Below are 576,716 nucleotides of genomic sequence, written 5' to 3'. Positions count from 1 at the left end.
ACAGAAAAGTATTATATTTAACATTTGCAGTTGTGGAGTCCATAATTTATGTAAAATGAAAAAATGTTTGATTCTTCTGGCAATGATAAAGAAGAACTGACTGTGAGAGTAAGGGCTATGCAATCACTACTAAGAAGAGCAGGAGCCATCTTCAGATGAAACAAACATGTGGTAACAAAGAGAAAGAGAAGCTTTCCAGTGAAGAACTGTCTAGTGATGAAGATAAGACAACTCATCAGCATTTTAATATGAATGATAAATCCAAAGAGATCTTATAATAAATTTAGTTTAATCTTTTATCCAAGTGTAAGCAAACAAAGTTTGCACCTGAAAATATCTTCTGGACTAAGGTAAGGTAGTGCAATACCAGGCAACTCCGAGCAAAGGTGGACCAAGCTCTCATCACTCCTTGTCTCAGTATCTCCCATAATGCAAAGCACATCTCCTTGCGGACATGTATACTGCTCTGCATTAAGGGAAGGATCACTACCCAGACCAGTTTCAACCTTTATTGAGGTCTCGTCAGTGGAAGGCAGACCCAAACGTGGAGATAATAAGGCAGAAGCAATAGGAGAGGTCATATTTACCTATAGGAGTTGCCAACAGGTGTACCACCTTATTATTGAATTACTCTGGATATAGAGAAAGATGTTGGAAGTTTATTTTGCACTTTGTTAGACTATAATAAATTTAGTTTAATCCTTTATGCAAGTGTAAGCAAACAAAATTTGTGCCTGAAAATATCTTCAAGACTAAGGCAAAGTAGTGCAACAACAGACAACTCCGAGCAAAGGTGGACCAAGCTCTCATCACTACCTTACCTTAGTCCTGAAGATATTTTCAGGCGCAAACTTCGTTTGCTTACACTTGGATAAAGGATTAAACTAAATTTATTATAGTTTAACCAAGTGAAAAATAAACTTCCAACATCTTTCTCTAAATCCAGAGTAATTCAATAATAAGGTGGTATACCTGTTGGCAACTCCTATAGGTAAATATGACCTCTCCTACTGCTTCTGCCACTCAGTGATAGGGTGAGCCTGTCACTGAGTGGAACAAAGCTGAGTTGGGCAATCTTTCTGGATCGTCTAATTTTTAGAGAGGTCTTTACTTAAATACACCTTAATAAAGGTTGAAATCAGTCTGGGTAGTTGCCCTTCCTTAATGCAGAGCAGTATACATTCTGCAAGGAGATGTGTTTTGCATTATGGGAGATACTGAGACAAGGAGTGATGGGAGCTTGGTCCACCTTTGCTTGGAGTTGCCTGGTGTTGCACTACCTTACCTCAGTCCTGAAAATATTTTCAGGTGCAAACTTTGTTTGCTTACACTTGGATAAAGGATTAAACTAAATTTATTATAGTCGAACCAAGTGCAAAATAAACTTCCACCAAAGAGATCTTATAACAGTTACCCATACATCATTAATGATGAAGTGCCTATAAAACTGAGAAAAACATACTATACTACAAGTAGTCAAGATACTACTAAAGAAGAGGGGGAAGATGAAGCAAATTAACAAAATGGTTCAGATAACCAAATACAAAATTTGTGCAAAGATACTGGATACAAACTTATGAAAAGAATTGGATTTAAAGCAGGTGATGGATTAGGAAAATATGGTCAGGGTATTAAAGAAATTATTAAAGCATCAGAACATCATTAATTCTGAGGTCTTGGTTTGTATGTTGAAGGATTGGAACCTAGCAGTATTGACCAGGATTCTCCTCTCCCTGCAGAAGATGTTAAATGGATGCCTGTATGTAAGCTGGAGCCACTAGTAATTAAAGAACTAAGGCAATAGGTTAAAGAGGGTGAGAAAAAGCTCATGCTTAGTGATAAAAACCTGTCTTTGCATTTGGAATGACTATGCAGAAATTGGAATCAATAATTAGAAGGAATAGTCATTAAGATTAAAGAAAAAAATACTAATGTTAACATAGTGTGTTTCTAAAATAAAACAAATAAATTTAACTATGAAGTCCAATTTTTTTTCATGCTTTTTAATGTTTTAAGATATTCTGTAATTCACGTGAGAGAATTTAAATGAATACCTTTTTTTTTTTGTTTGTTTGTTTATCTGTCTAATTGATGAAACCTCAATAAAGGTCAAAACTGATCTGGTGGCCCTTCCCATAATGCATAACATTATACATCTCCTTAAGGATATGTGCATTGCATTATGGTATACTAAGGCACCTGATGTGGAGTCATAGCCTCTATATACAAATAACCCGATCGTGAAGTGACTTCATGCACAAACTTTGTTTGATTATACTTGGATAAAGGATGAAACCGAGAATATAATTTCATTGCATCTTTAATTTATTGTCTAATTCTAACCAAAATAATGGAGGGAAGTAGATGGCATTGTGCATATATGATGATGATGACGGTAGTAGCAGTTCTGTGTAGTTGGTGGATTAAATGTGACACTTCCAGGGACTCACTATGGGAGGGCACTCTACAACTCTCAGTCTTCACATAATAAAAATAAATTGATATATTGAGTAAATAACAAGTATTATCATGCCAAAAAAATTATAAAATAAAAAAAAAAGCCACTCTGATTTCCCAATTGTTTGTGGAAACAAGTCTATAGTTCCTAACCAAAAGTAATACTACTGTATTAAACTTATAAGATTAAAATAACTAATAGATGCCTGCAATTAGGCACTCATAAGCCAGAGAGGTGTCAGTCACTTCCAAATTTTGAGCTGTCCATCCCAACCAGTAAAAACAAAATAAAATAAAATAAAAATGAAAGCACAAGACAGCAAAAAAAAAAAAAAAGTGGTACATAATTTGAATTTTTTTTTTTTTTTCTAAAAATGCTTTTCTAGTTTGTTTTGGTTCGGAGCCACTTATTTTCAAAAAAAAAAAAAAAAAAAAAAAAAAAACATTCACATATATATGTATACAAATGTGTTACCAGGGAGATGTGCATTCTAGGTTATTGCAAACTAAAATATCAAGAAAATAAACAGAATATTCTATTCTATTTATTATATTGAATTATATTCTTGTTTAATCCTTTATCCAAGTGTAAAGGAAATAAAGTTTGAGAATGAAGTTTCTACCCACACTGCTACACACTGTTCATCTGGGTAGTAGAATTTTCCCATAATGCATAGCATTATATACACTGAAAAGGATGTGTGCTTTGCATTATAGGATACTACAGCAATTAATGTTAAGATATTAACCTCTATACACAAGTAACCCATGTAGAAACTTCATGTGAAAAGTTTGTTTACACTTGGATTAAAGCAAGAATGTAATTTCTTAGTATTTTTAATTTAATGTTCTATTTGATTCTTGCTTAACATCTTGTTGATCTTAAGCAGGGCCGAGCTGTGTGGTTGTGCAGATTGTGTGCCGCACAAGGATGCTTGAAGATAGGAGTGCCATTTCACAACAGGGAAATAATAAAAAAATATACATGTATATATATAAATTTTCTTATTCTTGAATTATATCGTACTATATAAATATCACAATTACAAATTATAGTTAATGCAATAAAAATGAAATTTTAAATCAGTCAAATTATTATGAATTCTAAATAATCTAACATCATTTTTAACTTAATACATCACCAGTTTTTTATAATTTGTTTGAAATGAAATGTTATCAATATTACCACAGATTTTATTTCACAGAGTAAGCACTGACTCAGTGAAAATTGTATAAATATTCTCGATTATTTATTATATTTTTAGTGGAAATTGTTAGTTTAAGACAGACCATGAATTCATACCGCTGACAGGGTGCAGCATAGAGGCAGCATGCCTAACGGCACTGCTTAATAAGGGCGCTCGTTCAGCCGTATTACGGCAACATGATATTTTACAAAAATACAGCGTTTAGTTTAGCAAATAAAAAAAAAGGTGCCATTTCCAATTGACAGTTAAATATGTGTTTATTATATTTTATTAATAAAAAAATTACAGTCATACATACTAAAACTAAACATTTTAGAACCCATTTATTAGATACTTAAGGAAACAACCCATTAAGTATCATCTGATGTGAATTTCATAAACTTTTATAGATACTTAAGGAAACAACCCATAAAGTATCATCTGATGTGAATTTCATAAACTTTTACAGTCTATATATATATATATATACAGGGTGTTCGGGATAAATTTGACATATTTATAATTAATTATATTTTTCCGTAAGTTACATGTATTAACACACACTTCTCTTCATTTTAAAGTTTGGACCCTTCTTCATTCACATACAAGATGTCAGAAAGGATGGATAGCTGGAACCCACCTGAATCATGGAAGAGAATAACTTGTATCATGATGATTCGTGCCCGTCATCAAAATAAGGATATTACGACTGCTGCCCAATGCTCCTTGAATACAGTAAAAACAATCAGGCGTGAACTAGAGACTTGCAATGGTGACTACGAGGATGTAGCAAGAAGAAAGATCCCTAGCAGACGATCTGATTGCGTTCGTACAGCAGAATTCCTCGCAAATCTGCAGGAACAGGTGTTGAAGAACCCTGGCATTGGAATTCGGGCTTTGTTCGTGGAGTTGCTAACTGTAGTCAAGCCCTGGATAACAAGGGTAGCCAATGGTAGGCCGTATGTATGGCAGCAGGATTCGGCCCCTTGCCACACCTCTGGGAAAAGTCAAAAATGGTTGTCTGAAAATTTCTACGACTTCACCAGTCCAAATGTTTGGCCTCCAAACTCCCCAGACCTTAACCCCATGGATTATTTTGTATGGGGCGCAGTTGAAAAAGACACCAATCGCACTTCCAGTAATACAAAAGCCCAGTTAATGGATAAAATTAAAACAGTTTTTGCGGCCCTTCCCAGGGAGACTGTAGCATCAGCTTGTTCGAGGTTCCGAAGCAGAATTGAAGCTGTGATCGATGCTAATGGTGGTTATTTTGAGTAAATCTTGTTGATAGTATTGTAATTAACTCTGCCTATAATGTTTTTTTGTCAATTCATTAAATTTAATAGATACAAAGAAGATTTTCTTTTTCCTTACGAAACTGTCAAATTTATCCCGAACACCCTGTATATATATATTAAATTATATTATGCATGAATTCTCCTACTGAAATTGCAAATCACTATCACCCCCGACTTTCACATTTTACTCCCTGCAGTAAACAATAACCCCTCCACAACAGCAACTATACTGAAAAAACACGAAAAGCAATTAGTTTTATCATGTCACTGAATAAGGTTCACAGACATTTGCAGGCTGTGTAATATATTTCTTAACAAATAGTGCAATTAGAGACAACGGGGAATATATAAACACTAACTAATAATTGCATCTCTCCTCCAACAGAAACTGCTGTATAGACTGGAGCAAACCACATGTTGCAGGTGCAACATATGGTTTTGCTTGACACAACCCCTTCATGAACGTGTTAAAACTAAGAAATATATAGTGAATGCATTTGATATTATGGAAATCGGTTTAAGAGAATTAGCATTTCAATTCAATTGTCAGCTTGTTTTGTTTGGGTCGTGCAATCTTTTGTTAATATCGCACCAATCATATGCACTTCTTAATAGTTACTTTTTCTCTACTGGCCTACAATCAAGCACATCTTTCACTTCTCATTAGTAATTTGTCAAGGATTGTTCATTAGGTATCTCAAGTCTTAAATTACTGGTAATTTTTGCTTGATATAATGGGAAAGAAAATGACTATTTGGGTAGATAATTTTGATTGCACACAAGGAAACCGCTCTCGAGGACAGAAGAAGTGATGGAGAATAGAAGCTTCTTGGTAAGTTGTATCCATTTTCAGTTTTTTTTCCTGAAAACTTTAGTTTCCGAAAATCTCCGCATATATCTCGCACCACGTTTTTTAGCTTTAATTTTGGGAAAAAAAGTGCGAGTTATAGTCGAGTAAATACGGTAAATTTTTTAGCTTTCAATTTCTTAAGTATGGATCATTGGTTAAAGACTGGATTTATAAAACACACAAAAAAGAGCAATATAGCAGATAGAGAAATAGGCAATTTCACTTGTCTCATTGATGATAAATTATTTATATTAAGTAAAAATGTATAGTATCTTTATAAATTTTCATGGAAACTTATTTTATGGGAGCACTGAAAAAAGTTTTACACAAGGGTGCCTCCTACCCACGGCACAGCACTGATCATAAGGGTTGTTATATTGTATGCCATATAAACTTTTCTTTTTATGAGCTAATGAAATTTTTTATTCCTTGATTGACCATATTTCATTGTCATTTGAAGTGTAATTGCAACTTCCTATCCATTTATTTCATCAAATGCACAAGGATCTATTAGCATAACTTTATCTGTCAACACAGAGGTTGTAAGCTTATAGTTGTGAAAATATTTCTGTAGAGAGAGAGAGAAGGGGAAGTTATGAATTACATGAACATCCTTACACAATTGCAAAAAAGGGTTATAATAAATTTAGTTTAATCCTTTATACAAGTGTGTGCAAACAAAGTTTGCGCCTGAAAGTATCTTCAGGACTGGGGTAAAGTGGTACAACACCAGGCGACTGCTTGCAAAGGTGGAGCAAGCTACCAACACTCCTATCTCAGTATCTCCCATAATGCAAAACACATCTCCTTGCAGATATATATAATATTATGCATTAAGGGAAGGGTCACTATCCAGACTAGTTTCGACCTTTATTGAGGTCTCTTCAGTGGGAGCCAGGCCCAAGTGGAGATACCAAGGCAGAAGCATTAGCAAGGTCATCTCCTTCTACTGGAGCTGCCAAACGGTGTGCCACCTTTAAAGGTGGCATTCATATATCTCCACTTGGGCCTGGCTCCCACTGAAGAGACCTCAATAAAGGTCGAAACTAATCTGGGTAGTGGCCCTTCCCTTAATGCATAACATTATACATATCTGCAAGGAGATGTGTTTTGCATTATGGGAGATACTGAGATAGGAGTGTTGGTAGCTTGCTCCACCTTTGCAAGGAGTCGTCCGGTGTTGTACCACTTTACCCCAGTCCTGAAGATACTTTTAGGCGCAAACTTTGTTTGCACACACTTGGATAAAGGATTAAACTAAATTTATTATAGTCTGACCAAGTGAAAAATAAACTTTCAGCAAAAAAGGGTTACTTTCTCAGGCCATTCTTATTACTTCTGGTACTTCTTACCCTTGACATTTAAGCTGCTGATATCAATAGTAGATCTGTAGTGTCAATGAAAATTGCACTAATTTTTGTATAGAAGACATTGTGATGCAGTCATCACTATCATGCAAATCCTATTAACCACTTAACTGGCCTTGACATGTTTACATGTCAATAATTACATGGATGCAAAATGCCCATTGAAACTGAAATAAAATGGATACAAAGTATAAATTAATTGATATATTTCATATGGACATTTGCTTGGTTAACAGGGATACCTGCAGCAGATGCCATGACTTAATTAGAATTTTTGTTTTTTGTTGTATAAACATAAGGCAGAGTAGTTGTAGTGGAGGAAGTCAGAAATTCTGAGGGAAGGCCATAGAAGGTATAATACCTCTTTACCTATCATTGCCAGCCTGGTTGGCTGAGTGGTCAGCATATCCGTTCTCCAGCCAAAAGGCTGAGGGTTCGAATCCTGCCGTGGGCATGGATGTTTATGATTTCTGTGAAAATAACAGTTGCAGTGGTGGGTGGTAGATAACAATGGTAATTGCAGATTGTTGTAGTTGGTGGATTGAATGTTGGAGACAGAGTTGTAGAGTAAGTGCCCTCCCTCGATGAGTCTTTGGTCTTGGAGACATCACGTAATAATAATAACATGATGTCTCCAAGGAGTCCAAAGACTCATCGAGGGAGGCTGTTTATTGGCAAATTCATAATTGCAATGCTTTAATTTTTTTTAACATGATTTATTTTTAATTTTCATTGTTATACTTATATTGCAGTAAGTTTATTATTATTATGATTATTACTTGACACCTCCAAGGAGTCCAAAGACTCATCAAAGGAGGACACCTACTCTACAACTCTGTCTCCACCACTGAATCTACCAACCAGTAAATTGCATCATCTACGCCAATGCCATCTACTGCCCACCACCACTAGTATTTTCACAGACAATCACAAATATTCATTCCCACAGCAGGATTTGAAATTGTCGCTGTTGTGGAATATTTTCCATTCCATTTATGGAAAATATTCCACAACAGCCTTTATGCCTTGAAACTTACTATAAATGGTAGTATAGTGGTCAGCATTCCACCTGTCACATGAGACACCAGTGTTTGATTCCCCATCAGGGAAGTTATTTTTTTGAACGCCTGGTTGACCGAGTGGTTAGCTCCATCTAAAAGTTTGTGGTTTCAAATCCCTGTGGAAATGAATATTTGTGATTGTCTGTGAAAACACTAGTGGTAGTGGGGTAGATGGCATTAGTGTAGATCAGGGGTGGGGAAACTTTTTAGTATCAAGGGCGAAAATAACTTCGCGGGCGAATGGCAAATTTTAACTCTTATATATAGTGTAAGTAGTGTGCAACATATATCTCAATAAGTAAATATTTTTCATATTTTCATATTTCTTATTTTTACTCAAATAATGTTGTTCAAGATTATATTCTTTGTAAACTGCAACATGTTCATTACAAATAAGGCAAATGCACTTATCATTAATTTCAATAAAGAAGTATAGTTCTGTCCATTTTTCACAAACAGAGCACATTCACCATTTCTTTTATGCTTTTCACTACAACTTGTCGTTTAAAAAAAAAATTGAATAAAGTTATCAACTGGTTAATTACAAGACACATGCAGTACTGCATGAGAAAAACAAAGTCAAAAGTCAATATGTTTTGACACACGGGAAAATGTCATGGCAGTAATTGGGAAGCAACCAATCAGAGAAAATCTGAACTTTGCCCGCGAGAAATGCTCCTGATTTCTTTTTATTTTAATGGCTGGTCTCGATTTGATGGTTGCCAGACGTATGATGATCATATTTTATGTAATATAGTTATTTTTGATTTTGTATATTTAATTATTTAAATTTAAACAAATTTAATTATAATAAATTTAAATTATTATAAAATTTTATTTACATGTACATACGAGTACATCAGCAAGGGATGAATTGAAATAGACTCGCTGGCGAAATTTCGTCTGCGGACGAGGGTTCCCCACCCCTGGTGTAGATGATGGAATGTGTGACGGAGACAGAGAGTTGTAGAGTAGGTATCCTCCCTTAATGAGTCTTTGGACTCCTTGGAGGTGTCAAGCAATAATCATAATAATAATAAACTTACTGCATTGTTATACTTATATTGCAGTAAGTTTATTATTATAAACTTACTGCAAATATAATTAAAAACAAGTCGTTAAAAAAAAGTAAAGCATTGCAATTATGAATTTGCCCATAAACAGCCTATATTATTATTATTATTATTAAGAGAGACCTCCAGTGAGTCAGAGACTCATCGAGGGAGGCCACATACTACACACACCAGCTATCATACTTATTCTTGAATTCATTCACACTGCTTGCACTCACAACATCCAATGGCAATCCATTCCAATCAGGCACCACCCTCTGAGAGAAAAATCTAGCCCTCACACCCTTCTTGGCGACCTTCATTCTCAGCTTCGAAGGATGCCCTCTCGTCCTTTTTTGCCCGCCGTCCATAAATTGAAAAATTCCATCAATTGAATTTTCAAGAAGTTTGTAAATCTCAATCATATCACCACTCATTCTCCCATTTGCTAGTGTCTGCAGTCTACAAATTCTCAATCTGTCTTCATAATCAGTATTCTACAATCCTGATACCATTTTTAACACTCTCCTCTGTACTCGCTCCAGTATATCAGAATCACAACTAAACCAGGAGACCAGACCTGCATACAATAGTCCAAGTGAGGTCTTATCAAAGTCTTGTAAAGAGGCAAGGACCTCAAGGGCTCACTTTAGTGAGTACGGGCATGGCAAACCCGAGGTACCTGATGCTGGACCATGCCTTACTTCATGTAATATACATCTGTTATATTATCTGTAGACTGGTCCCTCCCCCTTTTTTCTTTCCTTCTTTCTTTTCTTCTTGCTCCTTCCCCCCAATGCTATTAGAGTATTCGAGGGCTAGGGGTGAATCTTTCCTATTTTGCTATTTCATCTTATGTGGAAAGGGCCTCTGCAACCCTACCACTTTCTTTTGCAGTGACTTCACTCCAAAATGCTAATATGGTTGCGCCTAATAACGCATCTCATGCTGCATCGGCTGTCGTGCAGAATAATCAGAGCCGCGTTCAGGACTTAGGCAGAGGGTCCTGTTCGAGAATTATATTACAGTCTCCATCAAAGGTCAGTGATACTGTGAATGAGCAACACAGAATGTATAAGATTAATATTAGAAAGGAATTTTACATAGGCACATGGAATGTTTGGGGTCTACAGATGGGTACTCTTGAGATTGTCTGTAAAGAGATAGATAGGTATAAAATTGACATCCTGGAAATTACAGAGACCAGATGGAATGGAGAAGGTCACTTCAAAAGACAGGACGGTAAGATAGTTATTTACTCAGGTGGTGACTCAAAACATCATGGGGTAGCTGTGATATTGAAGACAGCTCAGGCAAGAAGCCTTCTTGGTTATAATCCCATTAATGACAGGATACTCTCTATTAGACTTAAGGCTTAGCCTACCAACGTATCGATTGTGGTAGTTTATGCACTCCACACACAGAGGCCTGAAAAAGAGAGTGAGGAATTCTACAAAAACTTACAAATTGTTTTGGACTGCTTACCAAGGAGACACATACTGTACATCTTAGGGAACTTAAATGCAAAACTGGGAAAGAGTATGAGAGTCAGGACGGAGTGTGGCATGTTTGGTCTGGGTGTACGTAACACCCATGGTGAAAGACTGTTGGAATGCTAACAGATTAGTTATTACCAATACCTGCTTCCAGAAACATTCACGACGGACCTATACTTGGACATCTAACATTGATAGGTCAAGGCACCAGATTGATTACATTCTGCCTCTCCAGCGGTGGAAGACAAGCATCTCTGATGTGCATCCTTGTCCTGGAGCAGATTGTGGTACAGACCATAGCTAGTAAGAGCCAAAGTAAGACTAAGACTCCGAAAACTTCCAGGTCAGGCACATCCCACTAGATTCAATGTTAGAGTAATTCCTAGTGGATTCACAGAAGAAACATCAACTCGGTTGGATGATTTTTTGGAGATCAATGAGGAGAACTCACCAGAAATACTTTGGGAAGGAGTCAAGGTGATAATACAGGATACAGAGAAGAAGTATCTCAGCCCAATAAGAAGACCAAGAGACCCATGGATATCAGATTCAACATGAGAACTAATCAAAAAAAGGCGATTGGAAAAACAAAGAGGCACAGGGACTGAAGAATACAAGAGATTACACAGAGAAGTCAGAAGAGCCATCAAGCAGGACAAGTTCTACACTAACAAATGTGAAGAAATAGAGCTCCAGATGAGAAGGCACAATTATAAAAGGATGTTTCATTTAGTTCGTGCCTTAAAGCACAAGTTTAAGCTTAAATTGAATGTCATCAAAGACAGGAATGGATCATTACTAACCGAAGAGTTGAAAATCAAAAACAGATGGAAAGAATACTGTGAGAAACTGTATATCAGAGTAAATAAAGAAAATGTGGAGCCCTCCCACCAGGAAAATTCTGATTTTGATTTGGAACCTCCTCCACTTAGGCATGAAGTTGAAAGAGCAGTTAAGCAGCTCAACAGCAATAAGGCCCCAGGTGCAGATGAAATCCCAGCAGAGTTAATTAAGGCCACAGGGGACGGAGGGATAAGAGTGTTTCATAGATTGATTACAAGGATATGGGAGACAGGATCATGGCCTAGAAACTGGAAGAAGTCAGTTTTCATACCACTACATAAGAAAGGTGATATGAGGCATGCTAAAAATTATAGAACTATTAGTTTGATATCTCATGCAAGCAAAATTTTATTGAAGATCATGCTAAATAGAATTGAGGCAGAGATGCTCGAGGAACAAGCTGGTTTTAGGAAAGGTAAAGGCACCAGAGATCAGATCCTTTGCCTTAGACAGATCATAGAAAAATATAAGGAATTCAGACTCCCTCTGGTAATGTGTTTCTTAGACTACTCTAAAGCTTTTGACTGTGCTGAGCATGTGAAACTGTGGAAAGTAATGAAAAGAATGGGTTTTCCTCAACACATTATCAGGTTGATAGCCAACTTGTATAAGGAGCAACAAGCCACACTAAGAACAGGCCACTAACTCAAGTGGATTGACTGACTGGCTTCAAGTTGGAAAAGGAGTTAGGCAAGGATGTTTACTTTCTCCTCACTTGTTTAGTATATATGCGGAGGACATCATGCGTGAAGCATTGGATGAGCTCAGGACAGGAATTAGGATAGGAGGTAGATTTATCAGTAATCTGAGGTATGCTGATGATACAGTACTTCTTTGTAATGACATGGAAGAACTAGGACTAATTCTTGACAAAGTTAACAAGATCAGTAATAACAGAGGACTTCAGCTCAATCCTAGCAATACAAAGATTATGGTTCTCAAAGGAAATACAAACAGAGAAGCTCTTGAAAAACAAGTATACCTTTATGGAGAAAGAATTGAGGAAATCAGCAAGTTTGAGTACCTGGGAATCCATTATTAATGTGAAGAATTGCTGTTCAGAAGACATCAGAAAAAGGTTAGGAATGGTTAAAACAACAGTCAGAGACCTGTCTAAAATCTGGAAGGATGGATCTATCTCCATGGAAACAAAGTTGAGGATTTTGGATGTAGTTGTTTTTCCAACAGCGACTTATGGATGTGAGACTTGGAACCTAAAGAAGTCAGATAAGAAACAGATATCTGCTTTTGAGATGTGGTGTTACGGCTGTTAAGGATATCATATACTGAAAGACATACAAATGAAATGAATGTTAGAAAAGACCAGCAGAACTTTAAGGCTTCTTAAGGATATTGACAGAAGAAAGTTAAAATATTTTGGACACATAGAAAAGATGAAAGGGGGACTTCTTAGAACAGTAATAGAAGGTAAAATTCCTGGAAAAAGAGGCAGTGATAGACCATCAATGAGATGGATGGATGGCGTGTGTGGAGTGACTGATCTTCAGAGAGGTGAGGCCGCCAGAAAAGCAAACAACAGGACTACATGGCGAGGCCTGGTGTGGCACATCACCGAGCATCGGAGTGACCATACGGCATCTGTAGATGCCCAGTGAAGATAGTAGTAGTATCTTTACATGTGAATGTTTGTTTCAGCATTGCAATTATCTTTTGAGTTGTATTTGCAATATCTTTGCCACATGGCCCTAAACTTCAACTTCCTGTCTATTAACACTCCAAGTTCCCTAGCCTCATCAGTTTCTTCTAGCCTAATCCCACCAATATAATATGACACTGGGCATCTAATCATGCCGAAATGAATGACTTTACATTTACTGACATTGAACTGACACCCATTTTCCCATGCCCACAATTCCAGCCTATTCAAATCATTCTGCAAAGACTGCATATCAGCAGCATTTCTGATCACCCTACCTATCTTTGCTATGTCGCTTTTCAAATCCTTCCCAATATCATTAATGTACAGATTGAATAACAGTGGATCAGTGTTTGGTCCAGATCTGAGTCTGCAAGGTTTGTTACCTTAAACCTTGCAGACTCAGTCCCCCATATACCACTTTTTGATATCTGTCAGTCAGCCATTCTCTTATTCATACTAACATTGTATAACCCAAACCCATTTACTTCAATTTATGCAGTAGTCTGCCATGCTGTATTCTGTCAAAAGCCTTAGCAAAATCCAAAAGTATCATGGTGTATCCATTCCCCTCATCTAGTTCAATGGTAACATTGTTATAGAATGTGAACAAGTTGCTAAAACATGACCTTCCCTTAGTAAACCCATGTTGTTCATTGCAACGTAGATATTCACTGTCAACCCATTTCTGAATGCAAGCCCTAACCAATTTTTCAAAAATCTTCACCACCACTCTTGAGATACTATTTGGTTGATAGCTGGATACATCGGTCTTTGGACCACCCTTGTGCAATGGAATTACCATACATTCCTTCCATTCCTGCAGAAATCTTCCCTGTTCTGAGACTCATATTAAACATCCTGGTCAAGGGAATGGCCAGTTCAGCTGAGCACTCTTTTAGCACACGTGCTGATATTCCATCAGTCCCTATTGCTGAATTCTGATTCAGTTTGTGCAACAGCTCTAATACCTTGGCCTCACACACACACCTGCGTTTCTTCATTTAGTGAAGAGGTAACAGTGAGCTCAAAGTTGAGTTCACCAGGTTGATAACTCTTAACGAAATGGGCACTCATTAACTGAACACCCTCTTCTGCATCTGTAACGCTCACAGCATTTGGAGTTAGAAGAGTTATTCTTTCATATTCATTACACAAATATACACAAAATAAATGAATTATGAACAACATCAGGGACCCTTCATCTCTGGTAGCGAAGGCAAATCTGAAATTTGTAATTCCTTCATGAAAGTACTTGGTTAATAGAAGTTTTGGATAACAGAGTCCAATGTATCTAAATGAATATCTGTAAGGAAAGCAAGTAATGTATAACTTACAAAAGGCAAGATTTAATTTATGATCAAAGGAAACTGTATACCAAATTTGGTCCTGGTTCTTACTATTCAGTTAAAATTCATAAGAGTTTTTTTGTTAAGGGTCCCAGGAGCAGGATGGTTCAATCAAATGCCTATGTCACTTCAAATAATGATTATTATTATTAACATCTGACCTCCATGGAACCGGAGACTCATCATGGGAGGAACACACTATTGCACACAATGCGCATCTAACCATGCTTTAAACTAATTCAATGTGTCTACAACCACAACACACTCAGGCAAAGCATTCCACTCACCAACCACTCTCTATGCAAAGAACCTACTCCTCACTCCTCTGCTCACCCACCTTATACCGTTTCCAGTAATGGACTCTTGTTCTACCCTCCCTCTCCCATTCTATGAAAAATCTTTCACATCGATCCGATAACATCCCCTGACTAGCTTATATGTCTCAATCATACCCCCCCCCCCACCTCTTTCTACTATTCACAAGGCTCTGCAAATTATATTCTCTCAATCTGTCCTCATACACTACATTCTCAAGACCATTGACCAGCTTTGTTAATCTTCTCTGAACCCTTTCTAACATTTCCTCAACACCATGAAAACCAGGTGACCAAATCTGTCCACAATAATCCATATAAGGCCTGATCAAAGCCTTATATGATGGCATCATGACCTGTCTACTTCTACATGCCAGGGTCCTCTGCATCATTGCCATCATCCAATTTAACGTCTTCACAACTTGTGAAAAGTGAATTCCAGATCATTGTGCATCATCACGCCTAGATCTCTCTCTCATCTCCTGTACTTTCTTTAAAGTTTCCCCACCAAGTATATACTTTACATCCCATTGTTGCTTATTAAATATCAAAACCTTACACTTTGCAACATTCAACTGATAGTTCCACTTACCAGCCCATTCATGCAATCTATTCAAGCCCTCTTGTAAGGCAATAACATCTGCTTGACTCTGCACTGTCCTCCCTAGTTTTGTATCAACTACAAACAGCTGCATATCACTAGTTAAACCCATCCCAGTATTATTAACATAAAAACTGAACAACAATCACCTCAAAACTGACCCCTGAGGGACACCACTAGTGTTCTTTTTCTTTTGGGACACTCCACCCTAATATACAACTTTATGATACCTATCCGACAGCCAGTAACAGATTCAACTTAGAAGTCCATTATCCAATCCCATCTGTTTCAATTATTTTAGAGCTTGTCGTGTGGCAGCCTATTAAAAGCCTTTGCAAAATCTAAGTACACAACTGTATATGCATCTCCCTGTCTCCAAGGTATTTGTCACCTTGTTATAGTACATAAGTTAGTGAAACATGATCTCCCCTTAACAAACTCATACTGATAACCACAGAAAAAGCTGCTGTTATCAACCCATTTCTGTAACCTCCTTCTCACCAATCTCTTCAGTACCTTCATCACAACTCCAGATATACAGACCATCCTATTATTTGAAGGTACAGTCTTATCATCACCTTTATGCTGTGGCACAATTTTACCCTCCTTCCATTCTTTTGGAACCTGTGCTGTTGCAAGACTTTTATTAAACAGGCATGCCAATGCTACTGCAAGAAGAATGATTGTTATGGGAGATTTTAACTACAGCAGCATAAATTGGGGAGAGGAAGATGCATGTAGCAATAAAGGAATGGAATTTCTAGAATTCTTGAGGGACAAATGTCTTAGGCAACATGAAACAGAGGGAACAAGAGGTTCAAGAGTTTTAGATTTGGTTATAGCATTAGAAGAGTTGATAATAACTGGGATGTCATCTCTCCCACTAGTTGGAGAGAGTGAAGATATGGTTTTTGACTTGGAAATTGAATAGACATGCAGGAGTATAAAAGGACAGGAACATATGTGAAATTATAAAGAAGGTGATTATAATAGTCTTAGACGTCAACTTGCAGAAGTTTCATGGAGAGAGGAATTGAAAGGCCTGGATATCATTAGCGCTTGGGAAATTGTGAAGGAATATTTGTTAGCAGCAATGGTAAGCTGTATTCCACGAGTGAAGAAGAGGACACACTTTGGAGTAAAGTGGATGACATACAATATTAAACAGGAACTGCATGCAAAAAATAGACTATGGAAGAGATATAAGGAGACAGGTGAAGAGAAGATGCATGAAGAATATAAGACACAGGCCAAAAGAGTGACTAGTATGGTTAAGGAAGGTGAAACTGGAATATGAGAAAAGATTGGCCCTTAGATCCAAGGAAAATCCTAGGGAATTTTTTAGCTATGTGGCCAGTAGGAGGAGAAACGACTGTGGAAGAATGACATTGTGGGATAAAAATGGGAATAGAGTGACTGATGCAGAGAACATAGTAGAATTGTTTAATGAACACTTTATTGGAGTATTTCATCCTGGAGGAGTCAATTTGAGTACTAGACGGATAGGGCAGATTCGAGGTTTAGAGGTACAGGAGGAGAGTGTGTTCCATATACTGAGTACTCTGGATGTTAGAAAGCTGTGGGACTGGATGGTATTTCACCATGAGTTTTGAGAGAATGTGATAAGGAACTGACAGGGCCTTTAACCTGGCTTTTCAATGAAAGTCTGGCTGCGGGAAAGGTGCCCATGGAATGGAAGGAAGGTAAGATAGTGCCATTGCATAAGGGTGGTAGCAGACTGGAAGTGTCTAATTATAGGCCAGTTTGTGTGTCATCAGTAGTTAGTAAGATCTTGGAGAAAGTAGTGAGGGACCATATACAGCATTGGGCAGATGAGGGTAATATTATCTGTGAGAGTCAACATGGATTTGTGAAGGGGGTGCTCTTATTTTAGCAATATGCTAGTCTTTTATGATAAAGTTACAAGAGCATTAGATTAGGGAAAGGCATATACTGCCATTTTCTTAGCAAAGGCATTTGACTGGGTGCCACATGATAAGCTGATAATTAAGTTGCAGCACATGGATCTGGATGTCAGATTGGTCAACTGGATTCAGGATTGGCTGTCCGATAGGTATCAGAGGGTTAAAGAGGCAGAAGGTTACAAGTGGGGTTCTACAGGACTCAGTACTGGGACCTATATTGTTTAACCTTTATATCAATGACATTGTCAATGGATTGCAAGGGGATATTCAGTTGTTTGCAGATGATGCGAAGCTGGGAAGGGTTATTAGTAATAGTGCAGATGTGGTAGCCCTGCAAGAGGATTTGAATAAGCAAGATAGATGGGCAAATGAATGGGGATGTCAATTTAATGCAGCAAAATGTAAGGTCTTGAGGTTTGGGACACATCGATGGGACGCTGCATACTCTATGGGAGGAGTTAAACTGGAGGAGATAGGGGAGACAAGAGATTTGGGGTTAATGATTGATACAAACCTGAAATTTAGGGGATATATTGCAAAGGTAGTGAAGGTAACACAGAGGATTGTTGCAATAATAAGAAGGACACTGACCTGCAGAGAAAAATGGTTATTAGTCTGTTGTATAAGACTCTGATCAGACAACACTCAGACTACTGATCTCAGATCTGGTCTCCAGGATTTGAAGGGGATAAATTAACTGTGGAAAGGGTACAAAGGCAGATAACAAAGATGGTATCAGGATTGTACACTGTTAGTTATGAGAATCGGCTGAGGGAGTGTGGACTGCAGAGTTTGATGGATAAAAGAAGGGGAGGTGATATGATTGAGACTTTTAAACTGTTGAGAGGTGGTTACAGGGTTGACACTGGGGAGTTCTTTCGCTTGGTTGAACAGCGGGAAGGAGTCATGACAAGGGGCCATCCCTGGAAGTTACAAAAGGAAACTGTGAAAAAGAGGGTGAGGAGTGGTTTCTTTGCATGGAGGGTGGTTGAACCATGGAATGCATTGCCTGATGGAGTGGTGAGAGTGAGAATGGTCAATGCATTTAAGGAGTGGTATGATAGACTTTGTGTTTCCTAGGAGGGACCTCTCTCTCGATGAGTCTTGATAGACTTGTGTTTCTTAGAAGGGACCTCCCACGATGAGTCTTTTGACTCCATGGAAGCTTGAATAATAATAATACTAATACCAATTCCCTGGAACATTCCCTTAAGATGCATGATGATATGTCATCAAATCTTATTGGCTTATTGATATCAAGTTTATTTATTTCCTCAAATACCTCCTGCTCACTCACAATTTAACCATCATCTCCTCTATCCTCTACAGTTAATTTCCTCATGATTCCACCCTGGGCAGGATGAAACACCCTTATAAATTAATGAAATAAAGAGCCAAAAGGCTTCACTTCGGTGATGTAAAAATTATTTAAACTAAAGGGATATTTAATCCCACATTATTTCAAAGCCGAATAAGAAACTCTAAGATAGAAATCAAAGAGTTTCATGCCGAATATAGCAAGCTATAAAAGTTTGGCGAGTCCAAGCGTAAGCAAATACCTGGGTAGTACAATATCGGGCAACTCGTAGTAAAGGTGGATAAAGCGAGGATCACTATTCTTAGTATTAACCCTAATGTAAAACTCATCCAGGTATTTGCTTACGCTTGGACTTGCCGAACTTTTATAGGTTGCTATATTCGGCATGAAACTCTTTGATTTCTATCTTAGAGTTTCTTATTCGGCTTTGAAATAATGTGGGATTAAATATCCCTTTAATTTAAATAATTTTTACATCGCCGAAGTGAAGCCTTTTGGCTCTTTATTTCATTAATTTATTTGTGCACATCTTTAACAACTCGCACAGTAAAGTACTAAAGTTATTATAACTACAATCTTAGTATTTACTGGTCTATCTACTCATTGATGAGACCTCAATAAAGGTTGAAACCAGTTTGGGTAGTGTATAATGTAAAATTAATGTAAAATTAAAATAACATAAAATAAAATTTTAATTAAATAAAATTAAAATAAAATAATGTAAAATTAAAACTAAGAATATCTACCTTTACTACAAGTTGCCGGGTATTGTACTACCCAGGTAATTTGCTTACGCTTGGACTCGCTGAACTTTTATGGCTTGCTATATTCGGCATAAAACTCTTTGATTTCTATCTTAGAGTTTCTTATTTGGCTTTAAAATAATGTGGGATTAAATATCCCCTTAATTTAAATAACCCTTATAAATTGATCACGGAATACCTCAACAATGTCTTCTGCAGCAGTTACCATTCTACCACTTTCATCCATTAACTTCATCTTACCATAATCATTCTTCCTTCTACTTGCCACATATCTAAAAATCTCTCTCTAGGCTTTGTTTTTGCCTGATTTGCCAATTTCTGCTCATACTCTACTTTTGTTTTCCTTACTAACTGAGTCACTCTCTAGGATTGTTCTTTATACTCTTCATGTGACTGATTATTACCATTTTTCATCTTGTGCTTCCTATAAAGTACTTTTTTTTTTCAGATTTCATGTAAACCCTACATTCATTGATTTTACACCTACCTTATTCAGCCTTTTGATCATCAGAATACATTCCCACACTGATGCTGTTATGTAATCCTTTGTCAATTCCCATGCAGCATTTATTTCCTTAACACTCAATTCATCGTTTCATGTTACTGCTTCAAGCTCTCCTAAGCTTGTCATAATCACCAGCCTTATAATTCCACATATATCCTTTCCTCACAAAAGTCTGTATATGACTAGACACAACACAGGTGATTACTTCATTATCAATTTCATCATGGAGGAAAGTGTGAAACCCCTCTCACAATTACATCCTCTTATGAAATGATCAGATCTAGAACTCTTGATCCTCATTTGCCCTCATTTACATGCTGCCTGAGACAGTTATCTCTTAAGAACTTGAGAAATTAATTTTCCTTATTCCCAAATACTATCGAATCTATACAACCATAATTAAAATCACCCATAATAATTAGCCTTCCTTTGTTCACTAATCCAAGTGTTTATACATTTCTTCATCACCACCCTCCACATTACCTGGCCTATAGCAACATCCAACTAAATATGTCTTCCTCTCAACCTCAACATTACACCACACTGCCTCATAACCACTGCCACTATTTCCCCCCCCCCCTTTCATGTCTACCTTATGTGGACTTAATGATCCTGCTATCATCAGCATCCCCCCCCTTCTTTCTTGCTTTTTCTATCCTCGTGAAAAATACTATATTACTCCATTTCTATTCCCGTTACAATATCATCTCATGAGTCTCGTGATTAGGAGGAGGGGGGCGATATGATTGAGACATATAAGCTAGTCAGGTGTTATTATCGAGTCAACATGGAAGAGATTTTTCATAAAATGGGAGAAGGGAGTTGAACAAGAGGCCACTGCTAGAACCTGTATAAGGAGGGGGTGTGAACAGAGGAGTGAGGAGTAGGTTCTTTGCATAGAGAGTGATTGATGAGTGGAAAGCATTGCCTGAGTATGTTGTGGGTGTAGACATGTTGAATCAGTTTAAGGCACAGTTGGATAAGCATTGTGTGCAATAGTGGGTACCTCCCACAATGAGTCAGAGACTCATCGTGGGATTTTTGGTGGGAAAATGATTTTTGGGCAAATAAACTCAATCACTGAAACCATTTCATTCCCCTTATTTCAGCAAAACAATAACAACCTTTTATACTATACTGTTATCTTTCACTCTTCTCAATAGCCTCCTGATATTCGTTCTGACATCCATCTTATGTCCACTTAGATCATTCATCTCCACAATCACAATTACCTCTCTTGCTCATTTCTTCCTCCTTTCCAATTCTTAAATATCCTACTCATTCTCCCACATGGATAGCAGACCTTATGGACTATCTCAATAACTAGTCCTCTAATTATAGTCTCCATATACTACTATTCTGAATCATTTGTCACCTCTTTTACTCTTTTTTTCTTTCATTCCGTTCTCTTGCACCCTTTCATTAGTTTTCACTAGACATCTAACATCACTCACATATTCCTTATTTCATTTTTCATTTTCAATGACTGCTTCATTAAATCTTGCATTCCAACAATTTCACTCTCTATCACTCCCGCAATCTCGCTACCTCTCATTCTACTGCACCTTACTTCCGTTTCCTCAGTAACACTTTCTTTCACTTCCTTATCAGTAACTTTTGCTTCTACATCTTTGCATTCTTTCACTCCCTCAGTTTCTCTAGCTTTCATTTCATTTCCATTTTTTGTAACATTTTCTGTAACTTCACTTCTACATTCTTGCATTCTTTCACCCCCTCAGTTTCTCTAGCTTTCATTTCATTTCCGTTTCTTTCATGTACACCACTTCTATCTTTTCCGTCAGTTTCGCATTCTTTGCAGCATCGTGGTCAAACAACATATCCTACTTCCGACAAATCCATGCTTTCTCTCCTCTCTCTCTCTCTCCACAAACACATCTCGTATACTCCGCCATGTATACATATTGCACTCACAACATTGAATCGATTTTGAAAAGTCTATGTCAGCAATGCTGCTTGGCTTTCATATAGTAGTACCAGTTGAAGTCCGCATGGTTGACCTCATGACTGGCATTATGTTATACTTAAAAAAGGCAATTTAGACTAAGAAATTTGGCAGAATTCATGCCAAAAATCATGCAGACACACTTCATTATCAAAAATAAATAAAAAATCCTAAAATTCATGAAACATTGCCAATTATTATTTAAAATTGCACTTATCTTTCTGGAGGTCTTTCTGACACTGCACAACTTATGGTTCTCTAGCGGCAACAAAAGAGAAAAAGGCAAGGAAAGGAAACTGTATACTAAATCTGGTGATCTTACTTCTTACTGTTTAAGTAAAAGCTGCAACTGATGGCAATAGTTGCAGATCATCCCAAAGGAATGATCCTGTGTGACATATCAAAACCTCTCTTCATATCCTTTCAGACAGCAGATTTCAATTTTTTAGCAAACCATCTACAATGTTGGACAATATCCAACTTTCGCCACCTCTTTCATTATTTATATTGTATGGTTCCTACAAGCTCTGCTTAGTAGTGTTTAGTTTGCAGTTGCTGATTTTATGTTTATTTTTTCTATATTTACCTAGAAGAAGCCACAAGATTTTTAGTGACAAAACTAGTAGTTTAATTAATTTATTATTATTATTATTATTATTATTATTATTACATCCTCCATGGGGTTGACATACTCATCATCAGAGGTTCATTCAATTGATAACAACATATTTATCATATAGAATCTGAAAATCCTTAATACTCCTTGCATTAACAACACATTCTGGTAATGCATTCCATTCACTGACAATTCTCCATGTAAAAAATCTGCTCCTCACACCCTTCGTCACCACACTTTTACATAACTTCCAGGAATGCCCTCTGATTCTTCCCCTCTCACCTTCTACTCTTTTTATAATCCCCTCAAAATTAATCTGATAAACTTCTCTCACTAACTTAGTCTCTATCAAATCACCTCTCTTTCTCTTATCCACCAAACTCCGCAATCCACATTTCTTCAACCTCTCGCCATAGCCAGCATTCCAAACTCCTGATATTGTCTTAGTCACTTGTCTCTGGACCCTCTCCAATGTCTCCACATCACACTAAAAACCAGGTGACCAGATTTGAGGACAAGAGTCCAAGTGGTCTAACCAGTGCTTTATACAGTGGTACAACTACTTCCTTATCCCTACATGTTAGAGTACTTCTTATCATAGTAGCTCTATGATGTGCAGCCTTTTCAATACTTAGCAATATGCCCTCTAAACTTCAGTCTACTGTCAACCATCACTCCCAAATCTCTAATCTCATCCACTTTCTTGCAGTATGGCACCATCAATATAGTACACAGCTTTATATTTCTGCACTCCAAAATGCAACACCTTGCACTTATAGATATTAAAACTACAACTCCACTCTTTTGTCCAAGTAAAAAGTCTATTCAAATCTTCCTGAAGGGAATTCAGGAAGTGCTACTTATAATTCTTCCCAACTTTGCATCATCAGCAAACAACTGAAGATCCCCAGTCAGTCCACATGATATATCGTTTACAAACAAGTTAAACAGTAGAGGCCCAATAACAGAGCCCTGGGACATGCCACTGGTTACCCTTTTTTTGAGACCCTGCTCCATCATACATGACCTGCTGGTATCGTTCAGAGCTAATCTCTGATCCATCTAACCAATATATTATCTATTCCCATCCTCTGCAGCTTGTACACCAACTTATCATGTGGTATTCTATCAAATGCTTTTACAAAGTCTAAGAATATCACTGTACATGATTCACCCTTATCATAAAATGCAAGTAGGTTACTAAAACAGGACTTACCCTTTACAAATCCATGCTGACCATCATCAATCCAATTCTGTATTCTATTTCTTACCAATCTCTCCAACACCTTGACCACAACCTCAGTTATACAGACGGGCCAATAGTTGGAGACTTCTGTCTTAGAATCAATGCTTGTGGAGTGGTACTATTTCGCCTTCTTTCCACTCCTTAGGAACCCTACCCACAGCAAGACTTTCACTAAATAACCAGGTCAAGGGCATAACCAACTGTGGTGCACATTCCTTAAGAATACGTGGTGATATGTCATTCATTTCCACAGCCTTATACACATCTAACCCAACCAACATCTGATATACCTCCATTTCTTTCACTTCCAATTCTCATAATGCTTGCCTTTCTTTTATATATTGCACCAGATCATTTATACCAGTATGATACACACTGATGAAGTGCTCAATCAATAATTCCACTACATCCTTTGCAGCTGTTAATCTGCTGCCATGACTATCCACCAATGTTAATCTGCCATAATTATTCTTTCTCTTGCTTGCCATGCAGCAGAAAAATTCCTTTGAGTTAACCTTTGTGGCCAGCCAATCTCCTCTCATACTGCACCTTTTCTTTCTTTACCATGCTCATCACCTTTATAGCCTGCACTTTATACTCTTTATGGATTTGATCACCACCAACTGTCTTATACCTCCTCCAGAGCATTTTCTTTTCCAGCAAAGCTTACTTGATTTCACTGTTCATCCATTTCACTCCTACTCTATTTACTTGCTTAATCCTTGGTATGCAGTCATACATTGCTTTTGTCAGATACTACCGTGTGAGTTTTCCTGCATTGTCAACAACTTTTTCTCTCAGCTCATCTACCCAACGTACCGATGCTGACTACAGAGCTTCCTTTAATCACTTGCTTTATACTTCCACATGTATCCAATTTTGGCAGTGACCTTTTCTTGTTTCACCACTTCCCAAACACATACCTCACGATCACCCTCACCAACCGGTGGCAGTGTCAACACTTCATTTACAACTACATCTTATGAAGTTACATTATGTATATAATGTACCTGAGCCAGCAATAAGGACAAAAAATGGGAATGGGATATTTAGAATAACGCATCAAGATAGGGGTGGGACAAAGGGAACACTGCAATTCATGTATACTAATGCCAGGAGTATTAGGAACAAGAAGGAAGAATTTTTGGCCTTGATTGGCTCTTCCTGGCCACAGGTTATTGGCATTAGTGAAACATGGCTGACGGAAGATGATATAGTTAGTGGGATAGAATGTGTAGGTTATAGTATGTTTAGGAGGGACAGAGAGAATAAAATTGGGGGAGGGGTGTTATTGATGATAGCCGATGAACTGCAGCCAAGGAGAATTGAAGTATTGCAGGATAGTGAAAGGAGCTCATTTGAGGCTATTTGGTGTGAGATTGACACTGGCAAAATAAAATATACAGTTGGATGCTGCTATAGACCAGGTGATGGAATAGATGGTGGAGATGGTATGCATAAACAAATTGATGAAATGAGTGGAAGGAGGGTAATTATTATGGGGGATTTCAACTATGGGATTTCAACATTGATTGGAAGGAGGAGAGGACACACGTGAGGAAGGAAATGGATTTTATTCAATTATTAAGGGATAACTATCTGAAACAGCATGTAATTGAAAATACTAGGGGTGTGAGAGTGCTTGACCTGGTAATAGTATCTGAGAATTTGACTGAAATGAATATGACCATGTTGCCACCTATTGGTGAGAGTGATCATAAGGTCTTGACCTGGGAGGTGGCTAAAGGTGTAAAATTTGTGATTAAGACAGGGTATATGTGGAATTACCGTGCTGGCAAGTATGACAAGCTTAGGAGATTGCTTGGATCAGTGCCATGGCATGTACAACTGCAAGGGCTGGATGTCGATAGAGCATGGGAAGTGATCAAAGAGCATTTACAGGAGGTTATAGCTGATTGTATACCTAAGGTCCGAATAGTGAAACAAGGAGGGGTTAAATGGATGAATAACACCATTAAGCTTGAGCTGCAAAAAAAGAAACAACTATGGAGGGAATTTAAAGAAAGGGGTGACCTGCAGGCACACGAACGGTATAAAGTACAGGCCAGAAGGGTAACGAGTGTGGTAAAAACAGCAAAAGCCGATTATGAAAGGAAACTAGCTATGCAAGCAAAAGAGAATCCCAAACAGTTCTTTCAATATGCTGCAAGCAAGAAAAAACCGTACATGGCAAAATGATTTTAAGGAATGACGATGGTAAAGAGTTCACTGAACCAGTCGATATAGTGGAGTTACTGAGTGCGCACTTTGCAAAAGTATATCATCCAGGTGGTGACGTTGAAAAAATGAAGGAACCATTAGTTTATATGGGAATTGTGATGAATGAAGTGGAGGTGAATAGTCTATTACAGAACCTTAATGTGAATACATCTGTGGGATTGGATGGTATACCGGCACAGGTCTTGCATGAAGCAGCTAATGAATTATCAGTGCCCTTGACCATGTTGTTTAATCTGAGTCTCGGGTCTGGCTTAGTCCCGAAGGCGTGGAAAGAGGGGAAAATAGTTCCACTGCATAAAGGAGGATCCAAGACTATGGTTGTAAATTACCGACCGATCAGCATATCAGGAGTCGTTGTCAAGGTCTTGGAGAAAGTAGTCAAGGGAAAAATACAGGAATGGATTGATGAAAATGAGATACTGTACACAGGACAGCATGGCTTTGTGAAGGGTAGATCATGCCTCAGTAACTTGCTCAAGTTTTATAACAAGGTGACGGATGAACTGGATAAGGGAAATGGGTTTACAGTGATACTGCTGGACCTGGCAAAGGCGTTTGACAGGATACCACATGGAATTCTAATCCGTAAACTACAACATATGGGAATGGATATAGGGTTGGTGAGATGGATAGCTGGGTGGTTGATGGAGAGATATCAAAGAGTAGTTTATTCAGGAGTAGAGTCCAAAAAACGGCCTGTGACTAGTGGTGTGCCACAGGGTTCTGTTCTTGGACCACTGCTGTTTAATCTGTTCATTAACGATATAGGGAAGGGTCTAAGTGGGACAGTTCATTTGTTCGCTGATGATGCAAAGTTGGGTAGGGCGATAGTGAATGCAGAAGATGTCAAAGTCTTGCAAGATGACTTAGATAGATTGGAGTTCTGGACTAAGGAGAATGGATGTCAATTTAATGTGACAAAATGTAAGGTTATGCATTTCGGAGTGAAAAGATTAGCAGCAGTATACCACATTGGTGGAACTGTACTCCAAGAGATTGATGAGGCCAGGGACTTGGGAGTGTTGGTGGATAGGGAGATGAAGTTTAGGGGGCACATTGCGAAAGTAGCTAAATCAGCTCATCAACTCACTTGGTTGTTGAACAATACCTCGACGAGCAGAGAAAAACAAGTTATTGTACCTCTGTACCGAGCCCTGATAAGACCTCATCTCGACTACTGTGCCCAGATTTGGTCACCTCGGTTCCTTCTTGATGGGGAGGAGGTTGAGAGGATCCAGAGGCGAGTGACTAAGATGATAACAGGTCTATGGAATGAACCATATGAGAACAGGTTGAAGATTTGTGGGTTGCAGAAACTAGTTGATAGGCGGAAAAGGGGAGATATGATTGAGACATTCAAATTGCTAAAAGGATTCTATAGGATTAATTCAGATGATATCTTTGAGATCAGGACTGGTGGTGGGAGAACTAGGGGACACTCATGGAAGCTGGGCAAGAGCGTGGTTAGCAGGGGTGTTAGAGCTGGGTTCTTTACTTTTAGAGTGGTAAATGAGTGGAATAAGCTGCCAGAGTCTGTTGTGGGTGCTATGACAGTGAGCGAGTTCAAGGCAAGGTATGATAGATACTGTGAGAATGTTGAACAGCTGTGTGAACATGATGTTTAGGGCCTCCCTCGATGAGTCTAAGGACTCCTGCAGTAGCCCGTAGTAATAATAATAATAATAATAAAAAGTTATCGCCAAATCCAAAACATTAAAGCATCTAGTTGCTTCAATCACATGCTGCTTAAGATACGTATCTCTTAGAAATTCCACAAACTTGCTCTCCTTGTTCTCATACACTATCTCCTCCTTCCAGTCTATATTACTGTAATTAAAGTCTCCCATCAGGATCACCTTCTTTTTACATGCCTAACCAATTTGCCTAAATATTTCACAATCAGTATTCTCTGCATTTCCTGGCCTATAAAAGCATCCTATGAGATATACTAACCTGTTTATTTCAACTTGTTGATAACAACCGTTGCATATTATAAGGATGCATATTATAATGGTGTTCTGGTATTTGTATAGTTTAATTACTCTATATCATACAGTAGCATGCTCATTCAATCATGGTTGACATTAAGTTTAATGCTTCTTATAATTATTTATATATAGTACAATAAAATCTAACAAGCATGTCAAAATTATAATACATTTTATTAAACTCTGACCCATTTTTCACTTATGTATACTCGAAATGCAATTTTGTTCTGCCCAATTTTGACACAACAAATGTCTAATTGAAACCTAAAACAAAAATAATACCACAAATTTCAGTGACCTTTGAAATTTAATTTCAAACATCTATGTCATCCATTGACATAGATGTTTGAAATTAAATTCCATGCAACTAGTGCAGAATTATTATCAGTTCAAACTGTTTTGCTCTGCAATTTTGTTCTGCCCAATTTTGACACAACAAATGTCTAATTGAAACCTAAAACAAAAATAATACCACAAATTTCAGTGACAGTGACCTTTGAAATTAAATTCCATGCAACTAGTGCAGAATTATTATCAGTTCAAACTGTTTTGCTAAATTTTACCAATAAAACAAAGACCTTCATTACTTATTTTTTCACGGTATTAACAACACCACAAACACTTTTATCAACAAGGATGTTTTATTAACGCTAATATTTCGCTAATTTTCAAATCAGCATCATCAGAGCACAACACACATGTAAACGCGACAGTGAGTGAAACAATATAATTGCAGAAAGACAAAAGATCTAAAGTCCTATTTTTGGCGCCCTCTAACAAAAAAAAAAAAAAAAAAAAAAAAAAAAAAAAAAAAAAGCAGCAGTTATCCAGGAGTTTTTCTTAGGATAACCGTCTCCCAAATTTTTGCCAAATTAATGCAACCATATTTGTTAAGGTTGGGAGAATTCTTCAAAGCCATTGCTGACTCAAAAAATAGTCTTTCAGGTCTATAACGACTCCTAAATAGCACATTCGTTTTTCTCCATCTAATCCTGTGTGAAGGAGTGTCCAAAGCGTGGTCTGCCAGTCCCGACTTGCCATAGTAATAGTAGCGAATGTATCTTTCATGTTCTTCCAGGCGGATGTTCACTGATCTTCCTGTTTGCCCATAATATTAATCTGTTAGATTCAGTGATTTTAATCTGTTAGATTAAAACAAAGACCTGATCAAAACCAAAACTGTATCACAAAGACCTCTTCTAATATATGTCCAAAATCATAAACTTCATAGAAGAGCCAGGGATTATTGCAATATATAATTTCAACATATTTTATTTCTTTGTATCTCCACATTGAAACAAAAGTAAGAGTGGAAGAGGAAAAATTTTTATAATACAAATATATCAAATATGATATTCTAGATTTTACTCATATAAGAGTCTCACAAGTGTCTCAGAATAGTGATGGACAGAAAAAACTACTCTTACAGGTGATTAAGCATTTTGTGAAATGCAACTAAAAACAAAACTACCAGTATGATGGTTTGTCTAACATGAATAATTAAAGAAATGTATCTTTTTCTATACAAAAATCGAAAAATTACAATACTGTAACTAATATTGGAAATATTAATAATGCACACTTTCTCCTGATCTGACCAAGCTTGTGTGCATGTGTGTATTCTACAATCCAATCTTCATTTTACACTGATCAATATATTTTAATGCCACAGACATGCTACACAAAATTTTAGCAAGAACAAAACAACAATTCTGAAAACATCAGTACAAAGTAGGATGTGCTAAAGGAGATTTTGTGCAAGGGGAAAAAAAACATAAGTAAAGCAAACTTCATGAAACAGTTTTAAAAAACAACTTAAAATTTGTTAGGCTGTACTAGTAGATAGATAATAGATATGGATTTAAAAACATATATATTATTATTATTATTATTATTATTCAGGCCTCCAAGGAGTCAAAAGACTCATCGAGGGAGGTCCTTCCTAAGACATAAAGTCTGTCAAGACTCATCGAGGGGAGGTCCCACCCTGAGAAACACAAAGTTTATCATGCCACTCTTTAAAGTCACTGACCGTTCTCGCTCCCACCACTCCATCAGGCAATGCATTCCACGGCTCAACCACCCTCCACACAAAGAAACCACTCCTTACCCTCTTGCTCACAGTTTCCTTTCGTAACTTCCAGGGATGGCCTCTTGTCATCACTCCTTCCCGCTGATCAACCAAGCGAAAGAACTCCCCAGTGTCAACCCTGTAACCACCTCTCAACAGTTTAAAAGTCTCAATCATATCACCTCTCCTTCTTCTATCCACCAAACTCTGCAGTCCACATTCTCTCAGCCGATCCTCATAACTATCCTTGTACAGTCCTGAAACCATCTTTGTCATCCGTCTTTGTATCCTTTCCACAGTTAATTTATCCCCTTCAAATCCTGGGGACCAAATCTGAGAACAATAGTCCAAATGTGGTCTGATCAGAGACTTATACAATGGAATGATAACCCTCTTATCTCTGCAGGTCAGTGTCCTTCTCATAATAGCAGCAATCCTCTGTGTTACCTTCACCACCTTTGCAATATGTCCCCTAAACTTCAGGTTTCTATCAATCATCAACCCCAGATCTCTTGTCTCCCCTACTTCCTCCAGTATAACTCCTCCCATAGAGTATGCAGCATCCCATCGATGTTTCCCAAACCTCAAGACCTTACATTTTGCTGCATTAAACTGACATCCCCATTCATTTGCCCATCTATCTAGCTTATTTAAATCCTCTTGCAGGGCTACCACATCTGCGCTATTACTAATAATCCTTCCCAGCTTCGCATCATCCGCAAACAACTGAATATCCCCCTGCTATTTGCATCCATATTTTTAGATACAAATTATAAAACTTCTTCAGAGCACACAGAACTTCACTTCAGAACACACCCAATTTACAGACCAAAAATACTAGTGGTGGTGGTGGTGGACAGTAGATACCATTGACATAGATTATAATAGTAGAGGTTCAGTGTAGTTGGTGGATGGAATGGTGGAGATGGAGAGTTGTAGAGTAATTGTCCTCCCTCGATGAGTCCTTGGACACCTTGGAGGTGTCGCAAAATAATAATAAAATAATAATAATAATAAATTTCTAAAACATGCTAAGAAAAATGAAACTAAAAATGACTTACTGGTAGAGGTTCAATATTACTGCTGATTAGACTATAACGACCAAACATTAAACTTTCTCGAATTACAATGTCTATTCCATTTAATGCACATAACCCAAGTTTATCTAGCCACCTATCATTGAAGAGAAAAAACACATTTCAAGTGCTATAAATTATGATGATTATATATTTTTGTAGGCATAATAGCTATATTAAAATACCCACATCTAATAGTTGGAATATATATGAGGATGGTCTGAAAAGTTCTTGGCCTAACAATAAAAAAGCGAATTTATAATTTCAAAATTATTTTTTTATTTTTCAACATAATCTCTCTTAAGACTAATACATTCATTCTAGCGATGCTCCAGCACCATTATCCCCTCCCTGTAGTGGTTCTCAGTAAGATCTGCAAAATACCCCTCTACAGCTGCAATCATTTCTTGATTCAGAGAAAAACGCTGACCAGCAAGGAAGAGTTTTAGTTTTTGGAAGAGATAGAAGTCAGAGGGAGCCAAATCTTTTTTTTTTTCTGAAAACTGGGTCTTTTCTCACGAATTTTTTCGTCTAGTCTGGTTAAAGGATCGGAATAATATTCCCCGATTATTGTTTTACCCTTTTCAAGATAATTAATAAACAAAATGTCAATTCCATGACCATTCTTGCTGATGGAACCGACTTTGTCTTCTTTGGCACTGAATAACCGGCTTCTGTCCACTGTTTCGAATGCTGTTTGGATCCTGGTGTATAATGGTGAATCCACGTCTCATCCATAGTAATAAATTGATGCACAAAATCATTTTTGTTCTTGTTAAAATGCTCCAAGCGCTGTTCAGAGATTTTCATGTGAGTGCAGTTTTGATCTGCTGTGAGCAAGCATGGCACCCATCTTGCACAAAGCTTTTTCATATGCAATTCTTCATGCAAAATATATTCTACACATTCTTTTGAAATGCCTATAATCTCAGCAATTTCACGCACTTTGACTCGCCGGTCATCCAAACCATGTTGCACTTGATCAATGATTTCTGGTGTTGTTACACTTTTCTGGACGTCCTTCACATGGATCATCTTAAAGGCTGGTACGCCCGCGTTTAAACTCAGCAGCCTATTTCTTAATTGTCGAAAACGAAGGAGAAGAGTGCCCATAAACTTTTATGAACTTTGAATGAATTTCTTTTGGCGTTAAATCTTCTTTTACAAAGAATTTTATAACCACACGATACTCAATTTTATCCATTTCAAGGAATACAGACAACACTTTTGCTTCAGACAGCTCTATAAAACAAATTACTTGATAGAATGACTTGCAATTTCACATGGATGCTTATGACAGATGTACCAACTTAGAAAAAAAAATCTTGCCGATAGTGTTGCCATCTATGGTCAAGGCCGAGAACTTTTCAGACCACCCTTGTATATTACAAGAACAATTAAGGGTCAAGGACCGATAACTTGTCAGAGAACTTCACATAACCTATAATGAATTTTAAAAAGAACAAGATCTTTTTACCTTATGTTTACTTCACCTGGATACTGAACAAAATAGGATGGACTGGCAATATAGGCCTTAGGTTATATTAGGATATAAGGCTAAACAGTGTTTTGAATTGCTTAAATAACATAATAATAGTAATAATAATAGTAATAGTAATAAAATAATAGTAATAACTGTCTTAGGACTCTAGTATGTTTACTATGTGAGTATGAGGGCAGATAAAGAGAATGTCTTCTACTCGATAGAGAAGAGGAGAAGAGGTGATATGATTGAGACATAAGTTACCAAGAAGAGCCTATCAGATAGATATATCAAAATTATTGCATAGGATAATTGGTGATGGGAGAACAAGAGATCATTCCTTGTTTCCACAGGATTCCACATGGAATTCTAATCAGTAAATTGCAGCATATGGGAATGGACATAGGGTTGGTGAGATGGATAGGAGGGTGGTTGACGGAGAGATATCAGAGAGTGGTTTACTCAGGAGTAGAGTCCACAAGACGGCCTGTGACTAGTGGTGTGCCACAAGGATCTGTTCTTGGACCACTGCTGTTTAATTTGTTCATAAATGATATAGGAAAGGATCTGAGAGGAACAGTTCATTTGTTTGCGGATGATGCGAAGTTGGGTAGGGCAATAGTGAATGCAGATGACGTCAAAATTTTGCAGGATGATTTGGATAGATTGGAGGTCTGGGCTAAGGAGAATGGATGTCAGTTTAATGTGGCAAAATGTAAGGTTATGCATTTTGGGGTGAAAAGATTGGCGGCAGTTTACTGCATTGGTGGAACCCTGCTCCAGGAAATTGATGAGGCACGAGATTTAGGAGTGTTGGTAGATAAGAAATTGAAATTTAGGGGACACATTGCAAAAGTGACCAAAACAGCTCATCAAATCACTTGGTTGCTGAAGAATACGTTGACAAGCAGAGACAAGCAGGTTATTGTTCCTCTCTATCGAGCCTTGATAAGACCCCATCTAGACTACTGTGCTCAGATTTGGTCACCTAGGTTTCTTCTTGATAGGGAGGAGGTGGAGAGGATCCAGAGGCGAGTGACCAAGATGATAGCAGGTCTGTGGAATGAACCGTATGAGAACAGGTTGAGGATTTGTGGGTTGCAAAAATTGGTTGATAGGCGGAGGAGGGGAGATATGATTGAGACATTCAAATTACTGAAGGGTTTCTATAAAATTAATTCAGAAGATATTTTTGAGAACAGGGCTGGTTGTGTGGGAGGACTAGGGGACATCCATGGAAACTGGGCAAAAGTGTGGTTAGTAAAGGTGTTAGAGCTGGGTTCTTTACTTTTAGAGTAGTGAATGAGTGGAATGCGATCCCTGAGTGTGTGGTGGATGCTGTGACAGTGAATGAGTTTAAGGCGAGGTATGATAGATACTGTATGAATGTCAAATAGTTGTGATGAATATGATTTGGGGCCTCCCTCGATGAGTCTAATGACTCCCTGGAGTTGCCCGTAATAATAGTAATAATAAAACATTGATATTACTTCCAAGCCTCTATGGAATTCAAAGACTCATCGCATGAGAATGAATACTCACAAACCACCATAACTATCATACCTTGCCTTGAAGACATTCTGCATTAGAGCACTCACTACCTACTCCAGCAACATATCCCACTCATTCACCAACTTCCATGCAAAAAAATCTTCTTTTCACTTCCTTATTCACAAGACTGTTGTAGAGTTTCCAGGAATGATCTCTTGTTCTCCCATCACCAATTATCCTATGCAATAATTTTGATATATCTATCTGATAGGCTCTTCTTGGCAACTTATGTCTCAATCATATCACCTCTTCTCTATCGAGTAGAAGACATTCTCTTTATCTGCCCTCATACTCACATAGTAAACATACTAGAGTCCTAAGACAGTTTTAGTTATTTGCCTCTATACTCTCTGCAATGTTTCCTTATCACAAATATAGCCAGGTAATGAGATCTGTGCACAGAAATTGAAATATGGACTGATTAGTGCACTATACCATGAAACTATCATCTCCTTATCCATATATATATATATATATATATATATAATATATATATATATATATATATATATATATATATATATGGATCTAAAAACATATATGAAATCATAAAGTTTTGCATCTATATTTTTAGATACAAATTATAAATTTTTAAAACATTCTAAAAAACATGAAAATAAAAATGACTTACTGTTAGTGGTTTGCAAGGGGAATAGAAATGGAAGGATACAGTATTTGTTGCGAGGATAGAAAGAAGGGAGGGAAAGTGCTGCTGATGATAGTAGGAGAATTAAGTCCAGATAAAAAATGTAGAAGAGAAAGTGTGCAAAGCAAGAATGTAGAAGCGAAAATCAAGAATGTAGAACCAAAAGTTAACGAAAGTAAGAATGTAGAAGTGAAAGTTAGTGATAAGTTGTTGGATGAAGATGATATCATAATGGGAATAGAAATGAAAGAATATGGGATTTTTTACGAGGATAGAAAAGGCAAGAAGGAAGGGGGAGTGCTCCTGATGACAGAGGGGGAATTAAATCCACATAAGAATGTAGAAGTGAAAGTTAGCAAAAGTAAGAAGATAGAAGTGAAAGTTAGTGAAAAAGGTTGCAAAAGAAAGTATGAATGAGGAAACGAAAGTACACTGCAGTAGAATGAGAGGTTGTGAGGCTATGGGAGTGTGTGATTTTGCATTCTGACAGAGAGTGTATTTGTCAGAATGCAAAATTTGATGAAATAGTTGTTGAAAATGAAAAATGAAATGAAGAGTATGCACAATGACATGAGACATTCAGTGGAAACTAATGAAATGTGCAAAAGAATAGAAAGAAAGAAAAAAATGGTAAAAAGGGTGATGGGTGACTCCATGATAGCAGTGTATGGAGATTCCATAGTTAGAGGATTATATAATGAGAGAATTCATAAGGTCTGTTATCCAGGAGGGAGAATGAACAGGATAATTCAGGCATTGGACATGCGAAGGAAACAAGCAAGAGAACTAGTGGTGATCATAGGGACAAATGATTTAGTAGACATAAAGAGTATGTCGTCGTAGTCTGAACAAGACCTCATGGAGTCAAAGGCTTTGACTCCATGAGGTCTTGGGATAATAATAATAATAATATGTCCTGTTCCTGCTGTGTAGATGAAGTTGATCTTTCCATCTTAGTCTTGGACATCTGACATCCACAGTCTCTTCTTCCTGTAGGTTTATATTCTAGTGCTAGTTTAGGAATCTTATTGTTATTCATTCTTTCTACATGGTGTAGCCAATTTTTCTGGTATTTTTTGATTTCTTGTATAATGCTTTTTATATGTAATCATTCTCTTATTTCTGTGTTTTTCTTTTTATCTCATCTAGTTGGTCCCAGGAGAGGTCTTAGAAGCTAAAGAGTATGTAAGGGCGAATATCAGAAAGTTATTGAGAAGTGTGAAAGAAAATGGTACAGTGGAGAAGGTTGTCAGTATGTTGCCGAGGTATGACAAAGATGAGTTGAGACGGAGAGTTGGAATCATGAATGGTATGCTAGCAGAGAAGTGTGTGAGGAGAATGGAGTACAGTTGTGCATGTATGACATGTATTTGAAAGATGAATGGAATTATACAGACATGCTGGGTTACATTTAAATGGCTTTGGAGTGAGTGTACTGGAGAAAGTGTTGCTAGATGTAAGTACAGTTTGTACTGCATGCAAGAGATCAAACGTAAGAGATGAAGTGAAAGATCAGGAGAGTGGTATTGAAAAGGCAGAAGTGCTTGGCAGTGGAAACAATGGTAGTGTGAGAGAAGAAGAGGGAACAGGAAAATGGGGGGAGCTCGGGTGGACAAAGAGACATGATGTATGGAGAATGAATGTTGAAAGCAGCAGTGAAGATGTGTATGAAGATGTAGTATATTGTGATGTAGGTGGGGAAGTAGAGTGAACGGATATATGTGGTAAGTGATGATAAAGGTGATTGGGCAAGTGTAGGTGTGGTGGGGAAATCACAACCAACAATGGCTTGGATAGAATTGGTTACAGACCTAAAAACGAACTACTGTGATTGTTTACAAAAGCCAGAAGTATCAGAAATAAGACGGATGAAATGGTTTCAGTGATTGAGTTTAATGGTCCCAAAATCATTGGAATAAATGAAACATGGTTGAATGAAGATGATATCATAACAGGAACAGAAATGGAAGGATACAGTATTTTTTGCAAGGATAGAAGGAGCAAGAAGGGAGGGGGAGAGTGGTGCTGATGATAGCAGGGGAATTAAATCCGCATAAGGTAGACATGAAAGAGAGAAATAGTGGCAATGGTTATCAGGCAGTGTGGTGTAATGTGGAAGTCAAGAGGATGACATATTTAGTTGGAAGAAGTTGCTATAGACCAGAGAATATGGAGGGTGGTGATGAAGAAATGTATAAATAACTTGGATTAGTGAACAAAGGAAGGATAATTATTATGGGTGATTTTAATGATGGCAGTATTGATTGGAATGAAGAAATAGCATTTAGGAATATGGAAAATGAATTTCTTGAGTTCTTGAGAGATAACTATCTCAGGCAGCATGTAAAAGAGGGCACGTGATGATCGAGAGTTTTAGTTCTGATCATATCGTCAGAGAATGTAATTGTGAGAGGGTTTTCACACTTTCCTTCAGCTGGTAAGAGTAATCATGAAGTGATCACCTGGGTTGTGGCTAGCCATATGCAAACTGTGAAGAAAAGATATATGTAGTTATAAGGCTGGTGATTATGACATGCTTAGAAGACAGCTTAGAGCTATAGCATGGAATGAGAAGTTGAGTGATAAGGAAATAAATGCTGCTTGGGAACTGACAAAGAAATACATAACAGCATCAATTCAGCCTTCAGCAAAAAGGCTGAATTGATGCTGTTATATATAAAGAAAGTACTTTCCAAGCACTACAAGATGAATAATGGTAATAATCAGTTACACGAAGAGTATAAAACATAAGCCAGTCGAGTCACTCAGAAAGGAAAACAAAAGTGCAGTATGAGCAGAAATTGACAAATAAGGCAAAGAAAAAGTCTCGAGTTCTTAGATATGTGGCAAGTAGAAGGAAGAATGATAGAATGGTAACTACTGCAGAAGACATTGTTGAGATATTCAGCGATCAATTTATAAGGATGTTTCATCCAGATCAGGGTGAAGTCATCAGGAACTTAAGTATAGAGAAAATAGAAGTGGATGGCTTAATTGTGAGGGAGCAGGAGGTATTTGAGGAAATAAATAACCTTGATGTCAATAAGGTGATAGAATTTGATGACATATCACCACACGCCTTAAGGGAATGCTAAAAGGAATTGGTAGTAGCATTGGCATGCTTGTTTAGTAACAGTCTTATGACAATACAGGTTCCAAGGGAGTGGAAAGAAGGTAAAATTGTTCCACTGCATAAAGGTGGTGATAAGGCTGTGGCTTCAAATTATAGGCCAATCTGTATATCTGGAGTGGTGGTGAAGGTACTAGAGAGAGAGATTGGAGAGAAATAGGATACATAATTGGGTTGAAAACAGCAGTATTCTTTGTGATTATCAGCATGGGTTTGTTAAGGGGAGATAATGTTTTACTAACTTACTTATATAGTATAACAAGGTGACAAATACCTTGGATTGGGGCAATGCATATACATATAAATTAAAGATGCCAAGAAATTATATTCTTGGTTACATCCTTTATCCAAGTGAAAGGTAAACAAAGTTTCCCAATGAAGTAACTTCAAATCACTTGGATTAGTATTCCAGAATGCAAAGCATATATCCTTACAGACATGTTTAATGCTTTGCATTATGGGAAGGAGCGCTACCCAGACCAGTTTCGAACTTTATTCAGGTCTCATCAGTGGGAGAGCCAGATCCAGAAGTGCAACCAAGGTTAAAGTAATGCAGATTTCATATTTACATATATGAGCAGCCAAAAGGTTTAAAACTTTATTACTAAAAAACTCTGGATTAGAGATAGATGTTGAAAGTTTTCCCACTTGGTTATACTATAAATTAAAGATCCCAAGAAATAATATTCTTCATTTAATCCTTTCTCCAAGTGTAAGCAAACAGATTTGCACGTGAAGTAACTTCACAACTGGGCAACTTGTATATAGGAGCTAATGACTTCACATAATGCATAGCATTATACTCGTCTGTAAGGATATGTGTTTTGAATTATGGGATATTAAGGCAGGTTATGTGAAGCCATTAGCCTCTACATACAAGTTGCCAAGTCATTAAGTTACTTCATGTGCAAATTTGTTTGCTTACACTTGGATAAAGGATTAAATAAAGAATATAATTTCTTGGGATCTTTAATTTATAGTATAACCAAGTGGAAAAACTTTCCATATCTATCTCTAATCCAGAGTTTTTTAGTAATAAGGTGTGACACCTTTCGACTACTTATATATGGAAATATGACTTCTGCATTACTTCACATTACTATCATTTCTGGGTTGGCTTTCACTGATGAGATTGCAATAAAAATCAAAATGGTCTGGGTAGTGACCCTTCCCATAATGCATAGCATTATACATGTCTATAATGATTGGTGCTTTGCATTATGGGATACTAAGACAAGTGATATGAAGTCATTAGCCTCTATACACAAGTTGCCGGTTATGAAGTTACATCCAATGGATAAAGGATTAAACCAAGAATACAATTTCTTGGTATCTTTAATTTATAGTATAACCAAGTGGGTTATATGAGGGTCCAAACCGGTCTGGGTAGTGACCCTTCTCATAATGTATAGCATTATACTTCTCTTAAGGATTGTGCTTTACATTATGGGATGCTAAGGCAAGTGATGTGAAGTCATTAGCCTCTATATACAAGTTGCCCAATCACGAAGTTCCTTCATTCGCAAACTTTGTTTGCTTGGTTTAATCCTTGGATAAAGGATTAAACCAAGTATATGAGGGTTGTTTGAAAAGTTTAGCAAAAAAAAAAAGTTAAAGATATATTTTTGGAAAAAATCACTTTTATTTCTCAACATAGTCTCCATCGAGGTCTACACATTTCGTCCAGCAAATGTGCCATTTTTTCATCCCATCTAAAAAGTTGGATTTGTCAATTTGTGCAAAATAGTCATTGACAGCCATGATGACATCCTCGTTCGAAGAAAATTTTTTCCCACGAAGCCATTTTAAGTTTGGGAGCAAGAAGTCGCAAGGGGCCAAGTCAGTAGAATTCCGTGGATGTAGAACCAATTCAAACCTCAATCCGTGCAATTCTTTTCCGATGTGTGGAACGGTGCACTGCCTTGATGAAAGTGCACTTTTTTGTGCACCATCTTGGTCGTTTTTCCTTCAGTTTTTCTTTTAAATGGTCTAACAATGATGCTTAATAAACCCCTGTTATTGTCTTACCCTTTTCCAAATAGTCTATCATAATAATTCCCTAGGAATCCCCAAAAATAGTGGCCATCACCTTCCCAACTGACAAAAAAATCTTCGCTTTTTTTGGTGCTCTTTAACCAGTATTTGTCCACTGTTTTGACTGATGCTTGGACTCAGGTGTGTAGTAGCGGATCTAAGTTTTGTCTGCAGTCACGAATCAACACAAAAAATCCTGTGAATTGTGATTAAACATTACCAAACACTGTGTTGAAATGTCTTTTCGCATGTGTTTTGGATTGACAGTCAACAATCGTGGCACCCATCATGCACACAGCTTTTTCATGTGCAATTTTCCGTGCAGGATATTATACACCCATTCAGTTGAGATGCCTACAATCTCAGTAATCTCACGCAATTTCACTTGGCGGTCTTAAATAACGATACTATGGATTTTGTCAATCATTTCCTTTGTAGTAACCTCAGTCGGGTGTCCGGAGTGCGCTTCTTCTACGATGGACTTACGACCAAGTTTAAACTCATTTATCTAAAAATAAATAGTCTTAAATCCTGGTGCAGAGTTCCCATGAACTGCAAGAATGTATGATTGATATTCTTGTATTCTTTTTTCTATAGAGCATCCGGTTTGTCCAAAGTACGACAGATTGCAGTTACAAGAAACTTGATATACACCAGGCAAAGACATAGTTGACCGTTTATCTTTAGAAGAGGGGAAATAGGTGGATATTTTGTTAATAGGGATATAAGTGGCTGTTAAATGATATTTTTTCAGAATTCTTGAAATTGGTTCTGAAATCCTGGAAATATATGGAATTGGAACTCGACGTATTGATTCTTTGTTGTTCTGGATTGGATTGTAGGAATCGAACAGATGTTGTGTAGTTTTTTCGGATAAACCATTTAATTTCATGTGATGTTTGATAGTTGAAAGTTCTTTCTGTAAATCATGGGGAGTTGAGCAATTAGTTCTAGCTCGCCAAATTAAACATTTTATGATTCCTGTTTTTTGATCAGGATGATAGACGACATCTTTTCAGTGTGGCCTCACAACAGAGATTCGTTACCCTCCTTTTTAGCCAAAATCAATTCTTACATCCTCGTATTAAGTTTACCATGGAGATTGAAAAAGCAACAAATTATACTTTTTAGACATCCTCCTCATCCGCTCACCTTCAGGTATTCTGACAACAACAGTTTACAGAAAACTCACTTTTAATGGATCCTATCACACCACTAAGAATAGTCTGTTAGTTTCAGACTGAAATATTTGGCAAACATTAAAATATTCTTGTGTTAATGCGTTTATAATTCTTAATTTAATGTCACAAGTGTCTCTCAAGAATGTCATGCACTGCTGCTTCCTACAACATTTGCCATCCTTTCTTCCTCTAATGATGTGGCTACCTCCTCCAGTGTCTGCCGTTCAATGGGCTTCCGTCCTCTGATAGGTTTGACATCTAAGGAACGTGTCTATTCAAATTTCTGGATCATATTGTGTAAACAATTTGCAGTCATAGGACCCATTTTTAATTCCTTTTAAAGGTCCTGAACTTTCGCAATGCTGTCAAGGCACAGATGTTATTTTGGACACAACCTCACGAGAAGTGCACGATCCTTTGGTAATGGTGACGTCATGCATTAGCACATTGTCTGCTCACAGGAAATGAACTGATGAATTCTGCAGCTACTTGCTTTTATAGAAGTTTCTTTCGAAGCATACGTCATTGGGGACATTTGACATTTTCAAAAATGGTACAGTTGTAGCGTTTCACTGCATACCAGGAGTATCATACATAATTTACATGTATTGCAGCACTATGTATAGATAGGACTTGAGTGTTATATCCACATGTTTCATTTAGTGTAATGTTGCCTTTGTGTTTGGGTTACAACTGTTAGTTTGTACTCCCTGAAAATAGTTTGACTGAGATTAAATAGAGGAAGAATTAAAATAGTTTTTTAATCCTTCCCAGTGCTATACATACTCCATTAAACCTCCAACACAATGTCCTCCCAGCACACACATTTTTGTAATATGTGGTGATATCTAGTCCTGCAGCCTTATGAACATTATTATGAACTGTCAGTCTTCTGTTCTCCATCCTACTGTTATTCAACACTACTTCTAATCATCTCCCCCCCCCCATCTACATGAAATGCATTAACAAAATACTCATTAAACATTTTCATAAATCTTCAGCAGATGTGACCCATGTTCCATCTTTAGCAGCTAGTCATCCTTCCATATTCATCCTTCCACTAGTGACATAACTGTAGAATTCTCTAGGATTTTGCTTCATGCTGTTGTGGGGGGGTGGGGGTCCCTATTTTTATATCTCCTCCATGACATCCTCTTTCTCAGAAGCTCCTGCATAATTACATGATTCATCCATTTCACCCCTACTTTATTTATCCTCCTAACCTTAGGAATACAGTCTGACACCATAAGTGTTATTTTGGAACAAGACCAATTCCTTGCTAAGTTACCACCCCTTCGAGTGATCAACCACTGCCACTGCACATTACCAATCTATTTCCTTAACTTATCATAGTCCCCCATTCTCTATAACTACACACAACTCTTTTGTTTCCATTCAGCTTTCAAGTACCTGCCTGGCCACTCCCCATATCAAATTCATTCTCTGATCATTCTCTCCAATTGGTCACATCGTAGTGACAGCTTCTGTTATCACAGTACGAGATGATATTATTATTCTTGCTCCCAATTTTATAATTTTTAATGCTTTTTAATGTTCAGGATCAAAAATGAAATTTATAATGCTCATGATTTTGTGCATCACCATAAGCAGTTCAGTTACTGGCTGTTGTATGCAAGGTTCAAATCACTGTTGAAATAATTTTCCTATGCATTGTTTCTAATTTTGTTAGATTGCTGCTTGATGTGTTTGCATAGACTGTTATACCATGCCTGAGTAGTGATTCACAAAAACCGTGATATATGAGTTTTTTTTATGTTACATGGAATCACTTCCTTTACTTGGAAGAGTTGGGATACACTTACTTGGGCTATGCTTAATGTATCACTAACTTAAAAAAAAAGGAAACTTCAGCACAAGATTTTATGGCAAAAAGCTTCAGTCAGGATATGAACCAAGAGGAACTAGCAGATTCATTCCACCATACCTTCACACACAATATCATGCATCTCAAAAAAGATAATCTACCAATGATCAACAAAAAATTACCAACACAAAGTCAACAGCAAACTATGTATTTTCCACCATAACAAAACAAAACTGAAGGAAGTGCTCTTACAGCTAAAACCAAAGACCATTCCAGGAATAGACAAAAGAAAACTCACTGACCTTTTAACACACTTTCAACAAATAAATCCAATACTTCTGAGTCTCATGAACATAATATTTGACACTTGTATTATGCAACAATAACTAAAAACTGCAATAATTACACCAATTTACAAACATGGCAAAAGAAATAATATACAGATCTACAGACCAATATCTAACCTACCAGTCATCTCCAAAATTCTTGAAAATATCACACACACAAACACTAGACTACAGAACTATTTTTACAGAAGTACAACATTATCTCACAAACCAATACAGCTTTCAGAAAACAAAAAGCACCTTCACCTTATTAGGAGACATCACTGATGTCATAAACAAAGCCCTCGATAAAACGAGTATGCTGCCCTTATACTTCTTGACTTAATCAAAGCTTTTGACACTTGAACATGATATACTGCTGACCAAACTACACTTAGTCAGAATAAGAGGAATGCTGCATACCTGGCATTCCTCTATCTCTCAAACAGAACACAAGTAACAAATATAGGCACACATTACAGCCAGGGTATACAAATAAAACATGGTGTCCCATAAGGCACCATATTATCACCTACTCTGTTCAACATATACATTAACAACATCCACAACTGGGCCACATGAAAGTCAAATATATCAATACACAGATGACACCACTACTAGCAGCCCACAAAGACATCAACACTGATCTCTCCAAAGCACAACAAGATCTAAACGAAATCACAACTTAAAAAAAAAATCTGAGAATCATGAACACTGCACCACTATTGCTACACTAACAAGAAAAATAGCTGCCAATGTCCTGAAATCATACCCATAACACATGCAAAATACCTTGGCCTTTACATAAATTGCTATCTTAAATGGAAAAAACACATAGAATACCTACATACTAAACTCTGCATCATTGCAGTAAAACTCTTCCAAGTAAAAGGCATGATTCCATCAATGTAAAAAAAAACTCATATATAATGTTATTTGCAAATCACTACTCAGGGTATAACAGTTGATGCAAACACATCAGCTATCTAACAAAAAAAACATTACATAGGAAAATTGTTTCAACAGTGATTTGGAGCTCTAATATCTGAAAAATCTGATACTACCTAATGTTACTAAGGAATTACTTCAACAACTGCTATTGTAACAACAGAGACACATATCACATAACACGACCCACAACTTTTTCATTAGACCCTTCAACAACTCACACGATTCTTCTGTGAGATTACATCTCATACCCACGCTACTCGACAACCTACCACAAAATTTAAAACACACAGACAATTATAGAATATCAAAACACGAACTGTAGAAGATATACCAACACAATTAATATAACATAAAGACCTATATATACTTCCCAAATGACCAGCATCCAATGCCTGCATTCCATCCATAAAAAGTACCAAACAACAAAGATAGTGTATGCTAATCCACTCTCTTCATAAAATCTAACCCTAACTTTGAAGTAGGTGGGATTAGCCTATCTCAATCAACTAATCCTCATAATCACCATTATCATAGTTGTTATTAATACTGCTATTATTCATTTAACACTGAACTCTTTGAACAGACTGCAAATGTGTTAACCATATAACTACAAATAGCCTGAATGATAATAATAATCTCTCTGTGAAATGTGTATTTATTTTAAAAAAATAAAACGAATACATTCAGAATCGTACACTTAATCCCTGTAGAGACAGATAACGTTACCTTATACTAGATATATATAAAACAATGCATGCAATGTATGAAAAAAAATTATTATTATTATTATTATATAACAATCTGTACTACTGAAAATATAATATATGAATAGTCTAAATGTAAATAGCCTGTATGATAATGATAACACTTTGCCAAATTAAAAAAAAAAAAGGAAAAAAAATATAATACACCTCTGTCCAAAAAGAAACCGAACTTTTGATAGAAAATAAAACACAGGCCAATTATAATTATTCAAATTATTTATTTCAATTAATATACACTCCCTAAGCTTTGATACAGCATTTGGCACAGTCAATAAATTCATTAAATGAGTTTTTTATATTGGTCTTTGGGATACTGTTGAGGGTCGTGGTTACTACCGTTTGAATGTTTTCAATGGTGTTGTATCGCCATATTTCCTTTCATCAGCAAATGAAGTCGGGGGAAGAGAAAGAAGTCACAGGGTGCTAAATGAGGTAAATACGATGCATGATCCAACACACAAACTTGGTTTTTGCTCAAAAACTGTCTCACAATGTTCGAACGATGAGATGGTGCATTATCGTGCAAAAGTGACCAGCTGCCTACATCACTATATTCATGCCATATGTGACAAATTCTCGCTATCAATCGCTTCAAAACTTTGAGATAAAACTCACCTTGACCATTTGGCCAGGCAGAATGAATTCTTTGTAGATAATGCCCTTGGAATCGTAGAAACAAATCAGCATTGTCTTTACTTTTGACTTCTCCAAGCGACTTTTTTTTGGATTCCCCTCTTCTGGCGATCTCCACTCAGCACTCTGGCACTTTGTTTCGGGCTCATATTCAAAACTCCATGTTTCAAGGAAGTTTGAGTCCTTACGAGCAGTTTTAGTGAGGTCCTTGCAGTGTTCAATTCGATACGTTTTTTGGTCATCGGTCAACTTCTGGGGAACAAATTGCGAATTCAATTTATGAAGGCCCAAACTCTCGGTCAAAATGTTGTGCACAGTTGATTTTGGAATCCCTAATGCATCTTCAATCAATCTCAGACGATTTCGTGTTTTCTTTGATGAAATCACGCACATTTTGGATGTTAACTTTGCTCAGTCCAGTTTTTGGATGGCCAGGCTTTTTGTCATTCTCAAGCATCTCATGACCACTTTGAAACTGCTTAAACCATCCGTAAACTTGAGTATGAGATAAGCATTCATCACTGTATGCGTCTTGAAGCATTTGATGCATTTCGGTAAAACTTTTACCAAGTTTAACACAAAAGTCAATTGCAGTTCTCTGTTTGAAACTCATTTTCTGACCGTTCGTCAAAACACACTGTCACTCTTGGCACTATAACTTGGCTTCTAATGAAACAAATATCATAAATAGTTGACACAACACTAATGAAGGTTGCTGCTTTCGACAACAAAAAGGTACAACAGGTGGCGCCACTAGTTTCTTCTATTTTCGAAAAGTTCCGTTTCGAAAATAGAAGATATTCGGGGAGTATTATTCTGATCTTTTAACCATACTAGACAAAAAAAATTCGTCAGAAAAGATCCAATTTGCAAAAGAAAAAAATCATCTTTCATCAGGACAATGCACCTGCCCTGAAAGGTGTTTTGGCAATGGGAAAACTAAGGGCTCTGCACTATGAATTGTTGGAACATCTACTCTATTCCCCAGATTTGGCTTCTTCTGACTTCTATCTCTTCCAAAAACTAAAACTCTTCCTCGCTGAGAAGTACTAATAAGTGGTTTGGAATTTAAAAAAAAAAAAAAAAAAACGGCATGTCTTTCCACAATGCATGTAAAATTCATAACGTAATAACATTCAGAAGGGTAATAACAAATATCCAAAAATATACAACCAGACAGGGCCCATCCGTGATTTGAACCCTGGACCTCTTGCACCCACAGGAGTGCTTAAGGGTCAAAGCTGTATAACTGAGAGAAGACCTCCACATAGCCTTTAAAGGAATGTGGAGAACCCACCAGGGCTTCTGACCTAATGTCCAATCCTCACCTTCTCATGGTGCACCTTGTTGGGTATCTACCTGGATAATGAACGAACGAGGATAGGATGGCAATTTGGGATTTAGTTGACCAAATTGTATTCTTATTGGCTTAAACCAATATAGAAATATGATGGTACAACATGACAAAATTTCATGCCGGCTGGGGCGTCGCCCGGTTAAACAAGGCCCCCGTTGTTTTTCACAGGGAACCAGGGTGAACAGCGAAATGTCAGCTACTGGAACAAATCTGAAAGCACACCCCAACTCAACATCACCAGAGTTAAAGATCAGTACTATCAGCATAAGAAGCCTGAATGGCAAAGAAATGGAGCTAGCTGAGGAATTAGATAAGTACCAGATCAACATAATAGGGGTGACTGAAACAAAAAAGACAAAAACTGGTGAGATCTTTCTGAACAATAAATACAAAATGTCATATTCAGGAAATGATAATCAAGGAAAAGGAGTAGTCATAGTATTCAACACAAAATATGAGGCTAATCTTTTTGAATGGCAGGCAGTCTCCAGGAGAGTGATGTGGGCAAATATCAGAATGGGGAATTGGACAATGAGACTTATTTGTGCCTATGGTCCCACAGAAGGTTCTACTAAGGTAGAAGTGGAGGAATTTTTTGATGCTTTAGAAAAAGAAACTGACACAATGAAAGAAAAGTTGGTCCTTGTTGGAGATCTAAATAGCAGAGTAGGAAATGATTGTCAGACATACAAAATTATATTGGGAAAATTTGGAGATAAGAGCAAAGCCAATAATAATAGCAAATAACTGCTGGATTTCTGCTCAGGACATGGAATGTTATTACTAACACCATGTTCCAACATAAAAATGTGCACAAATTCACATGGAGAGAAGAGGAAAGGAATAAGAAAAGTTTCATTGACTATGTTATTGTTGATAGTGATGTTTTCTCCCTGGTGCAGGACACCAGAGTGTACAGAGGATTTGACATTGGAAGCAATCACTATTTAGTCTTGAGCAGGATAAAATTGAATTTCATATTGAAAGGAATAACATGTAAGAAAGTTTTAAAGCGAATAAAAGTTGAACAGCTCTCAGATGTGAACTGTAGACTAAAATACACAAATATTATTCATGAAAAAATGAAAGAGTTTGAGAGCAGGAACCAAACCTTGGAGATTCAGTGGCAAGCCTTGAAGAAAACCCTGATTGAACAATCCAGAGAGGCATGTGGTGAGGTTGTCTGCAAGGATAGAAAAATCAGAACTCCATGGTGGACACAGAAAATTAAAGAGGCAGTGAAGGAAAAGAAGAAAGCACATCAAAAGTTCCTGGCAAATAAGTCAGCTTGTGCTCTTCGAGAATACAGAAACAAATGTAAGAAAGTTAAACACTGTGTAAAAACTAGCTAAAGAAAAGTCATGGGAGGACTTTCGCAAGAACATAGAAAATAAATATCAAGAAGGTGGTAGGATATTCCGAAGGTTGTTGAAGAAGCTTAGAAATGGAGGAAAGAGTGCTGTAAAAGGAGTTAGAGGTGATAAAGGCAACATGAAAACAGGAGAAAAAGATATCCTTGAAGTATGGAGTAATTACTTCGAAAAATTGCTAAATGAAACAAGCAGTGATAGCACAGTGGTAAAAAAACACTCAACAAGCATACAGTCAGGAATACATATCCATACTTGAAGTAGAAAAAGCCATCAAAGGCTTGAAATGTCGAAAGGCAGCAGGAGTAGATGATATTCGACCAGAAATGCTGAAATATGGTGGTATAAAAGTCTTACAGTGGCTGCAATGCATAGTTCAGAAAGCCTGGACAGAGGGACAAATTCCCAATGATTGGAGTAGAGCTCTAATAGTACCCATATATAAAAAGGGAAATAAAACTGAATGTGAGAATTACAGAGGTATTTTCCTACTGAATGTTCTTGGCAAGATCTATGCAAGCATACTTGAGAAACGGTTGAGAAGAATTGTGGAAGAAAAGCTTGGTGAAGAACAAGCTGGATTCAGGCCAAATAGAGACTGTCAGGTTCAGATCTTCACTTTACGACAAATAGTCGAGAAAGCATGGGTATAACAGAGATACGTATTTAAGTTTTGTCGATATGGAAAAGGCATCTGACAAGTTGCAAAGAGAGAAGCTGTTCAATACACTACAGTTATATGGTGTCAATGGGGTATTATATCAAGCAATACTTAGTCTTTATTTGAGTTGTAAGGCAGCAGTTAGAATTGAAGGAAGTACAGGAAGATGGTTTAATGTTAAATCTGGTTTGAGACAAGTATGTACATTATCCCCTCTATTATTCATTATCTATATGGATCACATTATGAAGGAAAGTGGTATTAAACATGATATCAGAATTGGAGATGTTAATGTTAGCTCTTTGCTTTATGCGGACGATGTTATACTTCTAAATAAATCCGCTACAAGTTTGCAAGAGTCCCTGACTAAATTGAATAACTTTTGTAATAGATATGGTATGAAGGTCAGCATTAAAAAGACAAAGACAATGAAAATAGGTAGAATTGTTGAAATTGTCAATTGTGTTGTGAATGGGAAACCTATAGAACAAGAAACATTTCAGCTACTTAGGCACGATTTTTACTGAAGATGGTAAATTAAATATGGAAATAGACAACAGAATCAGCAAAGCTGGTATGCTAGGAAGTCAATTGAATAAATTCATATGGAATAAGAGAGAAATTAGTCGGAACACTAAATTAGCTGTATACAAGACAGTGTTCAAACCAGTTTTAACTTATGGATCTGAGAGCTGGGTCAGAGGTAAAACACTTGACCAAAGACTAGAGACCGCAGATATGAGAGTCCTGAGAAAGATTAGAGGCATAAACAGATGGCATCAATAGCAATATCATATTAAAAACGAGAATATTAGGAAAGAACTTGACATTGTCAGGATCCAGGAATGCATTAGCAGAGCTAATCTCAGTGATATGGTCACTTAAACAGAATGGGGGAGGAAGGATTAGCAAAACAAGTGTTCTCTGCCAGGTTGGCAGGAAAACAACCCAGAGGAAGACCAAGATATAGGTGGATTGATACGGTACAATGTGCCTTAGACGATAGAAATATAAGATCTGATAATGATAATATTGGAGTCTTGACAAGTAACAGACTGATTTGGAGGAAAATTGTAGATAGGAAGTTAGTAATGATGTAAATTTTTCATGTAGTACTATCATATCCTGTACACCCCCTTGAGGGTACATGTCAGGAATTTGATGATGATGATGATTCTTCACATCAAGAGGTGATTGCAGCTGTAGAGGGGTATTTTGCAGATCTTACTGAGAATCACTACAGGGAGGGAATAATGGTGCTGGAGCATCGCTGGAATAAATGTATTAGTCTTAAGGGAGATTATGTTGAAAAATAAAAATAATTTTGAAATTATAAACTAATTTTTTCATTGTTAGGCCGAGAACGTTTCAGACCACCCTTATATATTATACTTGGCAAGAAATTATATTCTTGTTTTAATCCTATACTAAAGCACAAGAATGAAGTAACTTCATGACTAGTGCATATAGATACTGTTGACTTCAAATCAATTACCTTGGTATCGTATAAAGCAAAAATATCATGGGAAGGGTCACTAACCAGACCAGAGAAGATACTAAGGTTAAATCAATGCAGAAATCATTAATCATTATTAATAAGGCGATTCACTTTTTTTCTACTTGTATATGAAAAATATACAAGTAGAAAAAAGGTGTATCACCTTATTAATAATGCATAATATTCTGCTTGGTTACAATGCATATTATGTATCATAACCAAGAGGAAACACTTTCCAGAACTATCTCTCATCCAGAGTATTTAATAATAATATGACACAACATTTTTACCATTATATACATTTTTAGCACATTTTAACATTCAATATCAAAACAAACACTTCAAAATAGAAAAAAGAAACAAGAACTGTCTTTCCTTATGAGATGTACTAATTACACAACTACCAGATGATTTTCCTACTTCTTCTTCTTCTGCAGCTTCTCCCACTTAAGTGGGGGTCACTGTTCATAATGAGCCTCCTCCGCACCTTCCTGTCTTGGGCTGTCACCACATCCAAGTTCTTCATCCTCGAGTCCTCTTCTACCAGCTCTCTCCATCTCTTCTTTGGCCGCCCACGCTTCCACCTTCCTTGCACATCCATCTGCATGACCCTTCTTCCCACATATTCGTCCTCTCTCCTCATCACATGACCAAACCATCTCAACCTTGCCTCCTGTATTTTCGCTCCTAAGTTCGAATTTTCACTGTTACCCTGACATAGTCATTTCTCAGACGATCCTTTCTGGTCTCACCGCATATCCACCTAAGAATTCTCATCTCTGCTACTTCCATCCTGCTGATGTTATTTTTTCTCAGGGCCACAGTTTCTATAGCATATGTCATAGCTGGCCTCACTACTGTCCTACAGATTTTGCCTTTCAGATTGATCGGCACCCTCTTATCGCATAACACTCCAGCCATCTCACTCCAGTTCCTCCAACCCACTTGTATCCTGCATCCCACTTCCTTCTCAGCTCCTCCATCTTCTTCTTCCACTGTTGAACCTAAGTATCTAAAGTCTCTCACCTTCCTGATGACATTTCCTTCCAGCTCCAGATCTGTCTCCTGTCCGCCACCCACTGTGCAACACATATACTCTGTCTTACTTTTGCTAGTCTCATACCTCTCTCTTCCAGTACTTTTCTCCATCTTTCCAGTTTAGTTCCCGCTTCTTCTCTTGAATCTGCACACAGCAAGATGTCATCTGCATACAACAGTGTCCAAGGCGCATCTTCTCTCACCACCTCTGTTACCACCTCCATCACAATATTAAACAGAAACGGACTTAATGCTGATCCTTGATGCAAGCCAACTGTTACTTGAAAACTTTCTGTCTGTCCCAGACAGGTCCAAACACTTGTCTTCACATTTCTGTACATTTCCTGAAACAACCTGACATATTTCTCCGGCACCTTCTTCTCCCTCAGACACCTCCAGACTTCTTGCCTTGGCGCTCTATCGTATGCTTTCTCCAGATCAAGAAATGCCAGATGTAGCTCCCTTTGTTTCTCTTGATACTTTTCCTCCATCTGCCGTAACCCAAAGATAGCATCTGTTGTTGATCTACCAGGCATGAAGCCAAATTGTTCCTTTGCAATCTCCACCTCCTTCCTCAATCTACCATCAAGAACCCTTTCTAGGATTTTCATTGTGTGGGACATCAAATTTATTCCTCTGTAATTTTTACAGTCTTGTGCATACCCTTTACCCTTGTAGATGGGGACAAGAGTACTCTCCCTCCATTCCTCGGGTATATTTTCCTGTTGGCAAACTTTCATGAACAGGTCCCACAGCAGATCAATTCCCTCTTTCCCCAGGGCCTTCCATGCCTCCACTGGAATTCTGTCGGGTCCACCGATTTTCCATTCCTCATCCTCTTCATGGCCTCTGTCACTTCCACTCTACTGATGTTCTGCACCATCCCCTCAGAAGGCTGCCCATCTCCTCTGTGAGTCCTTGCATTTTCCTCATTCAAAAGTCCCTCAAAGTATATTTTCCATCTGTTTCTTATGTCTACATCCCTCCATAATACTCTTCCTTCAGCGTCATTGATCTGCCTCACATGTAAGATGTCCTTTGCTGCTTTATTTCTACATTTCGCTAGTTGGTAAATTTTTCTCTGTCCTTCCTTTGTTTCTAATTGATCATACAGATCTTAATATGCCATGGCCTTTGCCTGTGCCACAACTCTCTTGGCTTCTTGCTTTCTCTCTTTGTACACCTCTCTGTCCTCTTCCACTCTTGACTCATCCCACTTCTGCTTTGCCTTCCTCTTAGCTGTCACTGCCACTTGTACATTATTATTCCACCACCAACCCTCCTTCTGCTCTCTAATCTTTCCAGATGTCTCACCAAGCACCTTGATTGCACAGCTCAGGATTACTTTTGAATTATGTTTCCACAAATCTTGTACACTTTCCAGTCCATCTGAAATCCTCTCTAACACCCTCTCCCTAAAACGATTCCTCACACTCTCCTCTTTTAAGCGAAACTACGTAATTGTCTTCATCCCATAGCATCCAGAGGTTCTTATCTTCGATCTTATTTTAAAGTCTGCACACAGCAGTCAGTATTGCTGTGCTACTTGATCTGTTGGAATTACTTTACAATTTGTCACAACCTTAAGATGTTTCCTTCTAGTCAAAATGTAGTCAATTTGTGAACTGATGTTACCACTCCTAAATGTTATCAAATGTTCTTCCCTCTTGTAGAAAAACGCATTCACAATTGCCAGATCAAACGCCACCGCAAAGTCCACAACCCTCTCTCCTTCCTGGTTCATAATTCCCACTCCGTGGCCACCATGCACCCTTTCACAGTCTCTATTCTGTCTTCACCTCATTATTATCATTTCACTTGCCTAATGATTTTCCTACTCTTCTGTAATATTAATTGATGGGATATCAGCTCGTATTTTGCAGAATGTACAAGGGAATTGCCAATGCCTCTTCTTTTTTTTAAGTAGTCGCTCCAATTTGGAGGTTAGCAATCATGGTATGCCAAAGTGTCCATTCCTCTACCATCCTTATGATCTCGTAATAGCTCTTGTTACCCATTTCTTTACTTTGATTTTTCAAAAACACTTTTCAATTCATTAATTGCATTAATTAATGCAATTAACGAATTAAAAGGGGAGGGCGCTAGTGAGCCAAGCACTGTGGACATGTCTAAGAAGAGCTCCTGATGGAGATAAGTTATTCTAGGAATAATTAAGTATATATGCGTAATTGTTTGAGTAAAAGCGACTGTAAACGTTGTGCACTACCGGTATTATTAGGGGGGATTTTTCTTGCCTAAACTTAATTACGAAATCGTTATTATTAGACCTAGTAACCCGCAGGGAAAAAAAAAAAAATGGCGGCGGCATTTCATTCCATCTTTAATTTAGATTTCAGTCATTTCGTTAAGTGTGAGGTCAGTTATATGTATTCTTTCGATTACATAAATGATTTGTGGACGTTTAGAGCGGATGGAAGAAGGGTGTGTGCGAAGTGTGACCTGAACGAGGAACTGATGAATGCAAATATGAAATTGATGACAGAAAGTGTTAGTAGCGAGAATGTCGTGGGGAAAATGAGTGCACGTTTGAAAGAAAAGGATGGTGAGAAAGAGAGGCGAAAAAATGTTAAAAAATCAGTAAAAAAGAAAAAGGGTGATTTGAAAACTGTAATGGATGTTAAAAGGGATGAAAGTGAGGCGAGAGTGGCAGAAGGAAATGAAATTGAGAGAACAAATAAAACTAGAAATAGAAGACGCAGAAATCAAAAGTGAAGAAATTGAATGAACGAATGATAGCAAAAAAAGAATGAATGATTGCGAAAGTTGGACGCATGTTGCACTGAAAGTACGGAAACAAAGAAAGATGAATGAGAGTGAAAGTGACAAGAATGATAGCGAAACTTGGACGTATGTTGGACCGAAAGTACAGAAACAAAGAAGGATGAATGATAGTGAAAGTGAGAAGAGGGGGTCGAGAGTTAGAAAGACTGAATGATAGAGAGAATGTGTTGCAAGATTCGGAAGTTGGATTGGATTGGATGAGGCAAGAAATGAAATGGATGAGGAATGAAATTAAGAAAATTCAGGTCAAAACTATTAAAATAAATCATGATGGCATGAAAGAGTTAACGAAAGATGAGCGAGTCGCGTTGAATGACGACTCCATTATTAAAGGTGTGCTGCAGGATAGAATGCAAAAGGTATGTTTTCCAGGTGGTAAAATGAGTAGAGTGATTGAGGCACTGGGTATAAGGTGGGAGTGAGCAAAAGAGTTAATAGTATTAATTGGTACAAATGATTTGAGAAAGGACAAAGAGCGTGTCAGAATGGATATCAGGAGGCTGCTTGGAAGAATAAAAGAGAATAGTGTGACAAGAAGGGCAGTCAGTGTGTCCTAGGTATGACTATGGTGAAATGAGGCGGAGAGCAAGGATTGTGAATGATATACTGGCTGAAATGTGTAAGGAGATGGGAGTACAGTTTGTTAATGTGTGGAATGAGTTTGAGGGGCGAAGTGAGCTGTACGGGAGCGATGAACTGCATTTGAGTGGTTATGGTGTGAGTCGCTTGGAGAGACTGCTGCTGGAAGGTAGAGAAGTGAATAGAGAAAATGAATCAGATCGAGAGGGGAGTGATGTGGAAGAGCAGGAGAGTAAGACAGGAGAGATTGAAGAGGTGGATATGAATGGGGAAGTGAGTGGTATGAGTACAGAAAATGAGAGAATGGGTGTGCAAGAGGAGCAGGGAAACGGGGAGGCTCAGGGTGGACAGGGGTACACAGCGTGAGAAAGGTGGACACTCCAAGAGGAGGTGAGAGCATGTGTAGGCAGGAAAGGAATGGAATGACCAGGGATCAAGAGGAAACAGATGGAATTGCAAAGGGTTCTAAAATGAAGAAGCAGAAAGGGAAATGGCCCCAGTCCAGCATGGAGAGATCACATCGAGTGAGTGGTAACAGTGGAACTAGCAGTAGATCCAGAAATGAGCTGTTGTGTTTGTATACAAATGCTAGAAGTATAAGAAACAAGGCAGATGAAATGGTTGCACTAATTGCGTCTGTTCATCCAAAGATTGTTGGAATAAATGAGACATGGTTGGAAGAGGATGACATCCTGACAGAAATAGAGATGGAAGGGTATGATGTGTTTCGTGTGGATAGAAGGGGTAAAAAGGGAGGGGGGGGGAGTGCTATTGATGATAGAGAAAGAATTATGTCCATACAAAGTAGAGATGCAAGAGGGAAATAGTGCCAGTGGTTTTGAGGCAGTATGGTGTGAGATACAAGTGAATGGAATGAAATACTTGGTTGGATGTTGTTATAGACCAGGAAATGTGGATGGTAGTGACTATGAAATGTATAATCAAATTAGCCAAGCAAATAAGAAATGGGTGATCATTATGGGCGATTTTAATTATGGAAATATAGACTGGAGTGAATGAAATAGCAACTGGAAGTAAAGAAAATGAGTTTCTTGAGTTTTTGAGGGATAACTACCTCAGACAGTATGTAACAAAGGGCACACAAGGATTAACAGTCTTGGATCTGGTCATCTCATCAGAGGATGTAATTATAAATGAGGTGTCAAATCATCCACCAATTGGTGAGAGTGACCATGAGGTGATTAACTGGGTGGTTGCCAGCAGTGCAAGGACCCCTGTGAGAAAAGGGTATATGTGGAACTACAAAGCGGGTGATTATGAAGAGCTTACATTTAGACATTGCATCTATCTAGTAGATGCAATGTCTAAATGTATTCCAAGGGTGAGAAAAGTAAATAAAGTAGGTGTGAGATGGATGAATAAAGAGATTAAGCATGCGATACAGAGAAAAAAGGCATTGTGGAGGCAGCATAAGAGAAGTGGAAATAACCAATTTCATGAGGTCTACAAAGACCAGACAAGGAGGGTGACTTGGTTGGTGAGAGTAGCTAAATATAGGTATGAACAGCAGTTACTAATGAAGCCAAAAAGAATCCTAGGGAATTCTTTCAATATGTAGCCAGCAAAAGAAAGAATGATTATGGAAGGATGACATTGGTTGGAGAAAATGGTATAAAGACAGCTGTTGCAGAATGTGTGGTGGAGATACTTAATGAGCAGTTCATAAAGATCTTTCAGTCTTGTAAATGTGACTTCATGGAGATATTGAGAGCAATTGATGATGGAGAGGAGAGACTGACTGTAAGTGAGCAAGAGGTGTTTGGGGAGTTGAGTAAACTAGATGTAAATAAGGCTGTAGGACTTGATAATGTATCACCGCATATTCTGAAGGAATGTGCCAGGGAGTTGACACCTGCCTTGACATATTTTTTTAATACGAGTCTTGCACTTGGTCAAGTTCCTAAGGAGTGGAAGAAAGGCAAAGATTGTGCCACTTCATAAAGGAGGTGATCGAACTCAAGCATCAAACTATAGGCCTATCTGTGTGTCAGGTGTTGTGGTTAAGTTGTTGGAGAAGCTTGTGAGAACTACGATCCAGAGTTGGGTTGACAACAATGGTATTATCTTTGATGGACAGCATGGATTTGCTAAAGGGAGGTCATGTTTTAGTAATCTACTTACTTATTACAATAAAGTGACTGCTTCCTTGGACAGAGGAGAAAGATACACAGTAATATACTTGGATTTCGCAAAAGCTTTTGATAGAGTACCTCATGATAAGTTGACAGTCAAACTAGAGCAGATGGGGTTGGATATTAGATTAGTGCATTGGATTGGAGACTGGCTATCTGATAGGTATCAACAAATTGTGTATGGGGGTGTGCGATATCCAGGAAAAGGAAAGTCACTAGTGGAGTGCCTCAGGGGTCTGTTTTAGGGCCATTACTGTTGAACTTGTATATTAATGATATTGGCAAAGATTTGGATGGAGATATTCAGTTGTTTGCAGATGATGCAAAGTTGGGACGAACTATAAACAGCAGTGAAGATGTTGTGGCCTTAAATGAAGACTTGAATAAATTGAGTGATTGGGCACGGAAATGGAGATGTGAGTTCAATGTTGCAAAATATAAGGTTTTAAAATTTGGAAAACAAAGATGGAATGCAGAATTTATGCTTGTTGAGAATATATTGTTGGAGGTAGAGGAAATAAGAGATCTGGGGGTGATAGTGGATAAGGATCTAAAATTTAGGGGACACATCGCCAAAATTGTGAAGACAACACAAAGGCTTCTGGGAATGATGCGGAGGACACTGATATGTAGAAGTAGGGAGATTCTTGTTCCGTTGTATAAGGCTTTGATTAGGTCACACATGGACTATTGTGCCCAGATTTGGTCACCGGGTTTTCAGAAGGATGAAGAGATGTTGGAAAGGGTCCAAAGGCGACTGACTAAGGTAGTTTCTCACCTCTGGAATGTCGAGTATGAGGAAAGAGTGAGAAGATGTAATTTGCAGAGTCTGGTGGACAGGAGGAAGAGGGGAGATATGATAGAGACCTACAAGTTGGTAAGGGGTTGTTATAGGATCAATGCTGGATAAGTTCTACAGAGAATAGTGGGAGATCAGGGGAGAACCAGAGATCATCCCTGGAAACTGTATAAAGAGGGTGTGAGTAGGGGAGTGAGAGGCAGGTTTTTTTCGTGCAGAGTTGTGAATGATTGGAATGCCTTGCCTGAGAGTGTGGTGTCTGCAAGGAGCTTGAGTGTGTTTAAGACATGGTATGATGAGATGTATGTGTGATAAAAGGACCTCCCAGATGAGTCTTTGACTCCATGAGATCTTGGGATAATAATAATAATTGTCCTTTTTCCTGGAATGAATCCTTTTTGTTCAATTATATAGCATTTAATTCTAGAATACATTCTAATTTTTATTTTTATCAATAGTATTTTTGAAGCATGGAATATAATAATAAATGTTCTACAATCATTATATTCTGCTGCATTATTCTTTTTTGGTATCAGAATGCAAATAGATTCTATGAAGTCTTCTGATAGTATGCCTTAGTATGATATATATATATATTCTGCATTATTCTATTAAGAAATATGTTCTTTTTTTTCCCTATCTTTTTATCAACTAATAACTTTTATTAGGCTCTTTAATTTAAATCTCAGTTCTGTTGAGTTCCAAGGGATTGGAAAGAGGGCAAAATAATTCCTTTGCATAATAGAAGTTTTAAGACTGCAGTAGTAAATTATAGACCAATCAGAATCTTCAGAAGTGGTGGTAAAAGTACTGAAAAAACTGGTGAAAAAGAGAATTCAAGAATGGGTGATTAAAAATATGATACTCTATGAGGGGCAACATGGCCAGCAAAGGTTGATCGATTGGTAGAGCCTCTGCTACTAATGGCTCGCAAAAAGTTAAGCAAGTCTGAGCGTGGTTAGTAGTTGGAAGTGGATCAATCATTCGATGCTGTTGGCACATTCTCCTTCGATGAGTCTTTGGACTCCATGGAGGTGTCACATAATAATAATAATAATAATGAGGGGCAACATGGTTTTGTAAAGGGTTGGTTATGCCTTAGTAATTTACTAACTTTTTATAATGGAGTGACAGCTGAGTTGGATAAAGGAAGTGGCTACACGATGATTCTGCTGGATTTTGCAAAAGAATTCTACATGAAACTCTGTTATGCAAATTAGAACAAATGAGAATGGATATGTGAATAAGAGAGGATGCTGGACAGATATCAAAAAGTGATATACAGAGGAGCAGAATCCAATGGCAAAAGCTGGTGACTAGTGGTGTGCCACAAGGTTCAGTGCTAGGACCACTACTACTGTTTTGTACACAAATGATATAGGAAATAACCTGACAGGAAATAATCAGTTTTTTGCTGATGATGCAAAATTAGTTAGAGTAATAGGGAATCAAGGTGATGTGGAGCAGGATGATTGAAATGGGCTCTCATTATGGGTAAAACATAATGGATGTCAGTTTAATACAGAGAGCTGGCAAGTTATGCATTTTGAGATAAATCAATTACAAGCTGTGTACCACATTGATGGAACTGCATTCCAGAAAATAGATGAATCTAGATATTTAGAGGTGGTGGCAGACATAAAGCTAAAATGTAGAGGGCATATCACTAAAGTTGCTAAGGCAGCTCATAAGATTACTTGGCTATTGAAAAACACATTAACAAGTAGAGATAAGGAAGTTGTTATTTCTCTTTATAAGGCCTTGATACATCCTCATCTGGATTACTGTGCTGAGGTCTGGTTTCCTCGGTCTCTTGGGGATGAGGAAGTAGTGGAGAAGATTCAGAGACAAGTGACCAAGATGGTGAGTGGTCTGTGGAATGTTCCCTATGAGGATTGAAGGTGTGTGGATTGCACAAGTTGCTTGATAGGTGAAAAAGAGGAGGATATGATAGACAAATTAATGTTACTTAAAACGTTTTATAGGATTGATGCAGGGGAAATATTTGAGTACTTGGCCAGGGAGAAGGCAGAACAAGGGGTCATCCTTGGAAGTAAAGTAAAAGTGTGGTTTAGTATGGTGTGAGAACTAGATTTTTCACTTGGAGAGTGGTGAATGAATGAAATGGGTTGTCAGAATCAGATGTGAGCACTTTGTCTATTAATGGGTTCAAAGAGTGATATGATAGACTGTGTGGATAGTTTGGATCTCCTGTAATGAGTCTTTGGATTCCATAGAGATGTGCATTCAATAATTTTTCTTTTTTTCATATTAACTTTATTATTCATACCTACTTATTTACATTATACACATGTGTACATTTCAGCATACAAGTACTTTCACATAAGTTATAAGCAGCTAAAGTGTAATCTTATGAACAATGAAACTTTATAATTTTACAACTTTTCAATTGTGTGCTAGCCATGTGTAAAATTTGGTACAATAATTTTGTATCACTTTTATTACCTATCAGAGAAATGACATATATTTTATAATATTTAGGCAACAGTGGTATAATTTCTTACGTTAAACTTTTCATTATCATCTTTATAATTTGCACAATGTGGAATTCATATAATAATAATAACAATCACAGTAATTGTTTGCAAATACAGTTCCACAAGGTAGATAATATGATTACATTATGCATTTTACATTTTATTATATATATATATATATATATATATATATATATATATATATATTTTTTTTTTTTTTTTTTTAAATTTGACAAAGTGTTATTGTTATCATACAGGCTATTTGCATTCAGACTATTCACATATTATATTTTTGGTTTAATACAGAATGTTATATAATAATTATTATAATTACTACTATTATATGGTATTGTGACCTGGAAGTTAACTGTAGTGATTGGATAATGAGGATTAGTTGGATTAGACTGTGCTAATTATTATTATTATTATTATTATTACATGACACCTCCAAGGAGTCTAAAGACTCATTGAGGGAGGGCACCTACTCTACAACTCACCAACTACAGCAAACGACAACTACCATCATCATCTACACCAGCGCCATCTGCTTCCCATCACCACTAGTATTTTCACAGACAATCACAAACATCCATGCCCATGGCAGGATTTGAACCCACAGCCTTTTGGCTGAAGAGCGGATATGCTAACCACTCAGCCAACCAGGCCAGCTATAATAATAATAATAATATTTTTTATTTTTAGTGTACTATCATCATCAAAACTGAACAGGATTATTGGTCAATAAGAGAAGGTCATTTACATACAAGAAGAGAAGCATTCATGATAAAACAGAAGTGCAGAAGATTCTCCTTCATAATGCACAGTATGACCAGAAAGAAAGCTGAATATCCAAGTACAGAGGGTGGAAAATAGACAAAGGATGGAAATTTATCGAGAAGGCCTCAATGCAACACACGATCAAATGATCTAGAAATATAAAAACAACAGCACATTTTTCAAAACCTTTCCAAAAGCACATATCCAGTAGCGAGTGATGTAGGGCTAAGAGATCTAGAGTGACAGAATGGCCTTGATTATTTTTGAAAGTGAGAGGTTAATAATTTGAAGGCATACTTTTATCTCCCCTTTTTTGGAATATATTAGATATAAACTTCCATGTAATGGAATAAGTGTCAGATGAATATAGAAAAGCATAGAGTTCTGAAGCACAACTTTTGAGAACTTTTGAATCTGGAAAAATACCATGAGGACCATAATAATTTTTGGTATCTAGGTTATTTAACATTCTTTAAATGGTTACTGCCAAATGATGACAAAAGGAATATGGTACTGTTCTTGGTATGGAAGGTGATTTGCCTTGGTCATCTAGACATGAATTATATGTCAATAATAATAACAAGAAGTTTGGTCTATCTTTAGATGCTAGATGTCATTAGAATAGGTGAGGTAAAAGCAGAAGCTGCATCCAAAAGTCTTTGCAAGGGATCAGAAGAAATGAGTACCATTTGGACAGGAGGTGAGCTTTCTATTGTTGGCTATTTTGAAGTTAGATATGAATTTGCCAGTGGCTGTTTTGCCTTTGTTGCATGCCCCAATGTAGGCAAAGTATGAAGCTAGTTTCTTGTTGTAAGTCATATGAAGTATGTTCAATTTTTTTCTTGAACTGTATTGATGCACTGGTTTTTAAACCGTGGCTTGGAAAGTGGGAGAAATTTTGTATGGAGTGGAGAATTAAGATAATGCTGGTGAGAATACTTTCTGTAACTTGCTCCAGATGAGTATTTGGATAAAAAAAAAAGAAGCAGTAGTTTGGTCACAGAAAAAAAAAGTAGAAGTTTTGGATATTTTACAAATTGTCATCCTTGAAGTGTGGTTGTACAACAGACATTCTGGAAGAGAGAGAGAGAGAAAAAAAAAACTTGTCCAAAATGATGGTATGAGTTACCATGATAGGAAAGGTGACCTCTACAGTATACATGGAAAATGAACTGGATAAGAAAAGATTCATCTTGTGTATATATAAATTAACCAGAAAACACGTAATTAATAGACAAAAATACTATTAGTGGTCAGCAGATGTTATATTGTGTAAAATGAACAATGTGCACATGGAGAATTAAGTAAAGGAGATGGTAGGATGTGTAGTGCCCTCCTGCAATGAGTCCTTGGAGGTATCAAGTAATAATAATAACAACATATCATTATTATTTAATTTTATTTGCTTGTTTATTTTATTTGGCAAAGAAATACCAGTAATTTAAATTTACTGCACAGTAATGTAAATATAAAATAATCTGGTTAATTTTTGGGAGACAAGTGGCAGTAACTCGAAAAAATAACTAGTTTCAAGGTTCTTGGTGACACTCCAAAATGAGAAATATGTTGGATTATATACACTTACCATGAAAAAATTTATGCACATTCTAATTTTACAATCATCACCTGCTACTCTCATTTTATTACATTTCATTATTAACTTTTCTCTCTTTAGTTTATCTCTGATGCTAATATCACGTCTGAAGCTTTTATTTTAATAAATCAAAGTTTTAATAAGTTTCTACAAATCTATTTCTATCTACAAATCTATAAAGAGAAACTATACACAGTACTTAAGCATTATCCAATGAAGATTGAAATTAATTTAATGAATGATAATGAATATAATAAATTTAGTTTAATCCTTTATCCAAGTGTGAGCAAACAAAGTTTGCGCCTGAAAGTATCTTCAGGACTGGGGTAAGGTGGTACACCCCAGTCCTGAAGATACTTTCAGGTGCAAACTTTGTTTGCTCACACTTGGATAAAGGATTAAACTAAATTTATTATACTCTAACCAAGTGAAAAATAAATTTTAACGAATGATAATGAAATCAAAACTTACAAAAAGCCAGCAACATAAGAATCTGATAAATCCGGAGCACCACCACCATATGCCGTACTTGTTTCTCCTAACCATATCTTAAGTCCAGGTTTAGTTTTATTCACTACTGACAATATACCTTTGATATCAGTTTTTAAAGAATCAAAGACTTTAAAATTCAAAAAATCCTCCAAAACAGCAGTTCGTCCATTTAAGTAATATCTATAAAGATAAAGCAGAAATTTTTACATATTTTCATTTTACATTATGTTCAAGTTCTTTATAATGGATCAAAGTTCTCTGAATATCTCATTCTTTGGGTGGAGAATCTATTTTCTCATGGTGACTTATTCTGGGGAAAAAGCAGCTCAGATAAAGAAAGATTATGTTTATTAGATATTCTTTATTAAACATCACACAAGTAAAACACATATTGATAAAATAAGACTTCCAAAGTTTAAGTTACTTCATTTCTAAGAAAGATGAAATCCTTGGGGAATTGTTGCTTCAGCAATACTTGTGCCATAAATTTCTACATTGTATTCAAAGTAGAAATTTATGAACTTTAAATTTAGAAATTACAGGCCACTGATGGTGACCTGTAATTTTCAGGATGAAATATATTATTATTATTAGACCTCCAGAGAGTCGAGGACTCATTGAAGGAGACCATACATCACCCACAACCAGATGTCATACTATCTCTTAAATTCATCCACACTGGACGAAATATCGCTACTTCAACAGGCAAACTGTTCCACTCACCCACAGTTTTATGAGAGAAAAATCGAGGTCTTACCTCTTTTTTAATTGCACATGCTCTTTTAACTTTCACAGAGGCCTACTTTCCTCTCTCAACCCTCTATATAATGAAAACTTTTATCTACTGATATCTTATAATGTTCACTCAAAAATTTGTAGACCTATCATGCCATCATATCACTACTCTTCTGTCTACCAGTGTCTGCAGTCCACATACTCTCAATCTATCCTTGAGATAGATCTACATTCCATAATCCCAATATCATCTTTGTAACTCTTCTTGGCAACCTTTCCATTTCATTATCCCTTTGGAACCCAGAAGAACAAATTTGCATACAGCATTCCAGTTGCAGTTGTATAAGGTCTTATAAAGAGACAAAATGACTTCCATGTCCTTACATATCAAAGTTCATTTCAACATTGCAATTATTCTCAGTGTTATATTTGGAATTTTTTTATGTGACCTTTGAGCTTCAACTTTGTCTACTACCATAACTCCAAGATCTCCAGATGTGAGTTGTGTGTGTGTGTGTGTTATGTTCCATCAAGTCGTTTCCGACTCCTGGTGACTCCACAAACATACACTCTCAATTCCGATCTGTCCCTGACCATGTCTTTCAGAACCTCCAAGCACACTCCAGTTGCTTCTTTAACTCCATCCACCCATCTAATTCTTTGTCTTCCTCTTCTCCAGACTTCCATCAACTTTAGCAAGCATCATCATCTTCTCTAGACTGTCATTTGCTCGCATAACATGTCCGAAGTATGACAATTTTTTCTTGATGATCATAGCTTCAAGGGAGCAATCTGGCTTTATTCTGTCCAAGCATAATCCCACAGCGCTTACTATACTAAATTGACAGCCATTATTGTTTGGCCACACTTTCAGCCTATTCAACTCACCCTGTAAATGCTGTATATCAGCATAATCTCTGATTGCTCTGCCTATCTTTGCATCATCAGCAAAAACTGAAGATCTCCTCTGAGCTTCTTTCCAATATCATTAATGTATAGATTAAAGAACAACTGTCTAAGGACTGATTCCTGGGGCACACCAATGGTCACCTTAAGTCTGGCAGATTCACACCCACAGTATACCACTTTCTGTCTGTCAACCATCCACTTATCCAAGCCACTGGTTTATATTCTGATCTTATATTCTCCAGTTTATGTTACAACTTTCCATGTGGTATCCTATCAAATGCATTAGCAAATTCACCAGTAGCATAGTGTATCCATTCCCTTTATCCAACTCAGCTGTAACATTTATTATAAAATATGTGCAAATTGCTCAGACATGATCTCCCTTTAGTAAACTCATGCTGCTTCTTGTAAAGTATATCTTGTTTGTCCACCCATTTCTGTATGCAAGTTCTCACCAACTTCTCTAAAATCATTACAGTTACTCCAGAGATACTGACAGGTCAATATGTATATACATCAGTCTTTGCACCACCCTTATGCAATGGGATTATCAAACATTCTTTTCATTTCTGTGGGATATTTCCTGAGTCAAGCCTCAAATTATATAAACATGCCAAAGACCTAGCTAGTTCAGCTAAACATTCTTTTAGCACAAGTGCTGATATCCCATTTGTCTCAATTGGAGAATTCTTAGCAGGTTATGCAATAGCTCTAGAACCTCCTTCTCATGCATGAAGAGACAGAGATCTCTTCATCCAGCATAGCTGTAGCACTGTACACTATGTTACATACGCTAGGTTGATCAATCTTGGTAAAGTGTTCATTCATTATTTGAATGACCTCATCTGCATCTGATACAGGTACCATCTGCATTCAGTAAAGTTATTTTTCTACATTCATTATTTCTTTTACTTGCAGCATAACGATAAAATTCTTTTGGACTGCTTTTAGCATGTGCAGCCAATTCATTTTCATTCTCCAACTTAGCTTTCTGAACAATAATCGTAATTTTTCAGGCCTGAGCTTTGCATATTTCATAACACCTCTCACTCTTAAATTAAAGATACCAAGAAATTATACACTTGGTTTAATCCTTTATCCAAGTGTAAGCAAACAGAGTTTGCACCTGAAATATAATCAGGACTAGGTCAACTCATATATAAAAGCTAATGACTTCACATCACTTGCCTTAGTATCCCATAATGCAAAGCACATATCCTTCCAGGTATGTATAATGCTATGCATTATGGGAAGGGTCACTACCCAGACCAGTTTCAACCTTTATTGATGTCTCATCAGTGGGAGTAAGACCAAGAGGTGATACTAAGATTGAAGTAATGCAGAAGTCGTATTTTCATATACGAGTTGCCAAAAGGTGTCACACCTTATTATTAAAATACTCTGGATAAAAGATAGGAATGATACTTCAACCTCTGGGTCTGGCTCCCACTGATGAGACCTTAATAAAGGTTGAAACCGGTCTGGGTAGTGACCCTTCCCATAATCCATAGCATTATACATACCCGTAAGGATATGTGCTTTGCATTATGAGATACTAAGACAAGTGATGTGAAGTCATTAGTTTCTATATATGAGTTGCCCTAGTGCTGATTATATTTCAGGTGCAAACATTGTTTGCTTACACTTGAATAAAGGATTAAACAAAGTATATAATTTCTTGATATCTTTAATTTATAGTATAACCAAGTGGAAAAACTTCCAACAACTTCTCACTCTTATTCTCATGATAGTCCTTCCATATCATCTTCTTCTTATGGAGCTCTTGTTTAATGAGATTTCCCATCCATTTCACACCCTTTCTATTTGTTCTGAACTCTAGGGACACATTCAGATACCACATCATTGAAGCATGTTTTCAAAGCTTCCCATGCACTGCTGAAGAATATCAGCAGTGCATGAGAAATATGTAGCTATTACATGTATGAAATATATGGCTATTAAATAAATTCTTCACTCTTTTATTTGTGTACTGGCTGAACTCCTTTTTACATCACATTTAATATTTACTATTATTATTACTATTACTATTATTACGGGCAACTCCAGGGAGTCATTAGACTCATCGAGGGAGGCCCCAAATCATATTCATCACAACTATTTGACATTCATACAGTATCTATCATACCTCGCCTTAAACTCATTCACTGTCACAGCATCCACCACAGACTCAGGGATCGCATTCCACTCATTCACTACTCTAAAAGTAAAGAACCCAGTTCTAACACCTTTACTAACTACACTTTTGCCCAGTTTCCATGGATGTCCCCTAGTCCTCCCACAACCAGCCCTGTTCTCAAAAATATCTTCTGAATTAATTTTATAGAAACCCTTCAGTAATTTGAATGTCTCAATCATATCTCCCCTCCTCCGCCTATCAACCTATTTTTGCAACCCACAAATCCTCAACCTGTTCTCATACGGTTCATTCCACAGACCTGCTATCATCTTGGTCACTCGCCTCTGGATCCTCTCCACCTCCTCCCTATCAAGAAGAAACCTAGGTGACCAAATCTGAGCACAGTAGTCTAGATGGGGTCTTATCAAGGCTCGATAGAGAGGAACAATAACCTGCTTGTCTCTGCTTGTCAACGTATTCTTCAGCAACCAAGTGATTTGATGAGCTGTTTTGGTCACTTTTGCAATGTGTCCCCTAAATTTCAATTTCTTATCTACCAACACTCCTAAATCTCGTGCCTCATCAATTTCCTGGAGCAGGGTTCCACCAATGCAGTAAACTGCCGCCAATCTTTTCACCCCAAAATGCATAACCTTACATTTTGCCACATTAAACTGACATCCATTCTCCTTAGCCCAGACCTCCAATCTATCCAAATCATCCTGCAAAATTTTGACGTCATCTGCATTCACTATTGCCCTACCCAACTTCGCATCATCCGCAAACAAATGAACTGTTCCTCTCAGATCCTTTCCTATATCATTTATGAACAAATTAAACAGCAGTGGTCCAAGAACAGATCCTTGTGGCACACCACTAGTCACAGGCCGTCTTGTGGACTCTACTCCTGAGTAAACCACTCTCTGATATCTCTCCATCAACCACCCTCCTATCCATCTCACCAACCCTATGTCCATCCCCATATGCCCCAATTTACTGATTAGAATTCCATGTGGTATCCTGTCAAAGGCCTTGGCAAGGTCCAGTAGAATCACCGTAAACCCATTACCCTTATTCAGTTCAGCCGTCACTGTGTTATAATACGTGAGCAAGTTACTGAGGCATGACCTACCCTTCACAAAACCATGCTGTCCCCGATACAGTATCCCATTTTCTTCTATCCAATCTTGTATTTTCCTCTTGACTATTTTCTCTAAGACCTTGATAATGATTCCTGTTATGCTGATTGGCCGGTAATTTTCAACAGCAGCCTTGGAACCACCTTTGTGCAGTGGAACTATTTTCACCTCTTTCCACCCCCTTGGGACTGACCCAGTCCTGAGGCTCAAATTAAACAAAATGGTCAAGGGCACTGACAATTCTTTGGCCGCTTCATGTACGACACGAGCTGGTATACCATCCAACCCACAGATGTATTGACATTGAGGTTCTGTAATAGATTAGTTACCTCTACTTCATTCATCACAATTCCAGTATAAGCTGTTGGTTCTTCCATTCCTGCAAAGTCACCACCTGGATGATATACTATTGCAAAGTGCTCGCTCAGTAATTCCACAATATCGACTGATTCAGTTACCTCCCTACCCTCAGCATTTTTTAAGATCATTCTACCATGAGCATTTTTCCTTTTACTTGCAACATATTGAAAAAACTGTTTGGGATTCTCTTTAGCCTGCGTGGCCAATTTCCTTTCGTAATCTGCTTTTGCTTTTCTTACCACCCTTGTTACCATCCTGGCCTGAGCTTTATACTGTTCCTGCGCCTGATGGTCACCCTTCTCCTTAAAATTCCTCCACAATTGTTTCTTTTTTTGCAGCTCAAGCTTAATAGTGTTATTCATCCATTTAACCTCTAATTGATTTATTATTCGGACTCTTGGTATACAGTCAACCATTGCCTCCTGCAAACAGTTCTTAACCACCTCCCATGCACTATCAACATCCAGCCCTTGCAGTTTTGCATGCCATGGCATTGAGCCAAGCACACACCTAAGCTTGTCATACTTACCAGCCCGGTAATTCCACATGTACCCTGTCTTAATTGTAAATTCGACTCCTTTAGCCACCTCCCAAGTCATGACTTTATGATCACTCTCACCAATTGGTGGCAACATGGTCATGTTCCTTACAGCCACATTCTCGGTTGCAATTACTAGGTCCAGCACTCTCTGCCCCCTGGTATTTTCCAATACATGTTGCTGTAGATAGTTGTCCCTTAATAACCGCATAAAATCCAATTCCTTCCTCCCATGTGCCCTCTCCTCTTTCCAGTCAATGTTACCATAATTGAAATCACCCATAATAATTACCCTCCTTCCACTCATTTCTTCCATTTGCTTATGCATACTATCCCCACCATCCACTCCATAACCCGGTCTATAGCAGCACCCAATTGTATATTTTGTTCTGCTGGATTGTATCTCACACCAAACAGCCTCAAATGCGCTTTTTTCCCCATCATGCAGTTCAACTTCTATACTCCTTGGCTGAAGATCATCAGCTATCATCAATAACACTCCTCCCCCCTTTTTATTCACCCTGTCACTCCTGAACACGCTATACCCGTCGCATTCAATCCCACTAGCTTTATCATCTTCTGTCAGCCATGTTTCACTAATACCGACAACCTCTGGCCTGGAAGTGCCAACCATGGCCAAAAACTCTTCCTTCTTGTTCCTAATACTCCTGGCATTAGTGTACATGAATCGCAGAAGCCCATTTGTCCCATCCTTACTTTGATGCCTTATACTAACTATCCCATTCTGATTTGTTGTCCGTCGTACTCGCGCGGGCATAATATACTCATTCATACACTTAACTGCCCCCCTAAAGTCAGCATATCTACTCCCCCCCCTCTTAATAAATCTAGTTTCCCTGAGTCTGTACATCCACTTCCACATCATTCATCAACACTCTTTCAAGTCTCCGTACACCAACTCCATTCAAATGCAATCCATCCATCTTATATAAGTCCTTTCGCCCATCGAACTCATTCCACACATCCACAAATTCCACACCACTCTCCATGCATAATCCACGCATAAAGTCATTGGCAATTATGGCCCTCCTTCTAAACACTTCACTGTCATACCGCGGTAAGATACTCACCATCCTAACTCTCTCACTCTTCTCTTTTGCTACCTCAAACAACTCCCTCACATCCTCTATCATTTCCATTTTGTCCTGTTTCAAATCATTCGTTCCTGCCACGATTATCATCTCTTTCACCCTCTGTTTTTGCAGTCAAATAGATTCGCTATTCGACTGCAATATAACAGGTAAATAAAAAAATTTCCATCTTTATAATTCTTTACCAGGTATAAACTGAGAGTCCAATGTATTAAAACATAAGTTTAATATTAATGATGAGTAAATATATTTAAGAATTCAAATGGCAATGTTAATATTAAATTTGAGTCAGAGATTAACCATGCTACCAGCCAAGATGTCTATAGACATCAAGGTTATCATGGATGCGAAGTGCATGTTAAAATTGTAATACCATTAATATTGTACTTTGAAATACAGGAATACTTTGTACAGTGCTGTTTTGAACAGCACGGGTTTTAGTCTTACGCAGTTTTTATTATTACACTGACATTGTCAACACTGACCGGTGACTCCTGGGCACTGCAAATGACAGTCGAGAGCCAGTAATTATTTGAATGGCTCTCACGTAGGCACGTTCTTTCCCCGCGGCATTTTATTATTTATGTTAATATTAGTATTTAATATTTTTTTATTATTAAAGTATAAGTGAAAAGAGATAAAACAAAGAAGACACTGTTGGAGTAATAAAAAAAAATGCAAGCGGTTGTTGACATTAGAGAAGAAACTTGAAATTATAAAATGTCAAGAGAATGGTGCTTCATTTGCTAAAATAGCACGTGAGAATTTAATGAATGAGTCGTCTGTACGAACAATTATTCAGAGCAAAGAAAAGATTAAACAACATGGAATAAGCACCGCTTCTTATATCAAAAGTGATCACTAGAACTCGATCTTCTACAATGGAAAATATGGAACGCCTTCTAATGATCTGGATTGAAGATTTTAATCAGAAAAAGATTCCTTTGCGTCAAATGATAATCCAGGCAAAACAACAAGTCTATATGACAAAATGAAAGAAAATGAAAGCGAAAATGAAGGCGGTACAACCAGTGAAACTTTTATAGCAAGTTGCGGGTGGTTCTACAATCTCAAAAAGCGTATGGGACTCCATAATGTAAGAATCCAAGGTGAAAGCACAAGTGCTGACACTGAAACAGCAGAATTATTTCCCAATGAATTGAAGGAGCTTATTGAGAAGGAAGGCTACACAGATGATCAAATTTTTAACACTGACGAGACTGGCTTGTTCTGGAAAAAAATGCCATCGTGCACATTTCTAGCAGAGAAGGAAAAAACACAAGCTGGGTATAAAGTGTCAAAATACCGATTGACACTTTTACTAGGAGGTAATGTATCAGGTGATTTAAACTTGAAGCCACTGTTAGTGTACAGAGCAGAAAACTAAAGAGCTCTTAAGAGCTTTACAAAGAACAATTTGCCTGTTCATTGGCATTCAAATAAAAAAGCGTGGGTGATTCGTTCAATTTTCGGAGACTGGTTTAAAACTTGTTTTTGCCCTGAAGTTAAAAACTATTGTAAAAAGAATGATATTCTTTTCAAAATTTTTCTTTTATTAGACAATGCGCTAAGTCATCCAACTCTATTGACTGACTTAGATGAAAATGTCAAGATTCATATTTTCCCTCCAACCACAACATCAATTCTGCAGCCGATGGATCAAGACGTTATCACCACTTTCAAGGCTTGCTATTTAAGACGAACATTTGCTCAAGCTATTAAAGCTGCAGCAGAAGAAGATTCTTGGACTTGGAGTGAATTTTGGAAGAAATTTAACATAAAAGATGCCATTCAAAATATTTATGAATCTTGGCAAGCGGTGACTCAAAGCAACATGAGAGCCGTATGGCATAATATCTTGCTGCACTGTTCAAAGGATTTTGTTGCTTTTACAACACAGAAAGAGGAAATCCCAACAGAAATTGTGCAGATGGGCAAAGATCTTGGTTTTACAAGTTTAGATTGTAACAATGTGAACGAATGTATTGATTCTCATTCAAATGATCTGGATGATGAAACACTTTTGGAGTTGGAACAACAACAAGCCTATGAAGCAGAAGAAGACGAAGATGACCCCACTGATGTTATGGTTGAAGAATTTTCCTTTGCTGACCTTTCAACTTTTGTGAGAAAAATTGACGAAGCTTCCAACTTTCTCATAAATGCCGACCCAAATTTGGAAAGAAGCATCAAAGTGAGACAAAGTCTCAATAATGCCATCAAATGCTACAGCGATCTAGTACTTGAAGAAACAAAGAAGACAAGGATGGTTCAACGAACACTAAAAGACTACTTTAGTAAAAAGTAAATTACTGTATGCTGTAAATTATTGAAGCAATATATATTTTGTTTTCTACAACTTTTATATCAGTTTAAAAGGATTTTATTTGTTATTTAGTTAACAAAAATAACAATTTTTTTCATTTTTAAACATTTTTATTATCCTAAATTTTTGTAATAAACAAACTAAATTGAAAACCTTTACAAATAGACCTCGAACAACGCGGTTTTGCATAGCGCAGATGCTTCTTGGAACCAAGAATACCTTGCTATACAAGGTATTCTTGTATATGATGGATACGAAGCATATGAGGATGCGTATTTGATCCATAATGGCCGGTAAGGTGGTTAAAGAAATTTCGGATTAGCAAGGATTACAGAGGAACTGTGCTGGAGAATCAGTAATTGATTGTACAAGCTAGTGCTGACAATGTTAGTTTAGTGGGTGTGACTTGTGATTGCATGATTCTGGTGTGTGTGTGTGTGTTTGGGGAGGGCTGTGTTGTGTGTAATGTTAGTGTGATACTAGGCACTGTAGAGCTAGGTTGCATTGCATGTGTTGGAGCTTACTGTTTCTTTTCACTTTAAGTTTTTTTAGAAGTGTCTGAAAATTTTGTTAAGGAAGATAGCTTCACCAAACTGTAAGAAGCAAAAGTATGAAGATGTAAACAAAAATTTTAACCAAGAGTGGGAGGAAGATTTTGCATTCACCATTAAAGGAGGTAAACCTTTGTGTTTTATCTGCAATGTGTCACTTAGTGATTACAAAGCGAGTAACTTCAAAGGACACTATAAAATAAATCACAAAAACCTTTCATCTGATTATCTACCTAAATCCAAATTATGGAAGGAACACACTTATATTTTATATTATGATTTTAGGTTTCTCATGTCCTTTTAAAAAATTTCATTTTTATCTTATCTTATAAATATCCTCATATTTCATCTACCTTGTGACAACAGTTTTGTTATTACAATGTAAACTGTTATAGGCTGATGAGACTGTTTTGGTGAGCTTAACATCATGGAGTCTTTTTGTAGAGGTCAAAAGACAACTTAAAGTTATGTTGTTGTAGGATTTTTGCTATTTTGTCTGTAGAATTTCTGATGTAAGGTAAGGAAACAGAAATTTTGTGGTTGACTGTCTTGGAGCATGCAATGGTTTATTCAAGATGCTATTAATAGGTCTAATGTTGTGATCAGTTTTTTCAAGTATGCCTTTAATATAAGTTATTTCTTTCTTTTTTTTTTATCCTCATCACTTGATATCATAATGGATTTCTCTCTCTCTTTTAGGATTTTGATTATGACTCATATTTGTGCCAGGTGGTGGTTGTGAGAAATGGCATGTAGTTACCGACTAGTGTTGAACTTTTTTTCTGTATGCTTCAAAAGTAAGACTGCTATAATCTTCAACTGAGATAAAAACATCCAGGAAGGAGATGGATCTATCTTTTTTTTTTTACTTCTGATGTAAATTGAATTTATTTAAAGTGTTAAGGAAGTTAGCAAAGTTATGAAGAGTTTCTTCTGAGCCTGGTATGATGAAAACACAGCCCCCATATCTCACCCATAATCTTGGTTTGAACAAACAGGTATCTCTCAATAGCTGTTTGTTCAAACCTTTCCATGTATAAGTTAGCTAGGCATGGAGAAATTTTCCTGTCCATGGCTAAGCCTTCAGACTTTTATTTTTTTTTGATAGTTAAAGGGATCTGATTGACAATGGCATACAGGCCTTCTTATCAAACTACTATCTTAAAGTTTCCTGCTGTCTTTTGTTACTGGAAACCTTTTCTGATAGTTCATTTGTATGTTGTGGCAGATGGTTTCCTTCATTAAATATTTCTTAATGCTGATATTTCACTGAGGCAGTACTTTACTCCTTCTCTTCATTTGAGAAACCCTTGTTGTGATCAAATGATTCAAGATCTTCTAAAACCACTGCCTTAAACACTTCCTTACAATTCTCAACTGGGTGAAGATTGCCAGCCTGGCTGGCCGAGTGGTTAGAGTATCCGCTCTCCAGCCAAAAGGCTGCAGGTTCAAATCCCACCGTGGGCATGGATGTTTGTGATTGTCTTTGGAAATACTAGTGGTGGTGGTCGGTGGTAGATGGCGTTAGTGTAGTTGTGGTCAGTTGGTGGATTGAGTGGTGAAGACAGAGTTGTAGAGCAGGTACCTTCCCTTGATAAGTGTTTGGACTCCCAGGAGGTGTATTATAATAATAATAATAATAACATAGCAAACTTGAGTGCTATAAAAATACAAGACTGTGTTTTGACAGTAATGTTTTTGATAAAAAGACATTTTGGATGAAAGACCTTGCTTTTCTCTACTGCGAATAATATGATAGAAGCACACACCATAGTGATAGCCACTATAACAAACTAAGGAAAATTCCCAATAGAATGCTATTTCAAGTTTACTACTACAAACAGTAGTAACTGAAAATTATTATTGTTATTAACACCAGACTTCCATGGAGTCAAAAGATTCATTGCAGGAGACAAACACTGTTACACACAAAGCCAATCAAACTGTGCCTTAAAGCATTCAACATGTCTGAATTCATCACAATGTCAGGCAACACATTCCACTCATCAACTACTCTCTCCATTCAGAGAACCTACTCCTTATGCTCCTGGTCACACCCTCATACAGATTCCTGGTATGTTCTCCTGTTCTACTTCCCTTTCCCATTCTATGAAAAACCTTTTCTGCATCAACTCGATAACAACCCTTTACCAACTTAAATGTCTCAATCATATCACCTCTCTTCCTCCTATTCATGAGACTGCAAACTGCATTCCCTCAATCTGTCCTCATATCCCACATCCCAAAGACCAGTTTGGTTTTGGGATGTGGTCACTCACCACTCTTTCCCGGATCCTTTCCAATATACCTGCATCACCATGAAAACCAGGTGACCAAATCTGTGCACAATAATCCATATGAGGCCTGATCAAAGCCTTATACAATGGAACCAATACCTCTTTATTTCTACAAATTAAGACATCTCATCATAATCTGATGAGATGTCTTCACAACTTGTACAACGTGACCTCTTAATTTCAGATCCTTTTCCACCACCACCACTTCAAGGTCTTATCAACCCAATTTCCTCCAAAATTTCCCCACCAAGTACATATTGCATCCTATTGTTGCCTACCAAATTTCAGAAACTTACACTTTGGAAAATTGAATTGGCAGTTTCATACTGCTGTCCATTCATACAATTTATTGAAGTCCTCCTGTAAGAAGCCCATCTGATGAGATTCTTCATCACTCTTCCCAGTTTTGCATCATTTGCAAACAGTTGTATATCACCAGTTAAACCTACTCCAATATCATTAATATACAAATTAAATAATAATGGTCCAAAATCAGATCCCTGTGGCATATCACTAGTGATTTTCCTCTTTTGAGATAGTACACCCTCTCCCTTCTATACACAACCTCATTATAAATTATTAATACAGGAAACAATTACGTCTAATATTTTTAAATGTAATTAATAAAAACCAAGTGAAAGTTTTTTCACTTGGTTTTTCATGGCTTCTTTCATGGAAATATGACTTCTGTATTACTTCAACCTTGGTATCACTTCTGGGTCTGGCTCCCACTGATGAGACCTCAATAATGCTCAACTAGTAGACATATGGAGAATTTGAATCCTAATCTCCAGACTTACACATATATGAATCAAGGTATTGGTACCTGTCTTGATTGAATTATATCTCTTCTTCCCTTATAAATAGGATAATGCAGATAAAACATCTTGCCATCAACATGTGAGATCATAATCCAGTTCTACTTAAATTCTGTTGCAAAGATCAGTAATGGAACATAGAGACTTCCACCAAATTTTCTGTTAATCTTTTCAACCAAATTCCTGACCTTCTGTCCAAATTGGAATAATGTTACCTGGAACTGGAATATGTGGTTAAAATTCAAACAAGCAGTAAAATAGAATATGATCGAATGGGGAAAAGAACAGGCTTTGTTCAAAAAAAAAAAAAAAAAAAAAGTTGAAAGACCTGTATAAAAAGAGAAGCTGGTTTGTAGCAAACCAATGCAATGGTATAGAATGGAGCAACATTATTAGAAACATTAACACAGAAATAGAAGTGGAAAGGCAGAAACAAGGAGAAGAAAGAAATTTTAAAATAAGAATACAGTAGCACTTAGCAGATACACTTAGCCATGATAGCCCTTCAGCTGCATTCTTCAATAGCCAATTCACTAAATTCTGCAAAGGACTATCACTCAAATCTCCACTGATGGTGAAGACAAGTCAACCACTCAAGACATCCTTGACTGCTTTCAAAAACACAACAAAAATCTGTTTGAAGACAACAATACTGTGGGAAATTATAACTCTTGGAACATTAATGGCTTTCCTGTTAATATCCAAGATGGGCTTGACAGACAAATTACAGCATCTGAAGTTACCACAGCAGATAAAGAATGATAGACAAGAAAATCCCCAGGACTTGATAGTCCAGGGATAGAACTTTACTGCAAGGACTGGGATTTTATTCTTCCCATTCTAGTTATACTGTTTAATTTTTTTCTCTTGTCAGGACATATACCAAGTGAATTTGTAGCAAAGTCTTATACTGCCCTCATTCCAAAACCTAATAGAGATCACATCTTAATCAGCAGCTGGAGACCTATTTCTCTATCTAATACTGACTACAAGATATTTTTCTGCATTATCAATAATAGGCTCAAAGTGGGATTAAGATACATAATTAAAAGCACACAGGTGTATGGAGTTCCAGGTAGAGCAGTAGAATTTATTTTGTTTCTGCTAAGTGATATACTCTGCTTAGGTAATACAAAAAAGGAGTCAATGGCAGTGCCATCAGTAGACCTTACTCAAGCATTTGATAATGTCTGGCAACCGTTTCTGTTTAACATTCACCAGAAAACTGGTTGGGTAAAAAGCTGCTATCCATTATCAAAGGGGCCTATGCGAATTCAACCCACCTGCTAGTTAATGGGTTCCTGTTATACCAGTTCAAAATTGAAAAAGGATTCTGAAGCAAGACTGCCCTATTAGTTCATTGCTCTTTGCATTGGTTCCTGAACCTTTCTTACAGGAAGTTCACAATATATGTGCTATGCAAGGAATAATGGTTCCTTCCAACAATGAAGGAAAATAAGGTATTAGAATATGCCAATGATGTAGTAGGCACTTTGCAAACTCAAGCATCAAACTATAGGCCTATCTGTGTGTCAAGTGTTGTGGTTAAGTTGTTGGAGAAGCTTGTGAGAACTACGATCCAGAGTTGGGTTGACAACAATGGTATTATCTTTGATGGACAGCATGGATTTGCTAAAGGGAGGTCATGTTTTAGTAATTTACTTACTTATTACAATAAAGTGACTGCTTCCTTGGACAGAGGAGAAGGATAAACAGTAATATACTTGGATTTCACAAAGACTTTTGATAGAGTACCTTATGATAAGTTGACAGTCAAACTAGAGCTGATGGGGTTGGATATTAGATTAGTGCATTGGATTGGAGACTGGCTATCTGATAGGTATCAACAAGTTGTGTATGGGGGTGTGCGATATCCAGGAAAAGGAAAGTCACTAGTGGAGTGCCTCAGGGATCTGTTTTAGGGCCATTACTGTTTAACTTGTATATTAATGATATTGGCAAAGATTTGGATGGAGATATTCAGTTGTTTGCAGATGATGCAAAGTTGGGACGAACTATAAACAGCAGTGAAGATTGTGGCCTTAGATGAAGACTTGAATAAATTGAGTGATTGGGCATGGAAATGGGGATGTGAGTTCAATGTTGCAAAATGCAAGGTTTTAAAATTTGGAAAACAAAGATGGGATGCAGAATTTATGCTTGTTGAGAATATATTGTTGGAGGTAGAGGAAATAAGAGATCTGGGGGTGATAGTGGATAAGGATCTAAAATTTAGGGGACACATCGCCAAAATTGGGAAGACAACACAAAGGCTTCTGGGAATGATGTGGAGGACACTGACATGTAGAAGTAGGGAGATTCTTGTTCCGTTGTATAAGGCTTTGATTAGGCCACACATGAACTATTGTGACCAGATTTGGTCACCGGGTTTTCAGAAGGATGAAGAGATGTTGGAAAGGGTCCAAAGGCGACTGACTAAGGTAGTTTCTGACCTCTGGAATGTCGAGTATGAGGAAAGAGTGAGAAGATGTAATTTGCAGAGTTTGGTGGACAGGAGGAAGTGGGGAGATATGATAGAGACCGACCTACAAGTTGGTAAGGGGTTGTTATAGGATCGATGGTGGAGAAGTTCTACAGAGAATAGTGGGAGATCAGGGGAGAACCAGAGGTCATCCCTGGAAACTGTATAAAGAGGGTGTGAGTAGGGGAGTGAGAGACAGGTTTTTTTCGTGCAGAGTTGTTAATGATTGGAATGCCTTGCCTGAGAGTGTGGTGTCTGCAAGGAGTTTGAGACATGGTATGATGAGATGTGTGTGTGATAAAAGGACCTCCCAGATGAGTCTTTGACTCCATGAGGTCTTGGGGTAATAATTAAAAATAATAATAATAATAATAATAATAATAATAATAATATATACCTTGTTTGGTATTTTGGAAAAATTCAGCAAGATAAGTGGATTAACTACTAATGCAGGGAAGACAAAATTAAAAGTTTTTGGTAAGTGGGATCTTGGAAGAATTCTTTTTAGACTAACACCTAAGACAGAACCCCCTCATTATAGTTGGAATTCCCTTCTCCACTTACCCAATATTACCAGTTCAAGAACTTATATACAATAACATTGAAACTTTAGAAGACTGGAAAATAGGGCCACTTTCCTTTTCTTCTAAAGCCATAGTACTCAAAACCATAATCTTCCCTGCTCCATTGTACATAATAAATATCACAGATATCACAGAAGCTGAAGAAAAGCAATTATATAGGAAGCCTGTGCAATTTTTTTGGTCCAGCTGATACCAAGAAGTTAAAAAGTTATCTCTTCAACTATCAAAGAGACATGGAGGATTTGGGTTTCCAGTCTTAAAATTCGGCTATTTAAGCAATACAGTTTCAAAAATCCATAAACTATTGCAGACCATCTCCTGTACTACCTGGGTATTTATCTTCCCCTATTTGGAGTAAATGATTATAAAAGTCCAAAAGCTGAGACTGTTCTGAATACTACAACATTTTGTGTTTAACTCTAAGACTGCTACAACACTCTGGAAATAACATTCTTTCCATTAAAAAAAGTAAAATTTGGCATAAAGAAATCTTTAATCTCTTTTGCCACAAACTTCCACAGTTGGGTACTGACAACAACATTTTGTTTCATAACTTATTGAAGTTCCAAGGATACCCTAAAAGGAGGGATCTTGCTTGGAGAATCGCATGTGGTCACCTTCCAGTCAACCATCAAATGGAGGCACATTAACATCGGAGATCCAATCTGTGATGTCTGTTACCAATTAGAAACAGTAGGACATGCATTCTACAGCTGCCCTCTTGCCCTGCATATTTGGAACCGATTATGCAATGTGTTGGGCATTCCATTACTTACAATAGAGCAGAATTTGATTTTTATAATTAATGAATTAAAATACCATTTATGGAAGGTTAGAAAGAAACATGGATTTGAAAACCAGCAATATGACATCCAAATGTTTCATAATATTGTATTGTGGAAATTTTATTGTTCAGCAGACGATTTTCATATTTAGAAAGAAGCATTCTAGGTTATGAAATTTTTGGCTAGTTGGTGTAGATCACCCACATTATGCAATATTCACCAGGAAGAGATAAAATTCTGTCTATTTTTGCTACAAGAGGTTTTTTAAATGGTTCCATTCTCTTAAATCAATGTGGTCTTATACTCAATTTCAGGGATGACTGGAGAACAAGCCCAGGCAGGGAAGCCAACTCAACGCAGTTAACTCAGATAACCACCTGGGTATCAGTCATCTTTGCGCTTTAGTTTCAATTGGTCTTTTGTCGTTCATCTATATGAGATTGGTGAAAAAGGAAAACTGATAGCCTTTGGCTATATGATGATATAAAAGAAGCTGGGGCCTTTTCTCTCTCTCTCTCTCTCTCATACTATCTATCTATCTGTCTTTTCTTTCTCCTAATAATCAGGCTCTCTTGCACCCCTATACTAACTACTCCAGGTCTATGATGAGCATCCCTTTACTTTTTCTCCTCATGAAAGGTCAAAACTGGTCTGGGTAGTGACCCTTCCCATAATGCACAACATTATACATGTCTGTAAGGATATATGCTTTGCATTATGGGATACTAAAGTAAGTTGATGTTAAGTCATTAGTTTCTATATATGAGTTGCCCAGTGCAGAAATTACTTCACGTGCAAACTTGTTTGCCTACACTTGAATAAAGGATTAAACCAAGAAAATAATTTCTTGGCATCTTTAATTTATAGTATAACTAAGTGAAAAAACTTTCAACATCCAAATATACACATTGACCTATAATTTGTAGCTAAAGCCTTATCATCACATTTATGCAGTGGAACAATTTTACCTTCTTTCCACTCTCTTGAGACCTGGGCTACTGTAAGACTTATTAAACAGTCATGCTAGTGCTACTTTTTTCTCTCTGGAACATTCCCTTGACGTGTGGTGATATGTCACAAATCCTAATGCATTACTGACATCAAGATTATTTATTTCCTCATATGGCTTTAGAGTGAATGCACTGGAGAGTTTTGCTGGATGGAAGTACAGTGCGTGATGCATGTGCATGCAAGAGATCAGAAGAAAGAGATGAAAGGAAAAATCAGGATAGCAGTACTGAAGAGACAGAAGTGCTTGGCAGTGGAAACAGTAGTAGTATAAGATGTGAAGAGAGAATGGGAATGCAAGAGGAACAGGGAAACAGGGGGAGCCCAGGTGGAAAGGGGAGACATGGCATAGGGAGAGTGGATGTTGAAAGTGGCAGTGAATGTGTACATGCAGATGGAGTATACTACAATGATGTGGGTGGGGAAGTTGACACTGAGCATATATATATATATATACAGGGTGTTCGGGATAAATTTGACATATTTATAATTAATTATATTTTCCCGTAAGTTACATGTATTAACACACACTTCTCTTCATTTAAAAGTTTGGACCCTTCTTCATTCACATACAAGATGTCAGAAAGGATGGATAGCTGGAACCCACCTGAATCATGGAAGAGAATAACTTGTATCATGATGATTCGTGCCCGCCATCAAAATAAGGATATTACGACTGCTGCCCAATTCTCCCTGAATACAGTAAAAACAATCAGGCATGAACTAGAGACTTGCAATGGTGACTACGAGGATGTAGCAAGAAGAAAGATCCCTAGCAGACGATCTGATTGCGTTCGTACAGCAGAATTCCTCGCAAATCTGCAGGAACAGGTGTTGAAGAACCCTGGCATTGGAATTCGGGCTTTGTTCGTGGAGTTGCTAACTGTAGTCAAGCCCTGGATAACAAGGGTAGCCAATGGTAGGCCGTATGTATGGCAGCAGGATTCGGCCCCTTGCCACACCTCTGGGAAAAGTCAAAAATGGTTGTCTGAAAATTTCTACGACTTCACCAGTCCAAATGTTTGGCCTCCAAACTCCCCAGACCTTAACCCCATGGATTATTTTGTATGGGGCGCAGTTGAAAAAGACACCAATCGCACTTCCAGTAATACAAAAGCCCAGTTAATGGATAAAATTAAAACAGTTTTTGCGGCCCTTCCCAGGGAGACTGTAGCATCAGCTTGTTCGAGGTTCCGAAGCAGAATTGAAGCTGTGATCGATGCTAATGGTGGTTATTTTGAGTAAATCTTGTTGATAGTATTGTAATTAACTCTGCCTGTAATGTTTTTTTGTCAATTCATTAAATTTAATAGATACAAAGAAGATTTTCTTTTTCCTTACGAAACTGTCAAATTTATCCCGAACACCCTGTATGTGGAAAGTGGTGATAAAGGTGATTGGACAGGTGTGGTGTGGGGAAATCACAACTAATAAGCAGCTTTGATAAGACTGGTTATAGACCTAAAAATGAATTAATGTGTTAGTTTAAAGATGCCATAGGTATCAGAAATAAAGGAGATGAAATGGTATCACTGACTGAGTTTTTTTGCCCCAAGCTCAATGGAATAAGTGAGACATGGTTGAATGTAGATGATATTCTAACAGGAATGGAAATGAAAGATACAGTATGCATTTTTGAAAATTATGGAGACAACTACCGTGTTTGAATATAAACATACAGCGTATCTAAGCCAGACTGTCGGTCTTAGCATGGCGGAATCAAAGTCTGTTTCTGAGTCTGTTGTGGGTGCTATGACGGTGAACGAGTTCAAGACAAGGTATGATAGATACTATGAGAATGTAATCGCATAGTTGTGTGGACAAGATGTTTAGAGCCTCCCTCGGTGAGTCTAAGGACTCCTGGAGTCACCCGAAATAATAATAATAATAATAATAAACTTTAGTTTAATATAACTAAAATCTACATTCGCGTTTCGACCTTTATGTCAAGGTCATCTTCTGGAGCATAAAACTATACACAGGAAACAAGCTACACTACAATCAAACTGGTTTGTTAAAGATACTGACCAACCACTACAACAATTGTTGGCCAGACCTCTGGTGAAAAAAAAAAAAATTATACATCAACGCTAGAGTCCTATTATTAGTGTTATCTGTTGGTTGTAGAAATGCATTGGGTGCAACAAGTATCTATCTATATACATATATTAACATCATGATTATACTTGTACATTCCAGCCAGTTGGTAGGAATGGTTTCTAATACTAACTGAAGATTGGCTAGAGTCCTGACTTATGCTGGATCTTCTTATACATTAGGTAGGCTGAATGTGTGCCATCCAGATCCTTGAAATTTTTATGCAATCTTTGTTGTTGATAATTGGGTGGTTTATCAGGATTTCGCAGGCTTCCTTAAATTTCCTTTCATACCAGGTTTTTGTGTGGTGTAAAGAGCGGGTGTTTTTCCAGTTGATTTGGTGTAAGGTGTTCAGCACGTGGTCTGAGAGGGGCCTGCTTCACCATAATGGTTATATTTAATGTGTCTAATGCGTTCTTTCTTGCGTATAGGGATTGTCCATCCTGTTTCACCAATGTACGGTAAGTTACAGGTGCAGCGGATGCAATAGACTCCCAGATGTGCTAATGGGAGGAGAGGATCCTTAGAGGAGCTGAATATGGTTTTAAGTTTAGTGGGTGGTTTAAAGGTGGCATTGAGGTTATAATGTTGTAGGATTCTGTTGATTTTTTCTGATAACCCTTTAATGTATGGGATGGCTATGGTTTTACTGTAATCTAGATTCGTTTTTGTTGTTGTTTTATGGAGTATTTTATTAATAGTATTTTTGTTATAGCCATTATTTATGAATGTGTCGCTGATGATTTTTAGTTCTTGTTTCAGGGCGTGCTGGTTAGAGCAAATTGTTGTAGCTCTGTTTTTAAGGGTGTTAATGACTCCATATTTTTGTGATGGGTGGTGGTATGAATTAGCATATATGTATTGGCCAGTGTAAGTCGGGTTTCAGTAGACCGTGAAGGATAGACTGCCTGAAGGAAGACGTGTGATTAGTGTGTCAAGGAACGGGATCAAATTGTGATTTTCGATTTCGATGGTAAATTGTATGCGTTCGTATTGTTTGTTCAGGTGGCTAAGGAATGCGTTTAGCATTTGTCGCCTGTACGGCCATATCACGAACACGTCATCAGCGTATCTAAGCCAGACTGTCGTTCTTAGCATGCCGGAATCAAGAGCCCTTTGCTCAAAGGTTTCCACGTAGAAGTTGCCGATTGGGGGGAGGGGATAGTGGTGAGCCCATGGCCATACCTCCTTTCTGTAGGTAAAATTTGTTTTGCCACACTGGGGGGGGAGTTGAGTTTTTTAACCGTGTCTGGTGGCCAAGAAGTGACGGACTTGAGTAGTTTCTCTGTTATATCCTTTATCCTTTTTGTTGGGTTATAATTTACCAGCTTATATGTGTTGTTATCAGGCTACTAGTTGATTCATTTGTAGTACGTATGTTGACCTATCAAGGACGACAGTGGTACTGCCTTTATCTGATTTCGTTATTATTATGTTTTGTTTGGCTTTTAATGACTTAATTGCTGCTAGTTCTGTTTTTGTGAGGTTGTTCTGTATGGTTTTCTTAGTGTTCAGGACATTACTAGTTTCTAGTCGTATTTTATCTGCTATATTGTTAGGTAGGGACCTGATGCCTCTTTCTATGCGGTAGATAAAATCCAATTTGTTTACCTTTCAGGGTGTGGCTTGATAGGTTGATCACATAGTTCTTGCTTGCCGGTGGTTGGTTGCTCCTTGTCTCCCTTGTTTGTTGTTCATCGTTGGTGTTTATCGGGGAGGAGGTCTTCTGATTGGATGGATTCCTGTGATTGGCCACGATATTTTGCCGTTGTTTCAAACTGTGGAATTTGGTCTTCAGTTTTTCTTTATTCTTTTCCAGGTATATTTGGCCGAATTGTCAGTAATTCTTTCAAGTATTTGTAGAATGTCTGGATTAATATAGTTCGATAGCTCGGATTGCAATTTTGAAACCAGATTTTGTGTTGTAGCTAGGTTTTGGCGGGCTGTTTGAATCTGTTCTCTGAGCATTGCTTTTTCTGTGCGGTCATAAATACGGAGTGCCTTAGCGGATGTAAATTCCTTTTTTAGCCTGATGCAGATAGGAATAAGGTTATTGTCTCTGCATCTCTTTAAAAAGCTCAGCCGATTGATCAAGAGGGAAATACGAATCTTTAACTTACCATAGCATTTTTTTTTCCTTTTTTTTTTTCACCAGAGGTCAGGCCAACAATTGTTGTAGCGGTTGGTCAGTGTCATTAACAAACCAGTTTGATTGTAGTGTAGCTTGTTTCCTGTCTATAGTTGTATGCTCCAGAAGATGACCTTGACATAAAGGTCGAAACGTCGAATGTAGATTTTAGTTATATTAAATTAAAGTTTTTATTCAAACACGGTAGTTGTCTCCATAATTTTCAAAAATGCATTCGGATCACCGTGTAAGCTTAAAAGAAAGGAAAGATACAGTATTTTTTGCAAGGATTAGAAATGACAAGGGAGGGGGGGGGAGTGCTGCTGATGATAGCAGGGAATTATGTCTATGTAAGGTTGACATGAAAGAGGGAAAGAAATAGTGGATTTGGTTATGAGGCATTGTGGTGTAACATGAAGGTTGACAGGAAGATGTATTTTGTTGGATTTTGCTATAGACCTGGAAATGTGGAGGGGTGGTGATGAAGAAAAGTAACAACAACTTGGATTAGTGAACAAAGGAAAGGTAATTATTATGGGTGATTTTAATTATGGCAATATAAATTGAATGAAGAGATAGCATTTGAGAATAAGGAAAATGAATTTCATGGGTTCTTGAGAAATAACTATCTCAGGCAAAATGTGAAGGACAGCAAGCATGAATCGAGAGTTCTAGATCAGATCATTTCATCAGAGGGTGTAATTGTAAGAGGGGTTTCACACTTTCCTCCAGTTGGTGAGAGTGATCATGACGTGATCACCTGAGTTGTGGCTAGCCATACGCAGACTTTTGTGAGGAAAGGATACATTTGGAATTATAAGGCTGGTGATTATGACAAGCTTATAAATGGATGAATGTGGAGCTTAAGCATGAAATCTGAAAAATTAAGGTACTTTGGAGGAAGTACAAATTAATAATGGTAATAATCAGTTACATGAAGAGTATAAAGAACAAGCCAGGAGAGTGACTCAGTTAGCAAGGAAAACAAAAGTGCAATATGAGCAGAAATTTTGAAATTGGGTGAAAAAAAACCTAGATAGTATTTTAGATATGTGGAATAGAAGGAAGAATGATCATGGTAAGATGATATTAATGGATGAAAGTGGTAGCAGCATGGTAACTGCTGCAGAAGATATTGTTGAGGTATTCAGTGATTTATAAATGTGTTTCATCCTGATCAGGGTGGAATCATGAGGAACTTAAGTGTAGAGGACATAGGAGAGGATGGCTTAATTGTGAGTAAGCAGGAGGTATTTGAGGAAATGAACAAACTTGATGTCAAAAAGGCGATAGGATTTGATGACATATCACCACGCATCTTAAGAGAATGTTCTAAGAAATTGGCAGAAGTATTGGCATCCCTGTTTAATAAGAATCTTGCAACAGCATAAGTTCCAAGGGAGTATAAGGAGGGTAAAATTGTTCCACTGTATAAAGGTGGTGATAAGGCTGTAGTCGAATTATAGCCCAATCTATATATCTGGAGTTGTGGTGAAGGTACTGGAGAGATTGATGAGAAGTAGGATATAGAAATGGGTTGATAACATCAGTATTCTCTGTGATTATTAGTATGGGTGTGTTAAAGGGAGATTGGTTGGTTTATACTTTATTTGGCACAAAAACTACAATGGTTATACTGTGCCATACTAAAGGTTACAACATTTACAGAAAATTGTAAACAACATGTCTGTACAAGAATCTAGTTCCACAAAGCAGCGTCTATAGATAAACCGAACTGCTTCAGAGGGCGCAGCAACATACAAGGTCAGAGGTTATTACAGTAGTGCAAAAATAGTTAACAATATAAATTGATACACAAAATATGAAACACTAAGCCAAGGAATGCAGTATCTACATATATGTAAAATTATAATACATGCTTTTATAGCAGTACAAAAATAGCCAAAAAGGGATTATTGTATAATATGCATGGATGAAAATTAAATTTAGCAATGTAGTATATACTGAATTTAGCAATACATATAAACAGAATTACTAGAAGGTACACAAATAGACAAGGTGTCCTACAACACTACATGATTAGTCAAAAAATACACAAAATTTATGTTAAGCAATGCAGTTACATATAAACAAAATTACTGCAGAGGTTTCAGCAGTACATAAATAGATAACAGTACAGGTTAACATATGTATATACAAAACAAGGCAAGGAAAGCATTGTCTACATCTAGTAAGATTACAACAAACATTATTATACTAATACTTAAAGAGTCAGAAAGGAATTATTATACAGCATATATGCATAAAATTTAAGTTTAGCATTATAGTATTTACATATTAACAAAATTACAGCAGGCTGATACAAATATACAAGATCAAGGCCTACGGCAATACATAATTGGTCAGATTTAACCTATTGAATAATATGTATGTATAAAAGTTAAGTTAAGCAAAACAGTATTTACATATAAACAAATTTATAATCAAATGTGTTTGTACAAATTAATTCTTTCTAAAAAATTAAAAACATCATGCAATTTGCTTGAGTCTGCTAGCATTTCCCTGAGTATATATGGCTTGGTTAGATAGGTGAAAATTTCATTCCTCTCTCGTGTAAATTTTTGACAATCTACCAGAATATGATGAATTGTGAGATGTGTGTTGCATTTTTCACATATGGGAGGGTCATCATCTCACAGTAAATGAGAATGTGTAAGGTGACTGTGACCTATTCAGAGCCTAGCTAGAACAACCTCCTCCCTTCTCTTTGTAAGTTGACTAGAATGCAAGTGTTTAATTTCAGGTTTAATGTTATATAGTTTGTTTGTTAATGCTTCTTGCCATGTTGACTCCCACTGAGCAATTAGCTTTGATCTTATTAGCTGTCTGTAGTCTGTATATGGAACTGTCAAACAGTATGTGGAGAAGGTATGAGCTGATTTAGCAGCTGCATCTGCAGCCTCGTTTCCTTTAATTCCGCTGTGGCAGGGAATCCAGAAAAACTGAACATCAAAATTAAGGATTTTCATTTTATGAAACAGGTGTAGCACCTCATAAAGTACTGGATGTGGATTATACATAGGAGAGGAGATAGCCTGTAAAGAGCTCAATGAGTCTGTATAAATTATGCACTTTTGGTAGCAGTTTTCTTTTATATGCACAAGTGCAAGCTGAATGGCATGTAACTCTGCTGTACAATTACTGCAGTCTTGTGGGATCTGATTTGAAATAAAAATATCAGGAAACACAGCAGCACAGCCAACAGGGGTATTAGTTCTTGAACCATCAGTATAGATGGATAAGAAATCAGCATGTGCTGCTCTGTGTGCATTAAAAAATTGCAGGTAAATGGATGATGGGGTATAAGATTTCTGTAGCTGACAAAGTGAGAGGTTGCAGGATGGTGTGCAAACCTGCCATGGAGGAATGCTGTTATTTTTAGTGTAGCTAATGTTGTCAACATTTATACTAACAGCTTGCACAGTTTCTTTAACATGCATACCAGAAGGATGTATAGCAGTTTGATGCATGTGATATTGAGCTTCCCAATGCAGAGAGAAGATACTGTTCCACGTAGGGTGATCTGGGAGAGATTTTATTTTTAGGGTGTAATTAAGAGATAACTGTTTCCGTCGAAGTGATAGAGCTAGTTCATTTGCTTCGACACTGAGACTTTGAGTGGGTGATGTGTGAAAGGCACCAGTAGCTATCCGTATACCCTGATGATGGATGGAATCCAACCATTGTAGGTTATTGCAGAATGCGAAGGAGGTTCAAAGTTCTTTTGCACTTTTCCCTTAGTTGACGAATGTGTGCTAGAAATGTAAGTTTTCTGTCAAAGATGAGTCCTAAGAACTGGGTTTCTGTAGCTACTGGAATAACAGTATGTCCCATTCTTAGTTCAGGATCTGGATTTTCAACAGATGTGTACACAGACACTTTTTTCTGTCGAAAACCTAAATCCATTATTAAGAGCCCACAGAGAGACATGATCAATTGCTTGCTGAAGATGTCTTTCAATTACCCTCATGTTAGGTGAGTGACAGTAAATTGTGAAGTCATCAACATATAGAGCATTGTTCACAATGGGAGGAAGCTGTTCAATGATTGAGTTAATTTTAATAGCAAAAAGGGTCACACTTAAGACAGAGCCTTGGGGAACACCCTGTTCTTGATGATATGGTCGAGATAGCATATTTCCCAGTCTGACTTAGAAAGTTCTTCTGGACAGAAAGTTTTTAATAAATATAGGGAGGTGTCCTTTGAGATCTAGGTTATAGAGGTCATGCCATATCTCCAGGCTGTGTCATAAGCTTTTTCCATGCAAAAAAAACTGAGACAAGATGTTCTTGCTTCATAAATGCATCTCTTATACAAGTTTCTAAATGAACCAAATGGTCTAAAGTTGATCGATGTCTACGGAAACCATATTGTGTACCGGAGAGAAGATCGTTGCTTTCTAAATACCAGAGAAATCTGGTATTAACCATTTTCTCTAGTATCTTACAAAGACAGCTGGTCAGAGCAATCAGTCAGTAATTATTTGCTTGTGTTGGATCTTTTCCTGGTTTTGGGATAGCAATGACAATTGACTTGTGCCAAGAATTTGGAAACTCTTCCTCTGCAAGTATTCTATTGTATAATAAGAGAAGATAATCCATAGAGAATGATGGTAGATGGTTTATCATTTCATAATGGATGTCATCAGGCCCTACTGCACTAGGGTGAGATTGTAGGAGAGCTCTTTTTAGTTCTTCCTTAACAAATGGCTGATTATATGGTTGAAGAATGTTGGTAGTAAAATTAAGCCTTTGTTTCTCTTGCTGCTCTTTCAGTATTAAAAATTCAGGAGAATATGAAGCTGTTGCTCAGATTCTAGCAAAAGTTTCTCCCAAAGTATCTGCAATAGCTTTGGGATCAGCAATAACACTTCCATTATGGTAGACAAACAATGTGTTCTATATCTGCCTTTCATTTCCCGGATTTTATACCACACAATTTTTGGACTGGTCCTTTGATTAATTGACGAATTGATGTAGTAAATTGGATCCATTTGACTCTGACATCTTACATAACGTGCTTTGGCTCGAGCACGCTTGAAAGCTATTAAGTTTGATACGGTGGGGTATCTATGAAATATGCCCCAAGCTCTGCGTTGATCTTTTTTGGCTGTCTGACATTCTGGGTTCCACCAAGGCTTTGGATAGATTGGAAACCAAGAAGTTGTTTTTGGAATGAAGGCTGTTGCTACCTGGACAATACATTCTGTTATATATTTTACCGCTTCAGTGATAGGTGTCTGACTAATGGCATCAGCATTAAATTTTGCAAGATGAGAGAAAGTGTTCCGGTCAGCCTGGTCAATTTACCATATAGGTATCCGTGTGGGTGAACATGGTCCTGAGAAGATATTGTGCAGAGAACAGGAAAGTGATCACTTCCATATATGTTCTCTTCAACGTGAATAGTGGAAGAATGGAACGAGAGCAGATTGTAAGATCAATTGTAGAATATGAACAGGTAGGCATATGGAAGAAAATATTAACTTTATTATTTAAAAGGGAGAGGTTATTATTATCAAGAATTCTTTCAATGATTCGACCTCGTCTATTAGTGTTGGCACTACCCTATAGAGTATTGTGACCATTAAAGTCACCCATCAAAAGTATGGGTTCAGGCAGTTGCGAGATAAGGTTATCAAGATCAATTTCATTTAACTCGGCATTTGGTGGTAAATAAATTGAACATACTGTAATAAGAAATCCAACAGAGAAGCGAATCGCTACTACTTCCAGAGAAGTATTAAGTTGGACCTGATGGAAAGGAATATGACTGCCCACTAGGATAGCTGCTCCTCCATGAGCAGGACCACCTCCAGTTCTATCTTTACTTACAACAGTGAAATTCCTAAAGGTACGGTCCTCATTGGGTTTTAAGTACGTTTCCTGTAGACAGAAACAGAAAGGTTTGTGTTTCTGCAACAACATCTTGATATCGTCAATATTCTGGCAAATCCCACAACAGTTCCATTGTAAAAATTTTCCTATTGTCTTGATTTTATTGACATCTGATTTTCGGGAGGTTGAGGGCTTACCTTTGTCAGATTTATATTTATCCACTGTTTTAGGGAAGTATGGACGACCAGTGTCCATCCCTTCCTCTGGTAGAGTGTTCAAAACATCAAATGTGTTAGGTATGTTTAGTTTACTTTCGGTGGGTACTGAGGTATCTATTTTTTCTGTGCGAGTGTCTGGTGGTTTATCTTTGAGTGATGTCTCCACCATAATTTTTTGTGACAGGTGAGTTTTCATCGAATGGGACCATTTTTGAAGTTGTCTCTGGAGTAAGGCCACAGGTCCTGTGATTAATGGCTCAACAGAGAAGCACTTGCGATTGTAAAGTTCAGGTATGGTGAAATTATTAGATGGTGGAATAGACATACATGTTTGAATTGCTGCTGGCACTTTTTTAATTGTTACTTTTTCAGCATAAGAGGATTGTAGAACAGGTGTAATGGTGGCCAGCTTTCTTTTTGCATCATGATATGTTATGTTTTGTTCTGTTTTAATTTTTTGTATCTCTTTTTCATCTTTCCATTTCTGACATGTACAAGAGTAAGCTGGATGATCTCCCTGACAGTTGACACATTTAGCTTTTTTTCACAGCAAGATTTATTATCATGTTCTTTACTACCACATCAGGCACAGGTAGTAGAACCACGACAGGCAGTTTGGGCATGTCCATATCTTTGACATTTAAAGCATCTCAGCGGGTTAGGGATGTACTGTAAAAATAATCATAATTAAAATTATGAATATTTTTACATATTGTTTATGTTAGTATGTTCATTAGTTTTGTTTTCATAACACGTATTGTCGGCACTTGCAATGTGCCCGTTATGGAAATTGTTTTGTTAAAAGTGATATGTAACGCAGTTAAAAATTTAATGTACTTACTGGATTTGAGTAGTTGTGTTACTTTAAACAAATTTATTATGGTTTGAAATATTAAGTTTTGTGTTTTATGAGGACATATAAAATGTGTCTAAACACATTAGACACATTAAATATAACCATTATGGTGAAGCAGGCCTCTCAGACCACGCACTTAACACCTTACACCAAATCAACTGGAAAAGCACCTGCTCCTTACACCGCACAAAAACCTGGTATGAAAGAAAATTTAAGGAATCCTGCGAAATCCTGATAAACCACCCAAATATCAATAACAAAGATGGTATGAAAATTCCAAGGATCTGGATGGCACACATTCAGCCAACCTAATATGAAAGATTCAACATAAGTCAGGACTCTAGCCAATCGGCTAGTATTAGAAACCATTCCACTCCAACTGGCTGGAATAATGTTAATATATGTATATAGTAGACAACACAAATAACAGGACTCTAGCGTTGATGTATAATTTTTTATTTTTTATTTGTATTTTTTTTTCCCCACCAGAGGTCAGGCCAACAATTGTGGTAGTGGTTGGTCAGTGTCTTTAACGAACCAGTTTGATTGCAGTATAGCTTGTTTCTTGTGTATATTTGTACGCTCCAGAAGATGACCTTGACATAAAGGTCGAAACGTCGAATTGTAGATTTTAGTTATATTAAACTAAAGTTTTTATTCAAACACGGTAGTTGTCTCCATAATTTTCAAAAGTGGAACTATTAAGTTTTAATGTGGAATAAGTATGTGGATAAATAAAAGGGAAATATTGCTATAAATTGTTTTAAAAGGAACATTGGAGGAAACACTGATTGAAAGATTTATAGTAGATTCTGAAAAGGGAATCGTAGTACTGTAAGTTTTTTAATTGGAAGAGTAAGACTGTCAATAAGCATTTAGTGAATAAAAGGAGAATTTGCTATTTACGTTCTAAAGGAATTTTCGAGAAAATTCTGATTAGGAAGTTTCATCTGTATTAAGGACGCCAGATCTGACTATTATTTCTACTGAAGAAAAGAGAAAGAATTAAGTCAGGAAGAATTAATGTGTGTTACATAAGTGATGAGAAAGGATCCTGTAAAAATGAAGAATAGAGTCATATATCTATTGAAAAGGGCCTTGACAGAGAAAGAAACTGGCTATGAACATTTTGTGATTGTGCAAACAAAGTGTTTAGTCTAGTCTTAAGTGTAAGTTTATTTTTAAAAGGCCTTGGATCCAATAATTTGTAGTTAGTTATGTAATATTTGTTTGAAGTGTATATATATTGTTTTTGTTTTATTAAATGTGTTTATTTTGTATTTTGGTCTTGAGTCAGTGACTATTTGGATTCTGAAAGAAAGAGTTAAGATCATTGCACCAATTGGAGTGAACCCTTGTGCACACAATAACATATAGGTACACTCGGAATAAAAAAAAATAATTGTTAGAAACAGAGATCATCTCTATGGTAGGAATAATATTAAGATATAATATCTATGAATATCCTTATCTATATAAAAATCCACCAATTATTAACACAGGTAGTAGAACCACGACAGGCAGTTTGGATATCCATATCTTTGACATTTAAAGCATCTCAGCGGGTTAGGGATGTACATTCTAACAGGACAGCTGAGAAACCCTGCTTTTACAGATGTCGGAGGCCTAGGTGTATCAAAAATAAGGATGATGTTCTTGGTTGAGACCAGGCGACCATCCCTACATAACAGGATGCATCTCACACCCATCACTCCTTGATCTTTAAGTTCTGAACATATCTCCTCATCAGGAACATCAAGGATATCCCATTCTGATATCACTCCTCTACTGGAATTGAGTGTTCTGTGAGGTGTTACTGCAATTTGTATCCTGCCCATTGTCGTTGCTCTCAACAGTTTCTCGGAATGTTGTTTACACATTGTTTCCACGAGGATATCACCAGAACGCAATTTCTTGACAGTTTTGGGAGGTCCTGCCAGTCCTAAACCTTTTTGGATAAAGAAGAGTGACATTTTTCCAATTAGTTTTTCACCTGTTGCATGAATGATTAAAAAGGTTGGTATATTTATGTTAGTATCTGATATCTTTTGTTTCTTGCTTCTGTTTCCATATGCTGTATGCTATAGTATTAGTACTTGGTTGGGACTTTGTTAGGGTCCCTAAAACATTTGAGGATGAAGGATTCATATTTATGGAGTTTTTAGTTTGGCGCCAGAGCTCCCACCATGGAGTCACACATGGACGCCCACTACCCGGCAAGCAAAGACTGCCCTCAGGAGTGGAATGCCAGGGCTACCCTGGACGCTATACTGGCACTGCAGCAGGTCTAGGATCCTGACCCCGGACCATGGGGTGAGAGACTTACTGAACACCATTGACTCTTGCAGGCAAGCCCACTAGCTGATTGATCCTGGCTGAGCCATCCAGGAGAATCCATCTTGTTGAAGCAGAGGCCAAAGTAGTGCAAGACTACTATGATCCCCCCCCCCTTTACGGATGACCACAGGGCACACCACACAGCAAACACAGCGGCAGGGCATTGGATCACAGTGATGATGGTCTGGAAAAAGGATAGTGAAAAAGACTCAGGAGAAGTATAGAAAAGAATATGGGAAGAAAAGCAAAGAAAAAGAGGAAGAATGAAAAGGACCAGTACCATCACTGGGAGGTCCCCTCCACCACGAACAGGTGTCCCACATGGAGGGGGGTTAAAGGGAGATCATGTTTAACTAACTTACTTATGTACTATAACAAGGTGACAAATAGCTTGGACAGGGGAGATGCATATACAGTGGTGTTCTTGGATTTTGAAAATGCTTTTGATAGATTGCCACAAGACAAGCTGGTAAATAAATTGAAACAGATGGGATTGGATAACAGACCTCAGTTGGATGAGTGACTGGGTGTCAGATAGGTATCAGAAAGTTGTATATGGGGGTGCAGTATCCCAAAAGAGAAAGATCACTAGTGGTGTTCCGTAGGGTCAGTTTTTGGGACCATTGTTGTTCAATTTCTATGTCAATGATACCGGGATTGGTTTAACTAGTGATATGCAGCTGTTTGCAGATGATGAAAAACTGGGGAGAACAATGCAGAGTCAAGTGGATGTTAAGGCCTTACAAGAGGACAGGTAAGTTGAACTGTCAGTTAAATGTTGCAAAGTGTAAGGTTTTGAGATTTGGTAAGCAACGATGGGATTTGACGTTTACACTTAGTGAAAAACCTTTAAAGGAGGTAGAGGAGATGAGCGATCTGGGAGTGGTGGTGGACCAGGACCTGAAATTCAGAGGCCACACAGCACAAGTTGTGAAGATGTCACATCGGATAATGGCAATGATTTTGAAGACCTGATATGCAGAAACTAAGTGGTTATGATGCCATTGTGTAAGGCTTTGATCAAGCCTCATATGGATTATTGAGCAGAGATTGGTCACCAGGTTTTCATGGCACTGAGGAAATGTTAGAAAGGGTCCAGACAATATTCACAAAGATGGTCGGTGGTCTTTGAAATGTGGAATACGAGGACAGATTGAGAGAATGTAAATTCCAAAGCCTCATGAATAGGAGGAGGGGGGGGGGAATATGATTAAGACATATAAACTAGTCAGGGGTTGTTATCAGGTTGACATAGAGGAGATTTTTCATAGAATGGGAAACAGGGGGTAGAACAAGAGGCCACCACTGGAAATTGTATAAGGAAGGTGTGAGCAGAGGAGTGAAGAGAAGGTTTTTCGCAATGAGAGTGGTTGGCTATTAGAATGCAATGCCTGAGTTTGTTGTGAATATAGACATTTTGAATCAGTTTAAAGCATGGCTGGATGAGCATTGTGGGCAATAGTATGTACCTTACATGATGAGTCTCTGACTCCATGGAGGTCAGATGTTAATAATAATAATAATAATATACTTCCTACTTGCACACAATTAAATCATTGTTTCTAATTTCCTCTACACTTGAGCGTCTCATGATTTCAACCTGACGAGGGTGAAAGGCAATTTATAAGGATGCCCACTGAATACCACTGCTATGTCTCCTGCAGCAGTTACTCTTCCATCATCTTCATCCATTAACATCATTTTATCATAATTATTCTTCTTTCTAATTGCCACATATCTGAAAAACTCTTTACGGTTTTTCTTGGAGTGATTTGATAATTTCTGCTCATAATGAAGTTTTGCTGTTTTTTACCAATTGAGCCACTTTCCTGGCCTGCTCTTTATACTCCTTGTGCATTTGATTGCTACTATTATTCATCTTATACTTCCTCTACAGTATCCTTATATTGAAATTTTGTCCATAATTCTTTCATTTATCCATTTGACACCTATTCTATTCAGTCATTTGACTGCAAAATGTGTACATTTGCACATCAATGTTGTTAAATATCTTTGCGTCAGTTCCCATGCAGCATTTATCTCCTTAATCAATGTATATGCATCTCCCTTGTCCATGCTATAGATTCAAGTCATCTCCAAAACTTTTCATAATCACCATCCTTGTAATTCCACATATATCCATTCCTCACAGAAGTCTTCATATGGCTAGCCACATCCCAGATAATCCCTTCATGATCACTTTCACTGAGTGCAGAGAAGTGTGAAATTTCACTCACAATCTCATCCTCTGATAAAGTGATCTTTTGAGCCTTGTGTATCCTCCTTTTCTTTCTGTATAACATAGCTGTCTCTCAAGAACTCATTAAATTTTCCTTATTCCCAAATGCTACTTCTTCATTTCAATCAACCATTATAATGAAAATTATCCATAATAATTGCCCTTCCCTTGTTCACTAACCCAAGTTGCTTATACATTTCTTTACCATCACCCACCACATTGCTTGGCGTATAGTAGCATCTCATTAAATATCTCTTAGTCTCAACTTCCACCACACACCATACTGATTCAAAACTACTGCCACTATTTTCGTCTCCACTTCTTGCAGACACAATTCATCTGCTATCATAAACAGCAAACCCCCCCCCTTATTATACTTTCTATCCTCACGAAAAATATCACACTTTTCCATTTCTATTCTCATCAGGATATCATAGTTATCCAACCATGTTTCTCTTATTCCAACAATTTTTTTCAATCAGCAAAACCATTTCATTATTTCACCCATTTCACCCATTAGCACATCCTGGAGTCTATTGCATCCGCTGCACCTGTAACTTACCGTACATTGGTGAAACAGGACGGACAATCCCTATACGCAAGAAAGAACACATTAGACACATTAAATATAACCATTATGGTGAAGCAGGCTTCTCAGACCACGCACTTAACACCTTACACCAAATCAACTGGAAAAGCACCTGCTCCTTACACCGCACAAAAACCTGGTACGAAAGAAAATGTAAGAAATCCTGCGAAATCCTGATAAACAATCAATAACAAAGATGGCATGAAAATTCCAAGGATCTGGATGGCACACATTCAGCCTTCCTAATATGAAAGATTCAACATAAGTCAAGACTCTAGCCAATCCACTAGTATTAGAAACTACCCCACTCCAACTGGCTGGAATGATGTTAATATATGTATATAGTAGACAACACAAATAACAGGACTCTAGCGTTGATGTATAATTTTTTATTTTTTATTTTTTTATTTTTTATTTTTCCACCAGAGGTCAGGCCAACAATTGTGGTAACGGTTGGTCAGTGTCTTTAACGAACCAGTTTGATTGTAGTATAGCTTGTTTCCTGTGTATATTTGTACGCTCCAGAAGATGACCTTGACATAAAGGTCGAAATGTCGAATTGTAGATTTTAGTTATATTAAACTAAAGTTTTTATTCAAACACGGTAGTTGTCTCCATAATTTTCAAAAATGCATTCGGATCACCGTGCAAGCCTAAAAGAAAGGATTCAGATCATCCATGGAAATGATACCCACAAGCGCTGCAATTGCTATGGTAAGCTAAAGATTCGTATTTCTTTCTTGATCAATCGGCTGGCCTTTTTAAAAAGATGCAGAGACAATAACCTTATTCCGATCTGCATCAGGCTAAAAAAGAAATTTATATCCACTAAGGCACTCCGTATCTATGACTGCACAGAAAAAGCAATGCTAAGAGAACAGATTCACACAGCCCGCCAAAACCTAGCTACAACACAAAATCTGGTTTCTAAATTACAATCAGAACTATCGAACTATGTTAATCCAGACATTCTACAAACACTTGAAAGACAATTACTGACAATTCGGCCAAACATACCCTGGAAAAGAATAAAGAAAAACTCAAGAAAAAATTCCACAGTTTGAAACAACGGCAAAATATGGCGGCCAATTACAGGAATCCAATCAGAGGACTTCCTTCCCGATAAACAACAATGAACAACAAACAAGGAAGACAAGGAGCAACCAACCATCAACAAGCAAAAACCACGTGATTAACCTATCAAGCCACACCTTGAGCAACGGCGAACTAACGCTACTGAATAAAGGACTGAACTATGCAATAGCACCTAAAAAGGTAAACAAATTGGATTTTATCTACCACACTGAAAGAGGCATCAGATCCCTACCCAACAATATAGCAGATAAAATACGACCAGAAACCAGTAATGTCCTAAATACCAAGAAAACCATACAGAACAACCTGACTAAAACAGAACTAGCAGCAATTAAGTCATTAAAAGCCAAACAAAACATAATAATAACGAAAGCGGATAAAGGCAGTGCCACTGTTGTCCTTGACAGGTCAACATATATATTTCAAATGAACCAACTAGTAGCCGATAACAACACATATAAAATGGTAAATTATAACCCAACAAAAAGGATAAAGGATAAAGAAAAACTACTAAAGTCCGTCACTTCTTGGCCACCAGACACAGTCAAAAAACTCAAACCCCAATGCACCCCCCCCCCCAGATTATATGGGGTTCCGAAAATACACAAACAAAATGTGCCCCTCTGACCAATCGTGAAAGGAATAGACAGTCCCAATTGCCACCTAGCCAAGAAATTAGCAGCAACACTCAAGGAGTTGGTAGGTCATTCCCCCTCCTACATAAAAAACACACAACACTTTATAAACAAAATCAAAAACATAACACTCGACAAAGACGACCTATTAGTCAGTTTTGACGTGTCTGCCCTTTTCACTAATGTCCCCATCAATGACACAATTCTCCTACTACAGAACAAATTTCCACCCGACATTATGGCCTTCTTTGCCCACGTACTAAAGTCCAGTTTCTTCGTGTGGCAAAACAAATTCTACCTACAAAAAGAAGGTACAGCCATGGGCTCACCACTATCCCCCCCCCAATCGCTAACTTCTACATGGAAACCTTTGAGCAAAGGGCTCTTGATTCCGCCATGCTACGACTGACAGTCTGGCTCAGATACGTTGACGACGTGTTCATGATCTGGCCGCACGGGCGACAAACGCTAAACACATTCCTCAGCCACCTACACAAACAACACGAACGCATACAATTTACCATCGAAATCGAAAACCAAAATTCGCTCCCGTTCCTAGACACACTAGTTACATGTCTTCCTTCAGGCAGTCTATCCTTCACCGTCTACCGAAAACCAACACACACTGGCCAATACATACATCCGAATTCGTACCACCACCCATCACAAAAATATGGAGTCATTAACACCCTTAAAAACAGAGCCACAACTATTTGCTCTAATGAGCAGGCCCTGAAACAAGAACTAAAAATCATTAGTGACACATTCATAAATAATGGCTATAACAAAAATACTGTCAATAAAATACTCTATAAAACTACAACAAAAACGAATCTAGATTACAGTAAAACCATAGCCATCCCATACATTAAAGGGCTATCGGAAAAAATCAACAGAATCCTACAACATTATAACCTCAATGCCACCTTTAAACCACCCACTAAACTTAAAACCATATTCAGCTCCTCTAAGGAGCCTCTCCTCCCATTAGCACATCCTGGAGTCTATTGCATCCACTGCACCTGTAACTTACCGTACATTGGTGAAACAGGACGGACAATCCCTATACTCAAGAAAAAACACATTAGACACATTAAATATAACCATTATGGTGAAGCAGGCCTCTCAGACCACGCACTTAACACCTTACACCTAATCAACTGGAAAAGCACCTGCTCCTCCTTACACTGCACAAAAACCTGGTATGAAAGAAAATTTAAGGAATCCTGCGAAATCCTGATAAACCACCCAAATATCAATAACAAAGATGGCATGAAAATTCCAAGGATCTGGATGGCACACATTCAGCCTTCCTAATATGAAAGATTCAACATAAGTCAGGACTCTAGCCAATCCGCTAGTATTAGAAACCACCCCACTCCAACTGGCTGGAATGATGTTAATATATGTATATGGTAGACAACACAAATAATAGGACTCTAGTGTTGATGTATAAATTTTTTATTTTTATTTTTTATTTTTTTCCCACCAGAGGTCAGGCCAACAATTGTGGTAACGGTTGGTCAGTGTCTTTAACGAACCAGTTTGATTGTAGTATAGCTTGTTTCCTGTGTATATTTGTACGCTCCAGAAGATGACCTTGACATAAAGGCCGAAACGTCGAATTGTAGATTTTAGTTATATTAAACTAAAGTTTTTATTCAAACACGGTAGTTGTCTCCATAATTTTCAAAAATGCATTCGGATCACTGTGCAAGCCTAAAAGAAAGGACAAAAATGAAAACCATTTCATCTTCCTTATTTCTGAATGTTCCTGGTATTTGTGAATAAACATAGCAATTAATTTTTAGGTCTGTAACTAGTCCTGCTCATGTGACTTAATGGCAGTGATTTCCTCATACCCAAATCGGAGGCCTGAAGTAGCTTGAAAAAGTTCCATGTTGGATTTCTAGACTATGTAAAAAACAAATAAAAAATAGAAAAAAAAATTAGCCCACCCACCCACAATAGTTTTTATTTATTTATTTTTAATTTTTTTATGTGGTTACCATATGATGAAAGGCTATTACTAAACCTATAGTATATTTGTACGATGGGTGGGCTAAGGATTTTTTTTCCCATCAATTTTATATATTTAAAAAATTTTTTTTTTTTTATTTATTTTTACATAGTCTGGAAATCCTGCTCTAGAGACCAAACATGGAAATTTTTCAGCCACTTCAGGCCTCCAATAAGTGGGAGCAGTGGTCTCACACTGGGCAATGAAATTCATCTTCCACCTAAAGACAATCACAAACGTCCATGTCCACAGCAGGATTTGAACCCATGTTCTGTTAGTTGGAGAGTGGGTATGTTAACCACTTGGTCAACTAGGTCGACAAATTGTAGATTTACAAAAATCTTTTGTGGGTTTCTTTTGCAGCCACATAAAAAAAAAAAAAAAAAAAATCACCTGTATCACCGCTTAACCTACTATCTCCTCAGACTCAACTTGACCCCATACATCCCCGGCCATCTCATTCCCATACTGACCATCCTCACACACACACACAACACACACACACACACACACACACACACACACACACACACACACACACACACACACACACACACACATTCACTGCTATTTCCAATATCCACTCTTCTTATACTGTGTCTCCCTGCCCACTGTCACTCCCCCCATTTCCCCTGTCCATTTTGTATTCTTGGTCTCTCATCATTATCTTCCACACTACTACAATTCTTGTATACAACCACCATCAGTCTCACCAGTTCCTCTGCCCTGATCTTTTGCTTCATCTCTTACTTCCTTTGCTCTCTTGCTCACATCACTTATTGCTTCCTTGCAGCCACAGTCTCTGACTCACACCGATTCATTTTAAATGCAATCCGTCAGTTTTGTACATTTCCATCCTTCCCTCAAATCTATCCCACACATTTACTAACTCCACTCCCTTCTCCTCACATTCTATCAACCTACCATTCATGATCGCTGTTCTCCATCTCAACTCATCATCATCATACTTTGGCAACACACTGACTATATTTCCAACTACACTGTTATCTATCACTCTCCTCAACAACCTGATATTCATCCTCATTATTTCCAATGATTTCTTTTGTTCTCTTTCCCATGATTTTCTTTATGTTTCTGGCAATTTCGTTAGTGCTATTTCCCATGATTTCTTTTATTTCTTGCAATTTCTTTTGTTCTATTTTTGGCGATTTCCTCTGTTTTGTTTGCCATGATTTCTATGTTTTATATCTCAGGATTTCTTTTGTTCATGTTTCATAAGGACTACATTTTTCCCTTGGCGAGTGGTGAATGAACGGAATGGGTTGCCAGTGTCAGCTGTGTGTACTTTGTCTGTTAATGGGTTCAAGGAGAAGTGAGATAGATTGTGCAGATAGTTTGGATTTTCCATGATGAGTCTTCAGACTCCATGGAGGTGTCCATGTAGTGATAATAATAGTGACATTCACTATAGTGAACTTTGCATTATAACAAACTAAGTCTGTACTCTTGGGGTTCGTTATAGCAATCGTCTATTATCACTGTGATCATCAAGATCAGTTTTCTCTTCTTGGTTTGACTTTTATCTATCCTCGTACAAGCACATCGCACCCATAGCTTCTACCACTTAAAATAAAAATGTATTTTCCTTCACTTAAAATATTACTTCTCTCCTACACAACTCCTAATACTTTATAAATCCTAAACTGTCAGACCTTAGAATATTACTGTCACATTTGGAGTCGTGAACCCATACTTTGCTCAGAATTATCAACAGAATCCAGAAAAGGATAATGTTCTTAATGGCCCTCTCTCACAGACTCCTCCAATTGCTTTCTCATAGATTGTTTATGCACTGTCTTTTTCATAGGTATTTTTCATTGATGCAGCTCCACTGAACTGGTTATCATTAGTGCTCTGCTTTCCTCCAATCATGTGGAACATGGGAAGCTGGTAGTCAATATCTATAATATACAGTTTGACTTCAAACTTACTGAACCTACTTCTCATCGTCTTCTTTCATGCCATCTACCACTGTTTTCCTTGGAAGAGCTATTCCCATACCATTTTTTAAAATGAATTCAACTCCCAGCTCTTCAAAAAACATTAACGGATTCCTTCTTTCTCCCTATCACTTGCCCATAAGTGGCATTGTGTTACAGATTTTATTATCTTTAGTGTGTGTGTGCATGCACAGCTGATATAAAAAAAAAAAAGTAATACTCAGTGAATTTACACAGTAAATGACTGGTTTCAGTGTGGCCATCTTCAGAAACATGGATGATTAGTAATGCATCTTATATATAGAGAGTATCGATTAGCTGTAATATTTTGATTGGCAGAACATTTTTTGTGCATATTTTACATTACATAGCTACCAAACCTCAGACATGATTTAGGGACGATGGACGTCAACTATCATCTCTGAGATCTGGCTGCTCCTTAATGTAAATATACACAAAAAACTTTCTGCCAATCAAAATATCACAGCTGAAAGATACAGCCTATTCACCGAGTAAATACCTTCTCCTCTTTTTATTTGTCATTTTAGCAGCATTTTAAACTGCATACATTTATATTTTATTATGTTTTTAGATTTCTTAGGTCTTTTAAAATATACCATTTTTACTTCATTTCACATTCTAATTTTACTTTTAGAGAGTTTCATATTTTTTGCTATTTTAATTTTCAACTTCTAATCTTCTCTACATTTTATTTATCGCTGTTGTAATATATTTAGCATTTTCTTTATTCCATTGTTTTAGTATAATTTCAACTTTGACTTTTATTTCTATTTTAATTTCATATTTTACCCACCACTTCTCAATCCCATAGGAAACCATTATAAATTTATCTCAAAAGATTTGCTGTTTCCAGAAGAGTTCACAACATAAAGGTTAGGCTGATGATATCATTACACCATTGTTTTCATTGATGTCCCCCCCCCCCAATATTTTTAATTTAAAGCTACTGTAACCAAAACCAGTTCATTATTGTATGAAGCTCCATAATGATAAAAGCTTTTCTTATTATTTTATACTGAAACCAAAAGGAGCTACATGAACCACAGGTTCAGAAACACTACAAAGTCATTTAATATCCAAGTTTTTTTAAGATTATAATTAATCACTACATTTCAATCACTCACTTCCTCTTCTCTTTCTCTCTCATAAAAGGAACGATTTTTTTTTTAATATAATCAATAGAATATTATTCAGAGTTGCAACAAAGACCATTTAAAAATTATTATCATTATTTATTATTTAGTTTTATTCACCAATGACAGTATATCTCTGTGATTCAATTTTTAAAATTTATTACACATGACTATGACTGGTTCTAAGTGTTGTTGATTAAAGGGAAAAACATATGTCTACAGATAATAATTAACTACCTAAATTTATTTAGCAAAGAGACTGGCCTGAGATCCAAAGAAAATCCTAAGAAATTTTTTAGCCATGTGTTCAGAAGGAAGAAAACTGATTGTGGAAGAATGACACTGCTGGATAAAAATGGGAATAGAGTGACTGATGCAAAGAACATAGTGAAGATGTTCACTGAACACTTTAGTGGAGTATTTCATCCTGGAGAATTAAGTTTTAATACTAGAGGGATAGGTTTGAGGTTTAGAAGTGCAAGTGGAGTGTATGTTTCAAATACTGAGTACTCTGGACGTCAAAGTAGTGAGACTCGATGGAATTTTGCTATGCGTTTTGAGAGAATGCACTAAAGAACAGATAACTCCATTGACCTGGCTTTTCAATGAAAGTCTGGCCAATGGAAAGATATCCAAAGAGTGGAAGGAGGGTAAGATAGTGCTATTGAATAAGTGTCAAATTATAGACCAGTTTGTGTTTCATCAGTAGTTGTTAAGATCTAGGAGAAATTAGTGAGGGACCATATACAGCTTTGAGAGATGATGGTAATGTTATCTGTGAGAGTCAACATGGATTTGTTAGAGGATGCTTTTGCTTTAGTAATATGACTGCCTTTTATAATAAAGTGATAAGAGCAGTTGTTGAAGGGAAAGGCATATTCTGCCATTTTTTTTTTTTTGGAAAGCATTTGACAGGGTACCACATGATAAGTTGATATTTAAGTTGCAGCAGATGGGTTTAAATGTCAGGTTAGTGAACTGGATTCAGGATTGGCTATCTGACAGGTATCAGAGTTGTGTATGGGGGGGGGACAACATCAAGGAGGCAGAATGTTACATGTGGGGGTCCCACAGGGCTCAGTTCTGGGATCTCTATTGTTTAATCTTTATATCAATGACATTGTCAGTGTATTGCAGGGGGATATTCAGTTCTTTACAGATGATGTGATGTTGGGATATTAGCACTAGTGAAGATGTAGTAGCCCTACAAAAGGATTTGAATAAACTGGACAGATGGATAAATGAATGGGGGTATCAGTTTAATGATGCAGCAAAATGTAAAGTCTTGAAGTTTGGGATACATTAATGGGAGGCTGCATACTCTTTTGGAGGAACTGTACTGGAGGAGGTAGTGGAGGCAAGACATTTAGAGGAGATGAGTGATAGAATCCTGAAATTCAGGGAACATATTGAAAAGGGGGTGAAGGTAACCTAGAGGATTGCTGCAATACTGAGAAGGACATTGACCTGCGGAAATAAAAGAGTTGTCATTCCATTGTATAAAGCAATGTTTCCCAAAGTGGGTGATACCACCCCCTTGGGGTCACTGGAATGATTCGGGTTGGTGTTAATAGCCTCATGAACAAAAGGGGAATGTTGCATTGAAGTAATGGAGCATAAGAGAAATTAGGTGCTGAAAAAAATTTATCATCAAAAATTTTGATGATATAACTGTTGTATAAAGTAAGTAAATGGTTGCTTTTATAATGGTTGCTTTATTTTTCAAGGAAACGTACAAAATGCAAGTTACAGCTGATCAGTGTTGAAGTCCGATGACAGGTCTTAACAAGCAAAGTGTTGGCGGGTGTGCACTTTCAAGTGATTGAGATTTTACAAGTCCAGTACACATTAGGAGGAACATGTGCATATTGTAACTTGTTCACTGTATAATACTATAAATATGTGAGATGAGATGTATGAAATCAGTTTTAGGTTATTTCTGAATTGTGTGATATGCAATTAGCAATTTGATGTAGTGCATATTCGATACCTAGTCAGTACCTTACTTACACAGATTACACGCAAAGCAAATTATTGTTGTTCCAATAAAACAGCAGGTTTCACGTGAGTATATTTATATCTTTTCTTGTAAAGATAATTTGGTTTAGGTACATGAGAAATTGCATTCTAGCAATTTTGTAAATTTAACTTTTTTTTACAGATGATATCATGGCTGAACCCAAATAGAAATGAGAGACAATATAATATTGAATATTTGAAATGCGGCTTTATTCAGTCGTGTACAAACAAAACATTACCAATGTACCTGATTTGCCAGAAAGTTTTTTCAAATGAATCTATGAAGCCTTCAAGATAAAAGTTCATCCTGAATAAATTTTTTTTAGAAAAGGAGGCAGTAATATAATATATATAAGATCATAGCTTTATACCAGTGATTTGTGAATCACTGGTATAAAGCTATGATCGGACCACACTTGGACTACTGTTCTCAGATTTGGTCCCCAGGATTTAAAGACGATAAATTAACTGTAGAAAGAGTGCAAAGGCAGATAATAAAGATGGTATCAGGGTACAATGTTAGTTATGAGGACAGGCTGAGGGAATGTGAACTGCAGAGTTTGGTGTATAGAAGAAGGAGAAGTGATATGATTGAGACTTTTAAACTGTTGAGAGGCAGTTCCAGGGTTGACAGTCGGGAGTTCTTTCACTTGGTGGAACACAGGGAAGGAGCAAGGGAAAGGGGACATGAGCACGAGGGCGAGGAGTGGTTTCTTTGCATGGAGGGTGGTTGAACCAGGGAATGCATTATCTGATAGAGTGGTGAGAGGACAAACATTTGGTGAGTTCAAGAAGGAAGTGGTATGATAGGCTGTGTGTTTTCTAGGAAGGCCCTCCCACGATGAGTCTTTTGACTCCATGGAGGCCTGAATAATAATAATAATAATAATTCCTTAACATGTTTCAGAATGCAGAAGCAACATATTGTTAGATCTTGAATGAGGAATTTTCATTAATAAAATTATTTCATTCAAGATTTAACAAGAATAAAATAACAACTAAGAGATACTTGTACTATAGTAAGGAAACAAATTGTAAAAAGGGAGCAAATGAATAACTTTAATGTGAAGTACAAAGGAAAAATGAATTTTGTTTGTCTAAATAGAAATTCCATTTTGTAAGTTGTAGGGATCAATGTATCCTATGTGAAATGTATATCCAGTGTAAAAAAAAGTCCAAGGGTCACGTGCTAGCCACCCAGTTTGGCGTAATGCCTGAGGCGAAGGCTTATGCGGAAGGCGAATTGAACTCGCGTTCTCTGAAAAGAGCGCTCCTCAAGGAGAAGAGTTATGACAAAACAGCTTAAGGGCACAAGGGAAAGTGCCATGTGAAGATTTCTGCAGCAGAAAAGAGGGCACAATGGAGATAGAATAAGTAAGGATTCGCACGAGCTTCAAGCTCTCTCGTGTTTTGTTCCTGTTCTCACTTGGACCTGAGGTTGCTGACCAATAGAAGAAAGTGCTACGATGTCAGACAGTGAGCTCTCCCCCGTGAATGCTTGATGGGTACTGGACGGGCAGTATGCGATATGTCGGCGTCCACTATTTCGGGCCGTTGATAGAAGTCCTATCGGAATGAGGCAGTGGAAAGTTATTTCCCAAAGGCGGGAACGCTGACCATAGTGACCCAAAAAAGGATTGAGATGAACACTAGCATCGCTAAGTGCAGAGAAGGGTCTTATCGGATGAACAACATGACCTCCACGTGGATGCAAACTGATTGAAGTGCAGAGTCTTATCCAACAAAAGAAGACGGACCAGGCAGAGATGGTAATCAGACACAGTGATGGTAACGTACAGAACTTTCTTGCTTATTTTCCAATAGTATTAGAAGGAAAGGCGAATCAGTTTCTAATGGAAACGAAATTATGGACAAATACTTAGGGAACTTTGAATGACTAATATGCTTAGCAATTGGTCGGTGTTTTCATTAGACTGGTTGTCTGAAAACTTATGCTCATGTGTGTGACCAAATTAATGTGAGGAGTTAAAATTGTAGATAGAATCTGATTTGAAATTTCGTATTGTGAATGTAATGTGTATCATTGATTAACTTAGAGGCTAGAGTTCTTGATTATTTATTAGAATGTTCACTTGTATTCACCAGTTTGATTTAGTGTTTAATTGATTAAATTCTTGTGTGTATTTGAATCTATTTGTAAGTACTCTAAGATCCTAATAAACATGTTTTGTTACGTAAACCTGAGTGTTGCCTGAGCATGAGACCAACTTACCACTCATAAAATCTGAACCTATGCGAGGGGAGTAAGAAAGGGGAATTTAGAATGTTAGAGTCACGACTGCAAGCTAAGAATTCTACAGACACTGCAGAACTTTAGTAAGATAAGATAGGCATTAAGATTCTGGGAAGATCTCTCTGAACAAGATTCTTCTGTCCTAGGATTCTGACTGGTGCAGCTTTAAAAAACAAATTTGTCAGTGAAAAGGAGAAGGTCTAGAGAATTCACTCTTAGTTGGTGGCTAATTTTCACTTTCATAGGGAAATTACAAAAGGGTGATTCGGAGTTGAAGGTTGGAAAATTCTGGAAGGGATAGATCACAGTATAGGGAAGGAAATTATATTAAGGAAAGCATTAAAGTTTTTTAGAGAAAACAATCATAACAATGGTGCAGCCAGTAGGATGTGGTTTGTTCCATTAATTTAAGTTTATTGGATAAATCACAGTGAGTTGGTCTTGGTTTCATGCCCAGCAATCGGGAATTTATTAGGAAAACTTTTGAGAAATTACCTTTGTATACCCTTGTGAACTAAAGTGCAAGTATGTCTCTCCCGTCGAGCTCCGAATTAAATGACTCGGAATTTTTCAGGACAATAAATCCACAGCAGATTTTTCCTCAATTTTCTGGAGAGGACAGTGATGATGTAAGAACGTATTTTGAGTACATTGAAGAACTTAGAAAGATTGGACGATGGAGTGAGTTCCAACTGCTTGTTCTGCTATGCAGTAAGCTAGTAGGAAGAGCAAAAAGTTTCTTTTACTCCTCGCCCATTCTGAAGGAAAAAACCCTGAACTACCAAAGGTTTAAGCAAATCCTCATTTCCCAATTTTCAAAGGCGAAGAATGTAGGACCAAACCTATGGAAACTTCAAAGAATGGTACAAAAGGACAAGGAGAGTGTATCCGATTTTCACAACTGGCTACTAACTCTCGCGAGTACCCTATGATCATTTCTTTGAGCCACTATGATCATTTCTCTCACCCTACCCTTTTGTGCTATAATAGCCTCACTAATTTTCAGTTGATTTCCTACTATATCAGCTTTGCTAATTCGGTTATCTATTTTCATATTTAATTTGTCATCTTCAATAAAAATTGTGATTAAATAGCTGAAATGTTTTACTTGTTGTATAAGTTCTCCATTCTGGATGTAACCAGTGGTGAGATATGGAAAATTTAACAAAGGGCTCACATCATCATCGAGAAAAAAAAAAAAAAAAGTCGTATTTTGCACAAAAACTTTTATTAATACAGCTTGTGTACAATCAAAAAGTATGAGAGTACAATCAACCTCTAAAGGCTATCATTTTTAAACAAATATTTCATAATCTAAACATGAAATATTTGCACACAATCAACTGTGTTAATTTATCTTACTTAAGAATAACATTTTTTAACTATCAAAATATAATAAGAATGAAATCTTTTATAATCTTTTATAAAACATTTGATTGGCTACTGGTTTTACCATACAATTGGCTACCAGAAGGGAGAAAGGTAAAGATAGCACATGCGCTTATTTTATTTTCAAACTTGGGCGCATTCATTATAGAGGAGTTAAAACAATAATTCCAAATAATCTATACACTGCAGAATAGACTAATTTTTGTTCGGTTACTATATGAGTTTGTCACTTAATATGTTTCAAAAAAAAAATTATATTTTTTTGAAAAATAAAAAAAGTAAACAAGAAGAACAAGGGGCTCGGAAATTTGAGAAAAATTTAACAAAGGGCTCGCGCGAGCCTCTTATAGCTCACCACTGGATGTAACTGATGTTTTCAATGTTTCTGCTTATCTTCATTGTCTCATTTTTAGTGCTAAATTTTCATACCAAATTTATTATAGTAGTTATACAGTTTAGTCAAGAAATCCAATCCTGCAGACTTCTACTGGATTTATTTATGAGTATAACAATATCTGCATAAATTAAGGACTGAGATTGACACCTCCAATTTTGATATCAGATTTAACATCGCTTCCTCCATAAGGTGACATTCTGGAAAGCATATAGATGATGAATAACAATGGAGATAATGTGCACCCTTGTCTTAGATCTGATTTAATATCAAACCATCTTCCTGTACTTGTTTCAATTTTAACTGCTGACTTACAACTCAAATATATGCTATGAATTTTCCAATATAATGTCTCATTTACACCATATAATTGTAGTATTTTGAGATGCTTTCCTATTGGCATCTTGTCATATGCTTTTTCCAGAGCTATAAAATTATTTGTCTTAGAGTGAAAATTTGATCCCGACAACCTCTTTGGCTTGAGCGAAGCTTTTTTTTTTCCAAGCTTTTCTTCCACAATACTTCTTAACTTTTTCTCAAGTATACTTGCATAAACCTTACCAGGAAATTCAGTAGGGAAATTCCTATGTAATTCTTATATTGTTTTGTTTTGCTTTTTTTGTAGATGGGTACTATGAGAGCTCTACTCCTATCATCTGCAACTGACACCACACTCTATGACGAGGCTTCTGAATTATGCAGTGTAGCTATTGTAACTTTTATACCTCCATATTTGAGAATTTCTTGTCAAGTATCATCTACTCTAGTTGCCTTTTGACATTTCAGGTTTTTTATGGCTTTTTCCACATCAAGTATTGATATCTATTCCTGTTGAGCATTTTCTAGCACCAATGCTGTCAATACCGATTACATTTAGCAATTTTTTAAAATAATAACTCTAGACAAATAGAATATATATTCAGTTTCATGTCACCTTTTGTTAAAGAGAAAGATTTGCACTTACTTACTATTGATTTTATTTGCTGCACTTTATAATATTGCCAAAAAGCTCAATTTTTGAATAATAAATAATAATGAAATTAATGGAAAAACTTACTGGTGAAATGTGACAGCATCTAGAGAATGGCCAGAAAAAGTCAAAAAACTGAAATAAAAATATAGACTGTTTAGAATTGTTGTGTTTATATTATGCATAACATAAAAAATTAATTCTTTCAATTTGCCAAACAGTGTGTGCATGTACATGTGTGCACATTTGGAGAGAGAGAGAGAGAGAGAAAGAGAAAAATAAATTAATAAAAAAATATAAATAAATAAGTGGGAAAAAAAAGATTTTAAATGTATACATATATCTTAAGGTTTTTATAACACTTGATTTATTAAGATTATCATTATTATTACACACACAATCTCCAGTGTCCACAGACACTAGAGACTGTGCAAGTGAATGCTAACCATTATTCAGAAAATATCTTTGAAATCGCTCCTTAAACTCACTTACTGGCAAAGCAATCACCAACTTTTGCAATCTAATCCACTCATCACTGCTAATCCAAATAAAAAATTTAGTCTTCATCACCCTCTCTAACTTACCAAATTTCCATATCCTATTATATATTGAAAATTTCTTCAGCATTTAATCAACTTTAGTAACTTCTGTTTATAAAATCCCTCATTTTCACCTATCAACTACTTTGTAATCAATAAATTCTCATAGGGAACATTCCACAGACAAGTAACCATTTTAGTCACTCACTTTTCTGAATTCCTTCCAACATTTCCCCAAGAAATAGAGGTGAAAAAAAATCTGTGGACATAACATGGTTAGGAAAAAACAGCAGCAGATCCAACAGTTTACTCAGATTCAGAACCAGTAGCACACTCAGGATTTAAGTGTTGGGGGGGGAGCAAGATGAGTAGATGATTTGAGAATACACACTACGCATCGTATACGACCTGTGACTGAGCGTCTGCAATGATCGCTAATTCATAAGGAGTATAGAAATAGAAGATATGACACAACATTAATTAAAAAAATGAATTTTCCTTAGGAAAAGATTTTTGGAAAATTTTTTCTAGCATTTTTCCCCTTTTTTCTTTGGGGGGCATGGCCCCTTGGCCCCCTCTCTGGGTGCACCACTGTTAAGAACCATCTTACTCTACATGTGTAAGCTAAAATGTTAATGCTACACTCATGATATAATGTACCTTCATTAACAGGCAGAATGGGAGATGCATGGTGAAGTATTAACTTGCCAAGATGGAAAAACATGATATTGTGTGCAGGCAATATTGTCTACTGTAATCTACTGTAATGATGAGAGCTTGTATACCTCTTTGGTATACAAGCTGGTATGGTATGGCTTTGGTATGGCAGTCACTAACATGTCCTGTATCAAACTAACAAAAGGGTGCTTTCCCCTTGCAGAAGAATATATGAAGAATATACTTGTTGCTCATAATCTAGCTTTAAGTGATAAGAACATGGTATAGACAAAGTATAAAACATTGATCTGCACCCATATCGTAGAAGGTTGAGTACAAAGGAATGTTCAGTGCTCTTTTGCACTTTTCCGTTACTTGATGAATGTGTGCAAACAATGTAAGCCTGTTGTCCAAAATTAGTCTGATAAAGCCAACTGACTTTTGCAACAACTGGGATGTAAATTTGTCCCATCCTAATTCTAGGTCAGAATAAAGACTGTTTTTGGTAGAAGTTCATTTACCCCCTCCCCCGATGAAAATCTGAACCCATCAGTGAGTGTCTAGGAACTAAGATGATCGACAGCTTATTGCATTGACCTTCAATCACCCACATTCTAGAATTACAGATTAAAATGTATAGTCATCAACATAAATAGCACCATCTATAGTCAGAAGTTATTCTGTTATTAACACTGACAAAAAAAAAAACTGCCCTTAAGACAGACCTCTATGAAAACCCTGGAGGTCTAGAGAAAACATTTTTAATTTAAAGAAAAAATGGAGTGTCCTCTGAGGGCAGGGTTATAAAGTTCACTTCATACACCATACCTCCAGGCTGTGTCATAAGCACTTTCCATGACTAACTATATATAAATAGAATTTATAATCAAATGTGTCTGTGGAAATTAATTTTTCGTAAAAATTTAAAAACATCGTGCAATTTATCCAAGTTTGATAACAACTGTCAGAGTGTATATGGCTTGGCCAGATGGTGCCAACACTCCATCAGAATATGACAAGTGCTAAGATGCGTATTGCATTTTTCACACATAGGCGGATCATCAGCCCTCAGTAAATAAAAATGTGTAAGATGAGTGTGACCTATGCAGAACCTAGCAAGAACAGCTTCCTCTCTTCTGTTGCTACACTGACTAGACTGCCAGGCTTAATACCATGCAAATTGTTTGTCAGTGTTTCCAGCATGATGACTGCCACTGGTAATGAGCTTTGATCTTATAAAATATCTGCAGTCTGTACCATCAAACAGTACATGGAAAAAGTGTGAGATGATCTAGCAGCCTGCATCTGCAGTCTCATTTCACTTAATTCTAATGTAGTTGGGAATCTAGCATAACAGAACATCAAAATGAAGGGTCTTTATTTTGTACAACAGTTGTGACACCTCACAAAGCACTAAATATGGATTATACATAGGAGAGAAGATAGCCTATAAAGAACTCAGTCTGTATAAATTACACACTTTTGGTAGCAGTACTCTTTTATATGCACAAGTATCAGCTAAATGGCATGCAACTCTATATAATTACTGTATTTGAGTGGTATCTGGCTGGAGATAGTAAATTCAGGATAAAGAGCAGCACAGCCAACAAATATTATCATTATCATTATTATTATTATTATCTAAGACCTCCAGGGAGTCAAGGACTCATCGAGGGAGGCTATAAATTACCCAACCAGCTATCATACCTACCCTTGAATTCATTCACACTAGATGCACTCACTACCCATAAGGGCAAATTATTCCACTCACTCACTGCTCTCTGGGAGAAAAACCTAGCTCTTACCCCTTTCTTGACTGCAAATAAATTTAACTTCCATGGATGCCCCCATGTTCTCTCCCCACCTTCCATATAACAAAAAATTTCATCAGTTGAAATCAGTGGCGGCCGGTGAAAATTTTAAGTGGGGGTGCAGCATATACAAAAAAAAAAAAAAAAAAAAAAACACTTTTTTTTCCTAATCAGTAATGAATTTATTAATAAATAAATTTACATATTAAAAATTGCTTTATTAAAAATATTTCATCCTCACCACAAACAAACACCAATAATAAAAGTTTCATATCAATAGCAATGACATGCACAAACGAATATCGGCATTAGATTGCAGTGCATTTGTTTTGTGTAACGATAATTGAAAAAATATAATTCTTTTCATATTTTCAACAGTGACACTCGTCATAATTCAGCCTTGTATCCATAATAAATAAATAATTATATGTTATTTTAACAAAATAAAATAAGATTTACAAAAAAATAGTTCACCATGCACACACGCCAATAATAAACGTTTCATATCTCACAGAAATAAGGCACGTAAGCATACTAAAAATACACTGCTGTTTGAGCAGTTACAGTTGGGAATGATGTAACGTGCAATGACAAGAGCAAACGAATATCGGCATTAGATCGCAGTGCATTTGTTTTGTGTAACGATAATTGAAAAAATATAATTCTTTTCATATTTTCAACAGTGACACTTGTCATAATTCAGCCTTGTAGCTATAATAAATAAATAATTATATGTAATTTTAATAAAATAAAATAAGATTTACAAAAAAATAGTTCACCATGCACACACGCCAATAATAAACGTTTCATATCTCACAGAAATAAGGCACGTAAGCATACTAAAAATACCCTGCCGTTTGAGCAGTTACAGTTGGGAATGACGTAACGTGCAATGACAAGAGCAAACGAATATCGGCATTAGATCGCAGTGCATTTGTTTCGTGTAATGATAATTGAAAAAATATTATTATTTTCATATTTTCAACAGTGACACTCGTCATATTTCAGCCTTGTATCTATAATAAATAAATAATTATATGTTATTTTAACAAAATAAAATAAGATTTACAAAAAAATAGTTCACCATGCACACACGCCAATAATAAACGTTTCATATCTCACAGAAATAAGGCACGTAAGCATACTAAAAATACACTGCCGTTTGAGCAGTTACAGTTGGGAATGATGTAACGTGCAATGACAAGAGTAAACGAATATCGGCATTAGATCGCAGTGCATTTGTTTTGTGTAACGATAATTGAAAAAATATAATTCTTTTCATATTTTCAACAGTGACACTTGTCATAATTCAGCCTTGTAGCTATAATAAATAAATTATTATATGTAATTTTAATAAAATAAAATAAGATTTACAAAAAAATAGTTCACCATGCACACACGCCAATAATAAACGTTTCATATCTCACAGAAATAAGGCACGTAAGCATACTAAAAATACACTGCCGTTTGAGCAGTTACAGTTGGGAATGACGTAACGTGCAATGACAAGAGCAAACGAATATCGGCATTAGATCGCAGTGCATTTGTTTCGTGTAATGATAATTGAAAAAATATTATTATTTTCATATTTTCAACAGTGACACTCGTCATATTTCAGCCTTGTATCTATAATAAATAAATAATTATATGTTATTTTAACAAAATAAAATAAGATTTACAAAAAATAGTTCACCACTCACAATAAACGTTTCATATCTCACAGAAATAAGCCGCATAAGCATACTAAAAATACAATGCCGTTTGAGCAGTTACAGTTGGGAATGACATAACGTGCAATGACAAGAGCAAACGAATATCGGCATTAGATCGCAGTGGATTTGTTTCGTAATCTAAAGAGTTAATCGTGCAATTCCAATTATTAACTATTCAATCAATGTCAAAACACAAGCTGTAACCTTTAACATGTTGTACTGCATTTATATAATATTGTAAGCATTGTTATTATTCATAAACACAAACAAAATTTAATTTTTTCATTTTTTCCTTAGGGGTGCTGCAGTGGCGCAGTGCTTATGTATGGGCCGCCAATGGTTGAAATGCTATAACACCCATTCAAAAGTTTATAGACCTCTATCATATCACCCCTCTTTCTCCTGTTAACCATAGTCTGTAATCCACATACTCGCAATCTGTCCTCATAATCTATATCCCATAATCCGGATATAATCTTTGTAACTCTTCTTTGCACCCTTTCCACAGCTTCTTTATCCCCTTGGAACCCGGGAGACCAAATCTGCACACAGTAATCCAAGTATGGTCTTATCAAAGCTTTATAAAGAGGCAAAATTACTTCCTTATCCTTACATGTCAAGGTTCGCTTCGACATACCAATTATCCTCCGAGATATTATTTGATAAATAATATCTCAGATACTATTATTTGCAACTTTTGCTATGTGACCTTTGAACTTTAAATTCTTATCCATCAATACACCAAGATCCCTTGCCTCTTCAGTTTCTTGTAGCATAACTCTGCTAATATAATATGCCGCTGGAACTCTAATTACATCAAAGTGCATAACTTTACACTTACTAACATTAAACTGATAGCCATTTTCGTTTGCCCAGATTGCCAGTCTATTCAAATCATTTTGTAATTGCTGAATATCAGTAGCATCCCTGATTGCCCTGCCTATCTTCGCATCATCAGCAAACAATTGCAAATCTGATGAGAGACCCTGCTTGATGTCATTAATGTTTAGATTGAACAATAATGGCCCAAAGACCGAACCCTGAGGTACACCACTGGTTACCTTAAATCTGGCAGATTCACACCCACTGTATACCACTTTTTGATATCTGTCTCTCAACCATCCCCTGATCTAAATCAATAGATTATGTTTCAATCCCACATTCTCCAGTTTACACAACAGCCTATCGTGTGGTATCCTATCAAATGCCTTAGAAACATCCAACATTATCATAGTCTATCCAACTCGGCCGTAACATTGCTATAAAATATGAACAAATTGCTAAAACATGACCTTCCTTTAGTAAACCCATGCTGCTCCCTGCAGAATATAGAATATAGAATGCTTGTATGTTGTTTATTATTTTAACGGTATAATAGAACACAGAAACTAAGTAAATAATTAATTTATTGACTTGATGCTGATATTTCGCTGGTATTATAACCAGCATCTTCAGAGCACAAAAATACTGTTTGTCACAATACGCGAGACTAAAACAACATGGTGTACTTAACCAAAATTGTAGCAGCAACACAAAGACTAGAGTCCTGGTTTTGGCGCCCTCTATCTGAAGAAAAAAAAAAAAAAAAAAAAAAAAAAAAACGCTAGCATATATTAATAGAGTCCTAGAAAAGTGCTAGTTTTTTCTTAATATGACTGTCTCCCAGATCTTCGGCAAGTTAATACAGCCATATTTGTTGAGATTTGGAGTGTGTTTTAGGGCTTCTGTCGCCTCTAAGAACAATCTCTCTGATTTATATGGGTTTCTGTGTAGTACTTTTGTGTTTTTCCAGTTGATCCTGTGTGCAGGGGTATCCAGAGCATGGTCTGCTAGGCCTGACTTCCCATAATGATATTTCCGGACGTATCGTTTATGTTCGCTGATGCGGATATTCACAGTTCTTCCTGTTTGACCGTAGTAGGCTTGATTGCATGAGCAGGGTACTTGGTAGACTCCTGGATGTGATAAAGGAGGAATGCTGTCCTTGGGTGAGCGGATGAGGGTGGCTAATTTGCTACATGGTCTGAATGTGGAGCGTAGTTTATGTTTATTGAGGATTCTTGAGATCTTTTCGGATGTGCCTTTAATGTAGGGGATGGTGACTGTTTTGTTGTAGTTCTCTGTGGTAGATGATGGGAGGGGTTTCTTAGGAGTGTTTAGTATTTTGTTTATTTTTTGTGGATTGTAGCCGTTGGCCAAGAAGGTGTGGCGTAAGTGAGTCAGTTCAGCAGTCAGAGCCTTGTCATTTGAACAGATTGCTCTCGCTCTATGGGTTAGCGTTTTTAATATGCCATATTGTTGAGAAGGATGATGGTGTGATTGTTTGTGTAAGTATCTGCCTGTATGTGTGGGTTTTCTGAAAACTGAAAATGATAAGGAACCATCTGGGAGACGTGTGATGAGTGTATCCAGGAAGGGCAGACAGTTGTTGGCTTCCAGTTCCATAGTAAAGTGGATTTTTGGATGTTGGCTATTTAAATGTGCTAAGAATGTTTTCAATGTCTCAGGGCCATGTGGCCAAATAGCAAGCACATCATCAACATAGCGTAGCCAAAGTGTTGGTTTGAGAGTGGCTGTATTGATTGCTTGTTTTTCCAGGTGTTCTATGTAAAAGTTGGCTAGGGGGGGAGAAAGGGGGAGCCCATGGCTGTCCCATCAATTTGTTTGTATATTTTCCCTTTCCATGTGAAATATCCTGCATGTATTGTGAATTTGAATAGTTCAAATATATCAGGGGGGAAGTGTGACTTCAGTAGATTGAGGGTTTCTATTAGTGGTACATTTGTGAATAGTGAAGTGATGTCACAGCTTACTATTAAGTCTGAGCTTTTTAGGGTGAGGTGTTGTAAGATGCTTTTTAGGTGTGCTGAATTTTTGATAAAGGAGGGAGAATTGTTAGTGAGAGTGGCTAGTAGCTTCGCTAAATGTCTAGCCAGTTTGTATGTGGGACTATTTATACTGTCCACAATTGGGCGTAGGGGTGTGCCTGGTTTGTGAATTTTTGGTGATCCATAGATCCTCGGTGTTTTAACATGGAAAGGTTTGAGTTTGTTAACTGTGTCTTTGGGCCAGGAAGTGACTTTTTTTAATAATTTTCGTGCCTTATTCTTTTGGGAGACAGTCATATTAAGAAAAAACTAGCACTTTTCTAGGACTCTAGTAATATATGATAGCGTTTTTTTTTTTTTTTTTTTTTTTTTTTTTCAGATAGAGGACGCCAAAACCAGGACTCTAGTCTTTGTGTTGCTGCTACAATTTTGGTTAAGTACACCATGTTGTTTTAGTCTCGCGTATTGTGACAAACAGTGTTTTTGTGCTCTGAAGATGCTGGTTATAATACCAGCGAAATATCAGCATCAAGTCAATAAATTAATTATTTACTTAGTTTCTGTGTTCTATTATACCGTTAAAATAATAAACAACATGTTCAACGAACACATAAGTCTGTCCACAAGAATGCTTGTCTACCCATTTCTGTATGCAAGCTCTTACCAACTTCTCTAAAATCTTCACTACCACACCAGAGATACTAATAGATCGGTAGTTAGATACATCAGTTTTTGCACCACCCTCGTGCAATGGAACTATCATACATTCTTTCCATTCCTGTGGTATCATTCCTGAGCTGAGACTCAAGTTATACAAATGTGTGAAAGGCCTAGCCAATTCAGCTGAACATTCCTTTAGCAAACGGGCTGATATTCCATCTGTCCCTGTTGACAAATTCTTATCCAGGTTATGCAAGAGCTCTTCAACCTAATTTTCATGAACCTCTAACTCTTCATCCAACGTAGCAGTAGCACAATGCTACATACACCTGGTTGATATATCTTGGCAAAGTGAGCACTCATTAACTGAACAATCTCCTTAGCTTCCGACACTCGTGTACCATCTGCATTCAATAAAGTTATTCTTCCACATTCGTTCTTTCTTTTGCTTGCGACATAACGATAATATTCTTTTGGATTGCCTTTAGCGTGCATGGCCAATTTCTTTTCATACTCCATTTTAGCTTTTCTCATAATACTCGTTACTTTTCTAGCCTGAGCTTTATATATTTCATAACTCCTCTGACTCTTATTCTCACGATATTCTTTCCACATCAACTTCTTCTTGTGGATATTCTTTCCACATCAACCTTAATAAGGCTGCACATCCATTTCACTCCCAACCTATTTATTCTTCGCACGCTAGGGATACATTCAGATACCGTCTCATTCAAGCATTTTTTCAAAGATTCCCATGCATTGCTGACATTTTTTCCATTCAGTAACTGATGCCATGGGACCAAAGATAGTATTCTTCTAAATTGATCATAATTTCCAGCTTTGTAATTCAGCATGTAGCTTGATTTAATCGGAGCTTCAATACAAGTAGATACTTCCCAAGAAAGAACAGCATGATCACTGTCACCAATTGGTGGTAAAATAGCCATATTATTGACAGAGATCCCTTCTGATGCTATGAGAAAATCCAACACTCTTTGACCTTGAGTTCCTTCTTTCACATGCTGCTTGAGAAATTTATCTCACAACAATTCAATAAATTCCTGTTCTTTCTGATCATGAGATTTCTCTTCTACCCAATCAATGTTTGGAAAATTAAAGTCACCCATAATGATCATTCGCTTGGTACCCATAAGGCTAAATTGGCAATGCATTTCTTCGTCCCCTACAACTGAGCTGCCATGTCTGCTGCAACACCCCACCATATATTCTGTTAACCTCCACTTCACACCAAATAGACTCAAACTCATCGCTACATGGAACATTGTTACCATTATTGTTTTCTTGTATTTCTACCCTAACTGGACTTAAGTCATCTGATATCATTAGTAGCACTCCTCCTCCTCTCCTATCTCTTCTGTCATTCCTAAAAATTGTATATCCATTACACTCAATCCCACTTACCACATCTGATTCTGATAGCCAGGTTTCACTAATGCTAATATCTCTGATCTTGAACCATCAATATAGATAGGTTCAAGAAATCAGAGTGGGCTGTTCTGTGTGCATTAAAAAACTGAAGGTAGACAGATTATGGTGTATGAGACTTTTGTAGTTGACAAAGTCAGAGGTTGCAGGATGGAATGCAAACCTGTTATGGAGGAATGCTATTTATGTTGTCAACATTCATGCTAACAGCTTCCATCTTCCAGCTTCCTCTTTAACATGCATACAAAAAGGATGTATGGCATTCTGATGTGTGTGTGATATCGAGCCTCCTAATACAGAGAAAAGAGACTTGTCCAAATAGGATGCGCTGGAAGAGACTTTATTTTTAGGGAACAGTTAAGAGACAACCATTTCCATCTAAGTGACAGAATAGTTTATTTGCTTCAACATAAAGGCTTTGAATGGGCGACATGTGAAAGGTACCAGCAGCTATTCATATACCCTGATGATGGATGGGATCTAACCATTGCAGGTTACTTTGCCTTGCTGAACCATAGACTTGAGACCCATAATCCAGCTTTGAATGTATAAATGCATGAAAGACAAAGCAATAAACATCGATCAGTATATCCCATTCAGTAGAGGATAGAGTGCAAAGAAGATTCAATGTTTTCTTGCATCTTTCCCTTAGTTGGCAAGTGTTTACAAGGAATGCAAGTTTTTTGTCAAAGATGAGTCCGAAGAACTTGGCTTCTACTGGAATAACAGCTTGTTCCATTCTTAATACAGGATCTAGGTTGAGTGTGTTTGCTGCAGAAGTGTACATAGTTTTTTCTGCTGAAAATCTGAACCCATTACCAAGAGACCATGAAGAGACATGACTGATTGCTTATTGAAGATGTGTTTCAATTACCTCATGTTATAAGAGTGACTTATTTGTAAATTGTGAAGTTATCATCATACAGAGCAGCGACTAAAGTGCGAGAAGGCTGTTTCATGATTGAGTTAACTTTGATAGCAAAAAGTGTCACACTTAAGACAGAGCCTCAAGGAATCCCCTGTTCTTGATGATATAGCAAAGATAGCATACTTCCCACTCTGACTTGGAAAACTCGGCTAGACGGAAAGTTTAATACAATAAGTGCATATAATAAATACAAGATGTCCTCTGAGACCTAGGTTATAGTGGTCTTTTAATATGCCATATCTCCAGGCTGTGTCATAAGCTTTTTTCATGTCAAAGAATACTGAAACCAGATGTTCTAGTTTCAGGAATGTGCCTCTTATACAAGTTTCTGAATGGACCAAATGGCTCAAAGTTGAATGATGTCTACAAAAGTCATGTGTATTGGAGAGAAGATTGTTGCTTTCTAAATACCAGAGAAGTTTGGCATCAACCATTTTCTCTAATATCTTACAAGAGCAGCTAGTCAAAGCAATAGGTTGATAATTGTTTGCTTGTAACAATCCTTTCAAAGGTTTTGGGATCAGCAATGACGACTTATGCCAAGAATCTGGAAACTCTTCCTGTATAAGTATTCTCTTATATATTAAGAGAAGGAGATCCATAGAAGATGAAGAAAGATGTCTTATTTCATAATGGATGTCGTCAGGACAAACTGCACTAGGTTCCATGTAGCGACAGCACATGGAACCTAGTGCAGTTTGGTTCTTTTTAGTTCCTCCTTAACAAATGGCTGATTGTAAGGCTGAAACCCATCAGTAGAAAAATTTAGCTGATGTTTCTCTTATTGCTCAATATTAAAAATTCAGGAGGAAAGCTGCTGATGATTTCTGACAAAATTTTCTATGTGTCTGCAATAGTCTAGGAGAGAAACAACACATCCATTATGGTCTAAGGTAGAAAAACAGTGGGTTCTGTGTTTACCTTTCATTTTCTGGATTTTATACCATGCAATTTTTGCATTAGTTGTTTGAGCATGACGACTGCCACTGGTAATGAACTTTGATCTTATAAAATATCTGCAGTCTGTATAAGGAACTATCAAACAGTACATGGAAAAAGTGTGAGCTGTTCTAGAAGCTGCATCTGCAGTCTCATTTCACTTAATTCTAATGTAGCTGGGAATTCAGCACAGCAGAACATCAAAATTAAGGGTCTTTATTTTGTAACGTCTCACAAAACACTAAATATGGATTATACATAGGAGAGGAGATACCCTGTAAAGAACTCAGTTTTATAAATTATACACTTTTGGTAGTGGTTCAAAAAACAGAAAAATTATTGCTTCAGTGTATGTTCTCTTCAACATCCTATATGAGCAGTGGAAAAATGGCAGGGGAGCAGATTGTAAGCTGTAGTGCAGAATATGAGTGGATAGGCATATGGAAGAAAGTATTGAGTCCATTATTCCAAAGGGAGAGGTCACTGTCAAGGACTCACTCAATGATATGACCTTGTCCATGTGTTAGAACTACCCCACAAAGTGTTGTACCCATTAAAGTCACCCATAAGAAGTATGGACTCAGGCAGTTGCAATATAAGATTATCAAATTCCATCTTATTTATCTCAAAACATGGGGTTAAATTGAATATACTATAATAAGAAATCCCACAGTTAAGCAAATTGCCACTGCTCCCAGAGCAGTATTAAGCTGGACATGATAGAAAGGAATATTACTACCAACTAGGATAGATACTCCACCATGAGAATGACCATCTCCAGTTCTTTCCTTGCATATAACACCAAATTCCTTAAAGTAGAGTCCTCACTAAGTTTTAAATATGTGTCCTGCACATAGAAACAGAAAGGTGTGTGTGTTTCTGCAGCAAAATCTTAATATCATCAATATCCTAGTGAAACCCATGACAGTTCCATTCTAAAAATTTTCCTATTGTTTTAGCTTCATAGACTTGTCCAATTTCCAGGAGGTTGAGGGCTTACCTTTATCAGATTTATATCTATCATTTGATTTCAGGAGGTATGGATGGCCAGTGTCCATCTCTTCCTCTGGAAAAAAATGCAATGCATCATCTGATGTGTCAGGATCAGTTGATAAGTTTAATTTACTTTCAGTGGACATCAAAGTATCCATTTTTTCAGTGGGGTGTCTGGTGGTTTATTTTTAAGTGATATCCTTGCCATAATTTTTTTTGAAAAGTGGATTCTGATCAAATGGAACCATTTTTGGAGTGAGACTATATGAGACTATATGTCATGCAACTGATGTGCTCAACAGAGAAGCTCACAATCATAAAGTTCAGGTATGGTGACATTATCAGATGGTGGGATATGCAAGTTTGAGTTGCTGTTGACATTTTCTTAAGCTTTCTCAGCATAAGAGGATCTTGGGACAGGTGTAGTGGTGGCTAATGTCCTTTTTGCATCCTGATATGATATATTTTGTTCTGTTTTAATTTTTTGTAGTAATTCTTCATCTTTTCAGTTCTCACAAGCATGAGAGTAAGCTGGATGATCCTCCTAACATATGACGCATTTAGCTTTCTTTGGAGTAAGATTTGTTATCAAGCTCTTTACTACATCGGGCACAGATGGCAGCGCTACATCAGGCAGTTTGGACATATCCATATTTCTGACATTTAAAGCATCTTAGTGGATTAAGGATGTACAGTCTAATCTAACAAGACAGTTAAGATACCCTGCTTTTAGAGATGGTGCAGGCTTAGCTGTAACGCAAGTAAGGATGATTTACCAAATGACAATCCCTACAGATCAGGATGTGCCTCATACTTGTCCTTCCCAATCTTTAAGTCTGGAACATATGTTCATCAGGAACATCAAAGAGATCCCAATCTAAAATCACTTCTCTAGAAAAGTTGAGTGTTTTATGAGGATTTACTGTAACTGGTATTACACCTATTGATGTTGCTCTGAGTCATTTTTCAGAATGTTGTTGACATGATGTTTCTACAAGATATCACCAAAATGTAGTTTCTTAAATGTTTTTTTAGGAGAGCCTGCCAGTCCTTCTAAACCCTTTTGAATAAAAAAGGATGGCATTTTCCTTACTGGCTTTTCACCTGTTGCATGGATGATCATAAAAACTGGTACATTTATATTGGTATCATGTCTTTTGTTTCTTACATCAATAACCAAATCGTGTATTTTTGATATCAGTACTTCATTGGGACCTTGTTAGGGCCTCTGAAACATCTGAGGATGAAGGATTCATGCTCAAGAATTTTTTTTTGTTCACTGCCAGAGCTTCTCACCCACCATGGAAACACATATGGATGCCCACTGACCAGTAAGCAGTGACTGTGCTCAGGAATGGAATGCCTGGCTACCCCAGGTGCCATACCAGCACCACAGCAAGCCTTGGATCCTGACTCCAGATCCTAGAGTGAGAGACTTCAACACCACTGATCCTTGCAGACAAGCACACTAGCTGACTGACTCTGGTCAGGCCATCCAAGACTGCTCATCTTGACAAAGCAGAGGCCAAAGTAGTGCAAGTCTACCAGGTACCCCTCCCCCCCCCCCATTTCTGGATGTCCACAGGTTGCACTGCAAGGCAAACAGTAGGAAATTGGATTCCCAGTGACTGTGGTCTAAAAGAAGGGATAGTAAAAAAAGAGTAGAATGAATACAGGAAGAAAAGCAAAGAAAAAGAGAAAAAATGAAAAGGACAGTACCAACAAGAAAAAAACAAGCTGCTGATTCTCTTGTCTTTGTATTTTTTCTTTTATGTAGCCCACAAAAGTTTGTAAACCTGTAGTAATTTAGTACTCTGGGGAAGCTAAGGGATTTTTTTTTGTTTAAATTTTTTTCAAACCACTTCAGGTCACCAGTAAATGGGAGAGTGGTTCCACTTGCACATGACATGCACAAGCATCTATTTAATTCTGTTCAATGTGAACCAATAACCTGCTGGTTGGAGGGTAGATACACAATCTACTTGGCTGACAAGGTCAGGAAACTCAAAACAATTCAGAAAGATGTAGAGCATTGTTGATGTTCTAATAAAGCTCTCATATATGTTGGCAGTCACTTTGGAATTAGTAACTACATTATGTTCCAGGTTCAATGAATGTTAAATATTACCATACATTCTATCTTTTATTCTGGATTTCATCCTGTATCACTTTTGCAGTGGTTGAATGAATAATAGATTATGTAAACTAGACCCAAGATTCTGTTGAATGCTGATGTCTAATGTGGTGTACCTGGGCCTGGGCATGTTTTAAAATGATTAGGTATTTGAGATGGTGGGGTATCTATAAAATATGTCCCATGATCTATTTTTTTTTTTTTTTTTTTTTTTTGTTCTTGTTGTTGTTGCCTGGTATTTGAGATTCCACTATGCTTTTGGATAGAATGGAATGGAAATTATTATTATTAATTAAGCCTTTCATGAGGCAACTCTCAATTACTTTAAAAAATATTAACAGCATTAGCTCTCAATTACTGTAGAAAGGTATTTTAAGCCAAGTTTATGCACATGTGCAGGTGCATGAATCTGCACATGCAAACTTTGTTTGCTCAGACTTGGATAAAAGAATTAAGCAACAATCTTAATTCTTAGCTTTTTTAATCTAATGTAACACAACGTTAGATCTTAATGATGGCAACTCAGGAGAAGTAGTGAAGAATATTGAAAGAAAAGAAAAGGCGGAAGAATGAAAAAGGTCCACACCATCACTGAGAGGTCCCCTCCATTAGAAGCAGGTGCCGCCCACTGAGGATTACAAATTTGCAATCTTTCAGTAATATATATTATTATTATTATTATTATTATTACCTCAAGACCTCATGGAGTCAAAGACTCATCTGGGAGGTCCTCTTATCACACACACACAGCTCATCAAACCGTGCCTTGAACACATTCAAACTCCTTGCAGACACCACACTCTCAGGCAAGGCATTCCAATCATTCACAACTCTGCACGAAAAAAACCTTCCCTCACCAACCAAGTCACCCTCCTTGCCTGGTCTTTGTAGATCTCGTGGAATTGGTTATTTCCACTTCTCTTATGCTGCTTCCATAATGCCCTCTTTCTCTGTATTGCATGCTTAATCTCTTTATTCATCCATCTCATACCTACCTTATTTAACCTTCTCACCCTTGGAATAACTTAGACATTGCATCTACTAGATAGTTTTTGAAAATCCCCCAAGCTGCACTGATCTCTTTTCCAGCTAACTCCTCATTCCATGCTATACCCACAAGCTGTCTTCTGAGCTCTTCATAATCACCCCCCCCCCCTCTTGTAGTTCCACATATACCCTTTTCTCACAGAGGTCCTCACACTGCTGGCAACCACCCAGGTAATCACCTCATAGTCACTCTCACCAATTGGTTGATGATTTGACACCCTCATTTATAATTACATCCTCTGATGAGATGACCAAATCCAAGACCCTCAATCCTTGTGTGCCCTGTGTTACATACTGTCTGAGGTAGTTATCCCTCAAAAACTCAAGAAACTCATTTTCTTTATTTCCAGTTGCTATCTCAACATTCTAGTTTATATTGCCATAATTAAAATCATTTTCTTTATTTCCAGTTGCTATCTCAACATTCTAGTTTATATTGCCATAATTAAAATCACCCATATATATACTTAAAGAAATTTAATGACATTATGAGATCATTCCCATATGAACCTGCAATACTGTGATACCCAACAATACTGTGGCATTCAGAACATCTTGAAATTTCTGCAATATGTTTGCAAGTTAATTTATAGCTGTCGTTTTTCTTGTAATGTATATTTTTCTATTACTCTTTTCGTGTTATGCACCGATAAAGACTTATATGAAGATGAAACTAGTTGTGAGTTCAAATAATGTGTGTTTTGCATCTTCCTCCCAATAGTAACCCTACCAGGAGGGTAATTTATTCCTACATGCTCCGCTGCATACAATGCTTATAAGTACTGATTAACATTTATATTTATATTTTTGTATCAATATTCATATTTACATTTATATTTCAGTAATTTATGTTAGATTACAAGCGCTGGAAGTTGATCTTATTGGCAAATTTAATTAATTCTGAGTAATACTTTTCGATAAGTCTGTGTTTTGATAATGGCCACTTGTCTCCAGAAGTGATGACATGTTGTATTAGGGGCATCTGGATGGAGTCCAGTAGCTGGCAGTTGAAGAGTATGTGGTCAACAGTCTGTTGAGGGTGTGAACTACAAATGCATGATGGCAATTCCAGCATATGGAATCTGTGTAAGTAGTGTCTTAGTTTTCCATGTCCCATTAGTAGCATGGTTAAACCTGGAGAAATGGCGTGTCTTTTCAGCCGAAGTCTGCCTCTGATGCATGGTAAGAATTTTTTGTTGTTGATCAGTTTTTTGATGTCTTCCATTCTTCTTCCCACAAGTCTATGGTTTTCTTTTCTGCAAGTGTTTTTATAGCAGATTTTCAGTACCTTTGGTAACTTGTTTCTAGCCATTCATTTCTAGCTGCTTCTTTAACCAGGTGATCCACTCTCTCTCATTTCCTGCTACCCCAGTATGCATGTTCACCCAGCAGAACTTGATTTCCCATCCCCCTAGAGTGAGATTCTGAACCAGATTTCTTGTCTGTTCTATTAATGCTATATGGTTGTTTAGGTTTTTTTATGTTGTCTATAGTGCTTTTACTATCACTATAAATTGTTGCTGTCTTTTGATGAAAGATATTAAGTTCTAATTCCCGGAGATATGTAACTGACTGAACTATAGCAAGTTGTTCTGCTTGGTTGTTGGAACAGAGAGAATGCAGCCTAGAGCAGCATTCTTGTATAATGGACTGTCTGTTGTATGCAATGGAAGAACAACCAACATTCCCTTCAGTTTTGCTTCTGTCAGTGTATATTTGAAAATCGTCGCTTTCGGAGCTTTCCTTCTTCTTAATATATGTTCTCTTTACGGTAAGGCCACCTACTGTAGTGAAGCGGGCGTTCGTAGTAATTTGGATCGATGTTGTAACTTTCATTATATCTTCTGGAAGTGACATCATATACAAGAGATAATTCTTGTATTTTCAGGCAGATCGGTGTTAGAGCTACAATAACGCAAGCTGCCTCGAAAGATACTGTCCTGTATCCTTTTATTATACGTATGCCTATAAGGCATTGAACTAACTCTGTTTAGTTTTGTGGGTTTATCTTTGATTTTAGTGTATGTTTCCAGGCAGGTGCAGCATAAGATATCAGTGGTAGTATAGCACCAGTATATGTTGTTTTCAGCGCTCATTGGCCTAATCCCCACTTAATCCTTTCCGACTTAGCTAGGAGGTTTACTACTTGTAAGCTTTTTTCGGCAACATATGACCTGTGCTTATTGAAGGTAAATTTTTCATCTATTATCACTCCTAGGTGTTTTAACTCACTGGCTACCTCGAGAACTTCTCCGTTTAGGAAGACCATTACGGGTTGTTTTGATTTTTTGCGTGAGATGTGGAGCACTTTAGACTTGGTGCTATTGAAAGTAAATTTTTTCTCACATGCCCACTCTGCAATTTTAAAGAGTTCTTCGTTGGCCGTTACTTCTAACTGTAAGCCGTTGCGTCCCCAAATCGTTATCATTGCTTCATCGGCGAAGGCTATGACTTTTGTTTCAGTAGTGAAAGGAAGTCTTAAAAGCAAGTCATACTGGAAGTTCCAGAAACCTGGCCCACAGCAGGAACCTTGCAGGCAGCCTCGTTTGACTTCTTTTGCTACAGTTGTGGTTTTTAATGTCATGGTTGCTCTTCTATCTGTAAAATAATTTTTTGTAAGGTAGAGTAAGTTTTTAGGGCATTTTAAATCTATTAATTGATTATGGCTGGCCACCATGCAGCATCAAAGGCTCCTTGTACATTGAGTGAGATCAGTAGTACGTCTTTTTTTTGCTGTAGACTGTCTTCTGCAAACTCTTTAACCTCCATTATTGCATCTACTGTGCTGGACTGAGGTCTGAATGCGTACTGATTGCTGCTTAATAAGTTTCTTGAGTAGACATAGTACATTATTTGATTTATTAGAAGTTTTTCTAGTACCTTACCAGCAACATTTATAAGACTGATTGGTCTGTATTTGTTAATTTCGTCAGATGTTTCTTTTCCTGGTTTGATTATAGGTATAATTTTTGAGTGTTTCCATATTGAAGGAAATCATCCTCTTTTTAGGCATTTGTTGTAAACTGTTGTTATGAATTCGGGGAGTTCGAGAAAACACTGTTAGGAGTATATCGCTGCTTATTCCATCTTCTCCAGGAGTTTTTCTTGGATCCATTGATCTTGATACTGACTCGATTTCATTAGTTGCAAATGAGTCGTTGTCAGGAAAGTCTATATCTGTTTCCATTCTTTGTCTGTAAGTTTTGCAGATTTCTTCATCTGTTGATTCATCGTCATCGGGAATAAATGTCTCTATCATAATAACTGCAGTTTCTGCTAAGTTTTTAGTGTAGTGCCGTCTGTTTTCTTGATAGTTGATAGTATAGGTGTTGTCTTGTTCTTGCTCGCTGCTAATTTATATATGCAATTCCAAGGATTCGATACAGTTGAAACTGTACAAAATTTTTTCCATGATTCTGTTTTTGCATTTGTAATTTTGGACTGATAGCTGTATTTGGCATTATAGTAGTTCTGTCTTCTGCTCTCTCTTAAATCTTGGTTATTGTATGTTCTTTGGTATAATCATCTGAGTGCGTTGACACGTTTTCTTAGGACTGTTAGTTCGTCGTTCCACCAAGGAACTGATTTTCTTCCATCGATGTTTAGCTTCTTGGTTGTTATGAGTGTTTGGTCGCTGGATTTTATCAGACCTGATGAAAGTGCAGAAGCAAGGAAGTCTATATTGGTTTGTGATGATGCCCAGATGGCTGGGTTTTTGTCTAAGCTGCGCCTGTTGTTTGCATTAAAGCGATGTTCTGAGATTAAGCGTGAAAATTCTCTTTTTAACGCTTTTATAAATTTCTCTAGGTTGGTTTTATTGGTGAAGTATTTGATGTTAATGCGATGGTTTGTGTTGTCTATTCCATTTAAATTTTTGTTACTGATAATGAAACTTATTATGCGATGGTCAGAACAGCTTTCCTCTTCTTCGTATTTCCATTCAGAAACCTGGGGTAAAATAGCTTTGTTTGCCATTGTTAGATCAATGAAGCTGCTTCAAAGTGCATTATTGGTATTTTTGAATGATGGAGTGTTAGTCGTCGTTTAGTTTGTGTAAGGAATTTTCCAAATTTTTCCCTCTGTTGTTTGTGTTTTCGTTAAACCATAATACCGAATGGGAGTTGCTATCTATTCCAAGTATTAGGCCATGGTTAGTGGTAAAATTACTCATTTTTTCTAAGTCGTGTTTTATGTCTGTGTGATAGTCGAGATACATACTCGCTGCAAAAAGTTTCAATTCCTCTGTACATAATTTCAATAAGTAACGAGGCCTCGTTGCTGTGCTGAGTAATTAATATTGCCTCGACTTCAGGGTTTACCATGAGTATTGCAGCTCTCTTTCTTTCTGATCCATTGGAAAATATTTTATAATTATTTGGAAAGCCGCATATTTTGTTGTTGGTGTTGTAGGGTTCCTGTATTAATGCTAGTCCTATATTATTTCTATTTATGAGTTCTGTTAAGTTATTTACAGCCTTTATGGAGCATTGAAGATTTATTTGAAGGCATGCCAGGGATATACTGCTGTTTCTGCTAGCTCTATTATTGCTTTCCATAATCTATATTTTGAATTTTGAGCTGTCTATAGTAGTTATATGTCGGGCAGTCTTTGCTTAGTGCCATGTGTTTGCAGTCATTTTTGGTTTTGGCATGCTTGTTGTGATTTTGGCAGTTTATGCAGTTCATCTCTGACTTATTTCGTGGGCACTCACTGAACTTATGTTCTTTAGATTAGAATCGACAGGTGGTTTTCCCCCCCTGCAGTCTCATGTGTGATGGTGGAATTTATTGCAGTTAAAGAACCTCAGAACGCTTATAGTCTACACAATGGCAAATTCTCCACAACATTTTGACACCGTTTTTTTAGCAATTTGGTCCTCACCATTGGATCGACTTCAATAATTAAGTTTCTCTTGTTCATTTTTTTATTTGGCATGATGAAATTTTGTGTCAGCTTTGTATTGGATTGAGTCAATTGCATTGTTCGTATCAATTTCACTGGGAATGTCATATATAATTAGTCTTGGAAGATATTTCCTACTGGGATTTGCTACTAAAGTGTCTTTGCATTCCTTCGTGATTTCATTATGTAGCAAATCTATGTTGGTCTTTTCTTTGGATTCAATTAAGATTCCTCCGTTATTAATACTTTTCATTTTTGTGATTCCAATTTTGATTTTCCTTGGGTCAATTTTTTCTTTGATGATATTTTTAGTTTCCTTGCTGTTTAATTGAGCTATCGGTTTCACTATTTGTTTATAGCATTGGTTGTTTTCAGATTTGTCTTTTTTTATTTTAACATTATTTTTAATGACATGTGAGTATAGCTGAGTAGGCTGAGCTAAGTTAGCTTGTTTAATTTCATTTTTCATTTTATTGAAAACCTTCGTTAGTTCACTCACTGCGGTTAGTATGACCTGTTTAAAATCATTCCCTAAATGCCGTTTAGTTTGGCTACGTTATGCAGCAAATCTAGGGCTTTTTCGAACTCTAATTCGTCTTGTGCCATCTTAATTACTTAAAGTTGTGGTGTTATAGCTTTCCTATTGCACTGCTACATTTTCTAAGGTACAAAGTTTAAGATAATGTACTTACAGTTTCCTGCTTGTTTCTAGAAGTGACGCTTCCATTGAGTTAGGCTTCAGAGGGTTGTTTTTCGTGACCTTAGTACCTCCCAGTGGCAGTTGGGAGAGGGGAAGGTGTTTGCCCTTGCTGTAGCAGCTAATCCTATTATGACCAGCATTTGTCTTTGAGGTTTCTGAACAAAGTAGTCTGACCAGCAGTATTCAGTCCGTAAAGATAGAATAAAATTTCACTCATATGCACTTAGAAATATGAAACTATAGAGTAAATTATTCACTGTTAGACAGATCCCTGTACAAGCTATCAGTCGATACTAGATACATCCAGTTTTTCTGTTTGATACCGCACAAAATTAAGGTAAAGCTCTGAGTCTACTGAGTGGAGTGGAGTGAAGTGGAGTGGAGTGAGTGAGTGAGTAAGTGATATTTTTTTTTTATTGTAAACATAACAATCTTATGTACAGGATTAACCGGTTTTTGGTTCTCTGCAGTCAGGCAGAGAGGTTACATGCTCATACTCTTGTTGAGGTATGTTACGTTGAAATATCAGTTATAAGGTTAATTGCATTTTTTTTTTTTTTTAAATAAGAGCCATTAACAGCTATTTTGACATGATACTGTATAAGAACATAAGATCTGGCATGCGTGTGGAAGAACATAACAGTTACTATAGGACAATATTATCTATTTACATGAGAGTGACAGCTGATTAATATTCACACTTATGCACAAAAATCTTTCTTTCCCCTTTCTTTGGGTGGGGGGGGGAGGGAAGATGTCACTTCTATGCCAGAAAGTGGACTATGATGCAGTCGCCTTGCTCAGTCAAAAGTTGATTCCGTGGATTCCAGTCTTGGTGGAAAATATCTAAAGTGTTGTTTTGCCTGTGGTGGTGATGCTCGTGTAGGATCCAACTTCTCACCTTTTGTTTGAAGGCTGCAAGGAGTTGGTCAACTGCCTCTCTCTGTGAAGTTGCTGTGCTGTCTGGTCTTGTATGTCTGAGGTAGAAGCTGTATATTACCGCTTTAGCAGTGATGAAGAGGTAATTGCAGAATGAATGATTATTTGACTCTGCATGGACGAGATTGAAATATTCCTCTTCTATATGAAGACTACCACAGGTGAGAGCTGCCGTTTCCTGAGACAAACTGATTAATTGGGTGTTGACTGGCATTCCAAGTAGATATGCTGGACTGTTTCTGATTGGTAGCAAAATTTAACTCAGATGTCTCAGATAACTGAGACATCTGAGTTAAATTTTTGTAATATAGTTGGAGTGGGTAATACATTGTGCCACATTCTCCACTGAATATTTGCGTCGGGTTTGATGGCTCTTGTGCAATACGGTAGGTCCCATAGAAATGCTGTTTGGTGGAATGATGCAAGATTATCCAATAAAGTGCTTGGGTTCGACTGTTGTATTAGAGTGCTGTAGATTTTGTTAGTGTTGCTGGGTGTAAGTTTCTCCAATGAATTATTAGTTTTTATCAGAAAGATAGGCTCCGGATCTTCTGAGTTTGGAGGGCTAAGCCCCCTCTTCCGTTATGCTATCAGGCATAGCGGCTTGAAAGGCAGCCTTTACAGTGTGTATCCGCTCAGCCCGATTCCCGTATTCCAGGTTTTCGAGCGATTCTGGAAAGTGCCAGGTGAGGCTCGGAGAAAGAATGTCACCAAGATCCTCATGCCTCGCCAGCTCCATGGAGGAAAGAAAATCTCTTTCTGAGTGATCAGGTTTCTCACCATTGTGTTGTAGAAGATGGGTTCCATGAGGATTTCAGGAAGGGATGCTGTTCACTATGTGCTGGAGGTTTAGCTTCTTCCATCTTCAAAGGGCATCTTTGTAGAAGTTTGTTAAATGCACTGGCACGTGCGCTGTTGTCATTCGTAAGGTTGTAGAGAGAGAGAGAGAGACCTCTAGTGGCAGAGGTGAAAATATATTTAGTGGTGCATTTGTGTGCTATTTCATGTTGAAGGGCATTAAGGAGAAATCAAATGTGGAACATTGTTATCCTGTTGTCAATGGAGGTCAAGTTTTGTCCTCACTCTTTGAGAGAAATACATAGCTTGGAGTAGGAAAGCCAGTTTGTTTTGTTCCATATGAATCGATAGATGGTTGACTTTATTTATTTGATGAATTTCACTGGTGGCATGAGAATCTTTAGTGTATGCCAAAGGACACTGGTGGCTATTTGGTTGACAATTATTGTTCTTCCTCTTGTGGAGGCAGGGGCTCATATTGCTGCCCACTTTCCTAGTACTTGCTTGAACCATTTATTTAGTGTTTCCCAGTTCTTATCCACATAAGAGAGCACGTTTCCTAGGTAAATCCCCAGGTATTTGTTTCCCTCTGTGGACCAGTGACCAGACAGTGGGGAATCGGTTCAGTTTTTCCATTTGCCACAGTACAGTCCTGTGGTTTTATGTGCGTTTAGTTTGGCTCCTGAGGCTGCTTGGTATTGTAGGTATGCTGTTTGTATGTTATAGAAATCCTCTTCTTTGCAGGCTATAATTGTAACATCATCAGCATATGCTGTTAGGGTTATGGTTTGGTAGAGAAGTTTAGGATGGGATGCCCTAAGCAGCATGCTTAGTTTACACAAAAAAGGCTCAATGTCAATTGTGTAAAGAGGATCAGAAAGTGGACAGCCTTGTTCAATACCTCTGTTGTATGGTACAGTTATGGTAAGTCTGTTGTTTATTTTCATACAAAAGTATACTTTGGCATACAACATCTTAATAAAATGAATGATGCCTGAGCCAAACCGAAGGCTTTCAAGCAGCTGAATAGGTATTCAATGCGGTAGAAAGCTTTTTCTTGGTCTAGTGTTACAATACCCATTGTTTCATTGTTGCTGTTGGGTATGTTTATGAGATCCCTTATGAAGTGTAAGTTTTCATGAAATGATCGTCCAGGGATGGAATAACTCTGATGCCTATTTATTATTTCGTTCAGAGCAGGTTTAAGTTTGTTGGCAATGGCTTTTGATATAATTTTACAGTCAGTGTTTATGATACAGATGGGTCTTCAGTTTCCTAATTTCGTCGCGTCTCCTTTCTTTGGAATGAGTTTGATAACAGATGTTGTCAAACTCATTCCAATTGGTATTCGCGTCGACATATACTCTGTAGAGGATAAGTCTAAGTTGTTTCCAGAAGGACTGGTAAAATTCAGTGGTGAGCCCGTCTATGCCAGGAAATTTATCTTTAGATAAGGAGGTGCAGGCAGTTGTCAAATCGTGTAGCATGATGGGGAGTTCTGTGTTATGCCTAGTTGCTGGTGAGTCTTTTCACATCGGAGAGAATTATATTCGTGGCATTCATAGATGTTGAGTTTGTTTGGTATAAATTTTTGTAGTACTGCAAGGTATATAAGAGGATTTCGTCATGATTTTCTATGATGTTTCCACTATCTGTTTTTATAGCAGATATTAGCACCTCTGCTACTAATGGCTCAGTTAAGTAAGTTTGAGAGCGGTTAGTAGTTGGAAGGGGATCAATCGTTCGATGCTGTTAGCACACTCTCCCTCGATGAGTCTTTGGACTCCCTGGAGGTGTCAAATAATAATAATAATAATAGTGGTGCACTCTTGTTGACATTTTTCCAGTGAGAAGAAATATTTTGTGGGTGCATTTATGAATGTTTGCGTCGTGCTCTTATTAGTGCTCCTCTTGCAGAGTGCTCTAGGTGTGAGTGTATGGCAACTTCTAAGGACTGGTATTCGTCAGATTCCGGATGATGTAATTGCTGTTGTTGTTGCAGATTTTTAAGGACTGAATGCTTATTCAAATTCCTCTGGTGACTATATTTTTGGGTAAATACCCTAACTTTGGATTTAAAGAGTGACCACCATTCGAAAACTGATTGGGAAGTAGGTATATCCCTAATGAGAGCTTCGATGTAGATTTTGGAGGTTCTGAGATATTTTGTATCCTGTAGTAGGCTGTTGTTAAATATCCAGTATGCTCCTCCTTTGTGTCCAGTGTGTCCAGGAATGCAAATGCTCAGAAGGATGGAATCATGGTCTGATGCATGAGATGGATGGTATGTGACTCTTCTGACGTCGGGTATTGTGTGCATAGATATGTAGTATCTATCGAGCCGTGACTGGTATAGGACACTGGTAGGATAGATAATGGCCAGGAAATTAGCTTGCTGCAATACTGAAAACTGCACTGATGAATATGGATAAGGGAGTTAGTTTTTTTATAAGACCTTCTTACCACTACTTCCACACTACTGTGGACAGATTTAGTCTATTGGATTTTAGAGAGATGGAGAAATGGTGAAGAAGTACACACATGCGCAATAAAGATAACATTGGGACTATGATTCGTTGACTATAAGGACAGGTAATGGAGGTTAGTACTTAAGTAGAAATGAGGGGATTGATATGGGACAAAAAAATAAAGGAGGCACTGTTCAATGCAGCACGAGAGATTGGAAGTTGAATAAGAGTGTTGGACAAGAATCATGTTTATAGAGTACATCTACAATAATTCCTACAATTTTACTAAAATATACAAATAATAATAATTATCAAAAGCTCTGCTAGTGACCCTACTCATTAAGAAACATCAAAGATGATCGATGTGTACTTGAAACAGCAGGTCCAACCAAATAGCTTAAGCGTGTAGAAGTGAAATTACGAAGCAGATAATAGAGATCAATGTAGTCCTTGCCAAGTTGCTTACCACTAAGCTGCTTGTAGGAATTTAATTCTAAAATGGAAGAAAGAAACAAAACAGAACTTTTATGATTTAGATAAAAAAATATACATATATAAATACAATTAAATAAAAAATAATAAACTTGGGGGTAAATTGTGATAACACTTAAATAAATCCAAATGACATTGTAATTTTCCCCTTATGATGTTAATAGCTTCAAAGTTCATTCCTATGATTTAAATACTGTAAGGGTTGTTACAGTAAAGACATCATTACACATAGATGTTGAAAGTTTTTTTTTTCACTTGGTTATACTATAAATCAAAGATGCCAAAAATTATATTCTTGGTCAGCCTGTATCCAAGTGTAAGCAAACAAAGTTTGCATGTGCAAACAAACTTTGTTTGCTTACACTTGGAAATCATATTCACGAGAATATAATTTCTTGGCATCTAATTTACCTCATTACATATTTAACTTCTTTAACACCATAGTATTTTTTTATTTTATTTTGTAAATCTTCACGCTGAAATGCAGTGCTACATACTATGGTCTACCAAAGCAAAGGCCGATGCCTTTGCCCCAACAGACCAGAAAGGCCAAAGCCAAAATACATCGAGATCTATCCCACGCCGGTTACAAGGTATTCTAGAAGTCATTTGTTGGTGACAATACCAATCCAGCAGTGTGCCCTGCAAAGCTTTAAGCAATAAGATCTTAATGTCTGCCAAAGTAATGCCTATAGAAGTCAAGTCTTTGCAAGATTTATTGCACCATACACCATGAAGGGAGATGGAAGCCCTACTGAAATGAGGAACTTCCCCAAACTCCTCTTCAATCTGTTGAGCAAGATTTATATTCTGCTCATAATATGAGACATTGTTCTTATGACTGACAACAAGTGGGTGCCCAGTACCCATTATCTGTACATCAATAACCCAAAGTCTTTCATCCTTCTTTGCAATTAAATCAGGCTTTCTAATACCAACTATAGTTCTATGGTGCAGTTCAACCGCAGTCCCCCAACTTTGTTTTTCAAATGGTTATTTAATATCTCTTTCTTTTAAGGTTACACAGTGATCAGCATTCATATTCACGAATTTAAAGACACAAAACACAAAGGTTATTTAATGTGGTCTCCATATTAAATAACCTTTTCAACACATGTTGAAACGCGTTGAAAAGGTTATTTAATATGGAGACCACAACATCATGCTACTTCACCCGAATACCATGAGTTTGAAAACAACGTTATGCAATATGAGAAAGGGTTTCACCGTAGCAGCAACCTGCCCTACAACTACTGTCGGGTTGTGCAGGCCCTCATGGGCAGTATCCTAGCCCAGATTACATCAATAAATTTGTAACCAGGTAGGAGTAGCACTCATAATGGATTATGTTAAACTTAACATAATCCATGATGGCATTTAACATTTAAATTATGTTAAATTAACAAAATTCCATCCAGTCTTACTGCTTTATTGACATCCAGAGTACTCGGTATTTAAAACATACTCTCCTCTTGCACTTCCGAACCTTGAACCTGCCCTATCCCTCTAGTGTTAAAATCTACTTTCCAGGACAAAATACCCCAATGAAGTGATCATTGGGGTATTCAACTTTTGGGAATTATTGGTTATTCAACTCCACTATGTCCTTTGCATCAGTCACTCTAATCCCATTTTTATCCAACAAAGTCATTCTTCTTCTTCCACAATGATTTCTCCTCCTACTGGCCGCATAGCTAAAAAATTCCTTAGGATTTTCTTTGGATCTGAGTGCCAATCTATTCTTATATTCCAATTTTGCCTTCCTTACCATAATAGTCACTCTTCTGACCTGAGTCTTACATTCTTCATTCATCTGCTCTCCACCCCTCTCCTTATATATCTTCTATAACCTCTTTTTTACCTGCAGTTCCTGTTTGATATTGTTTGCCATCCACTGTACACCAAATTGTGTTTTCTTCTTCACTCGTCCTTCCAATTCCTCCCTCATTGAAACTGTCCCAAGTTGATATCTAAGACTATTATAATCACCTGCCTTATAATTCCACACACATTCCCTTCTCTTTGATACTCCTGCATGTCTATTCATCTTCCAAGTCAAAACCACGTGGTCACTCTCTCTCTCCAACTGGAGGAAGAGATGCCATCTCAGTTATAATCAGCTCTTCTGATGCTATGACCAAATCCAAAACTGTTGAACCTTGTGTTTCTTCTACTACATGTTGCCTAAGACATTTGTCCCTCAAGAATTCTCAAAATTCCATTCCCTTATTACTACATGCAGTTTCCTCCTCCCAATTTATACTGCCATAGTTAAAATCTCCCATAACAATCATTCTTCTTGCACCTGCCAAGCTCAACTGTCTAAACACATCCTGCTCCTCACCCTCTATGCTTCCTGGCTTGTAGCAACACTCAGTAAATATCCTATCCTAGCCACCTCTACCTCAAACCATTACTGTCACTACCCTCCAAAGCCTCCACTCTGAGAGGACAAAAGTAATCACTTATCATAACCAATTCACCACCAATTCATCTCCTTTATTTCAGAAAATTCCTGGCATTGGTATAAAGAATAAAATGTCACTGTTTCTATACCAATCATTATCCTCTCCAGACTCCACTGGATTCAGCGTTACCCAATGCATCCCCCCCCCTTTTCCCAAGCACCTATTCCCACAGAGCCCCCCCCCCCAGGAGGCTGCCATCCACCCTGCTAATTCTAGTTTCCCTAGTTATCCAAGTGTTATCCTCGTTATCCAAATGTCCTCAAAGCATCCACATATTCCAAGCCTCTCTTCTGACACGTTCTTGCTATTATACTATTCATTATTAATGTCCTTCTCCTCAAATTTGCATTATCATACCTAGGCAACATGCATACATTATCTTCCTTCTCTCAGTCTTCCTCCATGCAACCTCAAGAAAGAACCTCAAATCTCTTGCCACCTAATCACACTGCCTCTCAAGTCATTCATGCCCACCATCACAATCATTTCATTCACCCTTTCACCTTGCTTAATTGGCATTTATTTATTTTTGTGGAAAAAATTACCACAAATGTTAATTTTTTTTTTTTAAATATTTTCTTACTTACTAGAAGGAGTAGCCATAGTATTCAACACAAAATACGAGGCTAATCTTCTTGAATGGCAGTCAGTCTCAAGTAGAGTAATGTGGGCAAATATGAGAATGGGGAACTGGACAATGAGACTTATTTGTGCCTATGGTCCCACAGAAGGTTCTACTAAGGTAGAAGTGGAGGAATTTTTTGAGGCTTTAGAAAAAGCAACTGACACAATGAAAAAGGAAAAGTTGGTCCTTGTGGGGGATCTAAATAGTAGAGTAGGAAATGATTGTGAGACATACAAAAATATTTTGGGAAAATTTGGAGAAAAGAGCAAAGCTAATAATAATGGCAAATATCTGTTGGATTTCTGCTCAGGACATGGACTGGTTATTACTAACACCATGTTCCAACATAAAAATGTGCACAAATTCACATGGAGAGAAGAGGCTAGGAATAAGAAAAGTCTCATTGACTATGTTATTGTTGACAGTGATGTTTTCTCCCTGGTGCAGGACACCAGAGTGTACAGAGGATTTGAAATTGGAAGTGATCACTATTTAGTCTTGAGCAGGATAAAATTGAATTTCATATTGAAAAGAATAACATGTAAGAAAGTTTTAAAGCGAATAAAAGTTGAGCAGCTCTCAGGTGTAAACTGTAGACTAAAATACAGAAATATTATTGAAAAGAAAATGAAAGAGTGTGAGAACAGGAATCAAACCTTGGAGATTCAGTGGCAAACTCTGAAGGAAACATTGATTGATTCTGCCAGAGAGGCATGTGGTGAGGTTGTGTGCAAAGATAAAAAAATCAGAACTCCCTGGTGGACACAGGAAGTTAAAGAGGCAGTGAAGGAAAAGAAGAAAGCATATCAAAAGTTCCTGGCAAATAAGTCAGCTTTTACTCTTACAGAATACAGAGACAAATGTAAGAAAGCTAAACAGTGTGTAAAACTAGCTAAACAAAAGTCATGGGAGGACTTTGGCAAGAATATAGAAAATAAATATCAAGAAGGTGGCAAAATATTCTGGAGGTTGTTGAAGAAGCTTAGGAATGGAGGAAAGAGTGCTGTAAAAGGAATTAGAGATGATAAAGGTGAAATGAAAACAGGAGAAAAAGATATCCTTGAAGTATGGAGTAATTACTTTGAAAAACTGCTAAATGAAACAAGCAGTGATGACAGCACAGTGATAAAAAACACTGACCAGGCATGCAGTCAGGAATACATATCCATACTTGAAGTAGAAAAAGCCATCAAAGGCTTGAAATGTGGAAAGGCAGCAGGAGTAGATGATATTCGACCAGAAATGCTGAAGTATGGTGGTATAAAAATCTTACAGTGGCTGCACTGCATAGTTCAGAAAGCCTGGACAGAGGGACGAATTCCCGATGATTGGAGTAGAGCTCTCATAGTACCCATATATAAAAAGGGAAATAAAACTGAATGTGAGAATTACAGAGGTATTTCCCTACTGAGTGTTCCTAGCAAGATCTATGCAAGTATACTTGAGAAACGGTTGAGAAGAATTGTGGAAGAAAAGCTTGGTGAAGAACAAGCTGGATTCAGGCCAAATAGAGGCTGTCAGGATCAGATCTTCACTTTACGACAAATAGCCGAGAAAGCATGGGAATATAACAAAGATCTGTATTTAAGTTTTGTCGATTTGGAAAAGGCATATGACAAGGTGCCAAGAGAGAAGCTATTCAATACGCTGCAGTTATATGGTGTCAATGGGGCATTATATCAAGCAATACTTAGTCTTTATTTGAGTTGTGAGTCAGCAGTTAGAATTGAAGGAAGTACAGGAAGATGGTTTAATGTTAAATCTGGTGTGAGACAAGGATGTACATTATCCCCTCTGTTATTCATTATCTATATGGATCACATTATGAAGGAATGTGGTATTAAACCTGATATCAAAATTGGAGATGTTAATGTCAGCTCTTTGGTTTATGCGGATGATGTTATACTTCTAAATAAATCTGCTACAAGTCTGCAAGATTCTCTGACTAAATTGAATAGCTGTTGTAATAGATATGGTATGAAGGTCAGCAATAAAAAGACAAAGACAATGAAAATAGGCAGAATCATTGAAAATGTCAACTGTGTTGTGAATGGAGAACCTGTGGAACAAGTAAAACATTTCAGCTACTTAGGCACAATTTTTACTGAAGATGGTAAACTAAATATAGAAATAGACAACAGAATCAGCAAAGCTGGTATCGTGGGAAGTCAATTGAATAAATTCATATGGAATAAGAAAGAAATTAGTCGGAACACTAAATTAGCTGTATACAAGACTGTGTTCAAACCAATTTTAACTTATGGATCTGAGAGCTGGGTCAGAAGTAAAACACTTGACCAAAGACTAGAGACCGCAGATATGAGAGTCCTGAGAAAGATTAGAGGCGTGAACAGATGGCATCAATGGCAATATCATATTAAAAATGAGGATATTAGGAAAGAACTTGACATTGTCAGCATCCAGGAATGCGTTAGCAGAGCTAATCTCAGATGGTATGGTCACTTAAATAGAATGGGAGAGGAAAGATTAGCAAAACAAGTGTTCTCTGCCAGGTTGGCAGGAAAACGACCCAGAGGAAGACCAAGATATAGGTGGATTGATACGGTACAAAGTGCCTTAGACGATAGAAATATAAGATCTGATAATGTTGGAGTCTTGACAAGTAACAGACTGATTTGGAGGAAAATTGTAGATAGGAAGTTAGTAATGATGTAATTTTTTCATGTAGTACTGTCATATCCTGTACACCCCTTGAGGGTACATGGCAGGAATTTGATGATGATGATGATGATGATGATATTTTCTTACTTAGATGTTATAGGCTCTATAGGATATTTTTTTTTACAAAACTGTGATAAGAGGTTAAGGAGAACACCAAATTTAAGAATATTTATTTATTTATGTATATTTTCTTTATTTTTCTATGCACTTAAAGAAATAATCCAGATATGATATTATTATTTTTTATTTATTTATTTATATATTTTTATTTTTTAATGAACTAATTCAGAAGATGAGGTGCTTTTCAGTCGTACGATACCAGTTGATTTTGGAACTGACTCCGCTTTTCCTACATATTAACTGTAGAAAGGGTACAAAAGCAAATAACAAAGATGGTGTCAGGACTGTACAATGTTAGTTATGAGGATCGGCTGAGGGAGTGTGGACTGCAGAGTTTGGTGGATAGAAGAAGAAGAGATGATATGATTGAAACTTTTGAACTGCTGAGAGATGGTTACAGGGTTGACACCGGGGAGTTCTTTCACTTGGTTGAACATTGGAAAGGAGTCATGACAAGGGGCCATCCCTGGAAGTTACGAAAGGAAACTGTGAGAAAGAGGGTGAGGAGTGGTTTCTTTGCATGGAGGGTGGTTGAACCATGGATGCATTGCCTGATAGAGTGGTGAGAGCGAGAATGGTCAATGCGTTTAAGGAGTGGTATGATGGACTTTGTGTTTCCTAGGAGGGACTTCCCTCAATGAGTCTTGATAGACTTGTGTTTCTTAGAAAAGACCTCCCACGATGAGTCTTTTGACTCCATGAAGGCTTGAATAATAGTAATAGTAATAATAATAGTAATATTAAAGCAGATATTTTGAAGGCTATGATTGTTTTATAGGTTAGTTTAAGACTATATGTGCCTCTGAGTAATCATATTAAAAAAAAAAATGAAATAAATCAAAATTTCATAAATCCTTTCATAAGGTAAATGTGCTTAAGGCAAAATTTTAAAATTCCCATCTGCAACTGAAATAAGAGTATTCAATGTTATTTCCCAATACTAGTATTTGATGAAACAAAGAACTTCTAAAATTGATATTTTAATCACATTTCCTGACTGAAAAAAAAAATGTAAGGTGCATGTTCCCAAAGTGAAATACATTGTTAATTAAGTCTCCTGTAAACAGTTCGAAAATCAACTTTAATCAGAAATATCTGTAGTTGGAATTGGCTAAATAGCTGGAATAGTTGGTTTTGTTGGCCAAGTGGTTAATATATGCTCTCTCCAACCACATAGTTAATTAATTCTCACAAGATAATTAATTAACCATATATTTCACTTTGGGATCATGCATGTATAATTTTTTTTTTCAGTCAAGAAGACAAATATTATCAAATATCAATTTTAAAATTTCTTAATTTCACAATATTTGGAATAAGGTGGAAGCATGTTTCATAAAATACATATTGAGAAATAAGGTGAAAACTAGTATTTCATCTTCAAATGGGAATTCTGCCTCAGGATTATTTAAGAAAGGATAAAGTGTAATTTCATCATCTTTTTTTAAGCATAATTACTACTCATAGGTGCATGCACAGTCTCAAAGTATTCCTGTAAAGTAATAACAGGCTTAAAATCCGTTTACAATGTAGAAAAAGCAGAGCCACTTCCTAAATACATGGGTATCCCATATTCAAGCCAAATCATCTTAATAATATCATATCTGGATGAGTGTCTTAAGTCCACAGAAAAATAGCAAATGGTTACAAAAATAAACAAACATTATTAAATTTGTTGTCCTTATTCCCTAACTACAAACTGCAGTTTTGTAAAAAATTAATATCCTAGTGTGTATAGTATATAAGGAAGAAATCAATTATTTTAAAAAAAGATTAACATTTTAAGAAATAAACAGAAACTCACCAATCAGTAAAATCTAATTAAATAAATCATACAGAAAGAAAGTATATTTTCTAAAATATTTCTTATTTTGAATTTTTTTATACATGTGTATCATTACAACATTATTTCAATTTATTATTACCATTATATTATTATTATCCTAAGACTCCATGGAGTCATAGACTCATCTAGGAGGTCCTTTTGTCATACACAGCTCATTTCTGTAAAATCACTTCAACACTGATCCTATAACAATCCCTTACTAAATTGTAGGTCTCTGTCATATCACTCCTCTTCCTCCTATCCACTAGACCAGCATTTCTCAACCTTTCTAAGCCCAAGGACCAGTAAATGCCTAAAACAATTCTACAGACCACTAACTTATGTAATATTTTTAAAAACCTATGTGGGGATTACCAACATTTGGGAAAAACTGTGCCATTTATAACATAATAAATCTAAAAGCATGTTTTGAATACATCTTCTTCTTCAACCTTTTGGTTCTATCCACTGCTGGACAAAGGTCTCCCCCCCCCCATGGTTTTCCAGACCACTCAGTTTTCTGCCTCTCCCATTCATCTCAATCCTGCAATTTGTTCCAGCTCATCCCTCCACCTTCTTCTCGGTCTTCCTCTTTGTCTTATTCCATCCATTGGTCTCCATTCTGTTGTTTTTCTAGTCCATCTCCCGTCACTGCATCTGGCAATATGGCCAGCCCATCTCCACTTAGCCTGTTTAATGTATTTTACAATATCTATGATACCTGTTTGAGATCTTATCCAGGTATTTGTCTTCCTATCTCTTAATGTTATTTTTAGCATACTTCTCTCCATGCGATGTTGTGTTGTTCTCAGCTTTTTGTTTACAGCTTCTGTTGAAGTTCATGTTTCTCCTTCGTATGTTAGAACAGGAAGTATACACTGGTCGAAAGCTTTCCTTTTAAGACTTATAGGGATGTCACTTCTGAATATGTCTCTCATTTTTCTATAAGCCATCCACCCAAGGTGAATTCTTCGTTCAATCTCTTTTCTTTGGCAATCCTCAAAGGATAACAATTGGCCCAAATATACATATGAAGTAACTTATTGTATTTCATGGTTTTCAACTTTGACAGTTCTATGGTTTATGAATTTATTCATCATTATTTTTGTTTTTTTCTCTATTTATTTTTAATCTAATTACTCTAGAAGCTTCATTTAGCTGATTTAGCCTTTCTTCCAGATCTCCAAGATTATCTGCTATTATGATAACACCATCTGATCTGCAAATTTCAGATGATGCAGCCTTTCTCCACTTATGTTTATTGCTTTTGTTTCCCAATCAAGGATTCTAAAGACTTCCTCTAGTGCAGTTGTAAATAATTTGGGAGATATGGTTTGAATACATATGGAAACACAATTAATTAAATCGGAAGTAAACGATTAAAAGTTTATCATCATTGAACAAAGTTTTAATTTTTATTAAACAAATAAATAATATGCTATAATCATGTTAATACTTACTTTTAATGAGAGGGTTGAGTTTCTTGTCAACTTCAGTCAAAGATCAGCACACACACACACACACTAAGATGATTTCTGTATTTTGTTATTTTTTATTTGAAGGAGCGATGAAAATCCTTTCTCACAAAGATAGGTTGTAGAAAACTGCATGACGATATTCAATGCGTCTTCGGATAATTCAGGAAATTCACTTCTCACTGAAGGCGAGATCCAGAATCGAGCCAAATCATGATCACGGAATTGCATTTTAAGACCACTTGAAAGCTCAATTAACTGTTATTTTTTCAATAACGAATGGTCGTTCTCATGACTGTAAGCCTGATATGGATCGCGAACCCACAGAAATTTCTTATAAAAGATATTTGGAAAATATGTTTCAAAATTCTGTTTCAGAGTTTTGAGGTGGTCCCAAACCCTTTCCAGAAACTCAGAATCAACAAAAATATAATTTTCCACTAAAGAGGATTCCAATGTCGGAAAAGGTGCAAATTGTCTGTCTTTACATAACTAATCCATAATACCAGTTTTTTCTCAAATGCCTTTATTTCGTCATAAGCATCAAGAACAGTTGAAGAATTTCCTTGAAGGAAGAGATTTAGTTCATTTAATTTCGTAAAAAATGTCTGAAAGATAGGATAGTGTTGATAACCATGCTTCATCAACAAGGAGTAATGCAAAATCAGAATTACGTTCATTTACAAACAATAAAACTTCGTGCCTTAATTGAAATTACCTTGTTAGTATTTTGCCCCTGAAAAGCAAGCGAATTTCAGAATGAAGCAAAAGTTGCATACTGTATATTCACTGCCCACTTCATCGCAGAGTACTGAAAATAACCTGTTATTTAACGGTCAAGCCTTAATAAAATGAACTAGCTTTACAGCGTTGTATAGCACAGTTTTAAATTCTGGTGGCATTCCTTTGGAGGCTAATGCTTCTCTATATATGAAACAATGTACCCAATTCATATCCGGAACTTCCTTGACCTTAGAAACAACCCCACTAGGCCTGCCTATAAGGGCACGAATTCCACCCGAACAGAAGCCCATACATTTTCCCACTGGATCCCTTTGTGTATTATGTAATTATTGAGAGCGTGAAATATTTCTTCTCCAGTTATTCAGGATGACAAAGTTCTACAAAACAGAATATCGTCATGAATGTTGTTATCATGTGCATATTTTACGTAGCATAATAACTAAGCATCATTTGTAACATCAGTAGTCTCACTCCATTTGTAATGCACAATAAGGGCTCTTCTTAACTCTTTTGATTAACTGAGAACACCTGCCATATCATTAATTCTGCAACTGACAGTGTCATTTGAAAGAGGAATCAAATCAACATCTTTTAGTAACTTGTTGCCAAACAGAGTTTTTACCACTCTTTTATAGCTGGAAGTAGTAAATTTTCAACAATAGAATGAGGTTTCTCTTTTTCACTATGTGCAAACTTAAGAGATGGGATGCTTCCAGTGCCTTGCTATTAATTGAACCACCCATGGCCAAAACTATATCTTACCCATTACTTAATGTCTCTAAGCATTGCTGAAAAAATTCAATTGGCTTATTTTTTAACATCACGTTTATTTTCTAAATGTCATCGGAGTTTCATGGGTTTCATGCGCTCGTTCGACAACACTTCATAACATCAAACACATTGAAGTTTCTGTTCACTTTCATCTCCACACCAAGTAAACCTGAATTCCAAATATGAACTGTTATATTTCCTACTGTATTTTTGCTTTGAACTGTTTCTTTCATCTACTTTAATAATATCAAATTTATTCGCCGTTACAACACGTGTATCACAGCAGAATGTTCATGGAATGAACATTCTGTTGCTATTTGTTGCTTTTTTTTAAGTATCCATTTTATTTCAATAATTTTTACTTATTCAATTTTAATTTGTTCTGTTTGGATAATTAAAATGCGTATATTTACTAAAATAAAGAGCCAAAAGGTTTCAGTTTGGCGATGCAAAAATTATAAAATCAAGTGGATATTAGCATTATTTCAAAGCAAAATGTAGAAACTATGAAAGTTTCATAAACATAAGTTGACCAGAGAGCTTACAGGAATACACCCGCCAGCATTTACGAGTCAACCTGGTGCGGCCCACTTTAGAAAACATGCATGCTGCCCAGGCATCCATGTATTCGCTTTCTAATTTGGTCCATTTTTTTAAGGTTTCACTGGCCTAAAAGCTGTTTCGAACTGGTTGATTCTCATCAGAGACCAGGCAACTATTCAAGTAAAGCCCTCTCTAAAAATTAGGCAATTCCCCAGACCACTCCCAACAAGTGACCAAAAAGATCGTCCAACTAGGCGTTGGTTCCACTCAGTGACAGGCCCCACTACTGAGCAGAACTGCTCATATTCCAGGGAAAAGCATCCACCGAGAAAGTCCAATATGGGCCATGCAAGAAAACACTCTCCCCGGAGACTCTTAAGTTGCTCTCTAAAGGCAGCTTGTTAATGTGTGGGGCTACCTCTCCAAAAACTCGTATAATCCCTCAGATCGCCCAACACTGAGTGACCTGAAGGATCTTTTAATTCAACGGTAGCTCTACTCAATAACTGGCTCACCCTTCCAACTGATCAGAACCACTCATATACCAGGGAAAAGCATTCACCAGCACAGCCCCGATAGAAACCATGAAGGAAAACACCCTCCTTCAAATTGCTCTCTCAAGGCAAAGCCCTCCCCCCCCCCTACCAGGAGCTAGATGTTAGGGAACCTGAAACATCGGAGAGGTGTATTTTTCGTAAGCGAATGCTCGGTTGGTGCGTAAAAGTATTTACTAAAATAAATACTTATTTTACTTATATTAGAAATCCAGGTGACCAAATCTATGTACAGTAGTCCATGCATGGCCTAATTAGAGTCTTATGCAATGCAACAAGAATCTCCTTACTTCTACAAGTCAGTGTCCTCCAATCATTCCCAGAATTCATTCTGTTGTCCTCACAATTTTGGCAATGTGTACCCTAAATTTTAGATCCTTATCCACTATCACCACAAGATCCCTTATTTCCTCCATCTCAACAATATATTAGGGTGTTTGAAAAGTTTGGTAAATTTCCAATAGATGGCAACATAATTCATTCATTCATACCAGTGTCGGCATGTATTATCTTTTTCATGGCAAAATTTTAGCCAGGTGCGGCATGTAGTTCTCAATTAGCAAACATTTAAAATTACCGTGTTCACAATTTTCATAAAAATGGAGAAAAATGAGTTTCGTGCAGTGATAAAACACTTTTATTTGAAGAAGCGGATGGTTGCACAGATCAAAGCCGAGTTCATGGGGGACTCTGCACCAGCATTAAAGACCATTTATTTTTGGATAAATGAATTTAAATGTGGTCGTAAGTCCATCAAAGATGAAGTGCGTTCCGGGAGCCTGACTGAGGTCACTATGAAGGAAATTATTGACAAAATGCATGGTATTGTTATGGAAGACCACCAAGTGAAAGTGCATATGAGCTGGGATTGTAGGCATCTCAACTGAATGGATGTATAATATTCTGCACAAAAAAATTGCACATGAAAAAACTGTGTGTGTGTGTGTGTGTGTGGTGATGGGTGCCGAGATCGTTGACTGTCGATCAAAAACGCATGCGAAAAGCCATTTCGATGCAGCGTTAGGCGATATTTAATCGCAATTTGCAGGATTTTTTGCATCAATTTGTGACTGTAGACGAAACTTGGATCCACCACTACACACCCGTGTAAAACTGTGAATGAAATTATTTTGTATGTTTTTGTTCTTCATTCACGTTTAACATAATCAACCATATACTAAGCAAGACTTGTTTATTATTATTACTTGTTATATTATTTCTTAGTCCCTTGCTTAAGATTTATTATTCATGTAATTTTCGTTGAAGTTCTAATAATAATTAGAAAATTAATCAAAGATATAATAATAGTATTAGACTCTGTATTTAAATATTATTAAGCTATTTTAATTATTACTATGTTAATATTATAAGAATTTGTATTTGATAATTTAACTGCGCATTAATTGAAATTTAAATATTCTCTATTTATTCCTGTTTGTAGAAGTTTAACGTTATACAATAGCTCAATTTTATTATGTTTTGTTTTGTTGTCATGGAGACGTATGTAAGTAAGCGAGCATGAGTATGGAACAGTGCATGATGAGAATGTTAAAAGCTTATTGAAAAGAGTTTTAGTTAAAGAGATCACGTGAACAATTTAGGCAGGAAGAACGGATATAAAAAGGAAGAACGCTGAAAATATTTATGAGAGAGGGAAAAGAGAGAGAGATTGGCATTCAGTTGGAATCGGAGTATTCTGCATTCAGGGAATCAGAGTGCGATATTAGAGAGTCGGCAAGTCACTCAAGCAGCTAATTTAAGTCTACTAGTCGAGAAGCAGTTAGCTAATAAGTTGTAGAATAACAATTATAGCTATGGAAAACAGCTGAGAGACTATTATATAGACTAGCGATACTTGAGTTGAGATTTAATTTCAGTGCCGACCTTTCAAGGACATACAGAACCTTGAAGCAAAGCATGAAGTTACTAGAGAATAGTACAGGCTGTAAAGTTGAAGTTTACCGTTAGCTGTGTTTAGAATTATAGTGCCTAAAGAATTAATTGAATGTCAGAGGAATGAACAACTGTGCATATAAAACCTAAAGTTAAGGAATTATTGTGTTACCTTAATTCATGAATGATCAGTAGTGCTTCATGCAAGAACGTCTGATTATGTGTATTGTGACCGTGAATTAATTCAGTTCATGCATAGAAAATTTATTTTAATGAGTGCCGTTTATTGTTAAACGTGTTTACAGTTATAAAAAGTGTTTTTGTATAAGTTGATGAAGATAGAAGATTATCGGTAAGATTATTCCAACCATTAATATTCCTATACAGAGAAGTGTGTGAGTTTCATCCTAGAATTTCCCTATACTAACAGTAACTATTGCGGAGAATTAGCTAAAGTGTAAAATTAAAGATGTTTGTTTGTGAAGAGGTGTTACTGCAATTTTTATTGTATTTTGGAACTTAAGGAACTGTGAGAAGACTGTATTATAGAGATAACAGATTTACCTTTGTCTGAGTCTGTATGATTGAACTTATCAGAGAAGCTATAATGTTTGTGATATCTTAATTACTAATTTGAAGTTAAGTGTAAAATTTGTGATTTTAAAATCAAATGTTTGTTTTTTTTTGTTAATCAAAAGTTGTATTTTGCCTGAATCTCTTTTACTGCACCATTCATAAAATATTCGAACCAAAGCGGGTAAATTAAGTAAGTTAAATATACTCGGCCAGTATATATAATAACAACATATAAGGGAAAGGTGGTTAAGAGTTGGTTTATCTTCAATTCTTGAACTAATTCAGACATAAAGAGGCGCAGTCTTTAAATATAAATTTTCTTTATATTTGAATTAGAAATCAACTTGCAACGTAGCAACTATATCGATAGATAGATATGACATAGTTTATAATTTAAATTTAGAACATCTTATAAACAGTTTTATTGTGCAATATCCCCGTAGAGCAAACATTTAATTAATATTATTATGTAATTGTTTTGCATTAATGTTTCTCTTGTAATAAAAACGAAATAGCAATTGGAGATTTTCTTATATTTTTGTCTTATAATCTATCAGGGGTGATTATTAAATTGTTTGCTGCAGGGTGTGATCTAATCTGGTGATGGCCCTGGCCATCACCTTTCCTGCTGACAAAACAGTCTTCGCTTTTTTTGGTGCTCTTTCAACAGGCATTTCCCACTGTTTTGACTACTACTTAGACTCAGGTGTTGGATCCTACTTCTTCTCAATCTATACCTTGGATCCGATATATTGTTATTACGATGGTCTTAACTAGTTGATAGGTAGTTGTAACTAGTTGTAGCAAGTGCAGAAAACTTCTTTCCGCACTTGCTACACTAACAGGAATTGACCATATTGCTAACTGCAATATGATCAAACGTGTGCCCTTATTAAGCTGCACCGTGAGGCAGGCTACCTGTATGCTACAGCCTGTCGAAGGTACTGATGATGGCCACTTTTTGGGATTCCCAAGGAATTATCATGATAAACTATTTGGAAAAGGGTAAGACAATAATAGGAGTCTATTATGAGTCATTGTTGGACAGTTTAAAAGAAAAACTAAAGAAAAAATGGCCAAGATCGGAGCATAAAAAAGTGCTCTTTCATCAAGGCAATGTACCATCCCATACATCAGCCATTGCAATGGAAAAATTGCATGAATTGAGGTCTGAATTGGTTCCACATCCACCATATTCTCTGGACTTGGCCTCATATGACTTCTTCTTGTTCCCAAACATAAAATTTGGCTCAGTGGGAAAAAAATTTTCTTAGAAAGAGGATGTCATCAAGGCCGTCAATGATTATTTTGCACAATTTGACAAATCTTACTTTTTAGATGGGATGAAAAAATTGGAAACTGAAACTTGGTGGATCAAATGTATAGATCTTGATGGAGACTATGTTGAGAAATAAAGGTGATTTTTTTCCAAAAAAATATGTTTAACTTATTTTTTTACCAAACTTTTCAAACAGCCCTCATATATCCCCATCAAGCATAAAATTCTACATCCCATCTTTGTTTCCCAAATTTTAAAATCTTACATTTTGCAACAATGAGCTGGCATCTCCATTCACTCAATCTTCTCTAGTCTTCATATAAGGCCACATCTGCTCTACTCTTCATAATTTGTCCCAACTCTTCTGCAACATCTGCAAACAACTGAATATCCCCATCCAAATCTTTGCCAATATCATTAACATACTGGTTAAACAGCAATGGCCCTAAAACAACCCCCCCCCCCACCCGAGGCACACCACTAGTGATTTTCCTTTACTGGGACATCGAAACTTATTGATACCTATCAGATAGGCAGTCTCCAATCCAGTGCACTAATCTAATATCCAATCCCATCTGCTCTGGTTTGATTATCAAAAGCCTTTGCAAAATCTAAGTACATTACTGTGTATCACTCTGTCCAATAAAGCCATCACGTAATTGTAATAAGTAGATAACTAAAGATGTTGAAAGTTTATTTTTCACTTGGTTAGAATATAATAAATTTAGTTTAATCCTTTATCCAAGTGTGAGCAAACAAAGTTTGCACCTGAAAGTATCTTCAGGACTGAGGTAAGGTGGTACACACCAGGGCAACTCGTTGCAAAGGTGGAGCAAGCTACCAATATTCCTGTCTCAGTATCTCCTATAATGCAAAAACACATCTCCTTGCGGATATGTCTAATGTTATGCATTAAGGGAAGGGCCACTACCCAGACTAGTTTCGACCTTTATTGAGGTCTCTTCAGTGGGAGCCTATTTGGCAACTTCTATAGGTAGAGATGACCTGCGAATGCTTCTGCCTGGTATCTCAGCTTGGGCCTGGCTCCCACTGAAGAGACCTCAATAAAGGTCGAAACTAGTCTGGGTAGTGGCCCTTCCCTTAATGCATAACATTAGACATATCCGCAAGGAGATGTGTTTTGCATTATAGGAGATACTGAGACAGGAATATTGGTAGCTTGCTCCACCTTTGCAACGAGTTGCCCTGGTGTGTACCACCTTACCTCAGTCCTGAAGATACTTTCAGGCGCAAACTTTGTTTGCTCACACTTGGATAAAGGATTAAACTAAATTTATTATTATAGATAACTAAAAAATGACCTCCTTTTAGCAAATCCATGCTGTCCATTAAAGATAACCCTTGTTGTCAACCCAATTTTGGATCCTAGTTCTCATCAGCTTCTCCAATACCTTAACCACAACATCTGACAAACACAGAGGACTATAATTTGATTCCTGAGTTCTATCACCTCCCTCTTATGAAGTAGCACAATCTTGCCTTCATTCCACTCCTTTGGAAGTCAACCCAGTGCGAGTTATATTAAAACAATATGTCAAGGCAGATGCCAACTCCCTGGCACATTCCTTCAGAATATGTGGTGATATATTATCAAGTTCCACAGCCTTATTAACATCAAGTTTCCTCAATTCCCTATATATATACCTCTTGCTCACTTACAGTCAGTCTCTCCTCCCCATCATCAACTGCTCTCAAACTCTCCACATGATGTCACATTCACAAGAATGAAAGACCGTTATGAACTGCTCATTAAGCATCTCCACGATATATTCCACAGCAGTTGTTCTTATACCATTTTGTTCAATCAATGTCATCTTTCCATAATCATTCTTTTTTTTGCAGGCTACATATCGAAAGAACTTCCTAGGATTATTTTTATGGCTTCATTAGCTAACTTTAACTGCTGCTCATACTTCACTTATGCTACCCTTACCCACCAAGCCATCCTCATTGCCTGTTCTTTGTAATCCTCATTGAGTTGATTATTACCACTTCTCTTATGCTGCCTCCATGTATTTTCTTAATCTCTTCATTCATCCATTTCATGCCTACCTTATTTATCCTTCTGACCCTTGGAATACATTTTGACATTGCTTCTACTAGACAGTTCTTGAATATCCTCCAAGCTGCATTGATCTCCTTTCCATTCACATTCATGAGACAGCTTGCATGCTACACATGCAAACTGTCTCATGAGCTCCTCATAATCACCAGCCCTGTAGTTCCACATATACCCTTTTCTTACAGAGGTCCTCACACTGCTGGCAACCACCCAGGTAATCACCTCATGGCCACTCTCACCAATTGGTGGGTGATTTGACACTTCATTTATAATTACATCTTCTGATGAGATGATCAAATCCAAGACCCTCGATCCTCATGTGCCCTCTGTTACATACTGCCTGAGATAGTTGCCCCTCAAAAACTTGAGAAACTAATTTTCTTTACTTTCCGTTACAATCTCATCATCCCAGTCTATATTGCCATAATTAAAATCACTCATAATGATCACCCTTTTCTTATTTGATTGGCTAATTTGATTATACATTTCACAGTCACTACATCCACATTACCAGGTCTATAACGACATCTAAGTATTTCATTCTATCCACCTCTATCTCACATCATACTGCCTCAAAACCACTGCCACTATTTCCTTCTTGCATCTCTACTTTGTATTGACATAACTATTTCTCTATCATCAATAGCACCCTCCCCTTTCTTTTTACCCGTTCTATCTTCAAGAAGCACAACATACCCTTCCATCTCTATTACTGTTAGGATATCATCCTCATCCAACAATGTATCACTTATTCCAACAATTCATGAATGAACAAACTCAATTAATCCAACCATTTTATTTGCATTGGTTCTTACACTTCTAGCATTTGTAATACAAACATAGCAACTCGTTCCTGGATCTATAGCTAGTTTCACTGATACCACTTATTTGATGCAACTGCTCCATGTTTTACTCGAGCCATTTCTTTTTCTCCTTAGAATCTTCTTCAAATCCAATGGTTTTCCCTTGCACTGATCTGTTCCCAAGTCATCCCCTTCCCTTTTTTGTCTACATATGCATTCACATTCTCTTGGAACATCAATCTTTCTCGTGCTGTGTTCCCCTGTCCACCCTGAGCCTCCCCGTTTCCCTATCTTGCACACTGTTCTCTCATTTTCTCTATACTCATGGCACTCACTTCTTCATTCATAACCACCTCTTCAATCTTACCTGTCTTACTCCCCCATTCTTTTGCATTGCTTACCACTTCATCAGATTCATTTTCTGCACTCAGTGCAGTCTCTCCAAGTGATTCACACCAAAACCATTCAAATGCAGTCCATCATTCTTATACAGTTAACCTTGTCCTTCAAACTCATTCCACACAAACAAACTGCAATCCTTTCTCCACACACATTTCCAATAACATCATCATCATCATCATCATCAAATTCCTGATATGCACCCTCAAGTGGTGTGTACAGTATATGATAGTACAACATGAAAAATTTACATTATTACTAACTTCCTATCTACTATTTTCCTCCAAATCAGTCTGTAACTTGTCAAGACTCCAACATTATCAGATCTCATATTTCTATCGTCTAAGGCACTTTGTACCAAATCAAGCCACCTATATCTTGGTCTTCCTCTGGGTCGTTTACCTGCCAACCTGGCAGAGAACACTTGTTTCTTTGCTAATCTTTCCTCACCCATTCTGTTTAAGTGACTATACCACCTGAGATTGGGTCTGCTAATGCATTCCTGGATGCTGACAATGTCAAGTTCTTTCCAATAACATATCATTCATAATCCTTACTCTATGCCTCATCTCACCACTGTCATACCTGGGCAACACACTTACTGCCTTTCCTATCACGTCATTATCTTTTATCCATCTCAACAACCTCCTGAAATCCAATCTGACGTATTCTTTGTTTCCAGTAAAGTCATTTGTCCCTATTACAACTATCAACTCTTTTGTTCGCTTACTTCTCATATCCAATGCCTCAATCACTCTCTTCATTCTATCTCCAGAAAAACAAATCTCATGCATCCTCTCTTCCAGCACATCTTTAATAATTGAATCACCATACAATGTCACTCGCGAGTCTTTTGTTACCTTTTTTATAACACTATTATTCATTTTCATCATTTTCTCTCTTCCATACACATCTCAAATTCTCTTAACTTCATTCTGCATTCATTTCATCTTCTGCCTCACCATAATCAACTCAACTTTCAAATCTTGCATCATATTTTCGTTCTCATTCACTCTCTCGATATTGTTGCCAGCTATACATGCTTGTCTGTAGTCAGTATGCAGAGTTCACTGAAAGTAATTTATCTAAAGACAATTTACCAAATGGCAATTTATCGAAAAAACAATTCATCGAAAATCAGTTCATCGAACAACAGTTAATCGAAAAAGCAATCAATTGAAAGACAATTCCCTGAAAAAGCAATTCACCGATCAGCAGTTAATCAAAAACACAATTTATCGAAATGCAATTGATCGAAAAACAACAATTCATCGAAAAATCAAAATTTATCGAAAATACAATTCACCGAAAAATGAATTATAAAGCGTGTGGAGTTAGCGGAAATTTTTTATTTTGTTTAATTTTGAGAGGTATATACCCTTCAGGTCACATATACAGTAATCTCCTGTTTATCTGACTTCGTTCGGAAAGTGATTTTTTGCATGTCAATATGAAAGACCGTTAACTAGCTGTACTGGTTGCAGTGAATGATCACCACTGAGGCAGATATAGTAGAGATGTTAAATGAACATTTCATAAAGGTGTTTAATTTTCGTGAAAATAACATCCTGCAAAACTTGAATTTGTTGGGGAGGGAGGAAGAACACTGATAGTGAGTGGGTTGGAGGTATGCATGAGCAACAAGTCCTACATCCTCGATATCAATCAGGATGTAGGACTTGATGGTATACCGCCGTGTGTCTTGAGGGAATATTTCAAGGAATTAACAACAGCTTTAATTTAACTCTTTTAACATGAGTCTTAGATTAGAACAAAATTTATTCCGTACAGATAAATCGCTATCTGTACAGAAAAGCAGTATGTACACTTACGTAAAATGTTATAAAACGAAAGAAAAATAATTATTATGTTTCAATGACCACGTCCATATGTTGTCTTTATCTTGAGTAATGTGAGGTATTGTTACTGAACACTTTTAAACAGTAGTTTGCAATAAAAATAACTTTTCGATGAATTATGAAAGAATTCATTGAAAAATTTCTGGTGAATTGTTTTTTCGATAAATTGCATTTTCTTAGAATCGTAGTTTGATGATTTGTCATGGAGTAGCCATAGTATTCAACACTAAATATGAGACTAATCTTCTTGAATGGTGGTCTCAATTAGAGTGATGTGAGAAAATATCAGAATGGGGAACTGGACAATGATACTTATTTGTGCCTATGGTCCCACAGAAGGTTCTACTAAGGGTAAATCTGTTGTCAGAGGTTTTAGAGAAAGCAACTGACACATGAAAAAGGAAAAGTTGGCCCTTCTTGGGGATCTAAATAGCAGAGTAGGAAATGATTGTCAGACATACAAAAATATGCTGGAAAATTTTGGAGATAAGAGCAAAGCCAATAATAATGGCAAATACCTGTTGGATTTCTGCTCAGGACATGGAATGGTTATTACTAACACCATGTTCCAACATAAAAATGTGCACAAATTCACATGGAGAGAAGAGGAAAGGAATAAGAAAAGTTTCATTGACTATGTTATTGTTGATAGTGATGTTTTCTCCCTGGTGCAGGACACCAGAGTGTACAGAGGATTTGAAATTGGAAGTGATCGCTATTTAGTCTAAAGCAGGATAAAAATGAATTTCATTTTGAAAAGAATAACATGTAAGAAAGTTTTAAAGCGAATAAAAGTTGAGCAGCTCTTAGATGGGAACTGTAGACTAAAATACACAAAGATTATTGAAGAAAAAATGAAAGAGTTTGAGAACAGGAATCAAACCTTGGAGAGTCAGTGGCAAGCCTTGTAGAAAAGCCTGATTGATTCAACCAGAGAGGCATGTGGTTATCTGCAAGGATAGAAAAATCAGAACTCCATGGTGGACACAGGAAGTTAAAGAGGCAGTAAAGGAAAAGAAGAAAGCATATCAAAAGTTCCTGGCAAATAAGTCAGCTTGTGCACTTAGAGAATACAGAGACAAATGTAAGAAAGCAAAACACTATGTAAAACTAGCTAAACAAAAGTCATGGGAGGACTTTTGCAAGAATATAGAAAATAAATATCAAGAAGGTGGCAAAAAATTCTGGAAGTTGTTGAAGAAGCTTAGAAATGGAGGAAACTGTAAACAGAATTAGAGATGATAAAGGTGACATGAAAACAAGAGAAAAAGATATCCTTGAAGTATGGAGTAATTACTTCGAAAAATTGCTAAATGAAATAAGCAGTGACAGCACAGTGGTAAAAAACACTCAACAGACATACAGTCAGAAATACATATCCATACTTGAAGTAGCAAAAGCCATCAAAAGCCTGAAATGTCGAAAGGCAGCAGGAGTAGATGATATTCGACCAGAAATGCTCAAGTATAGAAGTATAAAAGTCATACAGTGGCTGCACTACATAGTTCAGAAGGACTGGACAGAGGGACGAATTCCAGATGATTGGAGTAGAGCTATCATAGTACCCATATATAAAAAGGGAAATAAAACTGACTGTGAGAATTACAGGCATTTCATTACTGAGTGTTCCTGGTAAGATATATGCAAGTATACTTGAGAAACGGTTGAGAAGGATTGTGGAAGAAAAGCTTGGTGAAAAACAAGCTGGATTCAGGCCAAATAGAGGCTGTCAGGATCAGATTTTAACTTTACGACAGATAGTTGAGAAATCAAGAGAATATAACAAAGATCTGTATTTAAGTTTTGTAGATCTGAAAAGGCATATGACAAGGTGCCAAGGGAAAAGCTATTCCAAACGTTACAGTTATATCGTGTTAATGGGGCATTATATCAAGCAATACTTCGTCTTTATTTGAGTTGTAAGTCAGCAGTTGAAGGAAATACAGGAAGATGGTTATATGTTAAATCTTGTGTCAGGCAAGGATGGACATTATCTCCTCTCTTATTCTGATATCAAAATTGGAGGTGTTAATCTCAGCTCTCTGCTTTATGTGGATGATATTGTACTTCTAAATAAATCTGCTACAAGTCTGCAAGATTCCCTGACTAAACTGAATAACTGTTGTAATAGATGTGGTAGGAAGGTCAGCATTAAAAAGACAACAACAATGCAAATAGGCAGAAACATTGAAAATATCAACTACATTGTGAATGGAGACCTTATGGAACAAGTAAAACATTTCAGCTATTTAGGCACGATTTTTAGTGAAGATGGTCAGTTAAATAAGAAAATAGACAACAGAATCAACAAAGCTGGTATGTTAGGCAGTCAACTGAATAAATTCATATGGAATAAGAGAGAAATCAGTCGAAACACTAAATTAACTGTATACAAGATAGTGCTCAAACCAGTTTTAACATATGGATCTGAGAGCTGGGTCAGAAGTAAAACACTTGACCAAAGACTAGTCGCAAGCCATCTTTTAGACTCCACTCCTGAATAAACCACTCTCTGGTATCTCTCCTTCAACCACATTCCTATCCATCTCACCAACCGTATATCTATCCCCATCTGCTCCAGTTTACTGATTAGGGTTCTATGTGGTATCCTATCAAAAGACTTTGCAAGATCCAGTAGTATTACTGTAAACCCATTACCCCTATCCAGTTCAGCCGTCACTGTGTTATAGAACGTGAGCAAGTTACTGAGGCATGATCTACCCTTCACAAAAACCATGTTGTCCCCCATACAATATCCCATTTTCATCTACCCAATGCTGTTGTAAATTATTGGTCGGTAATTTACAACAGCAGTCTTGGAACCACCTTTATGCAGTAGAACTATTTTCCCCTCGGGACTAACCCAGACCCGAGACTCAAATTAAACAAAATGGTCAAGGGTAGTGACAATTCTTTAGCTGCTTCTCGTACGACATGAGCTGGTATACCATCCAATCCCACAGATGTATTGACATTGAGGCTATGTAATAGACTACTCACCTCCACTTCATTCACCACAATTCCCGTATAATCTATTGGTACATTCGTTTCTACAATGTCACCACCTGGATGATATATTCTTGCAAAGTGCACACTCAGTAACTCAACTATATAAACTGATTCAGTTACCTCCCTACCATCAGCATTGTTTAAAATCATTCTGCCATGTACATTTTTCCTTTTACTTGCTACATATCTAAAAAACTGTTTAGGATTCTCTTTAGCCTGCATGGCCAATGTTCTTTTGTAATCCTTTTTTGCTTTTCTTACCACACTCGTTACCCTTCTGGCCTGCGCTTTATACCGTTCGTGTGCCTGTTGGTTACCTTTTTCCTTAAATTCCCTCCATACTTGTTTCTTTTTTTGCAGCTTAAGCTTAATGGTGTTATTCATCCATTTAACCCCGAGTTGATTTATTATTCGGACTCTAGGTATGCAGTCAGCCATTGCTTCATGCAAACACTTCTTAACTACCTCCCATGCACTATCGACTTCTTCCTTGCAGTTGTACATGCCATGGCACTGAACCAATCAAACTACTAAGCTTGTCATACTTTCCAGCCCGATAATTCCACATGTACCGTCTTAATTGAAAATTCTACACCTTTAGCCACCTCCAAAGTCAAGACCCTATGATCACTCTCACCGATTGGTAGCAATGTGGTCATATTTGTTACAGCCAAATCCTCAGATGTAATTACTAGGTCAAGCACACTCTGACCCCTAGTATTTTCCATTACATGCAGTCGCAGATAGTTATCCCTTAATAACCACATAAAATCCAATTCCTTCCTCCCGTGTGTCCTTTCCTCACTCCAATCAATGCGACCACAGTTGAAATCTCCCATAATAATCACCCTCCTTCCACTCATTTCTTCTATTTGCTTGTGCATACTGTCACCACCATCTTTTCCATCACCTGGTCTATAGCAGTACCCAATTGTATATTTAGTTCTGCTAGCCACAATCTCACACCAAATGGCCTCAAAAGTGTTCTTTTCTCTATCCTGCAATTCAACTTCTATTCTCCTTGGCTGTAGCTAATCAGCTATCATCAACAATACTCCTCCCCCCTTTTATTCTCCCTGTCATTCCTGAACACACTATACCCATCACATTCAATCCCACTAATTTATATCATCTACAGTCAGCCATGATTCACTATTACCAATAACCTGTGGTCTGGAAGTGCCAACCATGGCCAAAAACTCTTCCTTCTTGTTCCTAATACTCCTAGCATTAGTGTACACGAATTTAAGACCCCCATTAGCCCCAACCCTACCTCATCATCATCATCAAATTCCTGCCATGTACCCTCAAGGGGTGTACAGGATATGACAGTACTACATGAAAAAATTACATCATTACTAACTTCCTATCTACAATTTTCCTCCAAATCAGTCTGTTACTTGTCAAGACTCCAACATTTTCAGATCTTATATTTCTATCGTCTAAGGCACTTTGTACCGTATCAATCCAACTATATCTTGGTCTTCCTCTGGGTCGTTTTCCTGCCAACCTGGCAGAGAACACTTGTTTTGCTAATCTTTCCTCTGCCATTCTATTTAAGTGACCATACCACCTGAGATTAGCTCTGCTAACGCATTCCTGGATGCTGACAATGTCAAGTTCTTTCCTAATATCCTCATTTTTAATATGATATTGCCATTGATGCCATCTGTTCACGCCTCTAATCTTTCTCAGGACTCTCATATCTGCGGTCTCTAGTCTTTGGTCAAGTGTTTTACTTCTGACCTAGCTCTCAGATCCATAAGTTAAAACTGGTTTGAACACTGTCTTCTATACAGCTAATTTAGTGTTCCGACTAATTTCTCTCTTATTCCATATGAATTTATTCAACTGACTTCCCACCATACCAACTTTGCTGATTCTGTTGTCTATTTCTATATTTAATTTACCATCTTCAGTAAAAATCGTGCCTAAGTAGCTGATATGTTTTACTTGTTCCACAGGTTCTCCATTCACAACACAGTTGACATTTTCAATGATTCTGCCTATTTTCATTGTCTTTGTCTTTTTATTGCTGACCTTCATACCATATCTATTACAAGAGCAATTGAATATAGTCAGAGAATCTTGCAGTCTTGTAGCGGATTTATTTAGAAGTATAACATCATCCACATAAAGCAAAGAGCTGACATTAACATCTCCAATTTTGATATCATGTTTAATACCACTTTCCTTCATAATGTGATCCATATAGATAATGAATAACAGAGGGGATAATGTACATCCTTGTCTCACACCAGATTTAACATTACACCATCTTCCTGTACTTCCTTCAATTCTAACTGCTGCCTTACAACTCAAATAAAGACTAAGTATTGCTTGATATAATGCCCCATTGACACCATATAACTGCAGCGTATTGAATAGCTTCTCTCTTGGCACCTTGTCATATGCCTTTTCCAAATCGACAAAACTTAAATACAGATCTTTGTTATATTCCCATGCTTTCTCGACTATTTGTCGTAAAGTGAAGATCTGATCCTGACAGCCTCTATTTGGCCTGAATCCACTATGAGAGTTCTACTCCAATCATCAGGAATTCGTCCCTCTGTCCAGGCTTTCTGAACTATGCAGTGCAGCCACTGTAAGACTTTTATACCACCATACTTCAGCATTTCTGGTTGAATATCATCTACTCCTGCTGCCTTTCCACATTTCAAGCCTTTGATGGCTTTTTCTACTTCAAGTATGGATATGTATTCCTGACTGCATGCCTGGTCAGTGTTTTTTTATCACTGTGCTGTCATCACTGCTTGTTTCATTTAGCAGTTTTTCAAAGTAATTACTCTATACTTCAAGGATATCTTTTTCTACCATTTTCATGTCACCTTTATCATCTCCAACTCCTTTTACAGCACTCTTTCCTCCATAACTAAGCTTCTTCAACAACCTCCAGAATATTTTGCCACCTTCTTGATATTTATTTTCTATATTCTTGCAAAAGTCCTCCCATGACTTTTGTTTAGCTAATTTTACACACTGTTTAGATTTCTTACATTTGTCTCTGTATTCTGTAAGAGTAAAAGCTGACTTATTTGCAAGGAACTTTTGATATGCTTTCTTCTTTTCCTTCACTGCCTCTTTAACTTCCTGTGTCCACCAGGGAGTTCTGATTTTTTTATCCTTGCACACAACCTCACCACATGCCTCTCTGGCAGAATCAATCAATGTTTTCTTCAGAGTTTGCCACTGAATCTCCAAGGTTTGATTCCTGTTCTCAAACTCTTTCATTTTCTTTTCAATAATCTTTCTGTATTTTAGTCTACAGTTCACATCTGAGAGCTGCTCAACTTTTATTCACTTTAAAACTTTCTTACATGTTATTCTTTTCAATATGAAATTCAATTTTATCCTGCTCAAGACTAAATAGCGATCACTTCCAATTTCAAATCCTCTGTACACTCTGGTGTCCTGCACCAGGGAGAAAACATCACTATCAACAATAACACAGTCAATGAGACTTTTCTTATTCCTAGCCTCTTCTCTCCATGTGAATTTGTGCACATTTTTATGTTGGAACATGGTGTTAGTAATAACCAGTCCATGTCCTGAGCAGAAATCCAACAGTTATTTGCTATTATTATTAGCTTTGCTCTTTTCTCCAAATTTTCCCAAAATATTTTTGTATGTCTCACAATCATTTCCTACTCTGCTATTTAGATCCCCAACAAGTACCAACTTTTCATTTTTCATTGTGTCAGTTGCTTTTTCTAAAGCGTCAAAAAATTCCTCCACTTCTACCTTAGTAGAACCTTCTGTGGGACCATAGGCACAAATAAGTCTCATTGTCCAGTTTCCCATTCTCATATTTGCCCACATTACTCTACTTGAGACTGACTGCCATTCAAGAAGATTAGCCTCGTATTTTGTGGTGAATACTATGGCTACTCCTTCTTTTCCTTGATTGTCATTGCCTGAATATAACATTTTGTATTTATTGCTCAAAAAGATCTCACCAGTTTTGGTCTTTTTTGTTTCAGTCACCCCTAACCCTACCTTGATGCCTTATATTAACTATCCCACTCTGATTTGTTGTCCTTATTTGCTCGGGCATATTATATTCATTCTTACATTCAACTGCCTCCCTAAGGACTGTATATCTACTCCCCCCCCCCCTTAATAAATCTAGTTTCCCTGAATTTGCACATCCACCAATTTCCGCAACCCTTTCTCAAGTCTTCTTACACCGTAACCATTCAAATGCAAGCCATCCATCTTATAAAGATCCTTTCGCTCATCAAACTCACTCCACACGTCCACAAATTCCACACCACTCGTCATACATAACCCACGCATAAAGTCAATCATAATTATGGCCCTCCTTTTAAACATTTCACTGTCATACCGTGGCAAAAGACTATTCATTCTAACTCTCTCACTCTTTTCTTTTGCTACCTCAAACAATTCATTCAGGTCTTCTATCATTTCCATTTTGTCTCCTTTCAAATCATTCGTACCTGCCACAACAATCATTTCTTTCAACATTTCCTTTTGCTCTCTAATAGACTCCGTTACATCCTTTATGGTCGCACCAGGTTGGTATGATTTTGTCAAATCCTCTACTATCACACCTCGTACTAACGAGTCTCTATACAGCACTCTATCCTTCATTTTGTTCATGTTCACACTCATACGTCTATTTTTCCTGTCATACTTTTTATTATTGGCTGGTTCATTCAGTTGACTTTTGCTCATACGCTCTAGCTGCTGTTTTGTCCTTTGTATCGCGCCATTCAACAACGCGATCTCACTCATTGCGTCTATCTCATCTTTTTTATTCTCAGTAAAACCATTAATACTATCATTCACACTCTCACAATTCTCTGGTACAACCTCACCGTTTCTTGTCATATCCCTATTTTCTTCATTCTGAAGTTTGACAAAAATATCACACTCACGATCCGAAATACTCTTGAATTTCTCATTCTCCCTACATTTTCTAGACACATTCACTCCTTTATTATCATCTAACCACACTCCGACTGCACTCCGCAAAGCGTACATTTCACAGCTAGTACACTGAATCATCTCTTTTATACTACCGTTCTTTGATAAAGATGGCGAACCATCATTACTGGCCGCCATTTTCCTTCGTACTGGAGCCATACATTCTTGCAACGTATTTTATCAAATTATAAATTATAACACAGCAAAAACAGACAAAAAGATGCACTAAGAGACGCAAGGCAAACAAAACTACGCAATATTAAATAAATTTATCAACGATAACTGAAAATAATACTTATTTTATCCGGAGCTTTCACGAACACTACACACTACTAATCCCTCTAGCGGCGACTGCCCCAATAAAATATGTTATAAAGACACACAAAATACTCTAAAAACACGAAAATCGTTCTAATATACTATAAAACCAATTTTCTAAGGAAAAACACACAAAAAACACCAAAAATCACCGATTTTACACGAGCACTAAATTATTACACCGACCACTCACCATATAACCTCGAACCCAACACTATCGTACTATCATATTCTGTACATTCCTTGAGAGTATATATCAGGAATTTGATGATGTTGATGATGATTTGTCATTAGATGAATTGCCTTTTTGACAAATTGCCATTCGTTAAATTGTCGTTCAATGAATTGCATTCGGTAAACTGTCTTTTGATTAATTGTTTTTCGGTGAATTTTCATGGAACCATCTGCAGTCAATACCGCTTGCCACCTTACCTTTAACTGCACTTTGTTTTTTAACTTCCGCTATATTCATATCACATTCGTCTTTCTTACTATCTATTATTAAGTTTCTCAGATCACTCTTTCTCTTTTTCAAAACATTTTTTACTGCTCTTTTACACCGTCGTTCTTTTCTGTCAGACAAGCACTAATCCTCCTTGCGGTATTCTCGTCACTAACACTTTCAGTTATCAACATATTAGCACTCATTAAGTCCTCATTTAGCTCACTTCGCACACATTCTCCACCTTAAATTTCACTGAAATCATAATTAAATTCCTGCATGAGCAAAGCCATCACCATCTTTCCTTCGCCAGTTACTATACTAAGCTGTAATATTAACAAATCTGTAAACAAACTTAAACAAAAAAGCCCATGCACTAATGACACTGCAAGCACACAACTTTTACAGCAACTCTTACTAATAAACACACACTTATTTACAATTAATTATTCCAAAAATCTTATCTGAAATGGGAGCCTTCTTTTCACACTGCTACTTTTGTCATGACACTGTCTTGCGACTCTTGTGAAGAATTTTCCTGCGATGAGTTGTCAGAGAAGAATTTTCCCACTAAGACTTGTGTGGACACCTCCCAAAACCCTTTCTGGACCAAATGCTTTCCAGACAAAACAGGGTCAGAAAAAAGTCAAAATCAGATTTTCACTTTAAGACAAACAGAAGAATTTGAAAGTTTATTTTTCACTTTGTTAGAGCTATAATAAATTTAGTTTAATCCTTTATCCTAACCCCAGTACTACCTTACCCCAGTAAGGTAGTACAACACCATATTTGGTCCTGAAGATATTTTCAGGCACAAACTCTGTTTACTCACACTTGGATAAAGGATTAAACTAAATGTATTATAGTCTAACCAAGTGAAAAATAAACTTTCAACATCTTTCTCTAAATCCAGAGTAATTTAATAAAAAAGGTGGCACACCTTTTGGCAACTCCTATAGGTAAAGATGACTTCTGCCTCGTATCTCCACCACTGGGCTTGGCTACCACTGAAGAGACCTCAATAAAGGTCGAAACTAGTCTAGGTAGTGGCCAATCCCTTAATGCATAACATTATACATATCCACAAGGAGATGTGTTTTGCATTATGGGAGATACTGGGATAGGAGTGATGTTGGCTTGGTCCACCTTTGCTACGAGTTGCCCGGTGTTGTACTACCTTAACCCAGTAAGGTAGTGCAACACCATATTCAGTCCTGAAGATATTTTCAGGTGCAAACTCTGTTTGCTCACACTTGGATAAAGGATTAAACTAAATTTATTACAAACAGGAGAAATCATTGCAATATAAAGATCAATATTTAAATGTCGTAGATCTGGAAAAGGCATATAACAAGATATCACAAGAAAAGCTATTCAAAATACTGCAATCATGTGTTGTAAAAGGGATATTATATTGAGCAATACATAGTCCACCTCGGAGTTGGATAGAACTAAAGGAGATACAGGAAGACAATTTAACGTTACACACAGTGTGAGTCAAGGGTGCACATTACCACACTGTTATTCATTCATCATTTATATGGATTACATTATAAAGGAAAATGGTAGTAAACCTGATATCAAAATTGGAGATGCTAACCTCAGCTTTTTACTTTATGCAGATGATGTTATACCTCTAAATTAATACAGAACAAATCCACAGGATTCCTTGACTAAACTGAATAACTGTTGTATTAAATTTGGTATGAAAATCGGTAATAAAAAGACAAAGACTATGAACATAGCCAGAAACATTGAAAACATCAACTTCATCCTGAATGAGGAATCTATAACACAAGTAAAACATTTCAGCTATTAAGGCACAATGTTTAGTGAAGATGGAAAATTAAATATGGAAATAGACAAAAGAAATAGCAAACCTTGTATGGTAGAAAGTCAACTAAAAATTTAAATGGAATAAGAGAAATCAGTCAAAACACTAAATTAGCTGCATATAAGACAGTGTTCAAACCAATTTTAAATTCGTGGATCTGAGAGATCTAAATTACTCATAAACACACACTTATTTACAATTAATTTTTCCAAAAACCTTATCTGAAATAGGAGCCTTCTTTACACACTGCTACTTCTCTCGTTACACTGTCTTGCGACTCTCATGAAGAATTTTCCTGAGCTGAGTTATCAGAGAAGAATTTTAGAAATAAAAACACTTAGTCAAAGACTGGAAAAAATATGAGAGTTCTGAGAAAGATTAGGTAAGTGAAAATGAGGACATCATTAAAAATGAGGACATAAGGAAATAACTTGATGTTTTGGGCATTCAGGAATGTATTAGCAGAGGCAATCTCAGGTGGTATGCTCACTTAAACAGAATGGGAGAGGAAAGGTTAGCAAAACAAGTGTTCTTTGCCAGGATGATAGGAAAAAGACCCATAAAAAGACCAAGATCTAGGTGGTTTGATACAGTAGAAAGTCACTTAGAAGACAGAAATATAAGATCTCATAATATTGGCGTCTTGACAGAGAACCAATTAATTAGGAGGAAAATTGTTGATAGGAAGTTAATAATGATGTAACTTTTTCATGTAGTGCTGTCATAATATGGAGTTGTACAGAATATTAGCAGATACGCTAACCACACCAGCCTGGTTAGCATATCCGCTCTCCAGCCAAAACACTGCGGGTTCGAATCCCGCCGTGGGCATAGATTTGTGATTGTCTGTGAAAGTACTAGTGGTGGTAGCCGGCAGTAGATGGCTTTGGTTTTAGATGATGAAGGTTGATGGAGTAGTGAGATACAGAGTGGTAGAGTAGATGCCTCCCTCGATGAGTCTTTGGACTCCCTGGAGGTGTGATGTAATAATAATAATAATAATATTCTGTACAACTCCTGATAGTACATGTCAGGAATTTGATGATGATGATGATGATGGAATTATGCTAAAAGAAACTGATTAAGCTAGGGATCTTGGAATTTTGGTGGATAAGAAGTTGAAATTCAAAGCAGCCATATAGCAAAAACTGCAAACAGTACTCAGTGTATAACTGAAATTCTGAAATTAACATTGACTTTTAAGGGATGAGGAAGTCATTTTGTCTCCTTACAACAACTTGATACAACCTCATCTGGACTGTTATGTGCTCTGGTATCATGGCTTCTATGGTAATGCAGATATAGTGGAGATGGTGCAGAGGAGGGTGTTAAAGACAGTGGAATGTATATTATGAGAACAGATTGAGAATATGCGGACAGGACAAACAGAAGAATGTGGGGTGATGTAATAGAGACCTACAAATTTCTGTTAAGAGTCTATAGTATACCACTAGAAGGATTTTTAATTTTATGGAGGTGCAGAGAGGTGAGAGGGCATCTATGGAAGTTCTCTCATAGAACAATGCATGATTGGAATGGATTGCCTTTTGAAGTGGTGGTACAGGTAGGGTGAATGAATTCAAGAAAAGGCGACAAAACAAAGACTCGGGGGGAGGGGGCACTTTTTCTGATATGCCATGTTTGTAGTATTTTTAGTTGACAGAGTCATTCAGTATTAGGACTTAAATAGTGAATAAAAACAACATTACCCTGACAGAACAAAAAAATTATGTCAAAAAGGCATTAGTGCCTAGAAATTGTCTTTATTTGAGGGAATTCAGCAAACTGATAATATTTATGAGAATGATGTCATTCCACACTTTTGCAGAATACACAGCTTATGAAGGTCAAGGATTATGTTATTAATAGAAGTTCAAATGCTCATTATTGCCCCAACTGTTATCTCAGTAAATATAATCAAAGCTAGCAAAGCACCTCCATAGTGCAATTGGAAGAACGATGGTATGCTGTGCCCTTCGATTGGAAGAGGCTTAAGTTCGGTTCGATTCTCATCGTGATGAGAGGAATCATTATATGTGTTTATTTCAATTGAAGTTGAGTCAACCAATCTCATACAGAGATAGCAGGGTTTTCCCCCTCCTGGAAACTCAGGTTTTTCATCCCACATACAGACAAATTGGCCTCGAGAACACACAGATTGATGGGAAAAAGGTCAGGGGTGCCCCTGACTTTTTCCCATCAATCCCTCCTTTTTCCCCAAAAATAATTTCTATCTTCAGATCCTTTCTCCCCCCCCCCTTCCCAAACGCTCTCTACATACCCTTAATAATAATAATATACATATAAAAAAAAAAAAACAGGTTTTTTTCAATATAATTCCCCCACATTACTTTTACCCCCACTTTCCCAAAATTCCCCTTCCTTTAACAGCAGATGAATGCATATTGCCGGGATAAGGAGACAGAAAACAACCTTCAAAAAAAGGTATTCTGATTTTGACTCCTATATTATATTTCATATATTAGTTTTATAACACTTCAGCAATGCCCTAAGATCTGAGTAAAAAGCCAATGACATTGTAAAAAAAAAAAAGGGGGGGGCACACCTAAATGAAAGCAAGTCCTGAAATATTATTCAAAATAATCTAATGTGTATTATCAATTGTTATTATTACTGGGAACCTCTGTATCTCAGTCAGTATAGACAAAGCCCTTTGGCTAGAAGAACCTGAGTTTGAATTCCATCTAGGATGTGAAGAACCTTTATCATGACTTTTCATCTGAAGGTGGCAGGGTTTTTCCTCCTAGAAACCCATGTTTCTAGGAGGAAAATCAGACCTCATATGGATTATTGTGCACAGATTTGGTTGTCTGGTTTTCATGGTATGAGGATATGATGGAAAGGGTCCAGAGAAGATTCACAAAGGTGGTGTTACATCCTGAATGAAGCACTTTATTAAAGAAACACTTCATTCAGGATTTAACAAGTCAGAAAAATCAGCTGAGGGAAAAAACTTGTACTGGAGCAGAAGAAATAAAGTACTAACTGTAAATGGAAATAGAATTACCTTCTTTTAATAGAATTGTAAGACCATGTAAAGAACTTTGTGTATAAATTAGTATTATATGAATGCATCAATGAATGGGTAAATTAGATGTAAACAATAGTCCAAAGGTCATGGGCGGGCCTGAGGCATTGGCAATCTTGGAAAGCAATGCACGTTTGTTTCCTGGAAGATGGTGCTATGATCTTGCGATGTGCCAAAGTTGCCACGGATGAAGAAAGTAGCGGGCGGGAAAAGATCGCGGAAAGTAGTAAGGGGGGGGGGGGAAGGAAGGGAGAATAAAAAGGGTTTGCACCCCTTTCTCAAGACTTTTTTCGCCTGTTTTGCTGGATGATGATTTGACTTCTCTCGTGGACCGGTGGTTTCTGATGATGTTCCTTGGTGATAGTTCGATATTGGAGGGTGCGCCTTTCCCTTCAATGTCGGAATTTCTGCCGGTACGAAAGCGTGAGATGTCAGCATATGCTGTCTTAAGAGTATAATTTCAGCTCCTTCGCTGAAAGTACCGACGGAATAATATCGCGGACGTATACCAGAACAGGCAGCAGAAATGATGATGGTCCGAAACAGATCGAAAATAGATGAGGGAAACTGATGACCATAGTGACCCACCACATGGATGCAGGCTTATGGAAGATTCTAAAGGTAATCCAAACAAAGAAGGACAGTTCAGACAGACCGGGAGACCCTGCCTCAAGAAATGGTAAAGTACAGATTTTGTTGTATAATTACCCAGTCGGTAAAAGGGAAAAATCATTGCAGTGTATTAATCGAGTATGGACAGTATTTAAGGACTAAGTGATTATTTAGCAGTGGCTAATGTCCATAAGACAAATTGTTAGGAATGATTATAGATGATTGTGTCTAGTTTAATATGCAAGATTAACACAATAGGTAGAATATTGATTAGAAGAGTATAATATGTATATTATGTGTGTTAAATCTCTAACTCAAGAGAAGGATTTATTGTTCGTACGTTAGAGTATTAATCAGTTTGATTAAGTTTGATTTAGCATGTCATTGAACTAATTGAAAGTGTATATTATGTCTTTAGATTCCAATAAATATGTTTTTTCTTTTATACCTGAGTTTTGCCTGTGATATGAACCAAAACTACCACTCATTAATCTGAACCATAGTGGGGGGGGGGGTTGAAAGAAAGGTATAACATGTTTTTATAGAGGTTAAGACTGCAAGCAAGGATTTACTTAGCCACAGTAAAGCGTTTAAGAGTTTAAGCACTAAATTTATTCACCTTTGTGCACCAAAAGTCTGGAAAAGTCTCCCTGAATAAGAGTCCCCTTTATTCTAAGATATTGGCTGGCGCAGCTTTAAAAAATAAATTTGTCCATATAAGAAGAGGAGATGGCCTCAGAAAGAAATTAGAGGATTCATTTCATTTAGCAAGGAATAACCTTTAACAGTCAGGGTAGGCACGTGAGTAAAATTAAGAATTGGCCAGAGATATAGAATTTGCTTTCCTTATAGAATGAACACGTAAGAAGTGATACAGATGTTAGAGTCAAGGAAATTTTGTAAGTCTTGTAGTTAAAGTAGAGAGGTTAAATACATAAGGTAAATAAAATATATTAAGGAAGAGCTAATATAACAGTGGTCAGTCATTCTTTGGAATGTGGAGTATGAGGATAGATTGAAAGAATGTAAGTTGCAAAGCCTCATGAATAGGAGGAAGGGGGGGGGGAATATGATTGAGACATATAAGCTAGTCAGGGTTGTTAATGCACTGACATGGAGATTTTTTCATAGAATGGGAGAGGGGAGTAGGACAAGAGGTCATCGCTGGAAACTGTATAAGGAGGGTGTGAGCAGAGGAGTAAGTTCTTTGCATGGAGAGTGGTGGTGAGTGGAATGCATCGCCTGAGTGTGTTGTCGGTGCATTGAATCAGTTTAAGGCACAGTTGGATGAGCACTGTGCAAAATAGTGTGTACCTCCCACAATGAGTCTCTGACTCCATGGAGGTCAAATGTTAATAATAATAAGCCTTGATAAGACCCCATCTCGACTACTGTGCCCAGATCTGGTCACCCCTAGGTTTCTTCTTGGTGGGGAGGAGGTTGAGAGGATCCAGAGTCGAGTGACCAAGATGATAGCAGGTCTATGGAATGAACCTTATGAAAACAGGTTGAAGATTTGTGGGTTGCAGAAATTGGTTGATAGGTGGAAAAGGGGATATATGATTGAGACATTCAAATTGCAGAAGGGTTTCCTATAGGATTAATTCAGAGGATATTTTTGAGAACAGGACTGGTGGTGGGAGGACTAGGGGACATCCATGGAAGCTGGGCAAGAGTGTGGTTAGTAAGGGTGTTAGAGCTGAGTTTTTTACTTTTAGAGTGGTGAATGAGTGGAATAAGCTGCCAGAGTCTGTTGTGGGTGCTATGACAGTGAATGAGTTCAAGGCAAAGTATGATAGTGTGTGAATGTTGAATAGTTGTGATAGATATGATGTTTAGGGCCTCCCTTGATGAGTCTAAGGACTCCTTGGAGTCGCCCGTAATAATAATAATAAGTCACCTGCAATTTACAGACAAATATACATGGACATCCCAGATTATTAGCATTATTATTTTGTTAATGAGAAAATTTTCTATATGAAACAACTTTCAGTTGTTTGAAGGGGGGGGGGGGAATATATTTCACATTTTTCTGTTGTTTCATCATCTGGAGGTTGGCTTATTTGATTATTAACTATGTAGATGTTACCTGTTTGCATGAAGTATACCTTTCTTTCACTACTTTGACAAAGAAAATTTTTATTCTTCTTATGGAACAGTTAGTGATGAGCACAATTTGTTGTTTAGAAAAGGGGTGATATAATTGAGACATACAAATTACTGAAGGGTTTTTATATTTAATAATCTTGTAAAAATTATTATTAATTTTTATAAGATTAATTCAGAGGATATTTTTCAGAACAGGTGTGATGGTGGGAGAACTAGAGACCATCCATGGAAACTGAGTAAGAGTGTAGTTAACAAGGATGTTAGAACTAGGTTTTTTGCTTGGAGAGTAGCTCCTCAAGCCTTAATAAAACTCCATATTGACTAATGTGTGCAGATCTGGGTGCCAGGGTTTCCTTGTGATGAGAAGAAGGTGGAGAGAATCCAGAGGCGAGTGACCAAGATGGTACCATGTCTTTGGAATGAACCTTACGAGAACAGCTTGAAGATTTGTGGATTATAGAAACTGGTTGATAGGCTGAAAAGGGGTGATATGATTGAGACATACAAATTACTGATGGATTTTTCAAAATTAAGTTAGAGGAAATTTTTCAGAACAGGTATGGTGGTGGGAGAACTAAGCTGCCATCCATGGAAACTGAGTATGGGTGTAGTTAGCTAGGGTGTTAGAAGTAGTTTTTTTGCTTGGAAAGTAGCGAATGAGTGGAATAGGTTGCCAGAGTCTGTTGTGGGCACCATAACTGTGAATGAGTTCAAAGCAAAGTATGATAGATGCTGCACAAATGTTGGATAGTTCTTGACATGATGTTTAGGGCCTCCCTCGATGCATCTAAGGACTCCTTGGAGTTGCCCCTAATAATAATAATAATAGCATTTCAAAGACTGAAATATGTTAAACATAAAACATACTTTATGACCTCAAATTCTGTTTTAAGATTATAGTCTCTCTTGTTATGGTTGAATCTATGAACTTTATTCATCATTTTTAGGAACATTTATTCAATTATATATTTAAAATGATGACAGTCTGATTGAGTATACAGAAATTGTACCATTTTTGTAACCCTGTTATTTATTTATAAATAAATAATTTATATTTTTCTTGGTTTAATTAATCAATATCTCATCAATTTACTGTTAAATGTTTATTATTGTATCATCATTATGATTTCCTGACATCCATAGAATCATAAGACTCACTATGGAAGGTCAATGATAAACAATGCAGAGTCTATCCTACCACTCCTTAAATTCATCAACTGTTTGCATTTTTACCATCCTCTCAGGTAATGCAGTTCCCCTCCCCCAACCACTCCCCATGCAAAAAACTTACTTTTTACTGTCTAACTCACTACTTCCTTTTGCAACTTCCAGGGTTGGACCCATGTCCTTGCTCCTTCCCCTCATTCTACTGTATGAAAAATATTCTCAGTGTCAATCCGATAATGACCTTTCAACAGCTTAAATGTTTCATTACATTCTTCCTTTCTTCTTATATCCACTAAACTCTATAGTTTGCATACCTTCAGTCTATCCTAATAACCTACAGTGTATAGACCTGATATCATTTTTGTTATCTGTCGCTGCACCCTCTCTCTTGGGTATTTCATCCCCTTCAAATCCTGGTCCAGATCTCTGAGAACAGATATGGTTTTGATTATGAAGGAACTGTTCTTTTTCTTATTACATTGATGAATGAATGTTACAGGGAATTAAGGGAAAGGGAAATTAAGGAGGGGGGGGGGGATTTTGCAGTGCATTTTAAAGATCTCAAATGAAACACAACTGTTACTAATAATTTTCTCCATAACATTTCACTAAGAGCTAGTTAAGGATGGTCTCGGTTCTCTTCCAGTGTCAGCTAAAGGTGAATATGCTATCAAGCATGTCCAATCCAACAGAGCAACTGGTCCTGATGGCATTCCTACTGAGATTTTCAAAGAAGGAAGTGCCAAACCCAGCATGAACTTCACAGTCTCTTTGGTTAGAAGCAGAGAATACATATCTGCTAACTACGAGGTTTTAAGTCAATGGCTAGAAGCCCTTAACATAGATGAAACATTAAATGTTCTCCAATCATCCACTAATGCACAAGACCACAAAAACAATCACTATTCCATATATCAAGGCTGTATGTAAAAAAGATATCTATAGTGTTTAATAAATATAAGTTCTGCAGAACATTCAAAATCATATATCAAACTAGCATCCTCCTCTGTTCACCGAGGACAAATTCTATCATTTATCACATAAAGGAATATACAAAGTGACTTTACTGTGTGAACTGGTTTATCAGAATTATAAAGTGTGACAATTCAATTCTCAATACAATAAAAACTGTAGACTAGTCAAATTAATCCCCTTGGGCAGCAATACAGATGATGCTGTCACTGTTTAGAACATTTCCAGAACTCATCTTCTATGTCAGAAAATCTGTGTCCTTTCAAGGAATTGAAAGGTTCTGAGAAAAGCCAAAAGTTGCAAGGGACAAAGCCAGGTGAATATGAAGATAGTCCAGTTTTGTGATTAATTTTTGAAAGAAACTCAAGAACAAGTATAGCATCCTGTGTCAGTGCACTGTTGTGATGGATGATCCAACTCTTCAGCCTAAGTTCATGTATCTTCTTATAAACAATTTCATATAATCTAGCCAGCACTTCTAAACAATGTTAGTTCAATGTTTGTCCTTGAATTTGAAGTTCACTATGTCCTTACAATTGAAAAAACAAACAAGCATGGTCTTGATCTGAAAATGTAACACTTGTACCTTTTTCAGTCTTGTGAAGATGATGTTTTCCATTGTATGCTTTGGCATTTTGTTTCAGACTCATACTGAAAGCACGAAGTTTCATCACCAGTAATAACTCTATCAAAAACAGCCAAATATAAAGAATGATCAGAACAAGCATGAAGCAGCAGGTGGTTTTGACCATTACTGAAAATTCAAGGAACTATTTTTGAGGAAATTTTTCTCATTCCCAAATCATCCATCAAAATCTTCCTTATTGTTTCTTTGTCTAAATTTAATTCTTCTTCTCCTTCCATTAACTTTACACCTAATAATACGTCAGACCAATCAAACTGCAGCATTCATTCCCCATTTTTGTTATGAGTTTGCAGTCAACCAGTTCTATTATTGTTTCTCACATCTTCCTATCCCTCTTTAAATCTCTTATGCAACTCACGTACATTACACCTTTTCGAGACATCACCATAACTACTCTTAACATGTCTAGAGTTCACTTGAACTTTTTTTGACTAACTTTGCACAAAACTTGATATTAATACAGTTCTAATTCCATTCACTCATTTTCTGCCCAAAACAACAAATGTGCATGTGCAAACTCTATCACAGTTTGTCAACTCGTTCGCTATTTTGATATAATTCAAGGCAACATCAGAGACGTGTTCAAACGAACACATTCACATGGTTCTGCCTGACTTAACACAAGTGATAATACAAGGCCATTCCAGGAATTGAATTGTTACACCTCATACATTCACTACTATTGTTATAGTAAGCTGGGACTGACATACCATGCTTTAGGTACCCCTTCACATAGAATAATTATATAAAAAAAAAAAAAAAAAAAAGTGCTACACAGACATAAGTTCAAAGAGACTGTTTTTGAAGTTAGCAGCAACTGGGAGACAGTTATTTTAGGACCAATTTCCAAACTTATTTTTTCCAACAATACAGAATTCCAAATTAAGCTGGAATTCTGTACTGTCTCTTCAAATTAATCCCCTTGGGAAGCAATACAGATGATGCTGTCACTGTTCAAAACATCTCTGGAACTCATCTATGTCAGAAAATCTGTGTCCTTTCAAGGCACAGATGACAAAATTAGATGACAAAACTACTTTAGCTCTTAAGATGATGAGTATCAAACTAGTGAAATATTAGCAAAGAAATATCTTATTCCTTTGTTGTTGCAAATTAAGGTTGAAAAACAGACATGAAATGCCAGCATTCAAGCAGTGCTGACAGCCATTCTCTAATTAGTTAATATTAATAACACCGTAATATTATTAAGATTACTTAAACAGAGCTAAGAGTCATTTGTTCAGACCTCACTACTTTCATCACTGAAATCAACCACATCTATGACACTTTCTAAGTCAATGACCTCTCTGACAACAAAATTGCACTCTTCCTCCAAACAAAGAATCCACTTCCATCTCTAATATTGGGGGGGGGGGGGGGGGGGGGGCATAGAAAAATAAGTTACACAGTCTTTCTTAAAAAGTGTAACATTTAAACTGCCTTTGCATCTTACAAAAATTAGTTATTATTATTAAATTTACCAAAAAACTCTTTCTGTTCACTCAGATTATCTTAGTATCTATACAATTCCTCACTCCTGCAAAAATTGTACTACTTAAGTCAAACTAGAAAAAAAATGCCAATATCTGCCTGAATGACTGTAAAAAATAATCTAATACTGACAACACAGCAGAGGCTGCAGACCACGCAAGTGATTCAGAGTACTGCATTCAGTGAGATTCAAAAAAAACTTCATTGTTATATAGATGCAAATTTAAATTCAAGAGACTGTTTTGGAATGTGCCTGCAACCTAAATAGATTGTTGTCATTTAAGACTTTGGGATCATACCCTTCCGTTTGTTGTTTACCTTCTCTCTGTGTCTGCATGCACAATATTTTTACCTTTATGCCTATTAAGGCATAAAGGGAAAATAAGGCATAAAGTCAAAATACTGGCTTAATCCATAAAGATTTTCTTCTTTCTATTAAATAACATCAAGAGTAATGATTAGCATCTAAGTATCAACACCAGGTTACTGTACACCCTCAATCCAAAAAGAAACTGAACTTTTGATAGAAAATATAACACAGGCCAATTATAATTATTCAAATAATTTATTTCAATCAATATACTCTCCCTCAGCTTTAATACAGTGTTTGGCACAGTCAATTAATTTGTTAAATGAGTTTTTTATATTGGTTTTTGGGATACTGTTGAGGGTCGTGGTTACTGCCACTTGAACGTTTTCAATAGTGTCGTATCGCTTTCCTTTCATCGGCAAATGAAGTTGGGGGAAGAGAAAGAAGTCACAGGGTGCTAAATCAGGTGAATATGGTGAGTGATCAAACACACTTGGTGTTTGCTCAAAAACTGTCTCACAATGTTCGAACAATGAGATTGTGCATTATCTTGCAAAAGTGACCAGCTGCCTGCATCATGATATTCATGCCGTACGCAACAAATTCTCGCTATCAATCACTTCAAAAATTTGAGATAAAACTCGCTATTGACCGTTTGGCCAGGTGGAACAAATTCTTTGTGGATAATCCCTTGGAATCATAGAAACAAATCGGAGAAACAAATCAGAGTAAAAACAAAACAAATTGTAGAAACAAACAAGGTTCAATGTAGTGAATTGAACAATGGATTTTGTAGACTCCTGATTTTTTAAGAGGATGATGAGGTGGTTTTGGTGGATGTAGGAATCTTGAGATTTTTTCCATAGGAAGGAAGGCTACTTTTATGTTGTGTTTGTTCATTAATTTGACTAACTTATCTGTAACATTTTTGATATAAGGAAGCGAGATTGCGTTTTTGTAATCCTGTTTTATTGTGATGTTAATTGGAGGCATTTTAAGGATTCTCTTGATGGTTTTTGTTTCATACCCATTCTGTTGGAGGATTTGTGTTAAGTATTTTAGTTCTTCATTACATCTTTCTTGTGTGCTGGAGATATTGTATGCTCTGTCTCGAATAGTTTTAATTAAGCTCATTTTTTGTGAAGGATGGTGGTGTGAGGTTGCATTTAGAAATCTTCCAGTGTTTGTCAGCTTCCTATATACTGAGAAGGAGAGTTAACTTTCTTCATTAACTTCTAATAAAATATCCAGAAAAGGAAGTTTTTTATTTTTTTCTTGTTCTAAAGTGAATGTTATGGTGTTGTGCAAATTGCTGATATAATCTTTGAAATTGATAAGTTCATCTGTTGTTCCACTGAATATGATGAAAATATCGTCCACATAGTGTAGCCATATTTTTGGTTTTTTATGATAATTCTTAAGAGCATTGTTTTCAAATTTTTCCATAAATAGGTTTGCTAATACCAGTGATAATGATGAATCCAAATCAATAATTTGCACAACACCATAAAGTTCACTTTAGAACAAGAAGCAAATAGAAAACTTCCTTTTCTGGATATTCTATTAGAAGTTAATGAAGAAAGTAAATGCTCCTTCTCATATATAGAAAGCCGACAAACACTGGAAGATTTCTAAATGCAACCTCACACTATCATTCTTCACAAAAAATAAGCTTAATTAAAACTCTTCGAGACAGAGCATACAATATCTCCAGCACACAAGAAAGATGTAATGAAGAATTAAAATACTTAACACAAATCCTCCAACAGAATGGGTATGAAACAAAAAGCATCAAGAGAATCCTTAAAATGCCTCCAACTAACAACACAATAAAACAGGATTACTTATAAATAACGCAATCTCGCTTCCTTATATCAAAAATGTTACAGATAAGCTAGCCAAATTAATGAACAAACACAACATAAAAGTAGCCTTCCTTCCTATGGAAAAAATCTCAAGATTCCTACATCCACCAAAACCACCTCATCATCCTCTTAAAAAATCAGGAGTCTACAAAATCCATTGCTCTTGTGAGATTTGCTACGTAGGACAGACAGGAAGATCTGGAGAAATACGCATGGCTGAACACCAAAAAGACGTACGATACAAAAGAGAACAAAAAACGGGTCTTGCTTTCCATACCAGTTCTACTAGACATGATGTACTCTGGCTAAAAAACGATGTCATACATAGAAAACAGCTATATAAGAAAATTTAAAGAAGCTGCTAATATGCTGAAAAACTCAACCCAATGCAATAAAAATCAAGGTTTAATTCTCCATCAAGTGTGGTCAGCTCTAATAAAAAATCTACCTCAATCTGAGCTCAGACTGTATGAACGAGAACAAGAACACGTGACATCGTCCATTATTGTTCAACGTCAATAACGTTTTATATCTGCATTCTGTTATTTGAGTTTATGAATAGCCAGACGGTTATGATTTGTATTTATTAATTCTCTTGTTTAAACTTTAAGTTATACTATTTACTCCCTGAAGATGTAAATCCTACGATTTACGAAACTTGTCGGGAACTATTATTTCAGTATTTTGTATAACTGAATAATAAAAAATGTGGTGTAATCACCGAAATATATCTTTTGAACTCTCATAATATTTTTAGGTACTTACCATTTCCAAGTTCCCAATCAACCGAAAAGTTATAGCGGTCATTGTAAGTAAACAGTTCTTGAGCATTTGTATCATCCCATGTGCCATCAGGTTTACGGAGAAGAGCATTGAGATCAAACAGCAATTTCCATTTAACGGTTGATACAAACTTATTTATTTTCATCCAGTCATTACCTGAAATTTTAGAAAAGGTAACACATGATACCAATGATATTTTTGGATTTATTTGTAAGATAAAAATATTTCAAAAATGCATATTTCCAGAAGTACTGCCCAGTGATGTACACATTTACACAATTACACACTCAATTACAAAGTTACTAAAAAGTGAATCCTGTAGGTAAGTATTGTAATATTGATATAGAGTTGAGAAAAACAAATTCAATAAAGTTAAAATTTAAATTACTATAAACAAAGCTGCTTTACTAAAGTAGTGTATTTTAATAAACTGAGGATTAATAATTAATCCCTGAAGGTTTACACTATTAATCTGTTATATTCTTTCTAGTTTAGCCCTCTCCTTTTTATAATATGACAATTCTGAAATGCTGATATTACTCAGTTAGTTGTAAGGCATTGTGTCCTTTGAGAAGTGTTCCAATGCTCTCAATATACTAGTTTCAATTATTGAAAACTATTAGCAGCTAAATGAATTCCATTTTTTTAATTTGTTCTTAGCTGGCATTGTGAATTAATACCATTAAAAATGTGTGATGAATAACAGCCAATAACCTAAACTTTTCTATGTGACTGATTTTCATTATTCATCTTCTTTTCATAGTACTGTAACACAAAAACGATAAATCATAAAAAATCATAAAAAGTTATTTATAAACTAGCCTATATTTCTCACTATTTTTAAGGAAATTATAACAGACTAATTATTAATTATAATAAATTTAAACATTAAAAAGCGTTTAATTTTCTTGACCAAAAAGCTCTGGAAAGACTTTTAATGGGATTATATTGATCAAGTACATATAATAAACAACTATGTTATACCAACTAGTTTCACCAACTAAGGCTGTTGGCATCTTCAGGGTACAAAACTGATGTAAGGCACTAAAAAATAAAAAACTGTTACAAACTATAATCAACCGATTCCAATTATATTAAACAAAGAACAGAGCAAGTACAATACATGCATAGAGCGTGCATGCTTTCACTTGTTGTTATTTAGGAACGTTCTATAGTTGGCACTATAATTCAGTTCTGGTGACTTGAAGGATCTGATAAGTCTTCCAGATCACGGGCAAGATTAGTCCTTGGTTCCTGTTAAGGTTTTGTATACAGCGGGCAACTGTTGTGGCCTCCTTAAAAATTCGGGAGCGGAAGTCCGCCTCCATGTAAGGAATTGTGCTTCTATCCCACTCTATGGTATGGTTGTTCTTGAGAAATGAAAAGCTAACCCCGATTTTTCTTCTCTGTTATTATTGACGTCACCTATGTGTTCTTTTTGCCTAATTTCAAGGCTCCTTGAAGTTTGCAATACAGGACGTTATTTACATTTCACTTCCTGCCACCACATTTCTCAGAAACTTAGTATTGTACACATGTTGAAGAACTGTGCCTCCCTCCTTACAACAGATCAACAAGACCTCCAGGAAGAACTATCCCTGATATCCACCAACCTTACCATGAATGGATTTCCTCGAAGACTCGTCCACAAGATACTTTTCTCTGAGCCCCGACAAAGACAACAAGATGATATACGTTATATTTCTACCATCGTCGTTCCATACTTAGGGACAGTTTCCAATAAGATTACTAGACTCCTCAGACCACATAAAATAAGAGTGGCCTTTAAACCCACAGAAATGATTAGACAACTCTTAAGATCTTCAAAAGATAGCAATCCTTTCTCCAAATATGCTGGAGTTTATAACATATCCTGATCGTGCAGTTTGAATTACATCGGCCAAACTTCAAGGAGCCTTGAAATTAAGCAAAAAGAGCACATAGGTGACATCAATAATAACAGAGAAGAAAAATCGAGGTTAGCTTTTCAATTCTCAAGAACAAACCATACCATAGAGTGGGATAGAAGCACAATTCCTTACATGGAGGTGGACTTCCACTCCCGAATTTTTAAGGAGGCCACAACAGTTGCCGCTGTATACAAAACCTTAACAGGAACCAAGGACTAATCTTGCCCGTGATCTGGAAGACCCTTATCAGATCCTTCAAATCACCAGAACTGAATTATAGTGCCAACTATAGAACGTTTCTAAATAACAACAAGTGATATCATGCACGCTCTATGCATGTATTGTACGCGCTCTGTTCTTTGTTTAATATAATTGGAATCAGTTGATTATAGTTTGTAACAGTTTTTTACTTTTTAGTGCCTTACATCAGTTTTGTACCCTGAAGATACCAACAGCCTTAGTTGGTGAAACTAGTTGGTATAACATAGTTGTTTATTATATGCACTTGATCAATATAATCCCATTAAAAGTCTTTCTATAATAAATTTAATTAATATTTCTGATATTTTGGCAAAGTCAAATTGTCATAATCAGGGAACACAGTATAGTGTTCTGGTGTCCAAAAGCTAAGGACGAACTACATTTTTACCTGTATATGAAAACATTTCCATGACTACAACCAAATGTGAATATAAATTTATTGCCAACATGATAATAAATTATATTACACAAAAAATGTATTAAAATTTCATACAAATTAAATTGCAAGATGTTTTTGAAAAAACTTACAATTTTCTAAGGATGTAGTTAAGGAATTAATGTACAGTGCTCATAGAAAACTATGTGAAGAGGCAGGGCCGGCAGAAGCGAGCATGCAGAGCATGCGGGCACAGCTACGAAGTGGGCACCGCCACCGGGGCATCATTCATAAGTTCATTTTTAAGAAACAAAATTTTTATCATGAAAACAAAAAATTCTTAGAATGATCAATATTAAAATAAATAAGGCCAGATACAACGAATAAAAATTTAAAAAAATTGTATATTGCTGCCTCTTTGATCAGCCGGCTGTTTACAATTTTGCAGCGAGACCAGGCTAAATGCTGGCCTACAGAATGTTGTGTCTACTGCAGTCTATCTAAAGTGAAATGGTGAACGGCTTTTGTGTGCAGAAACGAATTTTCGTACAAAACATTTGTTGCTAGTTAACCAGTCTTATGGTACACATCTCAGTAGGCTACTGACAGTAGCACAGTGCACACTATTATTTCATCTCTATGTCGTGTAGTGTAATAATTTCTTGCGGGTATAAAATAGAAATGGAATCAAAAATTTAAAAAAAGTTATCCCATGCACAAATTCATAAGCGTCATGCTGCGAAAGAAGCAGATGTTAAGAAACAAACTGGGGCTCTTAATAAATTTGTTAAAATATTAAAATATTCTGATGCAGATTGTAACCAACTCGATACATCGGAAATCAGAGTTGAAGAACCGTGCACATCATCCAGTTTGCATATAAGTACTATTGCAGCTATTCAACAAGATAACAAGACGCATGATTTAAGTGAAAAACAGTTAGAAGATTTAGTTGTAGTTGACCACAAAACTAACACATTGTTAGTCTCTGTAAATTTAGAAGATCCAGGTGAATGGGGAAATATTGATGAAAAATTACGAGTTGTTTTAATTAATATGGGGCCTGTTCAAAAGAAAAATATAATATATCCCAGAGATACATATGGTCATAAATTTGGCGACACGTATTATAATAGAAAAATGGAAAATTGGGAGCTCGTACAAAGTACTTGGCTCATTTATTCCGAAACTTTAAATTCGGTTTTTTGCTTTTGTTGCAAACCTTTCGCACCTACTGAATCAAGTAGTCTTGTATAACAATTAGAGAAATGTATTAACAATTATAATGATTGGAGAATGTAAGTACAACCTTGCATAGACATGAGACTAGTTTCACTTACATGAAAAATTTCTTAAAATGGAAGGAACTTGATAAAAATTTAAAAAACAAAACTACTATTGATTGCTAGACTCAATGGAAAAGAAACACTGGACGAGTGTTGTTTTAGAATGCTTGATTGAAATTATAAAATTCCTTGGCAGCCAAAATTTAGCTTTTCGCGGATCATCTGATAATATGAAAGGAATAACGGCAATTTTTTAAAATTAGTCGAACTGTTTGCGAAGTTTGATCCCGTTATGGAAAATCATGTTGAAAGGACCCTACAATGAAACAATAGAGTACACTTTTGAGTAAACAACAGTCAAAATGAAATATTGGAAAATTTAAGTAATGCAATCAGGGATACAATTTTATTATCAATTTGAAAATCTAAATATTATTCCATAATTTTTGACTGCACAACTGATGTCAGTAAAACAGAACAAATGACCATTATTATTCACTTTGTTTCCTGTGACAACGGAATTGTCAAGATCAGGGAAAACGTTGTAGGTTTTGCAGATATATCAAATTCCACAGGACATGGTTTATGCGCAGCAATAATGGAACAACTAGAAAAATGGAACATTCCCATTGAAGACATGCGAGGTCAAGGGTATGACAATGGGGCAAATATGAAAAGGAAAAAATATGGGCTCCAAAATTTGTTTTTAAACAAAACTCCTCAAGGTTTTTACGTGTCATGTGCTGCTCATACTCTAAATTTAATCATTAACGATGCAGCCAAAGTGAATGCAGATACAATTAGTTTCTTTGCAATTATTCAAGAAATATACAATTTCTTTTCATTCTCTTACAAAGGTTGGGCAATCCTTTTAAAGGATTGCCCAGCGTTTGTAACAGAATGAAATGTCCTTCATGCTGAGTTCATAAAAAAATTGACATTGAAACAGCAATCAGAAACGCGATGGGAAAGTAAAATTAATGCAATCCGCCATGTACAATATCAGTCAGGAGAAATTTACGATGCACTTTTTGAAATTTTAAATAATGAAAATTTTAATAAAGAAACTCAGCATGAAGCACAAACGTTATGTGCTAAAATACAGGACTACAAATTTATTTGCTCTCTTATAACTTGGTATGATTTACTTAACAGAATAAACCCTGTGAGTAAAATGCTTCAAGAAAAATATGAACATTACACTTGCTTTAGAATCTATTGAAAACTTAAAAATATTCTTACAAGAGTATCGATCAGATACAAATTTTAAAGAAGTTCTATAAACGGCAAAAGAACTGAGTGAAGAGCTGGACAGAGAACATGAATTTAAAATTGGTACGGAAGTCCGACGATGAAAGAAAACACGACAATTTGACTACGAGCATCATGACCAAATGCCACAATCGCCAGAAGACAAATTTAGAGCGAATGTATTTTATACACTTCTAGATGTTGCAATGTGTTCGTTAATAGAACGTTTTGAACAACTAAAATATTATGATAATTTCAATTTTTTGTATAGATTACTACACATTATTATTATTATTGTTCAGGGAAACTCCAAGGAGTCGACAGATTCATCGAGGGAGGCCCTAACATCATGTCAAGAACAACTATTCGACATTCGCACAGTATCTATCATACCTTGCCTTCAACTTATTCACGGTCGTAGCATCCACAACAGACTCTGGAAACTTATTCCACTCATTCACCACTCTCCAAGTAAAAAACCTAGCTCTAACACACTTGTCAACCATGCTCTTGCCCAGCTTCCATGCATGGACCCTAGTCCTCCCACCACCAGTCATATTTTCAAAAATATCTTCTGGATCAATCTTATAGAAACCCTTCAGTAATTTGAATGTCTCAATCATATCATCCCTCCTTCGCCTATCGTCCAATCTCTGCAACCTACAAATCTTCAACCTATTCTCATAAGGTTCATTCCACAGACCTTCTATCATCTTGGTCACTCGTCTCTGGTTCCTCTCCAATTCCTCCCCATCACGAAGAAACCCTGGTGCCCATAACTGGGCACAGTAGTCCAGATGGGGTCTTATCAAGGCTCCATACAGAGGAACAACAACTTGTTTGTCTCTGCATGTTAAAGTATTTTTCAGAAGTCAAGTGATTTGATGAGCTGATTTAGTCACTTTTGCAATGTGCCCCCTAAACTTCAATTCCCTATCCACCAACACTCCCAAATCCCTGGCCTCATCAATCTCCTGGAGTACGGTTCCACCAATGCGACATACTGCTGCTATTCTTTTCACCCCAAAGTGCATAACCTTACGCTTTGCCACATTAAATTCACATCCATTTTTCCTAGCCCAGTCCTCCAAACTATCCAAATCATCCTGTAACATTTTGACATCCTGTGCACTCACAATTGCTCCACCCAACTTTGCATCATCAGCAAACAAGTGAACACTTCCTATCAAATCCTTTCCTTTATCATTGATGAACAAATTGAAAAGCAGTGGTCAAAGAACAGAGCCCTGCGGCACACCACTAGTCACAAGCCATTTTTTAGACTCCACTCCTGCATAAGCCACTCTCTGGTATCTCTCCTTCAACCATCATCCTATCCATCTCACCAACCGTATATCTATCCCCATCTGCTCCAGTTTACTGATTAGGGTTCCATGTGGTATCCTGTCAAAGGCCTTGGCAAGGTCCAGTAGTATCACTATAAACCCATTACCCCTATCCAGTTCAGCCGTCACTGTATTATAGAACGTGAGCAAGTTACTGAGGCATGATCTACCCTTCACAAAACCATGTTGTCCCCCATACAATATCCCATTTTCATCTATCCAATCCTGTATTATTTTCTTGACTAATTTCTCTAAGACCTTGACAATGATTCCTGATATGCTAATCGGTCGGTAATTTACAACAGCAGTCTTAGAACCACCTTTATGCAGTGGAACTATTTTTCCCCTCTTTCCACCCCCTCGGGACTAACCCAGACCCGAGACTCAAATTAAACAAAATGGTCAAGGGTACTGACAATTCTTTAGCTGCTTCTCGTACAACACGAGCTGGTATACCATCCAATCCCACACATGTATTGACATTGAGGTTATGCAATAGACTACTCACCTCCACTTCATTCACCACAATTCCCGTATAATGTACTGGTTTATTCGTTTCTGCAATGTCACCACCTAGATGATATATACTTGCAAAGTGCTCACTCAGTAACTCAACTATATCAACTGATTCAGTTACCTCCCTACCATCGGTATTCTTTAAAATCATTCTGCCATGTACATTTTTTCTTTTACTTGCTACATATCTAAAAAACTGTTTAGGATTCTCTTTAGCCTGCATTGTTCTTTCATAATCCTTTTTTGCTTTTCTTACCACACTCGTTACCCTTCTGGCCTGCGCTTTATACCATTTGTGTGCCTGCCGGTCACCTTTCTCCTTAAATTCCCTCCATAGTTGTTTCTTTTTTTGCAGCTCAAGCTTAATGGTGTTATTCATCCATTTAACCCCTAGTTGATTTATTATTCGGACTCTAGGTATACAGTTAGCCATTGCTTCATGCAAACACTTCTTAACTACCTACCTCCCATGCACTAATGACTTCTAGTCCTTGCAGTTGTACATGCCATGGCACTGAACCAATCAAACTCCTAAGCTCGTCACACTTTCCAGCCCGATAATTCCACATGTACCCTGTCTTAATTGAAAATTCTACACCTTTAGCCACCTCCCAAGTCAAGACCCTATGATCACTCTCACCAATTGGTGGCAATGTGGTCATATTTGTTACAGCCAAATCCTCAGATGCAATTACTAGGTCCGGCACTCTCTGACCCCTAGTATTTTCCATTACATGCTGTCGCAGATAGTTATCACTTAATTACCGCATAAAATCCAACTCCTTCCTCCCGAGTGTCCTCTCCTCACTCCAAACAATGTGACCATAGTTGAAATCTCCCATAATAATTACCCTCCTCCCACTCATTTCCTCTATTTGCTTGTGCATACTGTCACCACCATCTTTTCCATCACCTGGTCTATAGCAGCACCCAATTGTATATTTAGTTCTGCTAGCCACAATCTCACACCAAATGGCCTCACATTTCTTAACAGCTTTGATCCTTCTGCTCCTTAATGGGTGCTTAAGGAATGGGTGCTTGCATGAGTTACTAAAGGAAACTCATGTTTTAGCAATTTGCTCATATTTTATAATAATGTTACAGCTGAGTTAGATAAAGGGAATGGGTACACTATGATTCCTTTCTTTTAGGCTTACACGGTGATCCAAATGCATTTTTGAAAATTATGGAGACAACTACCGTGTTTAAATAAAAACTTTAGTTTAATATAACTAAAATCTACATTCGACGTTTCGACCTTTATGTCAAGGTCATCTTCTGGAGCATACAACTATACACAGGAAACAAGCTACACTAAAATCAAACTGGTTTGTTAAAGACACTGACCAACTGCTACAACAATTGTTGGCCTGACCTCTTATGGAAAAAAAAAAAAAAAAATTATACATCAATGCCAGAGTCCTATTATTATCTGTTGGTTGTAGAAATACATTGGGCACTACAACAAGTATTGCCTAATGTATTTCTACAACCAACAGATAATAATAGAACTCTAGCATTGATGTATAATTTTTTTTTTCCCCACCAGAGGTCAGGCCAACAATTGTTGTAGCGGTTGGTCAGTGTCTTTAACAAACCAGTTTGATTGTAGTGTAGCTTGTTTCCTGTGTATAGTTGTATGCTCCAGAAGATGACCTTGACATAAAGGTCGAAACGTCGAATGTAGATTTTAGTTATATTAAACTACAGTTTTTATTCAAACAGGGTACACTATGATAATGTTAGATTTTTCTAAGGCATTTGATAGGATACCACACGAAAGGCTGTTACGTAAAGTGGAGAATATGGATTGGAATATAAACTTTTGACTTGGATTAGTGGATGGGTGACAGACAGATATCATAAAATAGTATAGAGTGGATGTGAATCTGCCAGATTTAAGGTCACCAGTAGTATTCTTCATTGTTCAGTGCTTGGGCTAGTTTTGTTCAATCTATGTATTAATGACATTAGGGAGGGTCTAACAGAAGATGTACAATTGTTTGCTGATGATGCAAAGATAGGCAGGGCAATAAGGAATGCTACTGATATTCAGCACTTACAAAATTATTTGAATACGCTGGATATTTGGGCAAATGAAAATGGCTATCAGTTTAACGCTAGTAAGTGTAAAGTTATGCACTTTGGGGTGATGAGATTTCCAGTGGCATATTAAATTAGTGGGGTTATCATGGTGTAATGATGAATAGGAATTTGAAGTTCACAAAGCAAAAGTTGCAAATATAACTCAGAGGATAATTGCAATGCTGAAGCAAACCTTGAGATGTAAGGATAAGGAAGTCATTTTGCCTCTTTATAAGGCTTTGATAAGACCACACCTGGATTTTTGTGCACAGATTTGATCTCCCGGGTTCCAAGGGGATAAAGAAGCTGTGGAAAGGGTGCAATGGAGAGTTACAAAGATTATATCTGGATTATGAGGTCAGACTTCAAGTATGTGGATTACAGACTGTTAATAGGAGAAAGAGGGATGATATGATAGAGGTCTATAAACTTTTGAATGGGTGTTATAGGATATTGTCTGATGAAATTTTCATTATATGGAAGGTGGGGAAGAGAACACAGAGGACACCAATGGAAGTTAAGTTTGTTCACAGTCAAGAAAGGGGCAAGAGCTAGGTTTCTCTCTCATAGAGCATTGAGTGAGTGAGTGGATAGTTTGCCTCTAGAGATAGTGAGTGCCTATAGTGTGAATGAATTTAAGAGAAGGTATGACAGCTGGTTTGGGAGATTTATAGCCTCCCTCGATGAGTCCTTGACTCCCTGGAGGTCTCATATATAATAATAATAATAATAAAGAAATCAGGCAATTGGACAGTGCAAAAATCAAACTTAATTAACAGAATGGACTGTCTGAGGATGTACGTTCCCATGAATGCAACATGTATATGTAACAAAAGGTGAAGAGTGTGTTAGTGGGGAGACTGAACAGGAGATGAGAGAGAGTGGATACTTTGAAAGTGTGATAATCTGTTGGACTGTGAGTTATCGGTAAATGAGAAAATGCCTCATGATGGAATCAAAAGGTACATAATTGTGAGAGTAAATGACCACACAATTGCAGGAGCAAATGATTGTATAAATCATGGAACAGAAGTGAGTGGAACTACAAAAGAGAAAGAAAGTATAGCTGAAGAAATTAAGGTGAATGACAGTGGAAGTGAAGGAACACTGGAATGAGGAAATGAAAAAAAAAAAAAAAAATGATAGACTGACGTATAGTGTAATTACCAGGATGCAATACTTGAAAAATGATCTCATTAGAATGAAATGTGAAATGAAAAATATGTGTTGTGAAATGAGAAGTTTGAGAGATAAGAATAGTTGAATAGCAATGCATGGAGATTCCATTATTAGAGGTGTGGTAAATGAGAGATTCCATAATGTGTATTTTCTGAAAGGAAGAATTAGCAGGATAATTGATATGTTAGATAAGAGAAACGGACGAGCAAGTAAGCTAGGGTAGTTGCTGGAACAAATGACTTGCTTGGACATAAAAGGCATGTAAGAACGATATCAATACATTGTTGAGATGAGCGAAAGATAACAGTATGGTTGGAATGGTGGTTGGTGTATTGCCTAAATATGACAGTGGTGAGTAGAGATGAAAAGCAGGGATGATCATGAATGATATGTTGGCAGAACTATGTGAGGAGAAGGGAGTGGAGTTTGTGAATGTGTGGGATACATTTGAATGGATTTTGTTTGAGTCAGTTGGAGAGACTATTGTTGCAAGGAGGAATGACTGATGTGAACAAGAGAGCAGAAGAAGAAAGAGGTGAAGCAAGAGATCAGGAGAGCAGAACTGGTGAGACTGAAGTTATTGTCCATGAATAGCTATCAGTACTGTGAATGGTAATGATAGAATGAGAATGCAAGATGGACAGGAAAACTGGGAGGACACAGAGTAGATAGGCAGACATAGTATAAATAGAGTGGATGTTGGAAGTAACAGTAATGAATGTGATTATAGCAATGGTCAGAAACGAGAATGGCGTAGGATGTACAGGATGTAGTTGAGTAAGAAGCGAGAGATTGGTTAAGAGATACATGATAATAAAGGCAATTGGAAATGTTACATGTGGAGAAATCACACACCCTACAAGTGGAATGAACATGACCAGTTATATACCTAAATGTGAATTGCTGTATTTTTTAAAAATATCAGGAGCATCAGAAATAAGGGAGGAGATATGATGTTGCTGATTGAGTTTATTTGCCAAAAAAATGTTAGAATAAGCAAAACATGGTTGGATAAGGATGATACTGTGACAGGAACAGAAATGGAAGGCTATGATGTTTTCTGTTAGGATAGAAAAGATAAGGAGGGGGGGGAGCTGTTGATGATGATACAAGGCGAATTATGTCCATACAAAGCAGAGATGAGATGTGTAAATGTGGTAATAGTTTTGAGGCAATATGGCGAGAGATGAAGGTTGACAGAAGAGATATTTAGTCAGATGCTGCTATTGGCCAGGGAATCTGGAGAATGGTGATAAAGAAATATATGAGCAACTTGGGTTAATGAACAATGGAAGGGTGATTATTATTTTGATTTTAATTATGGCAGTATAGATTGGAATGAATTAAGAGATAGCAGTGAGGAATAAATTAAATGAATTTCTTCCATTCTCGAGAGACCACTATCTCAGGAAGTATGTATGGGAGGGCACATGAGGATCGAAAGTTCTAAAACTGATCATTTCATCAGAGAAGGTGATTGTAAGTGGGGTTTTGCACTTTCCTCCAGTAGGTGAGAGTGATCATGAAGTGATCACATGGGTTGAGGCTAGCCATATGAAGACTTCCATGAGGAAAGCATATATGTGGAAGCACAAGACTGGTGATTATGACAAACTTAGGAGACAGTTTGGAACTATAGCTATGGAATGAGGAGTTGAGTAGTAAGGAAATAAATGCTGCTTGGGAACAGACAAGGAAATATATTCAACAGTATCAATGTGTGAATATATTCTGAAGGTCAAAAGGCTGAATAAGGTAGGTGCAAAATAGATGAGCGAATGGATTAAGCATTAAATCTAGAAGACAAAGACACTTTGAAGGAAGTACAAGAATGAATAATGGTAACAATCAGTTTCATGAAGAGTATAAAGAGTTAGTGGTCTCTCAAGAATGGAAGAAATTCATTTACCATATTAGTGACTGAGTTAGTAAGCACAACAAAAGTGCAGTATGAACAAAAATTCGCAAATCAGGCAAAGAAACCCTAGAGAGTTTTTCTGATATGTGGCAAGTAGAAGGAAAAATGATTATAGTAAGATGATGTTAGTGGATGAAAATGGTAGAATGGTAACTGCTGTAGAAAACATCGTTGAGTTATTCAGTGGATAATTTCAAAGGGCGTTTCATCCTCATCAGGATGGAATCATGAACAACTTAAGTATAGCAGACAGAAGAGAGGATGATTTAATTGTGAGTGAGCAGAAGGTATATGAGGAAATAAATAAACACAATGTCAATAAGGTGATAAGATTTGATGACATATCACCATGTGTCATAAGGGAATTATGACACATGGTGATATGTCATCAAATTAAACAAATTTAACTTATTAAATCTTATTTAATCTTATTTTAGATCATTCAGAAAAGACTGGAACTTCATGAAGAGAGAAATGCCAGATGAACTGGCAGGATTTCGAAATGGTAGAGGAACAAGAGATCAGATCGCCAATGTGAGATGGATAATAGAAAGAGCACAGGAATATCAAAAGAATGTCTACCTTTGTTTTCTTGACTAGAGTAAGGCTTTTGACTCTGTAGATCATGTGAAACTGTGGAATGTGTTAAGAACAATGGGAGTACCAGAGCATTTCATTATCCTTCTGAAGAATGAACATTATGAACAAGAAGCTACTGTCCGAACAGATCTTGGAGAAACTGAGTATTTCACAATAGGTAAAGGGGTACGACAAGGATGTATTTTATCTCCGTACCTGTTTAACTTGTACAGCGAATACATTTTAAGAATGGCAGGGCTAGAGGAGTCTTCAGTTGGAATTAAAATTGGTGGAAGAAATATTAATAATTTGAGGTATGCAGATGATACCACCTTGCTAGCAGAATGCAAAGAAGATTTGGAGGAATTTATTATGAAAGTTAAAGAATAAAGTGCTAAATATGGCCTTAAACTTAACTTCAAGAAGAGACAAAAGTTATGGCAACATGTGAACTTAATGATTTTGAAGTAGATGGGGAGAAAATGGAAGTAGTTAACAATTTTGTGCTCCTAGGATCTCGAATTGATAAAGATGGTTACTGTACTGAAGAAGTTAGAAGAAGATTATTACTTGGAAAGAAAGCAATGACAAATTTAATCAAGATCCTTATAAAGATAAAGATATTAGCCTTGCAAACAAAAATCAGAATCGTGAAAGCAATGGTATTCCCTGTGTATGGATGTGAAAGTTGGACCTGAGAAAGAGTGAAAGAAGAAAGATAGATGCATTTGAATTATGGGTTTGGTAAGCAGCAATGCATTCCGCTTGCTGCTTACTAAGAATACCATGGACTGCAAAACAAACCAATAAATCAGTGATAGACAGAATAAAGCTAGATTACTCCCTCGAAGCTATGATCATCCAGCAAAAATTGTCATACTTTGGACATATGACATGCTTATATCTCGTGCACTGTCAACATCTTTTCTACACAATTAATCAACCCAATGTATTTATGTTAGTTAACTATGGAGTTTCTCATAATCACCCACATTATAGTTCCGCATATAGATCTTTTTAAGAGATAATAATTTTTTCCTCTTTGACTACCTTCCAAACCAATACTTCATGCTCACTTTTACAAACAGATGGCAGCACTGATACTTCATTCACAACCACATCCTGTGAGGATATCACCAAATCTAACACCGATGAACCTCATGTTGCTTCCATCATATGCATCCCACAGAAAATCAATAAATTCACACTCCCTTTTACTATACACTATCTCTTCTTTCCAATCTATATTCTATAATTAAAATTTTCCATTATTATTATTATTATTATTAACGTTTGACCTCCATGGAGTCAGAGACTCATCATGGAAGGTACACAATATCGCACATAATGCTCATCCAATCATGCCTTAAAGTGATTCAATGTGTCTACATTCGCAACACACTAAGGCAATGCATTCCACTTGCCAGCCACTCTCATTGCAAAGAACCTTCTTTTCACTCCTCTGCTCACACCCTCCTTATACAATTTCCAGCAATGGCTTACCCACCTCTCTCATTCTATGAAAAATCTCTTCCATGTCAACCTGATAACAACCCATGACCAGCTTATATGTCTCAATCATATCTCCCCCTATTCCTCCTATTCATTTGGGGACAGATTGAGAGAATGTCTCAATCATACCCCCCCCCTCTTTCTCCTATTCACGATTATTGTGCACAGATTTTCACCTAGTTTCATGGTGCTGAGGAAATATTAGAAAGGGTCCAGAGAGGATTAACAAAGGTAGTCAGTGGTCTTTGAAATGAAAAATACAAGGAGAGACTGAGAGCATATCAATTACAAAGCCTTACATTCTCTCAATCTGTCTCTGAACTCCACATTCCAAAAACCACTGACCACCTTTGTGAATCTCCTCTGCACCCTTTCCATATGAGGCCTTTCTACAATAATCCATGAGGCCAAATCAAGGCCTCGTATGGATTATTCTGGCATCATAACCTTTCTATTTCTGCATGACAAGGTCATCTGCATCATTGCCATTATCCAATATGACATCTTTACAAAAGTGACTTGTGCAATATGGCCCCTGAATTTCAGGTCCATGTGCACTACCCTCCTAGATCTCTCATCTCCACTACTTCCATTAAACTTGTGCAAATTTTGCATTATCTGCAAACAGTTGCATATCACTAGTTAAACTTATCCCAATATCATGAATATACAAAATGAACAACAACAGTCTGAAACCTGATCCCTGCAGCACACAACTAGTGACTTTACTCTTTCAGGATACTGCACTCCAATATACAACCTTCTGATACCTATCTGACAGACAGTTACTCATCTAACTCAGAAGTCTGTTATCGAATCCCACCTGTTTCAATGTATTTAACAGCTTGTCATGTGGCAGTCTATCAAAAGCTTTTGCAAAATTCAAGTATGCCACTGTACATGCAATGCATCTCCCCTGTGCTAGGTATCTGTCAACTTGTCATAGTACATAAGTAAGTTAATAACAAAAGATCTCCCTTTAATAAATAAACCCATGCTGACAACCAAAAAGTACAATTGCTGTTATTAACCCATTTCTGTATCCAAGTTGTCACCAATCTCTCTCTCTCTCTAGTACCTTCACCACAACTCCAGATACACAGATCGGCCTATAATTTGACACCGCCTTTATGCAGTGGAACAATTTTACATGCCAATGCTACTGCCCATTCCCTGGAACATTCCTTTAAGATGCATGGTGGTATGTCATCAAATCCTATCACCTTATTGACAAGGTCATTTATGTCCTCAAACACTCACAATTAAGCCATTCACTCCTATGTCCTCTACACTTAAGTTGTTCGTGATTCCACCCTGATGAGGATGAAACACCCTTATAAATTGATCAATAAAAACCTCAACAATGTCTTCTGAAGCAGTTATCATTATAGCATTTTCATCCATTAACATTGCCCTACCAGAAGGCTCAACCCATCCTAAGGAAAGGCATAAAAAATAAATAAATGCCATAATCATTCTTCCTTCTACTTGCCACATATATAAAAAACTCTCTAGGGTTTTATTATTATTATTCTTTAACACCTCCAGGGAGTCTAAGTACTCATCGAGGGAGGGCACCTGCTCTACAACTCCGTCTCCATCATTCTATCGCCAATGCCATCTACTGCCAACCACCACTGGTGTTTCCACAGACAATCACAAACATCCATGCCCATGGCAGGATTCAAACCCACAGCCTTTTGGCTGGAGAGCGGCTACGCTATCCACTAGGACATCCAGGACGGCCTTTTCTCTGCCTGATTTGCCAATTTCTGCCTCATACTCTGCTTTTTTTATCCTTACTTAATAACTGAGTCACTCCAGCTTTTTCTTTATACTCTTCATGTAACTGATTATTACCATTATTCTTCTTGTACTTCCTCCAAAGTACCTTCTTCTTCCAGATTTCATGCTTAGGCCCCCCCTCAATATCCATTTTACTTTATTCAGTCTTCTGGCCTTCAATATATATTCATACATTGATGCTGTTATGTTTTTCTTTGTCAGTTCCTAAGCAGTATCTATTTAATTACCACTTAACTCCTCCTTCTATGCTATAGCTCCTGGCTGTTACCAAACCTTCTAATAAACACCACCCTTGTACTTCCACATATATTCTTTCCTCACAGAAGTTTGAATATGGCTAGCCACAATCCAGGTGATCACTTCATGATCGCTCTCACCTACTGGAGGAAAGTGCAAAACCCCACTCATAATTATATCCTCTGATGAAATGATCAGATCTAAAATTCTCAATCTCTGCATGCCCTTCTTTACATCTTGTCCGAGATAGATAACTCTCAAGAAGTCAAAAAATTCACCTTCCTTATTCCCAAATGCTATCTCTTCATTCCAATCTCTACTTCCATAATTAAAGTCACCCATAATAATTACTCTTCCTTTGTTAGCTAATACAAGTTGTTTATACATTTCTTCATCACCATCCTCCACATTCTCTAGCTTATAGCAACATCCAACTAAATATATCTTCTTGTCAACCTCCACTTTTACACCACACTACCTCATAATCATTGCTGCTATTTCCCTCTTTCATGTCTAACTTATGTGGACACTTAATTCAACTGCTATCATCAGCAGCACTTCTCCTCCTTTCTTGTCCTTTCTATCCTCAACATAAAATAATGTATTCCTTCCATTTCTATTCCTATTAGGATCATCTTCATTCAACCATGTTTCACTTATTCCAATGATTTTGGGGAGAATAAATTCGATCAGTGAAACCATTTCATAACATTTTTGATATTTCTGGCATTTATATGCAAACACAGCAGTTCATTTTTAAGTTTACAACCAGTCTTATCCAAGCAACTTGTTGGTTGTGATTTCCTCACCACAGCTGCCCTTGCCCAATCACCTTTATCACCACTTACCACATATATCCATTCAGTCTCAACTTCCCCTCCCCACATACATTGCAATATACTCCATCTCCATACACACGTTCGCTGCTGCTATTTTCAAAATCCACTCTCTCTCTCTCTCTCTCTTTTGCCATGTCTCCCTGTCCACCTGGGCTCTCCTCACCTCGTTTACCTGTTCCTCTTGCATTTCCCATTCTCTCTTCTTCTCTCACACTACTATCATTTCAACTGTCAAGCACTTCTGCTTCTTCAATACCACTCTCCTGAGCTTTCACTTCAACCTTTACTTCTGATCTCTTATTTGCATCACATACTGTACTTCCATCTAGCAACACTTTCTCCAGTGCACTCACTCCAAAGCCATTCAAATGTAATCCATGATGGCTATATAATTTCACTCTTCCCTCAAACATATGCCATACATCCACAAACTGTATTCTTCTCACAGCTTCACTAGCATACCTTTCATGATTCTGGCTCTCTGTCTCATGTTGGATGTTGCATTCCGATAATTTCACTCTCAGTAGCACACAGACAACCTTTCCCACTACACTGTTATCTTTACTCTCCTTAGCAATCTTTTGGTATCCATCTGGACATTCTCTTTGTTACCAACCAATAACTTCCTGATATTCGCCCTTATATGCTTCTTATGTCCACTCAAATCATTTGTCCCCACAACCACCACTAATTCTCGTGTTCGTTTCTTTCTCATCTCCGATGCCTGAATTATCTTACTCATTCTCTCTCCTGGATAGCAGACCTTATGGACTCTCTCATTAACTAATCCTCTAAATATGAAATCTCCATACACTGCTATTCTGGTATCACTCATCACCTCTTTTACCCTTTTTTCTTTCATTATATTCTTTTGCACACTTTCAGTAGTTTCCACTAAATGCCTAATATCACTCTTCATGTTCCTCATTTCATTTTTTCATTTTCAATAACTGTTTCATCGAACCTTGCATTCCAACAATTTCATTCTCTGTTGCTTCCACAGTCTCGCTACTTCCATTTCCTCATTCATACTTCCTTTCGCTCCCTTATCACTAACTTTCCCTTCTACATTCTTCAGTTTCCCTCAGTTCAGTTTCACTAGTTTTTGTTTCATTTCTGTTTCTTTCATTTACACCATCTTTTATTTTTTCAGTCTATTTCACATTAATGAACTCGTGGTCTAATAATATATCACACTTCCTACAAATCCACATTTTCTCTCGTCTCCTGTTCATTCTCTCTCTATAAACACATCTCTTACATTCTGCCATATACATATTAAACTCATGATATTGAATTATTTTTGAAACGTCTATGTCGTTAATGCCACTTGACTTTCGGGGTGCTCGCCTAGTCGCACCAGTTGACATCCACATAGTTGACCTCACGAGTACCACCACTGAGCTCTGTTTAAATAAGGTAATTTTAATTAATAAATCATGCCCAAAATCACGCAGATACACTGTTACCAAAAATAAACAACACCAAAATTCAAACAATATTGCCATTTGTGTGGGAAGTTTTCAGCAATGAGACCACATTATGATATAAATAAAAAGTTTAATAAAAATAAGCAATTAAAACCCAACAAGTTTCGTAAGTCGTAAGATTTACATCATCAGGGATACTAGTACATAAAAGATTTAGATAACAAAAGCCTATTAACAATTAATTACACATATTAGATGTTTTTGATAACTTCACAACATATAATTGATACATATAATATAATTGTTACATACTGTTACAGATAACTGATAAAACCAAAATACAAATGGTAAATTCATTACTGTATGCGTAACGAATACATGTTGGAACATTGCTAGTTGTTGCTATCACTATGGTATCAAAAGTTTTATATCCAAGATCTGTGGCAGTTAAATTTTTGATGAAAGCACCATAATTGATGTAAAATTAAGCCTTGATTTTTATTGCATTGTGTAGAGATTCTAAGCATTTACATGCTTTTTTAAATTATCTTTGTAAACAATCATGATCAATATATGACAGTTTTGTTTGTTGCCAAAGTACTTGATGGCCAGTTCAAGATTGTCTGGAATGTCAGGCCTGATTTATGCTCTCTTCTTTTTTTGACGTCTTTTACGTCTTCAGACATGCAGATCTCTATCCCTCCCAGTCTTCCTGTGTGGCCTACATAACAAATGCCACAAGAGCAATGAATCTCATAGACGCATGGTTTTTTCATAGAGTGATGTGGAGGTTTTGATGGAGATAGGAATCTTGATATTTTTTGTAAAGTTAAAAAAGCCACTTTTACATTTTACTTGTGGAGCAGCACAGCCACTTTCTCTGTGACATTCTTGATGTAAGGTATCATGATTGCATTCTTAAAATTTTATTTGAGTAAGAGAGTTACAGGAGTTGTATTAAGAATTTTTCTGATTGTCTTGGGTTCAAATTAGCACTTATCTTTACCAGAGCTCGTTTCCAAAACTACACCCCCTATTGCACCCAATACACTTGTGAAAATTATGACTCATAGGATTGCTGCAGTCACTACAGCAAAAGGAGGTCTTACATTTTATTAAGCTGGGTGCCATAACTGTTTGTTCCTCACATTATGGTGTCCATGTATATACACACACACATATATACCGTATTTTTCGATAGACAACACACACCTAATGTATAACGCGCACCCCGACATTTTCATCACTCCTTTTGATGTATAGATAACGCGCATGCGCCAACTAGCGGTAGAGTTAGGAAGTACAGACAGAGGATGGAGGAATTCTTTAAAAGCATGTGCGTTGCTAGTAGCAGTGGTTGATTTTTTTAATTCAAAATTTTACAATTTTCACATTATTGGGGAGCACTGTGACATTACTACAACTTTTTGTGTGACCATTGGGCCTGAAAGATAACTTGTGTGGGCTGCATCGTTCTCTTGCAACTAGCTGCATCAACAATTGAAAGGAAGGTGTACATTTTTTGTATTTTATGAAGTTACATTATTCTATACATCCTGTTTTAAAATATTTCATAAAGTAAATCATTATTTGTTTATATTTTGTTAATAGATCTGAATTACTCATGGAAGACAGAAGTACTCTCGCAGAAAACCCTACATAGTGCAGTTCAAGCTTGAACTGGTAGAAGTAGCAAAGAAAAAGGGAATCATGAAGCTGGTTGATTGTTCAGTGTTGGAAAAAGTAGTGTTCATGAATGGGGAAAGGCTGAAACAGTCCTGAAATGTTTACATATGAGGAAAAGTGCTATGAGGTTTAGAAGGTGCTTGTGGCCAACCATAGGAAAGAAAACTGTTTGATTGGGTTGTTAGTGAAAGAGCTAAAGGTATGAGAATATCTACTGTCCATGTGTTGCAGGAATTGAAAAGAATTGCACAAAACGATAATATAAAGGATTTCAAGGCCTACCCATCTTGGGTTTTTGGGTTTATGAAGAGAAACAATTTAAGTGTGCACTCCTCCACTAGTATTATAGAAAGTTGGGCTGCTGTAAGTGAAAACTGTGTTAGAAATGGTTTCATTAAAGCACAAGGGAATGCAGTGGTGTCTGGTGAGAATGATTATGCACATGACGATGTATCTTCCGAAATGGAAGCTGAAAAAATACCAAACAAAATTTTTAATGCAATTGATTCTTTCACTATTGAGTCTGATGAAGAATTTTTTGAATTTAAATAGCGTAATGTTCAATAAATAAAGTAATACTTCAGTTTTGTTATTACATTTGATGTATTCAAATGTATACCGCGCATGTTCGTTTTTAAGGAATTTAGACTTTTTTGTATAGATAATGCGCGTTTTCTATCAAAAAATACCGTGTGTGTGTATATATATATATATATATATATATATATATATATGAAAGTTTTTCCACTTGGTTATATTATAAATTAAAGATGCCAAGAAATATATTTTTGATTTCATACTTTATCCAAGTGTACGCAAATAAAGTTTGCACTTGAAGTAACTTTATGTCTGGGCAACTCATATATAGAGGTTAATGACTTCACATCAACTGCCTTAGTATCCCATAATGTAAGGCACATATCCTTACAGATATGTATAATGCTATGCATTATAGGAAAGGTCACTACCCAGACTGAGTAGTAATCCTTCCCGTTCTGGGTAGTGACCCTTTCAATCTTTGCTGAGGTCTCATCAGTAGGAGCCAGACCCAGAAGTGATACCAAGGTTGAAGAAATGCAGAAGCATATTTCCATATACAAGTAGCCAAAAGGTATCATACCTTATTACTAAAATATTCTGGATTACAGATAGATGTTGAAAGTTTTCTACTTGGCTTAGTGACACCTTTTGGCTACTTGTATATGGAAATATGACTTCTGCATTACTTCAACCATGGTATCACTTCTGTGTGTGGCTCCTAGTGATGAGACCTCAATAAAGGTCAAAACTGGTCTGGGCAGTGCCAATAAAGCATAGCATTATGCAAGTCTGTAAGGATATGTGCATTGCATTATGGGATACTAACAGTATGCGGCCCGTACATAAGCACTGCAACACTGCAGCACCCCCCAAGGAAAAAATGAAAACTTTAAATTTTGTTTGTGTTTATAAATAACAATGCTTACAATATTATATAAATGCAATACAACATGTTAAAGGATACAGCTTATGTTTTGACAGTGATTGAATAGTTAATAATTTGAATTGTTTGATTAACGCTTTAGATTATGAAACAGATGCACTGCGATCTAACGTAGATATTCGTTTGCGCTTGTCATTGCACGTTACGTCATTCCCACACTGCCCAAACAGCAGTGTGTTTTTATCCATACGCATGTTATTACTGTGAGATATGAAATGTTTATTATTGGTGCGTCTGCATGGCGAACTATATTTTGTCAATCTTATTTTATTTTGTTAAAATAACATATAATTATTTATTTATTATAGATACAAGGCTGAATTATGACAAGTGTCACTGTTGAAAATATGAAAAGAATTATATTTTTCAATTATCATTACACGAAACAAATGCACTGCGATCTAATGCCGATATTCGTTGGCGCTTGTCATTGCACGTTACGTCATTCCGACACTGCCCAAACAGCAGTGTATTTTTAGTGTCCATACGCATGTTATTTCTGTAAGATATGAAACATTTATTATTGGTGCATGTGCATGGCAAACTATTTTTTGTCAATTTTATTTTATTTTGTTAAAATAACATATATGGTGGTATCTTGCTAATCCAAACCTCTTTAGTACGAACCCTCCAGTAATCCAAACTACGGTTTGAAAGAAAAAAAAAGTTTTATTTATTACGTATTATTATATTGTGTACTATTATTTTTATTTAATAATTATTATTTAACTATTATTATTTACTTTATTATTATTACAGTACAGTATTTTTATTCATACTGTCGATTGTATGGTTATAGTGTAGGTCTATTTTGATTTATTGTGTATTCACGTTCGCCTGGGAAGCCGTCAAACCTGAAGCAATTCGAGCGTCATGGAAAAAACTATGGCCTTCTAGAATTTACCAAGATAACTACGGTAATACACAAAAAAGAGGAAATTCAAAACGTGCATAATTTAATTAAAAATATAAATCCAGAGGTTGATATTTCGTAAACAGATGTTATAGAATGGATTACAGGTAGAACCGGAAGTGAATTCGAAATCAAATCAGATGCTGAAATTATAAATATGACGTTACAGAATGAATTAGAAGACGATGATGACAAAAAGAACTCGAAGAAAAAAAAAAAGTAAAACATAGAGAGGCAGTTGACAGTTTTAATATCAGTGTAGAACAGGCTAATACGCCATTCCACAAAATTTTATTGCTAATGCAGCTCCAAGAAGAAACATTCGAAAAAACTTTAGCTTCCAAGAAGCTAAAGAAAATCAGTGACATTTTTACAAATAAAAAAAAAAAACATTTTTGTGTTATTTTGTGAAACTTTTTTTTTTGCGTGTTGTGTACAAGAAAATGATATTTTTTACACAAATTAAGTTATGTACTGAACTATACAATTTTATTAAATCAGGATCCTTAACAATACAGGTACATACAAAATAAACTTGTGTATTGTATTATTTTTTAAGTTTTACATTACAGTACAGTAGCTTTTTTTCTATCAGATATCTCATTTATTTACAGAATTAAATTGATGCACCGTTAAAATCTGATTATTTTTGTCTTAAATGCTAGTTATTGTCTCTTGGATGAAAATTCGCAAATCCGAACTTTTCTCTAATCCGATGAAGCATGGTTTTTATTGGTTCGGATCAGCAAGATACCACTATAATTATTTATTTATTATAGATACAAGGCTGAATTATGATGAATGTCACTGTTGAAAATATGAAAAGAATTATATTTTTTCAATTATCGTTACACGAAACAAATACACCGCGATCTAACGCCTATATTCATTTGCGCTTGTCATTGCTATTGATATGAAATTTTTATTATTGGTGTTTGTTTGTGGGGAGGACGAAATATTTTTAATAAAGCAATTTTTAATATGTAAATTTATTTATTAATAAATTCGTTACTGATTAGGAAAAAATATTTTTTTTTTTTTTTTTGTATAAGCAGCATCCACACAAAATTTTCGCCGGCCCCCAATGGATACTAAGGCAATTGATGTGAAGCCATAACTTCTATATACGAGTTGCCCAGTCATAAATTTACTTCATGTGCAAACTTTGTTTCCTTACACTTGACAAATAAAGGATGAAACCAAGAATATAATTTCTTGGCATCTTTAATTTATATACAGGAATACCTTGTATAGCACGGTTAATTGGTTCCAAGAAGCATCCACGCTATGCAAAACTACGTTGTTCGAGGTCTGTTTATAAAGGTTTTCAATTTAATTTGTTTATTACAAAAATTTAGGATAATAAAAATGTTTAAAAATGAAAAAAATTGTTAGTTTTATTAACTAAATAACAAATAAAATCCTTTTAAACTGATATAAAACTTGTAGAAAACAAAACAAATATTACTTAAAGTTTAGCATACAGTAATTTACTTTTTTTACTAAAGTAGTCTTTTAGTGTTCGTTGAACCATCCTTGTCTTCTTTTGTCTCTTCAAGTACTAGATCTCTGTAGCATTTGATGGCTTCATTGATACTTTGTCTCACTTTGATGCTTCTTTCCAAATTCGGGTCGGCATTTATGAGAAAGTCGGAAGCTTCATTGATTTTTCTCACAAAAGTTGAAAGGTCAGCAAAGGAAAATTCGTCAATCATGACATCAGTGTGGTCATCTTCATCTTCTTCTGCTTCATAGGCTCATTGTTGTTCCAACTCCAAAAGGGTTTCATCATCCAGATCATTTGAATGAGAACTAAACATTAATTCACATTGTTACAATCTAAACTTGTAAAACAATACAATTTCTGTTGAGATTTCCTCTTTCCGTGTTGCAAAGGCAACAAAGTCCTTTGAACAATGTGGCAAGATATTATGCCAGATATTTAGCTTGAGCAAAAGTTCGTCTTAAATAGTAAGCCTTGAAAGTGGAGATAACACCTTGATCCATCAGCTGCAGAATTGATGTTGTGTTTGGAGGGAAAAAATGAATCTTCACATTTTCATCTAAATCAGTCAATAGAGTCAAGCCAGTCTCATCAGCATTAAAAATTTGATCATCTGTGTTGCCTTCCTTCTCAATAAGCTCCTTCAATTCATTGGGAAATAATTCTGCAGTTTTAGTGTCAGCACCTGCGCTTTCACATTGGATTCTTACGTTATGGAGTCCCATATGCTTTTTGAAATTGTAGAACCACCTGCAACTTGCTATAAAAATTTCACTGGTTGTACCGCCTTCATATTCGCTTTCATTTCCTTTCATTTTGTCATATAGACTTATTGCCTTTGCCTGGATTATCATTTGACTCAAAGGAATCTATTACTGATTACAATCTTCAATCCAGATCATTAGAAGGCGTTCCATATTTTCCATTGTAGAAGATCGAGTTCTAGTGATCACTTTTGACATATAAGAAGCGGTGCTTAATCCATGTTGTTTAATCTTTTCTTTGCTCTGAATAACTGTTCGTACAGACGACTCATTCATTGAATTCTCACGTGCTATTTTAGCAAACTAGGCGACGTTCTCGTGACATTTTATAATTTCAAGTTTCTTCTCTAATGTCAACAACCACTTGCGTTTTTTTTTGTTACTCCAACAGTGTCTTCTTTGTTTTGTCTCTTTTCACTCATACTTGAATAATAAAAAAATATTAAATACTAATATTAATGTAAATAATAAAATGCTCCAGCTATGTTGGGTCATGTAAGTGGTTTTTCAGCTTTGGCAAGAGAGAATAATCCAAAAATTGAAGTTAACCACTCCATCGCCAGGCACTGCTTGTGAAACATTTGGAACCTGCACTGGAAGCCGTCATGCATGTTGTTATCAAGGTTGTCAATGTTGTCAAAGGACATGCACTGAACACGCAACTATTTTGTGAATTATGTAAAGATGGTGAGGCTGAATATACAGACCTACTTTATCAACAGCAGTGCGGTGGCTCTCACATGGAAATGTTCTGAACTGAGTGTGGGCTCTGAAAACTGAACTTGAAATTTTTATGGTTGATCAAAAGCATGTTCTTGCAGATAAGTTTACAAAACTCCACGTGGATTGCACATCTCACATATTAAGCTGATATTTTTGAGTATGTGAATGCACTGAAAAAAGAATTGCAAGGAAAAAAAAACATCAATATAATTTCAGCATTTGAATCAAAGCTTTTATATTGGAGACAGAAAGCAGAACAAAACAAGATAGCTGCTTTTCAAAGTTAGCTTTGTTTTTGGAAGATTGTGAAAATATTACTTTTGACGACATCAAGGATACAGTTATAAGGCATCTAACCAAACTCAAAGAGCGGTTCTCTGATTACTTTCCAGATCTTGATTCACATACTGTTGTCAGTTGGTTGTAGATCCCTTTAAAATGTGAAATTGCTGATGTACCAGAAGAGACCCCCTCAAGGGTTGGCAGAGGCACTTCTTGAACTTCGATCCAATAATGAAGCACGTATTGAATTTGAAAACAAAGCAGATCTGTCATATTTTTGGATGTCAATAGCTGCAAAGGCTTTCAAAATTGCACATAAGGAGGCAATCAAAAAGTTGCTGCCTTTTGCAACAACCTATCTTTGCGAACAAGGATTTTCCACTCTAATGAACATGAAAACAAAGCAGAGAAATCGATTGGACCATGGAGACAGTATCCAAATTGCTCTGACATCAAAATGCCCCAATTTTGATGTTACTGTATCAAAAATCAAACAGCATAATTTCTCCAAAACCTGAAGTGAAAAAGTTTTCAAAGAAATCCTTTTGTTTCATAATGAGGATATTAATTTAATTTATTTTATACTTGTATTCTCCGTATAAATAGATTCAATAAACCTTTTGAATTTAAATAATCTATGATTTTCTCCCTTTCAAATCAAAGGGGGTAACGTCTGCGTAAATAAATACATTTTGGGGTAATAGGTAAAAAAGTTCCCCGACACCTGCATTAGATAGAAATAGAAAAATACCTTATAGCTTGGTCAGCAATAAGTCACCTGGTCATGATTACATTCTGCTTACAGTTATAAAAACTTGTGTTCCAGAATTAACACCTATTGTGTATAGCCTTTTTAATCTTTTCCACATGACTGGCATCTGTTTCTTCATGAAACTAGCTCTATATTCAACTCATTGTAAAAAACAAAGATGATAAAGAGTCAGCCAAAAGATTATCATTTAATTTCTTTTATTTCTCTCAAAACTTACTGAATCATGTAGAAGGTCATCAATACATATTTTATACTCCTTGATCTTGAACTCCATTGACTTCTATACAAACAGCTTTATATTACAGGAATACCTTGTATAGCGGAGTTTTGAACAACGCAAGTTTTGGTCTAACACAGTTTTTATTATTATAAACTTATCATTATTACACTAACATTGTCAATACTGATCGGCGACTCCCGGGTGCCGCAAGTGACAGTCGAGAGCCCGTTTATACAGTAGTTATTCGATTGGTTCTCACGTAGATACGTTCTTTCCCCACAGCATTTTATTATTTATGTTAATTAAATTAGTATTTAATATTTTTTTATTATTTAAGTATGAGTGAAAAGAGACAAAACAAAGAAGACACTGTTGGAGTAACAAAAAAAACGCAAGTGGTTGTTGACATTAGAGAAGAAACTTGAAATTATAAAATGTCACGAGAATGGCGCTTAGTTTGATAAAATAGCACTTGAGAATTCAATGAATGAGTCTGTTAATATTTATGTATTTTTATCCTATAGGCTGCGCCATTGTTAATATTTAATGAATTATCCTATAGACTTGGTTGCGCCATTGTTATTTATAATGTGTATTATAAATAATATTTCATTTACTAACAATTATTTTTATTTTTTGACTCCGAGTGTCCCTATATGTTATTATATTTGCACAAAGAGTTCACTCCAATTGGTGCAATGACTTTAACTCACTCTTTCAGAATCCAACTAATCATTGACTCAATACCAAGTACAAAATAAACACATTTAATAAAACTTAAAACAACATATATACACTTCTAGTAAAAATACATAACTACAATTACAGATTATATGGATCCAAGGCCTTATTTAAAAAATATAAACTTACTCTTAAGACAAAACATCTTTTTTTTTACAATCACAAAAAAAATGTTCATAGTCTTATTCTCTTCCTGTTAAGGCTCTTTCCAGAAGTTACAAGGTTCTGTACTTCATTTTTTTAGGATCCCTTTAAAATTCTTTTTTACTGCCTCACACAAAAAAATCAAGTTCCTTCCTACTTGAATATATCTTGGCCAGTTTATAAAAACTTAGTTTCAAGATTTCCTTTTTATTCTTTACTTATTCCTTCTTGAAACATATTATTTCCACTATTCCTTTTTCGGAATACAATATGAAAATTCCTTTTGACTGCCGCACACAAAAAAATCAAGTTCCTCCCAACTTGAATATTCCTCGGTCAGTTTATAAAAACTTAGTTTCAAGATTTCCTTTTTCTTCTGTACTTATTCCTTCTTGAAACATATTATTTCCACTATTCCTTTTTCGGAATACAATATGAAATTTCCTTTTAACTGCCGCACACAAAAAAAATCAAGTTCCTCCCAACTTGAATATTCCTCGGCCAGTGTTCTAAAAACTTTCCGAACGCTCTCTTGTTTACCACTGTAACTTGGATACGCAACGCTTTTCTTGTCAGCTGTCAATCAAACATCAAGTTCACTCCGGGAGCATGCGCACTTCAACAACGTCAGAAACTACGCATTGTAAAAATATGGCTGACTCGCTGTATCCACCAGCGCTGAAGAAAGTCTTTCATAAACACAAAATTCAACATTTAAAAATACAACAAACTTTCTTATAAATAATACAAATAATCAATTAGTAAGTACTTCAATATTTTTACTTCTTTACATATTACTTCTAACATAATATTTTCATAACGAGCACATCACAAGTGCAGACACTGCGTGTATGAAAACAAAAACTAACAAGCAATACTAATACGTAAAAATATTCAGAATTTTTAATATGATTATTTTTACATCAGTTTCATTTTTCTGTGAAAAAAAAATTTTTTTTTTTTAAAAATTTTTTATATTTAACCTACGTCTAAACAAAATTTTAATATTTATTTGTAGATTGTTATATTTTAAGTTCTAATCTAATTATCTAATCATTATGTATATCTTCTGAATCACTAGTTTCAGAATCATCTGACACTAGAGATAATTCTGAACTTTCTTCTTCCAAATTAGTATACTTAAAAATTTCATTTTTATACCTTTCAAACACTTCATTTAAACTACTTGAATGATGTCCTAAATCTATAGAATCATCACTATCAGAATCAGTTTCTACAGGTTTTTGTGATTCTGTAAGTTTCTGGGATTCCTTATCCTTACTAACTAAATTTGAGGTATCTTTAACTTCCCTTTTCTTATTTAATCCTATATTTATCAACCTATGAAATTCCGCTATACTTTCATCAATATTAGAATCAATTTGATTATCATTATTCCTACATTGTACATCATCTGAAATGTGTGTCTTGGGAATTCTAAAATTTCTTGTATTTTGGTTCACTTTACCAAAATTTAATTTTTTCTTTCGCTGCATATTTGAATTATGAATATTAGATCTATTCCCTTTCCTATCATTTAACTTTGAATAAGATTCACAATTAGTATTAGGAAAACTACATTCATCCTTCAATATTTTATTCATATTATCACCTAAAGTAACTAAATTTTTATTTCCCAAAAAGTACCTTTTTAATCTATCAGAATGTACATTTAAAATTTTACTAGGATTATTGACATCTTGAATTCTAAAATTCACAGGAGAAAAACTGTCTAAAATTCTAAATGGACCTAAGACTTTCTTTCCTAACTTCCCAACTCTTTTAATACTAGATTTATCATCTAACAATACTAAATCACCTGGTACAAAAGATTTATATTTTCTAAAGCGATTTATATATTGTCTAGTTTTCTGAGCACTTAATTTACTTATCTCACCTACTAGTCTATGAGTAGTGGAAAACTTATCTATTACTAATTCTAAATATTCATTTATATCACTGTATCCTGTATTTGGAATAACTGAAACAAGTTCATTAGGAAAAACTGGGTCAAAACCATATAATGCAAAAGATGGTTTTTCCTTGATAGCAGAATGAAAAGCAGACCTACATGCAAATAATGTTTGAGAGATATGTGTATTCCAATCATTCATTTTGGTGTTTGCCAACTTTGAAAGTATTTGCTTTATGTTTCTATTTAGTCTTTCACACATACCATTACATTGCGGATGATAAGGTGTTGTAAAAATCTTCTTAACATTAAGCAATTTACATAACTGTAATAATAGTTCAGATGTGAAATTTGCTCCTTGATCTGAAAGTAAGGTCTGAGGAGTTCCATATCTACAAACTATCATATTCAAAAACTTTCTTGCAATAGTTTTTGCAGATTGGTCTTTCATTGATACTGCTTCAGGAAATCTAGTTAGCATGTCTATGATTACTAGAATATACCTATTTCCTTTTTTAGTAATTGGTAGAGGACCTACTACATCAATAGCAACAGCTTGAAATGGTCTAGTTGGAATTGGAAATGGTTGTAAAGGAGCTTTTCCTCTAAAAGGGGATCTTATTTGGCACTTATGGCATGACTTGACATACGTGAGTATATCACTCTTCATACCTTTCCAGATGTAACGATCCTTTATTCTTTCCAAAGTTCTAGAAAACCCTTGGTGTCCTGCTAAGTCAGAATCATGGAAAGTATACATAATCCAAGGAATCATTTCAGTTGGTGCCAATATTTTCACCTTCAACTTTCCATCTTCCATTTGTCTAGATAAGAGTAACCCATCTTTATCTAAATACAAGTTTTCCAGATTCAAAAATGTATCTAGTTGAGTTTCCTCTTTCAATACTGCTTCATAAATAGTTTTTAGTATGGGATCATCCTTCTGAGCTTGGATAATCTTATCCTTTTCCCAAATTTGTAAACTAGGATCTTTATTCTTTAGAGTTTCAATATTAAATACTTGATCATTATCATTAGTATCTAGAAAAACTTCAGGAGACTGCTCTAATTTTCCACTGTCACCTGATTTCCTATCCAAACAGCATTCTATTCCACACAATGATACTGTATTATCAACAAAATTACACACAAACCCATGACGTTTCAGAAAATCAATTCCAAATATTATTTGTACATTTGGATTTGAAGATTCTGGAAGAACAATTAATGAATGAGAAACTTTCAATGGAAAACAAGGAATTGAAATAAAGACATTGATTTGCTTATAAGCTGAAATTTCAGATTCAAATATTCCTTTTAACTTAATTGGATTGCTTAAAACTGAAATATCATTTGGAATTAGAGATTTAATTTTGTTAAATAAGCTATAAGAAACGAGTGAAATGTGTGCACCTGTGTCAAGTAAGATATCACAAGGTACATCTTCAATAAATCCTTGTAATACTGTTAAAGGATTACTTTCATTAGCATAAGGAGCTAATGCTACATCAAACTTTCTTTTATGGTTATAGCTCTCTTTGGCTTTACCCATGTTTAGTGAATAGTTTGACATTTCTGTCCTTGCCAGTATAATATTGGAATAATAACTAATTCCAGATTTACTTTTATTCTCTGATTTCTTATTTTGAAAACAAGATCTATCTCTAACATAACAATCTTTAGCAAAATGACCCTGTTTATTGCATCTAAAACATTTTGGATGAAGCCAAAATGTACACTAACAGTGGCTTGAAGCCACTGTTAGTGTACAGAGTGGAAAACTCAAGAGCTCTTAAGGGCTTTACAAAGAACAATTTACCTGTTCATTGGCATTCGAATAAAAAAGGAGTGGGTGACTCATTCAATTTTCGGAGACTGATTTAAAACTTGTTTTTGCCTTGAAGTTAAAAGCTATTGTAAAAAGAATGATATTCCTTTCAAAATTTTTCTTTCATTAGACAATGCACAAGCCATCCAACTCTATTGACTGACTTAGATGAAAATGTCAAGATTCATTTTTTCCCTCCAAACACAACATCAATTCTGAAGCCGATGAATCAAGACATTATCTCCTTTCAAGGCTTACTATTTAAGACGAACGTTTGCTCAAGTTATTAAAGCTGCAGCAGCAGAAGATTCTTGGATTTGGAGTGAATTTTGGAAGAAATTTAACATAAAAGATGCCATTCAAAATATTTACGAATCTTGGCAAGCAGTGACTCGAAGCAACATGAGAGCCATTATGGCATAATATCTTGCTGCATTGTTCAAAGGACTTTGTTGCCTTTACAACACAGAAAGAGGAAATCTCAACAGAAATTGTGCAGATGGGCAAAGATCTTGGTTTTACAAGTTTAGATTGTAACAATGTGAATGAATGTATTGATTCTCATTCAAACGATCTGGATGATGAAACCCTTTTGGAGTTGGAACAACAAAAAAGCCTATGAAGCAGAAGAAGACGAAGATGACCCCACTGATGTTATGGTTGAAGAATTTTCCTTTGCTGACCTTTCAACTTTTGTGAGAAAAATCGACAAAGCTTCCGACTTTCTCATAAATGCCGACCCGAATTTGGAAAGAAGCATCAAAGTGAGACAAAGTCTCAATAATGCCATCAAATGCTATCTAGTATTTGATGGCATTATCTACAGAGATCTAGTACTTGAAGAGACAAAGAAGACAAGGATGGTTCAACAAACACTAAAAGACTACTTTAGTAAAAAGTAAATTACTGTATGCTAAAATTGAAGCAATATTTGTTTTGTTTTCTACAAGTTTTATATCAGTTTAAAAGGATTTTATTTGTTTCCTTACTTTTCTTTGATTTTATTTGTTATTTAGTTAAGAAAACTAACAATTTTTTTTTATTTTTAAACATTTTTATTATCCTAAATTTTTGTAATAAACAAATTAAATTGAAAACCTTTATAAACAGACCTCGAACAACGTGGTTTTGCATAGCGCGGACGCTTCTTGGAACTAATTAACCATGCTATACAAGGTATTCCTGTATATAAATTAAAGATGCCAAGAAATTATATTCTTGGTTTCATCCTTTATTTGTCAAGTGTAAGGAAACAAAGTTTGCACATGAAGTAAATTTATGACTGGGCAACTCGTATATAGAAGTTATGGCTTCACATCAATTGCCTTAGTATCCATTGGGGGCCGGCGAAAATTTTAAGTGTGGATGCTGCTTATACAAAAAAAAAATAAAATAAAAATAAAAATATTTTTTCCTAATCAGTAACGAATTTATTAATAAATAAATTTACATATTAAAAATTGCTTTATTAAAAATATTTCGTCTCCTCCCCACAAACAAACACCAATAATAAAAATTTCATATCAATAGCAATGACAAGCGCAAACGAATATAGGCGTTAGATCACGGTGCATTTGTTTCGTGTAACGATAATTGAAAAAATATAATTCTTTTCATATTTTCAACAGTGACACTCATCATAATTCAGCCTTGTATCTATAATAAATAAATAATTGTATGTTATTTTAACAAAATAAAATAAGATTGACAAAAAATAGTTTGCCATGCAGACGCAACAATAATAAACGTTTCATATTTTACAGAAATAACGTGCATATGGACACTAAAAATACACTGCTGTTTGGGCAGTGTCAGAATGACATAATGTGCAATGACAAGCGCCAACGAATATCGGCATTAGATCGCAGTGCATTTGTTTTGTGTAACGATAATTGAAAATATATAATTCTTTTCATATTTTCAACAGTGAAACTCATCATAATTCACCTTTACCACTTGCATTTAAGCGATTTCTGGCTTTCAAATCACGATTTCAAACCACCTCGTTAACATTCATACTCAGAGTATGTGAAAACCTGCGCACATCAACAGTTTCTTATTGTACTGCATGTGCTGGTAAGTGGGATGCGCTGAGGCAAAGGTAGAGAGGTAGGAGTGGGGTTCCCAAAAGTCGACGTACCATTCGCAAGTTTCTCCCAGTTGGTCAGGCAGTAGTTTCCATCGAAAATTTAGAAACTTCTCTCGCACCCCTGGAAATGCTTTCTCGCACCCCCAGGGGTGTACACACCCCACGTTAAGAAGCACTGCTTTAGATGAAAGATGAGTTAGCCAGCCTCATACAGGAGTAGGAGGTTCTTTCACCCAGAAACTCAGGTTTTTTCTCTCCCAGAACTGGCAAACCAGCCCCATGAACACACACATCTACAGACATACGACACACTGGGAGGAATAGGGCTAACCACCTTATCCTCGAGTTATCGTTGCGAAGTCCAAGAATAGTTGGAAGGTCATGGGTACTTAAGGAGCACTATTAAGAGCACTGTTGATGATGTATATATATATATATATATATATGTTAAAGATACCAAGCAATTTTATAAACTTCGTTTTAATTTTTTTAGCCAAGTAAGCAAACAGACAAGTCAAGTTTGCACCTGAACATAGTTCAAGTCTGAGGCAACTTGCGGTAAAGGTGGAGCATTAGGGGAAAGTGATCAGAGCTTACTCCACCTTTACGAATTAACTCAGACCTGAAATAGTTCAGGTCTGAGGCAGTCGCAAACTTGACTTACTTGTCTGGTTGCTTACTTGTGAAAAAGGATTAAAAACCAAGTTTATAAATTTGTTTGGTATCTTTAGCATATAGTATACCCAAGGTAAAAAACTTTTTACATCTTTCTCTCATCCTGAAATTTTTATTTAATAAAGCCAAAGCAACTTGTTTAGGTAAAATTTATAAGCTCCGCATTACTTCAACCTTGGAATCTCTGGGTCTGGCTCCCACTGACGAGACCTCAATAAAGGTCGAAACCAGTCTGGATGGTGGCCCTTTTCCTTTAATGCATAGCATCATACATCTCCACAAGGAGATGTGCTTTGCATTAGGGGTGATACTAAAGGAAAGTGATCAGAGCTTACTCTACCTTTACCATGAGTTGCCTCAGACCTGAACATAGTTCAAGAGCAAACGACTTACTTGTCTGTTTACTTACTTGGGAAAAAGGATTAAAACCAAGTTTATAAATTTGCTTGGTATCTTTAACATATAGTATACCCAAGGTAAAAAACTTTCTGCACACACACACACACATATATATGTGTGTGTGTGTATCTATGGAGTTCCCAAAATACATAAAGAAAACATCCCTCTTCACCCAATTGTGGAAGGAATTGACTCACCTACATATAAACTTTCCAAATATCTAGCAAAGTACCTCAAGTGTTTCTCCAATAAATCTTCATCTTTCATCAAAAACACCACAGATTTTGTTTCTCATATAAAAGATATTCCCATTAATGAAAATGACATTCTAGCAAGTTTTGACATTATATCTTTATTTACTAACGTTCCTACAGACGAGGTACTTACATTACTAAAGGACAAATTATCCAAAAAAATGTTTGCTTTATTAAAACATTGAATTCATTCTGGTTACTTCAGATATCAAGACTCTGTTTACCAACAAAAACAAGGCCTGGCAAGGCAATGGGCAATCCTTTGTCCCCAGTTCTAGCTAACATCTTCCTTGAAGATTTTGAAACGAAAGCATTATCTTCCTTCTCATTTAAACCAAAAGTTTGGAAATGATATGTTGATGATATTTTCATTATTTGGAATCACGGGCACACATCTCTCATAGATTTTCTTCATCATCTAAACATCCAACATCCTAATATAAAATTTACTGCTGATCTAGAAAATAATAACTCCTTACCTTTCCTGGATGTCATGCTTACACGATGCTCTGAAAGATTAAAAATCTCTATATACAGAAAACCTACAATAGATATCTGCATAATCTTTTTCGTCATTTTCCGCCACAAAAACTTGGAACTATATCTACCTTAGGACACAGAGCACGCTCTCTCTTGAATGAACCAGATGAACTACAAAAATAAATAAATCACCTCACTTTTATCTTTAAACAAAATGGATACTCTGAAAAAACAATTAAGAAATTTCTTCTGGATCCTCCTAGGCAGTGCACAACAGAATGTATTAATGTTAAAGGTAGCATTTCCATTCCATACATTAGCACAGTCTCTAAAAAATTAGCTAAAGTCCTTAAAAAATACAATATCAGGATGTTCTTCACCACACTTCCTAAAATCCGTTCTCTAATCAGCCATCCAAAACCTACTCATCACAACCTAAAATATCCAGACGTATATAAATTATGGTGCAATTGCAATATCCCTTATTGGACAAACTAACAAATCTATCGAACAACGTATAGAAGAGCATAAGAGAGACATCTCTTACAAAAGATCTCATGCAACTGTGTTATCCAGTCATGTTCTTTTTTCAAATAATCCTAATGATGATCAACAAAGCCACTCCGTTTGCTGGGATAGATCAGAAAATATTTTTCGCTGTGATGATGAGTTTGAGAGAAAAATTGTAGAATCAAGGGAAATCCTGCTGAACCCTGTCCACTTAAACAACAATTTGAGTTGTTTAAGTGGACAGGGTTCACTTAAACCCTGTATCCCAGAAAGTATCCCAGATAGCCATGCTGCAGTTATTCAATATTGGCGTTCACGTGAGCCTGCACGCACACACACTTGCAATAAACGATGGCACGCCTGTTAGAACAACTTGAAAAAATACAACTTTTTTATGTATCAATTATGTGTGGAAATTTTTACCTGTAATTTCCAGTTTTTTTAGATACTTCAATGTTTATTACTATTCTTTTCCTTTATGAATACCTGAGGAAGGCTGTTATAAGCCAAAACAAGTTGTATTATTCTCATTAAAATCTCTATAAGTTATCTCGGTTTTTTAAGAAATTAAATCTGTTTTAAAATGTATCACAACAACTGAGTAAAAGCCTATGATCACGTATATATATATATATATATATATATATAATATTTATTTTAAAAATATTTATTTTATATATATTTATATATATATATATATATATCAGTTGCGTCGCATGCCCATCATATCGCCAGCCTGGCTTGCAGAGTGGTTATCGTATCTGCTCTCCAGCCAAAAGGCTGCGGGCTGGAATCCTGCTGTGGGCATGGATGTTTGTGATTGTCTGTGAAAATACTAGTGGTGGGTGGTGGTAGATGCCGCTGGTGTAGTTGCAGTCAGCTGATGGAGACAGGGTTGTAGAGCAGGTGCCCTCCCTTGATGAGTCTTTGGACTCCCTGGAGGTGTCAAATAATAATAATAATAATAATTTAGGTTGGGTGTGCTGTCATGCCTTAGCAACCCATGCTACAAAATCCACATCTGTTTGACAATATGATTGTATTTTTATTGATGTGTGAAAATTTTAAGAGTGTATAGCACATCACTGCTTATCTTAATTGGTCTAATGCAATTAATTGTAGGACAATTTTAAATACTTTAATGTATTATTATTATTAGTACAGACAACTCCAAGGAGTCCTTAGACTCATCGGGGGAGGCCCTAAGCATAATGTCAAGAACTATTCAGCATTCACATAGTGTCTATTATACTTTGCTTTGAACTCATTTACAGTCATGGCACCCACAATAGACTCTGGCAGCTTATTCCACTCATTCACCACTCTCCAAGTAAAAAACCTAGTTCTAACAACCTTGCTAACTAAATTCTTGCTCTGTTTCCATGGATGGCCTCTAGTTCTCCCACCACCAGACCTGTTCTGAAAAATTTCCTCTGAATTAATCTTATAAAACCCTCAATAATTTGAATGTCTTAATCATATCATCTCTTTTCTGCCTATCAACCAATTTCTGTAACCCACAGATCTTCAACCTGTTCTCATAAGGTTCAATCCATAAACCAGCTACCATCTTGGTCACTCGCCTCTGGATGTTCTCTAACTCCTCCCCATCAAGAAGAAACCCTGGCACCCAGATCTGGGCACAGTAGTCTAGATGGGGTCTTATTAAGGCTCAATAAAGAGGAACAATAACCTGCTTGTCTCTGCTTGTCAAAGTATTCTTCAGTAACCAAGTGATCTGATGAGCTTTTAGCCACTTTTGCTATGTGTCCCCTAAACTTCAACTCCCTATCCACTAACACTCCCAAATCTCTCAATTTTCTGGAGTACAGTTCCACCAATGTGGTATACTGCTGCTAATCTTTTCACCCCAAAATGCATAACCTTACACTTTGTCACATTAAACTGACATCCATTCTCCTTAGCCCAGTCTGCCAATCTATCCAAATCATCCCGCAAAATTCTGACATCATGTATATTCACTATTGCTCTACCCAACTTTGCATCATCAGCAAATAAATTAACAGTTCTTCTCAGATCCTTTCCTATATCATTAATGAACAAATTCATTTTATCAATATCATGAATTTATAAATTAATTGTAACTAAATCTGCCAGAGTGGGGGACAATATGTTTTTTTAAAGATACAGTATATTAGAAAACAATAATGAAGGAGAATGCTATATTTGGTTGGTATATCTGAATTACTGAAAGTTGTAAAATTTGGAAGAGGAGGACAAAGCTTACTTCCTTCGATATTGTAAATATGGGCAAAAAAAAAAAGTTATAAATTTATTGAAAATTAGATATTAAAACTTGTCTATATTATATATACAAAGTTGTCTACAACTTCAGTTCACGCTTCACGTACGCAAAACAGATGAAACTCAGAGAAAACAACTGGAACCCATGTCATGTCATGTCATAAAAAATGACAATGTTCAATTAGATTGGATGACACAATAACCAATCACAGCCTCTAGGTGCTACTGTCTCTGAGCTCACCCAGCCTCAGCTTCTGAGCAGTTTAAAACTACTAGAATGATTTAAAACTACTAGAAGGAATTGACCTGATGTGCCCTCTGTACATCTTTTTAAAGGGTTCAAAGGTGTATGTATTTTGAACACAGACCAGGGCTGTTAACACGAATGTGATGCAATGTTAGGCATCGAAAAGTGAAACATTATTATATTGTGTTTACTTTTAGGAATCATGTGAAGTCTGGAAATAACTGGGGTCTTTAACAAGAATAAATGCAAAAATATAATATCAGTGATATTGCCATTTGATGGATGAGCACTGCACACCTAGCATACCAGGAATATTTGCCTCTGATATATATATATATATATATATATATATATATATATATATATATATATTAACTGAAGATTTACTAAATTTATAAGCCAGTGATGTGTTACAGATTTACATATCCTATGACTACATATATGTAAATCTGTAAATTCTTTAGTATAATATACAATAAAGGCTGTTCACTCATGGGACTTTTTAATATATACTAATTTCAGGAAAGTCAACTCAGCTCTTACAACTTGACCACGAATTGGAAAGAGGAAAGAAACTTACCATAAACATTTATATGATCTGAATTCATTTAATTAAAAGCTGATAATTTTCAGCCCCATAATCTTCAAATTAATCAGAATTGTATACTGTATACACAAATGCATGCTGTAATACAAATTCTTAAGGGTGCAATAGCGAAGGCATTTAACAGGATGCCACATGATAAGCTGATATTTAAGTTGCAGCACATGGGTTTGGATGTCAGGTTGGTCAACTGGATTCAGGATTGGCTGTCTGATAGGTATCAGAGAGTTGTGCATGGTGGAGCAGTTTCAAGGAGGCAGAGGGTTACATGTGCCTCCTTGAAACTGCTCCAGGGAGGCAGATGGTTACATGTGGAGCCCCACAGGGCTCAGTACTAGGACCTATATTGTTTAACCTTTATATCAAATTCAGTTGTTTGTGGATGATGTGAAGCTGGGAAGGGTTATTAGTAATAGTGCAGATGCAGTAGCACTGCAAGAGGATTTGAATAAGCTAGACAGATGGGCAAATGAATGGGGGATGTCAGTTTAATGCAGCAAAATGTAAGGTCTTGAGGTCTGGGACACATCGATGGGATGCTGCATACTCTATGGGAGGAGTTATACTGGAGGAAGTTGGGGAGACAGCAGATCTGGGGTTGATGATTGATACAAACCTGAAATTTAGGGAACATATTGCAAAGGTAGTGAAGGTAACACAGAGGATTGCTGCAATAATAAGAAGGACACTGACCTGCAGAGAAAAAAATGGTTATCAGTCTGTTGTATAAGACTCCGATCAGACAACACTCAGACTACTGATCTCAGATCTGGTCCCCAGGATTTGAAGGAGATAAATTAACTGTGGAAAGGGTACAAAGGCAGATAACAAAGATGGTATCAGGATTGTACAATGTTAGTTATGAGGATCGGCTGAGGGAGTGCGGACTGCAGAGTTTGGTGGATAGGAGAAGGAGAGGTGATATGATTGAGACTTTTAAACTGTTGAGAGGTTACAGGGTTGACATTGGGGAATTCTTTCACTTGGTTGAACAGTGGGAAGGAGTCATGACAAGGGGCCATCCCTGGAAGTTATGAAAGGAAACTGTGAGCAAGAGGGTGAGGAGTGGTTTCTTTGCATGAAGGGTGGTTGAACCATGGAATGCACTGCCTGATAGAGTGGTGAGAGCAAGAACGGTCAATGAGTTTAAGGAGTGGTGATGATAGACTTTGTGTTTCCTAGGAGGGACCTCCCACAATGAGTCTTGATAGACTTTGTGTTTCTTAGGAAGGACCTCTCGCGATGAGTCTTTTGACTCCATGGAGGCCAGAATAATAATAATAATAATAATAATAATAATAATAAAATGAACAACTGAAGTAGCCAGTTAATGACTGCACCCAAGCAAGAATTCAATCTAGGATATTAACTAGAAAATGTAAAAGAAGAGTAATGTATTCAAGTTTTACTGCTAATCATTTTCATGTCAAAATGAGATAACAATTGATGCAAGAACTATTAATTTTCAAGGTTCAATGTTAAATCATAATTGGGGTGACTGGGAGTTGCTGGTACTGAATCTGGGCTTACAAACATATACTTACAATTCTTAAACTATCATTTTCTCTGAGATTAGGACGAGTAATTACAGCTTAAATTTTTTGTTCACATGGTGGTATAATGTAATAATCAGACACCACTGCATCAATCCTATATAAAATTGCACAGTTTATTGTTGTATTAAGCAGAAAAACTAAAAGCACAAAAAATTAATTAATTAAATAATTAAATAACCAACAAGTTATTTAATTTGTTGGTTATTTGTAACTTGTAGATGTCAAGGTTAAGATACAGATTTACATAAAGAAATGAAAACTGTTGTATAATGATATAATAAAAACCATTTATATTGCAAATTTGGATATGAACAATGTTAATGTCAATATAAACTATAAAAAATGCATGTTTCAAGTTGCAAGAAAGAAAGAAAGTCTATGGCAAACCTAACATATGATAATTATCAACTATCTCTTATTGCTTTGAGATGACTGTTTTAATAATTGAGGCTTGAAGTATTACAAGATCAGTTCAGCACCCTCTATACAGCATGAAAATTTAATTCTTTGCTCATATTCTTTTCTTCTTCTTCTTCTTATGGCTACACAGCCCAAATCAAGCTTTGTCTTTCTGAATTTGTTACCTTGTTTGCCCAAAACTTTACTCTCCAGTTTGGACATTGTAATATAATGTCGCTATCTTGACTAATGGTGTCTATCCACCTTTCTAGGTTTTCCTTTTGATCTTTTAACAAGAATTTTACTATTTATTGTCTTCTTAAGAAAACTGTCATTTTCCAAATGAAAAACATCTGCCCACTGCAATTTGAACTAGATTACACTGGAAACTATGGGTTCTTTATAAAGTTGATATAACTCATGGTCATATCTGATTCTCCAGAGACCATTATCATTCATTGGGCCAAATATTTTTCTAAGAATTTTCCTTTCAAAAGCTGAAACCAAATTCTCCACTCTTGCCATAAATATCCAGTTTTCACATCCTTAGGTAACAACTGGACAAATTATGACTGATATATTTTTATATTTAATCTTCAAATGAACATATCTTGAAATGAGCACACAAAAGAGAGAGAGAGAGAGAGAGAGAATAGAAAGTCTGATTCTCTCTCTCTTTATGATTCTGCACTTCCACCACCTTATTTGGGTGGCTAGTGATCATTACTCATAAATTGTTTCACTTGTTTAATTTACAGGTTTCTAATTTTCATACTTGTATCAATTAAATGATTCTGCCTACTTCATCATTATTTTGGTTTTCTGTTGATTTATTTTAAGTTCTATCTCTTGTGCTGAATTTACTACTTCAAAATGTTTTTTATACTTTCTGTTTAGTTACTGACATGATCTTAATGTCGTCTGCGTATGGTACAATCTGCACTGAAATTTATTAGTGTGTCTTTAGTATCTATTGGTAATAACGTATTCCAAAGCTCAGTTAAAAAGTACTGGACCTAGACCATCACCTTGTTTAATCCATGTTTTATTCAAAAAGGAGCTATTAAATCATTTTGTATTTTAACCTGTCCTTCCGAATTTTCCATTGTTAACTTTGTAAGTCTTACTAGCGTATCTGGTATTCCAAAGTGTATCATAATCTCATATAGCTTTCCCTCTGTTAATGCTTGTTGGAAATCAATAAAAATCTGATGAGTATTTACATCAAATTCCGAAAACTTCTCTTTCAAATGTTTTCTCAAAGTGGAATAAAAAATGTCTTCCACTCCATGGTATTGTCTGTTGTAGAAACTCTATCAGTGAATACAGCTGCAATGCTCCAATACCATATATGGAAGAAAATTTCTCATTATGATATTTTAAAGAATCTAGTGAAATCATTCCCAGACATGAAAGTGTTAATAGGAATGATTGATGCATGAAGTACAAAGGTCATCACTGATTGAATCACCAAAGACAATAAAAAATAAATAAATAAACTGATGCCACACATGTCATATCTGCAAATTCTATAGTATATAATGTTCACTGGTTTTACTATACCATCGTACCAAGATCCTATGTTACTTTGCATATTGCATAAACCAAAATGCTAAAATACGTTACTGTATCACTGTGATACTATAAAACTGTATTGTATCAGTGTACCAAGACATCGCCTTGCTTTAAATTAAACTTGCCAAGAAATTATTTTCTTGTTTAATTCTTTATCTTAGTAACAAAAATAAATGTTATTGAAGTACATGCACATGAAGAATCTTCACAACTATGACACTTGTATATTATTATTATTATTATTAAGCAAGACCTCCAGGGAGTCATCAAGGGAGGCCACATACCACGTGCATCAGATATCATACTTATTCTTCAATTTATTCATACTGTTTGCACTCAAAACATCCAATGGCAATCCATTCCAATCATACACCACCCTATGAGAGAAAAATCTAGCCCTCACCTCCTTTTTAGTAGATTCATTCTCAGCTTCCAAAGATGCCCTCTTCTCCTTTCCCCACCCTCCATAAATTGAAAAATTCCATTAACTGAAATTCTGTACAACAGTTTCAGAAGCTTGTAAGTCTCAATCATATCATCCTTCTTTCTCCTGTTTGCTAGTGTCTGCAGTCTACAAATTCTCAATCTGCTTTCATAATCAGTATTCCAAAATCCTGATATCATTTTTAACACTCTCCTTTATACTCTCTCAACTATATCAGAATCACAACAGGAACCAAGAGACCTGACCTTTGCACAGTAGTCCAAGTGAAGTCTTATCAAGGTCTTGTAAAGAGACAAAATGACATTGTTATCTTTACATGTGAACGTTAGTTTCAGCATTGCAATTAGATATCTTTTGAGATTTTTTTTTTAGGGAGTGGAAGTTAGGCAAAGTTGTTCCTTTTCAAAAAGATGGCTCTAAAACTGCAGTAGTTAATTACAGACCAATCACCATCTCAGGAGTAGTGGTAAAAGTATTGGAAAAGTTGGTTAAAGACAAAATTCAAGAATGGGTGAATCAGGATATGATACTCTATAGAGGCCAACATGGTTTTGTTAAAGGTAGATCCTGCCTTAGCAATCTATTAACTTTTTATAATAAAATGACATCTGAGTGGGACAAAGGAACTGGCTACACAGTGGTACTTCTGGATTTTGCTAAGGCATTTGACAGGATACCCTATGGAACACTGTTACGCATATTGGAGCAAATGGGAATGGATACTAAATTGGTGATATGGATAGGAGAATGGCTCAGGGAGAGATACCAGAAGGTGGAGTATGGAGGAGCCGAGTCCAGGATGAGGCAGGTGACCAGTGGTGTGCCTCAGGGCTCTGTGCTTGGGCCATTGTTGTTTAATTTGTATATAAATGATATAGGAAATGGCTTAAAGGGAGATATTCAGTTGTTTGTTGATGATGCAAAGATGGGTAGCACAATAAAAAATCAAGCTGATGTTGAAAGTTTGCAGGATGATTTAAATAAGCTGGTAGAATGGGCAAAAGGTAATGGATGTCAGTTCAATGTGGAAAAGTGTAAAGCTATGCATTTTGGGATTAAAAGATTACTAGCTGTGTACTACATTGATGGAACAGTACTCCAAGAGATTGATGAGGCTAGGGACTTAGGGGTGTTGGTAGACAGGGAGATGAAGTTCAGGGGACACATTGCTAAGGTGTCCAACATTGCACATAGGATTACTTGGTTGTTGAGGAACACACTGACATCCAGAGTTAAGAGGTTATTATTCCCCTTTATAAAGCATTGATACTTCCACATTTGGATTACTGTGCTCAGGTCTGGTCACCTGGATTCCTTGAAGATGAGGAGGCTGTGGAGAGGGTTCAGAGAAGAGTGACTAAGTTGGTGAGTGATGTAAAAAATGCTCACTACATTCATAGATTGAGAGCTTGTGGATTGCAGAGGTTAGTTGATAGGTGGAGAAGATGGGGATATGATAGAAACATTTAAATTACTGAAAGGTTTTTATAGGATTGATGCAGGAGAAATGTTTCAGCTGTGTGATAGTGATGGAAGAACAAGAGTTCATCCCAGGAAATTAAAGAAGAGTGTGGTTAACAAGGGTATGAGAACAAGGTTTTTTGCCTGGAGGGTGGTGAATGAATGGAATTCATTGCCTGACTTAGTTGTGAGTTCTTCGTCTGTAAATGAATTCAAGAAGAGATATGACAGATGTTGTTTTGTTAGTTTGGGTCTCCCGCAAAAAGTCTACTGACTCCATGGAGATACCCATAATAATAATAATAATAATTTGCAATATTTGCTACATGGTCCCTGAACTTCAACTTCCTATCTACTTACATTCCAAAATCCCTAGCTTCATTAGTTTCTTCTAGCTTAATCCCACCAATATCATGCACCAATTAGATATCTAATCACTCTAATAACTCTAATAAATGAATGACTTTACATTTACTGATGTTGAACTGACATCTATTCTCCCATGCCCACAATTCCAGCCTATTCACATCATTCTGTAAGTACTGCATATCAGCAGCATTCCTGATTACCCTACATATCATTGCATCATCAGTAAATAGCTGTATGTCGCCTGCCAAATCCTTCCCAATATCATTAATGTACAGATTGAATAACAGTGGACCAACCACTGATCCTTGTGTAAACCAGTGGTCACCTTAAAGCTTGCAGACTCACATCCCCCATATAGCACTTTTTCATATTTGTCAGTCAGCCATCCTCTTATCCACGCTAAAATTCTATAATCCAAACCCATATTCTCCAATTCATGCAACAATCTACCATGCTGTATTCTGTCAAAAGCCTTAGCAAAATCCAAAAGTGTCATGTTGTATCCATTCCGCCTTGTTTAGTTCAACAGTAACATTGTTACAGAATGTGAGCAAGCTGCTAAAACATGACCTTCCCTTAGTAAACCCATGTTGCTCATTGCAAAGTAGAGATTCATTGTCAACCCATTTCTGAATGCGAGCCCTAACCAATTTTTCCAAAATCTTCACCACCATTCTTGAGATACTAATTGGTCGATAGTTGGATATATCAGTCTTTGTACCACCCTTGTGCATTGGAATTACCATACATTCTTTCCATTCCTGTGGAATTTTCCCTATTCTGAGACTCGTATTAAACAGCCTGGTCAAAAGAATAGCCAGTTCAGCTAAACACTCTTTTAGCACACATGCTGATATCCCATCAGTTCCTATTGCTGAATTCTTATTCAGTTTGTGAAACAGCTCTAATAATTGTCCTGATACACCTGAGTTTCTTCATCTAGTGAAGAAGTAGCAGTGAGATCAATGTTGTGTACACCAGGTTGATAACTTTTAACAAAATGGGCACTCATTAGTTGAACAGCCTCTTCTGCATCTGTAACCCTCATGCCATCTGCATTTAGAAGAGTTATTCTTTCATATTCATTCTTTCTTTTACATGCAGCATATCGACAGAGTTCTTGTAGTTGTCTTTAGCACAACCCACAAGAATTCTATCGATGCTCAGTTCTATTCACGCTCTGTTTCTTCTCGTACTCAGATTTTGCTTTCCGTACAACAGTTGTGACTATTCTAGCCTGTTGATTATAATTTTCATAACGGACATCATCCTTATGCACACATTATTCCTTCCACATCATCCTTTTCTTACGAATCTCTTGCTTAATAAGATTACACATCCATTTGACTCCTACCCTATTTATTCTTCGAACTCTCAGAACACATTCTGATATCGCATCATTTAAGTATTATTTAAATGCTTCCCATGCACTGTCGATATTCTTCCCATCTAGCAAACAATCCCATTTCACTGAACTCAGTATACTCCTCAGTTTGTCATAATTTCCTGCTTTGTAGTTCAGCATGTAACCTTTTCTGAATGGAACATTCATAAACTTAGTCACTTCCCAAGTGAGTACCTCATGATCACTCTCACCAACCAGAGGCAGAATAGTTATATCTTTAACTGAAATACCTTCTGACACTATAATCAAATCTAACACTCTATGACCTCGAGTTCCTTCTGTCACATGCTGCTTGAGGAAGTTGTCCTGCAACAGCTCAATAAATGAATTTTCATTCTTCTCATGAGATTCTACTGCTACCTAATCAATATTTGGATAATTAAAGTCTCCAATTTCGATTACTCTTTTTGGGCTCATTTTGTCTATTGGTGATGCATTTCTTCATCACTAGCAACCGATTCACCAGGTCTGTAACAACACCCAACCATGTAATTGATCTTGTTAGATTCCACCTCACAGCAGATGGCTTCAAACTCACTGCCACATGAAATAATGTTAGTAGTAGTACTACAATCATAAGTCTCAACTCTAACTGGATTCAAGTCATCTGATATCATTAGCAGCATGCCCCCCCCCCCCCTCCTCTCCTATCTATCCTTCCTAAAAGCAGTGTATCCTTTACACTTGATGTCTGATTCTGATAGCCAGGTCTCAATAATGCCTACAATCTGAGGCCCTAACATATTGACTAAGGCAACAAACTCTACCCCTTTGTTTCTGATAGTCCTAGCATTCGTGTACAGACATAATATTCTACCTGCATGTTCTTTTGTAAATGCTTGTCTGCAGTCTGCATGACACAGGTGGATAACTTACAGATCTCTATTCTTCTCTAGTGCCTTATTCATGTAGACATCTTTGCACATGTTTGATGGGTCTGAACCAGACAAACACAAAGCCAAAATCATTCTGTCCTCATCAACATTTCCATGACAAAGCCTATTCCCATCGTTAACACAGTTATATAACATTGTTGCGCTTACACTCACATTCTCACCATTTCTCCCTTTATAATTTAGTTTCCCTAACTCTCTCTGTGTTAGGTCTCATACCAGTTATTAGTTTTTTCTAGAATCCTGGAAATAAACACATTCAGGTGTAGGTCATCCCTCTTATACAAATCCAATATTCCCTCAAACCAACTCCACACATCCAAAACCTCGCATCCATTCCTTCAACACTACCTGCACATTGAATCATTTGCCACCATAGCCCTTCTTCTTAATAAACTCAGAAACAGCACATTATCATCATTATCAAATCCTGATCCTACGAGAGTACTAAATAAGTACATTAACTATCACTTTACTCCTATTACAATTTATTGTTATAACCAAATCAATATTCTAGACTATTAGTAAAGAGAGAGAGAGAGAAGAAAAATTTGAATTTAAACCTGTTAAAGTAATGTTATTAAAGACTGGTTTCTGTGCAAAATTCCACAAAATCTTTTCCTCATCTGCAGAGATATTTTCCAATACAGAAGAAGCATGTTCATGTCCAATGAAAATTGAATAGTCTGCACTAGTTCCACCCAACCTCATATAAGCAGGAGAAAGGTTATATGACAACGTTTGTAACAATGGTGAACTGAAAAGAAAAGTTGAAAACTTTATTTACAAATTAGATATTGATTTATTCATCTAGTGATATTAAATAGAAAAAAAAAAATTTGAAGCACTTTTTTTATAAACCTTGAAATGCTGGAAAAAATTGCACACTAGTACAATATTGAGAAAAATGTCTAAATTAATCTGGAAACCCTGGTCTATCAACCAAACATAGTGCTTTTCCAGGCACTTGAGATCATCAATAACGGGTGTTGAAGTTTATTTTGCACTTGGTTAGACTATAATAAATTTAATTTAATCCTTTATCCAGGTGTAAGCAAACAAAGTTTGCACCTGAAAATATCTTCAGGACTGAAGTAAGGTGGTATATCCCTTGGCAACTCGTAACAAAGGTGGACCAAGCTCTCATCAATCCTTGTCTCAGTATCTCCCATAATGCAAAGCACATCTCCTTGCGGACATGTGCTTTGCATTATGGGAAGGGCCACTACCCAGACCGGTTTTGACCTTTATTGAGGTCTCGTCAGTGGGAGGCAGACCCAGAGTGGTGCTAAGGCAGAAGCAATGGAGAGGTCATTTACCATACGAGTTGCCAACCGGTGTACCACCTTATTATTAAATTACTCTGGATTTAAAGAAAGATGTTGGAAGTTTATTTTGCACTTAGTTAGACTATAATAAATTTAGTTTAATCCTTTATCCAAGTGTAAGCAAACAAAGTTTGTGCCTGAAGATATCTTTAGGACTGAGGTAAGGTGGTATATCCCTTGGCAACTTGTAGCAAAGGTGGACCAAGCTCTCATCACTCCTTATCTCAGTATCTCCCATAATGCAAAGCACATCTCCTTGAGAACATGTATACTGCTATGCATTAAGGGAAGGGTCACTACCCAGACCGGTTTTGACCTTTATTGAGGTCTCGTCAGTGGGAGGCAGACCAAGAGTGGTGCTAAGGCAGAAGCAATAGAGAATTCATAGCACCGCTCTGGGTCTGCCTCCCACTGACGAGACCTCAATAAAGGTCAAAACCGGTCTGGGTAGTGGCCCTTCCCTTAATGCATAGATGTCCGCAAGTATACATGTCCGCAAGGAGATGTGCTTTGCATTATGGGAGATACTGAGACAAGGAGTGATTAGAGCTTGGTCCACCTTTGTTACGAGTTGCCAAGAGATGTACCACCTTACCTCAGTCCTGAAGATATTTGCAGGGCAGGTGCAAACTTTGTTTGCTTATACTTGGATAAAGGATTAAACTAAATTTATTATAATAACGGGTGTGAGATCACTACTCTTCTGAAAAGAAGCATGATGATCTCACACCACATGATAAAATCATCTACTATATAAAGGCTTTCATGCACATTGATGCCACATTACAATACCAATCCACAGCCTGTTAGATAATGTTTCTTCTCATAAACAGCTTCTCATAATGTTACAAAAGTTCATAAATGATACATATGAAGAAACAAACAAGAGAATCATTGTAGGGAAAAATGTTCTAAGTGGAAATAAGAAGGATGTGAGGATGAATATCAAGAGACCATTGGGAAGAATGAAAGATAACAGTGTAGTAGGAAAGGTTGTCAGTGTGTTGCCAAGGTATGATGATGATTAGTTGTAACAGAGAGCCAAAATCATGGATGATATGCTAGAAATGCTGTGTGAGGAGAAGGGAGTGGAATTTGTGGGTATGGCATGTGTTTGAAGGAAGAATGAAATTACACAGGTGTGATGAGTTGCATTTAAATGGCTTTGGAGTGAGCGTACAGGAGAAAGTGTTGCTGGATGAAAGTACAGTGTGTGTGTGTGTGTGTGTGCGCAAGTACAGTGTGCGATGCTTGCAAGCTGAAGGGAAAAATCAGGAGAGTGGTACTGAAGAAACAGAAGTGCTTAGCAGTGGAAACAGTAGTAGTGTGAGAGATGAAGAGAGAACGGGAATGCAAGAGGAACAGAGAAACGGGGGGGGGGGGAGCTCGGGTGAATAGGAAAACATGGCATAGGGAAAGTGGATGTTGAAAGTGGCAGTGAATGTTATGTATGAGGATGGTGTATATTGTGATGTGGGTGGGGAAGTTGTGGTAAGTGGTGATAAAGGTGATTGGGCAGGTGTGGTGGAGAAATCACAACCAACATATGGCTTGGATAGGACTGGCTATAGATCTAAAAATGAACTGCTGCATTTCTTTACAAATGCCAGAAGTATCAGAAATAAGGAGGATGAAATGGTTTCAGTGATTGAATTTATTCGCCCGAAAATCATTGGAATAAATGAAACATGGTTAAATGAAGATGATATCAAAATGGGAATAGAAATGGATGGATAGAGTATTTTTCGCAAGGAGAGACAGGGCAAGATGGGAAGGGGAGTGCTACTGATGATAGCAGAGGAATTAAGTCTACATAAGGTAGACATGAAAGGAGGAAATAGTGGCAATGGTTATGAGGCAGTAAGGTGTAACATGAAGGTTGAAAGGAAGGCATATTTAGTTGAATGTTGCTATAGGACTGGGAATGTGGAGAGTGGTGGTGAAGAAATGTATAAACAACTTGCATTAGTGAACAAAGGAAGGGTAATTATTATGGGTGGTTTTAACTATGGCAGTATAGATTAGAATGAAGAGATAGCATTTGGGAATAAGGAAAATAAATTTCTAGAGTTCTTGAGAGCAGTGGCAGACTGGCCAGGGTGTCAGCTAGTCCGATGACAAGTGAGCCCCTGATGAAGTGCGCCCCCTTAAACATTAGACAATATGTTAAAAATGTTAATGCTTTTAGAAGCTTGAAAATATAATAGAAGTTCCAATATTATTACTGTATGCAACTAAAATTTATGTTATATTACTATTTTAATAAAAAAATTTTAATAAAATCATTTTTTGAGGATACTTTATATTTAAGAATATAATAAATAACTCTGAAAAAATAATTCTGATTCGGGTTATGTGAGGCTCACACATACATTATATAGGCTTGGATCTTTAATATTGCGACAACACAATGAAGCTTATGTGGGAATCCCAGCCTGGGGTTCATGACATGCAGCCGAGGTCAACTTTGTATCGAGCTATTGATACACGGAAAAGACGGCAAATATTTTTCACTGCAACGGCCTCAGTTTGGGTGTGCTTTGTTAGCTCTTCACCTCGTGCTTGATGTGTTTTTTAAAAGGTATCTATTTAATTAATATTTTTTATATACTGTGGTCCTATGCCCTTTAATTTAAATATAATGTATTTTCTTTCATTGTATAAAATTAGTATAAAAATACTAGATAGTAAATATATTTAAGCTGCAGTCTCAAATAATAATATATATGCTTAATGCAAGTTCAATAAATAATGACACATTTTATTTACTCTACAGTTAAAATTACTGTGATTGTTAAAATTGTTGTTAATAACAGATGCATCTATAAAGCATATTTCCATTCATATTTCCAGACATAATTGTAATTGTAGATGTTCTTTTTTCCCAACGTGTTTTGGCAATGGGAAAATTAAGGGATCTGCACTATGAATTGTTGGAACATCCACCCTGTTCCCCAGATTTGGCTCCCTTGACTTCTGTCTCTTCCCAAAACCAAAACTCATCCGCGCTGGTCAGAATTTTTCTTTGAATCAAGAGGTGACTGCGGCTATAGAGGGGTATTTCACAGATCTTACTGAGAACCACTACAGGGATGGGATAATGTCGCTGGAGCATCACTGGAATAAATGTATTAGTCTTAAGGGAGATTATGTTGAAAAATAAAAATAATATTGAAATTATAAATTTGTTTTCTTTCATTGTTAGGCCGAGAACTTTTCAGACCGCCCTCGCATTTAGTGCTTTTATAATATATTTTAATTGAGATATTACAATATTAAACACATTTGTAAAATGGCAACAGAAAACACACAAAAAACGAATGCTAACAAGAACAGTGAAGTTAGGAACAAGAAGGCTTGACTGGCTAAAGATTATACTGAAGTGGATATTGAAAATAATTTAAACTCTGAAATTTCAGGGTTAAAGCAGATTATTGGTCCACTGTTATTCAATCTATACATTAATGACACTGGGAAGCATTTGACATGTGATGTACACTTATTTGCTCATGATGCAAAGATAGGCAGGGTATTCGGGAATTCAGCTGGTATGCAGTATTTGCAGAATGATTTGAACAGACTGAAATTGTGGGCATGTGAAAATGGATGTCAATTCATTGTCAGTAAATGCAAAGTCATGCACTTTTCGTAATATGTTATCCAATGTCATATTATTTTGGTGAGATTATATCAGAAGAAACTGAGCAGGCTAGGGATCTTGGAGTGTTAATGGATAGCAAGTTCATGTTCAGGGGCTCATATAGCAAAGATTGCAAGTACCACTCAAAAGATAATTGCAATACTGAAACAAACTTGGACATTTTAAGATAAGGAAGCTATTTTGGCTCTTTACAAGGGCTTGATGAGACAGACAAAATGGGAATTACAGAAATTTGAGCAGCATTTAAAGGAACATACTGAAATAACAAAGTCAAGCAGCAAAATAAGAAACAACAAAGCATGAAATCAGGTAAGTTAGTGCATAACAAATATCAGGTAGGTAAAGTTGATTGTAAAAAAAAAGGATATTATTTTGTATGGCAAAACAACAAAGTAGGAAATCAGGTTAGGTAGTGCATAACAAAAAACAGGTAGGTAAAGTTGATTGTAAAGAGATGAATATTATTTGGTATAGCGACTCTACCATGAAGCATGCCACTGATGAGAGGTTTCTGGGAAAACTTGGAAGTTTTTCCATAACAAAAATTAAAAATATAGCACATAAAATGAAAATAGAAAGCTAAAATAAAAGAGACTGTAATTCTAGTAGGTGCAAACAACTTACCTAGAGATAAGTTCAGTATTATAATTATTATACAGGCACCTTCATGGAGTCCAAAGACTCATCGCGGGAGACCCAATCTATCATACCTCTCCTTAAACCCATTAACAGACAAAGCACCCGCAAATGGCTCTGGCAACCCATTCCACTCATTCACAACTCTCCAAACAAAAAATGTAGCCCTAACATCCCTACTGACCACCTTTATTCAATTTCCAGGGATGATCCCCTTGTTCTGGTCCCTCTAGCCAAGTGCTGAAACATTTCCCCCTGCTTCTATCCTATAAAACCTTTTAAGTGGCTTAAATGTTTCTATCATATCCCCTCTTTTTCTCCTATCAACCAACTTCTGCAATCCGTGCACCTTCAATCTATCCTGATAGGAAATATCCTCTCCACCGCTTCCTCATCCTGAAGAAACCCAGGAAACCAGACATGAGCACAGTAATCCAGATGTGGGTGTATCAAGGCCTTATAAACGGGAATAACAACTTTCTTATCTCTACTTTTTAATGTATTCTTCAATAGCCAAGTATTCTTATGGGCCACCTTACCAACCTTTGAAATATTGGGTTGTTGCAAATGAAATGGCCGTTGAATGACTGTCAGGTTTCTACTGGTTGCCGAAGAAAGCAAGCACTGAGGTATATGCAAATTTTTTATGTCATGTGACAGCATCTCACATGGGTGATGCAATTGTAGTATTTGTTTCATTCAACAAGCATTAAACATTGAATACTACCGACATCAAGTCAATCATGGAACCCAGTCAATTAAGGTTGCTATATCTTTACAAGTTCAAATTTGGAAATTCTGCAGTGGCTGCAGTAAAAGACATCAATAAAACATTCAGCTGAGGAACAACTAATGAGAAATCCACCCGCCGTTGGTTTGCAAAATTTCGCTCAGGAGATTTGAGGCTACAAAATGAACCCTGTGGCCATCGTCCTTCCTCCATTGATTCGAATGAATTAAAGGATTTAATCAAATCAGATCCACAACAAACTGTATGAGAGATCGCCCAGACACTAAATGTACACTTCTCAACTGTTTCATGGCACTAGGCAATAATAGGAAAAGTAAGGAAGCTCGACAAGTGGGTGCCTCACGAACTCACTGATGAAAACAAAGCACGGCGTTTGGAAGTGTGCTCTTCTCTCTTAAGAAGTAAAGAAGAAAGGTTCCTGCAATGAATTGTGACTGTGGATGAGATGTGGATATTCAACGAATGTGTATGACAATCGTACACATTCGTTGCAGTGGTTGGAAGTGAAAGACGCTCCAGGAAGGACTCCAAAGGGACCTCTGCATCCAATGAAGATGTTGTTTACTGTATGGTGGTCTTCTGTTGGTGTTATTCACTACTCATTCCTTCCACGAGGTGAAACAATAAATGTAGCTCGATATTGTACAGATATGCAGCAAATGCATGACAAATTGTGCCTTAAGCAACCAAAACTTGTGAATAGACATGGAGTCCTATTGCTTCAGGATAACATCCGACCACATATGGCAGTGTCAACCATACAGCAAATCAACAATTTGGGATACGAAATTGTGCCTCATCCTCCATACTCTCCTGACATTTCCCCAACAGATTACTATTTTTTCCAGCACTTGAGCCATTTTTTGTCCAAGAAATGCTTTGTCAACGATGCATCAATTTATTGGGCAGTGGAGGACTTCATCACTTCCAGAGACACTGATTTTTACAAATGTGGTATAAATAACCTTGCCACATGTTGGCAACAATGCATGGATGCTGCTGGAGATTACTTTGATTAAACAGGTATTCTTCTTCTTTTTATTCTCTTATTTTTCAATCATCCTTAAAATCGGCCATTTCATTTGCAACAACCCAATATGTCCTCTAAACTTTAATTCTCTGTCTACCACCACCCTAAATCACTAGCTTTATCTATTTCCTGGAGTACACTGCCATCAATGTGATATACAGCTTATGGTCTATTTATCTCAGAATGCATAAGTTTATATTTCTTGACATTAAACTGGCACCTATTAACTTTTGCCCATACTGACAACCTATTTAAATCATCCAGCAAGCTCTCCACAACACCTTGATTAACTATTACTCTACCTTATTTAGCATAATCAGCAAACAACTGAATATTTCCTCTCAGGTTATTTCCTATATCATTTATGTAGAAATTAAACAGCAGTGGTCCCAGGACTGAACCTTGTGGCACACCACTAGTCACCTGTTTTCACCTCGATTCCGCCTCTCCATATACCACTTTTTGATATCCGTCCAGCAGCCATCATCTTATGCACTTAACCAGTGTCATATCCATTCCCATTTGTTCCAGTTTGTATAACAGATTTTCATGTGGTATTCTGTCAAATGACCTTGCAAAATCCAGCACAATCATCGTGTAGCCATTTCCTTTATCCAACTCAGCTGTTACTCTATTATAAAAAGTTAGTAAATTACTAAGGCATGACTGATTCCTTCACAAAGCCATGGTGACCCCTCATACAGTATCATATTTTTATCTATCCATTCTTGAATTCTCTTTTATACCAATTTTTCTAGTATTTTTACCACCACCCCTGAGATACTCATTGGTCTATAATTTGCTACTGCAGTCTTATAAGAAACTCTCTTATTCCCTCTTTCCACTCCCTTGGAACTCTAGTGCCTAATCAAAGGCAGTGCCAGTCCCCTTGTACATTCTCTCAAAACTCTGGCTGATATCCCATCTCTCACAGCTGCATTTATTATTATTATTATTATTATTATTATTACATGAACCTACAGGGAGTCCAAAGACGCATCGAGGGAGGGCACCTACTCTACAACATTGTCTCCACCACTCAATTCACCAACTACAACAAACCGCAACTACACCAATGCCATCTACTGCCAACCACCACTAGTATTTTCACAGACAATCACAAACATCCATGCCCATGGCGGCATTCAAACCCACAGCCTTTTGGCTGGAGAGCAGATACGCTAACCACCTGGCCAACCAAGCCGGCTTTACATTGAGATTCTGCAATATCCTAAGAACTTCCAATTCATCGACCTCTGTTCTCATATTAGTGTCTGTCACATAGGTTAAAGCAGTAACTTCACTAGGATATACCCCTGCAAAAGTGCTCACTCAGTAATTCAACTATTTTATCTGCTTCTGTCTTCTTGTGACCATCATCGCTCATTAAGTTAATCTTCCATAGTCATTTGTCCTATGACTTGCCACATGATGAAAGAACTCCTTGGGATTTTGTTTGGTCTGCTTGGCTAGATTCTTCTCATAATCTGATTTTGCCTTTCTTAACATGCTGGTCACCTTTCTTGCCTGAGCCTTGTACTGTTCATGAGTTTGCTAGTCATATTTATCTTTACATACCCTCCACAGTATGACAGAGGATATGAAAGAATTGTTAGAAGAAATGAGAGTGAATAGTGAAAAAAGTGAAAATCATAAGTATATTATCTAGATATGAGAGAAATTAAGAAGAAGAGCTATTATGACAAATGATTTGATGTATAGGCTACATAGAAGGAAAGGATGGGAGCTTTTGGATATGTGGATTGAGTAGGAGAGAAGAATGGATCTGTAAAAGAGCTAAGCCCTGCACTTGAATGCTGTTGGTATCAAAAGTCTCGAGAAATTATTAACTGGTATAAGAGACCTAACAGAGAGAGTCAGGGACAATATTATTATTATTATGAAAGACCGCCAGGGAATCAGAAACGCATTGAAGGAGGCCACATACTGCACTCAACAGGTATCATATTTGTTCTTAAATTCACCACTCTAGTAGAGTGTTGTTACATACCTAGTGGATCAGTTGCTAGTGATGAAGATAATCATTACCAAATAAAGATCATGTAATCATACCAGGGATAGTAATTATCTGAACACTGATTGGGTAACAGTGAAATCTCATGAGAAGAATGAAAGGGAATTTATTCAGCTGATGAAGATAGCTTCCTCAAGCAGCATGTGACAGAAGGAACTTGAGATCAAAGAGTATTAGATCTGATTATAGTGTTAGAGGGGATTTTAGTTAAAGATGTAACTATTCTTCCTCCACTTAGTGACAGTGATCATGAGGAACTCACTTGGGAAGTGCCTAAGTTTATGAATGTTTCATTAAAAAAAAAGTTAAATACTGAACTACAGAGCAGGAAATTTTGACCAACTGAGAAGTATGCTGGATTCTGCACCATGGTATCAGTTGCTAGATGGAAAGGATATCAACTGTGCATGAAAGTGAAATGGATATGTAATCTTATTAAGCAAGAGATTCATAAGCAATAAATGATGTCACGGGAATACCGTGTACATAAGCATGATGCCAACTATGAAAATTATGAGCAGCAGGCCAGAAGAGTTGCAACTGTTGTATGGAAAACTAAGTCTGAGCATGAAAGGAAACTGGTTCTACAAATTAAAAAGAACCACATCTGTAGGTGACAGATGCAGAAGAGCTTGTTCAACTAATGAGTGCCCATTTTGCTAAAAGCTATCAACCTGGTACATTCAACATTGAACTTAATGCTACCTCTTCACTGGATGAAGAAACTCAGGAGAATGAGAAGGAGGTAACAGAGATGTTGCACAAATTGAATAAGAATTCAGCAATAAAGAATGATGGGATATCAGCACAGATGCTAAAAGAGTGTTCAGCTGAACTGGTGATTCCTTTGACCAGGCTATATTATTATTATTATTATTATTAACACCAACCCTGCATGGTGTCAAAAGACTCATTGCAGGAGGCACACACTGTTATACAAAAAACCATCAAACCCTGCTTTAAACTCATTCAATATATCTGCATTAACCACAATGCCAAGCAATGCATTCTGCTCATCAACCTTATAAAACTTCCAGGGATGTCCCTGAAAGCTATATAAGGATGTCTATTCAATGAAAAATTTAATGCATATTAACCCTGGTACATAATTTGAGTCTCAAGAACAGAGAAGATTCAATAAATGTGGAAAGAATGTATGGTGGAGCAAAGATTGATATATCCAACTATCAACCCATAAGAATGTCTGGAGTGGTGGTAAAAATTTTGGAAAAGTTGGTTAGGGCTTGCATACAGAAATTGGTTGACAGAGAATCTATACTTTGCAATGAACAGCATGGGTTTACTAAGGAAAGATCATATTTGAGCAACTTGCTCACATTCTATAATCATTTTACTATTGAGTTAGACAAAGGGAATTGAAACACAATAATACTTTTGGATGCTGTTAAGGCTTTTGACAAAATACAGCACAGCACAGAAGACTGTTGCATAAATTGGAGAAATTGAGATTAGTTTATAAACTATTGGCATGGATAACAGGATGGCTAACAGATATCAAAAAGTGGGTATATGAGGATGATGTGATTCTGCAATATTGATTTAAGATAACCAGTGGTGTACCACAAGGATCAATTAGTTCTTGGTCCATTGTAATGTTAGTAATGTACATATTCAATGTATACAGTGTTTATTGAGGTTTGGTTAATTTGTCAGTGTGGCCACTAATTCTAAGAATATTTTTTGTTTACATTTTCTATAATGGTCATCTTTTTCCATTTGATTTGAGAGATGTACCTGACAGATCATGTGAGATTAGAACAGATGCTGATGATGAACCTCAGTTCTAACTAGGTTTCTCTCTCTCTCTCTCTCTCACAGCTCAAATTAACCATATTTATCATCATATCTTCTTATCAAATGGCTACAATTACATGTACCTAGTCTAGCCATATATATTCTTACAACTTGAACAGAGTATAAAATCTATCATTAAATCATTTACAGCTTTAGCACATACACACGCCATGTATAATGTGCATACAGCAGCACTCAATGTTCAAAATGTCCCCTTTCGCCTTCATGCATGCCCGAATTCTGTGAGGCCACATATCAATTGCAGCAAGCACAACATCCAAGAGAAATGCTACCATTGATTGCTACAAATCCACCATCAAGCAGGCGATACTGGGGTGGCATTTCTTGCAGGCTACTCTCGCAAGCTCCGACCACAATTTGAAGTCCAACACATTCAGATCAGGACTTCCAGACTGCCAATCAGATGACAATATGTGGTTGGGCACATTTGCCTCCAACCACTGTCATGTGGTCCTCACCTCATGTGCAAGGGCTGAGTCCTGCTGGAAGGTCCATTGCTACCATGAAACAAGGTGTTGTTAAGGGACCGTACCACAGGTTCTAGCATGGTGTCTTGATACACTTTGGAGGAAGTTTTGACCTCTTTCTCACAGAAATGCAACTTGGATAACCTCAATATGCCCACCTCCCTGCCACCACACCATAATTGATGTAGGATGATGATCTCTGAATCCTGGGTGTGATCATCCAGGGCATATATCTAATTATTTTGGTGATTAAACCACTCTTCAGTGGTGAAAATCCCATCCATCAAGAGGATATCTCTGTGTCTGTTTCCAGCATACTGCTGGAGAAGTGTTGATTTTTTTATCACACTATTCGAATAAGTTGTGGTGTTAAGAAGTGTCTAGTAGAATGATGATAGGATTTCATCCCCAAGTCATCTGTTAGTACACGTGACATTGTTTTCTGTGAAACATTCATCTCTCATGGCATCACTTTCTGCATTCTAACAGGATTACAGCAGAAGGATGCCTTCACAGCCCTCACAAGCTGTTAATGTTGCTACATCCTAATGTAGCAACATTAGGATGTAGCAACATTCAAAATAGTCAACCTGTTCTTTGGCAGTCAGATATGTTTTCTGTAATGTAACAGTTAATAGTCCGATACACAAAGATGCTACTGATCCCAAGTGTTTTTCACATGCTGAAGATAACAGATGGCTGCATTCCAACCTTGTGAAGTGCTATTACAGCTACACAGTTCTCATAATCTCCTCACTGTATGTGAACTTGTACAGCTAGACAACTTACTCTCTACTAATAAACATGGGAATGATGGCTGCACATAGCAGCACTAATGGAACCGGGCTTGCACAATTGTGTAGGCAGTGCAGGGATGTGAAGAAGTTGTAACAGTGTTTATGGTAAGACTGTAATTAGCAAAATGCTTGTTCCTACCACCATCCTACAGCTCTCTCAGCAGACAGGTAACATTAATGCTATTACTATTCATATGCATGACACCTAAAAAAAATAGCTCAAACTGAAACAAAATAAAATCTCTGAACTGCTTTCAATATGGCTACCCTTACTAGCTTCTCTATAGATCAATTCTCACCCATCTCAATTTCTATGGGTACTATATAAAACTCTTTGCATTTCAATTTGTTTTATTAGAGATAAACTTAAGGATATGCCAACATTCATCAGGTAGAACATAAAAAATATATCTGCTGCTACAATTATGGTCAGACCATGCCACAAAGCACAAAATCAAATCATGAAAGAACTGTTTTGGAATCAGCCGTGGATCTTTAAAACCAGCTTAAGCATAATAAATATGGTTATGTGAAACTCCACAAAATATGGGGATACTAATCCTTAAGACTTTCTGCCCTACAACCAAGATTGCCTACTTACACAAACACACAGAGGGTACCCCTCCTACAACTCTAGGCTTTTGGTCTAATCATATCCACTTCATTTTTGTATTGTATCCACGGTAATGATCCCTCTGTGAAAGAGAAACATATTCAGTCATTAAACCAATATTTAATTCATTCATTCCTTGTACTGTTTTCATTCCATTAAACTGAAAAAAAAAAAAAAAAAGCTTATAAAATTGCTTGGTATCTTTAACATTTATAAAACACTATTATTGCCATTTTTGTGAGTGAACAAGTGTATATCAAGAATGTATGATGTTGTCCACACTTCTTACTTCAGTAAGAATTTTAATTGATTTTATTTATAAATTTCTTGCAAAATTAATTCAGCACATGGGACAATGTCAGTAGAATATAAAATCAGCAGTTAAAGGGTTAAGGGTAGCACTCCTGTTTTTTGCAAGCAAATAATTGGAGATATTGGTTACCCACTGCAGCTGTAGAGCCTATGGTCTTTCTTCATGATATATCTAGGATGCTGTTTGTAACTGTTGGAATTGGTTCCAGTCTGTGAACCTCAGAACAACTCACATGCAACCAGGTGGAGGTAGCCAGATGCCTTCCCAAACCATCACACTACCTCCACAATAAGTGTCCCTTTCACGGATATTAGAGGGATGATAACATCCCTAAATTCATCATTTAACTGATGAATTCAGATGGCAAGCCATCATAAGATTAGAGGTAAGCCATAGTTCATGTGATGGCTCACCATCTGAATTCATGTTATGGCTCATTATGGCTCATTTATGTAATGTTATGTAATGCTGACAGTGCCTCTCATTTGTATATGATAAGTACACTTTTTTTTATATAATGTTCCTGACTTTCATATATATATTTTTTCCCAAGTTATCACAGTTTTTCTCTTTGTTCCTTAATTTATGGAAATACATAATAATAATATATATATATATATATATATATATATCCTGCAATAATATAATATATATACATATAATAATATTATATTATGTACATAAGATGTGGGTGTATACTGGGGTAGCAGCAAGAACATGAACAAGATGAGGTTACAGATAACTAATCAGTTTAATGAGACTTTGTAGCTTAATCGGTATTGTCGCGACGTTCTATTTTCATATTATGTTCTAAATCCGCCATCTTGGTTCAAGTCACTCTTATCAATATAACACTTAATCGCAAATTGATCACCGATCCAAAAATAGGGAAATTTATATTTATACTGCGCCACCCTATCTTAGATTAGTCTATATAAATAGTAAGATCAATCTTTAATTAGCTAGCAGTCTTCTCATTTACTCTGGCCGAATTAACTATTATTCTATTTGGGGCACCCGCTAGATTCGAATTTTTTATGAACGGTGCAATAATAAGGAATTCAGGCAAACACAATATTTAGATTAACAAAATAAAACATTTAATATATGATATATAACAAGTACAATAATTCTACTTTTAAATGAAACAATACAATAAACTCAATACAACTCGCTAAGTCTCTCATTCCAGTTCGATGTTCTAAATTCTCAAAAACAATTTGCAACTTCAAAAACACATATTTTCTTAACTCAGATTAAAATAACAAACTTCACAATCAGTCAGTCTCTACAAATCTGTCAGTTCAATGCTTAAGTTCACAGCAGGCACTAATCTAGGTAGACAATATTCCAAGCAAGCTTATTCCGGACTTTGAGCATCGGAGATCTATTACAGTTAATGCTAGAATAGACAAACATATACAACTACTCTTACCAGATAAAATCTTCAATACATCAAGTTATTGCGAGTACACTTATGAATTAACTTATTTACATTAGCGGAACACACATAATAAAATTCTTCTACGCTTTAACTGAACTTTTGTTAACTGCGCTTCACTATTCTAAAAAAACAGCAATTTTGTTTATCTGATTACTGCATTAACTTTTCTTCACAACGACAGCTGATTTCACTTCTAACAAACTTTATGATTCACTACGCTTTCGCCTTCTAACACTATTCTCATGAATATCTGCCCTAAAGAATTTATAATCTTCTTTTACTTCCTTGCTTGTATGCTACCTTCCTACTGGTTCCGCAAAGCTCACTCTCCCCTCTCTCTTACTAATAAAACTTCCATTATCTCCTTTTTACTCTTTTCACCCCCCCCCGTTCGAATGCCACGTTCTCTTCGACCCCGTGGTTGTTTACTCATGCGTCTCCATGACAACAAACTAAACGCAAACATTTCGCTAATGTAATACAACGCTCCACTACTACATGAACGATTACATAACGTTAAATAATTTCACAAATAAGAATAAACAGAATATTTGAACTACTTAGTCAACATTTTCATTACATATGAAATTAATTATAACACTTCACGTTACATCATATATATTTAGTTACCATAAATTTTACACATATTATTTAATATATTAACAGTAGGTTAAGAATAGAATAAATAATTAAATAGTAATTCTTAATTAAAGAACAATAAATAATCTTTATACAAATTATGATTAATACATAATATGCAATGTTAAATGTGAATAAAAAAAATAAATTACACAACATAGTTTCATTCACAATTTAACAGTATAGACAAAGCCCTTTGATCGGAAAGATCTGGATTCAATTCCTGTCAGTGACATGAGGAACCTTTATCTGATCTCTTTTGACTAAAGGTGAGCTAACCGGTCTCGTATGGAGGTGGAGGGTTTTTTCTCCCTCAAAACAGGCAAACCGGCTCCATGAACACAAGTGGATTACAGTCATGAATACATCATAGCCATATGCTGGTCCTTAGACAGTTCACCATTGCTTCCCCCTCCCAGGATGTTGGGGAAAGCAATGGTGAACTACCCTGTAAAAATCTCACCAGGAATACTTTGTGGGCAATGCCTACAAAGTCACCTAAGGTCAGAAATGACCGAAAGGGAAAAATCACCACCACCAATCTGTTGAATATATATAATTCATGATATTATTGATAATTACTGGTTGTAGTATCCTTGTATATGACTGTGTGTTTTTGTATTTTTGATATTCAGTATTACACTGTGTGAAATATATAAACTGTGTCATTCATGGTGACAATGAGAACCAAAACAATGGTGGGCAAGACGTTGTTCAGAGGATTTGACATAGGGGATTTTGTGAGATGCAGTGTGTGTGTGTGTGCACGTGCACTATGCATTTGTTGCAATAAAAAAATGGACTGTGGTATTACAGTGAGAGTGGACAAAGGGAAGGGGGATGTTGTAAGTGTTTTATAAGTCATAAGCTGGAAATGTGAGACTTGTGGGAAGTAGGAAAATGAGGTAATGGAAGTTAGTTAAAGATGACAGCTGTGAAACTGAGAGTGCTCTACAGCAGCGCTTCCCAAACTGTGGGCCGCGGACCCCTTGGGGGCCGTAGGTTTTGTTGAGGGGGGCCGTGAAATAATGAAAACAAATTTAAAATGTTTTAAGACTAAGTTGGTTTTTTTTTTATTTCAAAAGAAACGTATTTAACTTTTATTATTTATTATTTCTTTTTTGTTATTTTTTATATTTTAATGGAAAAATTCACACATTGGTATTGGTTCACAAACTTTGCTTCCTGCGTATTTCGGCGCTTAGTGAATATTAGTAAATATTGCTTATTCATATGTTTCATTTCAAAGCAGTGGTTAATTGTATTTACTTCGAATGCTCTCTGGGGAAGCTTCAAATCTCCCTGTCCCTTTCATCACGCGTTCGTAATCAGGGACTGTTGATATTGACTTTATATACATATCAAATCTCGTTTTATATTATCACTGTCATTCGAGCTAGTTTTCTGTTACCAATAACAGTTTCGCATATACTTCACACATGAAAAAAAGCTTAAACAAGTTCATGTGGGGAGATAGTAACTCGCTTGCAGTGGTAAACAACACCCCTCCCTAATAGACACTATACTGCAGAGGTAATAAAAAGTACTTTTATTATGCCAGTGAATAAGGTATGAGAAGTCTGTGTAATATATTTCTCAACAAATAGTGCAATTAGAGACAACTGGGATAAAAACACACTAATTAATGAATCACATGTCCCCTCATACAGAAACTATGCTGTATAGACTGAAACAAAACCATATGTTGCATGGGCAAACACAGTATCTAACAAAAAACTATTGTTATTAATTAGATGTGTGTGAGTTCGATTTCCCAAGGCAGCAATAAAATTCAACCGAACGTGTTAAAATTCGTAAAAGTGTTAAAACTAAGTAATATATATATATATATATATATATATATATAATGAATGGTATGGCAGTTTCACATATGGAATTCGGTTGAAGAGAGTTAGCATTTCAACTCAATTGTCAGCTATGCTTTTATCTTTCGGTTGTGCGATCTTTTGTTAATACCGCACCAATCATATGCACGCTTTAATAACCCTGCCTTTGCTGTCTGTTTCACATTAGGCTTAATTACTGTAAACGGAGAAAAGTCACAAAAGAGAAAAATGTTCCTGGTCCTGGGATTCCCTTATTCAGGTAATAATCACCAATTTCATGTTGTCAGTCTGTGGTGTGCCAGTATCAGTAAGTGGTGATATTATTTGATCTATTCTACGTTAAAAAATTTAACCCTGAGATGGAGAAGTGGCTGATAAAAAATAAAAACTATTCCCGCAAGCAATCAGAAGAAGCAGAAACAGACTCAAAAAAAAAAAAAAAAGACAGTATTTCATATTTTACCGAACAGCCCGCATCGTCTTCAGAACCAAACGGTAAGAGGCAAAAAATGTAATATATGCATTTGATTTTTGTGTATGTTTTGTATTGAATATAAATACAATAAATATTATAATAATATATCTCTCTATTACGATTTTTTTTCGAGGGGAGCCGTGAAATATTTTAATTTTTGCAAAGGGGGCCCTGACATCCAGAAGTTTGGGAAGCACTGCTCTAGAGAATGGAGTTACAGGAGTAAATGATAGTGAAAGAAATGTGAAATAGAGTATAAATGAGGTAGTTGAAAGTAGAAGTACGGTGCATATGCAAAAGTTAGGCCAACAGATTGTAAGATAGTGAGTGTGATAGGCAGCAAAGAAAAATGCACAACCAGCTGGATAGAGTGAGTATGCAAAGAGCAGCAAGAAAATAATCCAGAATGTGAAAGCAGAGTTGGTGAAGATGAGGCAAGAGATGAAGCAATTGCAGAATGAAATGAGAAGAATAAGAGATATATAGAAGAGAGAGGAAGGTTGGAATAAAAGATGGCAAAGTGAAAGAAGTGTCAATGATTCGAAAGTGGTCATGTATGAGGATTCAATTATTAGAGGTGTGGTTAATGAGAAGATGCATAAGGTTTGCTTTCCTGGGAATGGTTTGAGCAGAATGATTGAAGCAACGGATATGAAGAGTAAGTGAGCAAAAGAGTTAGTAGTGTTAGTAGGCATGAATGATTTGGTTGGTAACAAGGAAAATGTAAGGATGGATACCAGAAGGCTGCTAAGGAGAGTAAAGATAACAGTGTAGTAGGAAGGGTAGTCAGTGTGTGTTGCCCAGTTATGATCGTGATGTGTTGAGATGGAGAGTGAAGATTATGAATGGGATGCTAGCTGAGTTGTGTGAGGAGAAAGGAGTTCATTTTGTGAATGTGTGGGATGAATGTGAGGAATGGATGGAACTGTATAAAAGAGGTGGGCTACAATTAAAGGATTTAGTGTGAATCAGCTGGAGAAACTATTGCTGCAAGAGAGAGTAATGAAGAAAGTGAATAGACCTGAGGAAGAAGGAGGTGGCATAAGTCATGGGAAGAGCAAGAAACTAGAGTAGGAGAGCTCGTGAATGGAAAGGTGAGTAGCATGGATGAAGAGAATGAGAGAGTAATGAAGAAAGTGAATAGACCTGAGGAAGAAGGAGGTGGCATAAGTCATGGGAAGAGCAAGAAACTAGAGTAGGAGAGCTCGTGAATGGAAAGGTGAGTAGCATGGATGAAGAGAATGAGAGAAAAGGAAGAAACACAAGACAGCCAGGGGGGGGAATAGGGAGATGTCAGGGTAAACAGGGAGACACTATGTGAAAAGTGTAGATGATGGTTACAGGAGTGAATGTATGAGTGTGCAAAAAGGGTTAAGAGAGTTAGGAATGTGGAGGTAACATATAGGTCTGGGAGAGGTATAATATCAGTGATGATGGAGAAAAATGGCTGGGGAGAAGGGGAGTATGGAGGAGTGAAGGTTAGTGGGATTTGTTATAGAATCAGAAATGAGCTCAAGCATGTTTACAAGTGTCAGAAGTACTCAAAATAAGGGGAATGAAACTGTAGCATTGATAGAGTTCAATTGCTCAAAAATTGTCAGAATAAGTGAGATGCAGTTGGATGAGGATGACATTCTGACAGAGACAGAGATGGAGGAATATGTAGTTTTTCATGAAGGCAGACAGGGCAGAAAGGGAGGAGGGGTGGTGTTATCAACAATATGCTAACCGAATGGTTAGCATATTGTTGATAACAATATGCTAACCTTTTGACTGGAGAGCAGATATGCTAACCAAATGGTTAGCATATCTGCTCTCCAGTCAAAAGGCTGCAGGTTTGAATCCAAGCATGGGCATGGATGTTTCACCAACTCCATCTTAGTTATAGATGGAGTTGGTGATGGAGACAGAGAGTTGTAGAGTGGGTGCCCTCCCTCGATGAGTTCATGGACTGCCTGGAGGTGTCATGTAATAATAATAATAATAATAATAATAGCAGAAACGTTGTGCCCATTCTAAGTGGGGATGCAAGGTGCAAACAATGACAGTGGTTTTGAAGCTAAAGCAGAGGCAGGCAGGATGAAATGTTTAATAGTGTGTTGCTATAAACTTGGTAACATGAAGGAATTATATAGGCAAACTGGTCCAGCTAATAAGAAAAGGATGATCATTATAGGAGATTTCAGTTGGGGTAATACAGACTGGAATGAAAGAGAATGAATTTCTTCAGTTTTAGGCAGGTTGTAACAGAGGATACATAAGGATCAAGGGTCTTGGATTTGATTATTGCATCAGAGGATGTTATTGTGAATGAGGTTTCAAATCTTCCTCTAGCTGATGAAGTGATCATTTGGGTGGTGGCTAACTATAATAAGACTTCCGTAAGAAAGGGATATATGTAGACCTATTATAAGGCAGGTGATCATGACAAACTCAGGAAGCAGCTTGCAGCTATATCATGAGGGATTGAATGGGAAGGAAATCAATGCTGATTGGTCCCTGCTCAGGAAATATCTATCAGATGCAATGTCTGAGTGTATTCTAAAGGTCAAGAGATTAAATAAGGCAAGTGTAAAATGGATGACTGAAGAGATGAAGCGTACAATCTGCAAGAAAAAGGCACTGTGTAGGCAGCACAAGATGAGTGGCAATAATCAGTTACAAGAAGAGAGAGCAAGGATGATGACTCACTTGGTAAGTGCAACGAAAGTGCAGTATAAGCAGCAGTTAGTAAATGAGGCCAAAATAAATCCTATAAACTGATTTTGGTCAGTGATAATGGTAGAATGAAGAGAATGAGATAAAAGTTGTTTTCCACTGTGGTTGATATACCAGAGATGTTAAATAAGCAATTCAATATGGTATTACATCATTGTTAAGCATAATATAGAACTTGAGCGGGGGGGGGTCACTTCTGATGAGTGAGCAAGAGGTATGTGAGGAATTGAGTAAACTCGATGTTAATAAGGCCATAGGACTTGACAGTATATCACCATGTGTCTTGAGAGAATGTTCCAGGAAGTTAAGAAGAGATTTAACTTACAAAATTGTTAGAGGACAAAATTGTACTGCATCATTATAGGCCGATTTGAATTATAGACCAATCTGCTTATCTGGAGTTGTGGTGAAAATGTTAGAGAGGCTAGTGAGGACTAGGATTCAGAACTAGGTTGAGAGCTTATTATAACATGGTGACAAATGCATTGGAAAAGGGGGATGCATACACATTAGCATTTAGATTTTGCAAAAGCCTTTGATAAATTTTCACATGACAAGCTGGTAATTAAATTGGAATAGAAGGAATTAGGTTAGCAGATTAATATACTGAATTGAAGGTTGGCTCTCTGACAGGTATCAGCAAGTTGTGTGTGTGTGTGTGGAAGATCAATATCCCCAAAGAGGAAAGGCATTAGTGGTATGCCCCAGAGGTCTATTTTTTGCTGGGGCCATTGTTGTTTGTTTAATTTATATGTAAATGCTCTCCCCAACTTTGCATTATCTGCAAAACTGGGGAGAGCTATGAGGAGCAGAATGGATGTTGTGGACTTGAAAGAGGATTAGAATAAACTGCAGGGTGAGTGAGTGGGATTTCCAGTTCAATGTTCCACACTGTAACGTTTTCAAATTTGGGGAAACAAAGATGGAATGCAGAGAATAAGAGATGAAAGACCTTGGAGGTGATGGTCGACAGGTCAGCACAGTGGATTATTGGCAATGATGTAGAGCAGTGCTTCCCAAACTTCTGGATGTCAGGGCCCCCTTTGGAAAAATTAAAATATTTCATGACCCCCCCTTGAAAAAAAATCATAATATAGACATATATTATTATAATATTTATTGTATTTATATTCAATACAAAACATACAGCGAATATCGCAAAAATCAAATGCAAATATTACATTTTTAGCATCTTACATACACATTTGACATGCCACATTACCTCATATTTTTATATAGATAGATATCTTGTTATTGTACTTTTGCAGTACAACCACATGAAACGTAAAACAATTAGTAATAAAGAAAGAATTAAAAACAAAAAAGAAGTTTAATAACAATTTAATATGATGGATGTGTTTCAATACTGCTACACCAATATCAGGTGAAATATTCGAAATTGCAATTCTTAGATTTCTGCTTTGAAATGAAACTTATATGAATAAGCATATATTTACTAATATTCATTAAGCGCTGAAATATGCAGGAAGCAAAATTTGTGAACCCACACCAATGTGTGATTTTTTTCCCATTAAAATATAAAAATAACAAAAAAAGAAATAATAAAAATTAAATACGTTTCTTTTAAGGTAAAAAAACTACTTAGTCTTAAAACATTTTCAATTTGTTTTCATTATTTCACGCCTCCCCCTCAACAAAACCTACACCCCCCCCCCAAGGGGACCACGGCCCACAGTTTGGGAAGTTCTGATGTAGAGAACACTGACATGGTGAAGTAAGAATGTTATGATTCTACTATACAAGACTTTGATCAGACCACATATGGATTACTATGCATAAATTTGGTTGCATAAAGGATGATGAGATGTTGCAGAGGATTTAGAGATGATTGACTACATCGGTTTTATGTCTCTGGAATAAAGTATAAGAACGGATTGAGAGAATGCAAACTGCAGAGCCTGGTGGATAAAAAGGTGGAGAAGGGATATGATCAAGATATATGAGTTGGTAAAGGGTAATTACCAACTCATATATTCAATGTGAAAAATGTCATGTGAATGACATTTTTCACAGAATATTTGGAGACAGGATGAGAACAAGAGGCCATCCCCTGAAGCTGTATAAAGAGAGTGTGAGCAAGGGAGGTGAGGAGTAGTGTTTTTGGGGTGGAGAGCAGTGAGTGAGCGGAATACATTGTCTGAAAATGTGGTTAGTGCAGAGAAGTGAAGATACTGAAGTCACATTATGATGTGTGAGTATGAGATCAGAGGATCACTATAGAAGAAAAAAAAATTGTTTTTCCTAATTTTGCCATTACACAGTTTTATTAAAACTAAAAATTAAAATGACAATAAATTTCAAAAAATTCTGAACACCAAATATGATATTTAGGATTCCACCCGGTAGAAGAGAAAACTATTATTTTGAATTTATTTTTGCCACTGAAAAGAGTAAAATTACAATGCACACGCGCACGTGCACACACACACACACACACAAACACACACACAAATGTGCAACAACCAGTGTTAATAACATTCATTAACAACTTAACCTAAAAATGAAAATTGCTGTCTTGAAGTCTATGCATATGACCAAATACATGTGTCAGTAGGATATGATAATTTTTTATTTATAATAAAAAGATGTGTAAAGTGAATTTGATGGTCAAAAGGACTTATATAAGGCAGATGGAAAAAGAGACTTTAAAATTGCAGAATCAGAGAAACTAGAGTATTTAGGAAGGTGTGTTGCAAGCATCCTAAAAGTGAGTGAGAGGGAGAATGATCATGTAATGCTAAAATTGAGTGGGATCAATGGTACCATACAATTTGTATGGTACTTCCTGCTTCACTCTGCAAGGGGGATGCCAGTGTCAACTTCCCATCACCCCCTATCTCTAATGTTTCGTCCAGTGAGTGTGCATGGCTCAAGGGTAAAAATATAAGCAGAATGTGCAACAATTAATAATAATTTATGTTCCTGAATATATAGGTGAAATAAAGATGATAACCATCCACCCTCCCATCCATGCCACCAAAAAATGGATGAAGAAGAAGCCAGGTGAAAGAAGTATACAAAGACATAAACAGAATATAATAACTATGTATTGACATTCTCTAGGAGGCATGCTATACCAATGCAAATTGTGTATATAACTCCAAGAAAAATAATTATTCCCAAATTATCAATTGATAATTTCCAAAATTACTCCTATTCTTAAAACATGAAATCCTAAACTGACAGCTAGCTATACTTCATGATTTTGGGAGTTTCCTTTAAAAAACCTGCAAATGATATTGCTAAAATACAGCACTTGCATCTGAGGATCTGTGAACATTTTTTGTAAACAAATAAAATAAAGTTATGCTCAATGAACTTACGTTACAGGAAATCTCTTCCATTTGTTCTTGCTGCGAAGTATATTTGTATCTATTCCAATACTAAGAAAACGTTCATCAACTTCACGCAAATATCTCTTTGTTTTTATATCAATGATTATATCTACCATATCTTCTTTGTCACCTTTCCCACTTATCACACAAAACAGAAATATTTCTAGGCAAATGAGAACAAACCAGATGTAGAAAGACAAAAGCATCTTTATCTGGAAAAAAAAAAATAGATAATTAAAAATTTAATGTATAAAAAAAAACAAACCTAAATTAAACATTTAACCTTTTTTTTTTTTTTTTTTTTTTTCAAAGCACTTTTAATGGAGGGGTGGAAAGAAAATATGACATAATACCAGGAAAAAAAGCAATAGAAACATATGGGGCATTATCTCTCACATACAAAAAGCAGCCATCCCTGGAAACTTTGTAAAGATATGGCAAAGAAGGAAGTAGGCAGAAGGTTGTTTTTTTTTTTCCCCTTTACATAAAAAGGATGGTGGATAGGAATAATTTGTTGCTGCATGAATGCTAGAAGTACAAAAGAGTGCAAGGTTTAATGTGAGAGATATATTATCCAGTGAGAGCTCTATAATGAGTCTGTTGACTCCATGGGGATTGCTATAGTAATAATTTACATAGCTGAAGAATCTACTTCACAGAGGGACAGAAGATAAGACTGAGGCTACAAATTTTAAGCCAATCTGGAATTTTTGTTAAGGTGTCTGAAGACTGAAATTCAGAATTTGGTTGATAATGGAAGTATTCTCTATGCAGATCAGCATAGGTTTGTTAGGGTGAAGTCATGTTTTAGCAATCTGCTTATGTACTACAAAAAGTGATGAATACACTGGATAGGAGAGATGCATAATACAGTGGTATACTTGAATTCTTCAAAAGGCCTTTCACAGATTGCTATATAACAAGCTGGTAACTAAATTTAAATGTATGGGGTTGAATACAAAACAAGTGAGATGGATAAATGATTGGCTGTTAAATAGGTGTCAGTGGGTTTTGTATGAGGGAATAATATCCCAAGAGAAAAGTCACAATGATACCACAGGGTCTATTTTGGAGCCATTATTGTCTAACTTGTATGTTAATGATATTGGGAGGGATTTAACTGGAGATATATACAGCTGTTTGCTGATGATGCAAAGTTGGGAAGAACTAAGAGGAGCAGAACAGATATTGTGACCAATATACTATGTGAGTGGGCGAGTGAATAATGCTACCAGCTTAATGTTGTAAAATGTAAGGTCTTGAAATTTGAAAGGCAAGGATGGAAGCAGAGTATACAATTAACACAGAAATTATGAAGGTGGAAAAGAGATGACAGATCTGCTAATGATGGTGAACAGAGATTTGAAGTTAAGGTGTCACAATGCTAATGTTGTAAGAATCACATTGCATTATGACAATGATGAGGAGAACCTCAACATGCAGAGCAGAAAGGTTATGGTTTCATTATATGCGGTCATGATCAGGTCGCACGTGGACTACTGTGCATAGATTTGGTTGCCTGATTTCAAAGGGATGAGGATAAATTCAAATAGGTGAAGATAAGGTTCACTAAGTCAGTATCAGGTCTATGGAACATGTGATAAGATGCCAGATTGAGTGAATGCAATTTGCAGAGCTTTGTGAACCAAAGAAGAAGAGGGGATATGATTGAGATGAGAGATTTGTTACCAAATTAATGTGGAGGAGATTTTTTTGTAGAGTAGAGTAGAGTAGAGGGTTACAAGGGCAGAACAAGAAGCCATTCCTGAAAGGCATATAAATAACGTGTGAACGTGGAAGTAAGGAGAAGATTAGATGCATGGAGAGTTATTGGTGAATGGAATGCATTACCTAAAAGTATGGTAATGCATTCCATGAAATTGTGAGGTTTAAGGCACAGTTTGATGATCTTTTTCATGAGAGTGTGAACTCCTGCGATGAGTCTTTAACAATAATAATTAACATAATTTCTTAAGTCATAATTCTCTTAGAAGATCAAACATGAAGAGTGTGTTGAGGGTGTGTTGAGGGAGTGATTACCGAGTTTGGTGGATAGGAAGAAGATATGATAGAGACCTTCAAGTTAGTTAAGGGATTCTACCAGATCAATACAGACGGAATTATAAAAAGGGTGGATGTTAAGATGGAGAGAAAGCGAGGCCATCCCTAGAAGTTATATAAAGATGTGGTGAAGAACAGATTTTTTGCATGGGGAGTTGTTGGCAAGTGACATACACTGCCAGAGTGCATTGTGAATGCAGGAATTGTAAATAATTTCAAAGTTCCTTATGATAGACATGTTGCTGGTTGAGAGGGCCTCCCACGATGAGTCTGTTGACTCCATGGTTACCAAAATAATAATAATAATGATAAGCTTATCTAACACTGGTCCTTATCTCTACAGAAGATGGTACTCAGCTACATGTCGTCAGTAAGTCAGAGTTAGGCAAAGTCTAGTTTACTGTAAATTCTATTTACCAGCTCACTTTTACTGGTAAATAAAAGAGGTCTATAATATTAATACCTGCATTTTTATTTTAACCTGTAAGTCCTAGCCAGAAATCATTATTTAAAAGTATACAAATAAAATAGATATGCTTATAGTGATCTACAAAGCTTTTTTTTTTTTTTTCTGTTGTTTCTCACAAGACTTCTGCTTTGCATTCTTCCCCATGATAATATCAAAATCTCTAGAAAAGACAATCTTTCTATGCATTAACTTACAATCCTTCTTGATGTATCGCATAAAATGTCACTTTGGGCCCAATAAATTTTCTCTTTTCCTTCAGGTATTACTTGATGTGAACAATTACTTAACAACGAACAAACTGCAAATCATTCCAATATAAAATATTGCTCTCACATGCAATATCTCAGGTTTGGGACCTAAGAGCTCCCTAAAAAAATCCTGCTTAGATACCATTTATTACATACATAATAAATGTCCAGTCAGTTTCTCAATGATTGCATGCCAACTGTATTAATGCACTGTAGTTTTTTTTTTTAATAAGTAAATAAATAAAGAACATCTAGGTAACTCCTTATCACACAGTTAATTTTTATTTGTAACCTAATGCAGTTATTTTCATAGCTGTAGAAAGCATTCTACAGTGAATCTTCTTCAACCACACACAGTGCTATAGTTTATATTATTATTATTTGACACCTCCAGGGAGTCCAAAGACTAATCGAGGGAGAGTATACCAACAGCATCAAACGATTGATTCCCTTCCAACTACTAACCGCGCTCAAACTTACTTAACTGAGCCATTAGTAGCAGAGGGTCTACCAATCGACAAACCTTTACTAAAGGATTATTATTATTATTATTACCCAAGACCCCAAGGATAAGTATTGAAAAAAATCTATATACTATTTGAAATTTGTTTATATGTTTGAATCACTTAATAGGAAAATTGTTAACATGACACATATATCAATATTTTCAACGTGAAATTCTTTCAAGTATTTCCTTTCCTTTCCTTGTAATGCTATAAAAATGCGCGAAAAACGCACCACTGACTGGCTCCGGATAATAATTCATTATACAATTTGATATATCTTTCTATTTGAATATCTTTCTTATTACAAAGCAAAGATATTTTATGGCTTTTGAATTTTTAATTTAATGCATTTATTGCATACTAATTAAAAAAACGATCCTCGATTTTCATACTTCAAGAACTTTAATATAACGACATCCCACGAATGTTTATCCAAACGTGTATTTCAGAGCGTTCAACTGATGGCGCAACAGCCGTTGTTAAGAGATGCTGTTTCTGAACTCCAGAAATAACGTCTTTAAGCTGTTTCAACTTTCAACGTTCGTGCCAAGTGAAAAAAAAAAAAAAAAAAAAAAATCAGCTAACGCCTTTTTATTCCCTGTATACGGGGAGTAGGCGAGGCCATTTAGCCCTATCTAACTTTTGGAGACTGAGTGGGCAGTTCAATCTCCACTGGTACCAATCAGAGATAGATGGCTCAAGGCTATCACTAATTAAGCGGTACTCAGTGAAGAGAGCCGCCATCTCATGGTCCCTAACCCTAACACAATATATTTAATGTCTGAAATAATGTGGGTTCTACGGTCGATTTTCTTGAGTTTACAGGACGAAAAACCCGAGTTTCCGAGGGAAAAACCTGCTTGCCCATGCCAGAGATCGACTAACTCGGGAACCGGTCGAAAAAAGGCTTAGAAAAATTTCCTCTAGTCGCCGACTAGACTCGAAACCAAGTCTTCCTTCGTGCGGCCAAGTGCGGTGGTTGGCAAACGCCACATCCACTAAGCTACACAGGCTCCTTTTTTTTTTTTTTTTTTAAAAAATCAGCTAACGCCTTTTTTATTCCCCGTGTACGGGGAGTAGGCGAGGCCATTTAGCCCTATCTAACTTTTGGAGACTGAGTGGACAGTTCAATCTCCGTGAAAAAAAAAAAAAAAAAAAATTATAAATATAAATATATAGTATAATTAACAACCAATTTTGTCGAATTTTCTGCTTTCTCTTAGTTTTTAAACGGGAGAGAAAAAGACAAGTTCGCTACCGGTATTGAAGCTCTTGCAAGCATAGGAGCTCAGAGACAATAGACAATTGACATTAACGTCTTTAGGGGTGAAGCAAGATGCTTTTCATATTCCCCAATATCTGTTACGGCTATAGAGAGGATAGAATTTTATTAGCAGTTTGCTCGCCCTAAATGGACATGGAGATTATGCATCGCTACAGGAAGTTAAAATGGCTTTTGGTATTTTATGTTTGAATATATCTGTTGCCTCGTATGCTACAGCTTGCTGAACTAGATCATTGGGGTGTATGGACGTCTTTAGGAAGAACTTTGCTGTAATATTTGTAGTGGAAGTATGGCTCCACGCTGGAGAAGCGTAAGTGACAATAGGACGAATTATCAGCTGGTATAAAAGCAATTTGATTCTGATGCTTAGCTTGCTGTTCCTGTTAATTGGGGGGGGGGGGTAGATCTACATGTGCAAAGGCTTTAGATGCCTTTGCACATGTAGCCTTGATGTGTTGGTCAAAAGTTAATTTTTTGTCGAGGACGACACCAAGGTATTTTGTTTCTGTCTGCCAGGGAATTTTGGTATTGAATAGTAAGACGTCTCCTGATGGAGATATCGACCTTTTTGTGAAGAGAATGGCTGAGCTTTTGGGGGGATTTACTTGTCGTCTCCATTTGGACAACCATCTCTCCAAACATTAGAAGGTTTTCTTGAAGCTTGATGCGAATGATACAGCTTTCTCCAATGCTGTATCATTCGCATATAGGGCCATGATGGATGACATTGGCTTGTGCGGGATATATGACATGTATATAGAGAACAGCAATGGAGCCAGTAGGCAGAAGACGGCGCTAGGGTCTTTGGCGCCCGCATGCAATTTCTATCTAAGCGCCCCTGTAACGATCCGAGCGTGTGTGGTTCTGCAGGACGAAGGGGGCGTCTTCCCGGCAGTGGCACCCGCATGCTCTGGTTGCCCGCTTCCGCCTGCTCTGCCAGTAGGGATCCCTGCAGTACTCCAGTCAAGATATGTCACTGAGAAGAGATAGTACCATTGATCTTAATTTGCATGGTTCTGTTCTGTAGATATGATCTACAAAACAGAACCATGCACTAAATGTACCATTTTCAGTGAGATACCAGCTGAGATAAGTTTATGTAGCAATCCGAAGTGCCATATTTTGTCAAATGCTTTGGATAGATCAAGAAAAACAGCTCCCGTGTATTGACGCCAATTGTAGCTGATGGTAATATATTCCATAATTCTGTAGATTTGCTGGGTAGTACTATGGTGTTGCCGAAAACCGAACTGCTCTTTAGGAAGGATGTTTAGTTCATTTACTGAGGCTTGAAGTCGTGAGAGGATAACCTTCTCTGCAATCTTACCCAAGTTTGAGATGTGGCTGAAAGGACGATACTGTGAGGCAGTTGCAGGTCCTTGCCTGGCTTATGAATCGGGATTACATCAGCCTGTTTCCAGGTGGAAGGAAAAAAAAAAAAATTATCTAACGCCATTTTATTCCCATATACGGGGAGTAGGCGAGGCCATTTAGCCCTATCTAACTTTTGGAGACTGAGTGGGCAGTTCAATCTCCACTGGTACCAATCAGAGATAGATGGCCCAAGGCAATCACTAATTAAGCGGTACACAGTGAAGAGAGACGGCTCAAATGTGCCGCCATCTCGTGGTCCCTAACCCTAACACAATATATTTAATGTCTGAAATAATGTGGGTTCTACGGTCGATTTTCTTGAGTTTACGGGACGAAAAACCCGAGTTTCCGGGAGGAAAAACCCGCTTGCCCGTGCCAGAGATCGACTAACTCGGGAACCGGTCAAAAAAAGGCTTAGAAAAATTTCCTCTAGTCGCTGACTAGACTCGAAACCAAATCTTCCTTCGTGCGGCCAAGCGCCGATGTGTGCAAACGCCACATCTACTGAGCTACACAGGCTCTTTGAAGGAAAATAGTGAAATCTTAAGATTGCATTTATTATTATGGTCAGGTGCACTACAGCTTTCGGGCAGCAGCTTGATCACCCTATTTGTGAGGCCGTCTGGCCCAGGAGCTTTTTTGTTTTTTAAATTTTTAATACTATCATATATTTTAGCAGGTGATGTGGGTGCAATATAGTCAGCACTAGCATCAGGAAGATTTAATGAGTGTCTGTCTTGTCTGTAAATTTTATAATATAAACTTTGATCAAAGTCTAAGTTTTCGTATGAAGGTTTGCACTGCTCTTCTAAATTTTTGCAATGGCTTCTACCTTGTCTACGTCTGATTGAACAACGCCCTGGTCAGAAAATATAGGGATCTGCCTTTGTTTCGAATTTCTCGGTAGTCCCCAGATAGAGTGATCAGTAGGTGAGATAGAGGCTAACTTTTCTTCCCATACTTGGTCTCTGTGAGCTTTGAGTGCATCTCTCACTGCACCATTTAGTTTATTAAGAACTGTTTTGTCTTGTGGCGAGCCAGTGTTGAGGAATCGTTTTCTAGCCCTGTTTTTTTCTCTGATCAAGTTCATAATGTCTTCGAGCAAACGACCAGGCTTGGGGAGAGATTTGTAGGAGGTGGCTACCGTTATAGCGGAGTTAATTTGTTGAGTGAAGCTTATAACTGCAGATTCTGCATCTTCTTTTGTACATATGTGAGGAACAGGACCAATGTAATCCCTGAGTACTTTTGACAATCTTTCCCACGATATACATGAGTAAGAAGGAAGAGACAGGTATTCTTATTTTCCCAGTTATAGTAGAATTGGGTTGTGATCAGCTGACAACTCGTTCAATAATATTAATCTGTATTGAAGTCAAATATCTTGCAGTATAGCTATATCCAGGATGTCAGCAGTGCCAAATGTATTATGATGAGGTGGTTTCTGTGGGGCCTCCCATAACAGTATAGTTTGATCTTATGTAGTTGGAAAGGATGCAGCCATTCTTGTTGGTGGTTCATCAGAGTGCCGTAGAGTTTTTAAGGGTTGGTTTTAAGCTGAGGAGATTTTCAGTCTGTCAGCCGAGTTAGTGAATACTTTCACGCCTGTGATCTCAAGATTAGTGGTTGGAGGGTTGTTTACAGAATGGTGTTTGATATATAAGTTTTAAGGAAGGTGGCAGTGCCGCCGCCTCTGTAGTTTAACCTGTCATTTCTATATAGGAGATAACCCCTTATTTTAGGGTTCTCTGAGGATCTTAGATGCGTCTCGTTAATTACTATAACATCTGATTGATATCTATAGGTGAAATATTTTAGCTCCAGAATTTTGTTTCTGAGACCATTTGCATTCCATGCAACGATCTGAAGAGAGGCTGGAATAAGTTTGTTTCTATTCATGTATAAGTGCTGTAAGGATGGCCTGTGTTTCGCGTAGGAATCTTTTAGTAGTGGTTGCTGAAGGGTTTGACAGGCTGAAGTCTTGTAGCATGTTTGCTAGAGAGGTCTATATAACAGCTGTCAGGTTTGTAGGTGCTATTGGCTGATTCTGTTCTGGTGTTGGCTTCTTTGTATGGGCCACATCAGCATAACTTCTTGTTTGCCTTTGGCTCCCTCTATCTTTGAAGGCCTCCGATTGTGGCCTCCGGCTGTGGTGCAGGGGCCTCTGGTGTTCTTGTACTAGAGGAGGAGGATTATTTAGCTGTCTCCATCCGTCTGTTCTTTGAGTGCTGAATACATCGCTTATAATTGGCAGGATGAGGACCACCGTAGTTGGCACATTTAGCCGAGGTGGTTTTTCGGCTTTGTGCAGATATTGGTTGGGTGGCTATCCCTACATTTCAGACATTTAAACTCAGCTTTACATAGTTTCTGGGCATGATCAAACTTTTAGCACCTGTGGCATTGCCCAGAAGATGCCATTTTCCGGAGGGGTTCTGGTGTGATGATGTGCCCGCAGATGTTTTTAAGTTGTAGATATTTTTGTAAATGTTATGGATCTCTACAAGGACTAACGGCATGAGTCTTGTCGGATCTGTACATTCTGCTGACCTTAACAGGAGGTAGATCCTGCAAGTTAAGATCAGCAGCTATTTCTTCTTTGGGAGAATCAGTGGTGTCCGAAACTTGGACCGTCTTGTTCCATTTCGTTGTCTTTGAGTGGCTCTACTGTTGTTCTGCGCTTCTTGCCTGCGCGGACCTCTTCAAAATCTGAGGGAGTAAAGATCACCGATTCTAACTGATCCTCTATTTTCTCGGCGTCAACGTCTATGACACTTGCGGGAGAAACGTATCATAAAGTTTCATCTTTTCCAGCCAATTATTATTAAGTAGCTCTCCTAGTCTAATGAATTCACGATATACTTACTCAAATATCATCTCGTTGAAATGTTTTTCTGTCTATCAATGTGAAATGCCTGAAGCTTAAAAAAAAAAAAAAACGCTTACCGTGCAGTTGTAGCGCCTGGTTGGCACTTCTGAAAAATTCGGAATTTTTTTGGGAGAGCACTGATACAAAATGGCCAGATCTTCAGAACTCATCTGTAGCAAGTATCACTTACCATTTTTAACTTAAACTTTTTAAAATTTTGGGCCATTTTGCTGTATCATCAATAGTAAATAGTTTACCTTCCTCTGGTGTCTCAGTTTTAGGATCTTCAATACTCATTGTTTGACCAATCGCGTCATGTTCTCTGCTTCCTCTGAGTATTTCAGAACTCTCAATATTAATTAATGTTGAAGCCGAAGAACTGTTTGTAGTTATTTCAGAACTCCCGTTATCCACTGGTATATCTGATCAAATATATGAGTTCAACTTCATAAATTTAAACAGTGAATTTCTTTGACGTTCCTCAGCAGCTTTTTTTTCTTGTTTTTGCTTCATTTTTCATGCCCACTTGGGTATTTTTTTCCATAATAATCTCTCTCACGACTAGTTATACTCTAGAATTAAATACGATAGATTTAATTATAAAATAAGTTAATAAATTAAAATGAAATTACTTACCTGATAAATAAAATCTATCTAAAATAGATATTAGAAAACAAATAAATCTAATATAGATTGAAAACTGCTATTGAAGAAAAATTCTGATGTCGGATAACCTAAAACCAGTTTACAAAATATTTTTTAAAGATGTTTTTCAAGTAATGTCACATAAAAAATTTCCTTGACAGTACGTGTATATACTTACTTGTTCATAAAATCATAAACTAAAATAAAAAAACTCCTTAAAATTATTAAAAACACCTGTTTTAAAATGCACTTTTCCCTATTTAACACTATGTTGTACGATATTGTTATATATAGAGTAGTTTCAAATACTATCGCTTTGGTTGTAAAATTATATACATGTATTTTTCTATATAATAATATTTTATATAATAATTACAATATTAATTTATATAATAATTAAAAAAAATAATTGAGTTTCTTTTTTCAATTTTTTGCACTTTGCGGGGGTCCCTGTGCCACCGCACAGTTCGCACACCCATGAATGTTAGACCATGCTAGAGCAGACTTCTGAGGTTTGTTGTAATCAATATAATACTGGCGTTTACAAAATTCCTTGTGAATGCGATGTTTCTTATTTTGGACAAACTGGCCGTTCTGTGGAAAAAGGAATTAAAGAACATCAATATTATATTGATTACAACAAACCTCATAAGTCTGGTCTAGCACAACACAGTATTACCACTACCCATAATATCCAGTGGGATAAAGCTATTCTACTTCATAGATGCAGGTTCAAATATGAACGCCTCTTTAAAGAAAGTTGTGAAGCTTTTTTACACCGACCGAATTTAAATCGAAATGATTGCCTCTCTCTCTCGAAGATCTGGGAGACTTTTATTTTATGTAATCATTAAAAAACTAATTATCTTAAATATTAATTATTAATTTCATTTCCTAGCTTGTGACAACATTGTACTTTAATAGGTGATCCACCGAATATTCGTTACTTGTATTCTATTCCTATCTGTTTGTAACACTGAAGATGTACTATTATTTTTAGTACGAAATATCTACCTTATTTATTAATTAAAGTTAATACTGTGGACTTACGTGTTGTTTTTAATAACAGGACATATACTTGTATAAGACAAAAATAATATTTTACAAGCAGCATAGGATAATAATAGTAATAATATAATTAGTAATCAACATTATGTTTCTCTAATGGTTCCTTTTCTTCTCATCAGGCATTAGCTTATTGTTCTGACTTCATTTTACCTTGCAAATGGTCTTCGTGTTTTCCCTTCAGTCAATCTTTCTATCCATTACAAATGCTTTATTCCTTTTGCTGCATATTCCTTATTATTTAAGCTATAAATATCTAATTTTGTCCATCCTTCAATTGTTTTTAAAATTCCCATTTCTGCTGCTTATATTTTACTTTCATTTTTCTTTCTAAGTGCTTTTTAACATTCCATATTTTTGAACCATATGACAGAGTGGGAATGCTCAATACTTCATAAAATTAAAGTTTTATTTTTATTTATTTTAAAAATTCAATGGTGGTTTGCTCTTGTAGTTTATCTAATATTTGTGACTACTGGTAAAAGACACTATTCTTATACTGAATGGAACAAAGGAAAATGTGCAAAAGAAAAGGATGAAAGAAAAAAAGGGGTAAAAGAGGTTACAAGTGATTTGAGAATAGCAGTGTATGGAGATTCCATTGTTAGAGGATGATTGGTTAATGAGAGAGTCCATAAGTTCTGCTATCCAGGTAGAAAAATAAGATAATTCTTTGGATATGAAGAAATGAGCAAGAGAATTAGTGGTGGTTGTGGGGACAAATGATTTGAGCAGATATAAGGAGCATGTAGTGAATATCAGGAGGTTGTTGAGAAGAGTGAGAGATAACAGTCTAGTGGGAAAGATCATCAGTGTGTTGCTGGGGTATGACAACGATGAGTTGAAATGAAGAGTCAGAATCATGAATGGTATGCTAGCTGAACTGTGCGAGGAGAAGAGAGTACAGTCTGTGGATGTAAGTCATGTATTTGAGGGAAGAATGGAATTATTCATATGTTTTGAGTTGCATTTGAATGGCTTTGGAGTGAGTGAACTGGAGAAACTGTTGCTAGATGGCAGTACTGTGTGTGTGGTACAGGCAAGAAATCAGAAGTAAGAGTTGAAATGAAAGATCAGGAGAGTGGAAATGAAGAGGCAGAAGTGCTTGGCAATGGAAACAGTAGTAGGTGTGAGAGATGAAAACAGAACAGGAATGCAAGAGGAACAGGGAAATGGGAGGGAGTGTAGGTGGACCAGGAGATATGGCATAGGAAGACTGGATTTTAGTAGTAGTGAATGTATGTACGGAGATGATCATCATAGAAATGGAATAGATCAGGATATGAGTGAAGAAGTTGAGACTGAGCAGATGATTGGCAAAGGTCAGGTGTGGTGGGGAAATCACAACCTACAAGTGGCTTGGTGGGACTGGTTACAGATCTGAAAGTGAACTGCTGTGTTTATTTACAAATGCCATGAGTATCAGAAATCAGGTAGATGAAATGGTTTCACTGAGTGAGGTTATTCATCCCCAAATCACTGGAAATAAGTGAAACATCGATGAATGAAGATAATATCCTAATTTGAATAGAAATGGAAGGGTACAGTGTTTTTTGCAAGGATAGAAGGGACAAGGGGGGGGGAAGTGCTGCTGGTGATAGAAGGGAAATTATGTCCCCATATGGTAGACATGAAAGAGGGAAATAGTGGCAACAGTTATGAAGCAGTATGGTGTAATGTGCAGGTTGACAGGAAGACATATTTAATTGGATGTTGCTATAGGCCTGGGAATGTGGAGGATGAAGAAATGTATAAACAACTTGGATTAGTGAACAAAGGATGGCACAAACAAGACCAGTTATACACCTAAAAGTGAATTGCTGTGTTTATTTACAAATGCCAGTAGCATCAGAAATTAGGTAGATGAAAACGTTTCGTTGATTGAGTTTACTCATCCCAAAAATTGTTGGAATAAGCGAAACATGATTAGATAACAATGGTATTGTGACAAGAATAGAAATGGAAAGGTATGATGTTTTCTGTTAGGAAAAACAGGAAGGGAGGGGGGGTTCTATTGATGATAGAAGGCAAATTATGTCCATGCAAAATGGAAATGAGAGATTTAAATAATAGCAATCATTTTGATGCAATATGGTGTGAGGTGGAGGTTGGCAGGAAGAGATATTTAGTCTGATGTTGCTATAGGCCAGGGAATGTGGAGGATGGTGATGAAGTAATGTATAAACAACTTGGTTAGTGAATAAAGTAATAGTAATAAAGGCAACTAGCAATGGGTAGATGTGAGGAAATCTGTAGCTTCAAATTATAGGCTAATCTGTCTAGAGAGATTGGTGAGAACTAGGATACAGAAATGGGTTGATAACAGCAGTATTCTCTTCTGGTTATCAGCATGGGTTTGTAAAAGGGAAATCATGCTTCACTAATTTACTTATGCACTATAACAAGGTGACAAATGTCTTGGACGTAAAGGATGCATATACAGTGGTATATTTAGATTTTGCAAAAGGTTTTGACAGCTTGCCACAAGACAAGCTGTTAAATAAATTTAAACAGATAGGATTGGATTACAGACTTCTGAGTTGGATTGGTAACTGGCTGTCAAATAGGTATCAGAAAGTTGTATACAGGGCAAAGCATCCCAAAAGAGGAAGGTCACCGGTAGTGTGCCACAGGGGTCAGATTTGGGACTGTTGTTGTTTAATTTGTATATTAATGATACTGGGAGGGGTTTAACTGGTGATATGCAGCTGTTTGTAGATGATGCAATATTGGGAAGAGCAATGCAGAGTCAAAAAGATGTTATCGTCTCACAGGTCTTGAATAGATTGCATGAATGGGCAGGTAACTGGAACTATCAGTTCAATGTTGCAAAGTGTAAGGTTCTGAAATTTGGTAATCAACGATGGGAAGCAAAGTATACACTTGGTAGGGAAACTTTATAGGAAGTAGAGGAGATGAGCGATCTGGGAGTGATGGTACATTGGGGCTTCATTGCAAAATTTGTGAAGATTTCTCATTGGGTAATTGCAGTGATGTGGAAGACCCTGATGTGCAGAAATAAAGAGGTTATGATGCTATTATATAAGGCCTAGATCAGGCCTCATATTGATTATTGTGCACAGATTTGGTCACTGGGTTTCATGGTGATGGGGATATGTTAGAAAGGGCACAGAGAAGATTCACAAATGTTGTCAGTGGTCTTTGGAATGTGGAATATGAGGACAGAATGAGTGAATGTAAATCGCAAAGCCTAATGAACAGGAGGAGGGAATATGATTGCGATATACAGGGTGTTCGGGATAAATTTGACATATTTATAATTAATTATATTTTTCCGTAAGTTACATGTATTAACACACACTTCTCTTCATTTAAAAGTTTTGACCCTTCTTCATTCACATACAAGATGTCAGAAAGGATGGATAGCTGGAACCCACCTGAATCATGGAAGAGAATAACTTGTATCATGATGATTCGTGCCCGCCATCAAAATAAGGATATTACGACTGCTGCCCAATGCTCCCTGAATACAGTAAAAACAATCAGGCATGAACTAGAGACTTGCAATGGTGACTACGAGGATGTAGCAAGAAGAAAGATCCCTAGCAGACGATCTGATTGCGTTCGTACAGCAGAATTCCTCGCAAATCTGCAGGAACAGGTGTTGAAGAACCCTGGCATTGGAATTCGGGCTTTGTTCGTGGAGTTGCTAACTGTAGTCAAGCCCTGGATAACAAGGGTAGCCAATGGTAGGCCGTATGTATGGCAGCAGGATTCGGCCCCTTGCCACACCTCTGGGAAAAGTCAAAAATGGTTGTCTGAAAATTTCTACGACTTCACCAGTCCAAATGTTTGGCCTCCAAACTCCCCAGACCTTAACCCCATGGATTATTTTGTATGGGGCGCAGTTGAAAAAGACACCAATCGCACTTCCAGTAATACAAAAGCCCAGTTAATGGATAAAATTAAAACAGTTTTTGCGGCCCTTCCCAGGGAGACTGTAGCATCAGCTTGTTCGAGGTTCCGAAGCAGAATTGAAGCTGTGATCGATGCTAATGGTGGTTATTTTGAGTAAATCTTGTTGATAGTATTGTAATTAACTCTGCCTGTAATGTTTTTTTGTCAATTCATTAAATTTAATAGATACAAAGAAGATTTTCTTTTTCCTTACGAAACTGTCAAATTTATCCCGAACACCCTGTATATAAGTTCGTCAGGATTTGTTATCAGGTTGATGTGGAATAGATTTTTCATAGAATGGAAGAGGGAAGCAGGTTCTTTACACTGAGTGTGATTGGCGAGTGGAATGCATTGCCCAAGTGTGTTATGAATGTAGACACGTTGAATCAGTTTTAAGGCACAGTTGGAAGCTCTGGGTGTGATAGTATGTCCCTCCCACAATGAATTTCTGATTCAATGGCGGTCAGATGTTAATAATAATAAGCCAGAAATATACCACAGATTGGGAGACTGTTTTGGATACTTCTAGTCATCAACCATCTCATATCCTCAAAGCCAAGTTCTGATAGATTTTAGGCAACATTCTCCAGCAAACACTGTATTAATCTACTAATGTTTATAACTTAATACCACTCACGGTATATTCCTAAGTTACTAGCAAGTCTCAAACCATCTTATACTCTCTCTCTCTCTAAAGAAACTGGCATGTTCATGAATGTCAGAAAAAGCAATATATGAAGATATGTTAGAAAGGGCCTAGAGAAGATTCACAAATGTGGTCACTTGTCTTTGGAGTTGTTTCACCATATCTACTTTTCCTTATCAAGGTTTGTTTTAAGTCTTATACCTGTCAGGCACTTTTAAGAGCTATATATTCATGTGTTTCATAGCATTATCTGCAAAAAATCCAAGAAAAAAACTGTTCTTACATTAAATTACTTAAAGAATTCCATTTTTAAAAATATATTATAAAACGAAGTGAATAAAGTGGATGAAGTTGCCAGCCTGGCTGGCCGAGTGGTTAGTGTATCCGCTCTCTAGCCAAAAGGCTGTGGGTTCAAATACTGCCGTGGGCATGGATGTTTGTGATTGTCTTTGGAAATACAAGTGGTGGTGGGTGGCAGTAGATGGCGATCAGTTAGTGGATTGAGTGGTGGAGATGGAGTTATAGGGCGGGTGCCCTCCCTTAATGAGTCTTTGGACTCCCTGGAGGTGTCTAATATTAATAATAATAAGCCAAAAAAAAAAAAAAAGTTGAGAAATTGCTAATAAGAAAATATTTTTAGACAGAAATATGAAGTGAAAATATCAACTAGTTTTATTGAAGACCCACAAGTATAAAACTGAAGCTTTGTCAGTATGAAACTGAATATATTTTTTTTAATTAATTTATTTTTTCTGCACCATATTTTGCAGTACTAATTCAATAGTTAAAAAGAGAATCAAGTATCAACAGATAAGTTGAAATAATTCATTTTAAATCCCTTTAGTGTATTCATACCTCTCATTTTAAGACATTTCCCCTTATTTATTTTTATTTTGTGAGAGTTCTTTAAGATTTATAATCAGAATTTTGATTATTTAAAAAAAAATGTGCATAAATGTTAATAATAAAACTGACAAATATATAAAATCAAGTTACTACATAAATTCAATACATTTACTACTGTTTCTGTTCATATGAAAGTTTAGTAATAAAGGATTAATGAAGATTTATGATATTGCAATAAGCCAGTATTTATGTTTATGATAAATATGGTATAATAATAGTAAACAAATGATAACAGAATAATAAGACACTGAATATAAAATTAATCTGTCATCCCAATGATTGATCCTAATTTGTCATCCTAAAGGAACCTGACAAACTTTAAATAATGACTGGCAACAGTAGCAAAAAACTTTATTAACTGACAGGCAAATTAAATATATACATACATAGAAAAGTTTTAAAAGTTTAATGATCAAATGCATGTATGCATTTTGGTGCATGCATGCATGCACACACACACACACAGAATTCTGCATTTTTGGAGGGGGGAAAATGAATTGAAAAATTAATGAAAAGTAAATGGTTAATTTCTTCATCAAAGATGAAGAAATTATTATTACCACTGTTCTAAAGATAAATGAACTGACTGAACTGTTACGTTCGCTTTAAAGAATAAAATTTTATGAAGCTTTGTAACAATAACAAGCTCTAAATTTCACAGATTTAACATGCTGTTCATTTTTTTTTTTTTTTTTAGAAAGAATTTAAAAATCATAATATCTAGGAGTTCTGATTCTTCTTGTTCGAGTAGCAGCAATTGTTGGAAAAGGAACCCTTGCTCTTATGGGTACTGAAATTCCAGTTGGTGTAGAGTTAGGGACAACAGGGGTTATGGATGACGAGGAAGATACATTATTAATTAAGTCTGTTGTACTGCTGATAAGGCTGGAGGAAGAAAAATTGCATTCACCCATATCAGATTGATCACTTGTTGCATGGGATGAAGCAGGTAAACAAGAAGATAGCTGTGATTGAACACTCTGAAGAATGTCTGTTAATTTTTCTTCAACTGTTAATTCACTATTTTGATCATCCACATGGGTTTCTTTTTCTTCAAAGGACTGCATATCAATGTTTGATATCTTGCTGCTCTTTTGGCTTACTGCAGGAGGTTCAGTAGAGACTAGTTCAGTTTCAGCATTTTTATTTGCATCTAAGTTTACTTCAGCAGTTTCTAAAGGTGAGGAAACTGTTAATTTATCACTGTTTTTGTTTGTATTAATTTCAGTAGATTCACTAAGGAATTCATTTTTAAATATGCTATTACATGTCTGTAGATATTCTTCATTTCTGTCTTCAATGCAATGAATATGAGAAATCTTTTCACTAGATCCTTGTAAATTTGAAAGACCTGGATTCACATCGCATATATCTGATCCACTTTTGGACATATGCAGCATATCTATAAGTAATGCAGATTGATCTTCCTCTGATTCTTCAAGCATTTCTTTGATTGGCTCTTTAGTTCCTGCCACATCTGAAAGAAGTGACAAGTTACAAGAAACCTGATCAGTTCCAAGATTAGAAGATTCACCTGATGTAATTTCTTTAGAAGATGAAGGTTTTACAGAAGAAACAACTTTAGAAATGATAGGTATCTGCAGCTTTCTGGCAGCCATAGATGCACTTTTCAGAATCATTCCTTGAACCTGAATGTTTTTTGTTGAAGATGATTTTGGTGAACTTGATATTAGGAATGTAGCAGGCTCTAAACCAGGGGATGATAACAAGACAGGAGATTTGACTGGACTGGATGCACTAGATTTTGTTAAAAAGCTCTTGCTAGTAAAAGTTGCTTGAGCAAGATTCTGAAGTTTTGCAAGATCTAGGTTGCCACTAGTTAAAATTTTTGCTTGTGTAATTACTGGTGTTCCACCACCAGCACTCTTAGTCAAACATGCCGTAGTCAATGGAAAATCATGGTACTGAAGCTTTTGAATTGCTTCTACTTGTTCTTTATCAGGTTCCACAAGAGTTTCACTAAACTGAGATGAAGATGTATTTGACTTAGTTGGAGAAACAAGAGATTCTTTGGTTTCATTTGTTGGCATATTCATCAGTGTGGAAGCATGTGACTTAACTGAAGAAAGTGTGGGAGACACTACAACTGAATTGATCATATCACTTAAAGAAGTACCAGGAAATGTGATGAAAGTAGTTGCTTTGGAGGATACTCTTTTAGATACAGAAGTTGTGGGGGCAAGTGATGCATTTGATATGGATTGAAAAGTAGAAAATAACTCGGAGCTAGATGTTACCAAAGAATTAACAGATGGAGTAGTTAGAGCAGCTGAAGTGGTTTTTGTTGTATCAAGTTTTGTTGATACACTAGTACCTTTTTTAGTTTTATAATCAGTGATAGGAGCCTTCTGAATATCAGAAGTTGGGGTCTGTTTATGTAACAATTGTCCAGCAGCAACTAAAGCTTTTGACTGACGAAACTGTCCTAGACTAGAGAAGGAACCAATATTCAGTGATAGGCTCTTTGAACTTTTACAATGAGAACTATTAAATATGTTACTCTTTCCCGAAACTACACTTTCTGACTCTTTAACACATGGTGAAGGAAGATGTTCTGAGGCAAATGAAGGTAAACTTTTCATAGTAGCTTCTTTCTCCATCTTTGTGAGAGCAGCTTTGGTCATTTTCCGTCTACGCTGCACATCACCAGGAGGTCGCCCTGGTCTACGGCCTGTATTCTTCTTTGGCGCTGCAAAAGAAAAACACACAACTATTGTTTTTAAGCTGCAATTATTACATATCATAAATTTTTATACAAATCATATACAGGTAATGCTCGTATAAAGTGGTACTTATACAACGCGGTTTCAATATAAGATGGTCTAGAAATTGTAGTAATCCTTTATCTTTTCATATATTTTTCAACGCATGACTTAAAAATCAAATTTTATCTTAGTTAAATTTGCATCTGCCCTATCGTGCATATAGTTATAAGTAGTGAATTTATATTAGGGGAAATAGTCTTTAGCACACGTACGTCAATTGTTTGCCGTATAAAATATTTATTGTTGAAAAAATTGTCTTCGTTTTCTGCTAGGAAAGCGCATTAAAAATTCTAAGTGTGTTAATCTCAAGCTGAGCACTTTATTATTTGGTGAGTTGCATACAATATGTAATGCTTTTTTTTTTTTATGTAAAAAATTTAATTTTATAGTAATGGCCACTTAGAGTGCTTTTGCGATATGGTTGAAAACGAAATTAGTGAATTAACTGATGAGGAAATAGATTTAAATGAGGAGGAGCTGGTACAATTAATAGATGACGTCGAATCAAATAGCGGGGAAAGTTCTGCAAAAAAGTTTGCGATTGCGATGAATCTGTTAAAGAATTCAGTTTAAAGAAATTAGCAGAAGGACTGAACTTGGGAAGAAAGTTATTTATGGATAATGATATTTCAATGGAGCGCTCCAGAAAATAAACGAGACAATTGGATATTCGTTTAGCTCCATATGATGAATTTAATAAAAAAAATTGCAGCACAGTGGTAAGCAAGGTCTTATTATTGACTTCTTGATAACTAAACCAGCCGAAGTATGCAATGAGAATTATACAAATGATGTCCAAGAGATTTCAAGTGATGACGACTAAAACATACACTTTATTTTATTTTGCCTAAAATATTTATGTATGTGCAACGAAGTTTACGTACAATTTATAATTTTATACTATGTATTTGTTTCATAGTTTATATGTTTTCTTAACTTATATGTCATTGTTTATATAATCTTTAAAAAAAATGATTTCAGATTCTATGTGATCTGAGTCTCGCAAAAGGTGATTTATATAACGCAGCATTTCTATGGAAACTGACATCCATGTTATACTAGGGTTACCTGTACTTAAAAATAAAATGTTTTTTTTTGTTTTGTTTCATGAAAAAATATTGTTTATTATCGATAAAATTATACAGTTTAGTATAATTCAAAATTACTTAAAAATAATATCCGTTATCATAACCCCAATAATGTACTAAAATAAAAACTATAACAAATGTTATGTCTTTTTAATTGTAATGTCCAAATATTTAAAGAGACGGAGTAAACACGGTAAGCACTATGAACACTCTACTTGCGCAAACTGCACATGAACAACAGTGGAACTGCACGACGGACAGTGCCACATTACGCTAAGAGCTCGTATCTCACTATGACGTGCATATGCTTGCTCGCATAGCAATATGACACTGTGTTAAACACATTGCTGCTAGCGTCCTTCACCCTCCTAAGTGCTACAAGATGGATTTTTATTATTTTTTTATACAAAATAAGAGAAATGTATAGGATTATTGATGATAAAATTAAATATTACAATCAAATATAAATAAATTAATAAATATATTTATATATCGAGAAAAATTGGGGGTACTGCAGTTCCGCAGTGCCTATGCACGAGCTTCCCCTGAAAGGATAACTTAATACAATCCATTATAACAGTATGGTTTCGGGATGCAGAAATAAGAATAATGTGTTCTATGTTGGTAGAGTCCATGCCTAAGTGAATTGAACTTATTAGTAACAGAGGAGCACATAAATTATTAGCTAAAGTTAGTTTAATTTTTGTTCCTATTTTCTTGTTTATTATCGATAAAATTATACTGTTTAGTATAATTCAAAATTACTTAAAAATAATATCCGTTATCATAACCCCAATAATGTTCTAAAATAAAAACTATAACAAATGTTATGTCTTTTTATTTGTAATGTCCAAATATTTAAAGAGACGGAGTAAACACGGTAAGCACTATGCGCAAACTGCACATGAACATTTTTCTATAACATTTTTCTTTAAAATGTGAGTGCTCAAATTAATTTGTTTATTACTGTATTTGAAACAAATAAATTTAAGCTTAACATAGTAAAAAACATTATTAAATAATACTATATAACTGCTATTATGTCAAAATCAGCAATAACAAAAAACATCTAGATAATTTTTGTCAATCTCACAACTGTATACATATACTGAATTTTGATTCTTTCTCCCTCTCTTCAAATTTAGTGAATTCTAAAACCCACTGCCTACTTATCTTTAATTCACATTGGTAATAATTTGGCAAAACGATGGACTACCATATCAGCATTTCTCTGCTACAGGACAGCAGGAATAGAAAACCAATGTATACATTGCTGCTTGTTCTATGTTATCATATTAATGTTCACTGCAGTTCCTATCAACGATTTCACAGGTCAATGAAATATACAAGCAGTGGGCCCATTCCTGCAAAGTATAAGCACTACTTTTTCTCCATCTTTAAGTGACCATTTTTCTATTTTGTGTCAACAGCTCAAATGAAAAGAAAGTAGTATGTTATGTGATTGTATGGTTGTATACTGAAATATTGTGTGTTTTTGTGCTGTTCTTATTCAACAGCACAATTTAATCTGTTTTTTTAACTTTGACTTAAAGCATTAAACGAATGAATGCAATTGATTGGTCGGCTGTTTGTTTTGACCGTTTCCTAAAGCATTATACATGTTATTACAGCAAGAATCAGATCATATGAAATAGATACAGTTGCAATAAGAAAAAAAAACACCCTCTAATAGGAAATTTAACAGATTCATGGAAAAATATATAGTTAGTTATTATTCAATTAATAATTAGCATTGGCCATAGCACAATGTTTCCTCCCAGAATCCCAGGAATAAAATTGCTTTTTATTTAAAAACAGACTAAGAATATGGACATTCCATTCACCTAAAGAAAGTGTTGGATCGTACATCCTGGCTCTGAATCCGCCATCTTGTTAGAACGTAGTTCTTATTTAAATTATCTGTTTTTTATTATCTTAATTAATTGTTGGTTGATTACTAATCCAAATATAGAGAAATTTATATTATCTTGCGCCACCCTATATTCAGATTAGTCTATATAATATAGTGGAATCAATCATCAACTAACTTTTGCAATCTCACTTTTCTACAGGCCGAGGTTAATATTATCATTTAAGGCTTCCTCAACATCTGATAAACTTTATGAGTGGTGCAATGAAAGAGAATCAGGCAAACACCAAATTGGAATCAATATAACAAAACATTTAATGCAGGGTTACATAACATGTACATTAAGTATAACTTTGAAAACAAGATAATGCAAATCAACTTAGTTCAAATACTCATAACAAACATAAAACATTAGGCATCAGACATCCAGCTGTCAATTTTACATTCTTCCGAATAATTAAAAATAGTTCACACAGTTCAATGTTACAGAATCTTACAGTAAATATTCTTACAGTAAAGTAGAATTCTCTAATTCTCTCTTAGTCAACAAACACTTAATTCAATTATGAGACAGTTATCACTTCAAGGGGGAAACACTTTAAAGCTCCATACTTCGGCTAATTTTAGTAGAACGCCACAGTTAATGTTAAGATATATCAAGCGGAGCTAACTCTTATTTCTTCACGCTGAAATATAAAAAAATGGACTGCTCTTACCGGGTTACATCCTTTGCACATTGGATTCACTATAGGCACACTTAAAACTGAAGTTAACTATCACTTTGAAGTAACACTATTCAAAAGGAATCTTCACTATATAACTGAAATATTAAACATAGAGCTGCACAAGTCTTGACGCACTCGTTTCAGGTAATCTACTTATTCCTTATTTTCTTCTACGCATTAATTTCAGCTTTGCACTATTCTTCCTCAAAACAATTGGAATTCGACGTTTTAGAATTCCGTAGAAATATTCCTAATTGCCTATCAATTTCCCAGTCCCTTCTTAATTTATTTATGACGTTTACAAATTCCCTTTACTGCCACCCATTACTTCACTCCGTGCTGTCCTGAATGCTTCTCTCCTGTTTACTTTCGTTTTCCAATAAAATACCTTCATTCTTCCTGCCAAAATCCGGTTCTAGCCAGTCCAGCTCATATCAACTCCTTCTCCCTTCGAATACTGTAGCTCACGCTCCACGCACATGCAATCTAAAATTAACTCCGTTTCCTTGACAACAGCCTATCAAATGCATTCAGAAGAATTACATAAAATTATATCTTGCATACAGAAACAAAATAAAAGGATATTTTACAATTCAAATAATATACGTTTAAATATGATGAACACAAATTCTTATAATATATTTGCACAGCTTCTTATAATATTAAAACAGGAATAAATAGAATAATCTGAATGACATTTTAACACAGAGTTCTTTCATTACTAATACATATCTCAAAATTATATAATTAAACAGCAATAAATAAACTCAAAGTAATTATATGAATACTAATTTACAAGCAAGAGATTAACATCAAATAATATTTACAAGTCTTGCTTATGACATGGTGGATTATGTTAAATGTGAATGAAGTATTAAAACATACAAAATATCTTCATTCACAATTTAACAAAAGCCAAATGAGAAAAAAATGAAATGCTGAAGTGTGCACACACATACAGGTTTCTTGAAGTTTTTTCCCTCCCTTACTGCAACAGTAATTGCAGTATTTATGCATCACACACACACATACTTGAGTTTATCACTGATAACTGCCAATTTATCACAAATTTATTACTGATTACATTGTTGCTATTAATTTTCCTAATAGTTTCATCTCCCAAATCTGGCACTGAATCATCTAATTACTATACTTGCAAGAGTTAAAATGAATATTTCTTTTGGAGAATTTTTTTTTAAATTTTTTTTTATAGACAATATGTAGGAGGATAATCTACATAGGGTAGAGAAATTCAAGACAGCAATCACACCTTTTGTGGAGAGAGAGAGAGAGAGAGAGATGCCCCCCCTCTCTCTCTCTCTCTTGGTTTTCAGACATTGGTAGATGTCTGAAAAGTACTGGATTCAATGAAGTCATACATTAAAAAAAAAAAAAATTCTTTCATTAGTGTCTTGATATTAAAGTGATAAAGTGAAATATTTCAATAAATATGTATCTGCAATTCAAACCAGATTATCTTTTGTGATAAATTTGTACATTAATAACAATTAACATAACATGGGGATGAATGCTAAATATTTACCTTGGATTTCTATTTAAATTAATACTAACAGACTGGAAGCTTACATAGCTCAGTCCATTCAGATGATGCCCTTTAGTTGGAAAGGCCAGGATTCAAATTTTGTCTAGGACATGCCGAACCTTTATCAGCTTATTATTATTATAGAACTGGAGTAGCAAACTTTTCATTGAGAGTTGCAGGACTATATTGGCAGACAAGCTAGCCAACACAATGTGATTTTTTCTAGTAAAGATGCTAAGATTAAAATAAGAACTGTAACAACTGACCATTTTTATGAGACATCTAAAACTATCCTGAAGACTACTTTAGCACTGCCTTAAGAGAATTTAATAGAAATGGGTCTAAATCAAACATTTATTATTTTTCCCTAATCGAAAGGTGAAATCATAATTTTACATGTTATTTGTTTTGAAGTCATTTTCCACAAATAAAATTGAGAGAAAGTGAATTAATTTATTAATTAGAGAAACTCTGATGCTGTGTTATCTGTCAGATATCACTTTATATTAATATCATGTGGCTAGTCATAGAAAATTAAAATCACACTAATGGCTAGATTAAATCAAATATGAAATAAATATTTTGATATTTCAAGTGCTTTTTAGCATATTAAATTGCTATTAAAATATTTAATTATTAAGATATCTTAATTTACATATCTTCGAAAAAAAATTGTTATTACTGATATTTTCATACAGATTCTAGATATAGGCTTTGAAATAAGAACTAATCACCATTTAGTTTTGAGGAGGATAAAAAAATGAGTACTGTACTGAAAAGAAAAATATGTACAAAAGTTTTTTTTTTAAAAAATCAAAGTCAAGAACCTTTAAAAAATGAAGTCTAAATTTAAATATATAAATATTGGGGAAAAAATTAGACTTGAAAAGCAAGAAGTAAAAAAGCATTAACTGCAAAATCTGAAGAAAACACTGAATGATTCAGCAAGAAAGGCATATGAAAAAGTTGTAGTTATCTGCAAGGATTTAAAAAAAAAAAAAATCAGAACCTCATGGTTGACTCAAGAAATCTAAGAGGTATACTTGAAAAAGAAGAAATCATTCCAAAATTCTCAGCAAGTAAGTCAACATAGGTCCTTCAAGAAAATGAGAAATATGTAAAGCTACATATAAAAGTAGCTAAACACAGGTCACTTTGGAAAGGATATAGAAGGTAAATATCATTAAAGTGACAAAATATGCTGGGTGACTACTAAGAATGCTTAGAAATTGAGGAAAGAGTACTGTAAAAGAAAACAAAAATGATAAAGTGATATAAAAAGCAATGATTTGGATATTCTGGATGTCTCGAGCAACTTCTAGCCCAAGTAATAGAATGTAGGTTCAAATCCTACTTGCAGCAATGTTTGTAACAGTCATTAGGTGTTAAATGAGTTTCATCACCTGATGTAAGATCATTGCCTTGCTTGAAATTATAAATATCTTGTACACTCAGTGCACGCACGTACTCACTGTCGTTTCTCCTATAATGTGGTAGATATGTTCTTAAAAATCACTGTGTTATAGAATTTTGCACAATAAAAATAACAGGGCTTGTGAGAATAATAGCGTTAGGGTCAGAGCACTCAAAATACCTGTACAGGCTCATAAACCATACTGCACAAAAAAGCTACTACAGCTTTAAACATATTTAATTCCTAATAAATAAAGAAATACAGTACTACAGTAAATATTGTATTTCTTTATGCCTTTGCAGCACTCGTTGTTCCTGCTAAACAAGTTTCTTTTATTTTTGCAATGTTGTCTCTAATAGTATGTAATGTGGATTACTTTAAATCTGTTTCTCTCTCGATATCATGTTCTCTCAATTCTATAACAGTTTATTTCTTTCAAAACAGTTTATTTCATGCTTATTCTCTTTGAGTCTTATAACCAGGATGATCACACATATTTGGAATGTGGTATTAAACACTTTTATCAATTAAAGTACACAAATGCAGGAGAACAGTGGTACACATTCATAGAGCAACACATGTGGATATACTGGGGTAAGAAAGGTGTGTGTGTGTGTGCACGCGCGCGCGTGCTATTGGTAGCTCAAAGCATAGTCACCTCGTGCAAAATCGTGTATGAGCTAACTCAATTTGTGTTTTGGTAATTTTATTCTGCTACTAATCTATCACTAATGAATAAATTTGTGCACTGCAACTATGTTAGAAGAGAAACAACAGTATACTTGTATTATTAGAAACTAATGACTACAGCCCAGACAATATAATTGAATTTTAAAATCCCTGCAAAATCAGTAAATTAGACCTAACACTTTTATTACCAACAGTTTCATTAACATCACATAAATGCAAAAACATACTCATTAAAATTTGTTTGTCTGTAATGTTTAAGCTAAAGTATAGTATAGCATATTACTTTTAATAAAGTAATCTTTATTAATAAAGATTCAGCAGTTACAATGAGACAATTTCTGATTTCCAGAAGAGAATAAGGTTTTCTAAAAGTACAAAGTACCAAAGTTGCACTTTGCTATACTAATAGGTGTTGTAACTTCTGCAGGTGTCTCTAAAATACCATATGCTTTTCACACAGAACAGAGTACATAATGTTAGAGAATATTTAGATAGCTCACACATACAATGTCAACACAGAAGTCAGCGATATCAGATCCTCAGCCTTGTTGCTACAAGCCCATTCCATATTTTTACTAGCTTAAAGAATATACTCAGAATTTATTTATATATGAGAGAAGTTGTAAAACTTGGAACCTAATGGTGACAAATGGAAATGTTAGGGAAAGTGAAATGAGATCTTGCTTGGAAGAAATGAGACAGAACTGTGTTGTGTTATCACTAAAATTTACTAGGCTGTCCTTACTCTAGTGTAGTGTTGCATCGTATATCTCTGATATTGATATATCGAGGCAATATAATTAACTTCATCCTTTCCTACTTCAGTCGCTATATCAAATTCTATTGCATGTACCTCTTTGTTAAGTCGGTTGCGTCATTGTTATGTGATCTTCATTAATTTTAGTCTTATCATTATGTCTCGCTTCTTTTATACATTTTCTTACGTAATTTAACCTTTTAAGGGCCACCAGAGATTACCTGTTCCCTGAATTCTATGAGTTATCCTGGTCACTCAGGCAAAATTTATTTTTTATCTGCGCCAGCCTGGGTCTTAAAGTTAGAGATAAACTTAACCTTTAGGATAAACATAGATTATCAGGTGCCACTAATAATGTTAACTGAATTCTTAGAAGTCTTGGGTTCTCTGGCTTATTTTATTTTGCAGTCGTGCCCTACTATTTTCAATTGGGGTATCCCTGCACACACACACACACACACGATCACAGGTTCAAAGTTTTATGAAGGGTCAGTCATCATGATCAGAAACACATGTAAGTAAGGAACCAAAATATTTATTAAACTCATTATATAATGCCATACAAGTTAAAGTAGTTATCAATTCTAATTTAATCTTCTACCTTTCTCTCACCCTTAAAACAATTATGCATTGACTTCAAAATGTTAGCAAATTCAATGACTCAATATATAATACATTCTTAATTACAGCTCAATTGGACATTAAGGCATTTTAGCACATTTATAATCTCTCTCGGATTAATTATGACAGAATCTCTATCTAACTGAAAGTTCTTAAAGTTCATTTCAAAAGCATAGTTATTTACATAAATCTTAGTTCTTCACTCTTTCTTCCATTACAAATTTTAAGATGCATTCTCTTAACACTGTTAGTCAATTTTCAAAAGGGGCTAGAACAAGTGAGAGTACTTATCTATTCTTTATCGGTTTTCTTCCGTCCTTCCTTCTTTGTTTTGATTCTGGTTGTCTCGATCTTATCACACGTGGGTTACACGTGCTCACCTGAGTTGGGCGCTATCTCTCTGCTATGGTTTTACATCAAATGCCTTCTCATTGACGGCCTATGGTTGATCTTGCCGAAATCTGCTGCAGTGTCATGCCGGAACTTTTCGTAAGTCAGCCCTTAAAAAATGAGAGCTGAACTGCGATGAACTCTTGGAGCACACAAAGAGAAATGCAGGAACAAGAAAAAACGGGGTGATTTATTTCCATGTCATGGGTTTTATACGCTCCCCTAGAGCGCCACCTTTCCGAGTTTGAATTTCTCTTATCGTCTCACCCATTGGTCTCAGGCTGGGTGACTTCACCGATCGACATACGGGACTTCTTGTTTCCGGGAATGTATGCGTCATGATGTCTTCTTAGATGTGATGCTCGCGGGTGCTTATGCTGCTCTTATAGTATTAGGGCGATCTTTGCCCTATGTTGCTGAATAATACGCATTCTTTCATTTATAATATTTCACTAATGATTTCTCTCATATCTGCCCCCTTTGCTGACTTACATTCATGCTAGACATATAGATACATTAATTTAAATTCACATAATTCACAGTTTATCATACAAGATGTTGTTACAAAAAAAAAAACATAGTTACACTGCGCTAAAATATAAGTATGCATATATGTTTTTTGTTAATTGTTATTAACATTTTTGGATTCTGGAATGGTGACGTCATGTAAAATTTGAAGTCGCCTATTTCAGATCTAACAGTAGACTGTCAAGAAGATGAAAACATTTTTATGAAAGATTCTGAAGCAAGGACCATTTGAACACTACAAAGTTTGTCAAACTGAGAAGAGAAATAGAATAACTATGGATAAGATTAGTGGCTGGTGAAAGAAGGTCATTTATGTGCAAGAGGAAGAGGTTGTATACCATGACAGGAGATTGATAACCAGAGGAAACTGGTAACTAATGCAAAGGCAGAAGACAGACTACAAGATTACTCACTCAATAGGTCTTTATATCAAATCCAATAAAATGCTCTGAAGATACCAAAAGCAAACACAAGTTTCTCCAAACCTTTCCATGGCGTGTGCCCAGAGATGGGTAAGTGTGGCTGAGAAATCTCCTGTGGAGTGAAATAATATACTGGTGATCACTAATTAACTGAATTAGATTTTCAGGTAGTTAAGAAGTGATGATCCCACTGGTCTTGAAAGAAATGAGGTGAGAATAATGGGATAATACCTACAATGGCTGACTTTCATTAACCTCCTTTGGGGAAGGATGGGCTGAATATAGACCTGCTTCCATGCTGTTAGATAAATGTCAGATGAGTATGACAGCCTGTTCATATAATAAAGGACAGGTGTTAATTCTGAAGCACAAATGCAGGACACTATGAACAATAAGGTTGTTTGTATTCAATCTATTAAGGATTTTTTCTAATGTCTTTCTAGTGAAAAATCAGAGACAGCATACAGTGGGCTCTTCTTGGTATAGTGGAGGTTATTGGTTTTGGTAATTTATACAAAGGCTGAAGAAGATTATGCTCTAGTACTTAAGTGAGAAGACCATAGCAGCTATAAAATGCAAATCTCTTCCAGGTCAGACTGGATATTTCACAATACCATGTTAATAAAATACGATGGAAACCTCTGCAGACCAATCTGAAAGCTAGAAGCACAAAGCCTAAAACAAAAAGAACTTGTACTTATTTCTGACACAAGTGTGATCCATTTACACAGACCCTCCAGAGCTCAGATGTTACTGATAATATCATATCCTTTGTTCAAAAAAAAAAACAGTTCTATTCCCATTTAAGTTGCAAAGGTTCTTTGCATCTTAAATGGAAACAGATGCTTTTCAATTTGAAGATGAGTTAACTGATCATAAATGGCAGTTGGAAGGTTTTTTCCTTAAAGAAACTTTTTCTTTAAAGAAGTTTTTCAGTCCACAAAAACATAAATTAGCCAAAATTTACATGCTCTGATAGACATAGAAAACAAAATAGACAGGTTTAACTCTCTGATTATCACGACACTAATGAAATTTATGTGCTTAAGTTTCTTAGCTAAAATGCCAACCACACACAGTTAAATATTATTATGCTTCTTGGCGTAATTTTCTGAGCATAATCTTAACCAACAAACTTGTAAGGTGATACATTTCCCATCTCTGCTATGTTAATTCTCAAGGGATAACATATTATGACAATCTAACACAAGATTTCATTACTAGCAGTCTCTGATGAAAACCTTACTACAGAATTGGTCTGTTATTTGACATGTCTATGATCAGATCACAGATGTGACAAATAACAGACTTTTTGGTCCTCCTTTGAGTCTTTTCTGTACATTTTCTTCAAACATGTTTTACTCGTCTTTCACATCCCATTCTGTTTAAGTGATCTGCCAACTTAAATTAGCTCTGATTACACATTCTTGAATATTAATAATGCCAAAGTTATTTTCTAATACCTTCATTTTTAATATGGTTCTGCTACTGATGTTATCTATTCACTCTCCTAATTTTCCTCAAATTGCTCATATTTGTGGCTTTTTTTTTTTTAACTGATTTATTTCTAATACAACTCTCAAATCCATTGGTTAAAATTGACTTGAACTGTGTCTTTCATATTTCATTTTCCATATTCACTAAATAATGCCTAAATAGCTAAAATTGTAATGTGTTTTATCAGTTCATGAAACGATTGCAGTTTTTTTTTTTTCACTGCTTCTCCTATTCATAATTTTGTCTTTTTATTGCTGATTTGCATATACAATCTGTCACAAAATGGTGTAATATGGTTGTAGCCTCTTTAATAACTGCAGCAAATTTACTGAAGAGGATAATGCGATCTGTAAATTATCATTTTCCTTAATGATGTGATCCATATAGGAGTATAAATAAGTCATATAGCATACAACTCTACCTAAGAGTTGTATGCTATATCTATCTTTTGTGAACATCCTTCAACTCTATCTGTTAGCCAACTTGTAAGGACCACAGGAATAGTTTCCTACAGTAGATAATTTGTATAGCGAATTTCCTTTAACATAGCATAACATCTAGTGAGCTTCAATTAGAACTTTAAAGTGAGTGGGTGTAGTTGTTATAATGGTATTTACTATAGCAAGTATCAACTGTAAAAGGCTTCACTTACACCATTTTATTATACACCATAAAAATTTCATTCTTTTGAACAGGTGTCCTTTGGTATGTTATTATACAGCTTTTGTGGCACACAGAGTAAGGAAATTCCTCTAATTCTCACATTCAGTTTTAATTATCTTTTTATAAACAAGTATGGAGCTACAATAAACTGAGTTGGTGTTAACAAACTGGAAGAAAAATGCTAGTTCCTGCAAATTCTAAAAACTAATCATAGAGGTATGTCTTGTTGAACTTGAGTGCTAAGTTACTCCATTTTACTAGGTGATAATGGCAGACGGTGTTGTGTTGCACAACACAAAACTGATCATATTTCAATCCTTAGGATCAATATCACTATAAAGTTGAATGGCCTTTAAATGAATGTAAGGAATCTACCAGGGTTTCTGACCTAATGTCCAATCCTCGCCTTCTCCTGGTGCACCCTATTAGGTATCTAACTGGATACTGAACAAACAAGGATGGACTGGCAATCTGGGATTTAGCCAAACAAATTGTATTCTTATTGACTTAAACCACAATGATGGTACAATATGACGGATTTTCATGCCGGCTGGGGGCGACGCCCAGTTAAACATGGCTCCCGTCGTTTTCACCAGCGAACCAAGGCAAACAGCAAAAAGTCAGGTACTGGTACCTGACTTTTTTTGAGTTGGGATGTGTTTCAGGTACCTGAAACACATCCCAACTCAACATCACCAGAGTTCAAGATCAATATTATCAACATAAGAAGCCCTAATGGCAAAGAAATGGATAAGTACCAGATCGACATAATAGGAGTGAATGAAACAAAAAAAGACAAAAACTGGTGAGATCTTTCTAAGCAATAAATACAAAATGTTTTATTCAGGCAATAACAATCAAGGAAAAAGAGGAACTACAGTATTCAACACTAAATATGAGGATAATCTTGAATAGTAAGCAATATCAAGTAGACTGATGTGGACAAATATCAGAATAGAGAACTGGACAATGAGACGTATTTGTGCCTACTGTCCCACAGAAGGTTCTACTAAAGTAGAAGTACAGGAATTTATAAGACTGACACTATGTCACCTGTATACACTCTCTTACTCCACTGGTATATATCCCAAAACCTGGAAACTGGCCTATATTCAACCATTCCTAAAAATGGTGACAAATCACTACCATCTAACTACCGCCCTTTCTCACTCACTTCAGTCCTATCTAAAGTAATGGAGAAAATCATCAACTCTCAACTCCTAATCTACCTTGAAGGTACCCGGCTATTAAGTGACCACCAGTAAACGACCATCAAAGCCGTTCAACAGGAGATCTACTCTCACCCATCACTGGATATCTGCAAAGCCTTTGACTGAGTCTGGCACAAAGGCTTACTAAGCAAACTCTCATCATTTGGACTGCCTCAGGACTTCTGCAGATGGATTGCTAGCTTCCTGTCTGGACGCACACTACGTGTGATGGTAGATGGCTCTCTATCCTCTCACCATCCAACAAATGCTCGGGTCCCACAAGGTTCAGTTCTCTCACCGACCCTCTTCTTTCTATATATCAACGACCTACTTCAGTTGACCTCTGCAAATACACAAAAACCCAATACACAGTTTTGCAAATGGCAGCACATTACATTCCTCCCTTTCATTTGACAAACCCTACTCTACACAACTCACCTCAACCCACAGATCATCAACCACTGCTGCCCTTAATTCTGACCTCCAAGCCATCCACCAATGGGGCTCAGATAACCTCATCAACTTCAATGCTAGTAAAACCCAGTTCTGTGTTATTTCTCACAAAAAAGAACCATTTTCCCCCAGCATTGTTTTCGATAGCACTCAAATTCTCAGACAAGATGAAATTTCTCTTCTCGGAATTACCTTGACATCAAATCTCTCCTGGCATAAACACATCACAACCATTGCATCCTCAGCTTCCAAAAACTAGGCTTCCTCTTTCGCTCAAGACGCTACTTCACCTCTAAACAGCTGTTAACACTATACAAGTCACAAATCCGCCCAGCTCTCGAATACTGCTTTCCCATCTGAAGTGGGGCTCCAAAAAGCTCCCTCAAAATGCTTGACTCAATACAGAGGAGAGCAATTAGACTAATAAATGACCCATCCTTCACCAACTCACTCCCCCCACTTTCACATAGACGCCTGGTCTCTGCAATCTGTATATTCTATAAATATTTTCATGGGAAATGTTCATCTGAAACAGCATCAATAATTTCCCAACCCTGTACTAAGCCCATTGGAACATGTACAGCTGCCGCCCAACATCCTTTCACAATACACCTCGAAACCCACAGAACAAGTTTCTTTTCCTCCTCATTCATCCCTGCTACTGCAGTATTGTGGAAAAGTCTCCCCCCCCCCAGTCGTATTTCCCAAGAAATACAACATACAGGCGTTCAAATCTAATGTAAACAAGTTTGCAAACCACCACCCATATACGGTACTAACGTACTATATTGACCAGCCAACCTCCTGTACATGGGTCCAACATAAAAATAAAAAATAAAAAAAAGTTGGTCCCTGCTGGACATTTGGCAGAGTAGGAAATGATTGTCAGACATAAAGAAATATTTTGGTAAAATTTGAAGAAAAGAGCAAAGTTAATCATAATGGCAAATACCTGTTCAATTTCTGCTCAGGACATAGACTGGTTATTACTGACACAATGTTCCAACATAAAAATGTGCACAAATTCACATGGAGAGAAGATGCAAGGAATATGAAAAGTCCACTGTTACTGTTGATAGTGTGTTTTCTTACTGGTGCAGGATACTAGAGCGTACAGAGGATTTGAAATTGGAAGTGATCACTATTTAGCCTTGAGCAGGATAAAATTGAATTTCATACTGAAAAGAAGAACACCTAAGAAAATTTTAAAGCAAATAAAAGTTGAGCAACTCTCAGATGTTAACTGTAGAATAAAATACATAAACATTATTCAAGAAAAAATGAAAGAGTTTGAGAACAGGAATCAAATCTTGGAGATTCAGTGGGAAGCCCTGAAGAAAACATTGATTGATTCAGCTAGAGAGGCATGTGGTGAAGTTGACTGCAAGGACAGAAAAATCAAAACTCCGTGGTGGACACAAGAAATTAAAGAGGCAGTGAAGGAAAAGAAGAAAGCATATCAAAAGTTTCTGGCAAATAAGTCAACTTGTGCTCTTAGACAATACAGAGACAAATGTAAGAAGGCTAAACAAAAATCATGGGAAGACTCTGGTAAGAACATAGAAAATAAATATCAGGAAGGTGGGAAGATATTCTAATGAAAACTTGATATGAAAACAGTAGAAAAAGATATCCTTGATGTATAGCGTGATTATTTCGAAAAATTCTAAATGAAACAATCATTGACAGCACAGTGATAAAAAAACACTCAACAGGCACGTGATCAAGAATACACATCCATACATGACGTAGAAAAAGCCATCAAAAGCCAAAAATGTAGAAAGGCAGCAGGAGTAGATATTTGACCAGAAATGCTCAAGTATGGAGGTATAAGTGGCTGCACTGCATAGTTCAGCAGGCCTGGACAGAGGGACAAATTCCAGATGATTGGAGTAAAGCTCTCATAGTACCCATATATAAAAAGGGAAATAAAACTGAATGTGAGAATTGCAGAGGTATTTTCCTACTGAGTGTTCCTGGTGGAACACTCAGTAGGGAAATACCTGTTAAAAGTGGACACCATTTTGAGCCCGGAGATTCTTCGCACCCCTGTCCCATTTAAGGGACGCCGGGAACTTGGGGCCAATTGTAAGGGTTTACTCGCCATGGTGGTTGTTCTCTAAGGTAGAGCAGTAGTTTCTCTGTTTGCTTTCTGCTCTGCAGTATTACAGATGTACACAATATAATCATATTGCCATCTGCAAATCTCTGATCACAAGCTTTTCCGTCATCATTTGGCTTCAACCTTGTGTCAGTACTGACAATGTTGCTTCCCAATGTCAGGGGTAGTGACCCCAGCAGGTGCTTATTTAATGGCGGCACTACTCACCATGTCACCGAGTTGTCATTGGGCTTTGTGAGGTTTTAAGTGAAACAGAGTTGCCACTTCTGCTCCCCCCACATCCTGATAGCTCAGTCGCTGTTGGTCCACGGCTGCTTATATCGCAGCTAGCCTCCATATCTGAAGGCTGTTCCCCGATCCGCCACCTGGTACTTTTAAGAGTGTACTTTTATAAGATTTATGCATTGGAGTGTACTTGCATAAGATTTATGCAAGTACACACGAGAAACAGTTGAGAAAGATTGTGGAAGGGAAGCATGGTGAATAACAAGCTGGATTCATGCCAAATAGAGGCTGTCGGGATCAGATTTTCACTTCACGATAAATATTTGAGAAATCATGTGGATATAACAAAGATCTGTATTTAAGCTTTGTAAATCTGCAAAAGGCATATGACAAGGTGCCAAGATAAAAGCTATTCGAAACGATACAATTATATGGTGTCAGGGGGCATTATATCAATAATTAGTCTTTATCTGAGTTGTAAGTAAGCATTTAGAATTGACGGAAGATGGTTTGATGTTAAATCTAGTGTCAGGCAAGGATGTACATTATCCCCTCTGTTATTCATTATCTGCATGGATCACCTGAAGGAAAGTGGTATTAAAAACCTGATATCAAAATTGGAGTTTATGTTAATCTCAGCTCTTTACTTTATGCAAATGATGTTATACTTTTAAATAAATCCAGTACAAGTCTGCAAGATTCCCTGACTAAATTGAATAACTGTTGTAATAGATTTGGTATGAAGGTCAGCAATAACAAGACATAGACAATGAAAGCAGGCAAGAGCATTGAAAATATCAACTGCATTGAATGGAGAACCCATAGCACCAGCAAATCATTTCAGCTATTTAGGCACAAATTTTAGTGAAGATGGTAAATTAAATACGGAAATAGACAACAGAATCAAAAAAGTTGTTGCAGTAGGAATCGAAACAAACTAACTTATGTGGAATATGACAGAAATTAATCAAAACACTAAATTAGCCAGATCTACAAAACTTAATACAAGACAGTATTCAACTAATTCTTCACTTATGGATCTGAGAAATGGGTTAGAAATAAAGCACTTGACCAAAGACCAGAGACCACAGATATGAGAGTCCTAAGAAAGATTAGGGGCTTGAGCAGATGGCATCAGTACCAATATAATATTAAAACGAGAATATGAGAGGAAAGAACTTGACATTGTTAGCATCTAAGAATGTGTTAGCAGAGTTAATCTCAGGTGGTATGGTCACTTAATCAGAAAATGGGAGAGGAAAGATCAGCAAAAACAAATGTTCTCTTCCAGGTTTGCAGGGAAAAGACCCATAGGAAGACCAAGATCTAGATAGAATGATAGTGTAAAAAGTGCTTTAAAAGACAAAAGTATAAGATCTGATAATATCAGGATCTTGACAGATAACAGATTCATTTGGAGTAAAATTATGGATAGGAAGTTAGTAATGTTGAACTTTTTCATCTAGTACTATCATAATTATCATAAGTAAATTCCTGATATGTACCCTAAAGGTATGTAAGGAATTTGATGATGATCATGAGTTGAATGGCCTTCAGCAATCTGATATCATTACAATGATTATAAAGCAATTAATTTTGCTCTGATCCTAGAAACAATAGCATAACATCATGTAGATTGATAAGTGTGTTGCTGAATATTATAGATTTCAACATTCTTTGAATGATGAAATGGCCTTCAGCAATCACCCTGATTGAGGCAATGGACAGTTTCAGAGAAATTACATATATACAAAAGTTCCCCCACTTCTTCACTATCCACTTTGAAAACAACCGCAGCCTATAATTTTTCAAATTTAAACATTTAAATAATTAAACACAATATTAGCAGTGTGTACTGATCAAGGAACATTCATGGAGCAGAACATTCTAAATTGCTTAGTATATATGTGATAAATATTACCTTTATACACAATTTACAATCTGCATTTCAATCTTTAATTTAGGAATCTACTATTCATATTGGCTGAGTTGAAAAGTCAGTGTGAATCTGCTGTAGTCAGATGGACAGCTATTCTTTTGTCTTAGATTTTTTGAGCCTAACCTTCAGGGATTTCTATTATGGAAACAAAGGGAAAGGATAAGTAAATGTATCCAAGGAAAGGAGAACTCTCAGTCAGAATTTAATATATTGCGTGTGCCCAACCAAATCATTCATTCCAAACACATCCACTAACTCCCTCGCATGTTTATTTCTCATATCTAGTGCCTCAATCACCCTATTCATTCTTCCTCCTGGAAAACATACCTTGTGCATTCTCTCATCCACAACACCTTTTATGACCTTCTGAAATGATTCACTCCTAAACCATTCAGATACAATCCATTATTCTTGTACAATTCCATTTGTCCCTCAAACACCATACAGTGCTATTCTTGTGTCATTTGCTAGTTCTTTGTGTGTGTGTGTGTGTGAAATAGATACATATTGTAGTTGTGTGATATCTGAGAGTCGAGTTGATCAAAGCAATTTGTATTTCAAATAATAAAATTAAAGACATGCACAACAGATGTAGGTTCCTGTTGGTCATAATGATTTTTGTTGTTGTTTTTAGAAGATTTTAATTAAATAGTTTTTAGGCACACATTTACACAATGAAAGATAGTGGAGAGAAAGAAGTAGTAAATGACACAAGAATAGAACTATATGGAGATTCCATCATAAAAGGTGTTTTAGATGAGAGGATGCACAAGGTATGTTTTCCAGAACAGAAAATGAACAGGGTGATTGAGGCACTAGATATGAGAAGTAAGCATGTGAGAGAGTTAGTGGTTGTGATTGGGACTAGTTATTTGGTTGAGAGCATTAGTGGTTGTGGTTGGGAATAATTATCTTTCTGTATCCAACTAATTAATTAGTTGGATACAGAAAGAATACAAGATAATATCAGCAGATTAATGAGGAGAGTGAAAGACAACGGTGTGGTAGGAAGGGTAGTTTATTTGTTACTCAGATATGCCAATGATGGGTTGCAGTGAAGAGCAAAGATCTTGAATGGAATGTTAATAGAAATGTGTGAAGAGAAAGGAGTGCAGTTTGTGAATGTGTGGGACGTGTTTGAGGAACAAATGGAATTGTACAAGCGTGATGGACTGTATCTGAATAGTTTAGGAGTGAATCATTTCAGAAGGTCGATGTAATGACTGATGCAAATAAGGTATCAGTGGAAGTCAAAGATGATGTGAATGAGCAGAAGAGTGGACTCGGCAAAGCTGATGTGGGAAAAGAAATGCAAGTTGGAAAGGGAAACTGGCTGGACTAGAGAGGTCAGAGGGACACAGTGCACAGTGCAAGTAGAGTTGATTCTGAAAGTGGTATTGAATGCAGATATGTGTATGGTCAGCATAGGAATGGAATAGCCAGGAATACATGGGCAGGAGAGGTTGAGTTCGGGAGGCTATGTGGGACAGTATATGGAGGAGTGGTATCCCAAAAAAGGAAGGTCACTAATGGAGTGCCACAGGGATCTGTTTTGGAATCATTATTGTTTAATATGTAAGTTAATGACATTGGGTCTAGCTTAACTGGAGATATGCAGCTGTTCACTGATGATGCAAAGTTGGAAAGGGTTGTGAGAAGCAGAGCAAATGTTGTGGCATTGCAGAAGGATTAGAATTGAATATGTTAGCAAGAAAATTATTGGAGCTGTCAGTTTAATGTTGCAAACTGCAAGGTCTTGAAATTGGTAAGCTAGGATGGGATGTAGAGTATACAATTAATGGAGAAATTTTGAAGGAGGTGTAGGAGATGAGAGATCTGGGAGTGATGGTGGACAGAGACTTGGAGTTTAGAGGTCACATTGCAAAAATTGTAAGAACATCCCAACAGATTATGGCTCCCCTGTATAAGGCTTTGATCAGACTACATACGGACTACTGTGCACAGTAGTCCTTATGTGATTTGGAGTGTCCGAACAATTCATCACAGAAAAATTCATCACGTGAACTATTAATCACTGAAAATGTTATTGGCTAGAAAATTGAAATGATATCGCATTGATACCGATATATGAAAAGTAAATGCAGTGCAAGATAAATTTCACAAAATATAATTTTATTATGTATCTATGTATTAGTCTGTGTGCGGTTAGTCGAGTGGCTGGTTGCTTCACAACCATATGTTTGGGAAAGGAGTGTCCTGGGTTTGATTCCTGTCGCTGACATGAGGAGCTTAGGATCTTTCTCAGACATAGCCAAGTTAGCCAGTCTTGGGTGAGGACCGCAGGGTTTTTCTCCCCAGTTTATATGAGATTTTTCCTCCCACAAACAGGCAAACCAGAATTGAGAACATAACGCTTCTACAGACATAGGATACACTGCGAGGCATAAGCCAACCACCTTAACCTTGTACAACAGTTGCGGTTATAAGGAATAGAAACCCTCGACACCATAAAGGTAAAAGAGGGATAGATCTATGTATTATTTATTTATATTTTCATATTTATTCTTCTTATACAGTGAAAGTAATATTTTATTGATTGGTGAGTTTCGTAATTTCTGTTTTGTCTTATAAATATTCTTTCTTACTTTGATACTACAGATTCTGCTGATGGAATATTAATATGTTCCATCATTAGCCTTCTAAAATGATAACTGCAACCGTTATACGAGGATAAGGGGGTTAGTCCTATGCCTCCCAGTGTATCCTATGTCTGTAAAAGCGTTATCTTCTCAGGGCTGGTTCGCTGTTTGCTTGTGGGAGGAAAAACTCCACATAAACTGGGCAGAAAAGCCCTGCAGTCCTCGCCCAAGATCGGCTAACTTGGCTATGTCTGAGAAAGATCCTACACTCCTCACATCAGCGACGGGAATCGAACCCAGGGATACAGACACTCCTTTCCCAGGCATATGGTTGTGAAGCAACCAGCCAGTCAGCTAACTGTGCAGACTAATACATAGATACATAATAAAATTATAATTTATGAAATTTATCTTGCACTGAGAGGAGACCTCAACATAGCCTTTAAAGGAATGTGGAGAACCGACCAGGGCTTCTGGCCTAATGTCCAATCCTCACCTTCTCGTGGTGCACCCCGTTAGGTATCTACCTGGATAATGAATGAACGAGGATGGGATAGCAATTTGGTATTTAGTCGACCAAATTGTATTATTCTTCTTCTTATTGTGCTATCTTCTATCGAAGGTCAGCGACCATCTTGGCGAACAAACTGCGCTCTTGTGCTAATCTGAGCAGTTGTGCACTGCTCTTTCCTGTCCACGTCTTGATGTTGTCAAACCATGATATTCTTTTTCTTCCTCTAGTTCCTTTGCCATCAATTCTTCCTACCAAAATAGTTTGTAGAAGTTGGTATTTGCTGTTTCTCATGTGTCCAAGATATGATGTTTTTTGTTTCTTGATTATTTGTACAAGATGTTTAGCTTTGCCAATGGATTTTAAGACATCTTCATTGGTAATTTTTTCTGTCCATGATATCTTTAGCATTCTTCTGTATAGCCACATCTCAAAGGCTTCGATTTTCTTGATGGTTGTCGCCTTCAATGTCCATGTTTCAACTCCATAGAGCAGAATAGACCACACGTAACATTTCAGCATTTGGCATCTGACTTCCATGTTTAGGACTTTATTGCAGAATAGTGTTCTCATTTTCATGAAGGACTGCCGTGCAACTTCAATCCTTGTCTTTATATCTATTTCTGGATCCCACCGTTCCTTAAGCCAGCAACCAAGATATTTATATCTTGACACTTGATCAATATTTTTCCCATTGAGTGTCAGTTTCATTGATGAGGCTGGATGTTTGCTGATCATCATATATTTTGTCTTGTTGATGTTTATATTTATTCCCATTCTTTGGCTTTCTATGTGTACTCTGTCAACGAGTTTTTGGAGATCCATAATGTTATCTGCAATTAGCACGGTGTCATCTGCATGTCGTAGGTTGTTAACAATCTTTCCATTTATTGTGATTCCCTCTGGACATTCTTCCAATGCTTTTTTAAAGATTACCTCTGCATATATGTTGAACAGGAGTGGTGAGAGCACACATCCTTGTCTCACTCCTCTTTTGATGTTAATATCACTGGTGGTAATGTTGTCTAATTGAACGGTAGCTGACTGATTCCAATACAGATTTGTTATTAGTCTTATGTCTTGTTCGTCTAGCCTTATTTGTTGAAGGATTTCTATTAAGTTGGTGTGTCTGACTTTGTCGAATGTTATCTGTTTTTCTATGCATTTTCTATCAGATTTCTGTTTTTCTATGCATTTTTGTATCAATATTTCGGTACAGAAAAGGGCCTCTCTAGTACCAAAACCATTCCGAAAGCCGAATTGTGTTCCACTTAGAGTTTCTTCACTTTTTCTATAAATGCGATTCTGAATTACTTTCAAAAATATTTTTAATGTTTGGCTCATTAGACTAATAAGTCTGAAGTCACCACAGGAATTTGCTTTGGGTTTCTTTGGGATAGTGATAAATGTAGATTTGAGCCAATCTGATGGAAATTCATCACTTTCATATATTTTATTAAATAGTTTTTCAAGAAGTTTGATGTTATCTGGTTTGATTAATTTTAAAAATTCTGTTTGCACACCATCTGGTCCACTGGCTTTTCCTGTTTTACTTGTTTGTATAGCATTCTCTATTTCGCATTTCATGATTGCTGGTCCTTGAATGTTATCTTTTATATTTATAGGCTTCTGTCTAGTATCATTGAAATGTTCTGTTACATATTTTATCCAAATCTGTGCTTTATTCTCTTCTTCTAGAACTGTTTTTCCATTTTCATCTCTTAGAGACACTATTTGCTTTTTCCTCGGTTTTCCGGAAATTTCGTTGATTTTCTTATACAGATTGAAATTATCATGTTGTTTCTGAAGCAGTTCAATTTCAGTACATAAATTTTTCATCCAATTTTCCTTGGCTTCTTTTATTTTTTTCTTGATGATGTTATGTATTTCTGTATACCTGGCTAGGTCTTTGTTTATATACATTCTTCTTGTATCAATAAGAGAAAGAATCTCATCTGTCATCCATTCCTGTTGTTTTATATTATTCACATAACCTACTTCTTCAATACTTGTTGTTACAATGGCATTCTTTAAGCTATTCCAAAGAGATTTCACACTTTTATTTTCTTCTATGTTAATCTGTGTCTTGGCACTTTTATTTATGTTCAGGTCTTTCAGTTTTTCTACATCAATTTTCTTTTTCTTCTTTTGTGATTTTTTAGCTGATTTTAATCTATTATTGCCTTAAACCAATATACAAAATGATGGTAAAACATGACAAAATTTCATGCCGGCTGGGGCGTCACCCAGTTAAACAACGCCCCGGTTGTTTTTGCCAGGGAACCAGGGCGAACGGCGAAAAGTCAGCTATTAGAACAAACTCTAAAACACATCCCAACTCAACATCACCAGAGTTAAAGATCGGCACTATCAACATAAGAAGTCTGAATGGCAAAGAAATGGAGCTAGCTGAAGAATTAGATAAGAACCAGATCAACATAATAGGGGTGACTGAAACAAAAAAGACCAAAACTGGTGAGATCTTTCTGAGCAATAAATACAAAATGTTATATTCAGGCAATGACAATCAAGGAAAAGAAGGAGTAGCCATAGTATTCAACACAAAATACGAGGCTAGTCTTCTTGAAAGGCAGGCTGTCTCAAGTAGAATGATGTGGGCAAATATCAGAATGGGGAACTGGACAATGAGACTTATTTGTGCCTATGGTCCCACAGAAGGTTCTACTAAGGTAGAAATGGAGAAATTTTTTGATGCTTTAGAAAAAGCAACTGACACAATGAAAAAGGAAAACTTGGTCCTGGTTGGGGATCTAAATAGCAGAGTAGGAAGTGATCGTCAGACATACAAAAATATTTTTGGAAAATTTGGAGAAAAGAGCAAATCTAATAATAATGGCAAATACCTGTTTGATTTCTGCTCAGGACATGGACTGGTTATTACTAACACCATGTTGCAACATAAAATGTGCACAAATTCACATGAAGAGAAGAAGCAAGGAATAAGAAAAGTCTCACTGACTATGTTAGTGAGATTAACTAATTAACTTTGTTAATAGTGATTTTTTCTCCCTGATGCAGGACACCAGAGAGTACAGAGGATTTGAAATTGGAAGTGATCACTATTTAGTCTTGAGCAAGATAAAACTGAATTTCGCATTGAAAAGAATAACATGTAAGAAAGTTTTAAAGTGAATAAAAGTTAAGCAGCTCTCAGATGTGAACTATAGACTAAAATACACAAAGCGTATTGAAGAAAAAATGACAGAGTTTGGGAACAGGAACCAAACCTTGGAGATTCAGTGGCAAGCCTTGAAGAAAACCCTGATTGATTCAGGCAGAGAAGCATGTGGTGAGGTTGTCTGCAAGAATAGTAAAACAGAACTCCATGGTGGACACAGGAAGTTAAAGAGGCAGTGAAGGAAAAGAAGAAAGCATATCAAAAGTTCCTGGCAAATAAGTCAGCTTGTGCTCTTCGAGAATACAGAAACAAATGTAAGAAAGCGAAACACTGTGTAAAACTAGCTAAACAAAAGTCGTAGGAGGACTTTGGCAAGAATATAGAAAATAAATATCAAGAAGGTGGCAAGATATTCTGGAGGTTGTTGAAGAAGCTTAGAAATGGAGGAAAGAGTGCCGTAAAAGGAGTTAGAGATGATAAAGGTGACATGAAAACGGGTGGAAAAGATATCCTCGAAGTATGGAGTAATTACTTAGACAAATTGCTAAATAATGGCTTTTTCTACATATCCATACTTGAAGCAGAAAAAGCCATCAAAGCGTAGAAATGTGGAAAGGCAGCAGGAGTAGATGATATTCGACCACAAATGCTGAAGTATGGTGGTATAAAAGTCTTACAGTGGCTGCACTGCATAGTTCAAAAGGCCTGGAGAGAGGGACGAATTCCCGATGATTGGAGTAGAGCTCTCATAGTACCCATATATATAAAAAGGGAAATAAATTGAATGTGAGAATTACAGATTCAGGAAATACCTACAGAACACTTAGTAGGTATTTCGTTACTGAGTGTTCCTGGTAAGATTTATGCAAGTATTGAGAAACGATTGAGAAGAATTGTGGAAGAAAAGCTTGGTGAAGAACAAGCTGGATTCAGGCCAAATAGAGGCTGTCAGGATCAGATCTTCACTTTACAAGAAATATTTGAGAAATCATGTGGATATAACAAAGATCTGTATTTATGTTTTGTAGATCTGCAAAAAGCATGTGACAAGGTGCCAAGATAAAAGATATTTGAAACGATACAGTTATATGGTGTCAGTGGGGCATTATATCGAGCAATACTTAGTCTTTATTTGTGTTGTAAGTCAGCAGTTAGAATTGAAGGAAGTACAGGAAGATTGTTTAATGTTAAATATGGTGTGAGACAAGGATGAACATTATCCCCTCTGATATTCATTATCTATATGGATCATGTTATGAAGGAAAGTGGTATTAAACATGATATCAGAATTGGAGATTTTCATGGCATCTCTATGCTTTATGTGGACGATGTTATACTTCTAAATAAATCCACTACAAGTTTGCAAGATTCCCTGCCTAAATTGAATAACTTTTGTAATAGATATGGTATGAAGGTCAGTAATAAAAAGACAAAGACAATGAACATAGGTAGAATCGTTGAAAATGTCAACTGCGTTGTGAACGGAGAATCTGCGGAACAAGTAAAACATTTCAGCTACTTAGGCACGATTTTTAGTAAAGATGGTAAATTAAATATGGAAATAGACAACGGAATCAAAAAAGCTGGTATAGGAAGTCAACTGAATAAATTCATATGGAATAAGAGAGAAATTAGTCAGAATACTAAATTAGCTGTATATACAAGACAGCGTTCAAACCAGTTTTAACTTATGGATCTCAGAGCTGGATCAGAAGTAAAACACTTGACCAAAGACTAGAGACCACAGATATGAGAGTCCTGAGAAAGATTATAGGCGTGAACAGATGGCATCAATGGCAATATCATATTAAAAACGAGGATATTAGGAAAGAACTTGACATTGTCTGCATCCAAGAAAGCGTTAGCAGAGCTAATCTCGGGTGGTATGGTCACTTAAACAGAATGGGCGAGGAAAGATTAGCAAAATAAGTGTTCTCTGCCAGGATGGCAGCAAAACGACCCAGAGGAAGACCAAGATATAGGTGGATTGATACTGTACAAAGCGGCTTAGACGATAGAAATATAAGATCTGATAATGTTGGAGTCTTGACAGGTAACAGACTGATTTGGAGGAAAATTGTAGATAAGAAATTAATAATCATGTAATTTTTTTCATGTAGTACTATCATATCCTGTACACCCCTTGAGGGTACATGTCAGGAATTTGATGCTGATGATAATGGTATCAATGCAATTAATTTCAGTTTTCTAGTGAATAACATTTTCAGCGATCAATAGTTAGCGTGATAAATTTTCCTTGCAATGATTTTTCCTCACAATAAATTGTCCCCGCGATGAATTGTCCGTGAACCGTGATTTTCAAAGGATGAGGATGTATTGGAGAACGTCCGGAGGTTTAGTGTCAGGTCTATGGGATGTCAGATACGAGGAGAGACTGAGAGAATGCTACTTACAGAGCCTTGTGAATAGAAGAAGAGGGGAATATGACTGAGATATATTAGTTGGTGAGGGGTTGTTACCAGATTAATATGGAGAAGATATTTCATAGAGTAGAGTAGAGGGAGGCAAAAGTAGAACTTGAGGCTATCCATAGAAGTTGTACAAAGGCGGTGTGAGCAAGGGAGTGAAAAGCAATTTTTTTGCCTGGAAAGTGACTGGTGAGTGGAATGCATTGAAAGTGTCATGAGTGCAGAAACTGTTAACGGGTTAAAGGCACAGTTCAATCTTTTTTGCATGAGAGAGTACAGACACCATGTGATGTCTTTTAACACCATGGAGGTTAGATATTAATAATAATAATAATAATAATAAATCTTTATGATAAACCACATTTTGCAATTTACACAAAAATCTATATTTCAAAGGGTGAAATTGTTTAAATGAAAATGAAATTAAAAGTTGTTTAAATTGCAAACTATTCTTCTCCAAATAATGTAGAATTTCAGTGGGAATTTTTGAACACTTAAGAATACTAGAAACATATATAATATTTATAGTTTCTATTATTATTATTATAATTATTATTATTAAAATAAAGATTACTTAATCTGAACAAGACTGAAGCACTACAAATATTAATTTTAAATGAAATTCTTCAAATGCTACAGTTATTGCAATATTAATTGTTTAACATTCATAAAAGTAAGAAGAAAATTTAAGTTATTGGGGATGCTAACTTTCAGATGCTGTTCCTCCTGTAGTTTCACTAGCACTTGATCCTGTACTTGATGTTTCTGTGGAGCTGGAAGATGAACTGGAAACCTTTGAAGTTAACGGTGAAATAGTACACTGAAAAGAGCCATGAACCTCTTAATTCTGATATTTCGACTTATTTCATATTCTTTTAAATATAATTCATGAATTTCTGTTTCAAACTTAGAAAAGTAACCAGAATGGAGAATTTCATACTTGCACAAGACAGATACTCTACCACAGTTAAATCCTCATTATGAAAAGTATTACTAATTTTTTTCTCTTCTACATTAGCATACAGATTTATGTTAATTATAAGCTTTTTCTGAATATTAAAAAATCAAAATTCCAACTAATGTAGTTTTTACTTATCCAGTAGTCATTAAAACATTACAGTACAAAAAATGACTCATGAGACCATAGTTTAGTCATTGCAGCTTTCAGGAGAAAAACATTTATGGCTGTGCACATCTGCACAGATATGCTTCAGTAGTGTTAACAGTGATCAGTTTTAAACAGTGCTGGCAATTAAAAAAAAAAAACAGCATTGGGGAGAGGTTGAGTATTGGAGCGTACAGTACAGACCCTCTGCTATGACCAATTCTTGGATGAGAAAACAAAAATGCACAAAAGTAAATAAATATATATATACTGTAATAGATACTGCATTTGCTTTGATGGAATGTTGCAATAATTTTTAGAAGCCAATGAATTCGTTATTTTCTGTTGTTTAGTTTTAAGTATTTCTGCATAGCATGGTTCTAAGCAGTCAAGGAGTGGTGTGTTTCTAAATTGGTACCTGTAATACTGGGCCACTGTTGAAGGATAACTGCTTCGGCAAAAGAAGATAGTAATGCTTAAGAAACACTTGAAAATTATATGTTCATTGGAGAGGGTGGTTGAATGGTTATAGAATGAACAGGAAGCTGAATAAATGCCTACAAGCTGTTCCATTTAAATATTATGCTGTTAAGATGAGATGGATGAAAGATAAGCTCTTCTGTAACTGCATACCAAAATAAAGGTAATATTCATAATCAGGCCACTTAACTGAATACATGAACTAGCATCTATATTAGTTCTTGATTCTTCAATTTTGATTATATCTCTTGTCACTTTTTTGTGTCTTCTACTAATTTATAGTGCTAGTACATATTTTTTTTTTTTTTTGCTTCTGTTTTCTTTATTACAATGCTCAACTTCATTAATAGCTTAATGATATTATATATATATATATATATATATATATCATTATTACATATCATTAATGATATAATCCTTTCCTCCTCCAATCTAAAATAATAAAAATTACACATTGATCTTGTATATCCCATTTCTATTTCTTCTAGTTCACTATTATAACATGACTACTGATTGAAAGAATAACAATAGAGAAAGAAAAACCATTCATGGCTATTTATTTATTTTTAGAAAATTTGGGGCATAATACATTTGTAAATTAAGTTCAACTTAAATTGAGAATGAGTAGAAGCAGTGGTGCGTATCTTTCACTGCACATGATTAATTGAACACAGCATACCAGCATTTAATTAATCTTATACAATTCTATATAACACAGCAGTTTTAGGCAATATAACAGAGAGAGAGACCACTGTGATGAAATGTAAACTGTTTGTCCCCAAAATATCCCAAAGTGAATTGTAATTATAAAACTAAGATGCTTATGTATAAACTGAGATATGCAAAGGTTGGTCGATTGGTAGAGCCTCTGCTATTACTGGCTCAGCAAAAAGTTAAGCAAGTTTGAGCACGGTTAGTAGTTGGAAGGGATTCAATCGTTTGATGCTGTTGGCACACTCTCCACCGATGAGTCTTTGACTCCCTGGAGGTGTCACATAATAATAATAATATGATGTGTGCTAATGCTTCATGGAAAAAAAAAAAATATATATGTTGTAAATCTTTTGTCAGTAAAATTGATTAAAACATACAAGTTTAATTTTAATTATATGTCAAGAGATAATGTTCAAACAACGGTTTGTTTTGATATAATATCACTGATGTTTCATGTAAAACCTATGCACAATTCATTCACCTTTAACCAAAACGAACTTGATAGGGGAACCAAATGAATAGTTTATAACAGGGTAATGTTTAGTAAATGACTTTCCCATAGAATAGCACTAATATAAGGCTTTGGCTAGCCACTCTCACCCTCCCAGTTTTTTAAACTTGTTATAGTGAGTGACTTACTGTAATGATAATTCACTATACTTTCAAATTAAAGCCAGTTTCTCCATGCCTAAATGCTGTTTCCAACTCTTTTTCTTCCTCTCATTTCAGCCTCTCCTTTTTTTCAAGGATGGGTCTGTCATAATAATGCATTTCTTTTTTTTAAGTGGCTCCCACCAAAAAATGTTGATTTGTTTAAGGAGCCTGTGTAGCTCAGTAGAAGTGGTGTTTGCACTCTACGGCACTTGAGTGCACGAAGAAAGACTTATAAGTTCGAGTATAGTCGCCGAATGGAGGAACATTTTTTAAGCCTTTTTTTGCCAGCCTGGTTGGCCGAGTGGTTAGCATATCCGCTCTCCAGCCAAAAGGCTGCGGGTTCAAATCCCGCTGTGAGCATGGATGTTTTTGATTGCTGAAAATACTAGTGATGGTTGGTAGTAGATGGCATGGGTGTAGATGATGAAGGTAGGTAGTTGGGGTTGATGGATTGGTGGAGATGGAGAGTTGTAGAGTAGGTACCCTCCCTTCAGGGCCGGCGGAAGGCGGGCATACAGAGCATGCGGTGCATGTGAGTGCCGCTATGAAGGGGGTGCTGCCACCAGGGCACAGTTCATAAGTTCATTTTTAAGAAACAAAATTTTTATCATAAAAACAAAAAATTCTTAGAATGATCAATATTAAAATAAATAAGGCCAGATACACCAAATAAAAAAAAAAATTGTATATTGCCAGCTGTTTACAATTTTGCAGTGAGAGCAGGCTAAATGCTTGCCTGCAGAATCTAAAGTGAAACGGTGAACGGTTTTTATGCACAGAAACGAATTTTAGTACAAAACATTTGTTGCTACATAACCAGTCATATGGTACTGTAAAAACTCGATTGTAGCTTAAATATTCCAAAGCACATTACATTCGATTGTTTACTTAGGTTAAGTCCCATGTGAATATTGTAAAAATAAACTTTGTCTCTGTATACTTTGTTTTAGATGTTATTGTAAATAACACTCTGGAAGTTAACTGTATATAACATACTGCTTTAATAAGAATATGTTAGAGTGTTAAAAAAAAAAAAATGTTTTCATCGCCGAAGCTGCATGTAATAGGTCTACATGGCAGCATTAGAAAGATTGTTATTAAAATTTGTTTGTATGAGAAAGGCTTGCAGGCTCTAAGTGTAAACATCTGCTAAGTCAGTCAGAAAGGTTTAAATAACTTTCCGATGGCCGGCAACTTACAATTAAAAGAAAGCGGAGGAGAACAAAAGGCGTGCTGAACTTGAAACTTAAGATGAAAGAATCATACCGATTCTTGGGGGGGGGGGTTTGCCAAACTTCATGCAAGGTCTCAGAGGAGGCATAATAAAAAGGAACTGAAGCAAACAGAAGGGGCTGCCCTGATCCAGAGATTGCTGCAGAAGTAGAGGGGGCCCAGTTCCAGAGATGTCCAGAGAGAGACAGGAGAGGCTGCTCGGTTCCAGACACTGTCAATAAGGAGGCTGCCCGGTTCCAGACATTGCTAAAGCTGCTCGGTCCCAGACGTTGCCAAAGAGAGACAGAGCTGCTCAGTTCCAGATATCATCAGAGCATCCCGGATCCAGACGTTGGTTGAGAGAAGAGTTTTCCGCTTCCAGAAAGGAGCTTATTGGTTCGAGATGTCGCAATAGAGAAACGACTTCTAGGCCACAGACAGGGCTTTCAAATTGCCGAAAGGAGAGGTCCCAAACACCGTAGAAGAGAAAAGTTTCCAGTCCAGAGAGGGATGCTGATTGACAGTTGATGGCAGTTTCATATTTTCTTGGAGGCGGCATTTTCAGTTTCTTACAGGCAGCAATTCAAGCTACTTGAGACAGCAGTCGTCCAGGCATTTTCGGCGAGCCCAAGTAGAGGAGAAAAGGCGAGGCATATTTCCCGAAGTACCTTCGCTCGTAAGTTTTTCTTTTCGCCATGGGAGAATAACATTTTTCCAGATCTGTACGAGTCCTGCTATGCTCCTGATGAGATATAGCTGAAGCCAAAATTCCAGATGAAGATCTGAGATGAAAGAATTGCCATAGAACTTTTAGTGAAAGACTTTTGACTGATTGTGAGATACAGAGCCTTTGTAAGTTCAAAACTTTTATATAATTCCTGTTATAGTTGTATTAGAAAGACTTTTAAGATATATGTTTAATGTTTAATAAGGTTAAGAAATGTCCTTAAGAGAATCAATTGGCATGTTAGAAGTTGAAATCAAATTTGTAAAGATAACTTAACAGAGAGATTTAGGTAACCTCTTTGCGAGTAAGCTTGGAGTTTAATAAGTAAAATTTGTAAACTGAGAGTACATAACTTTTTGTGTTAAAGAAAGTATTTAAAGTTGAAGAAAAAAGGTTCTAAATTTTGCTAAAGAGTTTTTATAGGATAGAGAAAGCAATCTCCCTAATGTTTAAATTCATGTACATTTCATAGTAATGTAAATAAGCGTTATTTGACTTTCTTGTAAACATAGCACGTAATAATAGAAACAAGAGAGATTCTGAGTGAGAGAGAGAAAGCGTGCACAGCTACATTAGAATAACAAAGAATCAAGTATAAAGTAAAGAAAAAAGACATCACAAGTAATTAATAGACATTACAAGTATACAAAGCTAAATAATAATAAAAGTTTACAATGTCACAGTAATGACAGGATAGCAACAGTAGATTTATAACAGTACACATCTAAATAGGCTACTGACAGTAGCGCAGTGCGGACTATTGTTTCGTCTCTGTGTCGTGTTGTGTAATAATTTCTTGTGGGTATAAAATAGAAATGGAATCAAAAATTAAAAAGTTATCCGGTGCACAAAATCGTAAGCGTCATGCTGCGAAAGAAGCAAATATTAAGAAACAAATGGGGTTCTTAATAAATTTGTTAAAATATTAACTTTTAAGGGGTGCTTAAGGATTAAAGCTGGATAACAGAGGAGATGTCCACATAACCTTTTAAGGAATGCAGAGAGCAAACCAGTGAGCTTCTGACCTAATGTTCAATTCTCACCTTCTCATGGTGCACCTTGTTAGTTATCTATCTGGATACTGAAAGAACAAGGATGAGTTGGCAATTTGAGATTTAGCAGACCAAATTTTATTTTTATTGGCTTAAACCATAATGCAAAACGATGGTACAACATGACAGAATTTCATAACTGGAGTGTCTTTCAGTTAAACAAGGCTCCCTGTTATTTTCATCACAAAACCAGAGTAAACAACAAAAAGTCAGCCACTGGAACAAATCCCAACTCAACATTAGCAGAGTTCAAGATTGACACCATCAACATAAGAAGCATTAATGAAAAAGAAATGGAACTAACAGGAGAAATGAATAAGTACCAGAGTGACGGTCCGTGTGGTTGGCCTAGTGACACTGCACTTCGCAACCATATGCCTGGAGAAGAAGTGTCATAGGTTCGATTCCTGTCGACGACGTGAGGAGCTTAAGGATCTTCCTCAGCCATAGCCAAGTTAGCCGGTCTTGGGTGTGGACAGCAGGGTTTTTTCCTGCCAGTTTATTCGGGGTTTTTCATCCTGCAAGCAGGCAAACTGGTCCCATGAACACACACACACACGAATTACAGTCAGGAATACTGACCCAGCAATAGGCTTGATTCGTCAGCTATGCTGGTTCCGGAGCGAGGATAAAATTTGGGGGGGACTGAGATGGTGCCATACATTCCCGTAGGAATGTACTCCCATAGTACATCCCATAGTTCCATAGTAGAAAGGTATTCCCATGATAGGGTTTCCCCCTATTATGGTTTCCAAAACAATGAAGACAAAAAACAGGTAACATCTTTCTAAGCAAGAAGTACATGATGTTATATTTGGGAAATAACAATCAGGGAAAAAAAGGAGTAGCCATAGTATCCAACACTAAATATCAGGATAATCTTCTTGAATGGCAGACAATATGAACTGGACAAAGACTTATTTGTGCCTATGAGCCCACAGAAGGTTCTACTAAGCAAGAAGTGGAATAATTTTTCAAGGCATTAGAGAAAGCAAGGAAAAGTTGATTCGTGTTAGAGATCTGAACAGCAGAGTAGGAAATAATAACCAGACATACAGAAATGTTTTGGAAAATTTTGAGAAATCATCAAAGATAATAAGCAATGATAAGTACCTGCTTGATTTCTGTTCAGGACATGGACTAGATATTACTAACACAATGTTCCAACAAAAAATGTGCATAAATTCACATGGAGAGAAGATGCAAGAAATAAAAAAATTCTCATTGACTATGTTATTGTTCACAGCAATGCTTTCCCACTAGTTCAGGACACAAGAGTACCCAAAGGATTTGAAATTCAAAGCGATCACCATTTAGTGTCGAACAGGATAAAATTGAATTTCATACTGAAAATAATAGTGTACAAGAAAGTTTAAAAACAAATCACAGTTGATTAGCTTTCAGAGGTGAACTGTAGACCCAAACACACACACACACACACACACACACACACACACACACACACACACACACACACACAATTCAAGAAAACATGAAAGAGATTGAAAACAAGAACCAAACCATGAAGAAAACATTCACACTGATTCAGCCAGAGAGGCATGTAGTGAGGTTGTCTGCAAGGATAGAAAAATCAGAACTTCATTGTGGATCAAGAAATTAAACAGAAGATTGAATTCTTGATGATTGGAGTAGAGCTCTCACAGTACACATCTGTAAAATGGGAAATAAAATTGAATATGAGAATTATAGAGGAATTTTCCTACTGCAAATATACTTGTGAAGTTGCTAGAGAAGGAAGCCTGGAGAACAATAAGCTGGATTCATGCAAATAGATGGTGTCAGGATCAAATTTTTACTTTAAGACAAACAGCTGAGAAATCATTGAAATATCACAAAGATCTGTATTTAACTTTTCTAGATCTGGAAAAGGCATATGGCAAGGTGCCAAAAGAGAAACTGTTACAGTTACTGCATATGGTGTAAATTGTTGCTATATAGAAATAGTTATATCACGTGTTCAAGTGGCATTAATATCTTATGAAATAATCCAATGTTAGCACTCTACCTTGTTTAAATGTTTCTACACTGAGGAAGGGCTGTTAGTATCAAGCCAAAATATTTGCAAATAAAATCTTATATTTTCTTGTGTTTATGCATTAAAAGTACACAGTCCATGAAAATAAATATTTGGGAAAAATTACTGACAGCAAATTTAACTTTACTAAGCACATATCATAATGTTGCTGAGAAAAGCTTACAAGTAACATATCGTCCTGATATATACTAGGGATTAGGCTAAGAGTGATGAAGCCATACACACAGGTGCCATTTTATCACTGATGATATTGAAAACATGCTTCACTGCTTGGAAGATGCACTAAAGTATAAGAACAAAATACAAAAATGTAACTAAGTTCAATGCTTTATTGCCATATTCATAATCAGAGAATAGATGACAGCATTTTTCGAAGCAGCATGCCTTACTACAAGTTTAATACTAATCTGTTTGAAAATGCAAGCATTCTGCCTTAAATATGAAATAAATTCATCATCATCATGTTCCTGTCATATACCCTCAAGGAGTGTAAAGGATATTTATGATAGCACTACACGAAGAACACACACATCATTACTAACTTCCTATCAACAATTTTCCTACAAGTCAATCTGTCACCTTTCATGACTCAAACATTATCAGATCTTACATTTCTGTCTTCTATATCAATCCAATTATATATTGGTCTTCCTATGGGTCTTTTTCCTGCAAACCTGGAAGAGAACATTTGTTTTTGCTGATCTTTCCTCTCCCATTCTGATTAAGTGACCATACCACCTGAGATTAACTCTGCTAACACATTCCAAGATGCTAACAATGTCAAGTTCTTTCCTCATATTCTCGTTTTAATATTATATTGGCAGTGATGCCATCTGCTCAAGCCCCTAATCTTTCTTAGGACTCTCATATCTGTGGTCTCTGGTCTTTGGTCAAGTAATTTATTTCTAACCCAGCTCGCAGATCCATAAGTTAAGAACTGGTTTGAATATTGTCTTGTATTAAGTTTTGAAGATCTGGCTAATTTAGTGTTTTGACTAATTTCTATCGTATTTCACATAAGTTTGTTCATTTGGATTCCTACCACACCAGCTTTGTTGATTCTGTTGTCTATTTCCATATTTAATTTACCATCCTCACTAAAAATTATGCCTAAGTAGCTGAAATGATTTGCTGGTACTACAGGTTCTCCATTCAATGCAGTTGATATTTACAATGCTCCTGCCTATTTTCATTGTCTATGTCTTGTTATTGCTGACCTTCATACCAAATCTATTAGACAGTTATTCAATTTAGTCAGGAAATCTTGCAGACTTGTACTGGATTTATTTAAAAGTATAACATCATTTGCATAAAGTAAAGAGCTGAGATTAACATCTCCAATTTTGATATCAGGTTTAATACCATTTTCCCTCATGTGATCCATATAGGTAATGAATAACAGAGGGAATAATGTACATCCTTGCAGACACAGATTTAACATCAAACCATTTTCTTGTACTGCTTTCAATTCTAATTTCAATCATGTTATATCCACATGATTTCTCAACTATTTGTCGTAAAGTGAAAATCTAATCCCAACAGCCACTATTTGGCATAAGTCCAGCTTGTTCTTCCAAGCTTCCCTTTCACAATTCTTCTCAATGTATCTCAAGTATACGAGGGAGGTCTGAAAAGTTCTCAGCCTAACAATGAAAAAATGAGTTTATATTTTCAAAATTATTTTTATTTTTCAACATAATCTCCCTTAAGCCTAATACGTTTATTTCAGCATTGCTCCAGTGCCATTATCGTATCCCTGTAGTAGTTCTCAGTAAGATCTGCAAAATACCACTCTACAGCTGCAATCACCTCTTGATTCAAAGAAAAACACTGACCAATGAGGAAGAGTTTTAGTTTTAGGAAGAGATAGAAGTCAAAGGGAGCCAAATCTGGGGGAACAGGGTGGATGTTCCAACAATTCATAGTGCAGATCCCTTAATTTTCCCATTGCCAAAACACCTTTGTGAGCAGGTGCACTGTCCTGATGAAAGATGATTTTTTTTTTCTGCAAACCAGGTCTTTTCTCACGACTTTTTTTTTTTTGTTTAGTCAAGTTAAAAGATCAGAATAATATTTCCCGGTTATTGTTTTACCCATTTCAAGATAATAAAATAAACAAAATGCCTTTAGCATCCCAAAACACCGATGCCATGACTTTTCCTGCTGTTGGAACCGACTTTGTATTCTTTGACACTGAACAACCGGCTTCTGTCCACTGTTTTGACTGCTGTTTGGATTCTGGTGTATAATAGTGAATCCAAGTCTCATCCATAGTAATAAATCGATGCACATTTTTCTTGTTAAAATGCTCCAAGAACTGTTCAGAGATTTTCATGCAAGTCTGGTTTTTGATCAGCACCCATCTTGCGAAAAGCTTTTTCATATGAAATTCTTCATGAAAAATATATCTTACATGTTCTTTTGAAATGCCTATAGTTTCAGCAATTTCATGCGCTTTGACTCGCCGGTCATCCAATATCATGCACTCGATCAATGATTTCTGGTGTTGTTATGTCCTTCACTTTGATCATCTTTAAGGGTGGTACAGCCATGTTTAAATTCGGCAACCCATTTCTTAATTATCGAAAACAAAGGAGAAGAGTGCCCATAAACTTTTATGAACTTCAAATGAATTTTTTTTGGCATTATATCATCTTTTACAAAAAATTTTATAATCGTACGATACTCAATTTTGTCCATTTCAAGGGATACAGACAACACTTTTGCTTCAGACGGCTGTATAAAACAAATTACTTGATAGAATCACTTGCAATTTCATATAGATGCTTATGACAGATGTACCAACTTAGAAGAAAAAAATCTTGCCTATAGTGTTGCCATTTATGGTCGAGGTTGAGAACTTTTCAGACCACCCTCGTATTTAAACTGAATTCTTACATTCAGTATTATTTCCCTTTTTGTATATGGATACTATCTGCAATTCCTCCATCTCTCCACGCCGTCTGAACTACACTGTGTAGCCACTGCAAGAATTTTATACCTCCATACTTAAATATTTCTGTCAAATATTATCTACTCCAGCTACCTTTCCACATTTCAGATATTTTATGGCTTTTTCTACATCATGTGTGGATGTGTATTCCTGTTTGCATGCCTTTTGAGTGTTTATTACCACTATGCTGTCAATAACTGTTTCATTTAACAATTTTTCGAAGCAGTTACTCCATACATCAAGGGTATCTTTTTCTCCAGTTTTCATATAGCTTTATCATCTCTAATTCTTTTTACAGCACTCTTTCCTTCATTTCTGAACTTTTCAACAGCCTCCAGAATATCTTCCCACCTTCTTGATATTTATTTTCTATGTTCTTACCGGAGTCTTCCCATGACTTTTGTTTAGCTTTCTTACATTTGTCTCTGTATTCTCTAAGAGCACAAGCTGATTATTTGCCAATCACTTTTGATATGCTTCCTTCTTTTCTTTCACTGCCTCTGTCCCTCATGGAGATTTTTCTGATTTTTCTATCCTTGCAGACAATCTCACCACATACCTCTCTGGCTGAATCAGTGAATGTTTTCTTCAGGGATTGCCAGTGAATCTGCAAAGTTTGGATCCTGTTCTCAAACTCTTTCATTTTTTCTTCAATAACCTTTGTGTATTTTAGTCAACAGCTCACATCAGAGAGCTGCTCAACTTTTATTCGCTTTAAAACTTTCTTACATGTTATTCTTTTCAATATGAAATTCAATTTTATCCTGCGCAAGAATAAATAGTGATCACTTCCAATTTCAAATCCTCTGTACACTCTGGTATCCTGCACCAGGGAGAAAACATCACTATCAACAATAACATAGTCAATGAGACTTTTCTTATTTCTTGCCTCTTCTCTCCATGAATTTGTGCACATTTTTATGTTGGAACATGGTGTTAGTAATAACCAGTCCATGTCCTGAGCAGAAATCCAACATGTATTTGCCATTATTACTAGCTTTGCTCTTTTCTCCAAATTTCCCAAAACATTTCTGTAAGTATGACAATCATTTCCTACTCTGCTATTTAGATCCCCAACAAGTACCAACTTTTCTTTTTTCATTGTGCAATTGCTTTCTCTAAAGCCTCAAAAAATTTCTCCATTTCTACCTTAGTAGAACCTTTTTGTGGGACCATAGGCACAAATAAGTTTCATTGTCCAGTTCCCATTCTGATATTTGCCCACATCACTCTATTTGATATCACCTGCCATTCAACAAAGTTAGCCTCGTATTTTAGTGTTGAATACTATAGCTACTACTTCTTTTCCCTTGTTACTATTTATATATATATTATAATAACTATGTTATTATAATATATATATAAATACAAAGTGTTATATTGCCTGAATATAACACTTTGTATTTATTGTTCATAAAGATCTCACCAATTTTTGTCTTTTTTGTTTTAGTAACCCCTATTATGTCTATCTGGCTTATCTAATTCTTCTACTAGTTCCATTTCTTTGCTATTCAGTCTTATGTTGATAGTACTGATCTTGAACTCTGGTGATGTTGAGTTGGGGTATGTTTCAGGATTTGTTCCAGTCGTTGACTTTTCGCTGTTCACCTTGGTTCCATGGCAAAAATAATGGGGGCCTTGTTTAACTGGGTGACACCCCACCCGTCATGAAATTCTATCATGCTGCACCATCATTTTAATTGTGGTTTAAATCAATAAGAATACAGTTCGGTCGGCTAAATGCTAAATTGACAGCCTATCCTTGTTCATTCAGTATCCACATAGATATGTAACAGAGTGCATGAGATGGTGAGGTTTGGACATTAGGTTAGAAACCCTGGTCGGTTCCCTGCATTCATTTAAAGGCTATGTGGAAGTCTCCTCTCAGATCCTTAAGCTCTACCATTCTCTTGCATAAATTAATATATACAGTAATTTTGCTTCTTTCACTGATACATGTTTGCAAAGTTTCACTGATACTCTGCACTTGATGGCAAATATATATAAAGAAAAATCAAAAAAAAAGGGAAAGCCGCTTAGCTTTTATTAAATCTAGAAAGTTAAAAATACATTAAGTTTTAGCTTTGATTTTTAATGTAGTTTCCTTGCTTTTGCAAACACTTATGAATCAGTCTGGAAGCTTCTTAATATCACCTGTGAAAAATTGTTTTAGTTGCTCCTGTGACTAGCTAAACACCATTTCTTTGATACTGTCATCAAAATAACAACTTTCTTCGTTACAGCACCCACAGAATGCAAAAACCTACATGGCATATTAGTATAAGTTGGATAAGGATTGGGTAATAATAAACCTTGCTCTCTAGGGACCACATATAGCATTCCAACTCCAAGTCACTAACAAGTAGAGTTCATCCACATCGTAAAGATATTTGCAAGCAACCCCAATGTAGGATTCAAACTTACAGTCTTAGTTGAACAGTATTGTTCAACTAAGTACAGTTGCATTGGTTGAGTGAATTTGAACATTATGATATGCAGAACACTTTCTCTTTAAGCATGGCACAATATATTGTATTATTGAGATTCATGATGATGTACCAGATGGGGACCAATGACATCGATGAAATGACATTATATGTCTGCTAGATGACAATTTTGAATAAATTTCCACTGACAGAGAAGATGTCGTACTCTGTACTGTGCCACAAAAAAAATCCTTTCTCTGACTTTGTTGGGCAGCATGTGCATGTATTAATCATTTCACTTTCATTTATTTTGTTTATTGAGTTATCATTACAGTACTTCATTACATTATCATTTGAATATCATTACATTACATCTCATTCATTTCAATTTTTTTTCACAATGATAAAAATGTAAAACAATGACATCCAATGTATAACCCAAGGGCATGAGCTCATCTGGGTTACAAGTGTAACAATGGTAGAGGATAAATAGTATGCACAAAATATTGACAATATATTTAGAGAATACTACTCATATGTACACATGTAATAAGAACAATGCAGTTCAGTAATTTAAAAAATGATAATAATACACAAAGATATTGACAATATATACAGACAATAATATATATATTTATATTTCACATGTCCGCGCGGTTAGCCTAGTGGCTATGTGCTTCGCAACCATGCTTGGGGAAGGAGTGTCCTAGGTTCGATTCTCGTCGGTCGTGGACGTGAGGAGCTGAAGGATCTTCCTCAGGCCAGAGGATACTCCGGGGCATAAGGCTGACCACCTTATCCTGTAAACGGAGTGAGGTCCGATGATCAATGGACCCTCGACACCGCAAGGTAAATGAGGGTATAAGGAAGATGAGATGATGAGATATTTAACATGTGTACACACGAAATGCAATCCCTCGATGAGTCTCTTACTCCCTGGAGGTCTCTTTTAATAATAATATTTTGTAATGGTTAATTTCTCATCATCATCAAATTCTTGCAATGTACCCTCAAGGAGTGTACAGGATATGATAGTACTACATGAAAAATTTACATCATTACTAACTTCCTATCTACAATTTTCCTCCAAATCAGTCTGTTACTGGTTAAGACTCCAACATCATAAGATCTTATATTTCTATAGTCTAAGGCACTTTGTATCATATCAATCCACCTATATCTTGGTCTTCCTCTGGGTCATTTTCCTGCCAACCTGGCAGAGAACACTTGTTTTGCTAATCTTTTCTCGCCCATTCTGTTTAAGTAACAGTACCACCTGAGATTAGCTCTGCTAACACATTGATGGATGCTGACAATGTCAAGTTCTTTCCTAATATCCTCGTTTTTAATATGATATTGCCATTGATGCTATCTGTTCAAGCCTCTAATCTTTCTCAGGACTCTCATATCTGCGGTATCTGGTCTTTGGTCAAGTGTTTTACTTCTGACCCAGCTCTCAGATCCATAAGTTAAAACTGGTTTGAACACTGTCTTGTATACAGATGATTTAATGTTCCAACTAATTTCTCTCTAATTCTATATGAATTTATTCAATTGACTTCCTATCATACCAGTTTTGTTGATTCTGTTGTCTATTTCCATATTTAATTTACCATCTTCACTAAAAATCGTGCCTAAGTAGCTGAAATGTTTTACTTGTTCCACAGGTTCTCTGTTCACAACGCAGTTGACATTTTCAACGATTCTGCCTATTTTCATCGTCTTTTTCTTTTTACTGCTGACCTTCACACCATATCTATTACAACAGTTATTCAATTTAGTCAGGGAATCTTGCAGATTTGTAACAGATTTATTCAGAAGTATAACATCGACTGCATAAAGCTGCATAAAGCAAAGAGCTGACATTAACATCTCCAATTTTGATATCATGTTTAATACCACTTTCCTTGATAATGTGATCCATATAGATAATGAATAACCTTGTACAATTAATGTACATCCTTTTCTCACACCAGATTTATTCTAACTACCGACTTACAACTCAAATAAAGACTAAATATTACTTGATATAATGCCCCACTGACATCATATAACTGTATCGTTTCGAATATTTTTATCTTGGCACCTTGTCATATGCTTTTTGCAGATCTACAAAACATAAATACAGATCTTTGTTATATCCACATGATTTCTCAAATATTTCTTGTAAAGTGAAGATCCGATCCTGAGAGCCTCTATTTGGCCTGAATCCAGCTTGTTCTTCACCAAGCTTTTCTTCCACAATTCTTCTCAACTGTTTCTCAAGTATACTTGCATAAATCTTACCAGGAACACTCAGTAGGGAAATACCTCTGTAATTCTCTCATTTAGTTTTATTTCCCTTTTTATATATATGGGTACTATGAGAGCGCTACTCCAATCATCGGGAATTCACCCCTCTGTCCAAGCCTTCTGAACTATGCAATGCAGCCATTGTAAGACTTTTATACCTCCATACCTGAGCATTTCTGGTTGAATATCATCTACTCCTGCTGCCTTTCCACATTTCAGGCTTTTGATGGCTTTTTCTACTTTAAGTATGGATATGTATTCCTGACTGTATGCCTGTTGAGTGTTTTTTACCACTGTGCTATCACTGCTTGTTTCATTTAGCAATTTTTCGAAGTAATTACTCCATACTTCAAGGATATCTTTTTCTCCCGTTTTCATGTCACCTTTATCATCTCTAATTCCTTTTACAGCACTCTTTCCTCCATTCCTAAGCTTCTTCAACAACCCCCAGAATATTTTGCCACCTTCTTGATATTTATTTTCTATTTTCTTGCCAAAGTCCTCCCATGACTTTTGTTTAGCTAGTTTTACACAGTGTTTAGCATTCTTGCATTTGTCTCTATACTCTCTAAGAGCACAAGCTGACTTATTTGACAGGAACTTTTGATATGCTTTCTTCTTTTCCTTCACTGCCTCTTTAACTTCCTGTGTCCACCATGGAGTTCTGTTTTTCTATTCTTGCAGACAACCTCACCACATGCTTCTCTGCCTGAATCAATCAGGGTTTTCTTCAAGGCTTGCCACTGAATCTCGAAGGTTTGGTTCCTGTTCCCAAACTCTTTCATTTTTTCTTCAATAATCTTTGTGTATTTTAGTCAACAGTTTGCATCTGAGAGCTGCTCAACTTTTATTCGCTTTAAAACTTTCTAACATGTTATGCTTTTCAATATGAAATTCAATTTTATCCTGGTCAAGACTAAATAGTGATCACTTCCAATTTCAATTCCTCTGTAAACTCTAGTGTCCTGCACCATTGAGAAAACATCACTATCAACAATAACATTGTCAATGAGACTTTTTTTATTCCTTGCCTGAGACTTTTTTATTCTCTCCATGTGAATTTGTGCACATTTTTATGTTGGAACATAGTGTTAGTAATAACCAGTCCATGTCCTAAGCAGAAATCCAACATGTATTTGCCATTATTATTAGATTTGTTCTTTTCTCCAAATTATCCCAAAATATTTTTGTATGTCTCACAATCATTTCCTACTATGCAATTTAGATCCTCAACAAGAACCAACTTTTCCTTTTTCATTGTGTCAGTTGCTTTTTCTAAAGCTTAAAAAAATTCCTCCACTTCTACCTTAGTAGAACTTCTGTGGGACCATAGGCACAAATAAGTCTCATTGTCCAGTTCCCCATTCTCATATTTGCCCACATTACTCTACTTGAGACTGACTGCCATTCAAGAAGATTAGCCTCGTATTTAGTGTTGAATACTATGGCTACTCCTTCTTTTCCTTGATTGTCATTTCCTGAATATAACATTTTGTATTTTTTGTTGATTTCTCTTGTTTCTTTTTGTTAATTTGCTGATATGGTTAATTTCTCTTGGTATAAACTGGTTAATTCCTTTTTATACAATTATTCTAAACAAGTTTTCAATATTTTTATAAAAATTTAGGTACTGTTTAATCAGATTTCTGTATGTGTTCATGTTGTTTTCCTTTTGTATTAAGAGCGGTAAGCTGTTAAAGATTTTTGGATCCAAATAGATATAGTGTTTGTGTATTATTTCTTTTTTTGCGCTTTAGTGAAAATATTTTAAGCCCACTTTTCTGCAGAAGTAAGTATCTTTTCTAATACTTACGTACTGGTTATCATTCTTTAGGAAAAGTAGCATCCTGTAAATATATAGTTGTCTAAGTGGAAGGATATTTAATACAGTATATATTTAGCATTCGGGGTGTTTAAGGGTCAAAGCTGTATAACTGAGAGGAGACCTCCACATAGCCTTTAAAGGAATGCAGAGAACCGACCAGGGCTTCTGACCTAATGTCCAATCCTCACCTTCTCGTGGTGCACCCTGTTGGGTATCTATTTGGATACTGAACGAACGAGGATGGGCTGGCAATTTGGGATTTAGCTGACCAAATTGTATTCTTATTGGTTAAACCAAAATAAAAAAATGATGGTACAACATGACAAAATTTCATGCCGGCTGGGGCGTCACCTGGTTAAACAAAGCCCCCGTTGTTTTCGCCAGGGAACCAGGGCGAACAGCGAAAAGTCAGCTACTGGAACAAATCTGAAAAAAACTCCAGCTCATCATCACCAGAGTTAAAGATCGGTACTATCAATGTAAGAAGCCTGAATGGCAAAGAAATGGAGCTAGCTGAGGAATTAGATAAGTACCAGATTGACATAATAGGGGTGACTGAAACAAAAAAACCAAAACTGGTGAGATCTTTCTGAGCAATAAATACAAAATGTTATATTCAGGCAATGACAATCGAGCAAAAGAAGGAATAGCCATAGTATTCAACACTAAATACGAGGCTAATCTTCTTGAATGGCAGGCGGTCTCAAGTAGAGTAATGTTGGCAAATATGAGAATGGGGAACTGGACAATGAGACTTATTTGTGCCTATGGTCCCACAGAAGGTTCTACTAAGGTAGAAGTGGAGGAATTTTTTGAGGCTTTAGAAAAAGCAACTGACACAATGAAAAATGAAAAGTTGGTCCTTGTTGGGGATCTAAATAGCAGAGTAGGAAATGATTGTGAGACATACAAAAATATTTTGGGAAAAGTCTCATTGACTATGTTATTGTTGATAGTGATGTTTTCTCCCTGGTGCAGGACACCAGAGTGTACAGAGGATTTGAAATTGGAAGTGATCACTATTTAGTCTTGAGCAGGATAAAATTGAATTTCATATTGAAAAGAATAACATGTAAGAAAGTTTTAAAGCGAATAAAAGTTGAGCAGCTGTCAGGTGTGAACTATAGACTAAAATACACAAAGATTACTGAAGAAAAAAATGAAAGAGTTTGAGAACAGGAATGAAACCTTGGAGATTCAGTGGCAAACCCTGAAGAAAACATTGATTGATTCTGCCAAAGAGGCGTCTGGTGAGGTTGTCTGTAAGGATAAAAAAATCATAACTCCCTGTGTCCACCAGGGAGTTAAAGAGGCAGTGAAGGAAAAGAAGAAAGTATATCAAAAGTTCCTGTCAAATAAGTCAGCTAGTGTTCTTAGAGAATATAGAGACAAATGCAAGAATGCTAAACACTGTGTAAAACTAGCTAAACAAAAGTCATGGGAGGACTTTGGCAAGAAAATAGAAAATAAATATCAAGAAGGTGGCAAAATATTCTGGAGGTTGTTGAAGAAGCTTAGGAATGGGGGAAAGAGTGCTGTAAAAGGAATTAGAGATGATAAAGGTGACGTGAAAAACGGGAGAAAAAGATATCCTTGAAGTATGGAGTAATTACTTTGAAAAACTGCTAAATGAAACAAGCAGTGATAGCACAGTGGTAAAAAACACTGACCAGGCATGCAGTCAGGAATACATATCCATACTTGAAGTAGAAAAAGCCATCAAAGGCTTGAAATGTGGAAAGGCAGCTGGAGTAGATGATATTCGACCAGAAATGCTGAAGTATGGTGGTATAAGAGTCTTACAGTGGCTGTACTGCATAGTTCAGAAAGCCTGGACAGAGGGACGAATTCCTGATGATTGGAGTAGAGCACTCATAGTACCCATATATAAAAAGGGAAATAAAACTGAATGTGAGAATTACAGAGGTATTTCCCTACTGAGTGTTCCTAGCAAGATCTATGCAAATATACTTGAGAAACGGTTGAGAAGAATTGTGGAAGAAAGGGTTGGTGAAGAACAAGCTGGATTCAGGCTAAATAGAGGCTGGGATCAGATCTTCACTTTACGACAAATAGTCGAGAAAGCATGGTAATATAACAAAGATCTGTATTTAAGTTTTTCGATTTGGAAAAGTCATATGACAAGGTGCCAAGAGAGAAGCTATTCAATACGCTGCAGTTATATGGTGTCAATGGGGCATTATATCAAGCAATACTTAGTCTTTATTTGAGTTGTAAGTCAGCAGTAAGAATTGAAGGAAGTACAGGAAGATGGTTTAATGTTAAATCTGGTGCGAGACAAGGATGTACATTATCCCCTCTGTTATTCATTATCTATATGGATCACATTATGAAGGAAAGTGGTATTAAACATGATATCAAAATTGGACATGTTAATGTCAGCTCTTTGCTTTATGCGGATGATGTTATACTTCGAAATAATTCCGCTACAAGTCTGCAAGATTCTCTGACTAAATTGAATAGCTGTTGTAATAGATATGGTATGAAGGTCAGCAATAAAAAGACAAAGACAATGAAAGTAGGCAGAATCATTGCAAATGTCAACTGTGTTGTGAATGGAGAACCTGTGGAACAAGTAAAACATTTCAGCTATTTAGGCACGATTTCTACTGAAGATGGTAAATTAAATATAGAAATAGACAACAGAATCAGCAAAGCTGGTATGGTGGGAAGTCAATTGAATAAATTCATATGGAATAAGAGAGAAATTAGTTGGAACACTAAATTAGCTGTATACAAGACAGTGTTCAAACCAGTTTTAACTTATGGATCTCAGAGCTGGATCAGAAGTAAAACACTTGACCAAAGACTAGAGACCACAGATATGAGAGTCCTGAGAAAGATTATAGGCGTGAACAGATGGCATCAATGGCAATATCATATTAAAAACGAGGATATTAGGAAAGAACTTGACATTGTCTGCATCCAAGAATGCGTTAGCAGAGCTAATCTTGGGTGGTATGGTCACTTAAACAGAATGGGCGAGGAAAGATTAGCAAAACAAGTGTTCTCTGCCAGGTTGGCAGCAAAATGACCCAGAGGAAGACCAAGATATAGGTGGATTGATACGGTACAAAGCGGCTTAGACGATAGAAATATAAGATCTGATAATGTTGGAGTCTTGACAGGTAACAGACTGATTTGGAGGAAAATTGTAGATAAGAAATTAATAATGATGTAATTTTTTTTCATGTAGTACTATCATATCCTGTACACCCCTTGAGGGTACATGGCAGAAATTTGATGATGATGATGATTTAGCATTCACTGTAGTATAGTACGCCCAGAGATGCGAGACCTGTCAACACTTCTGCATATGTCACAAGAAGGAAAATCTATTCTGATAATAGGGATCAATCCTTCTGCAACAACAAAAATCAAGCTACTATTAGTACAGCGACAGACAAGAAAGCATGTGATTTTGCGTGTTGGCAACCAATTCGTACATCCTTCATTTCTTTCTCCCCTGTATGAATCGACTATTCTTGGCAAGTTGCCAAGCAAAGTTCTTGCAAGTGTGAGCGTACTATAATCTCTATATTTAATGTAGGTTAAAATGCATATTAATTTATTTTGTAAAGAGATTAATGGTGTCAGTGTGTTGTGATATGTTTCTCCCCAGCTTAGCATACCGTACTGTATAACAGTTTGTATCCAGGAGAAATATAATGTTCTTAACATTGTCAGAGTTAAGAATCTCTTTAAGAAGAAGTAAGATTTAATAGCATAAATCTTACTTTGTTGCATACTTCTGTAATATGTGGTTTCCAGCTTAAGTTGCTGTCTATTTTTAATCCTAGGTAGGTAATAGTATTCACATTTTCTATCTCCATACAGTTACAATTTTGGTTACTTTTACAGTTCCAGTTATGTAGGAATATATGGATGGAAAAACTGGTTTTACTATTAGGTGTATTTTTGAGTTTAAAAATTATAAATTTTGTTTTTCCAGCATTTAGAGTGAGTTTGTTCACATGAAACCAATTTGTTGCTATTTGCAAATCTGTGTTCACCATATTTTGCATTTCATTTACAGAATTTGCAGTGTGGTATTGCCTGCAAAGGTATTTACTTTACTTGATAACTGTAGGTCACAAAAGTCATTGAAGTAAATTATAAATAGTACTGGCACAAGCACAGAACCTTAGGGAACACCACATTTTACCTGAATGAAATTGCTATAACTTTTGTTGATTTTTTTTTACTGCTTGTGTAAACCAGTCATGAGAACAGCCTCTAATTCCTATATTCTCCAGTTTTTTAACAAAATATCATGGGGTACTGTGTCACAGTACTCCAAGATATTTATTTGTGTTGGTCTTGTGATGAATAAATCAAGTTTGTGAAGTTCAGCAGTGTGTGTTTGCTCAGTGTGTAGTTTCTGTCTAAACCTATACTGGTTTTTAGAGAAGTGTCTTTTTTCTAAAACAGTTATTAATCTATTTTTTACTAATTTCTCCAATATTTTGGAGAAAACAGGAGGGGAGAGATTAGTTTTTAAGATAATTTTTGCATCCGTTTTTTACATATTGGTATTAATACAGGTTCCTTAAATTCTGTTGGAAACATATCAGTCATCAGCGATAGATTGAAGGTAGTCATCAAAGGAGCTATCAGATATTCCTGGCACTCCTGCACAATTCTGACATTAATACTATCGTGGCCTGGAGCAAAAGAGTTTTTTAAGTTTCATTATAATATTTTTGATTTCATTCTCACAATTAGGAAAAAAGTACATTGAACTTTAATTTCTTTCAAGTCCACAATTTACAGATGGGTTATTAGGACTATTTACAAGTTTTTCATTGGCAGTTATGAAGTAATTATTAAATCTGTCTGCTAATGTTCTTTCACTGTTTAAATCTATATGATCGCTGTCCTCATTACTAAGTCTTGAAAGCGTTGGTTCTCGGATATTTTTGCCAAGTATATTGTTTACAACTTTTCATTGTTTTTTGGTTCTACTTTCACATTGCAAAAATTCATTACGGTAATATCCGTTTTTTCCTTCTTTCAATTTTTGACTAACTAGGTTCCTATAATATCTGAAGCTATTCTCATAGTATTCATTGTAAGGGTATTTTTTGTGTTTTTTATACATCTTATCTCTGAGTTTTATACATTGTTTTATGTCTTGCATTATCCATGGCTTTGCTAGTTTGCACCTGTTACCTTGGAGTATAACAGTGACATATTGTATTTCAGTATCTAATATGTTAATGAATTTGCAGTAAGCATTGGCAACATTGGTTTCAGATTGTATTTGTTCCCAGGATATGGTACTTAATTTTCTTTAGCACACTGTAGTTTATTCTAGGATACTGGATGCTGACTGTAGATGTATTCTTATGGCTATCGGAAAGTAACCTGTGATTGGCTGTTTTAATACTGCTGTCTTGACTTTAGTCGGACTTTGTGTTCTTACAAACACATGATCCAAACACAAAGCACAGCGACTGAAATCCCTCGTCGGGACATTTATGTGTGGCTCAAAGCCATGCATGGCTAATAACTCTATGAAATTGAGAGAATAATGGCTGGCACTTAGCAGATCAATATTTATGTTACCAATTATGATAACATTATCATAATCAATGTCAAGTAGTACAGTGTCCAGTTCTTGTGTAAAGTTGTAAGGCACACTATAACAGTGAGATCTATAAACAGCCATTATGTAGTAATTCTAGTTCTCTAAGTAAATGTTAACATTCTTGACTGTTTCCATTTTTGAGCTGCTAATGTGTTTATTATTATTATTGTTATTATTATTGTTCCGGGCAACTCCAAGGAGTCGACAGACTCTTCGAGGGAGGCCCCTAACATCATGTCAAGAACAACTTTGCATCATCAGCAAACAAGTGAACACTTCCTCTCAAATCCTTTCCAATATCATTGATGAACAAATTGAAAAGCAGTGGTCCAAGAACAGAGCCCTGCGTCACACCACTAGTCACAAGCCGTTTTTTAGACTCCACTCCTGCATAAGCTACTCTCTGGTATCTCTCCTTCAACCACCCTCCTATCCATCTCACCAACCCTATATCTATCCCCATCTGCTCCAGTTTACTGATTAGGGTTCCATGTGGTATCCTGTCAAAGGCCTTGGCAAGGTCCAGAAGTATCACTGTAAACCCATTACCCCTATCCAGTTCAGCCATCACTGTGTTACAGAACGTGAGCAAGTTACTGAGGCATGATCTACACATCACAAAACCATGTTGTCCCCCATACAATATCCCATTTTCATCTATCTAATCCTGTATTCTTTTCTTGACTAATTTCTCTAAGACCTTGACAATGATTCCTGATATGCTAATCGGTCGGTAATTTACAACAGCAGTCTTGGAACCACCTTTATGCAGTGGAACTATTTTTCCCTCTTTCCACCCCCTCAGGACTAACCCAGACTCGAGACTCAAATTAAACAAAATGGTCAAGGGTACTGACAATTCTTTAGCCGCTTCACGTACGACACGAGCTGGTATACCATCCAATCCCACAGATGTATTGACATTGAGGTTATGCAATAGACTACTCACCTCCACTTCATTCACCACAATTCCCGTATAATGTACTGGTTTATTCGTTTCTGCAATGTCACCACCTGGATGATATATACTTGCAAAGTGCTCATTCAGTAACTCAACTATATCAACTGATTCAATTACCTCCCTACCATCGGCATTCTTTAAAATCATTCTGCCATGTACATTTTTCCTTTTACTTGCTACATATCTAAAAAAACTGTTTAGAATTCTCTTTAGCCTGCATGGCCAATGTTCTTTCGTAATTCTTTTTTGCTTTTCTTACCATGCTCGTTATCCTTCTGGCCTGCGCTTTATACCGTTCATGTGCCTGCCGGTCACCTTTTTCCTTAAATTCCCTCCATAGTTGTTTCTTTTTTTGCAGCTCAAGCTTAATGGTGTTATTCATCCATTTAACCCCTACTTGATTTATTATTCAGACTCTAGGTATACAGTCAGCCATTGCTTCATGCAAACACTTCTTAACTGCCTCCCATGCACTATCGACTTCTAGTCCTTGCAGTTGTACATGCCATGGCACTGAACCAATCAAACTCCTAAGCTTGTCATACTTTCCAGCCCAATAATTCCACATGTATCCTGTCTGAATTGAAAATTCCACACCTTTAGCCACCTCCCAAGTCAAGACCCTATGATCGCTCTCACCAATTGATGGCAATGTGGTCATATTTGTTACAGCCAAATCCTCAGATGTAATTACTAGGTCAAGCACTCTCTGACCCCTAGTATTTTCCATTACATGCTGTCGCAGATAGTTATCCCTTAATAACCGCATAAAATCCAATTCCTTCCTCCCGTATGTCCTCTCCTCACTCCAATCAATGCGACCATAGTTGAAATCTCCCATAATAATTACCCTCCTTCCACTCATTTCTTCTATTTGCTTGTGCATACTGTCACCACCATCTTTTCCATCACCTGGTCTATAGCAGCACCCAATTGTATATTTAGTTCTGCTAGCCACAATCTCACACCAAATGACCTCAAATCTATCCTGCAATTCAACTTCTATTTTCCTTGACTGTAGCTCATCAGCTATCATCAACAATACTCCTCCCCCCATTTTATTCTCCCAGTCATTCCTGAACACACTATACCCATCACATTCAATCCCACTAGCTATTCATCTACAGTCAGCTCTGATTCACTAATACCAATAACCTGTGGTCTGGTAGTGCCAACCATGGCCAAAAACTCTTCCTTCTTGTTCCTAATACTCCTAGCATTAGTGTACATGAATTTAAGACCCCCCATTAGCCCCAACCCTACCTTGATACCTTATATTAACTATCCCACTCTGATTTGTTGTTCTTATTCGCTCGGGCATATTATATTCATTCATACATTCAACTGCCTCCCGAAGGACTGTATAACTACCTCCTGAATTTGCACATCCACTTCATTCAGCAACACTTTCTCAAGTCTCCTTACACCGTAACCATTCAAATGCAAGCCATCCACCTTATATAGATCCTTTCGCCCATCGAACTCACTCCACACATCCACAAATTCCACACCACTCGTCATACATAACCCACGCATAAAGTCATTCGCAAATATGGCCCTCCTTTTAAACATTTCACTGTCATACCGTGGCAAAAGACTAATCATTCTAACTCTCTCACTCTTTTCTTTTGCTACCTCAAACAATTCATTCAGGTCTTCTATCATTTCCATTTTATTTCCTTTCAAATCATTCGTACCTGCCACAACGATCATTTCTTTCACCCTTTCCTTTTGCTCTCTAATAGACTCAGTTACATCCTTTATGGTCGCACCAGGTTGGTACGATTTTGTCAAATCCTCTACTAACACACCTCGTACTAACGAATCTCCATACAGCACTCTATCCTTCATTTTGTTCATGTTCACACTCATACGCCTATTTTTCCTGTCATACTTTTTATTATTGACTGGTTCATTCAGTCGACTTTTGTTCATGCACTCTAGCTGTTGTTTTGCCCTTTGTATCACGCCATTCAACAAAGCGATCTCACTCATTGCATCTATCTCATCTTTTTTCTTCTCTGTAAAACCATTAATACTATCATTCACATTCTCACAATTCTCTGGTACAACCTCGCCGTTTCTTGTCATATCCCTATTTTCTTCATTATCCGAAATACACTTCAATTCCTCATTCTCCCTACATTTTCTACACACATTCACTCCTTTATTATCATCTAACCACACTCTGACCACACTCCGCAAAGCGTACATTTCGCAGATAGTACACTGAATCATCTCCTTTACATTACCGTTCTTGAAAGAAGATGGCGAACCATCATTACTGCCACCATTTTCCTTCGTACTGGAGCCATACTAGTAACCAAATTATAAATTATAAACACCAAAAACACACAAACAGACGCACTAAACAAAGCAAGGCAAACAAAACTACTCAATATTAAAGTAAATTTATCAACGATAACTGAAAATAACGCTTATCTTATCAGGAGCTTTCACGAACACTACACACTACGAATCCCTCTAGCGGCGACTTCAATAGTTAAATGCCTTCGAGCAAAGAGCATTAATCCCCCAGATCTGTTATAATCCATACAATGGTAGTATTTTTTAAACACCCTTCTAAATAGTATAGGTCATTTATAATCTAGGTTATTTAATATTAGTTCTCTAAATGTTATATTTTAAATTTTGTAGATCTGCAAAAAGCATATGACAGTGTGCCAAGATAAAAGCTATTCAAAAACGATACAGTTATATGGTGTCAGTCGGGCATTATATTAAGCAATACTTAGTCTTTATTTGAGTTGTAAGTCAGCAGTTAGAATTGAAGGAAGTACAGGGAGATGGTTTAATGTTAAATCTGGTGTAAGTCAAGGATGTACATTATCCCCTCTGTTATTCATTATCTATTTGGATCACATTATGAAGGAAAGTGGTATTAAATCTGATAACAAGATTGCAGATCTTAATATCAGCTCTTTGCTTTATGCAGACGATGTTATACTTCTGAATAAATCTGCTACAAGTCTGCAAGATTCCCTGACTAAATTGAATAACTGTTGTAATAGATATGGTGTGAAGGTCAGCAATATAAAGAGGCAGAATCATTGAAAATGTCAACTGCGTTATGAACGGAGAACCTGTGGAACAAGTAAAACGTTTTAGTTACTTAGGCACGATTTTTAGTGAAGATGGTAAATTAAATATGGAAATAGACAACAGAATCAAAAAACTGGTATGGAAGTCAACTGAATAAATTCATATGGAATAAGAGAGAAATTAGTCGGAACACTAAATTAGCTGTATACAAGACAGTGTTCAAACCAGTTTTAACTTATGGATCTGAGAGCTGAGTCAGAAGTAAAACACTTGACCAAAGACTAGAGACTGCAGATATGAGAGTCCTGAGAAAGATTAGAGGCGTGAACAGATGGCATCAATGGCAATATCATATTAAAAAAGAGGATATTAGGAAAGAACTTGACATTGTCAGCATCCAGGAATGTGTTAGCAGAGCTAACCTCAGGTGGTATGGTCACTTAAACAGAATGAGCGAGAAAAGATTAGCAAAACAAGTGTTCTCTGCCAGGTTGGCAGAAAAATGACCCAGAGGAAGACCAAAATATAGGTGGATTGATATGATACAAAGTGCCTTAGACAATAGAAATATAAGATCTGATAATGTTGGAGTCTTGACAAGTAACAGACTTATTTGGAGGAAAATTGTAGATAGGAAGTTAGTAATGATGTAAATTTTTCATGTAGTACTATCATATCCTGTACACCCCTTCAGGGTACATGTCAGGTATTTGATGATGATGAGACCTTTTTTCTCAATATCATTTCCACACACACTGAACATTCACAAAATCTTCAACTGTTGCGTCAGTTATAGTGGCATATTTTCTATTTGTATTATTTCATTTTTAGATTGTCGTACACATCGACAATCTAAAAATAGGATTCGTGAATCAATACAAGAATTCCATTCTTTTTTGTCAATTCTTTCTAATATTCAATATCTAAGCAACAGTTGCTTGAAGTGTATCTATTATGCATACTTACTATACAAAATGAAACTTTCTTTTAGAACTGCATTGTGCCTATGGGACTTTCACCAGTCCTTTACAATAGTTTGTATAGCAGATCTTGTTATAACTGAAAATAAACTGTACCACACAGTAAGGGAAGGAAAAAAAAAAGGAGTACAATTTGAGGATTTCTACACAATGCTTCAAAGATAATTTCTGCAAGGTAAGTAGTTAATTTCTACATAATTACAATTTACATCAGTTCTTGATCTGAACACATTGTAATTATAAAGCAACAGAAAAATATTTATGTAATCTCATGCCAAGCGAATGAAATATACTTTATCTGAGCAACAAAATTTGAATTCAGAACAAGATTACTAATTAATAAATAATATTTACAATGCTGAAAATTTGAACATAATAAGTAAATTGTGTTTATGTGAGATATTTGCAGCATTATTACATGTTATTATTATTTAAAATTAACTGCATGTATCTCAATATCAGAGTTACTTCTACGTTGGGCACTAGTTTACAATAGTCTTTATATGTTGTTCATTTTGATGATATCTTTCTACCCGATGATGAGGAAAAAATGACTGTGCCAAAAAATACAGGAAGCAAATTTATACAATTTTTTTTTTAATAGATTCCATTAATTTTAAAGATGGTAAATGGATCCAGTAAAATACATGTTCAGAATAAACGATTTTTCTAACCTGACGGCCACTGGCTCTTGGTCTTCTTTTAATAGGAACAGTTTCTCCAGATTCCAGACTTTTTGGTTTTCTTTTCCTTCTTTTCATTTCTTGACCAACTGATCTGCTTGCATAATTTAATCTCTTAGATGGTTGTGATACTGGTGAAGAGTTTGAGGGCTGTGTAAGCACAGCAGCCAAAAAATCTCCTATTTCATCCTAATAAAAATTAAAAAAAAAAAAAAAGGTTTGTTTAAATATCCTTTTTTTTTCCTTATAATTAGACATACAGAGGTCTTTCTCTCTCATAACTAATGGGATTGCTGATTTTGTTACTGAATGACTTACTTTTTCCTGCCAGAAGTTTGTTAATCACTGAAGATGATGTGCACATGAAGAGTTTGGAGTAAAAGGTGGCAAAATGAAAAGCATGTCACATATTTCAGTTATAGCGTGGAAGAAATATAAACTCTGCTTAAAAGAGAGCCATTGTTGTGGAGTTGTGAAGTAAGTGTTATTATTATCATTATTATACAGGTATCTACATGGTCAGAAGACGCATCGTGGAAGACCCTTTATTCACACAATGCAACATATTCCACCTGTTCACCAATCTACAAGATAAAAATCTAGTTCAAACACCCTTACTAACCAAATTCTTACACAATTTCCAGTGGTGACCCCCCGCCCCATTATCTGCAAAAAAAAAAAAAAAAAGAAGAAAAAAAGTCTTCAGTGTCAATCCTATAAAACCACTTTAATAACCTATACATTTCTATTGTGTCTCCTCCTTTTAACTTAACAGCTAGTTTTTGAAGTCCACAGACTTTTTCTCTATTCTCATAGGGAGCATTCCATAGACTTGCCACAATCTTTGTTACTCACCTCTGGATCCTCTCCACAACTTCTTCATCACCACAGAATCCAGGTGACTAGATCTGTATGCAGTAGTCCAGATATAACCTTATAAAAGCCTTATAAATGGGACCTCCCTGTCTGGCTTGTGAGTGTGTACTTCAAAAACTGCATAATCTGATGGATACCTTTGCAAACTTCAATCCTTGTCAAAATCACCACTAAAACCCTGACTTCAACAAGTTCCTGCAGTTCAGTTCCATCAATATAGTACACATCATGTGAATCCTTCTTCCCAAACCTTACACTTGACTACATTAAATTGGCAGCCATTTACCTCGTCCATGCTGCCAAGCTATTAAAGTCATCCTGCAGGATCTCTACATCACCTTTATTGACTACTGCTCTTCCCAGTTTTGCATCATTAGCAAAAAACTGAATATTTCACGTGAAATCATTTCCAATATCATTGATATACAAATTAAACAATACAGGACCAAGTACTTAGCCCTGAAGTACACTACTAGTCACCTGCCTTCTGAACTCAACTTCCCCATAAACCATTCTTTTGTTAAATTGTGAATGAAGATACTTGGGAATTACAATACATCATTCACATTTAACATAATCTGCCATAAAAGACTTGTAAATATCATTTGTTGTTAGTCTCTTGCTTATAAATTATTATTCATATAATTACTTTGAGTTTGTTTATTATTGTTTAATTATATAATTTTGGGATATGTATTAGTAATGAAAGGACTCTGTGTTAAAATGTCCTTCAATTTATTTTATTTATTCCTGTGTTAATATTATAAGAATTTGTATTTATCATATTTAAATGTATTTTATGTGAACTACAGATTATTTTTTTTTATTTGTTATTTCTGAAAGAGAATGTAAATGTGTGGAATTCTGCTGATGTGATTTGATTGGTTACAGTCGGAGAACTGAATTGTTTTTAGTTATGGTGTGCTTAGAACGTGAACGGCTATGTATATGGAGAAAGGCCAGTAGGATGTAAGCTGAACTGGTTAGAACCGGATTTTGGGCAGGAAAGAATAAGCATATTTGATTGGAAAACAAAAGTAAAAGGGAAGAAGCATTGAGGACAGCAAGGAGTCAAGTAACTGGTGGCAGTAAAGGGATTTGGAAATGCCATAAATCGATTAAGAAAGAAAGAACCGGGAATTAATAGGCATTTAGAAATACTTCTAAGGAGTTCTGATATTACGATAGATTCCTAAAGGAGAGGAAGAATAATGCAGAGAAGATTGACTTCAGTCAATACATAGAAGAAGATAAGGAATTAGCAGATAACTTAAATCGAATGCATCAAGACTTGTGTAGCTCTGTGTTTAATATTTCAGTTAATATAATGAAGATTTCTTTGAATTGTGTTTCCTCAAAGTAATAGTTGACAGGAATTTCAAAATGTGCCTAAGTGAATTCAATGTGTAGAAGCTGTAAGCCGGTAAGAGTTATCCTTTTTACATTCAGTGTGAAGCAAATAAAAGTTAGCTCCGCCTAATATATCTTAACCCTAGCTGTGGTGTTTAACTATGAATAGTCAGAAGAATGAAGCACTAAAGTATTTCCCCCTTGAATTGATAACTGCCTTGTAATTCAATTAAGTGTTTATTGACTAAAAGTGAATTAGAAAAGCCAACTATAAGAATATTTATTGTGAATTCTGGAACTTTGAACTGTGAGAACTATTTTCTATTAATTGGCAGAATATAGAGAACTGAGAGTTGAATGTTTGATGCCCAATGCGTTGTATTTGTTCTGGGTACTTGAACTAAATTGATGTATTAATGATTTGAGTTCTCATTGAATGAGACAAGTTGTGATAAAAATATTTATGCCTTGAAGAATAAGATCTGTGAATTTAACTTTAATCTTTAAACCTAACTGAACCTACCTGTATCTCAGAGATATTTTGGATTTGTTCAATTGGATTATCTTGCTTAGAAAGTTATGCTTAGATGTACATGTTATATAACCCTACATTAAATGTTTTGTTTTATTGAATTCAATTTGGTGTTTGCCTGGTTTTCCTTCATTGCACTGCTCATAAAATTAATCGGACCTTGCGGAAGTCGTAAATGATAATATTAACCTTGGCCTGTAGAAAAATGATAATATAAATGTAGTTGATGATTGATTCCTCTATATTATATAGATTAATCTGAATATAGGGTGGAGCAGTATAATATAAATTTCTTTATATTTGGATCAGTATCAATCAACAACTAACGAATAAAAACAGAATTTAAAGAGGTAAGGATAAGTTTAACAAATCAACATAATTGGAACAGTCAAATAGAACGAGGACGTTCCAACACTTTGATATCTGTCTCTCAGCCACCCTCTAATCCAAATTACCATCTTCATATTCATCCTCATTTGCTGCAATTTATGCAACAGAGTTCCATGTGAAATCCTGTCAAATGTTTTTGCAAAGTCCAGCAGTATCACCAAGGAGTCATTTCCTTTATCCAACTCCCTTGTCACTTCATTTTTAAAAGTAAGCAAATTAGTAAGGCAAGACCTATCCTTCACAAAACCATGTTGCTCCTTATAAAGCATCATATTCCTATCCGCCCAGTCGTAAATTCTGTCTTTTACCAACTTCTCCAATACCTGCACCAATCCTGAGATACCGACTAGCCTATAATTTACACTTATCTTGGAGCTTCCTTTATGCAGTTGGAATATTTTATTCTCTTTCCACTCCACGACACATTCCCAGAAGAATTGAGGCTTAAATTAAACAGCATGGTCAGAGGAGAGGAAGTGCTAATTTCCTTGTACATTCTCCTAATATACAGACCAATATGCCCTCTAATCCCACAGCCAAGTTCACATTAAGGTTCTGAATTATCCTAAGCACCTCCAATTCTTCCATCTGGCATTACAACATCAACCACCTAGATGGTACACCCATGCAAAATAATCCCTTAGTAACTCAACTATTTGGTTTGCTTTTGTTATTATCCCCCTACCATCAACATTTTTTAAAGTGATCTTTCCATTTGACACACAGCAAAAGAACTTTTTATGATTTCATTAGCTTCATCAGCTGTCTTCCTTTATAATTATCTTTGGCCTTCTTTACAATCTTGCATGCCTTCCTGTGCCTCGTACTGCTCATAGGGATGCTGATCATCTTTTTTCTTGATACCCCCCCCCACATAATTTTTTCTTCTTCTGAAACTCCTGCTTAATGATACTATCTGCCCATCTTACTCCTACCTGATTTATTCTTCTGATTTTGGGTATACCATCTGATACTGCTATGTTTAAACACTCCTCAATGATCTACCATGCACCTTTAATATCGCTCAACTCCGTATTCTTATGCCATGGCATGATGAAAGCTGATTCCTCAGCTTGTCACAGTCACTTGCTTTGTAATTCCATATATACCATTTCTTAACAGAAAAACTCTTCATGTCTAGCAATCTTCCAGGTCAAGGCTATATGACTGCATTCCCCAAGGGAGGATAGAACGAGCATGGTTCCACAAGTTTCTGGCCTGACTAACTTTTAGAGGTGATAGAAAGAAAATAATTGTGTCACTTTTCGACATAATCTCCCTTTACTTCAACAGACGTTTCACATCTTTGAATTAACAATTCTATGTCCTTGAAAAAATAGTCTGGACTTTTGTCTGCAAAATGGCATAATACTGCATCTTTCACCTCATTGTCATTTGTAAACTTCCTCAAAGGGTTTTCTTCAGTTTCAAAAAGAGATGGTAGTCAGTGGGTGCTGGATCTGGTCTGTAGGGTAGGTGTTCAATCTCCTGGAAGTCACAGTCCTTCACTGCAGCCTTCGGAACAATAGCCATATGGACTGGAGCACTGTCGTGAAGAAGGAAAATACCATGACTCAGCATTCCTCATCTCTTCTCCTTCATGGCGTCATGCAGTTTGTGCAGGAATGAAGCATAATATTCTGCATTCACGGTGGTATTCCTTTCCTTGAAGTCAATCAAGAGAATTCCCCGGCAATCCCAAAAGACTGTTGCCACGATCTTCTTGGTGGACTGAGTGACTTTAGTTTTTCTCGGTGGTGTTTTGCCTGGTTTGCACCACTCCATGGATTCCCTTTTGGAAAGAGGATCATAATAAAGGACCATGGTTTCATCCCCAGTGAGAATGGTTACAGCACTTCTCCCTGATTCATTTGGCAAAGCTTTAAAAACTTGCAGAAACAGGTCACATGATGCTCCTGAATTGAAGAGAGAAGTCGGGGCACCCACCTTGCACTGACCTTCTTCATGTGAAGCTTCTTGTGAATGATGCGAAAGACGGTTGTTATAGAAAGCCCCAACCTTGCTGAGATTTCTTTGAGCTTCAGCTGTCTGTCATTGAGCAGTTCCTCCTCAACAACAGAGACATTTTCTTCAGTCATCACTTCCACAGGCCAACCATCATGAGGATCACCACTGATGCGCTCTCTTCCTAAGCAAAACTATTTTAACTCATTCCTTCATGGTGGAATATGATGGAGAAGCTTCCATAAACATCATCCAGTTACTGTTTGGTAGCAAGCATGGAGAAAGCACCATCATACTTTGGAACCCACAAGCCTTCAGTCTATCACCATAGGAATACACTACAAATCAGCCACCATTTTGGTCACCTGTCACTGAATTCTCTCTCTCTCTACCACCTCTGCATCATCAAGAATCCAGACAACTATTTCTATGCCCACGAAGTCCAAATGCATTTGTGTCAAAGGCTTATAAAAATGAACAATAATTTCCTTATTCCCCTTCTGAAATGTTTTTTTAATTCAAGTGGCTCCTTGAACTATTCTACATACTTTCTGCAATATTATTATTATGTAGGCTCCTCCATAGGATCAAGGACCTTTTTCCAGTTACCAAGGCTCAAATATTTATTACCAAAGATGCACTCTGATAGCTCATTCTACACACTGACCATATGCCATGAGAAGAACCTGGACCTCATATGCTTCCTAACCACAGCCTTACTTGGTTTCCAGGGATGACCACAAGTTCTTCCCAACCTGCTATGAGCTGTAAAATCTCACTTTTATCTATACTGAAATATCCCATTAATCAACTTATATGTTTCTATCATATCTCCTCTCTTCTGTGTATCTCTTCAAAGTGTGAGTAATCACACTTTGAAGACCACATTTCTCAGCTTATCCTCATTTGCATAATTCTAGAGACTAGATATCATCAATGGATCTTTTCAATGCCTCAAAACCTGACCATATCTGATTACAGTAGCCAATATGTAGTCTTATCAAAGACTTGTACAATGGAACAATAGCTTCCTTATTCCAAAAAGTTAGTGTTCTCTCCACACTGCATTATCCAATGCAATGTATGTAATACACAGTCCGAGTTTCTTTTCTTTCTTTTTTAATCTGAATGTGGCATAGCTATACAATCTGATACACTGAATTCTTGCAGGGTCTTTCATAAGCTGGAGCAAACAGGTTCACACCTATTTGCTCCAATCTACATGACAAGATTCAATACAGCACCCTGTCAAATACTTTTGTAAAGTTTAGCAATGTTATGGTGTAGCCATTTCCCTTATTGTAGAAACTGAGTACAATAAAATGTATGTCATTTATCTTACTCAGGCTGACATCTGACAACCTGAACACAGACTGACATCTCGTTCAATACCACAAACATATTTACATTTAGATTTTCTAATTTTAATTGCTAACCTTTAATTGCTAAGTTTGAGTTATCTCAAGCAGTTTAAAAATGGCATCCTTGCTGAGCGGAAGTATTCTCAAGCATGCAAAAGTGCTCATGAATATTCAAGCTCCACCAAAATCACTTTTAAACATGTCTGAATTCCAGAAGGAGGATCAGACATATACGATGAATATAATTCAGTTCAACTCAAGTATACTTCTCTATCTGCATCTGCTACCTGAAGGAAAATATTTGTAATAGTGTACGTAGTAGAAAAAAATCTTACAACTAATGTGTCACATGGTCAATGTTTTCACAGGGAACAATAACAACAGAGGTAGTGTGCATATTATATAGTGAAACCTGTGGAGTATTCATAACTAAACATTCACATGTAAATCCCAGTAATTAAATTTTTAATAAGTAAATATTTCGCTCTATATCTTAGGATATCTCAGTACAGTTATTACAAACAATACTAGGAATCACATGCAGTTAAAGTGCATGCTTACAATGTAATCCCAACATGCGTGCAGTAGTGTTACAGAATTGAATTAAAATATATCTGATAAAACTGGATATAATTAGAAATAAATTAATTAAAATAAAATAATATGCATAAATTTATTTTAAACAATTGAGGATGACAATTTCCCAGATTTTAGGGATCGTAAGAACGTCGTTACAGTTTAAATTGGGTCTGTGACATAAGGCAAAACCATAGGATCCAATGGAAAAACACCAAACTTCTACATCATAGATCCTAATATAAATATAAGCATTTATATAAGGAAAGTGCTGAAGCGTTACGTCACAGACCCAATTTAAACCGTAATGACGTTCTTACTATCCCTAAAGTCTGGGAAATTGTCATCCTCAATTGAATAAAATAAATTTATGTATGTTATTTTATTTTAATTTATTTCCAATTATATCCAATTTTATCATCATCATCGAATTCCTGCCATGTACCCACACGGGGTGTACAGGATATGATAGTACTACATGAAAAAAATTATATCATTACTAACTTCCTATCTACAATTTTCCTCCAAATCAGTCTGTTACTTGTCAAGATTCCAACATTATCAGATCTTATATTTCTGTCGTCTAAGGCACTTTGTACCGTATCAATCCACCTATATCTTTGTCTTCCTCTGGGTCGTTTTGCTGCCAACCTGGCAGAGAACACTTGTTTTGCTAATCTTACCTCGCCCATTCTGTTTAGGTTACCATACCACCTGAGATTAGCTCTGCTAACGCATTCCTAGATGCAGACAATATCAAGTTCTTTCCTAATATCCTCGTTTTTAAAATGATATTGCCATTGATGCCATCTGTTCACGCCTATAATCTTTCTCAGGACTCTCATATCTGCGGTCTCTAGTCTTTGGTCAAGTGTTTTACTTCTGACCCAGCTCTCAGATCCATAAGTTAAAACTGGTTTGAACACTGTCTTGTATACAGCTAATTTAGTGTTCCGACTAATTTCTCTCTTATTCCATATGAATTTATTCAATTGACTTCCCACCATACCAGCCTTGCTGATTCTGTTGTCTATTTCTATATTTAATTTACCATCTTCAGTAAAAATCGTGCCTAAATAGCTGAAATGTTTTACTTGTTCCACAGGTTCTCCATTCACAACACAGTTGACATTTTCAATGATTCTGCCTATTTTCATTGTCTTTGTCTTCTTATTGCTGACCTTCATACCATATCTATTACAACAGCTATTCAATTTAGTCAGAGAATTTTGCAGACTTGTTGCAGATTTATTTAGAAATACAACATCATCCGCATAAAGCAAAGAGCTGACATTAACATCTCCAATTTTGATATCATGTTTAATATCACTTTCCTTCATAATGTGATCCATATAGATAATGAATAACAGAGGGAATAATGTACATCCTTGTCTCACACCAGATTTAACATTACACCATCTTCCTGTACTTCCTTCAATTCTAACTGCTGACTTACAACTCAAATAAAGACTACGTATTGCTTGATATAATGCCCCATTGACACCATATAACTGCAGCGTATTGAATAGCTTCTCTCTTGGCACCTTATCATATGCCTTTTCCAAATCGACAAAACTTAAATACAGATCTTTGTTATATTACCATGCTTTCTCGACTATTTGTCGTAAAGTGAAGATCTGATCCTGACAACCTCAATTTAGCCTGAATCCAGCTTGTTCTTCACCAAGCTTTTCTTCCACAATTCTTCTCAACCGTTTCTCAAGTATACTTGCATAGATTTTGCCAGGAACACTCAGTAGGGAAATACCTCTGTAATTCTCACATTCAGTTTTATTTCCCTTTTTATATATGGGTACTATGAGAACTCTACTCCAATCATCGGGAATTCGTCCCTCTGTCCAGGCTTTCTGAACTATGCAGTGCAACCACTGTAAGACTCTTATACTACCATACTTCAGCATTTCTGGTCGAATATCATCTACTCCAGCTGCCTTTCCACATTTCAAGCCTTTGATGGCTTTTTCTACTTCAAGTATGGATATGTATTCGTGTCTGCATGCCTGGTCAGTGTTTTTTACCACTGTGCTGTCATCACTGCTTCTTTCATTTAGCATTTTTCAAAGTAATTACTTCATACTTCAAGGTTATCTTTTTCTCCAGTTTTCATGTCACCTTTATCATCTCTAATTCCTTTTACAGCACTCTTTCCTCCATTCCTAAGCTTCTTCAACAATCCCCAGAATATTTTGCCACCTTCTTGATATTTATTTTCTATTTTCTTGCCAAAGTCCTCCCATGACTTTTGTTTAGCTAGTTTTACACAGTGTTTAGCATTCTTGCATTTGTCTCTATATTCTCTAAGAGCACAAGCTGACTTATTTGACAGGAACTTTTGATATGCTTTCTTCTTTTCCTTCACTGCCTCTTTAACTTCCTGTGTACACCAGGGAGTTCTGATTTTTTTATCCTTGCACACAACCTCACCACATGCCTCTCTGGCAGAATCAATCAATGTTTTCTTCAGAGTTTGCCACTGATTCTCCAAGGTTTGATTCCTGTTCTCAAACTCTTTCATTTTTTGTTCAATAATCTTTGTGTCTTTTAGTCTAGATTTCAGATCTGAGAGCTGCTCAACTTTTATTTGCTTTAAAACTTTCTTACATGTTATTCTTTTCAATATGAAATTCAATTTTATCCTGCTCAAGACTAAATAGTGATCACTTCCAATTTCAAATCCTCTGTACACTCTGGTGTCCTGCACCAGGGAGAAAACATCACTATCAACAATAACATAGTCAGTGAGACTTTTCTTATTCCTAGCCTTCTCTCCATGTGAATTTGTGCACATTTTTATGTTGGAACATGGTGTTAGTAATAACCAGTCCATGTCCTGAGCAGAAATCCAACAGATATTTGCCATTATTATTAGCTTTGCTATTTTCTCTAAATTTTCCCAAAATATTTTTGTATGTCTCACAATCATTTCCTACTATGCAATTTAGATCCCCAACAAGGACTAACTTTTCCTTTTTCATTGTGTCAGTTGCTTTTTCTAAAGCCTCAAAAAATTCCTCCACTTCTACCTTAGTAGAACCTTCTGTGGGACCATAGGCACAAATAAGTCTCATTGTCCAGTTCCCCATTCTCATATTTGCCCACATTACTCTACTTGAGACTGACTGCCATTCAAGATGATTAGCTTCGTATTTTGTGTTGAATACTATGGCCACTCCTTCTTTTCCTTGATTGTCATTGCCTGAATATAACATTTTGTATTTATTGCTCAGAAAGATCTCACCAGTTTTTGTCTTTTTTGTTTCAGTCACCCCTATTATGTCGATTTGGTACTTATCTAATTCCTCAGCTAGCTCCAGTTCTTTGCCATTCAGGCTTCTTACGTTGATAGTACCGATCTTTAACTCTGGTGATGTTGAGTTGGGGTTTGTTTTCAGATTTGTTCCAGTAGCTGACTTTTCGCTGTTCGCCCTGGTTCCCTGGCGAAAACAACGGGGGCCTTGTTTAACCGGGCGACGCCCCAGCCGGCATGAAATTTTGCCATGTTGTACCATCATTTTTTATTTTGGTTTAACCAATAAGAATACAATTTGGTCGGCTAAATCCCAAATTGCCAGCCCATCCTCGTTCGTTCAGTATCCAAGTAGATACCCAACAGGGTGCACCATGAGAAGGTGAGGATTGGACATTAGGTCAGAAGCCCTGGTCGGTTCTCTGCATTCCTTTAAAGGCTATGTGGAGGTCTCCTCTCCGTTATATAGCTTTGACCCTTAAGCACCCCTGTTTTATCAGATATATTTTAATTTAATTCTATTGCATGCATAATGTGGGACTCCATTGTAAGCATGCGCTCTAACTGTATGTGATTGTTGACACTGTATGTGACCAGATTTCGTCCTATGATACTTAGGATGAAATATTTACTTATTAAAAATTTAATTATTGTGGATTACATGTGAATGTTTAGTTAGGTAGTGTGCATGTTGACCATAAGTTAAGAAAACTGCACAATATCAGGAATGACAGATATATGAATCAGTCAATAATAAAGCCTCACTTTGTATAGAATACAACAAGAATATGAGAGCAGTTAACAGGTCAGACCTGATGAATCTTTGTGCATGTCAAAAAAAAAAAGAACTTTCTTTGCCCTCAAGGACAAAGAAAGTTTTTTTTTTCACTTCCTGCACATAAGAGTTCTAAATTCCACGATACTGTACAAAGTAAAAATAAGCGCCTCCGTAGTGCAATTGGAAGAATTACAGTACGTTACGCCCTTCAAATGGAAAAGCCCTAAGTTCGAGTCTCATCATGATGGGAGGAATCTCTATATGGACTTTTTCAATTGAAGGTGAGTTAGCCGATCTCATACGGAGGTAACAGGGTTTCTTCTTGCGGAAACTCTGGTTTTTCATCCCGCATATAGACAAATTAGCCTGTCAGAACACACGCAATTTACAGACAAAAAATACTAGCGGTGGTGGTGGTGGGCAGTAGATACCACTGATGTAGATGATTGGTAGTAGAGGTTCGGTGTAATGGTGGAGACGGAGAGTTGTACAATAGGTGTCCTTCCCGCGATGAGTCTTCGGACTCCTTGGAGGTGTCATGAATAATAATAATAAGGAAACTACAGTATTTGCAGATTTTCAAACTTCCATATGCCAAGGTCAACTACTAAAATTGGATGTGCATCACCTTTAGACCACCTCTTAGAGTGAAAAGGAGGAAACTTCCCAATACTAGTTCTTCTGCACCAAAGAGGAAAAATTCCGCTAGATATTGCCATGTGTGTTCAAACATTTCACTTGAAGCGAAGAAAAGGAGGGAGAGGGAAATGTATCAAATGTTATGTTGCCCTATGTGCGTATCCTGCTTTAAAAAATATCATATAATGGCAAAATTTTTAAAGAATGATGGCGATCATAAAGAATGTTCAGTATGTATCAAAATACTGAACAAGATGCTCATCATGATCATCGATTTCCTGATTTGTACCCCCCCCCCCAAGGGGGTGTTCAGTTTACATTATCAATCTCCAATCAACAATTTTCCTCCAAATCAATCAATTACTTGTGAGTACTCCAATATTATTATACCTAACATTTCGTGCTGCTAAGGCACTTCTGACCGAATCAATCCACTTAGACCTTGGCCTTCCTCTGGGTCTTTTTCCTGCTATCTTGGCATCAAACAACTGTTTTGCTAACCTTTCTTCACTCATTGTATTTAAAAGACCATACCACCTTAGATTAACTCTGCTGATACATTCTCGAAAGCTAATAATGTCAAGTTTCTTTATAATTACCTTTAATTTTTAATATGATTCTGCAATTGATGCTTTAATCAAGTCCAACTCTCAGATCCATAACTTAAAACTGATTTGAACACTGTCTTGCATACTACTGGTTTAGTGTTTTGGTTAATTTCTCTCTTATTCAGCTAGCTACCCATTATATCAGCATTGCTTATTCTGTTGTCAATTTCCAGATTTAACCTGCCATCTTCACTAAAAACTGTGCCTAAACAGATGAAATATTTTACCTGCTCTATAGGATCTCCATTCAGAACAGCTAAAGTTTTCTATGCTCCTGCCTATTTTCATAGTTTCGGTCTTTTTTATTGCTGATTTTCATGCCAAATTTGTTACAGCTGTTATTAGATTCTGCATAAAACAAAGAGCTCAGTTTGACATCTCCAGTTCTAATATCAGACTTGATGCCACTTTCTTTCCTAATGTGATCCATATAGATGAATCACCATATAATTGTAGTGTTTTGAAAAGCATTACAATAAAAAAACCACCTCAGTTTTCCTCGATGCACACACACGCACACGCGCACACACACACACACAAAATCAGTTTCAGATACAAATCTTCTTTGCTATAACTTACTGAAAATAAAATATTTCAATGAAATAAAATAACGTTTGAAAGGGTAAAAAAAAAATTAAACTCATCCTCCCTCAGAAGACTTCAGTGTAAAAGTCTTAATTTCTCTATTTTAGAAAATGATCAATTGTTGAAGAGTTTGTTTGAATAATTATTTCACTGGATAAACTCTCTATTTTTGTTCCAAAATACTTTCCTCTTCTTGCCAAATTACTGGATAATAGATGTAATGCACTTTGGTGCATTATATTACAATTAAAAATAAAATATAATAAAATTTTTCTCTCCTGAACAACTGCAGATTAGAAATCCACCCACACACCGCTAAATGCATTGACTTTCACCCAGCTCTGGAATTTAAACTTTTAAAACAATACTCAAGAGGCCTTCCTTAGATTTATATCTTCTGATGATCATTCAACATTACAACTGACTCTAATTATCTATTTTTCAATTTAATTAATTTAAAATAGTGTAATTTTGAAAGTACTGTAATTATCAAAACTAGAATTTCTTTCCTAGGAAACTGGAATCCCCACCTGTTTTATTGGAACAGAAAATCATGAGAACTGTGATAAATATCACAGGAAATCCTAGATATTTTAATTTTTTTCTGCATCCAAAATAAAAAGGTATACCATTTTACTTGCTAAATAATTATATAACACATGAAATTATACTTATTTCCAGAGTATGACATTTTCGAATAAAAATAATTTTTACTCTTATGTACAATATTTAAGCTGTAATGTTCCATCGATATTACTCACAGATTCAGCTCTGAGTAGCCAATATTACTGCCACATTATTAGTAGTAGTATTTTACTTTATCCCCACTGTCCCACAATGTCTAATCCAAAATCATTTGTTTGCAAATATTTTATTAAGAATTCCAATTAAGATTTTTATTACACTTTTTGCTTGGATAGTGTGAATAAGTACAATGGATTTCCAGAAGTGGTTATAAGTTATCTGCCAGTGAACGACTTCAAGGAAAGGTATAATTCACACACTTGGTGTTAGCAAAGGTATGAATAAAATTAGTGTGAGCCTCCCACAATGATTCTTCAGACTCCATGGAGATGTCCACAATGATTCTTCAGACTTCATGGAGATGTCTATATCATAATTATCTAACCAGTATAATACACTTCTAAAAATATGAAGGAAATAAATTGTCAGTAATAGAATACGTATTTTCTGTATAACATTGCAAAAAAAGTTATCTAATAAATACCTACCACAAGGCATCTATCTACCATAGCCTGAGTAATGCCTTCTAACTTTTTCTTTATCTGTGACACTCTCAGCATGTCATCTGCTCCTCCAACGACAACTAATCCACTTTTGGCTCTCATTCTCTCCCTGAAATCTTCAATATCATCAACTGAACAAGTGTTAGCATTCTGTCCTATTACAAACAATGTTGGCACTTTACTGTCTAATAGTGGGTCATCCAGATCCTATATCATTAAAAAGAAATTTCAAAATAAATTGTTATCAATGAACTAGTTGGAACAATATTTTGTTATTTTTAACTAAGCCCAATATTAAATACACTGTTTAAAAAATAAATAATTAATTTGATTTTATATCTCCTTAATGGGGTCACTTACAGGTCAAAGCTGGATAATGGAGACGAGACTTCCACATAGGCTATTGAGGAATGTCAAGAACCAACCAGGACTTCTGACATAAAGTCAAACCTCATTTTCTTGTAGTGCACCTTATTAGCAGGTACCTGGATACTGGATGAATGAGAATGGACTGGCAATTTGGGATTTAGCTGACCAAACTGTAATCTTATTGGCTTAAACTAAAATAAAATGATGGTACAAAATGGAGTTCCAGTGAGCATTGTCCAGTTAAATAAGGTTCCACTGCTGTTTTCATCAGGGACAGCAAAACAGCAAAAAGTAAGCTACTAGTGCAAATTCCAACTCAACATCCAGAGTTCAAGATAGGCACTATCAACGAAAGGAAAAGAAATGACACTAGCAGACGAACTGAATAAATACCAAATCAATATGATAAATATTAACAAAACAAAACAGGTTAGATTCTTCTATGCAATAAATTCAAGTGTTATATTCAGGCAATAATGATCACAGAAAATAAAGAGTACCTACAGTATTCAACACTAAATATAAGGATAATCTTGAATGGCAGGCAATATCAAGTGGAATGATGTGGGCAAATATCAGGATGGGGAATACAGAAATACAGAACAAGAGAGATATTTGTGTTTATAGTCTCACAGAAGGTTTTGCTAAAGAAGTGAAGGAATTTTTCAAGGAATTAGAGAAGGCAACTGACATGAAGAAAAAAAGGAAAAGGTGGTCCTGGTTGGATATCTAAACAGCAGATCCATGATTACCAGGAATATAGAAATCTTTTTGAAAAATTTGGAGAAAATTGCAATGAAGAAATAATAGTAAGTAACTCTGCTGGATATGGGCAAATATCAGGATGGGGAATAAGTTGGCCTTAGTTAGCATTATGTCCTAGTTCAGGACATGGACTAGTCATTATTAACACCATGTTCCAACATAAAAATGTGTACAAATTCACATGGAGAAGAGACACAAGAAATAAGACAGTCTCATTTACTATGTTATTGCTGATAATGATATCATCGCACACTAGTTCAGGACATAAGAGTATACAGAGGATATGAAAGAGGAAGTGATCACCATTTAGTTTTGAGAAGGAAAATTACAAAGCATTTTGAAAAGAAAAGTGTGTATGAAAGTTTTAAAAAGAATTAAAGTTGAGCAGCTTTCAGGGGCAAATTGTAGACTCAAATACACAAATATTATTGGACAAAAAAAATGAAAGTGATTGAAACCAAGAATCGAATCTTGGAGATTCAGTGGCACACACTCTGAAGTAAACATTAACTGATTAATCTCGAGAAGGCATGTGGCACAGCTGCCTGCGAGAACAGAAAAATCAAAACTTCATGGTGGACTCACAAAGTTAAAGAGGCAGTCAAGAAAAAGAAGAAAGCACATCACAAGTTCCAGGCAAATAAGTCAGTATGTGCTCTGAGAGAATGCAGAGAAAAATGTAAGAAAATGAAGCAGAGTGTAAAACTAGCAAAAAGAAATCATGGAAAGACTTTAGGAAGAACCAGGAAGGTGGCAAAATATTCTTGATACTATTGAAAAAATGTAGAAATGGAAGAAAGAATACTGTAAAAGGAATCAAAGATGATAAAGGTGGCATGAAAACTTAAAATAAAATTCTACAGGTCTGGAGTAATTACTTTTCAAGAGTGATAAATGAAACAAGCAGTAACAGTACAGTGGTGGAAGACATTGAAGATGAATATAACCAGAAATAAATATTAACAGTTGAGGTACAAAAAACCTGAAATGTGGGAAAAGCAGCTGGTGATTAGTGATATTCAAAAGAAATGCCTAAATATGGAGGTATAAAAGTTTTAGTGGCTACACTAGATAATTCAGAAGGCCTGGTCAGAGGATTGAATTCAAGATGACTGGAATACAGTTCTTATAGTACCCATCTATAAAAAGGCAAATAAAACAATGTGAGAATTACAGAGGAATTTCCCTACTCATTCATTGAAGTGAACGAGTAAGGAAAAGTAAAGTAAAACTACATTTTACTTTACTCTTGCATTAAAGTAAATGATATCATATATGTAAAAGAGAGATATCCTTAAATTTTATATGATGTACACTGCTTAGAAAAAAAGTCAAAGGACACCATAGCGTGAGGAACAAACTGTGCTTTATGGAGAAGTATGATAGGTTTGTATGAATAGGCCAGCGTGTGAATAAAGATCTCGCACAATGAGTCTTCTTACTCCATGAAGTTGACTCTCTGCACGTCCATCTCGGTATGGTATCACTGATTGTTGACCTGGGATGGCCCAATTTGTCAACAATTTGCTGAACAGATATGCCTGCAATAAGGCATCCTATCAAAATGACTCTCACAATATTTCCTTATATAATTCAGTATTCTATATAGTAACTTATTCTTATTATTGAAATAATTTATTCTATAGAATTAATTTCTTACTTTAACTAGGTAATTTATAAGATACGTAGGTATTCTATTGAATAACTAAGTAGTTCTAGTTAAACTTAAAAAAAAAATTATTCGTTGACAAAATGTCACACTGGTTCATTATATTTCTGGAATAAAGAATATGACTTTCACTTTTATAAATTTATTTATAAGCCTGATGAATACAAATGAAGAACATAATAGTAAAAATAATATGTTAATGTAAACAGTGTGAAAAGAGACATTTGTTTATTTATCTGTTCATGATAAATTATAATGACATTTGAATTTCAAACATTTCTTTTCATACATGAACATTTTGTAGTCAGACATCTTTGCTTACGTGCACATTTCACAAAACCCTAACCTCTATAAGCTGACTGCACTGTAGATACCTTTGAAGAAAACACTTTTTATGGTGGTACTTCTTCAGGGGGAAACAAGATTTTTGTCACAAAGAGCTAAATTGTAAACTTGTGTATAATCTTTTATAATTTCTTTCCTAGTGAAGAATTTATAAAACCATCATTAGTTTTGTAACTGTCATCACTGATATGGTAGTTGAGTCTTACTGATTATATGATAAGAGTATCTAGATGTGTACAGTCATGAGATAAAAATCTAGATTTCATAAAGTAATTACAAAAAATTAAAAGTACTGAAAAAAATATCCTTTGCGATTATGGTTACTATAAAGTTATGACATTCTCATGGTTTAAGAGATAGTAAAACTAACTGTCCAAAAATAATATTCAGATACTGATATATTACATCGCTAAAGAAGATTTATTTCAGTTTTATGAACCTACTTGTCAGCTGAACATGGAGGCAAAGATAAAATGATTACGGAATTAAACAGGTGTTATGAAACAGAAAATATAGGTGTTGATTTATTACAATAAAGAGCCAAAAGGCTTCATTTCGGCAATGCAAAATTATATAAATCAAGTGAATATTAAATCCGACATTATTTCAAAACCAAATACAGAATCTATAAAAGTTTCTTATGAAATATGACCAGAGAGCTTACAGGAATACACTCACTGGCATTTACGAATTGCCCTAGCCGGACCTTATAGGAGAGATGATCGCTTTGCCAAAGTGTCCATATATTTGCCTCCTATTGGTCCATTTTGATAAGGTTTCACTGGCCTCACAGTTATTTCTAACTGGTTGGTTTTCATCAGAGACCAGGCAGAAATCTTAAGAGAGCAAAAACTTTCAATACTAAGGAACTTGAAGTGTCAGAGAGGTGTATTTTTTTGTAAGCGAACTCTTGGTTGGTGCTTAAGGTTTCTGCCTTGTCTCTGACAAAAACCAACCAGTTTGAAACAGCTGTCAGGCCAGTGAAAGCTTATCAAAATGGACCAATAGAATGTGAATATATGGAAACTTAGGAAAGTGATCATCTCTCCTATAAGATCCGTTAGGGCAACTCATAAATGCCAGCGAATGTATATTCCTGAAAGCTTTCTGGTCAAATTTCGTATTAAACTTTTATAGTTTCTGTATTCAGCTTTGAAATAATGTTGGATTTAATATCCACTTAATTCATATAATAGCTGCTGATAGCTTATTTGAAGCATCCGAGCAGAAAAATAAAAGTGAGAAAAAAAGTGTGTTTGTAAAATGAATGGCAATTTCTAAACAAATAGTCGTTGTCAAGTAGGTTTAATAGATTTTTCAATCACATTTGACGTTTTTGATGAAAAACGTTTTTCCTCCAAAGAAGTGCCACAAGAGCAGTGTAGCTTTGAAAGATACCTACAGCATAGCCAACTGATACAGGTCAGAGATTTTGTGAAATGTGTAGGTATGAAAAGATGTCCAACTACAAAATGTCTGCAATTCAAAAGTCATTACTGTTTTATCATGTGCAAATAAACACTATTCAGAAGACAAGCAAAAAATCTAGCCCAAACACCCTTAACTAATCACATTTTTACACAACTTTCAATGCGAACCCTTGTTATCTCCAACTCATCATGTACTGAAATATTTCTTTTTTTTATTAATCTTACAGAATTTATTTAGTAACTTATAGGTTTCTATCATGAGCCCTCTTTCTGTTTACCATCTAAACTTTGCAGCTCACACACCTTCGGTCTGTCCTCATAGGTGCCATTCCACACACCTATCAACAGCTAGTCATTCATCTCTGAATCCTCTCCATACCACTTCCTGACCCCCCCCCCCCCAAGAAACTTGCATGACCAAATCAGTACACACTAGTCAAAATACAGCTGAATCATAGCCTTATAAAGAGAGATGATAACTTCTCTATCTTTACTTGTTAATGTTTTTCAACATCCAAGTAATCCATTAAGCTATTTTGTCAACTTTTAAAATATGTCCTCTGAAATTCAACTCTCTGTCATTTATTATCCCCAAATCCCTAGCCTCATCAATTTGCTGCAATCCATCATTCATTCTGTGTTGGATTTGATCCATAGTATGTGATATTTTCAATTCAAAGTGCATAAGCCTACATTTTGCAACATTAAATTAGCAACCATTATCCTTTGTCCACACTGCCAATTTATTTACATCATCCTACAGGATATTGTTAAATTGTGAATGAAGATATTTATAATTAATAATACTTCATTCATAATTAACATGATCTACCACATCATAAGCAGAACATATTTAAATTTATTTTGTTAGTCTCTTGCTTATAAAATGTTATTCATGTAATTCCTTTTGAGTTTTGTTAGTTAATTTTATTTATGTAATTTTAGGGTATTTCATAGACATGAAAAGATTCTGTATTAAAGTGTCATTTATTTTATTTGCTTTATTCCTTTAAAAATAATAATATAAGAAGCTGTGAACATTTTTGAACATTAAAGTTTTGCAACATTAAATTAGCAACCATTATCCTTTGTCCACACTGCCAATTTATTTACATCATCCTACAGGATATTGTTAAATTGTGAATGAAGATATTTATAATTAATAATACTTCATTCATAATTAACATGATCTACCACATCATAAGCAGAACATATTTAAATTTATTTTGTTAGTCTCTTGCTTATAAAATGTTATTCATGTAATTCCTTTTGAGTTTTGTTAGTTAATTTTATTTATGTAATTTTAGGGTATTTCATAGACATGAAAAGATTCTGTATTAAAGTGTCATTTATTTTATTTGCTTTATTCCTTTAAAAATAATAATATAAGAAGCTGTGATGTATGTAATTTTAATATATCCAGAAGATTCCTTGTGATATCATTTGATTAGGTGTGAGAAATAATGCAAATTTCTCCTAGCGTGTGTTGGAGCTTGAACTACTATATACCAAGGGAAAAGCAAGTTCGATGTGAGCTAAACCGGTGAGAACCAGTTACTGGTGGGAAAAAGGAACGGTAGACACAAAAACGAAAGTAAAAAGGAGAAACGAGTGAGGGAGTATAGAGAACGGTAGCTAGAGACTGAAGGGGGATTTTGACATGCCGAAAACGGAATAGAAAGGACCGGGAATTACTTGGCATTTTAACTTACCTTTTTAGGAGTTGGATTTCTACCAAAACTTCCTAACGCCTAGCAGTGGAAAAGTGCAGGACATAGGATAACATGTATAAGAAAATGAAGAAATGGGTAGATAATTTAAACTGAGTGCAAAAAAGGTTATATTCTCCCGAGTCTATAAATCAATCGCGGAAATAGAAGATTCTTTTAAGTTTATGTTACTACAAAGTAAAAGTCAGCAAGGACTTTAAAGATGTTGTTCGATCTCCTTATGATGTGAAGAAGCTATATCCTGGTAAGATTACTTTATTATACTTAGTGTGAAGTAATGAAAATTAATTCCGCTGAAAGTAATTTATTCCTAGTTGCTGTATTTAGCAAGTCAAGATTTAATGTGTGATGTGCTAAGACTTTTCCCCTCTTCAAGTGACAAATGCTATATTATTGAATTAGGTGTTCATTGACTGAACGAGAATATTGAGAAACCTATTTGTTGTAATTTAGGAATCTCGAACTTACAAGAACTAATTTTGATTGACTGAGCTCAGAGAATTACAAATGAATGGCTGATGGTTCATGAGTTGTATTCTTTCTGAATATCTTGAACTGATTTGATATTTAAAATGTTTTGAGATGTAACCTTCGTCAGAGTAAAGTTGTGATAGAAGTTCTTTATAACAAGAAGAATAAGATCTGCTAATATAGTTTTTAATTATAAATTTTAAGCTCAGCTGAGTAGTATATTAGTATCTTAATGAGAGCTTTATATTCGTTCAATTGTAATGTCCCTGTTGCAATACTGTGTTATGATGTAATTTATGTGACACTGCATTAAATAATTTTAATTTAATTGAATCTTGTATTTGCCTGATTTTTTCATTGCACCGCTCATTAAAATAATTTGAATCGTAGCGGGAACCTTATATAATAAAGAAAACCTTGGCCTAAAATCAGTTTTATAATAACCTAGTACAGTTGATGGTTGATTTATCAAAGTTGCTCATGCAATTCAGAACATGGAGTGGCGCAGTATAATATAAATTTTCTTCATGTTCGGATGATATATCAGCCTACGATTAGTTAAATACTAACGAGAGAGAACTATAAGACGATAAAACTTGATTGAGCAGAAGCTACGATCCAACAATATCTATATCACCTTCATCAACTATTGCCCACCCCAGCTTTGCATTGACAGCAAGCAGCTGAATATCCATAATTTAATCATTCCCACTAGTCACTGTCATTCTCCTAGATTCCATTTCACCATATATTAATATCTGGTGTCTGTCAGTCCCCCCCCCCCCCCCACACACACACATATCCATGCCACCAACTTCATATCCATTCACATTTGCTCCATCTTATATTATGATGTAGCCATTTCTTCGCTGTCGCTTTTGCATAAATTACTAAGGCAGAACTTACCTTTTACTAAGCCATGCTGTCAACTATAGAGATCATATTCCTATCCACCCATTCCTGGATTTTACCTTTAACCACCACTCCTAAGATACTAATTGGTCTGTAATTTGTTACTGCTGTCTTGAAACGAACTTTATATAATGGAATTATCATTTTTCCACAACCTTGCTAGACCTGAGACTTAGATTTAATAACGTCATCAGATCTGCAGGTTGTCTTGCACATTCTCATAACAGTGGGCCAACATGCCATCCAGTCCTATTGCTGTATTCACACAGATATTTTTCAATATGCTGAGCACCTCCATTTCATCTAATTCAATTCTTGCATCACCCACTGAAAAGTCGCCACCTGGATGATACACCCTTGCAAAGTGATCATTAGTAGTAGCTTGACTACTACTAAGCTTGACTGCTTCTGTGTTATCCTAAATTATCCTTCCATAATCTTTCTTTCTCTTTCTTGCAACATAGAGAAAAAACTCTTTTGCATTTATTTTGTCCTGCTTAGCTAATTTTCTCTCATAACCTGATTTGTCCTTGCTTACCATACTAGTCACCATTCTTGCTGGCACTTTGGATTGCTCATAAGCACTTTTTTTTTTTTTTTTTGTTTATATACCCTCCTCAATGCTTTCTTTTTTTGCAGCTCCTGCTTTATATCACACTTCTCACCCATTTAACCCTATTTGGTTTATCCTCTTAAACCTGGGTATGCAGTCCGATACTGCTTCTCTCAAACATTCCCTGACCACTTCCTGCACTACTGACATTCTTTCCTTGTAGTTTCATATGCCATTGCACTGCTCCAAGCTGCCTCCCAAGTTTGTCATAATCACCAAGTAGTTCTTAAGAAAGAATTTTTGTAGATGTCCATATGTTTAGCAACTTCCCAGAACAAGACAGCATAGTTACTTTCCTCAATTAGAGGCTTAGTTGCTACCGTGGATATGAACAGATCTTCTGACGATATTACCAGATCCAACAGCTTTAAACTCATAGTTCCCCCCCCCCTCCATCACATGTTGTTTCCCATAGTTATCTCTTAGTAACTGCATAAATTCCACTTCCAACTTGCCACATGCCCTTTTCTCCTTTCAATCTATATCCCTACAGTTCAAGTCCCTCATAATAAGTGCTCATAACAGTAGCATCCAACAATATATTTTATCCTATTGGCTTCTATCTCACACATAATAGCCTCAAATGAACCACCTCCCTCAGATCTAAAATCCTACTTAACTATTTTTGTTGGTTGAAGTTCTTCAGCTATCAGTAGTAATACCTCTCCTCCTGTCCTTGCTGAACATATAATACCTTACCTCTCATTTCTGTTAACTAGGTTTTGCTTATGCTGAGAATTTTTGGCTAAGTACAGCTGACTAATATCAAAAACATGTCTCCTTTATTTCTGATAGTTTAGGCATTCGTATACATGCATTTAATTATCCTCTTTGGTGACCACTTGGTGCAAGATTACTGAATATTACTGAAAGACGGCATAGTTACTTTCCTCAATTAGAGGCTTAGTTGCTACCGTGGATATGAACAGATCTTCTGACGATATTACCAGATCCAACAGCTTTAAACTCATAGTTCCCCCCCCCCCTCCATCACATGTTGTTTCCCATAGTTATCTCTTAGTAACTGCATAAATTCCACTTCCAACTTGCCACATGCCCTTTTCTCCTTTCAATCTATATCCCTACAGTTCAAGTCCCTCATAATAAGTGCTCATAACAGTAGCATCCAACAATATATTTTATCCTATTGGCTTCTATCTCACACATAATAGCCTCAAATGAACCACCTCCCTCAGATCTAAAATCCTACTTAACTATTTTTGTTGGTTGAAGTTCTTCAGCTATCAGTAGTAATACCTCTCCTCCTGTCCTTGCTGAACATATAATATCTTACCTCTCATTTCTGTTAACTAGGTTTTGCTTATGCTGAGAATTTTTGGCTAAGTACAGCTGACTAATATCAAAAACATGTCTCCTTTATTTCTGATACTTTAGGCATTCGTATACATGCATTTAATTATCCTCTTTGGTGACCACTTGGTGCAAGATTACTGAATATATGTGTGCAAGATTTTTCACTATGCATAAACCACTGGTCAGTAGTTGGTTGGTTGGTTTCTAGTTTATTTGATACAAAAACTACAAAGGTCATACTGTACCATACTAAACTGGTTAGTAGTAACTTTCGTTGAATATGTCATTAGAAGTAATTATCATAAACATACAGGAATAACCATCTATAAGACAAGATCAAAACTGGATCAAAATCGTTATAAAATTACATCACCTGAATGATAAGCAAAAGATCCAATCACAAAATGTTTTCTCCATCCTTTATAACTTCATATAGTAAAAGTTTATTTTTCACTTGGTTAGAGTATAATAAATTTAGTTTAATCCTTTATCCAATTGTGAGCAAACAAAGTTTGCGCCTGAAAGTATCTTCAGGACTGGGGTAAGGTGGTACAACACCAGGGCACTCCTTGCAAAGGTGGAGCAAGCTACCAACACTCCTATCTCAGTATCTCCCATAATGCAAAACACATCTCCTTGCGGATATGTCTAATGTTATGCATTAAGGGAAGGGCCACAACCCAGACTAGTTTTGACCTTTATTGAGGTCTCTTCAGTGGGAGCCAGGCCCAAGTGGAGATACCAGGCAAAAGCATTAGCAAGTCATCTCTGCCTATAGGAGTTGCCAATTTTGCAAGGAGTGCCCTGGTGTTGTACCACCTTACCCAAGTCCTGAAGATACTTTCAGGCACAAACTTTGTTTGCTCACACTTGGATAAAGGATTAAACTAAATTTATTATACTCTAACCAAGTGAAAAATAAACTTTCAACATCTTTCTCTAAATCCAGAGTAATTTATTAAAAAAGGTGGCACACAATTTGGCAACTTCTATAGGTAGAGATGACCTGCAAATGCTTCTGCCTGGTATCTCCACTTGGGCCTGGCTCCCACTGAAGAGACCTCAATAAAGGTCAAAACTAGTCTGGGTTGTGGCCCTTCCCTTAATGCATAACATTAGACATATCCACAAGGTGATGCGTTTTGCATTATGGGAGATACTGAGATAGGAGTGTTGGTAGCTTGCTCCACCTCTGCAAGGAGTGCCCTGGTGTTGTACCACCTTACCCCAGTCCTGAAGATACTTCAGGTGCAAACTTTGTTTGCTCACACTTGGATAAAGGATTAAACTAAATTTATTATATTCATATAGTAAAGGTTAACACATTGATATGTGTTAATGTAATCACTGATGTATAGGGGTGTGTTGATGGTAGGACTACGTTTGAAGAGCTCCGAAAGATAAGTTATTTAGTTCTCAAAAAATAGCGTTATCAGTTTAAAAATTGTGCCAGAATTATAGTATATTGCAGAGTTAAGCTGGTTAGCATAAAAAGTTTGTTTTAATTAGTGTTAAATTAGAATTTTGATAAAATAAGATAGATATGTAGCATAGCACATGGCACCAATGAGTAGAAAGACAATGGTGTCCATATCATCGCCATCTTTGTTTAAAAATTTTAACCAAAGGGAGTTCGTTCAGTGTAACGTCTGTAGGATGTATGCTTTTCCCCAGAGCGGCTGGAGTTTGGTTCGATAATGATAGTGGTGGGAAAGTGTAAGGCAAGCAAGGATTTGAAGTGTGTCTCAGGTTGTGAGATCAATGTAGTAGATGAAAGTCATAATGTGATAGAAAATAGTGATATGATAGGAATTTGCAATGTAGTGCCAGATAGCATTGAGAGTGGTGTTGAAAGTGAAAGTGAAAGTGCAGAGCGAGAGAATGGTTTGACTGATAAAACAATTAAGAGTTAGTTGCAATGAGGGAGATTGCACAGTTGTGCAGAATGATACATAGGGCGAAGTGGCAGTTGGAGTGATTACAAAATTGTTTACCAAGTGCATCAGCTAACGGAAAGAAGCAAATGTGTGATAAGAAAAATTAGAGCATGATCGGGAGTGTAAAAAAAATGAAGGAGCGAGTGTTGCATCGTGATTCAATAGTAAGAGGTGAAATAGATGAGAGTGTGACAAAATCGTACTTACCGGATCTGAAAATTATGGATGTAAGTGAGGCTATTAGAGCGCAAGAGCAGAGGGTGAAAGAACTGATAGTAGTGGCAGGAACGAATGATTTAAAAGATGAAAAATTTGCTATGAGAGAGGACTTGAAGGAATTACTAGAGGTAGCAAAAGAAAAGAGTGAGAGAGTTAAGATAGTGAGTCTGTTGCCACGGTATGACAGAGAAGAGTTGAGAAGCAGGGCCATAACTGCACATGACTATGCGCAGGTTATGCAGGAGGAGTGGTGTGGAGTTTGTGGACATGTGGAGTGAGTTTGATGGGCGAAAGAACTTATACAAGATGGATCGTTTGCACCTGGACGGATTTGGCATGCGGAGACTGGAAAAAGTGTTGCTGAATGAAGTGAATGTGCAGAATCAGGGAAACTAGAGCTATTGGGGGGGGGGGGATATGCAGACATAAGTGAGGCAGTTGTGTGCAAGAATGTGTATAATATGCCAGAGCTAGTATGAAGGACAACAAATCAGAATGGGATAGTTAGTATAAGGCATCAAGATAGGGGTAGGACTAACGGGCTTCTGCACTTCATGTATACTAATGCCAGGAGTATTAGGAATAAGAAGGAAGAATTTTTGGCCTTAGTTGGCTCTTCCTGGCCACAGGTTATTGGCATTAGTGAGACATTGCTGACAGAAGATGATTTAGCTAATGGAATAAAATGTGATGGGTATAGTGTGTTCAGGAGGGACAGAGAGAAAAAAATGGTGGGAGGAGTGTTATTGATGATAGCTGATGAACTGCAGCCAAGGAGAATCGAAGTGAAATGCAGGATAGTTAAAAGAACACATTTGAGGCTATTTGGTGTGAGGAGATTGAGACTAGCAGAACAAAATATACAGCTGGGTGCTGCTATAGAGCAGATGATATACAGCTGGTGGAGATAGTATGCATAAGCAAATAGATGCAAAGAGTGGAAGGAGGGTAATTATTATGGGGGATTTCAACTATGGTAACACTGATTGGAAGGAGGAGAGGACATGTGGGAGGAAGGAATTGGATTTTATGCAGTTATTAAGGGATAACTACCTGAGACAACATGTAATGGAATATACTAGGGGTTCGAGAGTGCTTGACCTAGTAATTGTATCTGAGAATTTGACTGTATTGAATATGACCACGTTGCCACCAATTGGTGAGAGTGATCATAAGGTCTTGACCTGGGAGGTGGCTAAATGCGTGGAATTTTCAATTAAGACAAGGTACATGTGGAATTACCGGGTTGGTAAGTATGACAAGCTTAGGAGATTTCTTGGTTCAGTGCCAGGCATTTAAAACTGCAAGGGCTGGAGGTTGATATTGCATGGGAAGCGGTAAAGGAGCGTTTGAAGGAGGTAATGGCTGACTGTATACCTAGAGTCCGGATAGTAAATCAAGTAGGGGTTAAATAGATGAATAACACCATTAAGCTTGAGCTGCAAAAAGAAACAACTGTGGAGGGAATTTAAGGAGAAAGGTGACCGGCAGGCACACGAACAGTATAAAGCACAGGCCAGAAGGGTAACGAGTGTGGTAAAAAAAGCAAAAGCGGATTATGAAAAGAAATTAGCCCTGCAAGCTAAAGAGAATCCCAAACAGTTTTTTCGATATGCTGCAAGTAAAAGAAAAATGAATACGGCAGAATGATTTTAAGGAATGCCGATGGTAGGGAGGCAACTGAATCAGTTGATATAGTGGAATTACTGAGTGAGCACTTTGCAAGAGTATATCATCCAGGTGGTGAAACTGCAGAAATGAAGGAACCAATAGCTTAAACAGGAATTGAGGTGAATGAAATGGAGGTGAATAGCATATTATAAAACCTTAATGTGAATACATCTGTGGGATTGGATGGTATACTAGCTCGGGTCTTACGTGATGCAGCTAAAGAATTGTCAGTACCCTTGACCATTTTGTTTAATTTGAGTCTCGGGTCTGGGCTAGTCCCAAGGGGGTGGAAAGAGGGGAAAATAGTTCCACTGCATAAAGGAGGTTCCAAGACTGCTGTTGCAAATTACCGACTGATCAGCATATCAGGAGTCGTTGTCAAGGTTTTGGAAAAAGTAGTCAAAATATCAAGAGAAAAATACAGGAATGGATAGATGAAAATGGGATACTGCATGGGGGACAGCATGGTTTTGTGAAGGGTAGATCATGCCTCAGTAACTTGCTCACGTTTTATAACACAGTGATGGCCGAACTGGATAAGGGTAATGGGTTTACAGTGATACTGCTGGACCTTGCTAAGGCCTTTGACAGGATACCACATGGAATTCTAATCAGTAAACTGCAGCATATGGGAATGGATATAGGGTTGGTGAGATGGATAGGAGGGTGGTTGATGGAGAGATATCAGAGAGTAGTTTATTCAGGAGTAGAGTCCAAAAGACGGCCTGTGACGTGGTATGCCACAGGATTCTGTTCTTGGACCACTACTATTTAATTTGTTCATTAATGATATTGGAAAGGATCTGAGAGGAACTATTCATTTGTTTGCTGATGATGCAAAGTTGGGTAGAGCAATAGTGAATGCACATGATGTCAAAATTTTGCAGGATGATTTGGATAGATTGGAGGACTGGGCTAAGGAGAATGGATGTCATTTTAATGTGGCAAAGTGTAAGGTTATGCATTTTGGGGTGAAAAGATAGCAGTAGTATACTCCAGAAGATTGACAAGGCCAAGGATTCAGGAGTGTTGGTGGATAGAGAGTTGAAGTTTAGGGGACACATTGCAAAAGTGGCTAAATCATCTCATCAAATCACTTGGTTACTGAAGAATACTTTGACAAGCAGAGACAAGCAAGTTATTATTCCTCTGCATCGAGCCTTGATAAGACCCCATCTAGACTATTGTTCCCAGATATTGGTGCCAGGGTTTCTTCTTGATGGAGAGGAGGTGGAGAGGATCCAGATGAGTGACCAAGATGATAGCAAGTCTATGGAATGAACCTTATGAGAACAGGTTGAAGATTTGTGGGTTGCAGAAATTGGTTGATAGGCAGAAGAGGGGGGGGGATATGATTGAGACATTCAAATTACAGAGAGGTTTCTATAAGATTAATTCAGAAGATATTTTTGAGAACAGGACTGGTGGTGGTGGGAGGACTAGGGGCCATCCATAGAAACTGGGCAAGAGTGTGTTTAGCAAGGGTGTTAGAGCTATGTTTTTTACTTGGAGAGTGGTGAATGAGTGGAATAAGCTGCCAGAGTCTGTTGTGGGTGCCATGACTGTGAATGAGTTCAGGCAAAGCATGATAGATACTGTGTGGATGTTGAATAGTTGTTCTTGACATGATGTTTAGGGCCTCCCTCAATGAGTCTAAGGACTCCTTGAAGTTGCCCGTAATAATAATAATAATAATAAAATTGTATACTCCTCCTCTTGTCTCCTCATGAACTTCAAAATATGAAAATATGAATATCAGGTCAAATTATTTTACAAAAATGAAATGTTTGCTGCAGATCCTTGACTTGTAAGTAATATTCTTTTTATACAATTATTACCCCTCGTGATCCATTGATGCCTGTTAGTGGAAATCCAAGACACACCACTGCAGTAACCAATTCTATGAGGGCCACCTACAGAGAAAAAATAAGTAATATTAAAAAAAAAAGTGCATAATAAATAATGTAAATGAAAGAATACAATTTGTAAAAAGTCTTTTATCCAAAATATCATTATTTACTTCAGATCCCAAGTTCCAAATTGACCAGAATGCAGAGATAACATTTTATTAATATATGTCCCAAAACACGTTTTTTAAATTTTCCTAAATTAAATATATACTGTACACAAAATACCATTTGCTATATATTTATTATTAAAACAATTATGTTATATTTAAACTGCACTAAAATTTAACACATTGTTCCACTGATGTCAGACATTCAAACATCCTGTGGTACGGAGAGACATTACTAAAAATAAATTTTCCCTTTTTTTTTGCCATTTTTATATTTTATATAGCAGATTAAGATTGGCAGTTCACCTAGTAATCAGAATCTATTCTAATTTATGTCAAATGACTTAAAAATATTAATCTAGGAATGAAAATTAAAGAAAACCAAGGATCAACAAGAAAAACCAAGGACTTTTCTCCATGAAGTCCAAGGACATATTTTTGCATATTTATGGAAGAGAAAAACAAAAATATATTCTTGAACGTCATTATTTGCACTGTCTTTGTAATTTCTCTTTCAACTAAATTTTAGCTGAATATTGTAATACAGACGAGCTTGTGTAGCTCAGTGAAATGGTGTTTGCACTTCTCAGTGCTTGGCTGCCCAAAGAATGGCAAACAAGGTTCGATTCTAGTTGCTGACTATAGGAACTTTTTCTTCTTCTAAGCCTTTCTTCAACCAGTTCTAAAGTTAGTTGATATCTGGCATGGGCAAGCGGATTTTTTTTTCTCCTGAAACACTAGGGTTTTTCATCGTGTAAATGTAAGAAAATCAACCCCAGAACCCACTATTTCAGACATTAAAAGTATTGTGCTAGGGTTAGGACCATAAGATGGCAGTACTTGAGAGAAGCCTTTTTCATTGGTTGCTGCTTAAAATTAGTGATGGTCCTGGGTCAGTTATCTCTGATTGGCTACTAGTGGAGATTGAACTGCCCACTCAGTCTCCAAAAATTAGACAGGCTTAAAGAAACCTTGCCTACTCCCTATAAGGGAATAAAAGGAGTTAGCTGATTTTTTTTTTATTTGTAATACAGCTCTTTCCTAGCTTAAATAATTTTTTTTTAATTTTTTAACGTCTACAACAGACTGTTTATTTTAAACTTTATTTAGACAGAAGACACAAAATTAATAAAATTCCATGGTAACTACTCCTCGTAGAAACATTGCTCTTATGGTCAAGGTCAACAGCATGAATAATGTAGTTTGCTTTCTGAGTAACACAACTTTCTCTCTGCTATGGATGATCTTACTTTATCACAAGACTGCAGATTGTGTTGATTTCTCAAATTAATAAATGCTGTTTGCTAGCATTTATTTATTTTGTTCTGAAATTTTAGCACTGTTTTATTAAAAAAAAAAGTTCACTTTTTTGTTCTATTTTAACTTTTATTTTATTAATTTCTTTTATTCTGAATGCCTTTGTCAGTGTGCTTCTTATCTAACAATTCACTTAAAGTAACCCAAGTGAAGCAAGTCAGTGCCATATAATAAATCCCATGATCATAAAATCATGTCATGAATATCATTAAATATCATCACAATATCCTACTCTGATTTTGTTTAATTATTCTATTCTACTTCCTTGTAATATTTTCAGAGCTAACACTTCAAACAGCCAAGAAACTTGGCTGAAAGTTTGCTTGCCTGCCTTTGGTGATAAACTGGTCTGCAATCAATCCACTAGGATTTCTGTTAGTTGTAATAACTTGAACTGCTGTGGAAATAATGAATGTTAATATTTGCATAGTAAGAAAAGAAAAGGCAATTAATTACAGTATAACTGCATAACATTTTTTTGTTTTTCATGCATGATGTTCATAATTCCCCACATTTCTACCTTTGATTATAATGTTCTACAAAGCATTGTTTTTCTTTCTGTCATCATATTCCTCCAAGTCTTACATTTGAGTAACAGTAATAATTTAGTTGTAATACTATTAATAATACCGTAATAATGGTAGCAATAATAAATACTGTAATAATTTTCTTTCCATTAATCAATGTTATAAACGAAAAGAAAATATATGTAAGAAACTAAGATTATTAGCTGCACATATAAATTAAAAATATTTGCATTATTTACTTTTATTTTTTTAAAGGCTGTAAAAATATTACGACAGAATATTAGCTTGCTTAATTTTGGGTAGGTGGGTGGGTGCATTATTTCAAGGGCAGGTAGATTTGGGATTTCTGTAGCATTAGTAGCTGCAATGTCTTGAGCAGAAAATGAGAACTTGTTTTTTACAGGATGATGCTATGGTGATAAGTGTTTGTGACAGGAAAAAACTGAAGGCATAAGTAAGCCCAAGAAGAGATCTGATCTTGTTTAGAGATCTTGGATAATATCAATGATTAAGGGAAGTAAAATGAGTACTTCCTTGCAAAAAATAAGATAGGAGTGCATTTTGGTAGACTGAAGTTCACAAGGTTATCTTTACTTCACTGAATAGCAAGATCAGAGATTAAGGCACTGGTAATGGAAAATTTTGAAGCTTCAATGGTTATACTAACAAAGTTTGACAAATGAAGAAGAATGTAGTGTAATGTTATCAGCAAAACTGTAACTAGGATATGAAGCAATGTTTTGTATAAGAGGCAGAGGGTAGGTAAAAATCAGAACCCTAGAGTACTTGCATTAGTGGGGAAATCTGAGAAGAGGAAGCCATCTACTGCAATATGTAGGGAAGAACAAAAAAAAAAAGAAATGGGTGATCCAAATGCAAAGGCAAATCACAAGATTATGGCCTGCCTACCTTTACCTAGAGCTTGCCTGCTGGCAAGTTCTAGGTAAACGTAGGCAGGTCAGATCTGATCGAATGTCCTAGAGATATCAACAGTAATACATGAACGTTTCCAAATATTTTTATGGCTTGTTTGCAAAGGTGGACTGTGGATCAAGAGTGGCTGAATCCATATTGTTGGTCAGTAATTAGCTGGTGAAGATGTTCGCTCTTGATGATCCTCTTTATGATTTCTGAAAGTCCTGAAGTGAGAGTAATAAGATGATAGTTTCATGATTGAATTTTATAATTTTTTTTTTCCAGAATGGACTAAATATAAATTAGTTCTATGCCATAGAGTAGCAACCAGACTAGTGGGAAAGACTGAAAATAAGATATAGGATAGGTGTTAATTCTGGAGCACACATTTTTAGTGCAACTGCAGGAATTCCATCATGACCCTAAGACTTAGAATTGTGAGAAGTAGTTCGTATGGTCATTTATGTGGGAACTAAAGAAGAATAGTGCCAGGAGGCATCAATCTTCTCACCAAGTCTACCTAATTTAGCTCTCAGTAATGTTACAATTGTACCATCAGGATTTATAAGAAATCAGAGAATAGAAGGGAAGAAGTTGCATCCAGTGGCCATTCCAAGAGAGCAGAAAGCTCAATTGCATTTGAACAGGATGTAAGTTTTCTGCATTGAGCCATTTCAAAATCAGAGTTGCATTTATTGATGATTTTTATGCAGCTGTCGAGAACTGCAGCATAGGCCAAAGCAGCAGTTTTCATCTCGAACCACTAATGATATGAAGTTTTTTTTTGGTCTGCCCTGATGTTGGATAACCAAGAAGTGAATAGTGGTTGGGGATTTTGGGTGGAATGGAAGACCTTTATTCCAGTTAGAATTACTTCTGTTATTTGGATGGAATAGGTGTTTTGGTAATCAGACCATGAAAAATAGGTATAGAAGTCACAGGAGTTATCTCATTTAGGAATGTGATTTGCTCTCTTCTGTATTGAGTTTTGAGGGAGCTCTTAGGAGCCCCACTCCAAATGTTACAGCAGTATTTGAGAGCTGGGTAGATTTGTGATTTGTATAAGGTTAATAGCTGTTCAGAGGTGAAGTAATGTCTTGAGCGAAAGAGAAATCCTAGTTTTTTAGAAGCTGGGGATGCAATGGTTGTAATGTGAGGAAAAATAATTTTGTTATGAAAGGGTTGAGCTAGGACTGATGCAGCCAATTCTAGACTAATCAGCTTCTCTGGAGTGATCATTAAAGTATGGAGAAACTAGTTAAGACCTCATCCAGAGGCACTTTCATCTTCTATTGAGGAGACCATGGCTTTGTTTATGCCAGGAGAGGCTTGATGTCAGGGTAATTCCAAGAAGAGAAATCTCATCTTAAAAATGCAGTTATTTTGAGTGTATGCTCTTTTATATGTATGCTCTTACATTTTCTGTAATTCGCACATAAAATAAATAAATAAAACTTATACATTAAATATATGGGAGTGTTGTGGATGGTAATTAATTATTTCATGATGGTGCAAGCTGATTGGATGTGTGATATGGATCATATCCAATACAGAATCTTTGCAGGCTCATTTGAAAAGGCTGGTTCTATAGGCAAATGATAATGAGGTCAGTTCAGCATTGCTAAGTGTAAGTTATGCATACTGGACTGAAGACATTGCAGGTAGAGTATTTTACTGGAAATTTGCTGTTTGGATGGTTAACCACTTGTAGCAAATTTCCAGTAAAATACTCTACCTGCAATGTCTTCAGTCCAGTATGCATAACTTACACTTAGCAACGCTGAACTGACCTCATTATCATTTGCCTATAGAACCAGCCTTTTCAAATGAGCCTGCAAAGATTCTGTATTGGATATGATCCATATCACACATCCCATCAGCTTGCACCATCATGAAATAATTATTTCATGATGTGTATCCACATCAAAGTTGCCAAGTATGTGAAATGCATATTAAAGTTGTAATACTATTGATATTACATTGAAATATCATGGATAAGAAGTGAATGAGGAGTGATATATTCAATCCATATTGATGAACTGTTATTAATGAAGCTATCAAAGAGACAGGGGATGAGAATTAAGCAACTGTGCTGTTAAGGCAATTAAGTTAACACAGTTAACACAATAGACTATTAATTTTTTATTTCTAACCCAACTCTCAAAGTACATAAGTTAAAATTGGTTTGAGCACTGTCTTGTACATGGCTAGTTTAGCATTTTGGCTAATTTATTTTAAGTGACCCTCACCCATGAAAGGTTTTGAACTATAGTACTTAGCACTGCAGGTGGGCTAAGGAGTTTTTTCCCTATTTATTTTTGTAATTTTTTTACACATTTTTTACCTGGTCTAGAAACCTCTACTTGTATAAACCAAACACAGAACTTTTTGCTAGCCACATCAGGCCACCAATAAGCTGGGTGGTAGTCTCATGCCAGATAATGAAATTCATCTACCACCTAAAGATAATCACAAATATCCATATCCATGGCAGGATTTGAACATGTAGCCTGCTGATTGGGGAGCAGATACACTAACCACACAGTCAGCCAAGTCAGCATGTTATTTATCTTCACATTTAATTTGCCATCTTCATTAAAAATTGTATATTAAACAGCTGAAATGTTTTTCCACTGAAGATACAGTTGATGTTTTGCGTTTTCCTGCCTATTTTCATAGTATTTGTCTTTTTGTTACTTATTTTTCTACAAAATTTGTAACAGTAGTTATTCAGTTTTGTTGAAGACATAAAGATTTGTACTGGAGTTATTTAAGAGTATAACATTATCTGAATAAGTAAAGCACTAAGATGAAGATCCTGATTTTGCAGGTTAATGAAATACCATTTTCCTTCATAGCGTGATCCATCATTCATTTCTTATAGAGATTCAACGGCCGTGAGCCCCTTTTACGGGAAGGTATGGCACCACTTCAATCCCCCATATTTTTATCTGGGCTCGGGACCGGCATAGCTGACAATTCAGACCTATGGCTGGAGGGATTGTCTTAAGTATTCCTGACTGTATCCATGTGTTCACGGGACCAGTTTGCCTGCTTGTGGGATGAAAAACCCTAGATAAACTTGGAGAAAAACCCTGCTGTCCACACCCAGGACCAGCTAACTTGGCTATGGCTTAGGAAGGTACTTAAGCTCCTCAAGTTGTCGACAGGAATCGAACCTAGAACACTCCTAGTGTCTTAGGTTCGATTCCTAGTGGTTATGTGCTTCGCATATGGTTGCGAAGCACATAACCACTAGGCTAACTGTGCGGACATCCACACAGATGGTAAATAACAGTGGAGAACAGTATGCACCTTGTCTAACACCTGATTTTACAAACAATCTTCTTGTACCTACTTCAATTCTAACTGCTGACTTATAACTATATAGACTATATACTGCACTGTACAATTCCACAATTTTTCTTAGCTTCTTCTTAATGCTTACATAAATCATACCTGGAACATGATAGGGAAATTCCTCTATAATTCTCCTATTCAGTTTTGTTTCCCTTTTTAACCCTGGAGAGGTCACGGCTGATCTGACAGATGCAAACAAATTGTTTTAATATAAATATTCTTACACATATCCAGTTATAGCTTGGAGGTCATGACTAGCTGTGCATACATATATTACAAGTGATATTCTGCACTGTTTAAACCATCAGTTTAGTTTAATACATGTTATGTAAAGGTTTGTGATATTTGATAGTAAATTGTATCTGAGAAATACAGCAAACTCTGATGTCAGTATGGTATTTTTTTTTTTTTTAATTTACCATTAAAATGGCTGGAAAAATATATCGATTGGATAATCCATCAGATGTTGAAGAGATTCAGCGAATGTTACTCGAGTCCAATGATGAGAATGATAGAGTCGAATGCAAAAGTGATATTTGATAGTAAATTATATCTGAGAGATACTGCGAACTCCGTTGTCAGTATAGTATTGGTTTAGCTTTTTTTTTTCTTTGTTTCTTTGTTCAATAATTTCTAGATTGTAACTCTCGGATACACGCGACCCAAGCTGCAATTTTTTTGCCCGCGATCTCCGCAGGGTATAAGAATTCTACTCTGATCATTAAAATCCAACTTTCTGACAAGACCTGTTCAAAACTATTATATCACAATAATTGAGAATTTCTGGTTGAATATTATCTACTCCAGCTGCCTGTTCACATTTCAGGTTTCTGATAGATTTCAACTTTAATTATTGATATGTACTCCTGAATGTATCCCTCTTAAATTATTAAGTAACTATATTATAAATTCTGCATATAAAAGAGAGGTAAGAATGCCATATGTAAAGACTTGTATATCACATTTCTACCATATGGTATGGAAAAGTCCATAATAGATTGATATTTACATAATTGTTAATGCTAAATTGCAGTCAATGAAATTACAATGGAAGATTCCCAACAGAAAGCTAATATTAAGGACAAGTCTTAAATCATGAAAAATGAGATGATGGTTGGCCAAGAATCAAGTAGAAAACAGTATACATATCTACAATGCAACTGATATGCTGTGAGTTTGAATCCTACAGGGGACAAGTTTTGTATTTCATCTTACAGTGGGTACATTAATTTCACTGCTCAGTGTAAAACAACAACCCTGTTCTGTTTACTGAAATCTTGAGTTTGAAAGAGTTCCATGTTTAGTTGTAACAGCAGAGTTTACCTTAGCCCACCCATGTCAGTTAAGGAAAACTAAACTACACTAAATACACCACAGCAAATTTAAATATGAAAGATTGTTCATGGAATCAGCCTCAGCTCTAAAAAACTTTCCAAATCTCAACAAATTTGGGTGCATGAGACTACCCCAAATTTGGGAAGCTTGCATCTTGAGAACTTCAGCCCCAACAGCCAAGACAACCCAATATACCCCGATAGGGGGCACCTTTAGGACTCTAGGAACAACAGTAGTTTTCTCTCTCTCTTCTGCTTCATTTGCTTTTTAGGGCCTGCGTGCACATGTCATTGTTGTATGTTCCCATGAAGATGGCAATATGACATTGCCGAAATATAGGAGGTATTAATTAAAGTTTCTTTTAATTAATATTCCAGTACATTGTAAATTCCTTAAATAATTTAATAGTCATTTGTTACCAACACATATCCTATCCTATCTACAAGAATTAATAGTCAAACTAAACTAAAATTCTCAAATTCTAAAAAATTCTAAAATTAAACAGTAATTTTAATAATGTACTATATGCTAACAGCCTTTTGTCAGTAGGATTAAAAAAAAATGAATAATGATGTAACACTGAATAGTCGAGTATATATCTGTATATGAACAGCATAACTTAGCAGAGTATACAAGTATATTATGAACCACATAATATAGCAGGTATATCTGCATATGATTTTTCAGACTATAATTCTCACAACCCTGCTCAAAAATAGTACTTTTTAATAGTAAATGGGCAACATTTAAAAATACGAATCTCATGTTTTTCTGATTGCTAAGATTATTATTTATAATGAGACTAATACTCACATGACAAGCAATTAAAGCTCCAACAGTCCAGCCTAATAAAATAATAGGCCTATTTGGAAAATGGTTTTTGAGCTGGAAAGAGAAATTTCATTATTAAAAAAAATAAAAAGCAATCAATAAAAGAGATAAATTAAACTGAGTAAATCTGTAGAGATTAATAACTTGTTAAAAAGAAAAAAGTCCATTTTCAAATTTCTTAAAGTCTTAGTTTGTGACCAAAGTCAAACCAAGTGGATGTTAAATGGATGAATAGTGAATTAATACAGAAGTTGCAAAAATTATTGTGGAGAGAATATAAAGAAAAAATGATCAGCATGCTCATGAGCAATCCAAAGTACAGATAAGATGGGCAACTACTATGGTAGGAAATGCTAAATCAGGATATGAGAAAAGATTAGCTAAGCAGGTGACAGTAAATCCAAAAAAAAAGTTTTTATCACTATGTAGCAAGTAAAAAGAAGAGAGAGATTATGGAAGGATAATTTAAATCAATATCGATAAAAGAAGACAAAAGCAAAAGAAATAGTTGAGTTACTAAGTGATCACTTTAAAAGGGTGAGTGATCCTGGTGGAGATTTTGAACTTACTGATGTGACAAAGACTAATGTAAAAATTGAGGTAGACGAACTGCAGGTGCTCAGCATATTGAAAAAATCTATGGGAATACAGCAGAACTGAATGGCATGTTGGCCCAAAGGCTATGAGAATGTACAAGACAACTGGCAGTTTTCCTGACAGTTATTTAATCTAAGTCTCAAGTCTAGTAAGGTTCCAAGGGAGTGGAAAAAGAGTAAGATGGTTCCATCACATAAAGTTGGCTCGAAGACAGCAGTAACAAATTACAGGCCAATTATTATCTCAGGAGTTGGTAAAATCCAAGAATGGGTGGATAGGAATATGATCTCTATGGCTGACAGCATGGCTTGGTAAAAGTTAAGTCCTGCATTAGTAATTTATTCACATTTTAAATACATGTCACAGCAAGGAAATGACTACATCATGATACTGCTAGACTTTGCAAAGACATTTGACAAAATATCATATGAAGAACCATTACATAAGTTGAAGCAAATGTGAATGGATATGAAGTTGTTGGTATGGATGAGGGGGGGGAGGGTGACTGACAGACAGACATCAGAGAGTAGTTATGGTGGAATGGAATCTAGGAGAATGAGGGTAACTAGTGGAGAACCTCAGGACTAGGTAATATTCAGTTGTTTGCTGATGATGCAAAGAAAACTGAGGGGGCAAAAGTTGATAAAGGCACATGTAGATATCCAGCAGAATGATGCAAATATGGCAGTGTGGGAAAAGGATAATAGTTGCAAATTTGATGTTGCAAAATGTAAGGTTTTATACACTTTGGATTGAAAATATTACACACTATATATCACACTGATGACAATAGATTGCAGGAAATTGATGAGGCTAGGGATCTGGAGATAATGGTGGAAAGAGAGTTGAAGTCCAGAGGGCATATTGCAAAAGTTGGCAAAATAGTTCAATGGATTACTTGAATGTCAAAAAACACTAACAAGTAAAGATAGAGAAGTTATTATCCCTCTTCATAAGGCTATGATTCAGCTGTATCTTGACTAGTGTGCACTAATGTGGTGGTGGGGAAGGTTTCTTGGGGATCGGGAGATAGTGGTAATGGTGGAGAGGATCCAGAGACAAGTGACCAGCTGATGACAGATCTCCTAAATGCTACCTATAAGGACAGATTGAAGGTGTGTGAGCCTTAAAGTTTAGCTAATAGACAGTAAAGTGGGAACATGATAGAAACTCACAAGTTACTATCATGAAAAATTACTGAAACAAAAGTGATTTTTCAGCATGGAGAGAGAAAGAATTAGTGGTCATTCCTGGAAGTTGTGTAACAGAATGGTTAATAAGGGTGTGTGTGTGTGTGTGTGTGTGTGTGTGTGTGTGTGTGTGTGTGTGTGTGTGTGTTGACTACATTTTTGCTTGAAGAGTTGGAATGAGTGGCATGAATTGCCAGAAGTAGCTTCGGCAAGTGCCCTAATACAATAACTATTTTACCTCTCCTTAAACAATGGAATGGTATGATAAGTATTGTGTGTATAAAGGTTAATCTAGGTCTCCTGAGATGAGTCTTCTGATGCCATGGAGATACTCATATAATAATAACAAAACACAGGCATCTCCATGGGATCCAAAGCTAACCATTATTAACACAATGCATACAAGGGTGGTCTAAAAGGTTCTTGGCCTTGACCATAAATAGCAACATTATCGGCAAGATTTTTTTTTAAGATGGTACATCTGTCAAAAGCATCCATATGAAATTGCAAGTCATTCTATCAAGTAGTTTGTTTTATACAGCTGTCTAAAGCAAAAGTGTTTTCGTATCTCTTGAAATGGATAAAATTTGAGTATCGTGCAGTTATAAAATTATTTGTAAAATAAGGTTTATGAAATTCATTCAAAGTTCATAAAAGTTTATGGGCACTCTTCTCCTTCGTTTTCAAAAATTAAGAAATAGGCTGCCAAGTTTAAACATGGCCACACCAGCCTTGAAGATGATCCACGTGAAGGATGTGTAAAAAGTGTAACAACACCAGAAATCATTGCTCAAGTGCACAACATCGTATTGGATGACCGGCGAGTCAAAGTGCGTAAAATTGCTGAAACTATAGGCATTTCAAAAGAATGTGTAGGATATATTTTGCATGAAGAATTGCAAATGAAAAAGCTTTACACAAGATGAGTGCCACGCTTGCTCACAGCAGATCAAAAACGCACTCGCATGAAAATCTCTGAACAGTGCTTGGAACGTTTTAACAAGAATTAAACTGATTTTGTGTGTTGATTTATTACTATGGATGAGACACGGATTCACCATTTGACACCAGAATCCAAACAGCAGTTAAAACAGTGGACATAAACAGTTTGTTAGCGCCAAAGAAGACAAAGTCGGTTCCATCAGGAGGAAAGGTCATGGCGTCAGTGTTTTGGGATGATAAAGGCATTTTGTTTATTAATTATCTTGAAAACTGTAAAACAATAACCGGGGAATATTATTCCCATCTTTTAACCAGACTAGACGAAAAAATTCGTGAGAAAAAACCCCAGTTTGCAATAGAAAAAAAATTATCTTTCATCGGGACAATGCATCTGCCCACAAAGGTGTTTTGCCAATGAGAAAATTAAGGGATCTGCAGTATGAATTGTTGGAACATCCATCCTATTTCCAGATTAGGTTCCCTTTGACTTCTATCTCTTCCCAAAACTAAAACTCTCCATCGATGATCAGCGTTTTTCTTCGAATCAAGAGGTGAATACAGCTGTAGAGTGGTATTTTGCAGATCTTACTGAGAACCACTACAGGGATAAGATAATGGAGGTGGAGCATCACTTGAATAAATGTATTAGGCTTAAGAGAGATTATGTTGAAAAATATAAATAATTTTGAAATTATAAATTCGTTTTTTTATTATTAGGCCAAAACTTTTTCAGACCACCTTCATATCAATATGTCTCTTTAATGTCAGACACCCACAAAAATCACAACTACATCTGGAAACCTACCTATTCCACTCTTTCACAAAGAAAAAAATCTATCCATTATTCTAACCACATGCTTACAACTTTTTCAGTATCATTTGCTCTATAAAACCGCTTTAGTAACTTATGTTTCTATCACATTTCTTCATCATCATCATCATCAAATTCCTGACATGTATCCTCAAGGGGTGTACAGGATATGATAGTACTACATGAAAAATTTACATCATTACTAACTTCCTATCTACAATTTTCCTCCAAATCAGTCTGTTACTTGTCAAGACTCCAACATTATCAGATTTTATATTTCTATCATCTAAGGCACATTGTACCTGGGTCGTTTTCCTGCCAACATGGCAGAGAAAACTTGTTTTGCTAATCTTTCCTCGCCCATTCTGTTTAAGTGACCATACCACCTGAGATTAACTCTGCAAACACATTCCTGGATGCTGACAATGTCAAGTTCTTTCCTAATATCCTCGTTTTTAATATGATATTGCCATTGATGCCATCTGTCCACTCCTCTATTCTTTCTCAGGAATCTCATATCTGCGGTCTCTAGTCTTTGTTCAAGTGTTTTACTCCTGACTCTCGGATCCATAAGTTAAAACTGGTTTGAACACTGTCTTGTATACAGCTAATTTAGTGTTCCGACTAATTTCTCTCTTATTCCATATGAATTTATTCAATTGACTTCCTACCATACCAGCTTTGTTGATTCTGTTGTCTTATTTCCATATTTAATTTACCATCTTCACTAAAAATCGTGCCTAAATAGATGAAACGTTTTACTTGTTCTATAAGTTCTTCATTCACAATGTAGTTGATATTTTCAATGTTTCTGCCTATTTTCATTGTCTTTGTCTTTTTAATGCTGACGTTCATAGCATATCTATTACAACAGTTATTCAATTTAGTCAGGTAATCTTGCAGATTTGTAGTGGATTCATTTAGAAGTATAACATCATCCGCATAAAGCAAAGGGCTGAGATTAACGCCTCCAATTCTGATATCAGGTTTAATACCACTTTCCTTCATAATGTGATCCATATAGATAATGAATAACAAAGGGGATAATGTACATCCTTGTCTCACACCAGATTTAACATTAAACGATCTTCCTGTACTTCCTTCAATTTTAACTGCAGACTTACAACTCAAATAAAGACTAAGTATTGCTTGTTATAACGCCCCATTAACACCGTATAACTGTAGCGTTTCGAATAGCTTCTCTCTTGGCACCTTGTCAGATCTACAAAACTTAAATACAGATCTTTGTTATATTCCCATGATTTCTCAACTATCTGTCGTAAAGTTAAAATCTGATCCTGACAGTCTCTATTTGGCCAGAATCCAGCTTGTTCTTCACCAAGCTTCTCTTCCGCAATCCTTTTCAACCGTTTCTCAAGTATACTTGCATATATCTTACCAGGAACACTCAGTAATGAAATGCCTCTGTAATTCTCACATTCAGTTTTATTTCCCTTTTTATATATGGGTACTATGAGAGAGCTCTACTCCAATCATCTGGAATTCATCCCTCTGTCCAAGCCTTCTGAACCCTATGCAATGCAGCCACTGTATGACTTGTATACCTCCATACATGAGCGTTTCTGGTGGAATATCAACTATTCCTGCTGCCTATCCACACTTCAGGCTTTTGATGGCTTTTTCTACTTCAAGTATGGATATGTATTCCTGGCTTTTACCACTGTGTTGTCATCACTGGTTGTTTCATTTAGCAGTTTTTCAAAGTAATTACTCCATACTTCCAGGATATCTTTGTCTCTTGTTTTCATGTTACCTTTATCATCTCTAATTCCTTTTATAGCACTCTTTCCTCCATTTCTGAGCTTCTTCAACAACCTCCAGAATATCTTACCACCTTTCTTGATATTTATTTTCTATGTCCTTGGAAAAGTCCTTCCATGACTTTTGTTTAGCTATTTTACACAGTGTTTAGCTTTCTTATATTTGTCTCTGTATTCTCTAACAGCACAAGCTGACTTATTTGCCAGGAACTTTTGATATGCTTTCTTCTTTTCCTTCACTGCCTCTTTAACTTCCTGTGTCCACCATGGAGTTCTGATTTTTCTATCCTTGCACACAACCTCACCACATGCCTCTCTGGCAAAATCAATCAATGTTTTCTTCAGTTTGCCACTGAATCGCCAAGGTTTGATTCCTGTTCTCAAACTCTTTCATTTTATCTTCAATAATCTTTGTGTATTTTAGTCTACAGTTCACATCTGAGAGCTGCTCAACTTTTATTCGCTTTAAAACTTTCTTACATGTTATGCTTTTCAATATGAAATTCAATTTTATCCTGCTCAAGACTAAATAGTGATCACTTCCAATTTCAAATCCTCTGTACACTCTGGTGTCCTGCACCAGGGAGAAAACATCACTATCAACAATAACATAGTCAATGAGACTTTTCTTATCCCTAGCCTCTTCTCTCCATGTGAATTTGTGCACATGTTTATGTTGGAACATGGTGTTAGTAATAACCAGTCTTTGTCCTGAGCAGAAATCCAACAGATATTTGCCATTATTATTAGCTTTGCTCTTTTCTCCAAATTTTACCAAAATATTTTTGTATGTCTGACAATCATATCCTACTCTGCTATTCAGATCCCCCAACAAGGACCAACTTTTCCTTTTTCATTGTGTCAGTTGCTTTCTCTAAAGTCTCAAAAAATTCCTCCACTTTTACCTTAGTAGAATCTTCTGTAGGATCATAGGCACAAATAAGTCTCATTGTCCAATTCCCCATTCTGATATTAGCCCACATCACTCTACTTGAGACTGCCTGCCATTCAAAAAGATTAGCCTCGTATTTAGTGTTGAATACTATGGTTACTCATGCTTTTCCTTGATTGTCATTGCCTGAATATAACATTTTGTATTTATTGCTCAGAAAGATCTCACCAGTTTTTGTCTTTTTTGTTTCAGTCATCCCTATTATGTCGATCTGGTACTTATCCAATTCCTCAGCTAGCTCCATTTCTTTGCCATTCAGGCTTCTTATGTTGATAGTACCGATCTTCAACTCTGTTAATGTTGAGTTGGTGAAAGTTTTAGGATTTGTTCCGGTAGCTGACTTTTCGCTGTTTGCCCTGGTTCCCTGGTGAAAACAATGGGGGGGCCTTGTTTAACCGGGCGACCTCCCAGCCAGCATGAAATTCTGTCATGTTGTACCATCATTTGAAATTTTGGTTTAAGACAATAAGAATACAATTTGGTCAGCTAAATCCCAAATTGCCAGCCCATCCTCGTCCGTTCAGTATCCAGGTAGATACTTAACAGGGTGCACCACGAGAAGGTGAGGATTGGACATTAAGTCAGACGCCCTGGTCGGTTCTCCGCATTCCTTTGAAGGCTATGTTGAGGTCCCCCTCTGAGTTATATAGCTTTGACCCTTAAGCACCCTTTGCTTAAGTTAAAATTAGCTGAAGTTAAAATTTTTATTTAAATATAGCTAATATAGTCTTTCTGCATGGTAAATTTTACATGGCACCAATGTGAAACAGAACAATGGTGACCAAGGCATTGTTGTTTAAAGAATTCAACCAGAAGAACTTGGTGCATTGCAATGTCTGCAAAGTGTATGCATCACTGAAGGCGAATGGACTGTAGTTTGAAAGTGACAGTGGTGAGAGAGAGAGAGAATGAAAGCAAATCAGGTCAAGAGATTGAAGTGGTGACGGAACAGAGAATATATGTGAAAATGTGTGTAACAGTGTTGAGATTAAAAGTGACATGACTGAGAAAGAGAATAAAAGTGATGATTGAAAGAATAATAGTAAGACGGATGTAAAGAATGAAAAGTTGGTTGTAATGGGAGGAGATAGTGCAGTTGTGCAGAGTGATAGAAAAGACAAAGCATGAACTTGAGCAGATGCAGAAATGTCTGGCGAGTGGTTCAGCTGAGAACAGAAAGAAAGTAGTGCAAGAAAAGAGAAAGAAATGTTTGACTAAAAGAGAAGGAAAAATTAAGTAGAGAGTCTTTCCGCAATCCAACCATAAGAGGTGTGACTAGCGAGAGAGTGAAAAACCGTGCTTCCTGGGTGCAAAAATTAACGATGTTAGCAAAGCTATTAGAATGCAAAAGGATAAAGGGAAAGAGTTTATTTTTGTGTCTGGAATGAATGATTTGAAAGGAGAAAATTTTGGTATGAGGGAGGACATGAAAGAGTTACTGAAAGTAGCAAAAGAAAAGAGTGAGAGAGTTAAGATAGTGAGTCTGTTGCCACAGTTGACAAAGTTGAGATGAGAAGGAGGGCAATAATAGCAAATGAGTTGATGATTAGGTTATGCAGGAGGAACGATGCGGACTTTGTGGATATGTAGGAGTTTGATGGATGAAAGGACTTATACAAGAAGGATGGTTTATATCTGAATGGATTTAGTGTTCAGAATCTGGAAAAAGTGTTGTTGAATGAAGTGAAAGTGGATGTGCAAAATCAGAGAAACAAGACCTTTTAGAGAAGAAACTGTTGAGCCAGTACACATCTACCAGTAAGATAGTTGAGTGTAAGAATGTGCATAAAATGCCTAAGTTAGTATAAAGTGTAAGGACAACAGTAGGCCCTAAGAGACTATTGCACTTTATGTACACTAATGCCAGGAGCATTGTTTTTTTTTAAATATATATATATATATATATATATGATCGACACACAAGGGGAAGGCAGAGTGCGGGGGGACTGTTCCACAGGGCAGAGGTAGATGGAATGAAAGAGGAGCCAGTGAAGTTGGTTCATCTTGAGTTTCAAGATGAACTGTAAAAGTCTGGTGGTTAGCAGTGGCTCTTGTTTTAATGATTTTGGAGGAGAGTGGAAGAATAATAGTGGCCAATTCAGCACAGTCTACGAAAGTATCTATAGAAGAGGCAGAAACTGAATGCCTGTGAAAGAGGGACTGAAGTCGGTTTGTGAGAGAGAGGGATCATTAATTAGCCAGAGTGTCCTCTTCTAGATAGAATTGAGCAATCTTAGAGGATTTTGATGCACCATCTCAAATATGGAAGCAATATTCCATGGCTGGGGAAATTTGGGCTTTGTATAGAGTTAGCAACTGTGAAGGTGTGAAGTCGTGTCTTGTGCAAAAAATTACACCAAGTTTTTTTGGCAGCTGCAGAAGCTATAGTTGAAATATGGTTGTGCTAGGAAAAATCAGAGGTGCAAGTCATCCAAGAAGAGAAATCTGATCATGTCTGGATATCTCAATATTATTGAAGGTAAGGGGATTGGGATGTGAGCTCTTTCTTGTGAGAGATCAATAAAAACTGAGGTTTGGTGACATTAAAGTTTACAAAATTGTCCTTGCCCCCCCCCCCACACACACACACACTGCGATACAGCAAGGATCTGCATTTCAGGTCCCTTGTCATGGTAAATCTTGAGGATTCTAATACTTGAGCACTACAAGTGCTCAAGTATTAGAATCATTTGTCAAATGAAAAGGAGGAATGGAGTGTACTGTTGTCAGCAAAGCTATGGATAGGATTGGAAGTCTGTGAAAGCAGGTCATTTATATATAAGAGAAAGAGAGTAGGTGAAAGAACAGAACCCTGGGGTACTCCTACATTGGTGGGGGAAATCTAAGAAGAGTAAACTGTCCACAATGACATGCAGTGAGCAACCAGTGAGAGAGTTGGTGATCCAATTGCAGAGCATTGAATGGGAGTTTGGTGAGAAGGCCCTGTGCTAAACTCAATTGTATGCCTTTGAAATGTCAAGGACAACCACAAGAGTTTCTTCAAATTTCTATATAGCCTGAGTCCATAGGTGGATGGCGAAAGCAAGATGATCAGCTGTAGATCACGAGTGACAGAATTCATACTGCTGGTCACTGATTAGTTAATATGACTATTCTGAATGATGGGCAAGAGTTTTTGGCATTGGTTAGTTCATCCTGGCTAAAGGTTACTGGCATTAATGAGAACATGGCTAACAGAAATGATATAGTTAGTGTGATAGAATGTGAAAGGTATAGTGTGTTCAGGGAGCATAGAGAGAAAATAATTTGGGGTGGGAAAGAAGGAGTATTATTGATGATAGCTGATGAACTGCAACCAAGTGCAGTAGGTGTACAACTGTAGACAGTGAAAATAGTGCATTTGAAGCCATCTGGTGTCAGATAGAGGCAGAGGTAAAACATATATAATTCATTTCTTCTATAGGGGATGTACAGGATGATGGGAGTAGTATGCATCAGCAAATAAGCTCAATTAGTGGAGAGTGGGTAGTTATTATGAGGAGGGGACTTCAACTACCTCAACTTGTGTGCAGTTAAGGAGATGAGAGCAAAATTTTCTCTCACAGAGCAGTGGGTGGAACAGCCTGTTGAAGTAGTGAATACATCAAGCATAAATGAATTTAAGAGCTGGTATGCATGATCTGGGGCCTTCCTTGACTCCCCAGAGATCTAGAATAATAATAGTAAAAATAATGTAAAATGATAACCATTCCCCATTAACATTAGTTTTTGAATAAAAACTCAAGTGCATCTTTCCAAGGAAAAAGAATAAAAATAAGAAAGAGAGAATAAGAGATAAATCACATTCCCATCCCACTGTTTAATTACAAATAGTCATTTTTTGTAGTAATTCACAAAAAACACCCAATTTAAATTTTTTTATACAAACGTAAACAACAAACAGCATACCTCAATAACTTTTGAATGTACGGCTCCAATTATATGTTCCAAACATTGGTTGATACTGACCCCCCCATTCATATGAAATGCAACATTTACAACTTTTCCCATAGCAGCCAACTGAGCATGCCAAAATCTCATACGACGAATCTGATTAACAGACTGCTGATTTGGTCCACTAGGTGTCATCAAAATCAGAGGGATGCCAGGCAACTTTTTCTGAAAGAAAATTATATTTTATTATAATAATATATGAGATCTGGGAAAAATGTATTTGGCACAAGGCATCTTTTTTTTTCATATTTATGTACTTAAATCTTAAACTCTTTCAATATAATCATCAGTGTCAATTGAATATCCTTCCTACCCGCAATGTGGTATTGCTGTATATCTGCATGGACCAAGACTGCAGCATGTACAATATCTTGTTTGTGCTACATACATTTGCCATGGAAAGATTCTTCATTTTATTAAGGAGATCAAACATCACAGTGACTTCTCAGCCTGACAAGTTATTCTGTCACATAGCTGCACTATGTTGTGTAAAATATGAGCTGAGGATCTTTATAAATTTCTTCATTTATAATGCAGTTCAGAGTGTAGAGATTAATGAATAACAAGAAACTGATCTCCTTCTGATCACTGCACCCTAGAGAACAAGATGCCAAAGTGGAACATTGTCAGCCAGAAACAATGATCAGAATATGTCACACTGATATTTCTGTATAAATTTTTTATTTTTTGATACACAACGTTAAAGGCAATACTCATAGCTGTATTATTTAAATTCTGACATTTAGAAGAGAGAACATATCTCATTTAATACAATGATATACATATGAAAATTTGAAAGGGCATCTTCTCAAGTACAGGTCCATATGTCCTAGACTACTGAACTAATGTTGCAACTTACTAATACTGTCATATGTTATTGTGTGCAATACTGGACTGTTACTGTTTACATACCACTTGCACAGTATCTGATCATCAGCATGGGAGATTTACAGCAATTCTGCCACAATATTTTCTTCAATTCTCATATTAATAAAGAGCCATCTAAAAACATTTTTTTTAACCATTCAGTAAGCAATAAAAATTAGGCATCCACCCAAAATAAATATGTAATTTCTTTACTGTCGGAATTGATGACCATCCAGTAAAAAGTTCAAGTGATTTTACTGACTTATAGTGAGATCATGACTAATCTCTTGATAGGTGAATTTATTCCCAAGGAGGAGGACTTTTCTGTCATAATTAATTCTGTCCATAACAACCATATGGAGTCACCATGAACATGATCTTTTGGAAAGCCATATCAAACACTTCACAGAAGATGTTTTAAACATGAATGCTTGTTCAAAGACAGATCTGAGACCTTGTTGCATCATCCTAATTTAAAATGGAATGATAGTTTATCCATGCCATTTATTTTTTTTTAAAGTTACACCCACAATAAAGTGTTTTCATTTAATCAATATGATGTCATTCTTCCAGAACAGAACAATTGCCTTTAGTGAATAACTGCTTGTTGGGTATTTCTGACTTGTTCAAATGCTTGTTTTGCTCTTTTTGAAGGCAGACTATTATTTCCAGTCCAAAATATTTCATAATTTCTATTGAGGCCATCCACACTATATGTAAATAGGGAGGGGAACTGTTACAGAGATTGAAAACCAGCTCCAGCAGGCCTCCAATAATTATGCAAGGTAGTAGCAGTGGTGGTGTTTCATCAGCCAATGAAAGTCTAATACCACCTAAGAGCTGACATTTCCTCTGACTAAGGAAGATATATACATTTTTTGATAGCAATGCCTGTCAGGTATGCTAGATTCCCATTTATGGAAATGAGCCATGGCACAGGAAGTAAGGCTTCATTTGGCTGGGAAATGCCTGGCTGATGAAGTTGCACATCACCAGCCCATCAGTGCCACTAGTAACAGACATAAACAATCTAGATTTCACATATAACAAAACATGATAAAAATACAATTGAATTTTTTTTTATTAATTTGAAGAAAACAAAATAAGAGAACCATACATCAATATGCAAGCACAACAATAATAATGCCTCTGTAGATGCAGAAGGTGATGGGGTATGTGTCAATCTTATTAAAAAATGGCACATCCCCATCTTTTTGCTTTGTCCTGTATCAGGACAAAGGAAGGTAAAGAAAAGATGATCTAATATGCTATTAACTACTGACACAAATTCAGTTTAGTGATGAAATCTACCCACATAAGTGATAAATTATCATTCTGGTTACTGATCTTCAAGCAAAGATATACACCCTTCTTGAAGGAAAAGGAGAGTCCAGAACTTGGACCATATTCCTTCATGTGACTAGTCTTTGTATAAAAATGTAAATAACCACATGAATACTGACACATTTTGACATATTTTATATATGCTTATTCATGATTTAAATATATCATTGTCATTTGCTTATTTTACATAGTGAATGTCTAATGGCACATGATCAGTCAGTGATGTCAAAGAGCGTGGATACAGCCTCAAGAGGAAGAAGAGTAATGAATGACACAACATTCACATGACCAATTCCTCTGCTGGCATTTTCACATGTGCATACATTTCCACTGCAGGAAACAGATTGTAACTGAGTATCATCATCAATTTCCTGACATATACCTCCAAGGGGTGTTCAGGTTACTATGACAGCACTACATTATTAAGTTTAACTTATTGTTAATCTCCTATCAACAATTTTCCTTGAAATCAATCTATTACCCATGAGAACTTCAATATTGTCATATCTACCATTTCATGCTTTTAACCGAATCAATACACCTAGACCTTGGTCTTCCTATGAGTCTCTTTCTGGCCATCTTGACATCAAACACCTGTTTTGCTAACCTTTCTTCACCAATTCTATTCAAGTAACCATTACAGCTTAGATTGGCTCTGCTGACACATTTACTAATAATGCCAAATTCCTTTCTAATATCTTTATTTTTAATATGATTCTGCCATTGATGCCACTGGTTCGCTCCCCTCTCAGAACCATCATATCTATGGTCTCTAGTCTTTGATCAAGTGCCTTATTTCTAACCCAATTCTCAGATCCATAACTTAAAACTAGTTTAAGCACTGTCTCTTGTAAGCTGCTAGTTTGGTTTGGCTAATTTCTCTCTTATTCCATATAAATTTATTCAGCTGGCTACTGACCACAGCTTTGCTTATTCTGTTGTTTATTTCCAAATTAAACCTGCCATCTTCACCAAAAACTGTGCTTAAATAGCTGAAATATTTTACTTGCTCTATAGGATCTCCATTCAAAATGTAGCTGAAGTTTTCTATGCTCCTGCCTATTTTCATAGTTTTGGTCTTTTTATTGCTGATTTTATGCCATATTTGTTACAGCTGTTATTCAATTAGAATCCTGGAGACTTCTACTAGATGTGTTTAGGAGTACATTATCTGCATAAAGCAAAGAGCTAAGTTTGACATTTCCAATTCTTATACCAGGCCTAATGCCACTTTCTTTCATAATGTGATCTATATAGATGATAAATAAGAGTGGAGATAATGTTCATCCTTGTCTTACCCTTGATTTTACATTAAACCATATTCATTATTTCCTTCAATTTTAACTGTTGACTGACAACTTCTTTCTCTGTATAACGTTCCATTCACCCCATATAACTGAAGTATTCTGAAAAGCTTAATGCCTTTCAGAATACCATAAAATATGCCTTTTCCAGATCCATAAAACTTAAGTACGGATCCTTGTCATATTCCCACGATTTCTCAACTATTTGTCTTAAAGTGAAAAGCAATCCCTTGTAATAACTGAGTGACATGATTAATTCACTATGAGTGTGAGGATGTCATTGTAAGAAATTTAACAGTAAGAAAATTGTAAATTGTAAGAAATTTACATTTAAATACTTTAAGGAAAAGAATTAAGTTTATTAAAAAATTCTAATGGCTTATATTGCTATAGTATAACACTATAAACAACATAAAAAATTAATGTACAAATTCATAAACAAGTTGATGCAAATTCATACTTGAAGTGAAAATGACATCATTTTCACTTCAAACAAACAAACAGGATATTAAATAATTTCTATTATTCATTTCCCAAATAACTATTTCCTGCATGCGAAAAACTAATATTCATCAGCTTTATTGAGACTTGGTTGATGTACAAAATCTTCACAGGATTCCTTAAATTAATATTTCTGTAGAATAGTTGGAAGAATGATGAGAAAATGAACCCTTTGACTGAAAAAAGATCTAAGTCTGTTTCTCATCATGAAAAGAGTAAGCTTTATATATAGATTCTTTCAACTGAAAATGAATCAGTCAATATGATATAGAGGTAAGATAGATTTTTCTCCTGGAAGTGCAAGTTTTATTTATCTCACATACAGACAAAATGTCCAAAGAACACATGCAGTTAATAGTCAAAGTACTGGCAATAAGAGCTATACAGTGTAATGTGTGGATGGTGGTTTATGTAGTGTGTAAATGGATTAAGTAATGTAGATGGTGGGTTATGTGGTGCAGAGTGTTCTCATACTGGAGTCCTTGGACTCCATGTAATAATGAAGATCCTGCAATTTAAAAGCAGGAAATAGTGAAAAGTGCATCAGTCATCAGTGAGTACTGATGTTGATGATGAAATTTAAAAGCACTGTGATGAAGAAATGTCATGTCTTGCCATTTAATATGGTAATATGTATTAATGCCATGGATAACTAAATTCAGATATACCAAGTTGGTGGAAATGGATGCAATTCACATTTTCTTCACATCTAACTTCAGAATGACCAGTCTAACCATAGGAGTTTATGGTTAGACTGGTCATTCTAACCATATGTTAACTTTGCTCATATGATTTATGTTATAAGTCATATGAGCAAGGAATGCAGTATACATGAGAAAGATACTAAGGATGTGTACTCTGTCTTTTGTCAAGTAAAAAAATAAAAATAAAATAAAAAATATCAGCAAGCGAAAAATCTGGAAATATCATGGTAATATTTGTATTACCAAAAAGTGGACAGAACAGCTATGAGCAGTCCTATTTCACCAAACCTGGTGAAATAGGACTGCTCATAGTTGTTTCGATATAGTTGGATTTGAGCAACAAATGTTTATCACCATATTTTCTCAACATTGTGTTTGGTGCTATTTTGTGAATGATGTTTATGCTGTCTTATCTGCTTTAGAGAATAACCTGCAAAATTTCCTCCATAAGATTAAGAGCATCCCTTTGTGCACCAAATTCACTTTTAGAGCTTGAAAATGATAATTCTTTAGTTTTTTAAATTGTCTCCTATATCATCTTCTGAATAGATCATTAATTTTTTTTTGTTTATAAAACACCTACTTTCATTGGAATATATATTGGACTTCCATCAGTCATCAGCCATCTAGCCAGAAGTGGGCGTCATTAAAATCTTTGCACTGAGCCTATGTTACTTGCTCTTATTAGAGTATTAACACATGAATTTCATCATATACAAAATGATCTGTTTAAGTGGCTCTAAATTATCTAATATTTACTGAATATGAAATGCATTATCTGTCTAAATAGCCCTCTGATATAATTCAAATAGGGTATGTCATTCCTCATATAAGAAAATTTCAGTTTTCTACCTCCTGCACACCAGTTCAGAAATCCTTGATCTCTTTCTAGTATATAATGCATTCCTTGCTTATGTGATCTCAACTATTTTTGTCAAACGGGAAAGTCAGATTAAGTTTGACACAAACATATGAATTACGTCCATTAAGCTGGTGTAAATGGACGTAATTCAACATATGAATTACGTCCATTTACACCAGCTTGAAATGTTCAAAATTAGGTAATCATGGAATTAATACAGATCACCATACTAAATGGTAAGACATGATGACACTTCATCACAAGTCTGTTTACATTTGAAAGATTATTCAAGGAATCTGAATATTTTCTCCATCAGCAAAAACTCAATAAGACTCATTATATGTCAATTCCTTGAAATGAAAAGAATACTTATCTTGAAAATGAATAATACAAATTGTTATACATGTAACTTTCAATTTTAAACATGATTATTTAATTGATTTGAATTTGTGTGTTAACTGTTGACCTTGTGGTCCTCTTTGTTATGATGCTAGTGTTGTATTACAGAAAATTGATAATAATTTTTAAAATAAACTTTAACTCTATTTTCTCAGCATTTTTATGTTAAATATATTATAATAATGTTATAAAGGCATGTAAATTTGAAATCAAGTAGAAGAAGTAGAAGTGCAGCCCATTTCCAGTTAGCACAAATTCAGTCATTTCCACTCTTCCAAAGCCTCAGAAACCATAGTAGTAGCAGTGGTAATACTACATCTTCAGGCTTGGCATTCATTTTATTAATGGGTTAAGATGACTTTATTGTTATGTAATAAAAATAACTAACACTAGGTTTATCATTCATAAAGATTTGATAATACTACTACCAGTTTCGCCACATAGCTTCATCTGGGTTTGGATGAACATAGAAATATAAATAAACAACAAGCTTTGATTATGAATCAATATATTACTAAAAAAATACTGAATACGTAGGAACTGTTACATAAGTACAATAGAAACACATGGAGTGTAGATGCTGGCACATGGTTAGTCATTGTTCAGCAGGTGCGTCCGATAGTTAGCAGAAAAATTAAACTCCGATGTGTTTAGAGATCTGATGAGTGACTTCCAAATGTTGCAAAGAATCATCCCTTGGTTTCTATTTAAGGATAACTTGTAAGTGGATTAAAATTGTAGCCTCTTTTATGTTGCAGGAGCTGTAGTCTTCTTCTATGTATGGCATGGAGCTCTTATTCCATTCAATGTTGTGGTGAGGTTGGAGAAATGGAATGCCAACCCTGAGCTGTCCTCTCTGTTGTTGACATCTCCCCATACACAGTACTAATGTACTATAAGTTGATCTACCAACCTCTCGTGTATGGGCTCAACATTTAAAAAAAAAATAATCTCCAATATGTTCCTTTCTTATTTCTAAAATTCTCGAAGTTTGTCCTATGTAATTAAGGCCACAAGAACATGGGATGTTGCAAACTCCAGGATGTTTGTTGAAAGAGTTGTGGTCCTTGAGTAAGAGTAACAGATTTTGTACTGTCATAATTGATTTGAAGACTACTCTAATGTCATGAGATTTCAGGAGATTAGCAATTTTTGGCAAAAGTTCACCAACAAAAGGGATGGAAATCGAAGTTCTGTAATGAATTTCATGTGTCTGTTGTAGAGAGGGATTAGAGAGTAGTATTCTTTTTGCTATTTTCTAGGATATCCATTGCTGATCAATAGCTGAAGAATAGAATGTAATTCCTTTGTTAATGTTCCTTCATCTCTTATAATAGAGATCGCCTTCTTTTTCAGTGTATGTACAATACAATGCTCAATTTTTGTGAAATATGGTGTAACGAGGAGAAATGTAGATAATGACCTATTTAAGTCGGCTTACAGTACACACTAAGAGAAATGCCTTCATCTGCTTATTTTGTAATTAAAATGTCTAGAAAAGATAATTTTCCTTCATTCTTGAGTTCTAAGGTGAATTAGATTTTATTGTGAAAGGAGTTAATAGATGCCAGAAAATCATATAATTCAGCTACATTATATTTCCATATTATGAATATATCATCTACATATCTCCACCAAATTGACAGTTTAGGATTTGTAGATAACAAGACATTCTTTTCGAACTTTTCCATGAATAAGTCTGCACAAGGAGGACATAGAGGGCTTCCCATTGCAAGGCCCAAAAGTTATATGTAGGTTTTTCCATTCCATCAGAAAATATCTGAGTTGAGACAGTGTTTATAGAGTTGAGAGATGTCTTGAGGAACAGATTATTTATAAGTACCATAACTTTGTTCACAGGAACATTTGTAAATAACGATACAACATACAGACTAGCTAGAATGTCTGTTCTTGAGATAGAAATTTCTCCTAGTTTTTCTACAAAGTGTAGCGTATTTTTGATATAGGTGTGTCTAATGTGCTCCTTTAGAAGATGAGTAAAATGTTTTGATAATAAATAACTTGATGAGCTAATACCACCTACGATCGGTCGAAGAGGAATATTGGTCTTGTGTACTTTTGGCAATCCATATAAACATGGAGTTAACAGATGCATGGATTTCAATTTTTTCTTAAGATCCATGGACCATGTAGTCATGTTGTGCAAAAGGTTGTTGGTTTCTACATGGTTCGTCCAAGTGAGGTCAGAATCTAATTGACAATAGTATCAGAAAGTAAAATTTAAATTTTGAGCATATGTCCAAATATATCCAAAAAATATGTCCAAAATTACAATTTTACTTTCTGATACCTCTACTTAATTTTGGACATTGTGCAAAAATTTCAGTTTTACTTTCTGATGCTTCTACTTACTGTCAACTAGATTCTGACCCTACTTGGATGAACCATGTAGAAACCAATGATAAGATATTTTAGTTCTTACCAATAATATGGTAAGAACTAAAATTAAGAAAGTTAATCCCATCACCAATTAAAATATTTATGCAATAAATTTTTAACTATATTTTAGATATTATTTTTCTGAGATTTTTTCATGTTACTCTTATAAATTGAAATCAATACTTATAGCTTATTTTGCTTATTTTCTTAAGGAGCACCCCTTGTATTAAATCACTGGCTTTTTACTGCAGTTCAATTAAGACATTAATGATACGTATTTTAAACATATATTGAAAGAGAAATGATATAAGAAGTGTAATTTTTTACATACCTTTAGAGAATTTTCATGTTTACTTTAAATTTTCTTAATGAAATAACATCAGAAATTATAAACAGTAAAAATATATAAACAGAATTCTTAAAACAATAATGAGCTATAAAAGGAGTTTAAGGACTGTCAATCAGATTAAAAATGCAATGGAACTTTTTTCAGAAGGGAATAGAATAGAGATGAAAATATGGAATATTGAAAGATGGAAATTTAAAAATATGAAAATTAAAAACAGAGGAATACATACAGTGGTGCTATAATGGGCTCATACTACTGAAATAAACTACTGAAAATTAAAAATAAAAGATAAAAATAGAAATTATGGAGTGTGAGCCATTTCATAGTATGAATCATCTTCAGAGCTCAAAGGAATAATCGTGGGGGGGGGGTTTACATAGAATGTCATGTCAGCTTTATGTTTGCATTGAATGGCCTGGGTTATTGTTTATTGACAGAAATCTTAGCTTAATCTGCATGTGGTGGAGTTTCCAACTTTCTGAAATCACATACAGATGGTGGACATTTATGGAATTCCTGTCACACTTTATTATGGATGTGATTTCTGAAATGCTTAATGCTGATTCGTTATTTTGTATGCAAATGATAACAGCTTTTTCAATATGTGGAGTGTGATTCTCTTCAAACATATGGATCACGATTTCAGTTTTTCTGATATTTGATTTTTTATTAATGTTTTAGTTTTTACTTTTCTTATTACTTAGATATATAATTCAATCTGTATAAGAAAATCAACGAAATTTCTGGAAAACTGAGGAAAAAGCAAATAGTGTCTCTAAGAGACGAAAATGGAAAAATAGTTCTAGAAGAAGAGAATAAAGCACAGATTTGGATAAAATATGTAACAGAACTTTTCAATGATACTAGACAGAAGCCTATAAATATAAAAGATAACATTCAAGGACCAGCAATCATGAAATGAGAAATAAAGAATGCTATACGAACAAGTAAAACAGGAAAAGCCAGTGAACCAGATGGTGTGCAAACAGAATTTTTAAAATTAATAGAACCAGATAACATCAAACTTCTTGAAAAACTATTTAATAAAATATATGAAAGTGATGAATTTCCATCAGATTGGCTCAAATCTACATTTATCACTGTCCCAAAGAAACCCAAAGCAAATTCCTGTGGTGACTTCCGACTTATTAGTCTAATGAGCCAAACATTAAAAATATTTTTGAAAGTAATTCAGAATCGTATTTATAGAAAAAGTGAAAAAATTCTAAGTGAAACACAATTCGGCTTTCGGAATGGTTTTGGTACTAGAGAGGCCCTTTTCTGTACCCAAATATTGATACAAAAATGCATAGAAAAACAGAAATCTGTCTTTATGTGTTTCATAGATTTTGAAAAAGCATTCGACAAAGTCAGACACACTAACTTAATAGAAGTCCTTCAACAAATAAGGCTGACAAACAAGACATAAGACTAATAACAAATCTGTATTGGAATCAGTCAGCTACCATTCAATTAGACAACATTACCACCAGTGATATTAACATCAAAAGAGGAGTGAGACGAGGATGTGTGCTCTCACCACTCCTGTTCAACATATATGCAGAGGTAATCTTTAAAAAAGCATTGGAAGAATGTCCAGAGGGAATCACAATAAATGGAAAGATTGTTAACAACCTACGATATGCAGATGACACCGTGCTAATTGCAGATAATATTATGGATCTCCAAAAACTCATTGACAGAGTATACATAGAAAGCCAAAGAATGGCAATAAATATAAACATCAACAAGACAAAATACATGATCATCAGCAAACATCCAGCCTCATCAATGAAACTGACACTCAATGGGAAAAATATTGATCAAGTGTCAAGATATAAATATCTTGGTTGCTGGCTTAATGAACGGTGGGATCCAGAAATAGATATAAAGACAAGGATTGAAGTTGCACAGCAGTCCTTCATGAAAATGAGAACACCATTCTGCAATAAAGACCTAAACATGGAAGTCAGATGCCGAATGCTGAAATGCTACGTGTGGTCTATTCTGCTCTATGGAGTTGAAACATGGACATTGAAGGCGACAACCATCAAGAAAATCGAAGCCTTTGAGATGTGGCTATACAGAAGAATGCTAAAGATATCATGGATAGAAAAAATTACCAATGAAGATGTCTTAAAATCCATTGGCAAAGCTAAACATCGTGTACAAATAATCAAGAAACAAAAAAACATCATATCTTGGTCACATCATGAGAAACAGCAAATACCAACTTCTACAAACTATTTTGATAGGAAGAATTGATAGCAAAGGAACTAGAGGAAGAAAAAGAATATCATGGTTTGACAACATCAAGACGTGGACAGGAAAGAGCAGTGCACAACTGCTCAGATTAGCACAAGAGCACAGTTTGTTTGCCAAGATGGTCGCTGACCTTCGATAGAAGATAGCACAATAAGAAGAAGAATTACTTAGATAATCCAGAATGAGTATGTTACAATCGCAAATGTTACAATGTTCTTGTAGTCTTGAACATAAAGATCTGATCATTGAGCCTGTTTAGGTGACTTCACAGTCATGTTGGTAAGGAAATTTGTATACTACATTGTGGTGTTCTAATATTTCGTTGTATGGGTGAAGTTTGGTGGGTTTTAAGGAAGTGGCCAATTTGTGACTAGTAGTGAAAACTAATTTATAGTCAGTATGTTTAAATATGTATTTAAAAACTTTGTATGTATACTGGATGCATAGCAGTTTTATGATGTTATGTGTTGGAAAATTTTCTTTCACTGTAGGACTGGTTAGATGAGTTTTAGCAGTTTGGTTAGCTTAATTTATTAATTGCATGGAGTAGCTGTTTATATATTTTTACCATTTATAATTTCTGATGTCGTTTCATCAAAACATTTTAAAGTAAACATGAAGATTCTCTAAAGGGATGCCAAAAATTATTCTTCTTATATCATTCCTCTTTCAATATATATTTAAAATACATATCGTTCATGTCTTAATTTAACCACAGTAAAAAGCCAATGATTTAATACAAGGGGTGCTTGTAGAAAATAAGCAAAATAGGTCATGATTTCAACTGTATGTTTTAGTTTCTAGTTTAGAACTTCATAAGTCTCCTTTTCATAGTATACCATTCGTAGCTTTGGTCAGAATCTAATGTTCTGACCAAACATATGGAATCAACATATACATTAGGTGGAGCTATCCTAATGTTGACCTTATTTTTAGGGATGCCACAAACATGATCTGGCCAAAGTACCGAATATTCAACTGAAGCATACTGATTTAAATATTATGGGGGGGGGAGTTTTGAACAAAAAAAAAAACATCCATTAAAAATCAATCTTATAAAATATTGAAGAAAGATATGTGTGATAAACCTTTACCTAACAACATTACAACATGTCCATGAAAAAAAAAGGAAATTTACTTTCATTTATTTAAAGTCATTTAATTTTACAAGGAATCTTTTATATATATTATTATCATTATTAATGTTTTCATTAATAATTCATTTCATTTCAAAACTCATTTCCACTATTATTAATGTCCTGGGTTATTGTATTACTGGAAACCCAAACTATCAACACAATATCTATCCCACCTCTCCTTTATACCATTAACAGACAAAGCACTCACAACTGACTCAAGCAACCCATTCCATTCATTGACCACTCCAAGTGAAAAATCTAGTCTTAATGCCCTTGCTGAGCACACTCTTCCCCAGCTTCCAGGGATGACCTCTTGTTCCTCCCCCCCCTCTAGCCAAGTGCTGACTCATTTCCCATGCATCAATCCTATAAAACTCTTTAAGTAACTTAAATGTCTCTATTATATCCCTTTTTTTTCTGCTATCAATCAACTTCTGCAATCCACATACCCTCAATCTATCCTCATAGGGAACATTCCACAGATAAATAACTCACCACCTTGGTTGCTCGCCTCTGGATCTTATCCACCACTTCCATATTCCCAACAATCCAGATGACCTCAGCCCAGTAATACAGATGTGGTTGTATCAAGGCTGCATAAAGAGGAATGAACACACTAATAAATTCGGTTTATTAGTGTGTTCTTCAATAACCAAGTAATAATCCTGTAAATTACCTTGGCTACTTTATCAATATGAATTCTAAATTTCAACTCTATATTTACTCCTACCCCATTCTACTCCTATCCTTGGCTTCATCAATTTCCTGGAGTACATTCCCATCAATGTAGCACACAGCTTGTAATCTTTATATCCAAAAATGCATAACTTGACACTTTTCCACAATAAATTCACAATCATCATATTTTGTCCATACTATCATGCTATTTAAATCATCTTGCAACCTCACCTTTCCACGTCACTTTAATTAACTATTTTCATACCCAACTTTGCATCATCAGCAAACAACGGAATATTTCCTTTCAGATTATTTCCTGTATCATTTATGTGCAAATTAAACAGTAGTGGTCCAAGAATGGAACCTTGTGGCACACCACTAGTTACCTGTTTTCACCTTGATTCTGCCCCTCTATATACCACTTTTTTGATATCTGTCCAGCAGCCACCATCTTATCCACTTAACCAGTGTCATATCCATTCCTATTTGTTCTGATTTGCATAACAGAGTTACATGTGGTATTCTGTCACATGCCTTTGCAATATCCAACAAAATCATCGCATAGCCACATTTCCTTTATCCAACTCAGCTGTCAATATTATAATTTTTTTTTTTTCACATTTGACGTCCGTAGACGCCATATGGTCAATGCCGTACCTCACACGGTTTTGGCAATGATATCTTCTGCTAGAATAAGTGGTAGGGTCACAGATTCCCTTTCCACACAAAGTTTGTAGGACAATCACAAACATCCATGCCCACAATAATTTACTAACCCTGCAGCCACGCTAACCACTCGGCCAACCAGGGTTAGTAAATTACTAAGGCATGACCAACCCTGCACAAAGTTCATGCTTCTCCTCAGAGTATCATATTCTTATCCACCCATTCCTGAATTCTCTTTTTGACCAACTTTTCTAGTACTTTTCTAGTACTTTACCACCACTTCTGAGATACAAATTGGTCTATATGTGCCAAAGACTTAAATCTTCCTTTATGCAAAGGAATTATTTTACCCTCCTTCAATTCTCTTGGGACTTTGCCAAATATAAGACTTAAATTAAACAACCAAGTTGAAGGCGTCACCAGCTTCCCTGCACATTCTCTTAAAATGTGAGCCCATATGCCATCCAATTCCACAACTATATCTGCAATTCAGATTCTGCAATATTCTAAGTATCTCTAATTCATCAACCTATGTTCTCACATCAATCAGAATCACCTCTGCCATAACAATATCTTCACTTGGTTGATATACCCTTGCAAAATGGTCATTCGGTAACTCGACAATTTTGTCTGCCTCTGTTACCTCTGCTGTACCATCTGCACTCATTAATGTTAATGAGTGCAGATGGTACAGAGTTATTCTTCCTCCTACTTGCTGCATAATGAAAAAAAGTCTTTAGGATTTCCTATCGCCTCCTCAGCTTCTTCTCATAATCTGATTTTGCCTTCATCACCTTTCCTGCCTGTTTCTTGTCCTGCTCATGAAAAAAAAATACACCTTTCTCCTTATATATATATATATATATATATATATATATACTCTACAACATCTTTTCAGTAGCGAATTATGTTCCTTTGAGGTCCTAGGCACAATTCTGTTATAAGGCCCTTTATGTAAAAGTGTTTTTTTATATTAAAAAGACAAAATTCTTAAATAATAACAAGTTTTTTCTTTATTTATAATTATTTATTTAATTTGTCTAGTTAGTATTATAACTTACAATCTTACCTTTTGTGCTTTTAAATCTACAGATTGATTGATAATATTATCATAAATAATTTAACATAATAACTATATCATTTTCTATAAACATTATTTCTTAAATAATTTTTTATTCTTTTTAAGACTAAAAAAGAACACTCGCCACTAGCATTGCTTAAGTCAAAAATCTTTTTAAGATTGTCTCTATATTTTTTAGAGGCATATTATCTTTTACTATCTATCTCAATGGCTTTAACAGGCCTTTAAGGCCCACAATCCTCCAAGCATGCTTGGATTTCGTAACCGAAATACGAGGATAGAATGGTCACCCCTATGCCTCAAAGTATTCCTGGCTGCATCCCTGTGTGTTCACGGGGATACAGCCAGATATCTTTTTGCTATGTAATTTTTGAGATCCCTCGAGACAACGAGGCCCTAGGCACGCTCCTAGTGCACCTATTGGGTAATCTGCCACTGCATCTTTTTTTTTTTTTTTTTTTTTTTTCCAGCTCTTGCTTAATGATATTACTCATCCATTTAACTCCTACCCAATTTACCCTCCTGACCTTGGGTATACTGTGTGATATTGCTTCCTCCAGATACCCCTTGACTATCTCTATGCACTATGAACACTCTTCCCTTGCAATAATGGTTAAAATGTGCCACCACTTTTTTTTGCACATTGCTATTATATTTGATATTGATATTTGTATATTAAGAGTGTCCATTATTGCTAACTATAACACATTCTTATAACTCCTTAACACATTCGGATAACGAACCATTATCTGAATGTGTGAAATGTGTACCACCCATGTTTGTAACAAGCATTATTAATACACAGATATTGATATTAAATTTAATAGCAGTGTGCAGAAAACAGTAGCACACAGTCTCACTGTTTTCTTTTACAAATTCATTGCTAAAAATATAAGTACAACAGATATGATTAATCTATGATTAATTATTATTAATAGCATTTGACCTCCATGGAGTCAAAAGACTCATCGCAGGAGGTCTATACTCTCTCATGCAAAAGGATTATTGAACCATGCCTCAAACCCATTCACAGTTTTTGCACTTGTCCACTTTTAGGCAATGCATTCCGCTTACAATCACTCTCCATGCAAAGAAAAAACCTGTTTCTCACTCCCCTGCTCAAAACCTCCTTATACCACATCCAGGGAAAGTCTCTAGTCCTACTCCCTCTACTGTATGAAAAATTTCCTCCACATTAATATAGTAACAACTCCTCATCAACTTATATGTCTCAATTGTATCCCCACTTCTTCTATTCACAAGGCTCTGCAAGCTGCATTCCCACAATTTCTCCTCCTATCTGACATTCCACAGACCTAACACTAACTTAGTAAGCCTTCTCTGAACCCTCTCCAATACATCCTCACTGCCCTGAAAACCAGTCCATATGTGGCTTGATTAAAGCCTTATACGAGGGAACCATAACCTCATTGCTTCTGCATATCAATGTTCTCTTCATTATTACCATAATCCATTGTGATGTTCTCACAATTTTAGCAGTGTGACCCATAAATTTCAATTCTCTGTCCACAATCTCCAAGATCATTCATCTCTTGCACCCTCTTCAAAATTTTTTTCATTAATAGTATCCTCTGCATCCCAACTTGCCAACCCACCAAACGTCAGGACCTTGTAACATTAAACTGATAGCTTCACTTGCTTGTCACGATCCTCCAGCAAGGCCACAATGTCTGCTCTACTTATTATTATCTGACCTCCATGAAAAGGACTCAACATGGGAGATTTTATAGTGTAACCAACTTGCCAACCCACCAAACGTCAGGACCTTGTAACATTAAACTGATAGCTTCACTTGCTTGTCACTCACATAGTTTATTGAGATCCTCCAGCAAGGCCACAATGTCTGCTCTACTTATTATTATCTGACCTCCATGAAGTCAAAGGACTCAACATGGGAGATCTATACACTCTCATGCCAAAACATCATCGACATGTGCCTTGAGCCTATTCACAATTTCCACACTTACCACACTTTCAAACAATGCATTCCACTCACCAATCACTCTCCACACAGAGAACCTGCTTCTCACTTCCCTACTCACACCATCCTTATATAGCTTCATTGGATGGCCTCTAGTTTTACCCTTGCATAAAACTAGAGGCCATCCAATCTGGGTAGTGACCCTTTCCATAATGCATAGCATTATACATACCCATAAGGATACGTGCTTTGCATTATGGGATACTAAGGCAAGTGACGTGAAATTATTAGCTTCCATATACGAGTTGCACTGTCCTGATTATATTTCAGATGCAATATAATCTTAGATACAATATAATTACACTTGGATAAAGGATTAAACCAAGGATATAATTTCTTGGTATCTTTAATTTATAGTGTAACCAAGTGGAAAAATTTCCAACAACTATTGCTAATCCAGAGTATTTTAATAATAAGGTTTATATAGCTCAATAAGACCCTATCCTCTACAGATAACGGGGAATATGAAAAGCATTCTTGCTTCACCCATCTAGCCAGTCCTTTTAAGGACTTAGTATTGCCTCTGGGTCTGGCTCCCACTGACAAGACCTCAATAAGGGTTGAAACCGGTCTGGGTAGTGACCCTTTCCATAATGCATAGCTTATACATGTCCAGAAGGATATGTGCAGATGATGAAGAAGTTTCGAAAGGAAACAATGGGAGCTACATCTGGTGTTTATTGATTTGGAGAAAGTGTATGATAGAATGCAAGACAAGTAGTTTGGAGGTGTCTAAGAGAGAAGAAGGTATCGGAGAAATATGTCAGGGTGAAGGAGATGTACAGAAATGTGAAGACAAGAGTTCAGACTGTCTGGGAGAGACAGAAAGTTTTCAAATGACAGTTGGCTTGCATCAAAGGTCAGCATTAAGTCCGTTCCTGTTTAATATTGTGATGGAGGTGGTGACGGAGGAGATGAGAGAAGACACACCTTGGACAATGTTGTATGTGGATGACATCGTACTGTGTACAGAATCAAGAGTAGAAGTGGAAGCTAAACTGGAAAGTTGGAACAAAGTACTGGAAGAGAGAGGTATGAGACTCAGCAGAAGTAAGACAGAGTATATGTGTTGCAAAGTCAATGGCAGCCAGGAAACAGATCTGGAGATGGAAGGAAATGTCATCAGGAAGTTTAGGGACTTGAGATACTTAAGTACAACAGTGGAAGAGGATGGAGACACTGAGAAGGAAGTGGGATGGAGGAACTGGAGGGAGATGGCCGGAGTACTATGTGATAAGATAGTGCTGATCAATCTAAAAGGCAAAATCTATAGGACAGTAGTGAGACCAGCTATTACATATGCTATGGAAACTGTGGCCCTGAGGAAAAATAACATCAGCAGGATGGAGGTTGCGGAGGTGAGAATTGCTTAGGTGGACGTGTGATGTGAAGAAAGGATCGTCTGAAAAATGACTATGCAAGGGGAATGGTGAAAGTTACGAACTCAGGAGCAAAGATACAGGAGGCAAGGTTTGAGATGGTTTGGTCATGTGATGAGGAGGAGGATGAATATGTGGGAAGAAAAGTCATGGAGATGGATGTGCAGGGGAGGAGGAAGCACAGGCAGCCAAAGAAGAGATGGAAGGAGCTGGTGGAGGAGGACTTGAGGATGAAGAATTTGGATGCAGTTACAGCCCAAGACAGGAGGATGTGGAGGAGATTCACCAAAATGAGCGACCCTACTTAAGTGGGACAAGCTGCAGAAGAAGCTGTGTTTCTTACAACAAATGTAACAAGAAATTTCCTGTTTTGACAGGGCGAATACCAAATCGTTCTAGTGATTTTTCTGAAGCCCAATATTTGCAAAACACACCAAATACTGAAACAAAAGAAAATAGTTGACTCATCTCTCACTACAACAGCATCACTCTTCTATATAGCTAATGTGCTGTTTAGACTAAATTAAAATAAATGCATATCTATTCAATGAATGACATTTTCAAAGTGTGGATTATTATTATTATTATTATTAATATTATTATTATTATAATGACATTTTCAAAGTGTGGATTATTATTATTGTTCCGCGCAACTCCAAGGAGTCGATAGACTCATCCAGGGAGGCCCTAACATCATGTCAAGAACAACTATTCTACATTGACACAGTATCTATCATACCTTGCCTTGAACTCATTCACGGTCGTAGCACCCACAACAGACTCTGGAAGCTTATTCCACTCATTCACCACTCTCCAAGTAAAAATCTAGCTCTAACTCCCTTGTCAACCACGCTCTTGCCCAGCTTCCATGCATGGCCCCTAGTCCTCCCACCACCAGTCATATTTTCAAAAATATCTTCTGGATCAATCTTGTAGAAACCCTTCAGTAATTTCAATGTCTCAATCATATCACCCCTCCTTCGCCTATTGTCCAATCTCTGAAACACAAATCTTCAACCTATTCTCATAAGGTTCATTCCACAGATCTTCTATCATCTTGGTCACTCGTCTCTGGATCCTCTCCACTTCCTCCCCATCACGAAGAAACCCTGGTGCCCATAATTGGGCACAGTAGTCCAGATGGGGTCTTATCAAGGCTCGATACAAAGGAACAACAACTTGTTTGTCTCTGCATGTTAAAGTATTTTTCAGAAGCCAAGTGATTTGATGAGCTGATTTAGTCACTTTTGCAATGTGCCCCCTAAACTTCAATTCCCTATCCACCAACACTCCCAAATACCTAGCCTCATCAATCTCCTGGAGTACGGTTCCACCAATGCGATATACTGCTGCTATTCTTTTCCCCCCAAAGTGCATAGCCTTACACTTCTTTGCCACATTAAATTGACATCCATTTTTCCTAGCCCAGTCCTCTAAACTATCCAAATCATCCTGTAAAATTTTGACATCCTGTGCACTCACAATTGCTCTACCCAACTTTGCATCATCAGCAAACAAGTGAACACTTCCTCTCAAATCCTTTCCAATATCATTGATGAACAAATTGAAAAGCAGTGGTCCAAGAACAGAGCCCTGCGGCACTCCACTAGTCACAAGACGTCTTTTTGACTCACTCCTGAATAAACCACTCTCTGGCATCTCTCCTTCAACCACCCTCCTATCCATCTCACCAAACCTATATCCATCCCAATCTGCTCCAGTTTACTGATTAGGGTTCCATATGGTATCCTATCAAAGGCCTTGGCAAGATCCAGTAGTATCACTGTAAACCCACAACCCCTATCCAGTTCAGCCATCACTGTGTTATAAAACGTGAGCAAATTACTGAGGCATGATCTACCCTTCACAAAACCATGTTGTCCCCCATACAATATCCCATTTTCATCTATCCAATCCTGTATTCTTTTCTTGACTAATTTCTCTAAGAGAAATTAGTCAAGAAAACAATGATTCCTGATATGCTAATCGGTTGGTAATTTACAACAGCAGTCTTGGAACCACCTTTATGCAGTGGAACTATTTTCCCCTCTTTCCACCCCCTCGGGACTAACCCAGACCCGAGACTCAAATTAAACAAAATGGTCAAGGGTACTGACAATTCTTTAGCTGCTTCTCGTATGACATGAGAATTATGAATTTCATCTTCTGTCAAATTCAGTTCACTACAGTGAATTGTTTTTTACACTTTCTTGATCACAATAGTGACTTAAAAGAGCTGCTACTACAGGACTCCAGCTGCGACTTTTTGGATGTTTGTTTATTACAACATGTAATTTCAATTAGAGTACTGTCCACTACAGTGAATGTCTAAAATTGTAGATTCACAATGTACAATTTTTGCCATAAAATACTTTTATAAACATGCTTGTGATATTTTCTGTATTTGACTATTATTCCAAAATACTATAAATCTAATTCATTCTTCATATTTATTTTTCAAACATACCACTATTGTTTTCAAAAAACATACTGGTTTGTGCTGATTAAGTAAAGATGTAATAGGATCCCATGGTCTCTTAAGAAGCTGATTTAATGTATCAGAATTTGTTCCTGAAGTAGAGCTGCCAGATCTTGTTGAATGTGTAGAGAGAGACAATATTTTGTCAACAAGAGCAGGAACCTGTAAAAAGGATAAAATCAGTTAGTAGTGCTGGGGTTTTTTTTGTTTGTTTTTTTCCCAAAATAAACTTTATAATAAATAATATGCAAAAAAAAAAAAAAGTAGAAACTATTAAATTCTTATATTTACAAAGTTTCCTACTCTCATTTTCAGCGTGAATACTCACTAATATGTTGGTATCCCTTTGATGGAAACAGGCCATATATACAATGAAAGGGAAGGGTTAACATATGAAAACAATAAACTAATTCACAGTCCATTAGTTATAAAAAAATAATTTTTTTTTTTAATTATATCATTTATAATTACATAATTCATGAAAAGGCTAGACAAAGATATTTTTATATCTGGCCATCCATTTATAAAGGTGTCCTAGTGGTTGAGTGGATAATACGTCTACTCTGTAACTGACAACATGCGGATTTGAATCCCACCATTGTGGAATGGATGTTTGTGAACTTCTTTAAATGCTTCATGATTTTGTTTGGAGGCCTGAAAAAGGTAAATGCTAGTCTATAGCAAAGTTACTAGATTATCTATCCTTTAGTCCACAAACAGTAGTAATGTGATTCTCATAAAAAAGTCATAAAATTCTCACTCACCAGAAGTGGTGGGATTCTCATAAAAAAAATAAATAAAGATGATTGTCTATAATTAATGAATAATGACTATTCTTGTAGATAAGTCATTATGTCATTAATGAATAATGACATAAGTTCAAACACCTCTTATCAAAAGTTCATTTTAAATCACAATTTAACAAAATAATAACACATACCTTTGATCTGATTGTCTGAAGTACATCAAGATATGCAACAGCATATGAAGTGCCAACACTCTCCATGAGTATTCCATGTAGCCAGTGTAATAATTTCACATCCTGAAAAATAAACATTAAATCTCTCATAAGAATAATGACAGTAATCTTTAAAATGTCAGTCAATAAAAGTGAAGATTCAATTAAAACTCATTTCGTTTTCTATGAATAAAATAAAAATACGAGAAATACAAAGATTACCAGATATACGAGCTCGTATTTGAACCTGACCATGTTACATCATTACAACCTTAATGCTATTTTCAAACACCATCTACAAAATTAAAAAAAACATATTCAATTCCTCCAAGGAAATCCCCCAGTACCACCCTGGGGTATATCAAATCCATTGTGCCTATAATTTACATCATATTGGTGAAATTGTATGTACGATTCCAACCAATAAAAAAGAATGCAAAGTGGCACATCATATTTAACAATTCTGGCAAATCGGGCATCTCTCATGCTCTAACAGATTATGCTAAATTGATCAGAAAGGAACCCTTTCCTTACACTGTACAAAAACTTAACATGAATGAAAATTTAAGGAAGCCTGTAAAATTTTGATCAATCATCCTAATCTAAATGATAATGGTGGCCTAAAAATCAAAAGAATGTGGATGGCTTATATTCAACCCAAATAACTTCTGTTTCAAGTTGGTGGATTTTTATATTGAGGAGATATTCATATATATTATCTTAATATTTATTCTACCATAGAGATGATCTCTGTTTCTAACAATTATTTTTTTAATTCCGAGTGCACCTATATGTTATTATATGCACAAGGGTTCACTCCAATTGGTGCAATGATCTTAACTCTTTCTTTCAGAATCCAAATAATCACTGACTCAAGACCAAAATACAAAATAAACACATTTAATAAAACAAAAACAATATATATATATATATATATATATACTTCAAACAAATATTACATAACTAACTACAAATTAATTGGATCCAAGGCCTTTTAAAAATAAACTTACACTTAAGACTAGACTAAACACTTCGTTTGCACAATCAAAAATTGTTCATAGCCAGTTTCTTTCTCTGTCAAGGCCCTTTTCTATATATATATGACTCTATTTTTCATTTTCACAGGATCCTTTATCATCACTTATGTAACACACACGTTAATTCTATCTCTTTTCTTCAGGAGAAATAACAGTCAGATCTGGCATCCTTAATACAGATGAAACTTCCTAATCAGAGTTTTCTCGAACATTCCTTTAGAACATAAATAGCAAATTCTTCTTTTATTCACTAAATGCTTATTGACAGTCTTAACTCTTCCAATAAAAAAACTTCCAGTTCTACAATTCCCTTTTCAGAATCTACTATTAATCTTTCAGTTAGTGTTTCCTCCAATATTCCATTTAAAATGCATATAGCAATATTTTCCTTTTATTTATCCACATACTTATTCCACATTAAAACTTCATAGTTCCACGATTCCTTTTTCGGAATATACTATTAATTTTCTTCCGACTGTCACTTAAAAAAAATTTAAGTTCCTCCAAACCTAAATATCTGCCGGCCTGTGTTCTAAATTCCTTTGGAACGCTCTCTTGTTTACAGGCGTTCCTCAGATACCGAACACTTTCTTGTCAGCTGTCAATCACTCATCAAACTTCTCAGCGAGCATGGCACTCTGTAACAAGCGAGAAACTAAGTACTGTATAATGGCTGACACGTTGTCTCCGTTAGCGACAAGAGAATGTCTTCATAAAACACAAAACTTAATATTTCAAACCATAATAAATTTGTTTAAAGTAACACAACTATTAAAATCAGGTAAGTACATTAAATTTTGAACTGCTTTACATATCACTTTTAACAAAACAAATTCCATAACGGGCACATCACAAGTGCCAACAATGCGTGTTATGAAAACAAAACTAATAAACATACTATTATTATTATTATTTCGGGCTAATCCAGGGAGTCCTTAGACTCATCGAGGGAGGCCCTAAACTCCATGTCCACAACTATTTGACATTCTCACAGTATCTATCATACCTTGCCTTGACCTTGCTCACTGTCATAGCACCCACAACTGACTCTGGCAGCTTATTCCACTCATTTACCACTCTAAAAGTAAAGAACCCAGATCTAACACCCCTGCTAACCACACTCTTGCCCAGTTTCCATAGGTGTTCCCTAGTTCTCCCACCACCAGTCCTGATCTCAAAAATATCCTCTGAATTAATCTTATAGAATCCTTTTAGCAATTTGAATGTCTCAATCACATCTCCCCTTTTCTGCCTATCAACTAGTTTCTGCAACCCACAAATCTTCAACCTGTTCTCATATGGTTCATTCCATAGTCCTGCTATCATCTTAGTCACTCGCCTCTGGATCCTTTCCATCTCCTCCCCATCAAGAAGGAACCGAGGTGACCAAATCTGGGCACAGTAGTCGAGATGAGGTCTTATCAGGGCTCGGTACAGAAGTACAATAACTTGCTTATCTCTGCTCGTCAAGGTATTTTTCAACAACCAAGTGAGTTGATGAGCTGTTTTAGCTACTTTTGCAATGTGCCCCCTAAACTTCATCTCCCTATCCACCAACACTCCCAAGTCCCTGGTCAATCTCTTGGAGTACAGTTCCAATCTCTTGGAGTACTAACATAAACAATACGTAAAAATATTCAGAATTTTAATTATGATTATTTTTACATATTCAACCCAAATAACTTCTGTTTCAAGTTCTGTGGTAAACACTTATTTTAGGATTCTAAGCAATAATTTCAGTTCTTATTTCATATACAGGTATACCGGCAGTCATATGACATGTTAGCAGGGCTGTACCTATGCACAGGTGTACAAGGCTCTAACAGGGGCCACGAAAAATTAGGGACACTTGATTAGTAATCTCTAGCAAAACAGGTAACAGGACTCGAACTTTGATGTAGTAGGGTATTTTTTTTTTTTTTAACCAGAAGTCAGGCAAGTAGCGTTAACAGTTGACCAAATTAGTGTGACCTTATGAGGGTGGTCTGAAAAGTTCTCGGCCTCGACCATAGATGGCAAGACTATTGGCAAGATTTTTTTTTTTTTCTAAGTTGGTACATCTGTCATATGCATCCATGTGAAATTGCAAGTAATTCTATCAAGTAGTTTGTTTTATACAGCTATCTGAAGCAAAAGTGTTGTCTGTATCCTTTGAAATGGATAAAATTGAGTATCGTGTGGTTATAAAATTCTTTATAAAAGAGGGTTTAACGCCAAAAGAAATTTATTCGAAGTTCATGAAACTTTATGGGCACTCTTCTCCTTCGTTTATGACAATTAAGAAATGGGCTGCTGAGTTTAAACATGGCTATACCAGCCTTGAAGATGATCCACATGAAGGACGTCCAAAAAGTGTAACAACACCAGATATCATTGATCAATTGCACAATATGGTACTGGATGACCAGCGAGTCAAAGTGCATAAAATTGCTGAAACTATAGGCATTTCAAAAGAATGTGTAGGATATATTTTGCAAAGAATTGCAAATGAAAAAGCTTTGTGCAAGATGTGTGCCGCACTTGCTCACAGCAGATCAAAAACGCACTCCCATGAAAATCTCTTAACAGTGCTTGGAGCACTTTAACAAGAATAAAACTGATTTTGTGCATTGATTTATTACTATGGATGAGACTTGGATTCACCATTACACACCAGAATCCAAACAGCAGCCAAAACAGTGGACAGAAGCCAGTTCCATCAGGGTCATTGTCATCAGGTTTTGGGATGCCTTTAGCATTCCAAAACCTGATGACATGACCATCATAATATTATTCTGATCTTTTAACCAGACTAGATGAGAAAATTTGTGAAAAAAGACCCGGTTTGCAGAAGAAGAAAAAATCATCTTTCATCAGGTCAATGCACCTGCCCACAAAGGTGTTTTGGCAATGGGAAAATTAAGGGATCTGCACTATGAATTGTTGGAACATCCACCCTATTCCTCAGATTTGGCTCCTCCCTCTTGTGTCTTCTATATCTTCCCAGATTTGGGAAGAGATAGAAGTCACTTCTCTTCCCAAAACTAAAACTCTTCCTTGCTAGTCAATGTTTTTCTTCGAATCAGGAGGTGATTGCAGCTGTAGAGGGTATGTTGAAAAATAAAAATAATTTTGAAATTATAAATTCGTTTTTTCATTATTAGGCCTAGAACTTTTCAGACCACACTTGTACTACATGTACTATACTCTAGCTTCTCCTGTTGCATGCATGCATATATAAAAACACATGCACACACTCCAGATGACAACCTTAATATGAATGTCAAGTTGAGTGATTATTTTGGTTTATATTTGTATGGAGGGTGGTTGAACCATGGAATGCATTGCCTGATGGAGTGGTGAGAGCGGGAACAGTCAGTGAGTTTAAGGAGTGGTATGATAGACTTTGTGTTTCTTGGGGGGGGTACCTCCCCCTCGATCTCGATGAGTCTTGATACTGTGTTTCTTAGGAAGGACCTCCCAAGATGAGTCTTTTGACTCCATATAATAATAATAAATATATAATAATAATAATAATAATTAATCTGAAGTTATTACTCTAAACACACAAGTTGTCTCCATAATTTATTATAATGAATGTTCAAACAGCTACAAATTGATGAAAGCTAAATGGATATAAATCCTCTGCTTTAGCAACTTACAGGGAAATGGGTGCACATACCAAAATAAAAATTCCACACCATAGTTGAATTTATTACACTATTAAGCTACAGTTTTTTGAGTTATTACTTTAACATCATCATAAAGATCAGCTACTCGGTTCTTTTTCTTAAAAGATGTGAGAAGCTGATTTGGCTTCCCTCAAAAGATAAAGCAAAAAAATTAAAAACACTTTCAGCAATAACCAATGTCATATTATATTTGTGAGATTATGATAGAAGAAACTGATCCATCTATGAATTTTGGAGTTTTAGTACATAGGAAGTTGAAGTTCAAAGGCCATAATATAACAGATATTGCAAATACAACTCAGAGGGTAATTGCAATGCTGAAAGAACTCTGGATGTGTAAAATTTAGACTCCTGATAAAACCTCACTTGGACTACTGTGCACAGTTCTGGTTCCACAGTGATACAGTGCAAAGGAGAATGTTAAAGATGACATTGGATGTAGAATACAGATTATGAAGAGAGGCTGACAATTTGTGGACTACAGACTCTACCAAACAGGAGAAAAAGGGATGATATGATTGAGAGATATAAATTTCTGAAAGGGTCATACACCATACCAATAGATGTAATTTTTCATTTTATGGAGGATGGGGAGAGGACAACGGAGGGCATTTATGGAAGCTGAGGATGAATGCAGTGAAGAAGGAGTAAGAGTTAGATTTTTTTCTCATAGAGCAGTGCATGAGCATGATTGAAATGGATTGCCATTATGAGTGCAGGTAGTGTGAACAAAGTCAAGAAAAGATATGAAAGCTGGCTTCCTCGATGAGTCCCTGACTCCCTGGAGGTATCTCTTAATAATAATAATAATAATAATAATAAATAATAATAATAAAAACACTCAAAACAGAAGTATCTTCTTATGACAAAAACAGTAAAAACTCTTTTGAGAAGCAACTGATTTTCATTTCTGAGGCTACCTGGAAAACAAAAAATGTGAAAAATTCTGCTGAAAATAAAGCAAAAGATTTCCTTCTAGAACCTTTGATATAACTATTTTTATAAAATTTAATTTTCAGTGCAGCAGAATTTTGGTTCAAATAGAATCACTTATTACTAGTTAAGACTACTCATTTATTCTATAGCTTAGTATTGTATGCTGCATATTCATCATCTACACAAGCAGATGTATACAAGACATCACCATGCACTGAAACAGGGGTTTACACAGATTGCATCCAGGATAGCAATCCATTTATATTCTATTGATATTGCTCTCAAAACAGAAAATATCATAGAAAAAACTATTTTCATAATGTATACAAAGGCAGCTCCATTAAAAAATAATTCCTAGCTCACTCTCTTTTGACAATAGCAGAGCTCTACAAAAAATTATCAAGGTACTGTTCACCATATCATAAACTGACAATTTAATACACATATCACATAACTATTAAAAACAAAGGTTCAAAAAGTTTCACAAAAATTTTGGTTTCATTCATCCTATAAAAGAGTGATTATGATTGTATTTACACATTTCTTCCATAGCATAACAGGATTCTTACAGATGTAAAATTTCATATTTTGAACAAACATGGAATCCAAGAAAGAGGTAGAATGGTTTCTATCAGATCAGAGCAACATAAATTACATATATCAAGTTTTTATAACAGAAATCAGGAGTGTAATATTCTAAAGTGGTTCATAGAACAGACTGGAAAAAAAACTGTTACAAAGAGTCAAAATAGGTATCTGAAACTTTTTAAAACATAATCCTGGGCCTTTACTCTAATCTGAATCAAGAGTATTCTGTTTGCCTCCTTTAAATTTAATTGACAATTTTACATAATTAATCTTATAGATGAATGTCAAAATTCACTGATGAATCAGTCTCATCAACCCACTGCGTAGATGTAGTGGCATCTCTATCTTTTATTGGAAAAGTAAAGCTACAGATTCTGGTTCCATAGTGATATCGGAATTGCTATGTCTGTTTTAAATAGTGGTTTTTCAATGGACAAGTTTCTGATAACCTCCTTCCATAACATGAGTATCTTCAGAAATGAAAAGTTTATAGCAAATCTGATAATATGGTATAGTTAATTTGAAGATGACAGAACAAAAACTATGTGAAACTGGAATGAAAATGCATAATTTACTAATTAAAATTATTCACAACATTTCATGCCCAAGATAACTTTATCAAAGGTAGTTTAAAGACATACTCAATGAAGACTGAGAATGCAAATGAAGATCTGCAGATGAAATTCACTCTGCCCTGGAAAGTTTTGAAAATTCTAAGTTTCTGGTCAAGACAATGATGTGAAGTGGTACACAGATATGTGGGAGGGGGGGGGGAGACTTACCATAAAATGAATAGACGAGGGGCTCATCCAAATGCCTTGTAACAAAGGTATGCAAGAAAGCTAAAGCTCTTCTTTTTCCTCCTTAACAGTAAGACTAATTCAGGGGTGTATTTTGTTGAGGAAGTATAAAAAGTTAGAAAGAGTCTGTGGCCAAATGACAAAGCTATATTTTGGGCTTGAAGGGGGGGGGGGTCAAATTTAGTGTCAAAAGATTCCATGTATAAGTTAACAATAGTGGATGAAAGTGGAGGAGCCACTACCATGTCCTCAATTTGTTTAAATAGCAGGTATTTAAACAAATTCTTAGCTGAAACAGCCAACTGTTCCAGCTAAGAAATTACATATAGAGTTTGCAAATGTTTTGTTTTTTGTTTTTTTAATGTAAGATGATCTCTCACCAACATGCTTATTGAATTCACTTTCCAAATGTTTAGCAAGCTGCAAGTGTGACAATTTATGGCTTTTGGAATGGGGAGTAGTACAGCTCCATGCTGGTGGACCTTAGGCTCATACAGCCTTGTTAGGTGCAGTTAAGCTTTTTTAATTTGAAACAAAACTTCCCCTGGCCAACTTGTAACATTATCTAACAGATTTGAGATTTTATTTTTTATCAATACTGTGGGGATGCTTTACAACTGAAATATATGTTGACGTATTCATACAATAATAATTCTTTCAATTTATGGTGATCCTAAATACAGTCATCTGTCTTTAGGATCGGCATAGCATTTCCTTTGTCTCCCTTCCCTATAACTATATTTCTGTTAATTTTAGATTTCAAAAGGCTGTCTTTTATCCCTTAGAGATATTGTGTTTCTACAAGGTAGAAGTTTCTAGCTTAATCTAGCTAGAAATTTGTCTTTTGAATCCATGGAGGGTAGATAATAATATAAGTAGAACAGACATTGTGGCCTTGCAGGAGGATCTCAATAAACTATGTGAGTGGCAAGATGGTACATTGTTTATTTCATATGCCTTTTTCCTGAGAAAAAGGAGTCTTTAACTATTGTACAGAAAGTAAACTATCTAGAAGTGCACTAACACAATAAGGTTCAAAGCTTGACATTTACTCTTCTCACAATACACACCCAGAGGAAGAACTAAGCCTCTGAGGCACTAAGTCGCCACTAGGTGATGAATGAATGAATTTCATCTGGTGAAAAATAACAGTTTTACTTACTAGATGATTGAAGTTAGCCCAAAACCACTTGAATCCTAGAGCAAAGCCTCATTTTTCTTCATCCTAATTTTTGAATGTACAGATTTTAAAATGGTTATTCAACAAACTGGCTGCTAGACAGTATAAGAGATGATCAGATCTGTGAACAGATATGTTAATCTAGTTTTCAAGAGGATGAGGATACCTTAGATCCCAGAGAAGGTTCACTAAGTTGGTTCAGGTCAATGGAATTTGGGATATGAAGAGAGAGAGTATAATTTGTAGAGCCTTGTGAACAAAAGGGAAGGGGATATGGTTGAGGCATATAAGTTGGTGAGGGACTGTTGCCAGATCAATGTGGATGAGAGTTTTTGTAAAGCAGAGTGAAATAGGGATAGAACAAGAGCTAATCCTGGAAGTGCATAAGGAAGGTTTTATTTATTTATTCGTGTCAGAAGCAGCATAGTTCAAATACACACAAATTTACAAAAAAGAATTGATTATATATTGAGATTGAAAAGAAAAACAACACAATTTACAGCATAAATACATTAAATAAAAGTACACTAGAAGGTCTATCAATTTTTTTCTGCTCAGAATTTGGACATATCACAAGCATTAGGTGTCGCCCTAGTCAAATTGTCCATTGTACACTAAAGGGACATAACCTACATTTCAAGAGGTGAGCCATGGTTTGCTCCTCCCCCACATTCACATAGGGACGATTCGCATGAGAGTTCCCACTTTTTTACGTTGTTCCTTGGATCTTCTGATGCTGCATCGTAGCCTATTGAGAGACTTTCAAATGGTACAACCCAATCCAAAGGTGACTGTTTCTTGTCTTCCATGAAGTTAGTCTTGATTTTTGGAGTGGTTCAATAAAGCTTTCAGTGGCATGAAGAAAACTTTTCCTGGATTTTAACCATTGATGGACAGGTTGATATCCAAATAGAGGATGATCTGTAGACATGGCTGCCTTAAGCCTCTCATTACTAGCCGCCATCTAATATCTGGAGGTGCTATGCCAGCCAAATAACACATTTTTTAATGAAGTGTTGATCTCAAACAACCATACAGGGCAGGCATATTCTGCAGCCAAGTAACATAGAACCAAGGCATTCGTCCTTATTGTTTGTGCTTGTGTTCCCCATATTCTTTAAATGGAAAGTGCAGACTTGAGATTTTAGGGGATTAGGTTTCAACTGGTTTTCACTATAGTAAGAGAGCCGAGTTCAATCAGTGCTTCAGAATGATCTGCCTGAAAGACAATGGCAGGATCATCAGTATAGATAAAACTTTTCATATCTTTAGGGAGAGGCTGGTCATTTGTATAGATGTTAAAGAGCATTGGACCAGAACACTGCCTTGAGGGAGGCTGTTCTTCTGAATCCTCCAACGACTACAATGTCCTTGAAATTGAACAAAAAAATCTTCAATTTGAAGAAGGCATCTAACTAGTTGAGTTTACCTTATAATCTTTCTTCATTTTATACAGTTTACTTAACAAGATGCAGTAGTTAACTGTATCATAAGCAGCATTTAAGTCTATGAAAACTACCCATTATATTCCAGTTCTCAACTCAATATATTGTGTTAGTTGAAGATCTTGTGATATACAACTTTTCCCAGCTCGGAAGCTGGTTTGTTCAGGAATTAGGAGTGGATCAATTATTCTCATTAGCTTTTTGAGGATCATTTGCTTAAGAATCTTGTACAGATAACACAATAGCGAAATAGGGCTATAATTTTTGGGATCACTTGCATCTTTCCCTAGTTTGAGAACTGCAATAACTCTAGCTCTTCTCCAAACTTTAGATATTTTGCAGGCATTAATATAATTGTTGAACAGATTCAGCATCCAGTCTTTTGGTCACAGGACCAATTCTTTGATTTCTTCAACATAAACCTCATCCAGACCAGCTGCTTTTCCTTTCTTACAAATTTTAATTGCCCTGTTAAGTTCTTCCATTGTAAAATGGTTTGGAGAAAATATTTGTTTCTTTTCCATATTCCCTCTGAAGTCCAGTCTTTTGTGTTCGAATCAGCTTTATAGATTTGTCACCCTTGAGAAGCTGGTGTGCTATTTGATTTGCCAAGACATTAGAATGTGTCAAAGTTTAGTTTGGGTCATTACTGAGGCATCTAAGTAACCTCCAAGGTTTTTGGCTACTAATTCCCATATCTATTTCATTTATTAACTTTATCCATTGTTTGCGTTTTGTTTCAGATATAGATGTAACAACCTGTTGTCTGCTTGCTATAGTTTCATCACTAACAGGACCTCTTTCAAAAAGCTGCAGTATTCTATCAGTGGAGCAGTTATCTCGGGAGTTAATCCCTGGAAATGGTTAATTCTACATCCTCTTGGGATGGCTTCTCGGGAGCATATCCAAACAGCCTTCAATGAATTGGTATAGGCCTCTAGAACTGGGTTAATATTCTTGATTTTCTCATCTAATAGGTTGGAAAATTTTTCCCAGTTTGTTTTTTTTTAAATTATATCTTCATCTAAAGCAAACAATTTGTAGTTGAATTGCTGCTAGTAGTTGACACATTATAGGTCAATGTTGTGAATTTGGAATAGGCATACAAACAACTTGAATGCATTGGTGGGCTAGGCTACCCTCTCACTCACAAAGATTAGATCTGGGTTATAGCCCTACTTCCATCTTCTGCTATAAAAGAAAGGAGAATGTTTATTATTGTGGATAAGGGATAGCTGGTATGATTCAGCCCATTCCAACACAGCCTCTCCATTCATATCATCTTGTGGGCAACTACTATGGCTATTAAAGTTGCCAAAAAAAATGACACTTTCTGCCTGTTAAGATTGAAAGGAGGTTTAAAGGAGAAAGCCACATTTGAGGGTTTGTAGATGGAATAGATGACAGAAATACTCAATTCTTTGGTAATTATCTCTATATCATTCTCCTCTGTGATAGATGTTGCAAGATCTAAAAGTCTGGTCTAATGAAATGGCACTACCATATTTGCTATGGGGATGTTCCACTGTCAATTTCATTCCTGGAATTTTTGGGCATCGTTGACTTATATCTCTGTGTGTTTCTTGTATACAGAGTATATCACAATTTAATTCTTGGCAAAGTTTATGCAAGAGTTCTTCTTTATATATATATTGATAGACCCTCTACATTCACAGAAAATACTAATTTTACACTGTGATAAAATCTTGTCCCATCTTCCAAAAGTCATTTTAAATAGATTACATTAAAAGCTCTAGGCACAATAAATGCATAAAAGTTGTTTCTGGAGTAAAAGGATCAGCCAGTGTTAACACTGTTGCCCAGAGAACACCAGAATGCATTAGTCACACATTCTACTAGGAGGCTCCTTCAATGTACTCCCATAAGGAAGGTGTCAGGAAGGGAGTGAGGAGCAGGGTCTTTGCATGGAGAGTGTTTGGTTACTGGATTGCATTACCTGAGTGTGGTGAGAACAAAAACTGTAAATGGGTTTAAGGCATGGTTTGATCTCTTTGTGGGATGTTGACTTCCGGGATCTTTTGACTCCTTGAAGGTCTGATGTTAATAAAAATAATAATACCAAATTGGAGTTGGTGGCAACACTTTAGGAGGCTTCCAAGTAACACAACAAATAACCCTGCTGCCACTGTTCTGCCAGGTGTGGCTTGAGGAAGTCCAATCTGGTACTTTCCTTTTTTTGATATACTACAACTAAAAAAATCTTTACATCATTTTATTAAATTCGTTTGTTTTCTTTATCACTCTCTTAATGCTGCCAATTATTCTGAATGTCTTGAATCCAATTTAACTTATTTAATAACATTACCATCCCAATCATCTACAGATATTTTAATGTTCCTAACTCCAACTGCCTAGCCTTTCCAACTACAATGATCTGGCAGGTAAGATGCCAAAGTATTTTCTTTTACAGGTGATTCTTCAGTAGAAAGGTTGGCTAAATCTTGTCAACTGTGCCAGTGTAAAAAGGGAATTTGTATATGTATACAGTATGCACCATTATATAAAAAAATAAATTTAATTAATTAAAAAACTTAGTCCACATGGCAAATCTTAAAATAAAATAGGTGCATACATGTATATTTGTCATTGGGCTGTGATAGTTGTTTCTATCAGCTGCAAACAGCATTATATTTCTATACTGAAATCTAGGCACATATGTAAGATCCTAGATATATGTTTATTGCTATGATAGTTCTCTTCTAATCTTAAAAATCGATCTTAACTTTCACATAATTAAGTACATTGAGTCTTTACACTTCAATATACAAAAAAAAAAGAAGAAAAGTTTATAATTCTAAAGATATATTAAATGAAACACATGATATTGCTTAAATTAAAGAATAACTAAAAATTTACTTATTAATTCCAATATTCAAAATTAAATTGGCATTTTCAGGAGACTGATACCTGTATCAACATGTGCATGCAGGCACACTTCAGTAAAAGATAATGAACAGAAGAAATACAGCGGCCTAAAGTGCTAAAACTATGCTACCTATTGGCCTTGGTTGGATATTTTTGGCCATTGGGCTGATTACCTCAGATGGGAGTTTCCCATATGAGAGGCAATTTGATGCAACCATATTTGTTATTAGGATAGTTTGTGAGGGTAGCACGCAGATCTGAGGAAAAGCTTCTCAAATTTAAAATTGCTTCAGTGGAGGTAAGGTAGTTTTTTTTTTCCTGTGACAGATATCCAGGGCATGGTCTGCTAAATCTGAGCAGCTATACTGGACGAACCAGATGTAGCCAAAGTATAAATGGTTGCATAGGATCTTTAGCAGATAAGGGATGTTAACCTTCTAAGTAGTTTGTAAACAGTCACAAAACTGTGCTTTAAGATCTTAGTGACCTCTTCAGAGAAGTCACAGATATATGGAATGGTAATTGTTATAATCTCTATTTGGAGGGGAAGGAAAATATTCTTCTTCTTATCTGGTGGAGGAAGGGTAGTCATTGGTTAAAATGTGTTTTGTATGTGGTTGAGTTCTGTGGTGAGTGCAGCATTATCAGAGCAAATCAATTTTTCCCTATGGACTAAGGTTTTTATAATGCCATACTGTTGCAAGGAGGGGGGGGGGAGGAGTGACTTGATGAATATATTCACCTGTGAGTGTGCTTTGGTGAAGGTTGAAGATCCATCTGGTCATCTTGAACTAGGGGATATCTATACTCTTTTTTCAGGTTATCTTGGAAGTAAAAAAATATATTACAGGCCGTACCAATTCCGAAAGTAGCAGGATATTAGTTCGCTGTTACTATGGCAACAGTGAAGAGCATCGTGTTTCTAACTAAGCACGTGCATAGAAAATCCCCTAAAAGCCATCACTGCCTGAATCGCACCATTCTACATATAACACTACATTATGATTGCTAATATGAAATTGCACGACCAAGATGACTCTATACGACTGTGTGCCTTTGGATTTTCTGGAATTAACTGATAGGTTGTAACAAAGTAGATGTCATGTAGTTTATTATAAACTGGCTTAAGATAAGCAGTGATTGTTTATGTTACGAAATGAACTTCACTCATCACAATGCATATTTCCGAACATGACATATTTTATTACAATAATATATACATAAACACTCTTATCCCTTCAATAATTTAATGAGGAAGCTCCTCGAACACCACTCAGGCTGTGGGTAGTATCATTAGATTGTGCATCTTCACTAAATTAAGATTCAGAGCTGTCATCTACCATGAAACACACGTTTTCCAATACCTCATCTATCATTCCATCAAGGGCCCAGAATTTTTCTTCTTCTTCAATAACATGGGTTATGCAACTTTTCCATGTGCACTCAGTAACTTTTTGAAATCCTTCCATGACCAGTCTTTCAACATCTGAAATGTTGAAAGTTGAATTTTTAGCTGCAACATGCCCCTTAATTTGCACCCAGATGAGTTCAATGGGATTCAGTTCGCAATGGTATGGTGGAAGACGAATAACTATGTGTCCTTTCTGTTCACCAATACTGTCAATGCGATATTTTTGAAACTGACTCTTGACATTTGCCACCAAGTTCAATAGTTCTGTTTTCACCATATCAGAAGTAAAACTGATTCCTTTTTCCTTCAACCACTTCTGAATGTCATTTTTGTGTGTAGCCTGAGATGGCACATTTTCCAGTCGGACAGAATGGTAAGGCGCATTGTCCATTACAACAATGCTGTTAGGCTCAATGTTTGGCAAAAACATGTTCTTGAACCAATGTTCATAGTGCTTTCCATCCATTTCCTTATGATGATCGCCTTGTGATTTCTGCGCTTGTAAAATTTCAAGGGCCCCCTGTACAAATCCATCTTTGCTGCCAGCATGCGTTATGATTATACAAGACCTCTTTCCATTCAGTGCTTTCAGGCCTGTCGCTAAGCCCGACAAAAATGCTTGATGAGCACTTTTTACTATCGTGTTCTGGAGAACTTTAGTGCAAGTGTGACTGGCATGAATTTTTCATCCCTCACAACATTTCCTGATAGAATGCAAATATTGGTGAAGCCATAAAATTATATCTTCCCTTTCAATTAATGCTGATGATTGCTTTCTTGTGGAGTAAACAAAACCAAGGTCCTTTAACAACAGTTAAGTTGTTGTTAATGAAATGTGAGGGAGATCATCATTGTTTACAGCAGTCATTACCTTATATGCCATAGGAATTTCATTCTTTTGGAAGAAATCGTTCACTTTCTGATGAATTGCTGACAGTGTAAAGTCATAGTTTTTCACCGAGCACGTACGTAGTCTTACGGCGCCAGGCATCTTCTTCCCCGGCATACGCGGTCAGTTCTTTCTTCATGAGGTACACTGCTATCTTGCTTACACCTGTCAGTTCCGCTGTTTGTTTCATGATACCGCCTACAGTTTCATCAGGATTTCTCATCCATAAACCAGCATAAACATTTAGTATGATGCACTTTTCGGAGCTTTTCAGAGGTTTGCCTTTAGGATGCCTTACTAATTTAGACTACTGTGAGTGGGAATACAAGAGCCAACACCATCAGTCAACTCTGCCATGTTTAGGGTAAAGTCAGCAGTTGTCGGAGACCACGTGACAGATAATTGCATTTTCCAAAAATAAGCTCCCTGTAACAATTTAATGGTATGAAACAGATAATTCTAGCATTAGCAAGTAAGGAAGCAGTAAAATAATTATATACAAAGTACCATACGATATGATAATGTAAAACATTTAAGGAACTATTTTATGCAGCATAAGCCTATAGTACGAATGGTAAAAAAAAAAAGCCAGAAATGTAGCTTATTCCGATACTTCCAAGATAACCTGAAAAAGAGTATAGGAAGGATAGATTGTTGTTAGTTTCTGTTTCTGTTGTGAATTGGCTCCTTGAATGTTGAGCTGTTCAAACTTATAAACCACACAAGAAAGGTAGCATCCCTTATCCATTCTCCCAAAGACCAACTGTAGCCTCTGGATTTACCTGGGTCTACCCAGGTACCCTGCAGCTGCAACTGTTCATACTATGGCCAAAGATAAAGCAACCAACATCAGATTATCAGAAGACCAAGACTACTTCTGTTTCCACCACTGAGTGACCATAGTGGTGGTAGTGTTTCCACCACTATGGTCACTCAGGTTTGGCAGACCATGCCCTGGAAATCCACAGGATCCATTGGGCAAAAAGCCATCTTACTTCACTGGAACCAATTTAAATTCGAGCGGCTTTTCTTCAAATATGCTTCTACCCTCGTGAACTATCTTAACATGAACAAATATGATTGCATAAAACTGCCTCTCATATGGAAAACTCATCTGCAGACAATCTGCAGAAAGCAAGAACGGAGAGAATGATTGTCAGAGATTTCATCAACGAATGCAAGAAACGCATGTCAGGATGGGAAGAATGATGTGGCTGATATTCAGGATATAAGGTTGGATTGTGAAAGTGTTATGGAGAATGTAGTGGAAGCAGTGTGATAGTGCACAAAATATGAATGAGAGTTTAAAGGAAGTGGATGAAAGTAATAATGTGGATGATGAGATGCAATGCAGAAAGAAAGAAAGAAAGAGTGAATGGAAAAAGAATAAAAGTGCGAGAAACTGGGAGAAAAGGGAAGGTATTGTATGGGGATTCGATAAGAGGTATACTTCACAACAGAGTGTTGCAATCATGTTTCTCAGGTGTGAAGATAAAGGATGTCAGAGAAGCTGTAAGCCTGCAGAAGAAAGAAGTGAAGTAGTTAATTCTTTTGGCAGGCACAAATGGTTTGAAAGGTGAGAAATATGAGAGAGAGTATGTGAAAATTGTTGTTGGAATAAGCAAAAATGAAGAGTAAGAAAGTAAAGATTGTGAATCTGGTGCCTTAGTATGACAGGACAGAATTGAGAAGGATCATGATTACCAATGAGACAAAATGAGAAGCTGTATATGAGGAATAGTGTGCAGTTTATAGATGTGTGGAGTGAAGTTGATGGATGAAAGGACCCGTATGTACCTGATGGACTACACTTGAATGTCTTTGAAGTTAGATGCTTAGAGAAAGTGTTGTTCAGTGAGAGGTTGGAAGTGCAAAACCAGGTTAACTAGTGATATTAAGTGGGAAGCAATCAAGCATGGGTCTAGCCACCCCCTGGGACATATGAGTGTGAGTACAGGAATGACTGTGTGGAAATAGTCATCCCTTTAATAGGTAAGTTAGGTAAGTATGAGTACAGGAATGATTGTGAAGAGTTGGGTGCAGAGTCTCAGGTTTCAAATCTGAATGGGCAAGTAATGACATTTTGTCTGAGTAACTGTGTGTTCAAGGGGACGTGAAATGCATGTACACATATGCCCAAAGTATCAGAAATAAAGAAGAGGAGTTTTTAGCATTGGTCAGCTGAACTTGTCCAAAAATTATTGTCATCAGCGAAACTTGGTTGACATGATGTAAATACAGGGGTAGGATGTAAGTGATATTGTATTTTCAGAAAAAATAGAATAGGGGAGGAGGGAGGGAGTATTATCAATGATAGCTGAAGAACTTCAACAAACAAAAATAGAAGTTAAGGAAGATTGTAGATCTGATGGAATTGGTTCATTTCAGGCTGTCTGGTGTGAGATAGAGGCCAACAAGACAAAATATATTGTTGGCCTATATTGTGCTTCTAACCTCGTGAACTATCTTAACATGAACAAATATGGTTGCATAAAACTGCCTCTCATATGGAAAACTCATCTGCAGACAATCTGCAGAAAGCAAGAACGGAGAGAATGATTGTCAGAGACAATCATTCTCTCTGATTGTTGGTCGTGGCTATAGACCCGGGAGTACAAAAGAAGTTGTGGATAACATGCATTCATGCATTGGCAGATTAGCACAATGAGTGCAGGCCAAACAATTATTACGGGAGACTTCAACCATGAAGATATAGATTGGAAGAAGGAAAGAGTACATGGCAAAATGGAAATGGAAGTCATACAATTACTAATGAATAATTATCTGAAACAGTACTTGAAGGAGGGGGACTATGGGTTTGAGAGTTTTGGATCTGGTAATATCATCAGAAGATTTATCTATAACTACAGTAGCAACTCTACTTAAAGTCAGAAAAAGTAACCACACAGTCTTGTCCTGGGAGGTTGCTTAACATGTGGAAATTTCAATCAAGAAAGGATTTATGTGGAACTACAAAGCTGGAAATTATGACAAACCTTGGTGGCAATTGGGAGCAGTGCCATGGCATAAGAAGCTACATAGAATGAATGTCATTAGTGAGTGGAAAATGATCAGGAATTGTTTGAGCAAGGCAGTAAGTATCAGACTGACTAGCAATATAAAGCAGGAACTGCAAAAAAAAAAAAAAAAGAGAGAGAGAGAGAGAAAGCACTATGGAAGGAATATAAACAAAAGGGTGATCAGCATCCTCAAGAGCAATATAAAGCACAAACAAGAAAGGTAAAAAGTATAGTAACAATAAGGAGGGCTAAATCAGACTTTGAGAGAAAATTAGCTAAGAAGGCCAAAGCAAATCCAAAGGAGTTTTTTTTTTTTTGCTATGTAGTAAGTAAAAGAAAGAATGATTATGAAAAGATAACTGTACTCAGTGCTGATGGTAGGAAAGTGCCAGAAGCAGAAGAAACAGCTCAGTTACTGTGATCACTTGGCAAGGTATATCATCCAGGTGGTGACTTTGCAGAATGGCAAAATGGAAATGGAATTCATACTGTTACTAATGGATAATTACCTGAAACAGTACTTGATGGAGGGAACTAGAGGTTTGAGAGTTTTGGATCTGGTAATATCATCAGAAGATTTATTAACTACAGTAGCAACTCCACCTAAAGTCAGGAAAAGTGACCACACAGTCTTGTCCTGGGAGGTTGCTTAACATGTGAAGTTGATGGATGAAACGGCCAGTACATGCCTGATAGACTACACGTGAATGGCTTTGGAGTTAGATGCTTAGAGAAAGTGATGTGAAAATTGAGGTAGATGAACTGGAGGTACTCAGTATATTAAAAAATATATCAATGTGAATACAGCAGTGGGACTGGACAGAATGTCAGCTTGTGGACTATGAGAATGTGCAAGTGAACTAGCAGTGCTGCTGATGAAGTTGTTTTAATCCAAGACAGAAGAAGAAGCAAATTACAATCTAATTAGTATCTCTGGAGTGGTGGTTACAGTACTGGAAAAGTTGGCTGTAAGTAAAATTTAGGAATGGGTGGATAGTAAGCAGCATGGCTTCGTAAAAAGTAGATGCTGGATCAGTAATTTATTCTCATTTTATAATAAAGTGACAGCAGAATTGCATAAAGAAAATGGCTATACCACTGATGGACTTTGAAAAGGCATTTGACAGAATACTGTATGGTGTACAGGTGGAGGAGAGGGGATATGTTAGAAACTTATAAATTAATAAATGGTTTCTGCAAGATTGACACAAAAGAAACTTTTCAATACATGAAGAGTAGGATGAAAACAAGGAGTCATATTTGGAAGTTATCTAGGAGCATGGTTCGTAAGGGTGTGCAGACTAAATTCTTTACTTGGAATGGCGAATGAGTGGAATGGATTTCCAGAGGTGGTTGTAAGAGTCCCAACAGGAATAAATTTAGGAGATTTATACCTGATAGGTATTGTGTTAACAGACAGCATGGGTCTCCCGCAATGAGTCTTTTGATTCCAATTCCATGGAATACCCACATAAATAAATAATAATAATTATTATAATATTTTCACACTCTTCTATTCCACTTTTCTAAGAAAAGCAACAAACCTTATTGTTTAAATTAGCCTATTATTCTCACTCACTTAAATCTTTTCTGAGATAATAATAATCATTATTAAGGTAGGTAGAAAAGTGAGTAGAGTGAGAGAGAATAAATCAAATCAAGCGGGAAGTGATGTGGAAGAGCAGGAGAGTAAGATAGGAGAGATTAAAGAGGTGGTTATTAATGAGGAAGTGAGTGGTATGAGTATAGAAAATGAGAGAATGGGTGTGAAAGAGGAGCAGGGAAATGGGGAGGCTCAGGGTGGACAGAGGTACACAGCATGAGAAAGGTGAATGCTCCGAGAGGAGGTGAGAGCATGTGTAGAAAGGAATGGGATAACCTGGGATCAGGAGGAAACAGTTGGAACTGAAAAGGGTTTTAAAATGAATGAGCAGAAAGGGAAATGGCCCCAGTCGAGCATTGAGAAAGAGATCACATCAAGTGGGTGGTATCAGTGAACCTATCTGTAGATCCAGAAATGAGCTGTTGTGTTTGTATACAAATGCTAGAAGTATAAGAAACAAGGCAGATGAAATGGTTGCATTAATTGCGTCTGTTCACCCAAAGATGGCCAGAATAAGTGAGACATGATTGGAAGAGGATGACATCCTGACAGGAATAGAGATGGAAGGGTATGATGTGTTTCGTGAGGATAGAAAGGGTAAAAAGGGAGGGGGGGAGTGCTACTGATGATAGAGAATGAGTTATGTACATACAAAGTATGGACATAACTCCATAGATGCAAGAGGAAAATAGTGCCAGTGGTTTTGAGATAGAGGTGAATGGAATCAAATACTTGGTTGGATGTTTTTATAGACCAGGAAATGTGGGTGGTGGTGATAATGAAATGTATAATCAAATTAGCCAAGCAAATAAGAAAAGGGTAATCATTATGGGTGATTTTAATTATGACAATATAGACTGGAATGATGAGATAGCAACTGGAAGTAAAGAAAATGAGTTTCTTGAGTTTTTGAGGGATAACTACCTCAGACAGTATGTAACAGATATAATAAATTTAGTTTAATCCTTTATCCAAGTGTGAGCAAACAAAGTTTGTGCCTGAAAGTATCTTCAGGACTGGGTTAAGGTGGTACAACACCACCAGTATGTAACAGAGGGCACGCAAGGTTTGAGGGTCTTGGATTTGGTCATCTCATCAGAGGATGTAATTATAAATGAAGTGTCAAATCATCCACCAATTGGTGAGAGTGACCATGAGAGGATTACCTGGGTGGTTACCAGCAGTGTGAGGACCTCTGTGAGAAAAGGGTATATGTGGAACTACAATAGAACTACTATGAAGAGCTCAGAAGACAGCTTGTGGGTGTAGCATGGAATGAGGAGTTAGCTGGAAAAGAGATCAGTGCAGCTTAGGGGATTTTCAAAAACTATCTAGTAGATGCAATGTCTAAGTTATTCCAAGAGTGAGAAGGTTAAATAAGGTAGGTATGAGATGGATGAATAAAGAGATTAAGCATGCGATACAGAGAAAGAGGGCATTGTAGAAGCAGCATAAGAGAAGTGGAAGAAATAACCAATTCCATGAGGTCTACAAAGACCAGGCAAGCAGGGTTACTTGATTGGTGAGGGTAGCTAAAGAGAGGTATGAACAGCAGTTAGCTAATGAAGCCAAAAAGAATCCTAAGGAGTTCTTTCTATATGTAGCCAGCAAAAGAAAGAATGATTATGGAAGGATGACATTAATTGGAGAAAATGGTATAAAGACACCTGTTGCAGAATGTGTGGTGGAGATACTTAATGAACAGTTCATACAGGTCTTTCAATCCTGTGAATGCGACTTCATGGAGAGAGATTGAGAGCAGTAGATGATATAGAGGAGAGACTGACTGTAAGTGAGCAAGAAGTGTATGGGAAGTTGAGTAAACTAGATGTAAATAAGGCTGTGGGACTTGATAATATATCGCCACGTATTCTGAAGGAATGTGCCAACCTGTCTTGACATATTTTTTTAATATGAGTCTTGCACTCAGTCAAGTCCCTAAGGAGTGGAAGGAGGGCAAGATTGTGCCACTTCATAAAGGAGGTGATCGAACTCAAGCATTAAACTATAGGCCCATCTGTGTGTCAGGTGTTGTGGTTAAGTTGTTGGAGAAGCTTGTGAGAACTAGGATCCAGAGTTGGGTTGACAACAATGGTATCATCTTTGATGGACAGCATGGATTTACTAAAGGGAGGTCATGTTTTAGTAATCTATTTACTTATTACAATAAAGTGACTGCTTCCTTGGACAGAGGAGAAGGATACACAGTGATATACTTGGATTTCGCAAAGGCTTTGGATAAGTATCTCATGATAAATTGATAGCAAACTGGAGCGGTTGGGGTTGGATATTAGATGGGTGCATTGGATTGGAGATTGGCTGTCTGATAGGTATCAACAAGTTGTGTGTGGGGGAGCGATGTTGAGGAAAAGGAGAGTCACTAGCGGAGTGCCTCAGGGATCTGTTTTAGAACCATTACTGTTTAACTTGTATGTTAATGATATAGGTGAAGATTTGGATGGAGATATTCAGTTGTTTGCAGATGATGCAAAGTTGGGAAGAACCATGAAGCGTAGTGAGGATGTTGTGACCTTGCAGGAAGACTTGAATAAATTGAGTGATTGGGTATGGAAATGGGGATGCGAGTTCAATGTTGCAAAATGTAAGGTTTTAAAATTTGGAAAACAAAGATGGGATGCAGAATTTATGCTTGGTGAGGATACATTGTTGGAGGTGGAAGAAATAAGAGATCTGGGGATGATAGTGGATAAGGATCTGAAATTTAGGGGACATATAGCCAAAATTGTGAAGACAACACAAAGGCTTCTGGAAATGATGCGGAGGACACTGACGTGTAGAAGTAGGGAGATTCTTGTTCCATTGAATAAAGCTTTGATTAGGCTACACATGGACTATTGTGCCCAGATTTGGTCACCTGGTTTTCAGAAGGATGAAGAAATGTTGGAAGGGGGTCCAAAGGCGACTGACTAAGGTAGTTTCTGACCTCTGGAATGTCAAGTATGAGGAGATGCAATTTGCAGACTGGCAGACAGGAGGAAGAGGGGAGATATGATAGACCTACAAGTTGGTAAGGGGTTGTTATAGGATCAATGCTGGAGAAGTTCTACAGAAAATAGTGGGAGATCGGGGGGGGGGGGGAACCAGAGGTCATCCCTGGAAACTGTATAAAGAAGGTGTGAGCAGGGGAGTGAGAGGTAGGTTATTTTTCGTGCAGAGTTGTAAATGATTGGAATGCCTTGCCTGAGAGTGTGGTGTCTGCAGGGAGTTTGAATGTGTTCAAGGCACAGTATGATGAGCTGTGTGTGTGTGATAAAAGGACCTCCCAGATGAGTCTTTGACTCCATGAGGTTTTGGGTAATAATAATATTAATAATAATATCAGATAATAATTTAACTGTTAAAAATCTATTAACAGTTAACTTTTATAGCATCTGGAACTTCTCAAGTAATAAATCATTACAGTAAGCATTCTGTCTTGGTCGATGTAAAGATATGTTGTTTACATTATTCACCTTTGGATAAACGGCATAGAAAGTTTGGAGAAACTCAAGTAATCACTCTTGACAACTTGAATGCTTCTATTCAAGTTTAGTATAAAGACCACTTTATTTATTTTATTTTCCTGACTTCACAGTAAAAAAAAAGTGGTAGTACATACTATGGTCCCACATGTTGGACCAGAAGAGGCCTAACCCCCCTGTGCTATCCAACTTCAGACCTTGGGCTTTGAAAAGCCACTCTCTGGTAAGTTCTCCATGTTGCCATGGAGTGTTCCCTGCAAAGAACATGAAGAGAGTTTCTTGAAATTAGCCTGAAGGAGTCCAAAGCTTAGTAAGTCCATATTACTTTGCTGACACTATACACCTTTAAAGGACATAGTTGCAGAGATAAATTGTGGTATGATGTCTTTTTCCTGAAGTAGCCACACCAAGTCTTGGTTTTCAGCATAGTAAGCAGTTTTCTCATGATAGAGTGTAGTGAGTGGTTGTCCAGCACCAACAACTAATTCACCTTCTTTCTTCACTACAAGGTCAGGCTTCCTCAAACCAATTTTAGTCCTATAGTGGAATTCTACTGCTGTAATTCAACTTCTGTTCTTAAACCTATTCTCTATAACCCTCATTATTGCATTGTGTCTTCTGACATATGGAGCACATGTGTGCGATAATAATGAGCAACATGAGTGAGCCAAAGTTTTTAGACTTTGACAGCCTGTTATGCAATACTCATCACTTCTTCCTCGAGTGGTATGAGCTTGAGTACACAGAGCATTGATTCTTGTCCTAATTAAATCCAGATTCAATGTATTCAGATATATTAAATATATATTAAATTACATATAAAATAAAAATATATATAAAATATATTTAATAATAAATATATAATAAATAGATAATAAAATAAAAAATATTAAATAATAATTAAATATATTCAAATTCAGGTAGGAAGTGAGTCTCATCCTTGATTCATTGATGTTGAGAGGAAGCATATTTCTTTAGATTCTTGTAATGCAGCTCCATCAAGTGAATTGCAACATTAAAGCACCATCTCCTTTGTTCAGCTGAGGCAGTTGTAATTGGTGTCCCTCTGTCAAAGCTGGCCTGGTTGGCAGAATTGGTTAGCATACCTTCTCTCTAACCAAAAGGCTGCATGTTCAAATCCCACTGTGGGCAGAGATGTCTGCTATTTTCTTTGGGTGGGAGATGAATTTCATTAACCAGTGTAAGACCACCACCCCTCTTACCGGAGGCCTGAAGTGACTTGAAAAGGTTCTGTTTGGTCTATAGAGCAGGGTTTCCAGACTATGTAAAAAATAAATAAAAAATACAAAAAAAACTATATAAAACTGATTAAAAAATAGAAAATAAAATATATCCTTAGCCCACCCACAGTACAAAATGTACTACAGGTTTGCAAATAACTTTCGTGGGTAGAAACCACATGAAAAAACACCCATCCAGAAATACATCAATAATCATCTTTAGTACATAAAGTCCTAAAGGTAGCAAGACATACTTCTAGAGAGAGAGAGAGAGAGAGAGAGAGAGAGAGAGAGAGAAAATTTCTGTAATCTGTTCAGAAATAATCTAGGGACTATCCACTGCAACAAGGGAATCCCAAGATCTCCATGGTTTACAGTAGCATAGAAAAATGTTAACCTTCCAAACGGCTAGGACGTCTATAGACGTCCAACTAAATCTGGATATGTTTCAGCCCACCTGTTTAAAGAACCTGGATAAGAAGTGCAATTTGACCCTCATGTCCATTAGAAAGTGTGATAAACCCTCACGCTGAAGAGAATGGTTAATCAGATTATCTCGCGTTCGTAGCTGCCTCTCAGTTGCCTATAACAAGAAACACACTTCCTTGTTCCATGCTGGTCAACTGGATTTTAGTTATATAGGATAGACTAAAAATAGAGAAATTATTTATATTTTTGTTTTCTCTTTTATTGTACAATACAATTTTAATGTCTGGACAAAATAAAGATCTTGTATAATTTGTTCACTTAAATATTTTTAAGTGAACAAAGCCTTACCTTGGAGAACCAATTCAATTTTTTATTTTTTTGAGCTAATTTTTTTCTAATCGCTTACTAGACAAAAGATTTTTCTTTGTTCTTGAAGAAATTAATTCACGATAATTATTTGAAATATTCTTTTAAAAAAAGAAAAGAAAACCGGCTGCCAACGTTCCTGTTTATATTATTTTTATTTTTGTACAAAACTTCGAAATCGAATAATACTTCACAGATTTCCTTTAGGATACGCTTGAGCAACTTTGCTTTACAGAGAATAACATGAAATTCTTTAATCATATTACTAAATTTTTTCTTCATGTTGTATAGTAATCTACTCTTCTTTGTACTTTCACTTTCTTGGTTTCCTTGTATAATTGGTCATTACAAAATGAAATTAACAGTTATGATTTAAATTTATATTTTCTGCATAATTCAGATATTTTATTCTCCAATTTTTAAAGTAAGCGATAGATTTGCTTATTTTTATCATTCAAAATATGTATATCAAAATTTCATTTCCTTTCACAATAGAATTGAACTTTATTTAGCCTCTGATAGTTTACCCCCCCCCCCTTGGCATTACTATCACACACCCGAAAACTGTTATGAAACATAGGTACAGTTTTTATTTAATTCGTTACTTTTCTCTAGTAATTGTTCCACATAACTTTAATTTTTCGATACTGAAACTATGTGGTGATTATTATAAATTAACAAATTATAAATCAGACAATATACATATTATTTATGTATATTGTCTGATATTGAGAGACCCTTTACTGGGGAAAGGTTACTGCATTACAATGGATAATTACTATGTGTAATTATCCATTACACATAGTAATTATATTATATCCAATGGATAATTACTATGTACTGAACTCGCTGATTTGCTTTTACAGCATTGTACAGATAGTTATGGTACAGTAAATGCAAAAAGGCGAGATATGCCTCCAGATCTGGCTTCAGGAAAGCTATCGAAGGGGGAAATCCGAGATTATCAGTGAGGAAAAGTCTTTGCACTACATTGGAAAGACAAAAAAGATGTTTTTCTGCTGTCTTCCCTGCACACTCCATCAACGGAATCCGAGGAGAAGAATGGTTTGAAGAAAGAAAAACCCATTGCTGTGTGTGCATACAATGACACTATGGTGGAGTCGACAGGTGCGATCAGCAGCTATCATTCTACTCTGTAATGAGGAAACAGCATAAAAAATATTACAAAAAAGTGTTTGGACATGTATTAGATTTTGTTATTTGGAACAGTTTCCTCCTGCACAAGAAAAAATGTTTGTCTACCATAACATATTTAGAATTCAGAATAGAAATTGCAAAAGCACTGCTGTATGCACATGCGCCTTCTTCAGCAAGCAGAAAAACAGGAAATCCTGCCAGACATCTGAGGTTGAATGCTGCTAACTCCAACCATTTTCCCGAAAATCTACCACCAACGGCTAATAAAAAAAAAACTGCATGCAAATGTTATGTATGTAATAAAAAAAATATCAGAAAGGAAACAAAAATCTGGTGCCCTGAGTGTAAAACTGCTTTGTGTGTTTACCCTTGCTTCAAGGCGTTCCACACTGTTCAAGAATTTTAAATTCTGAACAGTATGAAATAAAAAATGTTTGTTTTCAAGGCCATCAAAACAGTCCTTTTCAGGACTACAAATATTTATAGAGGGAAACCTGAATGAACTGTTTCCTTTTCATCTTGAAGGCAAATTTTTAAGTTCTTTTTATGACACAGAATGATATTTTTGAAGGAATAAAATATAAGAGGAACTGGAAAGAGTATTCCAGGTAAAATATTTCACCAAAACAATAAAAAATAATGAAATAAAATCTATCCTATGTACATATAAAATGATAAGCCTTTTTATGTCATGTTTTTCGAAATGTTTTGAAACTCAGGTGCTACCCTGAGTGTCAAAATTTTGAGTTTTCAAAATTCGAGTCATCAGAATTCAGGGGCGGAACCCCCTTTCGAGGTATCACAATTGAAGAAGAACTGGCCTACCAGACCGGAACACCGGGGGTTGGGCATAGCCCCCCCCCATAGTTAATAAATGAAATATATAAATAATAACGGGAACATTTTCACCTTGCCAACACTCAACATTGATGTGATATGGGTTCCAAATTTCTTGTTTCGGAGATATATATTACAAAGTTTTGTAATAAAAATTTCTGCTACAATGAAGTCTGACATAATCAACAATATTATTACTACCTTATTTCTGTTTTTCGTGTGGGAGAAAAATGGTAAAATGTCACTCTTATAATTATATGAGATGTTATAATGGCAAAAATAGTAAGAAAAAAGTCATTTGCACTTTCTCTTCAAAACACAAAGAAAGAACATTGTAAATTCAGCCAGTGGAAAAGAAAATACTACGTATTTTTCTTCTGTTATCTGATTTTTTTTTCTTGTAGTAACAAAGAAGAAATCACTGCATATAACATGGAGTCTGCATGAGGGAAAAAATCTGGAAATTGGTTACATTATAACGAATAGAGAAATCATGTCAGAAAAATTATTCACGTAAGATTCTAATCTCAGCAGACATAACATTTTCTTCTAGATTACATATCTAAAGTAACTGAACCTTTGCTACTATTTTACACTAAAATGAATGGGTATGTTCCCCAAGTGATTTACGTTTGTAACAGCTGTCTTGAGAACAATTTATGAAATAAATTATCTGAAATATCCGCAGATATTTCAGATAAATTTCAGAAGATATTTCAGAAGATTATGAAATGCATATGCACCTTTTCTTTAAAAATAATTCAAATCCTCTTTTTCAAGATAATTGTATGATTGAATTTCTAATTTTTGATAATAAAAGTGAAACTGATCATTATAAATTAAGCAATTATTTTGGCATAAATAATGTATAAGCATGTAAAAAAAAATGTCAGTATTTCTGTTAGGATATAGGTAATCAACAATCGAAAAGGAAACAAGACAATCTTGACATATTCTGCACTACAGCCTGAGGCACTTTAGTGCAACTTTAGTGTTCTCCCCTTTCTTCTCAATAGCACTGAGTAAGCCTTCAACTTTTCCTCCAGCTAAGAGGATATTACCAAGTATTTATAAGACGTAGATTATTTCAGAAATAGCTTCCAGCAACAGAAATAATATTTAGATTTTTTTAAAGAAAAACAAACAAAAATAACACTATTGAACTTTCTTTTGTGTGGTATGCATATAAACAATTTTGCATGGTGAAAATATAGCATATTATTTCTAAAATTTCACATAATTTCAGCAGACAGTAGAACAGTTGGTTTTAGATTGCAAATAAATAGAACAGAATTAGAAGCTTCACGGTACAATCTGATTGCCGTATATCTTTTGTCAAAATGGTAAAATGAAGTAATTGATTTTGAATGATGTCTTAGAAAAGCTTTCAAACCTGTATAGAAATTTAGAGGAGTTATGCAATTCAGTTCCAGGAGAGAATAAGGAGGTGGGGGTAAGCATTAGAAAATCTTCAAAATGAGCAAAAATTTTGAATCATTCCGTATATGATATTTTTCACATAGTTTCAACATATCTACGAGGATATGCATTAGATATTATCGTAATGTGCATAATACAAATAAATAAATAAATAAAAGACGAAAGTGAAGAATCACTGCTAAAATATCATTGGATATAAATTTTTGATACCAAAAAGACACACAATCGGAAACCGAGTAATGCAATTTTAACATTTTAACATTTTTTTTTTTTATTTTGTCTTTATGAATAACAATAAATCATTTCTAAAACTGAAATGTGATGATCCATATAATGCTATTTGGCTAGAAACGAAAGCAAAAGGATGTATTTATTTCAATAAATATTATTTAAAAATATTAATATTTGACATAATATTTTCAAAGCAAACATTTGAAAATTCTGAAATTCGAAAAAACAGTATTCAATTATTATACGTAAAGTGAAAGAACAATCAGTGCAACTCTTCCGGTGCACTGATTTGTAGAACAAAATACACCAAATTTACTATCACTAAATAGATTCGTTGCAAAAGCTGACCAATGGTCATTTCAGGATTGATTTCTTTCGCATATGTGAAATTCGTTTCAATTTTTGGGAAGAGACAGAATAAATCATTTTAGAGGCAAGAAAGGTCAAATAACTTAGGACAGTAAATGAAATTCTAAGCAACACAATAGACGTAAAGACAGGGGGACACAAAGGTCACTCAGCAACAGTTAATCCACTAATGGCTATAGAATAGCCGTAACGAGATTAACGGCGGAGGAAGGTAATGGCATGATAAAAGGTAGAATGCCGACGAAGTTTTGATCCATGAAAAAAGCTAGGGAGAGGTGACTATATATCATCCACACCAGCCGGTTGGGAGGTTAATGGCATATCGTGAGGAAGACATTACCAAGAACAGATTGCTGATTGAACAACTACATTCATCCATGACAGTACTGAGAGAGAACTTGACCTGGAATAACCTTTGTTCAAGTACAGGAAGAAGGATATAACTTAGAATCTAGACCACTGTTGAGGTTTAAATGAGGCTTTTCAGAGAAGAGAGAGAAAAGATCCTAAAGTGAATGGAAAAGAGGAGTGACTTGTCAGAGAAAAGAGAATACCGAGGTATCTCTACTCATCCAGAACTGAGATAGAATGTAAGGATGTGCTGTGCAGCTTTCTCTCTAATCAATGTTGAATGGACCTTTATCCTCAAACTGTGAAACTAATGCTGAATTACTATATAGGTATGATGTTTTGCCTGCTCTTCACCTTCTGTATGCCAAGATCATTCTTCAGTTGAGAACAAACTCAATTCATATATTATATCTTATTTCAACAGTACTAACTCATAACATCCTATGAGAACAAAATAAACCAGGTAATTTATTTATCTTCTGAAAATTTGCTGGATTTCAAACCATCCTTAGTGCACAAAAGCAGTTTTACAGAATACAATTCAATACAAGAAGTTTATTGTAGGCAATACAAGAAGTTTATTGTAGGCAATACAATAAAGTTACTATAAAAAGAATTCATACAGCAATGGAAAAAGATATATAAGTAGCTGAAGGTGGCCTTAAAATAACAGTCCCCCAAAGTTTGGGTAAATAAATTAACGTAATCATACTTATTGGGGTTTGAAAAATGCATAATGATTACTAGTAAGGACTAAACCTACACTCTTCAAAGCAAAGTTAATGCCCTGGCTGACCAAAATAAGCTAAGTTATATATACTTGGTGCTTTATACACTCCTGAATGTGTCAGAGAAGGGCGCACATCATAAGGAGAACAGATAAGGGTTGCTAGTTAGATATATAGTTTAAAAGCAGTAATAAAATTATATTTAGGTAGCAGTTTGGCTTTCTTTTCAGATATATATCAGATATGTAGTATTTCATCTATTTTAGCAAATGCTGTAGCCATTAGCTACAAAAGAGTAGAAAAGACCACTGGGTGATAGGAGCATCATGGCACAGGAATAAAGATCCTTCCCATATATGTTAGTGTTTTTATGGATTCTAAAGGATACTCCATAGTCTTGCCATAAATACTGTTACAACTTCCACAGCATCCCACACTGCCCACAAAATTGAGTGAACCAGGTTCTACTAGTTGCTGTGCATGCAGCAAAAATTTCACTGTTTATCAATAGAGAGAGAGTTATCAAGTGGTACAGGTTAACATGCAGCAGGGAGATCATGAGAACCGTGTAGCTGTAATAGCACTTCACAAGGTTGGAATGCAGCCCCCTGTTATCTTCAATATGCTAAAAACACTAGGGATCAGTAGGATGTTTGTGTATTGGACTATAACCATTATAATGATACGGAAGATGTATCTAACTGCAAAAGGACAGGTCAACCATGCTACATTAGTACACAACAGCTGGTGATGACTGTAAAGGCATGCCTCTGCCGTAATCTTATGAGAACAAAGAAAGTGATGTTGTAAAAGTTGAACATTTTGCAGAGAATGATGTCACATGAACTAACTGATGACCATGGGGGGTGATATCCTATCATCGTTTTACTCGGCACTTCCCAATACCACAACTTATGCAGCAGAGGGTGATAAAATCAAAGGCACTTCTCCAACAGTATGCAAACAACAGACACAGAGATATCTTATTCCCTGATGAGAAGATTTTCACCATGAAAAGTTGTTTAACTACCAAAATAATCAGGTATATGACATGGATGGTCGCACAGCATGTGCCATTGTACCCAGAATTGAGAGAGGTCATCACCCCATGTCAATGATGGTTTGGTGTGTGTGTGTGTGTGGTGGAGGGGGAGCGTATATATCAGAAGGTATCCACGTTGCATTTCTGCAAGAAATAGGTCAAAGTGTATCAAGACACTGTGCTGGAACCTGTGGTACAGTTCCTGAACAATGGCTTATTTCATGGTAGGCAGTGGACCTTCCAACAGGACTCAGCCCTTGCACACAACGTGAGGACCTCACAATAGTGGTTGGAGACGAATGTGCCAAACTACATGTCGCCATCTGATTGGCCATCTGGAAGTCCCAATCTAAATCTATTGGGCTTCAAATTGTGACCAGAGCTTGCAAGAGTAGCATGCAAGAAGTGATACTCCACCATCGCCAGCCTGAAGGTGGATTTGGGACAAGCAGTGGCAGTGTTTCCATTAGATGTTGTGTGTGTGTGTGCCACCATTGATATGTGGCCTCACAGAGGTTGGACGTGCATGAAGGCAAAAGGGGGGAGATTTCAAGCACTGAATGCTTCTATATGCATGTGGTTTGTATATGCTGTAAGCTGTAAATGATTTACTGATAGATTAAAGGTTTATGTGCTGTTCAAGTTGTAACAGTATTTATGGTGCTATGTAATAGTGTGATTGTTTAAGCATCTTCCTGGGTTATGTTCACCTTCTATAAATGGAGAATAATAGTGCACCATACATAAATCATATAATTAATTTGTATAGTAAGGATAGGCAGTTACGTGATCATTTTTCTATAGTAAAATGTATTTCTGAATGCTAATTGTTTAATTTTTTTTTTTTTTTAATTATATATATCTAATGGTGTATGGGCGATAAAACAAAACAGCAAATGCATAATCAGCATAGTCCATCCAGATTGCGATTTTAAGTGGCTATCTTAAGAGATTTTGGTCTCTAAGTGCCCGATTCTATATAGAAATTAACTAAAGGAGGAGTGTGGGATACCATTTGCAGTTAGCAAACATATCTAGTTACCTGTATATTTTTCCTTTCCGTTTAAAATAACAAGCATGACCCAGTGACCCCACTTAGGATTTAATCTTGGGGGGGCCCGAGTTGAGTAGATGATTGAAGAATACACACTATGCATTGCATATGACTATATCTGAGTATCTGCAATGATCGCTAATTCATAAGTAGTATAGAAATAGAAGACACGACACAACTTAAATTAAAAAATTGAATTTTAATTAGTCAACGATTTTTGGAAAATTTTCTAGTGTTTTTTTTTTTTTTCATTTTCTTTGGGGGGTGCAGTCCCCCTTGGTCCCTCCCCACTGGGTGCACACTGGCATGACCAATGTATCTGAATAATTAAAAAAAATACTGGGTATGGAGCTACTTAATAAGTTCATAGATATTATGCTATCCAATATTTGAAGATCAAATTGAATAGAAAGAGGCTCAAAGAAGATGAAAGGAGATTCCAGGTAGACATGCTCCAACATAAAACATTAGAAGTTACATATGAACAAATCATCCCTATGAGACAAAGATAGTCAGAGAGTGCATAATTGGAAAAGTAGGATAAGTTATAACTAAAGAAGATGAAGATGAGTTTCAGATGGAAATGAACATTGTTGAGGTTGGAATTAAGATCGCATATATTTGTCAAAGAGATATGTAAGGTTTTATTCTTATGCTAGCATCAAATTCACCTGTCTGGTTTCCCAACCAGACAGAAAAATTTTACTGTCATTTTTACAGCAAACAAAGTTTGCGCCTGAAAGTATCTTCAGGACTGGGGTAAGGTACAACACCAGGGCACTCCTTGCAAAGGTGGCGCAAGCTACCAACACTCCTATCTCAGTATCTCCCATAACAAAACACATCTCCTTGCGGATATGTCTAATGTTATGCATTAAGGGAAGAGCCACAACCCAGACTAGTTTCGACCTTTATTGAGGTCTCTTCGGTGGGAGCCAGGCCCAAGTGGAGATACCAGGCAGAAGCATTAGCAGGTCATCTCTACCTATAGGAGTTGCCAAATGGTGTGCCACCCTTTTTTAATAAATTACTCTGGATTTAGAGAAAGATGTTGAAAGTTTGGTTAGAGTATAATAAATTTAGTTTAATCCTTTATCCAAGTGTGAGCAAACAAAGTTTGCGCCTGAAAGTATCTTCAGGACTGGAGTAAGGTGGTACAACACCAGGGCACTCCTTGCAAAGGTGGAGCAAGCTACCAACACTCCTATCTCAGTAACTCCCATAATGCAAAACACATCTCCTTGCGGATATGTCTAATGTTATAGTTCGCCCACCGATTAGAGGTCCCTCGACACTTCTGCGCACAGAAAAAGGAGAATCCATTCCGATAATAAGGTAATCAGTCCATATTGTGGGATGAGTTGTTTATTATTACCGGTCGGAAAATTAACTTCTCTTTTATGATTATTGTAGTTAACTATGTTGCTTGTATAACAGTTGGAAAATTTTACCTATAAAGCACGTGATTTAGAGTGTTGGCGACCAATTCGGACGTCCTTCATTTCTTTCTCCCCTTCAGCATGAATCAACTATTCTTGGAAAGACGCGAAGCAGGGACCTACAAACGGTGGGCGAACTATATGCATTTAGAGAAGGGCCATAACCCAGACTAGTTTCGACCTTTATTGAGGTCTCTTCAGTGGGAGCCAGGCCCAAGTCTTAATGCATAACATTAGACATATCTGCAAGGAGATGTGTTTTGCATTATGGGAGATACTGAGATAAGAGTGTTGGTATCTTGCTCCACCTTTGCAAGGAGTGCCCTGGTGTTGTACCACCTTACCCAAGTCCTGAAGATACTTTCAGGCGCAAACTTTGTTTGCTCACACTTGGATAAAGGATTAAACTAAATTTATTATACTCTAACCAAGTGAAAAATAAACTTTCAACATCTTTCTCTAAATCCAGAGTAATTTATTAAAAAAGGGTGGCACACCATTTGGCAACTCCTATAGGGAGAGATGACCTGCTAATGCTTATAACTGGTATCTCCACTTGGGCCTGGCTCCCACTGAAGAGACCTCAATAAAGGTCGAAACTAGTCTGGGTTGTGGCCCTTCCCTTAATGCATAACATTAGACATATCTGCAAGGAGATGCATTTTGCATTATGGGAGATACTAAATAGGAGTGTTGGTATCTTGCTCCACCTTTGCAAGAAGTGCCCTGGTGTTGTACCACCTTACCCCAGTCCTGAAGATACTTTCAGGCACAAACTTTGTTTGCTCACACTTGGATAAAGGATTAAACTAAATTTATTATACTCTAACCAAGTGAAAAATAAACTTTCAACACGAGAACCAGCCTGTTAAGTCAATGTGTCAATTTCCACTTGCCAAAATGTCATACTTTTCATGATATTGTCTTCATATAAAGTAGTTTCTTTATACATCAATTATACCATATCAACAATACTGATTTAACTTACAATAAGCAGGCTTCTCATGACGAGGTCTTGAACTCAGAGATAACTAACAGAATGCTCAGTAAATATGATTCATTATAACCATGATTTCCGATGTCCGAAGCATTGCAACTGAAAGTTGTGTAGAAAACTGAGGAGTGTTGGTATCTTGCTCCACCTTTGCAAGAAGTGCCCTGGTGTTGAACCACCTTACCCCAGTCCTGAAGATACTTTCAGGCACAAACTTTGTTTGCTCACACTTGGATAAAGGATTAAACTAAATTTATTATACTCTAACCAAGTGAAAAATAAACTTTCAACACGAGAACCAGCCTGTTAAGTCAATGCGTCAATTTCAATTTCCACTTGCCAAAATGTCATACTTTTCATGATATTGTCTTCATACAAAGTAGTTTCTTTATACATCAATTATACCATATCAACAATGCTGATTTAACTTACAATAAGCAGGCTTCTCATGACGAGGTCTTGAACTCAGAGATAACTAACAGAATGCTCAGTAAATATGATTCATTATGACCATGATTTCCGATGTCCCAAGCATTGCAACTGAAAGTTGTGTAGAAAACTGAGGATAATGATTATTTGTAAGCATGTTCAGCTCAGCTATGTCATCCTGCTGAAGCTTTAGCATGCATTTACATTAATGATTTAATGTAAATGCATACTAAAGCTTAAGCAGGTTATATAGACTTCAGATATGGGACCACATATTTATTTAGCGTATGGCTCACACAAGAAAAGTTACTTTAATCCTTAATATATATGGACATAGTAATAGACATATGTACAATAATAAGACATAATACAGTCATAAAATAGACACTCAAGAATAGGCTACAACTGAATGTCTACGTTGATTATCCAGTCAACTGCACTTGGTGTAGCATGGATGAAGTCTGACAGATTTCCACTGTATGCACGTTGGACACATTCCGCTGTAATATGATTGTGTGGCATGGTGATCCACAGTCGCACCTGGGTGAGGCAATCATGCCCCATTTGTAAAGGTGGTCTGCACATCTGCCATGGTTGGTGCAGATTCGGTTAAGGGAAGACCAAGTTTTCCCGAAGTAGGTCAAAACCCAAAAGGTATCTGTGTTGGGTCCACTAATTCATGGAACATCCCTGTTGAAGTGTTACATCAGGACTCTTTCCACTTTTCCTTCATATTGAAACTTGTCTCTGCAAGATTTTTTGCTGTTAAGATTGGAGGGTGCCTTAACTCTAGCCTGTTTATTTCTAGGGGTGGGATATCTTCATGGATTGGAAGATTTTGGATTTCCGTGATTTTGCTGTATTCATGTAGAATAAAGGTGGATCTGCAGATGTGTGGGGTGAAATATTGCTTAGCACTGGGAGCCAGTAGGTTGGGGTTGATTTTACAGTTCCAGAAATAAGGTGCATAGTGGTATTAAGCTGGGCATCAATCAAATACACATGGGCACTGTTCAGCCATACGGATGAGCAGTATTCAGCTGTAGAGTAAACGAGGCCGAGAGCAGTGCAGCAAGCATTGTTGCTGAGGTACCCCAAGTTGTTCCACATAGTTTTTTGCAGCATATTGTTTCTTGTTTTTAGCTTAGATGCTGTGTTAATGAGATGTGGTTTAAAAGATAGTGTTCTATCCAGAGTGATGCCCAGATATGTTGGGAATCTGTTGTAGCATAGCAGTTTGTGGTTGAAGTAGACCATGAGTTCTTTGTTAGCCTGGTTATTGTTCAGGTGGAAGCATGAAACTTCTGTTTTGCTAGGATTTGGGCATAATCTCCATTTGCTGAAGTATTCATCTAGGACTGCAAGGTTGTTTGTTAGTGTATCTTCCATTGTAGTAAAATTGGTGTGTCTGGTGGCTAGAGCAATGTCATCAGCGTAGCAAAACTTCTTGGAGTCTGTATTAGGCAAATCTGCAATGTATAAGTTAAAAAGGAGGGGAGTCAGAACTGACCCTTGTGGTAGTCCATTATCCAGTGTTCTTTGTTTACTTTTATTCTCATACATACACATCTGGAACAGGCGGTTGCTTAGCACGCTATCGATTCATTTTGCTATTGTTCTGCATGGGACTGCATGGAGAAACTTGCACACTGCGCCATGCCTCCAGACTGTATCATAATAAGAGACCACATAATAAGGGGCTAAACGTGTATTTCATTGCAAAACATGCTGATTTTGGAAAATAATCTTTTCTCTGTCCTCCCTACATTTTTATTATGAAACAGCTACGTTAAATGATATTCAAGTGTGTCCTTTGGGAATGTATGATCTCTGTCACAAAACTACTTCAGAGATTCAGCTTCTCTCTCCTCTACATACCATTCTAGTTGCATTTTTTAAACAAAAATTTGGAATAATGGTTTGTCTTTAAAATTTCTTGATCAATTTATTTCTATGAGAAGTTTTATGAATTTTTTAAAAGTGTATCGTTTCTTCTTCTCTAAGCAATCAGAAGATTTATAAACTTATAAATTCTCTAACTACATTCTGAATGGTATATTTCAAGTTCTTGGCTCTCTCTCTCTCTCTCAGCAGAAACAAATTTAATACTGATATAGAAAGCTGATAAAGGCAATATGATTCAATTTGTAACTTATATTAATGGTGTTAAAACACCAAACCAACTAAATTATAAAAAAAAATGTTTATTAATCGGCTTATATTTTGCTGGATTTCAAACCAGCATCTTCGAAGCACATTACATGTTACTGTTAACATGTGCTTAAGGGTCAAAGCTGTATAACTGAGAGGAGACCTCCACATAGCCTTTAAAGGAATGCAGAGAACCAACCAGGGCTTCTGACCTAATGTCCAATCTTCACCTTCTCGTGGTGCACCACGTTGGGTATCTACCTGGATAGTGAACGAACGAGGATGGGCTGGCAATTTGGGATTTAGCCGACCAAATTGTATTCTTATTGTCTTAAACCAAAATTTCAAACGATGTACAACATGACAGAATTTCATGCTGGCTGGAGCATCACCCAGTTACACAAGGCCCCATTGTTTTCGCCAGGGAACCAGGGCAAACAGCGAAAAGTCAGCTACCAGAACAAATCCTAAAACTTTCCCCAACTCAACATTAACAGAGTTGAAGATCGGTACTATCAACATAAGAAGCCTGAATGGCAAAGAAATGGAGCTAGCTGAGGAATTGGATAAGTACCAGATCGACATAATAGGGATGACTGAAACAAAAAAGACAAAAACTGGTGAAATCTTTCTGAGCAATAAATACAAAATGTTATATTCAGGCAATGACAATCAAGGAAAAGCATGAGTAACCATAGTATTCAACACTAAATACGAGGCTAATCTTTTTGAATGACAGGCAGTCTCAAGTAGAGTGATGTGGGCTAATATCAGAATGGGGAATTGGACAATGAGACTTATTTGTGCCTATGATCCCACAGAAGGTTCTACTAAGGTAAAAGTGGAGGAATTTTTTGAGACTTTAGAGAAAGCAACTGACACAATGAAAAAGGAAAAGTTGGTCCTTGTTGGGGGATCTGAATAGCAGAGTAGGAAATGATTGTCAGACATACAAAAATATTTGGGGAAAATTTGGAGAAAAGAGCAAAGCTAATAATAATGGCAAATATCTGTTGGATTTCTGCTCAGGACAAAGACTGGTTATTACCAAGACCATGTTCAAACATAAAAATGTGCACAAATTCACATAGAGAGAAGATGCTAGGAATAAGAAAAGTCTCATTGACTATGTTATTGTTGATAGTGATGTTTTCTCCATGGTGCAGGACACCAGAGTGTACAGAGGACTTGAAATTGGAAGTGATCACTATTTAGTCTTGAGCAGGATAAAATTGAATTTCATATTGAAAAGAATAACATGTAAGAAAGTTTTAAAGTGAATAAAAGTTGAGCAGCTCTCAGATGTGAATTGTAGACTAAAATACACAAAGATTATTGAAGAAAAAATGAAAGAGTTTGAGAACAGGAATCAAACCTTGGAGATTCAGTGGCAAGCCTTGAAGAAAACCCTGATTGATTCAGGCAGAGAAGCATGTGGTGAGGTTGTCTGCAAAGATAAAAAAATCAGAACTCCCCCCGTGGACACAGGAAGTTAAAGAGGCAGTGAAGGAAAAGAAGAAAGCATATCAAAAGTTCCTGTCAAATAAGTCAGTTTGTGCTCTTAGAGAATATAGAGACAAATGCAAGAATGCCAAACACTGTGTAAAACTAGCTAATCAAAAGTCATTGGAGGACTTTGGCAAGAATATAGAAAATAAATATCAAGAAGGTGGCAAAATATTCTGGAGGTTGTTGAAGAAGCTTAGGAATATAGGAAAGAGTGCTGTAAAAGGTGTTAGAGATAATAAAGGTGACATGAAAACGGAAGAAAAACATATCCTTGAAGCATGGAGTATTTACTTTGAAAAACTGCTAAATGAAACAAGCAGTGATGATAGCACAGTGGTAAAAAACACTGACCAGGCATGCTGTCAGGAATACATATCCATACTTGAAGTAGAAAAAGTCATCAAAGGCTTGAAATGTGGAAAGGCAGCAGGAGTAGATGATATTCGACCAGAAATGCTGAAGTATGGTGGTATAAGAGTCGTACAGTGGCTGCATTGCATAGGGTTCAGAAGGCTTGGACAGAGGGACGAATTCCAGATGATTGGAGTAGAGCTCTCTCTCTAGTACCCATATATAAAAATGGAAATAAAACTGAATGTGAGAATTACAGAGGCATTTCATTACTGAGTGTTCCTGGCAAGATCTATGCAAGTATACTTGAGAAACGATTGAAAAGAATTGTGAAAGAAAAGCTTGGTGAAGAACAAGCTGGATTCAGGCCAAATAGAGGCTGTCAGAATCAGATCTTCACTTTACAACAAATAGTCAAGAAAGCATGGGAATATAACAAAAATCTGTATTTAAGTTTTGTCGATTTGGTAAAGGCATATGACAAGGTGCCATGAGAGAAGCTATTCAATACGCTGCAGTGAATGGTGTGAATGGTGCATTATATCAAGCAATACTTAGTCTTTATTTGAGTTGTAAGTCAGCAGTTAGAATTGAAAAAGTACAGGAAGATGGTTTAATGTTAAATCTGGTGTGAGACAAGGATGTACATTATCCCCTCTGTTATTCATTATCTATATGGATCACATTATGAAGGAAAGTGGTATTAAACATGATATCAAATTTGGAGATGTTAATGTCAGCTCTTTGCTTTATGTGGATGATGTTATACTTCTAAATAAATCTGCTACAAGTCTGCAAGATTCTCTGACTAAATTGAATAACTGTTGTAATAGATATGGTATGAAGGTCAGCAATAAAAAGACAAAGACAATGAAAGTAGGCAGAATCATTGCAAATGTCAACTGTGTTGTGAATGGAGAACCTGTGGAACAAGTAAAACATTTCAGCTATTTAGGCACGATTTTTACTGAAGATGGTAAATTAAATATAGAAATAGACAACAGAATCAGCAAAGCTGGTATGGTGGGAAGTCAATTGAATAAATTCATATGGAATAAGAGAGAAATTAGTCGGAACACTAAATTAGCTGTATACAAGACAGTGTTCAAACCAGTTTTAACTTATGGATCTGAGAGCTGGGTCAGAAGTAAAACACTTGACCAAAGACTAGAGACCACAGATACGAGAGTCCTGAGAAAGATTAGAGGCACGAACAGATGGCATCAATGGCAATGTCATATTAAAAAGGAGGATATTAGGAAAGAACTTGACATTGTCAACATCCAGGAATGCGTTAGCAGAGCTAATCTCAGGTGGTATGGTCACTTAAACAGAATGGGTGAAGAAAGATTAGCAAAACAAGTGTTCTCTGCCAGGTTGGCAGCAATACGACCCAGAGGAAGACCAAGATATAGGTGGATTGATACGGTACAAAGTGCCTTAGATGATAGAAATATAAGATCTGATAATGTTGGAGTCTTGACAAGTAACAGACTGATTTGGAGGAAAATTGTAGATAGGAAGTTAGTAATAATGTAATTTTTTTCATGTAGTACTATCATATCCTGTACACTCCCTTGAGGGTACATGGCAGGAATTTCATGATGATGATGATGATGTTAATATGTGACAACGAGTAAGTGAAACAATTCAAATTGTAACAGACAGAAGATCTAAAGTCCTAATTTGGTGTCCTCTAATGTTGTAAAAAAGAAATATTATAGCTAACTAAGAGCTGATTTTAAAATAAAAGTCTCCCAAATTTTTGGCAAATTAATGCAGCTATACTTGTTCAAGTTAGAAGAAAGCTTTACAGCCATGGTTGAATCTAAAAATAATCTTTGTGACCTCTTCTATAAAGCACATGGATCATATGCTTTAATCCTGTATAAAGGGGTGTCCAAAGCATGGTCTGCCAGTCCAGACTTGCCATAATAATGGTAGCAAATGTATTTTTTATGTTCTCCAAGGCAGATGTTAATAGATCTTCATGTCTACCTGTCTATCCAAGTTACAGTCACATGAAACTTCAAACTCTCCAAGGTATGCTAGGAGATGGAACTAATCCTAAGGAGAGCAGATTAGAGTTGCTAATTTAATGTGGTGTGAAAGTTATATTTCATTAGTACTTTGACTATCTTTTCAGATGTACCTCTGATATAGGGAACAGGAATAGTGGTGTTTTGTTTTTATGTGTTTGAGGAGGGGGAAGTAAAAGGGTCATGTAGTATTTTATCTATTTTGTAAGTGCTGTAGCCATTGGTGAGGAAAGTAGTGCAAAGATATTTAAATTCGGTGGAAAGAGCTGCATCATTAGAACAAATAGCCCTAACTCGGTGTGTAAGTGTTTTTAAAATAGGATACTGCTGAGCTTGATGATGATGTGATTGTTTATGTAGATAGATTTATGTTAATGACTATTCATTTTTCATAGTCTTTCATATAGAAACAAAAATAAAGTTCTGAACCTTAAAGGAGATAAAAGGATGGAAGAAAGTGAAGATGACTGGTTTATATCATGACTTTTAGAGAAAGTGACAACTAAAACCTGCAAGTGTGTTTGTGATTCTTTAAAAGGAAATGCTGCAATGTTCAAATTAAGGATTTCAGATTAAGAAGTTTATATATATATATATATATATATTATATCTCCTTTATACCCCCTGAAGGTGCATGTGAAGAATTTGATGATGAGGAAGTTTTATTTCCAGAAAGTTGGAAATAAAATTTATTTAATAAATTCGGTGGCAACTGCCCATGATCAAATAATTTCAGTGAATGAGATGTTTTAAAATGAAAAAGAGCGTGCAAAATATGTAAAGAAAATAATATATTTTGAAGGCATTTAGACGAGACCGATAATTCACTCACCACTTGTCTCTGATAACTTGCCTATGGTAATTGGATTTCTGAGCTCTGCCCTAAGAGAAGAAACAGAATCACTCTGTATAGAAGGCAAAGCATCACAAATCCAACCAATTAACCACAAATGGGAAGGGGAACATATTTCAGACCAAGGAGAATAAATGAACAAACAGCCCTGGAATTTCAAATTATCCATAAAAGATATTAATAAAAAAAATTAAAAATTGAAGAAATATATCAACTCATCACAGAGAAAATAGTCAGCACAAAAATAAATTATTAATGGTCAACACTGGAACCTTCAATGTCAGAGGTTTTTAGATGAAGTGTGAAACAATAGTACCTATGGATGTTAATGCTGTTACACAACATTTACTTCCAATTCCCACTTCTGCTAGCAAAATGTAAATACCTTCTCAAAGAGATCATCAGTAACCTTCTAGTTGTTTGGATTAAACAGAGCAAGAGATGGTGACATTTTAATTGGTACCCCAATCTTTGGCACTTTCTATAATGCACAAAGATTGGGGTACCAATTGTAAAGGGCATACAATTGGAGATAGATGGGAAAACCATTTAACTTGTTGGGTCTAATCACCCAATGACCCTAGAGAAAGAATAACCTTCCTGTCATCCATCAAACTGCTTACATGACATCTCCAACATTATTATGGCAAGATATTAGAAATGCATGAATTGCACAGAATCATGGTATGACAAAATCAGGAGAATCTCTGAATTAAAAACACTGGTATTAAATTTGCTGTAGGGACATGAGCCTAACAGACATATGGAGGAAACAAAACTACAAAAACTGGAAAATCACTTGGCTCAGTCCAGTGGCACAAACACAACTATATAAAGCTGGTCTAGTTGTGTTTGTACCAACAACTAATCTGCAATATGATGTTAACTACATTCACTAATCAACTTGATCCAAGAAACTAAAGAAACTAACATCAAAGATTATAAGCTTGTCCTACTCAACCAGAAAATCATGGATGAGGTTGTAACTTGAAACTCACCGAACCAACTTCACTGCATCCTTTTTCATTCCATCTACTTCTGTCCTTTGGAACAATCTCCAACACTCTTTGCTTTTCCGACAGATTACAACCCTCAGCTGTTCAAGCAAAATGTGAACAGATTCCTCCTTTATTTTATTCCTCTTGCTTACACACAGTACTAATGTGCTATAGGTCTTGTGGCCTTTCATGTGTGGATCAAATATATATATTAAAAACAAACTTGTTCATGATCCTGACAAATGCAGGAAACTTTCCTAAGCTTTTTAAAAGAACAACTAAGTAGTTTACACACAGCATGGAACTCTACCAGCTGGAATTAGGAAAAGTTGCTCTTCTTCAAAACAGGGATATGCAAGTTGTGCAGAAGGAATGATGTAGGATTTGTGGATCTATGGTCGGAGTTTCATGGAAAGATGGATTTGTATAATGCTGAGGGACTGCACCTAAATGATTTTGGAGTTAGGTGTCTAGAGAGAGCTTTGTTCGAGCATGCTGAAGTACAAATTAAGGAAAAACTTAAGTAATTAGGGTGGATGCAGGTGTGTGTGTGTGTATGTGTGTGTGTGTGGTGTGTGTGTTGTGTGTGTGTGTGAGAGAGAGAGAGAGAGAGAAGTCATCATAAGGAGAATGAATGTGAGAATGACCAACAGATACAGAATCTTGTCTCTCAAGCAAAAATATTGAATAGGGATAGACAATTCAGATAGTAGTAAAGGTGGCTGTGGGCCCTAAAGGAACACTGCAGTTTCTGTATACTAATGCCAGAAATATTAGAAACAAGAGGGAGGAGTTTTTAGCATTGCTTAGTGCAATCTTAACAACAGTTATAGGCATTGTGAGACTTGGCTAAAACTAGATGTAATTACAGGAATAGAATGCGAGTGGTTTAGTATTTTTAGGGAGGACAGAAAAGAGAGGATGGGGAGAGGTACTGCTGATGATAGCAGATGGATTGCTATCATCAGCAGTAATGAGTGCAAGTTGAGTGATTATTATGGAGCACTTCAACTATGGAGATATAGACTGGAAAAAGGAAGGAAGAAAGATCAAATGGCAGGAAGGAAATGAAATTTATACACCTCCTGCGATACAAGAGTACTAGACTTGGTCATAGGATACGAAGTGCTATCCATAACCAAGGTAGCCACATTGCCTCTGATTTGGGAAAGTGACAATGAGGTCTTGACTTGGGAGATTGCAAAACATGATGAATATTCTGTCAAGAAGGAGTATATGTGAAACCAGAAGGCAGTGATTATGACAAGCTTAAGAGGAAACTTTAAGTGTGCCATTGCATAAAGTCCTGCAAGGGAAAAGATTTTAGAAGTGAATGGGAGATAGTTAAGGTGAGTCTAGAGGAAGCAATATTAAATTGTACACTTAAGGAAGGTAAATCAGGTAGGAGTTAGATGGATGAATAGTATCATTAAGAATGAGCTGCAAAAGAAAATAAATTGTTGTGGAGGGTATATAATTAGAAAGGTGACCAGCAACCTCATGAACAGTACAAGGGTCAAGCAAGAAAAGTGACAAGCATGATAAGGAAGGTGAAATCAGATTACAAGAAGAAAGTAGCCGACCAGGCCAAAAGGAAATCCCAAACTTTTTTTTGTTATGTGGCAAGTAAGAAGAGAATGACTATGGAAGGATAACCTTATTGAGTGCTGATGGTGACAAGGTGACAGAAGCAGATAAAATTGTTAAGTTATTCAGTGACACTTTTCAAGGGCATATCATCCTAGTGAGGTTAATGCTGTGACATATGTGACAGAGACTGATGTGAGATCAGAGGTGGATGAATTAGAAGTTCTCAGGATATTGCAGAATCTCAATGTAAATACAGCTGGGGGTTTAGATGGGATATCAATTTGTGTTTTGCAAAAATATGGAAGGAAATTTGCAATGCCTTCGACTAGGCTCTTTAATTTAAGTCTCAGTTCTGGTAAAGTTCCAAGGGACCGGAAAGAGAGCAAAATAATTCCTTTGCATAAAGGAGGTTCTAAAACTACAGCAGAAAATTAGAGACCAATCAGTATCTCAAGAGTGGTGGTAAAAGTACAGGAAAAAATGGTCACAAAGAGAATTCGAGAATGGGTTGATAAGAATATAATGCTCTGTACAAATTTACCTAACCTTTAAATAATGCTCTCATATACAGAAAGACATATGAGGTGGTGCACTTACAACCTGTCTAAAAATTCTTGATGCAGTTGAATATAGAGCAGCTGCGCTGTGTGATGGCACCTCTCACAGACTCTCTTCAGCACTGTCTCTTTGATGGTCCATTTCTGCAATGTGACTCTTCTACAAATATTTTCAAGGTTACTGTTGAGCAGAATTAGCATCTATTATGCTCCCCTATCCCCCATTTATGCTAAACATACAACATGGTCAACAGCTGCCCAATATCTTTTTTACAGTTGAACTGCTGATTCACAAACTTGATATTCCTAGTCATCTTTTATTCCATCTACCTTAGTTCTATGGAAATGCCTTCCCCAAGTACATGCGCTGTTTTTAAAGAATCTGATTCCTGTGATGTTATACTTTCAATGTGCCTAATGCATAAGCATTAACCATTAGCTCAAGTCAATTGGATGTTTTTTGTTGTTGTTTTTTTAACATGAATACCATCCATGAAAGACTCTGATATACATTAGTATTCTGGGTGGGCTAAGGATCAATTAATCTGGAACAGTGTTCTGAAATTAAATCTAAACTCATCTAAATCTAAAACTATGTGTTAACATGGAAGAAGACCCACTGAAATCTCTCAATAAACTCACTGTCTTACATTTTAAATTTGATATCAGCACATAGCCTACACTGAGAAATGAAGTACAGTCATTACAAAATTAAAATAATAAGTCTAGGAATTATAAAACCTTCGTACCACAATGCTTGACAAAAAAATACAATAATGAAAAACTAACCATACATACAGAATAAATAAATTTAATCATATTAACGTACAAGGAATAAAATTAATATGAAAATATATTGTTAATGGAAAATTTAAACCATTTCAAAAAAATGGTTTCAATTTTTTTGAAACCATCTACTACCATCTACTGCACGTACAGTAGTAGATGGTTTCAATTTTTATTCCATTGTTTGTTTGTTTTTACAGAAAATGCAAATTATTATTAACTGTGTGTGATAAAACAATTTTTATAACTTTCTATTATTTTTTATATACACCAATATATTCTTACCCAACCAAAAGAAGCATACACTTGTCTTATCCTCCTAGCCATTTTATCAATAGCAATTCTCCTCATTACAGGTTCATTAGCTGATCCTTCATATGTTAGCCTAGCTAATTTATCAATCTCCATAATTTTCATTACTTTGCTAAAAAGTCGATTCTGAGCAGTGGTCCAACCAGTTCTGAAACAAAATTTAAAAAAAAAAGTTCTTAATTAAAAACTCCATTAAGAGAATCAAGGTCTAGTTAAAACATCCTCAAACTTGTATTGGATTTATTTATAACATCTGCACCAACATTATGTCAGCTACTACAACTACAGCTATTATGAATAGCAGAACATTTGAAGGGGGGGGTATATTCAGTTGTTTGCCAATGATTTATTTTCCTAAAATTTTCCTTTTATTCATATATAGTTAATCCATCAGGATCAGTATTTTGTTTCTAATACTCCTTTGGCAGTCAATGTTTTTAGTATAGTAATGCTGAACTTTTTTTACTTGGACAGAAGGCTAGAAGGTTATAACTACTGTCACAAAAGGGAACACGTGAATGGATTTAAACTTACAAAAGGATTTCAAACTAATCTGGAGATATATTATAAAAACACTTATTTGACACAGTTAAAAATTACAGTTTCTCAAACTTTAGGCATGATTACATTGTCACAGTCGTCCAGATTGAGATAAGAATGCTTCTGAACTTTCTTTATTAACTTTCCATGTCCTTAGCAGCAAACTCAATGACACTCTTTCTATTTTCCATTTATCAAAGCTCATCTCCCACATGTCAGTGTGTCAATAAAAATGCAATTCATCAACCCACAGAAAAAATATCAAGTGATTAAAGCACGACTAATTGGAATCTACAATTTCTCTCCTACAGACACTTTACTACAAGAAATTAGCAACATCAAAAATTTCATGTATTTAAATGGCTATGACCTTAAGGTCATTCAAAAAATAACAGACTGTTTCTACTCACACCAACAAGAAGAAAGAAGGATTGCAAGTCCATACATTGCTAGCACTTCTAAATGGTTTGAGACAGAATCTTGAAAATTTTCCAACTATATCCACCTTTAAATAAGTTAATAAACTGTGATTTGTTGTACTCAGTCATGAATAGGCTTACTCCCTTTTCTCTCCAAGTTGTATTTTCAAATTCTATGTGCCCATTCAACCTATTGTGCACTGATCAAGCTGACAGATCTGTGGAGAAGATTAATTGACTACAGTTTCACTAACTGAACCCCAAAAATTTGAACTGGATCAGTGCAATACAAAACCATTACATAAAAGCAACTACATGTACAAATATAAAATTATTCAAAGAAAATTCCAAAACACTCTTACGAAGTTGACATATTAATGACGGCGTCAGGAAGTTGTCTTTCTAAACTTTATAAAATAATGTTTATTTTTTTTTTTAATATACACCCGTGTGTGTACACACACACACACACACACACACTCAATGGACTAAACATTACAGATAACTAATTAATAGCGTGTCTATCTAACAGACTTTTTGTTATTGTTTAGACAATATGGTACCCTAGAAAATTCTCATATGCAAATGTTGTTACCTTGCTTTAGTACTGTAAGTTTGCAAGACAATTGGCTTGCAAAAGTTGAAACTGATGGATTTATGTGTAATTCTGATGAGTGAAAACAGGCATGATGAAAAATTATATTGTGAAAATACAGGAAATTCACGCAAGATCGAAAGATTGACTTCAAAATAAAAGTGGATGGTAATTTTCGGTCAACTGTCATAATTTTAGTAGAAGTTTAACTAATGCTAAACCATTAAATAAATCTATAGAGACTGCTAGTTTTAAAAGAACATCTTATGAAGAAATTATTATCATCACCACAGCTCAACAAACATGCTCACACATTTGCCTGTGGCAAATAGATTTTGCTAGCTGCTATAGCTGCAGACTGGAAAAAACAGAATATTTTTTATGTAATTTTTTAAAACAGTAACTTCTCTAACCAAGCCAAAACACTATTAATAATTTTGTGGAACTCTTATTGACTTACTAGGAGATATCATTAAAAAAAACGGGGGGGGGGTATATTTTTTGAATGTGAAGTATGGTTGTGCATAATTTGTTGAGCCTGATTATTGCTACAAAAATGAATTTACAATTTCAACATTATTCACCCAAGAAATATTAATATGGTTTCTCATACATAAGAAACTACATGGGTGGTATCTTAGCAGATCCCATCCCCTACACAAACTAAGAAATGTCAATCTCAAAGATATCTGCCATAAAAACAAAATATGTTGTTTAAAATCACCCCTCCCTCCCATTTAAGCCTTTGTTATTATGTGATCTCACCAATAAACATCGAAAACCCACTATATAGCAGTACTGTAGGTGATGACCTAGGGGTTAGATAACCTGGAAACTATTCTCTCAAGGCCAAATATGGAACTTCTTCAGTCCAATGAAGAGTGGTGGTCTCACACTAGGCAATGTAATTCATCTACAACTTAAAGACATTTGCAAAACATCTAAGTCCACAGAGGAATTCAAACCAATGGCCTATTGGTTGGTAAGCAGAAGCACTAACCACTCAACCAACCAGACCAGCAATCACTCATTAGAAAAACTATAAGTAAGGTGACCAGATTTTTAGAAAAACAAACCAGGATGAAAAGGTTTTCAGAAAGACAAATTAGGACAAAATGCAGTCCATCTGAGACTGACCATTGTGAGATACAGAAAATTTTGTCTGCAAATATCACATCTCACTCTTCGTATTCATTGTCAGATTTTATTTTCTTAATAAAACAGTTCCTTTTGTAAATCTTTATTAAATTTACTTTCCTTTTAAAACAGTGGTTCCCAACCCATGGGTTGCGACCCCAAATGGGGTCGCGAAGGGTTTTCTGTGGGGTTGCTGGGCAGTGGTGAACTATGAAAATTTTAAAAAGGGAAAACAAAAAATCACATCATCGCGTCCTGCACAGAGATTTGTTTGCCTAAACGTGTAACGATCTTTCGTTCATCCGGTTAACTTGTTGTGAGGTCCAGGTTCGTGCGCAGTTCGGTGATTGGCTCTACAGAATGTAGGCTCAGCTTGTGATTGGTCAATTCTTAGTGATACATATGCGCTGAGTCCCTAGCCTTGTTTTTTTGCGGGCGGGCAACGGTTTTTCTTCGATACCAGGAAAATTCTGCGAAATATAATAAATCGTATGTCGACACGAATTGAATGATCCCGCTTCCAGGAATCTGACACCCAGCACATCATGTTATTTCCCTTCTTTGGCCAGCCGAGCAGCCAGCCAAGAGCAAACAATCACGAGCCAAGCAGTGCTGTAAGGTCCAGACACCATAGTCGTCACTGTAGCAGCACCAACAGCTCCACGCTACATAGTTAAACTCAATCAAAATATAATCTGCAGATCAGGCTTTTCACTCGTCACTGTCCAGTGACCTGATAACACTATTTAGAAAGGTATGCAAAATTATTTTTTAATTTTTTTACGAATTAAAACAACTTAACGTCCAGGTACGGAATTTTCACATTTATCACACAAAAGCAGACATTTGAATTAGGTAATTGTAATTTCATGTAGTTGTTTTGTAACTACAATAACTGCCTGTAATGTTACGGATGTGGATTCAACAGTGTTTGATTTACAGTGTACGTTTGAAAATATTTTTTTGAAATAAATGTTTTACGTAACTTTATTGTCTTCAATAGTATTTCTTATAAATTCAATAAAATAAATGGTTTTTTAGCCAGTTTTTTTGCTAATTAATTGGGATCTTAAGTATGAAAGTGCAAATAAATGTTTTTGCTTTATCTTTACTTTTAATAATTATTTCAACTGTTTTGTTACATTATTTGTGTGCATTTGTATTATATTATTTAAATGGTTTCAAATATAATTTTTATATTTTTAGAAATCCCTCTACATGGAAAGAAAACATATATATTCAGAAGATTTTTTTGAAATATGGTTTTACTTACTTGAATAACAATGGAATAGTGAAGCCACAATGCGTTTTGTGCAAAGTTGCTCTCAGTGCCATGAGTCTATGAAACCGTCAAAACTCTTACGTCACTTACAGGTTGAAGCATTTTGAACATTCTAAAAAGATTTAGAGTTTTTTCATCGGTATGAAACTAGTTGCAAACATGAGAGACTCGATCAAACAGGAATCTTACATCAAGAATAGACAGCATTACTGCAAGCATCATATGAAGTAGCATTGGAAATTGCCAAGCAAAAAAAACTTCACACAATTGGAGAAACACTCATAAAACCCAGCATGCTGAAGATGGTAAAGTTAATTCTTGGGGTTTCCAGCAAAGTAAAGATGCAACGAATATCTCTGTCTAATAATACTATTCAAAGGGGTATAGCAAACATGTCCATGGACATTAAAGAGCAGATTTTGAATGTCATCAAAATTTCACCATTGTTTTCTCTTCAAGTAGATGAGTCAACTGACGTAAGCTAATGTTCTCAGTTGCTTGTCTTCATTAAATATATTCATTCAGAAGGCATCAAAGAAGAGTTACTATTTTGTAGTGTACTTGAAACTACTACAAAAGGAGAAGATATTATGGAGAAGATAAATAATTTTTTTGTGACTGGAGGACTAGAATGGAAAAACGTCTGTGGGGTTTGTACGGATGGTGAACTCGCTATGCTTGGGTCTAAGTCTGGTTTTCAGAAAAGAGTAAAAGAACTTGCTCCACAAGCAAAGGGAATCCACTGCATGATTCACCGATATGCTTCTGCCTGTAAGACTCTTCCAGCTCCCCTGCAAGAAGCACTTGATTCGGTGATCAAAATTGTAAATTACATCAAATCTGGAGCTCTTAACAGCCGTCTGTTTAAACAGCTATGCAAAGACATGAATGCTGATCATGAGGTTCTTTTTTTCTATACTGCTGTACGATGGTTATCAAAAGGAAATGTGGTCAATCATTTTTTCGAGTTGAAAGAAGAAATCAAGTTATTCCTGGAAGTGCAAGGAAAACATGAACTTGCAGCCTATTTTAATGATGAAGCCTGGTTGAGAAGAATTGTTTACGTAGCAGACATATCAGAACAGCAAAATAGGCTTAACCTGAAACTCCAAGGAAAGCAAACAACTATTATTGAATTTCAAGATTTCATAAAAAATTTTCCCTGAGCTGACAGAAGAAGCTGCTGCGCTGGTACGAAATCCATTCTCTGCTTCCCTTGATGTCGCCAGCATCGCCGATGAAGCACAAGATGAATTCTTGGATCTGCAGAACGATTCCTTGGCACGCAACTTATTTAATGAAAAACTGCTGATTCAATTCTGGTGTGCTATGTATCGGTCATATCCAAACGTCACCGGCTCGAGTTTTACTTCCCTTTGTTTCTACATATCTCTGTGAGAGTGGATTTTCAACGCTTCTTCAATTGAAAACCAAAACAAGAAACAGAATAAATGTAGAGAATGACATTAAACGAGAATTGGCATTAACGAAAACTCAACCGTGAATTTTTAAGCTTGTTAATGAGTTACAATTTCAATCATCACATTAAATGTCATAAGTTAACATTATTTTAAATTATATTATACTGAAAAATCTATTTTTGATGCGTTTTCATTTACCCTATTAAAAAGCCTATTTTTAATGTATTGGGGTCACGGGTCACTTTGCCTCTATAAAATGGGGTCGCAACTCGAAAAAGTTGGTAACCGCTGTTTTAAAAGTAATATAATACACTGAGAAAATTTTAAAGTTATAACAAAGAAGAAATTAAAAGATGTTTCCTAAAAATACTTACAGTTATTGCTCATAAGGCAAAAAAAATTAATATTATTCAGTCTAATTGTTTGGTTCATAGACTGTTACATATGCTTATAAGCTTGGAAGCACCATTTATTAGAAATAAATAAATAAACCGACTTGTAGAGGAGTGATGTAAATGCTACTATTTTCCTGTTTCTTATTGATATCTTGTGTTTGAAAGAAAAAAAATTTCATTATTTTAAAATGTATTTGAGAAGATCTTACTTTTTTTATTGTACATATTATTAGATGAAACTGGAAGCTTGTGGGACATGACAAATAATGAAAAACCAGTAATGTCCAGTCAAACAGGGTATATGGTCACATTAACTGAAGGGTTCAAAAATCACATGATACCCTCTCTAATTATCACATTACATTCTTAAAAATGCATTGAATTTTGATGTAGCATAAGAAATTTTAACACAATGACTAAAATGAAACATTTATTATAATCATTTTAAATCAAATTTCAACCATATAGGTTGCATGTAAAAAATCAATTAAGGCAAAAAACAGAAAACATGAATAAGAGAAGCACAGGGTCACCTTACTTTTTAAGATTTTCCTCCCAGTCGAATGAAGATTCTTCTGAACGAGTAGCATGAACAAAGCGTTCACATTCATTCATTACAGCTCTGGATTTAATATTGTCATATGGTGGTAAGGGTTTTGGAGGAACAGTGCTCACATCAATTAAGACATCTGAATCACTGTCAAAAGAGGGGAAAATTAACAAATAAACAACAACATTAGCTTTTTACTAAAAATAAGGTAAAGAAGAAATTAAAAATGTTGAAAGTTTATTTTTCACTTGGTCAGACTATAATAAATTTAGTTTAATCCTTTATCCAAGTGTGTGCAAACAAAGTTTGCGCCTGAAAGTATCTTCAGGAGTGGGGTAAAGTGGTACAATCCAACGAATGTGTAATTTTTTCCATTAAAAAATAACAACTGAAGAGACCTCAATAAAGGTCGAAACTAGTCTGGGTAGTGGCACTTCCGTTAATGCATAACATTATACATATCCGCAAGGAGATGTGTTTTGCATTATGGGAGATACTGAGATAGGAGTGTTGGTAGCTTGCTCCACCTTTGCAAGGAGTGCCCTGGTGTTGTACCACCTTACCCCAGTCCTGAAGATACTTTCAGGCGCAAACTTTGTTTGCTCACAATTGGATAAAGGATTAAACTAAATTTATTAAAGAAATTAAAAATAATTCCTAGTACATAAGAATTTCAGTTTCATGCTACCTAATTAGTGCTATTTACATATACTAAACTACATAATGTTCAACACCTCATGCAATGAATGGGTTGGTTTCATTGGTTGGTTAGTTTGGAGTTTAATAACGCAAGGACAACAAAAATCATATTGTGCAAAACCAAAGGCTACAGCAGTACTCAAGGTAATAATAAACTGTAATAGACTGCTAAATTAGTAAATACCATGTTATGTACAAAAAAATCAAATAAAAAAATAATTAATTAATTAAGCAAAGCAGTATCCATAAGTAAATAAAATTTATAATGAAATGTGTATGTATAAATTAATTCCTTTTAAAATGTTAAAAAAAAAAACTACATGCAATTCATCTTAGTCTGAACATAAGATCTGCTTGAGTGCATGTGACTCAGCCAGAGTGGTAAAAAAAAGTTCATTCCTTTCTCATGTGAAGTGCTGGCACTCCACCACAACATGACAAATGATGAGATGCATACTGCATTGCTCACACATAGGTGAGGCATTAACTCTTAGTAAATAAGAATATGTACCGGGGAGCCTCTATAGCTCGGTTGGTTTACACATGCCCTTTTGTTGGTAAGATCTGGATTTGAATCACGTCCATGATGTGAAGAACCCATATCAAGTATTTTCAATCATATAGGTGAGTTAACAGATCTCATATAGAGATGGAGGGTTTTCCCTTCTGGAAACTGAGATTTTTTTGGTCACTTATTCCATTGGATTTGGTTCAAACACCTGAAAAGTAAAGTGTGAGTTTATGCATAAGCATAAATCAGGAAGGAAGGAAGGAAAACAACTATGATCTATGCATAACCTAGCAAGGACAATTTCCTCTCCTCTGTTTCTACAAGGGTACTCTGAAGAGTTCTCGGCCTAATAATGTAAAACCGAATTTATAATTTCAAAATTATTTTTATTTTTCAACATAATCTCCCTTAAGACTAATACATTTATTCCAGCGATACTCTAGTGCCATTATCCTGTCCCTGTAGTGGTTCTCAGTAAGATCTGCAAAATACCCCTCTACAGCTGCAATCACCTCTTGATTCAAAGAAAAATGCTGACCAGCAAGGAAGAGTTTTAGTTTAGGGAAGAGATAGAAGTCAGAGGGAGCCAAATCTGGGGAAGGGAAGATGCTCCAACAATTCATAGTGCAGATCCCTTAATTTTCCCATTGCCAAAACACTTTTGTGGCAGGTGCATTGTCCTGATGAAAGATGATTTTTTTCTTCTGCAAACTGGGTCTTTTCTCACGAATTTTTTCGTCTAGTCTGGTTAAAAGATTGGAATAATATTCCCCAGTTATTGTTTTACCCATTTCAAGATAATTAATAAACAAAATGCCTTTAGCATCCCAAAACACCGATGCCATGACCTTTCCTGCTGATGGAACTGATTTTGTCTTCTTTGGCAATGAACAACTGGCTTCTGTCCACTGTTTTGACTGCTGTTTGGTGTGTAATGGTGAATCCAAGTCTCATCCATAGTAATAAATCGATGCACAAAATCAGTTTTATTCTTGTTAAAACGTTCCAAGCACTGTTCAGAGATTTTCATGCGAGTGTGTTTTTGATCTGCTGTCGGCAAGCATGGCACCCATCTTGCGCAAAGCTTTTTCATTTGCAATTCTTCATGCAAAATATATCCTACACGTCCTTTTGAAATGCCTATAGTCTCAGCAATGTCATGCACTTTGACTCTCCAGTCATCCAATACCATATCCAGTCATTATCATGTACTTGATTAATGATTTCTGGTGTTATTACACTTTTTGGAGATCCTTCACCTGGATCATCTTCAAGGCTGGTACAGCCACGTTTAAACTCTGCAGCCTATTTCTTGAAAAAAATTTTCCTGAAAATTTCTTTCAAGAAATGGGCTGCAATTTCAAGAAATTTCTTTCAAGAAATGCCCACAAACTTTCCTGAAAGTTGATGGGCACTCTTCTGCTTCGTTTTCATTTCACGAAAACGAATCAGAAGAGTGCCCATAAACTTTTATGACCTTCGAATGAATTTCTTTTGCTGTTAGACCTTCTTTTACAAAGAATTTTATAACCGCATGATACTCAATTTATCCATTCCAAGGGATACAGACAATACTTTTGCTTCAGCCAGCTGTATAAAACAAACTAGTTGATAGAATGACTTGCAATTTCACATGGATGCTTATGACAGATGTACCAACTTAGAAAAAAAAAATCTTGCCAATAGTGTTGCCATCTATGGTCGAGGCCAAGAACCTTTCAGACTACCCTCGTACGTTGACTTGATCGGAAATATTTAATTTCAGGCTTAATCTCATGAAATCTGTTTGTCAGTACTTACTGCCATGTTCGGTCATTAGCTTTAATCTTATAAACTGTCTGTATATGGGACTGATCTGGAAAATGCATGTTGTGATATAGCAACTGCATATGCAGCCTAATTTTCCTTAATTCCAGTGTGGCTGGAAATCAAAATTAAGGAACTTCAAATTTGTACACCAGTTGTAGAACTTTGCAAATCATCAGATGTGGACTGTATGCAAAAGAGGAGATGGTATGTAAATAATAAACTTTTAGTAGCTGTTTTGTTTCATATGCACAAGTGCAATCTGAATTGCATCAACTCTGCTGTATAATTACTGCAATCAAGTGGGATCATATTGGATATGATAAAGGCAGGAAATATAGCAGCAACCAAAAGAGATCTCAGATTTGTAACCATCAAGATAGATTGAAAGATAATCAGAGGGTTCTGCTCTGTGTACATTAAAATATTGCATAGAGACAGATGACAGTGTGAGATTTCTTTAGCTGGTGCAGTGACAGGTTATAGGATGAAATGCAAACCTTCCATGGAGGAATGCTGTAGTTTGGTGAAGGTAATGTTGTCAACATACATGCCAGTAGCTTTATTATCTCTTTAACATACACACCAAAGGGACATATGGCAGTTTGTTGTGTGTTATATTGAGCCTCCCAATGCATAGAAAAGATACTAGTCTATGTAGGATGCATTGAAAGACTTTATTTTTAAGGCACAGTTAAGAGAAAACTGTTTCTGTCTAAGTGATAGAGCAGGTTCATTCACTTCAACACAAAGACTTTTGAATAGGCAATGTGCAAAACGTGCCAGTAATCTATCCATATTCCATGATAATGTACAAGATCCAACCACTGCAGACTATTCCATCATGCAGAACTGTAGACTTGGGATTCATAATGCTTTGAACATACAAGTGCACGATAAAGGTGAAGCAATGAAGATCAATCAGCACCCCATTCAGTAGAGGACAGAGAGCAAAGGAGATTCAATGCTCTCATTCACTTTTCCTTTAGCTGACAAATGTGTGCAAGGAAAATGTAAGTTTTCTGTCAAAGTTGAATGAGTCCTAACAATTTGGCTTCTAGAATGCTACTTTATCTGATTCTTAGCTCAGGATGAAGACCATATTTTCAGAAGAAGTACATACAGACATTTTTTTCTGCCAAAAACCTAAACCCGTTAGTAAGAGCCCATGAAGAAACATGATCAATTGCTTGTTAACACTGCCTTTCAATCAACATATTACAAGAGCATCAACATCAACATATAGAGCACTGCCTATTACTGCAAGAGGAAGATGTTCAGTGAATTGAATTAACTTTGACAGCAAAGAGTGTCACACTTAAGATAAAGCCTTGAGGAATACCCTCTTCTTGATGATATGGTCTTGGATAGCTTTTAAACATGTTTAGGCCAAAGCACATTATGTTAGATGGCAGAGTCAAAAATTTTGTTTAGGTCATGAATTCTCCACAGGTTTCATTGTACAATAAAATCTCTTATACATGTTTCTAAATGGACCAAATGGTGCAATGCTGAAATATGCCTACAAAGGCAGCTGGTCAGATATGTAGTTTTGGGATGGCAACGGAAATTTACTTATGCCATGAATCCAGAAATTCCTCTTCTGTAAGTAATAGAACATAATGGAAGATGTTTTATCATTTCATAATGGGTGTCATCAGGCACTACCATACTGGTATGAGAGAGAGAGTAAAAGAGCTTTTTTTTCTAGTTCCTCCTTAACAAATGGCTGACTGTACAGTTTTAGTCTACTTGTAGAAAAGTTTAGCCACTCTTGTTTTTCTATATTAAAAATTCATGAGGTTATTAAGCTGTTGCTAAGATTCTAGCAAAATGTTTTCCCAGAGTGTCTGCAATAGCTTTAGAATCAACAACATATCCATTATGTTCCAAGGCAGACAAATAGTGTGTTCTATATCTTCCTTGCAGTTTATGAATTTTATCCAATACAATTTTCGCAGTGGCTGTTTGAGTAATCGATTAAAATTGGATCCAAACATGTTTTTAACTCTGACATCTAACATAATGTGCTTTGATCTAAACATGTTTAAAAGCTATCAGATTTGATGATAAGGTACATATGAAATAAATTCCATGCTCTGATCATGGTCTTCTTTGGCTACTTGATGCTCAGGGTTCCACCAACTTGGTGGAACCCTGAGCATCAAGCAGCCAAAAGAATTGCAGCTGTTGCTTCCTGGATGATATGATCTATTATTTTTATAGGTACTTCACTGGCTGGTAACTGTTTGACTGACTGCTTCAGCATTAAATTTAGCAAGAGATGGGGAAAAGTATTCCAGTCAGACTGGTCCATTTTCCACATGGGCATCTGTGCAGGAGAACATGGTTCTTGTAAAGACATAGTGCAAATAATAGGAAAATGATCACTTCTATATATGCTGTCTTCAACATCCCACATGAGCAGTGGAAAAATGACACGGGAGTCGTAAGGTCTATTGCAGAATACGAGCGAGCAGGCATATGGAAGAAAGTATTGAGTCTATTATTAAGAAGGGAGAGATCATTATTGTCAAGCATTCATTGAACAACCTCACCCATTTGTGTTTGTCATTAACTCCACAGAGTGTTGTGTCCACTAAAATCACCTAACATATGCGCTGAAACAGCTGAAGTTGATCTCAATCGACTTGAAACCTGGTTGTGTATAAATGGAACATACTGTAATAAGAAATTGCATAGACAGGCATATTGCTACTGCTTCATGAGCAGTACAAGGTGCTACCCAAAAGTTCAAGAAATTTGAATAACACATAACCAGTTGTAGTACAGCCTTCTGTCGCTATAAGAGATGAGCAGAACCTTTTCTGAATCAGTATGCCAACAGCTGGCAAACACAGAGGCTACATTAGGGGTTAGGTGTGTTTTTGTAACATTGTGTTTTAGTGGTTTGGCAATTTTATTCTCCAACTGAAATGCTGGATTTTTAAGGAGCAAAAATTTGCATCAAATTTTGCTTCAATCTCAAAACAACTGCTGCTGTAGCTAAGACAAAGCAGCAATTGTCACAATGGAAGTTGCCAAATTCACTACAACTGAAAAAAGTGCATCAAGTTAAGTGAAACTTTTTGGAAAGGATCATCAGATTTTGAGTCGAAACTTCCAAATGGCAAGCTATATAAAATATATACGTCAGGTGATGAAATATCAAGAAGAGGTGCGGTGTTTATTGTAGAGAAGAAATCTAATAAAAACATTATCCATATAATCAAAAAATCTGAGAGTAATGCCAATTGTAGTGAAATCAAAACCTAGAGATATGCTGATCATTCAAATATACGCTCCTACAGAACAAAATGAGGAAGCAGAAATAGATATCATGTATGATGAAATAGACTGGTGTATATAAAGGAAGTTGGAGGCAAGAAAGATAGAGTTATTTGTGCTATGGGTGACTGGAACGCAAAAGTTGGATCAGAGAGAACATCTACACATGTAGGTCCATTTGAACTTGGAATTCGGAATGAGAGAGGAAAAAAGCCGATTGATTTCTGTAACAAGCACAGTCTCATCATAACTAACACTTATTTTGAGCAAAAACCAACAGCACGATACACATGGGAAAGTCCGGATGGAAGATACAAAAATCAATTAGACTATATTGTAGTCAGTAAACGTTACTTCAATGGAATACGGAACTCAAAGGTGATGCCAAGTGCTGACTGTGGATCTGATCATAGACTGGTCTTAATGAAGATGAATATTCGCCTGAAAACAATAAAATTTAAAAGACGTCAACTCCTAAAATGGAATCTGAAAATGGTACAAAATCCGATAGTAAAATCAAAATTTAATGAAAATATTTCAGAACTGTTGTCTGCACAGTTACAAAACGAAAATGAATCCTCTCAGTGGAATAGACTACAAAGCAGCTATCATAACAACTGCTAAAAACCACATCAATAAACAAGAAGAAAGAAAGAAAAAACCATGGATAACTCAAGAGGTAATCAACCTTATTGATGAAAGAAGAACATGGAAAAGAGGAGTAAATGAAGAAGAAGGGTTAAGATATAAAACTTTGGATAAACGAATCAAACAGTATGTAAAAGATTGAAAGAAAACTGCTGGATAAATATGCAGTGCACTGAGATAGAAGAATTACAAAATAGGAACAAAACCAGAGAAGCATTCCTGAAAGTGAAAGAACTTAATGGAAAAGCAAAACGTACACAGTCTAATAACATCAAGGACAAAGATGGAAACATACTAATTGATAAGGAAAAGATAAATGGAAGATGGGTGGAGTACTTATTAGATCTCTATGATGATGATGATAATGGTAACATGTTAGATGATTCACGACACCTTAAGTTAAACGTAACAACAGATACCACTCTACCCACAAGAAAGGAGGTAGAACCATAATTAAGAATCTTCTTAATAATAAATCCCCTGGGTGTGATAATATTCCGGCTGAGCTGCTGAAAACTTTGACTGGCAATAATAACAACTATTTAGTGGAATCCGTTCAGGACATTTATAAAACAATACAATTACCTGAAGTTTTTACAACACTTATCTGCATACCAATTCCAAAGAAACATAATGCACAAAACTGAGAGGATTACAGAACTGTGAGCCTAATATCCCATGCATCTAAAATTATTTTAACCATTGTTAACAAACAAATTGAAAGAGCCTTAAGCGGTGAATTGAGTGAACAACAGATTCAATATATTAAATATTGAATTTTATTCAATATCTAATATATTGAATAAAATGTTCAATATATTAGATATTGAAGATCATGTACTTAAGATTATAAAAATGATTTACACCAAACAGAAAATGCAGTTGTTTAACGATGAGACTTCTGTAGTGAAAATAAAAAGAGGAGTTAGACAAGGTTGTATCCCTTCACCAAATCTATTTAATATCTATAGTGAGACAGTGATGAAAAAGATTGAAAAACAAAAAATTGGAATTAGCATCAATGGTATAAAATACAACAATCTTAGATATGCTGATGATACCAGTCTAATAGCAGAAAACAGAAACAAATTATTCAAATTGCTGCAGCTACTAATTGAAGAAGGTAAAGAATTCGGATTAGATATAAATGCAAAAAAGACCAAATTTATGAAAATCTCAAAAGAAAGCAGATCCGAGCCAGAAATATTCATAAACAATATGAAAATTGAACATACAACAGAATACAAATATTTAGGCACCTATTTTACTGCAGATGGAAAGCAAGATAAAGAAATAAAAATCAGAACAGCCATAGCTAAAGATGCATTCTGGAAAAATAAAGATCTGCTCAGAAGTTCTGTGAGTATCGAGACAAAGAAATGAATGATAACATTAGTGTGGCCAATTTTCACATATGGAAATGAGACCTGGATATTCAAGAAGAGAGTAAGGCAACAGATAATAGCCTCTGAAAATCCCATGGACAGAACATGTGACAAATACAGGTGTCCTACAGAGAATGAGAACACAGAGATCTTTATTACAGGAAATAATCCAGAGAAAGATGAGATTGGCAGGACATGTACTGAGAGGTTCAGCAGCAGGACAGAGGATACTTAGTTTCAGAAGGAAAAATTATGGGAAAAGGATCAAGGGGAAAACAACGAAGGACAGGGCTTGAAGATATAAGATCATGGACAGGATCACATGGCTATGCAGAAACAAAAAGGAGAGCCACCAACAGAGAGAAATGGAAGGACATGGTGCTGCACCCTCTCACTGAGGAAGCAACATGAAGAAGAAGAAAGAAGTCGATGTTGATAATTTTTTTTGACATCCTAGAAACTGTCTACAAGGAATTTCTCTCCTTCCCTGGACCAAACTGTCAATGGCAAGTTGTATTGTACGGTTATGAAGTGTCTAAGGCAGTGGTTCTCAAAGGGGTGCACCCTAGAAGATTTCCGGGTGCCACATGTGATATTCCAGAGAAATATGTGTCCAGATATAAAAATAAATATAGTTACTTATATATAAAGAGCCAACAGGCTTCATTTCGGCGATATAAACATTAATTAAATTAAGGGGATATTAGATCCCACATAGTTTTAAAACCGAATAAGAAACTCAAAGATTGGAATCAGAGAGTTTCATACCCGAATATAGTATAAAAAAACTATAAAAGTATCAGCGAATACTAGCGTGAGCTAAATGTAGTCCTAGAACGTAGTACAAACACGGGCAACTCGTTGCAAAGGTAGGGAAAGTTCTGATAATGTGTTTTTACATTATGGAAAATGCCAAGAATAGCGATCAGAACTTTCCCCACCTTTGCAATGAGTTGCCCGTATTTGTACTGCATTCTAGGACTACTTGCATTTAGCTCACGCTAGTATTCGTCGATACTTTTATAGTTTTTTATACTACATTCGGCATGAAACTCTCTGATTCCAATCTTTGAGTTTCTAATTCGGTTTTAAAACGATGCGGGATCTTATATCCCCTTAATTTAATTAATGTTTATATCACCGAAATGAAGCCTGTTGGCTCTTTATATTTAAGCAACTTAATGGGTGCACCTTTTGGACAACTCGTATAGCAGAGTATATAAGTTCTTTTCGCTATACCCTTTAGTATTAATTGGTCTAGCTACTCACTGATGAAGCCTCAATAAAGGCTGAAACCGGTCTGGGTAGTGACCGCCCACCATAATGTAATAACAGCATACATTTCCTAGGAAATGTGTTTTACATTATGGAAAATGCCAAGAATAGCGATCAGAACTTTTCCCACCTTTGCAACGAGTTGCCCGTGTTGGTACTACGTTCTAGGACTACTTGCATTTAGCTCACGCTAGTATTCGCCGATACTTTTATAGTTTTTTATATTATATTCGGCATGAAACTCTCTGATTCCAATCTTTGAGTTTCTTATTCGGTTTTAAAACGATGTGGGATCTAATATTCTCTTAATTTAATTAAATATAGTTACTCTATTATACCTTTTTATTATGGATATACTGCTCTTTTTGCCAACACATCATTATTATGTTAATGAACAGCGGTTTTTCTTGCAAAGAGAACAAGAATATAGTTTATTCTTGTTGTGTATATTACTTATTTTTAAAGTGTTGGAAGTGGATGTTATGTGCATATTACTTATTTTCAGATAAATACACCCAAATAAAATGGACAGATTTCTCAAAAAGAAGCGTGATATTGAAGAATCAGATTCTGGAAGTGAGCAAAATTAAGTGCAAGCAAGAAAGCAAAATCGCAGCCTACTCGTAAATATAATGAAAGTTATTTAAGCTTTGGTTTCACTTGGACCGGAAGTGAAGATCATCCTTTGCCGCTATGTTTAGTATGTAGATGTAAAATGGCAAATGAATCATTGCTTCCTAGTAAATTGAGTAAACATTTTAAAACTATACACCCTAATTTACAAGATAAATCTGTAAGTTTTTTCAAGAGATTGTCTGAACAGCAAACAAAAGCAGCAAATTCTTTTAAAAGTATAATGACTGTTTCTGATAAAGCTCAAATTGCTTCTTATCAAGTCTTAGAACTGATAGCAAAAAATATGAAAGGTCATACTTTAGGTGAGTCACTTATTTTGCCTGCATGCAAAAAAATGGTCATGACAATGCTAGGAAATGAAGCAGCAATGAAAATAAGCAAGATTCCTCTGTCCAATGATACAGTTCACAGGCGTATTATAAAAATGTCTTCTGATATCGAGAAAAATGTATGCAGTAATAAACTTCGGTATTCAAATTTTGCATTGCAAGTTGATGAGTCAACAGACATTATCGTCCGTTTTATTATTATTATTATTATTAAACAAGACCTCATGGAGTCAAAGACTCATCTGGGAATTATTACTGAAGATCAAATAGTAAATCAGTTTCTTTTTTGCAAAGAATTAAGTGTGTCTACAAAAGGTGAGGACATTTTTAACATTTTGAAGCTATCTTGATAAATGGCTGTTAACATGGAAGTCATGTGTAGGCATTTGTACAGATGGAGCCCCTTCCATGGTAGGCTGTGTTAAGGGCCTTACATCTTTTGTAAAAAAACAAAATGAGAATGTTATCATAACTCACTGCTTTCTTCATAGGGAGGCCTTGATGGCAAAAACATTGGGAGAAAAATTAAGAGAAGTTTTAGATCAAGTTGCTCAGTGGTAAACTTTATTAAAACAAGACCTGTCAAATTGCGTTTATTCGAAAAGTTCTGTATCGATATGGATTCACAACACAGACGGCTGCTTTTACACACTGAGGTGAGGTGGCTGTCAAGGGGGAAAGTACTTACCCGTGTACACGAGCTACGACAAGAACTTCTTGCGTTTTTTGAAGAGATGAAACAATTACATTTTTGTAACCGCCTTCAGTGCGAATTTTGGATTGCCAGGTTACAGTATTTAGCCGATATATTTCAGCAGCTCAATATTTTGAATACTAGCATGCAAGGGAAAGAAGAAAATATTCTCACATCCACTGACAAAATGAAAGCGTTTCAGAAAAAAACTACAGATTTGGAAAAGAAAAGCTGTTGAAGGTAATTTGGAAATGTTTCCATTGGTAAGTAACACTTGCATAAATGAAACACTTCCAATAATAGTTGAACATTTAACAAGTTTAGAAGAAAAATTAAGTTCGTATTTTCCATCACTTAACACTGAACAATACGACTGGATTAGAAACCCATTTATGGAAACTTCAAGTGATTTTGGTTTAACATTAACAGAAGAAAAAGAACTGGCAGCTATATCCACTGATCGTGGATTGATGATTAAATATAAGGAATTGTCTCTTGAAGCCTTTTGGATTTCTATAAAAGAAGAATAATCAATATCTAAAGAAGCTTTGAACATTTTACTACAATTTTCAACATCATATTTTATGTGAATTAGGATTTTCTACCCTCACCACAATTAAGTGTAAAAAGAGAGGAACTCTTCAATGTATTGACGAGGAAATGAGAGTTTGCCTTTCAAATGCCCAAACATTGAAGCAATCGCGAGGACACATCAGGCTCATGTTTCTCATAAACACAAGAATGAATACACTTAAGGTATGTTTCATTTTATTTTTTTTTATAGCATTTTTTTTTCTGTAATATTTGACTTAATTATTATAACATATTTCTCAGAAATTTGTATATAGTGCGCCTACAATTATTTGTAGGATTTTAAATGCACCCCGACTTCAAAAAGTTTGAGAACCACTGGTATAAGGGAAAGCATTCTGCACAAACATTCAGACAAGTGGAAGAATAATGACTGGGTTCTCCACCATGACAACACTTCCAAATTCTTGGCTTTCAAAAAACACAACAGTCATTCTCCCCCCCCCCCATTCACCTGACCTTTCCCCTGCAACTTTTTCCTGTTCCCCAAGATATCTCAGAATTGCAGGTGATGCTCAACACAGTCACAAACCTGAGGACTTCCAAGGATGCATGGAATCACAGAAAAACAACTGCTGAGATCAAGGAGACTACTTTGATGGGAACAGTGTAGAAGTTATGGTAATTTTTTTTTAATGTCAAATTCCCAGAATTTTTGGGTAGCATCTCAAATTAAGCTGGATGTGGTGGAAAGGAATATGATTGCCAATCAGGATAGCTATTCCACCATGATCAGGACCTTGGTGAGGTGAGGTCCTCACTAAGTTTACATATGTTTTCTGCAGACAGAAACAGAATGGCTTGTGTTTCTGCAGAATTTTGATATCATAGATATTTTGGCAAAATCCACGACAGTTCCACTGCAAAAAGTTTCTTATTGCATTGGCTTTGCAAACTTGTCCAATTTCCAAGAGGATGGAGAGTTTATTTCTATTAGGTTTATATTTGTCAATTAATTTTAGGAAGTATGGATAGCAACTGTCCATCTCCTCCTCTAGAAAAATGTTCAGTACACCTTTATGATAAGATTTGCACAGATAAGCCACTAGATACACAGGGGTATCTGATGGCTTATCTTTCAGTAATACTCTTACCATAATTTTCTTCACAAGTAGAGAAAAAGTGATCACTTTCAAAACAACTCCAAAAGTGATCCCCCTTTTTACTGAAGGGGGATCACTATTGGAGATGTTTCAGGGTTGAGATCATAGGTTTCACCTATGCATTCAACTGAGAAGAATTCATGATCATAAAGTTCAGGTATGGTGAAACAGACATATGTGTTTGAGATGCTTTCGATATTTTCTTAACTGCCACCTTCTTGGCATAAGAGGATTTGATGATAGGTGTGGTGGTGGCTAACTTCCTTTTTGGCATCCGGATATATTTTGTTCTTTATTTTTATCTTTTATATTTCATTTTCATCTTTCCACTACTGACATGCCTAGGTGTAATCTGGATGATATCCCTGATAGTTAACACATTGAGCTTTTTTTTTTGGCAGAGCACAATTTGTTATCATGTTCTTTATTGTTACTTTTGGCATAATTAGGAGAGCCACAACGCATCATTTCATGCATGCCCATATTTCTGTCATTTAAAGCATTGGGGGGGGGGTCAGAACAGTTGAGATAACCTGATTTACAGAAGATGTTGGAAGTTTAGGTATATAGAAAGTAAGGATGATATTCTTGAATGGTGGTCAGAAACGGCTGACCATCCCTACGGATCAGAATGCACCTCATACTTGCCATTCCATGATATTTAAGCTCTGAACATATCTCCTCATCTGGAACATTAAGATCTCAATATAATATCAGCTCTAGAAGAGTTTAGTATTTTATGAAGTAAATGGCACTCCACCCATTAATGTTGCTCTCAGTAGTATTTCTGGGTGTTACTGATATGTTTTTTATCCCAAAAAATATCACAAGATTGTACTTTCTTAACTGTTTTGGAAGATCCCACCAGTCCTGCTAAAACCTTTTATATAAAGAATGGTATATTTTCCCTATTGGTTTTTCACTTTACGCATGAATGATGCAGAAAGTGAAACACTACATTTATACCGGTGTCACATGTCTTTTGTTTCTTACTTCTGTTATCAAATGATGTATGTACTACATCTGTACTAGGCTGGGACCTTGAAAGAGTTTCTGAAAAATCTGAATATGAAGAATTCATGATTAAAGGATTTTTTTTTTGTTCAGTGCCAGAGCTCCCCATCCACCATGGCACAGCACATGAATACCCACTATCTGGCAAGCAATAAAAGCACTCAGAAGTGACAAGGGTTAGTCAGGACACTATACCAGCACCACAATGACTTTTGGATCTGTTCCCAGATCATGGAGTAGGTGACTTAGTGCAACATCACTGATTCTTGCAGACAAAACGACTAGCTAACTGATCCGGGTCATGCCATCCAAGACTGCCCATCTTACTAAAGAAGCAGAGGCCAAAGTAGTGTAAAACTGCCAGGATTCCCCTTTCTGGATGCCCAAGGGTTGCATCACATAGCAAACAGAGCAGGGGGGGGAATCCCAATATGATATTATGAAAGACAAGATATTAAAATAATTCAGGAGAAGTAGAGCAAAGAATACAAGAAGAATCATTTCCCTCCATGAAAAGGTGAATCGCCTGTTCATGGAGGATGGAAATGAATGGGTCAAAATTGGGAAAAAACAGATGCTAATGTAAAAAAATATTACATAAGCATGATGCACTTATTATGTTCATTTTTCACAGTATTGTATATGTTGACAATAAATAATAATAAAGCTTTGTCATATGTTAAAAAAACTTTTGTTTCCATTTACAAATGCAACTGGTAATCATTAGTATTAGTGAAACCACCACTTCGTTATGCAGTGGCAATACAAAAGGCTACTTAAATACATTTTAAGCAGTCAACTTACCTAACTTGATGATATAATCCTCAGAAGTCACAGAGAAGTAACACGATATGTATATTACCTAATGTTTATTTATAGTAGTGTTCCTATTCTCTATACTTTCAATGTGTAATTGTTATACTAAAGGCCCATTCTGTCACTTTAGTTTTACTTTGAGTTGTGGTAAAGGGCATGTACTTTAGTTATGAGTTTTGGAAAAGCTGTTGCCACAAGCAAGAGAGGAGAGAAAGAAGGGATGAAAAAATCTGAGTTAAATTTTGTGATCTCAGAAAAGTTTTTATATACATCTTTATCTACTCTTCAATGAAGTGACATGGAATCTGGAATCAAGTTATTTTTCTTGCAAGTGTCATTGAAACTGCTCAATTAACCGTACTACTACTACTATTATTATATGAGCACCTCCATGGAGTCTGAAGACTTATTGCCCAAGAACTAATCTATCCACACACTCTATATCTATCATACCTCTCCTTGAACCTATTAACAGACAAAGTACTCACAACTGATACTGGCAAACCCATTCTACTTATTCACAACTCTCCAAGCAAAAAATCTAGTCCTCACACACCTACTAACCACACCTTTATGCAACTTCCAGGGATGACCACTTATTTTGGTCCCTCTAGCCAAGTGCTGAAACATTTTTCCTGCATCTACCTATAAAACCCTTGAAGCAACTTAAATGTTTCTATCATGTCCCCTCTTTTTCTCTAATCAACCAACTTCTGCAATTCACACACCCTCAATCTATCCTCATAAGGAACATTCCACAGGCCACTCACCATCTTGGTCACTTGCCTCTGAATCTTCTCCACCACTTCCTCAGCCCCAAGAAACCCAGGAGACCAGACTTGAGTACAGAGAAAACTGGAAATTTGGGAATTGAACCTAAGGCTTTTCAAATGCAAAGTGAATGCTCTTTGACTGAGCGACATCCCCCAACTAATTATTCCCTATGAAGATAATCCCTATGACAATATTCCTATTGTCATGGGGATTATCTTCATGCCTACTTTAGCAAATGAAAGAAAGATGTTTTTATGAAGCTTGATTGCCAGAAGATACATGCAAGTATAATAATCAAGTTAGATCTTCAATTTCGTTTATTGTGATTAAGGAATTGGAGAGATAAGATAGAATGAATGAATAAGTAGAAACAAAAAAATTAATTAATTAATTAAATAAAATAAAGGCAGATTAAAAAAGGACAGTGATAAGATAAATGCTTCATAACTTTTAGCTGAATGTTATGTTCATTCTTTGTATGGTACTTGGTGTTTTATCCCAGAATTCAGTTCAACTGTGTCAGAGAGTGAAAAAATTTTCTTCTTTCAGCTCATGTTGTATAATCCTTAGAATGGCCATAAACAGTTATTTTTGTACTTAATATGAATTTAGATGTATTAGAAATTATTTATTAATTGTAATTCTACAGAGAATAAAACTATGTTAGGTTTCCTTAGAGAGAGAGAGAGATAAAGAGAATGAAAACATACTGAATTGGAAATTTATTTTTCACTTGGTTAGACTATAATAAATTTAGTTTAATCCTTTATCCAAGTGTAAGCAAACAAGGTTTGCACCTGAAAGTATCTTCAAGACTGGGGTAAGGTAGTGCAACACCAGGCAACTCCGGGCAATCCGTTTAATCCTTTATCCAAGTGTAAGCAAACAAGGTTTGCACCTGAAAGTATCTTCAAGACTGGGGTAAGGTAGTGCAACACCAGGCAACTCTGAGCAAAGGTGGACCAAGCAGTCATTACTCCTTGTCTCAGTATCTCCCATAATGCAAAGCACATCTCCTTGCAGACATGTATACTGCTATGTATTAAGTGTAAGCAAACAAAGTTTGCGCATGAAAGTATCTTCAGGACTGGGATAAGGTAGTGCAACACCAGGCGACTCCGAGCAAAGGTGAACCAAGCTCTCATCACTCCTTGTCTCAGTATCTCCCATAATGCAAAGCACATCTCCTTGCAGACATGTATACTGCTATACATTAAGGGAAGGGCCACTACCCAGACCGGTTTCAACCTTTATTGAGGTCTCATCAGTGGGAGGCAGACCCAAATGTGGAGATACTAAGGCATAAGCAACAGGAGAGGTCACATTTAGCTATAGGAGTTGCCAACAGGTCTACCACCTTTTTATTAAATTATTCTGGATTTAGAGAAATATGTTGGAAGTTTATTTTTCACTTGGTTAGACTATAATAAATTTAGTTTAATCCTTTATCCAAGTGTAAGCAAACAAAGTTTGCGCATGAAAGTATCTTCAGGACTGGGATAAGGTAGTGCAACACCAGACAATTCCGAGCAAAGGTCGACCAAGCTGTCGACCCTTTGCTCGGAATTGTGCAAAGGGTCGACATAATGCAAAGCACATAATGCAAAGCACATCTCCTTGCAGACATGTATACTGCTATATATTAAGGGAAGGGCCACTACCCAGACCGGTTTCAACCTTTATTGAGGTCTCATCAGTGGGAGGCAGACCCATATCTCAATGTTTGGGTCTGCCTCCCACTGACGAGGGGTATATGAGAGGCTCTGCTTGGGGTAGGTTTTTGCCTGTCTCTGAATAGGGCCACCGCTGAGATTATGGCTCTGTCTGGAGGTGGGGTGAGCCTGCCACTGGATAGAGCCAACGCTGAGTTCTTCTTGGTGATGGGGTGGGCCTGTCACTGAGTGGAACAACACTGAGTTGGGCTATCTTTCGAGATCGTCTAATTTTTAGAGAGGTCTTTACTTAAATGCACCTCGATAAGGGTTGAAACCGGTCTGGGTAGTGGCCCCTCCCTTAATGCATAGCAGTATACATGTCTGCAAGGAGATGTGCTTTGCATTTTGGGGGATACTGAGACAAGGAGTGATGAGAACTTGGTCCACCTTTGCTCAGAGTTGCCTGGTGTTGCACTACCTTACCCCCAGTCCTGAAGATACTTTCAGATGCAAACTTTGTTTGCTTACACTTGGATAAAGGATTAAACTAAATTTATTATAACATATGGAATTGTACCTACCATATGTAATAACAGTTTCTCCACATATGCTAGTGGCTTCGTATGGGTTAGGAAGAACAAACAAATATACAACAAGCAGTAACTATGAATCGTTACATAACTAAAATTCAAATGTGATTTTTTTGTGCAACAGTTCCAACATACTCCATTTTTCGTTATGTAATGATTCATATTTACTGCTTATTGTATATTTGTTTATTCTTCCTAACCCAGACAAAGACACTAGCATATGTGGCAAAACTAGTAGATTAAATTAAATAACTATTATGATCTATAAACCCAGTTTTAGTTATTTTTGCTTAAAAAAATAAAATATTATTATTATTATTAAGAGAGAACTCCAGGGAGTCAGGGACTCTATGGAGGTCGCTCCGGAAGCCACTTACTACACGCACCAGCTACCATACTTATTCTTGAATTCATTCACAATTCCTGCACTTACAACATCCAATGGCAATCCATTCCAGTCACACACCACCCTATGAGAGAAAAATCTGTATTCTATTAAAAGCCTCAGCAAAATCCAAAAGTATCATCATATATCCATTCTCCTTTCCCCACCCTCCATAAATCAAAAAATTCCATCAATTAACATCCTGGATGACCCTTTTAGATGATTGTCAGTTTCAATCATATCACCCCTCTTTCTTCTGTTTGCTAGCATTTGCAACCTACAAATTCTCAATCTATCTTCATAATTAGTATTCCACAATCCCGATATCATTTTAACACTCTCCTTTGCACTCTCTCCAATGTATCAGAATCACAATAGAAAAAAACCAGGAGACCAGACCTGACCTGCAGACATTAGTCCAAGTGAGGTCTTATCAAGGCCTTGTAAAGAGGCAAAATGACATCCTTATTTTTACATGTGAACGTTCATTTCAGCATTGCAATTATCTTTTGAGTGTAAAACGGAAGTGTGTTCTGTTTTTCAATCTTAATTGTGAACTGTATGGGTTTGTGTTGTTTGTTTAGGTGGCTAAGGAAAGTGTCTAGTGTCTGGCGGCCATTGGACCAGATCATGAAAACATTGTCAATGTACCTAAGCCAGACTTTGGGTTTTAAAGGAGAGGAATCTAAAGCATGTTGCTCAAAATGTTCCATATAAATGTTAGCAATAGGGGGGGGGGCATAATGGCGAGCCGATGGCTGTGCCTTCTTTTGTAGGTAGAAAGCATTTTGCCATACAAAATAACCAGAATGTAATACATGCACAAAGAGCGGCATGATATCTGGAGGGAATTTGTTCTATAAAAGAAGGATTGTGTCATTGATTGGGGCATTTGTAAAGAGAGTAGAGAAGTGAAAACTGACTAATAAGTCATCTTTTTCTAATGTAATGTCTTTGATTATGTTTATGAAGTGTTGTGTATTTCTGACCTACCAACTCCTTGAGTGTTGCCACTAATTTCTTGGATAGGTGATAATTCGGGCTATCTATCCCTTCGACTATTGGTCGGAGTGGTGTTTGTTTGTGTATTTTTAGTAGACAGTAAATTCTCGGGGAACGAGCGTAGTGTGGAAGTAGTTTTTTTTACCGTATCTTCGGCCCATGTAGTTATTGATTTAAGTAGTGTCTCTGTTTTCTTTTTTATTCTATTGGTTGGGTTGTAGTTCATGAGTTGGTAGGTATTATTGTCCGAGACTAGCAGATTCATTTTTTCTAAATAAGTGGTTCAGTTAAGAATAACAGTGGCACTTCCTTTATCGGCTCTAGTTATTATGATCAATTTTTTCTAAATAAGTGGTTCAGTTAAGAATAACAGTGGCACTTCCTTTATCGGCTCTAGTTATTATGATGTTCGGATTTGATTTTAATTTTATTTGATTTAATTTAATTTGATTTTAACCTGTGTTATTTATAACATGATTGTAAAATTCATAATTTCTAAAATGAATGCTGATCACCGTGCAACACTAAAAGAAAGGAGAAAAGGAGTACAGTTTGTATAATATTACTGCCCTTGCCCATCCTGTTCATGCAGCCCTTAACAGTGCTTGCTCTATGAACAGGATGGGAAAGTCATATGCCTTAACTAGATCCCTGCCCGGTTTGAAAAAATTCTGAAATCAACTTGCTTACTTCAACTCTCCTACACTTTAATATTAAAATGCTAGATCGTACTTGATAATGACTTTGGTCAGCTGAGTGGTTAGCGTATTTGCTCTGCAGTGGAGAGGCTGCAGGTTCGAATCCCGCATTGGGCATGGATGTTTGTGACTGTCTGGTGAATTTTATTGGTGATGGTCGGCAGTAGATGGCATTGGTGTAGATGATGAAGGTAGTTGCTATTCGTTGTAGTTGGTGGATGGATTGGTGGAGACGGAGAGTTGTAGAGTAAGTGCCCTCCCTCAATGAGTCTTTGGACTCCCTGAGGTGTTGTGTAATAATAATAATAAATATCCAGATGAAAGAAACATTCCCCACCATCAAACAAAGTTCTTACATCTAAGTCTTTCCTACCATCTTGGCATCAAATACCTGTTTTGCTAACCCTCTTCTCCCATTCTATTTAAGTGACCATACCAACTTAGATTAGCTATGCTGACATATTCTTCAATGCAAACAATGTCAAATTCCTTCCTAATGTCTTCATTTGTAATATGATTCTGCCATTAATGCCACCTGTTCAAGTCCTTAATTTTTCTAAGAACTCTCACAGTGGTATCTAATCTTTCATTAAGTGCTTCATTTTTTACAACTTAAAACAGTTTAAACACTGTATTGTATACTGCTAGTTTGGTGTTTTGGGTAATTTCTCTCTTATTCCATATAAATTTATTCAGCTGACCACCCAACATACTAGCTTTGGTTATTCCGTTGTCTATTTTCAGATTTAACCTGCCATCTTTACTAAAAACTGTGCCTAAATAGCTGATATTTTACTTGTTCTATAGGCTCTCCATTCAGAATGCAGCTGAAATATTCTATGTTCCTGTCTATTTTCATAGTTTGGTCTTTTTATTGCTGATTTTCATGTCAAATTCCTTACAGCAGTGATTCAATTTAGTTAGAATATTCTGGAGACATTCACTGGATTGTTTACAAGTACAACTTCATCTGCAAAGCAAAGAACTAAGTTTGATATTGCTATAAGCACACATGAAGGATTTACAGCAATCTCTCGATTAATGTGCCCCCCAATTAGTGCATTTTCGATTAGTGCGTCAATTTTTTCTATACCCAAATTCGATTAGTGCAGCTCTAAAATTCGATTAGTGCACCTATATACATCTTCAAAATAAATATTACAGATTTTGAACATTTTCTATCTGTACATTTTTATGGCTGACTATTTTAAAAAAATCACTCACCAGGATGAAATACTTTAGTTACCGATTTAAAACATTTTACTAAGTTAATTTTAACAGCATACTACACTATTTCCATACACTATGTTCCAAATTCACAGCCAAAAATTTTGCTGATCATATCTCGTGCCTACTTTTGCAACTGTTTTCCTTACTTTTTTTTATTTTAAAGTATTTTTCCAATCTTTCATCACGAGTAAAAGAATAAGTGAGCAGAAAAGTGGAAGTGTGAAAATGATTCAAAAAGTAATCTTATTGAAAAAAAAAACTTTAAATAATAAAGAAAAATGAACAAGGCGAGTCCTGAGCAAAGATAGGACAAGAACACAAAAATGAGTGAATCAACTATAAGAGGAATTTTAAGCAAAGTTACTGAATACAAAAAGAGAAAGGTAAGGCTGCTTCAAGTTCATCATGCATGCACTCGAAATCAAAGTATTATAGTGACTGAATTAGAGAGACTTCTTTTTATGTGGATCGAAGATTGTAACCGAAATCACATTCAGCTAAGCACTGACCTTATTAAATCGAAAGCATTAAGCTGTTTGCAACCTTGAAAGAAAGGGCTATCAATGATGGAAAAGAAGAATTCCACACTAGTGCTGGGTGGTTTGAGGTTTCAAAAAGAAAAATAGCCTACATAATTTTTAATCACAGGCAAAGGAGGTGGCCGCAAATTAACCAGAGGTTTTTTAAGAAAATTGTGGAAAAAGAGGTGGGGGGGGGGCTTTGTGTCCAACAAGTATTTAATATCGATGAAACCGGCCTTTTATGGAAGCGAATGGCTTCCGAGACTTTTCTGGCCAAATCAGAGAAATCTCAGCCTGGTTAGAAAGTCACAAAGTCGAATGAAATTACTGCTAACAATATGCAAGCCGTTTGGAAGTACATTCTTCCACAGTGTGCAAAATATTTTGAGTGATTCCAACCTGCTAATTTTAGATGTACAGCGAGAAGATCCTGGAGAATATGAAGAAAATTTAATCACTGACAAGCCCAAAGAGATTTCAAAGAAACAATTTAAAAACATATTTAAGTTAAGGGATATTATCCCATATTGTTTCTTAGTTGAATAAGAAACTCAAAGAGTTTCATGCCGAACATATAGAAACTATATAAAGTTTGGCAATTCCAAGCGTAAGCAAATACCTGGATAGTGCAGCAACTGACCCTTGAAGGTAGTGCAAGCTGAGGCAACTCATACAAAGGGTGGAGCAAGCTCCGATCACTATTCTTGATATTTACCCATATTGTGAACTTAACTCCTAGGAGCTGTATTATTGTTCAACATTATGAGAGAAGGTCACTACCCAGACTGGTTTCAACCTTTTTTGAGGTCTCATCAGTGAGTAGGTAGACCTAGTTAATACCAAGTTGGTAGCGAACAGAACTTACATCCCTTCTATGAGAATTGCCAAGAGGTGTCCTATTAAATTACTAATTATAATGAAGAGCCAAAGGCTTCAATTCGGCGACATGGAGAAACAATATGGGATAATATCCCTTAACTTAAATATGTTCAAGAGCCAAAGGCTTCAATTCGGCGACATGGAGAAACAATATGGGATAACATCCCTTAACTTAAATATGTTCATGTTGCCGAATTGAAGCCTTTGGCTCTTCATTATAATATATTCATTTTTATTCAGGAATAGATATTTTTTACTGTCTGTTGTTTCCGTAGACTAGAATAAAAATGTCTCTATACCATTAAAAAACTTTGCAACCTCAACAGATACTATACTGCATAGCAAGAGAAACATTTAGGTTTTTTTCTCCTAACATCCACTTTAAAATTTTCAGTTCCAGAAAACATGCGTAACAGTTGTTTGTAATACAGCCATCAGATATAGTAATCGCTCAATTCATGACAAGTGACAACATTCAATTGGATTGGTTGACACAATAACCAATCACAGCCGCTAGGTGCTGGGTGAGCTCAAAATGTTAGCTCACCCAGTCTCACCTTCTCAGTGGTTTAAAAATTCTAAAATGCTAAGAATTTGACCCACTGCACCCTCTTTACATCTTTTCGAAGGACTCAAAGATGTATGCATTTTGAAAGCACAACCGGGCTATTAATGCGAATCTGACGCAATGTTTACCTGTCGAAAAGTGCCCTCTTCATGAAGCATTAGTATATTGTGTTCAATTTTAGGAAACGCATGAGGTCTGCAAACAATTGGGGAGTCTTTAACAGGAATAAATGCAAAAATATAATATCGGTGATACTGATATTTTATGGATGAGCACCGCACACCTAGCGCACCCAGAATATTCGTCCCACACACACACACACACACATATATATAGTGAAACCTGTAGGTATCCATAACTGTAGAATAACACATATGCCAAGTACAACTATCGAACCACAAAAGGAATTGAATTCAAAAAACAGTAGTGTGCATGCTTAAATTGAAATATCTCTACACATACAGGAGGGAGAACAAGTAATATAATTAAAGCATTGGACACAAGGAAGAAATGAGCAAGACAGTAGACAGTTAGTCATGATTGTGAGGACAAATGATCTAAGTGGACATAAGGAGGATGTGAGGACGAATATCAGGAGGCTATTGAGAAGAGTGAAAGATAATAGTGTAGTAGGAAAGATTGTCTGTGTGTTGCTGAAGTGTGATGATGAGTTATGACGGAGAGCCAAAATAATGAATGGTATGCTAGTGGAGCTGTGTGAGGAGAAAAGGAGTACAGTTTGTAAATATATGGCATGTGTTTGAGGGAAGAATGAAATTATACAAGATGATGGGTTGCAAATGAATGGCTTTGGATTGAGTGTAGTGGGGGAAAGTGTGTTGCTGGATGGAAGTAATTGTGATGGATGCAAGAAATCAGAAGAAAAAGATAAAGGGAAAAATTAGGAGAGTGGTACTGAAGAGACAGAAGTGCTTGGCAGTGGAAATAGTAGTTGTGTGAGAGATGAAGAGAGAACAGGGATGCAAGAGGAACAGGGAAATGGGGTGAGCTTGGGTGGACAGGCAGATATGGCGAAGGGAGAGTGGATTCTGATGTTGGCAGTGAATGTGGGTATGAATGGAGTATATTGCGATGGGTGAGGAAGTTAAGACTGAGCAGATATATGTGGTAAGTGGTGATAAAGGTGACTGGGCAGGTGTGGTGGGGAAACCATAACCAACAAGTGGCTTGGATAGGACTGGTTATAGACCTAAAAATGAACATTTGTGTTAGTTTACAAATGCCAAAAGTATTAGAAATAAGGGAGATGAAATGGTTCCACTGATTGAGTTTATTCGCCCCCAAATCATTAGAATAAGTAAAACATGGTTGAATGAAGATGATATCGTAACATGAATAGAAATGGAAGAATACAGTATTTTTAGCGAGGATAAAAAGGGCAAGAAGGGAAGAGGAGTGCTGCTGATGATAGAAGGGGAATTAAGTCCACATAAGGTATACATGAAAGAGGGGGAGGGGGGGGGAGAAATAGTGGAAATGGTTATGAGGCAGTGTCGTCTAATGTGGAGGTTGACAGGAAGACATATTCAGCTGAATGTTGCTAGATGCCTGGGAATGTTGAGGATAGTGATGAAGAAATGCATAAATAACTTGGATTAGTGAACAAACGAAGGGTAATTATTATAGGTGATTTTAATTATGGCAGCATAGACTGGAATGAAGAGATAACATTTGGGAATAAGGAAAATGAATTTCTTGAGAGATAACTATCTCAGGCAGCAAGTGAAGAAGAGCATGCAAGGATCGAGAGTTCTAAATCTGATCATTTCATCAGAGGATGTAATTGTGAGAGGAGTTTCATGCTTTCCTCCAGTTGTTGAAAGTGATCAACTGGATTGTGGCTAGTCATAAGCAAACTTTGTGAGGAAAGGATATATGGAATTATAAGGCTGGCGATTATGAGAAGCTTAGGACACAGCTTGGAGCTATAACATGGAACGAGGAGTTGGGTAGCAAGGAAATAAATGCTGCATGGGAACTAATAAAGAAATACATAACAACATCAATGTGTGAATGTATTCCAAAGGCCAAAATGCTGAATAAGGAAGGTGTGAAATGGATGAATGTGGAGCTTAAGCATGAAATCTGGAAAAAGAAGGCACTTTGGAGGAAGTACAGGATGAATAATGGTAATAATCAGTTATATGAAGAGTATAAAGAACAAGCCAGGAGAGTGACTCAGAAAGGGAAAAAAGTGCAGTATGAGCAGAAATTGGCAAACCAGGTGAAGAAAAACCCTAGAGTTTTTTTTTAGATATGTGGCAAGTAGAAGGAAGAATAATCATGGTAAGATGATCTTAATGGATCAAAGTGAATTGTAACTGCTGCAGAAGACATTGTTGAGGTATTCAGTGATCAATTTATAAGAGTGCTTCATCCTGATCAGGGTGGAATCATGAAGAACTTAAGTGTATAGAACGTAGAAGAGGATGGCTTAATTGTGAGTGAGCAAGATGTAGCTGAGGAAATAAATAAACTTGATAACTGTCAATACGGTGATAGGATTTGATGACATATCACTATGCATCTTAAGGGAATGTTCCAAAGAACTGGCAGTAGCAAGGAGGGGTAAAACTGTTTCACTGCATAAAGGTAGTGATAAGGCTGTAGCTTCAAATTATAGGCCGATCTGTATATCTGGAATTGTAATGAAAGTACTGGAGAGATTGGTGAGTAGGAAGATACAAAAATGGGTTGATAACAGCAGTATTCTCTGTGGTTATCAGCATGGGTTTGTTAAAGGGAGATCATGCTTTATTAAGGTGACAAATGCCTTGGTCAGGGAAGTTGCATGTACAGCGGTGTATTTGGATTTTGCAAGAGCTTTTGATAGACTGCCACATGACAAGCTGGTAAATAAATTGAAACAGATGAGATTGGATAACAGACTTCGGAGCTGGATCAGTGACTGGCTGTCAGATAGGTATCAGAAAGTTGTATATGGGGTTACAGTATGCCAAAAGAGAAAGGTCAGTAGGTGTACTGCAGGGGTCAGTTGTGAGACCATTGCTGTTCAATTTGTATGTTAATGATACTGGGATGGGTTTAACTAGTGTTACACAACTGTTTGCAGATGATGCAAACTGGGAAGAGCAATGCAGAGTCAAGTGGATGTTATGGCCTTACAAGAGGACTTCAATAGTTTGCATGAACTGCAGTTCAATGTTACACAGTGTAAGGTTTTGAGATTTGGTAAGCAACGGTGGGATGCAAAGTATACACCTGGTGGGGAAATACATCAGATAATGGCAATGATGTAGAGGACCTTGACATGCAGAATTAAAGAGGTTATGATGCCACTGTATAAGGCCTTGATCAGGTCTCATATGGATTATTGTGCACAGATTTGGTCACTGGGTTTTCATGGTGATGAGGATATGTTAGAAAGGGTCCAAAGAAGATTCACAAAGGTAGTAAGTGGTCTTTGGAATGTGGAATACAAGGACAGATTGAGTGAATGTAAATTGCAAAGCCTCATGAATAAAAGGAGGAGAAGGGATGTGACTGAGACATATAAGCTGGCCAGGGGTTGTTAACAGGTGGACATGGAAGAGATATTTCATAGAATTGGAGAGTGGAGTAGAACAAGAAGTCATCATTGGAAACTGCATAAGGAGAGTGTGAGCAGAGCAGTGAGGAGCAGGTTCTTTGCATGAAGAGTGGTTGGTGAGTGGAATGCATTGCCTGAGTGTGTTGTGAATGTAGACACACTGAATCAGAAAAAATTCCATAGAATTTCATACAAGGATAAAATACATTAAACTAGCAGATACAGACCTGTTAGTAAGCTTTGACATTGGGTTTTCATGATGACGTGGATATGTTAGAAAGGATCCAAAGAAGATTCACAAAGGTAGTAAGTGGTCTTTGGAATATGGAATACGAGGACAGATTGAGTGAATGTAAATTGCAAAGCCTCATGAATAAAAGGAGGAGAAGGGATGTGACTGAGACATATAAGCTGGTCAGGGGTTGTTAACAGGTGGACATGGAAGAGATATTTCATAGAATTGGAGTGGGGAGTAGAACAAGAGACCATCAATGGAAACCTGCATAAGGAGAATGTGAGCAGAGCAGTGAGGAGCAGGTTCTTTGCATGAAGAGTGGTTGGTGAGTGGAATGCATTGCCTGAGTGTGTTGTGAATGTTGACACACTGAATCAGAAAAAATTCCATAGAATTTCATACAAGGATAAAAGACATTAAACTAGCAGATATAGACCTATTAGTAAGCTTTGACATTGTCTCTCGCTCTTCACTGATATCCTTCACAAAGAGATAATAGAATTATTAACCCAAAAATTTCAAGACAGTGGAATTTTTCAAATTTGCAATCACATCGTTCCTTCACATGGAAAGATAAAATATATAAACAAGTGGAAGGAACAGCAATGGACTCATTCTTATCACCTAACTTAGCCAAATTTTTTCTTGAACACACAGAATATAAAATTTTTACTCTTGATCCAAACCAAACAATTTGGCTATGCTACATCATGTATTTATCACACAGAACGTGAACTCTACTCATTTCTACAAAAAATCAACACCGTGCATCCTCATATCAAGTTCACACTAGAAAAAGAATCATCAAAAGGTATTTCATTTCTTGATATACACATCCAGCATAAACAAGATGGATCCATTTTCATTCTAACATAAAGCAACTTTTTCAGGTCATTATATCCATAATACATCAGCTCACCATCCATCTCAAAAATATGGCATCATAAAATCTCTAGTATCCAGAGTACACAGGATTTGTTCTTCTGAAGAATCTCTAAAATAAGAATTGGAAATTATCAAAGAAATAGCCTTACTAAGTGGATATAATCCAATAACAATCCAAAAAATAATTAAACACTCTCCTATGAATCAACCCAGACTGGAAGAATCCCACAGGACTCCTATACTATATATTAAAGGCTTCTCTGAACGTTTGGTAAAAATTATGAAAAAATATCAACTCATTGCTACTTAAAAATCTATCAACCAAATTCACAACTTGCTACCTTCTCCAAAAGACAAACTCTCACCAATAATGCTACCTGGTGTATACAATGTGCCATGTTCGTGCAACTTGTCTTACTTTAGACAAACAGGAAGATCTATAAATAAACATATCTCTGAACATCAACACCACATCTGCCTGATCAAACCTCACAAATCTGGCCTTGCACAACATGGAATCGAAAATGCTAACCACAAGATCCAATGGCAAAACGATTATGGCAATTAATCCATGAACATGCAACTGTATACATAGAGGGATTCCAATTTAAGCATGTGCACTACTGTTTTTTGAATTCAGTTCCTTTTGTTGCTTGATAGTTGTACTGATGATATCTTATGATACATAAGATGAAATATTTACATAACATAAAAGTTATTTATGTTATTCTATAGACATGAAGGATTATCTTTCATTCATATATTCAAAAATGTTTATAATACTAAAATATAATAAACAAAAAAATACTTTTAAACTGCATTTTAAACTGGCTCTTATATTTTAAAAATAAATGCATTTTATTTCACATGTCATAACTTCTATGTTTTAAAACACTGTACTTTACTTTGTCTGAATTCTGCAACAATTACTAGAATAATTACTATTCTACATTAAACTTGATTAGTTAATAAATGTCATAAATACAAACAAAAACAAAGATCTACCTTGATGAAGGTAAAACATGATGCCTAAGCAACCCTTTCATAAAGAGCATCCGAGCAGGTCTAGCATGGCTTGAGTCTGGATGTGCATTCCAAGGCTTTGCATAACTGTGATCCAACATAATGAAGTCGGGTTCTTTCTCTTGGCCAGACAGTTGGTGCAAATAGGTCTCTATTGGGTTGGGTTTTGCTGAGGTATCCAACTGCATCATGCCAAGTCCTAAAGATGACATTATATGAACTGAAAAAAAAAAAAAGAAAGTGATTCAGGAAGGGGGGAGAGAGAGAGAGAGAGAGAAGGGAGGATGGTTAGGAGCAAGAGAAGGAAAGGATTGAAAAAAGTCCAGAATTAACAAAAGAATAATGAGAACAGCATCTATCAGTTTTAAAAAAATTACATAATTCCTCTCCAAACAAATGTGATTCCCCTTGTCTCCTGCAACTCTTAAAGGCAATGAAGGTAAAATTTCAAGATTTTGGTTTTATAAATGCCAGTATTTCTCAGATATGAATATTATTATCAGAATTTGCTAAAATGTTTATGTACTAAAGCCATAATTCTGAAGGGCAGCAATGTTGCCACATGTGGTCTTTGATTTTGGAAAGTGCGTGCTTGAATGGTTAATGAAGACACTACACCTTAAAGACTGAGTGGCAAAATTCAGAAAAAAAACACTGCATTAAACCAAGAAGCATATGGTGAAGTCTGCAAAAACAGAAAAACAAATTCCATGGTGGATATATGAAGTTAAAGAAGCAGGATGTCATATAATCTTTAGTCACTCACTTCCAGACTCTCCACCATGGAATTGAAGCAGAGTGGATCTGTGCATAGTAGTTCAGATATGTCCTTATTAATGCCTTATAAAGAGGAATAATAATCTCTATTATTGATCTTCATTCTTCAACATCCAGGTAATTTCGTGAGTTATTTTGGACACGTTTGCAATATATTCTCTAAACTTGCACTCCAGTTGCATAAGGAATTATGGTGGAAACTTCTCTACTTAATGTTGAAAGTTTATTTTCCACTTGGTTAGACTATAATAAATTTAGTTTAATCCTTTATCCAAGTGTAAACAAACAAAGTTTGCATCTGAAGTATCTTCAGGACTGAGACAACTCGTAGTAAAGGTGGACCAAGCTCTCATCACTCCTTGTCTCAGTATCTCCCATAATGCAAAGCACATCTACTTGTGGACATGTATAATGCTATGCATGTCATCTTAACTTGGGAGGTGACCTTAAAAATGGAATTTTTGTGGAACTGCAGGGCTGGTGATTATGACAAGCTTAAGAGGCAGCTTGAAGCAGGGCCATGGCATAACAATCCTCAATGTTAGCAGTGTATAGAAGAAGGTCAAGGGTTGTCTGGAAGAAGGAATTGCCAAACCGTATACCTAAGACCACAAGGAAAAATCAGGACTTCGATGGAGAAGTTTTCTGATGATTGGCATCATCTTTCAAAAAAAATTTAGTAATAAGGTGGTACACCTTTTGGCAACTCGTATAAGTAATTGAAGTTGAAAGCTTATTTTTCACTTGGTTAGAGTATAATAAAATTAGTTTAATCCTTTATCCAAGTGTGAGCAAACAACGTTTGCACCTGAAAGTATCTTCAGGACTGGGGTAAGATGGTACAACACCAGGGCAACTCGTTGCAAAGGTGGAGCAAGCTACCAACACTCCTATCTCAGTATCTCCTATAATGCAAAACACATCTCCTTGCAGATATGTCTAATGTTATGCATTCAGGGAAGGGCCACTACCCAGACTAGTTTCGACCTTTATTGAGGTCTCTTCAGTGGGAGCCAGGCCCAAGTGGAGAGATACCAGGCAGAAGCATTAGCAGGTCATCTCCACCTATAGGAGTTGTACCACCTTATCCCAGTCCTGAAGATACTTTCAGGCGCAAACTTTGTTTGCTCACACTTGGATAAAGGATTAAACTAGTTTTATTATACTCTAACCAAGTGAAAAATAAGCTTTCAACATCTTTCTCTAAATCCAGAGTAATTTATTAAAAAAGGGTGGCACACCATTTGGCAACTCCTATAGGTGGAGATGACCTGCTAACGCTTCTGCCTGGTATCTCTCCACTTAGGCCTGGCTCCCACTGAAGAGACCTCAATAAAGGTCGAAACTAGTCTGGGTAGTGGCCCTTCCCTTAATGCATAACATTAGACATATCCGCAAGGAGATGTGTTTTGCATTATAGGAGATACTGAGATAGGGTTGTTGGTAGCTTGCTCCACCTTTGCAACGAGTTTCCCTAGTGTTGTACCACCTTACCCCAGTCCTGAAGGTACTTTCAGGCGCAAACTTTGTTTGCTCACACTTGGATAAAGGATTAAACTAATTTTATTATCGTATAAGTAAATATGACCTCTCTATTGCTTCTGTCTTAGTATCACCACTTCTGGGTCTGGCTCCCGCTGACAAGACCTCAATAAAGGTCAAAACCAGTCTGGGTAGTGGCCCTTCCCTTAATGCATAGCATTATACATGTCTACAATGAGATGTGCTTTGCATTATGGGAGATACTGAGACAAGAAATGATGAGAGCTTGGTCCACCTTTACTACGAGTTGCCTCAGTCCTGAAGATACTTCAGGCGCAAACTTTGTTTGCTTACACTTGGATAAAGGATTAAACTAAATTTATTATTATTCTCTACTTAATGTTCAAGAAAAAGTTTATGCAAGTATATTAGAAGATAAGGACAAAAATTGCTGAAGGGGGAAAATTAGGAAAGAACAAACCAAATATTGGTTTGTTCTTGGCAATTTCTGTTAGGAATTGTCAAGAGCACAGTTTCCTTTAGTACAAAATCACAAAAACCTCAAAAAACACATTATAAAATACAAAGAGAAAAATTAGTGAATTTTTCTCTTTCATAACACGCCACACCTGAACTAATTATTATTATTATTATTCCTGATACCTCCAAGGAGTCCGAAGACTCATTGCGGGAGGACATCTTCAACTGTCTCTACACCTTACCTCTACTACGAATTAACGCCATCTACCGCCCACCTCCAACACCACAGAATTTATTAAAATTCTGTGGCACACTAAAAATATATTCTTTTAATTTTTTTGATGATCTGGCAAAAAATAGGCATAATTTTGATTGATTGACACACACACACACACACAAGAAGATGGAAGACCAGACACTCATAAATAAATGCACAAATTATGACATTATTTCTTTCAATTAATTTGTTTTCATAAATCTCGCGGCACACCGGTTGAAAATCGCTGGTCTAAATGGAACAATATAGAGAGTAATACATAGCTTATACTTCTGTTGCAAAGCAATTGCCAGTCTAAGATGAAAAGCCAAATGGCTCTTTTTTTTTTTATCCCCTTAACCAATTGCCAGTCTGTTGCCATTAACTTCAGTGGTATTAAAATACTTAATGTATTAAATCTGCTAAATCAGATAGGATATACAAAAAAGCTTTATATATATAGAAATATATATGGATAGATAGATTAATAATAATTATCATTATTAATACTACTCCAGGGAGTCTGGGATTCATCGAGAAAGGCCACATACTACATGCACTTATAATCATACTTATTCTTGAATCCATTCCAATCACATACCACCCTATGAGAGAAAAATCTAGCCCTCACCCCCTTCTTAGCGACATATCCTCAACTTTGAAGGATGTTCTCGTCCTTTCCCCATCCCTCCATAAAATGAAAAATTCCATCAACTGAAATCCTGTATAACCCCTTTCAGATGTTTGTACATCTCAATCATTCACCCCTCTTCCTCCTGTTTGCTAATGTCTGCAGTCTACAAATTCTCAATCTGTCTTCATTATCAGTATTCCACAATTCTGATATCATTTTTAACACTCTCCTTTGCCTCTCTATAATATATCGGAATCACAACAGAAACCAGCAGATCAGACCTGTGCAAAATAGTCCAAGTGAGGTCTTATCAAGGCCTTGTAAAGAGGCAAAAATGACATCCTTATCATTACGCATTAAAAGTTCAGCATTGAATTATCTTTTGAGTTGTATTTGCAATCTCTGCTACACAGCAACTGAACTTCAACATCCTATCTACTAACACTCCAAGATTCCTAGCCTGATCAGTATCAGTTTCTTTTAGCATAATCCCACTAATACAATATAGCAATGAATATCTAATCACCAAAGTGAATGACTTTACATTTACTGACACTGAATGATATCCATTATCCCATGCCCACAATTCTAGCCTATTCAAATCATCCTGCAAGTACTGCATATCAGCAGGATTCCTGAGTACCCTGCCTATCTTTGTATCATCAACAAAAGCTGTATGTTACCTGTGGAATTCTTCCCAATTTCATTAATGTACAGTGGACCAAGCACCGATCCTTGTGGTACACCACTGGTTACCTTAAATCTTGCAGATTCACATCCCCAATATACCAGTTTTTGATATCTGTCAGTCAGCCATCCTCTTGTCCATGCTAATATTTTATAATCCAAATCCATATTCTCCAATTTATGCAACAGTCTTCCATGCTGTATTCTGTCAGAAGCCTTAGCAAAATCCAAAAGTATTATGGTGTATCCATCCCTGAACTCAGTGGTAATATTATTATAGAATGTGAGCAAGATGCTGAAACATGATCATCCCTTAGTAAACCCATGCTGTTCATTGCAAAGTACAGATTCAGTGTCAACCCATTTCTGAATGAGCCTTAATGAATTTTTCCAAATCTTCACCACCACTCCTGAGATACTGACTGGTCAATAGTTGGATACATCGATCTCTACACCACTCGTGTGCAATGGGATTGCCATACCATTCATGAGGAATCTTCCCTGTTCTGAGACTCAAATTATATAGCCTAGTCAAAGGAACAGCCAGTTCAGCTGAACACTTTTTTAGCACTCGTTAAATTCCACCTTACACCAGATGGCTTCAAACTCACTGCCACATGAAATACTGTTAGTAGTACTACGATCATAGGTCTCAACACTAACTGGCTTCAAGTCATCCGATATCATTAGCAGCACTTCCCCTCCTCTCCTATCCTGTCTGTCCTTCCTAAAAAATACCGTACCCTTTACACTCGATACCAGTTAATATTTCTGATTCTGATAGCCAGGTCTCACTAATGCCTGCAATCTGAGGTTCCACCATATTGACCAAGCCAACAAATTCTACCCTTTTCTTTCTGATACTACTAGCATTCGTATATAGACATAATTAGTTACCTGCATGTTCTTTTGTGTACTCTTGTCTGCAGTCTGCACAACACATTTGGACAACTTGCAGATGTCTATTCTTCTCAACTGCCTTATACATGTCGGCACCTTTGCACACGTTTGATGGGTCTGAACTGGAAAGTCAAAATTGTTCTCTCCTCGTAATCATTTCCATGATAATGCTCATTCCTGTCATTAGCACAATTATATAACATTTTTGCTCTTACACTGATATTCTCACCATTCCTCCCATTATAATTTAGTTTTGCTGACTCTCATATATATGGGCAGGTAAGTGGAACTCAGTTCAAAGTTGCTAAGTGTAAGGTTTTGAAATTTGGTAAGCAACGATGGGATATAAAGTATTCACTTGGTGGGGAAACTTTAAGGGAGGTAGATGAGATGAAGGATCTGGGGAGTGGTGGACAGGGACTTGAAATTTGGAGGCCACACTGCACAAGCTGTGTAGTCGTCACATTGGATAATGGCAATGATGTGGAGGAATCTGACATGCAGAAATAAAGATGTTATGATTCCATTGCATAAGGCCTCATATGGATTACTGTGCACAGATTTGGTCACCTGTTTTCATGGTGATGAGGATATGTTAGAAAAAGTCCAGAAAAGATTCACAAAGGTGGTAAGTGTGAAGTGTGTAGAGTATGAAGAAAAATTGAAAGAATGTAAATTGCAAAGCCCTGGTGGAATGGGGAGACATGACTGATACATAAGTTATTCAGGGAGGGGGCGTTTCAGGCTGACATGGAAGAAATTTTTCACAGAATGGAAAGGGGAGAACTAAAACAAAAGGCCATCCCTGTAAACTGTATAAAGATGGTGTCAGAAGAGGAGTGAGGAGCAGTTTCTTTGCATGGAGAGTGAGTTGATAAGTGAAATGCCTGAGTATATTGTGAATGTAAATACATTAAATCAGTTTAAGGCACAGTTGGATGAGCTTTTTGTGTGATAGTGTGTACCTCCCACGATGAGTCTATGACTGCATGGAGGTAAGATATTAATAATAATTTTATATATATATATATATATATATATATATATATATATATATATATAGATTTTTTTTTTTTTTTTTTATTTATTTAACTTGTTAAAATAAACATTACACGATAGGTAACAAGGACTATTTACATATTATATATTATAAGTTTTTAAGTATATATATTTCAGAGAAGAAACATTTTTTTTTTTTCCGGGTGTACAATACAGAATGCAACAAATGAATTAAAAAATTTACAGTTCAGTTTCAGTCTGAGTTATCTTTCAGATGAAGCACATTGTCATCGTCAATCCAGAAGAGGGTACCAGTCAGATTCCACGCCTCTATGAATTTCGCGACAGTTCTTGTTTCTTTGAAGTGCTCAAGTTCCAATATCAGCCTGCTTTTTAGTTTCCGACAGAGGATATACATCAGGGTTTGTGCAGCTTCAGTGATGGATGGGTGCTGGTTACTTCTTGTCTGTTTTAGGTAGAAGCTGTAGATGACGGCCTTAGCGCAGATGAAGAGGAAATTGCATGTTCTGTGTCTGTTTTCTTCTGTGTGGACTAAATTCCAGTAGTCTTCTTGGCTGTGTGCGTAGTTACAGGTGCTCGAGGCAGTATTCAGGGCATAGGTGATTATCATTTTGTTTGCGGGACAGGTCAGATATGTGTGTTCCAAGGTACCTGAAACGTCACAGAATAGACACAGATCTGTTTCTCTTAGCTGAAATTTGTACAGCTTAGAAGGAGTTGGCAAGATGTTATGCCATAGTCTTCACTGTATATCGGAATCTGGTTTGGCAGACTTCGATTTATATGGAAGATCCCACTGAAAACTAAGTGGCATATGCAGCCTTGTAGATGAGAGTGTTAAGGCTGAGTATAAGAAGGGCGAGGATGGGGACACTGACATGAGGAAGTGGTATATTTTCTTGTAGTTGAAGGGAAGAATTGGAAGTGAGGCTTCAGATTGTACAAGATGAAATATTGGCCCCGAGCAGTTTCTATGAGGAATACGGATTTCCTGAGGTGTAGCGATATCTGGATAGGCTTTTATAATGGAGGCTTGCAGCTGTTGATATTGTTTTTCAGTTTTTGGGTTCTTCATTGGTAGGCTTGTGAATGCTTTCCACTTTAGGTTGTGGGTTAGGAGGTCTCCTATGACTCTTATTCCTGCCCAGTTCCATGTAGGGAAAAGAAAAGGCTGGCCCGTTGTGAGACTTGTGATGTTTCTGTTCGCAAATAGTGGTTCTGTAAGAACAGCTGATTCTGTTGATCCTGTGAGTGTGTGATGAAGTCCTGTGTTTTTCCATTGCTGTAGAGCGTCTTTGTAAAAAAGAGGTAGCTTAGGAGGAGATGGTGCAGGACTGGCCATTCGGATGATTGTGGAAAGTGTAAGTCCTCTGGTGGATGATTTCGTGATGTAATCGAAGGTGGTTACATAAGTGTGATTGCATTGAAGTGTTTTTAGGAGGAGGATTATCCTGAAAGATCTAATCTTGTTTTCAAGGGAAATCAGTCCTTGACCTCCCTTGCTGAGTGGCTTGCAGAGTTGAGGGTATGTTGTCCAGTGAGTTTTGTTTAAGAGGAAACGTTTGATTTCCTTTTGAATGTGGTGGAGAAATTCTTCAGGAGGTGTGAGTACTTTGAGGGTATGCCATAAGATACTCGCGGCCATCTGGTTAACTATTAGTACTCTTCCTCTAAGTGAAGACATGGAACGAACGCTGTTCCATTTACCTAGCACCTGTTTAAAATGATTGTGCAGCTGTGTCCAGTTCAGTGTGTTATATATTTTGGTGTTGCCAAGGTGTACACCTAAGTATCTTTGTCCTTCGCTTGACCAGGTACATTCGATCGGAGAGTCATTTCTAGACTTCCATCTGCCTGACCACAAGCCCGTGGTTTTGGCAGAATTTAATTTGGCTCCTGAGGCTTGTGCATACAGTCTGTGTGCTTCTTCAGTTACTGTCATTTCTTCTTCATTTCGTACTATTACAGTGACGTCATCGGCATATGCTGATAAGGTAATTTTTTGATGTGGCTCTATTATTCTGGTTCGTTTGGAGATGATGGTGTCGTGTACTCTTTTTAAGAAGGGTTCTATGGCCAGTGTGTATAATTGACCGGAGAGTGTCCCCTCTCTATATATAGATAGATAGATAGATAGATAGACAGAAAAATATGCATGGGAACAGAAAACGTCAACTGCAATTCTCAGTACTTTTTTTTTTCAGAGTTACATGGTGATCAGCAAACCATTACGAAGACACACTAACATGTTAAAGAACTTATTTTAACTAAAATTATGTTTATATCAAGGTCATCTTCAGGAATAAACAGAAGTATGCATGTGTGTGTGTGTGTGTGTGTGTGTATGTGTTTATATACAAACACACACAATAAATCAAAAGCTACATTGGTACATACTACATGGACTGAGAATAATTGCTTGGTTACCAGATGACCATAGCTTGACCTTTGGTGTGGAAAAATAAATAAATAATAATATACATAAATAAAATAAAATAAATAAAATACAATAAAACATAATTATCTTAGTAAAACTATATCAGCAGTTATTTGTTTCTAAATGTCCTGTTCCTTTAAATTTGTTTGCTTTCTGAGATTTAATGTGTTGTTATCCAATTAAATTTCTCTTCTTTTGGTCTTCACTGTGTGGGCAATTCTTTTGTTATGTGGCTCATCCAGATCCTTGGGGCTTTCAGGCCATCATTTCTATTGAGGTCTGGTTGGTTGATAATTATTTCACTTGCTTCCTTAAATTTATGTTCATGCCAGGTTTTGGTCCAAGGTAACCACGTGACCAACAGAAACAGTTAAAAAGTTGATGCTACATTATGCATGCTCCCCCAGAGTGCCCTTTTCAAGAATGTCCCAATCACTGACACAGTTCTCTTACAGAATAAATTTCCTCCTGACATCATGGCCCTCTTTGCCCATGTCCTTCAGTCAGGTTATTTTGCGTGACAAAACCATTGCCACCTACATTTTTTTTTCTCTTCTTTTGGTCTTCACTGTGTGGGCAATTCTTTTGTTATGTGGCTCATCCAGATCCTTGGGGCTTTCAGGCCATCATTTCTATTGAGGTCTGGTTGGTTGATAATTATTTCACTTGCTTCCTTAAATTTATGTTCATGCCAGGTTTTGGTCCAAGGTAACCACGTGACCAACAGAAACAGTTAAAAAGTTGATGCTACATTATGCATGCTCCCCCAGAGTGCCCTTTTCAAGAATGTCCCAATCACTGACACAGTTCTCTTACAGAATAAATTTCCTCCTGACATCATGGCCCTCTTTGCCCATGTCCTTCAGTCAGGTTATTTTGCGTGACAAAACCATTGCCACCTACAAAAAAAGGTAAAGCCATGGGCTCTCTCTCACTCACTCACTCACACACACACAAAGATTCATACTACCATCCTACATGGAAACTAGAAGTTATTAGCACCCTAAAAAACAGACCCTTAACAATTTGCACTTATGAGCAGGCTCTGAAAAATGAATATGAATAAGAAAAGTGTTTATAAAAAATAGTTGTAACAAGAAAACAATCCAAAACGACATGTTATGGATTGATTCAATAAGGCCTTAGCCATCACCTATATACCAGGATTACTTAAAAGAATAGACAATATACTACAAAAATAAAACACTAAGGCCACATTTAAACCACCAATGAAAATAAAAAGTATATTATGCTCTTATAAAGATTGCCTTCCTTCCCTTGCCCACTCAGCTGTATATCAAATCTGTTGCTCCTGTAACCAAACTTACATAGGTGAAACAGACTGTACAATTCCAAAATAGAAAGACAATAAATGAAATATCAAGTACTGTTATCATGGAAAAAGCAGGTCTTTCACACTTTATCTTATGAAAGACTGTGTAAGCACGTTCTCGTTTCTTATTACAAGAGATGCAAAGTAAGAAACAAGAATGTTTAAACTAAGTGAAAGGAGGAAGGTAAGGAGAAAAAATTTATGATGATTCCATAAGAAGGGTACTTAATGAGAGCATGGCTAAATTATTAACACCAGACCACCATGGAATCAAGCCTAATCGTAGGAAGCAAATACCGTTGCACACAAAGCCCATCAAACCATGTTTTAAACTCATTCAATGTATCTGCATTCATCACAATGTCAGGCAATGCATTCCACTGACAAACCACTCTCCATGCAAAGAACCTACTCCTATGTCCCTGCTCACACCCTCCTTATACAACTTTCAAACATGTTCCCCCATTTTCTTATACCATTCCCCCAATCTACAAAAAATTTCTTCCACATCAAGCTGGTAACAACCCTTTTCCAACTTAAATGTCTCATTCATATCCCCCCCCCTCCTCCTACTCACAAGACTTGGCAAACTGCATTCCTTCAATTTGTCCTCATATCCCACGTCCTAAAGACCAGTTATGACCATAGTCAGTCTTCTCTGGACCTTTCCAACATATTCTCATCACCATGAAAACCAGGGACCAAATCTGTGCACAATATTCCATATAAGGCCAGATCAAGGCCTCATACAAGGGAACCAGAATCTCTTTATTTCTACAAGTTAAGACCCTTCATATCATTGCCATATCTGATGTGATGTCTTCACAACTTGTGCACCATCACTCCAAGATCTCTTATCTCCTCAACTTCCTCCAAAATTTCCCTGCATAAGTGTATACTAAATTTCAGAACCTTACACTTGGCAACACTGAACTAACAGTTCCATACTGTTGTCCACTCATGCAATCTATTCAAATCCTATAAGGCCACAACATCTGCTTGATTCCTCATTATTCTCCCCAGTTTTGCATCATCTGCAAACAGTTGTATATCACCAGTTAAACCTATCCCAATATCATTAATATACAAATTAAATAATAATGGACCCAAAACTGATCCCTGTGGCACATTACTAGTGACTTTCCTCCTTCGAGATAGTGTCCCTGTCGATTCTCGTCATGACGAGGGGAATCCTTATATGGGCTTTTCAAGTTTAAGGTGAGTTAGCTGATCTCATACAGTGATAGCACAGTTTTTTCTCCCAGAAACTCGGGTTTTTCATCCCACGTACAGAAAAATCAGCCTTCAGAACACACGTAATTTACAGACAAAAAATACTGTTGTTGGTGATGGTGGGCGATAGATGGTAGTAGTGTTGTAGTTGGAGAATTAGGTAGCAGTGGAGAGGAAGAGATGTATTTAGCAAAGTAGAATAGTGTGCCCTCCCATGATGAGTCCCTGGAGGTGTCACGTAATAATAATAATACCTCTTGCTTGCTCACCACTGAGTCTTCTCTCATGTCATTCTCTACATTTGAGCTTCTGATTTCACATTGAGGATGAAACACCCTAATGAACTGGACACTAAACACCTCGACTATGCCTTCTACACTAATCTCTCACTGATATCCATTAACAGCATCTTACCATAATCATTCTTCTTCTTCTACTTACCACGTGTTGAAAAAACTCATGAAGGTTTTTCTTGGCCTGATTTGCTACTACTGCACTTTGCTTGTAATGCACTTTTGTTGTCCTTACCAACTGAGTCACTCTTCTGGCTTGAACGTTATACTCTTCATGAAACTGATTATTATCATTATTTATCTTCTCCCGCCTCCCAAGCCTTCTTCTCCCAGATTTCATGCTTAATCCCCTTATTCATCCATTTTACACCTACCTTATTCAGCATTTTGACTTTCAGAATACATTCACACATTTATGCTGTTATGTATTTCTTTGTCAATTCCCAAGCAGCATTTATTTCCTTACCACTCAATTCTTCATTCCACGCTATAGCTCCAAATTGTCTCCTAAGCTTGTGAACTGTCACGCCTTGTAGTTCCAAAATATCCTTTCCTCATAGAAGTCTTCATATGGCTACCCACAACCCATGTGACCACTTTATGATAATTCTCACCAACTGGAGGGAAGTGCAAAACCCCACTTACAATTACATCCTTCGATGAAATGATCAGACCTGAAATTCTTGATTCTTGCATGCCCTCCTTTACATGCTGCCTGAGATAGTTATCTCTCAAGGCCTCAAGAAATTAATTTTCCTTATTCCCAAATGCTATCTCTTCATTCCAATCTATACTGCCATATGAATTATCGCCCATAATAATTACCCTTCTTTTGTTCACTAATCCAAATTGTTCATACATTTTTCATCACCACTCTCCACATTCCCTGTAGCAACATCCAACTAAATATGTCTTCCTGTCATCCTCCACCTCACCACACTGCCTCAAAACTATTACCACTGTTTCCCCTCTTTCATGTCTATCTTATGTGGACATAAATCCCCTGCTATCATCAGCTATACTCCCTCACTATACATCAGTTATACTCCCTCACCATTCATATCCTTTTTATCCTTGTGGAAAAACACTGTACCTTCCATTTCTGTTCCCATTAGGATATTATCTTCATTCAATCATTTTCACTTATTCCAATGAATTTGGGTGAATAAACTCAATCAGTGAAACCATTTCATGTACCTTATTTCTGATATCCTGGCATTTGTAAATAAACACAACAGTTCACTTTTAGGTCTATAACCAATCCTACCCAAGCCACTTGTTAGTTGTGATTTCTCAACCACACTTTCCCTGCTAATCACCTTTACCACTGCTGCCATATATATCTGCTCAGTCTCAACTTCTCCACTCACATCCCAATCTATTCCATTTTTATGCTGATCATCTCCGTACATACAGTCACTACTACTTCCAAAATCCAGTCTCCCCCATACCATGTCTCCCTGTCCACCTCGGTTCCCCCCCCCTTCCCATATCCCTGTTCACTCTTCATCTCTAACACTACTACTACTACTCTCCTGATCCTTTACTTCATCTCTTACTTCTGATCTCTTGCTTGCATCACACACACACACTGAACTTCTATTTAGCAACAGTTTCTCCAGTTCACTCACTTCAGAGCCATTCAAATACAATCGATCACATCTGTATAATTCCATTCTTCTATCAAATAAACTGCACTCCCACTGAAATCTTTTCCACTATACAGTTATCTTTCACTCTCCTCAATAACCTCCTGACATTCCCCCTTATTTTCACTTAAATCATTTGACCCCACAACCACCACTAATTTTCTTGCTCGTTTCCTCCTTATGTCCAAAGCATGAATTATCTTGTTCATTATCTCTCTCTTGTTTCCCTGGTGCAAAAATTAATATTAGTGATGCTAACAGGATGCAAAATGGTACAGTGAAAGAATCAATTGTTATGGATTGCACTTAATGTCTTGAAAGATGAAAAACATTGCATGAGAGAAAATATGAAAGATATTAAAAGAAGAGCAAGAACATAAAAATGTAAGTCTGCTGCTACCATGCTATGACAGACATGAATTGGGGAGAAGAGAAGCAGCAGACTTACACTTTTAGATTATGATTACAGGTGAATCAAATTGTAAGTTATGTAGAAGGAATAGTGTGGAGTTTGTAAACCTGTGAACTGACTTTGGCAGACAGAAGGATTCATATAATATGGATGGAATGCATTTAAATGAATTTGGCAGGAAGCTTTGTTCACTGAAAGTATGGAAGTGCAAAGTTAGGGAAAAAAAAAGCTATACATACTATATAGTACAGGCACTCGTGAGACAAGTGAGTGTGCAAATGATCAAAAATTGAACAATATAGTCGCTCAAGAAATAAAACTGAATGGGAGAGTCAATACAAAGTGTAAAGGTGGTCAGGAGCCCAAGAGATGTTATAGTTTATGTATACTAATGCTAGAGGTATCAGGAATAAGAGGGATAAGGTCTTAGCAGTGGTTTTGCACACATTAAAAGTTGGTGCAACAACTACTGCTGATGATAACAGATGAGCTGCAGCCGAAATGAGTAAGGGATCACCAAGAGATGTGGAAGGTAATTCATTTAAAGCAATCTGGTGTGAGACAGAGGTCAATTGAACAAAATATACAGTTGGCTGCTGCCGCTGCTATAGGCTGGGGGGGGGGGTGCAAGGGATGATCCCGAAAACATGCATCTGCAATATAATAAGCGTGCAGGTCAAGTAATTATTATGAATTGATTTCCAATACAGAGATATACACTGGACAGGAATAAAAAAAGATTACATAGAAAGAAAGAAATGCAATTTATTTGCCTAATAAGAGATAATTACTTGAAACAGCATGTGATGGAGGGGGGTTTGGGTCTGAAAGTGTTGATCTAGTCATACAATTGGAAGATCTGTCCATAACAAAAGTGGCCACTCTGACTGGTGAGAATGATCATGACATCTTGATTTGGGAGGTTGCAAAATGTGGAATTTTGAGGAGCATATATGGAACTACAATGCAAGTAATTATTACAAGCTTAAGAGACAGCTATAAACAATGCCATGGCATAAGAATGTGCAAGAGAAGGATGTTATTGGTGCATGGGAGATAGTGAAGGGGTACCTGTATACCCAACTATACCCAAGGTTAGAAGGATAAATTAGGTAGGAGTTAGATGAATGAGGAGTATCATTAAGCAGCAGCAGCTGTGAGTGAGTGAATGAGAGAAAATATATTGAGGGTACACAACAATAAGGAGAGAGGCGATCAGCAAGCTCACAAGCAGTACATGGCTCAGGCTAGAAAGGTGAGAAGCATGGTAAGGAAGGTAAAAATCCCATTATGAGAAGAAATTAGTTGAGCATATCAAAGAAAGAGTTTTTTCTCCACATCATGAGTAAACGGAAGAATAACTTTAATAAGAGCTGATGATATAGTGATGTGACAGACACACACACACACACACACACGAGTTACTGGATAGTTGAGTTAATGGATGACCACTCTGCATGTTGTGCATACTATCCAAGTGATGTTACTGCTATGACAGAAACTGATGTGATAATAGAGGTTGATGAAATGAAAGTACTTAGGATATTGCAGAATCTTAATGCAAACATGGCCATGGGATTAGATAGAATATCAGTTTGGATATTATGAAAATGTGCAAAGGAATTGGTAATGCCCCTGACTAGGATGTTTAACTAAGTCTCAGCTCTGGTAAAAGTCCCAAGGGAGGGAAAGAGGATGAAACAGTTCCTAAAGGAGGCTCAACTGTGGTAGAAATTACTGACTAATCAGTATTATTATTATGATTCAGGCCTCCATGGAGTCGAAAAACTCATCGTAGGAGGTCATTCCTAAGAGCATAAAGTCTGTCAAGACTCATCAAGGGGAGATCCCCCTCCCCTAAGAAACACAAAGTCTATCATACCACTCCTTAAACTCACTGACCGTTCTCGCTCTCAAGTTAGTCAAAAACAGAATTCAGGAATGGATGGATGAGAATATAATACTCTATAGAGGGCAGCATGGTTTGTGAAGGGTAGGTCATACTTTTTAGTAATTTACTAACTTTTTATAATAGAGTGACAGCTGAGTTGGATAAACAGAATGGCTACACGATGATATTGCTGGATTTTGAAATGCTCAGTAATGGATATTAAACTGGTGATATGGATACAAGGATAACTAAATGGACTGATACCAAAAGGTAATATACAGAGTAGCAGAATCTGGGAGAAAGGAGGTGACTGGCAGTGTGAGGCAAGGTTCTTGCTTGTACATAAATGATATTAGTAAATGAAGGGAAATACTCAGCTGCTTGTTGATTATGCAAAATTAATCAGGCAGAAAGGCAAAAATCAGGCAAAAATCATGTAGAAAGCTTGCAGCATGATTTAAATAGTAGTATGTGCAATTTTAATATAGAAAAATGTCAAATTATGCATTTTGGGAGAAAAAGATTGCAAGCTGTGTTCCACACTGATGGAACTATACTCTAGGAAATTGGCTAGGGATTTTGGGATGCTGGTAGGGGGAGAGAGTTGAAGTTCAGAGGGCTACTGCTAAGACAGCCAAGGTAGCTCAAAGGATTACTTGGTTACTGAAGAACACACTAACAGAGAGATAAGGAAGTTATTATTTTTCTTCATAAGGCCTGAAAGCAACCTCATCTGGATTTGTAATCAGATCTGGTACCTAAGTTTCCTGGGGATGAGAAAGTGGAATAAAAAGGATCCAAGGCAAGTGAACAAGAAGGTGAGTGGTCTGTGGAATTTTCCTTATGAGGACAGATTGAGGGTATATGGGTTGCAAAAGTTGCAATCACAGTGGGGGAAAGGGGGCGATATGCAAGAAACATTTAAGTTACTAAAAGGATTTTATAGGCCTGATGCAAAGGAAATATTTCAGCATGCTTAGCTATAAAGGAATCATCCCTAAAAATTGAATGGGAGTGGGGTTAGTAAGGGTGTGAGGACCAAATTTTTGAGAGTGGTAAATGAGTAGAATGGATTTCCAGGGTCTGTTGTGAGGGCTCTGTCTATCAGTGAGTTCAAGAAATCCTTAGACTTCATGAGGGTACCCACCATGCAATAATAATAATAATAAACAGAATAAGTGAGGATGATATAGATGAGGACCTGTTGAATAAATTTAAATGGAATAAGAGAGAAAACAACCAAAAATATATAAATAACCAAGCCAAAACACCCAGCTTGATTAACATTATCATCTGACATTTATATTTCAGCATGTGTAAGCTGAGATTATCTAACATGTATGGTCACTTAAAAAGGGAGATAAAAATCAAATACTTGAAGCAAACATAAGTATCCACCCCCCCTTTCCAATTTTGAAAAAAAGGGGGGGAGGTGCTGATTAGAAAATAGTCATGTAGTATTATTTGTGTTAAACTATAATAATACTAGTACACTTCAGGGTATATGTCATAAAATAATGATAGGTAGATGATAATAATGGATGATTTAAACTACAGAAGAAGCAAAAAAATAAAATGTGAATAAGGACAATGAACTGCCAGAGCTAATTTGGAATAATATCACAACATGGTAGAGGCAACAAGCAGGAACAAGTGTTGGATTTAATAACATCTCATAGGTTAATAATAAAGATGTCATCACGATGGCACCAGCTGGTTAAAGCAATCGTGTGGTTCTGATATGATATTGGGAGTGGTTTGACAAGTGCAACCTCCACTGAACAAAACTGATAGGGATAATTAAAGAGTAGGTACTATGTCAAATTATGGAAAACAGATTGGTGATTTACCATGGTATAATTAACTGAACTGGAGAGAAATCAGTACTGCTTAGGACTTACTTTGAGTTTGGTTACCGATGGCAACATCAGACTGTATTTTTGAAATCAAGAGAATAAATAGGTGGGAGTGATATACATGAATCATGAAATTATGCATGAGATGCAGAGAAAGTAAATGCTATGGACAGGATATAAAGCAGAGAGTCCTCATCAGTGGCACAAGAAGTAGAAGGCACAGGCTAAGAAAATAAGTGTAGTAAAAATTTGATACTGACAACCTCTATTTGGCCTGAATCCAGCTTGTTCTTCACCAAGCTTCTCTTTCACAATTTTTCTTAACAGTTTCTGAAGTAAATTTGCATAAATCTTGCCAGGTACACTCAACAGGGAAATAACTCTGTAATTCTCACATTGTTTTATTTTTACTTTCCCTTTTTACAGATGGGTACTATGAGAGCGCTTCTGAAACTTCACCCTATGACCAGGCTTTCAATTTATGCAATGAAGCCACTGTAAAACTCTTAATCCTCCGTATCCGAGCATTTCTGGTTGAATTTCAGTACACACACACACACACACACACACACACACATATATATATATATATATATATATATATATATATATATATATATATATATATATATATATATATATATATATATATATATACAGGTAGATAGATATTGCAAATTGGTTGGACTAACTGATTCTGTTCAATTCTGAGAGAAAGAGAAAAATGAGAGATTAGAATAAATGAACCAGAGGAGATTCTAATGTCAAGATTACTTAATAAAGCAATGAGAAACAGATGATAAAATCACCATATACTTGAATATAATAAGGTGCTGTGCTGACTGGTAAATAAAAACCATTTAACAGGATGTGTAGATGGATCAAATAGTGCCAGTGCACAGAGATAGTACCAAAACGATGTATTACAACTGGACAGTGCTAGAATATAATATTAAGCTAATGGATATATACTGAAAAAAGTTAGCATGAGTTATTATTATTATTATTATTACGGGTGACTCCAGGGGGTCCTTAGACTCATCGAGGGAGGCCCTAAACATCATGTTGTCCACACAACTATACGACATTCTCACAGTATCTATCATACCTTGCCTTGAACTCACTCACCATCATAGCACCCACAACAGACTCTGGCAGCTTATTCCACTCATTTACCACTCTAAAAGTAAAGAACCCAGCTCTAACACCCCTGCTAACCACACTCTTGCCCAGCTTCCATAGGTGTCCCCTAGTTCTCCCACCACCAGTCCTGATCTCAAAAATATCCTCTGAATTAATCCTATAGAAACCCTTTAGCAATTTGAATGTCTCAATCATATCTCCCCTTTTCAGCCTATCAACTAATTTCTGCAACACACAAATCTTCAATATGTTCTCATATGGTTCATTCCATAGATCCGCTATCATCTTAGTCACTGGCCTCTGATCCTCTCCACCTCCGCCCCATCAAGAAGGAACCTAGGTGACCAAATCTGGGCACAGTAGTCGAGATGAGGTCTTATCAAGGCTCGGTACAGAGGTACAATAACTTGCTTGTCTCTGCTCATCAAGGTATTTTTCAACAACCAAGTGAGTTGATGAGCTGATTTAGCTACTTTTGCAATGTGCCCCTAAACTTCATCTCCCTATCCACCAACACTCCCAAATCCCTGGCCTCATCAATCTCCTGGAGTACAGTTCCACCAATGTGGTATACTGCTGCTAATCTTTTCACCCCAAAATGCATAACCTTACATTTTGTCACATTAAATTGACATCCATTCTCCTTAGCCCAGAACTCCAATCTATCCAAGTCATCCTGCAAGATTTTGAAATCTTCTGCATTCACTATCGCTCTACCCAACTTTGCATCATCAGCGAAAAAATGAACTGTTCCTCTTAGATCCTTCCCTCTATCGTTAATGAACAGATTAAACAGCAGTGGTCCAAGAACAGAACTTTGCCAGGTCCAGCAGTATCACTGTAAACTCATTACCCTTATCCAGTTCAGCCGTCACCTTGTTATAAAACTTGAGCAAGTTACTGAGGCATGATCTACCCTTCACAAAGCCACGCTGCTCCCCCCATACAGTATCTTATTTTCATCAATCCATTCCTGTATTTTTCCCTTGACTACTTTCTCCAAGACCTTGACAACGACTCCTGATATGCTGATCGGTCGGTAATTTGCAACCATAGTCTTGGATCCTCCTTTATGCAGTGAAACTATTTTCCCCTCTTTCCACACCTTCAGGACTAAACCAGACCCAAGACTCAGATTAAACAACATGGTCAAGGGCACTGATAATTCCTTAGTCGCTGCATGCAAGACCCGTGCCGGTATACCATCCAATCCCACAGATGTATTCATATTAAGGTTCTGTAATAGACTATTCACCTCCACTTCATTCATCACAATTCCCGTATAAACTAATGGTTCCTTCATTTTTTCAATGTCACCACCTGGATGATATACTTTTGCAAAGTGCTCGCTCAGCAACTCCACTATATCGACTGATTCAGTGACCTCCTTACCATTGTCATTCCTTAAAATCATTTTGCCGTGTACAGTTTTTTCTTGCTTGCAGCATATTGAAAGAACTGTTTGGGATTCTCTTTAGCTTGCATAGTTAGTTTCCTTTCATAATCCGCTTTTGCTTTTTTTTACCACACTCATTACCCTTCTGGCCTGCACTTTATACCATTCGTGTGCCTGCAGGTCACCCCTTAAGAATGAGTTAAAGGACATTTTTGTTTTAATAATTAATTTAACTCAGTCCCATTATGGTTTTCTGCAGTAGCTGTCCTCTATCCAACAAAGTGATTCTTCCATAATCATTCCTTTATCTACCATCAATAAAAAATTGATGGTAGATAAAGAAATTCCCTGTGATCTAGTCTTCTTTCCAATTTTAATTTTTCATCTTTACTTACTTACCACTTACCTTGAAATGAAAATGCCTGCTAATTCTCTCAAAGATTAAGTAACAATTTTCTTCCTTCATCTGCAATTTCTGTTTAATCTTCATAGTTTATCCATTTCATTATATAACTATATTTATCCTTCTCACGCTAGGTATGCATTTATCACTAATGGTCACTATGACTTGCTTAACTCCCATCATCATAGTTTATTCAAACATGAACTAGGAAATATATACAGAAAGATATGTAAAAACAACTCATGGAAATAAACTCTTAAATGAAGATGAATCAAGTTGCTCTATTATGTGCCAAATGGTTCATGAGTCATCTTCAAAAAGAATTTTTCTTATGTATTGCAAAAACCATTTTCTTAGCCTTCCTCTGTGACCATAAGTTAATCTGTTAGGATCTAAAGCACTGAACATAAGTGAGAGAAAGTTTGAGTTGACTTTTTGAGAATCATTTCTATTAGAGATCACTGCTGGCTTTCTTCAAGAATGGCAATATTAAGAATGTAATTTTGCCATGCATGTCCTAATACTGGTCGAAGGCATGTTGTCTCAAAGCTCATGATGTTATTAACTGCACACTAAGTAGTGATGTTCCATGTCTAAGAACCATATGTAAATGTGGCTTCACTGATGGTTTCATACAGACAAAATTTGGTATTTGTGAAGGGTTTGTATTTTGTTATATTAGTTAGGCTTTTATGGAATTGTACAGCTTTGTGCTTTCTTTTCACTATGTCAGAATATCAATGTAAGAACCCCAGGTACTGAAAATCTTTTACCTCTTCAAGAATATTCTTGATGATGTAAAAGATTGAAATATATATTGAAAAATTTCACTTGCAAAAAAAAAGATATGGTGCCTTGAACTTCAGTGGAAAAGTTCTCAGTCATCTTTCCATTAACCGTTGCTCCTGCATGGTAATTCCGGTATGGCTGTTTTGTATTGCTTTTATTATTTTTAAGAGTATGTCAAAATGAAAATTTTGAACATCCTTTGTCTACTGATTTAATCAAAAGCTTTTGAGAAATCTATGATTTTAAGATTAAAGAAAGATTTTATCACTTGTGCCTTGTAAAGCAATGGATGTGTTTCAACAGTGCTTTTGTTTTTCATGAAAACATCTTGATTTTTGAGCAGAAAAATTGTTACATATGGTTCAATTCAGATTTTTAGATTTTACTGTGGTAGGAAGTAATGTAATTCCTCTTTAATTTTCTGTGTTGTTCAGATTGCCTTATTTGGGTCATTGTCATCATCACTCTAAGTTACAGTAATAATAAAGTTTAATGGAATGAATACAGCACAAAGAGAAATAATTAAACAGCGGGTTTAATCATTCAGATATTTTGTTTCTGTCACAGAGACATCTTCAGGAATACAATGTTAAAATTGTAACAACAAACACAAAACAATAAGTTGCAGAAATTAAACAATTTAAAGCCTAAAGTCTTATGAGGATTGCACTCTATGGGTGCTATTGGCTGTTAGGCAGGAAGCCTAAGAAATAAAATTTTCCAAATCTTCTAAAGTCTAACACAACCATTTTTATTTAGATTAGGGTGGATTTTTAAATCTGCTAATGATTCTAAAAAGAGTCTTTCAAATTTATATTTGCTGTGATGAAGCATAGTAGTTATATTCCATCTGATCCAGTGCAACAATTTTAATATTGTATTCCTGAAGATGTCTCTGTGACAAAGACAAAATATTGGGATGATTAAACCTGTGGTTTAATTATTTCTCTTTGTGCTGTATTCATTCAATTAAATTTTAATGTGAGTGTAAAGCAGCAACTAAGCATAAATGTGCATTTTCTAAGGGATAGTCTCTGTCACTATGGAGAGTTGACTCTTTCATTTTGCCATTCCTCTTTAGTAACTTATAACCTTTTCTGATTAATTGAAATACCTCCTTTAAGAATATATATTTCAGCCATCTCATCTTCTTTTTCCTGGTATCTTCCCTTTTAATATGTTTATAATCTATTTATTATATCTCCCTATATTATTATTATTATGTGACACATTATTATTATTATGGGAGTACAAAGATTATCGAGGGAGAGTGTGCTAACAGCATCAAACGATTAACCCTTCCAACTACTAACCATGCTCAAACTTGATAACTTTTTGCGTGAGCCATTAGTAGCAGAGGCTCTACCAATTGACCAACCTTTGCTGTTCCAGGATGTCTGCACGGTTAGCCTAATGGCTGTGCGCTTCGCAACCATATACCTGGGAAAGGAGTGTCCTAGGTTTGATTCCCGTCGGTGATGTGAGGAGCTGAAGGATCTTCCTCAGCCATAGCCAAGTTAGCCAGTCTTGGGCATGGACAGTAGGGTTCTTCCCCCAGTTTATCCTGGGGTTTTTCATCTCGCGAAGCAGGCAAACCGGCCTTGAGAACTCAACACTACGGACAAAGGATACACCGGGGCGTAGGGCTGACCACCTTATCCTGTGAATGGTTTGAAGTCCGATGATTAATAAACCCTCGACACCGCAAGGTTAAAGAGGGTAAAAGGAAGATGAGATGAGATAATCTATTTATTATATCTCCCTATATGTTCCAGAAATTTCATTCCTCCTATGATTATCTTCTTCAATACTCTTTCAGTTCTCTTTTTATTTTACTCAAGACTTCATTGGCTTTTCTTTGTCACCATACTCCTAGTAATACTCTCCAACAGCATATTTCAAAAGCTTCAATTCTTTTCTGGTCTTATACTGTAAAGTCCAAGTCTCACAACAATATAAGGATATGCTCCAAACAAATCAAATGTTTTTATAAATCTTTTCCATACATCTTTACTTATCTTACTTGTAATAAGTAAGATAAATAAGATAAGCCATAGTAATTCTTCATATTTCCAACTTGCACCTTCTATCTTATTTGGATAGTAGTATTATTAAGCCTTCCTCTATTGTGATAGTTTGTTGAATATAGCTAAAGCTGTATTGAGATATTTAGTAGTTGCTTCCAAAGCTCCTTTTCTCATTAATAGCCTCTGCTGTTATACCATCCAATCCAGGCACTTTCTTATTATTTTGGGATTTTAGTGCAGTTTTGAATTCTTGCACTGTAAAATGTTACACATGATGGGTTCTTTTTTGGATTATTACTTCAGGTAACTCATCTATAGCGAAATTCAATGAATTATTCAACAGTTTGCTAAAAATAAATAAATAAATAAATAAACTATATATAACATATATTTTACTGCACCTAAAAAGTTAGTCATTACTACCATGAGTATTGGTCTCTTTCTAACATCCAAATTTATCTTCAAAGAATAACAGTCCCCCCCAATTATTAAACAAATTCTGATTTATTATATTTATCTTAGTCTCAAAAGTAAAACAAGAAAATAATAATAGCAAAAAAATTATTTCCTTTGACCCTCATTTACTGATCTGATTTTTTTCTTACGATTACTTAGCAATTCTTTTGGGAAAACAATTGACTGGCCAGCTAACTAAGGATTATGGTTAACTAAATATACATAATGATGTTCAAGGAGTCATGATATAATAACGCATTTCAGGAATGGTTAACTGAGGATTTCGTTATTTGAAGATTGGATGATTGTGTTAACATTTGTGTTTACCTTTTTCATGAGACTTTCATATGCATGGTCACTCCCAAAATAAGTAGACGCTAACTCTCGTCAAATGAAGGAAAAACCATTGCTACCTTCACAATATCATTATTATTACTGCACAGCACCTTCATGGAGCACCATGGTTCATTACAGGAAGCCATACTATACAAAGCAATTCACTTTTCATGATCATAGTCTATATTACACCACCCTATACAGAATTTTTGTCTGTTAATTGCACATTTTCTTTTACCTGCCTGTTTTATAGGAGGGAAAGACCCGAGTTTCCAGGAGGGAAAACCATGCTACATCCAGTTAATTTACCTTCGATTAAAAAAGCCAATATAAAATATAAAACTTCCTCACATCATAACAAGAATCAAATCCAGTTTTTTTTGCTGTTAATATTGTTTTCTTCCAAACGAAGAAAAAATCCCCATAATACAACTGGACGAATGACAGGACATGAAGGTAGTTGCAGCTGGTGGAGGCAGAGGTTGTAGAGTAGGTACCCTCCCTGGATGAGTCTGGACTCCCTGGAGGTGTTATATAATAATCACACCAGGTTGATCATCCCTGTTGACATAAGCTATTTTGTCAGAACATTTCGTGTTTATTAGCCTCTGCATTCCCAGAATGGCCTGAAGAAAAATTTCACTAAATATTGATTCTTTCGTATATATGTACTAAGAAAGCATGGTACTATTTCCCCTCTTACTTTCCATATTGACCACAAAATTCAGCTATTAGTAATACCTCCACTCTCACCCATGTTCAAAGAATGTTATCTCCTTCAATTTTATTTCACAGTGTATTCGGTATATCAATATGAGAAATAGAAGAGAACGAGTTTATCTTTGTGAACGGAGTGAAACAATATATCACTACAAATAACGTCAACACATTTGGACTTTTCACTTGTGCAACTTAAATGCTTTTTTTTTTTTTTTTTTAAATCAGGAAAAGAAGAAAAAGTAATACTGCAGCCGCAGCAAAGTACCATAAAAATTTCAGTCTCCAGCAGTGCTTAATATCACTGGTTTAAATGTGTGTGTAGTGTGTATTTAATTTCGGGTTTCCGGCAGTTTCAATTTTTATATGCACAAAACATAATTTTCTTTCTGCCAGTTTGACTGCGATCCACTTTGGAAGATATCACGTATTCACGTAACAAATGTAGTGATGAGCATAAATCGGTTTCAGTAACAAACACAACATAAATAAAATGCAATATTTACCACACTAAAGGCTGCAACATGAATATATTGCACCACACACGAAAGCTGAATTCTTCATGAAATATATTTATTCAATCATATATATATCTTTTCTTCACAAATAGTAGTAACAAGATACTAAAAATCACATTATGACAAAGAAATCGTTTAGGGTTAACAAGTCTTGGCAAACTGAGCAAATATATCCTTTCGCATTAACATCAACAGAGCCATTGTTGCTTGTCCAATATACAGTACTAGAGAATTCCGAAAGCATCATAAAATAGTATCCAGTACATATTATCAACAAATTCATACACTCTGTAATATATACATAAAATTATCCTCTCATGCTCCTATTTCAGAATTCCCAATTAAACCGATTTAACATCCACGAAAAACTGAAATACTTAATTGAATTGCTAACAACGTTAATTTAAGCATCAAGAAATGAGCAGTATTACCGAATTGAAGAGGGAAAGCAAATACAAAATTCTGGAGAATGACATGTTTATTTTTGAGCGTGTTTTTTAATGAAATGAATAAATTCAGTTAATTGGTATAATCAACCTTGTCGGGAGAGGAGGGGAATGAGAACTTGAAATATAGGATCATGTTCATGTACCCTTTAGGTTGATGAACAGGAAAGCGAAAGAGGATGAAACAATCTCCCGAATTCGATTCTAGGTTTGGAATAAAAGACTTTTCGAATTTCTGCTTAATTTTAATTATAAATGAGTAAAATTCAATGGTTTGTAAGAAACAAGTGATTGAATATTCATATGCAAAAACATAAATAAAATAAATCCACTATTAAAAAAAAAAAAAATTGCAAACGCCATTTCATTAAAGAAAGGAAACAAATTCCACCCATTCAGCCCTAATTTTAAGGATGCAAAGCAGCAAAGATGACAAGAATGGGGGTGAGCAACTGGCTATTTTGCTACAATTAGAATTCAAAAACATCAAAATTATATAATATTTTCGAATTCTCAACGTTCACTCCTTTCTTCTCATGCCATCGTCATTAGACATAGAGTTAACTGCGTACCAAAATGTTACACTGCAGTGGGTTCAAAATCGATCGTCTATTTTTTTTTTTTTTAATAATGTGAAGCTCTACGCCACCGTTCTAATCTCAGTCGGACATACTATAATGCCTATTTCTAAGTTTTGGGAAGGGATTGCTGTTAACTGTTTATAATTTTTATACTTTTATTAATTAAAAAAATTAATAAAATATTTTTTAAATTTAAAAAAAAAAAGATTTTTAAAAAATCAGCTAACGCCGTTTTATTCCCGTTTGGGGAATAGGCGAGGCCGTTTTAGCTCCATCTAACTTTTGGAGACTTAGTGGGCAGTTCAATCTCCACTGTTAGCCATTCAAAGATAGCTAGCCCAAGTCTCACTAATTTAAGCAGCCTGTAGTGAAGAGATGGCTCAACAAGTGTCGCCACCTCGCAATCCCAAACCCAAAAACAATATTTTCAAGCTCTGAAATAGTGCGGGTTCAAGGGTGCGAAAAATCCGAGTTTCCTGGAGAAAAAAATTCGCTTGCCCGTGCCAGAGATCAACTAACTCAGGAACCGGTCGAAAAAAACTTTAGAATAAGTTCCTATAGTCGGCAATTAGACTTGAACTTAAGTCTATCTTCACGCGGTTTAGCGCTGAGAAGAGCAAACACCACTTCCACTGTGTAATACAGGCTCAGTGGACAGTAATAATATGATTGCATATTATTTCTTACATAAAATGCGTCAACGAGATCGATATCGTATACTCACCGATTAGTTAACTCAAATTATTAAAGGACAGTGATGCATTTGCTTTTATTCAAACCTACACTGCTTGGAAAGAAGTCAACATACACCCCATGGGCACGGTGCATCGTGCCATTTAACGAGTCATTTGTTTTTAGCTTGTTTGAATTGGAGGAATATGGTGCTCCCAAATCAGTGTATCTGTGTTCGGGCGAAATAGCTGCAAGCAGGGAGCTAACAGAGTTTGAAAGAAGAATTGTGGTAGGATGCCATGTTGCAGTCATATCTATTCGGCAAATTGTTGACAAATTGGGTCATCTTATGTCAACACTCAGTGATACAATTCTGAGATGGAAGCGCAGGGAATCAACTGCAAATGCTACCCACATTGCACGACCCACTGCACTCAACCAACGTTACCGTAGGGTGATACGAAAGATAATATGGATTCATTTGTTGGCCGAAACGTCGAATGCGGAATTCCAGGCATCGACTGGAATACGAATCTACACAAAAACGTTCAGAATCAAGGCCTCACAACATCAGTTTCTATGATAGGACTACAATATGTAAGCCCCAAATTATCCTTACCAACATGCAACGACGTCTTCAGAAGTTAAAAGAGCACATGCAGTTGGATCTGGAAGCTTGTAAAGCTGTGTTATGGAATGAAAATCAGGCTACACCCTCTACCATGCATATGGACAGTTGTGGATGTGGAGGATGCCCAGCTAAAAGAGTGCTTAACCCGAACTATGAAATTTGGTGGTGGCGAAGTGATGGTATTGTCCTATGTTTTTCCTAGTTTGGCCTCAGATCTCTGTTTGTGGTGCGACTAACATTGAACCTGGAGTGGTATCTGAACATTCTGGACAATGTTTCCTAATTTGTGGCGTTTTTCCAGAACTGACCATTGTTTCTTTCAGCAAGACAATGCACTGTGTCATAAGGCTGCTGTTGTGTTGCATACTTTGTGGCCATGAATGTTGCCACACTTGATTGGCCACCAGGAGCCCTGATCTCAACCCTATTGAACATCTGTGAGATGAAATGGAGTGTTGGTGAGAGATTTACAGACGTCCGCCCTAACACAGTACAGGACCTCATTACACCACTCCAGGAAGAATGGTCCAATATTCCCATTGATTGATATTATATGCTTGTGGAAATTATCTCCGGTAGGATTGCTGCATTCATCGAAGCGTAAAAAAATCCTACATCCTATTAAGGTGCGCGCCATGGTTTGTCGTTCTTCATATTATGATGTCTGCTGTCTGCTATGTACAGAGAAATTTTCCATATTTCTCTGCTGTACAGTACGCAAAGTGATTAGCTCTATTTTGAAAACCAGATTAATCCTATTTTTGAGGAAAATAAAGGATATCTACCAAAGAGGTTTCAGGAAAGGCAAATCCACAGTTATTCGATACATATAGTTAAAAAATTATTAGACATATTTTGGGAATATGAGATAAATCGTCATCAGATTTTTGTTGATTTGCAACAAGCATATGACAGCATTAATAGAGAAAAATTATATAAGATTATAATACACTTGGGAACACCAGATAATCTAATAAGACCTATGAAGTTTGGAATGGAAAATTCAGAAGCATTGCTAAAAATAGGAAACGATTTAAGTGATCCCTTCCAATAACTCAAGTATTAAAACAAGGTGATAGTCTAGCTTCAATACTTTTTTAACTTAGCTTTCTAACACATTATTCGATCGTTGCCAATCTAATAACATTCTAAAAAACATCTCACTGCACATATTAACATATGCAGAATACATCAACTTCATGTCAAGAATCAAACAGAAAGCAGAAGGAATATATTTGCAACTAGAAAAATCAACACAATAGATAAGGTTGCAAGTCAAATGTGTACGAGGATTGTTACCTATGCAGTCCAGAAAGAACAACTTCTATTTCTACGTTCATTTAAGTGCCAGTGTTTATTTCCAGGCTTAATCTCGTGCATTTCATTCAATAGGACAAAATGTATTGTTTGTTGCTGCTATAGACTTGTGGTCCATAAGAAGATCTGGACGATATGCATCAGCAGATTAGCACAATGAGTACAAGTCGAGCAATTATCATGGGAGACTTCAACTATGGTGATATAGATTGAAGGAGGAAAGGGCACATTACAAATGGAAATAGAATTTATACAGTTACTAAGGGATAATTACCAAAGATCAGGTGATGGAAGGCAACAGGGATAGAAGAAATCACTTTGTAAGGATGTATATCATCCAGGCGGTGACTTTGCAGTTATTGAGATGACATAAACTGATGTAACCATCGAGATTGATGAAGTGGAGTTACTCAGTAGTTTGAAAAATATTGAATACAGCAGTGGGCCTGGTTGGTGCTTCAGCTGGTGTGCTGCGAGAATGTGCAAGTGAAATGGCAGTGCATCTAACGAAGTTGTTTATTTTAAGTCTGAGCTCTGGCAAGGCGCCAAAGGGAGAGGAAAAGGGTGTAAGATAGTTCCATTATGTAAAGGTGGATCAAAGATAAAAAAAACAATTACAGACTAATTAGTATCTCTGGAGTGGTGGTTAAAGTATTGGAAAAGGTCGGTTTTAAAGTAAAATTCAGAAATGGGTGGTTAGGAATATGATCTTCTATTCATGGGGACAGCATGGCTTCGTAGAAGCTAAGTTCAGTCTCAATAATTTATTCATATTTTATAAGGTGACAAAAGAATTAGATAACGGAAATGGCGACACCATAATAGTGCTGGATTTTGCAAAGGCATTTGATTGAATACCGCACGGAAAACTATTATATACATTGGAGGAAATGGGAGTGGATATGAAGCTGCTGGCATGGATGCGGTGGCTGATAAACAGACATCAGAGGATGGTGTATGGTGGAATGCAATCATGGCGAATAAGTGTAACTAATGGAGTGTCCAAGGGCTATGTACTAGGACCACTACTCTTTAATTTGTGCATTAATGATAAGCGAATGATTTAAGAGCTGGTGTCCAGATGTTTTGCCGATGATGCGAAACAAGAGAGGGCAATACCCCATCTACCAATAATTGTCCGGACACTTTAGCAATTTACAGTTGATACCAGCAAGCGAACCTTAATATCGTGCAAGGGAGAATTTCTACCATTGCACGGCAGACATCAGGTGGAATTTGACTCCATTCCTCCATCAAAGCAGCACTGAATTTATCGACCGATCGAGAACGCGCTACTCTGGATCTCAATCGCCTCTCCAATCCGTCCCACAGGTGTTCGGTGAGATTGAGGTCAGAACTCAGCACAAGTCGGGGCAGTCATCTCTTCATACCATTCCATAACAGCTCCAGCTTTGTAGCATTGCGCATTGTCTTCTTGATAGTAACACGGGTCAGTTCCATAAAAAACCCACAGTGTAGGCAGCACCTGATTATCTAGAATATCAACCTACTGACTGCCTTCATGGAACCACAGACAACGACCAGTGGTATCACTCCAAACCACCTGAATGCATCCCACACCATTATTTCACACACCAAACTTTACTCTGGGTACAACACACTGTGTTAACAAGCTGTCACCAGGGTGCCTGAATACCCACAATTCTGTCATCAGACTGGAAGCAAGTGAACCTTGATTTATCTCTCCAGAGTACCGTTTTTCACTGGTCCGTTGTTCAGTTCACATGCTCTTTGCACCAGGCCAGACGAGCCGCCTTGTTCGTTGTTATGATATTCAGTTTGTGTGCCGCTGCTGTTCTGTGGAAACCCAGTAAATAGAGTTCTTTTCGTACAGTATTAGTGCCCACCATGGTGTTACTGGCACTCTGGAACTCATCACGGATAATCTGTGCCAGTTGTAGCTGGGTTTTGCATGCTACCTGTATTAACACCCTCCTGTCCCTATCAATCCTTTTCGGCCACCCGCCGAAAATGACTGACACCCCTGGGTGGTTTCCTGCACTAGTGATGCCAGAACGGCTCTCGTTCATTGATCACCAACCGTTGATTTTCGATGCTCCTGTTGAGCGGCAATGGCACCTATGGACATATCACCGATGTGACAGCCCATGGTGTCACCTCTCTCAAAGTCACTGAGTTCAAGTTGTTTGCGATACCACCTATATTCAACTGCTACGATGAAATGCTGCTTCCTACTATCTGTACAGCAGGTTTTATGTTATTAACCAACCTGGAATGTTCCATAACTTCATATAACAACTGTGTCCAGACAATTATTAGTAGATGGTGTAGTTGATAAAGGTGATGTAGATATCTTACAGGATGATTCAAATAAATTGGCAGTGTGGAAAAAAGACAATGTGATCAATTCAATGTTGTAAAATGGAAGGTAATACACTTAAGGATGAAAAGATTACACGTTTCGCATCATATTAATGGTACTAGTTAAAGGAAATTGATGAAGCTAGAGATCTGGAGGGGGTGGATGATGGCGAATATAGATTTGATGGAAGACATTGCGAGAGTTCGCAAAATAGCTCAGAGGATTGCTTGGATGCTGAAGAACATATTGACAAGCAAAGATAGGGAGGCTATTATCCCTCTTTATAAGGCTATGATTCGGCCACATGTTTATTACACTACATAGATTTGGTTAGCTGCCTGAATCAGGAGGAGGTGGAGAGGATTTAGAGACGAGTCATCAAGTTGGTGACAAGCCCGTAGAATGTTCCGTATTAAGATAGATTGAAGATGTGTATGTTGGATAGCTTAGCTGAGAGACGGAGGAGTGAAAATATGATAGAAACATATATGTTACTAAAGGTATTCTATGAGATTGACACAAAAGAAGTTTTTCTATATATGGGAGTAGGGGGAAGACAAGGAGTCACAGTTAGAAGTTGTCTAAGAGTGTTGTTATTAAAGGTGTGCAAACTAGGTTCTTTACTTGGAGTGGTGAAGGAGTGGAATATATAGAGGTGGTTGTGAGCACCTAACAGTGAATAAGTTTAAGGAGATGCATGATAAGTATTAGGTTTATGGATAGAGTGTGTGTCCTGCCTTTCTTTCTTTCTTTTTTTTTTTTTTTTGGACTCCATGAAGTGCCAACATACATAATAATAATTATTATTACTCTCTATTGCAAGAGCGAAAGCAAATTGCGAAGTTTTCAACATAAAATGTATACTGGGAAGAATATTGTCAATGAATTAATTAACTTTGACAGCAAAGAGTATCACACTTAAGACAAAGCAAGGAACATCCTCTTCTTGATGATAAGGCCTAGATAGCTTACTTCCCACTCGGACTTGAAATGAGTTGGACACATCACTGTTTTTGTTAAAAACTTTCCAGCAGTTTGTGTTACTACCAAAGCTTTGGATACAATGGAATTCGATATGATATTTTTGAAATTACAGCTATTGCTACTTGAGCAATAAAACTTATTAGATACTTCACTGTTTCATTGATAGGTATTTGACTTACTGCTTCAGCATCAAACATGGTAAAATGCAATCTACTCAGCCTGATCCGTTTTATATATAAACATCCATGTTGGAGAACATGGTTCCTGTGATGATATAATGGAAATAACAGAACAATTATCGCTTCCGTATATGTTCTCCACGATATTCCACATAAGCAGGATACGGAAAAGGCATATAGAAGGTAGAATCTATTGTTCAGAAGAGAGAGAACTCAGTATTATCAATCAGGCATTTACTTGATGACACGACTTTGTCCATTTGTGTTGGCATTGCCTCACCGAGTATTCTGCCTTAAATTCACCCATCAGTGTGAGCTCAGGCACTTGCAATATAAACTTTACATGATTGATTTTCACGATTTTCATTTAGGTGAGTACCCGGTAGTAAATAAATTGAACATACTGTAATAAGAAATCTCATAGATAGGTGAATCCCTACTACTTCCAGATCAGTATTAATGTGGATATGATTGAAAAGTGTAGTCTCCACACTACTATGAACAGGCCCATTGAAATTCCTTAAGGAGTGGTGCTCGCTGGGTTTTAATGTTTCTAGAAGACAAACAGCAAAGCATATGCAGCAGAACAACCTTGATATCTTCAATATTTTGGCTAAACCCACAACAATTTCACTGTACAAATTTTCCTATTGTTTTGGCTTTGAAGTAGATTTGTCTGATTTTCGAATTCTTGAGCGCCCACCTTTGTCAGGCTTATATATTTGTCTATTGATCTGGGGAAGTATAGACAGTCAGTATCTATCACATCCTCTGGAAAAATGTTTAATAGATCATCGGATGTATCAGGATAATTCAGTGAGCATAGGCTAAATTGGCTGGATATAGATGCATCCATCTCTAGCACGGACAAGCGGGTTTTTTCCCCCCGAAACTCGGGTTTTTCGTCCATAAACTCAAGAAAATCGATCGTATTACCCACATTATTTTCAGACAGTGACATATCATGTTAGGGTTAGGTACCAAGAGATGGCAGCACTTACTTGCCGGTCTCTTCGTCAGTGGCCGCCTATAATTAGTGACATACATGAGTCAGTTATATCTGATTGGCTACGGGCGGAGATTGAATTGCGCCCACTCAATCTCCAAAAGACTGAGTGGGCAGTTCAATCTCTAGATAGGGTATAAAGGTCTCGTCTAGTCCCTAAAAGGCAATAAAATGCGTTAGCTGATTTATTTTTTATTTATTTAAATGCATCCATTTTTTCTTTGGAAGTGTTTGTTGGTTTCACTTTCAGTATTATCCTTTCAGCCATTATCTTCACAAGAATGTTCCCATCGAAGGAGATAATTTTTGAAGTTGTTCCACAATTGAGACCATAGGTCGTGCGACTAATGCGGTCCACAGAGAAGCACTCATCATCAAAAAGTTCAGGTATGATGAAATTATTAGGATAGACATGAATTTGAGTTTGATGCTCATATTTTCTAAACTGTCACCTTCTCAACATTAGACGATTTCAGGACAGGTGTTGTGATTGTCATCTTTTCATTTCTTCTTCGTCGTTTCACCACTGATATGCATGGGAGTAGGTTGGATGATCTCTCTGCTCCTAAGACGAGAGCTGACACTTGTAATATATTTGGAAGGGGGGGTTAAGAAATGGTAAGGGGGGGCATTAGGAGAATGACTAGAAATATCCAGCATTGTGGCTAGTAGATAGACAAATTCTTTTAGATCTTTACTAATAGCAAATGCTTCGGCATCTCTTCTAGCTAATTTCTTTAAATTCTATGTTTATACTAGTTATTTAGTTCTTGTATTTCGATAATTTGTATTAACTTTCTGATGAGTGAGTTCAGATTGCCTTCATTACCAAATGTTAGAATGTGCTATTTACTTGGTCTAGCACTCTTGCGTAGTTTTAATAATCGCAAACTATTCCAAGTGCGCTGAGGCCACCATGGAGTATGACACTGAGGGAAGCTCCTCTACCCTATACACCGCAACACCCACCATACCTCATATTAAACTCCCTCAGTATCAATAAATGCATTCTCTATTCACTCAGATGGTACCCATTCATTTTATCCATGCTGGTCAACAAGCAAAATATCTACTTCTCAAATCCTCAGTTGGCATCGCCGATGCCCTCGGGATGGATAGAACTTCTAGCTGTGCACTAGAAATTCTGCGAGTGATTTTGTTGACTATGTGCGGTAATTTTACCATTCACTAATAATATAATTTTAAGTTTTTTTTTATATACCGTTACTATTCCACAAAGGGTTCATTAAATGGTAGTCCCACTGATGAAAAATCAATAACTTTGTAACGGAAATTATCTGTGACAAAACGTTAGGAAGAAGGCCAAACATGGCATGCCATATTGTTAATTTAGGAGAAAACACACTCTAAGAAATATTAGAGATAATGATGAGAAAATAAAAATGCAGAATTAACCAAGGTACGCCTTTAAATTCGCAAACATCGTTGTATAATCGAATATCGATAATGGGAAAAAATGGAACATTGCATTCGCCACTGCAGGCTTCGAATAAGTAGAGTGGTAGTCTGTAATCTACCACTTTTGTCAGTCTAGTTGGCATTTCTTCTATTGTATAGACCAGGGGTCGGCAACCTTTTTGGAGTGAAGAGCCATTTTTAAAATTATATCTGTTAAAAAAATTAGGGAGCCGCATGTTTTTTTTTTTTTTTTTTTTTTTTAAATAACACTTTATCATACTTGTAAAACACAAACACAGGGGTGACATGTCACATGAAATTATATGATATTTTAAAATATTAAATAATTAAACGAAGATTTCCTTCTCCTTACAAAAGCATATGTATAAAACCCAATAACATACCTATTTTTTTATTTTAAAATATCTTCTTAGTGCGACTTTTGTTATTGAACTTCTTCGGATAGTTTCTCAATATGCGGCGAATACGCCATAATTTTTATTTTCAAACATGACGAAAGACTCACGTTGTTTAGTTGGTTTCTCAAACTTACTTTTAATAAAATTCATATTAGAAAATATTTGCTCACAGAAATATGTTGATCCGAAAATCGATAGAAGTCCAAATGCGTATGTATTTAACTGAATGTAAGTGTCCGGTAAACAATTCCATGTGTCAAATACAATCTGATCTTGCTTTTAAGATCTTCTATTTCAGACCATTTGTGTTGTATTGCAAGAGTAGATTTTTGTCTTTCCAACTCCTTCAGGTCAGCGTCAAGATTTCTAGATTTTGAATTCCACAAATCATTGGTTTTCAGGTTCTCTAACTCAAGTTGAAATACAGCCTTAACAATCCCAGCAAGACGTGAAAAATTTAATTCCGCAGGATTAATTTCAAGTGGTCGCAATAAAAATGACATAGTTGCCTTGTTCGTTCTAAACTCCTCAAATCTCCCATTAAATTCAGATTGCATATTTACAATTTCTTTGAAAAAGGTTAAATGTATGGAATTATCAGCTTGTTCTTGTTGACATTTCTTCAACATAGGAAAATGTAATAATGTGCATTTTTGTAAGTCTGTCGCCAACAAATATAATTTTTGTTCAAACGAAATCACTTCTTCTAAAAGCAAAACTGCTGTATTTCCTTTTCCCTGTAGTTTCTTATTTAGTACATTTAAATGGGAAGCAATATCAAAAATTCTACTTTATGCATAAAGTAGAATTTTTGTAACCAATGAGTATCGTCTAACTGTGCGCATTCAAGGTCCATTTGTCTTAGAAACAACTTAACCTCTCCAAGGCAGGTTACAAATCGCATCAACACCGCACCTCTGGAAAGCCATCTTATTCTGTTATGCAAAAGAAGATCGGAATATTCGCAATTGATTTATTTAAGAAGTTCACAAAATTTCTGATGATGTAGCGGTATTGCCATTAATTTGGTAACAATTTCTACAACCAAATCAATCACTACTGTTATCACTTTTGGAAAAGTTTGTGCACAAAGTATCTCTTGATGAATTATGCAGTGAAAGGAAAACACGTCGTGGAAAATTTGTTTTTTAAATAAAGAAACAAATTTTTTTTTTTTTTTGTACCTTTCATGCTCGGCGCCCCATCGGTCGCAATAGATATTATTTTGTTAATATTAATACCCTTACTTTTCAAGCAAGTGGTAACAACAGATTCAATGTCTTCTCCACGAGTTTGTCCTGTAAGTGGCAGTATATTGAGTAATTCTTCTTGAGGTCCTTGAGAGTTTACATCAGGACCGGCCTTCTCTATAAAGGGGCCCGGGTGCAAGAAACCATTTGGAGGCCCTAAAATATTCTTCAAAGGTAAAAATTAAAGGATTCAAAATAAACGTATTGTAAAACCTCTTACCTGCAAATGATTTTGGCACAGGAAAACAAAAAAAAAAAAAATTAGAAATATAATACGTTTCCGCAAATGCGTACCGACTGTGCCCACTCGATCATGGGGCCCGGGTGCATTGCACCCAATGCACCCCCGAGATGGCCGGTCCTGGTTTATATATCTACAAATAAGTACAATCTGCAATGTCATCCGCATCACATGATTCGTCACAGGCAATGGAGAATCCTGGTGTTGAATTTAGATCTTTAACTTGTTGATTTGTTATATCTTCTGCCATTCGTATAGTTCTGTCCCTTACAATCTTAGCAGATAATGGCATGTCTTTTATTTTTGTAATTATTTCCGCTTTGTTTTTAAAATCGCAAAAAAGATATTCGGACATTTTAATAAAACATTCTTTCACATATTCGTCGTCTCCTCGTTTAACAACTTCTTAAACGGCCACAAAACTAGCAATAGTTGTATTTCTTGATTCTTTTATCCATTTGGAAAATGAACATTTAGTTAGGTTTGCTTTGCGTTTCAGTTGCAACTCTTCTACTGCCTTTTTTCTTTCATCTCCCCGTGGATATGCTTTGTATCGTGTTTATTTAAAAAAATGTCTTTGTATATTTGATTTTTTATTGTTTGAAAGCTTTTCATGGCATATTAAACACATTGGAAATCCTGCTGTATTTGCTACAAATGCGTAGGTTTCGGTCCATTCACTTTTAAACTCCCGATTTTCTTGTTCTATCTTTCTCCTCTTTGCTGAAATTTTAAATAACATAAAAATATTTTTATTTTGTTAATATTTAATTTAATGTTACAATATTCACGTTATTACCTAACACAATCACCAGTAAATGAAAGCACTGCAACGTCCACTACAAACTCTTTACTTATTTTAACAAAGTGAGCAGATTTACAGACCACACTACATGTTATGCGAAGACAATGGGCGCGTTCAGACAGGCAAGCGCTACCGTAGCGCTACATGTGCTAGTCTAGCGTGACGTCAGAAAAGTGTCCGAGCCAACTGCTCGATCGTAGCGATCGCCATTCGCTACAAATTAATTTAATTTGTAGCGATTAATTTTCGCTACAAAGTAGCGCTCTGCCTGGCTGATCGCGCCCAATGTAAACTGACGTTTTTTGAGTATCGACATATGGTTAGGAGTCATTTGACCTACAAAAAATTTCTTTTTACTTCTATGATTAGATAGATCGTTTTACAACGAAAAGAACCGCAATTATTCATTCAAAGAGCGGTATGCGGCTCCGGAGTCGCAGGTTGCCAACCCCCCTGGTATAGACCATTCCTTGCCAATTGCCCATTTCCACAAAAGAGGATCTGGTGTGTACTCAGCGAGCATTCAATACATTGCGAATTACTATCTTTATTAGTCTCTCTCTCTCTCTCTCTCTCTCTCTCTCACACACACACACACACACACAAGCTTTTCGCCCTGGATATATACGAACAGCCACAGTAGCTTGGTAAGTGCTAAGATTCTACGAACAAGCAATTAAGAGCCCTTCTTCATAAAATTTCTGTTTTGAGAGTTTTAAATACATTTATTTATTGCGAAGAATTCTTGTATTTTATCCTGTCTGACTATGATTCTGTATATCCTTAAAAACTGCACAGTTTTTCACTCTACTAAGCAAACATCGAGCGCAGAAAGCTATGAAAACTATAAGATTAACTTCCATTAAGAAATTAGAGCTTAGAAATGTTATTGTTTAAGAAATGTATCGTTATAACATGCAAGTTAGCTGTGTGTGGACAGTGTCACTTAGACCAACGAATTGTGAGTTAGGATTCTGCTTGTAAAAATAAAAAAAGAAAAGCAAAACACAAAGATAGATGCTCGGGGTTGTCATAATAACGAATTCGTGGTTGACATTGAAAAGTACCAAGTACAGTTATCCCTCCATTAATGCGGCCCCGATTAGTGCGTCATTTTTTTTTTTTTTTCCGATGCCCAAATCGATTAGTGTGCCTATATACATCTTAAAAATAAATGTTACAGATTTAAAAAATTTTCTATCTATACATTTTTATGGCTAACTATTTAAAAAAAATCACTCACCAGAATGAAATAATTTAGTTACCGATTTAAAACATTTTACAAAATTATTTTTAATGGCATACTACACTACTTTCATGCACACTATGTTCCAAATTTTTAGCGCCAAAATTTATGTCGTCTGCTATAGTACGCCCAAAGATTCGAGACACTTCGACACTTCTGCGAATGTCACAAAAAGGAGAACCCATTCCGATAATAGGGTAATCAATCCGTCTTCTGGGATGAGTTGTTTATTATTACACGTCGGAAAATTAACTTCTCTTTTATGATCATTGTAGTTTTTAAACTGGTAACTATTTTGCTTGTATAACAGTTGGGAAATTTTATCTATAAAGCACGTGATTTCGCGTGTTGGCCACCAATTCGTACGTCCTTCATTTCTTTCCCCCCTTCAATGATTACGTCCAAGAGTTAATTAAGTCTCATTCTGAAGAATAGAGTGATTCCGACCTGCTAAATTGAGATGCACAGCGGGATGATCCCGAAGAATATGAAGAAAATTTAACCACTGATAGTCAGCCAAAAGAGATTTCACAGAAACAATTTGAAAATATTTTTCGTACAATCGAAGGTTTTAAGCAGCAATGCTTAGAGACTGACCCTGATGAAGAGAGAAGCAGTAAAATTTGCAGAAGAGTAGAAGAGGCAATAGGGCCATACCATCGGTTGTATGAAAAAAAAAAAAAATTGCCTGCCAAACTACGTTAGCTCAAGTCTTTCTTAAGAGGTAGAATAATAAAATTTATATTCTGAATATATTTAATTGTCTTTCAGCTTCATGGTTTTCCTTTAAGTAGGCCCTGAGCCATGCCTTAATTCTTTTATAAAAAAATTAAGGTTCAAAAAAGAAATTTCAGGAACGAATTATACTTTTCCCATAGGTTATTATATTCGATTAGTGCGTTTTCGATTAATGAACGCATTAGGCGCCCTAATCGAGGGATTGCTGTACTGTACTGTACGCCTAACGGGGATTCTTTTTTTGAACTTTAAAATTCATTTAACTCCAGAATTCATTCATACATTTTAAACACGTTTCGAAATTTTACTTTAATGCTTGAAAATATGATTAAAACTCTGCTAATTACTATGGAGGTCTGTTATGTGTATGTGTAGCAAGTAATCTTTTTTATTGCTTTGTTTCCACTGTTATTTTAACTTTCATCATGTTACTTTCAATACATTGTATTGCTTGATAAATTCAACTGCAACATTTCAATTTAAATTTCCAGTGGAATTAAGCTCCATCTTATTCCCGATCCGCGTAAGATTATGGATAGAAGATTTTAAACTCGAATTTTATGACCCCAAATAATGGATTTTCGGATTTTTTTCATTCATAATATTTCCACTTGTCATAAAAATAAATAGCAGTTCACTGTTGTGATTAGTAACTGCACAAAATTACTGGTCCATTTGTTTTAGTCAGATTTATTTTATTTAAAAAAAAAAATGCTACTTGTCAATAATTACAGTGCAAAGTACAAAAAAAAAAAAAAAAAAAAAAAACACCTATATATAATGTTTCAGATTTGTCGTTAGATGGCGCCACAATTCCTGATGGCATACTATGATCAATAGTCTATAGCAGGCATGGGCAACCTTTCCTAGTTTGGGGGCCAAATTATCATTCTGTCTCCGAGTCAAGGGTCGAACCAAATTATTAAATAAAATAAATTAATATTAAATGAATTAAAACAAGTTGCTACTTCATATTTCATTAATTTATAATATAATGCTTTGGTATAAAGCTCTACATAAATTTTATAATATAATGAACGGCATAACAATTTAATGTGAAGATTGGCCTTGTACTTCAACTACGAGACTGTCAATATTGACGTTAATATTACTTAAGGATAATCGCATAGAATATTCGAGGTTTTCGTCCGTTATTCTTGTCAGAATTTTTGATTTATTGCGTTTCATCTTCGAAAATAACTGTTCACACATATATGTGCTGCCGAAAAGACAAATGATTTTTTTTGAAAAGGTGCGTAAATTTGTATATTTTTCTTCCACCAAATAAAATTTATAAAAATCCGTCAAAGCAATGTTGTTAAATTGTGATATTAGCACAAAATCCGCCTGAAGCTCAATAAGTTTCATTTGTAAGTTTTCTGGCACATTATTTACATCAGCATCCATCGGACGAGCAAATATAGCGAATGTGGAGTCTTTGTTTTTGAAGTCGGCAAACCTTGTATCAAATTGCTCTATTAGTGCCTTCAGTTCATCTCCATAACAATTATAAGGGATATTTTTATGAGTTGCTAGAGTAGGAAAATGATAACAATTTTTAGCTCTTATCTGACTTTCCAACAATCTTAGTTTATTACAAAAAGCTTTGACATGTCCATGCAGTTCATGAACCAATTGTCCTTGTTTTTACAATTTAAGATTCAGTTCGTTTAGGTATCCGGTGACATCTACAAGGAATGCTAAATCACACACCCACTCATCATCTTTAACTTGGTTAATTGTGTTTCCTTTTATGTCCATAAAATCTGCAATGTCTTGTCTCAGATCATAAAATCGTTTTAACATTTTACCTTTACTCAACCACCTCACTTCACACTAATAAAACACATCTTCATAATCCGAAAATAGGTCTGCCAAATACTCCTTAAATTGGCGGTGATTAAGTGCACGTGACTTAATAAAGTTAATACTGGCTACTATAACTTCTATAACATTTGTGAATTTAATTGATTTTGCACACAGATTTTGTTGGTGGACAATGCAGTGAAAATTTGTTAAATTTTCCGGATGGATCTGTAGTTCTATTGCTCTTTCATGAGCTATTCCAATAAATCCCTTCTGCGCACCAACTATTGCAGGGGCTCCATCAGTGCACATGCCAGATAGTGAACTCCATTTAAGCCCAAATCTCTCGAAGACTGTGTTGACTGTTTCACATATATCTTCACCAGTAGTTGTTCCTTTTAATTCTTCTGTGATGTTGAAATCCGCATCAACTCCTCGAATAAATATTGCTAGTTGCGCTGTATCGGAGCCATCGGTGTTGTCATCCAAAGCAATTGAAAATGCTTTCAATCTAGCAATCTTCTCTTTTAAACTTTTTTTGATATCATCAGCCATAATTTCTATCCGTCGGACAACAGTACGTCTCGACAAACGAATATTCTCGACGTCTTTTTTCCTTTCAGGACATATTATACTTGCAACATCCAGCAGACATTCTTTGATAAATTCTCCTTCCAAATGACTTAAAATGCTTAACGATTTTTTCGCTTACCACAAAGCTGGCTTTGTCAATGCTGTGGTGCTGCGTTCTTTGCCTGCTGGATATCGAAGTTCTTCTTCAACTTCTGTATTTCATCTTTTCGTAGTTGTCCATCAATGTTAGGGTGATCCGCATGTCTCGAAGTAAAGTGTCTCTTCAAGTTGTATTCTTTGTTGACGGATACGGATTCGTTGCACAGCAAACATACAGGCAAACCTTTATTCAGAATAAAATAATAATCCTCCGTTCAGTTGTCTTGAAATTGACGATTCTCTGCATCTACTTTTCTTTTCTTTTTTTTTTTTTTTGCAATAACCCCTGACATTGTCCCAAATTTATAAGCGATATTCAGAACTGTCAAACAAAACTGTCTTCTACACCGCAGGCACTGAACAGAACATAACATCAATGCAGGCACTGAACAAAGCACAACGCCAACTCAAGTACCGAACTGACACGTTGTAACACGTTCACACACGCCGCTAGTCAAAGTGAGAAAGAGACCTTGGAGAAAACATAGTGTGTTTTGCGCAAGTCATATGACGTCAGCTTAATGTGAGTTAGTAGAACACACCATGTTTTCTCCCACCATGAATCAGACAAACGTCGCTGAAATAGATTAGGGCCGGATCAAAAGAAGTAGAGGACCAGGAGTTGACCATATGTGGTCTATAGCCTATGATGTTTTGAAAGGCAATGCTAGATTACTGAATAATAGATTACAAATGAATCGGAACAACAACAAAAAAAAAGTATAATAAAGCTATGAAATCCATATTGTTTCGGGAGAATCTAAAAAATTGATTTTCTTTAATCTAAGCTCTTTCTATTTGTGCACATTTTCGAGCATTTTTGTTCTTCTGAAACTACCTTATAATTGCAGTTTCAATATTACGAAAATTTCTACTCCATTATCTGCTTCACTGCGTCAACCGCAAATATGAGAACCTTGAGCAATCAAGTATTTTATGAAAGAGAAATAAAAACATCCCGCTTATACAAAGAATTATTATAGGAAAATCATTCAGATAACATAATTAATAAAAAATATATTGGGCACATAGTCCACCTCTTTCTCTCCCCCCCCCCCCTCTCTCTCTCTGCAAATGTTCTACAGATACAAACTGAATAGTGATGATGCTAAAAAATCTACCAATTATAGACTTTTACTGTTTAGTAAAAGCAAGCCCTCAGGCATATGAAGTCTTCTAATATATTATTTTCGGAATTACAATTTCTTAGTGCACACATAATGCTAAAAAATATTTAGCATTAATTCAAATCTCCATTTGTGGGTTTAAGTTCTAAGACGTAAGGAAACAACTTTTAATTTAATTTATTAGAACAGAATTTCTTCTTTCTATCATTTTAGTATCGTTACCCCAATTTACATAAGTAGAAAATAGCAGATATTCAGTATCAGATGTTTGGTGGACCAATGATGGGGCTCAAATTTAGCGTTTTTACACACAAAATCATACTATCAAGCTAGCAATTTCTGCAAAACATCTTAGACTTCTTAGTTTGTAATTGAAAAAAAATATTAAATACGTTATTTTTAACTATGTAGATAACGATACAGATTTGATTGGAATTTCAGCAGATAAACTATTAAAGCTGTGGATATTATATTATATGTTAGTATGATGGGTGGGGGGGGGGGTGAGAGAGAGAGAGAGAAAACAACCTGCACTCTCCATACGAATTATGCTGGAGATGTATAGCTGTGTGATAACATGTGATAATTTTGAAAAATATAGAAAAATAAAATAAAATAAAACCCTTCTAACTAATACAATATGTGCTTAAGTGGATTAAAGCCTATGTGTTTAACTAAAGAAAAAATATTATGGATATGTATGGTTTGGACCATCTATATATATTTTCCAGAAAACTAGAAATCTAACATAATATTTATAAAAAATAAATAAATAAAAAGTGTATATATATCAGGAGGCTTATCAGCAACAATTATTCCAGATTTGTTAGATTATTTATTTTCAGATAATCTTTAAAAAAAAATCGCTTTGAGAAAAGGTAAGACTTGTAATATGTTCAGAAAGGAATTTATCGTTTTTTAACATCACCTATTTTTTTTTTTTTTTTTAAATAATTATGAAAAACCACATCACACAAATGTCTTCCATTTTCGGCTTCACAAGGGCCTTTCTACGGATTGTTAAATGACTTATGTGCCACCCTACATATTACAGTAGCTAAACGGGCAAATTCGCTTTCCTCTTCACTGAAGGTTGTAGAGGTATGTGTTGCAAAATGACTTCAAATTCTTCCAACACACCCTAGGATATCCGTAAAATCTAGTAACATATTAATTATAAATGAAGATAATAAATACGTACGTAATAAAGTTGCATCATTATCAGCGTAAACTTTGAGAAATGGAATTCTGAGAAGCTCTCAATACCAGTACTGTAAAAGAGAATTTAAGACTGAGATATATTCTCGATCAACAAGATGAAAAAGGATTAACCTTACTTGAATTATTCTTCACTCATTATACCAACTAACATAAGCTGTTAAAAGTCAATATTACCTTGAGATAGTTTTATGCAGCGGCGGCCCGTACATAAGCACTGAAACACTGCAGCACCCCCAAGGGAAAAATGAAAAATTTAAATTTTGTTTGTGTTTATAAATAATAACAATGCTTACAACATTATATAAATTCAATACAACATGTTAAAGTCTACAGCTTATGTTTTGACATTGATTGAATAGTTAATAATCGGAATTGTTCGATTAACGCTTTTGATTACGAAACAGATGCACTGCGATCTAACGCCGATATTCGTTGGCGCTTGTCATTGCACGTCACGTCATTCAGACACTGCCCAAACGGTAGCCTATTTTTAGTATCCATAAGCACATTATTGTAATAATGTGCGTAAGGATACTAAAATTTCGTATCTTTCGTGTGAGATACGAAACGTTTATTATTGGTGCTGGCGTGGTGAACTATTTTTTGTCAATATTATTTTATTTTGTTAAAATAACATATAATTATTTATTTATTGTAGATATAAGGCTGAATTATGACGAGTGTCACTGTCGAAAATATGAAAAGAGTTATATTTTTTCAATTATCGTTACACGAAACAAAAGCACTGCGATCTAACGCCGATATTCGTTGGCGCTTGTTATTACACGTTATTACGTCATTCAGACACTACCCAAACGGAAGTGTACTTTTATGTATCCTTACGCACGTTATTTCTGTGAGATATGAAACGTTTATTATTGGTGCATATTATTTTATTTTGTTAAAATAACATATAATTATTTATTTATTATAGATACAAGGCTGAATTATGACGAGTGTCACTGTTGAAAATATGAAAAGAATTATATTTTTCAATTATCGTTACACGAAACAAATGCACTGCGATCTAACGCCGAAATTCGTTTGCTCTTGTCATTACGTTGATACGAAACTTTTATTATTGGTGTTGTCGGTGGTGAGGATGAAATATTTTTAATAAAGCAATCTTTAATATGTAAATTTATTTATTAAAAAATTCATTACCGATTAGAGTTTATTTATTTATTTATTTATTTTAATATGCAGCACCCCCACTTAAAATTTTCACGGCCGCCACCGCTTTTATGAGTTTTAAATTGCACTCACAGGGTAGAGACACATCACGCAGATTCATAATCTGTTCAGAATGCAGAATCGAAATCTACGTGAGCTTCAATATGTCTACTGGATGTCTAAAAGCATCATTTAACTACTGTTAATAATAGCAGCTTAATAATCATAGCAAAACATCGACATTTGTGTAGTGTTTAATTGTTTAATTATTCTTGTATTTTTATTAGTCTTTAGGTTATTTTGACGATAAATGCATATTGGATTCTGGTTATAGGCAACTAAGTGGACCTTATCTATTCTGACGTATAATAGTTCACAATCTCAACAAAAATATTTCTAAGAAGCAAATAAAGAATCAAATAGATTATAACGTAATACTATTAAGAAAATTTAATGAATCATAAATTACAATTTCTTATTTGGTTTGTTATTATTTTATTGATCAAATTAAATAAATAATTAGTTAATTTTTACTTTATTCAAAATATTTGTTGGAAACTTACGATTGTTTAATATTCTGTCACTAGATGGCAGAAGTAAGTTGTGCGGAAATTGTCAGAACATTATCCGGTTCAGAGCTATTATGACAGTAAACATATACAGATGGTACTATAGGATCATATTTTTACACATGCTCTGTATATTTCACGCAGTCGAATGTACCGAGGGTATAATAACCTGTCTAAAATAAACATTTTTGCATTTTTTATTTATTTCTTCATAGTATTCAATTCAAAAGAATCACGTGAGAAGTCTAGATCGTTGATCGATGAACAAAATGGTGACTTCATTATTCTCGTATCTCCACCTCTTCATTGTTTCCTCATGGCATGAGACTGGGTTACAAGACCTGGCGCCAGATTTCCCTTTAGTCTGATTGAATGACTGATAACGCCTCGCCGTCTGGAAGCAACATTTTTTTTTTATTATTATTTTTATTTAAGGAAAAAAGACATTTTTTAAACTTAAGAAGTTTAAACTGAAGAGAAAAAAAACGATAAAATAGCATTTTCTTTCTCTCTCTCTCTCTCGCTAACAACTTTGTCGATTAATCTCATAATGCTTATGATTGCTTGATTAGCCTGCTTCTAAAAAAATATTCCCAGTATTTTATAGCACTGATTCAATTTCACGTTCTATGTTTCCGTATTGAATAATGTGTGTCTATCAATAGCCTTTTTTTTTGTTTGTTAAAAGAACGACTAAAATATTTTAAACACAAAATGTAGGCTAGTAGAGCTTCTCTGATTAATCCGTATTCTATATTATACAGAATACAGAAGTTGTTTCATATTTTTAATTTTAATAAATGATTCTTGTTGATGATGATACCGTATGTAATAACAGTAATTGCTCTGAAGCTTAGGTTTATGCTGTAATAACTATTTTGATAAACATCCTGATCAGAATGTTTAGCGAAGAGTTTGGTAAGTTCGAGTCAACTTACAGTTCTTGGAAAACTGCAACATGTTAATCAGCTGACTTTGTTGTTATTTACTAAAACACCAAGGAATGGGAGTTATTACACTTCAATTGTGCTATGAATTAAATGAGACGAAATTAATATTACAGTGTACGGCTAAATATCTTAACAGTTTTTGTTTTTTCCTCGCACCACACGACCAGTCTATATATATACATAAACCTACCATACTTTAGATGATTTGGCTTAAACAAATTAAGTAACTACGATATTCGTTCTCTTCCACCCCTCTCTCCCAAAAAATACTTTCAGTAAATACTTTTATAGTTTTGTTAGATGGTCACTGTTAGCTAGCCCTCTAAAAGCAGCCTTGCATTTGAAGTATGGCAGCTACAACAAACATTTTAAGATAAACATATTGTAAACAAAAAATAGTGTACAAAAATAAGATTTTAAAAATAGAGAAATAATGCTGAAATTCGCCATTAAATTATTCAGATTCAGATGTCAGTTTCCAAAAAGCTTAAAGTTAAAATGAGTACTTTATTACATTTGAATAATGAAAGGAGTTAGAGGATTTAAGGATGTGATTCTTAATCATATCTTCATAGTTTGCCACATCTGTCACCGCGTGGGTTTTCTAGCTGGTCGCGAGGAGCCTTTCTAAGGACTTTTCAGGTGAAAGTGAGTTAGCTAGTTATCAAGATATCAGGGATATCCTTCAGGTAAACTTGCCTTTTCATCCCTCAAGATAGCCAAACCGACGGAAGAACGCATGCATCTCATCGTTTATTGGAGGCCTGAAGTAGATCGAAAGAGTTCCTTGTTTGGTATCTAGGGCTGGGTTTACTGACTAGGTAAAAAATAAATAAAAAATACAAAAAATGTAAAATTATTAAATTAAAATTTTTTTTTAGTCCGCCCGAGGTAGATACGAATGTACCGCAGGTTTACAAAAACCATTTGTGCAAGTCGCATAAAGCAAAAAACAAACAAACAAACAAACAAAAAACATCTTTCTTAATAGCTTAGGTCCAATGTGCTGTTACGGCCGCCTAGATATTATTTTCAGGTGTGAATCTATAACTTTGCATATTGGAAGGCCAAAGCAGCTTGAAAAATTTCGCGTTCTATCACAAAATCCTTAGTTCACTCCCAATATTAATATTAGATGCTATCAGTTTGCAAAATTTTGTGAGTGGAATTTATATAAACTTCATTTTGGTGTGGTAATGAGGCTCTTTATCCTATCTCCATAGTCTGCGCTTGTTCTCATCGGTCGCCAGGAACTTTTATAAGAACTTTTCAGGTGAAGAGGAGTTAGCTGGTCACATACAGAAGTACTAGTGATTTTCATTTATATTTTTTATTTCTCAAGACAAACAAACCGGCCAGAGAACGCATGCAAGTAACAGTTACAATATATTTACCTAGCAGTTTCTTCCTTGAACATCTGTTTCTTCGTCCGTAATTAAGACGATAAAATGAGCTGAGAGAATGGTGAAACATTTACTTTTTAATTACAAAGACCCAACTTAGAATTCATTCTAGGACAATGGGACCTCCACAGGCCGACTCATTTCGACTGAAAAGTTCTTATAAATGCCCCACAGATCATAAACAAAATTCAAATTAAAATCTTTCCGGCGATCGATTTGTAGTCAATCGAAAGAAGAAGCAACCACTGAAGTACAAAACGAAAGTAACGAAACCATAAACCGGTATTTAGAGTGACAGAAAAACTGCCCACCCAGTTGCAAAATGCACAAGAAAGGATGTAAGACAGAAGTTTGCTTAGAAGGTTTACTATGACAGACCTATTTAATTACTTGAATATGTCAAGAGCAATTGTGCGATTCTCTGAACCATCCGTTGGCATCTTTGCAAAAAGATGGTGGTGTAAGCAAAAATATACCCCTTGGGATGAGAGGGACGGAATCCACTTAGGTTAAAGTTTTCGAAAGCACTGAATTTTACTGCTAATAAATTTCTTGGTTATTTAAGAAATCATAGATGAAGTGTAAAAGAAGACAAAAATATTAGAGTAAGACGAAAGGAACTAAATATTATATGACATTTATATGCAAAAGATAAGTTAATTCCGGAATTCATGAATGAAGAAAAATTCAAAGGATAACATCAAAGTTAGAAAAGCTTTTGGTATCGATATTGGTAAAAATTCTTTTTGATTTATCTTTCAATGATTCTTCATCTGCTCTCTAAATGAATCCTCCGAATTATACTTCATTTTTTAAAAGTAATGAAATTAGATAATTCGTTCCGCAGTCGATCAGTGAAGAAGTGATCAATTCGGATTTTTAACCGTGTATAACGAATTTTGTTTTATTGTTTTAATTCACTTAGTAAGAGAAAAATGACAATATACTTTCATGAATGTGGGATCGCCAATATATTAGTGAGTTTATATTACTAATTAAAGTTCTAGTTGAAGGCAAGCGTATCCTTCGTTCCTTTCGTCTTACGTTGATCTTTCGAAGCGAAAGTGTGAGCCGGATTCTTATAATCTCCCTACTGGAAAGTACTGTGGGGTGTTGTTATTGCAATAAGGTTAAGAATGGATACATTTCAATTGATAGTAGTGTGTAGTGTTCGTGCAAGCTCCTGATAAGATAAGTATTATTTTCAGTTATCGTTGATAAAATTAGTTAATATTGCGTACTTTTGTTTGCCTTGCGTATTTTAGTGCGTCTGTTTGTGTGTTTTTGGTGTGTATAACTTATTATTTGATAAAACATGTTGCAATAATTATGGCACCTGTACGAAGGAAAATGGCGGCCAGTAATGATAGTTCGCCATCGTTATCAAAGAACAGTAGTATAAAAGAAATGAGTCAGTGTACTAGCTGTGAAATGTACGCTTTACGGAGTGCAGTCGGAGTGTGGATAGATGATAATAAAGGATTGAATGTGTGTAGAAAATGTAGGGAGAATGAGGAATTGAAGTGTATTTCGGATCGTGAGTGTGATATTTTTGTCAACCTTCAGAATGAAGAAAATAGCGATATGACAAGAAACGGCAAGGTTGTACATGAGAATTATGAGAGTGTGAATGTAGAAAGTGTGAATGATAGTATTAATGGTTTCTCAGAGAATAAAAAAGATGAGATAGATGCATTGAATGAGATCGCGTTGTTGAATGGTGCGATAGAAAGGGCAAAACAGCAGCTAGAGTGCATGAACAAAAGTCGACTGAATGAACCAACCAATAATAAAAGGTATGACAGGAAAAATAGGCGTATGAATGTGAACATGAACAAAATGAAGGATAGAGTGCTGTATGGAGACTCGTTAGTACGAGGTGTGTTAGTAGAGGATTTGACAAAATCGTACCAACCTGGTGCGACCATAAAGGATGTAACTGAGTCTATTAGAGAGCAAAAGGAAAGGGTGAAAGAAATGATTGTTGTGGCAGGTACGAATGATTTGAAAGGAGACAAAATGGAAATGATAGAAGACCTGAATGAATTGTTTGAGGTAGCAAAAGAAAAGAGTGAGAGAGTTAGAATGATTAGTCTTTTGCCACGGTATGACAGTGAAATGTTTAAAAGGAGGGCCATAATTGCGAATGACTTTATGCGTGGGTTATGTATGATGAGTGGTGTGGAATTTGTGGACGTGTGGAGTGAGTTTGATGGGCGAAAGGATCTATATAAGATGGATGGCTTGCATTTGAATGGTTATGGTGTAAGAAGACTTGAGAAAGTGTTGCTGAATGTAGTGGATGTGCAAATTCAGGGAAACTAGATTCGTTAAGGGGGGGGGTAGATATACAGTCCTTAGGGAGATAGTTGAATGTAAGAATGAATATAATATGCTAGAGCAAATAAGGACAACAAACCAGAGTGGGATAGTTAATATAAGGCATCAAGGTAGGGTTGGGGATAATGGGGGTCTTAAATTCATGTACACTAATACTAGGAGTATTAGGAACAAGAAGGAAGAGTTTTTGGCCATGGTTGGCACTTCTAGACCACAGGTTATGGTATTAGTGAAACATGGCTGACTGTAGATGATATAGCTAGTGGGATTGAATGTGATGGGTATAGTGTGTTCAGGAATGACAGAGAGAATAAAATGGGGGGAGGAGTATTGTTGATGATAGCTGATGAGCTACAGCCAAGGAGAATAGAAGTTGAATTGCAGGATAGAGAAAAGAGCACATTTGAGGCCATTTGGTGTGAGATTGTGGCTAGCAGAACTAAATATACAATTGGGTGCTACTATAGACCAGGTGATGGAAAAGATGGTGGTGACAGTATGCACAAGCAAATAGAAGAAATGAGTGGAAGGAGGGTGATTATTATGGGAGATTTCAACTATGGTCGCATTGATTGGAGTGATGAGAGGACACACGGGAGGAAGGAATTGGATTTTATGCGGTTATTAAGGGATAACTATCTGCGACAGCATGTAATGGAAAATACTAGGGGTCAGAGAGTGCTTGACCTAGTAATTACATCTGAGGATTTGGCTGTAACAAATATTACCACATTGCCACCAATCGGTGAGAGTGATCATAGGGTCTTGACTTGGGAGGTGGCTAAAGGTGTAGAATTTTAAATTAAGACAGGGTACATGTGGAATTATCGGGCTGGAAAGTATGACAAGCTTAGGAGTTTGATTGGCTCAGTGCCATGGCATGCACAACTGCAAGGGCTAGAAGTTGATAGTGCATGGGAGGTGGTTAAGAAGTGCTTGCATGAAGCAATGGCTGACTGTATACCTAGAGTCCGAATAATAAATCAAGTAGGGGTTAAATGGATGAATAACACCATCAAGCTTGAGCTGCAAAAAAAGAAACAACTATGGAGGGAATTTAAGGAGAAAGGTGACCGGCAGGCACATGAACGGTATAAAGCGCAGGCCAGAAGGGTGACGAGTGTGGTAAGAAAAGCAAAAAAGGATTACGAAAGAACATTGGCCATGCAGGCTAAAGAGAATCCTAAACAGTTTTTTAGATATGTAGCAAGTAAAAGGAAAAATGTACATGGCAGAATGATTTTAAAGAATGCCGATGGTAGGGAGGTAACTGAATCAGTTGAGATAGCTGAGTTACTGAGTGAGCACTTTGCAAGAATATATCATCCAGGTGGTGACATTGCAGAAACGAATAAACCAGTAGATTATACGGGAATTATGGTGAATGAAGTGGAGGTGAGTAGTCTATTGCATAACCTCAATGTCAATACATCTGTGGGGTTGGATGGTATACCAGCTCGTGTAGTACGAGAAGCAGCTAATGAATTGTCAGTACCCTTAACCATTTTGTTTAATTTGAGTCTCGGGTCTGGGTTAGTCCCGAGCGGGTGGAAGGAGGGGAAAATAGTTCCACTGCATAAAGGTGGTTCCAAGACCGCTGTTGTAAATTACCGACCGATTAGCATATCAGGAATCATTGTCAAGGTCTTAGAGAAATTAGTCAAGAATACAGGATTGGATAGATGAAAATGGGATATTGTATGGGGGACAACATGGTTTTGTGAAGGGTAGATCATGCCTCAGTAACTTTTCCATACTCACGTTTTATAACACAGTGACAGCTGAACTGGATAGGGGTAATGGGTTTACAGTGATACTACTGGACCTTGCCAAGGCCTTTGACAGGATACCACATGGAACCCTAATCAGTAAACTGGAGCAGATGGGGATAGATATAGGGTTGGTAAGATGGATAGGAGGGTGGTTGAAGGAGAGATACCAGAGAGTGGTTTATTCAGGAGTGGAGTCAAAAAGACGTCTTGTGACTAGTGGAGTGCCGCAGGGCTCTGTTCTTGGACCACTGCTTTTCAATTTGTTCATCAATGATATTGGAAAGGATTTGAGAGGAAGTGTTCACTTGTTTGCTGATGATGCAAAGTTGGGTAGAGCAATTGTGAGTGCACAGGATGTCAAAATTTTACAGGATGATTTGGATAGTTTGGAGGACTGGGCTAGGAAAAATGGATGTCAGTTTAATGTGGCAAAGTGTAAGGTTATGCACTTTGGGGTGAAAAGAATAGCAGCAGTACTCCATTGGTTGAACGCATTGGTTGAACCGTACTCCAGGAGATTGATGAGGCCAGGGATTTGGGAGTGCTGGTGGATAGGGAGTTGAAGTTTAGGGGGCACATTGCAAAAGTAACTAAAACAGCTCACCAAATCACTTGGCTTATGAAAAATACTTTAACATGCAGAGAGAAGCAAGTTGTTGTTCCTCTGTATTGAGCCTTGATAAGACCCCATCTGGACTTCTGTGCCCAGTTATGGGCACCAGGGTTTCTTCGTGATGGGGAGGAAGTGGAGAGAGTCCAGAGACGAGTGACCAAGATGATAGCAGGTCTGTGGAATGAACCTTATGAGAATAGGTTGAGGATTTGTGGGTTGCAGAAATTGGACGATAGGCGAAGGAGGGGTGATATGATTGAGACATTCAAATTACTGAAGGGTTTTTATAAGATTGATCCAGAAGATATTTTTGAAAATATGACTGGTGGTGGGAGGACTAGGGGCCATGCATGGAAGCTGGGCAAGAGCGTGGTTGACAAGGGTGTTAGTGCTAGGTTTTTTACTTGGAGAGTGGTGAATGAGTGGAATAAGCTTCCAGAGTCTGTTGTGGGTGCTACGACCGTGAATGAGTTCAAGGCAAGATATGATAGATACTGTGTGAATGTTGAATAGTTGTTCCAGACATTATGTTAGGGCCTCCCTCGATGAGTCTGTCGACTCCTTGGAGTTTCCCGGAACAATAATAATAATAATTATTATTATTCGACTGATTCCAGTACTTTATGCATACAGTGAGCCATCGGCTTTTTATTGCATGAATGAGACATTCATATCATTTTTACAGTTGGAGAAAATCATATGACTATGGACGGCTTTTTTCCATACTTAACTCAAAGGAATTCAAGTGGTTGCATCATTTTGGACTATTTCCATATACTGTCCAGAATCTGATTCGTTAGTATGAGTGTGTCCTGAAATTCAGATAGAAAAATTTTATTTAATATTCAAAATATTAATTTTAATTAATATTTAAATTGCTCAATGATACTATTAATTATTAATGTTACTACATTTACATTGTCACTTGCATATGCACAGACTCAAGTTTTCGTTTATTTACCTATTGTGGTGATTGTTTAGAGGTTATACAATATCTATTATATCTTACAGCATTCCGTAATAATTTTGGGTATAATTTTCCTTATTGGCAATGCTAGGACGATGATATTCGTTTGGACTATTTGTGTATTAATTCATACTGTCACTATTAACTACATCTACATTATCATGCCGTAGCACATGATTATTTTGCTTAACGGTCAATCCATTGCGTACGCGCAAACACACACACACACACACACACACACACACACACACACACACACACACACACACACACACACACACACACACACACACACCCGGGTGGGTGGGTGGATGCGTGCGTGCGTGTACGTGTGTGTGTATGTGCGGGCGCCCTGGAGTGAGGCACCAAAGGAATGGAGGCGCCACAGAGTTTTTCCCCTTAGCTATCATGCCCTTAACTCTCCAAATTCTTTCACTGTCACATTCAATTTTAGTCTAATTTTTTGTAATTATCCTTATCTGTGATGTACGACTTTAACCTGAAATGTTTTTTTAATTTTTTAAATGGTATAGTAAGTGACTAAAGTTTAAAAGCTAGGTGTCAGACATAGACGTAGAGTTCAGTATGTCTGAGTGTCTTACCAACTTTTTTTTTTTTGCCATGAATTTCAGTGTTTTTCTGATCATTATAAATGTATATGATCCATATTCTTTTGTTGCTTTTTAAATTTTTGTTTTTTATTTTCAAATCCCAAGATGAAATGTGCTCAATTAATTGGTGCACAATTACAGAAAACTGGAAAAAAAAAAGAAAAAAAAATCTTGAATTTAGTGGCCAAGATTGGAAAGTTGACTCATTTTTTCACACAAATTACACAACATGATCTTACAAATAACCAAAACCAATCTCAGTCATCAGAAGTTAACTTCTATTGTATCTGGCTGTGACAAGATTAAAGCTGAACAAAGCTCCACACTTACCACTACCACTTTGTCCACGTCAAAGTCAGAATATTACGATGACATTCAGGTGTCACAGGATGGGTGAAATAGCCTACTAGTAGAGTGCAACATAAACTACTAAAACCAGATTCAGTCATGTTGAACTTTATAAAATAATTTTAGAAGACAAAATGGAGTCTGCGTTTCCAAATGTAGACCTTACCTTGCGAATATTTATAAAATTAATGGTCACAAACTGCATAGCTTTTTCGTTCATTTTCTGAGCTCAAGCTGAAAATGAACGAAAATTTTTCCATAGCATTTCAACATTGAAAATGTTGAAATGCTATGATGTATCTTCGAGTATATTTATAAAAAAACTAACGTTTTCAGTATATATATATATATATATATATATATATATATATATATATATATATATATATATATATATATATATATATATATATATATATTGAAAATTTGTATTAAAAAGTTTGTATTAAAAATTTGTATTAAAAAGTAATAATAATGTTTCTAATTATATATATATGCAAGTACACTGTACAATGATAAACTATGATATTCATATTGAAAAATATTATTATTTAAAAATTATTATATACAGGTTCTTACATCATTCATGCATAATACATACATGCACAATGCACACATGCACATTTGAGTGCATGTATGCATTGTAAATATTATGAATGAATAATAAAGTTTGATTGATTAAAAACATACATATTACTATTATTATTGATGTAATTGATGGTGGTGGTTTAACTAATTTCTCTATTATTACATGTCAATTTAAATTGTTCTTAAGGCATATATTTTTTTTATTAAGCTAAGAACACAATAAAGAAATAAAACCCGACAAGTTTCGTAAGTCGTTTGACCTTACATCTTCAGGGGTAAAAGGTAACTTAAAGTTTAAACCACATAAAAGAGAAATTATTCAAAAATAGTTCGTACTATACAATTGTAGCCGTCTGACTGTTCATAAAATTAAAAATCAGAATGCAGATTCAAAGTAGTGCTAAGTTTAAACAATGCTGAATGATGCCACATTCTGTTGTTCCCGTTCATAATGTCCGAGGTCTGACTAAGGTATATTTTTTTATCAGAGCTGACCAAACTTGGTGTAGAATTAAGCCCTAGTTTTTATTGCATTGTGTTGGAATCCTAAGCATGTTTGCAGCTTCTTTAAATTTCCATATGTAACTGATTTGTGTTCTCTTCTGTTTTGCACATCTTTTTGGTGTTCGTTCATGCGTATTTCCCCAGATCTTCTTGTCTGTCCTACGTAGCAGATGCCGCAAGAAAAATAAATTTTATAAACACCTGGTTTTTTTAAAGGATGATGTGGGGGTTTCGGGGGATATAGAAATCTTGAAATTTTTTCCAGCGGCAGAAGGGCTACTTTGATGTTATGTTTGTTTAGTAATTTAGCCATCTTGTCTGTAACATTCTTGATATATGGAAGCGTGATAGCGTTTTAAACTTTAAGTTACCTTTTACTCCTGAAGATGTAAGTCAAACGACTTACGAAACTTGTCGGGTTTTATTTCTATATTGTGTTTTTAGCTTAATAAAAAAAAAAAAATGTGGTCCAATTACCGGAATATGCCTTATGAACTTCTAAACTACAGAAACCTCTACTTACAATTAAATTGTTCTATCTGAACATTATTTTAAGACATCAGAATACTACAGTTTTGGCGTTTCCTCTTCATAAGAAGAAAAATAAATAATTCAAATAAATTTCATACGACAACAATGGTCATATTTCGTAAAAGCGACATGCAGTGTGAAGGTACAAATATGAATTTGGTTAATTCGAGGTAGTCAAGTCCTTGTCACTCTAGATGCATTTAAATGGAAGTAGATAACAACAAGAACAGCAACAATAATAATCATTTATATTTCAAATGTCAAATATCACTTTATTATCTATCAAATAAATTGTACGTATACATACATATATTTTAATAATATGATAATACCCGTAGTCAAATAACACTTTATTACCTGTCAAACAACATACATATATATATACAGTTCAATTTAGGAAAATAGATTAAATGGGGCAGTAAGAGATGCACTCAAAGCTCATAGAGACCAAGTATGGGATGAAAAGCTATCCTCCATTTCACCTACTGATCACTCCATCTGGGGACTACTGAAAAATATCAGAAACAAAGACAGATCCCTTCCCCTAATATTCTCTGACCAGGGTCTTGCTCACACAGATGTAGACAAAGCAGAAGTTATAGCATACAACTTAGAGGAGCAATGCAGGCCTTCGTATGGAAACCTTGACTTTGACCACATATATAAGATTCACAGCAAGGTCAGACACTCACTCAAACTTCCTATCACCAGCACTGACCATATTGCACCAACATCACCTGCTGAGATGTATGACATTATTAAAAAATTAAAGAACAAAAAAGCTCTTGGGCCAGACGGCATTACTAATCGGGTGATTAAACTTCTGCCCCGAAAAGCAGCAGTGCGCATGACCAGTATAATAAATGCAATTTTAAGATTTCACTATTTTCCTTCCACCTGGAAACTGGCTGACGTAATTCCTATACATAAGCCAGGCAAAGACCCACACCTACCGCAAAATTATCGCCGAATCAGTCTCATCTCAAATCTGGTTAAGGTCGCAGAGAAGGTCATCCTCTCACGACTCCAAACCTCAGTAAATGACATAAACATCCTCCCTAAAGAACAGTTTGGTTTTAGGCAACACCATAGTACTACCCAGCTAATCCACAGAATTGTCGAATACATCACCACCAGCTACAACTGGCACCAGTGCACAGGCGCTGTTTTCCTAGACTTATCCAAAGCATTTGACAAAATCTGGTATTTTGGACTCCTGCACAAACTTATTTCAGCCGGTACCTCACTAAAAATGGTTCATTTAATCCATTCATATCTTCCGAATAGATCAATGCAAGTCAAAATCAACGGTTCTATATCCTCCCAGCGCCACATCCTTGCTGGAGTGCCGCAGAGATCTCTACTGGCTCCATTGCTGTTCTCTATATACATGTCAGACATCCCGCACAATCCAATGACTTCCATTTTGGCCCTGTATGTGGACGATACGGCAATACTAACCCGATCTCTCAGACCCCATTTCATTACCAGAAAGCTTCAAGAAAACATTCTAAAGCTGGAGGGTTGGTTCTCTAAGTGGAGATTGGAAGTCAACCCCCAGAAAAGCTCAGCCGTTCTTTTCTCAAAAAGGCCAATGTCTCCTGTAGTCCTGTAGGAGATGTGTTATTATTCAATACTAAAATTCCCTGGCAGACAGAAACAAATTACCTGGGTGTAATTCTCGACAAAAAGCTATCTTTCAATCAGCACACCAAGCCTGGCTGCACAAAGGCATCTAAAGCCATAGCTCAGATCTATCCGCTAATTAATAGAAATAGCAAGCTCAGCAACAGAATCAAATTGCAACTATACCAGATGACGATTCGTCCTATAATCACCTATGCCTCTCCGGCCTGGAGCCACACCTCTAATGCTAACATTATCAAAATACAGCGAGTGCAGAACAAGTGCTTGAGAATGATTCTGAACTCCCCGTGGTATGTTAGAAACAATCAACTCCACAGAGACACAAATATTCCCTATATTTTCTCTTTTCTACAATCCTTAGCAACCAAGATTTTCCTAAAGACGTCCACACATCCCAACGATTTGGTTCAGCAAGCTGCAGCATACGATCCAACTGACATATTCAAATATAGAAGACCAAAAGCTATATTAGCATCCCATAGCGATGTATAATCTCCATGCCCATTCAGGGCGAGCAAACTGCTCATAAATTTTACCCTCACTGTAACCACAACAGATAGCGGGGAATATGAAAAGCATCTTGCTTCATCCCTAAAGTCATGAATGTCAATTGTCAATTAGGAAAATAATACTACAATTTCTCACATGTGGTTAAGTTCAGATTCCAATTCATATCGAACTTTAACAGTGTGCAATTCATATAGTGGTACAATTCATGTGATATTATTATAACTATCACAGTAACAGTTTGCAGTTATAGTTCACAGTTACATAGAGTAAATAACATGATTACCTGTTTCATTATATATATATATATATATATGTGTGTGTGTGTGTGTGTGTGTGTGTGTATTTTTTTATGATATAGACAAAGAGAGTGAAGAATATGTAACTAGGGATGAAACAGATTGTCGTAGGAGTAAATAATATTTTTAAGCGTTAAGAAGAGGGACAATGTTCTATAGAGGATATCGGTTATGGTAAAATGACCTGGGAGTTAATTGTAGTGATAGGATTATATTATAGCTTTATAACCCAACTGTCTTCGAAGCTAGGATAAGCATTTTTGAAATTTATTTTATTTTATTTTATTTTATTTTTTGCTAAAAAATATTTTTATTGATTGCTAAAATATTTATACATACAATAAACATCTTGTGTGACATTGCACCTTATAATTTTACAGAGTTCAGCACTAAGTGCTGCAATTCCTACATTGGATTTCAATTAAATTTTTTTTTTAATAATACTTTTTTGCCTTTATATTATGTATTTACAACACATGTTCTTCTAATATTAACAATGAAGATTATACAGAATTTTTTGTATAATTTTTTATTTTTTATTTTATTTTTATTTTATTTTATTTTTTTTTAAGTTTGAGAAAGAGTGATTATACATACAAATTTCTGCGTTTGCTTATAAGGATTACTCGTAGATGAGTGAGGCAAGTTAATCCCACCTACTTCGAAGCTTGGGTTAGCTTTTATGAAGAGAGTGGGATTTTGCCTTCACTATTTGTGTTGTTGCTACTGTTTATGTATGGGATGTAGGCATTGGATGCTACTGATTTGTGATGTGTATATTAGTGTTAATGGTTTCTTAACTTTCTTGGTAGGTTGTTGGGTTGCGTGGGTATCTGATGTGATCTCACAAAAGAACCGTATGAGTTGTTGAAGGGTGTGGGGATGTAGAGAGTTGTCGTAGGTCGTGTTATACGATATGTGTCTCTGTTGTTTCGATAGGTGATGTTGAAGTAATTCCTTGTTAATATCATATAGTGTTTCAGGTTTTTAATGCTCAGAATTCTGTGTATCGCCATGTGCTTGTCGGATATTGGTTGTTGCGTGTAAGGTGTCCAGATCACTATTGACACGATTTTCCTGTGTAGTGTTTCTAATTTTGTTAGGTGGCTGTTTGATGTATTTGCATAGACTGTTATTCCGTATCTGAGTAGGGATTCGCAGATACCGTGATATAGGAGTTTTTTTATGTTGGGTGGAATGATGTCTTTAACTTGGAAGAGTTTGGCTGCGATGATCCGGAGTTTGGTGTGTAGGTATTCTATATGTTTTGTCCATTTAAGGTGGGAATCTATATAGAGACCGAGGTATTTTGCATGTGATACAGGTTTGATTTTGGAACATTGTCAGGTATTTTTGTTGTTAATGCAGCGGCATGTGTGACAATATATCGATAGTGATGAGGGGGCGTATGATTCTTGGGTTGTGTATTATCAACATCTGTTTTGGTTCCGTTGATTAGAATTGCGTTTTGGTGGAAGTATGTTGTGATTTCGTTTATGTCTTGTTGTGCTTTGCAGAGAGCTATGTTAATGTCTGTGTGGATTGCTAGTAGTGCAGTGTCATCTGCGTATTGAAATATTTGACTTCTTATGGATATGTTATGAACATCGTTAATGTATATGTTGAATAGAGTGGGTGATAATATGGCACGTTGATGTACACCGTGTTTTACTTATATACTCCGACTGTGACATGTACCTATTTTTGTTACTTGTGTTCTGTTTGAGAGGTAGTTCTTGAACCATGTATGCGGTGTTCCTCTTATACCTATTGAGTATAGTTTGGTGAGTAGTATGTCATGTTCAAGTGTGTCAAATGCTTTGGTTAAGTCCAGCAGTATAAGGACGGCGTACTTGTTTTTGTCGAGAGCTTTGTTTATTGTGTCGGCGATGTCTTCTAATAAAGTAATGGTGCTTTTTGTTTTCTGAAAGCCGTATTGGTTTTGTGAGATGATGTTGTACTTCTGTAAATAGTTCTGTAGTCTGGTGTGTGTTATTTTTTCTAGAATTTTTCAGATGACTGGTAGTGTAGCTATTGGTCTGTAGTTCTGAGTATCGTTTCTTTTGCCGTGTTTGTATATTGGCCTAATTACTGCAGTTTTTAGTTATTGTGGAATAATGCCTGTGTCGAATGTTATGTTGACGAGTTTCAAAAGTATTGGATTTATTTGTTCAAAGTGTGTTATAAGGTCTGTGAGTCTTATTTTGTCTATTCCTGGAGTGGTCTTTGGTTTTAGTTGTAGGATTGCTTCTTTCAGTTCCTGTTTTGTTATGGGTAGAAAATACATCGTTTGTTGTTGACTTTGTGTCGGTAGTTTTTTGTTGATCGTTGGTAGTTTGTCTTTTTTGAGTTGTGTGATGTTGTTTGTGAAAGCATGGTTGAATGAGTCTGCTAGTTCCTCTTGGTTTGTGTCCTGACCGAAGCTTTTTGCAATAAAATCTTGTGCTGAAGTGTTCTTTATTCGGGTTACTAATTCGTTTAGTGTAGCCCATGTTTGCTTAATGTTGTCGTTATATTCCATGATTTTTTGGAAGTAGTAGCGTCTTTTTGCCTTACGAATTTTTGTTGTTAGTTTATTTCGTGTGTTTTTGTATAAGGTTTGTAAATGTGTGTTACTGGGTGACTTTTTAAGTTTTTCCATAGATTTTCTTTTACAGTAATAGTATTTAGTATGTCGTCATTTATCCATGGATTGTGGTCTGTTTGTCGCCTCGTTTGTGTAGGTTTTGTTGCTTTTTTGTATATTTCTGTGAACTTTAGTTGAAAATTCTCGTATAATGTTACAGGATCGTTTATTTTAAGTAGGGAATTCCAGTCTGTATTTTTTACTTGGTTATCGACAATGCTCTTTAGTATGATCGAGTTTTGTCGACTTTTTGGTGGTGGGAGGGGGGGGGGGTAGGAAACGTAATAAAACGAAGTTGAGACAAAGTAGTGATCGGCAATTTTTACGTTAATTACTGATGATGTATATGTATGGATGGGAGCCCGTATGTTGATATGATCCATGCATGATTGTGTTAGTGAGTTATTGAGTATTTCTTCTCTTGTTGGGGAGTTAATGGCAGGGTTTATGTTGTACTGACTTAGTATATCAAGATATGTGTTAGTGGTTCAAGAAGCGTGGTCAAGAGTATTTATATTAATGTCTCCTATTAGGATGATCATATGTGTTGTACGCGGTTCGATGCCGCTTAGCCATGTTTCTAACTCGTGAAGAAAACTGAGTGGATTATTATCTGGGGGGTCTGTATATTGTGTTTATTGTGTATTTGATGCTATCGTGGCTATTTGTGATTTCCAAAATTAGTGTTTCCGCATGTTCGAAGTGAGTTTGTTTTTCTGTCACATTGTATTTTTCTTTGATAAATGCCACAATGCCACCACCTCTTTTGTAATAATAATAATAATAATAATAATAATAATAATAAAATCGCTAACGGCTTTATTCCCCATATGGAGTAAGAGAGGCCGTTTTAACCCTATTTTTTTTTTTTTTTCGAGACTAATGCGCAATCAGACTCCACCGTTAGCAGACAAAGTTGAATTGCATGGATTTTGACTAAATACTTGCCCAGTAATCTTTTTTTTTTTCTTTTTTTATGTTGGGTCCATACACAGGAGGTTGGTTGGCCAACCTATAGTACAGTAGTACTGTGCATGGGTAAATCATGCACGATTGTCTCAACAATTTAGCAATTATTGTAAACAGATTCAATTGAAGAGTGAATGACAACCGGAAGGACAATTCTGATTTTGAAAGAGAAAGAAAAATGATCTGTTCCAAGTAATTAGCTCCCAATAACGTTCCTGCCTGCCAACATTTAAGTTGCTTACTGAACTTCTAGAAACTTCGATCAGTCGATATTTATCACGGCACCACCTTCTGCCTATTGAACAAAAGGAGTGTTGAAAAAACTGCAGCGGAACAAAATTTGCAAAATCATTTTGATAAATTCGAAAAGGCAACTTATATATGGAATAATTGAATACTAGAAAGCATCCGACTCTTTGCCACAGTTGCATTTGAAACTGTTTTAACATTTTTGGAGTGAATGAAACATCAGAAAATTCCTAATAGCTGTCATGATCAAGTGAAAAACTCAGTTAATAATCAATGGATATAATCTGTGTATAGTGAATATCAAGAGAGGAATTTTCCAAGATGACTCACTATCACCTCTATTGTTTCTCGTAGCACTGATTTCGAAAATCATCCAGAGAAATTGAGTCACTGCTCAATACACTCCCAGTCTTCAATGAAGATATTGTATGAAATCTGGACTTCAGAAATGCGCACCACTCTCCATAGTTCGTGGGGAAGCAAAGGAATCACATTTACAGATGGAAGGAAAATTAAAAATTTGTCACAGTACGAATTCTAAAAATACCTAGAAATTTTTGAGGCAGATGACATTTTGAACTCAGAAATCAAAAATAAAACAATGTCTGAATATCCGAAGAGTTAGAAAAGCTGTAAAGTACAAATGAATGGAGGCAACACTAACGACAATCAAAACATGGGTCATTTTTGTGATGAGATACACATCAGGGTTAATTGATTGGATCCAAGTCGATTAACTTGATTGTAAAACACACGAAAATTAATGACTGATCATTCCTTGCACCTACGCACTGATGTAGCTCGGTTATACACAGTGGTGTGTTGGTAAATTTTTAACAACCGACTTGCTTTATGTTTAACAACCGGCTCGCTTTATATGAAAAATTTGATTCTTCACAAAGTTCTATTGTATCTTCAGATGTCTTTGTTTCTGCTTTTTCAAATTTTGTCCTTTTAATGTTTAAGAAGTTTCGTTCTATTTCATTTTTTCAACTAACGGCTATCCGCTTTTTCGACCGCAAAACCCTGATTAAAATTATTTTAATTATTTAAAAAAAAAGAAAAAAACCGAAATAAAAACATATATTAAAGAATATAATAAATTTTGTTCAATCCTTTATCAAAGTGTGAGCAAACAAAGTTTGCGCCTGAAGTATCTTCAGGACTGGGGTAAGGTAGTACAACACCTACCAACTTGTTGCAAAGGTGGAGCAAGCTAACATCATTCCTATCTCAGTATCTCTCATAATGCAAAACACATCTCCTTGCGGATATGTATAATGTCATGCATTAAGGGAAGGGCCACTAACCAGACTAGTTTCGCCCTTTATTGAGGTCTCCTCAATGGGAGCCAGGCCCAAGTGGAGATACCAGGCAGAAGCATTAGCAAGGTCATCTCTACCTATAGGAACTGCCAAACGGTGTGCCACCTTTTTTTATTAAATTACTCTGGATTTAGAGAAAGATGTTGAAAATTTATTTTTCACTTGGTTAGACTATAATAAATTTAGTTTAATCCTTTATCCAAGTGTGAGCAAACAAAGTTTGCGCCTGACCTGAAAGTATCTTCAGGACTGGGGTAAGGTAGTACAACAACGAGCAATTCATTGCAAAGGTGGAGCAAGAAAACATCACTCCTATCTCAGTCTCTCCCATAATGCAAAACACATCTCCTTGCGGATATGTATAATGTTATGCATTAAGGGAGGGGTCACTACCCAGACTAATTTCGACCTTCATTGAGGTCTCCTCAGTGGGAGCCTAACCAAGTGAAAAATAAACTTTCAACATCTTTCTCTAAATCCAGAGTAATTTAATAAAGAAAGGTGGCACACCGTTTGGCAATTCCTATAGGTAGAGATGACCTTGCTAATGCTTCTGCCTGGTATCTCCACTTGGGACTGACTCCCACCGAGGAGAGCTCAATAAAGGTCGAAACTAGTCTGGGTAGTGGCCCTTCCCTTAATGCAAAACATTATACATATCCGCAAGGAGATGTGTTTTGCATTATGGGCGATACTGAGATAGGAGTGATGTTATCTTTCTCCACCTTTGCAATGAGTTTCCCGGTGTTGTACTACCTTACCCCAGTCCTGAAGATACTTTCAGGCGCAAACTTTGTTTGCTCGCACTTGGATAAAGGATTAAACTAAATTTATTATAGTCTAACCAAGTGAAAAATAAACTTTCAATATATTAAGGAAAATTTTCCTATATTACCTACAAATTACCTATTATCAAATGAAATCCTGAACAAAAAAAAAAAATGTAACACTAATATTACCACTCATAGTCGATCAAATGACTAGAGACTGTAGCCGTTGCGACGAATTTGTGTAGTTATCGATAGTGCAACAATGTTGTATTTTCAAGAACTTAATGTTGCAAGTTGTTGGAAATTCGCTGAAAAATAAGGCATTATTGTTTATTCAAATACCCAGTTCGGGAGTTTTGATAACGTGTTTGTGTTTTAATGAATACAGACATTGTTTAGTAAATAAAATCATTTCCAAATTCTCGTTCGTAAATTGAGTTTGTGTTTGTGAATTCTCCTTTATGCATTTATTTTTAATAATAATAATAATAATAATAATAATAATAATAATAATAATAATAATAATAATAATAATAATAATAATAATAATAATAATAATATATGTAAGTGTTTATTAAACAATTTCAAAATATTTACGAGAAAAAGTATATACCACCATTCATCATCTATCCTTTCATAAAGAATTTTAATAACCGCTCGCCCGACTTAAAAACATTAACAGCCGGCTCGCTAAATTTGAAAAATTTTAACAACCGGCTCGCACGAGCCGGTCCCAACACACCACTGGTTATACATAGTCAGGAAAAGTGAAGGATGTGGTCTTTTACAACTCAAGGAAGCAGTAGAAGAAGAAGAAGAAGAAGAAGGAAAACCAGCGTTGAACGGTTACATGAAGGAAAGATGTTAATTGAAACTTACAAAAATGTAGTGAATGTAGCAGATTCAAAAGAGCAGTACAAGGAGAAGCAAAAGACAGGAAAGGTTAGAAAAATAAATCACTCCATGGTCATTATTTGAGAGATATTGAAGGGAAGGTTGGTAATTGTTTAACTTAGCAAAGACTTCGGCAGCATAACATCAAGAAAGAGACAGGTCTGATACTTGCTGCTTAAGAACACGGACTGCAAAACGGCAATAAAGACGAAGAGTGAAAATATCTGTAACGATAGCAAATGCCGAATGTGCAGAGATAACGAAAAGACAGTGGACCATCTAATCAGTTTTTGCAGCATGATTTCCCATACAGACTTAAACAAAGACATGATCGGGTAACAAAAGCGGTACACCGGAGCTTGTGAAGGAAATATGGTTTCCTAACTTGCAAAATCTTTGAGAGCGATTACAGTTGAAAAAGTTATTGAAAATGAAAATGCCAAGATATTATGGGACTTTAAAATTCAAACAAATAGACATCTTGAACATAATATACCAGACATCATAGTAATCAAACAACAACATATACATTCACTGATGTTGCAATACCAGAGGGATAGCATAGTAGAGTAGAAGAAAAAGTATATGAAAAAACTGACCAGTTATAAGGATCTTGAGATTGAGATTCAATGTCATTGGAGCAAGAAAGCAACAACAGTTCCCATTGTCACAAGAGCACTAGGAGTGATAACAAGAACATTTATGAAACATCTGGAAAAGTTGGGCATCAGAAATAACATCATCTTAACTGCGGAAAACGGCACTATCAGGGACATCTCACATTTTACTACGATATCTAGTCAATTCCTAAGCCTTTGGATAACGCCCAAACCGAATTAATTTGTCTGTCAAAGATTGGATTATTGTGTTTCATGTTTATTGTTGCTCTTTGACTGAGAATTTGGTTAACTGAATATGATGATGATGATGATGATGATGGTTTGAATGCATCATATACAACAATTTTCCTATCGGAATGTTTAACACCTTCTACCAGAATCTACTATACCAGACAAGAAAAGCAAAAACAGAATAAAAATTATGAATTTTTGTGGATCAGTGGTGTAAAGATATTCTCGAAAAAACCACAAACTTCAAATTCTGCAAAATTAAAAACGTAGATATAGATGTGCTACCACAATGTAAGCACTATTCATTTCTGAAGTTGAAGAAATATTTAGGACCTTTTGGAACAGCCACAATATAAATCTATAGTTTCATCAACTTCAAAAATTAAGTTTTTTTTTCCCTCCTCTTCTCAAAACACTACTTTTCACAAGTACAACTGCTAACACGCTACAAATTCCCTACCCTTAAAACGTAGCTCTCTCATTTTGGGTACTAAAATCCTCTCTAGAATTTTTTGGTCTCATAAATTGGAAAAAAAGGATAATTCACGACTCAACTCTTAGAGACTTTCTCCAATCACTCTGTCACAACACAGTTGTGACAGAGTGATTAGAGAAATCACACAACCTCATACATCCAAAACTAATTTACTTATTCTCTTTCATTGCATGAACTTCTGTTTTCATTCCATCAACTTCTGTAAGAGCATTCATGAGTGAGATTAATGAATATGCACGCGATTTCAAACCTCAATGTCGTTTTATATGTCAAAACTAACGAAAAAGTTCCAGTAAACATGGAGCAAGTAAACAATTACGCCTTTCTGAGACAACTTTTATAACTGCTGTATGAGAACTGGCAATATATAATGCAAAATATCAATAAATAAGCATAATTGGCAAATGACACTGTATAATGAACTTACTCTCGCAAAATGAACCTCCATTGCTAGCCACTTGGCTTTTGTGATATCGCACAAAGATATAGCCACTTAGCCTTTGTGATATCGCATATTTGCAGCCTGATATGATCAAAATTTCTGTGCATACATGGATTTTCCACAATTTTCTGCATCATCTTTCATCAGCACTCTTCACTGGAAAGAAACAAAAATCGAGAGGATTTAGTTCAGGTGACCAAGGGGGGGGGGGGATCATGTAACTGGTCCACCTCGACCAATTCAATTTACAAGAAACCTTTAGTCAAGACACTCAGGATAGTAGTGAGATGGACTGCCATAATGTATGCACCACATGCGTTTCCTCCAAGCCAAAGGTACATTGTGTTTTTTTACAAGTTTTGCAAGACATTATGGTACAAAAGTTCTGTCTTGCAAACTTGTTTGATAAAATATATTACTCTATTGATCTTTCTTCAAGGATACCTTGTATGTTGAGGAATAATTATTGCTAATATCTCAACTGAGTAACTGCATGAATTTTGATTGGCTCACATGTGATCGTTGTGATAACTGAAAATACCAACGAGAGAAAACGTAGTCTCGTTTGTGAAAATCACGCGACAGAAATTGTTTGCTCTCCTTACACTATTATAGGAATCACCATTGACAAAGTATAAATAGACACTGACGATGGTGATCGTCTTGAAAAAATGCTTGCGTTGGAAATTGTACTGTAAATCCGAATTTCATGCATGTTTCTCCATACTGCTTGATAGATATCCTCCTCCACTATAATCTCGTGTAGCATGGATTCTATGTCAGTGGAAGCAATGCGTTTGTATCTGTCTCCAGTACTTTCGCTGTTCTTCGTCCTCTCAGTTTCATGGTAGACTGTGTCATGCGCAAAAAAGACGGTGATGAAGATGAGTGAACATTCCAAATCATGGAATGAGCAAACCTCTTGATAATAGCCAAAGTGCTTTATGTGAATTTCCTTTTACCAGTCCATATTAAAAGTGGATATTAGCCATTTCAGTAAAATGAACTTATCTTACAATGCATAACTCCGACGTAAAAGTTATGCACTGAAACAAATAGCAACTGCAACTTGTTCAAGGAGAATCTATTGAACCGAACGACAATCTATTAAACATCTGTTAAACGTTTATCTATTACACGTCATGTATGTGATTTTGTAGATAGCCATATCTCGATGAATCAATTATTGCAAACAAATGGGTGATTCATTGAACATGTTTTCTGGATTCTAGCTTTGGTAAGTATTATTGCTGCATTTATGAAAGATTATCCCGAAGTGGCATACACCACTTCCACTGAGCTACATAGACTTCATAATAATAAATAAATAAATATTTTTTGTAAAAAAACTCTTTTAACCGTACTTTCCACAACTAAAGATTAGACATGGGCTATCTGAAGTCTTCTGTAAAGAAATTTCTGGTCTAACACTCGCACTGGTTGATATAAACATCTTCAACCCAAAAGCGTTCAAAAAACACTGTTGCCACAGAGGAATCATATGGCAAAGCAGAAAAGTTATTTAATAGCTACCCAGGTCAACATCATCATCAATTAACTTATTTAATTAATCTATGATTAATAAAAGTCAAAAAATGGTTTATGTGTGAAAGTGCATTTGTTTCTCTTGCACAAGGTGATCTTGAAAGACCATTATAGTCTATTATATTTTGTTCCTCAACTAGAGATTTCGTTTCATTTATTTTTATTTTTATTTATTAATTGATTGATTTTTTTGTGGTTTCCCAAGTTAGTCGAACTGTATCACGGGCAAGTAGTTTTCTTTTCCCGATACACGGATTTTTAACACCGCATCTCAAAAAGTGACCATAGAACTCGCATTGTCAAGGACAATAATACATGTATTATGAAACAATCATGAAATGGCAGCAGTCATCTGCTTCTCTCTCTCTCTCTCTTTCTCTCTCTCACTCTCATGAAGAGCTTTGATTCGTTAATGGTTTGAGTATACTACGTGAAGGCTAAAAGAATGGAGACTTATTACCACATGTTTTCAAAAATGTCAGGAGGCTTCACTATCTCTTTGGGAGTAAGATATTAATGTTAAAATGCTCTAAAGATTTGTTAACATAAGTAGGACCGGCCGCCATATGGTGAAGAATGCCACTCATGTAATTTCTTGGTAAAATATCGATAGCTAATGAATACTGCAAGATGTTCTGGAACAGAAATTATAAACGGCACTCACTTCAGCCCTCAAGACAGTTGAACTGGATGAAAAACTAATATCAGTAACATCTGAAAAGTAATTACTCATGCAACTGAAAATATGTATCACCATAATCTAAATAACATAGGAATTTATACATTTAAAACAAAAGAAAAAAGTAAAAATGATTTTAAAACAAAAATTGAAGGATCTATAACTATTTGAGGACTATATTATATCTTTACTTTTGGAAAATTTCAATAGTACACCAAATCGATAATTAATAAAAATCATCTTTTTTCTTTATGCTGATGTATCCCTTTGGAATCAGCGTTTGCTTCCATGGTTTAACGCTGTTTAAAGAAAACCCATTATGGATTCGATTTCATTTGCTGACTAGGGAAACTTTTCCTCAGTGTATTCCTGCTTTAGTTGAACTTTGGCCCACGTAGGAAGTGTTTATTTATTATTTCTTTCTTTCTCTTCCTGAATCCCTGGTTCTTAAGTTCGCATCTCAAATAAATTGACTGCAGAATGTGACAGATATATATACGAGTTGCAGCAGTTTTCTGCCATGTTCTCTCTCTCTCTCTCTTTCTCTCTCTCCTGAACAGTCTTGATGCATTGATAGCTCGAGCTTACTATCAGGCAAAGCCTGAATGATGGTAACTGGCTACCCACTTGACTTCAAAAATTTAGTTAGGACTAAACTAGTTCAACTATACTCCCTTTGAGGAATAATAGGTTTTAGAGGATTTATAAATTTTTTTAGTGTTTTATTTATTTTTCACATATTAGTTTCTTATTACATGCATATATAAAGAAGACAAAGGGTAAGTGAAAATACGAGAAATAAGTCGTGGTTGTAGAGATTTTGGTATAGATTTATTTAATTGTCTAAGTTTACTAGCTTTCGTTTACTTTTTGTGTTTCGATTATTTCGTTTGGTATTATTTTGTTTTCTATAACTGCATTCGGTTTTAAATTGTTTTGGCTAGTTTTGAGCGTTAATTTCATAGGTGATGTATTTACGTTTTTTCCTGCTACTCTCTGATACAAATAGCCTCCGACCCAAAATAAGTGACTCATTTTCAATAGTAGTTGAACTGTAAACGCGGGTGGTATTATTAATTGTGTGGAAATAGTGTTATATTAGATAAAAATATAAAATTTTAAACCCAAGTAAGTGTAGCTTTTTCTCTTGTGTGTTTATTTTATGGTACCTTTATTTAATTAATTCTTTATCCTAATGTGATAATTTAAACAAACTACTTCAAGCAGACTAGTTTATACGCCACCTCTGACTCTATTCACGACGAGCTTTGATGTATGAGAAAATACTGACTCATGCACATTATACGAATAAACTCGAGCGTCGTCTGATACAGTGTAGTGCATATTTTATTCATGTCAGTTTTTATTGGCGAAGTTAATAGTTAGTGAAAGCAATATGAGAGAATTAGGTACAGAAAAATGTATTACTATTATTACTGTTAATTGTTTATAACTTTGGTGTGTTTGCATTTTTATTTTCATAGTTAGATCAACTGATGCCTACTGAAACGAGCGAGCTATTTTATTTTCGTTGAATATTGCAGAATTTCATGTATTTTACCTATATCATAAGTTTAATATATTTTCATATTTTCACTTGACCAACCTCTGTATTCTATGTACGTATTGATAGGTTGGCGATTGGTGTGTTCTCGGTGGAGGAAAGAGTAGACTTTGTAGCTGATAATTTTACTTTTTAAATTTAAAACAAGAGTTTGTTTATCAGCTTGACAGTGTTTTGTTCACTTCAAAAGATAGATGAATTTACATAGGACTGAAATTCCAGTGTGTGTGTGTATTGAGAGAGAGAGAGGGGGGGGGTTAGTGCGAAAGAACGAAAGAACCTGTTCATGTGTTTCTTAAACAGCTGGAGGTTATAGTCCTTTGGGAAAACAGTGTGAGCAAGGCTGATCCAAAGAACACTGTTAGGTAGATCAATAGAGGAGGAAGACAAGTTGGTTCGGCAAGTTTGAAGCTCAGCTGTGTTATGGGTGTTGTTGACGAGCAGCTGCTCTTATATTTGTAGGTTCAGAGAAAAGTAGAGGAATGACGATGGTTAGTTTTACGAAACAGCGCACATGAAAATATTCTAGAAAAGCTTAAGACGTTTTGTGTGTCTATGTGTTATTTGTTTGTTTGTTCAAAGAAATGCTAGAGGTTAAAGTCAGCCCACGTAGGATTTTTTTTAACTTGAATATCTGAGTTTTATCCAAGGTAGGATAAAGTGAAGTCAGAGCTTTCTTACGAGAAATAAGATAGAAATATGTTTTGGTAATATTCAGGTTTAGGTTGCTCTCATCGTACTAGAATAGAGCGAAGAGATCAGTATTTTAGATATTGGTTACAGAAGATCTTGTGCTGTCATCAGCAAAACTATAGATATGATCTGAGATTTATGAGAAATGTATATGTATCGGAGGAAGGAATAGCGTTGGCGAAAGTGCTAAACTCCACTTAAGCGGTGTTGGGGAATCTGAAGAGTAGAAATTCTTCAGATTCCAAATCGAAAAACTAATGATCCAGTTACAAAGGCTAAAGAAAGATCCTAAGATAGTGGCTTCATTGTGTCTTCAAAGAGTAGGCAATATTAGCTAAGAGACCTGCTGTAGATCAAGAATTGTGAGATTTGTAGTGGCGATCACGAATCAATTAGCGAGTCTCCGCCAGTTGATTAGTGATCTCCAATACAGATTGATTGGTAAAGAAGTTGGCTGTTGAAGACTTACTCCATTACCTGCTAAAGAACTTAGGTGAAGGTAATGCAACAATAGTTTGATGGCGGAATTTTATCTTCTTTTTAGGGGAGAAGGATTTGGGCTGAATACAGGCCTGCTTGAATGCTGTATTGTATATAATAGACCTAGTATGAATGATTTATGAAGACGATATAGGATGATTTTTTTCTTTCTAAAACACAATTTGAGGGAGAAAGAATATATCATCAGGATCGATTACGGAGGTAAGTTTTTTTTTTCCCACTCGGAAACTCGGGTTTTTCGTCCCGTAGAACAGACAAACCGGCCCTGGTGAACACACATGGATTCATGAATACATCTAAGCCATATGCCGGTTCCGAGCCCGATTTTTTTTTTTTTTGCAAAATTTTAAATGATAAGAAATCGTTTTAAGAACTTCTGAATACCACAATTTGTAAATTTTATTGAGCAACTGTGGAATTATAATAAACAGTTATAATTTCACGTTAAAAATCATATTAGCTGATGACATATCAGAATAATGATTTTTTTTTTTGCGAAATATAAAACCATTTTAAAAAGATCTGATTGAAATCAAAGTGCACCCTAAATCCCAAATTTGATTAAAAGATTATAGAGTTCGATGAAATTCTGAAAGTAATTTGAAACATTCTCAGATTAGCGATATCGTGATATATGATTTCGATTTTTTTCCTCTTTGTATCTCGGAAAATTATCTAATTGGAAAATTGAATCTCAAACTTTTGAAAGAATTCTAAATACCAAATTTGAATAAAATCCTTTTGCTAGAGTCCTTAAATGAGTGACGGAGATAAAAAACAATTTTTAATAAGTATAATACAAGTTTATGTATTATACAAAACACACACACCTAAAAACATATCAACATTTCTTAAGCTGCTATAACTTTTGACATAGTAACCGGATTTTTACAAATGTACCACCATCGTTGGCACTCTTTTAATTTATTCTCACTTTGTCATCGCCATTAAGTTAGTTCTCTTGAAACAGCAGAAATATCCATAATCGACAATTCAACTGGGAACAGTTTCAAACTGCAATTAAAAGAGATTGCTAGTTCGATGTTAAATAGTTTACCCACAAAAACGACTAGATTTCAGTTGTTTTTGTGACGAATTAGTCCTATATTCAAGACTGGTATGAAAGATTTTTTTCCCCCGCTATAATTCCCTTTTTATTGACAAAACAATATGAAAAGCTAATTATTATTATTTTCCTTTCTTCGCTATAAATGCAATATTTTATTGCAGAATAATTCAAAATTATGATAATAATTTCTCCCTAGCCTGTTAGAATTTAATAATATTTGGTATTTTGGATAACTATTAAAATTAGTCGCATATTTGGTTTCTAATATAAATATTAAAATAATGATAATTATTTTAATATTTATATTATATTAGAATATTTATATTAGAAAATATTTATATTAGAAATACAAAATATTTCTAATATAAATAAATAATGATAATATAACAACATGACCTATTATCATTATTCCTGACACCTCCAAGGAGTCAGTACATTATAGTCATAAAATTAGACACAAAATAAAGTGTCTGCAGTGCATCTGAATGGATGTCGGACAGTGAGATATTTAGTTTCTATGGGTCGGGTCTAGATTTTTCTATATATATATATATATATATATATATATATATGCCGTTTTCAGTTAGCCAGTTAGTGATCAGATTGGATATTTGTGTAAGCTATGTTTACTTTGTTGTGAATGAATACCATGGCCGTGTCGTCTACGTATTGGGAGATTGCTTTTTAGGGGTAGATGGCTAATATCATGTGTGTATATTTTAAACAGAATGGGAGAAAAGAACAGCTCCTTGTGATACTCCACAGGTTACCGGTAGCTCTTTACTGTGCGCTGATCTTATACGTGAGATGTGCTTTCTGTTTTCCATGTATGCGTTGAACCACTGGAGTAGGAAACTTCCGACTCCGATGTGTTAGTGTGTTCAACAAGGCTTTGTGTGTTAGTAGGTCAAACGCTTTTGTTAGGCCACTAAAAACAACTAATACTATTCTGTTTTTATCTAAGCAGCGTTTATTAGGTCTGTGAAATCTTCTGGGAGTGTTGCTGTTCCCTTATTTTTTTGAAAAAACCATATTGTGTTTATGGAATGATTTGGAATTTTTCTTTGTATATGGAGAGAATGGCATAAAGGGCAAAATATTATTTATTTCTTTAATAATAAGAAGAAAAAAAAAATACGATGATTTCTCAAGAGCCAATGGCTCGAAAGTATTGAATTAGCAGACTCGATAATTCTGTGTCCTCGAATGGTAACTTTTTTTTGAGACCGAAGGATAGCATTTTCGCTTGTGACAAAAACAAATCTGAAAATTATAAGCAGAGGTAGAATTAAAATATGCTTTCCCCACTCTTTACAGCAACTCAACATTGTAATTTTGAACACTATGCTTCTAGTTGTGGTAGCTGGGGCATCTCTTAGAAGAGGCAACTGAGGCCATGAGGCAAAGGTATTATTTTTGTAAATCGCATGTTTTCAGGCCAAATTGTCTCTTTTCCGCGATAAAAGCACCTTCTACCCCCCCCCCCCCCCTGTATGAAACATGCTACTCGCCCTTACTCGATAAGACCATATGAATATTTCGGTTACATGTTAAAATTACACGGGATAAAATCACATTGCCAAAATTACACAGGGAAGAAATTACATATAGATAAAAATACACTAAGAGAAAACTACACAAATTTGAATATTCACACCGAAGTTTTTTACTTTAGAGTTTTTAAATTTTTATGATGAATTTTATATTTATTTTCAGATAAGAGTTCCGTTAATTTTGTAATACTTATAAGACCTATCTGTTGAATTTAATTCGATTAAAATATTATTGGTATTTTGTTATCAAATTAAACACATAAACTTTCTTAATATTGCAAAAATTACTTTTATTTTAAAAAATAATAAATAACAAACACTAAGTCATATAAAGCTATACATCGTAAAAAATCCAATCGTCTATTAGAGTCGTAATTTTGTACAATATTTGAAATACGTTATTTTAACGAAATGTACCTACGACGTCCTGGGTTTCGTTGACCAGTTAAATGCTGCAAATAGTTTGTATGTTGTAAAGATAATTCTTTAACAATGTTATCCAAAAATTTCTAAACAGTTGGATGGGGACACTGAAAGAGCGACTGAAGTCCATAGTGCTATCCATCGATACAATTTGTAGTTCTAGTTATATAGTTGGCTGCAGAGTGTCTATGGTTCCAAGTAGAAATATTGAATAGAGGTTGTCTATAAGTGCCGTTCCTGAACTGTCGACCTCGAATATATGTACGTTCGAAGTAAAGGAGAACTTGCTCGATTTGTTCATCATATTCATCTAAATTAGAGAACAGACAGCAACTTCTAAAAATATTTCTAACACTTCTTCTTCTGGTAAAAGTGCATGGGATCGTAACATTTTAATGTGTACTGCAAATGACTGATTGGAGTCATATAGAGATTTTAGTCCACATTCATTTACTTTGCGTATAATAGATTGTGATAAGGGGAAAAAGCAGCCACCAATTTCGATGTTTTCAAACACGGTACGGAAAGCATTCATTGCTGCTGTTTCAAAATCGGGCAAAATTTTTCGTGGTCCAACTTGAGGAATTTTCTCCAGTAACATGTTCAGCATCTTCACGTATATTTCTTCCTTTTTCCCCTGGTAGAAGAGCCAGTAGACAAGGAAAAACGACGCCTGAATCATATTGGACAAGGTTACTATATAACTGATAATATATTTCTGGAACCACTTTAAATGTACTATTTGCTAGCCAAAAATCGTTAACTACAAGTTGATCTAGAAGAGTCTTGACCAATTAGTATTATACGTTCTGGATCTTCTGCCCCGGAATCATGAATAATCCATTTAGAGTACTTCTCTGATATTTCAAAATTTTTGCTATCTGGATTTGACGGAACGTTTTCGATTGTTTTAGCTTTGGATCTATTTAATCGCCTCGTCATGGAGCTCTTCTTCGGTAGGCATATTTTTAATCCGTCTGATACAGTCACTAAACTGTTAGCTATAATTGCACGAGCCGTTGCGCCTGGATTCGACATTTTTCTTTTCATTTGATTTGCAAGTTGATGAGCTTCAGATTCAAAAGTCCTATTAACACGACAGTGTTCTGAAGACTCACAGATAATCTTGTTGTCTTTGGTATGGTAAAGTTCTAAACCTTGCACAATGCCAATGAATAGTTCCGATAGAAGTTTCACGGTGACGAACAAATTCAAATCCTTTGTAAATTATAATTTGACCACCTTTATTACTAACGCCGTACTCAAAATCAGCCATGGGTAAATTAAAAATTAATTTTAAAAAAATTAATCACGAAATTTATTACATCGCACGTTATACACTAATTGTATTAAGATTCACTAAACTAAAACTGAAGAATGTAAGACAAAAATTTACTTATATACCTTCATCTAAACAATTCTTAGAAATTCTTGAGCAGTTCATTGTGATTAGCAATTGTCGATTGGTTTTACCTTAGGAAATTATTCCTTGTAAATCTGAGGAAGTACTAATTAGGGTAGTAATCACTACATCACTTTGAGTTTCCAGCTCAACCACCTCCCTAATCCCCTTGCCCAAATCTGCACTAGTGATTGAGCCCTTGCTGGTTATAAATTTTGTACAATTTTTGGTAAATTTTATTTTATGTGTAATTTCTTACTTGTGTATTTTTACCTTTTAATTTTTTTTTCTTAGTGTATTTTTATCTATGTGTAATTTCTTCCCTGAATAATTTCGTCCTCGTAATTTTTGCAGCGCAATTTTATCCCGTGTAATTTTGTCCTGACACGGAATGTTTCTCACCAATTGGACGGGATTTGAAGTGAGGTCTTACCAACCAGATGATAGGTGTCACATTTTCGTCTGCTCCACTGACATACCTATCTCAGAGATATCAAATAGTGCATTTTTTACACTATTTTTACAGCTAAAAATGCGTTATACACCCTCTATCCAAAAAAAAAAAAAAAAAAAAACCCGAACTTTTCGAAAATAGAAGAAACTAGTGGCGCCACCTGTTTTCTTGGCGAAAGCGGCAATCTTCATTAGTGTTGTGTCAATGTTTATGACATTTGTTTCATTAGAAGCCGAGTTATAGTGCCAAGAGTGATAGTGTGTTTTGACGAACGGTCGGTCGTCGCGATATTCATGCCGTACGCGACGAATTCTTGCTATCAATCGCTTCAAAACTTCGAGATAAAACTCACCATTGACCGTTTGACCAGGTGGAACGAATTCTTTGTGGATAATGCCCAGGGAATCGTAGAAACTAATCGGCATTGTCTTTACTTTTGACAATGCTGATTTGTTCTCCAAGCGACTTTTTTTCGGATGCCCCTCTTCTGGTGGTCTCCACTCAGCACTCTGGCGCTTTGTTTCGGGCTTATACTCAAAACACTGGTGACGAAACACATTTCGTCACCATTAACGATCGCTTCAAGGAAGTTTGCATCCTTACGAGCGGTTTTAATGAGGTCCTTGCAGTGTTTTTTTGGTCGTCGGTCAACTTGTGGGGAACAAAAGCGAATTCAATTTACGAAGGCCCAACCCCTCTGTCAAAATGTTGTGCACAGTTGATTTTGGAATCCCCAGTTCATCTTCAATCAATCTCACAGACGATTTCGGGTTTTATTTGATGAAATAAAACCCTTCGGTCAGTCCAGTTTTTGGACAGCTCGACTTTTCGTCGTCCTCAAGCGTCTCACGACCACTTTGAAATCGCTTAAACCACTCGTAAACTTGAGTACGGGATAAGCATTCATCACCGTATGCCTTTTGAAGCATTTGATGCGTTTCGGTAAAACGTTTACCAAGTTTAACACAAAAGTCAATCGAAGTTCTCTGTTTGAAACTCATTTTTTGACCGTTCGTCAAAACACACTGTCACTCTTGGCACAATAACTCGGCTTCTAATGAAACAAATGTCATAAACAGTTGGCACAACACTAATGAAGGTTGCTGCTTTCGACAACAAAAAGATACAACAGGTGGCGCCACTAGGTTATATTTTCGAAAAGTTCGGTTTCTTTTTGGACAGAGGATGTATAGTACTGAGTGCATTCAAGCTAGCTGTTGATAGAAACAGAAGTTTAAATAACCGGATACCTAGATTTTGCGAAGATATTTCCATTCCGAAAGAGAAAATGTACCCTTTTTAAAAGAGAATTTCGAGCTCTTTTTTCTTACTAAATTTCTTTTCGTAACAGAAACCGAAATCTAGCTACTTGCTTAAAATTTATCTCCTCTTGTCAAAACTCCACGAATTTGTTTCTCTATTTACCATCTTATTTGGCTGAACTGTTATAAGGCAGGGTATTGCTGGAACACGAAAGATCCAGATGCCTAAAATTTTCACCTATAAGCACCATATTCAATTATTATTATTATTATTATTATTATACATGCTTCATAATGGATTCCAAACCTAAGTTTACTCTTACTGTTTCAGAATTAAAGGAGAAAAACCCGACTCTTTTTGAGCAAAGTATGAGCGCAGCCCAACAATGGATTGATCCACCTGAGTCAGGACTTCCACCCCCTCCAGACTACACTCCTGACTCCAATCGCTGGGAAGGAGAACCCATACCTCATGAAGATTTATCGTCCATTTCACAATTCACAGGTCTTAATCTCCTAGTAGCAGGGCCTGGGAATCCACAACACACTCACTCTTCACTTCCGCCCCTCTCCACCACGGTACTACTCTCCACACCATCTTCACTGTTTGAAGAGCTAGAAGAAAATAAGGCAGAAGAATTTCCTTACCTACAGGAAAAAACCTATGATCCACGACATCTATTTGAGTATACAATTACCATAGGAATTCCTGTTCATGAGATTAAGGAAGGAGATCAAAAGAAAAGTGCTTATGCCAAAGCACGATCTATAATTCCTCTCCATCCTGGAAGTTTTCCTCTGATAACAGAAAGACAAAAGAAATTATTACATTCCAAAATAGACAAAGAACTCCATGAACTCACTGCAGAAGAAAAAGCCAGCACTAAGGAAGAGATTTTCCTAGGGCTAAGAGGTTTTGATTACTGGATGGGGTTCATAGACGGAATGAGGAGAGGAGGAGACAGAGCTACAGGGTGTTCGGGATAAATTTGACAGTTTCGTAAGGAAAAAGAAAATCTTCTTTGTATCTATTAAATTTAATGAATTGACAAAAAATCATTACAGGCAGAGTTAATTACAATACTATCAACAAGATTTACTCAAAATAACCACCATTAGCATCGATCACAGCTTCAATTCTGCTTCGGAACCTCGAACAAGCTGATGCTACAGTCTCCCTGGGAAGGGCCGCAAAAACTGTTTTAATTTTATCCATTAACTGGGCTTTTGTATTACTGGAAGTGCGATTGGTGTCTTTTTCAACTGCGCCCCATACAAAATAATCCATGGGGTTAAGGTCTGGGGAGTTTGGAGGCCAAACATTTGGACTGGTGAAGTCGTAGAAATTTTCAGACCACCATTTTTGACTTTTCCCAGAGGTGTGGCAAGGGGCCGAATCCTGCTGCCATACATACGGCCTACCATTGGCTACCCTTGTTATCCAGGGCTTGACTACAGTTAGCAACTCCACGAACAAAGCCCGAATTCCAATGCCAGGGTTCTTCAACACCTGTTCCTGCAGATTTGCGAGGAATTCTGCTGTACGAACGCAATCAGATCGTCTGCTAGGGATCTTTCTTCTTGCTACGTCCTCGTAGTCACCATTGCAAGTCTCTAGTTCATGCCTGATTGTTTTTACTGTATTCAGGGAGCATCGGGCAGCAGTCGTAATATCCATATTTTGATGGCGGGCACGAATCATCATGATACAAGTTATTCTCTTCCATGATTGAGGTGGGTTCCAGCTATCCATCCTTTCTGACATCTTGTATATGAATGAAGAAGGGTCCAAACTTTTAAATGAAGAGAAGTGTGTGTTAATACATGTAACTTACGGAAAAATATAATTAATTATAAATATGTCAAATTTATCCCGAACACCCTGTAGAACTAAGGCCCTGGACCTCACTTCGAAGAGCATGATGAAACATCTTTAACAATTGAGATCTTCAGTGGAGGAGGTGAAAAAAATCAGCGAGGGACTACAACGCATGTACACAACCAGCAGAGAAGATCTTGAAGAGGGAACAAAAGCAATGAAAAGTGCTGTTCCGAACTGCGAAGAACTCCTAGAAAAGATGAAACCATTAATAAAGCCTCTAGCCCCTCCCCAGACTGCCAACATAACGACAACAACAGCCCCCGCTGGAGCCAGATCTCTTGCACTTGCAGGAATAGCTGATCTAGAGAAGTCAGCTGCAGCCAGAGGAGATAAAGAGACTAGGGATGGCTGCAGGAATTCAGGTCCCGATTATTAAGGAACTTATTAAAAATTATGGAAAATCAGCTGCACGAGTGTATATCCTACTAACTGCAGAAAAAAGGCTAATTCGTGATACCACAAGATATCCCCTTGATCTATATTTTAAATTATAAATTAAAATTTCTATTATTAAAAAAATTATTATTATTCAATCATTATTACTGTTATTATTATCATATTCAAAATATCAATATATGATAGCAGTAGGAAATTTTGGCAACACGTTTATCAGTTTCAGTTCGAAGTGCGAGAATATTATCTCAGTTCATGCTATTTTATTCTCTAACCTTACTACCTTCACTATCTCTTTGAATGATCTGAGTTCGAATGCCATCTGGAACGCTAGAAGCACTATCCAACCGATGGTGATTAATCAGTTTCACACAGAAATCATAAGATCCCATGCAGAACAAAAACATCGAACCTGTGAACACGTGCACTTCATAAATATAACATACTCCTCATGAAATAGTTTCCTCACCTGTAATTCAAACCAACCAACTCAAATCTTTTACTAACTCGGCATTGTCGTTACTCTATAAGCTCAGTTTCCATTGTTGAAGTATACGACAACGAGTAATCTGGATGCAGATCACTTTTTAGTGAACTTATTGAAAACCATATATACAGGGTGTTCGGGATAAATTTGACATATTTATAATTAATTATATTTTTCCGTAAGTTACATGTATTAACACACACTTCTCTTCATTTAAAAGTTTGGACCCTTCTTCATTCATATACAAGATGACAGAAAGGATGGATAGCTGGAACCCACCTGAATCATGGAAGAGAATAACTTGTATCATGATGATTCGTGCCCGCCATCAAAATAAGGATATTACGACTGCTGCCCAATGCTCCCTGAATACAGTAAAAACAACCAGGCATGAACTAGAGACTTGCAATGGTGACTACGAGGATGTAGCAAGAAGAAAGATCCCTAGCAGACGATCTGATTGCGTTCGTACAGCAGAATTCCTCGCAAATCTGCAGGAACAGGTGTTGAAGAACCCTGGCATTGGAATTCGGGCTTTGTTCGTGGAGTTGCTAACTGTAGTCAAGCCCTGGATAACAAGGGTAGCCAATGGTAGGCCGTATGTATGGCAGCAGGATTCGCCCCTTGCCACACCTCTGGGAAAAGTCAAAAATGGTTGTCTGAAAATTTCTACGACTTCACCAGTCCAAATGTTTGGCCTCCAAACTCCCCAGACCTTAACCCCATGGATTATTTTGTATGCGGCGCAGTTGAAAAAGACACCAATCGCACTTCCAGTAATACAAAAGCCCAGTTAATGGATAAAATTAAAACAGTTTTTGCGGCCCTTCCCAGGGAGACTGTAGCATCAGCTTGTTCGAGGTTCCGAAGCAGAATTGAAGCTGTGATCGATGCTAATGGTGGTTATTTTGAGTAAATCTTGTTGATAGTATTGTAATTAACTCTGCCTGTAATGTTTTTTTGTCAATTCATTAAATTTAATAGATACAAAGAAGATTTTCTTTTTCCTTACGAAACTGTCAAATTTATCCCGAACACCCTGTACATGCATGCTTAGTTCTGTGAAATGATCTGGGTTCGAATACCATCTAGAACGCTAGAAGCATATAAGCGCTTTCCGACCGAATGTGATTTGTCAGTTTCACACTAATTGTCAATATTATGGAGTGACCAACTTACAGAGTTGTTCAGTTTCACAACTTTTATCATATACATAAAAAAAATCATGAGAATCAATAAATACACAGCCAAAGAAAACACACAGTTTACAGACAAAAATACTGTTAGTGAGAGGTAAATGGTTTAGTGCAGGGTTACTCAAAGCGGGTTCCGCGAATCTTGTTTACAAACATTCACTTATTTTTTTTTTTTTTTAAAATCAGTGAATCGAATGCGATATTTGTTTGTTTTATAATTGTTTTTTTGCGAGCGGTTTTTTTTTTTTTTGAGTCATCAGCCATCTTAACACGGGTAATTTCCATTTGCATCCGTCACGCATGATATGTAAAATTTTATAGCAAGAGATTTTAGGGGCGGAGTTTAAGGTTTTTGATTTTCCCATTCACTTTACCCTATTTTGTATTGAAACGTTGAAGTTTTTGATACGTTTTCCCAAAAACATATCTCTGTGAAAAGACGTTCTCACTATAGCGTCCATCATACCAGACTTTGAAAAACTGCAGTTCAAAACAACAACTGCACTGTAGTCATTGAAATGAACTTAATAGTTCTCACTATTTTACAATCACACTAAATTGTATAATAGTAAGTATTTATTGATTCCTTCATTTTTTTCATGTTTATTTTAAAGATAGAGTTGTGAGGACTCCGCAAAAAAATTTTGTTTTGCTTTCGGGTCCACTTTAGCAAGAAGTTTTGGGGATCCTGGCTTAGTGTGTAGATGGTGATAGTGACGACGTGTAAGAAGATAGTGGGTTGTGTGGAGTAGGATGCCCTCCCACAACAAGTCCTTGGAGGTGTTGTAAGGTGAAGACAGCACGCTTAATGAGTAAAAAGTATTACTCATTAAGCGTGCTGTTATTAATTTTACTTATTAATAACAATTAATAAGTAAAAAGTATTTGTCATAAAAACATTTTGGTAAATTATATTAGTTTATATGAGCGTATTAGGAAGTTTAACGCATAACGAGATCACCGAAATGTCATATCCTTGAAGATAATATAACCAGTAAATAACCATAGCAGGTTAGGTCAAAGATTAAGTTTATGAATTTGCATACCTAATACCATTTGGGAATATACATGAGTGTTGCAGTAAAACAACAATATTACTTAAATTAAAGCATACAATAAAATAATGCAGGATTGAACGCTTCTCTTCATTTTTTATATATATATTTTTTTCACTGTTGTTTGTATATGTCCTGGATACGGCGAATTTTGTGTACACATATCCGAATTTTTTGTTACCTTACTGTATTCATTTTATGGTATTCTTTCACTTAACATTGCATTGCTATTTGTTGTATTGTTATATTACACTGTATAATTTTTCTCTTCTCTTTTATGTATGCTGCATCTCCGTGGAGACCGGGCTTTGGCAGTGCTGATTTTTTTTGAATGAAATTATATGTACACACACATAGTTAGATAATATGTAAACTGTACTCTAGACACCAAACATGGAACTTTTTCAAGTTACTTCAGGTCTCAAATAAGCAGGATGTTGGTCTCTCACACCGCGATGTAATTCGTCTCCTACCTTAGGGATATTCACATCCATGTCTCCAGTCTGTTGGTTAGCGAGCGGTTACCTATCCACTCGGAAAACCAGGCTGCAGACTCCTACAAAACTATGCATAACAGATTATTTCAGAGTAATTTAAAAATAATATTAAAAATAATAATTGTAATGAGAGAGAGAGAGAGAGCAAGTAACAGACAAATAAAGAGAGACATTTAATTATCTGATCCCTTTTGAGTACACACGAAGTTTGAGATTTAAGGAGGAAAAAGAAAAGTAAAAAGTAAAGCAGTATCGACATCAAAGCGTTACTATAAATTTCTTGCATTTGTCGATAAAATGAGGAAGATAATGTTAATCTAATAATGTTTATATGAAGGCCAAGTATTTTTCTAAGATAAACATTAGGTGTGTGTGAGAGAGAGAGAGAGAGAGAATTACAAATAGTCATGATCGCATTTTATTGGATCAACTAAATTTATCTGAGAACTGAATAATAAAATCATAATTTTTTTTGTTGTTTTGTATATCGGAGTTTACTAATTGCCGTTTAGTTTGTTTTGGACTGCGATTCTTTGTTTTAATTTCGTGATTAATTTGGTCTTATTCTGTTGTGTTCTGTTTATTATTTAAATTTGTGGTTGTGGTACCCGGTGCATTGAATTTCAGTGATGTATGTATATATATATATATATATATATATATATACTGTATATATATCGCCCGGCTAGTGGAGTCGTAGCATCTCTTCTCTCCAATTTTCATTACCTAGTATTATTATTATTATTAAACAAGACCTCATGGAGTCAAAGACTCATTCCATCACCCTTATTGGAGGCATGAAGTATCTTGAGAAAGCTTCACGTTTTCCTGGAAAAGAGGAACGGGATTATTCTACCCTATAATAGGTTTACCACATTTCTTTCTGGGATTCATATGTAAAATAAAATTTTTCAATATATATATATATATATATATATATATATATATCGGGGCTTCCACGGGCTACCGAGCGCGTCCCCTAGGTGACGGATGGGAGGGGGGACCCTGACTACCATCCGTTGGATATCAGGACAGCTCTGAATATGTTGAATAAAGAGCCGTGGAACCAGTGGTTTTAGGACTGGCGATCCCATGTGAAAATATTGCCATTCACCAACCCGCACTTGGCCAGCGTGGTGAATTAATGGCCTAACTTTCTAAGATGAATCCGACAGAAATAAAATGGCCCTCATTCCCGGAGGCCGGATTGTTACTACCTATGGCAGCAGGAAGTTAAACATGAAGGCAGAGGGTGCTAAGAATCCCCGGGTCACTAGATCATGCTGCCATTGGACACTAGAGCTTGGAACATTAAACTGTAGGACTCTGAGCAGTGAAGCACGATTAACTGAACTAACTGAACTAACTGAAGAGCTAAAGCGACTAAAATGGGACATTCTTGGACTGTGCGAAGTCAGACGTAATGGTGAAGAAATTCTTCGATTAAAAAATGGAGACATATTATATTATAGATGTCAAGATAAAGAAAGAATCAGTGGAGTTGGATTCTTGATTAACAAAAAACTGAAGAATAACATAATAGAATTTGACAGTGTATCCGATCGAATAGCAAGTATTGTTTCAAATCTCGAAAAGGTACACTCTTAAGATCGTCCAAGTTTATGCACCAACAATAAGTCATACTGACTAAGAAATTGAAGCCTTCTGTCATGATATATCCCAGCTCTACAATAAAGGAAAACATCATTTCAGAATTGTAATGGGAGACTTTAATGCTAGAATTGGTATTCAACATTCCGATGAAAGCTCAATGGGAAATTTTGGATATGGTATGAGAGATAACAAAGGAGCAAGGTTAATAAAATTTGCAGAAAAAGAAAACCTGTATATCATGAATTCCTTCTTCAAGAATAAAACACATAGAAAGTGGACATGGAAAAATCCAAATGGAAAAACTAGTGAAATTGACTTTATCCTCAGCAATAAGAAAAACATCTTTCAAGACTACTCTGTTATAAACACCTTCAACATTGGAAGTGACCATCGTATGGTACGCAGTAAGATTCAAATAAACTGCCAAAAAGAAAGAAGAAAAATGTTTCGGAAATCAAAGCAAAACATAGATGTACACAAACTCAACATCAAAAAAGATATATACCAACAAGAACTAAACAATAGATTTAAACATCTTATTATAGATGACAATGCTGATCTATCAGAAAGTAATGACATTATTATCCAAAACCTTTTAATGCTCACTTGAAATAGCTGGTACCACAGAACAGAAACAAGACAAAATTTCTGAAGAAACAAAACAGCTTATGAAGAAACGAAGAGAAATGAAACAATCAATTAACCTACAGAATAAAATTGAATACCAGAATTGTGCAAAACAATCAGAAAACGTATCACAGAAGAAATAAGAATTCAATTCTAAATTCATACAACAAACAATTGAAAACAACCATAGTCTCAAAAAAGCCAAACAGCAACTGATGAACAGCAAACAGATGGTTGCAGTCAAACTATAAGACGGAACCGTCACCAGAGATAAATATGCTATAGCAAAAATAATTGAAGAATTCTACTCAATATTATACCAGGATGATGAATTAAATGAAGAAGAAGACAACTACAACACAGCCAAAGTACCACAGATTCTACCAGAAGTTATGCAGAGCATCCAAAGCTTCCAAAATGGGAAAGCTGCAGGTGAGGATGGAGTTATAGCTGAACTTCTAAAAACAGGCGGAGAAATAATCTACGAACTCTTAGCAAAACTATTTACTTTATGCATGAAGAAAAATGATGCACCAACAACATGGAAAAAGGCTACCCTAATTCTGATACATAAAAAAGGTGAGATAGAAGACTTGACGAACTACCGACCTATCAGTCTACTTACAGTGGTCTACAAAGTCTTAGCTAATAGACTTTGTGCGACTCTGGACCTAGCACAACCAAAAGGACAGGCAGGCTTTCGAAGGGGCTTTAGTACAATGGACCATATTCAAGTTGTACAGCAGATTATTGAACGGTGTAATGAATATCAGTTACCACTGTGTCTTGGTTTTATTGACTATGAGAAAGCCTTTGATTCACTTAAAACTTGTGCAATACTTAAAGCATTACGAAACCAACAAGTGGAGGAGCCCTACATCAGAACCATCAAATCCGCATACACCAACGCCACAGCAGCAATTCATTTCAATGGAAACATCTCTACTGTGGGAATACAGAAAGGTATAAGACAGGGTGACACAATATCTCCAAACTTATTCACAGCATGCCTAGAAGAAATATTCAAACTTCTTGATTGGGAAGGGAAAGGTCTGAAGACAAATGGAAGATATTTAAGCCATTTACGCTTTGCAGATGACATAGTTATCTTTACTTCAACTGCATATGAATTACAGACTCGCATCCTTGAGCTCCAAATTGCTAGCAGAACAGCAGGCCTAAAGATAAACCTAAAGAAGACCCAAGTTATGTTCAATAGTTAAGTCCAACCAGAAATAATAAAAATCAATAATGAGGAAATTAAGCAAGTTGTATCATTACATATACTTGGAACAACAGATATCAATGGAACAAAATATCATGGATGAAATTAAAAGGCTTGCGATGCTTGGGTGGAAAGCATTTGGAAAATTACATTCAATATTCAAAAGCCAACTACCATTATGCCTGAAGAGAAAGGTTTTTAACCAGTATATTCTTCCTATACTGGCATATGGCTGTGAAACATGGACACTGAATGCAAAGGAAATTCAAAAATTAAGAATAACACAATTTACTATGGAAAGAAGTATGATTGGTATCACAAGATTGGATCACAAAAGTAATACATGGATAAGAAATCAAACCAAAGTCTCTGACATCATAGGAAGAGTGAAACATCTGAAGTGGGCAATGGGCTGGGCATATTGCTCGAAGACAAGATCAGCGGCGGACAAAAGAAGTACTGGACTGGATTCCACGAGAGTAAAAACGACCACGACGCCGACCTAAATCACGGTGGATTGATGATCTCCTTTTCCATGACATGGAAAAGGAGAGCCATGGACAGAGAATGTTGGAGTAATCTTGGAAAGGCCTTCATCCAGCAGTGGATCGATAATGGCTGATGATGATGATGATATATATATATATATATATATAATGTTAAACTCGTATGTAGTGTTAAACTCACTCAGCAAATTTTATAAACCTGGGTAATGCGAAAATATTGCTAATAATAATATTTCTCAGTAATACGATAGTGATGCGCTATTAGACCAGTATACTTTAAATATATGAAACAGGTCACTATCACAGCGATAGTAGTGCGCAACTGACAAAACATTTGGATACTATGAAAGTAGGAGGCTCAGGAGGAGGATATTAATAATTTGAAATTCCACCTAATATTAAGGGAAATGTTGTTGTTGTCGATCGATAACCCCTTCCTCCCGGCTAACTTTTTCTTGCAACAGATTGCTTTAAAACTAATGCATCTGCAAGAAAAAAAAGAAGAAAAAAAAACGTGCGTTTTTCTTATCTCTTTTGTTAATCCAGTCTTCTCCTCTCGCAGATATAGTGATAATCTGTCTTCTCCTTTGAGTCTAAAATGAAGAAATAAATTCCCTGTTTATATATATATATATATAACTTCATTGTCTAAGGAATCACAGATTCCTAAGACGATGAAGACGACGACAACAGCTGCAGTTAATTGCTATTGTAATGCCCAAGGAATAATCAGCTGTTTATTAATTACGACAGTTCTGTGAAGGCACTATATTAAACAGGAAATTAGCAACTTGATACAGTTTTCAGGTTTTCATCCTGGCTCGATTATGAAACAGGACAACAAAAATGTGAAAATAAAGCTGAAAATAAGGCAGAAATGAGCGAAACAATTAAACCATCCTCTTTACGACACATTTAACTTAATATTACATTTTCACTTTGTCGGCTTCCGTTCATTTTCTCTTCCACTTGTCGCTCTTCTACCGCGAGCCGTTCCGCTTTGGTTCTCACGCGGAATAGTCGCTCGGGCTCTCGCGCCACGCACTTAGACAACGTACACGAACACGCACAACACTACGCGAAGCGTCTCCCACAATGCATAGCGCGCACAATGGGGCCTATTTGAAACGGTAGTCGGTAGACAGTGAAACAGATGTGGCTGGTGCCCACGCAATCGTCTGTGTGGTATATTCTGGAGTTTGTGGCTTGGGCGGTAAGTGAGCTATTTTGTTTTTTTGGTGTTACCTTATAGATTTTGGTGTCCGTTGGAAATCTCTGGGTGAAAGGTAGCGTATTGAAATGGTCGAATAAGGGTGTGAGCTTCTCTCACACAATGAGTCAGATCTAAATGGTGGGTGAAGTTACCTGATTCTCTTTCAAAATATCGCTGCTTATATCAAGATCTTAAACTTCAGAAGCCGCTGATTATGGCATTTGGATTAATCGCATAAAAGAGGTCAGTTTTTTTTTGTGTGTTTTGTTTGTTTGTAAAAACTTCCCTTCTCAATTCTCCCTGATGCTTAAAAGCTATCATAAAAATAAAAAAAAAGTCTACCGGTCTGCTAGGCAACCCGCCGGTGATGACGCGAGATTTTGACACGCTTCACGAGCCAGGGACGGGTCATGAGTCGCTTGTCCCTACAGTGTGCGAACGAGACAGTCGAATGCCGCCTGCGTACCATCGGTAGGACCGGAGATTCACGCTTCAGTGCTTAGGGTAAGTGCAGTGACAAAAATGGCTTCTTTGCCAAGCCTGGGTGCTTGCCTTGAAACATTCGTTGTTAAAAAAAAAATGGTAAAAAAAAAAAACAAAAAAACAAAACAACATAAAAATTGCTGCCAGACGCGAACTCCATGACGTCACGACTTTGTTTTCTATCAAATAGTGGCCATTTTCGTCCAGCACAGGTCAAAGTGGGATTCTGTTCTGATGTTTGCTCCATGTGCATGAAGGTGACGCTTCGCTAGTAAAATATATGCAAAAATTGCCGCAAAATGCACGTTGAGAGAGTTTGAAACAGACACGAAGCGAGGAAATAAAAATGGCGGGTTGCGTTCTGGAAGAGTTAAGCAAAGCAAATGAGAAGAAAAATATATTTGAAGCCATACATTTGTCAGTCTTTAAGAGTTCTTGGTGTAATTGAAGTGTGATGGGGGAAATTCATGTATTAGATTAAGTGATTTTATAGGTAATGCTTCGAGTTTCTCCATTCGTGATGTTGTTTTGCAAAATATGGTGTAATTCAAAAGAATAAATCCAACTCAAACGGATATCAAGAAAAATGTTACCTCCCCGCAGCAATGCTTTTTTCTTCTTCTTCTTTATTTACTGAAGTATATATATTTTTATTCACTTAGGCGAATATCTGTCACTATATTGGTGCCACACTTGTATCAATGTTATTTTGTTTTGAAAATTAGACATGAGAGAGGTGGAAGCAAAATTTATATTTTTAATGTAGTTAAAGACATAAATTTTGCTTCCACCTCTCTCATGTCTAATTTTCTTTATTCAGATATACTTCATCCTTTTTAGTAGAAGTTAAAAAGATTAAATTTTCATTCTACTAACCGTAAAAATCAACGGCATGCTGATTATAGTTAAGCCGTACGCACATTTCGTTCCTTGAGTTCCAGAATTCTGATTATGAAGAGAGAGAGACTCGTATATGAGAGTAGACAGAATTAGCTCTTTCTTACACTATATAGACTACTAGCATAGTGTGAATAATACAGCTCAATCGTTAGTTTCACATAGATCAGACAGAAATCGGGGCAATTTTTGCTTGTGTGAAAATGCAAACCCCTCAAAACTGTCTGACATATTTTAAATATTTTTATACTGTAGTTTTAAATAGTACTAGTTAATTTCCGACATTTATCAAATATTAACATATCATTTCACACGAATAGGTTTCTTTCGGTTAGTTTAGATCAGGGGTGGGGAACCCCTCGCCCGAAATTTCGCCCGCGAGTCTATTTCAATTCGCCCCTTTGCTGATGTACTCGTATGTACATCAGCACACTACATACACTATATATAAGAGTTAAAATTTGCCAGTCGCCCGCGGAAGTTTTTAAATTAGCAATTTTCGCCCTTGATACTAAAAAGGTTCCCCACCCCTGGTTTAGATCATCCTGTACATTAGTGCCTCCTAACTGAGTCTGTTTAAAATCTACTTTAACTCACCATACCGTTCAGCCACTTTCTTTCTTTCCTCCCTCTCTGATCATCTTACCCAGTTTCTTAAAAACGCCAGTAATACTTTTCGAAGGGAAAAATGCTGTCCTTCAATTGTTATTAACCGATTAATCTATTCATGGTTCCATTTGGGGATTTAACAATTGCGCCATCCCACTCCCCCCCCCCCCCCCATACAAAACAATTCTCGAACAAAAGTATTAGATGTTATGTGTTGAATGACCATTTCTAGTAAGTTGTCGCGAAGATAATGTTTCATTCATATATTGCAGTATTCATTTGCTATATTTCAGCTACTTTTTTTTAATTGCAGTAATTTTTTTATCCGTAATGATATTTCGAGGTAAGAAGTTTATAAATTAATAAATGAAAGAATAATTTTTATTTTAATTGATTTCAACTGCCAATAATAAGCTCCAAAGTGAATCAATATAGTCAGATGATCACAGTTTTTAATGCAAATTTCTCTCTCTCTCTCTCTCTCTCTTCTTTCCTCCTTGTTAGGTTAAGCGAAATCCTGATATCCGAAACTTGAGCGAGTTGCTTAAAATTTTGGAAGTTAAAAAATTGGAAGTTAAAATATTGGAACATAAAACGATTTTATTGAAAAAACGGACGTTATTAAAAGAAAAAATTAACAACCAGAGAGGAAACTTAGAACTCATTTGCAAAGGACAGAAGGCAGACCATAAGTAGGCTTCCAGCTTGGGCCGATCAAATGTGCTGGAAATGTCAAGAGCGACCTCTAGATTTTCTCCAAATCCGTCCATGGCTTGTGTGCAAAGATAAATAACGCTGAATATGATACATGCTGTATGTATCACTAATTAATTAGATCTTTAAGTAAAGAAGTTCGCTGTTGGTGACTTCATTGTTTGCGAAAGGATTAAGCTGAATAATAGAACGATAGCTTGAGGGATGACTTATTTCCGTGTTTTAGGAAGGACTGTATATTAATCTGCTTCGGTACTTACAAGTAGATGCCAAATGTATTTTCTTCACTTCACATAATACCTCGTAGTATTTTTTTTTTTTTTTTTTTTTTTTGAGTAGGATAGTGATTGCTTTGAGTGTTTCTAATAAAATTCCCTACTGTTTCAAAAAGAACTTCAAGGATTTTTGTGGATCCTTGGATATGGATTTTGGAAAGTGACTTTGGAATCACTATGTAAAAAAAAAAAGAATAATATTCATAAAGAATAATGAATTGCATTTAAAAACACCTATTAACAATGTTTTTAAAAACGTGCATTGAAATGCTATGAAACAGTCATGAAAAGGGGTGTTTTTTAATAGCATTCTTATATATTGACAACATTCATTATCAGAACAGATGAGGTTTTTTTTTTTTGGCTATTCTCATTAATACATAAGTTTATATCGGTTCGAATTATTTTACCAAATTATTTCTAAAGTGGCCTGATTGAAACCAAAATTGAGATGCCTCTGTAAATCTTTTATCTACGCCATAAATACTAAATTTCATTTTGTTCCATTCAGTCGGAATGGAACTAAATACTTCGAATCTTTATGTCGATTTTTTTCGCAAGTAAATCCAACTGAAATCAAACTTGTGCCCTTTCGAATTTTAGTAAAGGAACTAAATTTCCACAAAATCTATCCTATGTGAATGTTAAAGTACGCCAACACGTTCATTGTCAATCACGCGATATCGCGTGTTGCGAGTTCTCACCGGTCGGCCGATCACGCGTTATCGCGTAGACGTCGCTAACTAAATAAAAAAAAATTTGGTCACCACACGAAATTCCAATTTTCAGCTTGGCAATGAACGTTCATTGCCAATCACGCGATGCGAGTTCTCACCAAACGGTCGATCACGCGTTATCGCGTGGACGTCGCTAACTAAATAAAAATAAAATAAAAAAAATTCCAATTTTCAGCTTGGCAATGAACGTGTTAATGTCAACCATTAGCGCATTTTAACAAGGAATCCAGTTCAAAATATTTCCAACAGTATCCTCAACAAATTCAGCAGTATATTATAGGATTATAATATGATATTACAGTATGCTCATATTATAGGATTATAATATGAGAATGAAATTTAATTTCATAACTTGTACATCTGAGATTATTTTCCTGGAAAGGTAGGTGCTTGCAAAGTACAGTGAGATGGTTTTATCAGGACATGAAGGAAAGGAAAAAAGGTAATAGAGAAAGCGGATATCGGCATGATGGCTGGTTACTGATGAATATTACAAAGGAAAATGACTCGCTCATATTTCATAAAAAATGACATTTAAAAATAAGTGGAGACCAATTTCAAAATCCACATACTGAAATATGGAATTCCACATGCGAATCAAAATAACTTTTAACATTTAAATTATATCCCTGTGTAATGTCATCCATTCACTGTAAAGAACGGTGCTAAAATAGTTTGAAACACTAAATATAAATAAATAAATAAATGATATAGAAAGCAATTTAAGCTTTCTATATTTATTTACATTTCGTAAGTATGTTTGTTCTTCGATAATTTCTTTAAGCGTATTTACGAATAAAATGTTTATGAGCGGGATCTTTCTTTGTTAAAATAGCTAAATGTGAAATGGAAGATTTTTTTTTTCGATAAGAATATTTATTCATATGAGAGATTCATGTGTTTATGAAACCATTAGGCTATTTTGTAAACAGAAATGGCAAAGGAAATGCGCACCAAAAATCGTTCAACTTATTCAATCGTTCAACAAATTTTTCACTAGAACCATTTAGCAGCATATTATTAGGTAGCATTGATCGTAATTATAATAAATGATGTAAATACATGAAATAAAATATACTTCTTGGTAATTCTGTATTTACAGAATCATGAATAATTTGAATGAACTTTAGTAGGGTTTCATTTCAGTTCAGTAGAGGTTTTTTTTTTTTTTTTTAAGGGGAATTTTTACATGATGGACAAATTCTTGTTCCTGCTGTCTATGCTGTTTCTGTAGCTTATTTTTATAAGAAAAATATATCCCGAATAAAACTTTTTTTTTTTTCGTGTGTCTTACGTAACTAATGCCAAAGGAGATAGGACCTCAAAACAAGTTAAGGAATTGCATTAATTATACGAAAGATATTTCCATTTTATGACTGCCATAAAATTATGCCTTTCGGGATCGCATTCTTTGTATAGTGACACCATTGATCCCATCTCATCTTTCTGGTGTTAGGCTCAATGGCCTGTCACGGCCAAGTAACCAAGTAACTTGGTTTCTCTGAAACCTGATTACTTAATTACAGACATATTGCAGACAGTTAATTCTGTCTGTAATACGCATGTGTTCTGGTCGGTTTTCCTGTTTTGCGGGATGAAAAACTCGAGTTTCCGGGTTTTTCATCCCTTAAAATAATCCAAATAAATCTCCTCAACCACCGTATGAAACCGACTAATTCACCTTTAGTTGAAAACCGTAATAAAGGTTCTTCGAGTCCTAAATGAACCCTGGTCCTTCCAGCTAAAGGGCATCGTCGAAACCAGTTAAGATACGGAGGCTCTACATTCGTTATTACACCATTTATTATTACAGAAATTTTACTGTAGATATATTTTTGTTTTGCTTAATTTTGCTTAAAATGATCCAAAATTGAATTCACTCGATAAATTTTAATTAATCCAGTTTGCGCTGGATTACTTCAGTTCGGTGTATTGCTCAAAATTTTGTATAAGAATGATCCTTTTGAAACTGAACCATATGGACATATCCCATTATTTATATATATATATATATATAATGGGATATCTAAATAAAATAAAATCTACGAATAACTTGCATTTCGACCTGGGGAAACCTGAATCTTTTAAGTCCTTTCACTAATTTTGCGATACACAGTTAAAAATAGTGAATTGGTTTTAAATTTTTAGATCACATAGATTATCATTATGGGACAACAGGAAATTGTCTTAAAAATTAAATGCATGGTTTCTATAATACAATCACAAAAACCAGTGAGACTACAGATGACCCTTTCTTATTCGAAGCGAATATTTTCGAAAATAAATCTTTTATGATTCGATTGGAAAATATAGAGGAAGTGAATGGATTATAACATTTGTGCATAGTGTACTCTAATTATCTAAATTACAATAATATAGAAAAGAATCAAATGAAATCAATAACCCAATGTATTCTAAATACTATAACTAGATATTAAATGTATATGCGAATTTCAAAGAATTGCACAGTTCGAGTGATGACATAGTTCATCCAAAAGCTTAAAGTATTATTCTAACACTTTAAAATTATAATTAAAAAACATTCAAAACATAGATTGTGATCCACTTCAAAAGAAGGCGGAATGAAATGTGGATGGGAGCTGTTTTTAAAACGTAGTAACTGTATTGTCAACACGAGTATTGTTGGTGTAAGCATGACATCTGTAGTAAGAGATGAATCTGATCTGTTTATTCCATATCCATCGAATCTGGATATGGAATAAACATTGCTGCACTAATAGGTTTTGTCAAAGAGAAGCTGCGGCTGTTCATCTGTTTGCATGGACTTCTCTACTGAGGTAACCTGATCCACAGGATACCTAACATTATATTATATTACTAATTAGGACTAGAACTTTTCGCAGGTACCTACACTCTGCTGCTTCTGGAATTATCCCAGATTTCAGCTGATGTGTTAATTGACAACTGAGTTAAGCTACTTAAGCTAAAGCATTTGGAAGATAGTTTATAGCCCCATGCCTGCGATTAGGAGAGGAATGATTTTGCTGGGCCCTGAAAAAAACAAAAAATCATTCTTCCTTAGACCCAGTGAAATTTTTCTTTCTATAGGGACTGGAACATAAGGACACTAAACCAAAACAATTGAAGAATAGTTATGGTTCAGAAGAATTTTATAGGTACAAGATGGAGATTCTTGTCCTGTAGAAAGTGAGATGGGCATGTAAAAGTATCATTCAGAAGAAAAACACTACTCGATTCATATAGCGAGGACATGAGAACGGTGAACGTCAGCAAAGTGTAGAACAGCTGTTGCGTAATAGAAATGCCAATAATGCTCTTCTTGGATGTAGCTGCATTAATGGAAGTGCTCTTAATAGCTAAATTTAAAACTGAGATTAAAGCTGCGAATATCGTTAGCTACTATGCTCCTGAGCCTCCGTAGCTGCTCAGTCGGTATAGAAGAAGCCCTTTCGTCGGAAAGACCTAGGTTCGATTTCTGTCTATGACGTGAGGAACCTTTATTTGGTCTCTTTTGACTGAAATTGAGTCAGCCGGTCTCATACGGAGGTAGAGAGTCTTTTCAGACGGAAACTCGGGTTTTTCGTCCCTCAGAAGAGGCAAACTGGCCTCGTGAACACACACGGGCCTACAGTCGTGTGTATATATATATATACACTTAATCCCTTATTAGGAGGGCGGGCTCAACCCGCCCCCCTCCCCCATGCGAAATACGAATAAATAAATAATATGCTCCTATTGATGATGCAGAAAATGGAGAGAGAGAGAGAGAGAGAGAGAGAGACTGTAGTGTATGTGTGTCCTGTTATTAATCAACTGCAAAACTTACTCATCTGTTCTGAGAAAGGTGTACAACAGTTATTTTTGAATGCCAAGATTAGCATTGATTCCATTTTACAGATCAGGAGTAAATAAAGTTGTGTGAAAATCTGCAATATATACAGACAAAGACTATGAAAATATAACAGTGAAAACATCAATTGTATCATGAGTAGAGAATCTATAGAACAAGTAAAACATTTCAGCTGTTTAGGCACAATTTTTAATGAAGATCGAAAATTAAATATAGAAATTCACAATACAACAGAATTAGCAAAGCTGGTATAGTTGGGGGTCAACTGAATATATGAAATAGGAGATAAATTAGTCAAAATGCTAAACTAGCTACAGTTAATCAAAGAGTGGAGATCACCGATATGGGATTCTGAGGAAAATCAGGGGAGTCAATAAATGGAACCAATTGCAGAATCATATTAAAAATTAGGATTTAGGAAGAAACTTGACACTGTTAGTATTTATGAATATATTTCAGGATGAGTAGAGCAGAGCTAATCTAAGGTGGTATAGTTACTTAAATGAAATGGTAGAGGAAAGATTAGAAAAACACATTTTTTTTTTTTTTTGTAAGGATGGCAGAAAAATACCCAGAAGAAGACTGCTTTGATATAGGTGGATTTATACAGTAGGAATTGTCTTAGAAGATCGAAATATAGGCTCTAGCAACACTGGAGTCCTGACAGACAGATTAATTTGGAGGAAAGTTTCCAATTGGTAATGATGTACACGCTTCATGCAGCACTGTCATAATATCCTGTACATCCCTTGTACTTATCAGGAGCCTGATGATGACGAAGATAATACTGCATATGTATATATATAGACATTATTGATTGCAGAACCTATAGCATATTAGTACCTTGATGGAGTCAGGATTTTGCTTCTATTAATTATATATAATTTTTATTTTATTTCAACAAACTGGAAACCCTGTTCAAGAGACCAATCATGAATCTTTTTCAAGTGATTTCATTTCTCCAGTAAGTAGGGCTTTTGCCTCACACCGACCGATGAAATTCATCTCCCACCTAAAACCATTCACAAAACATCCATGCCCAAGACGGAATTCGAACCGCAGCCTGTTGGTTAGAGAGTGGATATGCTAACAACTCGGCCAGTCTGGCAGCGTACAACCAATGTTGTTATGGTGATATTGTTATTATATTGTGTGTGTGTGTGTGTGTGTGTGTGTGTGTGTGTGTGTGTGTGTGTGTGTTATAAATGCAGAAATCATCGCGCTGGAGCAGATGTATTACACTGTGATGTGACGGTTCAAAATTTTTCCTCAAGTATTAGCTGCTTATTTAATTAAAACTGCTTTATTTTAGGCCTTTGTGATTTAGATTCTGTCTTTCAATTTGCAGAACAGTTACTTATCAGTGTCCTCAATTTTATTTAAATATTAAAATAAACATGCATCATTATGAGACTGCTGTTTGACAAATTTCATCTCCATTTGAATCTTATCAGATGTGAAAATATATCAGTTACAACTATTTTAAATTGATATAAGGAGTTCTTGGTATTTATGGAATGTTGTTGGAACGTCTTTATAAACATTTCAGGCACTGCTGTAGAAAAATGGACGACCAACCAAT

At 36.2% G+C, this 576,716-nt stretch overlaps 3 protein-coding genes across 10 annotated transcripts in view; 1 reads left to right on the top strand and 2 right to left on the bottom strand.

Annotated features, from left to right (window-relative positions):
• Positions 1-256,074, bottom strand: part of LOC150107287 (heparanase-like) — a 321,370-nt gene extending 65,296 nt beyond the window's left edge. Inside the window, exons 1-8 of the mRNA XM_090391135.1 lie at positions 256,058-256,074; positions 252,713-252,936; positions 229,342-229,535; positions 181,632-181,805; positions 137,220-137,376; positions 111,469-111,516; positions 63,367-63,567; positions 31,231-31,342 (exon numbers count right to left, since the gene is read on the bottom strand). Of these exons, the coding sequence (XP_090247261.1) occupies positions 31,231-31,342; positions 63,367-63,567; positions 111,469-111,516; positions 137,220-137,376; positions 181,632-181,805; positions 229,342-229,535; positions 252,713-252,930 (1,104 nt within the window). The 5' untranslated portion in view covers positions 252,931-252,936; positions 256,058-256,074. The remainder of the gene's footprint in view (positions 1-31,230; positions 31,343-63,366; positions 63,568-111,468; positions 111,517-137,219; positions 137,377-181,631; positions 181,806-229,341; positions 229,536-252,712; positions 252,937-256,057) is intronic.
• A 12,971-nt stretch (positions 256,075-269,045) lies between these two features.
• Positions 269,046-503,607, bottom strand: Rcd1 (Reduction in Cnn dots 1). 4 transcript variants are annotated; one of them, XM_090391133.1, is made up of 13 exons: positions 503,571-503,607; positions 477,997-478,234; positions 449,192-449,350; positions 442,838-443,012; positions 396,645-396,746; positions 395,693-395,866; positions 375,241-375,450; positions 365,041-365,112; positions 356,595-356,669; positions 341,297-341,518; positions 327,128-327,325; positions 299,051-299,162; positions 269,046-271,429 (listed from the first exon to the last, which is right to left on the bottom strand). In XM_090391133.1, exons 2-13 carry the CDS (start codon positions 478,224-478,226, stop codon positions 269,424-269,426), a joined length of 3,735 nt encoding a protein of 1,244 aa, XP_090247259.1. In that variant the 5' UTR covers positions 478,227-478,234; positions 503,571-503,607; the 3' UTR covers positions 269,046-269,423. The 4 variants fall into 4 exon arrangements, with proteins under 4 accessions (XP_090247259.1, XP_090247257.1, XP_090247260.1 ...); XM_090391131.1 differs by lacking the exon at positions 503,571-503,607 and adding an exon at positions 503,128-503,559; XM_090391134.1 differs by lacking the exon at positions 503,571-503,607 and adding an exon at positions 503,128-503,559 and having other exon boundaries at positions 395,717-395,866.
• Positions 503,608-549,033: 45,426 nt separating this feature from the next.
• The window catches only part of LOC150107285 (LIM domain-binding protein 2-like), a 412,695-nt gene continuing 385,012 nt past the window's right edge, over positions 549,034-576,716 (top strand). For all 5 annotated transcript variants that reach the window (XM_090391781.1, XM_090391780.1, XM_090391779.1 and 2 more), the window contains exon 1: positions 549,034-549,099. The gene's annotated coding sequence lies outside the window, so the exon portion shown is untranslated. The remainder of the gene's footprint in view (positions 549,100-576,716) is intronic.

This window comes from Typopeltis vanoorti, chromosome 4, assembly GCF_054136105.1.
Source record: "Typopeltis vanoorti isolate ZY-2024b chromosome 4, IOZ_Tvanoo_1.0, whole genome shotgun sequence".
Classification (NCBI taxonomy): Eukaryota; Metazoa; Arthropoda; class Arachnida; order Uropygi; family Thelyphonidae; genus Typopeltis; species Typopeltis vanoorti.
This window is presented reverse-complemented; position numbering and strand designations above follow the sequence as displayed.

Bases quoted from the DNA above. Each gene is read 5' to 3' on its own strand.
- Rcd1 (XM_090391133.1), bottom strand. From the start codon at position 478,226: ATGTCATCTTTAGGACTTGGCATGATGCAGTTGGATACCTCAGCAAAA. The intron at 327,326-341,296 runs GTAGGTATTTAT...AATTTTTATTAG, and splicing joins TGGTAGATAGATGCCTTGTG to GATGAAATAGGAGATTTTTT. The intron at 271,430-299,050 runs GTTAGCATCCCC...TTTCTTTTGCAG, and splicing joins AGGAGGAACAGCATCTGAAA to CGCCAAAGAAGAATACAGGC.